The sequence below is a fragment of the Sus scrofa genome, chromosome 16, assembly GCF_000003025.6.
Source record: "Sus scrofa isolate TJ Tabasco breed Duroc chromosome 16, Sscrofa11.1, whole genome shotgun sequence".
Taxonomy (NCBI): Eukaryota; Metazoa; Chordata; class Mammalia; order Artiodactyla; family Suidae; genus Sus; species Sus scrofa.
In genome coordinates, this window is record NC_010458.4 from 33092238 (window position 1) to 33668953 (window position 576716).

General features: G+C 40.0%; 1 protein-coding gene and 3 long non-coding RNA genes across 13 annotated transcripts in view; 1 reads left to right on the forward strand and 3 right to left on the reverse strand.

Annotated features, from left to right (window-relative positions):
- ARL15 (ADP ribosylation factor like GTPase 15) lies at positions 30354-483311 on the reverse strand. 9 transcript variants are annotated; one of them, XM_021076685.1, is made up of 6 exons: positions 483114-483311; positions 319227-319371; positions 301630-301689; positions 252408-252616; positions 34211-34409; positions 30354-31190 (listed from the first exon to the last, which is right to left on the reverse strand). In XM_021076685.1, exons 1-5 carry the CDS (start codon positions 483294-483296, stop codon positions 34257-34259), a joined length of 750 nt encoding a protein of 249 aa, XP_020932344.1. In that variant the 5' UTR covers positions 483297-483311; the 3' UTR covers positions 30354-31190; positions 34211-34256. The 9 variants fall into 9 exon arrangements, 7 of the variants coding, with proteins under 7 accessions (XP_020932344.1, XP_020932342.1, XP_020932348.1 ...); XR_002339550.1 differs by lacking the exon at positions 30354-31190 and adding an exon at positions 180603-180699 and having other exon boundaries at positions 34301-34409; XM_021076688.1 differs by lacking the exons at positions 30354-31190; positions 34211-34409 and adding exons at positions 111967-114586; positions 115899-115974.
- On the reverse strand, positions 432663-440107 carry LOC110257230. The gene is made up of 2 exons (XR_002339552.1): positions 435286-440107; positions 432663-433002 (listed from the first exon to the last, which is right to left on the reverse strand). It is a non-coding gene; the product is annotated as an uncharacterized LOC110257230 (long non-coding RNA).
- LOC106506487 lies at positions 534981-539131 on the forward strand. Its single transcript, XR_001301789.2, has 3 exons — positions 534981-536553; positions 537421-537486; positions 538426-539131. It is a non-coding gene; the product is annotated as an uncharacterized LOC106506487 (long non-coding RNA).
- Positions 555352-576716, reverse strand: part of LOC110257265 — a 26762-nt gene continuing 5397 nt past the window's right edge. The window contains exons 2-3 of one of the 2 annotated variants that reach the window (XR_002339654.1): positions 561386-561562; positions 555352-556263 (exon numbers count right to left, since the gene is read on the reverse strand). This is a non-coding gene — a long non-coding RNA (uncharacterized LOC110257265). Of the gene's footprint in view, positions 556264-559892; positions 560618-561385; positions 561563-576716 lie in introns of those variants that run through there. The other variant, XR_002339653.1, reaches the window with a different exon arrangement.

Sequence of the window (576716 nt, forward strand, 5' to 3'; positions counted from 1 at the left end):
TCCAATTAGCATCCATGGGGATGCAGGTTCCATTCCTGGCCTTGCTCAGTGGGTTAAGGATCTGGTGTTGCCATGAGCTGCAGTGTTGGTCGCAGACGCGGCTTGGATCCTGCGTTGCTGTGGCTGTGGTATAAGCTAGGGGCTACAGCTCTGTTTCTACCCCTAGCCTGGGAACTTCCATATGTCGCAGGTGTGGCCCTAAAAAGATTAAAAGAAAAAAAAAAACTATTAGAATGAACCCTTTGAAATTTATCAATGTTTTTAGGTCAAAAAGAACCAACTGTAGGCACTTTTGTACATTTCAAACTAATAAATCTATTACAGTGGATGTGACTATGCAGAAATGTGGCTGGTTTTTAAACAGATGTATTAAAATTCACACATCTAAATGAATTCTTTGAAAACCTGCTGTCACACTTTATTGAGAATCTCATTTATTTTTGTAGTTCTGAAATATATAGTCCTGCATATTTACTCAAAAACATCTGGTCCTTGGAAGTTCTTTTATTCCACAAGGCATTTGTCACCAGATGTTTGGTATGCTTAGGAGGGCATTATTATATAATGGTGACGTATGATATTCTGTGTGTCATCTTAGACAACTTAACTTCTCTGTTCCTTCCTAATCTGCAAGAGCAAGATTTTAATAGTACCGGCCCCATCTGCTTGTTGTAGGAACTAAATGAGGTAATGCATACTGCTTAGAACATAAGTTCTGGACATATTAAGAGCAAAATGAATATTTGCTGTTGTTATAGCTACTATAGGATTGGTCAATATGGAAGACACATGTGTTGGAATAGCAATCGAGTGGGTGAGTAGCCTGTAATAAATATTAGATAAATGAGTAAAGTGATCACAACAAAGACTATATTTCTACCCTGATATTTCCCTGATAGAGTATGTAAGTTTTCCTATAGAAAATGAAGTAAATTAAGAATGCACATATTTTGCAGTGTCCTGGGTGTCTGATGTCTTGTCATTTATCCCAGCCCTCAGATTCTTGCTAGTGTCCTTTACAACACCATGACTCTTATTGTACAAATCCATGTCCAGCTGTGGTATTTGAAAATAATCAAACTTGCGTCACCAATTCACTTCTTCCTTTCTTTCCCCTCAAAGTCCCTTTCTTTCAAACAATTTGAAATTCCATTACTAAATTTCCTCTTGCCTTTTAAATATATTTCACATTGTGTTACGTATTTGTGGTTGAGATAATCACATGGATCCATTTGTTTCAAATTAAATCAGTTTAAGCTACAAAAACTCTCCAAGTGTCTTGGTAAAGGCCTGCTCTGTATGCAATATGGGCAGAGCCTGGAGCCAAACAATTAGGGACTAATTTGTCAGAATCACAACGTGCTCTCAAATTTTGTGCACTATCTGTCTAAATTCCTATCTAGAGATAAAGCTCAGCTTCCTGGAAGTTCAACACAAGCCAGTAGCAAGGGGTATGTTAAAGTTAATGGGACCACTCCTAAATTATAACCAGATTCAGGACCCTTTTTTAGTGTTCCATGTTGAGGACTGCCTGGAATTGTTCCTAAACCAACTGCAAGTTTGGGGCAATTAAAGAAAGAAATTAGGTCCAATATATTCTCTGTTGCAGGTCATGAAATGAAGGAGAAAAGACAAGCTCTAAAGAGCTATAAGACAGGAAGCAATCATCAGGAGAAGAGTAGCAAGAACTGCCCAAGAAAAACACAGGCCCCAACTTTATTCAAACCCAGGTGAAAACAAAGGGTCTATTTCCACATTTATATGCATAGTCACATTTTATATACATGTATTTAACTTTCCATAATGCAGATGGAAATTCAGATCCGGTTTTTGAAGTTTAGTTTTAAAAAATTATTTGTGTAGGAATTCAGGTTAAAGAATGGATGGCAGGTATGTGGTGACATGTCACTTTCTGGGTTTTTTAAAAAATATATTTTAAATATTTTATGATTTATAATTTTAAAAATAGGCAAAAAGTGAGGATATGAACACAAATGTGTGAAAGGGATGTAGTCCATTTGGCAGAATTCACCTGTCAAGGGAAAAGACAGAGGAAAAGAGGGAAATGCACACTATTATGCTGTTACATTTACATGATGAATAGTTATCATGCCTACTGCCTCTAAGTTTACAAGAACAAAAGAAATGCAATATTGTCCACAAAACTGTGAAAGCCTCTCCCAGACACTTTCGAGACCTGAAGTGTTTGTTTTATTCTGTAAAAGAAGCCCTGGTGAAAGCCACAATTAGTTTCTAAGAAGAGGAATATGAGGAGTTCCCGTTGTGGCGCAGTGGTTAACAAATCCGACTAGGAACCATGAGGTTGTGGGTTCGATCCCTGGCCTTGCTCAGTGGGTTAAGGATCTGGCATTGCCGTGAGCAGACGTGGCTCAGATCTGGCGTTGCTGTGGCTCTGGCGTAGCCTGCTGGCTGCGGCTCGGATTAGACCCCTAGCCTGGGAACCTCCATATGCTGCAGGAGCAGCCCTAGAAAAAAGGCAAAAAGACAAAAAAAAAAAAAAAAAAAAAAAAAAAAAAAAAAAGAAGAGGAATATGAGTGCAAGGAAACATCTTTCTGTTCTTGTGGCAGTGGCCTTGGGAGAAATACATTCATCAGCCACGTTTTGCACTGTTTGGGGCCCTGCAGCTTTATCCAAAGCTTTTGTACTCTTGGGATCCTCCTCCCTGTCCACACCACCACGTTATCACTTTCATCCATCCAACTCCACAAAAGCTCTGAGGAAAACAGATTTTTAAGTGAGAGGAAGGAGCATTCCCCAGAAACCTATGGCTTATCTGGTAATAATTGCATTAATAATGATAAGGAGGAACACGGACATCAGTACCTCCAAGAGGAATCATTGGGTTGAGGTCTCTGGGTATTTAGCCCGTGATTTCTTTGAACTTGGGCAACTCAGATCAGGACTCTTTCTTTCTAAATTACTCCTATAACTGTGCTTGGTTCAGAAATAAAACCTAGAGCATCAATTTAAAAAATTAATAATCAAAACTTCTGCATGGAAAAAGAAATACCATGCAAAGTAAAAAGGCAAATGTTAACCTGGGAAAAATTGCCAAACTACAGACACAAATGTTCAATATTCTTAAAGAAAAAGTTTCTTTAAAAAGAGGAAAAAGTTTGACTACTTTACAGATAAATGGGCTACAGACATGAAAAAGTGCTCATAAAGAAAGATGTATAAACGGCCCTTAGCCATATGAAAAGATGCTTAAACTCATTCATAATGAAATAAATGCAAATTCAAACTGTGGAGTTACTATTTCTTTCTTTCTTTCTTTTTTTAAATGGCTGCACCTGTGGCATATGGACATTCCTGGACCAGGGATTGAACCTGAGCTGCAGCTGTGACCAGCTGTGGCAATGCTGAATCCTTTAACCCACTATACTGAGCTGGGGACCAAACCCATGCCTCTGCAGCAACCTAAGCCATTGCAGCCAGATTCTTAACCTGCTGTGCCACAGCGGAAACAACTGGACTTACTATTTCTCATCTACCATAATGGTAAAAAAAAGAAAGCTAAACAAAATACTTTGTTGGTAAAGCTGTGAACTATCACTCTTATTAAACAAAATGCAAAAATGATTCAAGCTCTAAGGAAAGGTATTTGACAATATCTAGCAAAGTTCACATGTGTCTACTCTTTAACTCATCAAAGAATTCTCAGAATAAATAAATTCTGAGAATTTATACCACACATACAAGGGCATGTGAAAAGACATATTACTAGAGTAATTCAGTGCCATGTGAATTGTAATAGCAAAGGACTGGAAACAATTCAGATGTCTAATAATAAGGAGCTGGCTAAATAAAAATTGGTACATCTGGAGTTCCCATTATGTCTCAGCAGTAACAAACCAAACTAGTATCCATGAGGATGTGGGTTCAATCCCTGGCCTCACTCAGGGTTAAGGAAACGGCATTCCCATGAGCTGTGGTGTAGGTCACAGATGCATCTTGGATCTGGCGTTGCTGTGGCTATGGCATAGGCCAGCAGCTGTAGGTCCAATTTGACCCCTAGTCTGGAACTTCCTTATGCCACAGGTGCAGTCCTAAAAGGCCAAAAGAAAAAAAAAAAAAGAAAAAGAAAAAGAAAAAAGACACATACACACACACAGACACAGATATACACACACACATATATATACATATATACACACACATATATGTACATATTTTTGTATAGTACAAAATAAACTACTATTCCAAAAAATTAGAAGGAAACTTTGCAACTCATTCTGTGGTAAGAAAATCAGGCAAAGACGTCATAAGAAAAGAAAACTGTGGGCAAATAGCTTTTATGAATATAGACACAAAAATCCTCAGCAAATAGTAGCAAATCAATCCAACAACATATAAAAGAATTATATCTTATGACCACGTGGGATTTACCCCAGGATGCAAGGTTGGTTTAACATCTGAAAATCAATAGAATAAAATACAAAAATCAAAAGAATAAAAAAACCCCAAAAAAACATATTATCATCTCAATAGATGCAGAAAAGCATTTGAAAAAAATCCAACAATATATTATGATTAAAACATTTAACAAACTGGAAATAGAGGGAACTTTCCCGATCTAACAGAGGGCATCAATGAAAACCCTGCATTTAGCATCATATTTAATAGTGAAAGAATGGAAGTTTTCTCCCCTAAAATGGGGAACAAGACAAGGATGTCCTATCATGCCACATGGTAATGGAGATTCTAGCCTGGGCAATAGGTAAGAAATGGGAAAAAAAAGCATCCAGATTGGAAAGGAATAAGGAAAACTTTCTCTGTTCACGGATGGCATGATCTTATACCTAGAAAATCCTAAGGAATTTACTAAACACCTATTAGAACTAATAAATGAGTTCAATGAGGTTGCAAAATACAAGATCAACATGCAAAAATATAAGGATAAAAAGTAAATGATTACTTCTGAAGGAGGGAAATCAAGGTAGAGAGAACAGGCAAAGAGGCAGATTTCTGATTATACTTTGCACTGTAGATTAGATTCTGAAGCTCTGAAAATGTTCTACATATTTATAAGCACAAAATTAAATTTAAAAAGACAATTCTTAAACACTAAAAATAAACAGATATGTGAGCTCATGTTGGTGGCCTAACTACACACAGAAAAATTACATCTCATGACATTAAAATTCAGTAAATTCATTGTCCATCCTGAGTAGAATAAACTCACGACAAAAAGAACTGCAAGAACAATTTTTAAAATCTTTAGTTATTGTTTTTTGTTTGTTTGGTTTTGGTCTTTTTAGGGCCATGCGCTGGCATATGGAATTTCCAAGGCTAGGGGTCAAATCGGAGCTGTAGCTGTTATGCCTATGCCACAGCCACAATAATGCCAGATCCAAGCCATATTCGTGACCTACACCACAGCTCATGGCAATGCCGGATCCTTAACCCACTGAGCAAGGCTAGGGATAGAACCTGTGTCCTCATGGATGCCAGTCAGATTCATTTCCACTGAGCCACGAGGGGAATCCTCAATTTTTAAAATCTTAAATGCTTTGAAGCAATCATGTTTTCGATGGTACAGTTAGTTTTGTTATTTTGATACAGCTATGTGTGCATTATGAATAAAGTGAAAGACTAATTGAATTGTGTCATTGAGAACCAGAACTTTCCCATAGGAGAAAGAAGCAGGTGATGGTTTGATGGGGTTAAGCCTTGGAGTCTTGAATTTAAATTGGAAGTAAGTTATGAATATGTAATATGTTTTCTTTAGAAAAAAATAGAAAAGCATTTTCAATTTTTGTTCTTTGAAAAGGCCTAGAAGCAATGACTAATCCAGTAAAAATGAATACTCCTGTGCTCAGATTGTAATCCTTAACCATCATGTCCACCTTAAAAGAGTAAGAGTTGATTCTGGGCTTACAACAGAAAATGTAAAAAAATGAGTCTACAACATTTTATTTCATCAGAAACCAATGAAGTTATCAAAGACTACTGGTGTTGTTGGGTGTTGAATTTTGTCCTCCAAAAGTAAGCCTGACCTCTAGTACCTGTGAATAGGACCTTATTTGGCAATAGAATCTTTGCAGATGTAATCAAGCTGAAGGGAGGTGCTATTGGATTAGAGTGACCTCTAATTTAATGACTCGTATCTCTATAAGGAGGGATATTTAGATGACAGAGGCAGAGATTGAAGTGATAGATCTACAAATCAAGGAAAACTAAGGATTGCTGTCAACTCCCAGAAACTAGAAGAGAGATATAGAAAAGATCCTTCCTCAGTGCCTCCAGAAGAAACCAACCTGCCAGTTGATTTCAGACTTCCAACCAATCTTGATTTCAGACTTCTAGGCTTCAGAACTATATAATAATACATTTCTGCTGTTCTAAGCCATCCAGTTTATGATACTTTGTTGCAGCAGCCCCAGGAAATGAATACAAGAGCTCTATCAGAAAGATGCAGAGGCCAACTTGGAGGGGCTGCCACTGGTCAAATACAGGACAACCTGAGCCTCAACTACAATAATAGATCCAATAAAGTAAAACAAACATGTTTAAATCCATAAAATTATACTGAAATTTGAAAAATTAAAAAAAAACCTACTGTATAACTTGGGAAGCTATTGGAGAACTAACTCAATATTTTGATAATATATAGGAAAAAGAATCAAGCACTCATTCTGCCTTTCCTACTTAAACTATGTCACTGGGTAACCAAAAAGTAGGTAGGGGAACTTTCTTTTTATAGCAGTATTCCAGCTAATATATGATGGAATATTACCATTTTGAAACTCCTAATGAATGAATGGGCCCAGGCAACAATCATCAATGGCTAATAATGAAAACAGAGACAATCATGAGCTTTGTTTTTTAGGTTTTTGGTTTTTTGTTTTGGTGGTGAGGGTGCCTGCAGCTGCAGCGTGTAGAAGTTCCCAGGCCAGGGCCTGGGATTGAACCTGCCCCACAGAGGTCTGAGCCATTGCAGTAACAATGCTGGATTCTTAACCCACTGAGCCACAAGAGAACTCCAATCATGAGGCTTTGTTTTGTTTTGTTTTATTTTAGTATCTTAAACAAATAAATTGCCAAAAAAAAAAAAAAACCAAAACCCAAAAGCAAGACCATCAGGAAATCCCTAGATTAAAAGACGCTTGAGAGATATCGACCAATTATAATTTGTAAAATTGAATTTGAATTCTTGTTCTAATAAAGAAACCAAAGAAAATATTTATGAAATATTTGGGGGAAATAACTGATTATAAGGGAATTATTAATCATTTCTTTTAAGTAGGATCATTTATGTCTTAGAAGATAATCTTTATCTTTTAGAGACAGGTTTCAAAGTATTTACAGATTGAAAGTTAGATCTGGGGTTTGCTCTAAACTATTTTAGCAGGGTAGGGGGATGGGGGTAGGGGACAGATAAATTAGATTGGTCATGACTTTATAATTACTGAAGATGAAGCATGGGAGTTTATTTTACATATCTTTCTACTTTTGAATACTTTTTTAAATACTCAAAGTTAGTGGGAAAAAAACTCAACGGAAAGAGCAAGTGCTTCTGACCCCTAAAAACTCATAATTCAAAATGTTATCAGAGACCAGCTGAAAAGGCCTGAGGGAAGCCCTGTGGCTGTTGTCTCCTTTTCTCCCTGTGACAGTCCTGCCCTCACTCTCAGGGCCACAGTGGAGAGTAAGGAAAGGTTGAAAGCATGTCAAAGACAAAGTGCTAAGTGTTTGACAATAGTCGTCGGAAGGCAGTTCTCTTTATGTTTTTGCTGAGTTCAGGCTCAGACCCACATTTCTCCTTTGGACTTGTGTATTTATTGCCATTGCCCTGGGCCTTTAGACACAAAGATAGATCCAGACCCCTGGCTGCCAGGCCCTTAGTCTGATATCCAGACCACCCACCCACTTCCCATGGCAACTTCCATTTCAGGAAAATATTTATGGGAAGGCACTTGCTCCCAGGGTGAGAAAAAAACAAACAAACAAAAAAACCAGTGGTTGAACTGAAATCATTTTCTCCCATTCTCGTTTTAAACCACTATGCCATGTGTTGGGGGCAGAATGAGGTAAGATTGTCTCCCATGAAAGGGTCACGAATCCCACAAAATAATGACATTTCATCACAAGAGGGCCTCAATCTGTAACATAGACTCATCACTGCCAGAATACTTTGAAATAATCAACTACTAATGGCACAGACACCTATGGAGTTAGACACTGCAGCTGCCAAAGCAATAATTACAATTCTTATACTCACAATACATGCAAGTCAATGGACACCTGATCACTGATGTCATGAGAATCAGTATAATTAGCAATAATTGCAATTAAATTTGGGATCCCTCTGGACCCTCTACACGGTTTCTGACTCAAACCACATAAGCCTGTAAAGTAACTTCGTGTCAAATATGATCACACCCATTTCACAGTTAATGCAGTGGGTTTGGAGTTTTCTCAACAACCAGCAGATTAATCAAGAATATCTGGGGTGGGGTCCTTCATCTGCCAGCCCACTTGAGGATTTTGCTCTGGATAGCATGTGTGATCTGGAATTTCAAATTTTAATGAAACACAAACCTTCAAATAGCAAAGCTGTACTAATTTTTTAAAAAAGGCATAAAGATGTTCTTATCCAGGGCCTTTTTAAAGAAACAATTCTGAGCTTTTCTACAGGGTCCTGGTCTTCATTCTATGACATGTGTCTTTTTATTCCTGAGTTAGAATCTCAATGGTCGTATTCTGGGCAACATAGCTGCACATCGAATAAAAAAGGTTTCTCGCAAAAATTAACTAGAAATCAATCACCAATCTAAATGCTAAAGCTAAAAAGTATCAACTTCTAAAAGAAAATGCAGGAGAAAAATCTTTACGACCCTGGTTAGGCCCAAGTTTCTTGAATCAGTAACAGAAAGCATGAGTCACAAAAGGAAATTATTCTTTTTCCCCGCACTCTCAGAATATGGAAGTTCCTCGGTCAAAGACTGAATTCAAGCCACAGCTGTGATCTGTGCTGCAGCTGCAGCAATGCCTTTAATCCACCGCACCGGGCTGGGATGGAACCCATGCCTCCACAGCAACCCAAGCCACTGCAGTGAGATTCTTAACCCATTGCATCACAGCAGGAACTCCAGAAAATATTGATAAATTGGATTTCATCAAAATTAAAAAATTCATCTCTTTAAAACACACTATTGAGAAAATTAAAAAATAGGCCAGAGACTGGGAGAAATACATTTGCAAAACACAGTTGATAAAGGACATATCTGTATACATATACAAAGGAATATGTATGCATATGTGTATCTCTACATATGTAAAGGAATGTGTGTATATGTGTATATCTGTATATATATATAAAGGAATATATACATATATCTGTATACATACATAAAGGAATATATGTATATTTTCTAGTATATATTAATAGAGATGATATAGAGATGGTCTCTATATCTGTCTCTCTCATACATATATATATACATACACATACATACACACAAATATACACATATATACTCAGGAGTAAGCAAAACCTAATGTTTTAAAAATAGGTAAAATAATTGGACATTTTACCAATGAGGACATTCCATCGCAAATAAGCACCATTAAGAGATGCTTAATGTTTGTTGGAAGAGAAATGTAAATTTAAACCACAATGAGATACAACAACATACCTACTGGAATAGCTAAATTATATTAAAAAGATTGATAATACCAAGTTCTGGCACGGATGCAGAGCAACTAGAAATCTAGTTTGTTGGTGAGAATGCAAAAAGATACAGCTACCTTGGCAAACATTTAAGCAGTTTCCTTTGATCTGGTGTTGCTGTGAGCTGTGTGTAGGTCGCAGACGCAGCTCAGATCCTGCATTACTGTGGCTGTGGTGTAGGCCAGCAGCTGTAGCTCTGATTCAACCCCTAGCCTGGCAACCTCCATATGCCATGGGTGAGGCCCTGAAAAAAAAAAAAAGAAGAAGAAACATAAATAACCAGAGAGCTCTAACACATCCTTTCTTACCCATGGTACTCCCCTGTATTAGCCAATGACGTATGCTAAAAATGGTGACACAGAGGAAAGAGAAAGTAGGCCAACCCATACTTTTATTTTCTTCACTTATCAATATCCTTCTTTAAAAGTCATTTAAAGTCCTTTACTTAAGAGTGAGCTGAAGGTAGAGTGTTGGTAGAACGTGTGCATATGAAAAAGTAAAATGAAAACAGTTTTATGCAGTTTCCATTGTTCTGGTGAGAATGAAATGTGAATGCATGGGCAAGCTGTGGAAACTGAAGTGTAATTTTAGTGATTCCACATACAAGCTCATTTTTACTGTATACTCTTTAAGAAAAATGTGGTGCAATACACCAAAAATTTACCTTCTTAACCATGTTTAAGTGTGAAGCCCAAGAGTGTTAAGTATATCCACATTGTTGAGCAGCCCATCTCCAGAACATCTTCATCTTGCAAGACTGAAAGTCTGTACCCATTAAACAATAATTCTTACCCTCCCTTGCCCACCAGCCCCTGGAAACTGCCATTTTATGTTCTGTCTCTGTGGCTTTAAATATGTCACAGAAGTGGAATTTTGTAGTATTTGTCTTTTTTGACTGACTCATCTCACTTAATGTCTTCAATGCTCATCTGTGTTGTAGCTTGTGACAGGACTCCTTTTTTAAGGTTGAATAATATTCCATTGTGTGTATATACCACATCTTTTTTCTCCCTTCATCTATCAGTAGATATTTGTGCTATTTCAACCTAAAGAAGCTCATTTAAATTGCAATTAAAACTTACCTCAATTGCTTTTCTCCTTTTTAGTTAATCCATCCAACTCTTCATTTCTTTCATTTATTCCACAAAGGATTTAAGATGATTCACAGACAATTCCATTTAAAGAAAAGAAAGAGAAAGAGAGATTTAGGACAGATAGAAAATGTGGGTGACAAAACAGGAAAGCGGGATCCATTAGAAATTTGACGGAGTTTTTTAGATACTATGCACTCACAGCATGGCTGGATTGACCTGGAACACGGATTCTTCCCCAGGGCTTCTCCAACTTTCTCCTGAAACATATAGAAAATAATCATATTCGCACGGCCTACAGGGGTAAACTGATGAGGCTGCTCTCCACCAAAGGGGGCTGGCCCCAGACCACACACCGCCCTGAGGACTTAGGGAACCAACATCTCAGGTCCCAGTGTGACCTGCTCCTGGAAGGTCAGAGGCTGCCACATGCTTCGTGAGCAGCTCTGCCAACGTAGCCCCTTGCAGGGGCCCTGCTTTAAAACAAGCTGCCTATTTCAATTGTCTATACATGACCTAAATTACAATTTCCATCACCAGCAAAGACACTGTCAAGCAGCAGAAAACACCATGGTTTGGAGTTGGAATGGACTTATTTCCACCGCTAGTTCTGTGACTGGACTGGTAACTTAGTCTGTCTGTGCTTCAGTTTCCTGGTCTATTAAAAAATACCTGCCTTATAGACAAGCATGATAGCTAGAGATAATGCTTTTTGAGCATTATCCATGGGAAGGACTTCCTTCTGGTAACACACACCAGATCCTCCATCGGTGCCCCCAAAATGCTTGGTCTTAATAGTAATAGAAGCACTAAACTAGATACCATTCCACATGGAGAGGCACTCAACAGGAATTCCCATTATTTACTTCCTTCACTCATTGACTCATTTATATGCACAAATATATGCACAAATATTTATTGAGTATTTATCTGTGCCAAACACTACCAGGTCCTGGGGATACACTTGGTAAGCTGAAGTGTAGTGAAAGACTTCTAATTAGAATATTTGTGTTCTAGCCCAGGCTGTGTAACAAAGTGTCTCTGTGACTTTGGATGAATCACTTCGACCTCCTGGTCCACTGTTAGTCAGTGCTCATGAGGTTACGTGATAAAACAAGCAACTTTAATATCTCAGAGGTTTAGTCAAACATTTATTTCCTGCTCATGTTACATAAGAGATTTAGATTGGTGGCAGCTCTGCTTCATTCCAAAACCCAGATTAAAGATGAAGCCAAGGAGATGCTGTTCTCATGGCGGCAGCAAGGGTGGGAGGTGGGGAAGGAGGCTGAAAGAAGAGGATCCCAGCTAAACCTTGCAATGGCACCTAGCATTTCTGCTCTGAACCAAATACCATGTCCACCCACATCTATTGGCCAATGCAGGTCAAGTGGCCAAGCCCATGGGTAATGAGGTAATGAGGAGAAGTGAGGGAAGGAAGGAAACAAATAATGATGAACAAAGAACACAATCTCTCACTGACAGTTTTCAATTTATCAAATGAGGATGTTAAGCTAGACTTCTCTATTCCCTTCCAACTCTACATTCAGTAATTCTATGATTTAATGGAGAGAAGTATAACTGAACTATCGTTACCTGATTGAAGCAGCCGGAAGGCACGCTGCCAGAGCACCGCACTAAACCTGAAATGTGTTGGACAAAGACCTATCTGATCTGATAAGCGCAGTTATTCCTCTGCAGGGGAACGCTTTAGAATAAAAGTAATTTTGCTACACATCTCTCTGAAATTGTTTTCCCTCTTTGACTCCTTGACTTTTATGAACCTTACTCTATCCATTCATAACTCTCAAAGATGACAGGTGTATCCTAAGAACTGCATGGACCCTCTGACATCCTTCAAATAAAATAATATTAAGATTCTAAGGCATGTTGGGGAGGGGCTTCTCACTTAAAAGAGAACAACTCTGGAGTGAACCTTCGAAAAAGGTACAGAAATGTTTTCAACAATTGACCCTCCAAAATCAGTCATTTGCAAATATAGATTTTAATTTGCTGTCAACTTTCAAAAAGGGCTGGGACATGATAATCTTCCTCAAATAAGTTGGTCACTAGACCTATCAAATTCTCTGTTAAGCCTGTCTTCAGCCTCCAAATAGCTAGGGCTCCTGCAGGCTCATTAATTACCAGCCTCATATACTGTGTACTGAACTAGAGGAAAAAAATGATTTCCACTCTACTGTTACAAAGGGCTATAAATACTGAGACCTATTATGTGGCGAGCATTATGCTGTGGTTGTACGTTTGGGGTCTTTGCTCTTTCCATATCTCTGCAAGGTATTATCCCAATTTTCCAGAAGAGCAAACGAAGTTTCCTAGAGGTTCAATAACTTGCCTAGATACTTAAAAATAGAACATATTTTTTCCTTTTTTCTTTTTTCCCCATCCCAAAGTCCTGGCCCATCCCTCTCTCCCCCCATAGAAATAAAGCATTTTAAACCAGTGCTACTATGATGCCAAAGTCCGGTCCATCCTGCTGCAGAAGAAAACCAGAAAATTCTTTGACTACTTCTATCTGCCAGGGAGATAGAAATCTAAACAGCTCTTTCTCGTCTTTGTATATCCAATTATTATTTTCCTCCCTGGAGGACAAGAGCTACTACACACTTGAAACTTTCTCTAGGCAGGATGGGAGAAGATGAACTATATCTGACAGTAAGGGACCTGAGTGCTTGCTTTGTGTGCTTGGGATGAAAGTTTGATTGAACAGGCTAACTGCAACCATTTTCCTGTCTATATGAACACCATGCCTAGTAAAAGAACAGCCTATTGGGAGTCCTCATTGTGGTTCAGCAGGTTATGAACCTGACTAGTATCCATGAGGATGCAGGTTTGATCCCTGGCTCCACTCAGTGGGTTAAGGATCCAGCATTGCCGTGAGCTGTGGTGTAGGTCACAGACATGGCTTTGATCCTGTGTTGTTGTGGCTGTGGTGTAGGCTAGCAGCTGCAGCTCTGATTCGACCCCTAGCTTGGGACATTCCATATGCCACAGGTATGGCCCTAAAAAGCAAAAACAAACAAAAAAAGAACAGTCTACAGATGTCCTTGGCATAAGTTTTATTTTGACTCCATTGTGGCTACTGGCTACATGCAAATGGGTTTGGAATGAGAGCCCCGGGGCCCAGTACTGAGTGTTGATGTATGCTAATTACACGGTCTCCTTGAGGTGGGAAGAAGCTGAGGACTCAACAGAAAGAAAATGGCTTTTCCTTCTGGCTAATAGATGAGAGGAGTCTCCCCATCACATCAAAGGTACCCATGTTCATCCGCCTACAGCGGGCTGTGACCATTCATCTGCAATGTCACTGACCGGGCAGCCTATCCAGCCACATCTGGAAAAGTTAAGTGCACTGCAGAGTTGACATGTGTTGGTGAATGCTTTCAGCACAGTGTACTGACACCATTTTCTTCTCCCTTCTTTGCATCAAGCCTAACAAGTAATTTGAAAGTTAAAGCTTCAAGGTTTAGGTAATTAATGAAAACATGTCCGGACAGATACACAATACAGTCAATTCTTTGAAACGTAAGACAACAGGCCCACGAGGGTTAACAAGATCCATATAAAGGTTGATGAGTCCAGGAGAAACTAGTGGGATCCTTGAAGGGTCCAGTATGTGCACCCCAAGAGGACAGATGCTTTTGGTACCCCTCACCCACATACCACACAAGCCTCTACGTCTTCACCACAGAGACTGGGAACCTTCTGGAGACTGGAGCATGTGCACTGTCTGAATGACAGCACAGCCACCCTAGAATTGATCGGTAGCATTTCTGACTGCCCTGGAGGGTTTCAGTCTTCTGTGTTGAAATTCCCAACAAGCCTCTCAAATCAGGAGCCACGTCTTAAGATTTTATTTGCCTGACATTGTAGCCTTGCCAGCCTTGAGCACAGTGCCACATAGAAGGCACCGCCTAGCCAATCTTCTTGTTCTGCTTGGCACAAGGTGTGACAGCCTGGACCACAGAGGTAGGAAGTGAACCCTGTGATCCCTTGAATCGTCCTCTTCTAAAGTTCCTCCACTAAAGAGAAGATTCTCTGGAGAAAAAAAAAAAAAAAGCCTTCTCAAATGTTCTCACTCACCATCCATGTGCATGTGCTTTCTATTGAAATACTGCTTTTTTAAAAAAGTATCTCTTCTCATGGAGCCCAAAGTTCAGAGCATCCCTTTCCTAGTATAGCTTCACGAGAGTTTGAGGCGAGAAGCGGAGCATGTGGCTGGAGAAGGGAGGCAAAAGAAATTCCTCTGCTTTGCTGCAAAAGCTCTGGAGTGTGTGTAGCTCCATGGTGCCTTTGGCCCTTGTACAGGTCCCTCTTAAATCTCCAAGATCCTTGCTCAACCTCTGATTTCCCCACTCTCTTCCTGCTGCTCTGCGTCTCCCTTCAGGAAAGAGTCATCTGGAGAACTTTTGCCATGGCCTACCTCATCCCCACAGGGAATTGCTGAGGCCACTTGCAGAGGTGAAAGCTCGATTTAGAGACTGGCTGTTCACCCCAGTTCAAGAAAGGGAGGAGTGGTGAGAAGCCTGGGAAGGCCAGACCTTCCCTTCTGCACCCACGAAAGAAGAGTCTTTTTGGGAAAGCTCAATATGATCCACTTTCTTTTCCCAGGGAACCGTGGGGAAGCCTAGCTACCTGATGGTAGCAAGTTTCATGAAGGCCCAGCAAGGCTTACAGGACGAGAAATGACAAAGCTAGAATTCAAATCCAGATTTGCTAACCGGGTTCACCGGAAGTTCGGCATTGCTCTGGGCCTCACTGGCTGTGTGGGTGCCCTCGGGCCATATCCTGCAACACAGATGGATAGGCTTGTGGAGGTCTGAGCCGTTTCCCTTTGTAGAGCTATTTTGCATTTAATCTAAAGACAGGATTTTACTTAAAGGAAGACTTTCACAGTGAAAGTTTGTCTATATCACATTATCCCCAATTTTGGAAGATTTTACTAAAGTCAAATCTGGAAGTTATTCTCAGATGGCTCTGTGTGAACTAAGTTCTTAGTAGAGATCTTTTTGTCAAAAAAAAAAAAAAAAATCATTGTAATAGAGAGCATTTACCTTGGAGTCACGGGTTCACACACATGCCCCAGAATGACTGGAGAAGTTCTGATTCATCATTTTGCTATTTCTGATGGATGCTGTTGAGATTTTAATATTTATTCTCCACAAGAATAATGGAATAGTTCCGTGTGTGGGCTCTGGTCAGAGAGACGGGGTTGACCACTTGCTATGTAACCTTGGGTGACGTAAAAAACAAAAAACTCCAGAACAAAACGAAACAAAACAAAAAACCCTTTATGTCCCATAGAGCTAAAGATTGTGACCTAACATATTTAGAGCACCTAGTAAGTGCTCAAGAAATATTTGCTGATATTATTATTGTTGTTGTTGTTGTTATTTGAGGGACCCCTGCCAAGGTCTGGGCACAACTTCGGAACAAAACAAAATGGACTCAGCCTCATAATCCAAAAGCTTTAAATTGTTATCTTAAAGAATGGTGGTTAGGACAGAGCTGTACCCACAGGAGAATGAACCCTGTAGGCCCAGTGTCTGAGAAATTCACCACCAGAAAGGAGGAAGCTGGCAAGCAGCTTCCACGCAGCCAAGCTGGTGGTGGAACTCACCGTGGGAGCCAGAAGCACTGTTCTCTTACCATCAGGCAACTGCAGTCTTTGGATCTGTTGGAGTTGGCTCGGCTAAAACCCACATTTCCAATTTTCACACTATCTGTAAACGTTCAATTCCAAAGGTTCTCCTATTTAATATCAAACAAGTGAGAAAAAAAATCTCATCAGCTCATTAGTGCTGTGCCAGACTTCCACTGGGATATGGCGGCGACTGGAACTCAGCTGCATGGGGACCTCAGTAGGATTTCTCAAATGGCTGAATGGAGAGCAATACATCAGCCTACTGAAATCTCACATGCCATTTGGTTTAAATTTAAAGTTCCTTTGAGGTTAAGTAAGTATTAGAACCAGAAGGAAGGCAGGTTTACAATCTGTTAGCCTGGGCTCCACATGCTGCAACTGTCACAAATATACCTCTTTTCGGCAAGAGGGGTCACTGCCAGCCCAAAATCTCCCCAGTGCCACTTACCATTCCAAACTGGACTTTCCCATTCCCATCAGCCTTCGCCCAGGGCTGCTGAACCCACAGTCTAGACAAACAGGCTCTCCAGTGGAAATAGAATGCATGTCACAATGAGAGGCACACATGCTGTTTTAAATTTCCTCATAGCCACGCTAAATAAATAAACAAACAAACAAATAACTAGAAACAGGCGAAACGAATTTTAAAAATGTTTTAACCCGGTATATCCCAAATATTATTGTTATCAATATAAAAATTACTAAGGATAATTTAGTAATTAGACGAGGGAACTACGTCTCTGAAATTTGGCGTGTATTACATATTTACAACACACCTGCATCAGAATTAGCCGCCTCGCAAGTGCTCAGTGGCTACCGTCTTGGGCAGGGCAGGTCTAGACTGCAGACCAGGCTAATTTACACAGGGCACTAGATCTTAAAGCAGCGGTCGAGTGGCGAAAACACCCAGCAGAGCCTGAGGAAGGGTCTCAGGAGGCCGAGAAGAATTGGGAGGACCCTGTGAAACAGAATCTGTCACCACAACTCCTTTTGAAGTGCATTTGTTTGCAATAACTTCTATAAACATCAGCGGCTCTCTCCCCTTTGTTTCACGTTTGGGGACCCAATTTATCTCTGACGGAGGAGAGTATTATTTTCTCAGCTGCAAATCATGTTAATTGGGCAGCAGCTGAATAGGAATGTGGAGTAAACACCCCTAATACCTTTAATGCTTTGATGACTTTTCCAGCCCCATACTGTAGGTACTGTATTGAAGGAGGGGAGCAGCCCCTGCTCCTGCTAAGGAGACAAGCAGAGTGCCGGGAGGCAGGGTCACAGCTGCGGTCTAAAGGGAACGCATTTCAAAGTTCTGATCCCTTGTTCTTTGCTTTTATTTGATCCTCAGACAGCTTGGCTCATTTGGCCAGAGTAAGTGCGGGAGGCATGTTTATCAGGGGTCTTCGAGGCAAGGTAAGTTTGGGAGGCTGTTGCAGTGCATCGTGACATGTGGCTAAAGCACAGATTTCTTCTCTTCCAATTATTCTTCCTTCTCTAACACTGCCCAGCTAGCTCTCAGCTCTTGGGTCACTGGATGCCTAACCAGCTGTTCCAGATGATGAGAGCTCTGCCTTTCTTTTCTAAAGTAAGAAGAAAAGGGGTCTGGGGGAAAAGGAGGGCAAGGTAAAGCCGCAGAAGACTGACTCCATCTCAGGGAGACCAATTGTGTAGATGAAGATCTGCAAGTCTGGTTTCCATAAAACCACCCTGCCTCATACCCACTGCAACACCTTCCTATAACCCAAGCATAGGTATAAGGCAGTTTGATGCCTGCTGCTGGGGAGCATACCCAAACGTTCTCTCTCAAGTCTTCAAATGGTTTTCTTCAGCGTCCTCAGTTCTGACTCTGCTCCTCTTTTTTCACATCCAGAGCCTCATCCCACCTCTAGAAGGCTCCTTCGGATCTCAACAGATGACGCAGTAACTTGGCCCTCAGAATCCCAGACTGCAGAGAACCTGTAAACTTGCATTCCAGGGCAACGGCCAACTTTCAGGAAGAACATGGCGGGTATAGGATGAGTTTAAAGCTCCTGGACAAATAAATGGCCTTATTCCTAAATCACCTTCAACATTGTTTGCCCACTTCTGCTCTCCACTGCCAACAAACACTTCGGGACAAGGGGTTAGAATCACCTGGAGCACTTGTTAAAATACAGATTCAGGGGCCTCCCATTCGTAGATTTTTAGATTTTAGTGGATCTGGGAGCATGGCCCAGGAATCTGGATTCGTAGGATTACCCTGGCTTATTTTGTTGCCAGTCCGAAGAGCTCACTCTCGGAAGCCCTGTCGGATATCTGCTGGCATAATGCTTTCAGTGTTAAGAGTGTCATGTCAGTGTATCAATTTTTCCCCATGCACTCAAAAGTTAGGTTTATGAGGTATTCCCATCGTGGCTCAGTGGAAACAAATCTGGTTAGCACCCATAAGGATTCCTGACCTTGCTCAGTGGGTTAAGGATCCGGCGTTGCCACCAGCTGTGGTAGGTCACAGACGTGGCTCGTATCCCACATTGCTGTGGCTGTGGCGTAGGCTGGCGGCTACAGCTCCAATTCGGCCCTTAGCCTGGGAACCTCCCTATGCCATGCGTGTGGCCCTAAAAAAAAAAAAAAGTTAGGATTATGATTTCAGGTTGTGTTCTGTCAAAGGAGATGTACCTGTGCATCTTTCTGATTCCTAGTAGATAACCAGGTCATTAAAGGACATATTTTTTTTGCTATCAAACGTTTCAAAGACCACATGAGAAGGCAGCTAGACCTTGTTCTGGATGAGCAATGTGGATGGGCAACAAGGGATTGCTCCCCTGTTGGCAGTGTCAAAGGGAATACAGCACCCCATGGACTTCTTTTAAGAGTTTCTAATGCTTTGTAGCATGTAACCCTGCTATCCTGACTATAGGCAACGGGACTAAAGACAGGGAGTGCTATCTAGGGTAGCCATCCATAAAACGCCAGTGACTCATGAGCAATCAGCCTCATAGGAGGCCTCCACCAAGGATGACTGGTGTAACCGTCTTCCAGGTGTTTATGTGCCACAGAGAGAAGGGGGATGGCTAGGCAGAGACAGGTCAAATAAAGCAGACACAGAAGTCTCCATCAGCATCACCATGTAGTGGCGCACCAGAGTGAGTCCCTGCAGTCACTAAAAATTTATTCTGTAAGAGCTAACATTTATCAAGCCTCTGCTATGTGGCAGGCAAGGTCCTAAATGTTTGATTTATAGTCTTTCATTTAATCCTTATAAAGATGCAAGGGTTAAATGATATGAATAGTTAATATTTCCATTTTATAGATGAGAATACTGAGCCTGAGAAAGGTTAATAACTTGCCCAAGATCAGCAAGTGTCAACGCTGGAATTCAAACCTAGTTAATTTCAGAGGCTGTATGTGTATTGAGGGTAGGGCTGGTTGTTGGAGAGCCCAGTACAATATGAAGATACGGGACCTCTTGTTCAAGAAGCAAGGAACTATGTCATTAAGATAAAGCTTTTTCCTTTCTTCCAAGGCTCTGATGTTGACTGGCCACGGTGATTTGGTTTTGCTATTTAACATCATTTTAAGTCAACAAAAATTTAAAAATAAAATTATTAACATAACCATTCATCTTTATATTGTGCAATGCCAGTTTTGAGTGCTGGTTTGAGTGCTGGTTTTAACTCATATGCAGTATCATTGAAAGTACACAATTTGTCTTTTTTTTTTTTTTTTGTTTCTAGGGTTGCACCCACGGCATATGGAGGTCCCAGGCTAGGGTCTAATCAGAGCTGTAGCCGCCTGCCTACACCACAGCTACAGCAAAGCGGGATCCAAACTGCATCTGTGACCTGCACCCCAGCCACAGCAACGCTGGATCCTTAACCCACTGAGCAAGGCCAGGGATCGAACCCGCAAGCTCATGGTTTCTAGTCGGATTCGTTAACCACTGAGCCAGGACGGGAACTCCACACAATTTGTATTTTGTAGCTTCAACAAAGCACTTGTATTTTATACAAAATGAACTCATCTGTTTTTATCACAAAAAAAAAAAAAAAAAAAAAAAAAAAAAAAAAAAAAAAAAAAAAAAAAAAAAAAAAAATGAACTCATCTGTTTTTATTTCACTTTTTAAAAATTACTCAATGAATTTATTACATTTATAGTTGTACAATGATCATCACAATCCAATTTTATAGGATTTCCATTCCAAAATCCCAGTGCATTCCCCCACCCCCGGAACTGTCTCCTTTGGAAACTAAGTTTTTCAAAGTCTGAGTCAGTATCTGTTCTGCAAAGAAGTTCATTCTGTCCTTTTTTCAGATTCCACATGTCAGTGAAAGCATTTGATGTTGGTGTCTCATTGTATGGCTGACTTCACTTAGCATGATAGTTTCTAGGTCCATCCATGTTGCTAAAAATGCCAGTATTTCATTCCTTTTAATGGCTGAGTAATATTCCATTGTGTATATGTACCACATCTTCTTGATCCACTTCTCTGTTGATGGACATTTAGGTTGTTTCCATGTCTTGGCTATTGCATATAGTGCTGCAGTGAACATTGGAGTACATGTGTCTTTTCGAGTCATGGTTTATCTCTGGATATATGCCTAGGAGTGGGATTGCTGGATCAAATGGTAGTTCTATGTTTAGTTTTCTGAGGAATCTCCATACTGTTTTCCACAGTGGTTGCACCAATTACAATCCCACCAACAGTGTACTAGGGTTCCTTTTTCTCCACACCCTCCCTTCCAGCACTTACTGTTTGTAGACTTTTGGTGATGGCCATTCTGGCTGGTGTAAAGTGGTACCTCATAGTGGTTTTGATTTGCATTTCTCTAATAATGAGTGATGTTGAACATCTTTTCATGTGTTTTTTTGGCCATCTGTATGTCTTCTTTGGAGAATTTTCTGTTTAGATCTTTGCCCATTTTTTGATGGGGTTGTTTGTTTTTTTGGTATGGAACTGCAGAAGGTGTTTATAAATTGTGGAGATGAATCCCTTGTCAGTTGATTCATTTGCAAAGATTTTCTCCCCTTCTGTGGGTCGTCTTTTTGTTTTGTTTAAGGTTTCCTTTGCTGTACAGAAACTTTTGAGTTTGATTAGGTCCCATTTGTTTATTTTTGTTTTTGTTGTCAATGCTCTAAGAGGTGGATCTGAGAAAAAAATGTTGCTGTTGTTTATGTCAGAGAGTGTTTGGCCTATGTTTTCCTCTAAGAGTTTTATAGTGTTTGGTCTTATATCTAGGTCTTTAATCCATTTATTTCACTTCTTGATACACACACATTCCACCAACTCTCTACCTTCAGCTATTGATGTGTAGTAAGAAAGGACTGAAAAGAACTGGAACTATAGATTACCCTGTGTTCTTTTTCTTCTATGTCATTATTTTTAGTGTAAGTGGTTGGCTAATATAGGAAAGTAACACAGGTAAGCAAGTCTTGACAAGTTTTGAAGGGGAGCAGAATTTGCCACCCCAAAATGTCTCTCTGGCATAAGGATTACTTTAGGCTGGTTATTTATTTATTTATTTTTGACCACAATGGAGGTATATGGAAATTCTTGGGCCAGGGGTTGAATTTGAGCTGCAGCTGCAACCTATGTCATAGCTATAGCAACACTGGATTCTTACCCCACTGTGCTGGGCGGGGATCAATCCCATGCCTCCCCACTGACCTGAGCTGCTGCAGTCAGATCCTTAACCCACTGTGCCATAGTTGAAGCTCTGAGGGTGGTTGCTTTTAAGAGGTAGCAAATACAGAAGCAGCTCTGAAAATGACTAGAAGTTACCCTGTGTAAGAGAAATTTACATTTCAAAGAAAAATCTCCATTAAGGAAGGGAGTTTCCCTCTCTGTACCAGGAAGAGAATGACTAAATCTACAGAAACCCTTATCAATGCAGAAGGTGATTGACTACAATTTGTATAACATCAAGGCTTTGGTTTACTGTGCTTTGCCAGATAATCTTCCATAAATGGCTTCCCTCCCTCTGCTTCCCAAATCTTCTTTTGTCTTTAGCTGGAGATGGTATTTAAGGTGGTGACTTGGGCCATTTGGGGAAAGTTATTCAGTTTTCCTGGGTATCTCTCATGTATACCTATTTTTCTGCTCCTGCTAGTCCGTCTTTTATTACAGGAGTTGGGGTGGTGGTGGGGGGTGTTACCAAGAACCCAGAAGGGTAGACTGAAAATTATATTTCCTCTTCAAAAGTTCCTTGATTGTTGGTGTTTCTTCAACTGCACCATCTGCCTGCTCCCTGCATTTGAGGCAAGTTCAGGTTGGCTGGAAAGTATGGTCTCTGAGAGATGTCATACCCAGTCATAAATTTAACATGCTTACCTTGTACTTGATTTGAGATCACACACATCGTGGGTCCACTGGGATGCTGTGTTAATGGGGCATTGGAAACACTACAATATGAACAGGCAGATGAGGACACGCACACTGCTGTATCTCCTCTATTCTCACGCAGGCTCCATCATCCTATTGGACTTTGCTTGCAAAACGCAAGTTCAAAGATAAAATTATTAAGGATGTCAAGATGGTGAGAGCAGGGCCTTAAATCAAGCACAGGGCCCTTCAGAGTATGGGACCCTCTGTGAGTACGCTGGTTGCACACCTGGAAGTGAACCCAGAATCAGGGGATAGAGCAGAGTTTTTTCCATCTCGCTGTGTTTGGACGATGTCAAATACTACTGCGTCTCGAAAACTGTTGTTCTGGTTACCACAGCAGCCGAGCCATGCAGCCTCAGAGATGGAGCCTTCCCATTTGATTTGTCAGTGAGTTAATTGGTTACATACACTGCTATCCAAGGGAACGTGAGTATGTTCAGCAAAGCACGTTTTGGGTGGCCTGAGGGGCTCCTCTGATCTTTGGAAGTCTTCCGCGGGTGGGAGAACCTCTACTCACCCACCTGTATCATAGACAAGCACCAAGTCCTCCTTTGCAGGCAGTCCAATCCTGTCTTCCTCGTTCTAGACAATGGGATTCTGGAGTGATGGGCAGGTGATAAAGGTAAGAAGGCTGGTTTTATAGTTCTCCCTTTAATCCCTCAGACCCTCAGTTTGGCCTCAGTAATTTGCTTGTTGCTCCCACTGACACATATTTTCCTGCTGCATCTTTCCTCTTATCACATTTATTCTTCTACAGTGTTACTGGCAACCCTCTTCCTCTTCCAACCCACACTCTCTCCAGATCACTCATCCTCAATAAGTGGTTATGCTCTTCTTCTTAAGAACATCCCCTGGCTCCCCTACTGACTGCTACATTTCATCCAAGTCCTTGGTCTTGGCATTCAAGGCTCTCCACAATCCAACCGCAACCCACCTTGCCATTTGTGTTGTCATAATCTTTCCTTCTGGGCAAGAAATAACACGGAAGATCCTTGCCTTCTTTCTGTCTTTCCTTCTTGCCCCTCTTTCACACTTATTTCTACACAGTGCACTCATCCTAAGTACATGGTGTTCATTTATAAATCTTTCCACCCCACAAAGTACGCATAATACATATTACATATCTTCCCTGACCATGACATGGTCAACATCATGTAATAAGTGGAAGGGAAGTTTTTGAGCTAAACAACTTAGCAAAAGGAATTAAATAGTGGTCACTTCTTCCACTTCCCCAGAAAGTGATTGCCAAAGCTGTTCTGTTTATTGAAAGTCTTGCTAAAATGCAAGTTATCACAAATTAAAACAAGATTTCATCTTCTATCTATTAAATCAGGATAGATTGAAATCATACAAAAGCCCAATTTCACAAAGTAACAGAGAAATAGGAACTGACAACTAGTCACTCGTTGGAGTTGGGGATTGATACAGTTTGGGAGGGCAATTTGAGGATATGTTTTAAAAACCTTAAAAATGTTTATGCCTTTTGACCCTGTAATTCCACTTCAAACCCTGTCATTTCGCTTGCTATGGAAGTCATTAAGAAATGGGCACAAATGTTCTTCTACAAAGACATTTAAAACAGAAATAAATCCAAATATCCAACAACAGGGAATGAGTTAGATAAATAAAGGTATTTGTAAATGCTAGGCGGGCATGAAAAATCATGTTTTAGGGAAAAAAAATCCAACAACATGGAAAACTTCTCCTTTTTATTAGTAAATAAAAAGCATGTTTCAAAATAATATGCAGCCTGACCCAATTTTGTAAAATTATATAGACAGAAAAGAGATTAAAAGGTTGTATATCACAATTCTTTGAATCCCAGCCCTATGAAAACAATGTTAAATTCAAAACTCTTGTCTCTAACTTGAAGTTGTCAGCCAGTCAGCAGCATTCATGAAAGTTTCCTGTAGTAAGTGCTGTAAAGAGTTAAAAAGGCAACCTTGGACATAAGCACCGCCTTTCTGAAATTTACAAGCTGATGATACAGAAAGGACAAAAAAAAAAAAAAAAAAAAAGAAAAACTCAAGACTTTTGAAGAAGTAAATATTTAACTGGCAAATATTTAATTGTGGTTTTGTTTTTTTTTTGGCCACATGCACGTGGAAGTTCCTGGGTCAGGGACTGAACCCGCACCACATCTGCAACTCAAGCTGCTGCAGTTGCAGTGCTGGATCCTTACCTGCTGTGCCACAGAACTCTAGCAAATATTTAGTTCTGAGTATTATATCAGATTGTGTTTTTAATTGGTTTTTACCTGTTTGGTAATACAGCCCAGTGCCTTAAATATAATAAAATCCAGTTAGTGTTAGTGAATGAATAAATAAATGGGTAGTTGAGTGATGAAAGACTGAGGCCATGGAGGTCACTGGAGGTCTGTCGACCTAGTCTACAAAGATTCCATGACCAGGTGAGGACGGGCTTTTATGGAACTTGCTTTGGTGCAAAGCTTCATCTTTTATACCTTCAACCTCTCCCAGCTCTTGCAGAGCTTTTTACCTAAGAAATACGAAGGGAGAATTGCTCCAAAAGTGCTTCCTAGAATCACAGTTGTCACCATTTTTCTAGTGTTTCCTATGTTCTAGGAGCCACAAGAAACCCTTCCATGTGTGATGTTCTCCAACCCTCATGCTAATCCTTGGAAGAAAGTATATTACCTCAACTATGGAGGAGAAATTGAAACACAGTTAGGTAATTTCTCCAGGTCAGGTGACAATAACAAGTGGAGCCAAACTCTTGGCCAGTTCTGATTGACTCCCAATCTGTGCAATTAGTCACTATGCTGTAAAATTCCTTCTTGCAATCAGGACACACATTTTCAGTGGTGATGAACATGCCAGGCTGACACACTTTTTAAATTTTTTTCCTGGTTCTATCTTTAATTGAACCTATTCTGGTGGGTGGATGGTGCTACCTCATGGTAGTTCTTTACCATTAATAAGCTTACGGCTATTTGGACAGCATCTTCCGTTATGAGGTGCCTGTTCAAGTCTTTTGCTAGCTTTTCCACTAAACTGATTGCTCTTTTTTCTTTCTTGAGTTGTTCTGAATATCTTTTGGCAATGGACTTGGTTTTGTGTTGCAAAAATCTCCTATTCTGTAGCTTTTTTTTCTTTTTGGCTGTCCTGCAGCATATGGAGTTTCTGGGCCATGGATCAGATTCAAGTCACAGTTGCAGCCTACACCATAGCTGCAGCAATGCCAGATCCTTTAAACTTCGGTGCAGGGTCAGGGATGGAACCTGTGTCCCAATGCTTCAGAAATACCACCGATTCCATTGTGCCACAGTGGGAAAACTTGTGACTTTTTTTTTCTGACACTCTTCACTTTCTCTTTTCCTTCTTTTTCACTCTCTTCACTTCCTCTTTTCCTCCTCTCTTTCAAATACTGTTTCTTGGGGGAAACGTCAGTTATACATTCAGAGGCAAATAAAAAGTTATCATGAACCTTCATGTCATCATCATTTGGCTTTAACAATTGTCACCCATGGCCAATTTTGTTGCACCTACATCCTTGCTCACTTCTGTTCCTCCCTACACCCAATTGATTATTTTGAAATAAATCTGAAGCATAATAATTCATCCATGAATATCTAAGTACAGGTCACTAATAGATAAGGGCTTCTTTAAAAAATATGCAACTACAGTTCCATTATCACATTTAAAGTATCCCAGTAATCAATGCTTCCTTAATTCATGATATCTTTAGTAATTGTTTAAATTTCTCCAGTATCTCAGATTTATCCTTCTACATTTTGGTAGTTTGAGCCAGAATCCAAATGAGGTCTATACTTTGCAATTATTTGATATAACTCTTAAGACTCACTCTATAGGTTTCCTCCCTCTGTTCTTTCCTTCTTGCCATTTAAGAAACCAATTCATCTGCCCAGTTGAGTTTCCAACAGTCTGGATTCGAATTATTGCATTAAATCACCATGTGTGGTTTAACATACTCCTCTGCTCCTACAATTTCTGCAAATTGTTAGATCTGAGGTTTGATGTGACAACGTTCGATTTGGGAGGCAAGAATAAACTTGCAACTGGCGGTATTACACACTTTTCTCAGGAAGCATGGGATGGCTGGTTGTTTCCCTCTTTGCGCTGTTAGCAGCCACTGATGACCATTATCCAGATCCATTATTTCACTAGGGGTAGGATGTCAAAGTATAAGCCACACATTTTAATTAATCTCGGGTATTACATGACTTCACTGCATTTTGCTGTTTTACCAAAAAATTGGGGATGACTTGAAATTGACAAGCTGAATGGCAGTGGAAAAGTTTTTGTTTCTGTTTGTGATTCTACCTGGGTACCCAGGCTGGTAGACTGCAGGGAACATGTTGTGGTTCTCTGAGAGGTACATCTGTCATGGTGCTTAGGGCTGCAGGGAAGTATGGTATCGACTTTGGGTGTTTAGGGAAATGGAAATGGTGCTGGTTTAGATTTTGCAGAAGTTCTCTAAATCTAAAAATGTATTACCTCCTGCTAAAGGAACAAATTTGCCCAAGTACCTTCTTGGAATAAATAATGGGTTTAAAGATGTCTCTGCAGGTTTCCAATCTTCAGTGAGAAAGAAAAATCTAAAGCTTCAATGAGAAGCAAACCAAAGCAGCCCGAATCTTAGTTGAAACTCACTGCTTCTGACGAGGTAAAACATCTAGGGGGTTGTATAGTTTACAGATTACTCCTTCTGTCTGTGTGTGTGAATTGCGGCTTTTTAAAAAATTTTTAAACACAACAGCCTTTACTATTAGGTGGAATGAAACACAAGAGGCTGCCACTGAAGAAGAATTTTGTTCTTGGAGGTGCATCATTTCAAATACACATCATTTCTTAGATTACCAGACAAAAGGATGAGACCAAACTACACTAGAGAAAAAGGTAAAGCCCTTTGAATACAGAGAAGATGAAAAGGAGGTGAGTTACGCTTTGCACTTGGGAAGCACTTCTGTGTAGTAGACACATGGTTTGTTGTGGTAAAAGCGAAAGAGAAGGTGGTAGCTTTACAAAGTTCTATTTAGAAAGACACTAAAAAGAAGCAAAGCCTCTTTGGTGTATATGTGTGTCAGATTTCTAGTTTTATTAATGGTCTCAAAGAAATAATACAGCATTAAAAGACAATTTTAAATTAGGAGGGCTGAGAAGTTCCTACTATGGCACAGCAGTCTAAGGATGCAGTGCTGTCTCTGCAGCAGTGTAGGTTTGATCCTGGGCCCAGTGCAGTGGTGGTGGGGGGATCCGGTGTTGCCGCAGCTGTGGCGTAGGTCACAGATGTGGCTTGGATTTGTTCCCTAGCCCGAGAACTTCCATATGCCTCAGATGTGGCAAAAAAAAAAAAAAAAAAAAAAAAAAAAAAAAAATCAGGGCTGAAAACCAGGAATCAGGACTTAGAAAAAAATATTTAAAGATCTGGAGAGTCAAACTGCAATCTTAACATAAAATGCTCCCCCAATAAAAAAAATTCTCTAGAGTCACAGAAATAACCTAACTTAGCCAAATGCTACAGGAATTAAATTCCTACAAAGACAGGGACTAAGACTGTCCTGTTTACTGCTGTATCCCAAACATCTAACACAACGCCTGGTACATAATAGGTGTTCAACAAAAATGTGCTGGAGTCATGAATCAATTAAAACCCGAAAAGTATCAAAACCCAAAGTTCCAATTGTGAGATAAAACCTATAAAAAAGACCATGGTAAGTTGAGTCTCGACAAGCTGTCATCTGAAAAATCCTGTCGAAGCGGCTTAATAAAAGTGTTGGGCTGATAGACCCCATGTCTAGAAAGTTGTAAAACAAATGGAGAAGGTCCAGAGCCAAAGCTGACTTGCTCCAGATTACAGGGAATGACAGCCAGACTTACTGTTTGCATTCCTGTCTCTGCCTTTTGGTGAGCAGTTTCCGTTCCAACCAAATTCTAATTTACTCATTTTTAATTTACTCTATTTATATGTCTAATGATTTAATATCACATCATACCAGTCTGGCCTTCAGGTGCCCTTGACACACATTTTTCTGATTGACCTTTCCATATACTATACACAAACCAGCCAGAAACCATTCATCTCCGCGTGAGCCTCTCAGGTGAGGACTGCGGTTTCATGTCTCTCTCCAGAAACAGCCTTCTTCACAGGCTCCGCCTGCAAACAGCTCCCCCCCCCACCCCATCCCCCACCCATGTCTTCTGTAAGCTTGTCCAGACATGGAGGACATCATTAGACCAGGTCTTCTAGTCAGTCATTCCACCGGTTGCAAAGCAATCATTTATGCGCGTTTGGTGTTTGGTCTGACATCTTTTTGATGCTGGGTCTCCAGCCTTTGTCTCAATGAATCACTTGTCAGCAAAGGTTGCGGCACTCTAGGCTGGATTTCACACCTACTGGAAGGGTTGCCTGTGATGTAGGTGATCTTAGGCTTTTTTGAAATGACCACCTCCCCCCATCCCATGAGGAAACAGGGGACTGAGGGAGACCTGGCAACCCGATGTTTATTCAAGGCTTATTTTTCATTTGTTAGTACGTCCCCTGTTCCTGTGCCCTTGAAGGCAGGCTTTCCCCTCTGGGGACAATGTTACCAACTCTTCTCCATGGTTGAAAGTTTGCTGCTAAAAAGAACCAGGATGTACACTCTGTGCAGAATATTTTAAGAGCCTCAGCATAAGAGGGAGAGATTTTTGAACAAAAAAGGGAAAAAAAAAGAATTCATCATTTTTTAGTAGTTTGAAGATCATTTTTTCCCCCAAAAGAGAATCTTTTTTTTTTTTTTTAATTTTTTTAAGTGGAATTTGATGGCTGTGCCTAGCGTGGTCCACAGTTGTGGAAATGTCTACTGGAGCAATATGGGGTCAGGAATCAGACTGGGTCATAAACCAGGCTGATACTGGCAAGGCCTGGAATCGAGTCCCTCTCCTAATTCTCCAAACAGGGCAGCGGTAACCTTACAAAGTGCGTATGGTAAGTGAAGTTGCTTTAAACCACAGAGCCTGAACTATTCCCTTGTAAAAAGTGATTATTCAAATGGAGCTTCCCACGGAAACTGCCTGCAACACGAGGACTTGAGCAGAGGATGAAAAAGTGGAGGTGAGGCACGCCTAAGAACATCATTGGTGGCCTTGCCAAACCAGGACCCAATGATCAGAGCTGGCCTCATAGAGCTGAGATGGAATGCAAGATGGGAAGGCAGAGAAAATCTGATAGAAGAATCGTGCACTTTTTACTTGATCTGTGTTGCGAGGAAAGAAAGGTATAGGTTGGGGAGATTCTTTTTTTTTAATGGATTTTCATAATTCCTTTTTTTAATTGAAGTATAGATTTTTTTCATCTTTTATTTATATATATATTTTTTTCTACTGATTTTTCTTGGTGCCTTTTAAACTCTTTGCGTTGGTTTTCACAGAAAGCCACTGAATGAAGAGGTCATCACACACAGATGAATCCCCAGGATGGGAAGTCAGAAGTTCTAGCTCTGATGAAGGTGGAAGGAAAGCTTTTTCATTCAAAGAGGATGGGACAGCAGAGGGGAAACTGATATCCCATCTGAGGCTTCTGGGTCTTACAGGGATCCTTTTCATGTTCCTAAATCCGTACAAGGGGGGTGGGGTAGGGTGCCAAATCAGGCTCATCAGTCACTGTGTGCCTCTGAGCTGGAAAACATTTAACCCTGAGCTGCAAATCATTTAATCATGCTGACTCAGCAGAGACCAAAACTTGTGCACCCTTGGGATCCAGGAATTCCCAACACGATATGATAATGCATTTCACAGCATGAACTCCAGATCTCCAGGACCCAGGCTAAGGGAAAGAGATGGCAGGGAATCTACCTTCTCCTGAAGTTTTATCCTTCCTTCCAAATGCACTGAAATCGAGGGATCCCCAAAGGCAGCTCCCACTTCCTGGCCCCCCACCCCCATGTATCTTTTCCTTTCTGTTTGCACCATTAGGTCAGGAGGTTAATGAAAATGCACTCTAAAATTATAAGGAGGATAAAGCCAGGCATGAATATTAGATTTCCACTGGAGTCTGAATATTCCATCTGGACATTATTAAGAAAACCCCATTTGCCTTAGAATCTTACAGTTCTGTCCACATTTGCTTGGATAGGTCTGAGGGGCTTAGGAATTTGATAACTGCTAATTGCCTACCTTGGAAACAAAATTAGGATGCAGGTCAGATCCCAGCTCAGAAGGGAAGTGTTGCAAGCTTTCTGTGGAGTTAAATAATGTGTCAGGAGAATGTTGCATTTGGGACCAAACAAGAGCTGGGATTTGTATTCTTCATCTTCTAGCACACATATATTTTTCAATCCCTCCCCTCCTTTTTCTTTCTCTTCTTCATCTTTTCATTTTTCTTTCTCTTTTATAGAATCCTCTCATCCTTAAGAATGGACCTGTAAATATACAGAATTTCCTCCAGTCACTTAAAAACATCGTCTTATTTCCCGAGGGCCTCGATCCCTATTGAAGGACATAGTTCATGGCACCAAACAGCCATTCTTAGAAAGTTGCTTTTACAGTAAATATTACAAAGCGACGCTTAGATCGAAGGATGATACTTGACATTAACATCTCGACTCTGCTCGCTCCTTCTGAAGGAATGGCTCCAATGAAAGTAAATTGCTGTTGAAGACAAACCAACTGGAAAAGACACTTGCGCTCCCCCCCCCCTTTTTTGTCTCGAAGTTTTCACAATGGCTTCAAAGGAAATGCGAATTAATCATTTGTTTTGACCCAAGAGCAGCAGAACTTATTTTGAAGACTTAAACAGGCAACACAAATGTAAACAGAAATCTGGGACTCCCAAATGCTAAGGCTGGAAGGAGTCAGTCTGAAAACAACAATTCTACTCAGCGTTTATTTTCATTTGAAGATTGTGGAAATCATATATAAATCACGGACAATAGGAGTTCTTCTTGCCTGGCAATTGTCCACAGGACTCTGTTAACCTCCAAGTACAGATACAGCATTTTTGAATCGAAAGACAGGGCAATATGGCAGTTAATCAGCAACGGATACTGTCAACTACAAGAGATACAAAGTTCTGTCATATAAATTAATTGCCATTACAAAAAGGCAACTGCTTTAGCTAAGAAGGTACAAAAACTGGTAACTTCCATAAATATAACAAGAAGCTAAGTGAAGAAGTACAGAACAGACTGTTTTTCCTATACAACATTTGAATATGCAAACTAAGACACCTGTGGCACTTTACAAGGAAGTAGGAACACGACACAGACGCATGCCCACCCCCACCCCCCCCACGCCCCGTCGTTGGAGCCCCCTCCCTTCCCCCCCCATGTGGATCTCCAAAACACGGCACATTCTAGGGTTACAAGGACAGGATGCTGCACGGAAGCAGCAAGCCGGCGAGCTCTGAACTGCTAGACAAAGAAGGAGCCTTATTGACAGTTGTAAAGCATTAGGCGTCAGACAGAAACTTGTCAAAAACAGCTGTTGTTGGGTACTGATTGATAATGTTTTCATTCTGACGGCTGAGACACTGCAGACAGTCGTGGGTCTGAGGAGAAGCCCATCCCTGGCGCACACATGAACACACACACAGACAACGGGAAGTCATTTAACAGATGGCTTAGGAGCACTCAGCCACGGTATCTTAAAAAGACAACATTCTAGATTTAATGAACTTGCAGAGAGAGCAATGCCTAATAATCATTTATTTTTCATAAAAGAGGTGCACAACAGGACAAAATAAAAGCAGAAATTGTGTGAGTGGTCATCAGAATAAAACTTTTGTGCTGCTCATAGATTACACAATGCTAAAAATATTCAAGGACGTTGTAGACAAAAATCGAATGTGAATCTTTTTTGATCCATTGCATTAAAAAAAAAAGCTTAAAAGAAGGGTTCGATGTTTCAAAGGTAATGATTTCATTAAGATCCACTTACCAGATTAAACCACAAAAGCTATATTTGAATGACACACATTATCTGGAGAATGGCAAGGTATTACATCATATCACCCTGTAATATAGTGCGAGTCTGCGGCATTTGGGAATTAGTCTATGCTACCTAAAAATTACAAACATGTTTTTATTGCTCAGGTGAAGGGAGCAGTTTTCTATCATTTGGGCACTTGGTATTTAAGTGGCCAAAAATCTACAAAATGTGCCAAAGAGTATTTCATCCGTTAACTTCAATATCCATAGATTAGTTCTGATTTAGAAAAGGTCAAAGGTGCCAAAACTTAGTAAAACTGTACATTGATCTCTGCATAATTTAAATTTAAATTAAGTGGAAAAAAAAAAATTAGTTCCAAAGACTGAATCTAGGCCCTAAAATTATTTATTTGCCGCAGCCCCAGCACATGTTTAAGGGTATGTTGAAACCCCTGAAAATAGGGGTTTATAATAGAAATACTGATAGACCTTTAATTACTAGACGGAGACATTAACAGACTCCATTAGACTGTATTAGCACTTATTGAATGAATGTACAGATGATTCTGCCTTTGTCATCTCTTGTCAACCCCACGCCAGCTTAAACACTAGCCAGCTTCAGTTGGCTGTTTTTTAAAAAAATTATCATTTAAAAAATTATTTCCTCTATTTCAATCAGACATAAGAGTTTTAGAAAAAGGCTTTAAGAAACCTATTATGTTGCAGCTTGACTTTATGTTGGGTAATTTTTCTATTAAAAAATACTGGAGGACTTGATGAAATAGTAATCAGTGATGGGTGCATTGTGTCTGAATTTCTTCTGACTGTTCTCAAAAACTAAAACAATCTCTTTGCTCTGAAAAAGGGGATTGAAGGAGACTTCAGATGTAATGATAATAAAAAAAAAACCCATTAGGCATCTTGCCTTTAAGATCTTCAAAGTCAATTTACTATGGCAGGATATTTCTTTCTGATAAGGTAATTAATTGAAGTTTTTGGTGCTCATTTTTCTTCCATAATCTGTAAGGCCCATATACAAAAACCAAAACAAAACAAAACAAAAAAAAACAAAAACAAAAAAACTTAAAAATAAAATAACATGAAAGAAAACCCCCAAGAGATCTTGTAGACGAGATACTTATTATGTGGAGCCCCAGTCACACAGCACTCCACCCCAAGGCCAGGGTAAATGAGCCCAGGTTCTCAGTCGCCCTGAGTCCTCCATCAGGGATTCGATTTCTTGAGCCAGGAACGCCATCCATTTGAGCACAGAGAAGAGAAGAGACGCTTAGAACAACAGAAGGAAGAGACATGCGGTGAAAATAATTAGTGGTAAACAGAGAATAAATTCTCTCTCAGTAGTGTGTACTTGACGTTAATGCCGATGATAATTCACCTGATTTACAGAATATTCACTTTTATAGAGAGATAAGAGTCTGAGATAACTGGAAGAAAACAGATACTGAAGCCATTACAGTCTGGATACCAAAATAAAATTAAAATGCAAAACTAACATGATAGGTTCAAGGCCTTGTGAGAACCCGATTTCCTCGCCAGATCTCACATTCTTCCAGCTTCAAGGTCTTTTTCTTCTAACAAATTTATCAGCCGAGAGAAGCTGTCTTTCAGTGCATCCATGTCATCCAGTGAGCAGGGCTGCAGAATCCAGCGTTTGCCACGTGCAAGTGGTTCAAGTTCAAAATATTTTTTGACCTTAATTGAGGGGGGAAAGAGAAATATGTTAATAATTATATCAAAACCCTTCTCATATTGAAATTTTTTAAGGAATGAAATAGATCACAAAGTTATATGAATAGGGATGTCTAGGACTTTGTAGAATCCCATCCACAGCTTTGGTTATAATGTGGGCTATATGTTGTGACCCAGAGTGTTTTCTTTAGGGGTGAATGACCTGCTTGCAAGCCACCATTCTACCCATTCACTTAACGGCATGGGAGGTCTGATAAAGTCTAGGAAAGAATTATATGTATTATGGCACTGGGCAAAATACGTTGCAGATGTCAAAAAGTTACAACTCAATTAAAATAACTCTAGTAGAGTAGCTTTAGCGATATCACCTTGCTAACTTAGATTGGTAATGGCTGACAGCATGTACAGTATCAATTACATAAGACAATTATTTGGACCATCAAACACACACGTGCACACGCAAATACAATTTAAATAATTTTTTCTCTCTCTCCCTTAAATTTCTGGTATCTCCTTTTTTTTTTTTTTTTTTTTTTTGTCTTTTTGCCATTTCTTGGGCCTCTCCCGCAGCATATGGAGGTTCCCAGGCTAGGGGTCGAATCGGAGCTGTAGCTGCCAGCCTACGCCAGAGCCACAGCAACGCGGGATCTGAGCTGCGTCTGTGACCTACACCACAGGTCATGGCAATGCCGGATCCTTAACCCATTGAGCAAGGCCAGAGATCGAACCTGCAACCTCATGGTTCCTAGTCGGATTCGTTAACCACTGCGCCACGACGGGAACTCCCCTGGCATCTCTTTTGGAGATGAAAAAGCCATAAGTGGCTTTTTAGGAAAGAGGAAAGAAAAGAAATATATAGCATATGCATATATATATATATATACACATACACTTTTATATAAATATATATACATAAATAAAGTCTCCTAGCATTTTTTTCTTTCAGTTCTGACTCTTTATGGAGGAAAAAGTCAAGACCTTATAACTGGTATGTGGGGTGGAACACTTGCTACCTTAAAAACTCGTCTGATTAATAAACAGTCACAAGTCACTCTTAGCATGTACTGGGCTAGGATACTGACTAAAAGCATCCAGAATTATCAGCTCCTGGCTGAGAATAAATATCAAAGTATTATGAAGTATTGATGATTTTCAGAAGTACTGATGATCTTCTCCAAAAGGGTATGATAAAGTACAAAGTTCATGAAGCTACACACACACACACCCACACCCACACACTGCATCACACAAGAATAAGACATTGCATTTAAAGCCCAACTTGGTTTGCGTAATATCAAATACAGTGAGTAGCAACATCAGAAAAGGTATTGTTCAAAGACATTCTTGGTCAACAAACTGTATTAAATCCCATGTGCCAGGGAGAATTCCAAGGTCTTACCTTAGTCCATACCTGACCCAAAAAAAAAAGGGGTCCCAATCTTCTGCCATGTCCAAACATGGTTTCATTTTGCCTTTACCATCACAAGCACCAGACTAATGTTAACAGCAGGGACACACCATTCAAATGGTATTAATACGTGTATACCTTTTTTTCTGTCTTTTTAGGGCCGCACCCTCGGTATATGGAGGTTCCCCGGCTAGGGGTCAAATTGGAGCTGCAGCTGACAGCCCATGCCACAGCCACACTGCATCTAAGCCACGTCTGTGACCTACACCACAGCTCATGGCAATGCTGTATCCTTCACCCACTAAGGGAGGCCAGGGATCGAACTTGAGTCCTCATGGATGCTAGTCAGATTTCTTTCCGCTGAGCCATGATGGGAACTCCATGTGTATACATTTTTAATGTGAGCAAGAAGATATAAATAACACTAAGTTTTAATGGTAATTTAGGAACCACAAATATGCTCACATTTTACGGTCCACGTGTGTCCCCAAAGTCCTCCTAGAGATGCCTGCAAATTCATAATAAATACTATTACTATTTTCAAAAAGAAAAAGAAAGAAGCCTTTAAGAATGGAAGAACTCTCATTAATTCCGATTCTGGGAGTTCCCATCATGGCACAGTGGTTAACGAATCCGACTAGGAACCATGAGGTTGCGGGTTTGATCCCTGCCCTTGCTCAGTGGATTAACGATCTGGCATTGCCGTGAGCTGTGGTGTAGGTGCAGACGCGGCTCGGATCCCGCGTTGCTGTGGCTCTGGCGTAGACTGGCAGCTACAGCTCCGATTCGACCCCTAGCCTGGGAACCTCCATATGCTGCAGGAGAGGCCCAAGAAATGGCAAAAAGACAAAGACAAAAACAAAACAAAACAAAAAACAAACAAAAAACTCCGATTCTGAAGAGTAGTGGAAAACTCATTTATAGATCAGAAAATGGGTACACAGCTTCAGAACAATTTTTGGCAAAGGTATTTTACAAATCATGTCGTTAAGAGGACTTTTATGGAAAATGTAAACCCCATTCGTTTTAGTCTGTTTTCTTTAGGGCACTGAAATGACTGACTTCCAAGAGAATCTGGAATTGCTTGTGCAACAACCAGTACCAGGGACCAACCCTGTGCCACCCTTGGAGCCACGGGCCAACAGGGGCGAGAGCTAGCAGGGGCGACGGGTAGGGAACTGTCTTTTTAGGGCCACACCCATGGCATATGGAGGTTCCCAGGCTAGGGGTCTACAGCTTGAAAGAGGAGTTGGCTGCTCTCAAGAGTTTAAAATCAGAGACGTTAGTCTCTTTGATTCTGTCACAAAGAGAGGCTCAGACTGTGCCACTGAATGCAAAACTGGGGAACCCTATTTTACTAGAATGTTGTGTGGTATTTGATCAGTAATGCCTCCCATCGTTCCTGTTGTGGCTCAGTGGGTTAAGAACCTGACTAGTATCCACGAGGAAAAGGGTTCAATCTCTGGTCTCCCTCAGTGTGTTAGGGATCCAGCGTTGCTGTAAGCTGTGGTATAGGCTCAGATCCTGTGTTGCTGTGGCTGTGGCTCTGATTCAGCTCCTAGCCTGGGAACTTCCAGAGGCTGCAGGCATGGCCCTAAAAAGAAAAAGAGTAAAAAAAAATTTTTTTTACTTTTAAAAATTAAAAAATAAAAAGAACCCCACAACACGACCAAAAAAAAAAAAAAAAAAACCAAAAAAAAGCTCCCATCAAGAGAGGATAGAATGCCACATGCATTATCTGATCTGGTACCCAAAGGAAATTGTACCTTTGTCACATTTTATAAACTCAAACCTAAAAGGACAGCATTTTAAGTATTGCTAAAATGGTGGAAAGAAGTATAATAATATTAAAATAAAGAATAACACAGTAAGCATATATTATTAACACTTCTTCCTCCAAATGGTTCATGTAAAAATTCACAATATTCATCCTAGTAGCACAGCAACAGCTAATTTAAAAACAATGTTAGACTTAAATGATCACAAAATACCTTAACCTGTGACATTTTGCAATATGGACCAGACACAACAGCACAAGAAGGATTTTAGCTATGCATCAGGTTGGTTTCTAAGCAACTGAAAATATAGTCTATGACATAGGCACACTTAGAAGATAATAAAGATGTCCAAAGGCAGTTTTGTTTCAGAAGTTGTTCCTGCTGAGTATTAAACATGAGAAGGAAACAGAGGCTTCAATTACAGGGTGGTCTCCAGATGAAGGAGGCTACTGGTGCTAAGCTGACAAATAAGCTGGGTAACCTGAGATTTTTCAGATCTGTAACTTAAGTGGGTATCTAATTCTGCCATATTCACCCTACTGGTCTCCAAAGAACTCCACACTATGTGACACTTGTAATATCAATTTTAAAACAAGTTTGGCATTCCAAGGATATTCAAATACAATCAGTGACTGACTGTGTCTGCTGGTATAACAGCTTTCCACCACGAGAGTTTCATGTTTCTAAATCAAAGAGCACAATACAAGAGACAGGAAGATGGAGACGAGGCTCTGACTTGAACTTCTTTTCCCCCCTTTGGCCACACCCATGGCATGCGGAAGTTTGCAGGTTCATGCAGAGATGGAACCTGCGCCGCAGCAGAGACATGAGCCACTGCAGCGACAACGCCAGATCTTTAACCCACTGAGCCATCAGGGAACGCTAAACATTTTTCTATAGGTAACATTTTTGTTTTCTTATATTAACCCAATGTTCACCTTTTACCAGCCCCCTGCCATGACTACAATAAAAATTACCCATAGTCACATTTGACCTGTCCATAATTGCTGTTTCTGTCCTTCTATACTCTGATGTATAATTTTAAAGAAAGGTGTTTAAGTTTGACCAACATAAATCATATACTTACACTGGATATCGTTTTTAAGGTTAAAGAAAAGCTGTCTATGATGCAAGGGTCTATTTTTTATGATGGAGAACATTTTTTTAAAGGTTATTTTCTAATCAGGATAAACATTTTAGAAAAAAACTCAAGAGAAAATGAACCTAAGTTGTTTGACTACTTTATCAGCAGCTTAAATGTCGTGGCTAACTGGAAACTGCTGGAATCAGGAGCTGGTGGTTGTTTCACATTGGCTTCTGGAGATGGCACTTGGGGGAGTGACATCAGGATACAGCTGCCTGGCAACCTGTGATCATCTAGCTATTTTCGGAATGGCCACAGACAGTGGGCATATGTCAGTGCCACCCTAGAGATAGGAAAACAAAGCCACCATAAGTTGCCAGCCTATTTTAGCTATGTCATCAGAGCCCTTTCTTTACTCACACAACTGTGGTGTGATTTGCATTACTGCATTCCGTTATTCACACGTCCCATTGACTGTAAAGTCCTAATATAACAGAGACAAATCGGCACCATCTCCTTGTTGCTAATGTTTGTAGCAGCTGTTAAACCCGTGAGACATTACACAGCCCAGGAGACCCACTCATTGGGTAGGAGCTGTCCATTATGTTTCCTTGAGTAGAGAAATAACCAAATCATTCCTTCCTACTTATAGGACCTCTACTGAGATTGTAATGATACAGGTTTCCCTATCTTGGCCTTACCTGATATTCAAAAATTTTATTTTTAATTCCTGCAAACCTGTTGTGCCTAAATTTCTAGTAGTCACGTAACTAGTTTCTAAACTACAATGATAGAGCTTTAACTTTTTAAAAACCTGCAGATCTCATTTTATTTATAATGATAAGCTGCTTGCTTTTTTTTCTATTTTTATAATTAAGCCATCTAGTAGTATGTGGCCAGAATTGGCCTCATTTTCTTTTAAACATCTTTGGGAAGCAGATCATAGAACAGTCCACAAGGGGTTATTTAGTGTTTTCATGTTACATAGAGTTGCTTTGTAAGCTCAGATATTTATAAACAGTGCTTTGACCCACACGAATGTGTGGTAAGGTATTAAAAAGAGAGGGTGTGTCACATCTCTTTAGGATGCATGGGACTGTGCTCTGCACCCTAGACTATGTCACCCCTAGTTCTGGTGAATGCAACGCATTAGCACCAGCCAGGCACTGCTATTACTAAAAGCACCCTGCCCTCTTCTGTGTCCAGAATACCACCTCAGCTGATCCTGTCCCTGTTGATGCAGGTATCTCTTGCCCTATCTGGGGCTATTAGCGTATTTTTCCATACATTCATCACTAGAGACAGAAGCTGGATATTTTCTCCCAGATCCCCATCAACACACAACACATATATTCCCTTGGCAAAAAAGCCTGCAAATTATAATGAAGCTCTCTTAAGCTTGGGGGTGGCTGTGGTGGAATGAAAATCAGTATAAGGAGCTTTGGAAATCTCCATCCTGAAAGCTGGCTTCCCAGAGCTTCCTTCATTCAACCATCACTTCTTTTTTTCTTTGGCCATGCCCTCGATATACGGAAGTACCTGGGACTAGGGATTGAACCCATGTCACAGCAGCGAGCCGATGCAGGGATAACGCTAGATCCTTAACCCACTGAACCACAAGAGAAATGCTCAACCATTACTTCGTGAACGAGCCTGGCAAGCGTGCTCTCATGAGCTACCTGTGCCAGCTCCCTTGCCAATATATGGGGTTCCATGGAGTAGAGAGAATACTGTAAAATCGAAATAAAACAGAAACAATAAACTTGACAAAGCGTTGGTCCCCATCGTTTGTATTATGAGATTACAAGGCCCCTTTGCCTGGCTCTTTAGTGGCCACAAAAGACTGTTTAACACGGTACAGTTTACGAAAGGCTTTTTCACTCACTTACAGCATTCTGACTATACTTCACCTGGAAGTAAGAAAAGCAACTGATTCAAATAAAGAGGAATATGATTAGTTAGAATAATTCTGAAGGCATGTAAGTTAATTTGAGTAAGAAATATTTTGGGTAAAGATTGTGAAAAGAAAATTTAGGAATAAGGCACCTTCTTTCTTCATCTCTTGATAAGGAATTCAGGTCTCTTTGGGTCTAGGCTGAAAACTTTGGCTCCTTGCAACCAAGAGTGACAGGTCAACAGATAAGACTGACAGTAGAGACTACAGGGTGAGGCTCATCAACAAAATTCAGAAATCCAGGAAAAACAGCAATTGTGGATTTGATGGATAGCAGGGGAAGCTGGAGAATGACGTAAGGGAACAAGACAGTTAATTATCTTGAACCCAGTGGATTCATATTGGTTTCTTTGTCACAATGTGTCCCACTGAATAGTTTGTATTTTTTTAAAAGAACTATAATAATAATGCTTTTTTGAGATGGGTTTATATTAGTTCTTAACTCTTTGATAAAAGTATGGTCTTGAGGGGAGGGATAAATTAGGAGTTTGGGATTAACAGATACACAATACTATAATATAAAATAGATTAAAAAAACACAAGGACTTAGTATATAGCACAGGGAACTATATTCAATATCTTATAGTAGCCTACAATGGAAAAGAATCTGAAAAAGAATAGGTATATATGTTTAACCGGATCACTTTGCTGTAAAGTTAAAACTAACACAGATTGTAAATCAACTTTAGTTCAAATTATTTAAAAGAGTACCATCTGGAGTTCCTGTCATGGCTCAGCGGTTAATGAACCTGACTAGTTTCCATGAGGATGTGGGTTTGATCCCCGGCCTTGCTCAGTGAGTTAAGGATCTGGTGTTGCCATGAGCTGTGGTATAGGTCACAGATTCGGCTTGGATCCCACTTGCTGTGGCTGTGATGTAGGCTGTTCGTTGCAGCTCCGATTTGACCCCTAGCCTGGGAACCTCCATATGCTGCAAGTGTGACCCTAAAAAGCAAAAAAAAAAAAAGGACCATCTGGATGATACATTTACCCCAGGGCTCCCAATAAAAAGATGCTAGGAGAGTCTGAATGGACTGCAATACTGTAGGGTATTGCCCATGACTATTAAAAAGTGAGCGGGACCTTCCTCAGCTATACCATAGCTCCTTACTGTAATGTACCTATTGTGTGAACCTATCATACCTATTGTATGAACACGTCACACTGGGGGAAAAACATTCGTATTGAAAGAGTGACTCTGTGCCCCCCTTTCCAATTCTAGACACAAAGATGTCAAATCATCCTGTCAAGAAATCAGCCCTGGTTTGGAGTATTTACACCATGGAAATCTGCAAGAGAAACACATCAGAATTTTTTCTTTCTAGAGGACTGGTTGTTAAATGCTTACCAGCACATCACTAAGTCTATGCATCTTGCTTGTATGTTTTTGAGGGGGCCCTCTAGCTTAGCTGTCTTGATTAACGTGGTAACCTTCAACAAAGTCAGAGAGAACTTTGCCCACACTCTGGCTCCAGGACAGGGTCTGGAGATAAAGTAGCTGGGCATCATTAAGATTCTTCCGAGTGCATTCTTGGCAGCTTGTTCAAAGAAAGGTTAGTCTAGAGAGAGCAGCACCAGCTGTTCCCCTTTTCATTGTACTGCTTGCAGGATTCTGAAATCCTTAGAAAGGTACTAAAAATGTCATTAAAGGCAGAAATACCTAATACTAGTAAAGCCAATTTGCCACAGTCCAAAGATACTACAACATCGAATATATATATATATACATATACATACTTTTTTTTTTTTTTTACTGAATACTAATAGAGCCCAGAAAATGACAACTCGATGTTAACCAATATGACAATATTACTTTGGGGTGTGTATTTATAATGAACGATTGCTTTCAAGAACACTAGGTGTAATATAAATGTGTAGTCCTGATAAGACGGCTTGTTTCTTAAGCAAAGTGCAGCCTGTCTGACCTTGGAATAATTAAAAACCAGACAAATGACTTCAGGTTATGACCTGTGATTGAGCCTCACCCTTATTAGAAGTCTTCTTGCCCAGGCGGTAACCTCTGACGTGCAGAGAATGCTATATGTTGTGACAATAATTATCTAGAAACCCAGCCTGCCACTGCACAGGAGGATTTGGCATGCTCCAGGAGAGCCAAATGAAATGACCCCATTTGCTTTGGTAGTGAGATTTAGGATCTGAAAAGCATTCCTATTTTTGCTTAATTTGCTAACCTGGAAAGACAGAAGAGATAACATTTATTTTCTGTTTTTGATCTACTTGGGGTATGTGTGTGTGTGTGTGTGTGTGTGTGTGTGTGTGTATGAGATTCTCTTAACCCCAAAGCTTGCCTAGCAGACAGTCACTGTGAAAGGCGCATATTTAGGTACAGATGCTTCCTGTTTTCAGGGCTCAATGAGATACACCCAGTATCCCCATATGCACCCACTCCTCTCCTCTACCTGGCCCTTGGCAGCCGGATTCCTGCACATGGGCCTTTGCTCCAACCTTGCTTTCAACCTCTGATGCCTCCATCCACAGGTGGAAAGGATGGTCTATTGAGACCCAGCAGATGTCCTCCTATCATCTCAAGGGGAAGCCTTCACGTTACAGAGGAAACTTTTAAAAGTCAAAGTGACCCTAGTCACAGTAGCCACAGTTGGTTGCCTCCTTGGCACCTAGGCACCATAAATTCCCTGTAAATAAAGTTTTATTGGAACACGGTCACACTTACTCACTTATTTACGGCTACTTTCACGCTGCCATGGCAAAGTTGAGTCACGGTGGCAAAGATAGTATGTCCTGCAAAGCCTAGAATAGTTACTATTTGGCTCTTCATAGGAAAAAAAAAAAAAAAAAAAAAAAAAAATTGCCTAGCCTGGGCCTAAACCATCCTGCAGCTTCCTGCTTTGTCCAGCAGGGGCACAGGAGTGTTGGCAGGGCCTCATCGTGACATGGTTTGTCAGCCCTCTCTTTTCTTGTGAGTGTAAGTGGCTCACACTTTAGGGGGATGGAGAAGTTGGCTTTTCCAACCTGGACAGTCTCCATGTAAAATTTCAGATTTTTTTTTTTTTTTCTTTTTAGGGCTGCACCACAGTGTATAGAAGCTTCCAGGCTAGGGGTCAAACTGGAGCCACAGCAACACCAGATCTGAGCCTCATCTGAGACCCACACCGTAGCTCACAGCAACGTTAGATCCTTAACGCACTGAGTGATACTAGTTGGGTTTATAACCCGCTGAGCCACGATGGGAACTCCAGATTTCAGATGTTTTTGATTGTGGGCTAAGAGGCAGAAGGGTCATCTCTCAGCAAAGTTCTGTTTTTTTCCCTCTCTGTGTTTAGCCTGGGTTTCTTTCACATGGGGATATCCTACAGACCTCAAGAACTCCAGGTTCCAGGCGAACCTGTCAGTTTGAGGTTTCTGGTGTCCTTAAGGATGGCTTTTAGTGCACAGAAATACTAGTTATTGTTACTTTGCAGTTTTAAAAGGGAATATACAATTTATTAAGCTTACAGTATCTAGAAACTAGAAGCCTAGTTTTTGCTGAAGCTATCGTATTCAACTTAAAAATCTTATTACTTGGGGTTCTCACGGTGGTACAACGGGTAAAGAATCTGATTGCAGTGGCTTGGGTTGCTGTGCAGGGGTGGGTTTGATCCCTGGTCCGGCAAAATGGGTTAAAGGATCTGGCATTGCTGCAGCTGCAGTGTAGATCGCGGCTGGGACTTGGGTTCAATCCCTGGCCTGGAAACTTCCATATGCCACAGGTGAGGCCATAAAAAATGTCTTAATACTCTATTTATACGTATGTTAAATTTTAGCAAATATGCTCAGGGGGTTGACTACTGTGTAGTCCCATTTATAATTAGTTAACCACTCAAATATTTCAAAACTCCATTTATAAATTTAATAACTTGATTTTCTCTTTAAGCATTTAGACTAATAATCAAAGCATCCTCGAGTAGTTAAGAATTGTTTCCTTTCCAGTAAGAATTCTTATGTAAGATTAACTAAAATCTAATACCTATCTACATACAAGGCCAATTCTGATCGCTTACACAATTCAAGTTAAATCGAGTCTGCTTTCTTTTATTTAGCATGATGTTTTCAAGGTTTACCATGTGTGGCATGAATCAGTACTTCATTTCTATTTATTGCTAAATAATGTTATATTTTATAGGTATGCTATATTTGTTTATCCATGTTCATCAGTTGATGGACATTTGAGCTATTTCTACTTTTTGGCAAATATAAATTCACTTACATGAGCCATTTCTTTTTCAACAAGGCATTATCAGTGATTACTACATAAATTAAGGGGTTAAGATACCAAGACTCATTGCGGATAAAGCATCTCTACTAGTCTATGGTGAACTCCATTTTCACCCAAAATCGCGAGAAAACACCGATTGGATGACTATTCTCTAAATGTTGCACGTGTATGAGTCCTTGGTTCCTTGAGAGCACAATGAAAAAAATTACTATTCTCTATTGGACCCAGACAATGCTAGACATAGTATACTCCGTACAATGAAACTATAAATGAAAAGGGCAACAATATGTAGTAAATTTCATCCCACATTAAAATGTTAGAAAAGGAGGGAAAGGGAATATTGGAGAGAAGTTACTACTCTTCACAATTAATTAGGCCAAGTTTCGTACAGGAGGTAGGATTTCACGAACAGTCTCAAACCTTAGGCCTAACTGGTTTAAAATCTATTATATACATATGCCTAGAGGCAGCTGCAATGAATTCTTTTGCAAACAGAAAAGTAAACAGCCTATCCTGGAAAAGAACCACTCCAGAAATCCCAAGACCCATAGGACACTTAGGTTTTGAGTGATTCCTTTAATCTGGGTCCAAATAAAGCAACTAATTCTTATCTCAAGAATGGAAAGCATTGACATATGCAAAAATAGAAGCATCGGTACACTTGTCTTTGCATGCAGGTGCAGGCACCAGCCTTTTCAATAACATCTATAACATAGCCATTAATTACAGAGGCAGCCAGCTTCCAACAGCTCACCATTTTCTTTCTCTCTTTTCTCGCCTTCTTTTATTCCACTCTTTCAAAACAGCATTCATTTTGGATACCAAGCACTTACAGGGTGTTACCCTTGATTCTGTATCCTCCATGTTTGAGGCAATACTCAGTGATGATTTACCTTTATTTCAAGAAGGCAAATAATGTAAGTAGGGAGAAATCTATGTCAAACTTGCTCCTGCAAGAGCATATGGTTGTGTAAAAAGTCCTACTTATATGTACAAGAGCCAGTCAAGTATGGACTAGACAGGAAGGACAGTTAATGAGTGAAAGCCCCAAACACATCAGAGACAGCCAATTAGCTTGTCTGAAACACAGACTTGTAAAGCTATCAGTAACTTATAAAATGGTCTGCTACACACGAGTAAAATGTTGTTTAAATGGCTTGCTTAACTAGATGCATTCACCATGAAATTGATTCTTTTAAGGTTATTTTTTTTTAACTTAATACTCATTAACTGTGCATACTGAAATGGCTGAGTGGGTGGGAGGTGGGAGGGCGGGCAGATATCCTGGTACTGTGAAGTGCATGTTGGAGATAGGAATTCCATAGTTTATGAGGTGAAGAGGTATTGGGAAAAAACCCTCATCAATTCCCACCCATTGTGTCTGCCTCAGTAATTGAAATGGATCAGCACAATCAGATGATTCCTCCTCTGCCCTCCTAAACGCTTAGACTGGGTCTGGGAGATGTGCTCGGAGGCCCTCCCAATTTGAGAATTTTGTGGGACGGAACTGCACTGTTTTCCACCACAGCCTCTGATTCCTCAAAATGGCATGAGAGAGAGAAGCCCTTGAGCCTGGTATATTTCAAATCCGACATTTGCCTCAGAGTGAAGATCAAATTTTGTCTCCCAAAGACTGACTTTACAAAAACATTTGAGTAACCTGATGTTAACTGACACATAAATGACATATCACTATCTTATTTATTTCTTTGAATTCTCCTTTAAAAAAACTATTGTTTGTTTATTTTTGTCTTTTGTCCTTTTAGGGCCCCACCCTCGGCATATGGATGTTCCCAGGCGAGGGGTCTAATCAGAGGTGTTGCTCCCGGCCTATGCCATAGCCACAGCAACGCCAGATCCGAGCCTGCAACCTACACCACAGCTCATGGCAATGCCGGATCCTTAACCCGCTGAGAGGCCAGGGATTGGAACTGCAACCTCATGGTTCCTAGTCGGATTCGCTTCTGCTGCGCCACGACAAGAACTCCACTACTGTATATTTAAAAACCAGTTTCTGGAGTTCCCGTTGTGGCTCAGCAGAAACAAAGCTGACTAGGAACCATGAGGACACAGGTTTGATCCCTGGTCTTGTTCATGGGTTAAGGATGCGGCGTTGCTGTGAGCTGTGGTGTAGGCTGCAGATGTGGCTCGGATCTGGCATTGCGGTGACTGTGGCGTAAGCCACTGGCTACAGCTCCAATTCAGCTCCTACCCTGGGAACTTCCACATGCCACCACAGGTATGGCCCAAAAAGACAAAAAAAAACCAAAAAAAAAAAAAAACCAAAAAAAACTCGGTTTCTGGCCATGCCTTCTATTCAGCTTTTTTTCTGTTATATCCATGCCATAAATATACTTCAGTCAGGAGTTCCCACTGTGGCTCAGCAGGTTACAAGCCCAACATAGTTTCCATGAGGATGCGGGTTTGATCCTGGCCTCGATCAGTGGGTTGAGGATCTGGTGTTGCCACAAGCTGCGGTGAAGGTGGCAGACTGGATTGGATTCTGCGTTGCTGTGGTTGTGGCGTAGGCTGGCAGCTGCAGCTCCAATTTGACCCCTAGCCTGGGAATTTTTATATGTCGTGGGTATGGCCCTAAAAAGCAGGAAGGAAGGAAGGAGAAAGAAAATATATCTCATCAACTGCTTCCTGGTCAGACAACCAGGAAGACATGGTTTGATTTTGCAGGGTGTAACTCTTCTTCCTGCTTACTCAATATTGGTATCCCTGGTGAGCTTCAACACACCACTATCAGTTGGCCAACTCAAAGGATTCTTTGACTCAACAAAATATTAGGAAAAAAAATGTTTATACAATGGTTAAGACAAAAAGATCTTTAAAATATAGTTGCTATGTTCAAGTTTATTTGGCTTTATAATGGCCTCTATGTCCCCTATCTCCATCTCACAGGTGTGAGGTAAAAGAAAGCAACAGCAATAGGAACAAATCAAAATATTAATATATGGAACCCAAATAAACATGTTTGATATTGGCCTCACTATGGTACTATGGCAGCCTGCTGTCCTAACAACGACAACATTTAGATGTTGGAGTGGATTCAAATTCTTGGGCCTTAAAAAGGAGACAATATGGCAAGCCACGCATTGCTCAGCCGCCAATGGAGGGTGCCAATGGCCCTCTCCAGATGCTGAGATATTCAAGGGATGTTCCTGTCAGCAGTTTGTCCTCTGGCTCCAGCAAGGAGCCACCATGGAAACACTGGGAGGAAAAGGAAAAACAGGAAGGCGTGGAGAGATGAGGGGAAAAGGCAGAAAAAGCCGACAGCCACCTCAATAACACATCTGAGCAAGGGGAACAGGTGACAAATGGCCTTGCAACAAACTGCCATGTTGTTAGGCGAGGGGAGAGAATTTTTTTTCCTGCTGGCAGTATAGTCAGGAGCCTAATATCCTGGCAGTTGAGAAACACGAGCTTGGAAAGACGCTTGCAGGCAGCCTGAGGAAAGAAAAGCTGAGTGGTAATCTGTCCTGAGAATTTTAGCCAAAAATGCCCCACAAAGGACTAGTTGAACTCAAAATAAAGCCTGTGAAAGACAAGTCTGGAGAACATTACAATCAGACATAAAGACGAAGTTTCAAAAAGCCATTGAGTGGATTTACTACAACATGGTTAGCGTGGCTGTGGGTCCTAGCTGTCATCCAGGACTAGTTCAAAGTACTGGTTCTCAGCAGGGGAGAAGCAACAACGCAACTACGCCCCCCAGGGGACACCTGGCAGTGTCTGGAGATATTTCTGGTTGTCACAATTGATGGGAGGAGGGGATGCTAGTAGGTAGCAGGCCAGATGCTGCCAAACATCCTACAATGCACAGGACAGCTGACCTCCCACCAGCAGAGAAGTTATCTAGCCCTCAATGTCAATGATGCTGAGGCTGAAGAACTCTACCTTGAACTGATCTTTTTAAGACAACACCCAAAGAACAAAGCCCTGTTAATGATTCAACCATGGTTTATCAGTACAAACCGTCAGGCGCCCTCCCTGCAATCAGGAGATTTAGCAGCTGGATTGGAAGCTGGATCAAACACTACCTTGCAGAGGGGCACCAAAGGGCCACAGAACCTACTCTCTGCCTTTCCTTCTTGTTCGAAGAAGAAATTCACCAGATCTTAGTGGGACACTGGCCTGAAACAAGTGCTGGAAGGAAACAGCCACATTTCTCTCATTCTGCATATTCACTGTTTCAAGCTCTGGGGGATACAAACGTGCACGTACAAGCCTCAGGCTTCATGGAGCTCACTTAGCAGTGGAAGTAACTGACAGTAAGTAAATATGGAAGAACTAAGTAAAGTTAGGTAAAAATAAGTGCTATGAGGGTTCCCGTCGTGGCGCAGTGGTGAACGAATCCGACTAGGAACGAGGTTGAGGGTTCGGTCCCTGCCCTTGCTCAGTGGGTTAACGATCTGGCATTGCCTGAGCTGTGGTGTAGGTTGCAGACGCGGCTCGGATCCCACGTTGCTGTGGCTCTGGCGTAGGCCGGTGGCTACAGCTCCGATTCGACCCCTAGCCTGGGAACCTCCATATGCCACGGGAGCGGCCCAAGAAATAGCAAAAAGACAAAAAGTGCTATGAAGGAAAAGAAGGCAGGACAACAATAATAACATTAGCCATGTAACTGATCCCAAAGAGGGACTAAGGTATGATATGAGTTAGACATTAAGTAGTTACAGGTGAAGACAAATCTTTAGCTGGTTTCAAACCAAAATTTCATATACTTACAGTAAAAAACCTCTCTATCTTTTTTAGCTGTGCTTGTGGCACGTGGAATGACTGATAGCCTGCCTTCTGGACTTCTGCTCACTTCTTTTTTTGGGGGGGGGGGGCTACACTCATGGCATATGGAAGTTCCCAGGCTAGGAGTCAAATCAGACCTGTAGGTGCCAGCCTATGTTGCAGCCACTGCAGCACCAGATCCCAGTTGTGTCTGTGACCTATGCCACAGCTCGAGGCAATGCCGGATCTTTAACCCTTTGAGTAAAGCCAGGGATTGAACCTGCATCCCCGTGGATACTAGACAGGTTAGTTACCGCTGGGCCACAACAAGAACTCCATGTCTGCTCACTTCTGCTCCTGAGCTGTTTCATGATTCTCATTAAGGCAGTCAGATCTGTTATTATCATTAGATAGCTTTACTACACGTGACACCAATGCATAAAACACGAACTTGCAAAGAGAATTTCTACAAAAACTATGTAGAAATCAATGAAAGTAAGTCACCGAAAACAAACTGCTGTGGAATTAGATTTAGGTAAGATGACTCTAAAGGATTGGGAGGGAAAGGGGCAGATGGCTTCCCAAGTGTTTTTAACTATGGTTCTACTTTAAAGAAGGAGGAGCAGAAAATCATAGGTAATGGCTGTGTTTTATGCAAGAAATATAATACAGAACCCTGATCAGTGGCCACATACTCAGAGAAAAGGCCTTGGCCCAATATCAAAAGATTAGTGTCATTTGCATGTTTTACACTCAAAGTCATTTAGGGCATGCATTTTATTTATTTTTTTAATGACAAGACACTTTAACCAATTAACTGTTCAACTATCAGTTCAAATCAGGCTTCAAACTGTACATTTCAAATCACACTTTTTATTCTGTCTGAATCAAAAGCTTTCTCAGAGGGGAAGTCATTAACACCCATTTCAGTCTGAAGTAAAGAGTGTTACATAAAATCATATCCACCGTCAGAATCGATATTAGAGTCTATCACCTCAAATCCTCTTGTGAAAGAAAGTATAAATAAATAAAATTAAAATACTCCACTCCATACTCACATACCCACACCCCTTCAGTCTCCTGCAGAAACAGTTTTATCTGTGAAAGTGAATTATAGTTAAAGCTGGATACCTAATTATTACATAAAATATTCTTTAAAAAAATAAACATTGAGGGTTGGATCAAGATGGTACAGTAAGAACTCACAGAGCTTATTTCTTGCCCCATGAACATAACAAAAATATATCTACATGTCGAACGATTCTCACTGAAAACTAACGAAAAAACTGGCAGAAGGACTCCTATTTAATTAAGGCTGTAAGAAAGATATACACATAATCCGGTAGGGCCTATGCCCCTGGGAGGGAGCTTAGAGGAAGAAGGTTACATGGATTGACACCTGCCCTGGAGAGTGAGTCACAGATTGGGTGCCCCAATCCTGGGGTCCTATGTGGAAACATGTGCATGCTGGCTTGCCCCTGGGGAGAGGCCTGCTCTAGGCTGCTGGCTTTCCCATGACTGCCTTGCTGTGCGCCCCAGCCCCAGCTAAGCCAATACTCTGTTCCCTCTCACTCTATGTCATAGCATGGCACTGGATCTGGGGTGGGCAAGATGGGATAGAAGACTCAACTGTGGGATACAGAGGCATTGGGGTCCTGGGGCAGAGCCTGGGTGGGATGGTGGTGGCCACCTCTGGTGCTTACTCAAGAAGTGTCACAGAGTTCAGATCTCTGTTGACACCACTCCACTACAGCTCACTGCCCAGTACATGGCAGAGTCCAGGTGGACTCCAACTTCTCCTGGAGTGATTCCACAATGGGGTGGGAGGGAGAGTGGGAGGGGGCAGTGGAGTCTGGGACAGTGATCGGCTGTGAGAAACAAAGGGGACTTGCATCTAAAGATCATCAGAGTACTCATGTTGCAACAGAAGAAAGGGTGGGGGAAAAACTGTAATTGCAATGTATACATGTAAGGATAACCTGACCCCTTGCTGTACAGTGGGAAAAAAATAATAATAATAATAAAAAAAAAATAAAGATCATCAGAGTAGAGTCACTGATGCCTGCAGAGAAAGTTCATCAGACCTCTATCTATAGCTGACATGGGCCCCACTTGCTTCAGCACTCCCCCTATCTGGGGCAAAGGTCCCAGTGTGGGGAGGTAGGAAAACAAACACTTAAAGGGAACAGAGCCAGTCTGGGCCTGACCCTTAGGGCTTCTGCTCCAGCAACTTGAGATAGACTCTGGCCCCAACAGGGTAGTGACAGCCACTGCACAGGGGAGAAGTCTCACCCCATGCCTGGCATCAGCTCTTGTCCCTCCATTCCACCTCCTACCAAGGTGATAGCTGCCAGCATCCTGAGGAAAGATGTGACTTGCCTCCACATCAAATCCAGCTCTCTCATCAAAGGCACTGGGCATAGGCAGTCAGTATAGGAATGTTCCCACATAAGATCACCCCTTCAAAACTGCAATAGGGTGACTGTTTCACCTAAATTCATAGAGGCAGAGAAAATTAAGCAAATTAAGTGAAAAGGCAGAAGAACTACTCAAAAGAAAGCAGGAGAAAATCCTGAAAAAATAAATCATAAAACAGAAATGAACAATTTGCCAGGTAAGGAATTCAAAGCATTCATAATAAAAATGTTCACTGAATCAGGGAAAATAATTGATGTATACAGTGAATACTTTAACAAAGGACTTCAAAATATAAAAAAGGGGTTCCGAAGAAGATGAACCTCAGAAGATCTGCACCAAGGCATATCATAATTAAAATTGTAAAACACAAAGATAGAGAATTTTAATGGCAGCAAGAGAAAAACAAAGAATTATTTAAAAGGGAAACCCCATAAGGGTATGAGCTGATTTCTCTGTTAAAACTTTGTAGGCAGAAGGGAGTGGTAAGATGTATTCAAAGTGCTGAAAGCGAAAAACCTGCAACCTGGGACACTCTATCCAGTAAGAGCATCGTTTGGACAGAGGGAAAGATAAAGAGGTAAAGAATATGTCAGAGGAACAAAAATTGAAAGAGTTCATCAATATTAAACCTTCCCTAAAAGAGATGTTAAAGGGTCTTCTCTAAGTAGAAAAGAAGAAAGAATATAGGAAAGGGAAAATTCCACTAGGAAAGGCAAATATATAGTATATATGGTTAGGGTTGAAGATCAACCATTTAAGCCACTATGAATACTAAAAGACAAAAAATTATAAAAGCAAGTATAACTACAATAGTTAAGTATGAAGATGTAAAATATGACATCAAAAGTACAAAATGTCAGAGGGGGAGTAAAAATTATAGATCTGTTAAAATGTGTTTGAATTTAAATGTCTACCAGTTTAAAACAGGTAGATATAGGTCAGCATATATGAAACTCCAATAACCACAAATCAAAAATCTACAATAGATACACAGAAACTAAAAAGAAAGGGACACAAACATACTACTACAGAGAAATCATCAAATCACAAGGGAAGAAACAAAAAGAAGAGAGAAGAACTACAAAAACAACTACAAAAACAAGTAATAAAATGGCAATAAGTAACTATCTGTCAATAATTAAATGTCAATGAACTAAATAGCCCAACCAAAAGACAAAGGCTAGCTCTTTAGTTTAAAAAACATGGCCCTTCAATATATGGCCTACATCTTTAGTTCACTTGTGTGGATAAAGACATATAAGCTGAGAGTGAGGAGATGGAAAAAAGATATTTTGGAGCTCCAGTTGCAGTGCAGGGAAAACGAATCTGACTAGTATCTGTGAGGATGCAGGTTTGATCCCTGGCCTTGCTTGCTGGATTAAGGATCCAGCATTGCTGTGAGCTGTGGTGTAGGCTGCAGACATAGCTCGGATCTGGTGTTGCTGTGGCTGTGGTACAGGCCGGGGGCTACAGCTCGAATTGGACTCCTAGCCTGGGAACCTCCAAAAGCCACTAGTGCAGCCCTAAAAAGACAAAAAGATATTTCATGCAAATGGGAACAACAAGAAAGTGGGGTTAGCCATACTCATATCAGACAAAACAGACTTTAAAATAAAGCCCATAACAAAAGAAAAAGAAGGGCATTTTATAAGGACAAAGAGCACAATATAAGGAAAGGATATTGTACTCAACATACATATACCAATACAGGAGTACCTAAATATATAAATCAAATACAAATAGACAAAAAGGGAGAAATTGACAATAATACAATAATAGTCAGGAATTTTAACACCCCACTTAACCCGATAGACAGATCATCCAGACAGAAAACCAACGGTGGTCTTAAATGACACAACAGACCAGCTGTACTTAATAGATATCTATTAGCATTATAATCCCAAACAGCAGAATATACATTCTTTTCAAGTGTACATGAAATGTTCTACAGGATAGATTACATGTTAGGTCACAAAATAAGTTCCGGTAAATTGAAGAGGAGAGAAATTATATCAAGCTTTTTTTTTTTTTTTTTTGCTTTTTAGGGCCGCACCCACAGCATGTGGAAGTTCCTATGCTAGGGGTTGAGTTGGAGCTGTAACTGCTGGACTACACCCCTACACGCCGGATCCTTAACCCACTGAGTAAGGCCAGGGATTGAACCTGCATCCTTGTGGTTCCTAGGCAGGTTTGTTCAACCGCTGTGAAGGGAACTCCCAAGCATTTTTTTTTTTTTTTTAACCACAATGGCATGAAACTAGAAATCAATTACAGAAGAAAAATGAAAAAATAATAAATGTGGAGATTTAAAAAAACCCCAATAGGCCAATGAAGTAATCAAAGCATAAGTCAGAAGATACCTCATAACAAGTGAAGTGAAAACACAACCTATCAAAATCTATAGAATGCTGCAAAAGAAGTTCTAACAGGGAAGTTTATAGCAATACAGGCCTTTCTAAAGAAATAAGAAAAAAATCTCATGAACAACCTAACCCACCACCTAAGGGAATTAAAAAACAAAAACAAACAAACAAAAAAACAAAGCCCAAAGTCAGCAGAAAAAAGGAAATAATAGGGATCAGAGAGGAAATACATAAAATAGAGATTAAAAAATAGAAAATATCAGTGAAACCAAGAGCTGATTTTTTTGGAGAAAAATAAACACATAACTGGTAAACCTTTAGCCAGGCTCACCATAAAAAAAGAGAGAGGGCCCAAATCAATAAAATAAGAAATGAAAGAGGAGAAATAACAACTGATATCACAGAGATACAAAAAGTCATAACGAAATACTGTGAACAGTTTTATGTCAATAAATTATACAACCAAGAAGAAATGGACAAATTGCTAGAAACATACAATCTGCCAAGGCTTTAATGAAGAAGAAACAATTTTATTTTTTTGCTTTTTAGGGCCGCACCCACGGCACATGGAGGTTCCCAGGTTAGGGGTCTAATTGGGGCTGCAGCTGCTGGCCTACGCCACAGCCACAGCAATGGTAGATCCAAGTTGTGTCTGTGACCTACACCACAGCTCATGGCAATGCTGGATCCTTCACCCAATGAGCGAGGCCAGGGATTGAACCCACATCCTCATGGATCCTAGTCAGGTTTGTTAAATGCTAAGCCATGATGGGAACTCTCAGAAATTCATTATATGAGGAAACCATTACCCTGATACCAAAACAGACACTGCAAAAACAAACAAAATTACAGGCCAATATATCTTTGATGAATATCAAAGCAAAAATTCTCAAAATATTAGCACAATGAATCCAACAACATATAAAAATGATCATACACTATGATCAAGTTGGATTTATTCTAGGGATCCAAGAATGGTTCAGTATTTACAAATCAATCAGTGTGATACAATACATTAAAAAAGTAAATATGAAACTCACATGATCATCTCAACAGAAGCAGAAGAAAAAAAAAAAGATAAAATTGAACATCCAGTCATGTTCTCTCATCAAAGTGGGTATAGGAGAACACATCTCAACATACTAAAGGTCGTTTATGACAAACCCACAGCTAATATTATACTCAATGATGAAAAGCCAAAAGTCTTTCCTCTAAGTTCAGGAACAGGACAAGGATTTCCACTCTTGCCATTTCTATTTAACACAGTACTGGAACTTTTTTCCATAGCAATAAGACAAGAAAAAGAAGTAAAAGGCAACCAAAATGGAAAAGAAGAGGTAAAACTGCCGCTATTTGCAGATGCCATGGTACTTTATACAGAAAAGCCAAATCTCTACCCCAAAACTATTAGAACCAATAAGTGAATTTGGCAAAGTTACAGGATACAAGACTGACATACAGATATCTATTGCTTTTCTATACACAATAATGAACTATCTGAAAGAGAAAATTTAAAAAAAAAATCCCATTTAAAATCACATCAAAAGAGGAGTTCCCTTGTGGTGTAGTAGGTTAAGGAACTGACAGTGTCACTGCTGTGGCACAAGTTTGATCCCTGAACTGGGAACTTCCACATGCTGTGGGTGTGGCCGAAAAAAAAAATCACATCAAAAGAATACCTAGGAATAAACTTAACCAAGGAGGTGAAAGACCTATACCCTGAAAACTATAAAACACTGATGAAGGAAATCAAAGATGAAACAATGAAATGGAGAGATATTCCCTGTTCTTGGATTGGAAGAATTAATATTGTTAAAATGGCCATACTACCCAAAGCAATCTACAGGGGGACTGGCACATTAGGGGTATGGGATTAAGAGATACAAACTACTAGGTATAAAATAGATAAGCAACAGGATATATTGCATAGTACAGGGAATTATAGCTATAACCTTGTAACAACTTTTAATGGAGTATAAACTTGTAAAAATACTGGATCACTATGCTGTGGTTAATGTAATACAATATTAAAACCATTACATTATTTTGAATGCATCTGTAAAATATTTTCTAAATAGAACTTAGTCCTATTTTCTAGTCTCAGAAATGGAAACAGAATTCTATAGCATACTCATCAGGAAAATTTTCCTGACCTTCTCTTTCTTGGACTACAATCTCCCACACTATAGTTTTCTAGGGAACAGGTAATATCAGTGCCTTGCACAATAGTCCTATTACCTTGAAATTATTATATTTCTTTCTACCCTTATCACAGTGACTTTTTAAAAATTTCTTTCCTTTTTCTTTTATTTTTTTTGGCTGCACTCACATCATGTGGAAATTCCCAGGCCAGGGATCAAAACTGTGCCACAGCAGTGACAATGCCAGATCCTGAGCCTGTTGTGCCACAAGGGAACTCCCACACTGAATTTTCCATCAGTAAGATGGCAATTCTATCACAGCATTTGAAAACAAAAATCATATTACTCCAATGCCAGACAAAGGTTGGCTTATGCTATTTTTTCACTAAAAGATAAGTATCAATAATAGAATTATATAAAATGATGCATGTAAATGGCAATTACCCCCCTGCATCCAAAATTCATTTTCAGTGAATGAATTGCCTGATATCTTGTCTTCATCACATTTAACATAAGGGGATCTAGACTTCAGAGTCCTCAAAATAGGGTTTGAAAATTTTAGGTGCCTATGCATGACATCTAATCTTTTACACTGAAGAAGAGAAGATGTGGCTCTAAAGAAATGAAGATATAAGAACAAATTATTGCCCATTTGACCCTGGCTTCTCATCTAGAAATATAGCCCATGTAACCTGCACATGTCTTAGCAAGTTAACTGCAGCACAGTTTGTGTAAAATACATGGGCAAGTTGAATTCTCTAGCAGCTGCTAAAATATTTGAATTCTGACTTCTTTTATGAAGTCACAGATACCAAGTCACCTGGTCACAGGTAGACCTGCTTTTAGATGCTATTAGAAGGGGCAACTTGATTTGATAAACTGTAAAGATATGTGTGGTTTTAGCAGTCATAAGGATGATGGCAAGGCTTGGATCAGTAACTAAAAGCATTGTGTTCTAGAATGGAGTTTGCCTGGTTCGGACATGACCACTGACCCTGTAAATCACCAAGACATAGGATATTTCCTACAGAACCTAGGGAGAGAGAAGGAAATGGGACAGATAAATAAGTACAAGATAATGGGTAGAAGTTCTTAACACGAGATGGAAATGAAAGTGAACTGAACTGTCTGTTTGCTCTCTCTCTCTCACATTAGGTTATGGAACCAATGGTTCTTTTAAAGCACTGAAAGACATAATTTATTAATTAGCACTCATGAAATAATTGAAAAGAATTCCCTAAATGAGCAAATTACTCTCTCCTTACAGGCAAGGCTTTGGAATGGCTTGCATAAATATCTTAATGGTGTTTATATTTTTATGAAATACTATAAATTAGACCATTTTAGTTTAGGATTAGGAAATTCATTCCTAATTCACGCTATATCAGAGATGTTTAAAAATATTCCTGTATCTGCACAAAGCATAAAAAGCTCTCTGGAAAACCATGAACCCCTTGCACACCCAATATTCCCCTCCCCATTTCCTCCCACCCCCAGAATCCTTCCCTTCTGCCAGCTGGGTTTCATTTTAAGAATTTCACACTGAATATAAAGTGCTATTTTGACCATGTGGCTCCAGAAATGCGAATTTATAGTCTATTCAGATAGTACGCAAATGATTGACAGAGAGGGAATTAACCAACTGGATCTGATGAAGCCACTGCCTCTTCCTTTCAGGTTACTTTAAGTTTCCAGGAAAGGATGGCCATCCTTACAGTTTGTTTGTTTGTTTGTTTCTTTCTTTCTTTCTTTCAAGGGCCACACCCACAGCATATGGAAGTTCCCATGCTAGGGGTTGAATCGGAGCTGTAGCTGCCAGTCTATACCACAGCCATAGCAATGCCAGATCCGAGCCATGTCTGTGACCTACATGGCAGCTCACGGTAATGCTGGATCCTTAACCTACTGAGTGAGGCCGGGGATCCAACCTGTGTCCTCATTGATACTAGTCGGCTGCATTAATGATGAGCCACAAGTTTCAGTATCCTAGCAGGGGTCTTTCTACTTCACTACTAAATGGCCACTCAACCTAGAAACTCCGTATTCTCCCCGCATCCCGTGTATTTCCCCACATGTAAACAAGAGTACTACACTTTGCTTTCTCTAGGCATCCTTTGCAACAGTGTTCATCTACTGACTCATAACACATAGCTCTATTTACTAGTTGGTCAGGTTTAAGAGTAAAATATTGAAAAGTATGTGTGTGTATCTGATTTTCTTGGGTAATGCCTAACAATGACTAACAACTTAAACATGGGACAGACTGTCTGTTCGTAGTCTTTCAGAGATTGTTTGAAAATCTTGGGCATCTAGAAATGTTTCAAATACCACTGCTCTTTAAGCTCTACCACAAAGCAGTCCTGCCCCCGCCCCTCATGGTTATCCATCTTGTTTCAGACTTATATCACCCCCGAGTATTATCATAGGCATGAAAGCGATGTTATACCATATACTCAGATTTGCTAAATCTTTCTTTCTTTCTTTCTTTTTTTTGTCTTTTTTGTCTTTTGTTGTTGTTGCTATTTCTTGGGCCGATCCCTCGGCATATGGAGGTTCCCAGGCTAGGGGTTGAATCGGAGCTGTAGCCACAGGCCTACGCCAGAGCCACAGCAACGCAGGATCCGAGCCGCGTCTGCAACCTACACCACAGCTCACGGCAACGCCAGATCGTTAATCCACTGAGCAAGGGCAGGGACCGAACCCGCAACCTCATGGTTCCTAGTCGGATTCGTTAACCACTGCGCCACGACAGGAACTCCTAAATCTTTCTTTCACAAATTTAAGGCCATGCTGTTCCTAGGATTCTATACACTCTACTAAAGGCACACTTAGTAATTCTATAAAAGTGATCACGTCTCTGTTTAGCAAAACGCAATGAAAGGATACCCAAGTGTTGAATTTTGAGAAGGGTGCGTAGAATGCATTTAGATGTGATACTGTGATACCGGAGCCAGTCTCCAAATTAATGAGCATACCTAAACTTGTATCACACAAACACACACAAAAGTTGACATCAGAGGAAAGTTGACATCATCAGCAAAGTACAAGCTTATCACATCCTGTCAAGTGTGGTCCTGTTCAGGATAGGAGAGGTTCTGTTTGAAGGTGGGATCTTCAACTTCTAAATTATTCCCGAAAATAACAGTGAAAATAATACCTCCCCCTCCCTTCCCCCACCCCAAAAACCAAACATGTACACTATAGAAACTCAATTATAATTAGGGGAAATTTTCTCCTACTTGCCAGCACAATAAATATGACTTCATTAAAAAAAATCACAGTATCATACACTTAAGTTTTAGATACATTCTATGAACAGTTCTGAAAGTTACTGGAGCAGAGAGAAAGATATGGAAGAAGCCACCCAAGCTGGTAACACTTGATAATAACATTGAGGACTAAATGGAAGAGAGTAAAGTTTACAAACCTTTTCTATTTTCTTTGTTTTAACCTTTAAATGATGCTTATTTTTTCTCATTATAACTGGTTTACAGTGTTCTGTCAGTTTTCTACTGTAGAGGAAGGTGACCCAGTCTCACATACATATATACGTTCTTTTTCTCACATTATCATTAGCAACTAGATATAGTTCCCAGTGCTATACAGCAGTAACTTTTTCTTAATATATCCCTTGAATTATTCAACTTCAAACAATATGCCCCTATAGCTTCTATACTCAAGAGAACAAATAAAATAAAAATACACATATGAACAAATCAAAGAACAGAAAGGGCATTTTTTTAAAAGGAAATACAATTATGCTTCTATGCAGAAACACACAGGAAGATAATACAGGTTTATAGCTGAGGCTCAGTAAACACGTGTTGTACGAATGTGAAGAAAGAAATAGCCGACAATAATAAACCTCCTGAAATAGGAGTTCTTGTTGTGGTAAGCGGTAAGAACCCGACGAATATCCATGAGGTCATGGGCTTGATCCCGGGCCTTGCTCAGTGGATTAAGGATCCAGGAGCTTTGGTGTAGGTCGCAGCTGCAGCTCAGACCCTGCATTGCTGTGGCTGTGGCATAGGCCGGCAGCTGCAGCTCTGATTGGACCCCTAGCCTGGGAACTTCCATATGCCGTGGGTGCGGTCCTGAAAAAAAACAAAAAACAAAAAAAAATCCTCCTCATATAATAGCTATCTACTCAGGTGACAAAAAGAGATTCCCTTGCTTTTTTCCCCAAGGAGGCTATTTTTTTAATATTTAAATTTTAATACAATTTTTAAAGGTTACACCCCATTTATAGTTATTACAAAATACTGACTATATTCCCCACGTTGCACAATACATCCTATTTTACACCCAATAGTTTGTACCTACCACTCCCTCACCCCTATATTGCTTCCCACCTCCCCAGTGGTAACCACTAGTTTTGTTCTTGAAATATAGTTGCTCTTTTTATTTATTTATTTTTTGGCTGTACCTGTGGCATGCAGAGGTTCCCTGGGCCAGGGAACAGTAGTGCCACAGCAGTAACCAGGGCAGTGACAATGCTGAATCCTTAACCCACTGAGCCATCAGGGAACTCTGACAAGGTGAAATATTGTTGCTTTTTTTTTTTTTTTTTTTTTGGTTTGTTTGTTTTTTGCTTTTTAAGGCCACATGTACAGCATATGGAAGTTCCCAAGCAAGGGGCTGAACAGGAGCTTCAGCTGCTGGCCTACACCACAGCCACAGCAATGTGGGATCTGCAAAACTACACCACAGCTCACGGCAACATGGGATCCTTAACCCACTGAGTGAGGCCAGATATCAAACCTGCATCCTCATGGATATTAGGTTCAGGACCCGCTGAGCCACAACAGGAACTCCGAGATGCTTTTTTTTTTTTTTTTGTCTTTTCTAGGGCTGCACCAGTGGCATATGGAGGTTCCCAGGCTAGGGGTCAAATTGGAGCTGTAGCCACCAGCCTACGCCAGAGTCAAAGCAACGCGGGATCCGAGCCTCGTCTGTGACCTACACCACAGCTCACGGCAACACTGGATCCTTAACTCACTGAGCAAGGGCAGGGATCGAACCCGCAACCTCATGGTTCCTAGTCAGATTCGTTCACCACTGCGCCACGATGGGAACTCCTTTTTTTAAATTTTATTTTATGGGTTGTTTTGGCTGCGCCCATGGCAAGTGTAAGTTCCCAGACCAGGGATCCTATTCGCGCCACAGCAGTGACCCTAAGCCGCTACAGTGATAATGCCAGATCCTTAACCCACAGTACCACAAGAGAACAAACACAGTTGCTTTTCAACCATCACAGCCAGATAATGGATTTTTATCTAAGCATTTTGGGGATTTACATTTTAAACCAATGATAATTTATTTAAATCATAAGAGTTTGTCCACCTCTGGAAGGTGGGGAGCTTCTAGGAAGGCAAAAACACCACTCAGGATTTTTAGCTTTCACAACTGAAAATCTGACACTCTCACCAGGCTGTAAAGTTCATATGTGGATTTTCCACAGTCAGCAAGTAGTACCAGTGCTTCAGGTCCTGGACAAGAGATAAAATCTCCTACTTTCTGCTCTTCATCAGATATCCTTCAGTGAGAAGTAATATTTAGAGAAGATCATTTAAAGGGCCAGCCCATCCATCTTCCTCTCCTACATGTCTAATACTATCTCTGAATAAAGTTCAAGTAGAGCCTGTTGCAGGCTATAAAATCACTTCACTCCATGGCATTTTAATACTACGGTCTTAACTTTAATGTTGCCGTAAGAAACAGCCACAAAAAATTCAGATCTACATTTACTATAAAAATGCCGTCATGGATTACTCATTAAATCACTCAGAAACTCCCATAGAAAAGTCTTTTAGGATTGTGCTACAACAGCTTTTATTTTCCCTGTGGAAAACACATCCTCCCTCTTTTCTAGTAATGAGAAATGTGTCACAGATCATCATTCCTCCATCATTTTTATTTTTCAGAAACTCAGAACACTAAATATAAAATCCAGCTTAAGCAGTGATTTCACCCATAGGGTTGGCATTATTACAGTTTGCTTTTCTTTGTCCTTATCATCTATTTAATTTTATAATTATTATTATTTTCATCCGAATCCCTTTAAATTCTTCGAAGACAAGAACAGTGGACTATACAGTCAAATAAAAATAAAGTAACATTTTTGTCTGGAGTTGAATAACAGCATTTCATCAATATCTCTTTGGTATTTTTACTTAGAACAGAACAAGCTTCATTGAAAGTCACCAGTCACTTAAGTCATTCTTACTATTTTAGGGGCTTCTTAAAAGTACTTGTCAACACTATAACCCTGGATTATGGACTCCAACTTTATCAGAATTGTCTCAGTATAAGAAACCTCAACAGGAGTTCCCGTCGTGGCGCAGTGGTTAACGAATCCGACTAGGAACCATGAGGTTGAGGGTTCGGTCCCTGCCCTTGCTCAGTGGGTTAACGATCCGGCGTTGCCGTGAGCTGTGGTGTAGGTTGCAGACGCGGCTCGGATCCCGCGTTGCTGTGGCTCTGGCGTAGGCCGGTCGCTACAGCTCCGATTCAACCCCTAGCCTGGGAATGTCCATGTGCCGCGGAAGCGGCCCAAGAAATAGCAACAACAACAACAACAACAACAACAAAAGACAAAAGACAAAAAGACAAAAGACAAAAAAAAAAAAAAAAAAAAAAAAGGAAATGAAATACCTAGACACCTATAATAGGGCTGAGATTAGACCTAGTTGCAATACCTCCTAAGGTCCCTTAAAAATCAATCCACAGAGATAACTAGTCATTGAAAGAAAGCAGTGTAAGTAGAACAAAGCATTCCTGACCACAGAACTCTTTTAAAAAACCTTTGTATTTTTTCACTATCATCTTCATAGTACCCACTCCCCCAGGGGCAGCACTGATTGCATTGACAGATAAGCGCATTGAAACAGTAGAGGTTCATTAATGGCTTCCCATATACCATGGGGTCCCTAGGAGGTCAAAGATCAGTAGAATGTGGCAGAGTCTCTTATGACCTGGATCCAGCCTATCCATTCATTCATTCAATAGACATTCACTAGAGACACACCATGTGCCAGATACTCCTCTAGAAACTAAAGATGCAGCAGGGAACAAAACAGAATAATTTCAAATGTCTACTTGCTTACATTCTAGTGGGAAGAAACTGACAGTCAATGTGATAAACCAGTAAAATACTAAATAGGATGTTAGTAAGACTATGGTACATAAGTACAGGGAAGATGAAGCAGGAAAGGCCCTGGAAGGTCTCCAAGCCAACTAGGGTGGTCATCTCTCACTACTAACAGAACCCTATGTCTCTAACTTTCTAGCCAAACTGGTTTTAGTCACTCTTTAAATCCACCTTGTCCTTCCCATCCATGAGTATTTTGCTTAAGGTATTTCTTTCTTTCTCCTAGAAGGCTCTCTGCCTGTCTCCATGGGGGTGGTACTTTAGTAAAAGACTTAGTGCCTATAGCTGGCATGACCTATGTTTAAATCTCTGCTTTACCACTTATCAGCTGTTTGACTTTGGAAACATTTCTTAACTGTTCTAGGCCTTAGTTTCCTCACTCGGAAAATGAGTATAATAATCATTGTAATCAGAATAACAGCTACCACACAGGGTTCACTGTGAGGCTCCAATGAATTAGGATATATAAAGCATTTAGAATAATGTCTGGTACGATCCCACAACCACTGCCACCACAACTAAAATTCTGCTTTTAATTGTGCTGCAGACCAACCCCAATGACACTTCCTCAATCCCTAATTGTAAGAGCTGAAGGGGAGATTTTCCTTCTCTGAGACCCGGTAGTCTCTTGGTTTTATCATTCCAATGGTATTTGCCCTGTATCACTGCAAACATTTACACTATCTTGAAACGTGATTATTTATGTATATATTTATAAACAACCCCTCCCTCTATGAAGCCACAGACCCTGAGGGTTTAAACTGAACATAAACTTTTCTTCTTTCTCCTTATCTCCTCTTTCCTTCTGTTGGGTGCTCTAATCAGTCCATTCTTCATATACACCAGAGAGTGGGTAGGACAAGGAAATGGGAAAGAAATTAGAACACACAAAACACAACTTACAGCTCTATATTAGTTCATTAAATTTAAAGCAACCCACATTCTTGAGTTCCTTCTCTAAGCAAAGCTTGCACGGGATGTGAACAACAGTTCCTGTCCTCCCAAGACTTACAGTCTAAAGCGGGTAGAAAAAATACCTGTAACTGAACAACCTGAGCCCCGGAGTTCCCGTCGTGGCTCAGTGGTTAACAAATCTGACTAGGAACCATGAGGTTGCAGGTTCGATCCCTGGCCTTGCTCAATGGGTTAAGGATCCGGCGTTGCCGTGAGCTGTGGTATATGCCACAGATATGGCTCAGATCCCGCATTGCTATGGCTGTGGTGAAGGTCGGTGGCTACAGCTCCGATTTGACCCCTAGCCTGGGAACCTCCATATGCTGAGGGTGCGGCCCTAGAAAAGACAAAAATAAAATAAAATAAACAACCTGAGCCCAACACTACTTGAATCTATGTCTCAAAGTGTTTGCTGTTTCCCCAGATACATCATGCATTACTTTTCATATCTCAGGGCTGCTAGTTTTATACACATACACATATACGAGCCTGTTCATTCATTTGTTCATTCATTCATTGTTACGGTCTTCATCCCTCCTGCTAGACTGTAAACTCTCCAGGAAAAGGAAAAGCTCAGAGGCTTTGCCCAAAGCAGGCCTGTTATTCACCTCGGAGAGTCATACACTTGGAGCAAGTAGGGCAGGTGCTCAGCGAATGTTGGTGGAATGGCACTGAAGGAGCTGCTAGCAAAAGGAACCAAAGGAGTTTTAGTCCCTTCTCCCTTCCCTGCCCTGCCTTCTAGGCAGAGATGCTGGGGCAGGGAGTCCAACAAACCAAATTACTGTAGCGAAGAGGGGATCCACAAATACTTCTTCACATAGGATGGCCAGGGTTATCTGCAGTTTTATTTATTCATTTGGTAGAAGCTTTAATAAGTGCCAGGAACTGGTGCCATGAGGCAAAAGATAAGGAAGGTAGGTGACTAGGTGAGAAAGATACCAATTACAGAGCAGTGCGTGAAAACGTCTGTGGGTGCACAGGGGAGAGGGTGGGGTTGACAGTTACCAACCTGTTCAAGAGTTTGTGATATTCATAAATTGTGAGAAAATAATATAAAGGGCCTTTAAAACTATATTCTGGCATTAAGCAGTTTAAATAATATCTGTATTATTTTATATGTAGAAAATACGCTGTTTCTGACAGCTCCTACTTTTTTTCTGAGTTTGGCTTTTTAGTTTATTTTTTATTTTATTATTTATTTATTTGCTGCACTTATGGCATGCAGATGTTCCTTAGGTCAGGGATCGAACTGGTGATCAGCAGCTACCTGAGCTGCTACAGTGACAATGTCAGATCCCTAATCCACTGAGCCACAAGAGAACTCCCTGTTGCATTTGTCTTTAGACTTTATTCTTTTTTTTTTTTTTTTTTTTTTTTTTCGCTTTTTAGGGCTGCATCTGTGGCATACAGGGGTTCCCAGGCTAGGGGTCGAATTGGAGCTATAGCTGCTGACCTACATCATAGCCACAGCAAAACGGGATCTGAGCTGTGTCTGCAAACTACACCATAGCTCATGGCAATGCCAGATCCTTAACCCACTGAGCGAGGCTGGGGATCAAACCCGCAACCTCATGGTTCCTAGTCAGATTCATTTCCACTGCACCACGAGAGGAACTCCCTAGACTTTATTCTTAAAAACTCTTTTTTCCTTTTATGCAGTTTTTAATACTAACCTTCTGGAGTAATTTTTATATCTATCTGGAGTATATGTACTATAGCTCCTTTATTTATTCATCCTAATAGCTCCTACTTTTACGACCCAAACAGTAAGAAACCCTTATTGTAGCTACCATTGATTTTAGTTGTAAAAGTAGAAAAAGTAAAATGGAGAAATTTTAAATATGCATCCTTGTCACATTCACTCTTTTTCTTTAGAATGATGTTGATCCAGGGAGTTCCCATTGTGGTTCAGAGGAAACGAATCTGACTAGAATCCATGAGGACGCAAGTTTGACTCCTGGCCTCGCTCAGTGGGCTAATGATCCAGTGTTGCCATGAGCTGTGGTGTAGGTCATAAACACGGCTCAGATCCCATGTTGCTGGATCACAGCTTGGATCTGGTATCGCTGTGGCTGTGGTGTAGGCAGGCAGCTGCGGCTCTGATTGGACCCCTAGCCTGGGAACTTCCATATGCCATGGGTGAGACCCTAAGAAAAAGCAGAAAAAAAAAAAAAAGAAAAAAAAAAGAAAAAAAATGATGTTGATTCAAGAACAACAGTGTGAATCAGGGCATCACATATTCTGAATTTCAAGTAAGAAAGATAAACTCCTTTATCCTTAAGTTGGCTTTTCACTTGCCAGGTAACTTTTATGTGTCTCACCTCTTGCTTCCCAAACTGGCATCTCCTATTCCAAAGGAGAAATTCTGAAACTTACTCATAAAACACTTAGAGTAGATTTAACTGAAAGAATACTTAAACTCAATTGGACTGTCCCCATGTGAAGAGTCAACATGCAATAAAGAAAAATAGAAAATTAGATTCCAGAACACAAAATATTATTTTTTCAGAAAGTTTTTTTTTTTTTTTTTAACTATTACAGAAGTGGGTGATACATCTTTTAAGGCATCATACTCATAAGCCTGCCCAACAAATGCACCACTAACCTGGAATATTTGGATAGAAAATTAAAGGTGCAGGAGAATCTCGATTGAAACCAGCAAAAGGCTAGCTGATTGGTAACAACCCAACATAACTTCCTCCAAAACTGTTAACATCACAGGGAGGCACAAGGCACTACTCTGAGCCAATTAAGTCCTGATGGGTCATTTAGGAAACTCACACACTCCAACATTTGCTGTCTTACCATTTTGCTCTGCATTTCAAAGAGATGATTTACCTCTCACCCAAACCTTGGATCATCAGGGATCACCTATTCATATTTATATGAAGGCAACCACTACAAAAGAAATCCACAAAGCTTCAGTTTGCTCTGGATTCAATATCCTAGGGGAAGACAACAGCTTTAGCTCTCTTTTCTTTTCTGGGGAACAAAAGCATCAGATAGAAAAATCTGTCTCTTTGGAAAAGGATCAGCCATTTGTTCTGTAGAAGGCCCCTGAGAGTAAGCAGATAAGAGAAAGGGGATATCTGGACTGGCCTGAGAAAAGCCTTTTAGGTCCCATGTAGCAACTTATTTGAGAGCTGCAACTCATTAAGTGTGGCTCTGATATCACTTCAGATATGAAGATTAGTGGAACATACCAATAGATTGAATCATCAAACAATTCTCTTAGGAATTTGAACACAGCCCATTTGATGGAGAAGGACTCGAAAGGCCCAATATGGGATCCTGGTAGAGATAAGATACAGACACCTTTCAGACAAGGGCTTCATTCTTCAGAACTGGAAGCTCAAACTGAGACCTTTCCATCAACATTATCATCAGTGTTTATTAGGAATCTATACACACTCCGTGGGCACCAACCAAACACATAAAACTGAAAGTCTCTGCCTTCATGCAGGACACAAATGAAAAAAGTCACAAAGCTACCCCACCCTCCCATTCCAGAGTCCACTCTTGAGGGAACAGACTTGTTTTTTTAAAAAAACGTTACTAGGTTATAGCCTCCAATCCTTATAGATCCAGAAAATAACGCTCTTCAAGTTTCTGACTTGAGAAGAGCAGCTATGTAGGACTTTGTCTGATACCCAGGAGATGCTGCTGGCTGTCTCCTTTGCATTGCTCTAGAAGGAATTCACATTGCTCGAATCCCTCATTTATCAAACTCCTTCACCAGAGGAGTGAAGGGGGCCCCTTGTGCTTCTTCTTTCATGAGTCTGCCAGGAGTGAACTGGCAATCAAAACTGGAGCTAAATTCCTCAAAATGCTTTTGGTAAATAGACATAAGACAGCACTGTGCATACACATATTGCATATGCTAAGCTATCAATCTTCAATGGAGACTGGAGAGGGGCTCTGAATTTCCCATTCTTAGAAATTACATGGCATATGCAATAGGAACATATGGCCACGAGATAGCTGAGGCTTCAATTTGTACCACAGCCAAAACCACTAGACACCCAAGTGTATAACTACTAATGAATTAGGGAATAATGCAGAGAATTTGCTGAGAGAAGGAAAATATAGACCGAGTTGGGAAAAAGCAGACATTTTAAAGGTATCTGGCAATGGATAATATCAAAAATATTTACGTAAATGTGATAATGAGCGGGATTTAGATTGGGGTGGGGAAGCGTGAAGTGAAGAGGCTTCTCAAACTCCAGAATTTCAACAATTTTCAAAGATGACAGTAAGGCTTTTACAAACACAAGCAGGGGAATGCATACTAATAAACATGAAGCTCTTAAAACCTGGTTCAAAAGTAACAGGAAGTAACATAGGCCCAAGACAAACGTTTAGAAAAGGAAATCATAGAGTGTGAATATCTGAAAGAATGTTAAGTATACACAACAGATGAAACTTTGAAATACAGTTTTCATTTGAGGAACTGATTGGAACCTACCTATTTAGGGTAAGAGGTGTAATATGGTGAAGCTGACAGTAAGAAAGAAATTGTATTTCTCTTGAAGGTCCTTTCAACTTTAAAAGTATCAACAAATTTAGAACTTAATTGTACAGTTAAATGAGAGAAGAGATATGCAGTTGATCTTCTATCTTCTGGATTTTTATCAGGCTTTTTATTTCCACCCTTGGTTTGGTCCTCAACTGGGAAAGAACCCCTCAGTGGTTTATCTTAAAATCACCAAGTGTGGGTGAACACTCCCCAGGCAACTGTACAGGGTGTAACATACCCTTCAAACACCTCCCTTTCAAGCCTTTTGTTACAGGTCACCCCCAATCTCTGTGAGAACAGGAACCATATTGCAAAGATCAGTCGTCATGCATTTTTCTTTAACAACTTCAAGTACTAAACTGTAAGTCTAAGAGGTGTGGGCCAAAGGTGTTATACAATATTCTGAGTATTAATAGCAAAAGCCCTTCCCATTGTCACACTCCCTCAGCTTGAGAAGAATTAGGGAGGCCAATGAAATGAATGCGGAGTGGCTTGCAGAACCTGCGAGTATTCATGGTAGAATCTACAAATTTAAGACTAGCCACCTCTTGCAAAAATAACTGCACTCCTGCCAAGAGGACTCACTCCAGTGGAGTACAGAAGAGCATAGACACGCTTACCTTTTCTAAAATGAAGAAAAAGAAAAACCCCCCAAAAACCTAGTGCTTGTACAAACAATATGAGAAGCAAGTAACGGTTGAGGGAAACGAGAGGGGATGGGGGAAAAAAAGAAGGTTCCCGTTGCCCATGTGTGTACACTTCTTTTTTCTTTTTATAGTTAATTACAATGTTGTATTCATTTAAGGAGTACAGCAAAGTGATTCAGTTACACACACATATGCTTTTTCAGGTTCTTTTCCCTTACAGGTTATTACAAACTATTGAGTATAGTTCCCTATGTTAAATAGGTCCTCGATGGTTGTTTATTTTAAAAGTAGTGTGTATATGCTAATCCTAAACTCTTAATTTATCCCTCCCACGCCCCCACCATTCCCTTTGGTAACCATATGTTTCTTTCCGAAGTCTGTTAGTCTATTTTTGTTCTGTAAATAAGTTCATTTTCCACATGTAAGTGACAGCATATGATATTTGTCTTTCTCTGACTTATTTCCCTTAATTGTGATGCTTTCTGGGTGCATCCATGTTGCTACAAATGGCATGGTTTCTTTTTGATGGCTGAGTAATATTCCAGTGTGTGTGTGTGTGTGTGTGTGTGTGTGTGTGTATAGCACATCTTCTTTATCCATTCATCTATTGATGAACACTGCATGTACACTTTTAATAAACATCTAGGATCTCCAGATCAAAGATCCATGGCAGAGTATTTCTGTGGAAGGGCTCAGGGATGGGAGCAGGGAGGCGAAGAAGGGGGTAAGCATTTATGGAGGCCTCCTCCACACCGGGCTAGGGAACACCAGGCATTTGAATCATCCCACCTGTTTCTTATCCCAACAGTCTTTGCTCCTCATCTTAGCACTCTTCCACTTGAACTAGAAAGACCACTGTCCCGCTGCTTTCTAAACACAGAACCTTAAACAAGTCATTTCATGTCTTCCAATTCTAGTTTCCAATTTTTAAGGTAGAGATAAACACTTGTCCTTGAAGGGCTCTGGTCCAGAAGGGTCACAAATACAAATGACTGCTCAGAGGAGGTGTTTAAAAATGGATTACTTTTATGAATGAAATTTATATCTACTTACTAGAAAACTGGGATTATGAACCTGGGTCTTCTAGATATAAAAACTGTGTTCCCCACTCACCCACCCTTAGGAGTTTCTCAACTTGTTTTCTTCTCAAGCAGAAGAATTAAAAATATAAATAAGTAAGCAAGTAAATAAAACCTCATGCCAAAGTCCCAATCTTTCCTTTCCACAAGTGCTTTCATAAATTTTTTTTTTTTTGGCTATTTTACCCAAAATAGCTCAACTTGACAATCCCCCCCCAACGCCCCCCACCAATATTCAAAGTTGGAGTGTAGCTGTGGACATGATGAAAGGTTCACACATCGTATTTTTGGTCTTGGCTTCAACTTGGCATGTATCCCTGCTTAGCTGGCTTTCATAATTTATGTTCTTGTCATTTTATGCAAAAGTGGCTCTCCGACACAGCGTACGTGTTTCTGCGGGTTTATGCTAATTTGCATAGTCCTCTGAGCAACTGCCAAAACGGTGAGGAGCACTGTGTTTGCCCCTTGGGTGCTTCTGGAATTTAAGAAAGAAATAATGTGCTGACTACTTACTATGTGCCACTTACTGTGGGGAGTATCTCCGATTACTGTCAGAAACCATCAATGCACACTGGTATCTGCCCTCCGCTTCTTCCCAAGTCAAAGGCTAGACCACACCTCATAGCCTCCACCAGGCTGGGTGTGGCCAGGTGACTGAGTCCTGGAAGTGCACCCCTTCCACCCCCAGAACCTTTGTAACGCCCCCTTTTTTTTTCTGTGCATAATCCTTGCTCTCTTTTTCCAGAGGATAAATAGACTAGGCCCCAAGGACCTAGGAGAGAGCAGCCTGGGATGGAAGGTATCAGGATCCCTGAATAATCACAAGGATCAGAGTGCCCCCACTGACCTGCACTAGGCTCTGAGGTGACCAAGAGATAAATTATAGTAACAAGCCATTGAGATTATAGACTTTATAGCAACTCATGTTATTTACTCCAACCAATACAGCAATACCATCTCATGCGCTCTCATTACAGCTCTGTCCAGTGGTATTATTACCTGCATTTAAAACTCACAGGGGAACAGAATCCCAGAGAGGCAAGTAACTTGACCAAGGGCAAGTAGCTAACAGGTGATGAAACAGATGTTCAGCCCTAGGTCAGTCTAACTCCAGAGCCCATGATCTTACCCAAGGTGGTCTACTGCCTTTCTAATACCTTTGCTAAGTACAAACCCACATTAAGACAGTGTATCCGTCTTACCCTTGAACTTAAGTTCCACAGTAGATGTGTTTTATTTTCCTATTAATTATAATAGAGACAAATAAATATTAACATGAACTAATTTTTATAGGCGGTTTTACCCAGGGAGCAACAGATCAATATATATAAAACATTAAAAGCAGGACTGATGAAGCAAGGAGGGGTGTGGGGGAGGGAGTTTTCCCAGGAACAAGCAGTTTGAAAAGCACTATGTCACATCACCCTGCTTCGCATACTATGCCACTCAGGTTTCTCTTCTTTTCAATGGCTAATTCAGTTCTGGAATTCACTTTTATGGACATATCAGTGCTATGCATGGAAAGTTAGTGTACACCTGAGTGGTGACAAGGCGAAACCACTGGTGTCTGCTCATCAAATCATTGCCTGTTTTACTTAACTTGTAGAGAAGTGTCCTTTGGTGTGTTGGTTAATTATGGATCCCCACCAGGCAGCCACTTTGTAATGAAGAACACTGATTCTTCTGATGTGTCATTAGTTTAAGTTGCTGATCTTCTCCAAATTTTAATTCTTTCCTTCTTTAAGCCTTCAGTCTATATTTAGCTCTCTACAGTTCAGGGAACATTTTCTTTATCTTTGTCTGAACTTAATAACAGGGAGGCAACATGGTCCAGAACTGGTCTCTGCTCTAGGACCAGGAGAAGAAGCTGATACTTTACTATAAAAGTTATCATTTGGTACTAGTTCAGTTTTAGCTCCTGAATCTTTTTTTTTTTTTTTTTTAATAACAAGAACTATAGTAACTGCATGCAGTGGAGGGAGTAGGATGGACTGGGAGTTTGGGGTTAGTAGATGCAAATTATTATATTAGAATGGATAAGCAATGAGGTCCTACTGTATAGCACAGGGAACTATATCCAGTATCTTGGGATAGATCATGATCAAATATAAGAAAGGGAATGTACATATAGGTATGACTGGGTCACTCTGCTGTATAGCAGAAACTGGCACAACACTGTAAATCAGCTATACTTTAATTAAAAAAATTGGAAAAAAAAAAAAAAAAACCCTGTGCAACCATTCTTGAAGTTTTGATAAGTTTCTGTGTAGATAATGGCTACTGCAAGGGGAATATTAAAAATACTCAGGAAAGGTATTCTTCAATTAGAATGGACACTGGCAATGGTGTTGGAGCAAGTTTCTAGAGGCTCCCTGCTAAGCCAGGAACTATCCCTTTGGTTGTGGGATGGTGGAGCAGCTGGGGTCACAGGGAAAGACCAATGTAGTTAGATAAACGGGGGGGGGGGGGGTACTTTCAGGGATGGGCTACTACTCCAATATTTTAACAACTTGTCCATATGGACTGATGCATACTGACCTAACACTGCCTTGATCCAGAGGAAGTGCTGGAAACCCAGACTTGCAAATACCAAGTCCATGGAAGATGACAGCTCCTCTCCCACCTCTGCTAGGAACTGAGCTGGATAGATTCCGAACCAGAAATACAAGAAAAAGACAACCTGAAACCGTCTATTCCCTTAAGAATGTTCACTTTCTTTTACAAGCATTTTGCAAAGACTAGCACTCAATACCTGCTGCTGATTGACTGACATTTATCCAATGCCCAGCATATACAGAGCAAGACATTTATAAAAAGAAAATACAAACAATATAAAGTAAACTTGCAGGAGTTTCCATTGTGGCTCAGCAGAAATGAATCTGACTAGCATCCATGAGGATGCAGGCTGGATCCCTGGCCTTGCTCAGTGAGTTAAGGATCTGGCGTTGCCGTGAGCTGTGGTGTAGGTTGCATACGTGGCTTGGACCCAGCATTGCTGTGGCTGTAATTAGGCTGGCAGCTACAGCACTGATTCGACCCCTAGCCTGGGTACCTCCATTGCCGCTGATGCAGTCCTAAAAAAGACAAAAAAATTAAAAATTAATAAAAAAACAAAAACTTGCAGTTATTTCAATGATCGATGAAAAAGCCAGGCATTCTTTCGGAGATGAGGATGTAGTCACAACTCTACCCTCACGAAGTCTCACGAAGAGAGGTAACTTCAAACTTAGGATCAAACATGTTTTACAGGGTCTTCCCCTGACATCATTCAAGTTCTGGTCTTTGTCAGCTGCCACTGGTAAAGGGCAGACAGAATGAAACTCATGGAACTCAAAACATACAAATAACCGCCTCCCCATACCTAAAAAGAAAAAGAAAAAAAAAAAAAAAATCCTCACCTCTCTCCAACTTGAAACACAAGTTTGTATTTGTGATCTGATCTTGAAGACTGTAAAACTTCACCTCTGCATAAAATAGGATGCAGCTGCCTCTGAGGGTAGGCTGCCCCCCCACCATTCCCTTGGTGAAAGGCTACTTGGTAAAATGATCTTCGAGGGCTATAGATGAAATATACATCCTCAAAGCTGTCAAATGCACAAAGCGTTCTCAAGTAAGGCTAATTTACTTAAAGCAATTCATTTACTAGTAACCTAGACTGTGACATCCTTTAATTTCTGGTAATATATATTCTTGGGCATATCGAAATCACAATCTTGTAATATCCAAAAAACGGATTGAGTTTTATTGTTTAAATAGTATTTTTTAGAACATTTTTTTTTCAGACCAGATAAACATTACAAAAGGGAAAAGACATGTAACAAACACTTGCAACTAAAGCTTAAGATCCTATTTGGAAGATACGTGAATGAAAATTTTCAATTACAGAACAGGGCCTGGGAGATAAATGAGACACGACTACAACTTCTCTTCCTGGTGTTAGATTATGACTTTCAGGAAAAGGAGGTAATAAAAGCGTCGGGAGAAAGGTATTTGTCTGACATTGTGTCAGGTTTCCCAAGGCCCAGGAGCACCTTGAGAAGTAACAGCTGGGAGGAGCAGACGGAGTGCGTTAGCAGCCTTTGGAAAGTTGCCATTAGGTCTCCTTTGCTTTCTTAAAAAGCATTCATTTGGTATTTGTCTTTTACTTTTTATTAGCTTAAAAAATTTTAGCAGATTGTCACCCAAACGATGTTCTGGGAGATATTCACAATTTTGTTGATTACTTTTCAAGCCTTTCTTAGTGTTACTTTAATTATTCTAAACAGCATTTTAAAACGGTTTAGATGAATTGAAAATAAGATTCATTCCAAAGAACTGATATGAAAAAGATATTCTTAGAGTCAGAATTTTAGAGCCAGAAGGGACTTTATATATTATCTATTTCAACCCTCTCATTTACAGATAAGGACACCAAGACCCAACTGGGTAAAATGACTAAACCCAAGGTCTTCTAAGAAGGTTCTGGGAATGAACCAAAACTCCTAACATTTAATCTAATTTTTTTTCCACTAATGGCCAAATCCACACTGCCTGTCTTCTTCTCATTCCCACTCAGAGGCTGCTCACAACGAATATTCCTGCCCTGCATACCCAACACAGGACAGCAACTAAGCTGCCTCTGGCTAATGGTGGCACAGGGTGCTGCAATGTTCTCCACCAAATACAGGTACACATGTATGCGCCTCTCTTTCTCCTTTGTATACTTTCTCTCTTTCTTCCAATTCATTTTTTCTTTTTTTTCTTCATCATTTTAGGACCACACCCACGGCATATGGCTAGGGGTTGCATCAGCTCCAGCTTCGGGCCTGCACCACAGCCACAGTGACATATGATGCAAGCCGAGTCTGTGACCTACACCATAGCTCATGGCAACCCTGGATCCTTAACCCACTGATGGAGGCCAGGGATTGAACCTGCATCCTCATGGATACTAGCTGGGTTCATTACTGCTGAGCCACAATGGGAACTCCCTCTTTCTCCTAATTCTTATCAAAGTCAATGAAATTTGTGAGCTCCAAATATCCAAATTAGTATCAATGAACTTATGGAGAAAGTAAGCAATATAATCAAATCAGGAAATTGTTGTATCAGAAAAAATAAAATTTCAAATCCCTCAAAAAGTGCTTTTAAGTGTCTTTCAGCATTTTCACAAAAGCCTCCCACACTTTAAGAAAACCTATGTCCTCTGAAGCACCAATTTAAAAAATTTTTTTTTTTTCTTGGCAGCCCTTAGTGGCATGTGGAAGTTCCTGGGCCAGGGATTGAACCCAAGCCACAGCAAGGACAATGCCAAATCCTTTAACCACCAGACCATCAGGGAACTCCTCAAGATTATAGTTTAATTCTGAATTTTAACTTATTTATACAGATACTTTTTTTTCTTGAATCTTTTGTTTCTTGGGTGCTTACTAACTGGGACATTATGCAAGTCATTTAACCAGTTCCTTAGTAGAAAAGCGATAGTGCTGGGTCCTTATGAACTTCCATAAACACTGACCGCACGTGTACTATGACATATATAAGGACCATACATCTAGGACCACATTCTGCTCCTGAAAAATGAGCACAGAGGGAGAAAAAAGGACAGGAACTAAGAGTCTGGTGGTTGTGTTTGGGAACTTGAAATTAAAAGCATTTAACAAGGCACAGATGTGGGGCTAATTACAGAGCAATGAAAACTAAACATCTTCAAGCACCCCCACCCCTAAATCTGACTTGAACCAGGGGGCAACTTAAGGTGGTCTACAGAGTGGCAGCCTCTGGACCCTTGGCCTGGGTTCAAATTGTGGCTTTGCTCTTACTAACCATGGGGCCTTGGGTATGTCTCCTAGTCTCCCTGAGCTTTAGTTTCTTCATCCGTGAGGGGATAATATCGCTTAGGCTATCTTGTGGACTAGGGGAGAGGGTGCATGGAAAGCATAGCTTACTCCTGGAGTGTAGGAGGCACTGCATAAACACATCATCAAGCTCTACCTCCTTGGTGAGCACAGGGATGGCCTGACGGGAGCTTAGGTTCCTGGAGTCTTCATGGAGGAGGCAGGATTTGAAATGGGCCCTTGGTTACAGTTCAGATTTGAACAGCGGAGAATCTGAATGCCAGGAGATGGGAAGGAGGGTATGGTTTCAGTAACTTAGACATTAAATGAGGGCACTATTTGAGGATCAGCATTTGGATTAACAATATTTTTTTAAATTTCAGGGTAAATGTAAGCATTTGGGTAGAAAATCATGTCACTGTTCTGGCCACGGTCTCTCTACAAAAGATCCCTTAACTCTCAGATCTTTCTCTTCACTTCTACTTCTCCAAGCTCCCTATGAAGTGTGGATAATAAGGATTAAAATCAGCAAATCATTTCAGGTTCAGGAGAGAAGAGGCTTTGCTAAATACTCTTTATAAATATGAGGCATAGGAGTTCCTGACGTGGCGCAGTGGTTAACGAATCCGACTAGGAACCATGAGTTGTGGGTTCAATCCCTGCCCTTGCTCAGTGGGTTAACCATCTGGCGTTGCCGTGAGCTGTGGTGTAGGTTGCAGACGCGGCTCAGATCCTGCATTGCTGTGGCTCTGGCGTAGGCCGGTGGCTACGGCTCCGATTCGACCCCTAGCCTGGGAATCTCCATGTGCCGCGGAAGCGGCCCAAGAAATAGCAAAAAAAGACAAAAAAATTAAATTAAATTAAATTTAAAAATATATAAATATGAGGCATAAATTGAGCCATCTTCGAGGGTTTTACAAACAAATATAGCTAGTTATCCAAATTCTACAAATTATTACTAGTATTCACTCCTATGTTCTCTAAGTATGAATATATTTATGTGCTATGTTTGGAAAAAAAAAGATATCCTAAGGACCTTGTTATTCCAGGAAATGGCTGCCAGGATGCCTGGTTCAAGAACATCATCCACGGCTCAGCCGAGTTCATATAAACCTTCTGCACTGTCTCTTATCTCACCTCCAACAGGCATCTACACCACATAAAACTCACCGCTGTAACCGATGCCCACTGCACATTCAGAATGAAATGATTTCCTACTGTAAAAATGGTGTCATCCAACCTCCCACCATAGCTTGGACGTCTGCTTTAAGACTAATGCATTTGCCAGTCTGTATAAAGCCCACGTATTTATACTTTAGCAAAAGCACTGTGATTTTGTTCCTGAAATTTCATTATTTTCTTTTATAAACAGAAATACAGAGTACCCAAGAGAGATCTTTAGAGCTTTTATACAGTTAAAGGGAAACAATTCCCTTAGCCTCATGCCTCAAAGTTATCTAATGCTTTGTAGAGATAAGCATTCCAGATAGCAGAATAAATTTTAAAAAATGAACACATACAGACATGCAGACTGGTTGGATAGAAGAGAAGAGAGACAAAGAGAGGAAGTGAGGGCAAATATTATTTTTCCTTCTATGGAATTATTTCAAAACTAAATATCTTGTTCTGAAAAGTCAAGAGTTATGTAAAGTACTGGTGGTTATAGTCATTTGAGAAAAGCACAACCAGAATGTGTATTTCTTCTATGGGTCAAACAGGAGTCAGCATAAATGTGACTGCTTTTTCTACCACTCGAAAATTGTTATAAAAAATGAGCACTCTGGAAATTACAACACTACAGTTGACTATACATGTGTGTTAGCAAATAATAACTGTGCGTCTTTCTACCACGCCACTGAATGAGAAGCAGGAAACAATTTTAAAAATAGCTTTTCTATTATGGTGCAAGATTAATTCCCTTTTATTAAATTTAGATACTAAAAGATAATTCTCTTATTTGAGAGCTATAAAAAGTGAAGTATTTTGTGTACAGCAATGTTGAGGACCTTGGCCATGACAGTCAGGGTAGAAAGCCCAGCGGATTACCATAAATGGGTGGATCCCACCATTGGGAGCTGATCCACACGCTCCTTTGGCTTCTCAATCAAAGCAGCCCTAGCAAGGCACAAGTGTGAAATGAAAGCATGCACATGGAAATGAAAAGCCACAGCAGAGCTTGTATCCTTCTATTGCAGGAGAAGAAAAAAGCACAGGATAGTTTACTACAGACACACTTGCTCGTAACTTAGGTACTATCTTTCTTTACTCCTGTTCTTAGGATGGGCTTATCCATTTACCATGAGTAATGGGAGCCTAATAACTTCATAGGGAGCTTCAAACTAAAGCCAAGTGATACAAATACCTGGAGAACCTGGCCTCAATAAAGATGGATTACCAGTTAAATTTTTAATAATAAAAAAAAACATTTTCATAATAAACCTGCAAATGCCATACCCATACAGGCTGCCTCTTCCCACCCAGTGTATATACTGTGTTGGCCAACAAAAAAAGAAAGAGAAAAGATCTCCATTTGCACTAAGCAGCCTCCTATGGCTTCCCTTCCTATTGCTATAGACTTGCCCACATTTCTCCCTCAGCTGAAGGTATCTTTAGGGCTCCGAAGAGTCTGAGAAGGAAAAGGTCACTTGACAGTGATGCAATTCACCGTCCTCTGGCAACAAACCTTTCCCCACAGTCATGTAAGTTTCAATGAGCCTAATGAATATTCCATAAAAACAGGCATCATTTCTCCTACATGTGAGAGATACGTTCAGTAGAAAGGAGGTAGAAGATACTGCTTTTGGTATTAGAGTTCATTCCAAAACCCTGTAAAGGACACACTCTAGGTTGCTCATCATATCAGGAGAATATTTTCTTAGGTTTACTAAAAAGCACATGACGACTACAGAAGACATTCTTTTCTCCTTTTCTTTCTTTTCTTTTTTCTTTTTCTTTCTTTTTTTTTTTTTTGTCTTTTTAGGGCTGCACCCCTGGCAGTATGGAGGTTCCCAGGCTAGGGGTCCAATCGGAGCTGTAGCCGCTGGCCTATGCCACAGGCACAGCAACCCCAGATCTAAGCTGCATCCGCAACCTACACCACAGTTCATGGCAATGTCGATCACTGAGCAAGGCCAGGGATCAAACCTGGTCCTCATGGATGGTAGTTAGATTTGTTTCTGCTGAGCCACGATGGGAACTCCCAGAAGACATTCTTATGACTAAGACTACTACATAAGAGCCCACTGTTTTCTTAAATTATCCAGTATCAAGAGAGTATCATAGAAACTTTTACTATCTAAGTGGTTTCCCCACAGAAAAGATATAAATTGATATAGGGAAGTAAGCCATATTTATGCCAATTTAATTCAATGAAATCTGTTTGAAATACAAGCAATTTAAATAAATGAAAAGATGGTGTCACAGATTCCTTCAGGAATTCTGGGCACTAGATTCACCCTCTACTTTTAGATTTATTTTCTACCTAAAAGGGGCTCCATGAGAATGAATGATGATGTTCCTAAAGGGAGCAGTATAAATATGGGATGCTTTACACCTGTCATAAATTAAGGCTTCCATAAACCATAAATCGTGATTATAAATGGTCTCAAGATCAAATCCTTATGATTATAAATGGATAGTCCTAGGTTCACCTGGCTTACAAAGAGGACAGATATTAATGTTAGCTATATGCTATTAATATAGGCTACTAACTAGCAGGCATATATTATAATGACAAATTTAGGAGGCAAATTCTCCTAAATTTAATCTTCCCTCCAATTTGGGTTGCTGCATCTAGCCAACACGTTTTATACTACGTGACACCAGGATGCCATGTACACACATCATTATGTGAAGGACGTTCGTACCATTTCACGTGCACGAAGTATACGATTTGTTCTATTGAAACAAACAAATTAAGATTTAATGAAGGATTACATAATTTAATCCCATGAAGGTAGACAGTAAGTTTGATGTAGTCTCTTACAAGTTTTGAGGGAGCTTACTTTTGCTTTTCTATTATATTTTAGAGTTGAGGATCATTTCGGCATTAGGCAGGCATGCTCAAGTTGGGTCCTCCTCCTAAAGTAAACTGTGGTAACAGACACTTTTATCAGTGCCAATCTCAACTCCCTTATTTTTGGTACCTTTATTTTCTTCCACCAATTATCACAAAAATGATATAAAAGCTATACACATTTTCCCACATAGCACACTGCAATTTCATCAACAGCACAAAAACCCAATGACAACCAAACAAATCGAGAATGACCAGGGGTAAGGCATTTCCTTGCCTCTAACTCTACCCTAACTTCTAACCTTTTTTTTTTTTTTTTCTCATCCTGGTTGGTAGGTTTTGTTTTTGTTTGCTCCAATAACTGTCTTCCAAATAAGTTTGCAGGTTGGCAGATTATACTTCTTGCATCTTCTATGTCTTCTGCACTCTGTATACTTGGCACAGTAGCTATTTAATGGAAAATAAACGTTTTGATGGGTCAGGCTTACCCTAACTCACTTACTGGCCTTAGACTGCGCTTGACTTTATAGTTATTTTACATAATGCATGGTTTCTGGAGACTGGTCCACACTATGCTGTATTTCAAAGTTCAGTTTTGTAAATTAGCACTTGTAAGCCCTCCGTAAACTAAGAAGGGGCAGGCTTGGTGCCCGAATATTACTACGTTACCAAAAAATCAGAGTCGTGAGTGTTTTCAAACAAATCTAAACCTTATAAGGAAGGAAACTTCCGCTTATGAAAAGGGAACCAGGAAAAAGAATGCAGAAAACATATGCTTTTGGGGAGGGTGAGAGGCAGTAGAGAACTAAACTTCAAATGCTTTGGGTACAAATTCCCCCAAGGGAGTATAAACCAAACGGAACTGAGTAACGCCCACCAGCCCCTGGCCCTGCCAACAGCTCCCCCCTTCTTTGAAGATCTTTGCCAATGGCTTTTACCTCTGGCACAAAGACCAGTTACAAAATGGACCTACTCTTCCCAACCCCCGGTTTTGAAATAACAAATAAGTACGGAAGAAAAATCCTTTCGTAAGCGGATCACCATCTGGGTTGAGGAACGAATTTACGCCAATGAAGTGGTGCTACAACATTATAAACATTCTGGAAGACTCTGTGCCTTGATCAAAAGTACTGGGTGAAAGCCAAATCTGGAAACTGAAAGCAGGCTGTAGCCAATGTTTGTGGTCTTTATCATTCACTGTGATATTGGTTATAGGTAATGCTGGACACCGTGTCAATGGGGAGTTAATGAAGCCTTTGAGATCGAAACAAGTGGCTGTCAGTAACAAAGCAGGACACAGGGAATGGAGATTTGCAAATAGAGGCTAAATGTGAGCCTGCTGAAGATGAAGGAGTTCAAAAAACTGCAAGTAAAATGTAGAAGAGCTGGGGCAAAGGACATTTAAAGCCCCGCCAGTTTCCGGTCCGCTTCTAGCAAAGGGAACCCTGTCTTCTGATCCCTCTCCCCCAAATGTCTCCAAATTTATTGGGTACAATTGGGTTTATTTGCAAGGATTTATATAAGCACGGCAACTTCAGGTCACAGTTATCACAGAGTCAAAGCTGCAGTTTCTAACAAAGAAACAAATGAAAAGCTTTCATGGAGAATAGGACCAAGCATCTCGGCTGTGCTCTTCTGACGTTACTTCTTGGGAGAAACTTTTCAAAAAACAACAACCCTACCCATGTTTGCTTCATGCTCTGCAAGAACCTTCCAAAGTCAGGGCACAAAGGCATGGGTGGAATGAACCCCTGAGAAAAGGATTAATTGAATCTAGAAGGAGAAAGGACATAGGACACAGGACATAGGGAGGGCATACTTTGAATAGCACTCCCTCGCATGTCTCCTCTTGATCATCAAGAGAAAGCTTTCCTTTTATCAGTGAAGATTAAAAAAAAAGCTTTCAAACCTATTAGAATGAACGCTAACAAAGCTCACCTAGTATACATCAAGTTTAGGGATCGCTTCCATGAGAACCTATGCTTTCTTCTAAGTTGCTAAGTTCAGTTGTAGAAGATGATGGCTGACACAGCATATTTTCATAATAACGTCTGCAGGATATTTCCAAAATCTGGCTTAACTAGCAAGGCCCAAAGCCTAGAATCTAGATTTTGAAGATTCCCAAGGTTATAAAAATGAGTGCTGTGTGGGCAGAACCTCTTAAGCTCTCACTCAAAATCAGTCAGGATTGGTAAAAATAATTGCATGTTCTTTTACTCTGACAATTTTCATGAAAAGGAAATCATTAAGATTTCACTTGGGGTTCTGAATAAACATGGAAATTATTATAGTTATTTAATTAAAGACCTTTTAATAGAGTTCATAGGAATGTCTCCTGTGATCAGTAGGTACATTTAGTGGGTCCAGGAAAATATTCCCTCTGGAGTGTCACTTAACCCTTCATTAAGTCTTTAGGTGTTTGTTCCAACAGGAGAAGACAGATACAGAATCCCTGGATGCCAGGAAAGCTGCCATTTAGCTCAAGCTTCCTTACTATCATTTCATGAGAAATCTTATGTATGCAACTGCGCATCAGCACGAAAGTATAATTTTTTTTTTAATTGTTTAACCGCAATTCTAGGGAAGACAGCATATAAATGGAGAAAAAATGGAAACTGGGCCACACAGAGCTCTTAAATAAATTTAACAGCTGTCCAAAGACAGGATATTTAAATAAATGTACAGTAAACTCTTGCCACTCAACACATACATCTTTTCCCTGTGGTTTGTAGGAAGACCAGTTCCAATAGAAGAAGGCCTTGAAGGATGTTATTACCCATTTTCCGTCTATTAATAGAATAATGCAGTAGTCAGAAGACTTTCAAAAGATAAAAGCATCATTCTCTCTCCAGTTTCTGGACGCCTGCCGAAATCACAGTCATATTTTCATATTTGTCAGCTCAAAGAGACCCTTTTATAATAGCAAATAAAAATTAAGTGTTCACACTGGGCTTCAAAGCAAAATTCTTTCAGTGATGATGCATAAAGCACAGTATACATCTTTCTTTATGAAGGTTTACTGCCTCCAGTTCAATATTCAAGCTGGTAACATCACAGAGTTAAAACATACTGGGACAATGACGGCTATGATCCGATTTTTAAAAATTAGGCTAATTATGCAGAAAAGAGTTCTCAGATGGGTGAATCCAGAGCCCTTTCCCAGAGGTGGCGTTGTTCAGAAATGTCCCTAATAAAGACATGGAACTGCAGGACGAACAGGGATAAAAGGGAAAGGGGATCATAATTAAGATACTATTACCACTCAGTGGGTGCAGAACGGTGTCCAAGTAAAGAATTAAGCCACTTAATAAACTAATGCACAAGAGCTGGTAAATAATAATAGTCTCTTGGGTGTTACTTGTTTCTGGGTAAATACACGCATGTCCTAACACTTCTTCTTGGATTACTTTCCCACTGACTGAAGAAGTTGTTTTCTTTACACCGCCTCTCATCTAGAAGCAGTGTCTGTTAAGAAGGCGATCCATGCTTATGAAGAACAGAAGTAGTGATAAGTCACTGATTCAAATACCTTCAGGTTATTGACCAAAAAAGAAGCGTATTCTCTCTAAAGGTGTCTGGTACGCATTGCTCTTTTGCTTTAGCACAGTGGTGGACTTTTACATTTGGAAATATCCCAAACCTCAGTGCCTGGGATAGTGCCCAGCAGACAGTAAGCTCTCGATGTGTTATTGAGAGAAATCCCTTGGAATGTGGTTAAATGCTTTCTGGAGCCCTGGGTAAATGTTGAGGGTGCAGAGGGCCAAGGAACAGGGCAGGGGCAGATTTACTTGGGTCCAATTTGCACTTTGATAGTCATATTCCTCCAAAGTAAATAGAAAGATAATCCCAGATATTTATTTGTCATCTCAGAGGAGAGAAAGGACATTAAAAAAAAAAAATACTGTTTATGAAAGAATTAATTTTTAGGGAGTTCCCGTTGTGGCGCAGTGGTTAACGAATCCGACTAGGAACCATGAGGTTGCGGGTTCGGTCCCTGCCCTTGCACAGTGGGTTAACGATCTGGCGTTGCCGTGAGCTGTGGTGTAGGTTGCAGACGCGGCTCAGATCCCGCGTTGCTGTGGCTCTGGCGTAGGCCGGTGGCTCCAGCTCCGATTCGACCCCTAGCCTGGGAACCTCCATATGCCGCGGGAGCGGCTCAAGAAGTAGCAAAAAGACAAAAAAAAAAAAAAAAAAGGCTGTACCAAAACATTGCTCAGGTACATGTGGTTTACACCATCTCTGAAAAAAACAGATCTTAAGACCATTTCCCATTAAACTGGGATAATTTGCTTTGTGAACAGACCAAAAGTTAACATAAAAAAAATAAAACAAAACAAAACAAAAAAAAAACTACTCAAAACTACTCAAGAATTAACTTTTAGAAAGAGATGCATATATAAAACAGTATTTCTTAGAGTTCCCATTGTGGTACAGTGGAAATGAATCTGACTAGGAACCATGAGGTTGTGGGTTCGATTTCTGGCCTCTCTCAGTGGGTTAAGGATCCGGCACTGCCATGAACTGTGGTATAGGTCCCAGATGCAGCTCAGATCTGGTGTTGCTGTGTCTATGGTGTAGGCTGGCAGCTGTAGCTCCGATGAGACCCCCAGCCTGGAAACCTCCATATGCCACGGGTACAGCCCTAAAAAGCAAAATAAATAAATGTTTCTTGATATTTATATAAAATCTAATCATTTAAAATATCACTTTATATAAATATCTTCTTGTTAGGCCTCTTTACTTGGAAATAATGATTATAAATACGTGGCCAAGGGCAAAAGCGCCATTTGCGGCACATCTGTCCATTTGTAATGCGTTATATGGTTTTTGCGCATTTACCCTTAGCAGCTCTACGATGCAGATGCGATTTTGCTCACAGCACAGTTTAACAATTAGAGAAAGGGTAAACAATTTGCCCAAGGTCACATGGCTTGAAGGTGTAAAGCTGAGTTTAAACTCAGAACTGTCTAATTCTAAAACCCCTGTGCCTCTACTCCCCTACTGGTAGCCTGAATGCTTAGAGTACTGGGGACAACTGCAGGGAGCTGGACCTGCTTAAATCTCAATCTTGGCTTTGCCATTTGCTACCTATATGAGTCAGCAAACCTTTGCATTTTTATCTGAAAAATAATACAGACCTATCTTCTAGGGTTGTTATGGAAATGACAAAGAACATCTATAAAATACTTGACAGCTGTTATCGCTGTTACTGTTATTATCATTATGAGGAAAATAGAATTTTAAAATTCATTAATGGTTGAGTGCCCAGTGTTTGCATCTATCCACGACTTCATCTGCACCCAACCTAAAGATGTCGCTTACTTCAGTGGTGTGAGGCCCTTGGCTGGGGTTGGCTGGAGGAAAAGCTGAGACCAGGATTCTACTTCCCAAGTTCAGGGCAATTTCCATCACCCTCTGCTACCTCTCATTGTTCTACTTTAAGAAGACTAAACTAATCCCAAACATTGCTAATCAAATCCAAACCAAATAAGGAAAGAAAATGTTCCTTCTTTGCAGGGAACCATAAAATAGGAATGCAGAAAACACATGCTTTTGGAAAAAAATCAACAGAAAAATCTCAATACTCTTTGGGTACAAATTCCCCCAAGGGAACAAAGACCTGACAAAACTGGAAAAAAAAAAAAAAAAAACCTAAACACCCACTGACGGTGAACCCTGCCAAGAGCTCTCCCTCCCCAGAGGCTTAATGGCAATGGCTTTTACCTCTGGCATGGTGACCAATTACAAAATGGTCCTTCTATCCGTAACCACAGATGTCCTAAGTGACAAATTAAGTGTCCAGGAGATAAAAGGTTATCGTGAAATCAGTACAACACACACACACACACACACAGAGTCTGACAGATGTGGGTTAAAAAAAGTTTCATTCGTTTTTTAGCACATTTATATTGGTTTTTTCTTTTGTGGGATAAGCCTTATGTCAGTAGTTTTAAACAACTTTCAATACTTGAGAGAAAAGACCCCCATAGAAGTGTAAAATAAGTTATCGAAATAACACTGACACAGACAATGACTTGCCAAGTCTATGCAGTCAGGGGCGGGCTACAGAAGGGTGAAGAGAGCACCCGAGCTTTAAGGGTCTTCCCAGTCCACACAGTCCACAACTGGTACAACAGCAGTGTCCTCACCTCTGAGCATAAACAATTCCCAGAGCTGTTCCTATCAAGGTCAGTCAGCGTTCGTATTTGTTCTCATGAGAACAGAAATAACAGTGTTCACTGTCAGAGACACACATAAGACTAAGATGCTGAAATGATTTTCTCTGGATCCAGAGGACTGTTAAGAGAGTTTCGGAAAGCCCACAAACATACAAAATATTTCATTTTAATTTAGCTCTCATTTGTACATCTCTTGCAATAAAACTTCTTTTCTTTTTCTACAGTTGTAAGAAGTGGTTTATTCATGGTTCTCCTTGGTTAACATTCTGCTAAAAAAAATTAAAAATGACAAAATGTAAACTGGCTTACAATACCTGTGACACCAAAAACACGTGGTAAGCAAACGAGGGGATGCTCCCCATTGCACATGTGGGTAAGTATTCTTACTTTACTGTACAAAGAGTGATGACATCAAATATTTCCAAAAGAGTCTGCATATGCTTTCTTCTTTTTTTTTTTTTTTTGTCTTTTTAGCTATTTCTTGGGCCGCTCCCGCGGCATATGGAGGTTCCCAGGCTAGGGGTTGAATCGGAGCTATAGCCTCCAGCCTACGCCAGAGTCACAGCAAAGCGGAATCCGAGCCGCATCTGCAACCTACACCACAGGTCACAGCAACGCCGGATCGTTAATCCACTGAGCAAGGGCAGGGACCGAACCCGCAACCTCATGGTTCCTAGTCGGATTCATTAACCACTGCACCACGACGGGAACTCCCCTGCATATGCTTTCTTACCAATAATGACTACATGATTTTGCACACATCAATCTTTTGTCCCAGATATTCCAACCACCTCTTAGCTAGGTTGTTCAGACATTAAAAAAAAAAAAAAAAATTCTTCTTACTGGTATTTGTGGTCGTCATTACTTTGTTGTCTTTTTTTTTGCTTTTTGCTTTTTAGGGCCGCATCTGAGGCATATGGAAGTTTCCAGACTAGGGGTTGAATTGGAGCTGTAGCTGCCTGCCTAGACAACAGCCATAGCAATGTGGGATCCAAGCCCCATCTGTGACCTACACCACAGCTCACAGCAACACGGGATCCCCGAACCACTGAGTGAGGTCAGGGATCGAACCCACATCCTCATGGATACTAGTTGGATTCATTTCCTCTGCACCACAGTGGGAACTCCCTATCACTTTGCTGTCTGACCACGTTAGCCTCAGTTTGCTAATTCTGTGTTTAATCAGGATGAATTAGAATTATTTTTCTGTGACTCCCATTTTCCACACTGATTTCCCAGCATCATAATTTACACTACAATTCTTTAACGTATTAGAGATTTCCTCGAGGTTAGTTATGGGGACAACTCTTAAGACTTGCACCCAAATGGTATCTTGGTTGCATTTCTTCCAGAATACACTGCCCTCGACTACCCAAATTAAGCATATTTCAAGGACCATTAATCAGATTAGGTTTAGGAAGAGCTCCAAATGCATTCATTATCATGCTGAATAAAAAGGCAATTGTTATTTTTCATTTCAAGTACCTGACCTTTGCTTTCACTTAGGGAACCATTTTTTTATCATAATTTTCTGCATGAAAGTATTACCTATCTCCTGTATCTTCCCACAGTCTTATATTTCATGTTAATGCTTGTATTTTAGTTTCCATCTTACTGACATTAGTTACTAATGCACATTAAAGTTTTTCTTTTCACAAGTTTGCTCTTGTGTAAGGTTGCTTTCTTTTCTGTTTTTCCTTGTGTTCAAAGTGACATTATTTGAATTAGCGCACCTATTCACCTTTTGAACTTTAAAATCAATGTTGAATCTTTGTAATTTTTTTGATATTTTAGAAAATACTCTGTTTGAAATTTTAATAATGAATTGCTGGGGTTCTCTTGTGGCACGGTGGGATAAGGATCCAGAATTGTCACTACAGTGGCTTGGGTCACTGCAGTGGCATGGGTTCAGTCCCTGGTCCGGGAACTTCCACATGCTGGGGTGCAGCCAAAAAAAAAAACAAAAAAACAACATGAAAAAAGAATGAATTGCTTGCAATATTCACAAGAGCCAAGACATGGAAGCAATCTAAATGTCCAATGACAAATGAATGGATTAAGAAGATGTGGTACATATATACAATGGAATACTACTCAGCCGTAAAAAAGAATGAAATGATGCCATGTGCAGCAACATAGAGGAAGCAAGACAATATCATACTAGGTGAAGTAAATCAGAAAGAGAAAGACAAATACCATATGCTGTCACTTATATGTAGAATCTAAAATATGGCACAAATGAACCTATCTACAAAAAAGAAACAGATTCACAGACATAGAGAACAGACTTATGGTTGTCAAGGGAGAGGAGAGGAGGGAGTGGGATGGATGGGAAGTTTGGGGTTAGTAGATGCAAACTATTACAATTAGAATGGATAAGCAATGAGGAACTATAGTGCTACTGTAGAGCATGGAGAACTACATCTAGTCTTTTGGGATAGACTACAATGGAAGATAATATAATGCATATATGTATGTATGACTGGGTCACTTTGATGTACAGCAGAAATTGGCACAACACTGTAAATCAAATATACTTTAATTTAAAAAAAAAGAATGAATTGCTCAACTCTATTTACTTTCCACAAACATCCACTCTTTCACAGTCACTAAAACAAAGCCAAAATAAGTCTGGGAGATTGATGTTACCTGGACACAAATCATCCCAAAGACATCCTACCCTTTAAGATTCTGTCTCAAAGATTTTAAGCAAAATAACCAACCACATTTTAATGATGAGGGAACTCAAATACTCTAAATGCGTACTGAGTGTTTTTTAGGAAGTCCATCTTTGTTCTCCGTCTGGAATACGCATTGGCTATACTGCAAGTAGAAACGGAATTTTTGTTTTTTTGAAGTATAGTTGATTCATAATATTGTGTTAGTTTCATGTATACAGCAAAGTGACTCAGTTATGTTTTTTTTTTTCCCAGATTATTTTTCATTCTAGGTTATTACAAGATACTGAATACGGTTCTCTGCACTATACAGTAAATCCTTATGGCTTATCTTTTTTTTTTTTTTTTTTTTTTTGGCTTATCCTTTTTATGAAGGAATTTTAATAACACAAAGAATAGATAGGGAGCCAGCATGACTTTTTGGATGGAGGAAAATACTGTCATAATATTCAGTTTTGCAAATAGAAAGTTAGATACTATTTTACTCACATTCCCTCACATTTGAAGTCTATGGGTTAATAGTCACAAAATGCTAAAATTAAGCACTCCATGATTCTAACAAAGATGCACAGTAATGTGTAATTTAGATGTGTTACCCAGAGATTTATCCAGAAAAAGAGAATGTTTTGATTTTTGCTTGGAAATAAAACTACAGGCCTTAATTTTTTTTTTCAGAGAGAAAAATGCTATTTAATAACTCTATATATTAGGGCACTTTTTTTTTTCTTAAGCCAGCTCCTTATTTTATTTTGTTTATTCAGTCTTTTTTTTTCCTATCATCTAACACATATTTAAAAATTTTATATTGGAGTATAGTTGATTTACAATGTTTTGTTAGTAAGGCCTTAATTTTTAAAGCCAGACCAACCACAGCACTGCTTAATTCCCACAGGGACATAGCAGATTTGCATTTGTTAAAAGACAAAAAATTCATAAACTTTTCTCCCTACCTTTGAACAATTTAATAAACTTAAAAAATGAAAGAGGGAGTTCCCGTCGTGGCGCAGTGGTTAATGAATCCGACTAGGAACCATGAGGTTGCGGGTTCGGTCCCTGCCCTTGCTCAGTGGGTTAACGATCCGGCATTGCCATGAGCTGTTGGTGTAGGTTGCAGACGCGGCTTGGATCCCGCGTTGCTGTGGCTCTGGCGTAGGGCGGTGGCTACAGCTCCGATTCAACCCCTAGCCTGGGAACCTCCATATGCCGCGGGAGCGGCCCAAGAAATAGCAGCACAACAACAACAACAACAACAACAACAACAACAACAAAAAGAGATCAAGAATAAGAATCAATGTGCCAAAGATGGGAGTTCCTTTGTGGCTCAGCAGTAACGAGCGCCCGATTAGTATCCATGAGGATGTGGGTTCAATCCCTGGCCTCACTCAGTGGGTTTAAGAATCCGGTGTCGCTGTGAGCTGTGGTGTAAGTCACAGATGCGGCTTGGATCTGGTGTTGCTGAGGCTTTGGAGTAGGCCAGCAGCTGCAGCTCCTACTGGGCCCCAGCCTGGGAACTCCATATGCCACAGGTGAGCCTTAAAAAGAAAAAAAGAAGAAGAAAGTGAAACCAAACTCTGACAGGGGTTACTTACACATATTTGAAGAGTTCTTCCTTAGTATAAAATAAAGTTTGCAGGGATTCATTCCTTATGCATGGGCTAGTATCATTAAACGTCTACACAGGTCACTTCTAAACTTTCATAAACATGGAAGTTAGAAGTCATGCTTCTACACGTAACAGAGAACAGTAATGGATTTAAAAAAGGGGAAAGAGAGGAACACACGTTTCACTTATGTCCATAACTTCTGGAACTTTCATGTTTATTTAAACATTTTTTTCTCTTCTGCGTTTTTAGGGCTGCCCCTATGGCACATGGAAGCTCCCTGGCTAGGCGTAGAATCAGAGCTGCAGCTGCTGGCCTACACCACATCCACAGCAATACCAGATCCAAGCTGTGCCTGTGACCTGCATGCACCATGGCTCATGGCCATGCGGGATCCTTAACCCACTAAGCGAGGCCAGGAATGGAAGGTGCATTATCGTGGATACTAGTCAGGCTCGTTACTAGTTCTCACTGAGCCACAATGGGAACTTCTTGGAACTTTATGTTTAATATGAAAAACAGAAAAAGCATTTCTAATGTGATGTCACTTTTTTGAACTTCCCGATAATGTGTAATGTACATTTAACAGCAAATGGTCCAATAATCATATCATGCAGCTGACTTAATTCTTAAGATGTGTCTTTGTAGTTTTATTGTCTGTAAAAGCAAACCATTTCATCAAAAATTACACTAGGTCAGGCTTTTACAAGAAAAAAGTTTATTATATTGGTCATTAAAGCTTACTGATTAATTACCAAGTTTAGTTAATGGGGTTCCTTTGAACTGCCTGTGAGATGAGTATTTTATTACTTATTTTCATAATAATGAGGTTTGACAGATATTTACCTTACAAAATCTCAATGGTTTATTTCACAATGTTATTTAGTTATTAAACCAAAGCATTAGTCATTCTTTTTTTCTTTTCCTCTCCTCCTCCCTTCTCTTTATTCTGTATTATTTTTTAAAAGAAAATCCTTAAAATATGAAGAAATCTAACATTACATTTCATTAAGCCATGGCCAAGTTTACAGTAAAATGTGCCCACAATCCTTTAAAAAGGGATTATACATACAGCAATACACGAAAACTTACTGTCCTTAGAGAAGAAAAAAATGGGACAAATAGATTTCCACATCTGAGGTAGAGATTTCTTTTAAAGGAGGTCGGCTAAGTTCATGCAGAAAACCCCTACAGGATGGGTTTGTCATTAAAAATAAATGAAACAAGGATTACTGGGTTTAAATTGTTTTCTTATGAGTTAAAAAAGTTTTTCAAGGATTTTAGCCAAGTGCATGAAGGTAAGTGATGCCCACTTCTGGTGTTGGCAAAAACCAAAACAAAAAACCAAAACAAAAAACCAAACCAAAACAAAACAACCACCACCAACAGCTCTGGCAGAAGGAATCTCTGTCCCTGGTGAGGCATAGGTGATATAGTTAGTGGTTCCTCTCCGATTTCTCCCTTTCTTCTCTCCCGCCCTCACCTTCCCTCCACTTGGTTGGGGGCACTCCTGTGCAAGGTGCTCATCTCCAGCAACTGCCTCCTGGAGCCTAACTGTGTCTGGTGCTGAAGAGAGAACTGCACAGATATGGTTCAGAGGGAGCTTGACCAGAGGGGTATCACGGATAAACATGGTCAAGATCCCCAGACAAGATGACCAAAACATTATGCCAGTATACATATAGATAGATATTCCTTAAGTCAAATATCTGACCAGATAATCTTAGAGAGTAATTTGCATGAAGAGAGGTTTTGTGCAGGTAAACAAAAATGCGCAGAGGGGCTGGGGAAGAAGGCAGAATAGTGTAGGCAGCCCAGAGATAGGCTTCAGAGTAAGAACAATAGACCCAGAAGGGGAGGTTGTAGTAGTTTCACACAAGGAATTACTCAGGCAGCATTTAAGAGGCATTCCCTTCATGGCTCAGAGGTTAACAAACCTGACAAGGATCCATGAGGATGCGGGTTTGGATCCATGGCCTCACTCAGTGGGTTAAGGATCTGGCATTGCCGCAGGCTGCTGTGGAGGTTGCAGATGCAGCTCAGATCCCGAGTTGCTGTGGCTCTGAGGTAGGCCGGCAGCTACAGCTCCAATTCAACCCCTAGCCTGGGAACTTCCATATGCTGCAGGTGCAGCCCTAAAAAGCAAATAAATAAATAAACAAATAAGTAAATACATAAATAAATAAAAATGTGAACCAAAGGCAAGTTGCAGAAAGATAACTCCCACAAAATAATACACCCCAACTTCAACACAGCAGTCACCTCTTCGGAGGTAGGCAGGGGAACAGAATCACATGGTTATAAGTTTCTATTTAAAAAATAAATAAATAAATAACTGAGCTATGAAATAAATATGGCAAAATACCAACATTTATTAAGACTGTAGAGTTGGCTATGTTATTTTATGGATTTCCTAATCTAAAGAAATAAAAATGTACATGTAATTACAAAATTAGGAAAAATAAAGAAAATAAAGAAAAACACATAAAAATGATTACTGAGGTCATATAGCAAGATGAGAGGGTAGTCAATGGTCCTTTTCAGCTCCTTTAGATTTCTTTCTCTCTTTTAAAAATTAAAGCATAGTTGATTTACAAGGTCATGCTAATTTCTGCTGTACAGCAAAGTGACCCAGTTTACGCACATACAAACATTCTTCTCACTTTCATACTTTTTGTAATATGATTGTGGTCATTGTCATTGCGACTCCCTGGAATTTCTGGCTCTGTTTCTGGACACCCGGTAGTCGTATGCTGCCCATTTCGCAGAAGTTGGATGGGGTTTAGTACTGATCAAGAAATTGTGAGTGGAAGTGGTAAATGGAGGTTTGAATGGTCAGGGCAAGACCCCTATTCCCACCCCAGCTCTGCCCTCTGCCACTGCACATGGCAACGTTCAAGATGGTGGTTGTGCTCTCAGCCTGAGCGTCTGTCTGTGTGACCATAGAAGAACACATGGTCTTCTTGGGTGTGAGAGAGAGGTAGCATGGATGAGGAAGAAACCTTCATTGTTTTAAGAAACTAGAATTTTAGGGCTTTTGTGAGTGTAGTTTATCAGAGCCTTTTTTTTTTTTTTTTGCTTTTGCTTTTTAGGGCTACACTCGTGGCATATGGAAGGTCCCAGGCTAGAGGTTGAATCGGAGCTGCAGCTGCCTGCCTACACCACAGCCACAGCAACTCGGGATCTGAGCCATGTCTGTGACCTATACCACAGATCACAACAATGCTGGATCCTGAACCTGCTGAGCGAGGCCAGGGATTGAACCTGTATCCTAATGGACACAAGTTGGATTCATTACGGCTGAGTCACAATGGGAACTTCCAGAGCCAATCTTTTTTTAAATAAGTTTTTAAGTGATAGAAGATAGAATTACTCACTCTCTAAACAAAGATGTATTGAGAGCCCTACTGTTCAACAGCACTGTTTCAAGTACTGGGGACACAGAGCAGCTGCAAAGCAGAGAAAGTCCCTGTTCACCTGGAAGTAACATTCTATGGGGATGACAATGTGTGCAAGTAAATAGATTTTTTGAAGGAATGTATTTAAAATATAATTTCATATAACACTAAGTGCTCTGAGGAAAATTAAAGCATAATAACAAAGCAGAGCATTTTTGGAGGTGGGAGTGACCGGGATGGCATCAAGGAAGCCTTCTCTGAGGACCTGACGTCTGAGGAGATACCTGAGCAGGCGTGAGTGAGAGCTGCACAGGGAGGTTAGGTTAGGAGCGTTCCTTTAAGGTAGGTCTTTCGTCTTTACTGTAATATAATTTTATCTGGCAAAGTAATCAAGCAAGACATATGTCAGAGAGTCCATGTAACTGGAACTTAGCACATGATGCAGAAAGCAGAGAAAAAGGGAGTCAGTGAGCTAGGGGAGGGCAAGTTCACCTAAGGCCTGGACCAAGGCAGGTATTTATTGTCCATGTGATGAGACACCACTGGAGAGCCCTCAGAAAGGGAGTGATGTGATCTGATGACACAGTGGAAGATCAAGGCTTCTGTGGTTGGAATGTAAGAGGGCATGAGTGGAAGTGGAGAACAAGTGGGAAGCACTTGTAAGAATCCAGGTAGGGACTCCTTGGACTAGGGTGGCAACACCATGGATGGGTTCTGGATATATTTTGAAGATAAAGCAACTGGTCTTGTTCACATGGGTGATGAGAGAAATTAGCACCTGGGAACTGGGTCAATGGGGAGCGGGGTTGGAAAAGACGCTACTTTCACTGAGATGAAAACACTGGAAGAGGGACTGGGTTTGAGCTGGGGTCGGGTCGGTAGAAGTAGAGAAATCTTTTGGTCTCTAATGGAAGATGCCATCAAACAGACTCATGGGGAAGCTGAGGATGCATGGACAATGGTCTCTTGATGGAGATGTTTAGCTAAAGATATAAACCCAAGAAGCATCAGTGCATTTACAACCACAGGAAAGACGAGGTTGCGTGTAGGTGGAAAAAGAGGACTAAGAACTGAGGTCTGTGTTTGATCGAACATGAAGAGGTAAAGAAATGGCTTCAGGAAAGGAGGGACCGACTGTGGACTGTACAGGAGTCCGGCTGTAAGAAGATGGATTGGTGTGGCTTGAGAGCAAATGAGAGGTGAGGAAATGGAAGCAGCAAATAATAAATATTCTACCCGGGAGTTTTACTGCAGAGTCAAGAAAGGAGCTGGCTGGAGGAGGGGCAGGGAGGTGGAAAAGAAAGGAGTAAAAAAAATTTAATAGGCTGTATAGTAGCATGTTTATATTCTGACTGGAACCATCCACTAGAGAAGGGAAAAAAACTTGCGATGAATTGGCCCAACACTGTAAATCAAACATACCTTCGTAAAATAAATAAATAAATTTAAGAAACTTTTAAACTTTTCCACAGAAAAGAAACTCATGGACTTAGAGAAGAGACTTGTGGTTGCCGAGAGGGAGGGGGAGGGAGGGGGATGGACTGTTTATCTGGGTTTAATAGATGCAAACTATTGCCTTTGGAAGGATAAGCAATGAGATCCTGCTGTATAGCACTGGGAACTGTATCTAGTCACTTGCGATGGAGCATGATGGAGGGTACTGTGGGAAAAAGAATGTGTGTGTGTGTGAGACTGGGTCACTTTGCTGTACCGTAGAAAATTGACAGACCACTGTAAACCCAGTATAATAGAAAAAATAAAAATAATTTAAAAAAAGAAATTTTTAAACCCAGGAAAAAAAAACAAAACAAAAAGCAAAAACAGAAACAAAAGAGACAATGCCTGGAAGAAAGTGCAACCTCAGGAGGTGAGAGGGATACAGGCAAAGGCAATGGGTAAGGCAAGCTGGTAGATGTGGCAGGGGAAGCTGAATGTTCTTTTCTGATGGTCTCTATTTTCTCCGTGAAGTAGGAAGCAAGGTCACTCATTGCAATGGTGGAGGTTTGTGATGGGAGAATGTATGAAACAGTCCTCCCCAGAGAGCTGGCCAGGGAGGCAATGTAGGATTCCCAGGAAATCTGAGGCTACTCGAGCCTGATGGCTATCAATTTAATGAGAGGCCAGTGGGGACTGCTGTCCATTTTCCCCTCCTGTCAAGCTCAGCTATTCATATGCAGCTGTGGAATACCCGCGATTCAAAGACTGGAAGGGACCGTCAAAGCTACAACACCTGAAAATGAGATTTTAGAGGTGGAGTGGCTACTCATGAGGACAAGTCTGGGAGAGAATGGCCTCAGACAGGGTGGTAAAGACTTAGAAGGAAGAAGAAGAGTGGGCTGGATGAGCTTTCTATCTGGAGTTTCCAAGGATGAAAGATGGAACCATGGGAAGGAGAAGAGTGAAGCCAGGTACTCAAAAGCATTCATGAATGATGGGCAGAATGAACAGGAGGCTGTAGAAAATATCTCAAGAGGGTAGCAGATAGGATAGTATGATGGCTTATGATGCAAAGAAACTGGAATTTTTAACTGGAAGAGAGATGCATTGGAAGTCGAAGGAAGGAAAAGGGAAGAGGGTGACAAAGACTCCTGGTCCTATGCTCTGTGGTCTATGGGAGATAAAGGTCATGACAGAGAGTGAAGGATAGAAAATGAACAAAGATCCTTATAGGGCTCTTACAGCGCCTTAGATCTCCATGGTAAACACCGTCACGACCAGCACAGAGCCAGACACATGACAGGGCTTGAGCAAATACTGGGATTTAACTACAAGGAGTTTTAAAATATTATCAATTCCACAGACAGACAGCCTAGATAAGAAGCTTTAGGAAGAGTGCAGAAGGGAGTGGCCAACTAGTTCAAGCCAGAGACTTGGAATATAGGAGGAAAGGGATGAAATAAAGAAATGACTTCATCGGTCTAGGGAACAGTTCCCCGCCGCACTCTCAGCTATTTTCTATCCCAGGGTATTTTCATATCTTGTTGTTGATTTCGGTGCTTATTATTTGTATTTTCTTGACTTTTTTTTTTTGAGGGCTGCACCCACGGCATATGGAGGTTCCCAGGCTAGGGATCTAATCAGAGCTGTAGCTGCCAGTCTAGGCCAGAATCACAGCAATGCCAGATCCAAGCCGCATCTGCAACCTATACCACAGCTTACGGCAACACTGGATCCTTAACCCATTGAGCGAGGCCAAGGAGCAAACCTGCAACCTCATGGTTCCTCGTTGGATTCATTTCCGCTGCGCCATGACAGGAACTCCTTTCTCGACTTTAAAATTTTTTTATTCACCTCCTAGAAATCCATCTCTCAGGTACCATTTCTTTAATTCCTGAGTATACACTTCAGGCCTCACAAAGTGTCTGGCTAATGTAAGGTGTCCAAAGAATATCAAATGAACAAAATGGAGGTGAGAAAAGCATGGTTAGAAGGAGTCCAGTGCATTTATATGATCCAGAGAGGAGTTTAATTCTTCCGTGTCTCTCCTCTTAGGGTGGAACTGACACTTAGAAAGGAATGGGTGAGGAGCAAAGGTTGAATGTTGACTTGTGGGCAACAGTCAGGGAGCTGCAGTCTTGTGGACCCAGAGTGAACAGGCTTGGGGGTGCTGGGGCAGCCCTCTCTTCCCCACTCTCCCCTTGTGAAGTCCTGCCTCTTGGACATAGAGATTGTGACCTGCTTCCTGTTTGAATAGACCCTTGCTATTTCCACTGTCGCCCTGGCCACTGCGCTATAACTTTGCAGCTGTGAACACCGACATGCTTGCTGCTCACCAAGCACACACGCATGTGTTAGAGATACACCGACATCAGTCAGTTTATCACGTAGATTATAATATCTTAGAGCTAAAGGTCTGTCATCTCTTTAGTGTCATCTCTGCGTAGTTACTTCAGTTTGTTTAGGTCAAGGTTGAGGGTTTAACCGCCAAAGGGATTATTTAATTTTGCTTTGCGGCACTGCCTCAAACTACCTCTGGTCGCAGCATTCTAAGCACACTGCGAAGTGTTCGACAGAGACAGGATAATCTAGGAGGAAAAAAATGAACCATCTGAATAAAAATTTCCAACTTCACTATTGCAAACACCATATGTTAAAAGGAACAGCAGTGAAATTCCAAAGCACCTGAAAAATGAGTTGTGAAAACAAAAAGGTTTATATAATCTAAAATTCCCGACTGCAGAAATATGTAAATATATATTTAAACTTGAAATATACGGCCATTCCTATTAAATGTAAAGTCAAATAAATTTATGTTAAAGTAAAGTGGAGTCTTCTCATTGCGCTAATCATAAACACAGAGGTATAGAGCTGGGGAGATCCTTACAGGCGGCCCCTCACTCTGTAGATGAAGTAACTAAAACCCAGAGAAGGGTTGCTGACAGGCCCCGCAACAGACAGCAGTGCGAGGAGGCAGCGTGGAAGCAGGAAGCCCCCAGGCCTTAGAGACAGACATATCTGCACGTGACCCTGATTGTCGCCTCAGTCGAGGGACCTTGGGAAGTTTTACTCATTGAAACCTTGGTATCCTCATGTGTGAATGAGAGATAAAATCAGCTATGATACATTGAAGAAGTGCTGTAAGAATTAAACAGGCTTGTGAACGAGACGTGCCTAGCACAGAACTGCCAGGTTAAGATGGCAGAATAAAGTCAGATAATAGAAACTTTCCCCGAAAGCCTAATGAAATAAATTTAAAATCACTATTTAAGAGAAAAAGAAAAAATGTCAGCAGAAACCAAGTGAAGGAGAACACCATATCTTAATCTTTAAAAGTGGTGCCCAGGCAGGGAACTATATTCAGTATCTTGTAATAACCAATAGTGGAAAATAATCTGAAAAAGAACATATATTTATTTGAACTACTTTGCTGTACACCTGAAACAAAACACTGTAAATCAACTATACTTCAAAAAGTTGTCTGGGGAGTTTCTGTCGTGGCTCAGTATTAATGAACCCAATTAGTATCCATGAAAATGTGGGTTCGATCCCTGGCTTCCCTCAGTGGGTCGGGGACCTGGCATTGCCATGAGCTGTTCCCTAAGTTGCAGATGTGGCTCAACTCCCTTGTTGCTGGGGCTGTGGTGTAGGCCAGCAGCTGCGGCTCTGATCCGACCCCTAGCCTGGGAATCTCCACGTGGTTCGTGTGCACTCCTAAAAAGAAAAGAAAACAAAACATTTTGGAAAGAAAAAAAAAAAAAAAAGTAAGTTACCCTCCCAAAAAAACATTGGTGCCCAGGAATAGAAAGATACTAAGAAAAGAAACAATTCGTTTGGAGATGGAAAAGTTAGGTGGGGAGTTCCCATCGTGGCGCAGTGGTTAACGAATCCGACTAGGAACCATGAGGTTGCGGGTTCCATCCCTGCCCTTGCTCAGTGGGTTAACGATCCGGCGTTGCCGTGAGCTGTGTGTAGGTCGCAGACGCTGCTTGGATCCGTGTTGCTGTGGCTCTGGTATAGGCCGGAGGCTACAGCTCTGATTTGAACCCTAGCCTGGGAACCTCCATATGCCGAGGGAGCGGCCCAAGAAATAGCAAAAAAAATAGACAAAAAAAAAAAAAAAGAAAGAAAAGTTAGGTGGACAAAACCCTGAAAACTATCATAAGGAGCCCTCAGTTTGAGGAAAACAGATCTGAAGTGGTATTTAGGGAACCTGGGGAAAAGATGGAAAAATCCATCCAGAGTGAAAACCTCTCCCTGACATCATAGGGAGGATCTCCTCACACACAGAAGAGTAAATCAGGGATCACCATTTTGGTTTTCCATGCCTGGGAGGAAAGGAGGAGAAGAAAACAGATATGAGTCATAATCAAGGAAAGCTAATTAATTACAGCCCAACTTCGTTATAACACTACATGGAGGAGTCTAACAAATCCAATCAGGTATGCGGGATCTCATTACTGTGAAGCTAATGAAATAAGGACAAGGGCTGGGATGAAGGAAAGAGGATAGCCAATTGCCAATTCTGAGTTTGTCTTAACATGGGCGCACTAGTCTATATCAGAATTCATTGCATCTTAGGCAGTAAACAAGAGGTTAGTCAAAGAGAAGGAAAAATAGGATCTGAGTAAGCGTGTGTGTTGAGGGTGGGGAGAATGAGAATGGGGGGTGAAGAACCCCAGGTGAAGTTCCTTCCATGCCTCGGATTTATAAGGCCACTGCTAAAGCTCACAGCTGTCCCCCTTTCTCCATTATCAGAGAAAGGACAGAAACACCTGCTGGAGATAAGTAGGGTTTGGCAAGGGAAGGACCACCAGGGACTGACGTTGGTGCTCTCGCCTCCTTGCATTGGAGGAAAAATCCAAAGCCAGAGAAGACAGCACTTTTCTCCCCACCCCCTCACTCCTGTGAGTTTGGAGAGCAAACCTCGATGCAGGGCAGCTCACATGATCACTGAGGAAGAACCAAGCCCAGAGCCTAAACCAGGTGCACAAGCCCCAGCTCATTTCACTGTGCCCCTTCCCCCAGCACGTGGCCTTGGGTCCTCAAACCTCAACCAGGAAGCTCTGGGGACAAGGCACAAAGTCCTAATCCAAGAAAGTAAAAGGGAAAATGAGGACAATTCACTAACACTATAGAACAGAAAGAAGTTCTTAATTGAATTGTTCAAATGAAACTTAAAACATCTAACAAAGAAAAGAGTAAGACAACTAGGCAGGACCACTGGAGCAGAGAAAGAATGAGAACAATAGGGAGGGCTGAGAAGGAAGCAAGAATCCACTTTGGAAGAAAATAGAGCCCTCCACTCCACCCCCACTCCAATTTCCATGAGGACATTACATTGCAGGGCTAAAGAAAATATGAGTTAGGAGTTCCCGTTGTGGCTCAGCGGTTAACGAATTCGACTAGGAACCATGAGGTTGCGGGTTCGATCCCTGGCCTTGCTCAGTGGGTTAAGGATCCAGTGAGCTGTGGTGTAGGTTGCAGACGTGGCTCAGATCCTGAGCTGCTGTGACTGTGATGTAGACCGGCGGCTACAGCTCTGATTAGACCCCCTAGCCTGGGAACCTCCACATGCTGCGGGAAGCAGCCCTACAAAAGACAAAAAGGAAAAAAAGAAAATATGAGTTAAATGAGATATCAGTAATGAGATAAGTTGAAAGAATGAGATAAAAAGGGAGACTGTAGAAGGAAACAATGAGCCAGACAAGCTATCTCAGAACTAATAAACAAATGAAACAAGAAGCAGAATAATAAGCACAGGTGAAAGAATTAGTGACACCGCCCCCCTCCCGCCCCCCCTCCACCCACCCAAAACAGGATACAATGACAGTGACTGCGTAAGATAATAATATAGTGATAAAGGCAATTCAGGGATGGAAGGGAGACCACAACAAGCCAATAATGTTTAACACAGAACCAACACTTAAGAGGGAGGTCCCTTGACAAATATCAGTAAATTTTCTTTGCCTAGCTATCACCATTTGTGTAAAAACAATGTTTCATCATTCCTTTGGTCTTAGAGACAACTCTGATACAAGTCAACAGTAAATGTAAACTGACAAATTTTGTAAAATTTGCCCTAATGTCTATTACGTAGGCTTGTAGAGTTGGTATTTGCCCAATAGTGGAAAGAAGCATTAGAAATTTAGTCCTATATACTACTCTTTCTCCATTCAGTGAATAGAAAATAAATCCAAAAGCATAAAACATAAGCTCTTAGTTTAAGCTGCTGCAGCCTTAATCGATTTCCAAAGTAGCTCTAGTTACTTAACTAGAAGGGTTCTTACTTCCAAATGGATATATTTTAATTAAGAGAACAATTAAGATAATTTTTAAATATATTTTAACTTTTTCATTAACCAAGAGGCACTGACTTGCGGAAATACTCTTCTAGAGCACAGAGTAGGTGCTTAGAGTAGGTAATATTCAGAAAAAGTGAACCACAATTCATCATGATTCCCTCACATCCATCAGAACTCCATGCATCCAGTCATTCAGCGGTGCTGGGCTAAAGGCTTTGATGAAACCTGTTACCAGAACTTAAATGTGCAGGACCCAGAACTCAGACTTTACACATACACAGACACACATACACACACACACCACACCCCATTATCTTTCACTGCCATTCCAAAGAGAATTAACGTTTTTTTAAAGTTGTCCTTTAAATTTAGAAGTATCTCTGATTGCAAATAATAGTCAAAGAGGAAAAAATGAACACTTTATAATCATAAAGAAACACCTGCTAAATAAAGCAAAAGCTACATACTGCCTGCCACATAGAAGGTGTTTGATGAACATTCGCTGGATAACTTTCAATGCATGCAAAAGAACAATTTAATAATTTAATTTTCACTGGATAAAGCCTAGTAGAGGGTTCTAAATTTCTAACTAAATCAGTGCCCTCCACTTCATGTTGCTTACAGCATCTGCTATGTAACTAGAATTTGACTCAACATACAAATTGCTACAGAACAGGCATTTTAATCCCTGAATATATGAAAATAATAAAGAATAAGATATTACGTAATTAAAAATGACTGATGGAGAGAGCACTTACAACAATCTGATTTTGATTTTCAAGTGAAAAATAGGAAGTTGCTTTTTTAAAATCTTGCTGGGTTTGAAAATGGATTTTTTTTTTAATGGGTGTATAACATAATTAGGGAACCAACTTTTGTCGTTTGTTCTCAAATATCTGGAGGTGTAGCTTCTTCCTCACTTAAACTGTGGACATAGAAGTCAGCATGCACATGATCAAACACACTTTACTCCAAATACAGCATTAATGGGCTTGCTCATATTCCAAGGATATGTCTCCTTGAATACTGGTTTGTCTCATAGTTCTCACTTTTTTTTGGAAGGCCTGACTTAGTACAAAAATGCCATGGCATGCATACAAAAGTTAACCTCTTATATTTTGAAATCAAACAAAAAATGAACATACACTCTGACAGGAGATTCTATTATGTTAGTTTAGAACACTGAACTTTATTGACGTGATGAAAGAGTTTCCCAAGTTTGAAATATTACAAATAGCTTGCTTCTTGAAAGACTACTGGATATGTGAAGAGTAACAAGAAAACAAAATAACCAAACTGAAGTTAGGACTAAGAATTTAGTGCCTTTGCTCAATGTGGACATGTTTCCAGATGGCTTGCCTAACTCATATGCAGATATCTGATGGCAAACTTAAACAAGGTGCAGAAAAAGGTCCTACATTAATGTGAAAAATTAATAAGTAAAAACATAATAAACACTGAACAAGAACATTATAATTTGATCATTTAGTGAAAGAGCACCAAGTAATAAAAGTATGTGCTATATAAAATATGTAGCACTCAAGATGGTCAGGGGCAAACTACTTCTGATAAGCCAAGTGGAGATTTCTTAGAAGAGAAATACAATGACTTTGTGGTGGTGGGGCTTCTGTGGGAACAAGCCAGGACTTGGGTTTCTGTTTAGCAATATGAGACAAGGACTTCCTGTTGTGGCTCAGTGGGTTAAGAACCCGACATTGTCTCACTGAGGATGTAGGTTCAAGGTTCAATCCTTGGCCTCGCTCAGTGGGTTGAGGCTCCAGGGTTGCCGTGAGCTACTGTGTAGGTTGCAGATGTAGCTTGGATCCAGTTTTTCAGTGGCTGTGGTGTAGCCCTCAGCTGCAGCTCTGCTTCAACCGATGGCCCAGAAACTTTCAGATGCCGCAGGTGCGGCTGTAAAGAAACGAACAAACACCACCCTCCCACCCCCACCTTCTCAATCCCTGAAACAATATGAGACAAAAAGTACCCAAGACAGAAAAGGGGAATCTGAGCAGTTCTCTACCTTGGATGCTAAGCTTACACAATCAACTCACAGCTTTCTGTCTTTTGCCTCTTTGCTTACCATCTAAACAGACAATTTGTCCATTTTGGGATAAGAATGAAGCAGTATTTCAACCCATGCTCTATCATTATCTATTCCTGGAAACAAATTAAAATAATCCACTCTTATGCTTATACACTTGATCAAAAGATCTTTCTTCCTACTCTCCTTGGATTACTTTTTAAAGCAAAGTTCACGTGAGACAGTAGGTCATAGGGAATCCTAAAATTTATTCCCACAGTGATACTTGGAACATTTTCCTCCTGGACTTCATTAAACACAATGTTCTAAGCATTATGAGTGCTCTAAAGTATCCCTGAATAATAACCCAAACTGCAGAGTGAAAGTAAGTGGCAATTAAAATCACAGAGACAGAGGGGAAGGCTGAGACAAGGAAATAACAGCATCTGTTACTGAAGACTGCTGGACTGGTGATCCGGCTCCAGGGTCAGCAAGCTGAGCCCAAGGTCCAAATCTAACCCACCATCTGTTTTTGCATAGCCCACAGAAACTAAGAATGGTTTTTACACTTTTAAGTGATTGAGGGGGGAAAAAAAAATCAAAATAATCAAAATAATAATAGTATTTTGTGACAGGTGAAAATTAGATGAAATTCAAGTCTCAGTGTCTATAAATAAAGTTTAATTGGCACATAGCCACTGTGATCCATTTAATATTGTCCATGGCACTCGTGTGCAGCAGAGTTGAGTAGTTAAGACTTTGAGAGTGCAAAGTCTAAAATATTTACTTTCTGACTTTTCCCAGAAAACATTTGTGGACCCCAGAGCTATCTCAGAGCTTCTAATATCCTATGTGATGAAGGATCTGATTTGTTTTGAGTTTGTTTTCTCATCTATCACGGATCAAGCTATGCTTTTGCTAGAATACAAAATCAAGTGCTTGGATGTTGCAGCAATGTCAGGTTGCTATCGGTTTCTTAAATGCTTACTCTCAGTCTCTGTACTTATCTGTTGTTTACTGGTACAAACATTTAGTGGACTAGCACTAGTCTGTAGACCACATTTTAAAAAGCAGTGATTAGATAATGCAGGAATATCTTAAGGGAACTTTTCGGAAAACATCAGTTCTTCCCTCCATACTTCTGATATGGCGATCACTAAAAATATCAGTACAAAAATACATACACCTGGATAAAATTATAGCTTTTCCATGGATCTTTTCCCTTTCAGTGTTATGCTTTAAAATTGTAACAATTATTTCTCTGTTACCAACGGCCTCAATATATAAAATTTTTATTTTCTTATAGGCACTGGATAAAAGAAAAAAAAATTCATTTAAATTTCATGCTTTTGGGAATGATAACTCAAATCTCATAAACAAAGCAATTAGTACAAATGTTTTTTGGACAATCTGTGCTGTGATTTTTGAAACTGTATGTGAAAGAATCGAGTCCTTGCACAGACCAAAAACAGTTTCTATGTTTAAATTTTTAGAAGGTTGAGAAGTTTTCTTCTTATGCTTACTTTATAATAGCAAAGTCCCTTGATATGTCAAAGGCCACAAAAGTAATTTTTAGCTTGGGTACAAAAAGTGCTTTGGGCTTGTTTTATATGACACTCCCTGGCTTTAGTACTACATTTAAAAAAAGGAATGTGAAAAAAAATCAACTCCATGAAACCTTTTTTTATTGGCCTAAAGTTAGTAGTGATTTACTTTCAAGTTTCAATCTTTATCTCCTGAGGGAAATGCTTATTTAAATCTACTTTGATTTTGGTTTAAGAAATGAAATAATTTCTAAACATTTTTAAACATTTAGAAAGATGAAACTCCATTATAGGGCCAGTGAATTTTTTATTATTAGGTGTCAGATGATCAAACATTCAAATAAGAAGCCATACTGTGATTTCATGGTGTAAGTAGAAAGGAAAGTCCACAAAAAGTAACTCCAGGTGTGCTAAGCATTTAGCTGACAATCGAAGAATGTTTTCTTTCTTTATTATTATAAGTATGTCATTGCTAGCAAGGATGAAAATTTCAAGCAGAGGAAATATAAAACGGCTGTAGATTGAACTTCTGCAAATGTCCACTTTGCTATGCAGCTCCAATATCATAAAACAGTCAAAATAGTAAGGTCTACTAGTTCGGAACGATGACATAATGTTTATAAATATTTATAAGTATGCTGAACTAGACCATTCCTAAGAGATGCAGCTGTGATAAAGAAAACTGAGGCTTAGAGTTCCCGTCGTGGCTCAGTGGAAACAAATCTGACTATTTGTCCATGAGGATGCAGGTTTGATCCCTGGCCTCCCTCAGCGGGTTAAGGATCCAGCATTGCCGTGAGCTGTGGTATAGATTGCAGATGCATTGCTGTAGCTGTGACTACAGCTCCAATTAGACACCTCCCTGGGGAACCTCCATATGCTGTGGGTGCGGCCCTAAACAGACAGACAGACAGAAACAAAGAAAACAAACTGAGACTTGATTGAAGCCCTCATTTTGCCAATCACTGGGCTCCATGATCCTGTGCAAGTCATTTGCCCTAAGTCTCAGTTTCCTATCTATAAAATAAATGAGATATTACCCACCTCAGAAGAATTAAGGAAGATAATACAGTGTCTTGCTAACTACAAAGGACTATACAAATGCCAGGGATTATATTATTACTGAGAAGAGAGCTAATAGCATCTTAAAATGTCTTTATAAATTTGCTGTAAATAAGGTACCCCATAGTAGTTTTGATTTGCATTTCTCTAATAATTAGTGATGTTGAACATCTTTTCATGTGTTTTTTTTTGGCCATTTGTATATCTTCTTTGTAGAATTGTCTGTTTAGTTCTTCTGCCCATTTTTTGATGGGGTTGTTTTTTCAGATTGAGCCATAGGAGTTGTTTATATATGAGGTGCTACTAGGAGGTATGGCCTTACACCAGTCAGAATGGCCATCGTCAAAAAGTCTATAAACAATAATGCTGTAGAGGGTGTGGAGAAAAGGGAACCGTTTTACACTGTTGGTGGGAATGAAAATTGGTACAGCCACTATGGAAAACAGGATGGAGATTCCTCAAAAAACTAAAAATAGAACTACCATTTGATCCAGCAATCCCATTCCTGGGCATCTATCCAGAGAAAACCATGACTTGAAAAGATACATGTACCCCAATGTTCACTGCAGCACCACATACAATAGTCAAGAAGACATGAAAGCAACCTAAATGTCTGTCAACAGAGGAGTGGAGAGAGAAGATGTGGTACATATACACAATGGAATATTACTCAGCCATAAAAAGGAGTGAAATAATGGCAGGTGCAGCAATGTGGATGGGTCTAGAAAATATCATGCTAAGTGAAATCAGTTAGTGAAACACAAACATCATATGTCATCACTTATACGTGGAATCTAAAAAAAGGATACAATAAATTTATTTGCAGAACAAAAACGGACTCAGGGACTTTGAAAAACTTATGGTTACCACAGAAGGGACGGTGGGGTGTGTGGGATGGAAATGTTCTAAAATCAGATTGTGACAATGGTTGTACAACTATAAATATAAAATTCACTGAATTAAAAAATAAATTTGCTGTAAATAAAAATGACTTTTATACAAGAAAATAATTGGGGTCGTATGTCTAACACTTTTCTAATGATAGCACCACTTATTTCGGGTGTGTGTTTTCTTTTTTTAATTTACAGTTGATTTACAATGTTGTGCCGATTTCTGCTGTATAGCAAAGCGAATCAGTCATACATATACATACATTCTTTTTTTAAAATATTATTTTCCATCATGGTCTATCCCAGGAGATTGGATATAGTTCCAGTATAACTATAGAACCTTGTTGTTTATCTACTCTAAACATAATAGTTTGCACCTACTAACCCTGAACTTCCAGTGCATGCCACTCTCCCCTTTTCTCTTGGCAACCACAAGTCTGTTCTCTGTGTCTGTGATATCACTACTTCTTGAAGCAGGCAATGTATTGAGGGAAATACTTCTTAGAGAACTTATGACACAAAATTTTAACTAACTGTAGTCATGGGTCAGTGCTATTGACGGTGAAGGATGTTACAGGAGAAACTTTACTAAAAAAGGGGGGGGAGTGAGGGGATGGGCAGGGGTAGAGGGCTTTGTATTCTTTCTGTACTGACACCTGGAGGAAATGGAGGCATCGGCCAAGGGGAGGTGAGAGCAAATATCCCCTGTACTATTACATTCTCCTCATTTAGTGAAATAATCAGTTTACACAATCAGAATTGATAGGGACATATTAAAAAGCTGCTAGTCATCATAATATGCCTATTTGTTGATTCAAATCCATAAGCAACAGTTGTTACTGTGTGAGAGCTTTACGTCTTTAACGCGTTATCCATGAACCCCTGAAAACATTAGTTTTTCTTCCTTAAGGTTAGGAAGGTATGGGGTTTTTTTTTTAAGCTTATGCACATGCACGTTAAATATATGGTATGGAAACAGCATTTCACTTTTAAAATCCAAGATAATTTCAGATCTTGGAGTTCTCGTCGTGGCGCAGTGGTTAACGAATGACTAGGAACCATGAGGTTGTGGGTTCGATCCCTGGCCTTGCTCATTGGGTTAAGGATCCAGTGTTGCCGTGAGCTGTGGTGTAGGTTGCAGACGCAGCTCGGATCCCGCGTTGCTGTGGCTCTGGTGTAGGCCAGCGGCTACAGCTCCGATTAGACCCCTAGCCTGGGAACCTCCATATGCCGCAGGAGCCGCCCAAGAAATGGCAAAAAGACAAAAAAAAAAAAAAAAAAAAAACCGAAAGGCATGGGAGTTTTCTCTCATTCCTCCAAGTGGTAGAACTATTCTGATGTTAGGGAAACCAGCACTGGGGGTCCTTTAGAGTCTGGAGAATATATTTCAAAGCTGATGCTATAAAAATAGGCAAAGAAGACCAGTTACTTCAGTAAGTTTGCTACTACATACATTCTGTCCATCCATCAACTGGAAATACATTCTTTTCTCTTGGGATACAAGCCCCCTGCCAAAGGCAAAGAATTTGTACACTAACTTCTCATCATTTGGAGGTGATAAGTTAACTACTGCAATGATAGGAAAAGAATAAGGTAACTGTTTTCTAATAATATTTCCATGTTCTGTAGCCCAACTTCTCACTGGATCACTGTCCATTTCTTACGTATCATGTCTCTGCCTCCCCCACTTTCCATGTTTGCCCCAGAACAGCTTTCCTATCACACCAATGCTGGTAGAAAATGAGTAAAAACTCATACTCCACTCTAAGGACCCATGTAAAGAGGTTACATTATTGAGAACTTGTGCTGTGTTAGGGTTTCACTTCTATGACCTTACTTAAATCTCAGACAGGAAAATCAGGCATTATTATCTAAAGCTGGCCTCCAATACATTGCTTTCAAAGACCACACAGTTTCTCACATAAAAAAAAAAACATATTTTGTTTTAAAAACATTCATTTGTAAAGTGAAAACTAGTTTATGGAAAGGGCATTGATCTAATTTCCAAGCTCCACTCCAGTGTTTTCACTTTGTACCCACTCTTGAGCAACACAGGTGCTATGTTTCAGCACTATCCTCTGCAACCTGCCTAAGAAATAATTCCTTGGGTGAAAGTCTCTGTACTCCATCCAGCATGTAAATGCACATCTTCTGATTTTATTCAATACCATAGCCATGTCCTAGTTAGCCTGAGCTTCATCCAACAAATATTTACCGAGTACCTTCGAGTACCTTCCACGTGACACATTGGGCTCAGCCCCATACATCTCCCTGAACAGAGAATTTGAAGAACTAGTTTCAACTAAGAATTTTAACACAAAGGGAAATAGCAACAAAGCTGAAGAAGAGTCTACATCGGAGCTTTCAGCCCTGACATTCCAATAATTTCCTTCATTTAATTAAATTACTTTTGGAAAAGGGTAAATTTTTCTATCTAATCATTGTAGAGCTAAGCTAATATAGTGTAATCACCACTTCCTTTTTAAAAATATGTAAAAACTTTGCAAAGCAGCCTTGTGATTCTACAGCAACATTATGACATTAGGATTACAATGCAAAAAATGGTCCCAGTTTGGGACCCTGGTCCCTGGTTCTGCAGGAAGTAGAACAGACGTTATTTGTACAGAATTGTGTTTGTCTGTTCTAACTTATCTAGGAACTACCTGAAGGTCTGATGTAAGGCGCTTGTCTTTGTTTTACCTAATTCAAAACTTACTCAGGATAGAACTTGAAAGACAATTAAAAAGCCTGTGACCACCTGGTGCAAAGATTTAAATTGAGGCATACCACAGAGTTCTGGGATGAAAGCTAAAGAAAGTTTGAGAAATAAGGAAATTCAAAAGCATTTAGAAATACAAGACTTTAGAAAGTGAAGCACATGCTCAGAGCAGTACATATTAACAGAAAAGATCCAAGAGGGTTATTTCTCCTCCACTCACTCTTTCTCTCCCTCTCATTTGGCTCCTGATGTTCAAGAAAATCTGTCAAAACACTAGTGGAAGTAGTTCCCGTTATGGCTCAGTAGAAACAAATCCGACCAGTATCCATGAGGATGTTGGTTTGATCCATGGCCTTGCTTAGTGGGTTAAAGGATATGGTGTTGCTGTGAGGTGTGGTGTACATCACAGACATGGCTTGGATCTGGTGTTGCTGTGGCTGTGGTGTAGGCTGGCAGCTGTAGCTCCAATTTGACCCTTGGGCTAGAAATGTCCATATGCCTCAGGTGTGGCTCTAAAAAGCAAAACAAACAAACAAAACAACAACAAAAAAACCCCATAGCAACAAAAAACGCTAGTGGAACACAAGTTAAAGGAACAGAGAATTCAGAGACCACATATGACTAAGAACACAGTTCTTACAAAAGTAGTTCAGAAAAGTTAGCTAACAAATCAATAGCTGCAGCCTACAGCAAACAACAAAAACAAACCCTGAGAAGATGTTAGTTTCAAGAATTATCACATTATTACATTCAGAATATCTTATTTTCAACTAAAGATTACAAAAATGTGAAGAAACACAAAAGTATGGCCCATTCACAGAAAAAATTAACAAATTTACTCCAAGAAACAGAGACAATGAACTTATTAGACAAAGCCTTTAAATCAATTACCTTATGCTCACAGTGCTAAAGGAAACCATGGACAAAGTGCTAAAGGAAATCAAGAGAATGTTGTATGAACAAATAAAGAGTACCAATAAAAAGATAGAAATTACAAAAAAAAAAAATGAACCAAATAGGAATTTGGGAGCTAACAATTAAAATATCTGAAATGAAAAACTCACTAGATGGTTTCAGAAGCACATCTGAGCGTGTGGGAAAACAACCAGTAAATTTGAAGATAGGTCAATTAAAATTATTTAGACTGAAGAACAGAGAGAAAAAAGAATGATGAAAAATAAGCAGAATATAAGAGATCTGTGGGACACTACACTGGTGTATCAAAATACACAATGGGAAGCTTGGAAGAAGAGGAGAAAGAGCAAGAAGAAAGAAATGAAGAAATAATGGCTGAAAACTACCAGAATGTGATAAAAGACATAAATCTATAAAGGATCAATACAAAAAGATCCACACTAAGACACACAATGGTTAAATTTTTGGAAACCAAGTACAAAGAGAGAATCTTAAAAAGTATCAAGAGAGAAGCAATTTGTCACTTTTTTTTTTTGGCTGCACCTTCAATAAGATTAATAGAAAATGTCTTAAAAACCACAGTCTAGAAAGAAGTGGGATGACATTTTTTTTTAAGTTTTAAAGGAAAACTCTTAACCAAGGATTTTATATCCAGCAAAACTAACCTTCAGAAATGAAGCAGATAAACGAACAGTGAAGTGGTTCCTTATCAGTAAACCTGGCCTACCAAAAATGCTAAAAGGAGTCCTTCAGACTGAAATGGAAAGGATGTTAGACAGCAACTCAAAGCTGTAACTGATAAAGACTTTTGATGAAGGTAGCTACATATTCAAACACAAGATCCAATATTATTGTAGTTTTGGTTTATAACTCCTTTTTAAAATCTCCAATATGATTTTAAAATTCATTAAAAGAATAATTAAGATTTATGTTAATGGACATACAATGTATAAGTGTAATTTATGAGAACAATGATGCAAATGGGGGGAGGACAGAGCTTCAACAGGAGAAGGGTTTTTATATATTATTGAGGATAAGTTGGTATTAATTCAAAATAGATTGTTATAAATTTAGGGTATTAATTACAATTCCCATGGTAAACACTAAGAAGATGACTAAAAAAAGGATACACAAAAGAAAACATGACCATGTTTTACCCTATCTTGTTTACTACTTTCCTTTTTTATTGCACTGAAAGCTCCAGAAGGTCAGAGTCTTGGCTTGTCTTGATTTCCACTGAATCCTCTGTGCCTGGAGCAGTGCCTGACACATAGTAGATGTTTGGTAAAAATTTGTTGAATGAATGAATTAATGGAGATATTGAGTAGACAAATTTAGATGCATTTAGAGTTTAAGTGAAAGGGCCTACAGTGGAGGTATAAATTCAAAAGTTAAAGGAGATTAAAGTGGGTATTGTCCTCTCCAACTTAAAAAATGTGAAAATTGGTACAGACATGGTAAAATGAGTATGTATAATGCATACACCATCTTCTCATTATCTTCATGCTGAAGTAAGCCTAGCTGGCAGAAGAGATACACATTTTCATGGTACAAATTCTAAAGAGAATTTAATATCTGAGCATTTTTGAAAAAGCACATTAGAAAACATAATGAAACAACATATCATTAACAGTGATCTTCTCATCATGGCCCTTGATGACAGCTCAGGGTCAACACAAAAGTCAATGTATTTCAGTGAAAGCATTCTACAGTCCAACCCAATGAGAAACCCAAGATTTCTCAGGCCCTAACATAATCTAAGCTGAGTGAACACAGAACAAGATGCTTTGTATATTAGGCGACCAAGTTGTTAAGGCTCAGCTTTTACCATGAGTATCAGCATGTTTGATTTGTTTTATTGCCAAGAGAAAAGGCCACTTCACTTTTTCATGGGTTGAGGGTTAAGTGACTTGTCCAAGGTCACAAGGCTAGCGGGAGAGCTGGAGTTTGACCCTAGGCCCCCAGAATCCCAACTCAAAGAATATCCTACTACGCTCAATCCTCTGTGCCTTTTACACTCACATAATAAAAGATGTCAGGTCACATTTCTGAAATACTGTAGGTAGGATCCTGTCTTTTTTTTTTTTTTTTTTTTTTAAAGTTCCCCCCAAAGTATGCATCATGGCAGGAATTAGAAGAGGCTTTTTTGGGGGGGAGGGGTTGCACTAGCAGCATATGGAAGTTCCCACACTAAGGACTGAATCCAAACTACAGCTGCAACCTATACCACAGTTGAAGCAACAGTGGATCCTAAACCCCTGGTGCCAGGTCTGGGATAAAAGCCACACCACTGCTGAGACCATGCCAGATCCTCAACTTGTTGCAACTCAGTGGGAACTCCGAGAGGCTTGTTCTTGTTAGGGGTCTCTTGTATCTTGCCCAGTACCACAAGGCCCAAATATTAGGGCTTTTGGCATCTGCCCTGTGCTCATCCTTTACCTACATTGAGGCAAGGATTGGGAAATATCAGACAAACAGGTAATAAGACAATTGCTTCTGTGTAAAATGACATAGTTTGAGCAGGGCTGAAATGTTTTCAATCACTGTTTGGACTAGGGAAAATAGCAAAAGGTGAGTCATAGACTTCAGAAATAATTATATCCTCAAGGATCAAGTGTGTGACCTTAAAAACAATGAAAAAATCCTTTTCATTGGTTTTACTGTGTTTTGAATAATATTTACAAGTTCCATGTAATACACAAAAGCTTGGGAGAGAATAATATTGTGCCTAGCCCTATTTTCTAAATAACAAAAGTAGGTAAATAACAAATAAATAAAAAGACAGACAGGCATACATGCAGAGTTTTATTAAATTCCAGGAGTGAAGAAAGGCATAAAATAAAAGGTAAAAGCCTCATAAACATCTATCATCCCCATCTCACTCTGCAGGATTAATTACTCTTATTTATATTTTTTATTTTTCTGTATATCCCCCTGGAAAAAAATTATCTAACTCTGTATCCTAGTCCATGTCCCTAGTCTTTGGGATTACTATGACCTACATAAATAATTACCATTAACTACAACATAATACATTTGCAGCTCCATGTTACCAAACATTAATTCACTGAGAAAACAACTTACACTCTTTGCTGTAGAACCTTCCATAAGAATGATCCTGGGAGTTGGAGGCCAGCCCAGGATCTGTAATTGGAACCATACAAGAGTGCGTTGTGTGTATTGGTTTTTGAACGGTAGGTTTCATTATGAAATACATCTGAGTCAGCTTGTAAAAATCTCACAACAAAAACATCCACTTATGGTCTCCATGCAAAGGCTGACCAGAAATACGTCTCAAACATACATTCCTATTTTCCTGAAAAGTAATGAGAAATTATTCACAGAAGTGTTCAAGGTATGTGAAAAGAGCTTCATCATCTATCTTTGGTTCATGGAAATGGGATCAAAGGTGAAAATGATACATGAAAGTTTTAGGATAAATTTTAAATTATGAAGATAATTGTCTTCTGGATATCAAAAGAGGGGACACAATACAAGATAGTGAAAGAGAGTTATCTAAGTTTTTTAAAAAGCGAGGTCTGTGAAGCTACATCCCCTGCCTTACAAATTATGTGATTCTAGACAAATTACTTAACTCTCTGTCTTAAATGAAGTAATGCAAATAAAGCATTTAGCCCAGGGCCTGGTGGTTGGAGCACACTCCATACAGGCGAGTTGCTATTAATCTACAGTTCCTATTACCAGAATATTAAGAGTAAGTCTAAAAAAATAGAAAAGAACAATGTTTCCCTAAAGGCAGAGAGAAAAAAGGTAATATGGGATGGGAAGAACTTGACAATAGAAATTTACTACATAATTAGCGCATTTATCCCTTCCCTCAAATGAAAAATGAACATGTTATCTCCATAGAAGCAGATCATAGTGCAAGTTTGTCAGAGTTCCACATTAGGTTTTGGTTTTCCAAGCCTCTTGCAGACTTTGGCATGGGAAAAATACATCTTGAAACCCTTATTCTAGAACTGAAGAATTTAGGTTAACCTCTTTGCTTTGGGTAAGAAATAGCATTCTCCCATAGGAAACTCTCAGGTCTTCTGACATGAAAGGCAAGATTTACCTAGCTTTATTTCTTGCCCCGATTTTGTAAATTTCATAGGGGGAAAAAACTCACAAAAAATAAAAATCTAAGAATATAAAATTGACTTTAAAAAGTAATTTGAATTGTTCACATCTTTGCTAACTGATTGCCAGGTAAATCCTAGAAGTTAGGTGGTTATTTCTTCTTGGCCAGAAACTTGCTTTATTTTTAATCTTCTAACTGCTAGTTTCCTCTAGATCTGACCTTCTAATTTCTCTTCTTACCTGAAGCTGCAGAGGAGGGTGGATGAACACAAGGGCTGTATACCACCACAGCAGAAGCAAATTCTGCGAGGATAAAGCTCTCTTCCCCAACAAAGCTGGCTGTGCCCAGAGAGTCTTCTCAGCAAGTGTTACTTACCCCCTCCTCCCTCCACTTGGATAGGAGTTGAAACTTGTCATCCCTTTTGTAGAATATTCCCTTCACAGGAAGACCTCTGCCAAAATCAATTCGTACAATATTCTATTGTAAAGTTATTTCACTTTTTTTCTTTAAAACAATTTTTTGTATTATCCTTGGGATGGTGCCTAAGGATGATACTATATATTTCTATAAGGGTTTTAAACAATTACTTAAAACACAATTAATGAGATCTTGGAATGAGTAGGGATTTCCACAGTCCTATAACTACTTCCTCCAAATGTAGAAATTCTTTCTACAACATCCTTGAGAATAAGAAATTGAATTCTGATTAAACACTCTAGCAATACAGAACTTGCTATGAGGAGGACCATGCAACAGTAAAAACAAAACAAAACCCCCCAAACAAAAACAAAACCCTGGATGGAAAGTTGGAAGGCAGAGTCCTACTCCCCTCCCCATTGTAACCACTTACTCCAATCTGGGCTTTGGTTTTCTTATTTATAAAACATAGAAGTTGTTATTTTTGACCACTAAGATTCCTTTGAGGTCTAACAGTATGCAAAACATTTCATAAGAGAAAGTCCTAATTGTTAGAAATCTGCCTTCCTTTAGCTTCTGCCCACAGGATCTATTCTCTAGTCTAAAGAGATACAAATAAGTACATTTTCACACAGTAGTTCCTTAAAATTGAAAGCTGGGGATCACATCTGCCAGAAGTACTCTATCCTCCAGGCCAAGAATATTTCTTAGACTGTATTTCTTACTTACATATTATTAGCATATCCTTCTGTGTTTTAGTAAATGAAATAATGGTTAAATGGACAAAAATTATTTATAATATTTGAGTGGAAGAGGTAGATGGAAAGTTGAAAATTTGCAACTAAGAGTTTGCTAAAACTTTCATTTTTGTAAGAGGTTAAATGAAGAATATTATTTTAGCAATCTGCAACTGATTGACAACAGTTGACATTTAATTAATTGCTATTTCTATGAGCCAAGGTTTTATTGTCTTTGTAGGATTTCAAAATGCTGAGATGGGGGACATTGTGTTGAAATATGGTGAAAGCCTTAGAGACCACAGAGGGGAGCTGGGCTGTTGTGCCTTGAATTAAATGGGCCATGCACTGTGCTATTTGGGATTCTATTTCTGGTTTTTTGGTTTTCTTATATTCTTCCTCACTGTTTGTCTGCTATTACTCTACACTGCTGCCAATGGGTCTGACTATGGCAACTCATCTTTCTTCTTCCAATTTCCTGCTTCTGATCCATTGTGGGTTTGGCAAACAGATGACCAAACATTTTAGAAAGTTGTCTTAAATTAGAGTAAATGAACTGGGACACCATTTTTCATTTATCCAATTGGTTAAAAATATAAAAGAATGATTATTATTGTGGGTGTGGGGAATATAGACAAACTCAAATTCTGCTAAGGACAGTATATAAACTGGTATTAACCCTCTGGACAGCTATTTGGCAATCTATTTTAAAAGCCCTAAAACAACATATCGCCTTAATTTGACAAGCCTAATAGTAGTAGGAACCTGTCTTCTGAAAACAGATGGACAAGTATAGAAGAACGTGTAAATAAAACTTTTTCATAATAATGAAAAATTGGAAATATTCTATCCATCCACCAACAGGGCACTGGTTCCATGAAAAAATGATATTTATATCTGATTATCAACAAAGAAGTATGCATATGCTATATTGGAATACAGTCAGTTCATAACAATGAAAGATCAGAAAGAGAAATTAAGGAAATAATCCCATTTACTACTGCCTCAAAAAGAATAAAATATCTAGGAATAATCCTACCTAAGGAGGCAAAAGACCTGTACTCTGAAAATTATAAGACGTTGATGAAAGAAATCAAAGATGACACAAACAGATAGAAAGATATACCATGTTCCTGGATTAGAAGAATCAATATTGTCAAAATGACTACACTACTGAAGGCAACCTACAGATTCCAGGCAATCCCTGTCAAATTATCAATGGCATTTTTCATAGAACTAGAACAAGACATTTTAAAATTTGTATGGAAACACAAAAGACTGAATAGTGAAAGCAATACTGAGAAAGAAAAACAAAGCTGTAGGAATCAGGCTCCCCCACTTTAGACTATACTATTAAGCTAGAGTCATCAAAACAGCATGGTATTGGGACAAAAAACAGAAACATAAATCAATGGAGTAAGAGAGGAAGCCCAGAAAAAGCCCCACACATTTACGGTTAATTAATCTACGATGAAGTAAGAATATAAGATAGAGAAAAGACAGTCTTTTCGATAAGCAGTGCTGGGAAAACTGGACAGCTATACGTAAAAGAATGAAATGAGAACACTAACACCATACACAAGAATAAACTCAAAATGGATTAAAGACCTAAACGTAAGGCTGGATACTATAAAACTCTTAGAGGAAAACAAAGACACAACACTCTTCAACATAAAGCACAGGAATATATTTTTAGATCCATCTCCTAGAATAATGAAAATAAAAACAAAAATTAAACACATGGGGCCTAATTAAATTTAAAAAATTTTCCATAGCAAAGGAAACCATAAACAAAATGAAAAGACATCCTACAGAATAGGAGAAAATATTTGCAAATAAAGTGACCAACATAGGATTAATCTCCAAAATATACAAACAGCTCATGCAACTCAATATCAAAAAGACAAGCAATCCAATCAAAAAATGGGCATAAGATCTAAATAGACATTTTTCCAAAGAAGACATATAGATGGCCAAAAAGCACATGAAAAGATGCTCAACAGCACTAATTATTAGGGAAATGTAAGTCAAAACTATAATGAGGTATCACTCACACCAGTCAGAATGTCCATCATCGAAATGTCTATAAACAATAAATGCTGGAGAAGGTGGGGAGAAAATGGAACCCTCCATACACTGTAGGTGGGAATGTAAATCAGTACAACCACCATGTGGAACAGTATGGAGGTTCCTTAAAAAACTAAAAATAGAACTACCATATGATCCTGCAATCCCACTCTTGGGCATATGTCCAGAGAAATCATAATTTGAAAAGATACATGCACCCCAATGTTCACTGCAGCACTATTTGCAATAGCCAAGACCTGGAAGCAACCTAAATTTCCATCAATAGAGGAATGGATAAAGAAGATGTGGTATGTGTATATGTGTGTATATATAGTAGAGTATTATTCATCCATAAAAATAATGAAAAAAAAAAAGAATGAAATAAGGCCATGTTCAGGAACATGGATGGGGATCTAGAGATTGTTGTACTAAGTAAGTCAGAGAAAGAAAAATATCAAGTGATATCATTTGTATGTGGAATCTAAAAAAAAAAATGATACAAATGAACTTATTTACAAACAGAAACAGACTCACAGACTTTGAAAATAAACTTATGTTTACCAAAGGGGAAACATGGGAGGAAGAGATAAAACGGGAGTTTGGGACTAATATATAAACACTATATATAAAATAGATAAGCAATAAGGACCTACTGTATAGCACAGGGAACTCTACTCAATATTGTGTAATAACCTATATGGGAAAAGAATCTGAAAAAGAATGGATATATAGGTATATGTATAACTGAATCACTTTGCTGTACACCTGAAATTAACACAACATTGTAAATCAATTGCCCTCTAATATAAAATAAAAAACTTAAAAATCAGTTCATATATACAATCCCATTTTTAAAAACATTTTATGTTTGAATGGAAGTATCTGAAATGTTATAGACAAAATATTAATTAACAATCTGTCTTCAGTATTAAATTTATTTTAAAATTTTGTATTTCTAACATTTTCAAAATATTAACAGTTTAATAATTTTTTCTTTCTTTCTTTCTTTTTTTTTTTTTTTTTTTTTTTTTTTTGCTGTGCCCACAGCATGCAGAAGTTCCTGGGCCAGGGATCAAACCCACGCCACAGCAGTGACCTAAGCCCCAGAAATGACAACACTGGATCTTCAACCCATTAGGCCACCAGGGAACTCTGATAGTTTAATTTGAAAGTTGGTTTAAACGGCTGCTTAAACATGATGAATTCATCACAGAAGCTTTATTTCTACTCCTTCCGAATATTATATGAAAATAATAAAGACATTTTAACAACGAAACGATAAGGTTAAAGCAAGTGGGAAGAGCCAAAAGCAGGTGAGAGATTTCAGGAATGAAGATGGAGAGAAAAGTGGTTGGTTTGATGGCAAGAAGCCTACAGGGGACTTCCTAAGATTTAAAAACTGGGAATAGGGGGGACAAAGGAATCAGATATCAAACACAGAATGTGGGTTGGTGGGATATTGGTGCTGTTCTCTGAATCTGGGAAAACAAGAGTAGGTAGATCAATGATAGATAAAAAATTCAGTCTCGTATATCTAACTTTGAGAGACTTGGGGGATTCACAGGGCACTGGATATGTACATCTGCCATCCAACAGGCAGATGGGGGGGTCATCTGCATGAGTGGCAGCTGATGCCAGGCTTAGCCACATGGTCACATAGGGAGACTAGTCTAGTGACAAGAAGCCAGGGGATGGAATCCTGGGGCAACATCAACTGTAATAAGCAGTGAAGTAGATCTAAAGCAAATAACCAGAGAGGCCATAGAGCCAGGAAGGGTGGAGCAAGGGAGGGAATAGAGAAGTGGGGACTAATAACAAACAAGGTTAAAAAAAAAAAAAAAAAAAAAAGATAAGGACTGGCAAGTGCCTCTGAATTTGATAACAAAGAAATGATCCAGTAAAAAGCAGATATTGTGGGAGTTCCCTGGTGGCTCAGTGGGTTAAGGATCTGGCATTGTCACTGCTGTAGCTCAGGTTTGATCCCTGGCCCAGGAACTTCTGTATGTTGCAGGTGCAGCCAAAAAAAAAAAAAAAAAAAAAAAAGGCAGCTACTATTGTGCAGTGATCAGAATGACAGAGATAAGGGAATGGAGACAGCCAGCAAAAACAGTGTTTTCAGGAAGTTTGGCGGTGACAGAATGAGAAATGTGAATGGCTAGTTGCGGATATCACACTTGGGGGTTTTGGTTTTGTCTCTTTAATAGAGGAGAGGGTTAAGTGAAATTACATGTGGCATGATATGAACCATTACTCTACAGAAAATCTATTCAAATAAACTAATACAGTTTTTAAGTAATTACTCTTACTTAACCAAATAGCAGCAAAGGCTGGCATAGCTAATCCTCTGCTCTTACTTTTTTTTCTATTTTAAGATCTCAAAAAACTCTGCATATTAAAACATAGAAATATAAACTATCAAATTAATTTTGAGCATTTAGGGGAAGGTGGAGGTGACAACCCCTCCCCCAAATCTTCACTGAGACTCTTTGCATTAAGACACCCTAAAACATAATTTCATAGCCAAACCCAATACAAACTTATTATCTTGACAATTGAGATATAATTCTAGTAAGAAAGTAGCCAGAAATCAGTATTTAAGGTATGCTTCTGTGTCCTACTCAAACCAACAGCATCCTACTGATCAGAAGAAGTTTGCCATTTTCAAAGTTGCTAACAACCTCTTGATACGGAACATTTAAACATGATTTATTTTTTGTTATCTGAGCACATTCTCTATCTTTTGCAATACTCACAACATGTGCTAGTGTCTTTAGTAACTATATGTTTACATAACAGGCATGCTTTTGTCCACCACAGCATATTTTTTAAAAACTGAAATACTTACAAAAAGCACTATTAGCTATTCAACAATTTGAATTCCCTAGTTAGGGAGATGAGGCCAAATAGTATCATACTTTTTTTTTTTTTTGGTAACTATTCATGGCAGAACTTCAACTACTTTCCTCTTAATGTGGTGTTCTGTGCAGTTAGTTTTTCTTTCCGTGTCTATCTTAGAAGGATGGAGTTTCAAAAATTAAAAACATGTGACAACAGTGATTTTAGCACATTTTGTCTGGAGCAAGGAGAACGCAGCATGAACAGAGAGAAAGATTAATTCATTTATGTACAAGCTCTGGTGTATCAGGTAGAATCATCAAGCGGATAAGAGCAGGTCTGTTCCTACTTCTACTTTTATGCTTCATGTAAAAAAAAAAAAGAAAGAAAGAAAAAGCCAGCAACCCTATTTTTGTTTTGATTATAATAATCCTAACAAAACTCACTAAGAAACATGCTCAGGGATAATGATCTCTGAATTTTGTGAGTTGACAATTTTCCTCAAGTGCCTAGAAGAATTCACAGGAAGTTTTCTCTTTCAGTAATAAAAATGTGAAAGCTTAAAACACTTTACTGTTAAAAAAAGTTTCATATTTATTCAAGAAGTTGTGATGGGAACATGGGCTCGGGCATTTAAGACAGCATAAACTGTAGTTCTCCTGTGATGCTGCAGGTTAAGAATCTAGTGTTGTTGCTGAAGCAGCACAGGTTCCATCCCCAGCCAGGAACTTCCACATGCTGTGGGCGTGGTCAAATAAGGAAAAAAAAAAAAAAAGCCTCAAACCCCAAAAACCTCCAACACATAAACTACCATAAATTGAGATAATCCTGCATTTATTACACGAACATATCTAAATGAAAATGTGGTACGATGCCCCACAGCACATCTCCTGACACACTCAAACGTGACTGCAAGCTAGAAATGACGGAGAACCTTGGGAGAGGTTACGTCCAAAACATGATGCCTATCCAAGGGCACCTTCAGCGCACTAAGTCACTGGCCGAAGATGAAGCTTGAGGGGAAACTCCTCCCAAATGACGTCAAATGTGCAGTCAAAAAGTCTGAAATAAATTTCCATTTTTAAGTTGAAAAGGAAAAAGATAAAAAATACTCAATGAAAGCAGAAAAAGAACTGTTACAACAAAAACACATTCAATTATGCTTAACAACCACCGGGGTTGTTTGATTATATGGTGAATGGTATACTGGGATGATGAATATTGTGCCAACTTCAGGTGGGGACAGAGGTGGGTACAAAAATCGTACAACTCAGCTTCTAGGATACATTTGAAATCGCTTTCTCTGTGAATGACAGCTTGAACACCAGGTTTTCTCTGTCTTACCTCTGCTTTCCACTCTAAACTTTTTAACTGCGTGTGTGTGTATGTCTGTGTGTCCGTGTGTGTTGGTGTACACACTCCACACTTACGTGTTGAAATTTGCTCTTCAACTCTGGAATTCACTCTTCCTGACACAGTTGCTCTGTTTCACCTTCTTGCCCTAAACTACTCATCAAATGCTATTAACAGTTATAAAGACAACTCGAAGCAACAAATGATTTTGTGTAGATAGGCTGGAAGACAAGTTGACTTTTGTTAATTGGGCCCTGAGAGTTTTCCATCCCACCTTGGGCAGTTTACTATACAGCTTGCCAAACTTTAAAGTTATTATAACTAGTTTCACACAGATGCCAGACAAAACAGACAAAGGATTAATTGGAATGATCACAAATGCATTCCTTCTGAATAAATTGAAACACACTGGCCAGTGCCAAAAGGCATGTAAAATAGAAAACCTGAAACTAATCAATCAAAACAAGTTTAGTTCTTTGTGATGTTATAGTTGGGAGACATTCTGCTCTATAAATAATAGAAAAATTACCTAAGGGAGGAAAAAAGAGAGAGAGAAGTTTGATAGCATTAAGAAGGAATTTTGTACTGTCAAAGAGAAATACCTAGGGAGACAATATCTTTTGTGGCTGGTGCTTTTTTCCCCCTTTAAATTATAATTATTTTTGTAAGTGATAAGAGTTAAAAGCCTTAAAGAAAAAAGTGAAGACTCATACTATTGGCTCAATTTTTAAATTATAACATTGAGCAAATCAAAATGTAAAAGCCCAGAACAATACTGGGAGATGAGGGCTTTGGTCAGATGTTAGACAGACTATCCAAACAGCTGGAAAAGATGTTGATTCTCCTTGGGAAATTTGTAATGTATTTGACTCATGTTTTCATGGAGCTGTGGACTGTCCTAGGGGGTTTGAAACAGAGAGAAATCTTGCCAAGAACTTTATCTGGAAAATGATAGTATTTTACCAGTTTTCCAATTAGACAACAAAAGAATTTAAAGAATAACAAAAATATTCATAGTCGACAAATGTTATCTCCATAGCAATACCATGTAGGCTCTACGTCCACAAGTGATTGAGCAAATTATCTAATTCACTTACACAACAATTTTTTTTCTTCAAAAATGCATCCACACACAAACACAACATAAAGCGATAAAAAAGAGGAGAGTCTTTCCTTACTAGAGTTGGACAACATGTTGGATTGCTTGTTCGGTGCACACGCACACACTTTCTAAGCAGCGTGTTCAATAACAAGTCTCCTTACGCCTGCCGTGGCACACCTACAGCCAGTATCTGATGCAGGGAGGCCAGAAAGGGAAGATGTGGTCAGTGAATTCTTGCCGATGTGATGCAATTCTGAGTTCTAAACAATCTTTGCATAGGCTCTACTCAATTTCATAAAGGTTTTTAATTGTTGCATACAATTACAATATTCATTTCACCAAATCACCTACTACACATACTGAAATATTTATGGAGGAAGTAGCATGATGTTTGGGATAGGTTTCAAAACAACCCAGTGCAGGGCAGGAAAGTTCTTGGGCGTAGAGATGAAATGAGACTGACTCGGAATGGTTGAACGTTGAACCTAGATGATAGGTACCTGAGGTTCAATATACTCTTCTCTCTACTTTGTGAATGCTTGAGATTTTCTATAATCTTTTAAAGTTAAAAGAAAAAAGTGGAAATACAAAAAAATTATTCTCTTGGCTCACAAATGCAAATAAGTAGATGAGGCACGTTTTCTCCCATTTAGATCACTGTCATATAACCTATTACTATAGAGGGTTAGTGATATCATGAGTCAAGGCATTTTCCATGGAACATAAAATAGGAACCTATTTCAACAGGTAAATTGTAAATGAGAATTGGTCTGGTCCTCTAATGCCAGTACTGTAACTGGGATTTCAATGTTACGGGAGTATGTAGGAATGCAAACTTTGTGAAGGTGTGTGTGTCCTTCAGAGCTCTTATCTACTGGAACTGCTTTCCATGACTGTTCCATACTAACTAGCGTTTTGGTTTGTTTCGTTATTAATTTCACTTTGCCATGGCCCGAAAATACCTGAAATAAAATTTCTAGAAATATTTAATTGCTTTTTACTGAATCACATTGAGCTTGTTTGTGCAACTGCAATGTGACTTGGAGAAACAGCTGTAGCAAAAGCACGAGTGCACTAAATAAATATTATTTACTAGTGATGAAAATGACAGTGATGGCTAAGGGATTGCAATTTACAAGCACAGCCCAGTGCAAAAAAAAAATCTAAGTATAAAGGTCCAAGAGATAAACAGAATATGAAAATTTACAGTGGATATAAACTTGCTTTTAAAAATGTTAGTATCAAAAAATACACACAGACTTAAGTGAACCAATATTAAATAATGTTTTAGTTTCTATAAGAGGGCATTTTGAAAATGCATTGTAAACTGAAATGATACACTTATTTATAATATGAATAAGTAAGAAATTTCTAATGATTTCTCCCTTTTGTATTTGTGGGCAAATGATAAAGTCTTCAAAATTTTAATTGATTTTGAAATTTTATTAAATGAAGCTCAAATTTTGTGAATAAACTGTGGTTACTTCCCCAACATCACGACCAAATTGCTCACTTTGAAACAGGCTATATAATTCTAAGGTTAAACAGTAAACACTTGCATTCCTCCAAAAAGCATCCCTTTAGGGAATTATTAATGGAAAAGGAGTAGGGTTGAAAAGATATGGCTGGCAATAAAAGTTCAAAATGCAACTCATGGTCCAAATTTTAACAGCAAAAAACATATTCTGATAATCCCAAAGCTACTGAGACAAGAAACACAATTCTTAAAAGCAATCACAGCCTTGACACTAATAAAGCTACACAAAAGACTCTATTTTTAAGCCTAAATCTTCTTTCTCTTTATTGATTTCCTATACGCTTCTATTTTTAAATTAGAACCATTCATTCCTCTTCATGCTATGAGCTGGAACTAAACTTGAGAACCTCATTTTTAACCCCAAAATGCAAATATATGGGGAGGGGGGACCCTGTAGGTACACAATGAGTTTTATCTTCACATCTTAGGACCATTCTTTTCCAAAATTAACGAAAAAAAAATTAGTTTAGAAACCAGACTCACTGGGTAATATAGAAGTACTAGATTACGTATTGAAGTAAAACAACTCACAATCCAATATAACACATTATTTTAGTTGTTTTCCTGACAGACATTAATACCAACAGAAGAATTTAAGCTCCTGAATAGCCAGCCACTTATTCCACTAATATAACGAGAGTTATATTTGCTTTTTCAGCTCAGTCAATAAACTGAGGTTTATTGATATGACTGAGTTATAATTATTTTCATATTGTAACTCAGCTTTGTCCAAACATACAAGATAGACATCCACGTACATACAATGTCTGTGGAGTAACTGCGCCTCTTAGTCACGTTGTCCCAGTCCCCTCCCTCTCGCCCATCCAGGCTGCATCCATGCAGTCCCAGGAATCCTGTGGACAGTCCCTGGCTCACTTATCACTCCCATATCGCTTCTTCCAGCTCCCACTCTCCTCCTGCCTCACTGGCTGCTCCTTCTTAGTCTTTGCCAATTCCTTCTTCTCTCAGCTCTTGTGTGGTGGGGTCCCAAAACCCCATCTTTGAGGCCTCTTCTCATCTTCACGTGCTTCCTTGTCTCCAGCTGTCTACCTGGCATCCCCACTTTGATGTCAAACAGGTACAGTCAACATAGCATAGACTACACTGGCATTTCCTAATACCTGAAATACTTCATCTTCCAGTTGCCCACCCCTCCCCAATCTCAACACCATCTTGCTTATTTCTTCTTCTTCTTCTTTTTTTAGGGCTGCACCCACAGCATATGGAAGTTCCCAGGCTAGGGGTCCAATGAGAGCTGCAGCTGCCGGCCTACGCCACAGCTCATGGCAATGCGGATTCTTAACCCACTGAGTAGGGCCAGGGATTGAACCCGCATCCTCATGGAAACTAGTTGGGTTTGTTACTGTTGAGCCACAATGGGAACTGCTTGTTATTTCTTTTTCTCAAACTACGCATCTAATCCATGAGGACATTCTCTTCAAAGTACCTTGACTGCATTCCACTCTGGTCTATACCAACAGGACTACTCCAGTCCAGATTACTGCAATAGCTCCCTGGCTGGTTTCCCTGCTTCTGAGCCTTGTCCTCCTCTGGTCTACAGCAGCCTAGGCAAGCCAGGTGTCCTCTGAGTATGCATGTCACCTCACAACCCTCCTCTGCTTTCGGTCCTCCAAAGCTTTCTCATCTCAAGGAGAGTAAAAGCCAAGCCCTGGAATGTCCTGGAAGGCCCTGCTCCTCCCCTTTCATTTGTCAGATGTGACCTACTCTTACCCTGTCCACTGCTTCCAGCCACAGTGGCCTTGTTGTTCTTAAAACACTCCAGGCACACTGGCACCTCACCGATGCTTGGCGATGCGGCCTTGTCTTTCCTGTACCAATGTCCCCTTCTGAGGCAGGCTTGCCCTAATGATCACTCTTTTAAAAACAGAACCTACTCCCCAGCCTCTGAGACCCCAGCCTCATCACCTTTCCTTTCTTGAACTACTTCCTTCTGACTTCTTGATTACCATGAGATGATGTGTTCTTTACATCTGATATGTGGTCTATCATCTGATGTCTGCTATTGGTTTCTGAACTTGCTCCCAACTACATTACAAGGTCCATGAAGGCAAGGAGTTTTGCTGGTCTTGGGGCACTGTTCACAGATTCTCAAAGTGTTTATTACACAGTGTCCACTCAATAAATATTTGTTGAATGAGCAAATGACACTTTTTTTTTTTGGCAGAAGAGAAACTGTAACAAGGGATCTGAGCCTGTATACAGACAACACCGAAGAGTTCCTGTTCCTCTGACTCTCTTCACCCTCTTCCAGCCAAGGTAACATGCCTCTCCCCATAAGAGCCCTCCCCAGAAAACACAGGCCTGGAGTTTGGAGATCTTGGAGGAATACAGAAATCAGGTGCACGGTCAATAAGTCTTTATCGTCTTTGTGGTCTGTCTAGAAAACTGACACAACATAAATAACACTATGTATAACTAGACTCTATTTTCCCATAGAAACAAATTACACATTAACTCCTCAGCTTATTTATAAATTGCTCTTTGGCAAAGTGCTGTCATGCACGCCCCTTTCGGCAAGCTGCCTGAGACACTACCATGCTATCTAAGTAGGTTCAGTCATGGAAAAAACTAGTAGAGTCAGTGGCTTGACAGCTAAGTGGTTCTAAGTGTCTGCAATTGTCAGGTGAGTCTTCCTTTCTTGTGACTTTGTCTGAGAGAAGAAAAAAATATTCTATACTATTGTTAGGTGACTTTCTCCCCAATAATCAGCTCTAAGGTGCAATATAAAAAATACGTCTGCCCCTTTGACAAATTTCTTCCACATATTAATAGGTATAAGTTATTTTTAAAGCAAATGAAGGTTCCTCTGTGCTCAGTGTTTTCTGCTTGGAAACAAGGTATCTGTGAACGGAGGTCCAAAGCAGAGACACTGGAGAAAACGGCAGCATTGTGAAAGCACCTCCGGCAGGTATCAGACACAACTTGTACGTCGCCTTTCCACCTGCCTAGACTTGTCTTAGCGGAATAAATTATAAGGCCGTGCTGTATATTAGTTTATTCACTTATAACTTCAATCAGTTGATAAATATTTAAGCAAATAAATGTGACAAGTATTGTTTCAGGAATTAACAAAATAATGAACAAAATGCTATGTCCTTAGAGATCTTAAATGCCTAGTTTAGTAATGGATTTAAAAATTTAGCTTCTGTCTTTGTACATAGGATTTTGGGCAACGTAATTCTAGAGTTAATTAAAGCCTGGTTCGATCTGGAGAGAGATCTTCAAGATTACAGGGCACGTGTACCACCATCCAGGGGAACAAATCTCTTCTGCCTTCTTTTTTTTTTAATTTTTTAATAATTATGTCTCCAATACAGTTTTTTCCTACCGTACAGCATGGTAATCCAGTTACACATACATGTACACATTCTATTTTCGCACCTTATCATGCTCCATCATAAGTGACTAGACATAGTTCCCAGTGCTACACAGCAGGAGCTCACTGCTAATCCATTCCAAAGGCAATAGTTTGTTTCTTGACATGAAGCCTTCCTCCATTTTATTTCTCTCTCTGCGATGGTAATGGGCCTAAGAGGGTGGGTGAAGGCATCTGGCTGTGGACCCCAGAGAGGTCCAGGCAAAGGAGCTGTGGAAGGGGCATCAGGGTAGCCTTGGCGCCTTGGCTGGGTTGAGGAAGGTGATTTCGCGAGCTGGGTTCCCAGGCTGGCAACATCCTCTATTCCAACCAGAAAATGTAATCCTTATGTTCTTACTCCTACAATTTCAGAGTTTCCTCCTTCTCGCTCTAAGTATTTCCTTCTTCTCTGTTCTCCTGTATCAATTCATAAGAAGGAATAAGCCTGCAGAAATGCTGCCCCAGCAGCTTCCAGTTATCATGGTCACTAAGAACACTGCCAGCCTCAGCCAGTTGGAGCTTGATTTGGCAGCTGTCCACCGGTGGGAAAATCACAGTTTCACCAGCCCTCAAAGATAGCTTGCCGACAAAGCACTAGCAAAGGGTCCCCCTTGGCACACTCCATCTCTGAGAAATTCTAAAGATGTTGCCCTTTAGGGACACTCTAAATCTTTGGTTAATGTTTGATGTGGACATGATGCAGGACCATAAGAATAAGCATGAGGAGGAGTATGAAATGCTCAGTGTCCAGTCCTGTCCCCTCTCATGGCAAAATGTGGGGACTTCATAATTAATACTGGACAGAAAGGCAAGAGGGCCATCCAGGCTCAAGGGATATGGCAATATGAAAAGTCCTATTGAGAAAGAGACTGAACACTGAAGGAATTAAAGGAAGAGTATCCGTATGACTCCTCTTGGGAAGGAACAAAGCCAGATGAGACACAACCATCCACAGGGTTTGCAGGTGGGGGGGTGAGTAGAGCATGTTGACCTGACCTGTCCAAGGCTGCTGATAGGTCTAGGAACATCAGTACAGCTGTTTGGCCAGAATCCTGGCTCTGTATAGGTCATCTGGCTGTGGAGCTGTAACTATAAAAATGACAAAAAGGAGATTAAGAGGCTATACCTTTTCATCAAGGAAAGCTACCCACTACCATAAACGTTTGACTCCCTTTAGCCTTGCAAGCTCAGATGTCCTGGATTTGGCCTGTGTATCACCAGTGTTCTGCCAATTAGAGGGAAAGAAATTGATTTCCTGATTCCTTTCTTCATTCATCCATTAACAAACATTATGTGAACACCTTCCACATCCCAGGTACTGGACTATGGACAGCCTGTGGAAACACAAGTAAGACATAGTCTCTGCACTGAGGGTCTGGTGGGGCGGGATGGCAGAGGAGATACACAAACCAAAGAGTACTAACGTAGCTGCAAAGTGCCATGTTAAAATCATCTCACAGCTGAATCTAGTTATAAAGGAAGGGCATGCAGGTTAAGAGAGAATAATATTTGCAATTGTTCTAAGAGCAGAGTGATGACATGATCTGTTTAGGAAACTATATTTCATAGGCTTGTCACAAGTTATGAGACAGACTGGTCAGAAACGAGGGAGGAGGGGGAGGGGGCTGTGGGCTTTACATGCTGTGCCAAAGAATCTGAACTTTGCTACTAATGGCTATGAGGGGGTCACTCAGTTTTAAGCAGAGGAGTTGATATGATCCAATTTCCAGACAGAGAATGACTTAGGCAAATGTGGAGGCTTGCAAAGCTAGTAAGCAGCCCCAAAGATGAGGCTTAAGTGATTATTCCAAGTGACCATTTAGTAGACTGGAGCATCATTCACTGAAAAGGAACAAATAGGAAGAGAAACACATCCAAAGCAGATGAGCTCAATTTTTAGCATGTTAATAAGCTAAGGTGGTGCAGGAGACTTAGAAACATTGGACTCTAGGAGGAAAGTTGTAGGTATACAGCCAAAGGGAGGCAGATGGGGAGTCATCAGCCTGTGGTCCTTCTGAGACAATGGATTTCCATAGGGACTAACTTCATGGATTTTTACTAATCGAGTATTTACACCCAGCAGTGATTTGATTCATCTCTGGACTATAATAAGTATTCCATTTGTTCTTATTTCTGTAACAAATATAAATATAACCACCAAGATATTTACAAAAGAATTTCAGTATACTTTTCGAATTACGTGGTGAATATTGGGACACTGAGACATAGGGAAGGAAAATATCCCACGTATTAGTTATTGCTGTTTTATAATTTAGCATAGCATTCCTTTGCATAGTGATTTTTTTTCCCACCTGGGGAACTAAAAGGCTGTGGGTAATAACGTCGTTTTTTGGATTAATTTATATTTAATCTGAAAGTTTTCCCCATCAAATCAGTGTCATGAATACCTACTCTGAGTTTCTATGGAATATAAATCAATACAACCTCAGACCTTCAGCCCACACAATTTTGCCAAAATAAACTAACCCTAATGATTGACCCCACTGATAGAAGATATCATATTTTGAAAGATACCAGCATAAAATATAAGTATTTCAAATGCAAGCTCTTTGATGATGAAATGAGAACAGAAAAATCTTATCAAGTCTCTGGAAACAGGGTTTGAGAACAATGAATCCGAGTCAAGAGAATCTGGTTCTCTCTTCTCAGTGCTTCTACTGGTGACCTGTGTGACCTTGAGCAAGCACCCCTGCTTTCATCCCCTCCATTATTCATTTTTTCCCCTCCTTTCACCAGGTAGAGTTTTAGAAAGTATTTCATGTTCTTTAGATGAAAGATAGAAAGTGTACCACTTAAGTGGAAAGTCTGAGGCTTTCTACTCAGAATAGGAGGAAAGACTCAATAGCACACAACCATCCCGGAGACAAAAACTTTACCCAGTGGTTTTATTCCCCAGCTAACACTTAAATCAACAAAGGCCTGGGTCACAAGTTCCTAAACATTTCAGTGTAAAAAAATGGCTGGGGTTGGTGGCGGGGAGGCGGGGGGAGAACCTAGCGAACGATCAAATCTAAGGGATGATATGTTTTTTAGAATCTGTCACCTGAGGAAATACGGAATGTCAAAAATCACAGCCAAGTCAGTGATGCTTGCAAGTGAACGGACATATTTTTTTGCGTATGATTCACATTTTTTAAAAACATCAAGACATTAATTTTTTAGAATAGTTTTAGGTTTACAACAAAATTGAGTAGGTTCAGAGATTTCCCACATTCACACTGTCCCTGCACCTGCACAGCCTCCCCCACAATCGACAGCCCCCGTCAGACAGGCACATTTGTTACAGATGATGAACCTACACTGACACGTCACAATCACCCCCAGTCCGGTCCATCATGGTTCACACTTGGTGTTGTATATTCTGTGGGTTTGGACACATGTATAATAATGTATATTCATCACTATGGTATCACACAGAGTATTTTCACTGCCCTAAATATCCTCTGTGCTCTGTCTACTCGTCCCTCCCTTCTTCTCCTCACTCCTGGCAACCACGGATCTTTTTACTGTCTCCATAATTTTGCATTTTTCAGAATGTCATGTAGTTGGAAACACACAGCATGTACTCTTTTCAGATTGGCTTCTTTCACTTGGAAATAAGCTTTTATGGTCTTTTCATGGCTTGATAGTTCATTTCTTTTTATCACTGAAGATTATACTGTCTGCAGGTACCACAGGTTCTCCAGTCACCCACTAAGAACATCCTGGTTGCATCTAAGTTTTGTCAATTAGGAATACAGCTGCTGTAAACACCCTGTGAAGGTTTCTGTGTGGACATAAGTTTTTGACTCCTTTGGGTAAATACTGAGGAGCATGAGTGCTGGATCATATATTACCGGTATATTTAGTTTTGTAAGCAATCACCAAGCTGTCTTCCAAAGTAGCTGTACCATTCTGCATTCCACCAGCAATGACTGAAAGTACCTGTTGTTCTACATGTGTTGGTGACATCAGTGTTGCAGATTTTGGCCACTGTAATAGGTGTGCAGTGGTATCTTGTTGTTGTTTTAATGCACATTTCCTTGAAGATATACCATGTGGAACACCTTTTTATATGCTTATGTGCCATCTGGATACTTTCTTTGGTGAGGTATCTGTTAAGGTCTTTGCCCCATTTTTAACTGGGTTGGCTGTTTTCCTACTGCTGAGTTTTAAGATTTCTTTTAACAGTCCTTCATTACATACACTGTTTGCAAATGTTTTCTCCCATGAACTTGTTATTTTTAATAATCACATAGTATCCACATATATTTGAAAAAAAGTGTTGTCTGTAATGTGAGACATAACTCCTCAGTCACAGGCAACCACTTGGTTTGCAGTAACAAGAGACTCCTGCCATTAAATCTTAACAGCCACCTTGGCATTCAAGATTGAATACTGCAAATCCCTCCTTAGCTTCATAGAAGCTTAGTTTTACTATTATTTGTTGCAGCAATCAAAGGAAAAACCTCAGGCAAGAGCAATGTTAAAGTCTGGTTTGACACAAATTTTTGTGCAAGAAAACAGATCCTACAGAGAGAAGGGAACAAAGCACCTCAAGATATGCATCTTGTAGAAAGCCACATATAGTGGTGGAAGGAGGCAGAAGCAGAACGAATGGAGGTGAAGCTTCTATATTTTTTTTGCAAATGGAATAATGAAAGTATGTTTATAAAACACATCAACTCCAAAGGAGACATACATATGGCCAAAGAACGTATGAAAAGAGGCCCAACATCACTAATTAATAGAGAAATACAAGTCAAAACTACTATGAGGTGCCATTTTACACCAGTCAGAATGGTCATCATCAAAAAGTCTACAAAAAATAAATGCTAGAGAGGGTGTGGAGAAAAGGGAACCGTCCTACACTATTGGTGGGAATGTAAAACACTATGGAAAACAGTATGGAGAGTCTTCAAAAAACTAAAAAATAGAACTACCATATGATCCTGTAATCCCACTCCTGGGCATTTATTCAGAGAAAACCACAATTCAAAAAGATACATGCACTCCAACGTTCACTGCAGCACTATTTACAATAGCCAAGACATGGAAGCAACCTAAATGTCCCCTGACAGAAGAATGGATAAAGCAGATGTGGTATATATATACAATGGAAAATTACTCAGCCATAAAAAAGAATGAAATAATGGTATTTGTAGCAACATGGATGGAACTAGAAATTATCATAAGTGAAGTTAGACAGTGAGAGACAAATATCATATGCTATCATTTACATGTGGAACCTAAAAAAAGGACATAAATGAACTTATTTGCAAAAGAGAAACAGACTCACAGACTTTGAATCACTTTGTTGTAGAGCAGAAATTATCACAATATTGTAAATCAACTATACTTCAATAAAACTTTAATAAAAAAATTAAAAATCTCCTTTGTTGATACAATGTTTTATAAGCTATAAAATACTATGCAAATGGGAAGTGGTTTAATTTGTAGGGGAGAATGTTAATTTCCTGAATCACACAGGGATGGCTGCATTAAGAGGCTCTGTCTCCCTGTCAAGGGTATCAGTAATCTCACTTTACTCTGGAGGTCATGTCACTTCTTGAGCACCCCATGTCATTCTGAGTCCAGCCTTTTAGAACACTAGACGTCTAGAAGTGGGTGGACTTGTCAAGAGGGGAAGAAAACATAGATGATTATGTATGTAGCAATAGTGACCATTTCTTGATCACTTCCTAGGTGCTAGGCACTGGTCCAGACCTTAATATATATTATCACTAAGCCTCACAATACAGCACACCTCTTTCAAGGTCTGCTTTTTAGCAGAGGAGCCTCTGAATACACAGCCACAGAGATGGAGAGAATTCTGATCCAACCTGATTCGAAAGCCCCACAATCACTATATTACCACGGCCTCCTAGGACATGATTTGCACACTAAACAGGTGAATTTTCTCCAGCAACAGATGCTAAAACAATTGCAGTACCCACTCGGCAGTTCCACCTCAGTGTCAGTTTAAAGTCTTGATTTTAGTTTCTTTCTTCAGCTACTGCTGAGAACCTACGACCTAAACCTTAAGGTGCTATTGATTCCACTGGCTAATAAAGAAGATTCTTAAGTTATCCTAATTAAGGCATTTCCTTGTTTATATTCTCCAATACATTCATTTTGCAAAAAAAACAAAAAAAACAAAAAAAACCCCCAAAAAACCTAAGCAACTCCAGTGCAAGCTTTGTTATCTCTACCTCCTACTTCCTTATTTCCTAGTAATCAGAAAGCAATCTGCAGTCACTCTTTTAACTAGTATTCAAGCAGTGCCAGCAATGTGCTAAGTACTTAATCTGTATTAGGTTTTTAATTCCTTATGACAAAGCTATTAAGTTGGTGTTGGGTCTCCATTTCATAGATAAGGACAGAGTTAATGTAGGATGCAAACAGATGTCTACTGGATGTTTAAGCCCTGGTTTTAAGCCCTGATTTTAAGCACTACGCTATGCCTCCCCAGAACACAAACACGAGTTTTTCTTGTCAGGAGAGATTAATGGTTAAATTCAAGGAGCTGGGTGGAAAGTTGTCAGAAGTTATCAGAATTTACTGCTCTCCACCTGCTCAGCCACACCACCCCCATCTTCACTTCCTTTAATTCACTTTTGATCCTATAGAGCTAAGAATTTAGGACTGTGAGTTATTCAAAAAGCCTTCACACTTAAGGGAGAAGGCATAACAATGAACCAAGGCAAGAGCACTGTTCTCCCTTCTTAAAACAAAAGTATGTTCACTTCAAACGTTTCAGGAAAAGAAAACCCCAAATCAAAGCGCCGTATTTGCATCAGAATCACTTCCCTGGCCTAACACACTGAAAGGATTCCCCTAAAATTGCCCTGCACCCTTGGCCAGGAGGGATTCCTGAAGGAATCAGGCTGCCTAGGGGGGTGGTCTACTTTCAAAAGGACCCCAGCATCCTCAAAGGGCCCCTGGTTGGGTCACCGTGGCAGGGGGGAATCTCTTAGATCAAGAAGCTGGAGAGGCACAGATTGTATCCAGAAAAAGAAAAAAAAAAAAAATCACAAAATTTCTACTCCTGATATTTTTAAAAATTTTAAATATGCTAGTGAAAAATGAGAGAATAAATATTACTAGCACAAATTAAACATGACACAATTATGGCATTGTTGTTATCTTAGGACAACTTTCCATAGGTTTTATTCTTTCTTTTTTTTTTCTGTCTTTTTAGGGCCGCACCTGCAGCATATGGAGGTTCCCAGGCTAGGGGTCTAGTCGGAGCTGTAGCTGCCGGCCTATGCCACAGCCACAGCAACTCCAGATGTAAGCCGTGTCTGAGACCCACACCACAGCTCACAGTAACGCCGGATCCTTAACCCACTGAGTGAAGCCAGGGATCGAACCCACAACCTCAAAGTTCCTAGTCGGATTTGTTTCCACTGCGCCATGACAAATTCCTCACTTTCTTTCTTTCTTGCTTTTTTTTTTTTTCCCCCTTAAACCCAGTGCAACACTGGAGGTAGAAGAAGCCAGAGGGAGCCCTAAAAGCTGGTCATATGAGGGTGGGAACCAGCGGCAGTTCTTTCCGGGGCATGTACACATCAGGACTCTGATAAGCTCTCCCCATAATCAATGATCTGTGGCAGGTGGTCTGTATATTTCAGCACAATCCTGATGAAAATGATCACCCTCAATTCAGGGCTCCTGCTGAGTTTGAAAACTCAAAAAAACATTAATTTGCAGTATGTATGAGAGCGCTTGGACAACCTAATCGCCCATTTTCAAGGCTAGGCTAGGAGCCTGACTTATTTTGTAGGAAAAGAAACTCCTTGGGGCTTCTGTGTAGGTAAGAGGGGATTTTGAAGGGAAATTCTGGAACCAAGGGAGCTATGAGGAGGTAAAGAGACCTGGATACTGTGGAGGCAGCAGGAATGGGGTGACAGTTACCTCTAGACCTGACTCCCCTGGTTTTTACCCACTGCTTCATGTGCCCAGACTCTTCATCACTCCTTTACTTTCACAGGGCCAAATGGCCAGTGGGCAAATGTGCTTTAATGAGCTTGGGCTAATGATTTTCCACAGAGTGCATCAGGGCTGCGTGTGAGGGAAATCTGATGTATATGGGGGGGCAGGGTGGGAAGAGGGGTGATCAAGAATTGGTTTCTCTGAGATGATGACATAATTTTCCAGGATTGCTAGAAAGTATGGCCAAGCTATTACAAAGGCTTAATAACTTGAACTGGTCTCTCCAGATATAAAATGCAACTCTCCAACCTTACAGCTTCTTATATAAACTGCCAGCTATCTAGCCCATCAACCTTGCAGACAAGCAAATTAAAACTCAGACAAGTAACTTGTGCAAGGTTGCCATGTGTTCAGTTCTTGTTGATACCTCAAGAAAACCTTGACACAGGCTCCATAAATGTTTCATATCTACTTTAGTTTTGCAATAAGGATGGTAGTGGACAATGTCATGTTTCAAGACAGAGACTCCAAGATTGTTTGGTGATTCACTGTTGTTTATGCAATGGTTAGGTTCTCATAGGAGAAACTTCTACACCTACCTACTTACCTTGAATTATTGGGGGTGCCTTTTTGCATATACATACATATAAATGTGTGTATGTATATGTGTGTGTGCATACACACACACACGCATATATTTGCTTTTTAGGGCCGCACCTGTGGTACATGGAAGTTCCCAGGCTAGGGGTCAAATCAGAGCTGCAGCTGGCAGTCTATGCCACAGCCACAGCAATGCCAGATCCAAAGCACATCTGTGACCTAGACCACAGCTCACAGCAACGCCAGATCCTTAACCCCCTGAGCCGGGCAGAGGATCGAACCCACATCCTCACGGATACTAGTCGGGTTCATTACCGCTGCACCACAATGGGAACTCTGACATATATTTTTATTTTTATTTATTTTGTCTTTTTAGGGCCGAATCCATGGCATATGTAAGTTCCCAGGCTAGGGGTTGAATTGGAGCTACAGCTAGCAGCCTACATCACAGCCACAGCAACACCAGAAATGAGGTGCATCTGCAACCTATACCACAGTTCACAGCAACACTGGATCCTTAACCCACTGAATGAGGTCAGGGATTGAACCTGCATCTTCATGGATGCTATTCAGATTTGTTTCCACTGAGTCACAATGGGAAGTCCTAATATATATTTTTAATAAGTGTTCTTTAAAAAAAAAAATCACGAATTGACTCAATTCTTCTACATCTTAAAGGAACACAAAGAACTCACTGTCTAGACCCATACTCCAAACTGACATCACGAATCTACAAAGAACTTATGAAGTTTTCAGTTTGAGGTCTCTGGTCTCCACATCAGGTGAAGGAAGGCTGCTGAAATCAGTGTCCCAGAACTTTCACTCTTGGGGTTCCTTTCTCTCAAAAGAATGGCAGGAGGTATACCCTGGTTCACACCTACTTCTCTACAACTGCCCCATTCCTCCAATTTGCATTTTATTTTGGACCAGGGTAACTGTAATTGTAAATTGGTCTACTTCCTTTAATCTAGGACTAGGAGCAAGTCATTTTTAATAGCCCTTAATTTCCCCTTTTAATGAGATATCTGCATTCAGCAGTGACTCAACCATGGACTGCTGTAGGCTAGGGGAGATGAATCACAGAAAAGAGAAGAGGCCCATTAGGTAATCTCACACAGTTCCCTGCCAGACTCAGGATGATTCCCAACAATAAAACCTCTAGGACCAGTTCAGCACACTTTTTATTTGCCTCTAAGGATGAAATTGCTAACTCGTGCCCCAGAGGCCATGCTATAATTTGAAGAGCCCACACTCCGACAGTCATCTCCCCGCTGTGTCAGGGACGCCCTCCTTCTCCTTGCAGCTCTTTATCTCACTCTAAAACTCTGGGTCTACCCAGTCGGTTGACTGTCTCTGACATGCACATGTTTTCCTTCCGCTATGTTTGCAACCACTCAAATATTTAGAGGATGACTGCCTTGGATATCAAGGGGAAACTGAACTCTACAGAAGAGAACTTCCGACACGTCTTAACCCTTGCCATAAAAACAAGAACAACAATGCACAGCATGGACTTCACCTCCAAAGGCTGCTGGCTTTTCTACGCTTTCCAGTTCTTTGTTCGGTCTACCTCTCTGCTCGCTGAGGGGTCTCTGAACTCTCTCCAGCTGTCCCACATCTGGAATCGAGCTGCTCACACAGAACAAACTCTTCCCGGTGTGGTCTGACTTGATGGAGATCGACTCTGGGTCTCTTCTCCCTCCATCCCCCTTACCCTGCTGGCTTTTTGCTTTTCCCTTCCAGTCCCCCAGCCTCTTTCTTTCATCCTGTAAACCCCTCTTTGGACAGTCTGTCCTTGAGAAGTGTCGTTCTAGTCAAGTCGGTGGGCTCAAGAATAATGATAACAACAAAAATCTCTTGAGAGGCCTCAGAGCCTATTTAGTCAATACACTGATGTCCGGCAGCTTCTCCACTTGCCTCTTCTCTACAATTAACGTTATCATCATTTACAAACACCACCTCTACCTTTTCCTTTTGAGGTCAGTGTATCATCTTTGTCATTATTTGGGAAAGGGTTTTTTTTTTTTTTTCATTTATTAGTTTTATTGATGTATAATTGCTTTACAAGGTTATGATAATTCTGCTCTACAACAAAGTGATTTGGTTATACATATACACACATCCACTCTTTTTCAGATTCTTTTCCCACATGGATTATCACAGAATATTGGATAGAGTTCCCTGCGTAATTATGCCACACGATCCCCGCGGGCGGGTTAAACGGCCATTTCCATTTCATTTCCAGCCAAATGCACCATTTTACCTACTTTTTAGCTATGATTATTTTCCTATGGATGAGTGTGTAATATTTTTTCCTTTGGACTATTCTGTCTCCAATTTACTGAGAAAACTTATTTAGACCATCAGCCTAGTCTCCCTGAATACTGATTTCCTCATTGTCTAAGTGATTCTTGCAATCTCTGCACAATTCAGAATTGGAAAGGAATGAACTCCTAGCTGGGCCACTTCCTTTGACCTTTAATTCTGGCCACTTGTCCTGCCAATTTTCCCTTCACACATGTAAAACCCAGCCTCCTTCATCACCTTTTAAATATGGGACTTTCTTTTTTTTTTTTTTTTTTTTGTCTTTTTGTCTTTTTGTCTTTTTTTGTTGTTGTTGTTGTTGCTGTTTCTTGGGCCGCTCCCGCGGCATATGGAGGTTCCCAGGCTAGGGGTCCAATTGGAGCTGTAGCCACCGGCCTACGCCAGAGCCACAGCAACGCGGGATCCGAGCCGCGTCTGCAACCTACACCACAGCTCACAGCAACGCCGGATCGTTAACCCACTGAGCAAGGGCAGGGACCGAACCCGCAACCTCATGGTTCCTAGTCAGATTCATTAACCACTGTGCCACGACGGGAACTCCATAAATATGGGACTTTCTATTCATTTATGTAAAAAAAGCTTCCTACCTAAGTTGCCGGCAAGACCGGAAGAACTATGGAGCCAGATTTTAGCCCATCTGCTTACACAGAGTGGGTGACGGGCAAATATCACCCTCACAATTCCAAGGGTGCTCCCAACGCTGCGTGGATCAACCTTCTCCACCATGCCCCTCCTCCGGGAACCGCAGGTCTTCCCCACATCCACGCCTTCCCCCGTCTCCAATTAGGCCAGGCTCAGATCACTCTTCATTTATGCTGTTTTCAAGCACACACAGAAGTAGGGTAACTGGTACAACTGCATCCCCATATACGCAACAAGAGCTTGAACATGTCATCCCCAAATACAAAGGACTCCAGATTTCAATTCTCCTCTGCAGAGATTCAAAGGCAGTCCCTGATGTCCAGCACAGGAATTTTCCACTGTGCCTTGGGGGTGACCCCCCAGTGTGACGAGACTTTGGCTCTCATCACTGCTAATCCCCTGTAACCACAGAACTAAGAGAACACATGTCCTCATTCAATTTGCCAGAAGTGATTTCTTTTTTCTCTCCCCTCATTTTTAAAGTGAAATTCTGCCAGAAGTTCAAAATACAAAGAATACAGTACCTACCTTCTTTCAACTCCCAACTCTAAAACATTTATTTCTACCTTGAATGATTTTCTGGATCTATTTATCTGCTGAAATTCCGACAAGTGGTCATGACTTCAACTTTGAATGGCTTGAGGCAAGGTTTTGGAACAAACAAACACATACTGCTAGAGAGAAAATGAAAACCAGCAAAAACAAACCAAAAAGGTAACTGATAATTATTTGGGGAGAGAACATTTATTTTTCTATGTTGACAATCTTTTGTTATTTTGCTTTTCAGCAGCACTTTGAACAGAGCTAAGAAGCGCAGATCCAAGGCCTTCAAACCTTAATGTACCTTACAATCAGAGCTAAACTGCGGACTGCCAGGCCCTGCTCCAGAGAGTCTGATTCCACAGGTCTGGAGCTGAGCCTAGGAATCCACATTTTATCAGGCATGCCAGAGGGCTCTGATGCAGGTGGTCTTTGACTCAGCTTTGAGAAATGCCGAAGTTTACAAGAGGAGCACAAAGGCCTTATGAGAGTTACGAAGAGGGAGTGCTTGTTTTCACTTGGGGTAATGAAGGGACAGCTTTGCAGAGATGGACTTTGAACGCTATCTAGAACTTTCAGTTATTCAGAAACACACACACACACACACACACACACACACACACACACACACATCCCTGAAACCAACCTGTTAGACACCAAGTACCAAGTTCTGTTTAAGGTACTGGAATCACCAAGCCTCACGGAGCCCTGCCTCATGGGAGCTGAGTCTACATGGATAGGCTTTCAGGAGCAAAAGGAGGGACTATCACAAACAAAGAGGGAGTGATAATAAGGATTGTCAAGTTCAACGTTGGGCACTGTGGAGAATACAGAAGGAAAAAATACACACTGACGGATGCAAAGAACTAGTTCAACGATTCTTTGATCTCCTTTGGATAGACTTGTGTCACTGCCTAAACTCACACATTCATAGGATGACAAGACTGAGACTTGAAAACCAATAGTGAATAATAAAGTATATACTTTAGTCTGAATTGGGGGCTATAGACTAAGAGCCTAACATATGTGAGTTTTGTGTTTAGGTTCATATAATTCATAAAAGCCTCATGGAGAAGGCACACCTTGGAATTCTGGAATGCTGATGGAGGAGCTGAGAAGGGACCTGGTCCTGTAGTCCTGTCTGGACACAAGCATTACCTTGCTACTACTCCCTGTGTGGCCCTTGGATCAACAGCACAGGTGTCACCTGCGACGTGGCTGTGCTAGAAATATGGAAACTCAGGACCTACCCAGACTTCCTGAATGAAACTCTTTCATGAGATCATCACATACACATTTAAGCCTGACAAAACACTGCTACGAGGGGTCCAGTGGAGATGGGCGACACTTATGAAGAACAGAGTTTAGAGTTCCCGTTATGGCTTAGTGGTAACAAACCCGAAGAATACCCATGAGGATATAGCTTTGATCCCTGGCCCCGCTCAGTGGGTTAAGGATCTGGCATTGCTGTGAGCTGTGGTGTAGGTCGCAGATGAGGCTCGGATTTGGCGTTGCTGTGGCTGTGGGATAGGGGGTGGCTGCAGCTCTGATTCAACCTCTAGTCTGGGAACTTCCATAAGCCTCGGGTGTGGGCCTAAAAAACAACAACTACAACAAAAAGAAGAGAGTTTAGGGGTAGAGGGGATAGAGCTGAGGATATTGCTGTGAATTAAGAACACAGAGACAATAACCTTTATCATAAAAGTGGAAGACTTTTCAAAGGAAAGGAAGAAAACAGTAGGAGAACGGAGGCCCATGGCCTGGGACTGGCTCAGAGTGAGGGGAATGCACACAGAGGGTAAAAGGGAGAAAGAAGAACCAGATTCAAGAAAGAAGAGATCAGAAGGGAGAGGGCGGTACAAGAGAAATTAGTAAAAGTTGGAATGGCCAAGGCTTTGGGGACAGAGAAGATGGGAACTAAAAACGGGCATTGGAGATGACTAAAAAGAAGTCAGGCAGTGGGAAGCAGCTCCAGGGGAATTTAAGCAAGAATGACATAATTTCAAGATATGGTCCAAGATAAAAATTAAAAGGGTCATCTCTTCCCTAGAAGGTAGGTTAAAAGTGAACTATACTGGAGATTATGTGTAAAATTGTAAATAAAGGAATAGACATTGAACTGCTTCCAAAACTATGTCACCAGGCTGACAAATTTTTAATTAAGTCCATCTGGTGTGAGCTCCTTGTAGCCCTGTCTCCCCTTCACATAGCTTTTTTCTTCTATCCAACTTGAGGGACACACACACACACACACAGAGAAATAAACATGCACACACACCATCTTCCTTCCAGAGCTAATGCTTCTAAGATTTTAATTGGGCTTCTAGCCCCAAACCTTCCTCCTTGTCTTTTGGGAATCCATTTATACCTTCTCGATCTTTCTGAGCATCTTAACATTCTTTCTTTTTTTTTTGGTCTTTTTAGAGACGCACCCATGGCACATGGAAGTTCTCAGGCTATGGGTCAAACTGGAGCTGTAGCTGCTGGCCTACACCACAGCCACAGACATGCCAGATCTGAACACGTCTGTGACCTACACTGTAGCTCACAGCAATGCCGGACCCTTAACCCACTGAGAGAGGCCAGGGATCAAGCTTGTGTCCTCATGGATACTAGTCAGATTCATTTCTGCGGAGCCATAACGGGAACTCCCTTAACATCTTTAAAGAGAGTAAGAAGGAGAGATTAAAGATTTTATGGCTAATGAATCTTTAAAGAAAAGGGGCCCATAGATGGCCCAAAGATAAGTTTCCTTCTATTCACAAGAGAGCTTGTGTCCTTTCAGAAATTATTTAACCGAAGAAATATAAATGAACTGTGAATAACAGTTAATAATGAACTTATATTGATTCATTACTTACAACAAAAGTACTAATGTAAGATATTAATAACATGGGAAATGAAGTGTGGGATATATGGGAACTCTGTACTGTCTTCTCAGTTTTTCTGTAAATCTAAAACTAGTCTAAAAAATGAAATCTATTATATTTAAAAAAACAAATTATTTAACCTAAGTTTTTTTCAACTACAAAACTGAAGACATAATAGCTACCACTTAAGGTTCTTAGAATAATTCAATGAATTGAGGTTTTATTTTTTTGTTTCTAGGGCTACTTGCAGCATATGGAGGTTCCCACACTAGGGGTCTAATGGGAGCTGCAGCTGCCAGCCTACACCACAGCCACAGCAACACTAGAGCATTAACCCACTGAGCGAGGCCCGGGATCGAACCCATGTCCTTATGGATACTAGTTGGGTTTGTTACCACTGAGCTGCAGCGGGAGCTCCTGAGTTGAGTTTTAAGTTGCTTTATTGCAGTGCCTGATTTATGAGAGTTACTCAAGAAATATTACCTGATAAAAGATTAGAAGTATGTATCATCAGGGAGAGGGAAAAAAAAGAATGAGCTGATCATTTATTATTTACTTGGTGGTAACTTACACTTAGCATTGAACCAAGATTTTAAATTTATTAAAGGGACAAATTTTGCGTGCCTAAAATGAACAGGATAATCTCCTAAAGACAGTTTTACAGCATAGTGTCTGTATCTGGAATTTAATGGCAGACTGGAGCAGGAACATGAAGCCAAAGTCAGTTGAAGAAAAGAAGTCATTAAGGATTCAGGGAGTGAGAGCATCTCCATGCATGCCAGCCTTGAGGTGCTGCTTGATAGATGACTTCCCTACAACTCCAGAAACACTACCCAGCATAATGGTTGGCATCTCAACCTTTGGGAGGAGTGATGAATTTTGAAAGTCTCCAATTAGCTGAGATGAATAGGAAACTTTTATGGAGCCTCTGTCAAGGTTTTCCTGAGGTATCAACAAGAACTGAACACATGGAGACCTTGCACAAGTTACTTGTCTCTTTGAGTTTTAGTTTGCTCATTTGCTAGGCTGATGGGCTAGGTAACCTTTAAGTGGCCCTCCTGGCTCGAAGAGGAATGGATACTTCAAAGAGCCTAGACTCTCCTGTCAGACCTGGGCTGGAATTCCAGCTCTAGCGCACACCACACAAAGCACTCAACATCCCTGGGTCCTATTATTCTCCCCTGCAAAACAGGGAGAATAAAACATCCACTGCAGAGCTATAGAAGAAGAAAAGATGTTTCTAAATTATCTGGCACATAACAGACGCTCAATTAATGGAACACTCCTAAAGGACTCCCTGATTATGTGTTAAATGTACCTATTGCCAAATTTAAGGTATGGTTATCCCACAAGTGACTAAAAAGCATTTCTTCAGGTTTTAAAAACATTTTTCCTTTTCAAAAAAGATTCATCCAAGGCTCCTTTTCAAATGCAAGTCAGAGTTCATGCTGAGCATCAGAGAGACTTCTAGAATATTTACATCTATCTACCCACTGCTGAATATGAAATGTGACATCCTCATCCTAAAAAAAACCCCGAGGAAGTGTGTGCGTGTGCGCCCGTGTGCGCATGCGAAGGTGTGTCTATCCCTTACTGATTGCAAAGCTTGGTGGTTAAGTCATAAAGGGTTTACAAAGCTGTGCATGGTTTGATTCTCTGTTCCTGAGAAACCAACAACTTGCCTCTGTAGGTACACAATACCAAAAGATCAAAAGGATCATTTTGAGAAGGAAAAATGTGTGACTCCTTCCACAGTATTATGTGAATCAGTTAATGTTTATAAAAAAATTTCATATACTTGGGCAAAAGGCACTTTAAATGTAAACCATTTTAAGGGCACTTCATTTTAGAAGACTACATTAAGAACAAACAGGGCAGTGATGAGTATGTTGGGAGGCAAGAAAAGGCTTTAAAGAAAGGACAGATTGGAGTTCCCGTCGTGGTGCAGTGGTTAATGAATCTGACTAGGAACCATGAGGTGGTGGGTTCGGTCCCTGGCCTTGCTCAGTGGGTTGACGATCCGGGGTTGCTGTGAGCTGTGGTGTAGGTTGCAGATGAGGCTTGGATCCCGCATTGCTGTGGCTCTGGTGTAGGCCAGTGGCTACAGCTCTGATTCGACCCCTAGCCTGGGAACCTCCACATGCTGAGGGAGCAGCCTGCTGAAAAGATGATACTTAAAATCTGTTGCCATCATCATGCAAAAGGATGCTTTTAGAGCATATTTTCAGTACAGATGATAAGCCAGGTGAAATCTGGAAACACAAATTTTTTAGTTCACAGAAAGCCAAGTTCTTCAGTATAAGTAACTTTTAAATAAATTTTTAAAAATACCAAATCAATTTAAAGTGCTAACAGCCTCACCAGGATGTAAATTCTAAAAACAATTCGCCTTGTTACCAACAGGATCAAACACAAGCAAGCAGCCAAGATACTTTAGCTCCTAAACTTGGTGCGTTCAAAGACAATCTTGATTTGAGCCGAGTGTGATCTCCAGATACAGTATAACCCTTCTACACACAGCTCCATGGGAAAGCATTTTCTGGAAACAGATGCACCTTGTTTAAAACCAAAGTTCTGTTTCTGAAGAAACTGGGTACAAACAGAATTTTGAAAATTGAATCATACTTCAAATGCCCTGGGGAAGCTCATATCACAGGGAACTCTGTCACAAATGTTATTGCAAGTGAAAAATTATTTTATGAATTGAAAAACACCTTTAATTTATATGCTGATATTTATATGCTGATATTTTGGTTTTGTTTTATAATTATGTGCTTGCTTTTTGCGGCTTATTTTGAACAACTTAAAAACAAACCCGGAGTTCCCGTCGTGGCGCAGTGGTTAACGAATCCGACTGGGAACCATGAGGTTGCGGGTTCGGTCCCTGCCCTTGCTCAGTGGGGTTAACGATCCAGTGTTGCCGTGAGCTGTGGTGTAGGTTGCAGAGGCGGCTCGGATCCCGTGTTGCTATGGCTCTGGCGTAGGCTGGTGGCTGCAGCTCCAATTGGACCCCTAGCCTGGGAACCTCCATATGCCTCAGGAGCGGCCCAAGAAAAGGCAAAAAAAGACAAAAAAAAAAAAAAAAACCCCAAAAAAACCAAACATTTTTCTTTGAATGTATAATTTAAAATATTTCTTTTAAGTGTAACTTTTAACATATTCTGGGACTAATTCCTTTCACTCTTAGCCCTACCCTCCTCCCCAAAAAACCTCCATTTTTGAAATAGAAGCCATGGGATTATCTAAGGAAAGAGTCAAATTTATTTTATGGTCAAATTTTAGAACTCATTTGTTCTAAGCAGATGAGATCTGGGGGCTGATGTTCCTACTGCTCTTTGACAGATGATTTTAAAGGAATAGAAGAGAAGGAATATAAATTCCCCTGCTTACCCGCCATCAGCTGGGGATGGATAGGACAAAATCAGGAACTTATGCTTCTGCTGCAGACACATTTGCTTCAACTCCAAGAAACTGAGTAATGTTTCACAGTTGAGCAGAGGTTCCCAAACTCTCTTGATTCGTGAATCCCTTAGTCTTTCAGTAATTTTTTCCTAGTGTCACCAGGCCAAAAGAAATACCTAACAGTTCATTTATTAAGTAGCTAGACTCAAATAGCCTACTGCATAGTCACATCCTAACAATGTGGTAGCAGTTTGAGAAGATAACAACTCATGAAGTGAAAGAAAAAAAAGTGTATTTTAATTTTACTCTTAAATAGCCACAGTTACTCACTGGAGGGTGTGTACACCCACTGGGCACTGCCCAACTGTCCAATCTTGGAGTCAGCTTGTATACCATCACCTTGATTCTCTGTTGCACATTATTTGCCACACAGCGTTTACTTTTTGTCCCCTCAAAAACCCAACTTTACAAAGATATGACATCATCAAAAGGAATGTAGCGCCATCTAATGTTGAAACTGTGAACTACCTCAGCCAGTAGTTCATTGGGTGTCTGTCTGATAATCAAATATTACTGTGCTTTCTCTCTCAAAAAAAAAAAAAAAAAAAAAAAGAATCATAAAATACCTCCTGTGTGTTGACTGTGGCATCCTGGGGTGCCCTGGGACCCAGTTTGGGAACCACAAATTCAGAGACACAACCATTCCCACTTCTCTGAATTGACTAAATGTCATGAGATTTCAATATCCTTTCAACTACACACAATGCACAGGGCTGAAATCTGTAGTTGCCTCCATGTATATATGCCTCCTGTTAAAAGCACTTCCACCCCTGCGAGGTCACAATTTTTAAGACAATACCTGCACCCCAATGTGTTTAGATATATATCATTAAATTTCAGCTTTACTTCCATAAATTTGCCAGTGATCTGATTTGGTTTATACTAGGAAAACAAGCTATTTTCTTACATACAGAAAGTTTTGTATTATGTAGTATAATGTACTGTTGAGTAGCAACAGTGTTACTGAGCCTGCCCACACAGCAAGGGTGTCCATCTATCTCTAAAATGTAAGATATTACAAATTCAGGCATAATGACTGGACAGTATAGCGCATGAAAAAAGTTACAACATGTGTCAGCTTACTTTGTGAAAAATATTTTAAAAGCATGAATCCAGGATATTGTTAAGCAGAAATCTTCCATTTCGGTGGATAGACATTTTTCTCCAGCAAGCACATGTAGAGGTTGCTAGTGACAGAAGGATCCCATTCCTAGTCTTTATTTCTGGAACCAAAATATTCACCCTCTTCCTCCCTTTGCATACAGCCCATTTATTTCCATTTGCCGCCAAGGATAAACCACTGATTGAATCATGTCATGCTAGTTTGGTTATCTCACAATTTCCTTGTATACCTTTGAAACCAAGCTCCAGACGTACATTAAACTATCACCCTGACTATTCAACTTTCTGCATGTTCATTTCAAATTGCTTTTGTCCTGGGTTTCCCTCCTTCTTGAGAGTTTTATCTGTCTGTGCCCTTCCTTTCCTCTCTCTGCTACTTTTTAAAAGCCTCCCACACAATCCTAGGTAATAGCATTTAAAAGAATGCCCTGGGGTGGAATAATCAGCCATCATAATTAGAGTCAGGTCCTGGCTGAATCTGGGATGTAGTGATGGGTGTCTCAGGACCAAAGCAACCCCAGAAGAGCAGAATTAGAGGGAAAACTCCATTCAGTTTTAAATGCGGCATTTCTTAATCAGCAAGGCACAGAGCCTTATTACCAATGTGGATTAAAATGAACTAAATTCTAACAGCAGTGTGTCCATGGGCAAGATATTTGTGGTTCACTGAGGTAAAGTTCATAGGTCCTAACCCAATGTAGCAGGGATAGCAGAAATGTGCTGAAAGAGACGAAAATAACCACACCATTGAAGAGATGTAATCACTGAAAAGACGGCAGTGCTGGGGCCCTTACTCTTTCCTTCAACAAGATTTTTATTTTGTTACTTTTAAACATTCTGTCATGTAGTAGTCTATCTCAGGAATACTTTAGCTCATATAATGACATTTAAGGAAAAAAAAAAAAAAAAAGCAAAAAACCTAGAAGCCTTTTCCAGTGCCAAGCTCATTTAGAAAGTTTAGCTTCTGACTAATGCAATGATGCAATGTAACAATACCAAATTCTTTCATAATATTTAGGAGTAAGTGATTACTTGTGGAAACTGCAATGTTTCCTAACAAACCAAGTGTTTCAGGGACAGACCACCCAAATGTATTATTATATAAAGATGTCAGTTACATAATTACATGCGAAAACAACACATTTTACTTTTTTGTTTTTTAACAACAATTATCCTCTCTGGGGAAGACGGGCTGAATTAGCTGTTTAGCAAAGTGCCTCCTAGGGGCTCCAATTATCTCAGACACATTTAAACTGGAACCTTGATAATGTACATTTAACATGAGGAACATGAAAATGTCTTTTCTTCTCTCCCCATCCCCCATTCCTGCCATGTCTGAAGTGACTTTGCTGAGACCACCAACGGTGAAGATGCTTTGAAAAACTCCATCTCCAATGTAACCATGAACCATATACTAGTGGCCCTGTTGTAAAAATTTTTTTATTTTTTAAATTACCTATTTGAAAGGTATTATATCGATGCCATTCTTTAAAAGTAACTGGAAATATTTTAAAAATGTGCAAACAAGTTGCATTTAATTCAAATGGTATTTATAAACATCAAATGGAGTTTATAAACACATTTTTAAAAATATTGTACAGGAGTTCCCGTTGTGGTGCAGTGGTTGACGAATCCAACCAGGAACCATAAGATTGTGGGTTCGATCCCTGGCCTTGCTCAGTGGGTTAAGGATCCGGCGATGCCGTGAGCTGCGGTGTAGTTTGCAGACGCGGCTTGGATCTGGTGTTGCAGCGTAGTTCACAGATGCGGCTTGGATCTGGTGCAGCTCCAATCGGACCCCTAGCCTGGGAACCTCCATGTGCCGTGGGAAGCGGCCCTAGAAAGGGCAGAAAGACACACACACACACAAATTATTGTACATTTAAGGTACATGATAAATGGTTTCAAAAATGATTATACGGCTCCCTTACAAAACATAAAAATATGTGTCTTAACTATTTGATGCCTCATTACTCATACATTTCAGTATTTTGGCAAACACACCTGCTCAGTGTCCAATGTCAGAGAAAAGAATTCGGCTGGTAATATCCAGATGAGCAAGATAGCTCCGGATTACCCATCTTCAAGTGTATCTTATCAGTGAGATAAAGATGGCAAAGGAACAGGATGTTTTCATCAAAATGCTGAGTGTTTCTCAACAGGGATGCTTACTGGCATCCACGATAGGAGAATTCATCCCTGTGTGGGACTGGCCTTGTCCTGGCAACCCTGGCCCTTCCCCACAAAGTACCAGTGGTGTTCCCCAGTCATGGCAATGATCAAAACAATCTTGTACATTTCCCAAAGTCTCCTAAGCAGGAACAATATGGCATTTGGTGGGAGACCACTGACCCAAAGAGTCCCTACCAAAAGTAGAAACAAAACCAGAATAACGGTGAAGTCTTCGAAAGCTTCATTATGTGGTTTAAAGTGGGGTGGGGAGCATGGCGAGAGTGGTTTCTTAATAACTGTGTGTAACACTGCTTCCTCATCTTTCAGTCTGACTATAAGAGGTTTATCTCCTGGGGGCTCACATATTACCAATGACTCTCAGAGGAGGACATTCAGGCAGAAAAGTCTGAACAGTATATCTAGAGGAATGAGTATATCAAGACAGTTCGCTTATATCTTCTGGTTGACTGTATTCCTGCCTCCCAGTTACTCAAAGTTCTCTGCCATGGTACCCCATCCAGGTCTCCCCTTCTGCAAGAGATACCCCATCTTTAAAGTTACCGTCATGTCTAATCGTATCTCACCACCATTTCCAATCCGATAGTAAAATGCTAGGAAAGCAATCTGAGGAAGTCAAATCATATTATATTCAGAAAATTTGGAATTTCCCCCCTTCATCCTCCCTTTGGCATTTTTCATTAACCCAAGCCAATTTCTACTTGATGTACTCTTTTCAAGGCAGGGTGGAAGGAAAGAAGATATGGAAGAAAAACACTTTAAAATTTCTGTTTCTATTAGGTGTACATAAATATATCTTGGGGAAAAAAAGGATAAAGAAGCATTTGTAGGATCCAGTATTTACCTTCCCCCATCCCCCAAAAAAGTTTAAGGTCAACTGGGGTATTAGACTCAGCAGAAAAAACTGTCTGCAGCCCTTCTGAAAATTCCCAGATAAGCCAGGGACACCAAAGCAGTTTTACTGCCTATTTCTATGTCTTAGAGATAACTGAGAGAAAAATCAAATATATGAATAATGCTTTGGCTCTTGTAAAGGGTTTTGCACATCCCTTATGTCATGTAATCCTTACAGTCACACAGTGAAGAAATAATCATTGTCATCCGTCAAACACAGGGGAGGAAGCCAAAGCTCAAAAAGACTGAAGTACGAGTAAATAGCTGACCAACTGTAATGAAATGGAAGAGCTTACCTACTGAGGACTTTTGGAATTATACCCCTATCCTTCCTACTGCCCAAGAGATGGCAGGTGGACAGATGGGTGACCTGATTCCATTCAGGGCAGTCCCTTTAATGACTGCTGAAGGAGGAGAGGCAAACTGGGTAGCCATCAACAACTTCTGCCAGTGGGGGTTGGGACTGGGATGTGGCCACATAAGCATTATTTTCCTTTGTTAGGGTCAAGACTCAACCTCCTCCTCAATTTAATGAGGTCTTTTTGCGTGAGAATTTGAAGTGACTTCAGAAAACATATGGATCTGCCCCACTCTCCTTTCCTTACCTACTTGTTCCATTTCATTATATAAGAGCAATGCTAATGAAATGGTTGCCTAATGATCATTTCCATAGTGGATCTAGAACTTTTCCACTTATAAATCAACTTTCAATTACAATTGATAAAGATGCATTCTTATTCCAGGCCCTATTCTGTGCACAATGGGCATATACTGAGAGTAAGACAAAGTGCCTACCCTCACTAAGACTACATATATGATAGCTCTAACCCTGTGGGATGGGCAGGATGGGTTTTAATCTTCCCATTTTTTGCAGATGGGAAGAAAGGGAAGTTCAGAGATGCTGAATGATTGGCACATATTCTGCGTAGTGTAGCCAACATTTATTTACTAAGCACTGGCTGTAGGTCAGACACTGTGCTGGGTGCTGGCAGAACAGGCAAGTCAACAGATCATTTCAAAACTGTGTTGCAAACGCTAGAGATCCCAGTGTGCCCAGAGAAGCTCAATTCCAGGGTTTGAGAAAGGCCTCCTGTGAGGGAAGGCACTTTTTAAGGGGCTCAAGATTGAATACATAAAAGTGTTCAGACGAACGAACGCTGCTGTAAATTTTATTGGATTAAAACACAAAACTGATAATAAAATCCAATCAACCTGAGTTGAGTCCAGGAAATATACCAATAACTTAAAGAGTACTAAATGAGCCTACCCTTATAAAAACAAATTATGAACAAACAGTAGCTATTCAAAAAAGCTCTCAAATCAACTTAACTTTTTAACCAGCCTAGATTATTGATCTTCTACAATGTACAGCAAGATCTCTTCCCAATATTACTACCTCAATAGGGTGAACAATAAACCTCTATCTCCCATTTGACCAATTGATGCTGTTATGTGATCATTTTTGCTCAGCCTAGGAAACCAACTCAACAAAGTTCTGCCTCTTACACTTAAACCTAATTCATGAGCATCCTATAAACTCCTTCCTCCCAGTAATGTCTTCTTTTTTCACTTCCTGAGCTAAGCAGAGTTCCCTAATCTGAGCTCCCCTCCTTGGATTCCTCATTCTTCCATTTTTTGATACATACCCATTGCCAACAGTTGTCTGTTTATTACCTGGCCACGTCATTCCAAAATCAAGTCTCCCTGTCGTCCTCTTAAAAGTCCCTTTCCTGACTGACTCTTCAGAACCAAATGAAAGGTGCCATTCCTTCCTGATGACCGGCATGCTTTCCCACACCCCTTCCTCCTCTCTTTCCCCAAATCTTCATTACCTGAGAATTTCTGATAAAGATCCAAATGGCAACAGGTAATACAATCATAGCACTGTAACCTGTGAGAAATGAAAGGGACTCTGGAGATCATCTAACCCAATGGCTCTTCAGCTCTTAAACCGCCACCTTGATAGGAGGAGGGAGGTTGATGGGGAAGGAAGCATCAGACAGGACTTAAGATCCGTCCTCACCTCCAGTTCAGCGCTAACAATTCCACTTTATTCTGCTTTCCTAATTAAGGCTACTAAGCACAACTTTATTTTAAAAAGAAAATAAAAAGACGGACGGTGGTATGGAAATCTCTGCTTCCCAAAAAAAGAAAAAGAAATGGAAAACCGCTAATCTATTTCCAAACATGCTGAGTCCTTTAAGTAGAGTCTGATGTAAATCTTGCAAAAATGTGATTCACAAAGGGTCTTTAAATGCCCAGTCTCTTAGTCGTTCTAATCTTTCACTTTAAAAACTGGCCTTGGCCACCTAGGAAAGAGATAATGTGATTTATTGATGGATGCGCTGGTCGAGGAATAAAGAAACTCATGTTTTACTGCTGGTTTTCCCATTAGTGAGCTGCTAAGCCACTTAACCTCCCCGGCCTCAGTTTCCTTGTCTGTAGAATGAGAACTGGGCTCCGCTCAGGCATTTTTCTGGCTTCAAAATTCTATGTTCTGTGAATAAGATTTCTTAAGATATTTGCGAATGGGGGACGGAGCCCGCTTTCTTCCTGCTTTCCCCATCTCTTGAATAATGTATCTTTCTTTTCCCAAGAGGGGGAAAAAAGTATCCAGGGATATCAGCAAAAAAACACCAGCTTTCATTCAATCTAACACCAAGACTAATGGAATGTTTACAGACAGCCTGGCTGGCCTCAGCCCTTTAGTTTCTCTTCTTTTATCTTTCTAATCCTCCTTTCAATCTGTCACCCCCTCATGTCTCTTTCCTTCCGTCTTAGCTCTGCTCCAGTTAAGTTTAACATACCTTTAAGTGGCTACCGTGCACGAGGCACTGCAGTTCAGCACTTGGGTTATGTAAAGCTGGGTGAGACACAGCCCTGTACTATAGGGCTTCTGTGTTTCATAAGATAGATGAAGGCAGGAAATAGCCTTTGACTTAGAATCAACTCAACTTGAAAACTGACCAGGCAGTGGAGGGAAGCCATTCAGTATTCATTAATTGAGTCGAGCATTTATGGAACATTCCAGGCACTGTATTCGATGATGCAGGTGCAAAATGAAAGGCACTGTGCCTGCAATGCCCTGACAGGAGAGATGGGCATAGGTGATGGGTTTGGTATCCAGGAGAAAAAGAATACCAACCAGAAGATGGAGCATGTCATATCAGAAACAGCAGGCATGGGGTAAGACGAGAGAGAATAATTAAACTCCTGTTAGAAAAATGATTTATTCGACATGATGAAGTTAAGGGGATGTTGGGACTAGAGGGGGTCTTAGGACATTCATGTTAAATGCAGTCAAATGAGCGTTTGGATCTGGAGTCAGGAGGGGGTCAATGACATGGACGCTGAGATGCCATCAGGAGTTGCGCTGTGAAGTAGAAGCAAGCTCCCAGGAAGAAAGAACAGAGAAGGACAGAAAGGCTGTGGGCCAAAACCTGTCAAGTGCCTACACTCCAGGGCGACAGAAGAAAAGAAAACTGAGTGAAGAAAATGGAGAAAAGAGATACAGGAAAAGAAGCAGGGGTGTGCAAGGCCAAAAGCAACCAAGGAAGAGAAGTTTGAAAGGGAAAAAGTATTCAAAATACCTGGGAGCAGAGAAGTCAAGCAGGGCTGTGATAGAAAAGCAGCTGTAAGATTTGACAGTCAGCCATGGAGGGAGCAGCTTCACCTCCTATCCATACGGGGTCCATGAGGATCTCCCTTTGAGAAAAATTGGCAATAAAAGGAATGAGGAGCTGCACGGTAGACCGAAGTCTGAGAAACTCAAGAAATACGCGTTCTTTCTTTCCCTTTCCTTTTTCTTCTTTTTGAGTCTGGAGGAGGCTTGTGAGCAGGCTTCCAGGCCAAGGAAAAGAAATGAGCCTGCTCCAAGTTTTCACCACTGTCCATTCCCAACAAAAAACAAAGATGCAGAAAACGTAGGCATGTGTGACTGGGTCGCTTTGTGTACAGCAGAAATTGACAGAACACTGTAAACTAACTATAATAGAAAAAATAATCATAAAAATAGATAACTAACAAGGACCTGCTGTAAAGCACAGGGAACTCTGTAATAACTTGGGGAAAAGAATCTGAAAAAGAATGAATGCACGTCTAACTGGATCACTTTGCTATATACCTGAAATTAATGTCATACTGTAAAGTAACTAAACCCCAATAAAATAATTTTTTAAAAAAGATGCAAAGCTAAGATAAGGGCATTCAATCTTTTGAAACACTTGCTTCTGGTCATCTAGCTATACATGGTAGCAGTGGCAGTGCTGGTGCCAGTGATCTGGAAAAATGATAGACACTGAGCCTGCCTGCGATAGTGGCTGGGTGGGTCCTCACTACAACTGGGGTGCATTGCGGGGGGGTCAGTCTGCTGTTACTGAAAAAGATAAATGATTCCCCTCTGAAAGTAAAACTGAGGAAAAGCAAGGGGCTGATATAAGAAGATGTGCAATAAATTTGAAAACATCTTGGGTTAAAAAAAAAAAAAAAAAAAAGATAAGCAGATGGGTTTCACACGCATCCCTTGAACCGAAGTCTGAAGTGTAGATTTGAAGTGATAGGTGACTGAATTGCCTCTCACATGAACCACTCAAAGTTGTGGGCTATAAATTACACAGATGCAGGAGTTAATTTATTTAAAGATGAGTATTATTCCTCTTAAGTGATGTTGGGAAGGTTAGCTGAAAGTGGCAGCAGCTATAAGCAGAACGAAATAGATATTATTTCCAGCATCTGTAATATATAAGACACACATATGTGAATGTACATACATACATGAAACTGTGTGTATGAACTTATTTTACATGTACTAGTTCATTTTCTTATATTAATTCATTTAATCCTCCTAGCTCTATAAGGCTAGTCCAACGGTCATTCTTAGTTTACATAAAAGTGAAAGAGGAGTTCCCATCGTGGTGCAGTGGTTAACGAATCCGACTAGGAACCATGAGGTTGTGGGTTCAATCCCTGGTCTTACTCAGTGGGTTAACGATCCAGCATTGCCATGAGCTGTGTTGTAGGTTGCAGACGCAGCTCGGATCCCGAGTTGCTATGGCTCTGGCATAGGCCGGCGGCTACAGCTCCGATTGGACCCCTAGCCTGGGAATCTCCATATGCCGAGGGAGCGGCCCAAGAAATGGCAAAAAGACAAAAAAATAAAATAAAAAAATAAGTGAAAGAGACTCAGAGAGGTTCAACACTAGTCACAAATGCATCCAGCTAAGAAGCGGGAGAGCAGCGACTTAAAACCAGTTCCAAGCTGCACTGCAGGCAAGAAGCCATGCCAAGACCTGGATGCTACTATAGCCCAGATCCTACCTGGGAGAGACTATGCTGGGATCTGACTAGTCACTTTTTCCTTCTGGTTAATTGCTCCTCTAAAGCGAAACCAAAGATAACATATTTTCCATTTTAAAAGAAAATCAATCCACTAGGAAAAAAGTCTAGGAATGGCTGCCCTATTTCCCTATGCCAAGATTCTAGATGGCAAGTCCTACAGCCCAAGCTCAACAAATGACTCAGTCCTTCCCTCAGTACACACCACCATCGCCTTCTCCAAGTTGGCTACTCCCTCTAAGTCATTCACAGCCTATTCTTTCTCCTGCCATGTAGAAAACAAAAACTCCCCTGCCTACTTACAACCAAGGAAACATAAAGCATATTCTTACCCAAACATATCTGTCTTGATAAACATAGGTATCAACCAGAGCCACTGCAGTGACAGGTCAAGATCCTTAACCTGCTGTACCACAAGGAACTCCCACTGTATAAACATATTTCAGTTTCTGTCGATAAACCCTTCCTTGGACAGGCGTTTAGTGTTGACATAGCAGACCTCATCATCTTCAGATATCCAGAGTGGGTTTTGTGGGCATGTGACCTGTGTAGCTGTCCATGGCCCTGCTGTCAAAAGGGGCCCAGGCTCAGAAGCACTCAGTGCTTAGCTGAATGTTCTGTTGTCACCATCTTGAAAATTCTTTTTCTTTTGGGTGGGACACACCTATGGCACACGAAAGTTCCTGGGCTGGGGACTGAATCTGAGCCTTAGCTTGTACTGAAGTCACAGCTGTGGCCATGCTGAATCCTTAACCTGCTGCAACACAGCAGGAACTTCTCGAAATTCTTAATTTCTTAATTTTACCTTTGAACTTGTGTTTCGTGCATGAAGTGTGATGGAGCAATGGATCAAGTGCATGAACTGGGGAGATACTTGGAAGAAAGGAAAAAGCTTTAGTACTTTTAAAAGGACTTATTTGGTTCACTTTTTGAACAAAGGGATCTGCCTTTCCACTGGGCCCTGCAAATTATGCAAATTACGGTCCGGCCTATCACCTTTTGCTCCCACATGGGTTTTGTGTGTCTGGGCCTTCCACTCAGCACTCCACCCTCCCCATTATGCATTTCTTTGCACTGTGGACCTTAACAAGTCATTTGCACCTTTGAGGGGAGAGCCTCTATCTTTTTCATCTCTGTATCACAAGCTCCTCCTATCCAAGGACCTAATATGGTGCTAAGGACACTGAAGGTACTTGATTTTTTCTTTCTTTTTTTTTTTTTTTTTTTTTGGCCGTGCCTGAGGCATGTGGAAGTTTCCAGGCCAGGGATCAAACCTGAGCAGCTGCAGTGACAATGCAGGATTCTTAACATGTGGCACCACAAGAGAACTCCTGAGGTACTTGATTCTTATTTGTAAAGTCAACACACCAACCCAATTAGATAATTCTTAACTTTTCCATGACGACACAACTACATGTTGTCTAAATTATAAAATCTATGTGGTTCCCAGAACGTACCAACCTCCTCTTTCTATGAAAGGCTACAAAAATAATGACTTCGCCCTTATTTGCTTGTAAGAAAAAATGCTTCGTATTAATAAGGCAATGATAAGTGGCAGGGTATTAGGTTTGTTTTTAAGGGCTTTACCTCCTTTCAACTTTTTGTTAAATCTGAGCATCAAAGCATTTTTTGAAAGTTTACTGTTTCAGCATCTAAGATTCCAAAACATGGCAACTGACTTTTCCTAAGGGTTGAATGCTGCAATGCTTAATTTGAGACAACAAATGGCTGAGGGAACATCCCCAAATGCTTATCTCTCAGGGGGAGCAAATGTAACTACCAGCCTCTGGCGGTCCAGAGGCAAGGAACGGAGGTCAAGTTTCCAGCTCAGATTCCTAGCACTGTTACACCTTGTACTATTGCTGGATTCTCATGCTGGCTCATTTAAGGCTCTTTATAAGGATATGATTTATATCCTATGATTCAAGTTCATTACAGATAACTATACCCAAGATAGCTCCTACCACAAGGAGCAAACAACTCATATACTCACAGTTTCCGTGGCTGGAGTCACTGGATGATAACAAGTCACTTATATGAAAAATATGAATTAAATTGGTTAAGTGTCTTGCAAGACTCCAGGTTTAACAATTTTCTTTTTCCCATTTTGGCAAGCAGAGAGATAAAGAATTCAGAAATGTGTCCTTGGCTACTAAAAGGGGAGGGAGATCCAGGACACACATGGAATACAGCAAAAGCCAATTTAATAATGATGTCCTTTATTCAAAGATGAAGGGGAGACATCAGTTGTCCTCTAAATACTAATGGAAGGACATACAACCGAAAAGCAATGATTGAGGGGCAAAGGAAGTGAAGTAGGAAGAATAACAGCAGAGGTATTTGGTATTCAAAACAGTGGGAAATTGACAAGATGAATTTGAATTTGGGGAGGTGTCATAAGGGTAATAAGAGTCTCAGTTACAACATTTTCATTAGTGTCAAATAAGAAGCTGTTGATGTTTAACATTAGTTATAATAATCTAAGAAGGACTAAATGTACACTGTGTTGAGATATTTTAGGCAGAGTAATCAAGACACGGGGAGCATACTTTATTCACACTGTGACTAAACCCAGCACCATTGCCAAAAAATTGGATTTGGAACAAATTTTGGAATAAAAACTACTCATCTGTTTTGCAAAAAGAAATCAGAAGCACATCAGCGTAATCAGTAATTTTAAACTTGCCTATTAAGTCAGGACACTGATCACTAACAGATGCATATATTTGCAAATTTCTTCAACAAAGTTGACAAGCTCTGCATCACAGGTCTCTTCTTGTGGTTCTGGAATATATGTTTCCGAGTTTCTAATTATGCTCTTACTCAATGATTCTGGGTATCTTTCTCAGTTTTAACTAACTGGTCAGATACTGCTTTGTAAGAGACCAAAGAGAGGTCTTCAATCAGGCCTCCGATAGTCGTTTTCTGGGCTCAACGTAAACTGAACATATTGGACTGGCACTAAAAGGAGTCAAGGGAAATGCCCTGTTTCTGGAACAGACTTAATCTGTAAAAACTCTGGGTTTCTACCTGAAGCACTCTGACAGAAGGCATGGGTTTGAATGGGCAAATGAGCTCCAGGTAACTCAGGATGCAGTTCGTTCCTTTTGGAAGTTACGAATGCAAAGCCCCATGGTGGCAGGGGAGAGGGGTGGGTGGGATGTATGATTTTCATAATTGAAGACTTATGGGAGCAGAAGAAGGGAATAACTATACATAACTGAATGAAGCTGAATGAATATCTCTGCGCTTCAAATTCTAGAAAAACGCACCTAGGAGATGGCCACACCATAGTCACCTACATGTCCCAACCCCCACCATCATTAAATTGGTCATGTGCATGAGTCTGATATTTCAATAGTGTGGATTTTAATACACAGGGATTTTAAAAAGAATATGCATATGAAGATCCATGACTGTGCTGAAGGTCTTGCCTGAGAATTTTGAAAATTTTCTTCAAAATCAAACTGTTTTCCCCCAAACAATTCCTGAGCTATGGAAACAGGTTTAAGCTGCCAAAGAATTCACCTGTGATGTTTATATTCTATCCTAAAGAGACCAGCATGTCAGTCAGAACACATATATTGCCTCTGGCCTGGAACTAAACGTCTATATTTCAGAAACATCTTTATTGTGTCCCCTTTCCCTTAAAAAAAAAAAAAAAAAAAAAAAAGCAGCAAATGAGAGTATTTCATTAAAGGAACAGAAAACAAATACAAAAAGCTTCCAGAAACGCAACTGTGTCAGCCAATAACCTTAAATATAGGAAACATACAGACGTCTAGATCTAAAAATGGAAAGGGGGATTTCAAAATGAATTGATAAGCAATATAAACAAGTGTGAATAAAAATCTCCCATCTTCTGCTAGTCTTTCTTTCGCCTCAAAGTCTCTCTCCCTTTTGTACCTTCCCAGACAAGCTTCCTTCAGTAACCCACGGATCACGCTTCCTTGCCATCCTCTTGGTACCCTTACGGGATACAAAAAACTAACTTTGCCTAGTGTTGGCAACATTCTTAGCATTTTATGTACATTTATTCATTTCAAACTCACAGTCATAAAAACCTATAGAGTAGTTTTATTACTATCACCATGTTACAGATAAAGAAACTGAGGACGAGTGAGGCTAAATAAACTTGCCCAGTGGCCTGAGAGGCAAAGCGCCAGGGCTCAGGCTGTTAACGACTCATGTATCATCGCCTGTCTGACACAGTCATTATTTGTCCTTACTGATAAATTATTTCAAAAGAGTTCAGTAGCACTTTAGAGGACATTCAATAAATGTTGCTGGGTATTAAAATTCTGCATGTGGGTGTGCATCTGTATCTCTGTGTGTTTGTAGAACAGGTTATGCCTGACATTTGTCTCTGTGAGTTCACATACAGAAAAAAAGAAATTCACATTTTATTGAGGGCCTGCATTGGGCTGGTAAGAGTGCAATGTCTTCTGCTAATTTAACCTTCACGACAACCCTGAGAAACAAGTGTTCACTCTCTAGTTTTTATTTTTCTTCTCCTTCTTCTTTTTGGCTGAACCTGTGGCATATGGAAAGTTCTCAGGCCAGGGATCAAATTCAAGCCACAGTAGTGGTAACACAGGATCCTTAACCCACTGTACTGGGCCAGGGATTGAACTCGTGCCTGTGTACCAACCAGAGCCACTGCAGAGACAACACGGGATCCTTAACCTGCTGTGCCACAGTGGGGACTCCAAGTTTTTATTTCTAATGTAGGTTTGTTTTTGAAACAAACATTGAAAGAGAGCCTCCATAAGGCTAACGACGGGATGCCACACTTAGGTAGTAACAGAGGTAATGCATGTCCTGTTATGCATCTGGTATCCAATGCTCTTTGCCCTTTCGTCATTGTCTTCAGTTTGCAAAGACTCAAAGAGCTAAATTGTTCACAGGATCCAGGTTGACCCCAGATTGTTTTCTGTCAAATTCATCTCATGGTAGAGCACATAATGGACCTTCCTCATTTCTGCCTTACCTTTTTTTTTTTTTTTTTTTTGGTCTTTTTGCCATTTCTTAGGCCGCTCCCGCAGCATATGGAGTTTCCCAGGCTAGGGGTCGAATCGGAGCTGTAGCCACTGGCCTATGCCAGAGCCACAGCAACACCAGCTCCAAGCCGCGTCTGCAACCTAAACCACAGCTCATGGCAACGCCAGATCCTTAGCCCACTGAGCAAGGCCAAGGATCGAACCTGCAACCTCATGGTTCCTAGTTGCATTCGTTAACCACTGCGCCACGACGGGAACTCCTGCCGTACCATTTTTAAGACGATTTCATTGACTGATCTAGAACACAGCCTCCCAAATACATGCAACCCTTTACATTTAGAGGCTGCTGAATCCAGAAGTCTGGTGCCACCAATGGGCTTAGTGTTCATGCTCTCTCTCATAATTGTGGCCATAATTGCTTCTGAGTTAAAACTGAGGTACCATTTCACAGATATACCCCTAAATAGGAATCTGTAAGTAGTTTTGTACTCAGAAGTGTCTGAAGAACCATTTCAGAAATATTGAAATAAAGCAAAACTATGGATTTAAAAGGTTTTTGATCATGATTCACATTAAGAAGTACTTTTGATCCTGAGGCCCAGCACATGAATACACATGAATAACGAGAAAAAATGTTTACAGTGTTTTCTTATCACAACACATTTTGATAGTTTCTATTCAGTTTAGTCTCTTTTTTAACACAAAAAGCATAAAAGTCTTTACATGACTCCCTAATCACTTTGTAACCAACAGCTTGAAAAACAGAGATCGAGAACATACTGTTCCTATTTTAGTTAATATTTTGTGCAGAACTGAATCAAAAAAGCTTGTTCAGGCAAGACGAATAACATTTATTAATTTCATAAAATGGGATCATTTATCTCACCTAAACTTACATAAAATGAGACTGTCACTGTCTGTGACGTGAGGAGCGTGCCCTTTCGTGCCTTTTGAATTTTTTACCAGGTGAGTGCGTTGCCCATTCAAAAGTTAAATGAGATAAAATTTTACCCTTCTGAAAATCAGATGTCTAATTAGGGCTGTTTTTGCATTGCTTGATTTCATCTGTTCTGAGTGTTTTAAGGCTGATTTCTTAAAAATTCCTTTTTTCGGAAAGAGAAGTTCAACTCAGGTCTGTAGTTTCCAGGTCACAATTCTGTTAAAATACTGGTCCACTTTGGGCTCTTAGATAATCTTATATACTTCTGTAATGTACTTGCAGGTTTCAAGACAGATAAACTTGGCCAATTTCTTTACTATCCTTGAATATATTCATCTTATTCAAATTATCATTCAACAAATTTTCTCCCTCTTCATCTTAGCTTTTCATACCCTCTAAAGTGACATTTGATCCTGGCTTAAAGACGAAATATTTTTACCCTGAAGTTTTGAAAGGAAAAAAAGGTAAGGGTTACTTTTTGGTATGTTATTAGCAGGTTTGTGTGTGTGAGTGTGTGTTTACTTTTTCATTTTTTATTTTTATTTTTTTGTCTTTTTTTGCCTTTCCTAGGCCACACTCGTGGCATAGGGAGGTTCCCAGGCTAGGGGTCGAATCAGAGCTGTAGCCGCTGGCCTATGCCAGAGCCACAGCAACTCGGGATCCGAGCCGAATCTGCCACCTACACCACAGCTCACGGCAATGCTAGATGCTTAACCCACTGAGCAAGACCAGGGACAGAACCTGCAACCTCATGGTTCCTAGTCAGGTTGGTTAACCACTGCGTCACGACGGGAACTCCAACTTTTACTTTTTAAATACGGGCATAACATGATGATTTCTCATTTTATATGTCTTACACTCAAGTTACTATTTTTAAAAAACATGTTCAGGAGTTCCCGTCATGGCTCAGTGGTTAACGAATCCGACTAGGAACCATGAGGTTGCGGGTTCGGTCCCTGCCCTTGCTCAGTGGGTTAACGATCGGTGTTGCTGTGAGCTGTGGTGTAGGTTGCAGATGTGGCTCGGATCCCGCTTTGCTGTGGCTCTGGCGTAGGCTGGAGGCTATAGCTTCGATTCGACCCCTAGCCTGGGAACCTCCATATGCCGTGGGAGCGGCCCAAGAAATAGCAAAAAGACCAAAAAAAAAAAAAAATATATATATATATATATGTTCAATCTTTAGAATTCTGGAAAAGGATATTAGAAAATTTTATTAGCATTGAGGCAAAATATTGCCGCTTTTCTCATGAACATTCCTTCTGAGAAACACATATATGAGCCAAAAGAAGATCCATCAGCCAGAGTCCTCTATTCCTTCAGATTGTTTCAAATCAAAGGCAACTGGCAATGTTGGGGATCTTGCCTACCTTTCCTAGCTGGAAGAGGAAGTGCAGATTACACGGAAATACCGTCAGGCTCAGGAGAGAGGGGGTTAAATTCTGTAGGAGACCCAGCTTTCAGGACCCCAGTGTGTCCCAGAAAAGTGGTGAGCCTGGCCTCCTGCTTTAGTTCTGTGTCCAAAAGCAGCTGTTTGACAGCCCTGCAACTGACATAGCCCTATGTATCAGAGGAGCTAAATAACTTCTATAACACAGAAACTTTTTTTTTTTAAATGTTGAGAAACCAGTTTAAATGCCAAGAGACCTCTGGGCACATAAGCATTTCAAACACTTCATATAAGAGAGAGATGAGTAACCCCCTAAACACAGGAACAGTGAGAAGGTATCTGAGGAAAACAAGGTGCATCCTGCTAAACATCCAGTGGGCAGTGAAACGTGTTACGTGAAGTACATTTTTAAATTCATTCAATTAGGAGCTAATGGATCACTGCTGATAAATGGATTATTAAAACTGCATGGATGGCTCTAACCTTTGCACCCAGAGCACTGGGCCATGTCATCCAGATTTTTAAAAATACAAAACAAACACCCTTCATAACAAAAGTTCTCTCAGACGTTTTTTTGACCTCTCTCTTTCTGGCACGATCCAAAGCTAAAACTTGTTTTAGGGGCTGGAGAATGTGGCCTCTGATTACTAACCAGGGTTTTCTCTTTACACTGTCTTGTTTACTCATTTCTTCCCCAAAGCCAGAGATCGTCCCTTTAGCTACTGCAGCATTTCTACCAGATGCAACAAATCACAGGGGTGTATTTTGACTGCTGCTCTGTCATGTGAACAAGAGTAACTCTGAAACCTTTTACCAGTCCCTGTGCTTCATCGTTGTTTTCCATTTCCCCCAAATGTTTGTAAACTGCTCCAGAGAATTCTTCTTTTAACGTTTTAGTCTTCTTTCCTCCCCTAGATTACAATGCTGAAAGCTTATATTTATAAAATAAAAATGTCCTCATCGATTAGAAGTAATTTAGCATCGCCGCTATGTATTTTGATGTTGTCATTTCAGTGCTGTTTGTGGCTGATTGGAGGTTTAGAAAACAATTTATTTCAATGCAAGAGAACGAAACATTAGAAATTATTTCTATAGAAGTTATTTGAAGTTTCAGGAAATGGTCCGATCGTTTTCATTACTCTATCCTGGCAAGTGCATTCATGTTTCGATATAAATAAAACATATCAAAATTTGTTAAACATAAAAGGTGCTTCATATTATTTATATACAGGCACATATATCTGAAACCTCTCAAATCCTTGATATTTTAAATGCAAGTTCTCTTTTGTTCTCCATCATTGTTAAGTTGCCTGAGCACAAAATTGCTTTCAACTTGTTGAACACTTGGGAGAAGCCAGAAGCATGAACTTTAGACCAAGTAACTTACAAAAGTCTGTTGCCCTCATTTTCTTCCACCAATCAACCTAAAATTTCCAGTCATCGGCTTTCCATAAAGGCTGTAAATTTCTCACGTTCACTTTTATCCATTTCAAACATAGATTTTATTATTTATTTTATTTTCAAACACAGATTAAAAGTGTATTACTTCACCATCACTAATGTATTTGTTATGCAGTGTCCTGCATTCTAAGGAAATAAAACTTAAGGCTTTGTATTGTATTTGCTGGGTAACTGTTTCAGGTCAAAAATGATAGCTCTCTTGTTGCTGCTGGCATTACTGCTTACAAGCCAATGGGCTATGGACCTTCTGCATAAACTGCTTTGCCTGCAGCCCAAGAGATGGAATGCAGCATGCATGAAGTTGACATTTGCTATAAGAGCAGTAATTTCTTTACTACTAAATCTTGCAAACTTGATGAAAAATGGATCAAAATTTGAGGCTCAATATCAGCCTTGTTTGGCAACAGAGCCAATCCTCAGTAATCCGTGGAAATGGCAGGCAGGGGAAGTAGGGAAAGCCTCCAAAACTCATTTTAGCTGTGTTCCAACAGTTTTAGTCATCAGAGTTCCTAACAAAGGGCAGGATTGAAGGTTCTTCCTTATTTCTCAGCCCACCCTCTAGGGTAGGGGAGAGAAAGGGAGGGGAGGGCCGACTGCAGATTCTCTTTACTTTCCCTTTACAGAGGAAAAAAACAAAACAAAAAAAGAAGGGGAGGGGGGGAGATTAGGACAAACACATGAGGCCACAAAGGCAGGGAGAGTGATGACGGTTTTGAAGTGATTTGCATCCTTTTCGAAGACCTGGAGTAAAAGGAAAGCCCTCCAGAAAAGCTCAAAACACTGTCCCACCTCATTTCTTCCTGAAGGAGAGACTCCCCGTGACTAAAAATTAGCCCAGAGAGACTTGTCAATAAATGATCCATGCAGAGAAACAATAATCATCACCTTATATTTATCACTTACTTTATGAGTGTGAAAGCAATGAGAAACTCTTATCACAAGGCTGATTTTTCACCAAAAGAACTATACATTTAAGACTTCAAAAAGAGTGCCTTAAAAAATTCTCAAATAGGCACTATTTCAATTGATACTGTCACGATTAAATATTATTTTCCATTAAAAAATATTCTCCCATTGGAAACACCTACAAGTATGTCCGTTGGTAAGACATACAAGAAAATCAGCCTCAATACCTGATAAATTTTGCCTTATCTTTGACTCAGTCTGGGAGAGAGCCAACGTAATTAAATACATTCACCAGATCTGGCTCTGAATAAGCTAAGCAAAAATAACCCATGTAAGACCCAAGACTGTCTACACACTCAGGACATCAAAAAAAGGCACTGGTCTCTGAAGGAATCACCTCAAATAGTATTCTATTGATCTGATCCCTAAAACAATTCCATAGAATCAGAAAAAAAAAAAAAAATTAGCTCCAACAAAATCTGTGGTTCATACTAAGAAATCCTAGAGACCCTATAAAAGGTCAAATCACATGACAAATGCCTACGTAAAGGGTTGAAAAACCACAGAGCGAACCACACAAGATCAGGTCTCTAGTTCAAAAGGAAACGTGGTCTCAAGCAAAAGCTGTCATATAAGATATCCAACCTGCAGAAATAGAGACTGTGGATTCGATACTCCAGAGTTAACAGATTGTAGCTTTACAGATCATAGAAATGTAAAATTCAAATGTTTCACCAAACTTCGCCATTATTACCATAAGGAAGTTGGGTTATAGGGAACTTCCATTCTCTATATGACCTATTTCTGCCATAGGTACACTTTAAAAAAATGACCATGTTTCTTTTCTTGTAAGAAAAGAGATTTTTAAAAAATAAAGACCCCCCCCAGAAGTTGTAAGTACTTGAAATATTATTTTTCATGAGTGTTGCTTAGAAAGACAGTAGGAATGAGCAATCTCATTAGCCCCATTTTCAACCTCATTTGTATGAAATTATTTAACCTACGACAACCTAAGACATGGAAGTTAAAAGACTTGCTTTGAGAATTTGGGAAAGGAAGCTTGAATGCAGTTATTCCACCACAGGCAGTTAAGGTAACAGTAGTAAACTCTTTGCTTTTGTTGTGGTCTTAAAGGAGTAACTATAGACTGGACCAGATATTGTAATTTTTTTTTCCTATGGCCACACCTATGGCGCATGGAAGTTGCTGGGCCAGGGACTGAATCCGAGCCACAGCTGCAACTTACACTGCAGCTGCTGCAACACCAGATCCTTTAACCCACTGTGTTGGCTGGGGATAGAATCCAAGCCACTGTAGGGGGACTCTTAACCCACTGTGCCACAGCAGGAACTCCCTAGATACTGTAATTTAAAGTAGTATTTTGAGAGGGCTATGGAAAAAATACCATAATTTTGTATTAAAAAACCCATGCACTTAAAATATGCTATTTCTATGTGCACCTAAAATGACATGCATACATTACAAAATCCTTTTACATCTTGTACTATTTCAGTGCAAATCTTAGCTTTGGAAGATACACGAGAGAAGATACTCTTCTCTCTATGTAAGCAAATGTTGAAAACTTCCAGAAATGAGGATTTTATAACTTGCCTACATATCTCATAATGCTATTTACTGTTCTGGGGGTTCTATGCTTCTAAGCATCCAGCTGAAGTTTCTTCTGCTTTGATTTCAGTTCATTGACTCTTACTTGGTCACTTCCCTTCATACCCCTAAAAACAGTGATTAACTCTTGCCTCAAATGGTTGAGGGCTTGCATGAATACTCACTGGTGGCATTGCACCCAGCCTAAAAGAAGGTAAGTTTTAAAATATCTCATTTTTTTTCTTAATTTCCTTCATTCAGCTTTGAGATATCTCCATTAGTTCTGAAAACTAATTAAAGGAAATCTAACCCATTTCCCAAGTTACAAATGCATAAGCCATAAACTTAACTGAAAGTATTTTATTCAACACTAAATATTTTTTAAGTATCTCCCTCACATCCATATATGAGTTACCTTTATTAAGCGAAACATTGAAAAGGATTTTAGATTATACATCTTCATGTAAATGATGATGGATATAAGAATCACAGAATTTTAGTTGGGAGACTTTTTAACAATGAAGCGGTAGTCATTTTATAATGGACCTGGTAAAAAATCCAGATGGTTAAAAGCACATTGTTTTCCCTCAATTCTTACCAAAATCTTAATTTTTACTAATTTAGAGGGGAAAAAACTTGGGATCTGTGTATATATAACATACGTATCTTGTTTTCTTTGAGCTTCTTCCAAGTCTATAGCAAGCAGGTGGTGGATGAGGAGCAGTGATACCTAAGGTCAGGGGACAAGTGTCAGACCCTGAGAATGACTGACCACCTTCCCCACAGGGCTGGCCTCCCGGGGTGCCACCTCTGCAGGTAGGGCAGGCCCTGCCCTGAGTGAGAAGGTCCTGTGCTTGGTTTAAGGACCTGCCACTGCTCTTTCGAGATTCTTCATTTTTGAACAAAAGACCTCACATTCTCATGGTGCTTTGGCTCACAAATTATTTAGCTGTTCTGCCACCTAGCCTTTAACTCCAGCTCCCCTCCTGCGTCAAGTAATCTCTAGGAGAGCTGCAAACACAATAAAATCCAGGCTCTCAGTCCTGTGTGACAGACCGCACTCAACTGTGATCTCATTTTCACATGTCATTGTTTTGGTTAACCTCTTTATGTTATGCTTTACCTACAGAATATTTTCTCCCTATTTCTCTGATGAATCACGTCTTTTAATATCTACTAAACTATCTTCTCAAAATATATTCCAAAATATTTTGCATTTATTGCCTTCTATCTCTCTTTCCCTTGGTTTGTTTTTATTTATTCATTTTTTGTTTGTTTTTGGCCATACCTGCAGCATGTGGCAGTTCCCGGACCAGGGATCAAACCTATACCACAGCACTGACAATGCTGGATCCATGACCTGCTGTGCCACCAGGGAACTCCATCTCCCTCCCTAGTTAAAAACAGATTCTTTAGAAGGAAGAGCTCCATTTTTCCGCTGGAAGAATCAACCCCTTAAAGGACTGCAGACCAAGGATAAATGAAGGCAACAGCACAGAAAGTGAACTGTGTTGCAGCTAGCTCTCTGCTGGAATGGAAACAACGTAACAACAAGGAGGACAGTAATGAGTGCGGTATTTTTATCAATGCATTTGGCCTTAGAAGCACATCCTGGTGCACCAGGGAGAGCTTAGGCTTGATGTATCTTCCCCAAATGGGGTGTGTGTGTTCACTCGCATGCAAGCTTGTGTGCCTTGTCCAGGTTGTGTTTTGTCTTGTTATTAATTTTAAATGAACTGCCAAGACAATGGAAAGAGGTTTGAGTGTGCCCTGGCATTTCAGCTTGACACACACACATCTGTGAGCCTCTCTTCCGGACAAGAGGCTCAGCACAGAGCTGTCTCACCTCCAGGACCAAACACAGCTCTCTCTGGAATTATCTAGGGTGGGGCGCTGGGACTGTCTTTGTTAAAATTATTGTAACTTCACTACCAGCTGCAAACATGTTCCCACACCACCACCCAGAAGGAGCACGTTCTCCTAGAGTTTAAGGGGGACCCAGTGCCTTTGTGAAAGAAACCCTCCCAAAAGGAAGGAAAAATGAGCCAGAAGCAGTAACTGGGGTCTTTTGAAAACTAGTTTCTAAAAGGCCTCCTTTTCCTTCCCATTCCATCTGTTCTCTAACCCTTCCATTAACCCCCAGAGCCTCTTGTTCTCACTCCCTTCCCCAGAACTTCGGCAAGAGACAAAAGACACTCTTACTTCCTTAAGTCAAGAAAAATTGGAATGGGCTTGAGGGTGGCTAAGGCAACCCTGAGGAGGAAAATTAATACACCACTATAACACCTAGACAGAGAGACACTACAACTGAGCCTCAAAGTAATTCTAAAATGAGAAAAAGAGGCAAAGAATTTAAAAACAATAGAAGCTATAAGTGCTGAAATGACCATGTAATAACTAGGTTCATCCTCTGAAGAAGCACATTTCTCATGTCATTGTTTTTTTGTTTTTTTTAAAATCTGGATTCAATCCCAACTATGTTTACCTGCCACATGAGCATCAAAATTCTAAGGCTTATTAGAAAATATATATATATTAGGTTCAAATGCACTTTTTTTTTCCCCTGTGAGTTTCACTTTAGAGGTTTAGAGACTGATTTATAATTTGTCGCCTTTTGTCTTCTTCAGCAGTATGTCATTAAGTCTTTAATTTGGCGTTTCCTGTAGTCTGCAGTAGGATATATGCTATTTTAAATCCAGGGATTGCAGACATAGATGGTGGGTAAAAATCTGTGAACCATAAGTAAATTCTTATAAGGAACATACAAAAAAGATTGTTCTTCAGTCAGACTTAAGCCATTACTTTTTTCTAAAGAAGAAAAGGCACAAGTTAAGAAAAAGGCACCGTCAAAGACCCTCTGGCCAAATGTGCATCTCCATGAAGTTTCCTGCTGAGTGCATATGAATGCGCCGTGATCTGGGAAAAGGATCCAAATAGGATTTCAAACATCCAAAAATTTTAACTCAAACATTTAGGTATTTCACCATGCTGCTATTCATTCATTCACTGATTTTTTTTGTCTTAGTTTAAAGAGATGCTAAACAAAAGGAGGCAAGCTCTACATGTATTTACATTCCAAAACTAAGCTCCCCTCACCATCCCCCAAGTCTGTCATCCCTTCACAGCTAAACAAACCGTAAAGTCTAGGCGTAAGATGGTGAAGAGAAGCAACAAACATGGTAAGAAAGTTTCTCTCTTTTATTTAACAAAACAGCACTCAACACCCAGAGTGATTAATCTATCCTCCTTCCCTACATGATTTTTTCTATGATTTGCACACTTCTAAGAGAAGGTATGTAGGCTAAATTAAGGAATGAGATCAGATTCTTTACTAATGTGGTACTATGACATTATTCCTTAACAGTTTTTGGTCAGTGAAATGCTTCTGGCATCTTTGCTACTACACTTAATGGAAACTGCATCAATTTTATTTATGAAGTGGATGACTTTCTGACTATGAAGTATAAAACACTTTCTAAAATTCCTCCACAGGATACACATTTTAATTTTTTAAGCTATAATGTCCTTAATCCAATTGAGAAGTATATGCGTTTGTCATCTAACAGACTTTTGCATTTAACTAGTTATTTTATTCATGACTTCATCCATATATGTTAAAGGTAAGTAAACGAAGTATTATTTTAGTAGGTTAACATTTGCTCAGAGATAAGGCTAAAGTAATTCCCTGGTATTCATTATTTTTAAGAAACTATCCATTATTACTTTTTGGAAACTTTATCTTAGCAAATGACCAGAGTCTTGATAGCAACTAAAAGTACTGTTTGGTACATCTGCAGAGTGCTGTACCTATAAATCTACTATTACGGGGAAGGTTTTCTTAATAGGCCCTCAATTTATACCAGATTGAACAACTGTTAAGTATATAAGGACCATTGAACCACTAAGTTCCCTAAATCTCTGAGTGTATTCACAAATTCTCAAATTTCAAATTTAGATGAATATCTACATATACCTAATTCCAGAAATATAATTAACTGGATCCAAAATGTGAAAAAGAGATGGGCTATTAGAATACGACCTTCTACTGCTCATGCCAACATAGTCCTAAACAAATGTATGCAATTAACTCTGTCATAAATCTAGAACAAAAACTACTTCTAACTGGGCTGTTATAAACTGAAGAATCAAGTAAGAGTTTAAGCACTGTCTACCTCCTTTAAAAACACAGCCTTATAATTTTACTGTTTTTCACAAAATACTTAGAAAAGCATTAAACTCTCTCATCCACAGCACACTTTGCAATTATTCTCTTCTTCTCACATCTGAAAAGCAAATTAGCAGTTCTCAAATGTGATGCTACAACACTAGTCAAAAATGTAAGCTTTGAGCTTTGTTAAAGCTAGTCTGACAAAAATTAAATATATACTGATCTTCAGATCTAAACAAAAAATAACTGAAAAAAAATCTAAAGTAACAATAGTTTACAGGTTATTTGGACTCATCCATCTAAAATACTAAAAAGGAGTCTTTAAAAAAAAAAATCAGTGGTGCCTCCCCCTCTCCCCAGGTCAGGGGAGACTCTATGGGAAACCTAGACTTCTACCAGAGGTTTGAGGAGCCCCTCCTCCCTCTCGAGGGGCAGGGGCAGGTCTAATGGAGTCAGGACTCTCACCACCACCCTACAGTAAAAAGGCCAAGCCCTGCACTGTCAGTAAAGACCACATATAGGGCAGGAAGGAGGAATCTCCACTTTTCCCAGCCAGGGTAGTATTAGCAGAGATCTCCTGGGAAGCCTGAACTCCCACCTCCACTAAACAATAATGAGGTACCCATCCCTAACCCCCAAGCATCAACAAAGACCTAGGAAATTATGTGGAGTTCCAGCTTCATCCAGCAGTAAAGAGGCAAGCAGCGTCAGAGGAGATCTACTAAACAGAAAATCTGAACAAAATCCAGGGTCTTATAAAATAATGGCTAAGGCATCAAAGATTCAATAGAAAATCACTTGTCTTACCAAGAACCAGAAAAAATCTCAAGTTGAAGGAAAAGATACAATCAAGAGTCACTACAACCAAGATGACACAGATGTTAGAATGATCCAAAAAAGGATTTTTAATCAGATACCATAAAAATGCATTAATGAACAATTATAAAGACACTTGAGACTAATGAAAAAATATCATCAAACAGAAGACAGAAGAACTAAATATACATTTTAGAACTGAAAATTACAACAAAATTTTTTTTGGCTGTGCCCACGGCATGTGTACATTCTTGGTCCAGGGATTGAACCCATGCCACAGCAGTGGTCTGAGCTGCTGCAATGGCAATGCCAGGTCCTTAACTCACTGTGCCACAAGGAGACTCATAAACTAATTTTTTTTTTTTTTAAATATAGCAAGTAGAGTGAACAGCAGGGTGGAGGTGAACAGAGGAAAGAAACAATAAACTTAAAGACAGAACAGAAATTTCCCAATCTGAAAAATGAAGCAAACATAGGCCGAAAACTGAAGAAGGCCTCAGGAATCTGTGGGACAAAAACAAAAGATCTCATTTGTGTCACTGGTGTTTCATAGAGGGAAAAAAGGGGGGACAGGGCTGAAGATTTTTTTCTAAGAATTATGGCTAAAATTTTCCAAATTTGGCAAAAGACATAAAACTATAGATTTAAGAAGCTGAAAGAACCCCAGTTAATGTGCACAAAGAAATCCATGCTAAGACACACCATAATCGAATTTCTGAAAAATAAAGCCTAAGAAAAAGCTTGTAAGTAGCAAGAGAAATGAGGCCTTACCTACAGGAGAAGAACAAATTAAATGGCAGCAGATTTTTCGTTAGAAACCACGGAGGCTAGAAGGAAGTGGCACAACATTTTTCAAAGGTTGAAAGATCTATAAGGCCAGAATACAGTAATCTAGCAAAAATACCCTTCAGAAATGAAGGCGAAATCAACATGTTCTCAGGTGAAGGAAAACTAAGAATCTGAAGACTGAACAGTAGGAGTTACCCAATCTGAACGACAGAAAGAAATTAGCCGGAAAAAATAGAAGAAATATTGAAGATGGTTATATTACAAATGGGGAGGGTAAAGGGACAGAAAGAGAGAGAGTGTCTACATTTCACTCAATTTAGTAAAATGTTGACATCAGCAGACTGTGAACCACTAAAAAAGCTACACAAATTGATAATTTAAATATACGACAGAGAAATAAAAACGGAAATGTCAACGATGTTCAAGTAACCCAAAGGAAGGCAGTAAAAACAAAATGGCAAAATGTCAACAGAAGGATAAAACAGAAAACAAAATATAAAAGGGCAGGCTTCAGCCCTAATATATGAATAGTGAGAAACAGAAGGTGATCCAAAAGGAGCAACCGCAAAGTGAGGGAGATCTTTGTGCTGATGAAACAGTTTGGCATCTTCATTACAGTGGTAGTTACCTAAGTCTACACTGGTTCAAAAAAGAGAATGACACAGAGGATATGACACAATAGGATAGCCATGACACAAGAGGATAGCCATGTCAATTTCCTGGTTTTGATAATTATACTATATATATTTTTCTGTTTCTTTTTGTTTGTTTGTTTTTGTTTTTGGCCCCACCTGTAGCATATGCAATTTCCAGCCGGGGACCAGGGATCGAATCTGAGCAGCAGCTGTAACCTACACTACAATTGCAGCAACGATGGATCCTTAACTCACTGTGCTGGTCTGGGGATTCAACTCAAGCCTCAGCAGGGACCTGTACTGCCACAGAGATAATGTTGGATCCCTAACCCTCTGTGCCACAGTGGGAACTCCTGTACTATAACTTTATAAAATTTAACTACCTGGAAGACTGGGTAAAGGGTACACAGGACCTCTCTGTGCTATTTTTGTTACCTCCTGTGAAACTATAATTTATTTTGATATAAAAAACAACAGCAGGAAGTTTCTGCTGTGGAGCAGTGGAAATGAATCCAACTAGGAACCATGAGGTTGTGGGTTTGATCCCTGGCCTCACTCAGTGGGTTAAGGATCCAGGATTGCCCTGAGCTGTGGTGAAGGTTGCAGATGCAGCTCAGATCCTGCATTGCTGTGGTTGTGGCGTACGCTGGCAGCTGTAGCTCCAACTGGACCCCTAGCCTGGGAACTTCCATATGCCACGGGTGCAGCCCTAAAAAGCAATTAAAAAAACAAAACAAAACAAAACAAACCAACAACAGCAAATGTGTAATATGTCCACGGCAAATAGGTATAGAGCTATTTGAGGGTTGTGGTATCTTTGTAGATATATGAGGAGAAACTAATGCATGATCACCATGTACTTTTTACAAAGCTGGATTTTCCTGCAATTCTATGAATTCTATGAGATATATTAAAACGATAATTTAACAAAATTAAAGGCAGAGTTCCCGTCGTGGCACAGTGGTTAATGAATCCGACTAGGAACCATGAGATTGTGGGTTCGATCCCTGGCCTTGCTCAGTGGGTTAAGGATCCAGCGTTGCCGTGAGCTGTGGTGCAGGTCGCAGACGCGGCTCGGATCCCGCGTTGCTGTGGCTCTGGCGTAGGCCGGGGGCTACAGCTCCAATTAGACCCCTAGCCCAGGAACTCCATATGCTGTGAGATCCGCCCAATAAATAGCAAAAAGACAAAAAAAATTTTTTTAAATAAAAAAGAAAAAAATTAAAAAATTAAAAGCAGTTATAGTCTTGTCATTTTATGATCAGCATGGTATTATTTCACATAATTATTAATGCTTCCAGGAATAAAATAATGTGTATAACGGGGATTCCTAAGCATATCTATGAATAACTTTGCAAATATTTACGAAGAACACATTTACGCTCATGGAAATATATAACCCTATTTTCTTATATGTAAACAACAGTTATTCGTATTTAACTGGAACACTCCATTACTCAGCAATCTGTATAAAGTGTGTGTTGTACCACGAAAAAATACATACACATACGTATATCTTTATCTAATATAAATACTTGGAGAGCAAAGTGTAACACATTAAACTCAGAGCCTTTTTTTAAAAGGACATTTAAGAGGGAAAAACTGTTTTTCTATGTATTTACTAAATAAGTTGATAAATGAACCAACATCTTATAAAGGGGTCAACATAAAGAGCTAACAAAAGATGAAAAAGGTAAGCTATATATGTGCATTTGTGGTCTGTATTTGTGTTATATACATGTTTTTCCTAAATAATTTTTTCTTTCTGTTTTTTTTTAACTTAAAAGCAATAAAGATAAAGGGAAAGAAGGGCTAAATCCCAGGCTGATTTGATATCCAACATGATAGTACTTTCCTGCACTAAATGGAAGTGATCCTTAGATGGAACAATCCTTTCTTTGTGAAGCAAATGGAACATGAGACTAGCAACTGAAAACTTCAGTTCACCTTCACCTGAGTTTTCTTACATCTGCTAGCTGAATACACACATATGATATGATTATAGAGAGACAAAGGGAAAGACAAAAAAAGCAAACACCAGTCATGTATTGAAAGCATTCCTCATGCCAAGTACAGCAAACCTTATACCATGGCTTATGAAGAAGGAGATTCTGTGAGGAAACTGATTTTAATTCAATTTCTTAAAATTAATTGGAACCTTTAACATAGGATGTTAAACTGATATAGAACCTGAGGCAAATTTCTAATATATCATGATCACATTTTCATGAACAAAGATTTCAAAATTGTAAAATGCCACGCACCATAACACAAGTTGTCCTTTCTGAATAAAAACAATGTGAAGTGATAATCACTCTTTTTCTTTCCTACACCGCAGGCAGGTCTTTTGTTTGTTTTGATAATTACAAAATCTGACCACATCAGTGAGAAAGCCATTTCCCAAGGATAGATGGACAAGAATGAATTTTGAATATTTTAAGCTAACTGGTATCATCTTACAAGCGTGATTAATTTCTGGGAATATTTTACTTTCCATAAAAACCAGGATAATGTACATCTTCTTGGCACTTTTTCCTTAGAAACAGTTACAGAATTTTTGCAACGTAGGTCTTATTATTTCCTAACGTCCCTCTTTGGTAGGAATATTAGAAATACTATTTTCCTATGATGTATCAAGATCTATCAATAAGCAGAGCACTTGACAGGATAATTTCCAAAAACAAACAGAAAAAACACAAATGAACAAATTTTCAATGCCAGGGTTATAGCCGTTTATCATAATTTCCTATCTTAAATAATTTCCTTACAATTTTTATTAGTCCCTGACTTATGCTGAATTTTTAGATTAACAATCTTGTTCCAGATTGCTTGGCACATAGTAAGTGCTCAATAAGTGATTTCAGATAAATAAATGAAAAACGTCATAGTAAAAATCAAAGTGTACCTAATAATGTCACATAGCAACAGTAAAACTTTCACTTTAACATTCTGAATCTGACATTCAAGTGGGCAAAAGGAAATTTCCTTGACAGTCTATAAGTAAACTTCCTTACAGAGACTGAGATGGCAAGAATATGAGTATAGCTGAAACCTACCATCACACGTGTTGCCTCAGTCATTATGTCATTATTTTGGAAGAGCACCTATTCCTAAAGAACAAGGGAGTCACGAATGAATAAGCCATCTTAGGAGAAAGGACTTGGCACTTAAGGGTTTTGACAAACATGTGAACTACATTACCTGAATTACCATAAAGAAACTTCCATGAAAAAAACATCTTATATGGTTCTTAGTGACAGATCTCTCTTATGACTGGATGCAAAGTTTTCCTAAGACAATAAACCGTATAAACCATAGCTCTGGAAGGCACAGAAATGATACTAAGTCTAAGGTTTTCTTTCTGGATACATAAGATAACCTCATTTGTGACTAAAGTGTATTTTGTTATTATTCTTCCTTTAGAATTCATTTCAAATGAGTGGGTTTGGGGTGTTAAAAAAAAATCACTTAAGTGCCTTTGGCTTTGCTTTGAACAGGGGAGAATGGGAAAAGAAAACGTGTCCCCAGTATTTACAGACAGCAGGACTGTGTTCAAAGTCAATATGGGAGTTCCCTCATCGCTAAGCAGTAACGAACCCAACCAGGATCCAGGGGGACTCGGGTTTGATCCGGTCCCAGTCCAGTGGGTTAAGGATCCAGAGTTGCCATGAGCTGAGATGTAGGTCGCAGACATGGCTCAGATCTGATGTTGCTGTGGTGTAAGCCAGCGGCTACAGCTCCAATTCAACCCTTAGCCTGGGAACCTCCACATGCCATGGGTGTGCCCCCCCCAAAAAAAAGCAAAAAAAAAAGTCAATATGATCAAAACCTTGTCAAAAAAAATAAGCAATCGAACTGTGGGCTCTAGAAAATTTTTGAAAAAAACCGCATCTCATCTTGTCTTAACCAGTTGAAGGCAACTGTGAATGGTGAGATTCCTTCATATATTAATTACTTAAACTACCTTAATGAAATTCAGGTGTAATCCCTGAGGCACTGAGCCCAGCACAGATAACTAAACTGCAGAATATGGTATTTGCCAAAAGGGAATTAATTAAGAGAGGTCTACTATGAATACCAACAACTCTAAATTCACTATTTACTGAACAGCAGAAACACGGAAGGCTAAACTAGAATTTTAAATGATAAAATCATGGAATCCTGTCAACTACAAAAGCATGGCCCATCATTTGGTTGGATGACATTTTGTTTCACTTTTACTTTTACCATTTTCATCTATACTTGTACCAACTGCCATCTGCAGCAAAAGAGGCAAGTTTTCTTATCCCCTTCCCTTCTCAACATTCTACAGGACCTACTTCTTAAAGCACCATATACTAGGACCTTAGGTCAAACAAGAACCATCCCCTGCATATTGGATTGAACATTTTGAGAAGAGAAGTAGTCATCATTAATATGAATATTAAAGTATGCACATTCCAATAACAACCAGTGAGTAATAACCAGTGTATCTGTTTTGGAGGAGCAGCAATCATTTCTATGAATGATAATGAATTGTTCCAAATTTCCTAACTGTCTTCAGTCAAAAATTAAATTATTTGCAACCTAGCTTATAGATACATGCATTATAATTTCCAGTTTTTTTTCTAACACTAAGTCCCATGAGAACTCCAGTGTTTCAAAACCTCCTTCACTAATTTGGGTATGTTTCTCTTTTCTCATTCAAAATTCTTTTTTTCTTTGTCTTTTTAGGGCCGCACCCCTGGAATATGGAGATTCCCAAACTAGGAGTCAAATTGGAGCTGTAGCTGCTGGCCTACGCCACAGCCACGCCAGATCTGAGCCATGTCTGAGTCCTACACCACAGCTCACAGCAATGCCAGATCCTTAACCCACTGAGCAAGGCCAGGGACTGAACCTGCATCCTCATAGGTATCAGTCAGGTTCATTTCTGCTGAGCCACGATGGGAACAACCTCATTCAAAATTTACCACTTCAACTCACCCTCATGAGACTGGACTAGGTCAAGAGGCCTCTTCTTTTCAGTGAATTAAATAAATAAATAAATAGCAATTAAAGACATCAATATTTTCCAAGATCCTAATAAATCATTAGTTTCTTTCTTCAGATATTTACCAACACATCAAACTGATTTTTACTATTCAGTCTCCCCCACACTGAATTGGCGCTTAATCCATTGAAAGCAGAGAGCAGGACTGAATGTCTCTCTCTGGATACAGGAATGTTCTCAGTGAGAATTACTAAGAATTTATAGGTATGGAGTAGGCTGCAGCAAATAGTTATTGTAGAATGGAGGTCCTCAAGCCAGACTGTCTGGGTTTAAGTCCTGGCTTTGTCTCTTGCTTGCTTTATAACCTTGGGCAACTTCCTGAAGGAATTTTCTCCTTTATAAAATGGGCATAATAATAGTAACTAGTTCATTGGGTTGTCAGGATTAAATGAGATCATGTTCGTTAAGAGGCTGGCACAAGGCCTGGAAAATAGTAAATTTACAGAAATAGTTACCACTACTACGATTATCTAGAGAAACATGCCGGAGAGGAGTCACCATCCAGCTCTCAAAGAGCTCACAGTCTCATTTCGGAAGTGCGGAGGGCCCCATCCTCCAGAAACACGAGTTGACATCTTAAGCACAGACAACTTACGTGTAATAAACGTACACGGGATGTTTATAGCACACATTCAGTGAAATGATATGCGGAATGGAACGTTCATATTTAATAGATTTTGGAAAATGAAGGCCAACCCTGGAAAACCACTTCCATGCAGCAAAGAAAACCAAAGAAGCAGGTATGTATCAAACACATAAGGGCGTCAGCCCAGTTGTTTTTGAGGGGGTAACATTTTTAAAAGTAAAATAAAAGGTTGTGCACTGGCCCAGCGACACAACATATTATCACCTACTATTACTATCATTCCTTAAAAGAAAGGACATTAACAAAACTTTGGGAGAAGACAAACTCAGAATAAGGAACAGTTTTTTTTTTTTTAATCTTGAAATCATTAAATAGAACGATGTGATAGGGATAGACTGATGCATCAAGGAAGCTACCTGAGAGTTGAAGCCAGACACACAAACATCTGGGGACAGACAATTCCAAGAACTGTCAGCAAGTCGAAAGGTCCTGAGGCAGCAATGAGCTTGACTTCTGTGAAGAACAGAGAGGGAACCAGTGTGATAGGAAAAAAAAAGATAGACACACAGCAGTAGTAAGATTATATAAAACAATACAGGACATGGTAAGGATTTTGGATTTGACTCTTGGGATGAGAGTAAGTCTTGAGATGAGCTTAAGCAGGGATGTGACATGATTTCAAGACAAGAATTATCAGTAGAAGGATAATCTCTTACCTGGGTAAAAATGTAAACACTAAAATGGAGGTAAAATCAATTCTAACATTTAAAACACATTAAGTGGTTGAAAGTGCCATTCAAGGTAATGGGAAAACTGGGAAGTAACTATAAAACAATTAGGATGATTTGGGACATGTTAAATTTAAGAATTGTGTGGCATAAAAGAGGAGCCACCTGGAAACTAAGCCGAGTGCAAGTGGTGGCTACAGAGAGACAGCTGCAACCTATAGTTGGGGAAGCTACCACAAACATGGTGTGTGATGGGATGAACTCCTGGAAACAAGAAGTGCAGAATCAGCTACCCCAGAGCATGGACTACAGTAGGAAAACATGGTCAATCTTAAGCTAACAAAGGTTTAAACTTTATTATTGAGGTACTCATAATGAGAAAAAAGCTTTGTAACACAAAGAATTTTCCAATAATCAGAGCCACTTACTGAAACAGACATTTAAGACTATCTAGGCTAAAATTAATGTCTGTGAGTGACTCTTATGTACCACTTGGGAAAGATAACCCCATGCTCACACCATTAAAGTAACGCCATCCAATTCCTGGAACTGCTGGCTCAAATGTCATCTTGGCCGTTCATTCAAAGTACATGAATAGACGACATTCTATTTCATGATGGGAAGATCTGGGATGGGGTCTTAGAGAAAACATTTAAGTTTTATCTTGGGCAGAAACATTATAGATAGAACGCATAGCATTTGTGAGAAAGGATTGCCCTTCTATCCTAGATAACACTTGTCAAGCTCTTCAGGCCACGTTCTGGGGGAACACACCTTGTGAGTTGTTACTTTGGTGAAATTATTCATTCAAGAAAGTTATTTTATGAAAAGTTTATTCAGAGCTGCATCATTTAAAAACCCATCTGAATGCTCGATTCCCTCACAAAACAAATTCCAAAATATAACACCATACAGGGACACAGTGGCCGACATGCTCATGTTCCACATTTGTCTAAGAAACAGCAGTCCTTCCCTTTAGACTTTGCAAAAGGCAGAAACCAAATGCATTTTTCCCATTACTTAGCCACAACACACACATTAAATTTGCACCACCAATGACCAAGTTTGGGTTAGTCATATTGGAAGGGACAAAGAAGTTTGGAAAATCTGTGAAACACCCAACTTCTAAGGAAAATATATGCATCAAAGTCCCAATAATTTATCATGTATGGTAATGTAACACATGGTTGGCATTACTGAAGACGAGAGGTCTTTCTACTTGTTAATGGGAAAGACATTTTCCACATCATACTGATTTTACATAGCTACGATTCTAGAATCCACTACTATTTCTCAAGTCTGGGGATTGAGCGCATGAGGGCTAAAGCAGTCCTCAGAAGGTGAGGAATTTAAAAGATTATTTTTTCTGGTTTTTAAATATTTCTTAGGTCTTATGAAACATGTTTATTCCTTATTTCTTTTGATATCTATACTGAGGGCATGTGAAGCGCCTGGTACAATGATGATTAAAAAAAAAGAAAAGTAAAACAACTGATACACAACAAAAGAATTTCTAACAGTGTAAATAAGAGGGTAGGATGAAAGCAGAAAATGCTTAAATTTGGGAATAATTACTGTCTCACAAAAATCAAAGGGATATGCATATTTGTTATTACTTTAATTGTATATAATGAGCTATTAATATTCCTGGCTTTTTAAATTAAAAAACTTTTTTTTTTGTCTTTTTAGGGCTGAACCCATGGCATATGGAAGTTCTCAGGTTGGGGGTCGAATCAAAGCTGCAGCTGCTGGCCTACACCACAGCCACAGCAACGTGGGATCAGAGCCTCATCTGTAACCTACACCACAGCTCACTGCAATGCTAGATCCTTAACCCACTGAGCAAGGCCAGGGATCAAACCTGCATCCTCATGGATACTAGTCAGGTTCCTTTCCGTTGTGCCACACTGGGATCTCCTCAAATTCCCAACTTTTAAAGTAAACTAGAATTAAACTGAAAGTTGCAGTTCCTAACATTTTCTGGGTGGTCAATAATATTTTCAATTCTTTTTTTTTTTTAACTGGTTTTTATTCACTGGGTTGATTAGCCAGCTTGAAATGAAACTTTTGGTTAATGTTTTGATAGCCTGATTTGGATTCAGGTAGATGAGCCTGCACAGGTGCACATATGCATGTGCTTTTTCTGCACGTGGAAGTTGGAGTCTATAGCTTTGTCAGGTTAAGAGGTGGTACCAACAGTGAGCAGAAAATATGTGCTTAACAATGGAACATAACTGCCTTGAAATTGTATTAGAAGTGTTGAATATTTCATTAGGGAAATACCTTAGAAATAATAGTGTAGAACGGCATCTTAGTTAAGACATTATTCTAGTTTTATTGAGAAATAATAGCTTTGTGGTCTGTCTTTGGTTGTCTTGCCATTACTATCCCCGAGCATGTGGAAAAAAGGAGGGAAGGTGGAATCAGTGTTTTGTTAATTATAAAGATGCCCTTGTTGTTTTCACTAAAATTGTTGGATTAACCCATTTCACTGTGGATTAATTTAACTCCTAGGAGGAGTGTGACAAAAATCAATGCTCTTAGAACTGCCTGTACAGCTCTTTCTAAAATAAATAGGTTACAAAAATAATACCACAGCTAAGGACTTTACCACCTCTAAACCTCAACTACACGAATCTTCACATTGATCCAGACCAAGAGAGAACAAATATTAAACCATTTAGCATCACTCCCTTCTACTACTATGAATAAATACATTCAAACCAAGGCTCTTTGTTAAAATAAAAGGATGTCAGTACACCATAGGCAGGTATAACAAATTTCTAAAGTAAAACACAATTTTGTGGGTCTGAAAAGACACAATCTTATAAAAATCAATTCATAAAGAAATGAACTTTTTGAATGACTCAACCTAAGTACTAAAATCCTAACAAGTCAAAACACATGCATTCCTGAAAAGAAAACAACTTGTAGCCTGCGACATAGGTTAGATATGTACACCAAATGAAACAGGATAAGTAATAAACAAACAAAACCCCACCAAAAAACCAAACTTCAATTTATTTAATTTTTTTTAAAGTTCTGAGACATGTTAAATCACACTCTCCCAGGTTATAAGTAAGCCCTTTTGATAACTTTATAAAATCAGTTCACAGTTTTGTTAAATTTGCAACGGTAAAACATTAAGAATTCAATCCCAGATGAGTATTTATGATACCAAATAAAGAAACTGGAGGAAAAACTCTACAGACACTGTAATCAAATTCCCATACAGGATTAATGGATGGCATGTAAGCCAAAAGATGATTCATTTTATTTTAAAATTAATTACCAAAGTCCTTGATTATTTTAGAATGAATTACATATCCTTATGGTAGGTTTCCTTAGGCAATAGCAAGATTAATTAAATATAACTATGATATATTTGGTCATCAGAAATGTAACAGAAGGGAAAACATGACCCTTTTGAGGAGCAATATACCTGATTTTCTCCAAATCAAGATGAGGTAAATGAAACTTGCTCTCATGTTCTAAACAAAAGAATATCCAGAAACTAGAATACCATTAGTAAATTGCATAGTCGATCTTTAAGAAATATCTCAAAACAAGGGAATGATAAAGCCCACTTTTAAGTATTTGAGAGATGAATATCTGTTCTCAACAAAATTTTTATTTTAGGAAAATCAACTATTTTTTCTGTCAATATGATTTGAATATTTAACAAAGAAAATATAAATCCATTAAACATTGATTTAGGAAAAATGACTTAAAGTTATCTGAAGTCTCTCCACTTACCTATAAAGAGGGAAGAATAAAAATAATACTGATTAGGTATAAGAAAGATTCTGAGAATCAAAGAAAACCATCAAATTACTCGAAATATGCCTTACGTAAGTTACACGTTTTAAAGCGACTATACTTTATTTGTAACATTTTCAAAATTTCAAATGAAATGCAGTGAATAAATCACTTCACTGTCTTACATCTGGCACCAGTTATAATGTCCGAAAACTTTATTTAAAAAAAAAAACAAACCCAAACCTTAGAAGGCATAGTCCACTTCCCACTGCCACATTTCTAGGTATTCCAATACTGACTGAGGCAGACACCCCATTTTTTCCCCACTGTTTACCCCACTCTGAGGGTGCACCAAGAGTAGGATCCTATTTCCTTTCAATCTATACTTTGTGTAAGCTAAGCAAGAAGCCCACGTTAAAACTACAGATTAACATGGCAGATGGGTAAAAGAGCTGGGAGAGGAGTGCTATTTTCAGGCTAATAAACTCAAATTATTTCAGAATCAGAATTTATTATTAAGTTTTAAAATAGTCCGAACAATGTAATAGGCATTTTTCCATGACAAATCTGAATCCCAAAATTAAATGGACTTATTGTTTCATTTCATACAGCAGATGACACATCAAAAATGATTTTAGATGTGGTTTTAAAGATAAATAATTACAGCACATCCCAATAGATTCAAAGATACCAGGTTCAAAGTAACAATTCTTTTCGAAAATGGAAAATTTAAACAAAGGATTCGTCATGTACAAGCAAGAATACATTTTCTTGTTTTGCTTCTTATAATTAAAACTGGAAGTGAAACTGTGGGGAATGTAAACGTATTATCAGTAACTATTTTTGCTTGCCAGGACGTGGTCTACTTATAGGTAATGTCCAATTCTAATATCTTAAATGACACTGTGCCTACTAAACAATAAAAAAGAGATAAATGCAATATTTAAAGTTTTTATCTTTGAAATAAAACACATTCTTTTCCAACTACAAACAGAGTACTCTCACCAAGTACTAAATGCATACTTCTCAAATTCAAAAAATAAAAATTTTTAAAATGTACACATTAAATTTCAAGGAAATGTTTTTGTCCTTACCCTTTCTACTTTTCACTTTTCTATTAAGAATTCACTGAACTTAGAAATATTTCCCAAAGGTTTACATATTTTTTAATGAAGAATGATGACCAATAGGGAAATGTAGTAAATGCTTATATGAATGAAAGGTAGAGAGAAATAATCCATTTTTTTATTCACACAGATTAAGTGGATCTCTCCCTGGATTCTGAAAACAAATCACTGAGTCGAAAAAGCAAAGCTAGAAATAATCTGTGATATCTAATGCCTGCATTCTAATTATCATTAAGCCTTTACCTATTAAGAAAAAATAATATATGCTCTAGAGTATATTTAAAAGATTTTAGCATATTTGACCCGGATATCCTGGTGACCACTTTGAACTTAAGGACAATGGTGGTATTCAACACTGAGATGCTAAAGTACACCTGAATATGGATGATATATAAACCAGCCATAACGGAAAAAATAAAAATCATTAAATTAAAAAAAAGAGGATAGTCACTAAACACTTCATCCATATTTACGTCCATTTCATCTGAATTGTTAGAGTCTCAAACATGTTATATGTGCAACTCAAGGGGACATCATGGCATGCTAACAAACTAAAATAAACCTATGTGTACTCCGATTGCTTTTGGGCAGTAATGCAAACATTTTTAATTTGAGGCTTTCCAAATAGTGCAAATATTATAGGCCTTTCGTCAAGGGATTAAATATTGACCCTAACCCTCAAACTGTTACATGCCTTGGAAATAATTTTTTGTATTGAGTATTAATAATCTATTTTAATCTCAATCAATATCTAGAAATGCAAATCAACTACACTTTATAGATCACTGAATATATATCTAGTAATTAATACTCAGAGATTTTATGGTTGATTACAGTAATAAATATTTTGACAAGAGCAAATATGAGGCTCTCATGTGAATGTAATGAAACCATCATTCCTAAAAATTTTGATTATTTATACCTTACTTAGAGATATTAGGAAATTATACTTTATCCAAAAACATGACCTGCAATAATGACATAATGAAGACATAAGACTTTCCTGGCCTAGTCTGATTCTCTCCAGAGCAGATCTAGTAGTAGTGTAAAAAAAATACAAGGGGATTTTTTTTTTTTTTTTTTTTTTTTTTTTTTTTGCTATTTCTTGGGCCGCTCCCGCGGCATATGGAGGTTCCCAGGCTAGGGGTTGAATCGGAGCTGTAGCCACCGCCCTACGCCAGAGCCACAGCAATGTGGGATCTGAGCCGCGTCTGCAACCTACACCACACCTCACGGCAACGCTGGATCATTAACCCACTGAGCAAGGGCAGGGACGGAACCTGCAACCTCATGGTTCCTAGTCGGATTCGTTAACCACTGCGCCATGACGGGAACTCCGGGATTTTTTTTTTTAAAGTCAAATTTTTTTAAAGTCAGTTTTAGTCAATACTCCTGTAAGAGCCTGGCAAACAATTTCCAAACTGACAACTCAAATGTTCTAAGCTGAAATGAAGTTTATAACAAACTGTTAAAACATACATTATATCCCTGATATAAATACTACCAGGTTCACCAAGCGTCCATCATAATTCAAGTAAAGGGTAGTACAAAGTAATCGGAAAAACACAAACAAAACATCTATAGGCAATTGAATTATTAAACAATGCAGTAAATCAAAATTGAAATTCCATGAATAAGACTTCCACTTTTTCTGTCACACTCCTTGAATTCATATGTGAGACTAGTGATACACCAATATTTATAATTATCACTCTTTGAATTTATTTTATTTTGACACCCTGCAGCATGTATGTGCAAGTACCTGGCCAAAGATCAAACCTGTGCCACAGCAGTGACCTGAGCTGCTGCAGTGATACCACTGGATCTGTAAACTGCTGTGCCACAAGGGGATTCCAATTATCACCCTTTGTTAAACAAATAAATTGGCCTTATTTATATATAAAAAATCATATCAATCACATTAACAGATATTCAATGAGGAACAAGCAGATATGGAGACATTCATTGTCTCTGGAGAAATATTTATCACTGCCCATTCCCCATTTCAAATTATAAATTCATTTGGGAAAAATCAAAGATGCTCTGTGTCACAAAATTAACAGCCTAAGCCTTTTATAATTTCTTTTTTTTTTTTGGCTGCGCCTGAGGCATGTGGAAGTTCCTGGGCCAGGGATCAAACCTGCACCACAGCAGCAATCCCAGCAGCTGCAGTGATGATGCCAGATCCTTAATCTGCTGAGCCACTAGGAATCTCCATCTTTAAGATGTTAGATAGTCCAAATTCTTCATCCATGCCTTATAGTTTCAAAGCATACTCTAAGATGCAATGAATTTCTTAGAGGCCATCATGGAGTCCCACATTTGCTAGAGAGTTCAGAGGAACCTTAGGTCTCTGGGATTCCAGCAATTGTGGTAGGGAAGAGGTGCCAGTCCTCCAATCCTTCCATCCGCACACCCACTCACCCAGGCATCTACTCACCTAAACAAACATACTCAACCTCAGCATTCATCTACCTAAACAGACACACCCAACATTTGCTGTAACCTGTGATAAATGATGGAGAGAGTAAGACAGTCCTAGTGTCTAGGGGTTTAGGCTTTTAAAGCAGCAAAGAAAGATCAGAATGATTAGTAGGTTAAAGATCAGACTAAGAAATGGAAAGAAAAGAAAATTAAAACCACAGTGGAGAAAAAAGTATATATATCCTGTAAGAAATACACTCATTCTTATGTATATTTCCATTATTCAACTCTTGTCTATAGGATTTCAACTGAACATAATATAAAATGATGTGTAAAAAAAAAAAGGATATGATCACTTTAGGAAAACTGTTCTTTTGTCTTTTAGAGGTAAATAAGTAAATATAGTTAGAAATGGATATGAATTTACTTAAAAATACTGTAACTTTTACATTTCAATATTCACAAGGTGACTTTACACTGGAGATAAAACTACAATAAACTATGCATGCAAAATTATGGGATTATGTGGTTGAAATTGTATCCCATTTATCCCAATTCAAACAAGAAATAGAGATCATTTAAAGTAGATATTCAACTCATTGACCAAACATCAGCTTTAGTCCTCTTTGTATTTATTCTCCTGTGATTCACAGAAGGGTTTTACCCAAACTTCAAATTTTATTTTTCAATATTTCCTTTTTTTGTCTTTTTTTTTTTTTGCCATTTCTTGGGCCGCTCCCTCGGCATATGGAGGTTCCCAGGCTAGGGGTCCGATTGGAGCTGCAGCCACTGCCCTACACCACAGCCACAGCAACACAGGATCTGAGCCGAATCTGCAACCTACACCACAGCTCACGGCAACGCCAGATCCTTAACGCACTAAGCAAGGCCAGTGATCGAACCAGCAACCTCGTGGTTCCTAGTTGGATTTGTTACCCACTGAGCCACGACGGGGGAACTCCAATTTTTCAATATTTCTTATCTTTAAATCTTATCATGGATTAAAATCTTATTTAGGCTTGTCTAGCACTAAAGGTACATTTTTCCTGGCTTAAGGGCATTATGTAGATATTAATCATGTTTTAAAAGTGGCCAAGGGCATATCATAAAATACTCCATCCTTCTCTTTTGTCTTTTTTTGCTATTTCTTTGGGCCGCTCCCACAGCTTATGGAGGGTCCCAGGCTAGGGGTCGAATCGGAGCTATAGCCACCGGCCTACGCCAGAGCCACAGCAATGTGGGATCTGAGCCGCGTCTGCAACCTACACCACAGCTCACGGCAACGCTGGATCGTTAACCCACTGAGCAAGGGCAGGGACCGAACCCGCAACCTCATGGTTCCTAGTCGGATTCGTTAACCACTGCGCCATGACGGGAACTCCCCATCCTTCTCTTAATGAAAGAAAGTTCATATTTAAACAGATGAAACACGCCTAAAGTTCCCATGAGATGAGAAAAATCAAGTATCAGGTCTCTCAATATAAGAGTGACAATAGGTTCTTGATCACACAGCTATAATTTTCAGAGTACTTAACAATTTTTGTCAGAGAATCCTATTTTTCTTTGTTTTATAATGAAAAAACTGAAGCTAAAAGCTTGGATTCTATGTCCAAAGTTCCCACAAAGCATGAAGAAGACATGAGAAACAGTATCTGAATACAACTAGTCACAGCAGAGCTGGTGACTGTATCTGTACCGTTTTATAAATCTTCAGAGCCAAGTGCTTTTCTACCACATCCAACAGAATTTCAGTGTTATTACTCCATAAACTATCTGTAAAGGACACAATCTCTCTTCTAAAAGTGTGTGGATGCCACCAATCTAATAAAAAGGGGGAGGGTCTTGTCTAAATCACCCTGGGAAATTGCTCAGTTTTATAAAATGCACCAGAATGTGACTGTCAACTAGCGTTGTGCTCCCAGCATGCAGAGGGCTAATAGTAAGGATCTGTGTTTGTTTTCACTCTGTGACTCCTATTGTCTGAGCCAGATTCTCCTTAGGACCTTATTTGATTCCGATTACTGCAACATCACTGCCAGAAAACGCAGAGCAGACTTGGTCACTCCTTTGTTGAAGTCAGCCAAGAGAATATTCTGTTGGAGAAAGTGACATTTGCCTCAAAGGCTTAGAAGCCAAGGGAAAAACTGAGACACACACAAGACAAAAATATATAAACCAATTAGCCTAGCCTCTCAGGAAAATCATCTTCACTCTCATCAGATTGTGTATTATCTGGCAATATAAATTGAAAATCTATTTATAGAGCAGTCAGGCTAAATGTTTCATTGCTAAAACAGAAGTAGTAAGGGTCATAGAATGCAAAATCCTAGGAAACACATTTTTTTCCTGAGGCCATTTAATATGCTTTTGATACAGATTACTTTCTTGTCAATGGTTCTTTTGTCTTTCTTAAAGCTACATCTGCACAACAACGAGGTCACCTTGAATTTCAAGTACAACATTGCCTATAAATTTAATTTAACATCATGTTACCCATAATTACCATGAACAGGAGGCAGATGTGACCCTTACTGTCAAGCTCCAGAGCCTGAGGACAGGATGGGCTAATAGACTCACTAGAGGATACAGGGTCTGTGTTGACCACAAGTCTGTATGAACAACAATATGACTTGGCTGTTAAAATATTATTGCAATCGTATGCTTCTTCCCATTCGTTGTACTCTACACTGTTTAACCCACCTTGGAAGAATTTATTTCAGCTCTGGATTCCCTATTTTAACAGTTCACAGTTAGAATCCAGAGCATTTACAGAGGGCAACCCAGATGGCAACAGGTCAGAAATGTATGTCTCATGAACTCTGAGTGGTTTGCTTGGAGAAGAAAAGGCAAGTAAGGACTTGAGGACTATGTATAAATATCCAAAGACTATCTGATAAAATCCCTCAACAGATTTGCTCCAGATGGAAATTAAAGGAAGGTTTTTTTGGTTGGTTTGTTTTTCTGGTTTTAAATGCAATTAGGGCTACCAAGAAAGAATGGGATTCTTCCCAATATGGCATGCTTCATGTCACATAAATGTTCTAGGTTATGTAATGGCCTAATAATCATTTGTCAGTTGCATTGTAGCTGAATTAGTGCAGGTGGAAAGTCCCTTTTAAATCTAAGATTCTGTGATTATAGGTCACGCAATTTTGCAGAGAAAGCCAAAGCCAAAACTTGGATCTACACAGATTAGTTCTTTCACTTTCATTAACTTCTGGACTTCTGGAACACCCAACTAACAGCTCTCTCCTCTGGTCTCTCTTTGCTGACCTTCTTCACAGTGTATCCAGGGCTCTCTTTCTAATGGACTTGATGGTATTCACTTGCTTAAAAATGTTTTGTGACATCTAAGCCTCAGAGGACAAAGCTCAAGCTGTCTAAAGCGACATATTCTGGCCTCCAGCCCTTGTCTTCATGGTCTCCTGCCACACTTTCCTTCCTTCCCCGAGTGTCCCCAGTGCCACCATGGGGGGAGGGAGTGGGTCACTGGACTAGCAGCTGTGACTCCAGGCCTTCCTCCCTGCTTCCAAAAGGCAGTTTTGCTTTGATCGCTTTTCCATGTGGAATTCAGTGGATAGACGGTCTCATTTAATTTAATTTAATTTATTTATTTTGCTCTTTAGGGCTGTACCCACGGCATATAGAGGTTCCCAGGCTAAGGGTCCAATCAGAGTTACAGCTGTTGACCTACGCCAGAGCCACAGCAATGCAGGATCCAAGCTGCGTCTGCAACCTACACCACAGCTCACGGCAACACCAGATCCTTAACCCACTGAGCAAAGTCAGGGATCAAACGTGCATCCTCATGGATGCCAGTCAGATTTGCTTCCACTGAGCCACGATGCCAACTCCCTCTTCAAGTACTTTATGCCTTCTAAAATTTTGCACGAGCCCAGCCTGTCTTTCTCATATACAATGAGATCCCCAGAGCCAGCTGTTTGTCTCACTGGTCTTTACACCACCACAGTTGCCACAGATAAAATTCAACAAAGGTTTGAGTAAACGATAGTCCCTGCTTTTCAACTGGTAATCTATGAAATTCTAGATTCTGTTCAACACTGAAGACAATTCTGTAATAGTAACCATATTAATACTGTCTCTACATTTTTGAGCAACATTTTTCATAAACCTTGAATCAGAAATACGAGTTAGTGATCAAGAGAGGTAAGAGATCATTTAGGAAATGATCTCCATGGACAAGATGATAGAAATCATGGAAATACGGAGTTCACCAATTAGACTGGCCTGTCCAAAAGGCTTTTCTTCAGTTCCAGCATGGAGATTTCTATTTCTTTAGAAATTAAGACTACATTTTTAGTATAAAGGAACGGAACATTTACCACCATGGGTTAGGTACTGTTAGACATACTGCATTATTATCTTATTTAATATGATATTGCAAATAAGGTTGGCCTATTATTTCTACTTTATACACAATGACTATGAAATCTGGAAATGTTAAAATCATTGTCTCTCAGTAACCTTAAATTCTGTATTAGCCCTCTCTTACACCTTGACAGCTGGTTCACTCACTCATTTATACATTCATTCATCTTATTTACTAATTTATTCAGGAAATATATTAAACATGTCATCTATACCTTTAACAAATGAAAGTTTCCTGCAAGTATGTGACCTGGATAGAACCGAAAACCTGCAATTTCCAATCCAAGCTGCTTTGATTGTGAATTTAGAAACAGGTCATTTTAAATCAGGTTACATTTTGAATTCAAAGAGAATAAAGATACAATTTTTAGAGAAAAAATATTCTATCCCTATCTGATATACTGTAGTGTTACATTTTAAAATATGAGTCTACATCTTTTTAGTAAAATGTTAGCATTAAGTTTTAAAATCTACGCAAAAATTAGTTAATATCACATAAAACATTTGACAATTTCATATTTCTGTTCTTTTTAATTTGACATAACTTCATTTTAAACTACTTTTAACAAGTTTAAGGCAATTTTGGATTTAAATGTCCTTTTTGGTTTTGTTTGTTTTAAAATGTGCCTTTCTGGCCAAGATTTTGGTAAGCCAAATTTCAGACTAAGAAGACACTTGAGAAGTTTCCTCAATAATTCAGAATGATTGCAGTAAACCCAGTTATATCACTACTTGTTAGCTCAAGGATTTGGCCATTCTACAAGTTACATCTTGTTCCTGGAAACGTAACCGCTAGAACAAGCAAAAGCCTGGTTCACTATAGCATGCTTACATTGATTACGGTATTCCTACCCCCGATACCAGCATTATAACGTGGTTCCCTGGACAAAAAAAAACAAAACCCATGAAGCAGATCTTTAATAACTGGGCACTACAGCTACTTGACAAAGCTGACTGCTAGAAAATTTAGTCTGGAAAATCATTGGGCCTAGGAACCATACCCTCTACATAACTTTTATCTAAATTTGTTAAGCCAAACTTTTAAATTCTCCTCAGCTTTCTAGTTCTGTATCCTATTTTATTCATTTAGTACAAACGTATGATTAGGTACAACCTAAAGGCAATTTTATTATATGTCAAGTAGAGATCATTTACCTTAGATTAAGTAAGTCAAGAACCAAAAAACACAAACAAAAACAAACAAACAAAAAAACCAAAAACAACTACCTTCCCTTGGTTACTACTTCAGTTTTGGCTAGGGCTAGGGATCGAACCTGCATCCTGGCACTGCAGAGACGCCACCAATCCTGTTGCACCATAGGGGAACTTCCATTTCAGTCTTTAGGTCATACAAGTAGTGTAGAGCTGAGTGGAGTTTGCCCAGGTTGTGCGTTCAGAAACTCTCCTCTGTATCTGCCTCCCAGTCAAAAATAGACAATGAATTTTAGTCTATTGCTCTGTGTAATTTCTCACTGGCATACAAAGAGCCAACTCACTTGAAGGAAACACTAAAAACAGAATAAAAGAAGAATCGCCTTCTGAGGCCCAAACAATTTCTATAGTTCTTTCTACCTTCCCGGAATGGCACTTCCTGCATTACTTCTGACCAACTTCTCTCCTCATGCAAGGGTGCTTTTTAGAATAAGCTTCCAACTGTAATAAAAAGAATGGCATGAAATATCTGAATTTTCGCATAATTCACGGTTTCCATGGGAAATGGGAATAAATAGATTTATAAAGAAAAAACACTGACTAACCCCAATGCTCTTTTGAGTCACTATTAGGTAGTAAGCCCCATGAGGGACAAAAGGAATAAAAGTAGTTACTGTCCACAAGGAACATACAATTAGATGCCAATTACAATGAGAGAGTTTCACCATAAAAAATAATGCAAAATGCATGTAGCAGTTTGAGTGAAAAACAGAGAAGATCTAGGCATTATAAATTTATCACCAGATTAAAGACACAGGCATCAGAGTGGCCCAGGAATTTGGAGAAGGAAATGATCATTTTAGAATGCTTAGTCAAAAAAAGTTCTAAGAGAGAGGATTGATTTCACTGAGTTGTAAAGAAGGGGCTAAATTTAGATAGATGGAGGAGTTCCTGTCGTGGCTTAGTGGTTAACGAATCTGACTAGGAACCATGAGGTTGCGGGTTCGATCTCTGGCCTCGCTCAGAGGGTTAAGGATCCGGCGAGCTGTGGTGTATGCCGCAGATGTGGCTCAGACCCCGCGTTGCTGTGGCTGTGGCATAGGCCAGCGGCTACAGCTCCAATTAGACCCCTAGCCTGGGAACCTCCGTATGCCTCAGCTGCGGCCCTAGAAAAGACAAAAAAATAAATAAATTTAGATAGATGGACCAAGGGCAGGAGGAAAATAGCAGGTAAGCCTGTTTGGGTGCAACAGTGTTTGGCAAGGAGCGTTGCCGGGGGAGGGATACATAGCAGGCCTCCCAGCTGTGGAGGCCTGGACAGGCACTGGGGAGCCTGGACCTTCTTGGGGAGCACTTGCCATGCCTCAGGTCTACATCAAATGCTTTACATTTCCATGATCATGTTTTAGTCTCTCAGTAACCCAGAGAACTAGTATTTTGATCAAGTGGCTCACAGAGTCGAAGAGACCTGCTCATTAGCAAAGGAGCCAAAACCTCAGACTCTGACTTCCAAAGTCAATGCTCTTGCCAGTGAGGACCATGGGGATTTTTGGAGTAAGGAGTGATATGAACAATTTAGTATTACAAAGTATAGCCTGGCCATACGGTGCTGAGGGACGGCATTAAACAGAACTGGCCAGAGGTAGTGTCACAAAAGGTTCAGAGATATACAGGAGTTGGATTCGTTCACATAACTGTGAAAGAGAACACTGGGGGATTGACTACTACCAGTCTGGCAAAATTAATAAGTCAGTATCTCAGTCATGTTTCTCTTCATGTGCTAACCTCCTCTCCTGCTGTATGCTGAATGTCTTCCTGAGCTGGAGGCAGTGGAGGAAGGAAGGAGAAGGGAGCAAGCAGTTTAGCCGCAAATGAGAAGGTAAAGATGCCAGCGTCTTGGAAAAATTTTCAAGCAAGATTTTTTTTTTTTTTTTTTATGGCCACACCCAGGGCATATGAAGTTCCCTGGTCAGGGATATAAACTGAGCCACAGGTGCTACCCACACTACAGCTGCAGTAACATTAGATTCTTTAATCCATCGTGCTGGCCAGGGATTGAACGCCATGCCTCCCTAGCAACCCGAGCTGCTGCAGTAGGATTTTTAACCACTGTACCATGTCGGGAACTCCTCAGGAAAGGATTCTGATTGGCCATCTCTGTGGCCAGCAGGCAGAGTAATGAAACTGACAGAACAACAGAATTTGTAAAGATTGTGGAGGGGGTAGCACCCCAAAAGAATACAGGATACTGTTCTCAGAAAATACTGAAGAAGAGTTGCTGGAAAGACACCATTCTATAGTCAGTAAATACCGAAGACAAACTAGATCATCAAGAGAGAATAAGGTTTCCCGTGACGGAACAGCGCAGAAATGGCATGGATCATGCATTTAACTATGTTATCCTGAGTTAATTCATTACCATATAATTGAGTCTGCATTTCTATTTGCAAAGTATGTTAAAGTCACCTAAGTATTACTCTTCATTCTAATGCTATGATGATTTCCAAATTTATCCTACATCTTTCTCCACTAGCTCACATGTCTAGTTCTTAGTAATTATTTGGAAGAGACGATTTCAGTGTTGTCATACATTTTTACAGTATACTACTTGCATACTCAATTACCTTTCATTTAAAATTCTACACCGTGTCACATTTGTATTCTTTTTTCTCCCACCTTCCCCAAAAGGACCACTGGCTGTGCAATGGGGAAAAGGAAATATGAGACCCTTCAGGGATTACTTAACAGTGGCTCTGAGCTAACCCGGATTCCAAGAGACCAAAAACGTCTCGGTGGCCTACTAATCAGGGTAGGGACTCTTGGAGGTCAGGTGATCCATGGAATTTCAGCCCACACCTGTCTCACAGTGGTTATAGTGGGTCTCCAAACCCAACGTGAAGTGATTTTCCTATTTTCGGAATGCTTAATTAACTGGAACAGACATACCCAGCAACTGAAGGAACCCCCATATTGGTGGTGATATAGTGTCTAGTCTAAGTCTTTTGATTTTAACCTGCCTATAATGTCCACGTATATCTCTGAAGACATAGACATGCAGAGCACATATTATAATGCTTCTTAAATGATATATCTTAAACAGCACTCTCATGGTATTGGAGATAACAAGAAAGGGGGTGTTGCATTTTTACCCCAAGCTTATCTCATAAGCAATTGGAAGCTAACTCAAAGTAGCAATCATGATTTTTAGATCCTTCAACAGCAGATAAATCGTGTCATGAAATATAGTTTTTAAACTTCAGCTTGCATTTGTTCTTGTGAACAACTTGCTTCCAGTAAGAATGAGGAGACAAGCTAAAGTCAGGGATTATTGGAATGGACCCCTTACTGGTATGTTCAAACGACACAGTACTATAGCTTTCCTCTTCCCCCACATCCCTCTAACCATGTGCACGAAATTTTCTCCTTTTGTTGGTTAACACTATTCTCCATCTGGATTGCCTTCAACTATGTGACAACAAAGAACTCAAGCACTAAAATAGCAGCAGCTACATATCCTCTGTATGACAGTGTAATTTCTTCTGCCTTAAGGCTGTGTCTAGCACTGAAATCATAGTCTGTTTACTTCGATCTGGTGCTACATTACACTGGGAGGGATTTAACTCTTCCTTATAAACACACAGGGGAATTATCTCTAGGCTCTGCTTAACTTAGAGTTGAGGATGAAATTGTGCAGTTCTTTTTGCTGCTGAGCTAACCATGCCATTGAGCAAAAACTAACATTCTAACTTTATGAGACAAGGAAGAGTACTGTGCTATCTCTTAAAATGCTCAGCAATGCAATTATTAGAACCAATGCAGAAAAGTTTTGGTGGCTAATGACTCTAGGAAATTAATCTTGAGGGTTTTCTATTTGACTTGAGTGCTTCATTTTCTCCTCCAATGTTTTGACTAGGGAATCAGCACTTCTCCAGGAAACAGTTTTACATAAGAAATTTCGATAAGGGACAGCGTGTGTGTGTGTGTGTGTGTGTGTGTGTGTGTGTGTGTGTGTGTGTGTGTGTGTGTGTGTGTGTGTGTGTGTTTCAAGCTGTGTTGATTACCAAAACATTCCAAGTGACTTTGCGCCTTTCTAAACTAGTATCCCATTTGGAAAAAGTCAGTCATTGCTAACATGATCTCTGTTACCTGCAATCACAAGTCATCTCCACATCTACTGGATTTCACTTCTGAGACATCTTTTTCAGCTGGTCCCTCCTCTCCATCCTCAATTCCATCTTTTAGGTTCTTAAAATCTCTAATCTGAACTTTTAGAAGAATCTGCTAACTTAATTCTCTTCTTTTGGTCTTTTCCTACAAGTTAATTTTCTAAATTATGAGTAAATCTCACAACCAGTTTAAAAGACTTCTATAAATCCCGCCACACAGAGACTCATGAAATTATCCCAAATACACAGAACAGTTCCTGGCTCAAAATTGCCACTTGACAAATATTTGTTTAAGGAACAAGTCAACTCCCTATTGTTGGGAGTAGGGAGACCACTAATTATTGAGCATCTCCTATGGCATACACGAGTTCAGTCTCTACTTCTCTACCAAATCCTATCATTTTCAATAAATCATCACAGAAAAATTCTCATTTTCAGTGTGAAGAATTTGAGGCTCTCGAGAGCTTACATAACTTTCCCAAAGTCACAAGACTAGTAAATAGCAAAGCTGGAGTTTGAAATTAGGCCTATGGAGTTCTTGTTGTGGTGCAGTGGAAACGAATAATACTAGTATCCATGAGGATGCAGGTTTGATCCCTGCCTCCCTTGGTGTGTTAAGGATCTGGCATTGCCGAGAGCTGTGGTGTAGGTTGCAGATGCAGCTTGGAGCTGGCATTTCTGTGGCTGTGGTGTAGGCCAGCAGCTACAGCTCCAATTCAATCCCTAGCCTGGGAACTTCATATGCTCCGGGTGCAGCCCTAAAATGTAAAAAATAAAATAAAATAAATGAATTAACCCAAAATTATTGATCTAATCAGCCCTCCCACCTATGGCATGAAGCTCAAAGTTTTTTTCCTGCTCCCTAGTTGTGTTTTAATATTTTATATTATTTAATACAAAAAAGAATATATGCAACATATATGAATTATAGAGTCTCTTTTAAAAAAGAGAGTAAGGAGTTCCCTTGCAATGCAAAGGGTTAAGGATCTGGCATTGTCACTGCAGTAGTTCAGGTTGCTGCCATGGTACAGGTTTGATCCCTGGCCCGGGAATTCCCACATATCGTGGGCATGGCCAAAACAAACAACAACCAAAAAAGAAAAGAAACAATGGGATTTAAAGAAAGAAAGAAAGAAAGGAAGAAGACCTGAATGGCACCTCACCAAACTTAGGAAACTAAGCATAGTACAAGATGTTCAACATCATTTGATGTTACGGAGATGCAAATTAAATCAACAAGGAGATAGTACTAACATGTATGAAAATGGCTAAAGTCCAAAACACAAACACCACCAACTGGTGGTGAAGATGCAAAGCAAAAGGCTCACTGATGGTAAGAATGCATGATTGTACCATCACTTTGTCAGACACTTTGGCAGTTTCTTACAAAATTAAATACAGTTTTAACATTAGACGCAGCAATCATGTTCCTGGACAACTACTCAACCGATGTAAAAACTTACTTTCCTACAAAAGCCAGCATGCAAATGTTTAAGCAACTTTATGTACAACTATAAAAACTGGAACAACGAAGTTGTCCTTCAATAGCTGAATTAATTAACTGTTGTCTGGCCATACAATGGAGTATTATTCAGTGATAAAAATAAATGAGCTATCAAACCACAAAAAGACATCAGAGTAAATCTTAAATGCATATTGCTAAATGAAAAAAGCCAGTCTGAAAAGACTACATAATGTATGATTCCAATTTTGTGATATTTTGGAAAAGGCAAAAATAAAGAGAGAGTAAAGATCAGTGGTTGCCAGGGATTCAAGAATGGGAGAGTAAATAAAACTGAGGGATTTTTTTTATGAAGGTGAGCCTTTTCTGTATAATACTGTAAAGTTAGATATAAGACATTAAGCATTTGCCAAAATTTATAGAGCTTTATAATGTGAGGTAACTTTTATTTATTTATTTTTGTCTTTTTGCCATTTCTTGGGCCGCTTCCGCAGCATATGGAGGTTCCCAGGCTAGGGGTTGAATCGGAGCTGTAGCCGCCAGCCTACACCAGAGCCACAGCAATGCGGGATCTGAGCCGTGTCTGCGACCTACACCACAGCTCATGGCAATGCCGGATCATTAACCCACTGAGCAAGGCCAGGGATCGAACCTGCAACCTCATGGTTCCTAGTCGGATTCGTTAACCACTGTGCCATGACGGGAACTCCCTGAAGTAACTTTTAACATTTATAAATAAAAAAATCAACTGGAAAGGTGAATGCAGAAAAGTGACAAAAGAATCTCCAAAACTTGGGGATAATAACATCACACTGATATGGTTACTGACTGTAATAAACTGTGCTTGTAAATAATTTAACCTGATAGTGGCAGCTGTTATTACCTCCAGTAATAAAAGCCACAGAGTGGTTGGGGAGGGGGAGGGAACTTCAAGAACATCTGATGCAAACCCCCCATTTGACAAATGAAGCACCTAACAACTGGAGAGCTGCGGAGAGATGCCAAAGGCCACGGAGCACTCTGAGGAAGGAGTGTGATGGGATGGAAAGATCATGCATGATGTAGCACAACAAACCTGACTTTGAAGCCTGGCTCTGTCACTTACCAGGTAAATGGCCTTCGGCAAATTACTAAATTTTCTAAACATCAACTTCCTCTGAGTGTAAGAGGCCAGTAAACACCTCGTGCACAGAGCAGTTCTGAGAATTAAATGGAAAGCTGTGCGTAGGCAGCAGGCTTTTGATGATCATGATTTTGGTGATGAGCACACACATGGAATGATGCAGTGACAAGTTAACGAACTGGCAAAAAGAGAGTTTGGGAAAGAAGAAATGTACAGGAAGATAGAAATCATTTTTAAAGGGAGATTAAATTTTAGGAAGAGTGATTTACGGTCAGCCTGAAGAACAGAACCTTGTAAATATCAGTGGGTAAAATCCTGTGGGATCTTTAGGAATAAAAGATTTTTTTTTTTGTCTTTTTTTTTTTTTTTTTGCCATTTCTTGGGCCGCTCCCATGGCATATGGAGGTTCCCAGGCTAGGGGTCAAATCAGAACTGTAGCCACCAGCCTACACCAGAGCCACAGCAACTTGGGATCTGAGCTGCGCCTGCAACCTACACCACAGCACCTCATGGTTCCTAGTCGGATTCGTTAACCACCACAGGAACTCCTAAAAGATGTTTTTAAAAGCAAAAAAATCATTCCTCATCTTGCCCTCTCTTCTAAACAGCTTGTCTTTAAACTTTTCAGTATTCCCTCTCTGATATTCCTAGAGCAGGTCCTAAGGCAACAAATGTTCTCTCTGAAGCCTCTAAAAGATTATCAACACCGTTTTCCTTCAAAAATGAAAACCTTAAGACTGACAACAAATTTCAAGGACATGAAACAGGTTAACATAGAACTATGCCACTGTTTAAAAATAACATTCTGGAGTTCCATGTGGCTCCGTGGTTAATGAATCCAAAGAGGAACTATGAGGTTGCAGGTTCGATCCCTGCCCTTGCTCAGTGGGTTAAGGATCCGGTGTTGCCATGAGCTGTGGTGTAGGTTGCAGACTTGGCTCGGATCCCAAGTTGCTGTGGCTCTGGCATAGGCTGGCGGCTATGGCTCCAATTAGACCCCTAGCCTGGGAACCTCCATATGCCATGGGAGCGGCCCTGGAAAAGGCAAAAAGACAAAAAATAAATAAATAAAAAATAAAAAGAACAATCTATTCACATCATGTTCTTTTCCTTACTGTGTGTTTGGTTATTTACTAAACAGGGGCTCAATTCTCATTATTAATGAAATAGTACCATACTTGAATTGTAATGAACCTGAGAGACGGAAGTCATACGTCACTCCTGAAAGCACAGGATTATCTCCCAAACCTCCTAGTTTGATAATATATGAGGATATCAGATATCTGATAGTACCATTTTCCTTCCTTTTCCTCTTATTTACTGGCTCCCTTAGTACTAGTCAAAACTAATTTTTCTTTTTCTTTTGTGCCCAAACTTAGGAATGAACCAAGGACCTTTTAGATCAAGACTGATTTTTAAAAAGGTCCCTCACACTTCTTTTTTTTTTTTTTTAGAGTTTTTAGCTTTACTATTTTATATGATTTATTAAACAAATATTTTTCTGATTATTTAAAATTAAAGTACAATTGGTTTACAATGTTGTGTCAATTTCTGCTATTCAGCAAGTGACCCAGTCATATATATACATTCTTTTTCTCATACTATCTTTCATCATGTTCCATCCCAAGAGACTGGATATAGTTGCCTGTTCTGTATAGTAGGAATCGTTGCTTACTCATTCTAATTGTAACAGCCTGCATCTACTAACCCCCAACTCTCAGTCCATCCCATTCCCCTCCCCTCCCTGAACAAATATTTGTTCAAAGCAAACAGATTTTTTTTTTGGTCTTTTTTTTAAGGCCACACCTGTGGCGTATGGAGGTTCTTAGGCTAGGGGATGAATCAGAGCTGTAGCTGCTGGCCTACACCACAGCAATACCAGATTCAAGCCAAGTCTGCGACCTACACCACAGCTCACAGCAACGCTGGATCCTTAACCCACTAAGTGAGGCCAGGGATTAAACCTGCAGCCTCATGGATGCTAGCCAGATTCCTTTCCACTGAGCCACGACAGGAACATCAAAACAAATAATTCTTGAATCCTACTGTAGGCCAGGTGTTGTTCTGGCTGACAGGGACCGGACCCAAAAAAAAAAAAAAAAAAAAAAAAAAAAAGGACACCCTTCAACTTGGTTATTATTTCACTTTTGGCTATTTAGTCTTCAGGAGCTTAACATTCTTGTGGGGTGAGATAAGAATAAACAAATGATATGTAATATGTGAGAAGGTAATAAGTGCTGTGAAGAAGAAAATAAAATAGTAAAGGAGCCAGAGAGTGACGGGGGCAGGGCCACAGGAAAGCCTTTCCAGTAGGTGACAAATGAGAAAACTCCTCACGGAAGTAAGCCCTGAGGGTGTCTGGGCAGAGGGAATCCCAGGAGCAAAATTTCCGAGCTGAGCTTTCACTTATCAGGTTCAAGGAGCAGGAGGATGGCATGGCTGGAGGTGACAGAGCAAAAGGCAAAAAGCTAGAAGATAAAGGCAGGGAGCTGGTGGAATCCAGACAGAGCTTTGGCTTTTACCATGGAGAGCCATGGGAGACTTTTTTTTTTTTTTAATTTTTTTTTTTTTTGTCTTTTTTTTGGTCTTTTTTGTTGTTGTTGCTATTTCTTGGGCCGCTCCCGCGGCATATGGAGGTTCCCAGGCTAGGGGTCGAATCGGAACTGTAGCCACCAGCCTACGCCAGAGCCACAGCAACGTGGGATCCGAGCCGCGTCTGCGACCTACACCACAGCTCACGGCAACGCCGGATCGTTAACCCACTGAGCAAGGGCAGGGACCGAACCCGCAACCTCATGGTTCCTAGTCGGATTCGTTAACCACTGCGCCACGACGGGAACTCCATGGGAGACTTTTGACATTATGATCTGACTTATATTTTTAAAAGCTTCCTGGAGAAAATCAAATTTAGAGGAGCAAAAGGGTGGGAATCAGGAGAAGGTCAGAACCTACTACCTTCATGTGAGAAATCCAAGTGTGAGCAGCATAGTTGGTGAGGTGTGATTGGGTTCTGAATACATTTTTAAGGAATAATTGTAATGCAACACTCCTTTACATTTATCACAATATATCCCTTCCTAAACCCAGTGCAAAACTCACCTCCTCAAGAAATGGCCGTGGAGTTTCTACTGTGGCTCAGACGTAAAGAATCTGACTAGTATCCATGAGTATGCGGGTTCGATCCCTGGCCTTGCTCAGTGGGTTAAGATCCAGCATTGCCGTGAGCTGTGGTGTAGGTTGCAGACGAGGCTCACATCCAGCACTGAAGTGGCTGTGGCTGGAAGTTGCAGCTCTGATTCGACCCCTAGCCTGGGAACATCCATATGCTGCATGTGTGGCCCTAAAAAAGCAAAAAAAAAAAAAGAAAGAAAGGAAATGACTTCATATAACTCCATGGTCTTTAAGCCACTCATACAATCCCTATTACTCTTCCTGATTCTGTACCTGTACCTCCTGTTTTACTTGTATAGAATAAAGGTCGCTGTGACCTCAGCCTAATGGAAACACAGGGATTATTAAAATGGCCAAGTGACAGAATATGGCTGCTTCCTAAGGAATGACAATGGAGCAGGCTTAATGGCTCAAAGAACTAGAAAACATGGAGAAACTGCCCCCTGTCTGATCAGGTCCCCCACTTCTAACACCATCTTTACTGTGAAGTAAAATAACCTTGAACATGAGTGAGAACAGCCAAAACTGATCCTGTGGGTCCTCAGGCCTTTTTCAGATTTTGCATTCAACACAGTCCCTGGACTTTAATTTTCAAGTAACAGCTTATCCAGCTGTACTTAAATGATGGGATACACTGGTTCATTTTATCACCTGGGTAGAAGATCACCATACGCTTGTATTACCGCATTTATGCAAAGATATAGAGACAGAAAACAATATTTCATTTTCCCCTGGATATATATGTAAAATGTAAGAAAGTATACTGAAAGGTCTGGAAAGATATAAAGTCTGATAATTAACTCGAGGGAGTGATGGCAGGAACAGGATGGAAAAACAGGGTAATTAAAGGAGCTGTGGGCTTTGTAGTTATGGCTTACCTACTTTGTAGAATCACTGTCTCACGGTATAGTTAATTTTTTAAAGCATGCACATTAGTTATCTGGTTCCATCAGCACTACTGATTTGGATGGTAGAGATTAGTGTGTGGAAAAAAAGGGTTTGTGGAAAATTAATGCTTGAATTTCATATTCTAGTTCTGGCCCAAACTGGAAGGTGGCTACACACTTCTTTTCAAAGCTGTGATTTTTGTGGAAAGACACATTTCACATGTATCAATTCATGAAAAGAACACTGGCTGGGGTCACAACCTACTGGACTTTTGATAATGATGAACATAGTTTCTTAACAAATGATACTCTCTATCAGGGTCTATAGCAAAGAGCATCTAGGAAGAAGACAGAGTCAAGAGAGAACCAAAATTGGGCTCAGGAATGAAAAAACAGATGATAACCGTCAAACTATGAAGCTCATGAGAAGAACTTGCAAGAAAATAAATAAAATGGCCACCAGAGGATGCAAATTTTAGTAGCAGTTAAAGGTAGAGAAATCAGAACTTGTGCAGTCATAGTATCTGGTAGTTCCTCTGAGGTTGCTTGTTTACTTTTATGTTTAAATTCCCAGTTGTGCAATCTAATTTCCTCAGCTCACACAATAATCCTTTCATAGGAGAATGATTTCACACAACTTCAAACAGAAATTCTTCCTACATGAGACAGAGGATGTCAGGAAGAGGAAAAAACCTAAACCGCCAGTAACAGCTGAGGAAAATCCTGCAGAAGGCAGGGTATCATGAGTCTTAGGCGTTCGACTGGTTTATGCCTTGAAGGACTATGGGCCGGCTGCACAAGCTAGGGGGTCTGTGGGGTCCCCCTAATGCGGTTTTCACTCTGTGGCCAAACCCATCTGGGGAATACAGGCCAGACTCACAGGTGCAAATCAACTTCTTTATTCCTGTGCTTCCCTGTGTCCTTCAGGTCCCCACGCATTCTGCCATCCTGACTGTCTGGCTTCCAGAGTGATGTAGAACAGCACACCTGGCACAGCTACCCGAGAGGCGAACCCAAAGCTTTGCATGCGTGTGGCTTTCTCACGCAGCACGGCAGTCAGCAGTAAGGCCACACAATGGGAATTTAGTTGCTTTTACAACTTGGACTCTCTTGCTAAGGAACACCGATACATAAGACAAGGTCCGGATTCAATAACGTGAACTCATTTCTTGTTATCATGCTTCTCTCAAAACTGTCTTAAGTGAGTTAGCCTAACTCATTATTTTTTCACCCAAAGGGTTTGCCTGCTACCTCTTGTTTTTATCTCAATTAATTTTATGTCTGCCGGACTAACACAAATTACCACTTCCCTGTCTTGCACTTTTGATTTAAAAATAAAGCTAATTTGGGAGGTGTTTAAAGCTTTATTAATATTTATATGGCCATTAGCGGTGGCTATGAGGTTAGCAGGCTGCTTTTTAAAATTAGAAATTCTCCTTCCAATACTGTCTCTTGGGCTGCAGCTCTCCTTCTCTGACCACATCATTTTTAACATTTTGTTAAGGGCACAAAGCAGAATTTCACATAAGGTCACAGAAAAGTTGGTTTTGGTTTTCCCACCATTTATCTTGCCCATTCTGCCCAGTGAGTCAGACTCACATAATACATTTCTTTCTCTGACTTCCTTCAGAAATTCAGAGGCAGCACTTTATCCCACGAAAGTGTATGGGTGCCGTGTAACAACCAAGCACTATTCTTCACCATCTGTTTCCCCTCCTCCAACCTGAACTTGGACTGGGCAAGTAAGAGAAGTGCTACAAATATGCCAACGTAATACTGACGTACAGAGGAAGGGATTATTATCCTGACGTACAGAGGAAGGGATTATTATCCCTTAAAAGGAGAAAAGGATACAAAGGACATGATCCATATGAAATCATAGGGGCTATAACCCCATACTCACTCCTCTGCCAGTTCCCTCCCTCCACACCCTGCCCCCAAAACAATGCTTTTTGCCCAGTAGGACACCTAAGGAAAACCCAGTAAAGGCTGTGACCATCCAATGGGAATAGCAAGCCCTGAGGTTGACTGAGTACTGGAAGAAATGAAAATAATTGTATTGTTTTGAGAAAACACGAGCACTGAGGAAAAGCCAGCATCACAGTGATTTTTTTTTTTTGGAGTGTATGGAGCTATATATCAGTTTTCATGAATTTTTATCCTAATCTTCCACATCCTGAATGTGTGATCCCAGGCATGTGATTTAACTACTCTGTGCCTTAATTTCCTCATTTGGAAAGTGGGGATAATAATTAGCACTGACCTCACTGAAGTTTTCACAAGTACTAAAAAAGTTAATGGCAGAAAACATTGTCAGCACAGTGCCAGCACATAGTAAATGCTCAATAAATACTTTCCGAATGGAAAAGTTTGGACAAACTAAGTCAAAACCTGAACTGAATGTGATTAAAATATAATGTACATTAAAATGATAGGACCTGTAAGGTATCTTTACTGACAACCATGAAGTTAAAGTTGAGAAGTTTAATTTAAAAAAAGAGTGTAACTGTTTTCTCTCCTGCTATAAAAACGGGGAAAGTCGAGGATAACTACAACTATTTATCTTTAAGGGAGACATTCCTATCATCTTTAATAACAATTTATTTGCTATTAATGTACACGTGTTAGCCTGGGCACCTTTCACGTACTGCTGAGAGCTGGGTTATCCAATATGGTAGCCACCAGCTCCATCTGGCTATTGCACACCTGAAATGTGGCTGGTCCAAACTGAGTTGTGCCCATCCTGCAAATGTGCATCATATTTCAAAGACTTAGACTATAAAACATCTCACTGATAATTTTTAATACTGATTACATGATGAAATGTTATTTATAAATATTGAGTTAACTAAAATGCAATACCAAAATTAATGTCACCTATTCTTATTGATTTTATTGTGGCCACTAGAAAATTCAAATTGCATAGGTGACTCACATTTGTGCTCTGCATTATATTTGGGACAGTGCTGGCTTAGACCAAGAAGAAAATTAAGCCATGCTATTATTATTATGACTATTTGTAACTACCATTTATTGACTACTTATTCTGCCAGACATTTAAAAACATTATTTCTAAGCATCTCAATAGCTCTGTGTAGTAGACTGTATTTTCTCTCTTTTTATAGATGAGGAGAAGGTTTCAGAATGTACACTGCCCCAAATTAAAAAGCCAGTCATGTTCAGAACATGAATGAATCCATGCCTGTCTGATTCCAAAGCCTGGGTACTTTCTCCTGTCAGAGGCCACATGGAGTGAGAAGCACATGAGGAGGAAAGAGGCCCCTCCATGAACAAAGGGGACCAGAAACACCTTGAGGCATGTTTGAACACTTTTGCCTTATAAGGACACAGACTCCTTTAGAATTTATAGGTAATTTGGGTAATGCTTTATCTTCTAGGAATAGGGCCAATCTGGTTCCATTGTACCTGAGCTGAAGTTCCCAGGACAAACAGATCAAGAACAGAAAACACAGGCAACATAGTGCACATTTTAAAAGGAAAATTTAAAGCAGAAAAAGTATATGCACAAACACGTTCCCTGCCACATTGTTCATAATAATTTCAAGAGAGATAATTAAAAAGTGATAATTTGTTACCTATGTAACAGTAGAAAATGCTTAGATATTATACGATAAAGACAGAACAGAGCATTATGCACACACTTACTATAGTTCTGTAAGAGTGTGTGTAGATCTGTATGAAGACTGACAGGAAACACTCATTGATAAGAGCTTTGTATTAGGGCAAGTCTCAAATAGAGGAGAGGCAATTTTGCCCTCCTGGGGATGCGTGGCAACATCCGGAGATATCTTCAGTTGTCACAGTTCAGGGGGTGCTATGGCGATGCTTCTCAACATCCTACAATATACAAGACGGCCCCCCAAACAGTGAATTATCCAGCCCCAAATGTCACTAGGACAGAGATTGCAAAACCTTCTGTTACGGAAATGGGATTACAAATTTGCTTCTACTCTACTTTCCACATCCTTGTTATATTGTTTTACAATAAAAAACTGTTTTCAAATACAGAATAATTATTACTAAGAGAGCAATGCAGAAACTAAATCAATTACCAAGACAGAAGGTTATTATGTATGGTGGGGGGTGGGATGGGTGTTGGACTAGGTCTGTTCAACAAATTCCTTTTAAATATTTCTTAGATTTACTGCACAACACATCCACAAAGGAGAAATATATATATGTGTGTGTGTATGTGTGTGTGTATATATATGTGTGTGCGTGTATATATATATATATATATATATATATATATATATATGTAAATTGCTTATAGATGAAAATTTGGCCACGTTTGCTCAATAACTACTTGCAATTGAAATGACTGATACAACATCTAACAGGAAATTGGCATTTCTTGCACTGCTGGGATAGCATTTGCTAAACATCAAAATATTTTTTTCACTCCTCTAAGCAAGCAGTACTTCATGGGTGTTATTATTACTGAGATTGACAATATACGCTGCTATTTACACTGCATTTTAGGAAGACATGGGAAAAGATTCTTCTGTAATTTCCTCCAGTATCTGCATCATTGTGATGCAAGACAGAAGCATAAAACTTATACTTGTATAAATTCTACTCATTTTGTGATATAAACTACTTATATTCACAGATGATCTGATTAAAGGTTTTGGAAAAGTAGGGATATATGCCTTGCTTGCAGGCATGAGAGGGTATCTAGACACAAGCTGTTTATATACTCATCTTTTTCGTAGTTCATTTACATTAAAAAGGAGATTTTAAAATAAAAACATCCAAAGGAAGTACCAATTTAAATAGGTTTATTGATGCTATAGGGAAGGTCTAATCAGTCTATCAAAGGTTTGTACTAAATCACTTGACCAGAGAACTCAAGTGCTTTTACTTAATATTCAGGAAAATGAATAATTCAATTTTTCCCATGAGCAATAACCATGCCCTTTATTATCGCCAGTAAATAGTATACATAAAACTGCCATATAAAACTCGATAAATAATATATGAATGAATGGACATTTATAAAATCACTCCATGTGCTAGTTAGGGTTGTGCTGAACCTCCTGACATGAAATCTTAGTATATATTTTAGCTCCCTTTCTTAAGTTTTACCCACACATTCATTCACTCACCAATACTTAGTATCCACCTCTAAGCTCTTAACACCACCTCTGTAATACTTATCACTTGCTGGTATATTTGTATATCTCTTCCTTCCACCAGAGTGTCAGCAATTCAAGGCGGAGGGCCAGGTCTTGACACTTTGTTTTCTGACTTAATCTCCAATCTAGGCCTGGAGGGGTAGGGAAATGATGAGCCAGAGAACTTGCCTATAGTCACACAGTTACGAAGTGGGAAAGGTAAGATTTGACCTGAGGACAGCTCACTCTAAACTGTCTTCTTTCTATCATATCAAACTTCAGAGAGAACGGGAGTGGAGGTCGAGTGTTGGAAGAGAAGTACATGAATTAAAACAAAACAAGAAGTTTTAGATGCTAAGTAAGGTAAGATGCAATCAATAAGTTCTATTATAGTGACACTGAGAAGCAGAAAAATACAGTTCGAAAATTGTTATAGACAATTAGCACACACATCAGAAATGGTCTGTAGCAAGTCAGTTCATCCAATATTTATAGAAAATCAACTATGACCATTTGAGCCATTCTAAGGGAATTTCTTGCCAGGATGAACTATGTCTTTTGTCTGTTTCTGTATCTCATTTTTTTTTTTTTTTTTTTTGGCCATGCCTGCAGGCTTCGAAGTTCCCAGGCCAAAGATCAAACCCACACCACAGCAGTAACGAAAGCCATGGCAATGACAATGGCGGACCCTTAACCCACTGAACTACTGGGGAACTCCTTCCTTCTTTCTTTCTTTCCTTCATTCCTTTCCCTCCCTCCCTCCCTTTTTCTCTCTTTATTTCTCTTTCTTTTTAGTCTATATCCCTAATTTATAAATTAACGGAAGAATAAACAGCTATAAGTCACTGGTGTCAGTGCAAGGGGTTCAGTTCTACAGAGTGACTTCAACAGGGAAGCCAGGTGACATAAATCCTATAATAGGCAGCAAATTTATCAGAGTGAGGCATTTACATAAACAAAGCAGACAGGAGATCCTGAGGCATATTTATCCTAATTATGATTTCTCAAGCACAAAAAAAATGAAATGTTTATCAGGATCATGCCATCTTATTACAGTGAAATCCTGGCAGACTCTTTGTAAGGGTGAGATGTTAATACTGTTATCATTAGGAGACAGACCAGCAGACTGATTAGGAAAAAGGGTCACCAGAGTCACTTCTCTGGGTTTTTAGCTCAGCTCTGCCATTTCCTAGCTGTATGACTCTGGTACCCCCATCCATAAAGTTAGGCCAGTAATGGTGCTCACATCATCTGGTTATTAGTAGACTAAATGGGAGCCATGTAAAGAGGTTAGAACAGTACGCAGCATAATAAATATTCCTAACATTGTAATTACTATTGTTGTCATCACTGTTATTTTCAAATTGCTTTATTAGCATATAATTTTTTAAGGAATTATGAGCATCTCTGAAATAATGTGACATTTTAAAAGTTACTGAGAGTTAAAAATAAGTTATCAGGAGTTCCTGCTGTGGTGCAGCAGAAATGAATCCAACTAGTAACCACCCAAGGTTGTGGGTTCGATCCCTGGCCTTGCTCAGTGGGTTAAGGATCTGGCGTTGCTGTGAGCTGTGGTGTAGGTCGCAGATGCGGCTCGGATCCTGCCATGGCTGTGGCTGTGGCTGGCAGCTATAGCTCCGATTCAACCCCAGCTTGGGAACCTCCATATGCCTCTATATGTAGGCCTAAAAAAAGCAAAAAAAAAAAAAAATCGGTTATCTACATTTGGATGACTCTAGCAACTTGGGAAAATTTTCTTAATTCACTTTTATTAATTCAAAATTTATGAGGAAAGGCTAAACAAATACAGATGGTGGTGATTAATAATGATGATAGTAATTCCCCCTCTAAAATGAAATTATATGACTATTTGGGTGCATATGTCTGTTAAAGAGCTGTATCTTTAGATATACCAATAAATAAATGTCTTTAATCATAAAAAATGATTGGCAGCTTGTAGAAGCTATCACTTGAACATCTCACATTTGCAAGAAAGAACTGCAAATGCAAATCATTCATAAGAGACTGTAAATTGACAAACGAGCTCAGGCAGAGTAAATAAATAACAGTTACAGGTCAGTCTAAATCAGACTTTTTTTTTTTTTTTTTTTTTCATATGCAGACCCTGTTTTCAAAGCCAGACACAAGCTGCAGTATTCAAGTGGAAACCTAAAATTCCTACAGGCCTCTCTGCTTTTTCTGGAGCCCTAGGGTTCAGAACTTTCTGCTGGATGGTATCAGGGAAAGTGGTGGCCGATTAGAAAATAGGAGTTACATACTGGCTACAAAAATAATAAAGACTAGATCCTCCTCCCAGCCTGCCAGGATTTCACTCTTTTTGGGCACGGGTGCCGACACTGAGCCAGTTTCTGTTTTACTGTAACAGAATGCAGGGTATGTCTTTTTAAATCGTACTGAGGATGGCACAGGTTGGTTACTATCAGTCCCAATCACTAACAAAACAGTTCCCCATCATCGGTCCTACCATCTGTCCTCTGAGTTCGCTCTACACACGCGCTTGGTTGCACAGATTTTGAACTGGCCGAGGTCACTGCGCAAACAGCCTCCACAGATGGGGCCAGTGTGAAAAACCTAATTGCAGCTGTGGACAAACAAACAAGGACACACATGGTTGACAACATCCCTGTCTAGACTTGATGGTGGCTCAGTGTCACCGAGCACAAATAACAAGGACATGGTTTCAAGGTAACTATCTCTCAGGGGTAGGACAAGCATTCAGGAACGTCACTGTTACGTGGTCTAAATTTCTCTACATTGACATTTAAACATCAATTTTAATATGCTGTAGAGAAGTAGCATTTCCTATCATACATACATTTTCTCAAATTCCTTGAGAAAATAATGCCTTTGTTCAACAAAATAAATGGCTTGGCAACCCGTACAGCTCCACAACCCTTGTCGAAGTCACAGACGTGGCCCGCACATAGCACGAACGATAATGAGTTAGTGAGAGGACTGAAGTGTCCTCTTTCCACGTATTTATTTCATCCAGCCTCAAGATTTCATTTTCCCCACTTCCTTTCCAAAACAAATTACTTCATGAGATACGTTCCTCGTTTGTTGCTGTTTTGACAATATTTCACCGGGTACATGTACTTCCATTTACCTCCTGAGAAACTCAGCAAAGTGGAATCACACATTGAGGCTGGTATCTCAGATCTTCCCCTTGAAAGACACAGGGCCCCAGAGAATTTGGATTGCCAATGTCTTTTCTAGACACTCAACATGTCTGGTCATTTCGGTTTAAAGCCAAACTGGGTGTGCATTACTCTCTGAGAAGCTGTTAAATTTAAAATAAGTTATCAAGTCGGTGCTATTTCAAAAGATTGTTGATAAAAAAGAACATTTAACTGTAACCATGCTGAACAGACAGTTGATTATAGAAAGACATGTCAGTGCACATATGGCAGCCGGGTAAATTATGCACATCTGGATTACTTTTGGCAAGAAACATAGCTAAGTGTCTAAAGCCAAGTTAAGCAATCTGTCACTAACAATATGTACATTTATTTTAAAATGTCAAGGGCTCAAAGTCATATTTTCTATTTCTTCATAAACTTTCCAGCTCTTCATAAGACAGCAAACAGGTGACAAAACACATTGCCCAAACTGCCAAAGGCTGTATAAATAAGGGGTAATTTTGAACTTCTCACACATATACAAGAGGACTCCAACGCTGAGGCAAGCCTGTGCTTTGCAGGATATACTAAAATCCAGAGCTCAAGTAAGAGTGTTAACATTTTACTTTAGAAGTTGGTTGAAAAATGCCTTCATATAAAAATATGGCTGGCCCCTGCTTAGAGCAGTAAACACTACGACCGTCAGAAAAAGCAAGTGGAAAAAGTCCGATGGCGTCTACTTATAAAAGGAAAGGACCAGTGACTCTGTGATCATCTCAGATTAAATTTCCTTTTTCCCATTGCCAATTACTGACATCATTTAAACCCTAAAGAAATGTTTTCCTTCTTCCAGTCCCCTTGATTAAAAGAAAAGCCAAGAGACACCAAGGTGCCTCAAACTAGCAGTAACAAGAAACTTTACAATTGGATGTGTGAGTATCAGGCAGGTGGGGACGCGGCAGTGCCGTAAGCACAGCACTCGTCTTGACTACTGTGCCGCTTGCTAGTTCGAACATTCCAGGCTTCTTTACAGCTTCAGAAGGAATGCCAAGATCTGTCGTGGAGACTGGGTGGGGCCCCACGTCCCAGGTGTTGCCTTCCGGTCTCATTTGTGCTGGCAGCAGACAGAAACCAGAGGGGAACTATTTTATTCATGAGGTGATAGTCGGAATATTCACACTCTCAGTCAGCCTCTCCTCTAGCTCACTAATGTGGCAAATTCCCTGTTGATTAGCATCTTTACTATATGCCAGATCTAGATCATAACATTTTCAAATGGTATAGGGGGAAAAAAAATCTCAGGTCTCTAAATCATACAGATGGGTTTTCAAACACCAGGTCCATGGTTTACAACCTGAACCTAATCTACAGAAGGAGGAGGATGGCGCCTACACCTCACTGTGTGGTTTTGAGAAGTCACTGCCTAACCCTTAATGAATATTCAAAAATGTGGCGGAGATCGTTATTACTCCTCTTCTCCTTAAAAGTGACGGATTGGGAATAATGCAGTTCATAAAGCACAGACTGCGATAAAAGGCTGTAAATTCAAGAGAAAGCTTAAAAACCACAGAGAAGAGGGGGAAGGATAAAGGAGATGAGGAGCCACATAGGAAAAGACATTTTGTTAACTTTTAATTCATACCTGCTTTCCTGCTTTGGTAAAATTTGATGCATCTGTGTATTAAAATCTAGTGAGTTTAAATGTCTTTCTCCAACTGGAGGGATAAAAGACAAATTGCTATGTCGTTAAGAAAAGGCACAAGACTTCAGAACTGCTGCTTTCCACCATTCACCAATTCAAAGGACTTTTTTTTTTTTTTTTTTTTTTTTGTCTTTTCTGGGGCCGCACCTGTGGCATATGGAGATTCCCAGGGTAGGGGTCTAATTGGAGCTATAGCCACCAGCCTACACCACAGCCACACCAGATCTGAGCCGTGTCTGCAACCTACCCCACAGCTCATGGCAACGCCAGATCCTTAACCCACTGAGCAAGGCCAGGGATCAAACCCGCAACCTCCTGATTCCTAGTCGGATTCATTAACCACTGCGCCATGACGGACACTCTGCCAATTCAAAGGAATTTTAATTGAATGGTATTAGTGGTATATAGTAAATCCACTTTCTTCTTAATTTTGATCTTTCCTATCTGACAATACGGTTTTATTTTAAAATTATTCCTAGTACAATCATGCTCAATAAAGTTATGTATAAGCAGACAAAAGCTAAAAAGAATTTTTTTAGGGCTGCACCCTCGGCATATGGAGGTTCCCAGGCTAGGGGTAAAATCAGAGCTGCAACTGCAGGGCCATGCCACAGCCACAGCCACGCTAGATTCGAGCTGTGTCTGCAATCTACACCACAGCTCCCAGCAATACCGGATCCTTAATCCACTGAGCGAGGCCAGGGATCGAACCTGGGTTCAAGGGTATTAGTCTGATTCGTTTTTGCTGAGCCGCAATGGGAACTCCCATGATATTTGTTAACATTAAAGTCTTTGTGATAAACTCTTTGAAACAGCGACAAAGAACATAAATGCTCTTCAAGAAGGTGATCCTCACCCCAGAATTAACCCACAATGAAAAAAAGAATCTTGTAAAAATCATCTCCCCAAGGGCAAAACATTCCAATTCTAGTTGATATCTTTCTTAAAAGGCAGTGATTTCTAATAGATCCTGGAGGTACATAATTGCAACACCTAAAAGATGAAACTGAATGAATGACATTTACAGCGTTAATTAGGTCCATGTAGGAGTGGTCTTTTGTGCATCCTCCCCACTGTGCACTAAACATCCATGGAGGCAGATACCACTGTTATTCCTAAAAAGGTTCCTGAAGAAGCCATCCACTGGACCATCTTCAGTACCATCTAACATGTGTTTTAGCAAGACTCTTCCATTCACTAGCAGCTGAAGGGGTGGTAAATCCTTATTAGCTTCCCTTACAATAATACACTTATGCAATTGGGGATGTTTCAAGTAATCCCAAAGGTACTTAGTTATGCTTCATTATCATAAATGCAAACTTGACAGGGAGAAATTAAGAGTACTGATAAACTTTACTCATGCCTATTAATTTACTGTCATTCATTCCTTTGAGTTCTTCAAACTCTGACCTTCTTTAGATGGGATGCAAAGAATAAAGTGATGTTTTCCCAAACTGTGTCTGCTACTGAAAGACGACGGTGGTAGGAATATCTTGAAAATAACAAAGAAAACATGGATTCAAAGAAGCAAGCATAGGAATTTACCCTGTTAGTTCAATACGCTTTTCAAAGGTCAGTCCCTGAAGACAGGCTGGAGTAGTGGCTCTCTACTCCATGAAAGTATTCTCCAGAAAAGTGAACTCAGAAACTGAGTAAATGTAACAAACTCACACCCAAAGCAACATGCCTTCCAAACAATAAAGCACTGAGTATTATAAAGGTGTGAAGGAATTTAGTGTCCTACATCAGACATTATGTGGGGGAAAACTCAGTGCTGGAAGGGGAAAAAAAACCAGTCTGAATACTTACACTAAATGTTCCAATAATGCATAGAGTTTGTAAAAAAACAACTGATAAAACAGGGAAAACAACTGATAATGAGAAAACAGCTTTGGAGTTCCCGTCGTGGCACAGTTGTTAACGAATCCGACTAGGAACCATGAGGTTGTGGGTTCGATCCCTGGCCTTGCTCAGTGGGTTAAGGATCCCGCATTGCCGTGAGCTGTGGTGTAGGTCGCAGACGCTGCTCGGATCCGTGTTGCTGTGGCTCTGGTGTAGGCCGGAGGCTACAGCTCTGATTTGACCCTAGCCTGGGACCTCCATATGCCGTGGGAAGCGGCTCTAGAAGAGGCAAGAAAAAGACAAAAAACAGAAAAAAAAACCCAACAACTTCAGACTCTTTTCCCAACATTCTGTGCAAACTTCAATCCAGGTGAGCTGTCTTCTGTTACTTGGCAAAGACATGAGGCTTTTACCTCAAAGGTGGGAGAGGGATGGGTAGAGAGCCAACTGATCTCAGATTTTAAAGTACATTTTAAAAGATATTTTACCATGCATTTGTGAACATTTTGGCAAATTCTGGAATCTAAGAAACCATTCCTTTCAAAATATATAATTAATAAAGCATTATGGGGAAAACGCACGATGACAGTGTCTTTCTTGAATCATGCCAATTTGATAATATGAATCTAAATAAACTCTGAACTAATTATTTCTTTGAAACAATAGAATTCCCAGTACTTAAAGGGATTGCCCACATAAGATTCTTATGAATTTAATTTATCCATTATTATAATAACCCTCTTAAGATTAATAATAATAATAAAAAAAGGCATGCACAGTGAGTTACTTCTAACGACGAAACTGCTGAGTTCTTCTCTTGATGCTGAACCAAACTGGCTCCTAAGCATCAAATGTATCACAACCAACACAAAATCCTCAGAAAAGCTTTTTAGAATACACAAAGTGCTTACTCCACAGCTGATGTGGTAACAGTAAAGTTAATATACATTAGGAGTCAGGCAGCAAAATGGCTGCACTCACTGGACATAATTCCTGACCAACACCCTCGGCAGAGACAACATGGACACACACACACATGAAACCCTCAAACCAGCAAATGACACATACCTGAAGCTCAGTGCTTCTCCCTCAGGAATATGTTTTATTTTAAACTTCTATTCAGATGTACATAGACGGTATCCAGGGACTCTGGCAATAGTTTTAAAAGCATTGGCCCACTATAAATGTTCAACCTTCTTCTATCCCTTTGCTGCAAGATGAGGTAAAATAGAAGTTTCCTCCAAAATTACTAACCTAACACTAATAGTTAGAATCATTATTCTCACTAAAGTAAGACTGATGCGTATTTCCTAAACAAAACAGAATGAGCACCATCTCCAACTACCAACAATGTTTTTATGACTGTAAAGTATTAAATCATAAAGAAAAATGATCACATAGTAGCTAATTACAGTCAACCTAATAGCATGAAAATCGGTTTAACAATTTAAAATTTTATTATGATTACGTGCTCACGTAAGTACCTGTTAAGTGACAAAGGAGGGACATGGTTTTTAAATAAACTGTTATCATGACCTTGTGCAATGAGAAAGAATTTAGCCGTTAATGGATTTAATAACAAATTTAGTACTTCTTAAATGATAAATTTATCATGTAAATGATATTTAAAGATGAATAGCAAGTAGAGTCTCAAAAGTTCATAATTTTAAATTATACTTTATATAAACATGTAAAATGATCATGATAAATCAGATGCTGGAATATTCAAGTATGGATTAATGCCTATATTACAGAATTATTCTGAGTTCCTCAAAATAAGTTGGCTTTTTGTCATCTCATCCCTTCACTATGATTTCACTGGATAATTATGCATTGAAGTTCATTACTCAAAGCATCCATTGTTGAAGAGAACCAAAACATCCAACCCAATAACCACAGAATAAAGAACTGAAAGAAAACTGAATATAACCATGAATCTTAAAAGGGAACCAAGCAACAGGCAAACTGCGCTCAACATTAAGTGCTAATGCAAAATTCCTCTGCCTGAAAATTATTCTTTTCACTGGCAATCCTACATGATATCAACACTTTCTGAAACTCATTTGAATAACCCTTCCTTTTATTTTTAAATGGAGGGAAATGGAGCAATGTTGAGGAAAGGAACAAATGTGAAAAGACCAAAAAAACCCCTCTCCTTTAGTAGATGTTCTTTCTAAATGAATTACGTAGACAGATAATCCATAGGAAACAGGACAAAGGGTCTAGCAGTGATGTAAAATGTGCTTCAACACCAAAGTCCAAAAGAAAATCAAATTTTAAATGCATATTTATTTAATCCTTTAAAAAACCACCTCTATGAGCAAGTTCTAGGAACAAGCCGTGCATTAGGGGGCTTGAATCACAAAGTACTTCCGGAAAGATGTCATTGTTTCCAATAAAACAGGACACACAGGAATTCTATAGTTAGAGAGGTACTCTCTATGACAGGAATCTTTCTAAAGATTAATAATGTTTAAATATTTCACCAAAGTGAGGTGGAGAGTTGAGGGGAGAAGTAAGGCCAGCATTGTGAAGGAGAGAATTCACTCAGTGGGGCCAGGTGCCAGGGCACCGTACTCAAGTTACTTAGCTTCTCATTTTTACACACGATTCTTCACATGTGCCTTTGGAGGTGGATGATTTCAGCCTATCAATGATATTTTTAAGTAGGCAGTTAGATATGGCTATAAAATCACTTTTTAAACTATTGCCTTTGGAATGGATAAGCAATGAGATCCTGCTGTATAGCACTGGGAACTATATCTAGTCACTTACGATAGAGCATGACAATGTGAGGAAAAAAATGCATACATATATGTGTGACTGGGTCACCTTGCTGTATGGTAGAAAACTGACAGAACACTGTAAACCAGCTATAATGAAAAAAATAAAAATCGTTATTAAAAAAACAAAATAAAAGGCAAAAAAATAAAATAAAAACACTTTTTCTTGAATCATGTCCTTACCAACCCCCAGAAAAAAGCAGGCAAAGTTTTATACTTTTTTTCCTTTAACTCACTTGAAATAATCATGGAAATAGGTAAGAACCAAGTATTTAAATAGTAATTTCAAATAATTATTCGTGTTCAAAATATTTCAAAATTCATTAAAAATATAAATGTCAAATAAGGAGGTTAAAAAAAAATCAAGAAATGTATGCATTTAGGGAGTTCCCATAATGTCTTAGTCATTAACGAATCTGATCAGGAACCATGAGGTTGCGGGTTTGATCCCTGGCCTCGCTCAGTGGGTTAAGGATCCGGCGTTGCCTGAGCTGTGGTGTAGATCGCAGACGCAGGTCGGATCCTGGGTTGCTGTGGCTCTGGCGTAGGCTGGTGGCTACAGCACCGATTCGACCCTTAGCCGGGAACCTCCATATGCCGCGGGAGTGGCCCCAGAAATGGCAAAAAGACAAAAAAAAAAAAAAAAAAAGAAAAAAATGTATGCATTTAGAGCAATTCGGCTGTAGAAGAACCACATACTTTAAATGTCACACAGGAGCAGTGAAGGTGGAACAACTCTCTTCACTGACCGGAAGAAGATGGCAACCTGAAAGCTTTTAGTTTCGGGTCTGTAAATTGCTAACAGCTGTTTGGGCTGCCATGACAAAATACCACAGTGGCTGGTGGTGCAAACAAAAGTTTATTTCTCATAGTTCTAGAAGATGGGAAGTCTAAAATCCAAGTGCCACCATGGTCAGTTTCGGGTGAAGATTTCCTTCCTGGCTCATAAATGGCCACCTTCTTGCTGTATCCCCGAAGGACTTTGGCGAAGGGGGTTGGCAGGGTGGTGAGTCTCTCTTAAAAGGCCACCTTTTAAGTCTTCTTAAAAGGCCACCTATTCCACTGGATTAGAGGACCCCACCCTTACAACCTCCTTTCACATTAATTACCGTCTGAAGTATGGTCACATTAGGGGTTAAGGCTTCAATGTATGGATTTCCAAGGGACATAATTCACCCCAGAGCTCAAGTCAAAAAAAAAAAAAAAAGGAGTTCCCATCGTGGCGCAGTGGTTAACGAATCCGACTAGGAATGATGTGGTTTAGGTTTGATCCCTGGCCTTGCTCAGTGGGTTAAGGATCCAGCGTTGCTGTGAGCTGTGGTGTAGGTCGCAGACGCGGCTCGGATCCCACGTTGCTGTGGCTCTGGCGTAGGCCGACGGCTACAGCTCCGATTAGACCCCTAGCCCAGGAACTCCATATGCCGCGGGAGCGGCCCAAGAAATAGCAAAAAGACAAAAAGACAAAAAAAAAAAAAAAAAAAAAAGATCCCATGTCAATTCATGAAAGTGTATTATCATATTAAGTTCATATTAAGTTTACTTATGTTTAGTTATTGGTTCCTTTGTGATTTCTACCTAGCCTTAAAATCTTTCAACAAAAATGTGGTTAAAAGTATTTAATCTATTTGTTTAAACAACTGCTTCTATGTGTGTTCCACTCATGAGTCAGGGAGCAACTAGAAGGATGGGATGCTATCTCAAATGTATTCAACTTGAGAAAGAAGAACTGAAACAGAACCTGACAACTGTTTCCCTGATGCATGTATTTATGTTCAAGAGTCCCGCTCAACCAGCCCCTATTCTCCAGGGCTTCTCATAGTGTGACCATCGCCACCCTACTAAATATTCTTATTCAACCTAATTCCTGAATGCAAATCAACTACTGCATCTTTGGGCATAATGAACAAACAGGAAAATGCTCCAGGGTTTGCTATGAAACAACCATATGAAAATTCTAAAAGATTTCCAAAAGGAATTTTCAGGCTCTATGATCTTTTTCCTTACAGGCTGACTTTGGTATTTAACTGTCATAAGGTGATGAACAATAATGCTAAGCCCCATCTGTTCAAAAACCACAAAAACCTACACATGTAGGTACAGACAGACACTCATAATGGGAAGGAAAAACAACCTGCTAAAAAATTGTTGTATCATTATTTATAAAAGCACCTCTTTTCACTGAAATTGCTATTTCAAATTCAATATATTCTATCTCGCCTCATACACTAAAGAAACATCACTTACTCAACTATTCTCAACAGAGAAAGGAAGAAGGCAGCCCTCATACCAACCCCTCTTCCGTTTTTTTCCCCGCTTGTCTCTAAGAGCACATGGCTCTTGTAACTTCATGTGCAGAGAAGGAAGCTGAGGCTTCAGTCACTTCCTAGTTCTTCCTTCTGAAGGCCAATATTTAGAAGGAAAAAAAATACCAGGTGCAAATATCCCCTTTCTATAATAGGCAAATCTCATCAAAGCTTTTCATTAAATAGTATCTTAAGGAAACAGGAGTTACAGAAGTGGACAGACTTAGATTCAAAGTAATTTTGCCATTTTCTTTCTGACTTTGGCTGAATGGCTATCTTTCTTTACAATATGGGAATAGCTTAAGAGATTGATGAAGGCCTAAATACCTTCATATTTGAGAAAATATCTGAGGGAAACATAAGGGAGATTTTGGAAATAAGTGGAATATGTCTAAAATTTAGGAACTCACAGTGTGTTTCTTTTCCCCAGCAGTTATATTTGACAATGGGACTTGGTTATCTAGGAAGAAATAACCATGCTGTCTTTTGTCAAGGGAGCAAATTAAAGAGCTCTAATTCATAAGCAATGCCTTCCAATTAAAAAAAAAGAGGAACGATGGACAGAGAAAGCCTCGTGTATTCCATTGGCTGTTTGTAGAGCAAATCCATAGTGTCCCTGTGGCCACTTATATAACTGAGACACACAGAACCAGTGAGAAGTCCTAAGGCAACTGGAATAGAGTCAATGCTACACTTTAATTTTTAAATGCTTTTCTTGGATACTTGCATACTAAGGAGATTAAGTGCTCATTTGACTGGCTTATTGCAGAGGTCGTTATGTAAGGATTCTACACATTTTGGATGGACACCGACAATAAAATGGGTCTGGAAATATTTAAATGTGATATATATTGCTGCTTCAGGACAAAAGTTTTGCCATGACAAAATATCTCCAACTACAGCTAAAATTAAGGGGAGAATATAATTTGTCCTTATATAGAAGCTTTCAGAACTGCATTCATTCTAGTAATAGGTTTTTTTTTTTTTTTTTTGTCTTTTTAGGGCCGCACCTGTGGCATATGGAGGTTCCCAGGCTAGGGGCTGAATCAGAGCTATAGCTGCCAGCCTACACTACAAGCCACAGCAATGTGGGAACCGAGCTGCATCTGCAACCTACACCACAGCTCACAGTAACACCGGATCCTTAACCCACTGAGCAAGACCAGGGATGGAACCCACATCCCCATGGATACTAGTCGGGGTTTGTTAACCACTGAGCCATGACAGGAACTAGTGATATGTTTATGGTAATACTGGATCTCCAAGTTATCAAACTTTCAGCTCAAAAACTTGCTCAAGTAAATAATTGATGAGAATTATAATATATGACTAAGATCATATAGAACTATGAGTTTTACAAAAGAGCTAATGATTTTTTTTTTTGGTCACCCTGAAGCACATGGAGTTCCTGGGCCAGAGATCACATCAGAGCCGCAGCTGCAACCTACACAGCAGTTGTGGCAACACCGGATCCTTTAATCCACTGTGCCTGGTGGGGATTGAATCTGTTTCCTTATGCTGCTGAGATGCCACTGATCCCATTGTGCCACAGTGAGAACTCCAAGCTAACAATTTTTGAGAACTGTTCACGAAGGGAGGTTTTTTTCTCTTTCAAATGGCAAGAATATTTCAAAGTTTATCCCTCTGGCTGGTCAATCATTATTCATCAAAGATTTATCAAGCACGTTCTGTAGGTTTATGGAGTCGGGGAGTTGTGGAAAGTAACCATACAGACAAGATGACTGAATGATGGATGTGGGGTGGTGATCCTCACACTGCTGGTGTTTACTCCACAGCCAGGGGGCCAGAGGAACCAGAGGCTGAGTGCCCCAATCTTCAGGAAGAGGCCCATCTTCTCCTAGGAATCAGGAAGTCTTCCAGGAGGACCACTGGACTGCACCAGGCTAAGAGTGAAGGGCACTGCAGACCCTAGAAATGCTCTTGGACCATTAGCCTTGGCAAGTGGACCTGGTGCTCTCAGCCTGTGTGAGCAAACCCTCCAGGGTCCCTGAGGCCTTTCAGGACACCATAATGCTTGAGAATGGGAGCGGATTCTCAGTCCACAGATGGCCGCTGATAGAGTGGCTGGGTGGGGTAAGACTATCCTCGGGCTCATCTAATCTTAGAGATCTGGAGACTCCCAGAGGGGTGGAGGAATAGGATAGCTGTGGGGCCACTACAGTGGTGTTAACTTTCCTTGGAAAAGATCCAGAGGCTGTAACTTCAAGTGGGCTATTTAAAGTATTCTTTTTTATTTCTATTTTTGAGGAGAAAAGTGCATCAGAAAGGACACTCACTGGGTCCATCCACCCTTCCATCTCACCACCACCCTCATACCCACCCTCATTTCTGGAGGAACCCTGGAGGCACAGAGTCGAAGGCAGCCCTGACATAGCCATTTCCCCTCCAGAGCCAGAGCTGGCTGGGGCATTACTGCACAGGAAGCTGACAGGGGAGGGCTGAGTGCTCTCTGGAGGACAAAGTGGTAATGCTCAGAAATTTTGCAAACACATGAAGACAACATTGCCTACCTGCCAAGGGTGTGGCACTATGTTCTGGCTAAGAGGATTGCAACTGATTTCACTCATCCAAGCAAATTTTCAGAGTGTAAAGGGAGTTGAAAAACATCATCTTGGAAGCTGCTAAAGGGACACACATGATTTGAAAATGATTGGGTGGGAGAGGTCATATTTATGAATCCTCAGTGAGGCTGTTTTATGGTTCAGATATTATTGCTTTGGCTAGTGTCTGAGTATATGTATACATAGAGTTTAATAAAAACAACCATGAAATTTGAGAAATCACTTCATTGAAATTATAGAACAAATATATCTTGGATACTACACTCTGGGCAAAGTTGAGTTCATCCACTTTGGGTGAACTGATGTGACATTCCTACCTGTCTATCTACTATACAATAAGGGAACAGCAAAAAAGAATGGATTGTTTTAACCCTTGTTCTTCAGAGTACTTAGTAAAACTATCAGGGATCAAAATATATTACCGAATAATCTTTGGCTTTATGTAATAAGGTTTAACCAGTCTCATAGTTCTATTTGCCATAACTGTTATTCCATTATTTTACCCCCTTTGATTTCATTTCCTTATCCTTTGCTATAGTTTGCAGTAACCCTTTTTAAAGTATAATCTGGATAAGACCAGTCCACAGATGTAATAACTACGGAAAGAAAGCACTGAGAAATTTTTTAAGGAATTTGACAGGGCCATGACTTCTAAATACGATCAGTGGTCTCAATGAACAGATAGACCAAAAGTATTGGTCAGCCTTGAATTGGGAAGGAGGTGGTGAGAATTGACCCTTTATCTAAAATATTCGCCAGGGAGAGGGAGTGGGAGGGACTAGGAGTCTGCAGTTAGTAGATGAAAACTATTGCATTTGGAATGGATAAGCAATGAGATCCTGCTGTACAGCACAGAGAACTATAATCACTTGTGATGGAACATGATGGAGGATAATGTGAAAAAAATGCATACATATGTATAACTGGGTCACTGCTGTATAGCAGAAACTGACTGAACATTGTAAATAAACTATAATAAAAAAATAAAATATTTGGCAATTCCACTTCAAACATTTGAACATTGCATTCAGCTATTCACATGTAAATTGCCGCAGAATTTATCACACCAACATTTTCTAACTTGTACTCTTAGATACAGAATAAAGATGTCCTTGGCCTTTGGAACATCTCCAGTTGCTTCTACTCTCTTTAAAAGGATTTCTCAGGAGAATGGTCAGTGCTAGTGGTGGTAACCATGACTTTGAAGAAAAGAGAAGAGGCTGAAGGGTCTTGGGCAGGCAGGCTTATAAATAGAAGTTCTCATGCGGAGTGGCCTAAGACCCTGGGTACCACACATGAGTCTTATTATCTGGACCCTTCAGACTAAACTGGGTCAGGTCTAATGAATACTTGAACACATTTTTATCACCTTGGAAGTTACAGGATTCAAACAAAAATTCCCTCTATGGTTCTTTAGTTCTAAAATTCTATAAATGCAAATAGCCTCAACCTGTTCATAAGAGCTTTAGGGAGGTGTTTCATAACGTGGGTGAAGCCTTCAAGACATACAGGCAATGAAGGGGCTATTATGAAACAAGTGTAATTCATGCAGTGGCTTAAATGCACACTCATCAAGTGTAAATTTCATCAAGTTTTCAGCTGAAGAGATTTCTTCAAGTGATGATCATTGACCTTGACGGCAATGCATTTTATGACCTCTCTGGACAGGATGGGGAAGTGATGAATATTATCACCATCCCCCAGCCCCCTACTTATCACTAACACTCTATGAAACATGTATGCTTATCAGCCATACAAATATATACTAGTCTACTAAATTAGGAACAAAAATAAGAATGGATTAAGCAGGAGTTCCCGTCGTGGCGCAGTGGTTAATGAATCCGACTAGGAACCATGAGGTTGCAGGTTCGATCCCTGCCCTTACTCAGTGGGTTACAGATCCGGCGTTGCCGTGAGCTGTGGTAATAGGTCACAGATGCGGCTCGGATCCCGCGTTGCTGTGGCTCTGGCATAGGCTGGCAGCTACAGCTCCAATTGGACCCCTAGCCTGGGAACCTCCATATGCCACGGGAGCGGCCCAAGAAATGGCAAAAAGACAAAAAAAAAAAAAAAAAAAAAAAAAAAGAATGGATTAAGCAAAAATAAGGCCTAATGACAACTACCTTAATGTTTCTGGGCTTTGAATTTCACAAAAATGAACATCACATTCCTAGAGGCAGATGACTTAATGATTCCCAAAGAATAGGACAAAGCATGAAGAAAAAAGAGAGGACGAAGAATCTGCATTGCAAAGTCAACACATATTTTAGAGCCAAATAATTTTTATAGTTTTGCGGATCTTTTTCAAATTTTGTTCAAGTCTGGATGAACAGATTATTTTCATTTTAAAACTGGGTAGGCAGAAGAAAGGCATTTGACAGTAACTTAGATGGTACTACTGACAACTTGAGGCTACAACTTGCAGTTTACAAATGAAACCATAACATTATGCTACTTTAGCAGCCCATAGTGCAGGATCTCCTTAAGAGCAAAAACCAAAGGCATGTTATGGTTGGATTCTTTGAATTCTCTACTTTCAGGAAGTAGCACCTCTGGTTTGGGCAGCTACAAAGAATGGCAGAGACACTAGGCCCTAACTGCATTTACCACAAATATTCCAGTCTAAGATTTAAACGTGTACCTCATGTCCATTGGCATTTACCACGTTTACAAAGCCAACAATGGAGGAAGCCAGAAATGCTGTTACCACACCTACCATTGAGAATGAAATTAAATGGTTCCAAATGCTAATGAGTATAGTCGCAACACTGTATTTTGGATATTAGCCAATGGACTGTACAGCTACAGAAATATGATGCACCCCGGGCACCAACCCCTAAAATGTTCCTGTTAATATGGCAGACATACTGCCAACAAATACGGTTGTTTCCAGAAAGCAGATGGAAAGGTGACAAGGAATGAGAGGAGATAACAGAGTGAAACAAAAAGACCAAGAGAAGAAAGAGACTCATTCTAAAACTGAGGAATTATCAGGAGAAGGGTATGAATAACTTAAGGGCAAGAAGAATGGAAGGACGCAGCACTGACCGAGGAGTTCTTACGGGATGAGCACAACTGGGGTAGGTGGGTATATATGACGAAAATGGCACAAAATGTAAAGAAGGGCAAAAGGAAAACCTGCGGGCCTGTGTTAAACAAGAAACAAAGAGAGATGTACAAAGAGAACCGGGAAACCAAAGAATGAAAAATAACGCAGTTTGGCCATAGAGAAGTAAGCCTCTTCCAGTCTTTGCCCCGTCTCCCAGCGTGAAAGTAGTTTTCTCAGCCTGTTCAGAGGTAGAGTAACCCTCTTAAAACCACTGAGGTAAAAAATCATTTCCAAAAAAAACACAAGAATCTTAATTACTTCACATTCAAGGACAACAGTGCACAATCTCACTGAATTTTAAACTTCCTAGTAGGCAGTTCAAAGCTTCCTGAGGGCAAGTATAATTGCATTTTTACACAGGAACCTAGTGGAGTCCTTTCATATTGCAGGTGCCTTAGGCTATTTGTTTAATCAAATTGTTCTTAATTAGTCCTCTTTTCCAATCAGCCTGAGAATCAAATAGTTTACTAAGGAAAAAGAAAAAAAAAAAAAAAAGGCCAAATATTTACGAAGCTTTTTGGTAGCAGCAAATGCAGGATGGGACAAATGACCTAAACACTGGGCAGCAGCAAAATATTTGCTGAGAACAGAGATATCCTACGGGTGGTTTTGTTAGATAAAAATGCAGTAATCTCGCTAAGAGGTAGCGACCTCATATGAACGATTATTTGAAACTAGTGTTCAAGTCTCAAAAAGCAGGTATGTAACTTGGTAAACCAAAGTAATGCTATTCAAAGTGTCATAAAACATCAACAGCCATTCTTCCAGCTCCAGCTCTAGGACTCCCTCCAGGAAGCTGGCTCAGCCCACGATAGCCCATAGCCCATAACGGTTTTTGCCAGCTGAACTCAAAGCCCCATTAATGTGGCAAATAATTACAATATACCCTTCTGGCATCTATTAACTTTTCTTTAATCATGTTTTATCTCTTCAATTAGATTGTAAGTTAATTAAGAGTAGAGAACTTCTGACATTTTCTTCCGTGGCCATCATTTCTGACTATGCAAGGGGTGATTAAATACTAGACAAAAATATAGGTAACCTACCACATTAATAGGTTACCATTAATAGGGAAAAATCACATATTGCTCCTAATAATTATGAAAAAAAGCATTTGATAAATTTCCATGTCCATTCATAATGAAATCTACTTCACAATAGTAAAGGACATATTTTACAAGAATGTCCTTCATCTTTTATGGGATTAAAGTCATCTCTCGAAATAAATACATAAATAAGTAAATAGCCTGCAGCAAACATCATACTTAAAGAAAAAATGTTTCATAGCCACGCCCTTATAAGCCTGGAGACAAGAACACTTGCTGTCACCAATCCTATTCAAAATTGTCCTAGAGCCCCCAAGTCAATATAGAAAGATAAGAAAAGGGAATAGAAAGAAGACACAGAGAGGAAAAAACAAACTGTTATTTGCTGATGAATGAATGCATGCAGAAAAATCACAGAATATAAAGATAAATCATAAGGATCCAGCAAGTTTGCTGGCTACAAAAATAAGCAAATGCAAATTTCCCTAACAGCAACAATCAATTAGAAAATTTAAAATTATGCACAAAGATTGGCAAAATGTAAAAAGCCTGGTAGTTCCATACATTGACAAGGATATGAACAAAAGAGATTTTTATCTATCCTGGAAAACATCTTGGCAGTACCCAATAAGACTGAATACGTATGTACCTTAAGCCTTTACATTCTTAGGTATACACTACTGTGAAACACTTGCATGTATATGTTAGACACATTCAGAAATGTTCACAGGAGCGGTTTTTGCAAAATCCAAATAAAGCAAACAACAATGCAAAATATCCATCAACAGCAGAATACATGGTAATATACTCACACGACAGATATTATTCAGTAATGAAGAGGAATGAACCACAGCCTCATAGATAAACACAGATGCATCTCAAAATAGATAAGGATAAATAAAAATAGAGAATCACAGAATACATTTAATAGCATGGTTCTCCATCTACATAAAGTTCAAAATAGGCACACCACTATGTAACATATTATTTGCAGGGGCATAGGAGGCCAAAGTCTAAAAAGCAACGAAAGAAATGAGACAAAATTCAAGAGAGTGATTATTTCTCGGTGGGGAGGTAGGGGACACATGCCGATGAGGGGCAGAGACGAGTAAGGCCCTGGGGGTGGTCTGTTTTTCAACACGGGTAGTGGGGATATTGGCATGATATACTATTCTTTAAACCATGTATGTATGTTCTATACACTTTTACCTTTGTAATATATTTCACAATAAAGGGAAGAAGTATGAAGGAAGGATGAAAGAAGGACAAACAGAAAGGAAGAGGGGAAAGGAGAGTAAATAAAAAATCCTCGAAACTCTAAGATAAAAAAAATTAGCTTGCCATGGCCCTTCCTTTGTATGAGAGGATAATGCTACAAGACATATCGGCAACACAACTGCAAGAAGCTATAACAAGATGGCACATTTGTCTCCTTTTAGTAAAATTGATGAGTCATTTGTCATAATGCAGATGGCTTACGGCTGAAGGGCAGGATTGAGAACACTGGTTTTCTCTTATTTGAAAAATATGTTTCACTAGATTAAGTTTCCTCTAAAATTTGTAAAGTTCTAGGTTGGAAATCAAAGGAATCCACTTTCACATTTCTTCAATTTATTTGCAATAAAACCAGGAAATGTATCAGACCACAGAGGAAATTTTTTCTACCACACTCTAGAAATCTGGAAGTTACTACTTTTATATATGACCATTGACCATAAATAGATTTAATTCCAAATGGTGCTATCGAGAGGTGAAAAAGGCAGTTAACTGTCAATACTCCCAACACCAACCAAAAAAGCTTTTGGCAAAGGCTAACATCACTGTTTTCATAACCTCTGTTTTTTGAGGTCATTATTCAAACTTCGCACTTCCACATCTCTGTTTTGAGAGACTTGAAGTTTTGAAGGGCTGGAGGCTATTACCCAAACATCAGGCTAGCAGAGAAATTCTAAGTTGGGAGCTCTCGTATAAACCTACAGAGCCTCCTCACATTTACACACGCAGTGAGGGCAGGTGGAGCAAGGGGGGATGAGGAAAGCTGAGGTCCAGAGACTGTCTGCAGAGCATCTGTCCTAGCAACCCAGTTGTGGGCCTTCTCCCGGCCCAGTAAGACTCCATCTGGTGCGGGAAGTTAACTGTTCCCCAGGTGGTTTGTGCACCTGTCAACTGATAGTTGGGCGTGTGCCACTGAGAAGAAGGGCAGACACCATTTGGCACAGGCCTTTGGAGCATTTCTTTAACTTAATGGCTGAGCAAGACTTGAGATAAAGAGATGAGGAAACAAGAAAAAAAAAAAAAAAAAAAAAAAAAAAAAAGCGACGGGCCCTGCTGGACCCAGGCATCAGCTAGGGAATCTGGGTCACGCCTAGAACAGGCGTCTGATGGGGTGTGCCATGAAGGGCGGAAAGCGGCAGGGAATCGTGCCAGCCTCGGCCTTTCTGGGCTTGCCAGCCCTTGGCAGGGATTCTGGAAAACGAGACATCCCAAATCAGACGCATTTCCGTACATTCCTCTCCCTCCCCTGCCTCCAGCTACTTACATGTGGCTAGTGGACAGACTACTGAAACTTTTTTTAAAAAATAATACTAGGTTTTGGAATCAATACATGTTTAGCCCAGAATTTTTTGGGCTAAAACTGACATATGAGTCACTTTCCTGTGAAGCTTTGTGTTATACATTTATTCCAAGTGATGCCCCAAACCTATTTGGAATTCTTTCAGCATTTGACTTTAGCATCCTTGGCATATTCTTGTCAATACCTTCAGCAGTGAGGATGTTTGGGTCCAAAGAGTAAATTTTATTTGTATGGACTACGTTAAGCAGGTGCTCAATAAATACATATTGAATGAAAGAGGAATATATGCATGAAACACTCATGGTACTTAGTCAAATTCATAGTTAAATAGGTGGTCAAGCAGGAATTAAAAAAAAAAATACACGAAAGTTTTCTTGTAAGTTTCACATACCAGAAGCCAGCAGCCCAGTTCAATGGAGGCGGCACTGCTGATATAACACTGAGCTCTCATGGCAATTTTGGGTGGACAGAATATCAACCTCTTTCTTCACATTATTCTTTAAAGGGGCCATATCTCTCTGTCTTCATCTGGCCTCTAGTCCAAAGGTCGCTAAGGCACCAGGCCTCAGCAGGCCTCTGTGTCCTGTACTGGGCTGGCTTCCAGAGATGTCTTTGACCAGGTCTCGGACATAACCCCAATCCAGAGGATCTTCATTGTGTTAAATCTTATACCATGAATATTTAAATCTGGACATATTTTAAGTAGGAAAATAAAATCCAAATTCAACTATTTCCACAGTTATCACTTCTCTCTGCAACACAATAAATCATAAATATCAAAAGTCTCTGTGCTTAGAAAGGGACAGCGTTCATACAGACTGTGGTTTGTTTTTTTTTTTTTTTTAACTCTTACTGCTTCCTAATTATACCCCATGCACATACATATTTATATAAATGAGGACTTATAAAGGAAGTATTCATAAAGGGTGAGTGATGGACAAACACAAAGCCATGCTTTGATCTTAAAGATGCAGCCCTTTAGTACTGAAAAGGACATGTAATTGAATTCTTGGTAATCACTGAGAATAGTGTCTATTGTTGAATGTGGAGTGCTCAAAGAAGTCTGGTCTAGGATGTCTGCTCTGCTCTAAGGTGAATTCTCCGTAGCTCTACTCACACACGAAGGCCATCCTGGCATTGAGCCAAATGCCAGGGCCAGGCTGTTCTATAGACTGAGACCAAACCAGCCCCTGAAACCTGGCCTAACATGAATGAAAACACTTGGGCAGCATTTGTCCCAGAGGGAGGCTCTTCAGGGGCTTCCTGACTTTAGCACATTTTCAGCAACTCTGTATTTGATGGCTAACCTTCCCTAATAAAGAGCTGGGGTTTACTGTAGGGGATGTTCTGATTCTCTTAACTCAAAGGCAAAAGGTGTGTGCGAAGGTCTCTAGGACTTCAGGCTTCCTGCACATCCTCTACCTATCAAAAGACTGATTTCGGTTAACAAACCTCTTTTGAAATATGAAGTGATTTCTGGAAATGTGAAAAAATGGCTTTAACTTAGGTCTTTTCCATCTTAACTATCAATATTACACAGTATTTAAGTGACCTCTCTATTAGAGGAATGTTTAGAGTATTCCCTGATGAACATTAAGAGTCTGCTATAAAGACAGATTATTTTTAAATGCTAGACAGGGTGTGGAGAAAAAGGAGCCCTCCTACACCGTTGGTGGGAATGTGAATTTTTGCAGCCACTATGGAGAACAGAATAAAGCTTCATTTAAAAAAACTAAAAATGGAGCTGCCATTAGAGTCTGCAATCTCACTCCTGGGCATATATTCAGAGAAAATTCTAATTTGAAAAGATGCATCCCGATGTTCATAGCAGCACTATTGATAATAGCCAAGGCATGGAAGTAACCTAAATGTCCACGGACAGATGAACGGATAAGGGATGTGGTGTATACACACACACACACACACACACACACAGTGGAATACGACTCATCCATATAGAAAAGAATGAAATAATGCCATTTGCAGCAACAGGGATGGACTTAGAGATTATCATATTAAGTAAAGTAAATCAGATAGAAAAAGACAAGTATCATATGATACCACTTATATGTGGAATCTAAAAAAATGAGACAAATGAACTATTTACAGAAGCGAAACAGACTCACACACTTTGAAAACAATCTTGTCATTACCAAAGGGGAAATGTGGGAGAGGGAGATAAATTAGGAGTCTGGGATTAACATATATACACTAATATAAAATAGAAAAGCAACAAGGACCTACCATGTAGCATAGGGAACTTTACTCAAAATCTTAAAAGTTATCACGGAAAAGAATATGAAAAAGAAAAAAATACATATGTATGTATAACTGAATCACTTTGTTGTACACATGAAACTAACACACTGTAAATTAACTTATACTTCAATTAAAACAAGATGATTTTAAGCATCAACTTAATATGGCCATGGATACACACATTTAAAAAATCTGCATCCATAAGCACAGATGTGTTTTCAGTGTGGTCTCATAGTGAAGGTTTCTACACAGGGTTTAGTCTATGGAACAATTAGTCAAACAGATGAAAGGCATTTCAGATGATTACCCCAGAGACACAATACTTCTCAGGACTTGGTGCATATATGCCATACAGGGCGAGGAGATACTCTGACATTTACCACCTGCCTTAGCAACTGTCATACCAGTTAATCTTGATGTTCACCAAATTTCTGAGTTTCACCACAACTGGTCTTATAAGGTTTTTATTCAAAGCCTCTTAATAATTGCCGCATTTCTCCAACACATTAAACAGCCTTCTATTTCTTCAAATGTAGAGAAGGAAAAAAAAAAAATCTACTGAAAAAATTTTGTCAGAAATATCTGAGTTATGTTTTAACACAACCACACTAAACATTTTTAGTTCATGAATAAAACATGGAAATTGTCAGCAAATGAAATAACAGTAACATACAAAAAAGTACTGGGACACAGAATTCAGACAGAGATTTTATTTCCCTCACGACCGTGGCAAGTTCCCAGTACTGAACCTGCACCACAGAGCCACCCGAGCCACTGCAGTGACAGTGTCAGATCCTTAACCTATGGTGCCACAAGCAAATTCCCGGAGAGTTATTTTAAATAACTATTGCTATTTTCTCTTAAACATCCTAATAAAAAACCTTTTTTTTTTTTTTTGGCTGTACCTGTAGCATGTGGAAGTTCCCAGGCCAGGGACTGAACCTGTGCCATAGCAGGGACCTGAGACACAGCGCAATGACAGTGCTAGATCCTTAACCCACTGTGCCATCAGGGAGTTTCAAAATTTTTTAATGCATTCTTAGGAATCCTGCACGATAGGCATTTCTTACCATAATCTAAATCATTTCATCTATCTCTAAAAGTGAATTACTGTCACCACACTTAAAATAGTTTTGAAAACTGCCCACTTGAAACACTACACAATGGCAGGGACCCAGTCCATACCGATCACTACACAGTTTAGCCCAGAACAGACACTGAATAAATGTGTTTATGTGGCAATACTCACTGAACACTTACTATGTCTGAAGGAGCTATTCTAGGCACTCACAGATATATCAGTAATCAAAAGAGAGGTCTCTTCTCCTGTGAGTGTTTTCTGACTCAATAAAAGGTAGATTAGCAGATTTCTTAAGAACATCAACAATTTCTGTAATAGAGATTCGATGCAACTATATTATTCCAAGAAGATAACAGTGGTATAAAATTAAAATGCAATGCTTTTGAGAGCTAAGAACTATTTTCTAACGTGTTCTATCTTTCAGGTGGCCGTGCCATTTTACAGGATAGAGAGAATTTTGGAATCCACTGCCACTTTGACATCAGATGAGTTGATCTAAAAATCTCAGCCTGTCTTTTCTTCATCATATGTCACTTGGGTGGTACAAGTATTTAATAAGACGTACCAAAAAAGGGAACATTTATCTAATGCAAAGGTACCTTTTTAACCCTCTGATAGTTATTTCTCGTTTAAGCATCAGACCCTTTCTGATCTTCCCTTCTCCTACTTGTCTCTCATTTATAAAATTGAGGAATATAAACACATGAATGAATGGAGCTTGAAAGCCACTAGAGGTGAGTTACAGCCAGGAAAGCTTAGGGCGGAGGTTGGGTGTTAGCAGGAATTGCTTTCAGTGTCATTAGCTCTCTAAGGCAGTCTTGAGTTATTTCTAAAAACAAAGATGGACTAGACGGTTAAGTTAAGCCCAATCAGTTGGCTTTTCTCCTCCAAATACTGGAATATGATAGTTACTCTGTTTCACAAATATATAAAAACATACTTGGCTTCGTTTCTTCAATATATTACTCTCATTTCAACTAAGCTCATTTGGAAAAAGGGCTCATCTGCAAATTGGCAGCTGGGGCCTATCTAAATAGCAGTATTTCTATTCAGTAGAAAAAGTTGATTCAAGACTTCAAAGTGAAAAAGAGAAAAGTTATATCTTAAAAATCAAATAAAATGTCTTTGTTTGTTTTAATAAATTCAATGACAAGAAATTGTGGCAGTGGAGTAAATGAGTTGAAGTCCAAAGACTTGAGGGTTCAGGTCACAAGTTGGATCTTGGGTAATTTCTACTTCATTTCTGGGACCTGCATTTATACAATGGCTAAAGAAGCAATATAACACCAGGCTTCCCCAGAGAGAGAATTACCTGAGACAATGCATGTGAAACATACCTTTTCTACTATACATGTTACTTCACATAATTTCAGTCTCGCTTCTGTGATCCCATTGTACTCTTTACATATTTCCATGGGATCTTACCATAATATTCTAATTATTTGTAATATACAGAGTTGATTTGAGGGAGGGGAACATATTTCATTAATTTTTGTATCTCCTTTGACAGTATTTGGCCACATAGCAAGTGTGCAAAAAATACTGGAGAATGAACACAGCTGTTTTGTGAAATAATTTTTTTTCTTTATGGCTCCACATGCAGCACGTGGAAGTTCCGGGCTACAGGTAAAATCAGAGTTGGAGCTGCAAGCCTATGCTACAGCCACATGGGATCCAAGCCCCATCTATAACCCACGCCACAGCTTGTAGCAACATTGTATCCTTAACCCACTGAGTGTGGCCAGGGGTGGAACCCACATCCTCATGGATACTAGTATGATTCTTAACCCGCTGAGCCACAGTGGGAACTCCTGAAAACTTTAGAAGACTAAATTATGCTTAAAATTCTGAACCAAGGTAGCTCTTGTCTTTGGGAAATTTCCTTTTGCCAACTTGCAGTTTCTACACATAGGTCTTCATGTACTGGTCACAATGTAAGGCTCAAATTTGGTCTAGCTAACAAAGCTTTTAACTTTTTTTTAAAAAAAATATCAATTCCAAGGTTGTTTTGAATATGAAGGAAAAATATGAAAAATTCAAAAAGATCATTTTGGGTTCCTATAATAACATTTAAGCTGACAACCTGTTCGGGGAACTTTGGTATTTTTTGATAAATCGTCTATTTCTGAAAAAGGCATAAACAACAAAAAGCTGTAAAATAGACCAGTTTAAGCTCAAGGTAGAGGAAAGTGGAAACCTAGTTTGGTTCTTCCAATCGACCTGACACACAAGCACGTGCACACTGACACTCAGACACACATTCGAGGAGATGTGCAAATTTCAGAGCTTCATCCAGATGGCAATTCGCAAAGGCCCTCTTGCAGCATTTCCAAGTGGAAAGCATGGGCACTTCATTAAAGGTCGAACACAGGGCACGAAAAAAGTGCAACGACTTGCCCCGGGTTTGACTTCCTTTTTGCCTCCAAGCTCACTGTACCATGGCCCAACAATGACAGGGAGTTGAGAACTGGCAGCATCAAAAAAGCATCCAGGATCACAGAATTATTCTCTAAATATATGTAAGAGTGAAGGAACGTGTGATGTTCCCCTGTTTGGTGCAATGCCAAGGTGAGTTCACATCAGCCAACTGACAGCTCTGAGATCTGAAAGCCGCGGAATACCAGGATTTTCAACGTTGTGATTTAACGACAACCCCACCGCTGGCCTTTCCTGACCTGTGGTGAAGTAAATCAGGCAAACTAATGTGGGCTAACAAGTCTTTTTCACACTGTCCCCTCACCCTGCCTCTCCTTTTCTCCGCAGACATGGCCTTTCTCCCACTCTGTCTGGCTGTCCTCATCAAAGCGCACAAAATGGCCACTGTAACCCGGCATTACTGTCATTAGATCACAGGTTAGTCAAGTGGAACTGCCCGGGCTTCCCAAAGGAGAGCTATACTTCAAAAATCTGTCCATGTCAAATGAAGGAAAAAAAACCCTAAGCGTGGGGTCACCCAGATCAATGATCAAAAGGAACTGAGAATGAAGGGGGAGAAAAAAAAGCACACCCTCCTTTTTGTTAAACACACACACAGGTCTGATTTATTATAAGGCATACAGAGATACGATGGTGCTTTTTCCTCCGATGCCCTGTTTTCATCTTTTTATTAAGTACTCTGTTTCCAAATCAGGCCCTTCTGGTTGGTAAATGTGGGGCTTTTGGCAAGTCAACAAGGAAACCTTAAAATTTCCCCAAAACGAAAACACACTGCAGGAAATCCAGTTTTTAGGAGGACTCTTAAATAGTTCCAAAAACACTTGAAAAGCAATAAAAGTAATGCAAAGTAATCCATCTTTAAGGCTTAAAAAGATTCTATTTAAATCTGAGAGTAAGAATTGGTGCGACAAACACTCTAAAATAATCCGGTAACCTCTTGGGCCTTCAAAGAGAGGAAACAACAAGCCTGTCAATCACATCCTGAGAACACACCAAGTGACACGCTATAAAAAGCAGATTTCTGGGCTTCTGTGGGGCCTCACTGAAACCTTGAGATCTGCAGGTAGATCCACAGCTTGTCCAAGCACCTCCCTCATTTTTACGCTTCGGCAAATTACAGCATTCTACACTTGCTTTTGTATTTTTTTTTTTTTTTAAGATAAAGCTACTAACTTAACAGTACTGTCAAACTGACATTTAAAAAAATTAAGACAGAATGATCTATCTGGAACATAAAGAACCAAGCTTTACCAGCAAATTGTGCAAATGAAAATCACTGAAAGATTTGATCTTCCCAGTTTGCTCACAACAAAAGAAGAAAGGATGTTTAATTGGCTTAGTAATTTAAAAAAAAAAAGTTTCTGACAAGAACTCTGTGTATATGAAAGCATGTAAAATAAATTAATCGCTTATAACTAATCTACAAAAATTGTGAGGGATGGATAAGGCCTTCACTGTCTTTGTTTTCCTTTTGAATGCTATGGGGGTTTTTTTGTATTTGTAATTTATTCTTGTGCGCCCTCAAAAGCATATACATATACTGTGCTTAGATGGCTTGTTTTCTGTCTCATTTTTGTGTATCTAATGAGCACTACTGAGCCACTGTACTGGGCAAGGTTATAAGTACCGTTTAATCCTCACAACATCCTCGTCTAGAGGAGGGGGAGGAACAACAGTTAACACTGGCTGAGGACACTCTCCTGGGCTCAGTTCTCATTTAATCCTCACTGTTTGCTATGAGGTGGGTTCTAGGATTATCCCCATTTTACAGATGAGGAAACAGATTTAAGTGCTTGCCCCCATTTTCTCCACTGGACAACTGTACGAAGGACTTAAAACCAGATTCTGATTTCAGCATCTTACTGTCATCTCCAAAGCCCAAATGCCAAATTAAACACCCCTCAAGTTTAACACGTGTATGTCCTTGGACTCGGTAATTCCAGTTTTACACACTTGAGAAATGATTGCATGTATACACAAGGAAACGTGTACAAAGATAATCATCAACAATTTTGTTTACAATCTCAAACATCTAGAAACTACCTAAAAGTTCATCAATAAGAGAAAAAAATGAATAAAAATCATGGTGCAATCATGCCTTAAAACATAGACTCACTTTTGAAGGAGTGAGGAAAAAGGCCTTTAAAGGATCTTAATGATTTATTTCTTTAAAGGAAAGCTCTGAAACGAATATGGTAAAAATGTTGATATGTGTTAAATCTGGGTGATGGGTGGATGACTTTCTCTGTTATTTTCTGTACTTATCTCTATGTTTGAAATTTTCATAATGAAAATAATTTGAGTCTGACTCCTTAAATATATATCCTCATACAATCAAACATATCTTTTTCATGTAATCATCATCTGACTCCATAAACTGCTTAAAACTCATAGGAACAATCTAGAGACTAAATGATTAAAATCACTTTTCTTTAAATGATTGGAAGTATCTCATAAGTAGGATCTTTAAGATAAATACATTCACTAACTTATAGTCCATATTTCATTGTATTAAGCAAAACTGATTAGGTTGGTGTTTCTAACATTTTACATCTAAAATTTTATAACAATGTAGCCTGGCTAAAGGTAGAGGGTTACAGATTACAGTGGAACAGGGCACATGAGGAGTAAAGAATACTTTCCACTGTATACTTTTTTGTATCCCTTTTAAAGGTGTTACCATGTGGTTTTATTAATCATTCTGAGTATTAATGAAAATGAGACTGAATGGATTTTTAAAGATATGTAATATTCCATAGAGATTCAAATAAAAACAACAGACATATATTTTCTATAGGATGTGAGTTAAATAATCTTAATTGATAGAGACTGGATCAAGTAATTGTAACTACAATTCCTTACAAATGTGTATACTTGTATTCAAACAAAGCTACAGGAGAGTTGTTATCCTAAATAATATAATTTCAATGAGAGTAAGCCCAAGAATTACGGTTCTAAACATCTTAAAAATATGATATTTTTTAATAGTACACATTTCTCAGTTTAGCTTTAGGGTGGCTAAAGAACCATATGACAAAATCTTGACTAACTAGAATCCAAATAAGAACAAGTAAACAAGTACTAAAGGAATTTTTGTATTCCATTTTCAACAGATGAAAGTACGAAACCACAGATTTGTATCCGGCATTTTACCAAAAAAAGCAATGTCTAGAGCCTCATATGGAGTTAGTGCAGATTCAACAAAATATTCTACACTTCGTGCATCGACACGGCTATAACTAATGTTCCAAATAATTAAAGGGCATTGAACATTCAGATCATTACAGAAAGTCTGTACTTCCCTAGAACGGAAAACTGCTGATATAGTTCAGAAGACAAAAGGGAAAAGAAAAAAAAAAAAAAAAAGAAGAGAGAGAAATTTTGGTAAAGTGGAAAAGAAATAGTCAAATTAATAAAACTTCTGTTAAGTGTAACAGGCTCAAGTGATCTAGTGATCTCATGTTTTGTAGTGTGTTTTCCTTTTTCACCTAAAAAATGATCTTGTTTAATATAAAAATCATTAAAAGCTACTATTAAGGCGAAAGTAGAAAGATACTGAAACCTGACCTTTAAAGAAAAAAAAAATCAGTCAATATAAAAACACAGAAATTTGGTTATCATTTTTTTTGTCCCAAACCTGCAGAAACATGCATTTTTATACTTATGAATCTCCACCCATTCAAATGATATTTAAACTTCACTTTCTGATAAGTTTGACAAGTACCATTTTAAATGAAACTCTTTCAGAAGTGAATAAATTGTAATGAGAAAGGTGTTCTTTCTTAAGAATTTATGTTTTTATGTTTTGGAAAATCAGGGCACTTGATCTGCTTTTGCATAATAATAATAACAGTAATGATGATACTACTTACTGCATATCAATTATACCTCTATCTCAAGATCTTTTTTGCTTTATTTTTCAGGATCCCACTAGTGATTATTCAGTCTTCTCCTCAGTACAATATGCTAAATCATGATGAGAGAATATCTTTCTTTTATAGCACCGTTAACAACTGTAATTCTTCAACCAGCTGTCCTCTAAGGACTCCCTTGCCAAGCACTTATTTTCATTTCATTATTTCTTTGTTCTCCTTGTCTAAACTATACACAAGTTATCCAGATTTTCCACTCTGGCCCCTTTCAATAAAGACTTGTTTTGGCTTGACAAATTATTAGTCATAACTGCAGTCTAAAAATAAATACTATATTATAAATTCTCCATGTTAAAATTATATCAGTCTATGCAACCTCCACATTATTTCACAGTTCATACACAGAATCTTCTTCCCATTAAGGCTCAGGGGATTTCACTTATCATTTATGAAAATAACTCCAGTTATTTGATAGAGCTATTTACTGTCTGAACTTCCTCGCTCAGCTTCTTGTAAACCTCCATAATCTCACTTCAGGTGTGGAATGAACTAAACTCAGTCTATGTACTCTGTACTTTAACACTACTCAGTTCAGACAGTGGAATATATTTAACTTTAAACCTGAATAAAACAAAATGAAATTCTACTTGGCTCTTTCCCTTTACATTCAAGTAGTTAAAAAAAAAAAAAGCTTGTCAAGGTTCTTGTTTTCAAATTTTTTGGTCAAAGATTTATATGAAATTTACATTTTAGAATTTCCAGTAAAGACCTTAATAGGCCCAAGTCAGGAGGGAACTATGGGGTACCTGCAAAACGAGATGCTATTTTTGTTCATTGGACTCTTGTAAGAACCCCTTCTTGTTTGTACTGAAAGTCTGCATCTCACCATTATTTAAACCACTGTATCCCTTTTCTTAAAAAAAAAAAAAACCAAAAACACATACTCAAAGTGGTTATGTGAATATTTCAATAATAATTTCAATAATAATAGAGTCGTGAGTGAATATGAGATTCTACACAAAGAGATATTACTAAAGAAAGAAAAAGAATGAGAGTGTCTAGACACCAGTAAACAAAAGGTATAAGAAGTCCTATAGACAAAGTACTCAGGTGTGGATTAGTTCATCTCTACTGCAGCCCAGACGCACTAGAAGAGTGGCCACTTCTAAACATCATTCAGTCTCTTGTCTCTACCACTGCCCACGTCTACAGTTCATTGTTCCCATCAAAGGCACAAGCAATTAATAGGTAAAGAAAAAACATAAAGTGAAAAGAAGAAAATGCCTGTTTCTAAGTAGCAGAGTATTCTATTCATCTAGAAAGATGAAAGCAGGTATCTTTCATTACGTGCTTTTGTCCTTATAGGAAGAAGGCCAAAATATGTGATTTTCATATTTGTGCTAACACAGCAGAGCTTTTCAAAGTCACTGCCAGAAATGGACTGGTTTTCTTACCTGCTTTTTCTATGTTTTAAGTTAAGGATGTCTGCCTCATTAGAAACCTTGCTGGTTTCCTAGACTTTCTGTAGTCTGGCTTTGCTGTGATTACTGGTCAAAACCTTTAATTACAGTATATAGTTTGTGCAGCTGCCTGGAAATTGGTCTCAGGGTCAGTGGCTCTTCCCGTTCCCCTCTTTCCATTCTTTTGAAGCAATATTGCTGAACTGGAGGCATTGTTCCAGCTTTACGCTGTGCTCTGTCTGCTGCACACTATGAATAGCTTTGCAATCACTCTAGCAATTGGTTCTTCAACTGCCTTTAGGTTGTCAATTGTAATTCATTGGCTCCAGGCACCTTTTCTCTTTTCATTCTCTTGAGGTCTTTTCTTATTTAATTTGCAATAATATTAGGGAATGTCTTCTTCAGACATGTCGCTAATGTCTTCCTGATTATGAGGCTGGGTGTACATGTGACTTCCATACATCTGCCTGTTAAAATGTTTCACTACTTCCTTTATCTCTGACAGTGGATGACAATCTTTGCAGCATCTTATAAGGAATTTGGCTTAATCTTGAAGTCTTGTTTCTAAAGAATAATCTAAAGAATCTTCTGTAAAATACTCTCAGGGTGTTAATTTATGCAATTAGTTAAAGTCACTTTTATAACTTTCCAAAGGGGTAACTTTTCCTTTTTGTAATAAGAATTAAACTCATTTTCTTCCTATAATCATGCTCTATTTTTTTAGTACATACAAATTATAAACTTGGGCTTTTAGACAACTCAGAAATAGTTAAGAAATAAAGGGTTTTGACTAGTTAGAAATCAATCCCTATGTTTTTAGAACCCTTTCAGAAGACCTACGCTTACTCCTCAGACATTTTTTGAGAGACTATATAAGAAAACATTCAAACTACTCAAAATGAGTTCTAATGCTTCTGCATCATAGGAAGTTTATTTTTCTTTACGGAAGAAAATAAACAAACGTATCTCTTAATCTATTTGGGGGGAGACCCCCTTTAGTGTATGAAGTCTCAAATCCTTAGTTCTGGAGAAAATCCAGCAGATTAACCCTTCTCATTAGTTACAGCCACCCCAGAGTAACCAAAGGTATTTTTAAGCAGACACTATGTAATAATAATAATGATAATAATTACATAATGATAATAACTAACAGTTATTGTGCTTTTTATCTTCAAAGCACCTTACTGACATTAACTATATATCTATTTTCAAATAAATTTAACTGGACAAATGTTTTATTAACTTTGTAAGCTATGGCATGTGTAGTAACTGAGTGTCTTTTGCACATAAAATAAATAAGACTAAGAACCAAGGAAATGATTCTGAAAACTTTTGTCTCAGAACTACTTGTTGCCTTTGCTGAATGAGGGTTAGTCAAATAGCAATTTTCACAAACTACAAAATTGAAATACAGATATAAAGTACAATCAAATACATATTGCTTCAAAAAATGAAGTAAAATAACACTGTTTGGATAAAATTAAACTATTAATTATGATTTTTATAAAATATTTAAATATATATGACAAAAACTTAAATGTAAGAATTCTTAAAATCCTTCCAAGTTTCAAAGGTAATAAACACTTTTATTAATTTATATAGCTAAATTTGATTTTATTAAATTGAATTGCTTTAAAATCATCTCAGTTATAATCTCATAGAGCTTCATCCTATATCAATCTCAGCATGAGAAATATAAACAAAAGGTTTCACCTAACACCAGTCAGAATGGCCTACAAACAATAAATGGAGATGGTGTGGAGAAAAGGGAACCCTCCTACACTGTTGGTGGGAAGGTAAGTTGGTGCAATTGCTATGGAGAACAGTATGGAATTTCCTTAAAAAAAAAACAAATATAGAACTACCATACAATCCAGCAACCCCATTCCTGGGCGTATATCCAGAGAAAACTGTAATTCAAAAAGATACATACATCTGTATGTTCACTGCAGCACTATTTACAATAGCCAAGACATGAAAGAAACCTAAATCAGTAGAGGAATGAATAAATAAAATATGGTACATATATACAATGGAATATTACTCAGCCATAAAAAAGAATGAAATGATGCCATTTGCAGCAACATGGATGAGCCTAGAGATTATCATAATAACTAAAGTCAGAAAGATAAATATCATATGATATCACTTATATGTGGAATCTAATAAAAATGATACAAAAGAACTTATTTTTATTCTATTTTTTTGTCTTTTTGCCTTTCCTAGGGCCGCTCCTGCGGCATATGGAGGTTCCCAGGCAAGGGGTTGAATCAGAGCTGTAGCTGCCGGCCTATGCCAGAGCCACAGCAACGCGGGATCTGAGCCACGTCTGCAACCCACACCACAGCTCATGGCAACGCCGGATCCCCAACCCACTGAGCAAGGTCAGGAATTGAACCTGCAACCTCATGGTTCCTAGTTGGATTCCTTGACCACTGAGCCACGACGGGAACTCCAAAAGAACTTATTTTTAAAACAGAATAAAACACACAGATTTCAAAATCAAACTTACGGTTGCCAAAGGTGGGGGCAGTGGATAAAGTAGGGTCCTATAGTATAAGACACACTACTATATATAAAATAGATATAAAAAGCACAGGGAAATCTACTCAATAGTCTGTAATAACCTATGTGGAAAGAAACAATGGGTACATATATAGTTATAACTGACTCACTTTGGCGTACACCTGAAACTAACAAATATTATAAGTCAATTATAACATTGTAATATAATATAAGTTCAATAAAATTTGAAAGAAAGTAATATAAATGGTAAAAGCTAGTTTGTGATGCTAGCAAGGGATACAAACTCTACAATACAGTCAAAATACAGGCAATGAATAAAAACATATTAAAGTAATATTATTCAGGCAGTATGTCCTCACTTTTTATGAGAGCCTTGGGAAGAAGAGAGCAACCTTCTGTAAACAAGGCCCTCAAGTGAACAAATATAAATACACAAAAAGACATAAAGCCAAACATTTATAAATATGGTGCTTAACAGATTGAAGCTTTTAAAAACTACTGACATGGTTGGCATGGTGAGGTTTCAGAGAAGACGTGGTTCATGAGCAATATTCAAAGCTCAGAGTTGGGTGCAGAGGTAAAGGAAAATTTTTTATATTCAAGGATGGAAATCAATGAGTCACACTGGGTAAAAGTGATAGGGAAGGAGTAGGCACAGGTAGCTGTAGAAGTCCTAATGAAGGATCAGACAGAAGGAAACCTAGGGGAGGTTGGGAGATCACTGTAAGTTAAAAAATTGTTCAAAAAAGCCATCAGAACTAGACAGCCTTGCTCAACTAGTGGAAGTTTGAGAACTGCCTCAGGTCATCAGGTGGGGGATAGGATGAGGCCTGCATTTAGCTTTGGACCAAGTGCAGGAGTTGAGGACCGCCCTTCTGCTGATTTGAATACACATCTTGCAGGATACTAAGGAGGAGCTACCACTACAAGAAAGAGGACACGAGGCAGGAAGAGGTGGTCTTTTCTGATCCCGACTCCCCTTGGATGACAAAACTGTAGCCCACCAGATACTTGGGGCAGAGCCTCCTTGCCAGCTCTCTTGCATCTCTCACAAGCATCCTATCCTAATAAATCTATTTCTTGCCTATCACTTTGTCTCTCGCTGAATTCCTTCTTTGTGACTCTGAGCTGAGGCATAAAGAACCTGAACCTCAGTAGGTCCAGACATCAGGTGAGTGCTAAATGTGGGTTCAAGTCCCAATCTGGGTTTAGGCTGGTTTTGAGTCCCGGCAGGTGGGTTTAAGTCCCAATCTGTGTTCTGGCTAGGTTCAGGCTGTTAGTGCTGTCAGTTTCAAAAGGAGAGGAGGGAAGTCTGGACAAAGGTGATGACATTAAGCCAATGGGGAACCTATGTACAGAAAGAGGTAGTACTCAGTCAAACAACATATACTGAACACAGAGACATAAACAAACCGGAATTCCTGTCCTGCAAGGAACTTGCAATTTTGAGGGGTAGATAGAAATATTAACAGACAGTTAATTCTAATTTTATGATTAGAATAAGCCCAGGATGTCTTGGGAAGTCAGAAGGAAGGCATCTATCTCAGCCATGGGTATACAGGAAAATGTTTTTTTTTTTTTTTTTTTTTGGCGGCGGCAGTGGAGGGGTGAGGTGGGAGGCCCTGCCCACAGCCTACAGGCCAGGGATTGAATCTGCACCTCAGCAGCGACCTGAGCCACAGCAGTGACAGCACTGGATTCTTAACGCCCGAGCTACCAGGGAAGTCCCAGGAAAACTTCTTAACGTAACACAATCTTTAGGTGGTTTTCTTAAAGCCAAGGGATTAGTAGAAGTGGTAGATGAAGGAGAGAAAAGAAAGGCACATTAACATATTAAATCTGTGGTATTTCATTTGATTCTGGAAGGAATTAGAAGATATTACTGGTTTTTAATATGGGTATCGGGAAAAATAGATAGGAAGTCTGTTCGACATTGTTCCTTCCGGTCTGTGTTGAGGAACAGGGAGATGTGGGGATATCAACAGCCAGGAAATCCTGAGAAGTACTACTGAGGCAGATGTGGGAGAGCTGGGCACTGGAACGTCTGGATGAGCAAAGTAAGAACTGGAAGAAGTTCCAAAACTTGCGGTTTTACATAAAATGCAGATGTGAGTGTGACTGAATAAAGGAAGAAAGTAGAAAGAAAGGGGGGTTTTATAAAAGAACTGAATGAATTCTTTTTGAGCATACACTGTTATATTTTCAAATGTATTACTTTGTTATCCCACTTAAATAATTTTCTTGGAGTTCCCATCATGGCTCAGTGGTTAATGAATCCGACTAGGAACCATGAGGTTGTGGGTTCAATCTCTGGCCTTGCTCAGTGAGTTAGGGATCCAGCGTTGCCGTGAGCTGTGGTGTAGGCTGCAGATGTGGCTCAGATCCCGTGTTGCTGTGGCTCTGGCGTAGGCCAGTTGCTACAGCTCTGATCTGACCCCTAGCCTGGGAAGCTCCATATGCCATGGGAGTGGCCCAAGAAATGGCAAAAAGACAAAAAAAAAAAATAATAATAAAAATAATTTTCTTAATTAAAGGGACCTTCCTTATGTAATGTATTTGTTAATGAGAATCACTTTGGTTTTCAGCGGGCAGGGCATATTCTCATAATATTGCCAGATGGGTACAAGAAACACAGGTAAACAGAATTCCTGTAAGTGGTGAGATCAAGGTGGCTTGATTTAGAAGCAATGACATCAGATATACAAATTATTTTTTTTAAGGAATGCATATAAAAAGAAAAGGCATGTGAAATTACAATAAATAAAATATTCTAGCTGTTTCTGTATTTTCTAAAAGTTGCTCTATGTTAATGACACTTTTGTAATTAACTACTAAAACGATTGCAATTTCAGCTTCTCTTGCAAGTTAGTAAATATTTTCAAGAGATCGCTGAGTCATTCAGTGGAAAATGATTTCCAAACCCTCTCATTGTTTCCTCAAGATTAAACTGTAACAGAATGGAGTACATCTGTAAGGGATGGACCAAAAAAAAAAAAAAAAAAAAAAAAAATTGTGTCTCATATCATTTTAGAATAAGTATATGTCCCATAAGGGAGTTCTCAAACTGCTCACACAATAGGTATGTACACTGTTCTATGTGAAATCAAATCAGTATTCTAAAATCCTGCCAAGAGGCAGGTCAAGAAATTTGGAAGACACTTAAGATTTAAAGTATATGACACTTTACAATGATTATACCACAAATGCTCCAATGCATACAATTACTTCCCGTATATGCACACGTTTCTCTCCATGTACAGAAAATAATACTAAATTAAGCTAAGATTTTACATGATTTAAACACTGCTTTGCACTTCTAATAAAATATTTGTCATGTAAAGTCAGGGATGATATTTACTACTTCACAGAGCTACCAAAAAAGAACTGCTCTTCTAACATCAGTATAAATATAACAATTTAAAACTAGCAGATTATTTACAGACAGTGTCCCAAAATTTCAACCTTGCAAAATTATCTCTGACCTTTTGTAGGAAAGGGAAAAAGTATACAATGAAGAAATAATTATCTATAAACAAGAAGTAACAATAATTAAATGTAATAGTTAACATAAAACATCTATACTAACACTTTCAGAAAATGTCTACAGACTGAAAAGTTAGAACTAGATAAACTATTTGTGATACAATATTGAAAGCATTACTCAAAAAATATGAACATTAATTGTCAAAACAAAACATGGTCTAAACAAGTAATGTTTTAATTACAGAAATACTTTCAAATATTCTTCTATTCTCAAATAGAACACCACATTCTATGTACATCATGATAACAAATTAAATTATAATTGAACAAAAATTGAGAAATAAGAGAGAACAAATTTCAGCTCTAATATCGACAATCTAATTTAGAAGTGGATTTTCCCATGTTACAATTAATGAGGCAGACAACCAAGAGTGTCATATGACCTTAAAAATGCACTTCAAAATTCTGTTTCACAGCTTTCACACTTCTTAATATTTGGTTTACTATAAGTTATTCAAGTTAAGTCAGTATTTTGGATGGATTATTTTTAAAAGTTAAATACTTCTAGATTAAGGATATGAATGAATATCAAATCAGATTAGATTGCTGAAAGGATAAACTATTTCATGTTGACAAAAACCATGTCATTTTATGAGACCATGGTAATAGCCAATAAAATGAAAATAAGATTTGAAAAAGCTAAGAGGTAAAAGAATCACAATCAGCCACTGCCCCGTGGAGGGAAGATAGGATTACATTTATTGGCTACTCTATCAACTTAACTTCTCATAAAATCCTCCTGATCTATTAAATAACTTCAGAACTGAAGTATGCTCTCCTATGGGAGTTGTAAAACAAATTAGATACAATTACAATTCAATACAAATAAAAAAACCCCAACCTATTTACCCTGAAAATGATTCTTGTTTCAGAAGGCTTTATCATTTAAATTAGACCAGCATTTTCCCTAATGAATCAAATGGGCCACTTGACATAATTATAGATTGTTATATGATGTTTTCTATAGAAAAAACTAGTTGATATGAGTAAATTCTGGAAAACTGTGGTAACTACACCTCCCCAAAGTGAATACAACAAACATCTGTTGCAAGAATTGCTTGGCTTTGAGACAGTATGTAAAGGGTGTTGTTTTTCCCAGTGTTTTGCTATTACGAAAATAAAAAAAAACAAACCCACAAAACTTATTTGTTAAAAACATGTTTCTACTATCAATTCTCAAGACATAAAATCTTAAAATTCTGGAAAATTAAACACAGGTCATTATCAGGTATATTACAGAAAGGAAACTATGCAATGCACAAGACTCCACTTGCTTTCTAAAAGGGCAACAAAATAACTGGGCATGTTGCCCTCTGTCTGTGGGATACATAGTAATTTTAACCATTGTTCCTATCTTAATCAAGTTCTTAACACAAACCTAGCAGAGCTCCCAGCATAGAGGAGGGAACTAAATATATAACTTCCTGATGCTTTTCATCCTTTGTGGAATCCTACCGATAATTCAGCTTTCTCCTTTGGATTTCACTAGCTCCTACCAGCTTCTAAACACAACACTATCTGATCTCCTCATTAAATGACAAATGAATTCTTACAAGTTTTACTCCAGTGACTGGATACGTAATTACATTTTTTTTTTTTTTGCATAATGCATTAAGCACAAAATGTAATAATTTCAATGTGAGGAGAAGAATCAATGAGTCTCTAAGACTCATCTTTTCTTAACTGCATCCAAGAATCCTATGCTTTTTGGTAAACTAGATGCATCTTCCCTGATTGTGAAAGCACCTATTTTTCACCTAAAATTCACAGGTATTTTATTTGCAAAGTAAAACATCATCTTTTCAGCGTTCGGAAATTCCACCAAGTGCACACAAACTAGCAAATACAAATGAATAAAAATGTTTATAAGCAACAGAGCACAGGCTATGTAATAGCTTTAGGATCAGGAAAGAAAGTAATAAACCTGACCAGTTCTCATTTCAAATAACACAGAACTTTGCTCACTTCTATCTCCTCTTCTACTTATGCCTATTCCCAACCATTTTGACGTTACTGTTTATAAAAAGTTTAAGATTCAATTTCACAATTCCATTTTTATGCTAACAATAAGGTGTTGGTTTAATTCCTAAAACATTCCTAGGAGTACTTCAACAAAGCATCATAATATACTGAGGAATCTCTGTCATTCAAGCAGGGAGGAAAACAGGCAGTTTGCAATTCTTTCTCAAGAATCCAAAGTAAGTTTAAACACCTTATTCTGTTTTGACAAAGTTCAAGATCTACAATGGACTTTGTCTATGTATTCAATTAGAGCCATCTAAAATGCTAACATGCCATGGTAGAGTATGTGTTTATACAATCATAGGGAAAGTGCTTTACTTAAAACAGGGCTCAAAATAGTATTTGCAAATGCCATCACAAGCTGAAATTTTGAGGAAAATTCATTTAAAATGGATACAAATAAAAAGGAAATTCAAAGTTATATGCTCCAGCATATATAAGCTTGGAATACTTTTTAAAGTATATCTATGATTATTCTACATTTAAAGCCTCTTCTTTCTAAATGATGAATCACGAAGATAGTTGCCCTCTTCCTAGAAGAGACAGCCAGCCAACACATACACACACACACACACTCCAAAGCAATTAATTGTTAAAAGCTTCCATTATTCAATGTAACAGTCTTGAATTCCTACGAAGGATTACCGTGAGTCATGTATTAGGTTTAAAGAACACAGTAGTTTCAATTTTCTTGATGTCTATGGAAACATATAAACAGTTTCTTAAATTTAAAAGCAGTAAAAAAAAAAAAATCTTTTCAGCTATTGCACATAACTTGAATAAAGTGATTTGAAATTGTTGGTATTATATCTTTCATATTATATTCTATATTCATTCATATATGAATGTTTGTATATATTATTACACATATAATACACGTGTTATTATATATGTAATACATACATATACATACAAAATGTTATACTGTGTTTTCTGTAATACATACATACATTATATTTCCCACAATGCATCTCAGAATGCCATTTTTCAGCAAAGTACCTTATAATCATAAACTAACCATTCACTATACATTACTATAACCATTTTACAGATAGAACAACTGGTGCTAAGAAGTTAAAAGATGTACCTGAGGTCTTAAGAACAGATCAGGAAGGCACGACAACTACAATGCTGAATTTCTACACACTGGTAACTCTGAATAGATTTGTATTGCTCTTCTTAATCTTAATCACTAAATATTATCTATAAGGTATTTCACAAAATCTAAAAAGAAAAAAAGTCCTAACTACTTAATGCTGAATGAGACAACTAAAGATACACATGAGTTCTCTCTACTTAATAAACCTTTGCTTTTTTATATTTTTCTAAAATAAATGAAAATTCTCTCTATCTGGTACCTCCTATACACTTGGTGCTTTAAACTTCAAAGTGAATTAACAAATTAATCCCACTCCTCATTTAAAAAAAAAAAATCACATCATTCCCACTTTACAGGCAAGAAGACTGGCACAGGGACAAACTGATTAACTGTCCATGGGTCCCACACTAGGTGTTAGTGAGTTTAGAGTTAGAACATGTTCGGTCCTTGGCTCCTCATCCATTTTTCAGACTAAAGAGCAGTGTGGTTCTTATTATTCTAAAGTCACATAAAAGAAGTGCACAATTTTCCAAGGGGAGGGTGGTGATGGACTATATCCTGAAAGTTACAGGTATAAAAGAATATATCAGACATCAGAAGTTTTGATTTCACTGTACTTAAAGGTTAAAATTCACTATAAGTTGTGAAAAGCTATTCACATATCTTATTACTTGAATACCATGAATCAGAAGTTCTGCTAAGACACTGATTTTATCTGTTCAGAATTAGTCTCATGCTTTTATAGGAGAGAAACAAGCTAAGAAATGAAATTAAATATGGAAGATAAAGAATCAGTCTGTACTAAAATGTATTTGGTAGCATGGAACTTGCAAGATAAGATATCAGTTTTCAGCCTGGCTGATTCCAGAAGAGAACCCACTGCTTCTAGTCAACAGTGAGCATTTCAGAAGGACAAGAACATGACATCTGAGGGCAAGTGATGCATGGTGATAAAGCACGATGCATTCCTTGAAAAGAAGAATGCAATAAGTAAGGTAGTGGAGTAAAAAAAAAAAAAAAAGTTAATTGACCTAAATGACCAGGCCTTTAGCCATTAAAAATAGATGAGAAATACATTCAGATAAGTCCTTTAACTTTTGCTAAACAGTTAAAAAAAAAAACAAACAAAAAAAACTATGGTCCCCAAGTAGAACCAGTATAGGCTTTCTGTTCCCCCCTCCCCAAAAATTAAGGTTTCACATTGAAAAACAGTGTAACTAGCATGCATTCTAATTATAAGAATCTTTTCAGATTCCAACATGGCAGCACAAGTGCAAGAAATAAGATAAAGAGCTGTCACCTTATCAAGACATACCTCTTGTACTGATCGAGCAGCTGGCTTGTCTTGATGATTGGCCAATATTAAAAAGGGTAAAGTGCATAACTGTGGGTGCTGAAGAGCTGAGTGCAGTTCATTTCTAGCAGTTTCTAAATCATCTTCTGAAGAGGCACTGTCTAATACAAATATTACCCCTTGAGATCCTTGGTAGTAGCGGCTCCAGTATTTCCGGATATTATCAGCCCCTGTCAAAAACAAAAATTCTCTTTTTAAAAATAGCTTTCAGCAACTGAAAAATGTTCCCAACAGTAATTTCTATTGGAAACCAATGTGGCTTTTAAAAATTAAATGCAGAGATCACAGCTGATAAGAACAAAGGCATTTGGGTCAATGGATGGATCTGGTCTTCAAGGAGAATACAGAAGTTTAAGAGTCATTCTTCATGCCTTTTTTTTTTTTATCAAAAATGGGAGAGAAAACCAGTATAAATACTTCTGAAACACAAAAGCACGCTTTCAGATTTTGCTCAATAGTTCTGAATAAACTATCATCTCTATAAACTGAGTTTGAGCCTAAGTCAGAGAGCAGTATAACCTAGCTGTTCACCAAGGGTTTTCTCCACACCATTATCTTGCTGACATTTTCTAAAAGAACTGCTTACTGATTGAGATAGAAATTTATCCAGAAAGATAAAACTATTAGCACAATATCTTTATGTGTCCAAGTTCTAAAGTTTGTGATGTAGTGAAATCCTGGCCTTTGGAACATTTACACAACTCTACCGGCAGTGAGCACACTCATGGCCTCGATGTGCTGGATGTTTATAAAAAAAAAAAAAAAGACACTGAGATTTTCACTGGCCAGGGCCAAGTCTTTTTTTTTCCTCTTCTTTTCTTTTTACAGCACACCTGTGGCATATGGAAGTTTTCAGGCTAAGGGTCAAATCAGAGCTGCAGCTGCTGGCCTACACCACAGCCATAGCAATGCCAGATTCAAGCCACATCTGTGACCTAGACCACAGGTCATGGCAACACCAGATCCCTAACCCACTGAGTAAAGTCAGGGATCAAACCTGCATCCTCATGGATAATAGTTGGATTCTTAACCCGTTGAGACACAATGGGAACTCCCAGGGCCAAGTCTTGTTCCTAGTCTAAGATATGATATCTAATATCTAGCGCAATGTACAACTCAAAGTTTGATACAGGAATGAGGAAGATAAGGGAAGGAGGAAATGAAATTATATACTAATTTAGGTTTCCAAATCTAAGGAAACTGGGGCCAAGAGAGGCGAAGTGACTAAACTCCATTCGTGTATACAGTAAATCACAACCTGAGTTAGTAGAACAACTGCCTAGAGAGAGCATGTGTATTTCCCACTATATGATGATGACTATTTCTTCTTCTTTGAATCATGAACAGCCTGAGTAATATGTGTATATAGCCAGGTGCAGGGGTGAGGGGGTTTACATAAACAATACAAATTATTGGTTATATAACGAAAACTAGGTATCAAGGAATTTCACCAATTTAGTGCATATGGTGAACTTCCGACCAGTTAATAACTATATTTCAGTCATCTATTGAACTTCTAGCTCCTGTGGTGGATATGATGTGCTAAGTGTGGAGACGGGAGCTGGCATGCACTGGCTGCTAAGAGCCGGTTCTGTGTCTCTTCCCAACATTGTGTTCAGTGACATGATATTGGTAGCTTGAAAATGGACAGGGTAGGAGTATTTTCACCAGGAAAAAAATCAGCAAAATCTATCTGTTAGGTCTTTTCTTCCCCTGGAGAGCCAACACACCACTGGATGACACTGAGAAGTTCATATTTTTCTAGAAGAAATAGAATAAAAAACAAAGATTATATTGAAGGATAAGAATGCACTGAGAGAGGAACTTATGAGGGTTCTCTGGGAGCAAGAGATAAGGCATCTAGGACAGACAGGATTAAGATGGCGGAATAGAAGGACTGGAGCTCAACTTCTCTCCTAAAAACAACACAATTCACAACTAAAGACTGAGCGCTCTTCATCCAAATGGACCGGAAACCTTAAAAAAGATACCCTACTCCAGAAGAAAAAGAGAAGGCCACATCAAGAGGTAGGAGGGGCAATTTCACAATATAAACAACTCCATACCCCCCGGGAGGGAAGCTCCAGACTGAAAACTAACTGGTTCACAGAGACTCACCTACAGGAGTGAGAGTTCTGAGCCCCACATCAAACCCTCACATGTGGGGATCTGGCACTGGGAGAAAGAGCCCCTGGAGCATCTGGCATTGAAGGCCAGTGGGGCTTGTGCACAGGAGTTCCACAGGACTGGGGGAAACGGAGAACCCACTCTTAAAAGGCACACACGGACTTTCACATGCACTGGGTCCCAGGGCAGAGCGAGGTCTCCATAGGAATCTGGGTCAAACCTGACTGCAGTTCTTGGAGGACATCCTGGGAAAACAGGGGTGAATGTGGCTTGTTGTGAGGGAAGGACATTGAAGGCAAAGCTCCCGGGAATATTCAGCAGCTGCCTTTCTCTGGACGTGGCCATTTTGGGAAAATCTGGCCCCACCCATCAGTCAGGCTGAGAACCCCCAGGGCAAACAACAATTCAGGTGGGATCACAGCCCCACCCCTCAGTAAACAGGCTACCTAAAGACCCCTCAGGCACATAGCTGCCTCCAATCCCATCCAGAGACTAAGCCCCACCCAACAGAGGGATTAGAATGGGCTCCACCTACCAGTGGGCAGGCATCAGCCCCTCCCATAAGGAAGCCTACAGCAAGCCCCCCATACCAACTTCAGCCACAAGGGGGGCAGACACCAGAAGTAAGAGAGGCTACAACTCTATTATCTGTAAAAAGGTCACCACACCAAAAACCTATAAACATGAAAAGACAGAGAACTATAACTCAGATGAGGGAGAAAGGAAAAACCCCAGAAAAGCAGCTAAGCAAGGAGATAGATTCTCAGCCTCCAGGAAAAAGACTTTAGATTGTTGATGCTGAAGATGATGCAAGACATTGGAAACAAACTGGAGGCAAAGATGGATAACTTACAGGAAACACTGAGCAAAGAGATACAAGACATAAAACTTAAACAAGAAGAGATGCAAAATACAATAACTGAAATAAAAAATTCACTAGAAGCAGCTAACAGCAGAATGCAGGAGGCAGAAGAACAAATAAGTGAGGTGGAGGACAAATTAGTGGAAATTACGGATGCAGAACAGAAAAGAGAAAAAAGATTGAAAACAAATGAAGAGAGTCTCAGAGAACTCTGGGACAATGTTAAACGCACCAACATCCATATTATAGGGGTGCCAGAAGGAGAAGAGAGAGAAAAGGGGACAGAAAAAATATTCCAAGAGATAATAGCCAAAAACTTGCCTCACATGGGAAAGGAACCACTCACTCAAACCCAGGAAGCACAACGAGTACCACATAAAATAAACCCAAGGGGGAGTACACCAAGACACATATTAACCAAACTGACCAAAATTAAAGACAAAGAGAAAATCTTGAAAGCAGCTAGGGAAAAGAAACAAGTAACATACAAGGGAACCCCAATAAGGTTATGGGCAGATTTTTCAGCAGAAACTCTGCAGGCCAGAAGGGAGTGGCATGATAGACTTAATGTGATGAAAGGAAAAAACCTCCAAGACTACTTTACCCAGCAAAGCTCTCATTCAGATTTGAAGGATAAATCAAAACCTTCACAGATAAGCAAAAGCTGAGAGAATTCAGCAACACTAAACCATCCTTACAACAAATACTAAAGGAACTTCTCTAAGCAGAAAAGACAGCAACAGGAAACGAAAATTCCACAAATGACAAGGCTCACCAGTAAAGGTATATATACAGTAAAGATACGAAATCATCCATGCACAATCATACCACCAAAATCAGAAATCATGAGAAGAGGTGGGTACAAATGCAGGACACTGGAGATGCACTTGCAATTAAGAGAACAACAACTTAAAACAATCTCGTACACATATAGACTCTTACATCAAAACTCCAGAATAACTGCGAACCAAAAATCTACAATTGATACACAAACAAGGAATCTCTGGAGAAGAAATGTATCTCATAGTAAATAAGTGCATAATCCACCATGAAGGGGGTTATTTGACATCATTCTTGGAATGCTGAAGTCTTCTTACATCTGATTCTGATTTCCTCTCCATCAAAGAATTTATGATAATTATAATCAAATAATGCAACTGTACAATTATATAATACAGTTCTACAATTGTATTAACAACCATTTCTCTCCATGGTACAATGTAAGGTCTATAATGTCTTGTTTATCACATCACCTAGAATGGTGTAATATGCCTATATTGAAGAATCAATAAGATGTAACAAATTGTGAGGACATATTTATATAGTTACACTGTTTTTTAACCAATTTATGCATTTTATATTTTACTTATTTTCAGAGGGTGTATTATTTTTGTTATTCTTACCAGTTAAGTTATTCTTTTTATTATGCTATATAAAATATTTAATGGTATATAAAGCTTTCTTCTTTATAAATTTTAGTTGAATATAACAATTTTTATATAATGCTAATTGTTAAAGAAAAATTGAAATGTAATACATAATACTAAATAGTAAGGATGAAAGCCATACAAAATGAGATAAAGTATAGAATAAATTTCCTATTTGTCTCAGCATATTTTCCATTCCACTTCTCCAGAGGGAGTCACTTAATCTTTCTTAAGATCCATGATATAATAATCTGTTTGAATGTAATTGTGTTTAAATGTATGTATTTTATTCTGTAAAAATCTTTTTCAAAAAATAAATTAAAATTTACACATATTTATGTGAAATAAAATTATTAAAAAAAAAAAAAGAGATAAGGCATCTTATCCAGACTGGGCAAGTCTCTTAGAAGAATGATATCAACCAAATAGCCACCATTTATTAAGCACTTATTACATTCCAGGCACAGGGTAAGTGTTTTCAAAAGAATGGCTTATGTAATTCTTACAACAATCCTGAGAAGGTGTGATTGACTTGGGCTTTGAAACTTATTTTCAGATTCTAAAATCTAGGGTATTCATCACAATACTATATAAAATAGCCAGGTATATACTAAGATCAAAGGCATATGATGTTAAGACACTTTAAATATGCAAAGACAAGGGATATGAGCAGAGTTGATGCCTATCAGGCAGGGTCCAAGAAAACAAAAAGATAGCAAATTTAAGCCAGAGATTATTTAATATAGGGAATCCATTACATAAGTGATGGTGTAACTAAGTAAACAAATAGAGGCACTGAAATTAGCAACATCTTTGGTCAGGTTCCCTAGACGTACAGCCCAAAATGGTGTTTCTTATACATCGGAGTCTAGACAGAGTGCTATCAGGAGAAACCAGGAGTGAAAGAAGCAACCTAGAATGGGGGAAGGAGCTACGTGAAGATATGGCTTCAGAAATCTAGCCTCAAAATGATCCAATGAGAAGCTCTAGAGGTGGACTGAATCACAGAAGTTGCCCATTCCAAAAGGCAAGAGGCTGGACTACAAACTCTGTATAGTCATTGGCTTTCAGCCATGCCTGGGGAACAGGAGGGGGATTGGGGCGTGATCTCATCATTTCCCCAACATATTTGGTTGAGGCAATTACTGTCAGCCAAGGGCAGGCCTCCGGAGAAGGGTACAGGTGTGAGTCATTAGCAGCCAATACCCACAGCAGCTGGGAGATGGATGCACTGGCCCAGTAAAGGAGATCTGGATAGGAGACCAACAGCATCTGCTACAGGCGACATCCAGACATTATCCATATGGGAGAGAAACATCCATAAGTTTGGAGAACAAAAGTAGGGACAGTGTTACCTGGTGGTAAATGTTTAAAACAACAAAAGTGCTGGTGTGCATATGTATCCACACATAAGATTATAAATTTTACCAACACAAAGCATGTAGCACATAATTTTCATATAATAAGAATATATTCAACATGCTTTATCACAAATTCTGTAGAGCTCATTAGTGCTCACAGAATGCTTTCACTGACTTCACTGAACTTTTGTTTCCATAGCCAACCAATGGTTGGGGTTGCCTGAGTATAGTTCCAAAATAAATGTTAGTTGTGATAAGTGTTTTACATGCATTAATTCACTGGCCCATGATAGTCTTATGAGGTACTTTTATCACTCTCATTTTGTCAATAAGGACATCAAGACATAAAACAATTACATAATGTTTTCAAGAGAGTTGAGAATATATTTAGGTCTAATGTGCCTGGGATAGAAGGATCACTGACCAGAAAGGTGACAAAGCTAAATAAAGAACTCTACTACCACCATAAGCCAAGAGGGGGAAAAGGGGAACCTGTTAGAATAAAAGGTACCTAAGTACTTACATATATTAATGCTCAGGGTGGGAACCTATCCAAGAACATTTCCCAATCAGTTAATTCAATGCATAGTATTATTGAGTACCCATTCTACACAAGTCACTAAGATAGGACCTATAAGGAATATTTAGAAAGCCATTATCCCTCTTGGTTCAAGTCCTGTAAAGTAATGCTGATTACAATGAGGTTTGCAAATAAACAAGTGGGAAAAAACATGGCCTTAACATGCATGTGTCCAGGGAGTCAAGCACAAGGAGAAGAATATCAGATGCATGTTCTAATGGATCTCATCCATTGGAAATGCATGGGATATACTGGAAATACAAGTTGTGAATTCATCTCTTTCAACAAGAAACTTTTCATCTGTCACATTTAGGCACACAGAAGGCACCTAGTGAGACAAAATGACAATAAGTCTTGTGACTGTGTTGATGGATGAAACAAACCCAAAGACAAATACCATAACTTTAAATACCCCATATATGACAATAATATGAAACATTACTATTAATAGTGAAAAGACTGTTTTCTTTAATCTTCTGCTATATAGTCATCTGCTCAATCTTAGTGTTTCTAATTTTCATCACAAGCATTGAGCTTGGAATCCTAAATTTAGGTTAAGCCTCCTGAATGCAGCTTTTGTCAGTAGACCCCTCAACCTAGACCAGGGCCAAGGAAACCAGAAATGGGGTGAGGGGGTGGGATACAGCTGTTTGGTCCAACTGAGTGTCCAGCTGAGTCACCAGATTCAAAAGAGAAACAAATGTGTCATCCAACCAGCTGCCAGGTGCTTTGAGAAGGCTAAATGGGCAAACTCAGAACACCTGTTTGATGCCCACATCCCAGCATTCCTAACCCACAAACCAAGTCCACACAGGGTAACACACATAGGATGTCATATCTAATAGCAGATTTGAGGCCACTCATTCTAATGACTGAAAACTGCATTCTATGTCCCTGAAATTACAACTGTCATATACAAAGGTAAAATTCTAAACTCAAACCTTACCTGTACTTTGCATATGTAGATTAAAAACCAAGGGGGTGGTCTAAATAGTAGAGAGGGTGGGTGGAAGGTGTGGCTGAATGTCCTCATTACCCAAGGTCTGATACTGCCTTGCAGAGGGTTGTACGGAAGCCATGGGAATCTAAGAGTTCATCCTGAGAGCCAATCAACAAGGACAGCTTGGTTCAAGGTACCACAACAAAAGCAGAAAGAGAAGACAGGAGCATAATATCCTCATTGAGCAGGTTCATTTCTATGGCATACCATGGACTTCAACAACATTCTCTTATTAATTGATTAGTTCATTCCTTTAACAGATACCTAGTGGGCAACAGGTATCACCTTAGATTCTGGGGACACAGAAGGAAACAAAACAAGATCAAACTTTGTCTTCATAATGTTCACATTCTTTACCAGCAGAGGCACTCTACCATTATAGAGGTTAAAAATGCCAGGTACTGGTATTCCCAGCCTTTCTCTCCCTTGCAGCATGAACGTATGATTTGGTTGGGGAAAAATGGGACTCAACACAAGTCTGCTAGGAACTTCTGGAAAAGATTTTGCCTCCTCAATAAAAAGACAGAACAAAAAAAAGCCACTTCTTTTTTCTAGTGTTTAGATTTCATTAGATAATCAGGTAATATTTTGAACAGTGTTAGCCTCCTAGTAACCCTGAAGGAGATACACCAACATATTGAGGTTGTCAGATTGTGAAGACAGAGTCTAGGTCCTTGAGAACACTGCTGAGCAGCGGAACCAATGCCTATATTATTCTTATTCATTCTGTAAGCACAGTAAATGCCCATTATTCAAGACGATGTTAGGAAACTATTTTTCTATTAGAAGACAAAAAGATTCTTAGTTCTCTCATGTTAAATTCATAAGCCATAAGTTCATTAAAAGAGTTGTGCTTTGAAAGATGGACTCAATGAACTAAAAAACCAAAAAGGAAAATGCATGAGTCACCAACAACAATAAAACAGTTGCTCAAAGTTGTCCCTGTGGAAAATCTGATCTCTAGATCAGTGATTTCCTACAGAATTTTTTGCGATGGGGAAAAAAAAAAAATCCTACAGTTATGCTTTCCAACATGTAGCTACTAGCCATATGTGGCTAAGGAGCTCTTGAACTGTGGCTGGTGTAACTGAAGAACTGAATTTTTTATTTAAATTTACTTGGCTACTGTATTGGACTGTAGCATGCTAGATAATTCTGTAACTTGCTGCTGACATGAATGACTCCTAGAAAACTCTAAACAGGAGCAGTTACAGAGATCAACTCCTGTCTCTGAAAGGAAATGCATGTAGCCTTGCTGGTAGAGAAGAGCAGCAGTCACCCTATCCAAAGACAGTTTGCCAAAGGGCTATGAAACAGGCTAACCAGGATGAAGGGCTCCACTGCTGTCAGTCACCTCTGACATCAAATAGTGTCAGAATGAGAAGTCCAGATTGTGTCATTTCCATCCTTTTACCACAGTCTTAAATTGAAAGACAGTAAAAATAATTTCCCACTGGAAAACTTAATGGAATTGGTGACCAACAAATGGAGTCAATTTTGAAGATCCTGAATTGCAAAGGGTCTTGAAACCTTAGTGAAAGTTGTACCCTCGGAACAAAGGTTACCTCAGCAGTATCACTTTAAGAGAAATGGTTTAGAATGTGGGGAGAAAATTTTCAAGGAGCAGGAAAGGAAAAAGGAGAGAAAAGTAATAACTTTAAATTCTTTTTTACCCTTTGCATCTATGGATTCTCAGTGTTTCTGACTGGTGGTTCCTTTGATTCTTTTTATCTTCTATAAAACAGACTCAATCTGCTTTTAAAAACTGAAATGTTAACAATTCAGGGTGACTTTAAGATACACATATCTAAACTCAAACTTTTATTATTCCCCGCCACCAAAAAAAGCACCCAAATATCTTAAATTAAGGCCCTCCATAAGTGGTCAGTACAAACTATAAAATGTGGGAGCTCCTGCTGTGGCACAGTGGGTTAAGGACCTGGTGTTGCTACAGCTGTGGTAGGCCACAGCTCTGGCTCTGACACGAACCCTTGCCCAGAAACTTCCATATGCCATGGTGTAGCAAAAAAAAAAAAAAAAAAAAAAAGGTATAAAATGAAAGATTAAAAGTTAATTTTTCTGAAGAGAGGTGCATCATCCTATTTTGCTTTTCGAGGAATCAAAAACCACGATTCTAGATAATGAAAGAATTGTTAGAAAAATGGGCACCAGTGAGCTCTTTATGAAATGAGTGTGACAGAAGGAAGACCAACACTAAACAGTGTATAAACTTGAGCTATGGGAGACCAAAGTCTTCAGACTCACAGTGAGATTCACTGAGAGCACCACACAGGAAATAAAAGACCATGAACATATGGCCATCTCCTACCTGCCCCCCAACACCTACACAGCACACCACACTTCACGTGGTAGGGTGTTTATATACACCATTTCACTTAACCTTTCAAGACTTAATATCCTCATTTAATGGATGAAAAAAATTGGAAGAGAATAAGCACTTTGTATCTAGCTATTAAATGGCAGATGTAAGATTCAGATTTTGGATTGTCTGATTCCAAAGACCATGTGTTCTTTTCCACTACATGGTGCTACTTCTCAGAGTGTGTAAGAGGCCCCAGGGAAATGGGAATGGATGAAATGTTCTATGTGAATGAGTGTGATGTTTAAGAGATGTTTCCAGACTTTAATGAATGGTTTCTTCCCTGGGAGGAAATTAGCAATCGGGGGTGGGATACAGTGAAGAGGATGAAATGAAACATGGTAAGTAAATGGCTAGTGTGAAAACACAAAATATGGATGGCTCTGTAAGCACAGCAGAGCCATCTGGGCTTGATGTAGCGGTAAATCGGTGAATTATTACAGAGCCCCGCGGAACATGACCTGGCGTAATCTTGTTTTGTCTTAAATGCTCTATTGCCCATTGCCTATCAGCACTTGTGGCAGACGGTACTACCTACCTACAACCTAAGCTTCCTCCAGTCTCAAATGACCAAGCCTCTAGCTTTCATAAACCTTAAAAGTGAATCAACATCTTATATACCCTTGGACATCAGGGTGCTATAAGTGCACCTTTAAAAAATTAGTTTACTAATTGTCACTGCTGTGGCTCGGGTTCAAACTTGCGCATGCTTCAGGGGCCACCAAAAAAAAAAAAAATTGTTTACTAAGGTATTCTTATACTTATTAGAAATCTATCATGAAAAAATATTGTGGGGAGAGAAGAAAGTTATTCCTTCTCACAAAGGCTGTAATTGTCAGCAAAAGAAATATGTTAACAAATAGCTTCTGCCTTATTTTGGATTTGCCCAGTGCACACTGTTTTTGAGGTAAATGAGGTAACACCGGTGGCAGAGTGGGGAGGTGAGACAGTGAAACAGAAAACTCCCAAGAGGAGAGTTGTCCAGCCAACTACTAGCGCAGGTAACCTGGATATTAATTAATTCATGCTGGAACTGAGAGCAAGCAGCTGGGTCTTTACTCACCCACCTCCCATTAGAAGTTGTTGGGGGCTATTGAGGAGGTCCCCAAACTTGCCCAGGGGACTCAGGCAAAGCAGCCAGAGACTGCTCCCAGACGAAGAATTCCCCAAGAGGTTTAAGTGGTTGAACGTCAGCCTGGTGCTCGTGGAAAGGGAGTTATAGGGAGGGAGACACCAACCAAGCCTCCTTCCACTTCCCCCAAAAGAGCAATCAAATGTCAGCTTAGGCCATTTGAACAGCTGTGGGCTTCTACACAGAAAGTACCAAAAAATGCAGTCATTCTGTGTAAGTAAATATCCACGACTTGGTTTATGTAATACCCATATACTTTCCGGCAGAAGAAAGCCAGTAAGTCTGCTGATGTTAAGCAGTGTTCTCAAAGCATGTTCAAGATCCTTTTTGGAAGCCCAGGAGTTAACACTATTTTCATAATTACACTAAGACGTTATTTTCTATTTTCACTGTGTTGACATTTTTGCTCACGGTGCAAAACAAAGGTGAATAGATCTGCTGGTCACCTAACATGAACAGAGGTCCTGGCTTCAAACTCAACTGTATCCTTGACCACCATGTATTTAAAAGCCAGTTTCACCTAAGAATGAACTTAATAAAGCAGTAAAAAGTCTTAGTTTTATTAAATTAACTCTTAAACATGCCTTTAAAAAAATTTGAGAAGCAGGCAAAAGGCATTTCTGCTACACCCCAAAGCCCCTGATTATTTGGAGCATAAGCACCCGTGCAACCGAGCTGTGAGCTAAACTAGCTGTTTTTCTTTTCCCATAATTCGATTTTTACTTGACATTTCAGGTGACAAACTATGATCATTATCTGATAGACACTTTTTTTTTTTTTTGGTCTTTTTGCCTTTTCTAGGGCTGCACCCACAGCATATGGTTCCCAGGCTAGGTGTCTAATCGGAGCTGTAGCCGCTGGCCTACACCACAGCCACAGCAACACCAGATCTGAGCCACATCTGTGACCTACACCACAGCTCATGGCAACGCCGGATCCCCAACCCACTGAGCAAGGCCAGGGATCAAATCCGCAACCTCATGGTTCCTACTCAGATTTGTTAACCACTGTGCCACGATGGGAACTCCTGATAGACATTTTCTTAAAAATGATCATGGAAGCTTGCCACCTCAAGGAAAACAATTGATAGTGTTTGTTGTCCATGTAAAATGTGTTTTCAAGCCAAAATTATAATTTTGCAAAACTAGTTTGTGCCACTGACATCCTGACATCTCAGTGAGGAGACTGGTGATGATATTAACAGGTAATAATTATAATAAAATGAGTCAACATTTGTAAAGTCTAACTTAACAAATCATTATTTTCCGAATGACCAATGCTTGATGGTACAAAACTATGCACCGTTTGAAAAACTAAACAAAACAAAGTTAAGCCTGATCAACAGATGTGACATAAATGAATATAAAGAGTTCACTGATGTGGTTTTCAGGTTCCACACTGCAAGTGACCTTCACGAAACTACCACTCTTTAATGAATTTCAGTGTCATATGAAAGACGACTAAAACAATTGTCTGAAAAGGCTATTGAGACATCTCCCTTTTTGAGTTTATCTATGTGAGGCTAGATGTCCTTTTTCACTCCAACCCAAGTAACATACAGCGACAGATTAAGTGTAGAAACAGCTACAGGAATCCAGACCTCTCCTGCTAAGGCAGACATTAAAAAGATTTGTTCTCACACACTTTGGTGTGTTTTGGAAATTAATTTACATAAAAACATGTTTTTATATTGCTCTGTAATGGGTTTACTGTGACTTTTAAAGGAACTGAAAATACTTTAAAATTTATCAGTTTCAATTTCTAACATCGCAAATAACAATACATATAAGGCTATATAAATGAAATCCCTTTATTGGCATTTCAATACTTTAAGAGAATAAAGAGCCTGAGATGCCATTGAGGTTTTAAGAATTACAGATATTCCTTGTCTTTAATATGTAAAAGAGACCATTAAGATCTACTAGAATCTGGCATGGAGTCATTTTCCAGCAGAAATAAAGGTGTTACACTGAACTATCTTTACTCTCCCATGACTGTCGCTTGTCTAAATATAGGCTAGCTGGAGTTGGGAGCCATCTCAAATTCAAAGGTCTGCACAGGAATTATCCTAATCTCCTTGGTCTCATTATTATTATTATTATTATTGTTGTCTTTTTAGGGCTGCATCCACAGCATATGGAAGTTCCCAGGCTAGGGGTCGAATCAGAGCCGTAGCTGCTGGCCTACACCACAGCCATAGCCACGCAGGATCCAAGCCATGTCTGCAACCCACACCACAGCTCACAGTAATGCCGGATCCTTAACACGCTGAGGGAGGCCAGGGATCGAACCTGAGTCCTTATGGATCCTAGTCAGAATCGTTTCCACTGAGTCATGATGGGAACTCACTCCTCCTTGGTCTCGTTATGTCGGAACTCTAATCCAAGGCTCACACACTTCTGTGCTTAGAAAGATTCTCATGTGTGGCCCAAGAATCTGAAGTTCAAGTAGCACACCCAGGAGATTCTACAGTGGGTAGTGGTCAGCCAATCTTCTGCCAAAGTTCTAAACACTATACAAGCTGTTACACCAGTTGCCCTCTTCTCTCTCAACACGCGTCCTTGACATCTGTGTTACTCTAGAAACAACTTTATATCATTACCTTTAATGTCAAGTCCTAACAGCTATACTTGAAGACCATGCCTGCAGGCTGATGTCCGCCCTGCTCGTATGTTCTCCTGGGTCACACTCTCATCACTTTCAGCCTGGCTCATCAGAATGGCATGCTAACTGGTCTCCTCACTTCTGTCCTGGCAGAGATTCAGTCAAATTACTAATACTTGTCCAGAAAACGAGCTCAGATTATATCACCACTCTGCTCAAAAGTATTAAACGCCTATAACTTGAAATTCACTCACTACTTGATTTAGCATTTACAGTTGTCTCCAATTGGTCACTCCTACTGCATTTCTCCATTATGCTCCAGTCCACAAATGCAATGTCTGCTCCCTGGTACCAGATCCAGGGTTTTCACCTTCACACATGTGACTGTGTTATCCCTTCTGCCTGGAGTTCTTACCATGTTAGTTCTCCCCTCAGCTCTTGTACATTCAAATTGCTACTTGCCCTTCAAGGCGCAGATCAAATGTCACCTAGTCCACCAAGCCTTCCATGATCTTCCAGCTGGAAATAACTTCTCAGAAAGTTTTGGTCTATTTCTCTTGTTTCTGTTCATGACGCTTTCCGCTTTCCACCCTGCAGCAAGCACTGTTATCTGAATGATATTTCATCTTCTCAGTTAGACTGAAAGAGCCATATGGGAGTTTTGTGCATTTATGTGTCTCATTAACTTCACACTTTGAATGCATGTAACAGTCTTATATGTAGTATGCAATCAGCATTCTTTAAAATGAACTGATTAATCTCTTGAAAAATATTTATTCTGACTTCTTAACTGTAGAATGTAGAATTTACCTTAAGAAAATCATTCCATGATACAGAAATAACCTATCTTTTTGGTTGATGGTGGTAGTCTGTTGGTTACAGCATGTAATTTCTATGTTCCTGGCACATACCCAGTTCTGCAAGAAACCTCTCACCCAACACATGATACTACATACTTTTTAATTATATACACAACGAAACTTCACATTACGTATTGATTAGCTCTCTCTGAGTTCTGTATTTGGAAATGTGCAGTACTAAAAACAGAAGAACATTATTTTATACTCATTGTGATCCTTTTTGATCCCACTTGTGACCCCTTACCCTGTCCTGATGCCCAACAGAGCCAGCAGCCATGAAAAACTGAAAGTTTAGAAAGAAAACACTGAGAAGAGTTCTGAGAAGACGTCCCTTTCAGTGGTGCTGTAAAAGCCAAGGGCTGATTCCCTAAGAAGATCACAATCCCCAGGTGATCCCGATTTGCATGGCTCCAGACACTAAGCAGCAAATTCCCGAGCTATTGGCATAACACAGGAAGTAAAGCAGGTTTGCAGTTTTCTGGAAAGTCTGGTGGCCAGACTGAAAAAGTTAGTATGAGAACAATTTTGTTGAAATTGCCATTGACCAAACTGACAAATCGGGGAAATCCAAAACAGGAATTTTCTGGCTGAAGTGGAAAATGTTTGTTACATACTCAAAGTGAAACAAGATCTTTTAATACTGTGGAAATGCTATTGTAGCCTAGCACAACTTGTCACTTCTCCTCTACCAACTTTTTATTGCCAACTTTTTTTTTTTTTTTTTTAAAGCTGTGCCCACGGCATGCAGAAGTTCCCAGGCCAGGGGTCAAAACCATGCCACAGTTCCAACCCAAGCCACAGCAGTAACAATGCTGGGTCCTTAAACCACTATACCACTAAGGAACTCTTTTTTTTAATTACTTTTTTTTTTGCTTTTTAGGGTCACACCTGCGGCATATGGAAGTTCCCAGGCTAGGGGTTGAATCGGAACTATAGCTGCTGACCTACACCACAGCCACGGCCACACCAGATCTGAGCCGTATCTGTGACCTACACCACAACTCACGGCAATGCTGGATCTTTAACCCACTGAATGAGGCCAGGCATCAAACCTGCATCCTCATGGATCCTAGTAAGGTTTGTTAACGGCTGAGCCACAAAGGGAACTCCAAGAACTCCTTTTTATTGCCAACTTTAACTTACCAACTGCATAACAAAAATGACAGAAATAACATTTAGAGATAACATCTGAGATTCTAGATGGACACAAATTCACAGCCCACAAAGAAAGCGTAAAACCATCTATCTCATCCTATATAACAACAAAGATCAGTGGCAAAGATTTTAAGCCTTGACATCCAAAAACAGAATATTAGTTTTTTACTTTAATGGCAACTTCTCTGTGACTAATTTGACCCCAAACAAGTTATTACAATATAACATACTCATATAATAAAATCTTAAGAGAATTCTGCCTCGTCTACGATACTTATTTTCAATCCCTTTCTTGCTTTAACATTCTGTCATTTTTATTTTTTTTGTTTTATTGAAGTATAGTTGATCTTTTTTAAAAGTATAGTTGATTTACCATGTTGTGCTAGTATCAGGTGTATAACAAAGTGATTAAGTTATACATAATACATACGCATATATATTTTTTTTTCAGATTCTTTTCCATTATAGGTTATTACTACTGCTATTCAGTAGGTCCTTGCTGGTTAATTGTTTTATACCTAGTAGTGTGTAAATGTTAATCTCAATCTCCTAATCTATCTCTCCCCCTCCCCCTTACCCTTTGGTGACCACAATACTCCCTGTCATTCTTGAAAGAAATGCTTACCACAGCTCCTAAAGAGAGAGTGCAGTTTTCCTTCACGGACTATTCCCTTGGTTCTGTTAGTGGTCACCCTACTGATCACAGAAGTACAGCCAATATCCACGTTTAGGCTTAAGCATAAAATCATGAATAGCAACGGAATGGTCCAGCTTTCAAGGGAATGATACCAGTGCTTAACTTAATAATGTACAAAAGCTAATAGGTAGATGGTTCTCAACTTACTATGGGTTAGATTTATGATTCCTCAACTTTATAGTGCTGTGACAGTGATACACATTCAGCAGAAATCAAACTTTAATTTTTAATTCTGATCTCTTCCCGTGCAGGTGCACTGCTGTATGACATTCCCTGTATGACATTGCTGGGCAATGAACCCATAGGGCCCAGGCAGCCCCACGGTCAGGAGAGTAAACAACTGACACACAATCATTCTGCACCCAGACAAACGTTCTGCTTTCCACTGTCAGCACAGTACTCCTAAGTTACATGAGATATTCAGTGCTTTATCATAAAAATAGGCTTTGTATTAGGGGATGTTGCCCACATGTAGGCTAATCTAAGTGTTCTGAGCACATTTCAAGATAAACTATGGACAAATCATTGTGCTTTACAAACCATTAAAAAATATGGGCAGCTGTCAAGCTTAGGGATCAGATATGTTCCAAAACTTTCGCAAGGTTCCATTTTTTTTTTTCCCAGAATTTTGGTACACAATTTTCCTTGAAAACGAGACGTTGAAAACATTGAAAAAAATAAACAGTGAAATGAAAAGAAAATTGAAAAAATATTGAAAACATTGGTGTTGTGTTCAGTCCTGATAGGCAGGCTAGCTCTGATGGAAAGCATGAGAGCTGAGTAACTAACAGCATGGACGCTTTAGTCGGACTCACTGGTTTGAAACCCAGTTCTGCCACATGTCGTCTGAGTGACCCTGGATGATCAGGTTAATTGTTCTAGGCTTTGGTTTCCCGTTCAATGAAAGAGAGAAAGTAACACTTTGGTTCCTCATAGGATTCTAGAGATTAAATAATTCATAGTGGTTGGAATATTCTAAAAGTTCGTTAAGTGTTAACTTATTTTCTTATTATTGTCACTATTATAATGTGGCTGCCATTTAAGCCTGTAACTTATTGGACTACAGAACTAACCTGAGTTCTGAGATCTGGTAGTAAAAGTCTACCAGGTGCTGAAAGGAACAGGCAAAGGAGAACAACAGATATCTCTGCAATTTCCAATATGCCCAATGTTATAAAAATAAGCCCAGATTTTTATTGGAGGTGGATACTTTCTTCTTTTCTAGAAATTTAATTTTATATCCTATCCCTCCTGCAACCCCTCATATTCTTTAATTTCTTCCTCCCCTTGGTGTTCAGATTTCTTGTTCTGAACACCAGAAAAGAGATTTCTGCTGTTCAGATGAAAATGTATGTTCCTGCAGTTAGACTTTTAGATCTACAATGTGATCAATTAATATAATATAGAGGTGACACTCTCCTGTGTTTTATATGAAAAAAACCCCAAAGAATATCCTGGTGGCTTAGCGGGTTAAGGATCTGGTGTTGTCACTGCTGTGTCTTGGGTCATTGCTGTGGTGCTTGTTCTGGCCCCAGAACTTCCATATGCCACAGGCAATGACAACAATAAAACCCCTAAATTGATCACTAACACAAACTCATCTTGTGTGAGAGTCGATGGTGTCTGATGGTGTCTACGAGGTTGATGTTCAGAGTACATATGCATACGCACAAAGCTCATATTACCCTATACACATCCCTTCCTTTCATTCTAAGGCAGAGACGATACAAGCCACTGACTTCCCAGTGGCTCATATGGCCTCACCTGGGAGCGCTCAAGTGTGGGTTAAGGGAGAGACTGCCATTGGTAGGCAAGTGCTCTTTTTTTTTCTCTGAAGGACTCCTTTTAAATAAAATGTACTTGGATTTCGAACAGGAAAAAAAGCAAACTCATTTAAGCACAAAATGGGCTCTTCTTCTCAGGAATTCTTACAACTGTTTATAACCCACTTTCTTAGTGTTTTTCATAGCTTTTATGTAAAGATACCAATTTCACCAGGTACTGTGTCCGCAGCTCTAGGAATCAACTTGGTTGAAAAGCTCCAAGCTCCTCTATGCTCAGCGGGCTCCCCACTGTGTCTCCAGGGGTCTGCGCAGACTCTGGCATGGGGCAGGCACTCAGTATTTGTTAAGCTGATTAATAAGTGAATGAAAGAAGGACTATGTAGGTTATTTGCCCATGGATGTGAATATAAGCAGTCTTACATTTTAACACAGTTTAAATCAACACCGTAGCTCATTCCCTCCCTTGCTCTCATCATTTTTGTCTGAAATACTCTTCTCTTTGAGCATCTTTCTAAAGGAGGGCAGTCTGTCCTCTGAAGTAAGTTGTTCCCTCTGTGCTGAGAACTGCCACTGCAGAGGGGAAGGCAGAGATGTGACCACTCTGCTTCAGACAATTCCAAATGAATGGTGTCTACAACCAAAGCTGGATGATAAAAGGTTATCTTTCAGTAATCAGACTTCTTTTTGGACACAATCACTGTATATTAAATTAAGAGTAGCCCACTGCATCATGTATACTATTAAAACAGATTTTTTTCACATGTAACTATATCACTAAACCAGTAATTGTCAACCTTCTGTCTTTGATGCTATGGCATGTCTCCAATTATCTTGAGAAGCAAGTGGAACACTCAAAATGAAATTGATTTTTAATTAACTTATTAAAATATAAGTGTACATGGGAACAGAAGGCTACACAAAATAGGGTGTCATAGCATAAAAAGATGAGGGATCAGTGCACTAGCAAAAGAGAAGACAAAGAGTTTGAAACACTGCCTGAGGTCAAGCACTTTACTTCTAAATACAGTTTCCCATGAAAAACATATTCAAAGGAAAAGAGAGAGAGAGATGGTACAATTTAAAAGATCCTAAGCCTACTACTGCTTTATTTAGATTGAGAAAGTTACAGACTCATTTGCCTTGAGGACAGAGAACTACATGAAAAGAAATACTTATTAGATATCCAGTAGGGTCCCCCAACGCTGAATTTTCTTAAAGCTCTGATATTAGGTTGGGACTTACTTTCATAACTGACTAATAAGGACACATCACTCCTTTCACGCCTTTTATTCTAGGTAAGCGAAAACAAAAGGTAGACATGCATAAAGGTATGTGGATCTGACATAGAATCAGTATCCTTAAAAAAACAAAACTAATTTTCAACACATTTATCATAGACTTGTTGCTATCCCAAATAATGTCTCTATAAGAAAATAGCAAAGTCATTTTTTAAAAAAATTAGGAAAGAAAAACACACTATTCACCCCACCTTGATTCTCTGGTTTGTATTTAAGGTTCCTCCCCTCCTTAAAAAATGATGGTCTTGCGAAAACCTCAAGAATCAGGTCATTTCATCAAATATGGGCACACACATGAACACACTTCACAAATCAATCTAAGATCACAAGGTCACGCAGCCTGGTAAATAATGAATGTCTTAGCAAACTGTTTCTGTACCACAACAGGAAGCATTCAGAGGAATGACTTCTATTTTCTATTTCCATAAAACCAGGGACCACCTTTTCTCTCTCTTTATACTTGCCAAAATGGAGTCATAGATACTCAATAAATAATTTTTGGATTTACATGTGGAGGGTTCTGTTGGGAACAGCATAGGGTTGTCCCAACGTAAGAACCAAAGCCTCACAGCAACACTGACGGTAACCCTTAGCATTTGTGGCAGGCGGCCTCCAAGATGTCCCCCAATGATCTCCTCTTTCTGGTACTGCCACTTCTGCTACTCTCCACTCCTGGAGTGTGGGCTAATCTGGTGCTTCACTTCTAATTTACAGCATGTGACAAAGGTGATGGGATGTCACTTCCGTGATTAGGTCACAAAAGACTGTAACTTCTGTCTTAGATTAGCTCTACTGCCTTCTTGGTTTGGACACTTCAATGAAGCAAACTGCCATGTTGGAGAGGCCCACGTGGCAAGGAACTGAGGACATCCTCTGGCCAACAGCTGGCCAGGATCTGAGGCCCTCCATCTAACCATGTCCCAGGAACCAAAATCTGCAAACAAAAACGCTAGCTTAGAAGGCGATCCTTTTATGGCTAACAACAATTGTATGGTTATATCACATTCTGCTTATTCATGCACCTGCTGTTGCATATTTTGGTTGTTCCTTTTGAGGGCTGTGAATAGAGCTGCTATGAATACTGATGTACAACTTTGTGTTTGAACACCCATTTTCAATTCTTATGAGTATATACCTAGAAGTGAAATTGCTGGGTCATAATAATTATATGTTTAGTTTATTCAGGAAAAAGTGCGTTTTTTTAAATTGAAGTCTCTAAATTCACAGTAAATTGTTACATGGTAATACATAATATAAAGTTAAAAATGTATTTGCAGGCAGGCAGAAAATTATAAAATGTGGATTAATGAACTAAAGGGGGAGAAAACATAAGAACTTACCTCGGTCTTACTTGCCAAGTCGTTGATTTAGTAAACAACATCTACTACATTCTCAAAATGCTTCTTTCGAAAGCAGGATTTAAAAAAAAAAAAAAAAGGACAAGACAAACAACTTTTCTGAAGGCTTATTGCTTGCCATGTCTGCGCCATACTACCCAGACAAGGAAACGAAGAAGACAGAGTCTCTGCCGTCAGAGTACACAGATATTCAATCTAGAATTCTCTGCTGATATTCCCCAGAATTCTCACTTTCCACATGCTCTTTTGGAATGCCTTTACTCACACTGTTTCAGCTACCTTTAACACCCTGAAAACGGTCAGTTCAAATGCTCTCATCTAATTTTCTATTAAGCACCGATATCCTTATTTTTTGCAACCTATTGCATATTTCTAAGTGTTTCCCAGATATTTTAAACTCAACTTGTCCCCAAACAAACTCATTCTTACCCGGCATTCTTTTCCAAACCAGCCTCCTGGATTCCCTGCCTGAGGACTGGCAGTCAACCAAACTAAGAATCTTAAGAGTCAGCTTTAACTCTTTATCCCTGATTCCTAATAAATAATTATCAGTCACCCATGTTTATGCCCCAGTGTAACTACCAAGCTCTGGGACACTTTGAAAGACCACCATGCATTTTCTCCTCTGGCTGATTTTCCTCTGCTCCACCAATGGCATGCCTAGAAAAATCCAAAGCACATTTCAAGTCTAAACCTAAACATTATCTCATGGTGAGGGCCTCTCTAACTTCATTTTCACCAAATTGCTTTCTCCATCCTTTGTGACCCTAGTGCAACCTGTATATCCCTTCAATGGCAGGACACTTGTAACAATACCTGCGCTTTTTACAAGTCCAATTCTTTATAACTGCTCTAGGCTGACAGCTCTCTAGACTTACGTTTTGAGACCAAGTCTTCTGGATATTTCAGCAAAGCTAGTACAGGAACAGGCATATAATCTTTACTCAATGCATGTCTTCTGAATTAAAAATAGCCATCTGACTTATACTGCTCATTCACTCAATTGACTAGGAAATATTTAACGAGTGACTTCCATGTAGCAAACTCAGCACAGGCAACAAGAATACAGTGGTAAACTAATTGGACATGGCCACTGCCTGACTCATGAGCTCATAGGCCAACAGGTCACTGACTTGATAATATCTTTATGACACCATGTTATTTAAGCTTTAACCTACTTCTTAGTAACATCGTATTTCCCCTAAGAGCATATTTACTCCTCAGATTCTTAAAGTAGTAATAAAAGCTGGAAAGTTAAATTTCTTTTCAATGAGTTGTAAATAAAATAATTTTGTTTCCAATGTCCATTATCACTGCACTAAAAACCAAACCAAACCCCTCCTTGCAGTCTCAAGACATATGTCTGTTGGTACCACATATTTAAACATTTATAGGATGCCTCAACCATCCAGAGCACAACTAAAAACCAGGAGCCATGGGGCAGCCAACAGACATGTCCTCAAATTAGCATCTTAAAGCTCACATGCTTAACACTCTAAAAAGTCCCTCAGGCCCATACAGAAATCTTGCCTAGAAAAAAATGTGATCACACTTAGTTTCTTGGCTCCCTGCTCAGAGCATATTAGAAGTAGTAAATCATTATGTGGGAGATAGGAGAGATAGAATCCACTAGAGACAGGCATGTGGACAGTAGCAAAGAAAAATAGCTACAAAAGAGACCAAATCAAGAAATTAAGAAATTACAAAAGAAAAAGAGATCAACAACAATGAAAGGACAAAAAAGGCAAAGAATAGAAATAAAAAGCACAGCAGTTCAGATTTAATGCAGCATGGAATAGCCACCCGGCCCCTTGAAAGTATAACAGGGTTTCTGATGTTCATCAAATAAATGATGAACTATACTTCTAATACTTTCATTTATTGTTATGGAGAATTTTGAACATATACCAGTAATCAGAAAAGCATGATAAAAATCATCACTTAGCCTTGACAACTGTCAATTCTGTCCAATCCAGCCTCATTTAATTCCTCCGACATTATTTTGAAGCAAATTACATGTATTACATAATTCCATCTGTAAATATTTTAGTATCTATCTCTTGACATTAAGGATTCTTTTTGAAAATATAGTGAGAATGCTATCATTATATCTAAAAGAAATTAACATTCTTTAATCATCAAATATCCAGCTATTCAAACATTTTAGTAATAAAAGGAGGACTTCAGCTATCTCCAAAATGTCCAAGTGAGCTGCTACTGTGAAAAGTATAGCATAGAAGGATTTATAAGTCTTAAAATCAAACTGTAAGGTTTTAACCCATTATCAGCATTAAAATCAAAATCTATTTTTAAATTCTTTTTTTTTTTTTTCCATCTTTTTCCAGGGCCGCACCTGCGGCATATGGAGGTTTCCAGGCTAGGGGTCTAATCAGAGCTGTTGCTGCTGGCCTACACCACAGCCTCGCCAGATCTGAACTGTGTCTGCAACCTACACCACAGCTCATGGCAAGGCTGGATCCTTAACCCACTGAGCGAGGCCAGGGATCGAACCCACAGCCTCATGGTTCCTAGTCAGATTCGTTAACCACTGAGCCATGAAGGGAACGCCTATTTTTAAATTCTCAGTATAGCTGGTTAATGAATGCTGTTAATACAACAGCTCATGAAGATGTAAGACCATCAAATTACAGTACTACATATTTTAAACTTGTTTCTTAAATCAAGGGAAGTCCTTTCTATAGAAAAATCGCCTGTTAAGGCAATTCTGTTTACAGTCTACAATAGCTCTTTCAGATTGGAAGTATAACAATGGATTAATTATTTTTTTAGCCCCATATCCAAGTTTCCTGAAAGGATGATCAGAAATGGCATGTTTACCTCTTGGGGGACCCATAAGTAATCATAAAGAGAATTTCATGTCAAAATTCAGCTGCATTAGCATGGAGAGATAGTCTTCAAAAGAATCACAAAATCAAAAGCAAGTCAGATAAAATCAGTGTAATGATACACCAATAAATCTAGAATTTATCTCAGATTGTAAACCACAATCTGAGTGGGAAATTAAGGAATCTGAGGCAGGAGTAGATTGTCTTCTCTATTTATAATGAAAAGCCATGGTTCTGAAGGAAAGGAAATAAATGAGACTCATGACACCTGCAATGGGAATTGGAAACAAGTGTTACATGTAAAAGAGAGTCTATGTCTATGGAGAGAAGAAGGTGGTTTGCTTGGTATAAAGCCGAAAACATCTTTAAACTGAAATCTGAGAGAGAAAATACACCCTGAAAAAAATCTTACCTTCCTCCTAACATGAATGTCCCTCAGAAGGAGGACAGATGTGCTGAAATCCTGTAGCCAATGGGTGTCTAGTGAGGCTCAGGGCATCCTTCCCCATTTGCTAACATTACCACTATCAGTATTCAGTTCTCATTTATTCTGATAAGCCGTAACAATACGATCATTTTCCATGTGTCTGATGATGTGAAACACCTTGGAAAGCACTGGTGAAAAAGAGCTTGAGGGGTAGGGGTGGAGATACATTAGGGGATTGGGATTAACATATACCCACTACTATATATAAAATAGGTTTAAGTCACAAGGACTCATTGTATAGCACAGGGTGATTTATTCAGTACTGGGTAATAACCTATAAGGAAAAGAATCTGAAAAGGAATGGATATATGTATGTGTATAACTGATTTGCTTTGTTGTACACCTGAAACTAACACAACTTTGTAAGTCAACTATACTCCAATGAAACATAGATATTATAATATATATTCGAGCTTATCCTGCCATTCAAGGCTCCTAATTGTTTGACTCAATCAACCTTTCTAATCTTGAATCCTTCCACCTCATTTATAGGAACTTTACGGCAGCCAAAATGTTCTACTCATATTTTTGCCTTAGACCCACTGCGTTTCTCCAATGCTCACCTCTCTACTAATGACTGACTTATCCCTCTTCTGGGAAACTCCTTTCTCCCTATCTTCATATCTCCAAGTGTAACCCATCCTCAAGTCCTGCATTAAATGCCACCTGCACCACAACCACTCCTTTTTGCATCTTTTTTTTCCCCAACAAAGAGCCAGAGTAGTTTACTATCTACAGTTTTTAGTACTATGTGTAACTTTCTACTGTGTACTATTGTTATTTATACACAGTTTTTAGTTTGCTAACTAGATTAAAACTCCTTGACAGCTAAGTTCAAGGAAATTCACTCCAACAAGACATTTTCTGAGTAGCTTTTACACACTAAGTACTACAATGGGTACAGAGAACATAAAAATTAATGTGGCTCCACCATCACCAGGATTATTTATCATTGTTCTTAAAGTTACAGCCAATAAAATACGGCAGAAAACTGATGTAAAAGGTATAACCACTCCTGGAAAGAAGACAAAATAGTCATTATTTGCAGATGATGATTGCATACCTACAAACCCTAGAGAATTAACTGGAAAACTTAGAACTAATAATATGGTTCCATGAGGTGATTAGAAACAAAATTAAAATGTTTCAAAAGATCATTTTTAACTATATTAAAAGCAAAAAAATCCATGTAATAGCAATAAAATATGCTTATATGGAAAAAAAATCCCCAAATGTGTATGAATCACACACACACACACACACACACTAAATGTGTATATAAACAAAGCATCACATGTTTCTAGAAGGGAAGACTAAATGTAATAAATATTTCAATTCTTCCCAAATTTACTAATGAGTTTTATTTAATGGACTGCCAATCAAAAAACCTTAAGAGACTCTTTCAACCCCCAAATTCACCTGGAATAACTAGAATATAAAAACAGCTATATTTTAAATGACAAAATAAGTAGAGAAAAATTAGAAAGCAGATACCAACATATAAATCTTAATCTCAGTAATCAAAAAACACAAACTAAAATTATATGGTACCATTTTTTGTTTATCAAACTGCCTAAAAAAAATTTTTTTTTTGGCCACACTTGAAGCATGAGGAAGTTCCCAGGCCAGGGGTGGAACCTGAGTCACAGCAGTGACAACAACGAATTCTTAACTGCTAGACCATCAGGGAACTCCTGCCTAAAAATAATCTAAACCTGAAACAGTGGGAAAGATGCAATAATAGAGACAACAGAATGTCTTCCTAATAGAAATGTTCTGATCCTGAATTTTATTTTTAAAATCTCATCTAAAGAAATATTCAGAAACTAAAAATAAAGGCTTTCATTAAAAACATTAGGATAGATACATGTCAGATCTCTACCAAAACACATAAGACAACATGGCATTACAGGAAATGCCTACAAGGACATAGAAACAGAGTTAAGTTATGTCAGTAATAATCATTAGAAATTGTCAAACCATACTAAAAAGTCCAAACTATCCACAAATCAGATTGAATGAGTATTAGCAGACATACTGAGAAAAAGGAGTCAAAAAGAAAGAGGTGAAGGTTAGTGACAGAACCCCAAGGAGAGAAAGAGTGGCAAATGGTACCATACAAGCACTATTCATCTCCAAATACTTGTCCAGTCTCAGGAGCAAGTATGTACTTATTATCAGTCATCCTATCAGAGCCAGGTGCCATTAAACCCATGGCTTCTATGAAGGCCTCAGTTCTGGTATATTTTACCTCATTCAATTGAAAATTTCAGAGCAAAGAAGTATGAGACAACAATGAGTTCACGTCTCTAAATTTAATTGTGACCAACAAAGAAAAAAAATGGTTGATATATTACCCTAGAGACTGTAAAACCAAAAAATGGTCAATTATGCTAGGCTTCAGGATTTCAGTATAATTGGAAGAGGAGGAGGAGAAAAACCTGTCCATGACCAGGCACCATAAAAAGGAAAGGAGATAAAGAAAGGATGAAACTATAGATAAAGGAAGGAGAAATTATAGGAAAGGGAAAGAAGATTAATGGCTAAAATGAATTTATACTTGTAAAAATGTTAAGAACTGATAAGCAAAAGAAACAAAAACAGAGGGTGTAAAAAGAATGATCTTCAATTCGTAAAGGTAAATTTGAAAACAGGAAAGTATGCATCATGCATCTTTAAATTAATTCAAGTCTCCAGATTCAGACAGATTACATACCAAGATAGCAGAAAAACTCAGATGTCATTGCAAAGTTACTCTAAGCATTGCTATGTAACTAATGAGAATGACAAGTTTCCAGAAGATTGGGGATAAGCAAATTATTACTCCAGTTTAAAAAAACAAAGCAACAAAACAAACAAAAAACAGGATTATCATGAACCATCATGGGGTCACCAAGAACAAGTCTCACCAAATAATTCTCAGTTCCTTCTGGACTGGCTTGCCAGGTAGGTACATTTTGGGAATACCAAAGTATGAGATCATTTCAGCAAAATACTTAACAAGTCTCTTGTTATATCCTTGGGCAAGAAAGAAAAAAGTAAATCAGATGACAGTAGTTAGGCAGCATCGTAACTGATTTAACAGCCATACCTCAAAATTCATGGATCTGAGCCAGCATGGAAGGGGTTGGGTCTTCTATGATTTGCAACCAACCCTGGTTCTCACAGCACTTTACACATAACTCTATTATAGCAATTATCGCACTGCTTTATAGTTATATAATTACATGTCTATTACTCCCTATAGTCTGTGAGCTCCCTAAAGGAATGATTACCTTCTAGTCATCTTGTAATCCCTAGCAGGGAGCATGAGACTGGCGGGGAGCAGACAATTTGATACATGTTTATAACTTTTAATTGAATCAAAACTTTAAAGGTATCATTTCGAGATTTACAGATGGCACAAAGCTGAAAGAAATTGCTAATATTTTGGATGACAGAATAAAAAAAAGTTAAAACGCTCCTGACAAGTTGGAACAATGAGCCAATGCTTAGACAGTGAAATTTAATAGAGATATAAGTAACGTCTGGAACTTGGAATTTAAAAAAAAAGAAAAAGAAAATCAAGTGCGTGTTAAAATCAGAAGAGACCTGACTTAAAACAGCTGGGTGTTTTGATAGCATATCCAATATGATCCAGTGAGGGTACTCTGGTGAGTATTGTTGGCTCTGAGAGAAATATAGTGCCTGAAAGGAGACAGATAAGCGTGTCACTGGTCAGCCTGGATCAAGAACATCACGCCTCTGGATATACGTTTTACAAGGGACCACCCACAATTTAAAACTTGTCCAGAAGAAGGCAACCAGGAAGATGATGATCCTGGAGACCATGTAATGTGGGAAACAATTAAAGCATGAAAGATATTTATCTTGGAAAATGATCTTTCAGAGTATACGACAGCAAGTTTCATGCTTCTGAATCACTGTCTAGAGAGGATATACTATTAATGAGTATGGTTCCGCCAAGCTTACCTGGGTCCCACTTTAGCTAAGCAGCAGAAAGTTAGACTTTAGTAAATTTTAATTAATGGTAATAATGAAAACTCTTCAAGTATGATATATAAATATGCTTTCTAAGACAATGACTTTTTTTTTAAATTAAAAAATTAAAAAATTTTTATGGCCACGGCCAGCAGCGTATGGAAGTTCCCAAGCTAGAGACTGAATCCCAGCCACAGCTGCGACCTATGCCGCAACATCAGATCCTTTAAACCCTGCACCAGGCCAAGGATGGTACCCTCATCTTCACAGTAACCTAAGCTGCTGCAGTCAGATTCTTAATCCACTGCCCCACAGCGGCAATTTGAGACACTGACTTTCTTACGGTGGAAGTGCTCAATTTGAGACTCCTCAGCCACATCTTAGGGATTTGAAAAAAGCAAATTTCTATCTGGTGCAACAAGTTTGACTAAGTAAAATCTGATTTAACAAATATGGTTTCATTTTTTTTTTTTGTCTTTTGTCTTTTTAGGGCTGCACCCATGGCATATGGAGGTTCTCAGGCTAAGGGGTCAAATTGGAGCTGTTGCCACCGGCCTACGCCACAGCCATAGCAACATGGGACCTGCACCACGTCTGCGATCTACACCACAGTTCATGGCAATGCCGGATCCTTAACCCACTGAGTGAGGCCACGGATCAAACCTGCAACTTCATGGTTCCTAGTCAGATTTGTTAACCACTGAGCCGTAACGGGAACTCCTCATGTTATTTTTTAAGATGAAAGCTGGAGGGCAGAATGCCATAAAAGGCCTCAAATGACTTGTGAAACTCATTTCTGAAGGAAATCACCTATACAACTTTTCTGACATTGCTCTTGAGAAGGATGGCTAGGGCCATGGCAGCAAATGTTCCCATAATCCAGAGTGATGGCAGATCATCTGTATGTCACTGCCTTGCCTCCTGTGGGTCAGAACTCTCCAAAGTGCCAGCAGGTAGGGAAGGCCAGGAGCATCACTCTATTATGTAGTTACACTGTAAGAGTATATAAAAACACACAGACAGGAGTTCCCTGGTGGCCTAGCAGGTCACCTAGCTCTGGCGTTGTCACTGCTGTGGCACAAGTTCAATCCCTAGCCCAGGAACTTCTGCATGCCACAGGCATGGCCAAAACACACACACACACACACACACGATACGCAATCAAGAAGAATGTATTTCCTTTTCTTTTTTCTTTTTTTTTTTTTGAGACGGCTTCAGCATGCAGAAGTTCCTGGGCCAGGCAACTATTGGACAACATATATTTAATATGCAATTTTTCAAATCATCCTTCAAATACTTTCAATATCCAGTTATATCATCAGAGATATACACCTACATATTTAAGATTAATTCAACTTACAAGCAGACATCAAAAGTGAACTGAAATGTGACTTTATGTCCAGTGCAATGTAAGCAAGTCAGTTTTTCAATGCATCCTGACTAAATGTAAAATATCATCTGTTTTTGTGAGAAACAAGTCTGTGCCATTAATCATATGCTTCCAGCTGCAACAACTCACATTCAAATTAAAACCATGAAATAGCATCACAGTGTCAAGATTCACACAAACTGATCTTTTAACAGATTGTGAGAAAAAAAAAAAAAAACATACATTAAAAGAAGAATCTGGAGACAAAAACGTTACACAATAAAAACATCTGAAAGAGCTTAAGCACCCAAGCAGATAGCATTCTGGTTTTTGAGCTGCATAGGAATAAATGTTAAACAAAACTCACGGCCTGCTCTTAAACAACGAATACATCATAAAAAATACTTCTTTTTATAGCCACAGGCTGAGAGTTTTGCTGTTTCTATCTATCCCAGCATACAAACCATAGTACTGCCAGCACTGTCCCTTCTGACTTTACTGGGAAGCCAGACAGAAGAGTCTGCCTGGGTTTCTTTTAGTTTAGTTCAGTTTGTGTCCAAAACTGGCCCAAGAATTCTCTCCTCTTCAGTCGCTACACTCCTGCCTGCCAGTTACACAGCTCCAAACATTTCCCTTCCAGCTACAGATATTAAACTGTTTTGTTGTTTTAAAACTTGATTTAGAACTGCAGTAGATAACTTTTTTTTTTTTTTTTTTTTTTTTTTTTTTTTTTGCTTCAGGCTCCCCTAGGTCAGCAAGCTGCAACAACGTTCAAACAGTGCAACTGCATCCACCGCAAGAACGTTGCCAGGAACCCGCAAAGTGATATATTCTAGGTTAGCCATGTCAGGCATTTTCCAGTCCCAAAGCAGGTTTCATGTGGTCAGCACATGAGCCAAAGGATGCGCTTGGCTGTCCCGTACTGGTCCCCTTGTGTCCTCCCCTGGTGACCTGCCCCATTGAACTCCCGGGACAAGTTTCCCATGGAGAGATGCTATGCAAGGAGGATGCGACCCTCTGCGTCTTTCCTTTCTGCCTTGGGAATGACACTGTATTATTGTTAGAGGGCTTCACACTATTCTAGGGCATCATCTGGCCGGCTGCAAATTCTTCCCAGGTCTCAGCTGACTTCCCTTCAAAATGGTACTCTAGGAGTTCTCTTGGGGCGAAGTGGGTTAAGGACCTGGCGTTGTCACTGCAGCAGCTCAGGTCACTTTGTGGTGTGGGTTCAGTCCCCTGCCTGGGCATTTCCACACGTCATGGGCACGGCCAAAACAAAATAAAATGGAACCCCAATTCTGGCCTATTTGAGAGAAGGAGACAAACCTTTGAAAATCAATAGGACCAATACAAATGTTAATAGGCAGCCTGTCAATCAAGGTTAACAATTTAGCTTTTCCATTTAACAAATTAGACTAGGATAATTATTAAGATATGAGATAGAAAGATATGAGAATAATATGAGCTTCATCTCAACAGTTTCTATGCTCTTACAGGATTTCCTTATCTTGTACTCATTTCTTTGCTCTCTTGTCCTCTTTCACAGAGACATTTTGTCCCAGGATGACGAAAGGCATAGATAAAATTTTAATTTCATGACAGTCTTCAGAGAATTTTCCCAAAGTAATTTAACCTAAAGTTAGAGTTGTATATGATAGTTGCATGTGATAGATTTCAGGGATTTTTGAAACCAAGTAAAATAGTCCTTTTAAGAGAGGATGATTTTTAAAAATAAGATGAGGAAATAAGCAAAACACTGCACTTAGACTTAGAGAATTTTAGAGTCAATTTGTGCCTTAGAAATGGTCTTGGCTAAATATTTAGTATTTAGCTAAATCAAATGACTTAAAACTTATTAGGACAATTTGGAGTGAAACTTTTATCAAAACCAGTAATTCTTTCATAATACAACAAATGATTTAATGAAACCTACAAATGTGTAAATCTATAGTTTTATACAGAGAGCTTCCTTAAAGCAGACTACAACTAAACATGTCTTAGGACAGCAAGCTCTTAGTAATATTTTAAATGACAGATGACTAACATTCTGCTGATTTTTATAAAAGCATAGATAGCATCCAAAGATGATAAGGTGGTGAGGTGTCATGGTAGTTATCAAAATCATATTAAATTGCATAGTACCATTTTAGTAGAGAATTCTTTTCAACAGCATACTGCATGCAAATAATCAGACTATCCAGGTCGTTTAAATCTGGGTGGTATTAATGATTCTTGCATACAGCCACGCAAAAACGTTTTCATTTATCTGCTAAGAGGAAAACCATTTTACCTAACTTTGTTCTCAAATGGACTCATTTTGTTAAGTCCTCTTGAAGATTAGAGGAGGTTGTTGATCTGACAACTTTTGTACTCTCTGACAAAAGCTTTGGTAGAAAAAAATGTCCACGACTTATTAAGTTCAACTCCTTACTAGACTCAAGGAAAAAAACATTTTTTAAAAAATACTTTTAGACTCAAATTGAGCTGACTGGTTCAGAAAACGGCAGAATTAGCTGCAACAGAGAGCCCCAAAACAATTATAACCTTTTTCAGACTAGAATGAAAAAAAAAAAAATTTCAAGGGAAAAAACATATATAGTTTCTTGATGTCATTTCTTCCTTTTTCCTTTTTTTCTCCACTGACCTGAAAAGAAACAAAATTCAAAGGAGAAAGAAGACATGAGGCAGGATGGTTCAGCCAAGCAGAAAGCTGTATGTTGTTTTAGTTCCAGGAAGTAACAGGACTAGGGGAGAGGGTTTACAATCAGAGGTCAAAAAGATGTTTACTACCTGAAAGAAAAAAGACCAGTAAAGAAGAAGAAGTTCCAATACGCAAAGCACTAAAACATCAAGTCTGCCCAGGACAAGACGAGGAGAAAACATTTAACTTTTTAAAAGAGAGACAAGCTTGCTTGAAACAAACAAATGAACACATATGAGCCTGATAAGTCTGATATGAGGCTGATAATAATTATAAATATGTAGAAGACAAGAGGCTTCAACCTAGGTGTCTCAACTTTATCTGAAGTATTTGCTATTCTCATTTATTTCACTCTGAATTGTTGTTCATTTTAGGACTGATTTGGGGTTGTTCCTCTCAGTTCCCATGCATACATGGGAACTTTTAAAGATTTGAGAAATAAAGAAAGTAACTTGGAAGAAATTTTTTCAAGTAACTAACTTCACCTAATACAAAGGCTCTTGTGTTCGGAATTGGTCTTTTATCCACAACATGATTCCTGGTGCACCTGTGTCAATAATTTCCCAATGTAATTCACCTGATTTTTTTTTTTTTTTGAATCCTCATTCAAATCTGTAGCAAGAGTTTAACTAAACTTCCTAAGTCCCACATGTAATAAACTCAGAAAAAGAAAACAAACACTTGATGGAACCATTAGAAAACCAATCTATATTTACCAGTTTGGGAGGCTAGAGAGTAATGGACATTTCACTCCTAAATTTCAAGCTTCCATTGCCTGTTATCATTCTCACCTAGAACTAAGAAGACTACAAAGCTAAATATTTTCAATGTTTCACAGCCTGAACCTCGTAGGATTTTTTATGGACACACATGGAATCTAAATTGATAAGGAAATTTTGCTTTACAACTGCTCAGATGTACACACTTAAAATCTGTAGGTGATTTTCCAGACTCCAGATTTAAGGTATAGTCATTTTGGATCTTCTCACATCACCATTTAAACAGATTTTCATCTGTTCACGAAGAGACAATGGTCCCATAACTTAACATTAATAAAAACAGACAACTATATAAAAGGGAGCAACAGCATCAAAGACATCTCACATTTAAAAAAATATAAATGCACCTATTACCTACTGTTACAGCCCCACACTTACCTGAAAACTAAGTTCCCAAGAAGTTGCCTCTGCATTTCTAACTTGCCAGTTAATATTACATCCCTCCTCACTGAGATTATAATCTAATTAGTAGGAGGAAAAAAAATGATATTGAAACCTATTTCGAGGACTTTGGGAAAGAGAAAGAAAACTGAGGCAACAAAAGATTGGCATTCTGTCTCCGAGCCCTTAACTGTTAACTGTTTAATAATACAGTAAGCTCATTATCACTCTGGTTGTACTACCAACTATGGTCTCGAGATTAAAGCGTTTTATATTTACATGCACCAAATTTAACATACACCATCACTTTAAAGAAAAAGAAAGTGGTATGGTGGATCCCACACCAAAGAACTTGTTGGGATCACTAATGGAAAAGTCCACAGAGAAAGTACATTATGGTCTAACATCTTATCACATCATGTATATAGATTATTATAGATGAACACAACCACATCAATCTCAACCAGGCATTTTGCCAAGATTGCAAAAATGAAACAAGGAAAAACACAATGATAAATACATTACTTTTTAGTGCAAAAATAGGTCTGGTTTAAAATTTTTAACCAGAGGCATAAGCTAGAGAGCATAAAATCATCTATAGTGAAGATTCCTGAACCAAAAATGGTGTTTTACATAAACACACAATTTTTTTTTTTTTTTTTTTTTTTTTTTTTTTTTTTTTTTTTTTTTGTCTTTTTGCCATTTCTAGGGCCGCTCCTACGGCACGTGGAGGTTCCCAGGCTAGGGGTCGAATCAGAGTTGCAGCTGCCGGCCTACACCAGAACCACAGCAATGCAGGATCCAAGCTGCGTCTGCAACCCACACCACAGCTCACAGCAATGCCAGATCCTTAACCCACTGAGTGAGGCCAGGGATTGAACCTGCAACCTCATGGTTCCTAGTAGGATTTGTTAACCACTGAGCCACAATGGGAATTCCCACAAAATGTATTTTTAAAGTGCTAATTATTCTGATGTGGTTTGGAATCAGATACCTTCTAATATATTTGTTACCTTAGTGTTGTTATTACTGTTTTTTCCCCTCAGCCTCCAACTTTCTCTAAGACCTGCATTTTGCCAATGTCAAAACCATCAACACAAATTTTTTTTTCATAAATATTACTAAAATTGGGAAGAGAACATTTTATAGCTTCAGTTTTGAGTATCTCTATGGAATGAGCCACAACGGATTTATTCTGAGGAATCTCTCAGTTTTTGTATAATGAATCTCTCACACGTACTTCATGGAATAATTTAGGGCTGCTGTGCATAGACAGATCAGTCTGCCTTCTTTCGTTAGCATTGCAATTTTTAAAATCTACTCATTAAGCTGATGGACTTGATAAACTTTTTAAAATTAATTATTTTATACCCAAGATTTGTGCTTTTTTTCTATTTTTTCTTTTTGTCTTTTTAGTGTCGCACCCACAGCATATGGAGGATCTTATATAAACAGGATAAATTTACTCCATGAGGGAATACCACTCTACATGTGCCATTTTGTCTGGCTTCTTTCACAACAAATGAGAATTTTGAGATCCATGTTGTGGTACATGTCAATAGTTTGTTTTTATTGCTAAATACTATTTCATTGTATGGATATATCACAACTTGTTCATCCACTGACCTACTGATGACATCTGGGATGCTTCCACAATTTTGCCCTATTACAAATAAAGTTGTGAACATTTGCGTACAGGATTTTGGGTAAATACAAGTTTTCATTTCTCCAAGAGAGGACTGGCTTGACAGTAGATTGGTTTGCATTTACCATAAGAGACACTATTTTCCAAAATGGTTGTATCATTTTAAATTTCTACTGGCACTGAGTGAGACTTCCAGTACTTCTATATCCTTGTCAATAATAGATACTGTCAGGCGTTTAAAATTTAGACTTTTTAACATGTGTGCAATGGTTTTAACTTGCATTTCCCTGATAGCTAATAATGTTAAACATCTTTACATGTACTTATTTACCTGCTTTATATATTCTTGATGAAGTATTTCCTCAAATTGTCCATTTTTAAAGATAACTGTTTATTTTATTATTAAATTTTCAGTGTTCTTTCTATATTCTGGGTCTAAGGTCTTTATCAGATGTATGACTTCCAAATAATGTCTACCTAGCCTATGGCTTGTCGTCTCAGTCTCTAACTTCTGAAAATGCAGAAGTCTATTTTTTTTTTTTGTCTTTTCTTGAGCCGCACTGGTGGCATATGGAGGTTCCCAGGCTAGGGGTCTAATCGGAACTATAGCTGCCAGCCTACACCACAGCCACAGCAACACAGGATCTGAGCTGCGTCTGCGACCTATGCCACAGCTAACAGCAACGCTGGATCCTTAACCTACAGAGTGAGGCCAGGGATTGAACCCACAACCTCATGGTTCCTAGTCGGGTTCATTAACCACTGAGCCAGGACGGGAACTCTCAGAAGACATTATTATGAAATCCAATAATTCAATTTCCTTTTTATGGATTACACTCTTGGTGTCTTATCTAAGAAATCTTTGCCTAATCCAAAGTCATAAAAATGTTCTCCTGTTTTCTTCTAAAAGTGCTACAGGTTTAGGTCTCATATGTAGGTCTAGGATGCATTTTGATTTAATTTTTGTACATGGTATAAGGGTCAAGTACTTTTAAACCTTGTTTCATATGTCCTTTTTTTGTCTATTTGCTATTATTATTATTTGTCTTTCTGCCATTTCTTGGGCCGCTCCCGTGGCATATGAAGATTCCCAGGCTAGGGGTCAAATCGGTGCTGTAGCCACTGGCCTACGCCACAGCCACAGCAACGCGAGATCCAAGCTGCATCTGCAACCTACACCACAGCTCACGGCAATGCGGATCCTTAACCTGCTGAGCAAGGGCAGGGACTGAACCCGCAACCTCATGGTTCCTAGTTGGATTCATTAACCGCTGTACCACGACGGGAACTCCTTGCTATTAATGTCTACTCTTACTGGAGTTTAGTCAGAAAACACATTACACATGGTCCTACATGTAAAAATTTTAGGTGGATTTAAAAAAAAAAAGTATTTTCTATTTGAGGGTAATATTATAGACTCATCAGTTAGATCAAGTTTGTTAACTCGCTATTTAAATGCTTTATATGTTTTTATTTCATTTGTTGTCTTCTATAATAAAGTATGGCTAAATTCTTCTGATTATGGATCTGTTTTCTTGGTTTTAGCTGTATAGAATCACATAATTAAGTATGCAGGGGTGGATACTCAGGTGTTCTAGTATCTCAATATAAAATCTCTTTGATTCTAGTTAATGTTCTTCGCTTTGAATTTCATTTCATCTGCTATTAATCTTGCTCCGAGTACTTTCTTTTCAATGATCAATTTTTAGAGTATCTTTTCTATCCCTTTATTTTTACTTTACTGCATCTTTTTGTTGTAGAAGCATCTCTCTTCACGGGATATAACTGAACACGTTATAAATACTGTTTATATGCTACTCATATTTTAAATGGGGGGAATGTAATCTATTTACAGTTATTACAATTAATGATTGTGTATAGATGTTTCCTGTTTATAACTGTTGCTTATTTTTTTCTCACTCTTGCATGTTGCTGAATTTGTTGAATATTCTTTGCTTTCTATCTTTGGAGTTAATTTTCAATTAAAAAATTTCTCAGGGGAAAAAAATGTAATTGTAATGTATACATGTAAGGATAACCTGACCCCCTTGCTGTACAGTGGGAAAATTAAAAAAAAAAAAATTTTCTCATGAAAAAATCTCATATAGTACTAAAAAGTAACGATTCCCAGTAAACTCACTCCATTCTGTAAGAATTATGTTAGTGAATATGAAACCTTTCAGACATTTTTAAAAGTATTTTTATATGTATCATCTTTTATTGTGTTTATGCTTGATTTTTAAAGATACATATTTAAACTTCCACTTTCCTTTTGTTAATTATAAGCTATAATCTAAATAAGAAAAGTACATACTTTCATGCTTCTTTCTCTTTATCTGATTCTGCCACCCTCCCATGCTGAAAATGAAAATAATGCTATTGTATTGTGTTTGCATGTGTTTCTGTGACGAAAATGAATGGTTGCTCTTTCTTCATAATATGTCTAGGTATGGGTTTTTTCTTGGCACTCAGAAGGCTCACTAAATCACAACATTCTTTTTCTATTAGAGGCTCTTTTTATTATTATTATTATTTTATTCTCTCCGCTTTCTTTTTATTCTCTTTTTAGAGCTCACTATAGAGGATGTTGAAACTTCTGTAACTATTCGCTGTGTCTCTTAAGTTTTCCTTCATACTTCCAAAGTATTCCTTTTGGAGGGCATTCTGAGGAAATTCCCTTGCTCAATCTTTAGTTTCCCTAATACACATCTGAGTTATGTTAACTGACCTTTTTAAGTTTTAAGTCAAGTTTTAATTTCCCAAATACTGTGTTAACATTCTTTTTCATGAATACAAAAACCGTCTCTCTGAATGTCTTCTTCTGATCATTGTATTACCTCTAGGTTCTTGGATATTTTCTTCTTCTGATTTTTGACTGGCTATCTTTCTTTCGTTGTATTGGTTTTCCTCATATTGTGATGTGTCATGATTATACGCTTATCCTTTGTTTGAAAATCTGTTTGCCAGCTCTTTTGTTTACCACTGCCTGTTTCCAATGATTAACAGGGACAGACAAGTGGCTTGTCTCCCTTGTGTGTGGGCTTTCCAACCCACCTGGCAGTCAGTACATTACTGGGGGCACTGCCCCGCCTCTCCAAGTCTAGCACCCACACTCTAGGATTTAGTTTGTGGGTAAACACAGCTGCTATCCACTACCTAACACAAGAAGAAAAGAAAAATAAAGGCATAGCTCCAAATGTAAAGCCCCAATTAATAACTCTGATAAGCTCCCTGATTAATAATCTTGACAAATTCCCTTAATATTTCAGGTTTCTATTTCAGTACCTCAAGCTTTGTCTTGCTTTCCTTACTTTTTACTATAGATTTAAGTCTATCTTTGTTATGGATTTATTATTGTCTGATATTTTTGTCATTTCATGAGATTTTGGCAAGGGAGGGACGATAGCAAAAAAATCAATCTTTAATTTTCAATCATAAAAGCTTCCATGTTTGTATTAATAATTAACTATATGATAAATTTTTCATATTAACTCGCACAATGCCATAAATATCAATTTCAAGATTAAAATGATCTTTTAAAAATGATAAGCATTTTTTTAATGATAAGCATCTTCAATTGTCTTTTGACAATACTTTGGACCTCAAAAAATTAAAAGAAACAAACGTGTGATGCCTCAAAAACAAATGTAACCAGTTCTATTTCATTTGACTCCAGCAAGTGTCAGAGAATCAATCCAGTCCAATAAGTGATGAATAGTTTCACACATTATCTCTTCAACAATTGTCAAGATGCCATTCCAATTATAGGAATCTAGTAAAGCTATTTAATTTTTCTGGGAACTTCCATAATTAGTATGGCCAACATCACTCTTCCATCAAATATTCAAAGAAATGGGCTCAGAGGAGAGTAGTGTTGGGGCTGGGGAGAGAGGCAAGTAAGAAATTGTATCCTTAGGGCTCGGCATGTAGTTAACATTCATTAACTGTTCACTGAAATGAATTCAACAACAAAACATTTTGCCTCTAAAGGATCTACCATTGCTCTTGTGTCTTGAGGCATGATTTGGCAAATTTCCCTGTGGCTTAGAACTATGGATATATTTTATACCACAATACAACAAACCCTTAAGATTATGTTGGGCTTTTCAACTCTTCATGACTTTACAGTCTGGGATTGTAAAATCAGTAACAGTACTGATTACAAAATAGAATTAGGATTATATAGAAAGACAAACAAGACATCACAGAGGAAAACTCAGTCTAGGGACAGAGGGGATAAAAGTCAAAAAAGTGACAATGGGCTTGGTTTATCGATGGGACAAAACTGCACCAAGTTCTCTGTCACCTCCATCACCGGCATTTCATCTGTTCCTTTTTCTGGACTGTCTTTCTTTGATGTCTTCTTATACTCAGTCCTGATGTAGTCCTTCCCAAACTAGACTGTAATGCTTCTTAAAGAGCACAGTGATAGCAACTTTGTTTGGTAACTATTGGTAATTTGCTATTTTATGGATGTATAGTCTGCCTCAAACTACGCACATAAAAAGAAAACTTTGAGATTTATTAAAATGTCTACCTACAAAAAACAAAAATAATTGAGGAAGTCAGGGTTACAGTAAAATAGAGAAAATAATACATTGTAGTTCTTCACAGCTGTTAGAGACTGGTTCTGTGGTTCCCAGAGCTTGAAGCAGGTAGAAACTAAGTTTTTACATGAAAAACAAACTAGTTATGTTACACCAAAGAGAACAGTTATCAGCATCCTCAGCAGCTAGAAAAGAAAGCAGCGCTGGAGAAGTTAAAACCCTCACCCAATGTTCCCTGGCTTGTTTTGTTAGAAGAAAATACTGGTCTCTTGATTTGCAATGCTGTTGCTGCAATATCACACTGAAACCAAATACACAATGAAAATTAGTTGCTATTACGGCAACCCTTGGGAGAAACAGAAATACCTATTCCCCTGTGAGGGATAAGTAGTTAAGAACCCAACACAAATGTTCTGTGAGGAAATGTGTAGAGTTAGAAGATATGCAATGACCTGATTGCCCCAAAACAGCAAAGAGTGGTTGAGGCAGCAACCTCAGAGGCACACGAGATTCCTATTGCCAAGGGGACTGGGAGGTTTAAAAGACTGGGAAGCTAGTTTCTAGAACATTCTATATATGCATAGTTTTAGAAGCAGCAAATCGTTAAGTGCTATATTCAACTATGACTGGGAACACAGATTTAAAAAAATTTCCTAGGGCACGTCTCCAGAAGAAAACAAAAATTAAGGTCAGGTCTACATCAGCCAGTAACAGACTTCTGGGCCCCTAGATTCATTTATTTGGCTCTGCTGACTGTTTGGCTCAGTTTTCCCTTAGCAAGTGTAAAAAACGCTTGAACACCACCACCCTGGGATCCTGTTCAACCAAATCAGATAGCTGTGGCCTTTTAACTCACATCCAAGTGACTTGGCTTTCTACCAGTATCATTTCCCCTAGTAGAACCTAAGCCTAAGTGAGAAAGTACACAGCTCAGAGAGCCAGGAGTTAACTGGCTGTTCCCATTCCAGAAAGGTCTGGTTCTCTTCCTAGATAAGGAAACAATACTATATCAAGAAATTTCAATCATTCAATATCACATATCACACTGGATCCACGGCTATAAAAAGAGAATTAGTGGGAATACCACTGTCTATTCTTAAAGCATCTCTCTTGAGGCACTTTAGGCAATTTAACTTTTCTTTTCCTGCCCAATCCCTTGGGAAATAAATAGTGATGATTTATTAAAACTTACATTTTACAGATAAGAAAACAACAACAAGAAGTTCAAATGCAGAGGGGGACAGAGTATCTGGAGGCTACACTCTATTTGCTGAACCACATTTCTTCCTTATAAATTATGTAACAGATAACAAAATGTGCACATTTACTCATATGGAGCTGATGGTAATTAGCTCATATAATGGTCCTAAGATATTCTGAGGATCTGGCCATACTTGGGTCCCCATTCTGTGCTGTCATGTTCCTTTGCCAGGATCATGGTTTCTTGCCTTATCTTCCATAGAAACTCTTATTTGGAGATGTCTAAAACAGCTTTTGCATGGCAATTTGCTTTCTCCTATACCAGCAAAAAAAAAATCTAGGCAGCTTCACTTGTCCCTTGAAACAGTGTGGCCACAGTAACTTCTTCAAGTTTGTATGCCTCTACTGATTCTTTTTCTAATATACAACCAATTTATTGGTTTATATTGTCTTGCTTCCTCCTTTGTTGTACAGCATGACCCTCAGAGCTAGTGCATACATTAAATCCATAGGTTATTTAGTTGCATTTTTTTTAATAGGAGGTGGCAGTAGGCACATAGAGGCAACAATATAATATACATAGGACTGTCAAGATAAAGATTAAAGAGCTACTATTCCCTCCCAAATAAGTTTTAATAAACCAGTCTAAAAGAAGAGCATTTTATTTTGGTCAAAGGCACCAAATGGCCTGGGTACAAAAAAGCAGAAATTAAAAGACGCAGACAGCAGTGCCCCCTGGGTTGCCTGTTAAGAAGTTTGTCCTGTACCGTTTCTGGAGAAATTAAGAAATGCAAATAACCTGGACTGATTAACAGCACCCACAGATAACTAGCAGGATACAAAGAGACAGCACCTTTCACTATGAGGAAGCGTATTCCTCCAGGCAAACAAAGAAACAGGACAGAGTCAACATCTGTTTCATATAACAGCTTGGCTGCTGAAAGAAGCAACCTTTAAAAAATGGCTTAGCTGACAATCCTCAAAAATCATTCAATCACTAGTGCATGGGCTGAAATAAATGGGTAAATGAACACAACTTGCACTTTCCACACAACCCTCACCGCCTTCTGAGAGGAAAAAGTTGTCTTTTCTTTGGAGGAAAAAATACAGTGCAAACAAAAATCCTCATGAACTTTTCTTTTGATTGACAAACAGCAGCAGTAAATACTGAAGCGCAAAAGACAATTAACTGCTTTTTAGCTTTTCTTTGCCTTTCCCAAAGTCAACTGGGCAGGCAAGACTGCCAAAGAGTATATTTGGTGGGGATGGTGGCTGGGATAGGGGGTGGGGAAACAATTACAACACAACTCATTAGAATATGAAGGGAAGAAAACAAGTCATTTGGCAAAACTAACCATGGTTCCATAATTCAGTTAGGAAAGGAAAAGAACATTATGATGTCTGGATCCTTATCAATAAGTGGTAACAAACTAAATGTGTTAAGAAATGAAATTTTCCTCTCTGGAGTCCATCAATTTATAAATGAAATTTCAAAACCAAGAGAAAGCCATCCATGAGTGCATAAAAATCTGTTTGTAGATTTAACAACTGGAAATTTCTAAGATGAACAATTATCTGGAGCTGTGATGTCACTGCAGTGTGACCACTGCTTCCAGCTCCGTAAAACACCAGATGCTTCACTTACCTTAGTAATGCGGTTAAGATACAGAAGCCAAACAGAAAGAAAGCAATTTAGAGGCACTATGACAGAAGAGATTTTTCAAGTGGAATCCAAAAACAGAAGGAAAGGCGATGAGGGGAAAAGGGACAAAAACATTTACTATTAACACATGTGTAGTGTCAAAAAATACACTAGACTAGGCAACTAATCAAGACTCCAAGGAGGTCCTTTCCTGGTGACTTTTCAGTCTGAACAGGTGTAAAATACTCAAGGAAGAGATCACCTTGTCTATGAGGGAAAGAGGCATGGCTAGAAAAGAGAAAGCAATCAATACGTGATTTGCCTGGTTTTTCAGAGACCTTGGGAAAAAAGGCTTTATTGAAAAGCATTTTTGTGGGTGTGAGGGAGTGAGGGTTTGATTACGATAAAAGTAAATCTCCCCAAAATATCAGCTACAGACCAGGTGGCCTCTAAGTACTTGGCTCATGTTAACTACTTTGGTCCTCCCAAGGATTATAGGATGTAGGAACTATTATTACTACATTTTACAGATAAGGAAACAGAGATACCGGGCAAGTGGACTTGCCTGGAACCATATAGAATGGCTGGGCTTTGAGACAAGTCACCAGGAGGAAGGAGAATCCTTTGAAAGATTCATCTTTCTGTCTGTCCAGGATCCTGCTGCAGTGTCTTGCACAGCATCCATAAAAATAAAAGTAATATAGCAAGACAGGCAGGGTAACTACTTAAAGCTAAAAAGAGGCGTTCCTGCTGTAGTGCAGTGGGTTAAGAATCCAACTGCAGCAGCTCAGGTCACTGCAGAGGTGCAGGTCTGATCCCCAGCCTAGTGCAATGGGTTAAAGGATCCTTCAGGGCCACAGCTGTGGCATGGATTCAATCCCTGGCCTGGGAACTTCCATATGCTATGAATTCAGGCATACAATTAAAAAAAACAAAAAAGAAGCTCAAAGAGAAAGGATTTAGATTGGCTTAAAAAAAAAATCTCCCCAAATGGGAAGAATATGCAGGGGAAAAAAAGTTCACCAAGTGACACTACAGAATGTCGTTCATAGCGATCAGAATTAACACTCAGTCTTGCTGGATGGAATTTTTAAAGAATCTCTTCCAGTATGGAAGGGATTAATTATAAATTTGTTTTAGGCCTTTAAGAAGTAATAATTGGCTTTAACCAAGGAGAGAAGTTAAGTATGAGTCAAGTCTATTGTGTCCTGCAGCTCCTCTTGTGTCCATTAGCTGGTCTATGCTGGGATGATGCCTGCCTTGACACTATAACCACCATCATTTTCTAGACTCAGCCTAAGCATATAATAGGTGCTCAGTAAATATTGGTTGACTAAATGAATCAAAAATATAAAAGGATATGAAAATGACGCCGTTTACGGACAATTCTGTGAGTTTAGGAAATGATCTAAAATAAGTTAAGACAGAAGGCAGTCTTGAAATCAGAAGAGGGAAGCATGATTACAGCACAGCATTAGAACCACTGAAGAATGTGACTTGAAAGACCTCTAAATAAAAAGAGTAAGATAGAAAATGAGTGATAAAAGCAGCTGCAATAATTAGAAGTTTTCAGCAGAGAGCAAGGTGTTCATGTTTAGTCAATAGTGTCAGTGAAAACTCTACCATCATGTGAAGACTTGAAATTATTCATATAATAAAAGCAGCAGCAGACAACGCATGCATGGGAGTACTTCTTTTGTGCTGGACCTTGGATAAAGTGCGTTATGTATAGAGGATGCTGGTTACGTGCAAGCACTCAGATGGACTCCCACACCTCCTTCTCCAAATAACTTTGATTGTATCCCTTGCCCTGTGTCCAGATGTCCTGTGTCTCACTATCTGTGATAATAACAGCATTTACTCTGGGCATGAAGTTGCACAGATTAAATGAGAATGTGTGGGGAGAGAAAAGAGAAGAAATTTTAGAGTTTCGATTTCACATAAAGATAGGCATAAATGGTACAGCCTGATGGGTGTGATAGGAAAGCTGGGAAGAAAAAACACATTCTCAAAATACTGAAAACAGGACTCACCTATCACACCACTGGGCTGGACTGTCTATCTTTATGTCATCATCCTTTACTTTATACTTACCCCTCCACCCCTGCTTAACTTCACTATTTTCAAAAATTTCATTCATTTCAATTATTTGTTTCCATGAATGTCTCCATCACTGAACCATGAGTTCTTTGAAGACAAGGGATTTTTAAAAGAACTATTGTTTATTCCCAGCTCCTAGAATCATGCTTGATACACACATAATTGTGCTAGAATGATTTCACGAACATAGGAAAAGACCATATGAGAAAAATTGATGTGATTGAGATTTATAGGAATTTTTACATAGAAGATTTAAGAAACAACCTCATAAAAGGGAAACCATTAAGAACACAGATTTATATATATAACACACACAAATTATGTAGTATATACACATACAAATATCTATTAGTGTGTGTGTGCAAACATAAAGTTTGTTATTAAGATTTACCAAAAGTGACTTTGATTTAATTTAAATCCACTAGTCAACTATTTTCCCCATTCTGTAGGTTGTCTTTTTGTTTTTTTATGGGTTTAATCTCCAAAATATACAAACAAATCATACAACTCAACAGCAAAAAAAAAAAAAAAAAAACAACAACCCAATTGAAAAATGGGCAGAAGACCTAAACAGACATTTCTCCAAAGACATATGGATGCCAACAGGCACATGAAAAATGCTAAACATCACTTTATTAAAGAAATGCATATCAAAACTACAATGAGGTACCACTTCGAACCTGTCAGAATGGCCATCATTAACAAGTCTACAAATAACAAATGCTGGAGAGGGTGTGGAGAAAAGTGTACCCTCCTACACTGTTGATGGTAATGTAAATTGGTACAACCACTATGAAAAACAGTGTGGAGGTACCTCAGAAAACTAAATATAGAACTACCATATGATCCAGCAATCCCACTCCTGGGCATATATCCAGACAAAACTTTCATTCAAAAAGATACATGCACCCCTATGTTCATTGCAGCACTATTCACAATAGCCAAGACATGGAAACAACCTAAATATCTAACGACGGATGAATGAATTAAGAAAACATGGTACATGGAGTTCCCATCATGGCTCAGCGGTTAAAGAACCAAACTAGTATCCATGAGGACTAGGTTTGCTCATTGGGTTGAAGATCTGGCATTGCATGAGCTGTCATGTAGGCTGCAGACTCGGCTCTGATCCTGCGTTGCTGTGGCCGTGGCACAGGCTGGCAGCTTCAGCTTCAATTCAACCCCTGGGCTGGGAACCTCCATATGCCTAGGGTGTGCGCACCCCCCTCACCCCCCAAAAAAAGATGTGGTACATATACACAATAGAATACTACTCAGCCACAAAAAGGAAAAAAAGAATGTCATTTGCAGCAACATGGATGGAAGGAGACACTCTCATACTAGTGAAGTAAGTCAGAAAAAGAAATGCCATATGCTACCATTTATATTTGTAATCTAATATATGGCACAAATGAATTTATCTACAGAAAAGAAACAAACTCATTGACATGGAGAACAGATTTGTGGTTGCCAAGGGGGAGGGAGTGGGATGGACGAGGAGTTTGGGGTTAGTAGATGCAAACTATTGCATCTGGAGTAGATAACCAATGAGGTCCTACTATATAGCACAGGGAACTATATCCAATCACTTGTGATGGAACATGATGGAAGATAATATGAGAAAAATATGTATTTGTGTGTGTGTGTATATACATATACATACATACATATATATATACATACATACATATATATATATATATATATATATATATAAACTGGGTCACTGTTGTACAGCAGAAATTGACAGAACATTGTAAATCAACCATAATTTTAAAAAGTAAAAAAAATACATTAGTCATTGTTATTTCATTCTATACCATTTCTTCTTACTAGATAAGGAACACACGTTCAATGCCTCTTCCTCTTTTGAAGAAGTGAGAAATTTAACGTGAGCTTAGGAAGGAGGTGATAGAGAGCCCTGGAACCATATGAAAAGGGTAAGGAAGGGATTAACAGGGAGCAACAAGGGCCATGCCTATCTTCTGAATTATTCCCAGGATAAGAACTTTCTGAAGCATTTCACATGTCAGCACAGCTCAGGCTCTTAGTGCCTGCCTATCTTTACATATATCTTATTGAATCTCTCCCCTTGATTGCAGAGTTCTCTCCCACATTGACGACCTGATTGAACCGCGATTAACTTGCCTTCTGATAACTCTTTATTGGTGAATAATGGTTTCATATCTTCATACATTGATCATTCAACTCTTTCCTCTTGAACTTGGAAATTCTTGGGTCAAGCAACCTCCTCTCAAATACTTTGATTTTAGGAGGTTATAATTCCCCCTAAATGCCACATACCTTATAACGGGATGAGCCTCTGAGTATTTGAGACTTACTTTAAATCCCAGGAAAGTATACACTCTACATGTGTTGGCCTTCTTTCCAGGCATTCTTGGGTGAGACGTGACCTAAGGCCCAGTCTTACAGCAGGCAGTGTAGGTTCTCAAAAAATATTTGTTGAATGAAGGAATTAGTGAGTGAAAAATTAAGGATTGAACCCCATCCATTGCTTGCCTCTGAACACACAACACAGGATACACAATTAGATTTACTCAGAAAATCACCTCCTTGAGACAGTCTTTCAACTGTAACCAGAGCTACTAAAGTTCAGAGGTAGAAGAATTGTGCATAAGCTTGGAATGTGCTCTTCAATACTATCTGCTAAACACCACATATCATTAGCCCGAAACTAATGTATTGGTCCCAATCCTTGAAGCTCTATCTTTTCCTATGTCTCTCACCTCATTACAGAAGAGGCACGAGCTAAAGCGTGACCACCAAACTCTACGGTATCCTTTCCATTGTAATGTCCATTTCAGCAACTGTCAGGGCACACACAGTACTTTCAGTAAAATTCAACCTTGCTTGGGAACAGACGATTCCCATCTTATACACTCTTGTCCTCTAATGTGATCTTTTGATCAATGATCTTATGATCATTGTACTGAATTTCAGTGGCACAGGGTCAAGATTATAATAAATTCCTTGATGTGTTTCTTAAAAAATTGTCCAGATCCATCCAACTAAACAATAATAAACATCTTATCAATGAACAATTTGATATACCTGGAGGCTATTCAATAAAAACTTTGCATCTAGCCTAATAATAATATACTTATTAAGTATCAACCACATTTCAAAACAAAACAATTCTCAAACTATTCATTTTGAGTTCACGGATTTTTTTACACTTTGTTCACTGAAGCCACAAAATAATATTGAAATATTCCATCTAAAAGTCTTAAAATTTTTGCATAGAAAAATTATTTATTATATGAACATCCATGTTTTATAATTGTTGTAGTCAAAATGACAAAACTAAATGTCAAAGAAAAACCACATTTTATCAACCATGGTTGATTTTAGATATTAATGCTCTAAGAATCAAGGATAACTATACAACAGATTGACAGAGGTAAACTTGTCCTGGATACAGCTCTTTAAAACACACCTGAAGGAGTTCCCATTGTGGCATAGCGAAAATGAATCTGACTAGCATTCATGAGGCTACAAGTTCGATCCCTGGCCTCAACTCAGTGGGTTAAGGATCCAGCATTGCTATGGGCTGTGGTATAGGTCGCAGATATGGCTTGGATCCCATGTGACTGTGGCTGTGGCATAGGGGTCCCATTTGACCCCTAGCCTGGGAACTTCCACATGCCGCGGGTGCAACCCTAAAAGAAAAAAAAAAAAAAAAAAAGTAAAAAAAAAAAACAAAACACACACCTGAAAATATCAGCCAATATTAGATAAAAATAAGAAGGCATCAGAGTTCCCATCGTGGCTCAATGAAAACAAATCTGACCAGCATCTGTGAGGACGTAGGTTGGATCTCTGGCCTCTCTCAGTGGGTTAAGGATCTGGCATTGCTGTGAGCTGTGGTGTAGGCTGCAGACACGGCTCAGATCCTATGTTGCTGTGTTGTAGGCTGGCAGCTGAAGCTCCAATTCAACCCCTAGCCTGGAACTTCAATATACCACAGGTACGGCCCTAAAAATCAAAAAAAAAGAAGGCATCAAACATATTAAAATGGCATAAGGTTTGTGTTTCAATTTCATCAACCTAAAAAGAGGTCACAGAATGAGCTTAGGAGAAAAAAACAAAAAACAAAGAAAGTCAATATCACAAAGTGATTAAAGAGATGGAAGAGAACTTTGTTCTAAGCCATTAAACTCACCAATATTATACTGAACTCCAGAGCACTTAACTACTTTCCTGTGCCATTAGAGAATTTAGTAGGCTCACTGAATTGACCGATTTCTTTGTTAACCTATTTACATGGGTTAAGACCCAGAGTGACATAAAACACAACCAAAAAAAAAAAAAAAAAAAAAAATCCCAGACAGAGTGTAATGAAAGACTGAGTGATATATAGTTTGGGGTACAGCCTATCCAATAAATGTGCTTGACCAGTAAAGAATCTAATGGCAAAGATTTATTATTGGAACAAATACTCTCTCAAAAGATCCAATACAATAAAACCTGCAGTATGAATACAAACTGCTCTAAAATACAGTACTTTACCCTGCTTAACATATAGCTTATTTTTTCTAGGACTATATTAAAACTCTCTTCATTCAAGAATAAATTTCATTCATTAAGTAAAACCAAAGACTATAGTATATGAAGTGGCACTAGCAGCAAAGTTCTTTATACAAAAAATAAATAAAAACCACCCAAGTTTGTTATTTAGAACTCAACAACCTTGAAAACATACATAAAGAGAAGGAAATATTTATAGGAAATGTATTATAAAGAGAAAAGGTAAAAATGAATCACCTCCTAGAATACATCATCATGTTTTAATTACATGTAACACATTAATATGAAATAAATGTTAAAGCCAGACATAGAAATGATTTTAAATGACATACCTCCAAGTTCTTTTACATTCAAGATGGCATTCTGGAATGGCACTGCTTTTATACTAAAACCTAAAATCAGAAAACAAAAGAAAGAATTAGCAATTTAGCGTTTTTAAATGTCTAAGATGCTCAAATCCTCCTTTTTTAAAGGCAGATTAAGAGTTATTTTTCATAGCTCATATTTAAACTAGAAACACATAATTTCTGAGATAAATAGATAATCCAATATAATCTTCTACCATTGTGCAAAACACAGATGTATGTTACAGCAAAATACATCCCTTTTCTTCAAAATATTGCCTCACTCTTTAACATGTAATACCACTTTATAAATTTTATCAGTTGTGAGAAAGACACTTAGAAGTATAGGGAAACGTTAAATCTACCAGGACCTTTGCATCTAATTCCTAAGGTTAATTTTCCCTCACATATGACTTAGCAACCCTAGAGACTAGGGTATCTACATTATAACCGTCTTATATTGGAATTACACAGTATTTATGTTAGTGTTTTAAGGACATGGTTAAAATCATAAATTTTTCTTTAAAGTACACAATTATCCATTTATGCATTTTATAATACATGTAATAAATGACTTCTATTATAAAAGTACATTCACAGAATAGTTTTATGATTATTTCTGTATCTAGGACTTAATTATCACCACCTGGGTGAATCAATTCAATCATAACATGTGAGTGTGCATTTACCTATACACACACCCACAAATATATACACTATTTCTGAAATGACCCACAAGAAACTGGAATACATAACTCTTGGGAGAACTGGGAATCTGGAGGTCTTGATAGGAGAGAGATTCTTTTGGTTCCTTTGAATGTTTGCACACACAAGTATTTCTTCTACAGTTAAAAGCCCTACTAATTTTTACAAGTTAAATTATTCGGTCATTTCATAAATTTAATCCATTTAAGGTTTTAAGCATTATTTAATATGTACAATTACAAGATAAATAAGACCACAGTCCCCTTTTCAAGAAATCATCAACAGAGTAAAAAGGAAACACACAAATGTTTTCATTGTAGTAAGTTATGAGTACGAAGAAAGGTAAAAAGATATAAAGTATCATGTATGTAGGAACAATTCTTTCATATGGTTTTGCTTTACTTTATACAAGGATGACTTTATAAAAAAGTCACTATGCATCTTATTATATTCCACATTATTACCACCTCTTTATTGTACACTGTCCTAGAACTCTGAGGTTCTATACAGTACCTTCTACTTAAGGCAATGAATATCATGTAATGGTTAAAAAGCGACTTTGGAAGCAGAAAGAACTACATTTTAAGAAGCTCTGTGACTGAGCAACCTACCAGCTGGGGCTTTCGTCGTCTGTCAAATGGGAGTGATAATATCTACGTCACAAAGTTGTTAGGAGGATGAGATGATGTATTAGTTTCATCACAGTGCCTGATACAAATAAGTATAAAATTGAAGACCGCTGACATTGTACTTCAATCAGTGCCATATTGTTGATTGGGTTAATCATTAGGTATACATATTTTCTGCCTACCTGAATACAGTATAGACTCATAAGACAGAAATCCTGGTGCTCATTTATGAATCTAAGTACTTAGTTGGAGCCGGAAAGGTTATCATTGAATGACAAGTACCGTTGGTGGAGTGACACAGGTGTAAACAGCTGAACTATGTTCTACAGAATGTACATGTTCACTGAGTTAAGAATCTTCCAAAACATACCCTTCCTATGTGGGTTTAATGCAGACTGACACAGTCAGCATGGCGCTATGGCTAATGATACAAGCAGTCATTGAATCTTAGTAAAATAGCAGGAGGAGTGGGAGGCAGCCCCCTGTGGCTAAAACACTTGCATTTACCTGGGTCTGCAGGAAAGCCTCTCCAGGTGTCTGGCCTCTGGGAAATTAAAGAAACTCCGTGCCAAAATATTCCTGCTGGCACAGAAATTCACCTGTAGGAGACTGGATGTTTGGCTATACCTACCTACCTCACAGGGGTGTTATATGGATTAAAAGGCAATGTTACGAAATCTGGAAAACAAAAAACCCTATGCAAGTGCTAAATAGACTATTAGTGGTTATGCTCAGGAAAACCCAAGTATGGCTTTTCAGAGAAATGGGACCCCGACTTTGAAAAAGACAAAGTTACAGAGCACACCAGTAATGTTTAATCTTCTCTGATTCTTAAAAGCTGACAATATACAGGCACCCAGAGGGAAATTATAGCTTTCCAGAAATTGCCACACCCATACGCAAAACACAACTTTTGAAATTCATTAATCCAACAGGCCAGTCACTATCTTTAACCTTTGCACAGACTTCATAATAAATTGACTACGGAAAACGTCCTCAAATGTTCACCCTGAGCAAAGTTACCTAGCAATATTATTTATAGACACATAAATGTTCCTGCAGAATACTCATAACTGTTTTCTCTCCACATGAAACATGTGTGGCTAGATTTATACTGCAAAGGTATGTACAGTCTTCCATTTTGCAGTTTTCATATTATTACATGTTTTTACAACATGGCTGTGATAATTAATGTTCAGAGGATGAAGCTGAATCAGTCCAGAAAATGAGAATGTACAATTCACAGAAGAGAAACAATATTTTTCTATTTTAGTCATTCTAAATGTTTGTAAGGATTAAAAAGAAAATTTAAAGACACACTTTCAGGTCACCAGAAGGGCAGTCAAGAAGGGCAACTATCAGATCAATTATATTTTATTCCTTTACATTCAGTTGGATGAGGTCAAGAAGGGAAATTAATATGTAGTAGGGCTACAAAGGTCAATCCATCAAAATATCTTTCTCAAGGGGTTGCTTTGAGGAATAAAAACCACTGGATTACATGGGCTCAAGAGCAAGACTGTCTGGGTTCAAATTCTGGCTCTATCATTATTAACTGTCTGACTTTGAGCAAATTACTTAATTCCTCTGTACCTCCATTTTCTCATCTATAAATGAAGATAGATGGCACTCAGTGCTATCAAGTAGTTTTCTTAAAAAAATAAAACTCAATTCGAAGTTCCCTTGTGGCACAGTGAATTAAGGATCTGGTGTGCCACAGCTGTGGTGTAGGCTGTAATTGCGGCACAGGTTCAATCCCTGGCCCGGGAACTTCCATATACCCAAGTACAGCCAGAAAACAAACACAAAGAAAAATCCAGAACACTAGTGGCCACCAAATGACTACTGGATGCTTTGGCCTCAAGCTCAGATTTATTACGAAAGCAATGCTAAAAATAAGATGAAGTAGCAATCAAGAACATTTATTGACTTCTATAGGCTGAACGTTTGTGGTCTTTCTCAGCACTTCTTTCCCTCTCAAGCAATCACCTAAGCCTGCCAATTTCATCTACTAAATAATTCCCAGACATGCGTACTTCTCTCCATCCTCACGGCACACCCGCTGGTCAAGCCACCACCATTACCTCTATTGAGTCTCCCAACTAAACTCTGCGCCTGTTGTTGGCCTCCTCAGTCATCCCCACACATTAGCAGAAGCAATCTTCCTGAAATTTACTTCTGTTCACATCTCTCCCCTAGTTTAAAGGATCTGATAGTTTCTCACTACTCAGAATAGAGTTCAAAACACCTAACAAGGCCCTATCTGATCCGGTTCCTCCTTCCTTCTCCAGGCTTATTTTGTACCATCTCCCCTCATTTATATTCTTCAGGTCCTAAAACTAGCTATGTTCCTTCTCACCCTCAGGGACTTTACGAGTACTGCTCCATAAGTGTGTGTTCTTTGCCTTCCAGGCAAACTCTCCATCCTCCAGGTGGTATTTTAACTTCACTTCATCAGGTAAGTTTTCTCTGGGGTTTCTGAAACAGGTGGTATTTTTGGATCCATGTGCTCCTAGCACTCAGTACTTCTCCTACGTGACTTTTGCAGTTCTTATTACATATCAGTTTATGCATTTGTTTTATGTCTGTCCCCCAGCTCAACTGTAAGGATTCATAATGGAGAAACAGTCTTGCATGCCAGTGCTGGGTCATAATAGGACCTCAATATCTGTTTTAAAGATTTCTACTCAGAGTTTATATTTAGTTAGCTCTCTGTATCCAAGGGTCCTGTACCCACAGATTCAACTACAGATCGAAAATATTCAAGAAAAAATTCCAGAAAATTCCCAGAAGCAAAACTTCAATTTGCTATGCACGGGTCACCATTTTCATTGTATCAGGTATTGTAAATAATCTAGAGATGATTTGAAACATGGGATGATGGATGTAGGTAGGTTATATTTTTATTTAAAGGACTTGAGCATCCTTGAATTCTGGTATCCATTACAGGGGAAAGTGGTCATGACATCAGTGCCCTTTGGATACCAGGGACATAAGGAATGTAGTAAGGAACAATCTTCAGTTCACAGCGATCCTTAAGTTAATGACAGTAACTATTGTTCCAGGAAGAGGATGAAGTCTAGGAAGATTAACTATTTGGTCAAAAGGACTGATTGCTGTATTTAAAACCTGAACTCAGATCTCATCAACAGAATCCACTGGAGCTCCACCCTATAGCACCTCCTCCATATATCAACAAACTGATGGATTCATTCTGTTTTGTCCAATTTTAAACCTAAATACTGGTGGAGGAGTTCTTGTGGTGCACCGTATTAAGGATCTGGCACTGTCACTGCAGCAGCTTGGGACACTGCCGTGGTTGCAAGTTTGATTCCTGGCCCTGCAACTTCCACATGCCATGGGCATGGGCAAAAAAATAAATAAAAAATTTTAAATTAAAAGTGAAAATAAATACTGGTGGAGCCAACTGGAAAAACACACACATGACTAAGAAGCCCACTAATTTACTTTCCCTCCCATTTATAAATCCAACACAAGGAATCTATCTTGATTATGTTCTTATACCTAAACTACATTGCCTTATTAATGGAATAAAAATAATAGTAAGAGTTTAGAGAGTAATTTTTTTAATAGACAATAAAACCAGGAACTTAGGGAAAATGTCCAACTGACTCAGCCATGACAGTGTGCTCTGTTGCTCCTTCGAAAAAACAAGCATCCTCTTCACAGGGAGTCAGTGAGCTGATGGGACAAGAGCACAGTCCTAGAAGTCCCTACTCACCAGCCACTTCTTTTCTTGACTTGGAATCCCTCATCTGCAAAATGAGTGGACTAGATTAACTTCTTCGAGTTTCCTCTAACATTAAGATTCCATTATTTGTATTAAACAAGGAGGAGGAAATAACAGTAACAACTGAGTCAATCATCAATGGCCTCCAGAATTTGGCTGAAGGTTTCATGGGTAGGTCTCCCGACTCCATTCAAACAATTTGATGGCTGAAGCCTAAGTTACAGAGTCATTTTTTCCTGGCCTATTTAAGCTACATTAGTAAGACTGAAACCTCCCCTAAGATTTAACCCCACAAATTTTAATAAATATATGACTTAGTAAACTCTTTAGGGAAATAATTGTTTGCATAGACTTTCAGTTTTTGTCTTTTGGTCCTTAAATCCAAGAAAGCCTGTGATACAAGGGAGATGGATTTGAAATTTTTTATGCAGGGAAAGCATTACTGGAATCGTAACAAAATTAGGTCTGGGAGGGAGATTAGTCTATTTTTATTCATTGTGTGGAACACATGAGTATTTTGCTTGGACCTACAGGCAAACTTCCCCTTTCCCCCGGCAACACGCACAAGCCTGCACACATGTACGCAGATACTTGATGTGTGCTTCTGAAATCCCTGGATCACTCTAAGAACTGCTAAAGGGAAAGACATTCCACAGATCTAGTGGCCTTGACTTGGACCAAGGACATGATTTATGCCATGGTAGTTTTGTGATGTTTGGACGATGCTCTAGTGAAATTCTTCTAAATATGATTTCGACATCATTCAAGGAAATTTAATCTACCAGCATTTATAAAACACAATTCTTTAGTAGATACCCAGATCTGATTTTCCAACTTACTTTTCTTAACACATATGAAATACTAAAGTTATTAAAATGCCTCATTCAACTTTTCTGTATTTCTTTAAATTATCGAAATCATTTTCTATTTTAGCTGAATGACATACCACTGGACAAATTTTCAAGTAATATATATCTCTGGGAAGAGATTTTCAACCTTTTTCAATCCCAAGTGCTCAGTTTTCTCTAGGTTATTCTCTAGGTTATATCAATACATTATACTAAATCTTTTAGACTCCATTTTTCTGATTTAAAAAGAAAGAAAGTAAATATTGTATAATCTACACGTTAACAATCCCTTTTATCAACAAATTCTTTGTGCATATACAGTCAAGGAATTCTCTCTGGACAACGTTGACTTTTGTTTCTAGACCAAGGTACAAGCTACTCAATTTTTTTTTCCTCTACCAGCAGGACCTGATCTCTGCAGGATTTCTTGGCCCTTTGAGTTTTGACAATTTAAGTATCTTTTAAAAATTATGTCAGAGTAAAAGACTGCTGAAGTTAACAATCCAATAAAGTTTAGATTCCGTTTACTTCTGAAGAAAAGGCAGACATTCTTGCCTTGCTGAACTGGATAGACATACACTTCTTGTGGTATGTTTTCATTTTAAAAAACCAATTCTCAAAGTATCTTTTCAACTGTTCCAAATGCTTCCAAAAATATTTCATTTTTAATTGGCTTGATATCATCAAAACATTATAAAACAGAAAATGATGTGAGAATAAAATTTAACACATAATTCGATCATAACAAAGCCCATTGTTATTTTTAATGTTCTTTTCCCATTTTAATTCAAAAGCATAGTTGAATTTTCAAAATGACTATAAATTTATTTTCCTCTCCAGAAGACTATAAATGTGTTTTCCTATCTATGATCATCAACTGATATGCCACAATTTAATTAACAAAGTCCCTTGATATAGGACATTTAAATTAAAGGTTTAGTTACATAAATTGTTGCAAGGAATCACTTTGGATATACAGTTTATCTGAAGTTACACGTTTAAAGCAAATTCTCAGTGGCACGATTACTAGGCCAAGGGGTATAATTATTTTGGTAATTTTTGATTTACATGAATAATTACTCTCCCCCCAAAAAAGGACAACACCAATTACAATGTCACCAGTAACCCATGTGCATATCAAGGCCACCACAATCTTACCACATTGGGACCTAAAATCAAGCACACTTTGGTAAACTTAGATCTAAAATTAACATTTTCTTATTTTCTGGTAAAGTTAATGGTTAGTAAAGCTGAACGTCTTCCGTTGATTTTTTCCTATTAATTCTTTTTATGAATACCTCTTTGCAGACTTCGCTTAATCAGTTAGATTTTAGATACCACCTGTAAATGTGCCTGTCTTCTCTAAAAACAACAGTCATAAACTCTTATCTGTAATATCTGATACAAACATTTCTCAACTATATTGCTTAATCTGTCTTAATTTTCACTTTCCGGTAATTCTAAATTTTTATCTAGTTGGGTCCCTTGTTCCTTCACTTTGTACACTGTTCTTCATAGGCCTCCTACAGTTTTCTCCCATCTTCACACTGAATGTTGACATGCATGTGGGCTTGCTGATGTCCTCATTTCTTCTAGGTACCTCTTCTTGCCATTGGGTTTTATCATTTATCTTAGGACTCTTCTTCCACCTCCTCTGCTCTTCTTCAGTACACGTACACACACCCCCCACCAGAAAAGGACCTGCAAGTTTGAACATGCCAGGCACGTCTATCTGGAACTCTGGTGGGGACTGGGTCCCCTGGGTCTGCTGATAACTAAAATCAGCCTGCTTGGTTCTCCTCTGCCACCCAGCCTCCACCTTCCTCTGTCAGCACTAACTAGCTTCTCCTACCTCTTGCTAATCTTCATTAGCTACAATAAATATACGGACTCAACCAAGAAGCATCTGCCCCTTCTCGTCTATATCCTCACGCCAACGCTGTTACAGCCTCACGCCCAACACTGCTCTCCCTTTATTCTTGCAGAGCCCTCTCTCCGAATCACAGGAGCCTCTCCTCTGTTAGGGAAAGTCTTCTCTAGGCTCCAACATCTTTGTGCATGCTTTTCCTTCCTCCTGATACTAGAAAACAGAGCTTTTCCTTCCCTTATCAGTGCCTCTCAGGACAAGCTTTGCTTCCCCATAATGCTTTTACCACTTTACCATACATACCGCTTAATAACTTCCCGCCTGAAATTGTGACATCTGTTTATATACGGACCTTTGCATTTCCATTTACCGACTTTCAGGGAGTTTGCTTATCTAATGCGAATGAATTCAATACTTGGCTAACAGTTATCCACCACTCCATCTGCTTCTATTCTTACAGACAGCATTCTCCGAAGTAATGATCAAAGCTATCCTACCAATTTTCAAATCTCCACAACTATCAGCTCTAAACTCACATTAGCCATTTCTAATTTATTGGTATAAAATTGTAGATTCCATCAACTTTTTGACAGAGATGATCTTGTCATCAGCAAAGAACAATTTTTACTTCTTCTTCCTTTCAATCTGGAAGGCTTTTCTTTCTTTTCCTTGTCTGATGCACTGGCTAGAATCTCTACAACAACATGGAAGAGGTGAGAACAGCCATCTGTGTCTTATTCTGATCTGGGTGGGAATTAATTCTGTATTTCATCATTAATTATGATAATAGCTATAGGATTTTCATAGAAACCCTTTAACAGTTGAGAAAATTTCCTTCTATTCCTATTTTTTATCAGAAATCAATGTTCTTTTGTTTGCATCTTTTAAGATGAACACATGGTTTCTTTTCTTAGTTTATTGATAATTGTCAATTTATTGATTTTAAATGTGAAAGCAACCCATTATTCCTGGGATAAATGTCACTTGGCATGATATATTAAATGTATTACCCTGGGAGTTCCTATCATGGCACAGCAGAAACAAATCCGATTATTATCCATGAGGATATGGGTTCAATCCCTGGCCTCACTTGGTGGGTCAGAGATCCAGCATTGCCATGAGCTGGGGTGTAGGTTGCAGATGTGAATCAGATTCCACATTGCTGTCTGTAGCTGGCAGGTGCAACTCTGATTCGACCCCTAGCCTAGAAACTTCCATATGCCACAGGTGTGGCCCTAAAAAGCAAAAAACAAAACAAAAATACTGCCCTATTAATAATTTATTATTGTTAGATTTGGTTTGCTAGATTTTTGTTTATTTTTTTGGTTTTTGCATTCATGAAGGCTATGGCATATAGTTTTCTTGTAATATCTTTGTCTAGTTTTGACATTAAACTTGCTAGTCTTAAAGAAGGAGTAGGAAAGTTTTCCCTCCTTTTAATTTTCTGAAAGAAATTGTGCAGCACTGGCATTATTTCTTTCAAATGTTTGATAAAATTCACCAATAAAGCCAATTAAACCTCAAGTTTATAAAACTGTAATTTCAACTTCTTTAATGATTATAAATCTGGGTTTTCTATTTCTTCCTGAATGACTTTGACCATTTGTCTTTCAAAGAATTTGTCCATTTATATTGTCAAATTTATTGGCTTAAACTCATTCATAATTTTCTATTATTCTTTTAATATTTATAGAATATACATTGATGTAATCACTTATTCTTGGTATTTTTAATTAGTATCATCTTTGATTTTTTTCCTGATCTGCCAAGTATTTGTAAGTTTTATTGATCTTTTCAAAGAATCAGGCTTTTTATTTTTATTTTTTGGCCATCCCCACATAGAAGTTTCCAGGTCAGGGATCCAATCCGAGCTGGAGCTGCAACCTATGCCACAGCTGTGGCAATGCAAATCCTCAACCGGCTGTGCTGGGCCCAGATGGAACCGGTGCCTCCACCGAGACGAGCTGGATGATTAATCCACTGCACCACAGTGGGAACATCTTCAAAGAACCAGTTTTTGATCTCATGAGTTTTGTCTACTGATTTATTTCACTGATTTCCACTTTGACCTTTCTTTTTCTTTTGCTTAGTTTTTAATCCATTCTTCTCTTTTAGTTCCTTAGGGTGGGAGCTGAGATCACTGATTCCATGCCCATCTTTTATGATACAGGTGTTTAATACTATGAATTCCCCCCCCCCAGTCTTGCTTTAGAGGCATCCCACATATTTGATGTGTTGTATTTTCATTCAATGTGAAATACATTACAGTTTCTCTTTTGAGAGAAATTTCTTATTTGATCCATGGGTTATTTAGACGTAGTATGGTTTCCAAATATTTGTAGGCTTTTCCATAGATGATCTTATTATTGACTTCTAACTCAATTCCACCATGGTCTGAGAACATATTTGGATCCTTTTACATTCACTGAAACTTGTTTTATGTCTTCAAATATGGTCTCATTTGGTAAAAGTTCCACATGCACTTAAGAAGTGTCTCTGCTGCTGTGGATAGAGGGTTCTATAAATGTTCATAGTCAGGTCAAGTTGGCTGATAGCCTCATTAAAGTCTACTAGCTCTTGGCTGATTTTCGCCCATGATCAATGATTCAGAATACTGAGGAGTTCCCACTGTGGAACAGTGCGTTAAGGATCTGGCATTGTCTCTATAGAAGCACAGGTTCAATTCCTGGCATGGGAACTTTCATATGCTGTGGGTACAGTCAAGAAAGAAAAAAATAATTTTGAATACTGAAATTTCTGACTATAATTGTAGATTTTTATCTTTCCCTTCAGAGTTCTGTCAGTTTTTGCTATGTGTTTTAAAGCTGTAATTAGGTACCTAAACGTTGAACGTTGTTATGTCCTCTGATTCAGTGACCTCTACATCATTATAAAATGAACTTTTATTCCCATAATTATTCTTTGTTCCAAAGTCTACCTTGTCTGATATTAATACAGCCACACCAACTTTCTTCTAATTCCTCTTAGCATGACTCCTCTTTCCATCTTCTTACTTTAATTATATTTAAAAACACAGGTTAAAGAAGTCAGCATATAGTTGGGTCCCTTTGTTTTAATCTAATCATCTCAGTATTTCCCCCTCACGGATTTTTTACTTTTTATTATTTTATTTTATTTTATTTTACACGGATGCACCTATGGCATATGGAACTTCCCAGGCCAGGGGGTCAAACTGGAGCTTCAGCTGCTGACCTACACCACAGCCACAGCAACACTGGATCCAAGTCATATCTGCTACCTACACCACAGCTCACAGCAATGCTGGATCCTTAACCCATTGAGCAAGGTCAGGGATTAAACCCATGTCCTCATAGATACTAGTCAGGTTCATTACCACTGAGCCACAATGGAAACTCCCTAATCTGTCTCTTAATTGAGCAGTCTAGACCATTAGCATTTAATTTGATTATTGATGGTTAGCTTTGAGTGTATTACCGTGCAAATTATTTTCTATTTGTCTCATATATTCTTGGTTTTTTCTGCCTTTTTGATTTTTTTTTTTTATAATTCTATCTTCTCATTTGTTGCCTTATTGTCCCTCACTCTGTTTTGTTATTTCAGTGGTTACTTTAGGGTTTACAATACATCTTTAACTTGTAGTCTACCGTCAAGTGTTATTAAACCACTTCATATATAAAAAGCTAACAATAATATACTTCCCTTTTTCTATGACTTTTATGCTATTGTTCTCATGTAATTTACTTTTACATGCTATAAACCCCACAATGTATTGTTATTGTTTTTATTTAATAATTATCTTATAAAGAGATTTAAATAAAGACTAAATCTTATATAATTATCCACGTAGTCACCATTTCTGTTACTTTGCTTTGTATAGATCCAGATGTCCATATGGAATTACTTTTCTTCCGTCTGAAGAACTTCTCTTAGCATTTTCTTATAATGTTGGTCTGCGAGCAATACATGCTTTCACTTTTGTAATGTCTGAACAAGTCTTTATCTTGCCTTTCCTTTTGAAAGATATTTTTGCTGGATACAGGTCAATAATTTTTTTAAATTCAGTACTATAAAGGTACATTCCACTGTCTTCTTCCTTGCACTGTTTCCAGTGAGAAAACTGATGTCATTCATATCTCTGTTCCTATGCAACATCTTTTCTCTGCTTTTAAGATTTCCTTTTTATATTACTCAGCATTCTCTAGAGAAACAGAACCAATAGAGGGTGTGTGTGTGTGTGACTATAGAAAAAAAATTGTAAGGAATTGACTCACAATATCATGAGGCCGGGCAAATCCAAAATCTGCAGGGTGAGTCAGCCGATTGGAAACCCAGGAAAGAGTCAATGTTGCAGTTCATGTCCCAAGGCCATCCAGCGAAGACTTCCTTCTTGCTCTGGGGAAGTTGGTCTTTTGTTCTGTTGAGGCCTTCAACTAATCAGATGAGGCCCAACCACATGATATAGAGATCTTTACTCAAATCCTGCTGATTTATATATTAATTTCATATAAAAACTCACTCACAGGAATATCCAGAATAGTATTCGACTACATATCTGAGCACTGAGGCCCAGCCAAGTTGACCTATAAAATTTGCCATCATAGTCTTATCATTAGTTTTAGCAATGTTATTAGGATGAGCCATGGTGTAGTGGTGTAGTTTTGTTCACGTCTTTTGTGCTTGGGGTTCAGTGAGTTTCTTGGATCTGTTGTTTATCTTCAAGTGTGAAAACATTTCAGCCCTATTTCTCCAAATAATTTTTCTGTCCCTTTTTCTCACCCTCTCACCCTGACAGATTCAGATTACCAGTGTTAGGTGACTCGAAGTTGTCCCACAGGTCAGTGTTGCTCCTTGCAGTCTCCATTTTCTTTCTAGTTTTTTTATTTTTTTGGGGGAGGGGCACGGGGTTGCACCCGGGGCATGTGCAGTCCCCAGGCTAAGGGTTGAATCAGAGTTGCAGCCACTGACCTACACTACTGAGCTGCATCTGCGACCTACACTACAGCTCACAGCAAAGCCAGGGATCGAACCCATGTCCTTATGGATACCAGTCGTGTTTGTTACTGTTGAGCTACAATGCGAACTCCCGCCGGCCTTTTTCTTTTGCATTTTCTTCTATCAACTTTGAACTGTCCCTAACGCTAATGCCCTCAAGGTATTTAACTTTCTTCTACAATGTCTAATCTGTCATTAATCCTATCTGGTGTACATTTCATCTCAGATATTTTAAGTATTCACCACTATAAATTTCATATGGGTTTTTTTTATATTTTCCATGTCTCTATTAACAGATAGAATACAGTTATAATAGTGTTAATGTCAATTCTAATCTGTGTGTCAGTTATGAGTCAGTTTTAGCTTGTGGATTATTCTCAAAACGAATCATGTTTTCCTGTCTCTTTGCATGCCTAGTAATTTTTGATTAAATGTCAGACATTGTGAATTTTACCTTATTAAGTGCTGGATAATTTTGTTTTCTGTAAATCTTACATAGGTTTGTTCTGGGATGCATTAAAGTTTCTAGGAAACTGAGCCTTTGCTCTTGTTAATATGATTTTTTTTAGGTGGGCCCAGGTGAACATCTTAGAGCCGATTCCTAAGGCAAAACCTTCCTTAGTATTCTACCAGTACCTTGTGAATTCCAAATTTTCCAATCTGGCTTGTGGTAACAAGCATAACTCTCAGTTCTGTGTCAACACCAGGCACTGTTCCCACTGGCCTTTTAAAAGGGTTCTTTCCCTAGCCTTGAGCAGTTTCCCCACATGCATGCACTGAATACTTTGATAGATACTCCAGGGAGACCCTCTGAGGATCTTTAGGGTTCTCTCTGGACAACTCTCTTCTCTCTGGTGCTGCGTCCTAGGAACTCTATCTGCCCTAGTCTCTCCAACTCTCAGATCCACTCTCCTCAATTCAGGGATTCCACTGAGCTCTACCTCAGTGTCCACTGGAACTGTCCCACCACCTGAGAACACTGTCAGGGCAGTAAGCTGGGGCAACTGTGGGGCTCAACTCATTTGTTTCTTGACACTCAGGGATGACTAACCCTGATGCTTGATACCTTCTTGAAACCCATTTCATATATTTTGTCTATTTTCCCCCTCTTTTGGTTATTTCAGGTAGGAGGGTAACCCAGTTTTAGTTACTCTGTTCTGACTAGAATCAGAAGTCTTTATTCATTCCTGCTCTCTACGCTTTATCTTCAGTATTTCCTTCTCCCCTGGTCATCACCCTTATACTTCTGTCCATTAGCATGCTCACATGCTAACTTTCCTTGCAAAAATAAACTCCTTGAAAAATAAACTCTTACCACTCCCTTATCTGTTTCTGCCTACCTTCTTAAAAGAATAATATATGTGCAATCTTAAGTCTCTAGCCTTGGGTTAACAACTCATTCTATTCCTCTGTATCTTGGGCTCCATCCAGTAAGATAACTAACCTTTCTCCTAATACACCCTATGCTTTCTATCCTTTCTCCTCACCCCATTCCTCTCTTAGATCCTACCCATCATATGAGGGCCTACTCAAATGAGGCCTTCTTTGATCCTCCAGGTTAGAAATGATCACTCTCTTAACTTTCATATTTATACCATCAAGTAAACACATCATATTCTGTCTTAAATAGAACTAAACATTCAATAAATGTAAAGTGTTTCTAATTAAAATCCTAATGCAGGTATAAACTTATTGATGGCTAAGATCTCCAAACAGGCCTTAAAAAGGCACTGTGCCTGCTCCAGGATAATGACAACTTACAGAGATATCCAAAATGTTAGTCAACTTACTAATTCATCAGAAAATCAACTAGCATACAACTGGTTCCAGTAAAAGGAAAACATTATTAAAAGACTGAGTAAAACTCTAGTATTCTGTGATGATCTATGGAGGAAAAGAATCTGAGAGAGAATGGACTTGTGTCTATGTATGACTGGGTCACTTTGCTGTATAGCAGAAATTATCACAGCCTTGCAAATTAACTATACTTCAATAAAACAAAATAAAGCAAATATAGAACATATTATAATTTATAAATAGTAAGTTATAAAATTATTTACAGATAATTTTGTACATTTTTACACAAAACTGCTTTTAGCAATAGTGTTTGATAACTGAAGAATAATATACATGCATTATTCTTACATATTTTGGGGGAAATTATTTTGCTTTAAAAGAAATACATTTGCTTTAAAAGAAATATTGTTAATAAAGTATGCATAATTACATAACACATTCCTCAAGAGACATCCACAATTTTACTAACAACCAGCAAGTAATAATCTCATCAGAAATCCTAAGGCTTGGGTACCATTAATTTTCATTTGAACATCTGACCTGGCACCTTACCTCTGTCACTAGCTGTGTGACAACAGCCATACCACCATACCTTTGAGCCTCTGATGACTTAAAAACATATGGAAAAAGAATCTTACCTGCCATATAAAGCCGTTATGAGATTCAGAGAGGTATGATATTTTATGTAAAAACATAAGGATTCAATTTACTGTTGTAGGCTTATTCACTCAACAAGCATCTTAGCTATGCCCAAACTTTGTGCCAGATTGTAAATACCCAAAGCTAAATAAAGATGCTCCATCTTCCCTTAGGGTTTATACCCTAGGCTGGGGAGACAGACATGTCAGCAGCAGTGCTGCAGGGACTAAATGCAGAGAAATGGACACTGCCCACTGGAGAGCAAGGAAAACTCAATTCATCCGAGGGAAAGAAAGGTAGTTAGAAATGGCTTCATGCAACAGGACACTTTTGAGCTCTGCTCTTCCTCTCTGTGGCCTCACCAGTCACCATGAACCCCCCCTCCCAATGCTTTTCCTCATCCTTTAATCAAGTTGTGTCTCCTTTTCTTCACAGGTTCACAAATATAAAATACAAAAAACTTTTGTCCTTTTTTTTTGGTCTTTTTAGGGCCGCACCCATGGCATATGGAGGTTCCCAGGCTAGGGGTTGAATCAGAGCTGTAGCTGCTGGCCTATACCACAGCAACACCAGATCAGAGCCACATCGGCAACCTACACCACAGCTCATGGCAATGCCAGATCCTTGACCCACTGAGTGAGGCCAGGGATCGAACCCACAACCTCATGGTTCCTAGTCTGATTCATTTCCACTGCGCCAAGATGGGAACTCCAAATACGAAAAATTTCCAAAGCCTGCACTTCCCCAACTTAGTGGATAGCAAAACCTTACCTGAAATGATTTAAGGCTCTTGGTCATCGATATTTTTGCTACTCATTGGAAAATCTGAGTCAATGCTTCCATCATCACCTATCACCTAAGCCAGGACCTGAATCATCCTTGCCATCTTTCTCTCTCCCTCCAAAGCCACCAAGCTCTACCAACCCTAGCCCTCAAATTAAGTATCCTATCTATTCCCTCCTCCTCCTCTTCCTCCCTCCTCCCATCCCCACTTAGTCAATGGCTAACAGCACGCTCCACAATTCAGCCTCGGGATTACTGCTAGTGTGATCCTTCTCAAGTGGCTATTTGATCACAGTTTCTCCTGGCTTAAAATACTCTGATGTGTCTGGAGATAAAGCTCAAATTCCTGAGTGTCATTTGTCCACTGCCCATCTCTTATGACTCAGCTCCTGGAATCCTATTAACCATGCATTGCAGCCACACAGAAATGGTTCCCACGAGGCAGCAACATGTTTCAGGCCCCTCTGCTTTCACACAAGCTTTCACTCCACCCCAAAATCCTCCTCCTCTCACCTCACTTTCTTATTCCTGCTTGTCCTCAATATCGGATGGAGAAAACTCCATCACACACCGTTCTTCCCTTCCCCAATTCTAAGCTAAACTGATCATCCTTCTTCCTTTATGTATTTTTGGACATGAGCCTCATGTCTATGTGGCCAGTAGACAGAGTCTCCTGGAAATTCTGGGATCATTGCTTACCCTCACTTTCTAACACTGAGACCTAGCACAGGATTGGTGCTCAAGAAAGGCTGCTGAAGAAACAATTTTCCTAATTTTCCCAGAGAGTGGCTCACCCCATTCTTCCACAGCAGCTCTGGTTTTCATCTCCTCCAACTATTTTTCCATGATTTTCTCTAATTAACACTTGTCCTTCCTGCTTCATTTCCAGAGGGAAAAAGGGAAGCATTGGGGAGTGAAAAAAGCTCTAGGTAGCACTTTGATACTCTGGGCTGGAAGATTCTTTATGGTTGGGGCCCATCCTATGCACTGTAGGATGTTCAGCAGCATCCCTGGCCTCAAACCAAAAGACGTCAGTGAATAGCACCCTTCCCTCGGTGTAAGAACCAAAATGCCTCCAGATATTGCCAAAATCTCCCCTGATGGGGGACCACTGCCTAGACTGACTTTTCTTGGCCGTCTCAGCAAACATGGGAAACCTGATCAACGGCCCCTGTGCCCACCATCTCCTGATGCCAGCGCTGAGGGAAGGGGACCTAGACTTCATCAGCTGGAGCGTGAAGGGGGTACATGACCAACACGAGTTGGCTAGAGTGACACCTCAAGGGAGGAGGATACTCAATGGGCCTGAGATGAACCCATCTGTCACAGTGCTAGAATTCCAGGTTTCAGGGTTTGTTTCCATCAACATTTTCCTGAGTTGCTCTAATTCATTGGCACTGAAATGACCAACTAGAGGGATAGAAGGTGCAGCAATGTGATGCCATCGCCCCCTCCCCCAACTAAAATCTAGCTTAAAAATCAGAGTATCTGAAAATCAACTGACAGAAGCATTGCAGTCCTACCAAAAGCAAAGGAAATGAGAGCCTCTTGGAGGTGAAGAAGAAGAGGTGAGGACTCGGCCCAGCACCCACCTGTGGTTGACACGATGCTGTCAGGGTTTTCGCTGCAGAGCTTGGACAGCAGGCTGGTCTTGCCAGAGCCCGTGAGGCCTATGCAGACCAGGTCATACTCTGGGCGTGCGGGCGGTGGTCCCTTGCAGCAGAGTGCTCTAAAACACTGCCAAGAGAGGGGGAAATACAGCTCTTGTAAATAGACTGTGGATGCCAAGCTTAGTAACATATAACGTGACTGCAGGTTGAGAAGTAATTCAATAACCTATTCACTCTAAGGAGGAAAGGGGACTCTCCAGTGAGGCCGAGAGGACATGGCCTTGATCAAGCGATCAAAGGTAACATCCCAGGAAGGAGACCCACTTGCAGACTTGTCGGCTCCCCACCTGCTGTGATGGGGGCACCACAGGAGTGCGGGTGTCCTATTATCACACAACTTTTCTGCCCAAATGCACCATCTGAATCCTAGCACTGGGAAGTCAGAGGATACCACCCTGAGGAGCAGTGTGCAGGATGGAGGGCCTTTTCGCCTCTCAAATCTCAAAGAAAGGCTGAGGAACTATTCCAGGTTAAAGAAGGCTCAAGAGGCATATGGCATGCAGAGATTCCGGGATTAGATCCGGATCAGGTGGGGGAAAATGCCATCAACGACACTGGTGGGACAACAGACAACACTGGTAGGACAACAGGTGACAGCTGAATAGAGACTAACTATTAGAGACTGCAAAGATACTATTACATAAGGCTAAACTTCCTGAGTTTAGTCACTGGACTGTGGCTGCATAAGGAATAGCACTGTCCCAAGCTAACACACACTAAAGTACTTAGAAGTGAAGGGTCGTGACGTATGCATGAACTGGTAAGAACACTTCTAATCTCTCTCCCCATCACCATCCCCATGCTACATGGTAAGGAGCATAACAAAGCCAACATGGTAAAATGTTATTAATTGGAGAAGCTGTGTTGAGTTTCTAGGAAAGTTCCTTGAACGAGTCTTACAACATTTTGATATCATTTCAAAATAAAATGCTCTGAAAAACCATTAAGTAGAGTTCATGCATATGTCACTGCTGTCTTGACCTTTGCTAAGCTTTGCTTCAGGTCAACTGACCTCAGGGTACTATGAGCTGTTGTTGGCCCTGCAAGAGTTGACAAGGGGATTGGGGAAGACTGGAAATCATTCATGTAGTGTTCGGTCTTTCTACTTATTTGACATCCATTTGTTGGGGGCCATCTATGTGGCAGCTTGTAAAGCCTGAAGTATTTAGGCCCTGAAAGAATCAAGAGAGGAAGAGGGAGACAGGGAGGCCAACCTACTGATTTCTATGTAGTATGGAGAACATGAGAGAAGAGAGCTAATTCTTCCTCAGATAAAATCTGAGGCCTATTGGCTGTCATCCTCTCATAAATCAAGCTTGATCATTTCTCTCTCATATCTATGTTAGTCACCAAGTCTAGTCCGTACGACCTCTGAAATAGCTCTAGAATCTGTCTGCCTCTCTCCAGGTCAGGCAACCATCATCTGACAACATCGAGGTTCTCCATGGGCCCAGAACATTCCCTGCTGCCCCCTCTATTCCCCAGGTGGCTGCCCTTATGGTCATCGTGATCTAGAGGGCCCTCCAGGACCTGCTCCACCCCCCACCCCAGCCTCACCTCCCACAACTCTCCTCTCACCCTCCCTCCACCACTTCCAGTCTCACTGACCCTCTGGTACCTCAAGGCACTCAGCATATGCCTTGCCCTCTTTCCTCGACTCTTCGCAAAGCAAACGAATGCTCGTCTATTTTCAGGTCTCAGCTAATGCACCCCTTCCTCCGGCTGCTCACTCCAATGCTAAAAGTGCATTAGCAATTCGTGTCAAGCTCTCACTGCACATTTGTGAATTCACCACACAGTCTATTCAGCGTCTTATTCATCACCAGAGTGTGGGAACCACATCTGTCCACCTCCATCCCAGTATCCCCAGTGCTCAGCAAAAGGACACGGCACAGAACTACCCTCACTGGTAACTGTTGAATGACGAATGAGTGACATTTAAATTTCACCTAGAAAAAGAGAAAAGAACACGTAAAGGCTAGTAGAAAGCTTCATCTCTGCTCTCTCTGGGCCTCCCACATGTCAAAACATCATCTTAAAATAAGAAACCCTTGACTTTTTCACTTCGCTTCAATGCCAGAAGTTTTAGCGCTGTTCCCACAAGAGTGGTTTTGATATGTGGGACCTACTTTCTTGGTGTGACAGAACTTCTTTTTGTCCTAAATTCACTCTTCCTTGGCTTTTAAGAGGATCTGCCTCCTTCTGATCAATTCTATGATCATTAAATCCATATTCTTCATGGATTTATTAAACTCTAATCATATTTTTCTTCTTGGTCTTTTCAAGCCTGAGGAGTCCTAATTATTTTATTCTGCCTTCATATAGCATCCCCACCCACTCCTCCATCCTCTTGGTGGTTCTCCGCTGGCCTTACTTGAGTTCCATTTGGCCTCTCCTCTAAGATTAATGACTAAAACTACAAAAAGCATTCTAGATGCCATCCTTGATTCATATGGAAGCTGGCCGGTACTGTCTAACTTTCTGCAAGCTTTTCCTTACCCATAAAAGAAACATGTCTCCTGGCCTCATGATGAGCATTTTCCTCAGAGAAAGATGTCTGTATATATCCTCTCCAAGATCAGCTAGCAGCTATTCACTAAGGAGCGCTCCGTCAAGTTCAACTCTTGACAGGTACCACGAGCACATGGTGGTTTCTCTTCCTGGGCTGCTCTGATCTTTGTTGGGGGAAGAGGAGGAGAAACCTTCTTTCTGTTCTGGACACCCCTATTCATGCTCAGCTCCACTGCCAGAAATCCCTGGACTGGAAAGAGACCAGTCCAAATATCCTGGCCCAAACTGTCATCAATCTTGAATACAAAACAAGATTGCAGGTGACTAATGCTATACAGGGCCTTTTAAATCATTTACATGCCAATATTACTTAACATATTTGGCCGAAAAGTTCCAAATTCCATCTTCATGTTCTTTTTCAAAATTCCGAGTTACAAACTTTGTAGTCAAGCCCAATACTACCTACATCACTTGTTAATTCCTTCTAGGCCACCTAAGATATGTCTGACATAAAAGGCAATTTAACAGTTATGGTCCACTCCACTCTCTCCTTTCACCTCCTCTGTCTTCTCCCCAGGGACATCACACACACCCCACTTCCACAATTGATCTTAGCCAAAAGGCCGAGAAGCAATACACCCCACTTCCAATCATGAGGATGGTAAAGGCACCTAAGCTGCCATCTCCCCTCCTCTCCATCTCTTTCCTGAATTTCAGGCTCTGTAATTCCAACTGTTTTGCATGAACTCAAAGTACATCTGAATAAAACAAGATTCCCCCCCCTCCACACACACACACACAAACACAGGCTCTAGAGGTAAGACGTTTTAGAATATAAAAAGCATAAAGGTTAGACTGATAATTAGTATAAGGCAGAATATTTGAAACAAATATTCAAAGAGTCTGTAACTTATTTGAAATAAATCCTATGGTTAACAGAGACACTGTCAGACTTGGAGCCAACAAAAGTAAGACTTTTGAAACTATGCTACTTCAAATGGGAGATGAATGTTCATTTTTTTTGAGTCAGTTCCTAAAAACTGTATAGAGTTTTCACTGGGTTTTTGTTTTAAAACTTAATGAAGCTTTGGATCTCATAGTCAATTTACTTAAAATTACTCCTTTTGGCCTCTAGACTATACTGTACCAAAGTTCATTGTGTCTGTCTCCTAAAGCAGCCCTGGCATTGTTAAGAGTAAGCCCCTTTCACTGTCGTACAATGCTAAACACAATGCCGTCGGCTGTCCTGACAGCAAGCAGCAAACTCAGGCTTCATTCCCAGGCCAGACACTGAGGCATTGTGTAACTCTGTGCAGGCCCATAAACCTATCCAGGCTTCAGCCTCCTCATGATTAACCAGTAACGTTTTAACACTGTTGGCTGCCTCCTTTCTTTAGGAGGTTATGAGGCATCAGTTCAATGCATCATGCTACCAGAAGGGTACCCCACAGGTAAATTAGTGCTCGTCTTCCTAAGGTATCTTAGGTGACTGTTAGGTGACTGCCTCAGCAAGGGGGCTGGCAGCCCACCAGGCAGCAAGGACTGTGACACTTCCCTTCGGCCCACAGCAGCCTCCACATGATCCATCCCAACCCAGTTCAACCTGAGACATCAAAGACACACTGCTTGACCCCATGTGCAGCAGGGGCTGGAGAACAGGCTGAGTCTGCTCGGTAAGCATGGGGCAGGGCAGGACGGCGGCAGACAACCACAGTCATGGTCTCTCTTGCTTAAGCTGCTTCAGTTCCGGCTTTTCCCATAGGGTCTGTTAAGACTGTTCCTTTCCAAAAGAACCGAGTGTATCTTTACCAACACTGTATATGTAAGACAAGTGTGCCAAGGTCTTGAGAGACAGCAAAGACTGCCAACCCCAGGAGTAACTGTCATAGACTCTGGACAAACCGTATAAGCCTTAGCTTAAAGGTGGATTAGCCAAATGACCTAAGCAAAATCTTAGGAGTTTTTGCTTAAAGGAGCATGACCACAGGTATGGGGGTCACGGGGGGTGGGGGGTAGGGGGAAGCAAACGATGAAATGGCAAGGATAAAATAAAGACCTGTATTTCAGTCTGGTGCTCTAGCACCAAGGCACCAAGATGTTCTTAAAATGCCCCATTTCTGCTGGGGACAGTGCCAGAAATGGGTAGGTCTGGCAGAGCACTATACAGAGGAGGTACTCAGGGAGTAGAAGCTCAACACGCGGCTGCCTTGAGCACTAATGAAGCACATCCTGTGTATCTCCCTTCCTCTACACCTCCACCACCACGATGCCAGGCACCCTCCACCTCAACTCCAGTCCTTCAGACGGAGCACTCTGAGCTTCTGGCTACCCAGGGCCTGAGCACTTGGAAGCGAAGGCTCTTCCCTCTCTTTTCCACTTAGCAAATCTCTGTTCAACGTTGTGCTCCGATGGCACCTCCCTAGGGAAGTCTCCGAATGCCTCAGAACTGCTCCTTTCTTCACTCCTTGGTCCTTTACACACACTTCTAGGGTACAGTTATTATGATGCCACATGCGCTTCTTTTCTAACCCTAAGAATTATTAGATGATAGAACTACACACACAATTGACCCAAAGACATACTCATCTCTTGGCTCAATTATTGGTTCAAAATGTTTAATTTTACAGCCACTAAGGGTGGCCAGGCACCAGAGCGGAGGAGCAGAGTGGTGATACAATTCACATTCGAGACAGAGTCATGCTCGAGATCCTCCCCCTTTGGCACTGGCCCCTGCACTGCCAGGATCTCCTACCATCCGTCTCACTAAAGCTCTAGCCCTTGGGGACATGGCATTTATTTCAATTGATGCTCTGTTTTTCGTCATGAATACATGATTTTATTCTGTGCATGATTTCAATTTGATTGAAGCTCTGGAGAGTTGCTGGAAAATTTTCTTCACTCAGCTTCAGGGCTTCTTACAGCTATAAGTCACCGCCTGAGCCCCACACTATCCCTTTTTTTTTTTTTATGGCCACACCAGTTCAACCAGTTCCCAGCTAGGGGTCGAATCAGAGCTGTAGCAGCCAGCCTACACCACAGCCACAGCAACACTGGATCTTTAACCCACTGAGTGGAGCCAGGGATTGAACCCATGCCCTCACGGATACTCATCCAGTTTCTTACCGCTGCACTCCAACAGGAACTCCTCCTCCTTATTTCAATATGGGTCTTGCCAAACAAAAGCTGGAGATTTCCTGTGGCAGATGACCAGTTCTTTCCAAGAAGCCCTCAGGTGAGGCCTGTCACTGTGCTCAGTAAATACTTGTCAGATTAACCAAAAAATCAATTAGCTGGTGTCCTAAAAGTGAGAGAAGATTCACCCCGTAACTTGAAGTGGGTATATCTCTTAGGTGGTTTGGTTTCAAAACCAAAAGTAGGTCCCTATACATTCTGACGCTCACAACGACAAAGTTTTTAAAAAAGAAGTCAATTTCTAGAATGTTTCCTAACATTAAGCATGTGCACTGAATAAAATTTTAAGTGTATAAATATCTAAAATTCAAGATGTAAAATATTTCCCAAGTCTATAATAGTCAAATATGGGTCTGTTTTTTCAACATACAACTAAAATATGTACTTTTAAAAATATAACCAAAATGTTTTTAGAGGATTCTAAGAGATGCTTCAACTCTGGAGAAGACATGAGGAAAGATGAGTGTTCTAATGACACAAAAGAAAAACTAGAGGCAGTCAGCACTATCAGGCACAAGATGTCAATGATTTGTGTGTGTTAACTCACTGACTCCTCAGAACAACCCAATGAGAAGAGCACTATGTGCTTCCCGTTTTAAGATGGGGAGACCGAAGCTCGAAGAAGTTTAAGAGCTTGTTTAAGTGGAGCCAGGACCGGAACTCTGGCTGTCTGGCTCCAGAGCCATTTTCTGAGCAGGAAGAAGGAAAAACCTCCAACATGCGAGGGTGTGCCATGCAGAGGCAAGGTTAGGGGCGTTCTGAGTAGAGAGCAGGGTACAGGCACTTGCCAGCAAGTTAGTAAGGGACAGAGGTGGAGCTCCAACCAGGGCTGTCCAGCTCCAGAGCCCGTCTTCATGTCCTCTGGGCCATGGGATAGCCATGTCTGGAGTCAGGGATCTGAGCATCAGGAGCAGAGTGTTGTCCTGAGGGAGGGAAGGGGGCATTAGTAAGCCTGCCTGTGTGACTGCAGAGGCCTGGCAGAGGAAGGGGCAGATGTGAGCTCGATACGGCTTCCTTCCTTGTATTGCCCGGTTCATGGCCGAGGTACCTTTCATGCCACACGATGGCTTTCATCTTTCTCCCAGGAGAGTAAGGGGAATTTGGTTCCGCTGAGGCTGAGAGGCTGACATAGGGAGAAGGGAAGGAGGACAGGGCTGGCTGGGCTGGAAGACAGGGCTGCTGGCTCCTCTTCCCTGCTGTTTGCTTTTTCCCTTTAAACCTTTCCTGTTCTCTTAAAAGGACAAAGCCTGGCGTTCCTGTCGTGGCTCAGCGGAAACGAATCTGACTAGCATCCATGAGGACGCAGACTCGATCCCTGGCCTCACTTAGTGGGTTAAGGATCCGGAGTTGCTGTGAGCTGTGGTGTAGGTCACAGACGTGGCTTGGATCCTGCGTGGCTGTGGCTGTGGTGTAGGCTGGCAGCTACAGCTCTGATCTGACCCCTAGCCTGGGAACCTCCATATGCCATAGGTGCCACCCTGAAAAGACAAAAAAATACAGAAATTTTAAAAATTAAATAAAAATTGAAAGGACAAAGCTTGTCTGTGAAGAGATGCCCATGCGAGATTTCTGATTCTGACCATGGTAAGTGAGGGGGAAAAAAGTCTCTACAGGAGCAGTCCTCAAATTTTCTTCTTTAAAGTATGTGTACTCAAATTATACTTCCAAGTAAATAAACAAGCAAATACTAAACAAAATAAAATGTCCTGAGGAAGAGTATGACAGAAAATCCATGAATTAACGGGACTGTGTGGAAATCCATGTGAAGGAGACGGTGTATGTGGACAGGCAAGCTCTTAGCTAACCTTTCTTTCCACTTGAGAGAAGAGAATTGAATTTCAAAAATGCTCTGATGTCTTGGAGTACCTAGTAGGTCTTGCAAACAAGTGAAAACGATATCCGTTCCAAATGGCACCTATAGCCACAGAAATCATCAGCCGGGTGATAGAGTGCTGTGAAGAGGCCCTGGATCACCAGGCAGAGCCCAGCAGATAGCTCTTTCCCAGGCTACAAGAGCAATCCACTTTTCAAGGTGAAAAATCCTGTGGCCTTTTAAGACCTTAGTGGGAAAAACAATAAATTGTTTTTACAGAAGATGGGTCAAACCTTTCGGCCACGCGGGCTGCTCCGAGCTCACAGGCGAAGGCTTTGGTCCAGAATTGTCCCAGGGCTTGAGGCTGCTGGCCAATACATCACACTGCCTCAGGACACTAAGTCTGTCTTTGCCTTACCCTTTGTATTTCTCAATCCACATTCCTTTTTGGGGTGAAATACTCCATTATTTCTGCTTTGTTCTGGGCTGTCTCCTGTCTCTGTCCCTATTAACTCGTGGCAACAAAAGAAACAAACAGAAGCAGGGGATTTCATGCTTAGCAGCTACAGACATTGGCCTCGCGGCTTTGCAGAGGGGCAGACATTTGAGACTTTGAATGGAAGAGAGTGCCGCGGCGCTGGACCAGACCAGGGGCCCACGTGGCTCCCAGTCTGTGCGCCAGTCACCCTGATCAGGGGCATTCGCAGTCCTGGTACAGGTACTTCCAGAGGAGCCAAACGTGGGGCTTTAAAAGTTAAGGCCTGCGTCTGATCATTAGAGTTAAAGGAACTCTAATTCAAGACTCTCCTATATTCTAGCAATCCAGAATTTCAATTTCTCACATCGGAAATAGTTGAGGGGATAATTTTTTTTTTTTTAAGAAAAAAGACATTCACAAAGGAAGCTAAGCAGAAAATAGATGTTTTTTCTTATTTGTCTCTTATAATGGTGAGATGGAATATCTAATGTTTATGATGACAGAATTATCCAATGAAACTAGCAGTAAATTCCCCAGGCATGACTATCTGTAATGAGAACCAAGCTAAATGGATATTCATAAACATATTTAAATCAGAGCTTCACCTGGGTCAGTTTCAGACTATTATTTTTTTTCCCCAAAGAGCAAAGAGATACAAATGTAGTTGAAAGTGAAAGACAGATCAATACATTCTGTATTGAAACTTTTTTGGTCACTTCCTGAATAGAATGTCCCTAAAGGGAAAATAGGGTGTAATAACATAGAAACATGTTTACCATTCCTTACCAATGGCTTCGTCTATACTTGGTATTATTTAGGAAGAGTTAGGGGACAGAACATTTTTTAAAAGAGCTAAACTCCCTATGCGGATCTTCCAGTGGGTTTATGTATCATCTAACAATCTCCCAAAAAAGTTCCCAACAAAGGAGATTCTCTCTGTTCTTGGTGCTTTGGGAACTGGAGATGGGGAGCCTTGGAATAAATGAGAGGAAAATAAATCAAACTAAGGTTGTCCTCCTTGTAGGTCCTAACAGGGAAATCCTATTTCCTATTTTGGGACCTCAGAGCATTCCTTCACTTAATTTTTAGGCTCCACAAAGATGGAACTCAGCCCCACATATCCTCTCAGTCACCAATTCCTCCAAGTCTGTCCAACTTGGTCTCTCCCACCTCCCTGTTCTTCTCCAGCCCTGAAGCCTCTGTCAGTGTGTCACCACCGTCCCCTGGAACGGGGTGTTCTAACTGGTGGCCTTACTTGGGTCTCACCCGACTCCAATTCAGTCTTCAAAATGTTAATGATGACCTTCCTAAAACACATCGAGTCATTCCCACGATTTAAAATCCTTCCATGGCTACCCACAGCTGTCAGGGAAAAGACCAAACCCCTATCTAAGCAGACAGGCTCTTAATGATCTAGCCTTTGCCTTCACTGCTGGCCTCCAGCGGTTGTGAGAGGGTTTACATGAGATAATGTTTATAGTGTTTCTCAAGCACCTAAACCAGGGTTCAACATATGAAACTTAAAATAGAATTATTTTAAGGTTATGATATACAATATTTATAATTAGAACATCTGTAATTATAATACTAATTATTTTTATTTCCCGACCATATCTACAGGGCCCTCATGCCAAGCATGTATACAGACCTATGTGCAATTCCTAATCCAGGGTCCTTCATGTCCCATGTCCCCAAGGGGCTGACCCTCTGTATGTACATCATTCTCCACTACCTCCCTCTGGCTGGCTCCTAGTTATCCTTCCAAATTCAGTTCAATGTTCATATCCTCCAGGGGAACTTGTGTGACCCTCGGTCTGATGTACATGACCTCTTCCAACTCCCTTAGCACCTTTTCTGTTCCACTGTCATAATACTCATCATCCTGTTGAGTAAAGGTGATTGACAGTCCCTCCTCCCCACTGGACTTAGAGCACTTGAACGCAGACTCCACTTGTGACTCAGTGTTGGAACCTGAGCGTCTGAGACAACACCCACCACATGGTAGGATGAGCTCTCCAGAGATTCGGTACGTGATTAAGTGCATGGTCATACAAGCCTGAAATCCAAGTCCACAGCAATCTGGAGAAGATCCCTCACCAATACCTGTTTTCTAATCTGGAAAACAAGGATCACCTTACAGGATTGTTAGGAGGAGTGAACAAGGTACTACATATCAAATGCTCAGAATGAGATTCAGTAATCAATAGGTATCGTTATCACTGTGATGGCTGTTAGATTTTTTTCACTTAGAATACTGTTTTCCTAAAAACTGATTTTATGACCACCAATCAGGATTCTTCTCACAGTGCAGAGACAGGCTAACTCGGGGTTTGGATTTTTTTTATTGCCTATTTGGTCAAAGATCTGACATGCCACATACTAATGGTGGCTAACTGCATATAGACAGTCTTTTGGTTTGCTATAGTAAGAACTACTAAAGTGATCATCATATGATGTACAGTGGGGCCATCACTGGCGTTTTTTTTTTTCTTCCTCTGAGAGGAGAAACAGCTTTTAAACATGACTGGTCTATCTTAACAGTTAAATCAATTCTCTTTGATTATGAATCTCCTGCTATGTCTATGCAGACCCAGACAAAGGCATAATGGTGTGGGTGGGGGGTTGTCTGTAATCCCTGTGAATCCTCAAATCACGTTGCTTGAACTGCTGACAAAGACAAATGTTTGCTATGGTCTAGCGCTGAGGAGCCCATACAGTGAACTAGATGCTATCTCGCCTCACACATCAACACACGTGTCAGACAGATTCTGATTGCAAAGTCTGTTATTGGTGATGAGAGAGGCAGAGAGGGCACAGCTGGATATTTCAGATCCACAGCTGAGCTGGCAGCAGTAGTAGTTCAAGCCATCTTCTCACTTTAAAAGCTGGAATTAATCTGAAAGAGTTATTTAAAGGTGTGTTTTATTAAAGAGGCACTTTCAAATACTGTCAAACTTCACAAGCCAAGGCTGAACTCACAGACTCGGGCAGTTCTGGGTGAGGTCATCTGTGAGATATCAACAGATTACTTTCAGCCACAAAATCTCTGATCAAAAATGAAATACCCACAAAAATCAGCATCTGTTTCCTCCAAAGATTAAAAGTGGCATGCAGACTTCATTTACTACTTGCTTTATTTTATTCTCTGGAATTAATTCAGGCACAAATGCTTTAAATTATTCTCTTATATATTACATAGATGGTACTGGTACCCTATAGCAGGTTAGTGAAGATATTAGAGGGATCCCATTGGCCTAATATTTTGGGGGGGAGGGTTCTTACTAGAATGAAATCACAACATCAACTTTTTTTTTCCCCCCAAATAAAGCACTGACTTCCTACCAAAGGAGTTCTCAAACTATCAGGGAAATACGACACCTGAACATCCTAAGTGTTTTTGTAAAATGGGTGTCCCTCCTTTTTGTTTTGTGCTGACATGGTTCTGGTTGCAAACACCAGAAAAGTGGTTTATTGGAAGGATGTTGATGATTCACAGAACAGACAAGCAGACTAAAACTGCAAGCACCAAGGCAGCCCACAGTAACACCGCAGCAACCATTAGTATAGCAGTCACCACTTGTACTAACCGCCGGGCGTCCTATTCTGGACTCCACTGCAGCATGAGAATGGCCTGATTACTCCAACCCTTACCACTGACCATCAAGCTGGAGCATCCAATTGGCCAAGCCTTGGTTTCATGCTGGGGCCCTGGTTGCCAGGGAGTTAAGAAAGAAATAGCTGCCCCCTACCTTCACAATGAAAGAAGGGAGCCCTGACTCTGAGCTTTTGTGGGATTGGCCCATAAACAGTTTTATTTTAGGCCAGTAAAAAACAGTATCAACTGTACATGTTGCTCTTTGGTGCAGCAGACAGACTATTATTACAATTTAAAGACATAAAATAGAGTATTTGTTCATCTTCCAATTCCATGGACTTATTTGGATGGAATATGTCAGAGTCTAGGGCAGAGGCAAGATGAATGCTAGTAGAAAAATCTAAGCCTGGATTTTTCTGAGCAAAATGCTTTCCCCTCTCAGTTATTTAATACTCAGCTCTCCTATTCCATATGCATTCTCATTTTTCCTTCCACACTTCTACCAACAAATTGTTACATGTAAGAAGATGGAGGCTGGCTGGCTGTGTGGGAAGCTGATGCCTGATGGCTTTATGTCCAAACTTGCATGTTCTTGCTTTCCTTTCAACTTTAGTTATCTTGTAGGAGGAAAATGGGACAGGACATACTTGGACGAGTGTGTAGCACCTAGCTTTTGTTAATTAAGAACAAAAACTCAATCAGGTAGTCTGTGCTATTGCTTGTCACTAGATACATAGATATAAACCCCCTAAGGATACATGACTGGGCTTTTTTTTTTTTTTTTTTTTTTTCCTTTCATCAGACCACCGATTTTCTACATGTTTATCTAAGTCATGTATAATCCCTCAAATCTCTCTTTTCTAATTTGCAAATCACATTGTAATTGTGCAGCAACTGTAACAAAAAAAACTACTCATCAGGAACACATAGAAAAACCAAAACCAAAAAACCAGAGCCATCTTATTTATGGTTAGCCAAAGACAATGATTTTTTATATTTTGTTAACAAATTCAAAATTCAAAGACAATGATTTTTTATATTTTGTTAACAAATTTTTAGCTTTCCCTAAAAAATAAAATCTGAAGGCTTACAATAAACCAGCATGTTAAAAAATAAAAGACAAAAAAAAAAAAAAAAACAGTAGGGGGAATGAGGTTGGAAGGGGAAGGATTAGATAAAGGCATTGTTTAAAAATAGGACATTATGTCTCATTTATTTGTTGATTCTATGAGAATATTTTCTGATGTTTATCCAAGGAATTCTGACTCCACCTGAAAAGACCATCTCTGCCACAGCTTCTCAAGAAAGAAAGGGCATATGAGCATGACTCTTTGACTTGAGTGTTACAATCGATTTTATAATTACAGCAACAGTGGATATAAAGGTCCTCAAGGGAATTGTTCATGGACAAATTAGAGACAGTGTAGGCAGAGATAAAATATTCATCACCAAAAGAGTACCTAAAATGTATTTCAGAAGATCAGAGCTCATTTGGGAACCATGCAAGGGGAATAAGGTATCACGAGAAAAATGCAAGTATTCTCTGTTGCGTAAAAACCTGAAACAAAGAATGACGGCCCTAATGAATTCTGCATATATTAAAATAAGACATCCTTGTCCTGTAGTCTGGGGGCAGAGGGGTATAGAATAAAAAACTGCCTTGAGACTTAACACACAATACTCTTCAAAGCAAACTATACGATTAAAACCACAGCTCTCTCTCCAATGCCACTGATGTTTCCATAATAACAGTTTCTTTACAATTTGCAAATCTCTCTGCACCCTCAAAGAAGGATAAAAGATACGGAATCTCAGAACATGAGATTTTTAAACAATACATTACACAACATTAAATCTCATATTACGTCTTATGTTTTATTAAGTTTGTGTTTACAAGCCAAAACTAGTTCTTCGTTGAAAGAAATGAGAATAAAGGCGATAATAAAAAGCTATCAAATAAAATTTCATCCAATAGAGGCAAGAGATATTCTCTAAATCACACCCCATGTAGGTTAAGGTAGGTATTTTAAGCTTTGAAAGACTGATGAAAATGTAAGGTGAGCTTAAAGGAGAGATCCTAGGGTAGCACTAAGTAGTGTGATAATCTTTGGCTTGACACAGGATATGGCCTCAGCAGCAGTTCAACTGCCAACTTAAATATGAGCCTGAATCTCAGCTGGAGAACTTTCTGTAACTCTTTCATTGAGAGCCCCAAGAATCAGTGCACACCCATGTCCAATCATGTTGCACACCTGAAACTAATGTTGTATGTTGACTATATTTAAAGTGTAAAAGCCCCAGTATCTGTGGTACTTCAAAATGAGATTGCAAAAAGAAAAATTAAAGATTTATAAACTCAAGTACACAATATTAACATGCCAAGTACTACCAGCAATTGTTTACATTTTGAATATGTTCACTCCTCAATTTTAACACAATTTCTAACAACTTAATACTCAAATTATTTGGCTATAAAAAGCATATTAATTAACAGGTCTGGCTAACCTAAGACCTCTGCCTAGCTAGGAGAGGATTTCAAGAGAACTCTAATGTATGGCTGGGGCATCATTACTTTAAAAATAAACAAACAATAAATGCAAACTAGAAACAGAAACAGGGCCATTAACTATCAAGAAAAATACAGTTAAAAGATAATCTTTAATACGAAAAGAATCAACAATGCAGAAGATACATGAGAAACAAAAAACAACCCTATTGAAGGCATGTTCTAGAAATAACATAGTGTGGGCTTCACTAGCCTTTGTGCTGGGTGTCTTGCCACATCCCCATCCTCACCAAGCTCATTGTGCACGGAGGCGACCTCTCTGACTGCATCAGTAGGCACTTATGCCTCTGGTTCCAGTCAAATTCAGTAGAAACGAAGGCACCAGCAAGAGATGAGAGACGAACAAAACTCGGTCTTCACTTCCCCAGCTCCCTCCTTGCATGAGGGCAGGTCGTATGTCCCCAAAAGTCACAGCTCCAGCAGCCTTCCACCCCGTCAGTCCTCTCTGCCACTGGGTTCTCATAAAGGCTCTTTTGTCCGTATGGGACCGGGGGTGATTTCCTCACACCCTGTCCATACCTTTGTCAATTGTCCCATTAGTTAACTCTCTACAAATTACCCAATTTAAATACCCATCGGTTTCCTGGCAGGACGTCCGCTGACAGAGCCCTCTTAGTGACGCCAATGAAGGGGACTCAAGGATGACACCTAGGTTTTCAGCTTTAACAATTACAGGATTAAGGTTTGGGAGTAGTAGGATGAGAAAATCAATTAATAATTTGGTTTTAGTTCTGACTGAGATGCCATTAGACACTCATATGATAATGTCGAATATGCAGATGGATAATGGAGTCTAGGATTCTGAAACGAAGTCACTGTTGAAGAAACAAATGTGAAAATCAGTGGACAGCTTCTAAAGCCATCGATGAGGTCACCTAGGGAGTCTGCCATAGAGAAGAGAGTAAGCTTTTTGGCATTCTTGTGTAGAAATGATTCTGTACTTCTTCTCTTTCACAAATTAACGTTCAAATTATTAAAGCTAGAAATATAAGAATTTTGTGTTGTTCCCTATGCTTTTGCATTTGTCTTAAAATTCTAATATTATTGTTATAAACCTAGTAAATCACAGCAATCACTTTTCAGGGACTTCGATTATAGTTGGCTCCATTAACAAACTTAAACTCTCCTTAAAATTTTAACTTGTATTTCTCAACTTAATATACTCAATTTCTTTTTCAAACATTTCAATTGCCTGACACGCAAAATGTTTCCAAGTACTAAATTCTTACAGCTCCAATAAATTAAACACAAAACCTGGTAGACCTTCAGTTCCCCAAACATTCCACTTCTGATTACAAAAACATTTATACTTAAGATCAGAAATCTAAACCAACTATTCAATTTGATATTTCAAATTGGAATCACAATCAAACTGTGATTACAGATACACATATTCTAATCAAAAAAATGTCATTTTAAATCTACCACAAAAACATCAATAATGTGAGTTTGATTTACTTCATTTCCATACACAATTCTAAATTTCAACCAAAGACTTTTGACAGGAAGCCGTGATTTGGATTCCTCCCTAATATATTGATCAGTCATGGAGAGAATTTTTTCCAAGTCACAATGTACAATGGAAATGCCATGCTTTAAAAATAGTTTGTCAAAGGGCATGTACCCCAGATTCAACTTTATATTATCTAATTCTTCCCTAAGACTTGGATCAGCAACACTCACCTAGGTGGTACCTAAATTATTTCATGAATTTGTTCGATTTTGCATGTCTCCTAGCTCTGAAAGTGCATTACAGCCAGATTGGAGGTGAACTGTCTTGCTCCCTCAAAAACTAGTCCTACCACCAGATTCTGTTCCCTCCTGCAGTCCCTCTCCTCTCCCTCCTGCACCTAATTTCTCCCTCACAATTGCGTGATTCCCGCCAGAATACATTAGGTGCCACTTCTCCCAATCTGGGGAAAGGAGGATGGAAGGAGTGGGGGGATAGGAAGAGGGGAGGAGAAAAGAGAGGGAAGGAAGGAAAGACTCTCTCCTGCCCCACTTCCTCTGTTTTCCAGCTTTCTTTTAGAGCAAATCTCTTTGAAAGTACCATCTCTATTTCCCCTTTCCTTTCTTTCTCCCCTGAACCCACTCCGAACAGGCTCTCTTCTTTTCAAGGGCATCAACAATGTCCACATTACTGGTTCCAAGGTCAACTCTCAGCTCTTGTCTTACAGGTCCTTTCAGTCAAGACGATTATCAATACCTCCTCCTTAAAAGGCTCTTTCGGGCACCATCCACTTTTGGATTTTTTCAGTGAGAAGGGAGTTGTCAGCTTCTTAATCTCATCAACCTCTTATCATCAGCATACCTGGGGATGACTTAAAGCTTCTCTTCTGTGTATACTCACTTCCTTGTTGAAGTTCACATCCAATCTCATGCTTTCAAATCTCTCTAGATGCTTTCAACTCCCAAATTTTATTTGTACCATGGATTTCTAAACTCATATATGCAAGTGCCTACCCCACATACCTCCTCCTGGATACTGCATCAGCATCTTGAACTTAACCTATGCAAAACAGAACTCATAACTCAACCCCCAACTGTTTCCTCCTCTTAGTTCACAGCAAGTCCATTTATTTTTTTCAGTCGATCAGGCCAAAACCCCTCTTTTTCTCTTAAACCACACGTCTGATCCATCAGAAAAACTGTCAGCAATAGTTTCAAAACACATCCAGAATCCAACTACTTCTTGACACCTCTATCCTTCCCATTCCATCTAAGCAACTATCATCTCCTGCCTGAGTTACTTCAACGGTCTCACCACCGGTTCCCCGCTTCCTCTCTAACCTCCCTATAGTCTATTTACAACACAGTAGCCAGAATGATCCTGTTAAATTGTGTCAGATCACATCTATTTTCCATTCAAAGTCTTCCAAAGGCCAGCCCAACTCACTCAGGATAAAAATCAAAGCCCGTGTAACAGACCACAAGGTCCTATAAAATCTGCTACCACCTCTCTCTCTCCCACCCCTAACCCCCAACTGTTTCTATGACAACATCCACTCTGATTCCCTCCTGCAGTCAGTCGCTCCAGGCAAACTGGCCTCCTTGCCATTCCGAACCATGCTAGGGTTCTACTTCAGAGTCTTTGCACTTGGCGTTTCCTCTGCCTAGAAATATCTAGACTTGCAGTCACTCCTGTACCTTGTTTGTGTGTTTGCTCACAGGTCATCTTTTCAGTGAGACTTATCCTGATCACTTTATTTTAAAAACACATCCTCCCTCCCTTCCTCATGACATTCCTTATCCTCCTTATGTGCTTTATCTTTCAACAGCAAGGATTGTCTTCTTAGCTGTTCAATAATTGACTCATGTACTGGTTTACTGTCTATCTCCCCTCACAAGGAATGCAAATCTCATGGGGGCAGGAATCTCTGCAGGTTTTTGACTGATGCAGATTTTTGTAACTGATGCAGCTCCTAGAACATGGCCTGGCACAAAGTACACACCCTATAGATACTCTCCAATTAATTTGTTGCATGACTTCCACAGACCCTTCACAACTGTACTGGATTACTTCCTAACCTCTCATCAGATTGAGGTTAATGAAATTCTATATTCTAGCCATCCTTTTCTTGAATGGAAAAAAAAAAAACACATATTCTTTAAAATCACATCCTATTGGTTTTGGCACATCTTATACTTTTATCTTACTCTCACCAAGTTCGGCCTTACTCTAGAATTACAAAACCAAGTTCACACCAGTGATGGGAGGCGGGAGGGAGGCTAGGCAGAGTTCCAGAGTCGTCCAACCTTTGAAGTTGGGCACAAAAGGAGAAACCAACCAGTCTAGTGCAGAAAAAACTAGGAAACATAATATAATGGAAATCAAGAAAAAGTTAAGTATTTCTAGAGGGAAGAGGTCATCAACTAAGATAAACGCTTTTAAGTATAAGTAGTTACGTAAGATCAGATCACACAGATAACCACTGTTTTGGGAAACGCAGAGGATGCTGGTAATCCTGGCAAGCACAATGTAAAGGAGTGGTGGAGATGGAAATCCAGGGTACCTACTTATGTCCGACAACCTCTTCACTTGACACATTTCCCCTCGGCCGTGCCTCCATTCCCATTGCTTCGACTGTATTCATTTCTCAATCCCACGTCCAGCTTCGTCCGCTTTCTGGAGAACCCAACCGGTGTGTCTGCACTTCTTGTAGACATCTATACCCTAGATATCTCTGAGGTACTCCACTAACAAAAACCCAAGTTCACTGCCAATCCTCCCACCCATCTGTCCCTCCTTCCTATAGTTCCCACTTTAGTAAATGTTATCATCCAACCCATCATTCAGAGCTAAAAAACCTCTTAACATCCTCAATTCTTTCTCTCTCGCACTGCCTACAATTCATAAAGGCCCCCTATTTGTGTAGATTCTACCTCTTAAATAGTTCTACTCTCTTCGTAAAATAGCTATCAATATTTCAATATAGTATCTTATGCATACATACACTCCATACCTATCGTTTTATAATAAAGCCAATATTTCTCGGAAGAAGCATGACTACTTCAATGTAAATACTGTACCTAGAACATCACGGGTGCTCGATCAGATTTTCTGTTGATTCAAGGAGCTCATGTGGCCCTTTTATAAATTACTCAGATTTATGTTTAACAAACCAATTTTCTCAATTTAATAACCATGACTGAATTTTTTTTAAAAAAGACAAACTGGATACTTTGGAGCTGAGCTATTACAGATGATAATAACACCACATTTATTATTTGGAAGATAATAAAAAGAGCCCAAAATAGAAAGTACCATCTGGATGTGAGTGTCCCCGGGAGGCTCTGGTTGTCCCAGCTGCCACTCACTGGGATTATTCCCTCTGACTAGTGCTTTCCCTCCTTGTTCACTTAACCTTCTTGAACAACCTACTTCCCCTTCAGAACTTACTCTACATTGTCTAAACACCAGAAGTCCAGTGAAAGAACCTGAGCATTGCTAACAGCAGAGACCTGGACCCAACGGCGTGTTCATCTTGAGTAACAAGTGGCTCTACGTCACCCTGGAAGAACATTGGCAAGGCTAAGTGATAGTGCAAGCTTAACACTCTCGGCTCCTCATGTCTCCTGCAATTTTCTGAGATCCAGCAACACAATCTCAACCTTGATAACCTCCACAGGACCTTACCAGGAGAGAAAAGACCTCAAGAACTATTCTGGCCCCGAAATGTTTTTGAATCAAGTTAGAGAAAGTTATGAAACTCACAGTTGTCATACTTGAGTTGCATCCAGAAATACAACTCAAATGAAGCATGTAGCCTAGATGGTTGATGGTTTTCAGCTGGATGTACTTTCCAGCCACCTAAAATAAAAAATCTCTAATCTCATCCTAATACAAATCTTTGACCTGGGGGGGAAAAAAGCACTATATACCTTCTACATACCTTTCTGGCAAAGTGAGAAGAAGGGGTAGGTAACAGAAAACAGAATGACTTTACATGGTTTTGTACTTTTAAGCAATGATATTTATAAACACTATCTGAAAGGCCAAAACCTGGAAAGAATCTATTTTAGCATATCTGATCCACCATACACACCAACGGAATCATCTTTTATCTAGCGCATTCCACAGAAGCTATTTCTTTTAGCTGAACAAACTTCCCAAGAGGACATCTAGTCAAGCTGTTTAGAATCCCAAAGGGCTGGGTCTTGAGACTGGGGTGTGTCACACAGAGTAGGGTGTACCAGTCTCTACAAGTGGGTCAAATGCTATGGAGACCCAGCTGGTTTATTTACTCACAAAGTAAATCCACCCTCTTTTTGTTCAAGAGGCAGTATCATTCTCAATTTTCAAGGCTCAAGTTCCACTAACACTAAATCCTCCTGCCCTGTCTAGACTCACATCACAGACTCTCACAGTATTTAGTTCATGTTGCTAATGTTCTACTTACTCCATTGAATCAGAGCCAAAATGTATACTGATTGTCTCCCCGGCTCCCCACTACATATATGGCTTAACTTTAAGTCATTCTTTATTCAACTTTACAGCATGATGTCTGACACACAGTATGTTTGTGAAATGTGTAAATCAACAGATAAAAAGCAGTTGTGGCTGGTCTCAAGCAAACTGAAGAGATACATTTAAATAGTTCAGAATCAAGATTAGACCAGATTAATGGAAAATAAACATTTTGGTCTCATTTTTTGAGATAGGTTCTCTATTCGGTTACCCATATTCTAATCAATAATTCACTTACGTGTTTCAGAAAGATCTGAAAAAGATATTCCCTGTATTAGAATTTAAAAGGCATCCTGAAAAAAAGATGCAGAGATGTTCATTTTTAAAAAATACAGTTTTAAATGAGATACATTTGTTTCCATGTTGACGGCTCTCTGGGCCTAAGAATGAAATCACATGTTGTCTGAATTATTCTATTTATATGAGAAAAAAGAAAGACAACACTGCTTGAATGCTTCTGTGCACTCCTTATAACAAGCCCTGCTCCTCAAAATTGGAGTATTCTTCTCAAAATCAAACAACCTGTGCAGTTAATACCTGGGCAGCAAGATTCCAGAGAGGGTCATTTTCAGCAGAAAGGGTAAATAAAATCCTGTATTTAGACAAAGAAAATATACAATAAAATGAACTCAATCTTTACCTTGTTTTTATTCATAAGGAATCATGCAAAGAGCTAACATAAGAATTTTAAAGAGATACAACATATGATGATGATTTAAATAGCTACAAAAACAACTGGAGGCCATATAATTATTTCGCAGGCTGGAAAAGGAAATAATTTTCTACCCTCGTTAATTTAAAAGTTGGCCCAACCCCTGATATTTCAGGAAAGCTTCTGTTATCTCTAGTCCAGTTATAGACACACATAGATATATACTTAATTTGATTTTCTTCTCTATTTTCTCTGGTGTTTAAAGTAATCCTTGCAAATAATTTCATCAGTCAAATGTATGAAGGACAAAGTGTAAGTCCCTCTATATTCTAACCTCCTAAAGATTATTGGTGTTCAGTTCAACTTTATGTATATACTAGTTTATATGCATTTTTTTTTAAATGGGATGACTGTCTGCATAGTTATACAACTACCTCATCATTTTTTTCTGATTTATAGACAATCCTCTGTGTCCTAACAGGGTTCTGATTCCTTTTAATGTCAGCGTAGAATTTCACTGTGTGACCATCGCCAAATTTACCTAACTAGTCTCCAACTGGTGGCTGATACACGGTCAGTTTTAAACTGTGTTGAATTTAGACTTTTAGAGCTACAAAAGGCCTTAAAGATTATCTTATAGAATCCAGAACTGTTTACTTTACAGATGAAAATGCTGAAGCCCCAAGATACTGAATCACATTAATAAAAAAAGATCACAGGTTTGCTTGGTGGCAGACAGGAGAAACATGGACTAGAGTTTTTCCCCCTATTTAGAAGTTGCGAGCTCAAACTCTGGAGCCAGACTTCTATTCTGAGTTTGAGTCCCAGCTCTACCGCTTACTAGCTAAGCCACCTTTGCCAAATCACGTAGGAAAACTGAATCTCAGAGAGGTTACCTCAATAATGTGACAATAGTGTAGTTGCTGTCAAAAATAAATTGGTTGTAATATAAAGTTCTTAGACCATGATGCTGGCAATCAAGCAGTAAGTGCTAATTATTACTGTTATGGGATCAATGTTTATGCCCCCTCCCCCCCCATTCTGATGTTGCAATGTTGAGTTCCCATGTATTAGTATTACAAAGTGGGGCCTTGGGGAGCTAATTAGGTCAAGGGTAGAGACCTCAAAAATGGGATTAGTGCCCTTGTAAAAGACGCCAGGAGTTCCCTTTGTGACTCAGAGGTTAACGAATTTTACTAGGATGCAGGTTCCATCCCTGGCCTGGCTCAGTGGGTTAAGGATCTGGTGTTGCCACGAGCTGTGGTATAGGTCGCAGATGTGGCTCAGATCCCTCATTGCTGTGGCTGTGGGGGAGGCCAGCAGCTGTGGCTCCGATTCGACCCCTAGCCTGGGAACTTCCATGTGCCACCTTAAAAAAAAAAAAAAGCAAGGATGCCAGGGAACTCCCTTGTCACACCCACCACGTGAGGACCCAGCAACACGACAAGGCTGTCTGTGAACTAGGAACCAGGCCCTCACAAGACCCTGAATCCACCATACCTTCATCCTGAACTTCCCAGCCTCCAGAACTACGAAAAATAAATATCTACTGTTTAAGCCACCCAGTCACTACTTTGTTACAGCAGCCTGAAAAAGAGCAAGTATTACTGTAGCTATTATTATGTCATGATACTTCAAACTTACTTTATTAAGATTTCTGTTCTTGGCGTAAGTAAAACAGAAAACACAAACTTCTGGTTGTTAATATTGGTATTTATACAGTCATGCTTTTTCTTCATTACTCTCTATTAAAATATAAAATTATGTAACAGCTACAGTGAGATATATTGCATTATAATTTATGAAGGATTTACATATATCCGATTGAAACAGAACCTTAACAGAAATGGGAACAGCTGTTTATGTCAGAGTTATGAGTTACCTCCTTGAAACACAGAATGGAAGGAGAAAAGGAAATCAAAATCAGTCCTGCTGTATTTTCACTCATGTGAACTTTACAATAAAGGATGAAAACCTGCAACGCCAAAGAATACTCCAGTGAAGATACACTGATTCTCAAGCAGTAAAAACACCTGCTCCAGGTGATGGGTGAATATTTGAGGGAAACAGATGTGCTGGTTTCACCTCTTTGTGACTTGTAAGACTGGCACTTCTTTTAATATTGATGGTGTTATTGGTTCTCTGCTGTTTTATTATTTTTTTTAACTTAAGACACATCAGACTGAAGTGTATTAGCAGAATGCAAATTGTTTGAACATATTTCAACAGCAAGAACAAAATGTTATATACCTTTGAGGCAAAGCCTAATCACCTGCCCAGAGAAGACCCCAAACCATGACATCTCAGCCCTTATCTTGATGCAGCTCCCTTTCAACAGCCCCACTGGCTAAGGTGACGTTTTTGTTCGAAAACTGAAATCTTAGGTCATAGGATACTCTGCACTTTCATATGATCCAAAAGTATTTGTTTAAGCAGAGTTCATTAAAAAACTTAGAGCAGATTTGGAGTGTGGAGCACACCACAACAGCCCAAGAGACGTTAGCACGTGGTACACAACTTGTCAAAGTTAAAATGTGAGGGCATTTTGGTTGGTCCCAAGACTAACATCTGTATCTGGGTACATATTTGAAAGAACTCAGTTCCTGCTTTTACATTTGAACTCATCCCTGTTCAATTTAAAAATATTTTATAGGGGTTCCTGTCGTGGCTCAGCGGAAACGAACCTGACTAGCACCCAGAAGGACGCAGGTTCAATCCCTGGCCTCACTCAGTGGGTTAAGGATCCGGTGTTGCTGTGAGCCGTGGTGTAGGTCGCAGATGCAGCTCGGATCTAGTGTTGCTGTGGCTGTAGCTGCGATTCGACTCCTAGCCTGGAAACCTCCATATGCCTCGGGTGTGGCCCCAAAAAGACCAATAAATAAATAAATAAATAAATAATCTATTTATGGTTTAAATTTTAATCTTCAAAAAAGGGGACACATGGGGAGGAAGGGATGCAGTAAGGAGTGGGATTGGCATATGCACACTGCGTATCTAGAATGACTGGCCAACAGGGACCTGCTGTATAGCACAGGCAACTCTACCCAAAGTTCTCTGATAATCTATACAGGAAAAGAATTTGAGAAAGAATAGATGTGTGTACATGTATAACTGAATCACTCTGTTGTACAGCAGCAATTATTACAACATTGTAAATTAACCATACTTCAATAAAATTTAAAAAACAAAAAAAATAAGGGGACATTTTCATAACTCCTTTTCAGAAGCAATCTTTGGCAATAAAAATTCAAGCAGTACTCGGGTCAAAGGTTAAAGTATCTCAGACCATATTTCTCCCTCAGGCCTATATCCCTTAATCAGGTAAACAAGCTTTAATTATTAAAATGATACAGCTTGAACTCCAAAGGGGAAGAGGTTAACATTCTTTTGAAATCATAGGAAATCCCGCTCTGAGTCTACATCAACAAAATAGAGCAGGTGATTACCATGCTGCCAGCCTAGCTTTGCAATACATAAGTTCTCTAAAAGATTTCCAAAATTTCTTTTTATGAACAGTTTTGTTTTTAATTATAGAAAATGGAAATAAAAAAGCACAGAACTGCCAATTATCACATCGGGGTCTCACCCCATCCCATTCCCCAATAACTCAATGTGGTTTGTGCCCCAGGGAGTTGCAAACCGAAGAAGTAACTAGGGCAGATCATTCCCAGGTCCTCAGCAGATCCCTGCGTAGGTGACGAATTCCTTCTTCTCCCTGTGTCAATGCAGCTCAGTTGGATCTCATCTTTGTCTCCCTCAGAAAGACCACTCTGACACTGTGCTGACAGAAGAAGCATGAGTTGGAAGTGTAAGACAGAAGGAAAAGGAGAGGAAATATTAATCTGCCAGTTCATCGTGAAAAGGCAGCACGAACTTGCCTGGGTGTTTTCCAGGTAATGAGAAACATGTCACGAATGCCAAGGGAAGAAATTTAAAATGACTGCTCTTTTTTCAAAGGCCTCTCGGGTAAATGTCTTCAGGCCGGTGTCACAGAAAAGCCCCTGAACGGGAGGGGTTGCCCCGCTTCATGATCACACTAGCTCCGAACATAATTAAAACTAATCCTTTTACCTGCCTACATTTCTTACAAGAGATCCGTCTAGAGCAGTCCCTGAAAAAGGTCTGGATGTTTTGTACCAACAGGATTCAGTCAGTACTTCAATGTTGGGGCGGCGGGGGTAATGCAAGTCCAAACAGCAGCAGCTCATTCACTTATTTAAAACATTCAGATATTTTAAAAGGCTTAGAATACACGGAACATAATGGTGTATCAAAATGACAAGTCCTCATCAGAGGCACGCCATCCAAATTTGCTCACCCTGAGCTTTGAGAGACAGCCAAGACATGAAAACCCTAAAAGGGAAGACTTACGCCATGACTTGCCTCAAGAAACAGGCTATAGAAACAAGTGTTTACAAACCAATTTAGGGTGCTCAAAATTACACAAGGCAGGCTAGAGAAAAATCTTCCCCAAAAGCAGCTGATACAATACAACCGAAAAGGGTTTCCTGTACCAGGGTTGGGGAGAGGTCAGAGCTGCCCTGTCCTCACATCCCGTTTATGGTATTAACTGAGCAGAAATACAGAGTTGCTTAGGTGCCATAGAAAATACATTTCCATTTCCAAGAATCACTTCAACTGCTGAGGACAAACTTTTTATTCCACACTCTCACAGACAGGTCATACGAACAACTAAAAAAAGCGAACCACAGTTAGACCTCTGCAGTGATTCTTCTCACGGGGTACATTTATTCAAATATCACATATAACAACAAAAATCCAAGCTTTCCAACACATCAGATTTATGCCACCATTTTTTACTTTGCACTTCAGTTGCGACGGATCGTGAGATGCACAGCACCTACGCCCTTTGTCTCCACTCAAATGCCTCAGATTCAAAGGCAGCCAAATAAAGGTTGAATGAGTCTCATCACCTCAACAGCTTTCCTTGATTTCATCTTTAGTTCCCATCTGTGGCTTACCAAAGAGAATACCAGAATCTAGCTTTAGTCTTTAGAATGAATCAGTTTGACCTTCTTCTTTCTAACTCAACACCTCTCCACGGAAAAAGCAAGCTTTTGTGCTTTCAGAGTCTGAGGTCATCCAATGTCACATCAGACCATCTTCCCAACCTTCTGATTTTAGTAACTGGGACTCCTTTAAATTATTGAAGGAGTTCCCTAGTGGCTAGCAGGTTAGGGATCTGATGTCACTGCTACAGTGCAGCTTTGATCCCTGGCCCCAGAACTTCCTCATGCCTTGAGCGCAGCCAAAAACCAACCAAACAAACCAAAAAACCCAAACAAACAAAAAACTTCAAGCCAAACATTTTAAATCACGCACCCACATGGATTAAAACCAAGTGAGCAAGATAGGTGACTGGTGAGAAATTCAAAGCAAGAAGCAATTCCCTCACACTCCAAAGCATGGGTACCAGCTATAGGATATATGGTATAAATGAATTATAAAGTTGATATGACTCCCATCTCCTTTAAAGTTTTAATGTTTAACTGATGCTTTAGGCAGGTACAACAGAGAAGCATGCTACCATAGTACAGAAGAATCAAGGCAGAAAAACTATTTATGCGAGTCCATGGCATGGTGAGGAAGACTGATGATGGCTTTCCCCAAAATGATTTACCTCCTAACCTCTCTAACTTGTACAAGTTATGTTACATGGAGAAGGAGGAATTAAGGTTGTTAATCAGCTGTGCTGGATTCATCCAGGTGGAGCCCAAGTAATCACTGCATTAAACAGGGGACAAGGAGGCAGAAGAGTTGAGAATCAGAGACGGCACTGTGAGAGAGAGTGACCGGTGATTGTTGGCTCTGAAGATGAAAAGGAGTCAAGAACTCAAGCAACTCAGGCCACCTCCAGATGCTGGAAAAGGCTACACAACTGATTCTCCCCTAGAGCCTCTACTCTATAGAGGAATGCAGCCCTGCTCACACCTGGATTTTACTCTGGTGAGATGCCTTTTGGATTTCTAACCTCCAAAACTATACTCACTGTATGTTGCTTTAAGCCACTAAGTGTGCAGTGATCTGTTACAGCAGCAATGGAAAGCTAATACAAGTGAGATGCTGAAAAATAGTAACGATCCAGTTCTTTTAAATTATAGAAAAGACCATTTCTTTTCCTTTTTTCTTTTTTTGGCCACATCTGCAGCATATGGAAGTTACTTGGCCAGGGACCAAATCCAAACTACAGCTGCGGCAACCCCAGATCCTTAACCCACTGTGCCACAGCAGGAACTCCCCCGAAGACCATTTCAGTGTAATTGTCCTTGAAGTATTTACAAGGAAGGTTGTTCTATTTGGGGGTTCCTCCCCATAGGTCAAATTAATATAGGGAACATCAACTTTCATGAATGGAAGTTAACACAAAAAAAAAGCTTAAAATATTTCTGATTTAAAAAATGATGCAACAGGAGTTCCCGTCGTGGTTCAGGGTTAATATATCCAACTAGGAACCATGAGGTTTCGGGTTCGATCCCTGGCCTTGCTCAGCGGGTTAAGGATCCGGGTGTTGCCGTGAGCTGTAGTGTAGGTCGCAGATGGAGCTCGGAACCCGCGTTGCTGTGGCTGTAGCTTAGGCCGGAGGCTCCAATTAGACCCTTAGCCTGGGAACCTCCCTATGCTGCAGGAGCGGCTCTAGAAAAGGTAAAAAGACAAAAACAAAAAAAAGAGATGCAACAAAAGTTGTAGAGAAGCAGCAGTTTTCCATTCCAAGGACAGGAAAAGTTCATGTGAAAAGTGCCATTCTCTACCATGGTTTCATAAGGTTCCCTGTTTTCCATGGCCATTCAGCTCATGGGGGAACACTCTGCTCAACCATCTTTCAAGCAATCCCAGGTTTTCTCCACCTTGCTCTCCCAAATCACTAACCCCTGCCCCCATATAAGACTTATCCTTCTTCCCGTCTCTTCCTGCTTTTTTAATATACACATAGCTCTCATTTATTCATACAAACCTCAGGGGACACAAATTAGCTGTAATGTCAAACAAGAGCAACTGTAAGTTTTCTTATATTTTCAGATATGAAAAATTAATATTTCAAAACCCAAGAGAGTAACATCTAGCTTCTCCTGGTTACTTAACCATCAGCCTTAGTTATGCACTGCCAAGAATATACGAGGGGGAAAAGGGCATCTAAGTAGTCAAAGCAGCTATTCCAAAGTTGAACAACCATGTAAGTTATGTACTTCACTCACAGTAAATTTCCAAAGGTTCTCAGTCACAATCTAATGACATTTTAGATATAATTCCTTTTAAATTTTTTCATTATAGTCAATTTACAATGTTGTGCCAATTTCTGCTGTACAGCAAAGTGACCTAATCATAGAAATATATACATTCCCTTTCTTATACATGTTCTATCCCAAGAGTCTGGATATAGCTCCCTGTGCTATACAGTAGAACCCCACTGCTTATCCATTCTAAATAGTTTGTATTGTTTTAGATATAATTCTAACAGATTAGCTTATGTAGGTTCTTAGGCCTCAACAGATTAAAACCAAGAGGGTGAAAGACAAGGAGATTAGGGACCCATACCCCCCGCCCAAAAGGTAATACACATGAATTTATTGAGTCTACCAAGCAAGTGTTAGCCTGTACCCAGCACTCTGATAGACGGTCTGCATGCTTACAAAAGAGGTAGCTTGGACTCACAGAGCTAAATAAACTTGTCCAAGGTCAGAAAAGGGGGATGCACACCAGGAGTGGGGAGAGAATGCGATCTCCCATCTGATTCATAAATTAATATTTTCCCCTAAACCCTATCACTTCAAAATCAACAGCAAACACTGGTTATTGACAGTAAGGGTCTGAACAATGAGTAAGAACACACCCCCGGACTTTAGCAAGAACACCAGTATACAGGGTCACATGAAAACTGAAACAACAGCCATGCCTTACTGGAAAATCTCCTAAAGATATCCCTACATAGAATAATTTTTCAGAACAGGTAAAATCATGGCTCTTATAGAGATATAAAATAAGCGAGGTCTCAAAGATTCCATTTAACTCATTAATTAATGAGAGAACCAAAAAAGATGTTACAAGCAGTTCAAAGGGGAAGACAAAGAACCACAATTTTAACATAGCAAAGGAATGTTGAAACGAATGTGCAAACACTAGTCAATTGCATTCCCCAGGACATAACTAATTTGCATTTCTATGGACAAGAATTATTTGCACTGCTTTCAATTTCCTACAAGTTGACTTCTAGTTCTACAGAGGCAGAAAACAGTCTAGTCAAAGACAAAGACTCTGGCCCTATAGCTCGAATAATCCCCAGACATGACAGCATCACATTGAAAGGATACCACAAGTCTTTTTTGCCCATTTCAAAGTATTACATTTTTTTTTCTTACCCCAGCATTGCACCACAGTACAGTAACTATAATAATTGTTTATTTTCTCTTCAGCATACCCTACTTGCAAAGATTAAATATGTGATAAAAATGTTTAAAGCTTAACATCTAATTGGTTGCTTATGAACTTCAAGGACACAGATCGCCATTCCCAATGATGCTGGAGAGAGGTTTTGTTAGAGTGGAATGTACATGAGAGGCACTTGATAAATGATTGTGAGGCAGAGGGTGGGGGGAGAGGCAGGTGTTAGAGGAGGACTCTTCCAAGTATTTCCTAGCATCACAACTCTTATTCATCAGACAGACTCGGGATAACTGGCTGTTCAACATGATTTTATTCTCTTCCTGAAGAACAAGTTAAACAAAACAGTATCTGGTTCCTCTTTTCCTGATGTAATAAAAAAGACGGTGAACATATAAGCAAATATCCATGATTTACACACCATCAATTCTATGAAACGATGTTTGGAGTCATCTCCATAACATTCAAACAACACGCTACTTACCCCCAATCACACTGATTAAGATTCTTGAAGATAATTGTCATCATGGCAATTTTTAGGCACAATTGCAACCATCAGCTATGGTCCATCAATGTCCTAGAACTGGTTTGTGGACTGCTGCTGACCAATAAGGGAGTTTTCAGTGATCTATAGTGAACTGAGAAAAATAAGAATATAGTTTCTCCCCCCATAAAGTTACTGTTACTCAGTGTAAAAGGACTATTTTCGTCCAAGATTATAATCTTGCTTCTGAGGTGGGGAGGGGAAGGGTCAAATTCTTTCCTGTTAGAAAATAAACTCAGTGACAGTCCATAAGCATTGTTTCCCTAATGGCAAAATAAAGCTCCACATTTACATACATACAAACCCCACTCCAGAGGGGTTTATTTGTTTCTAATATTACAGTTCTGTAAAACCCAAAAATCTGGAACCGACCACCTAAGCAACTTTGGAAAGCTGAGTGGTAAGGGGTATATTGTTGATACACGCAATTTTCATTTTGAGAAGTCAATCAACCTCTGTATTTGTCAAATGCTAGCCAAACCACAGAATGTCCTACTGTGATAATTATATTAGTAACAGGGAGGGTGAAAAGAAAAAAAACTAAAGGCTGAACTTTGCTCTTTACAGCTCTGCGCACTTAGGATAGAAAACAAATCACACACGACTATTATCTACGCCAGACTCCACTCTACTCGCTGTAATTCCCACAGGAGACTTGCAGAAATTCTGGACTGCCCATGTGTTCAAGAGTTAGGCCTTTCACTTTTCTTCCTCTCTCAACACTTCTTCTGAGAACTTAGTCTTAAACTGTCATAAATGAGCTAAGAGTTTTGGCAGATGTACACTGCTTTGAATTGCTCTTATACCTACATTACCTAAACATGAATTTCCATTATCCCCTTGCCAATTAAACTATCTCCAGACTGTGGCCTCCTTAAAACCCCTGACAAATTACCCAATACCTAGTCTTCCTAGAAACTAACGTTAGTGTCCACACCCCAAATTTTTGATAATGGTAAAGTTTCAAGTCAAGTTTTGCTCCTTTGTTTCCTGCCCTTTTATCCTTTAGTGCACACACAGAAAACGATTTGAAAACTCAGAAAGACTTAAAACCTAGAAGTCCCCTTAGAATTTGTGGATCAAAGATCATTATTAAAGCAGAGATTCCAAACATTTTATCTTAGATTCATTATTTAGGTTAACATTCAAAAATCTATGTATTCATGTAGTCTGCAGAAGATATGTCAGCGAAGTACCTGGAGAAATAGAGAGTCATTCACAGATGGTCATCTTGCCCATCAATTCCCTTGTACTTTTCTAACTCCCCTGAGGGCACACTCCTGAAAAATCCTCACAACTGCTATGGTGTGAAGAGCCCTCATTCTGGGTAAAGGACTTGCCAAGCCCTTTAGGAGGATTATCACACTGAATCCTCACAACTCCACTGGGAGGTATGCACTTTAATCACCCATCCCCCGCCCCCAATCAGAAGGACACTGCAGTTCAGAGTGCCCAAGATACACCCGCTAACATGATCTGGAATTGGAACACAGGTGTTAATCTGCTCTCAAGAAAAATTAACTAGGGCACTGGAGGGTAAGACATAGGGGTTAAAAAAAAGTTGTTATTGCACGTGGTTCCTTCCAAATAAAACAGAACTTCAGAGACCACCCCTGGATTCCAAAATACCAAATGCCACAGAATTACTGTCCATCCTCACTGGTTGGCCCACCTGACAGGTACTGAAAGGCGGGACACTGACAACAGGGTGTAACCTAGGAGCAGGTGTGGTGCCCCGACCATCATCATACCTGGGGCCCAGTGAGAAACTCGACCATGATATCTGGTGGTTTTTTTTTGTTTGTTTTTGTTTTTTTTTTTGTCTTTTTGCTATTTCTTGGGCCGCTCCCACGGCATATGGAGGTTCCCAGGCTAGGGGTCTAATCGGAGCTGTAGCCACAGGCCTACGCCAGAGCCACAGCAACGCGGGATCCGAGCCGCGTCTGCAACCTACACCACAGCTCACGGCAACACCGGATCGTTAACCCACTGAGCAAGGGCAGGGACCGAACCCAAAATCTCATGGTTCCTAGTCGGATTCGTTAACCACTGCGCCATGACGGGAACTCCGATATCTGGTGTTTGATTAACTGTCCAGCAAACCTTCTTTGAGCACCACTATATATAAATTTTTTTGGTCTTTTTAGGGCCACACTTGAGGCACATGGAGGTTCCCAGGCTGGGAGTCTAATTGGAACTGTAGCCACTGGTCTACACCACAGCTCACGGCAATGCCAGATCCTCAACCCACTAAGCAAGGCCAGAGATCAAACCCATGTCCTCATGGATGGTAGTCAGATTTGTTTCCACTGAGCCACAGTGGGAATTCCTGGGCACCACTATATTTAAGCAACTATTAAGTAACTGTAATTTTGCTGAGAAGAACTGAATAGGGGAAAGGCTTATCTCTGCCCTCAAGGAACTCCCTGCCAAAGGCACGAATAAGAAGAACAAGGACAGCCTCCACACTGTAAGTCTAATTTTAAAAAACAAAAATATCCAAAAAAAAAAAAAAAAAAAAAACAAAGAACAGAACAAAGACAGCCTCCAGAAACAGCTGCTGGAGTTACAAGGATCTTAGTAATGATCAGGTCTTTTTCCTCAAAGTCATAATTTCCTGGGGGATCAAAGAGAACACAAGCACTGGTGAATACTCAAAAAATATCTCTGTGAGGAGAGGGGGAATGGAGCAAAGTGGTCAAGAGGTACGAACTGCCAGCTATAGAGTAGAAAAGTACTAGCTAGGGAGGTAACTACACCATGACAGATCTAACACTGCTCTGTGTTACATATGAATGTTGTTAAGAGGGTAAATCCCAGGAGTCCTCATCATCAAGGAAATAAAATTTCTCTTTTACTTTGTATCTATAGGAGATGATGAATATTCACTTATTGTGGTAATAATTTCATGACGTATGTAAGTCAAACCATTATGCCATATGCCTTACACTTATACAGTGCTGTATGTTGATTATATCTCGATAAAACTGGAAGGAAGAAAAATCTAGAGGAGGAGACTTAACTGTTCACCCATCATCTGCACTGGTCCTTTGGAGAATCTAGAGTAATGCTATCAAATTAAGAGACCTAAAGAGGAAAAACAAAGGAAATCAAGCAGTAGGGATAATAAACATCAAACTTTTACTTAGAATAAACTGGTCTTAAGTCTAAGTCCATTTAATCCTAGCAGTTCTGTCATCTCATACAATTACAAGACATATGATGGTTTAAAAAAAAAACAAAAACAAAAGAACAAAAAAAAAAAAAAACAAAAAACAACAACTAATTCCAGCATCACAAATACAATAACTAGGAGTCCCCAAAGTAGGTGTCATTTAAAGGGTGCCAGCAGCATCAACATATCAACTTCCTCGGTTGATACTCTTTACTCAATTCAGCTGACAGCTCCCCAGGCAGTCATGCTCTCTTCCTTCATGGGAGTTATAGTCTGGAGGGGAAGTTAAATATTAAACAAAGAGAAACAAAAACATTTAAATGCTCACACTGAGAAGTACTATGAAGAAAAGGAATAGAGTCCTTTGAAAATGTTTAACAGAAGTAACCCAATTTAGATGGGGAGGTAGGAAAACATGCCTGAAAGAGATAAAATGACCTCTTAGCTGAAAGATGGATAAGAGTAAGGCAACCAAAGAGAGAGGAGAAGTATGTTCCAGAGAGCAGGAACTATAGTTTCGTAAGCTTTGATGAAGAAAAGAATGTGATTTATTATAGAAATTGAAAAAGCCCACACAGTGGATAAGTAGCCATCAGGGAAAGAGAGGGATGGAAACACAAGAAAAGACTAGGACCACACCTCAAGTCAAGGTCTTCCTAGGAGCCCTGAAGAGAGGCGAGGAGTGCCTCTACTCAACGCCCAGACACAAAACCTAACGATGACGATGATGATTAAAGAGTACCGAACCCCACACCCGAAAAACTATGCAATTTTAAGCAGTACACTAAGTTTTCCAAGTCCTCAAGTCACTGCCATTTGGAACTGGAAAGCCATGTAGTCCAACCAGCCCCAAACTCTTCAAATGAAGAGACAGAGGAGGTCAATGCATGAGACGCTCTTATCCTCTCTTGGCCTCCGTTTTCAGAGAAACGTTGCTCCTTGAGCAGGGCTCTTAGAGTCTCATACCGCATGATGAGAAGATACAGGGACTCGAAAGCCACTGTTTGTTTGGTGGGGGCACAGGCTGTGACATCCTCCTCCTTCCAAAGTTCCGTTCAATATGCCAGTGTGGGGGAGGGGTATCTCTATGTGCAGGGAAAGAGCATAAGAAGCCACGTGCACTTAAAACCTTTCTCAAAGAGACACTTTACTTTGCCCTCAGTGTTACCTCTTCCTAAGAACGTGAAAGGCACAGCATCTGAGCACAGAGAAGCACGCCTCTATTCAGTCTTACGTCTGTTGGATGGAACTGCTCACACCGCACATGTGCTTTTTTGGGGGCTGGTGGGGTGGGGAAGCATGCCCATGGCATGGCATGCAGAAGTTCCCAGGCCAGGAATCAAACTGAAGCCATGGCAGTGACAATGCTGGATCCTTAACCCACCAAGCCACCAGGGAACTCCACAAGAGATCTCTTTAAAAGTTATAAACACACTTGGACCAAAACAAACAAACAAACAAAAAGACAAAAAACCAAAAACCTATAATATATTGGCAATCAGAAAGCAGAAGAATGAGTGGTAACTACTGTGATCCAGCAGACCAGACAAATTTAATCTAAACAAGCAGTGAGGGGAAGCAGGGAGATAACGCAGTTAGCCTGTAGAACTCCCTAGAGGCTCAGCAGTTGGTAGAATCTAAGATCCCTTAAAAACCCATGAAGATGGGGCTAAAATCAGGAGGATTGGTTCAAAGACCTTTCAAGAATGAGAATTTAGAGCGTTCCCATTTTACACTGCCTCCCCACCGGAGCAGAAGACTACACGTTCATTCCCTGGCAAGGATGAAACATGGTATCTGAACTGAAAAATCACCAGGCACCATTTACAGCAAGGGTATGTGCAGAAAAAGACAATCGAGCCTTGGGAGGGAGACCCCGGTAACCATAACCAAGAAAGGTAACCGGCAGAACTGTATGCCATCCCCACCAGATCTTTTCCTAAAAGGAGATTTATACAACTGTGGGTAATACCGGGGAATGACTCCTTGAGCCCTCTGCCCCACGTGCTTCCCCAGGCACTGAGAACCAGACTTGAATTCTCTAGGAAGAAGCTTGAAAGACCCTTCTTGGGAGTAGCTGATCCGCCGAAGAGAAAAGCTAAAGTTACTGGGGCTTCCCTCCAATAAAGCAACCAAACACCCCTGGGGTGAGATCTACAGCAGACAAATCCCATCCACGCACAGAGCTTGGAATTAGCTCTATATGCGCCACTTTTTGATATAAGTCAACAGATAAGAACTGCCAGGCATCCAAGAAAAGCCATTAATATGATAGAAACCTAACAGGAGGGGAAAAAAAAAAAATCAACTTAGAATAAAACAGAATTATACAAGGAGATGAAAACAAATAGATATCTCATTAATATTGTTTAGAGGCCTAAAGTGAAGACACTGCATTCACAAAGGAAGAACAGCAACAGGATGCTATGAAACAAATCAGAGCTCTTGAAGTTTGGGGGTGGGGGGGAAATGGGTGAACGTAAGTGTAAACCTCAGTAAAAGACTTGAAAGATAAAATATGAGAATATCTCCCAGAAAAGAGAGCAAAGGGACAAAGTGATAAAAAATACAAGATAAAAGGGACAAAAATTAGAGCATCACTCCAGGAGAGCCAATAAAGAAGACAGAAAAAAATCAAGGAAGTTTCACACAACTTAAGGATTTGAGTTTTCAAACTGAAAGGGCCTAGCACTTTTTTTGGCTATGAAAACAGTCACACACCAAAGGACACCGTGAAATTTCAGAAGACTGGAGTTTCCAAACAGGATTAACAAACAAACAAAAAACGACAACAAAAAAATCCCCACCACTAAAAACAGATCAGATACAAAGAGTTCGGAATCAAAATAACATTATTCCCCTCTCTGGAGAGCAACACTGGAAGCTTAGAAGCCAATGGAGCAATGCTTTCAAAACGACAAGGGAAAATCATTTCCAACCTAGAATTCTACCCCAACTAGACCATCAATCATGAGTTTGATAATGATAAGCAAAGTGTCAAAAAAATTGACCTCAAATGCGCCCTGGGGTGAGCTGAGAGGGGAAGCCTTGGAGGCCAGCAGGGATCCTCGGGACAAGAAGAGCCTCCCCAGGATAACGGACAGGATGGATCTTGTTCTACAAGGAGATTTACACAACTGCAGATAATACACAGGCATGGACTGAGGAGTATGTAACAAACCAAGTCCATGACAAAACATGACTGTTACCAACTCTAGGAAAAGGAGAATTGAAGAGGAAGGAAAAGCCATCACACCATACTACAGGACAGCTATGAACAGAGTGAGTAAAAGCCTAACACCCAAAATGATGGTATTAATCATGTGGGAAGGTTGAGGATAAGCCGGGACAGTATGGTGGTATACTGGGGGGGGGTCTGGGGGAGGAGGATAAACGCATGGCCAGATCATCTTCCATAGGGGGAGGAGATGATACCTAAAGACAGACAAGTTGCGATGCAGCCACACAAGCACATCATTTTAAATAGTGGAGGTAGATACTAACTGTGAACCGTTATTTGCAAAATCAAACATTCTTCCAGAGTCTTTTAAACTGGCAGCCTTTCTTACCTTTAGATTTGTGTTTATCCATAACCCACCTTTTCTCACCAAGAAATGAAGCAACTTTCTTACATCATTATTTTCTCTTAAAAATATAAAGATACACACTTGAGTTGGAGCATTATAGAGGATTAATTAGAACATACTTTTTAGAAAAGCTTTTTCTTTGGAAAAGGAAAAATGGGAATAAGTGGTAGAGATAATACACTCCTTGTTGTCTTCATATTTAGCTCGAACATGATACCAACATTTTTTACTCCTTTCTGTCTTCCATGCAAACTGAAAAGCCAAAGGAGTAAGCTTAACTAGCGTAGCTCACTGAAACAAGCTTTTTCATTGTTTTAAAGTCGTTATTACTAAAAAGCAAGAACTTTCTGAACATACCCACTTCAAAACAGTGGTTAAGATTGTGATGCAGGGGAGTTCCCTTCGTGGCGCAGTGGTTAAAAAATACAAGATAAAAGGGACAAAAGGTCCCATGAGGTTGCGGGTTCGGTCCCTGCCCTTGCTCAGTGGGTTAACGATCCGGCGTTGCGTGAGCTGTGGTGTAGGTTGCAGACGCGGCTCGGATCCCGAGTTGCTGTGGCTCTGGCGTAGGCCGGTGGCTACAGCTCCGATTCAACCCCTAGCCTGGGAACCTCCATATGCCGTGGGAGCGGCCCAAGAAATAGCAACAACAACAACGACAAAAAAAAAAAAAAAAAAGATTGTGATGCAGCAGACGTTGTTATCAGAAAATTCCCCAAATTAAAATTTTATCTTCCATAAACTATCATTTCTAAAGCAAAGCAAGAGAATCTGGATTAAAATCCTAACACGTTAATACCTATTTTCACTGGAATCCATTCTCACTTCCAACTAATTTACTTCTAATATTTTCTTGGAAATCTGTACTTTTAAGACAGTGGTTTGAAGGAACTCAAACCACAACAAATATGAGTTATTTTAAAAAAAGATGTTGTGAAATATATTGTAGTTCATTATCAAACTACAGCATTGCAAATTGCCATTACAGAACCCAAATTCACCCAGAAGTTTCCATCCCCAGAAAATTCTTCCAACACTGAAGGATACCTGTGTAATGGCATAACCTGAGGCATCTGGGCCTTAAAATTAAAAAGGCCATTCTGACTGGTACCTCAATTTTCCAAAGGGAGTTTTGTTATTGTTGTCTTGTTGCCTGAATTGACTAATCCTCAAGTGGGTTCCAGCCACTCTGAAGAATTTCTACAAGTATAACCTTCTTAGAAGAGGAAAAGATCTTAAATACTATTCCTTGCTGGTGCAAAACTGTGGCACAGAGAAGTTAACTCAGTTGACAAAGGACTCCTGATTAACTCAGTTTCCTAGACCACCATCTAGTGCTCTTTCTGCAACAGGAAGTTACGCAATGTGCAAAGCCAGGACAAGTACTATCTGATACCCTTGGTATTCACACCTAATAAAATGTTCTACCTTCCCCCAAAATCAAACAGTGGTTCTCTTTATTGTTCCAAAGACAGGCTGTCCAACTATAGCTGTTACTAAAATCAGAAAAGGATTTCCAATTTATCCTCCCATATCAGGTTGGTGACTTGTTTGGTGCGTAACAAGGAGCACAGATGGTCACACGTGGGCCTTAGCGCCTGTTTTCCTGACCCCTCTAAATCACAAAGTACAGCAAGTTGTTGGGGGCAGGTGGGAGCTATTCTATCAGTTAGGACTTTAAGATCCATCAACAGGCCCTATGCACTGAGAGCACTGGCAATTTTCCTTCTCTTTGCTCCAGAAAGCAGTGCCTTGAACAGTTTTAATACTGACACATCAAAGAGCTGACATGAGTTGTAGATGGTCGTTAAATGAAACCTGTTTACATTCTCATCTTACTCAAAAACATGTAAGAACAAAGATTCAGAAAGTTTAGGAAGGACATAAAGATGAGGGGACAGGAGTTCCCATCATGGCTCAGCAGAAACAAATAAATATGACTTGTATCCATGAAGACATAGGTTCAATCCCTGGCCTCACCCAGTGGGTTAAGGATCCAGGATTTCCCTGAGCTTTGGTGTAGGTTGCAGATGTGGCTTGGATCCCACATTGCTGTGGCGTAGGCCAGCAGCTACAGCTCCAATTTGACCCCTAACCTGGGAATCGCCATATCCCAGGGATGCGGCCCTAAAAAGACAAAAAAATTAAAAAAAAAAACAAAAATAAAAATAATAAAATAAAAAAGCTAAGCATGCTTAAAAAAAAAAAGATGAGGGGACAAATGAAGGATGTGCTCACCTGGAGCAAACATGCTTATTAAAGAGACAAGGGTAAAGTGAGCAAATGGAAATGCTAAGTCACAAATCAGGGATTATGATTATTGTTTGATTTGAGGAATGTGTTTGGTTCCAAGTAACAGCAAACTCACTTTGGGGTGCTTTAAATCCAGGGTCAGCAAACTTCAAGGGCCAGGGGGAAAATATTTTAGGCTCTGGGCCAAGGTATCTCTGTTGTAGCCACTCGTCTCTGTCGTAGCATGAAAGCAGCCACAGATAATATGGAACAAATGGGTGTGGCTGTGCTACACAAACACTGTATTTACAACAATAGGCAGCCAGCTCCATAGGTCTAATTGGCCAACCACTGGTTTAATCCCAATGTCAACCCTTGGTTTAAACAAGTAGAACTCACTTAAGAAGCTGATCTTTCCTACCAAGTAGCAAGAAGGCTACAGCAGCTCCAGACTTCAAATCCATGTTCAAAGGTGAGAGGCAGAACAAAGAGGGTGGGTTGGAGGAAGGGCAAGTCAGCCCCATCTTTCCCTGTGACGCAAAGCAGTTTTCCCTAAAGCACCCCAAGCAAACTCCACCTACCCCACCCTGATCACTGGTCAGATGATTGGAATCAAACAATGCAGACACAACACCAGAGTCATAAGCATCTTAGGCAAATCACAATTTACTGGCTAGGCCTAGACACATTGCTTCCTTAACCAAAACTAGGGTTCTTTTGGAAAGAATGCATAACCAGCAACTAGGGGGTATATAGTTATCACTACCTGTAGCTATAGACTTTTTTTTTTTTCCTATCAGAATTCAGAGAAATGGAATGCACTCTTTCAGCTGTGCACTAATTGTCAAACAGATTGAAAAAGATAAAGCATGGCTGATTGGGGGTGGGGGTATGTAAGATAACCAGGAAAAAGTGAGTCTACCTCTAGCTCCCTGAAAGTAGCAATTTAATGGGGAAGTAAGGAGCAAGAAACCTGAATGGCAGCCAGGCTTTGTCCTGAGCAAAAACATTTAAGCTACCCATGCCTCTGATCTACAACTGGAAAAATGAGGTTGTTCAAGAGGAGGCTTGCTAAGGCATAATACCCTCAGGCTCTAACAACCTCAGATTCCTTTAAATATGTTTTCTGATCAAGCAAATTCAGCATTTAAGTATACAGTCAAAATTTCATTCTGAAAATAGTAAAGCCCAAATCACAAATGTGGAGGAGTCCCACAGAGAGTCGAGTCTTAAACTAAAGAAAAAGAATTTTATTCAAATAACTTTCACACATTGCTGAAAGACTGGCATTCCATTCAACCCTTCCAATTTCCAAGAAAACACACACGTGTAAGAAGGGTAGTTAACTTTTTTAAAACACTATAAATGTGTCTTGTAAAAATTATACTGTTTCTTACAACCACCTTAAAATAGTTCTCAAGTCAAAAATGGTAACTGTTCTAGCTAGACTACTAACTTGGGAAACCCTTAGTAACCCTTCCATCGCCACGGCTCCAATTAAGCATTGCTGAAGGTGAGATGGTGGTAATTAAATTCACTAGAAACACTGCTCAAATGATCACCCTTAACAAGGATTTGGAAATTAATGAACAAGTTAAAAAATCACTGAGGTTCCTAAGAAATACGCTTTGCAAAAGGAATCCTTTTAGCTGTTTGAGTCAAACATGGAAGAAAAAAGAAAGGCAGGTAGGGAGAAGGACAAGCAGACTGAGAGGAAGTTCTGGAGGAAAATTCTGTATAGCAAGAGTGTTCCCAATATTTTGAGGGAGAATCTTCTAGTTTCATATGCATATAATGGAGATTATTTTAATAAATTGGTCATAATTCATTTTAAAAAATACAATACAAACTAAGTGAATGCTCAAATACTCAAAGTAATATAGAAAAAGATTTTTATTGGGGGCATTTAATTCGGCAATTTAAAGACGTGTAAATGGGCAAAACTGAAAATGCCATTACTTTACGGTTCTGCAGAGCATGGCATCTGTTGCTGTGTAATTTATTTGGGTGCTAATTATATCATTTTTGTTAAAACGGATAAAATACACATCACTAAATTTAAACACATATATGAGCAAAAATGCTTTACCAAGAGCCCCACCGACTCTATCAAGTCATTACTATGTGGCAAGAACCAAGGAGGTAGAGGAGCGAAGAAGGGAGGGAGGGGAAAACTACCACCACAGAGATGCAGGGCTACTGGAGGTTAGCAGGAAGCCTTCAGTCCAGTACTGACTTAATAGGAATGCTCTATTCCGTAATGGGTATCACATCTCGCCTGCCACCAGAGTAGATAAGAGATAGCCTGCAAGTGAGAATTCTGTGAGGATTCTGTCCTGTAATAGAACAGGCAGCAGTTCTCAATCCTGACATACCAAAGGGGTTAGCAGGGGTTTCCCCAAATGCCCATTCTCAGACAGATGAAAGAACTTCCTTTGAAAAATGCTGGAGCTTTTCACCTCTGCAAAGCCTTCTTCCCTATATATTGTCTGCCATGGCCGTCTCGGCGTTTTAATCAACCCCCAGACTCTTCACCATTTGTCATTTACACCAACATACAATAAGAAAACACATTTTCAGACATGCCTTGGCATGTCTGGGATGGGATCAGCCCTCACTACTCTCAGGGCTTCGGATGAAAATGTGCAAAAGCCATCGCTTAACCCGTTTATGCAAAAAGACACACACGAAGCTTAACCTGAAATGTCCCGCACGCTCCATGTGGGCATTTCCGTCCTTCCAGCTCCCTAACATCAGTGATTGAGACTTTCAGAGGGTTTGGGTCATATTTATTTATTTATTCTAAACCCTCATGTCTCTCACTTTCCACGCAGGAACCGGTGACTCTAGCATAGCATAGTAGCTGTGACCCCACATTGGAAGGAGGTAGGATCAAAGGCAGCCTGACCAGACTTGGGAAAACATTTCCACCAAGAATGGACATACTGCCTGTCAAAAGGTTATTCCCACCGCGTTGGGACAGCAGATCACGTTACTGCAGAGTAACAACATGAAAGGGCAAAATCTGGCTAGAGTCACCCACATACATGTTTTTCTTTCCAACAAGGGCAAATGGGAGACACCAACCTGAACAGAACATCCTTCTTATCACTTGAGGGTGGGGAGGGGTGGGGGTGGGGAGGGTGCCTTTCCCTAATCAATACAGCCCCTGAGCTGCAGACACTGTTGAATTCCTTTTATATTTTCCTCCTCATTCAGAAACAGCTCACATTCAGCAAGACTTTTCTGTCTTAAACTTTTTTTTTTTTTTTTTTTTTTAAATCCGAGCAATCACAAGCTATATTCTGTGGAAGACAAAATAACTTTGGAGGCGTAAATCTTAATGTCAATGACAGGAAGGCTTTGGTGAACCATTACCATAAATCTGACAAACGCTAATTTGATGGGTGGCTGTATCTGTCTGCTGCACGGCCAGTCTAGACAGTCTATTGAGAAATCCTAAAACACAACTGTTTGTTCCCTGTAACACCATCTGGATATGGCAATAAGCGCCGACCCAGCGCCATTCACACATGGATCAAAGCACATGCTAATGCTATCATGAAGTCATACACATAAAAAATTCAATCTGAGAACTCGAAGCAATTTTCCTAAGTCTTCAATGAAGAAACCCCAGACTTAGTGCGACTCAAGCTAAGTGCATGGCGGGGGGAGAGGGGGGGAAAAAAGGAACCGAATATTTAATGAGCTTGGGCGTCCAGAGGAATGTTAGGCCACCCATTGTATTGGAAAAGGCTCATGTCACACTTCAGTCATGGTACCCGTCAGGGTGCCCCTTTACAAAAATTGATCTGAGGACCTTTGTAATTACCTGTTTCAGCCGGGGAGGCGGGTGGGCAGAGCAGATTCAGGACGAGAAATAAAAGAAGGGATCCAAGGTGTAAATCTCACATTATATTTATTAGTCTGAGCTGGCAGAAATTTTCAATATCGCACACAATATTAAAAACCTTTCTCGTTAAACAGCACTGTGGCATTAGATCAAAGAATCAAGGGCCTCCTATTGAACTCCTTTAAATATTACAAACATAAGAGCAAGTCTGGCTGTGCATAAAATAGAAACAAAGCCAACTTTTTTGTCCACTCTTATCCTATAGCTGGCTGGAGAGAAACGGGGCTTGAAAAATCTCCATCGCAAGTGGAGGGGGATGCCTCTCGAGGTAATTAACAAGGCAGAAATGAGCTGGGTCTGGTCTTCCTGAATTCTCTTCCACAGGAAATTTTCCCTCAATATGTTACCCCTTCAAAACTTTAAGCTACTCTATCAAAATGTATCACTCAACAGCACCGCTTCAGTTGCAAACCATCCCGGCACTGCTTAATCCCCGCCACCCTGTGAGCCAAATTTCCCTGGGAGATGGGAAACTGCCTCCACCCGGAGTTTCACTCCACTGTGTACTCCTACGAGCAACTGATTTATTTGCTTCTCGGCTGGCTCGTGTCTGATGGAAGAACGTGACTAAAACCATCTTATGAATCTGTTATTACTACCTTCATCTGTTTGCCGGGAGACGCTAAATATGTTATGTCTCCAATGTTCACATACTTTAGCAGAAGCTACACACAATTTCCAACCAACATGTTTTATTTTACAGCAGTTATGGTAGTTGTTTCTACATCGTGTGTGTATGTATGTTGTGTGTGTGTACACACACACACACGCACACCCCGTAAATGAATCTTTAAAATCTACTCATCGTGCCATGGGCTTAAAAAGATCCTAACAAAACCTGGCAGGAATTACATACCATCACTAGGCGCTCCGGCTATCACAGGTTGTGGCTCATGGGGCAAATTTCCCGTTTATGTGGTCGTTAAGACCACTGGTATAGCCACATAAACTAAGCAGAAAATGAGAAGGGAAACAGAACACTGAGACTCAGCAGCATGCAGATGTTTTCTTTCTACTCTACCTGCTAAAGCCTTTAACGGTAATAGAGAATAAAACATCACATTCCAGTTTTTTTAATGTCTTGAAGCCAAACAAACAAAAAACAAAAATACCCAAGCCAGACTAGTCTATAATCATTCGTTTCATAATTCTAGATACAAATTCAGTTAAAGAGACAAAGAGTGAGAGAAAATGCAAGATAAACAGCTAAGCCCTCATTTTCTTAAAATTTAGTTTGGTTTGAAATGAAGACTTCTCCCAAAGTAATTCACGAAACAAAATATATTTATCTTCTTCTCAACTGGAGTATTAGTAACATAATGCTTTTGCTTCTTAAAAAGAAAATCTACCACAGTATGAGTTCTTTCCTAAAAATCTCTTAAAATTTTAAAAATTCAGGAAATATAATAATGGCTAATCAGCTGTGCAAGTCTCCATTTATATAACTATATATTGTTATTTTCTATTCAACCTGAAGTAGAAAAATTATTAAAATGTAATCTGGAACACAAAGAAAAATGGAACAGCAGCTTAGTTTTCTGCACTGCATGTTTCCCCTGAGGGATCTGCAAAAAACCTTAAATGAGACGATAACCCACCCTTCCCCAAAGAAAGCCTTATTCCCTGAACTTCCCAATAAATAAAAAACTGTCAAGACATTAGCTATTTTGGTCTATGAGTTAGTTAATATACACCAAGATACCTTAACAGGATTCAAAAGCATTTCATTTGCAAGGCATATGTGTAGACCCATAGAAATAAAAAAGAAATACCATGTACACACATGCACATCTCAGATGATCCACCATAATTATCAGATGTTATCCTAGATAAAATTCAGGAGAAAAAGAACTGTGAACAAAGTAAGTGAGAAATTATAATCACTCGTTAACCATTTTATACATTTATATAGACTGTTTTTACAAATACAGTTAAAATCTGTATGTCATTCCCCATGTTAGACTATTTACAACTGATCATCGTGTTGTCTACCAGTAACGGCTCTCTTTCAGGCTGTGGCTATAATTCTGTAAGTTTAAAAGGGGGGAAAAAAAAACCACCCAAACATTGCTTAATGTAGCTAATCAAGCATTTTCAAAAGTTAGACTGGGGATGCAACACTGGGCAGTATTTGATGTGATTTTTAAGTGTTGCAGTGGAACAGTACTGCCATCTATTGTCAACTGTATAATAGTGCCTATGGAGCGCCCATATGCCCCAGAGCAGGCGCCCGTTACAGCTGACCTAAGGAAGCCTTCTTTAGACACAGGGAACCAAAAAGAAATCTGAAGTCAGAGGGCTCACAGTTTTACCTCCGACTTTACAAAGATAACATCTTTCCTTTTTCCCTTTCAATGTATAAAAGAGCTGTAATTCTTTGGCTAATTCTTGAAATTTTAAAACACAATGACCTCCAAACTAACTTAGTAACAAATACTCAGCCAAGAACATGTTCATACTCTGACAGACAATTCTTTTCGGTGCCACAAAATATTGCCCACTCCCACCCGTTTATCCCTTATGCAGAAGGAGATAGAATGTATCTTCTAAAGAAAGCAGATCACAAACCAGCACAAGCAAGCCTGGCTGTCGGCATTCGGATGTCAATCATAAAAGCATTCCATGTTACTACTGTGGAATCAATCACTTTGTTTGGGGTCACTATAGGTCCAAGTCTGGCTCTGGATTCCTGCTGTACCATTAAAACCCCTCTGGGAGGGAACACGGTGTACACTTCGTGGTGCATGCTGATAATCCTAGAGTGGACAACCCAAATCAAAACCCATGCATATCAGATAAGGCTACAGCCATTGTCAACATGGAAGGGCTTTGTACATCTTTTATAGTGCTCAAATAGATAAGTAGGTGCTTTATGCAAAGCTCTACCAATTTTCTGTAGTTTAAAAGTAGATGTCAAGTGGGGAAATACACTACAAGAGGATTTTTTTAAAGCAACTTGGACCCGTATCGATGTAACTCAAGAACATGGTTAGTCTTCTATCCGTGTACAACGATGTTGCATTCCATTAATGACTACTAAAATATATACAATTATGGGCTATAGATTTTAACATTCTAGAGAAAAACTGCTACTCCTGGTTTTTTTTTTTTTTTCCTTTTCTTAAAAACTAATCTGAAAACACAGATTACAGACACAAAACATGTAAATGATTGATTTTTAAAAGGATTTAGTCTCCACTAACATAGCCCTTTTAGACCACATAATTGCAGAACTCCAAAGAACCACAAAATAAACCGAAAACCCCAGACATAAAGAGATCCACTTATTAATTAAAAGCAGCTCTCTTGCGCTATTAAAATAAGGTTGGCCATGCATACTTTATTGCTGTCACAGTCTCCGATGAGGCAGTATTCAAAACACATAAAAGTAAAGTTGAATAGTTCTCTATGTAGGGAATAGAGTTAAGTCATGTCTGCTTGCACAAAACTGTTTTGCAAAGAAGCCACATATAGAGGATCAGAGTGGAAGGAGGGAAAGAAGACTAAAATGCATCAAATCTCAAATTCAATGCTTCTCTTTGATAGGGGCAGTGAGGTGTGCTGCAAACAATACGAGTTGAACCAGGAAGCCTTAAAACTTTCCTGTTTAAAAAAATGGAACCAAGAACCACGACAATCACGACAGAGGAAGAGAAATCTAATTTTTAAAATTACATATTAATGAAATACAAGCTATCTGGGGACTTTTCCTAAGTCTTGGTTTCGTTTTAAACCAATACAGTCTATATCACACTAATTAATTATATGTGACAAAAGGGCAGCAGTTAAGACAGAGGGAGAGAGAAAGACAAAGAAGTGAAAGAGAAAGAAGAGAAAAGAAAAGAGAGCAAGAGAAAGGGAAACAGGGAGGAGGGTGAGTGAGGGAGAAAATCAAAGGAAAGGGAAAAAGAGGAAAGGAAAGGAGGAAAAAAAGAAACAAGAATGCTAGTGGTAACTACTACTAGTTCATAATGTGATTTTTAAAAATTTCCAAAAATTGCGTTAGAAACATTATGGCCAACAATCCACTCCTCCATATCGATGTTTTTTTCAAAACTATGCATGACCATCTAAGCAAAATCAAGAACCTAACACAAAATGAATCCTCCCATATGTAACAATTCTTTAGGACAAGGGTAACTTACCAAGTACGCTGGAGGAATAACCACCTTTCTTTGAGTGCCTTCACTGAACGTCAGAACATACCAAAAATTATTTATGATCTTACAAGTATGAAAAAAAAAAGAAATTCCTACAATAGATTATAAAAACAAAAACACTATCACCTTTTTTTATGGGGTACTAATAACCATGTAACTACTTCAACTGTATGGTAACTGCCATATAATTACAATGCCTCGTTATTTATGTCTTGCAGATTATATGGTAGTAAAGCAGGTTACCTGTTACCATATGTAGACATTTGTGGTCAGCAGATGTGGAAAAGAGTTTTACTCTAAAGGTCAAAAATGGCTTAGAAATGGACCCAGCATATGAGCCTGATTTCTTTATCTTCCCCTCTCTGACATTTTGTTTGCCTTTGCTATGGATGAAAGAAGGAAAAATAAAAGAGAAGCTTCTATAGAAGACGCATAAGGTTTCCAGAGCCAAATGGTTTATCTAAGTGGAATCTGCTACTGAACTTTTATCCTGCTGGATTTTCCCCTAGAGCACGTCCTCACCGAACTTTCTGTTTGACGTTTCATTACCTTAAAATTTTCTGGCATGGAATTCAGATACTAGTGGCCTTAAGTTAGAAACTTTCTTCTAGCTTGATTTTTTTTTTTAATACAATACCCAGCATCTTCACCCTAGCCTGCATTTCAAGGTACCCTAGGGTCCCAAGGACCTTAAAGAGCAGCGGTTTGGGAACTGCAAACTGCGACCGAATCCACTCTGCTACATGTTTGTTTACTAGTGTAATTAGATGGGGTTTACTCTGTAATTACACAAAAGAGCAAGCCCCGTTTAATTTTGCTCTGAAATTAGCGATGGCCTCCAACAAGAGATAAGAAACACTGCACATCATATAATTTATTATTCTTTGTTTAGTTTGAGGAACTAACTAATGGTGGCCAATAAACTGTGCAGTCTGCCTGAAATACCCGCCCCTGCCTTGGTGAGATCCACAGCTCCGACTCCAGCCCCAGCACAAAGATTGATAAGTCCTACGAGTGAAATCAGTAGACATGTGTCTTCTTTTTTTCTTTAATTCCAAATAAAATTCCTGAATTTAGGGCAGTGAAATGCACTCCCCAGCCGCCCCCCCCCCCCCAAAAGCCGACATTTTCCTCCTGCTGAAAGTCTAATTTCTTTCTCCAAATTGCTTCGCCATATGGAAGGAAAGAATCTCTACCTTTCATCTTCATTTTCTATCACAGTTTGAGCATATACGACACTTTGGCCGTGATTATTTGTTTTCTTGTTTAGTAAAGTTAAGACCTAAAATACGCACCTCAAGAGTTGTGGTACATTTCACACAGGTCAGAAGACAAGCACTATGGAAATGAAATGATTTTATGATGGTTTTGCTTTAATGGAGGTTTTACACAGGGGCTTTCCTGGGAAGATGTCCAGGCAAACTGTGTCCAAAACCCAGAATGAAGGGAAAATTCACCTTGATGCAACAGAGCTGAAGAGGGATTTGCTGATTTGTCATTTTAAATGAAACACAAACTTCAATTCCAGCCCAGTTAAGACAGCATTCCTTTGTCCTCTTAAGAGATCTTTCTTTCCTTTTCTTTTTCTTATCTTATAATTGAAAAACCCCTCAAGTAAGAAGCTGGTGTGTCCCCTACACACACACACACACACACCCTTCAAACAAGCATTTTAATAAGAGTCCAGTTGGTTTAAGTATATCCAAAACAATCCCAGTCTTCCTAAGCTGAATTTCACACAAAGAATAGATATAAAGGAATCACATTTAGTTAAGAATAAATAAAATATGTTAAGCTTAGAACAGAACAAAAAAAAAAAAAAAAAAAAAGTCATGGGGGCCCGGAGAAGTAATTTTTATGTTATTTGCTCAGAAACACATACACATCTCTTCAGTAATGGTTTTCATTTAGAAGTTTGAAACAATTCTGAACAATGAAAAGGCAGGAGAAATCCAAGTGACTTGGAATACTCTTCTTGTGCCATCTAAGCATAAACAAATTCTAAAAGCAAATTTTAAATACTAGAGGATGGCAAGTCAAAATGAGCCACACAACTCAAAGATCAATCCTGAAAGCCTAAGTAATAAGCAAGTTCCTCCTTAATCCCAATGATTCTCACATTTCTCAGAGGCACAATTCTGTTACTCAAGCTGTCCTCTGAGCAAAAATTTAACTTGCAGAGAAAGTTTCAGTCAGCTCCTTGGCATTTTTTTTAAAAAAGTGATACTGGTTATTTTCACCTAAAAGATTTAGAAATAAAGGGTGGCAACCAAGCGGTACCACACTTGAAAACCTGACGTCGGATATGCAGCTTAGGGAATGGTTCGGCTGGGGCTCACCCCATCAAAAACCAAACACATCCAAAACACAAAGAATACTTCAGCCCCCTACTTGGACGCTATGGCGCTTGTCCTACAATGGTCTAGGCATCAAAGTTCACACTGACACCGCTGAACAGTAATAAATCAAAGCGATGTTTGTCTTGCAAGCACATAAAGTCATCACCTTAAATGGTATGAGAGTATCTGTCCTGTGAGAAGGTAGAGGATGGAGGGGGCAAGAGGAGCAGGAGATGTATTCCTCCCTTCTCATTCCACTCACTACTTCTCATCCTTACCTTCCCAAAGAGAAGGGTGCGAAAGGAAACCTTTTATCCACCCACCCATTCATAGTGGAATAAAATTGGAAGGTACTAGTGAAAAATGGGAAAACCCTTCCCCCATGCTTTTCCCTTAAGCCGTAGCCTATGTACACCTCAGGAGAGGAAATGGGTCACTGGGAGTAAAGTGGGGCCTTGAAATTATTATGCACTATGTTATCTAAAGACAGGGTCTATGACAGGGTCAATGTCCTCTCTCCTTTATATTAATCCCCCTCCCACCGCTTTTTAAAACCACATAGCTTTCAAAATATCATTAAAAAATATTATATTCAAAATGGCTTGGTTTTTAAAAAGACCCTGTAGGAGATGCTTATGCTGAGATTAAACACAGATTACATAATTAAAATTCTTAATTAATGGACTTTTTCAATACTTTAATGGCACCTTTCTTGAGGCATTTTAGAGTTCACACACAGTAAGCTATGGTAGGCTGAATCTTAACGCAATTAAATAGGTCACTTTAGAGATAATAAAAAAGGTGTATAGGTTTATTGATAATTGATATGAACTTATCTAAACCACTAACTATAGAATTCCATTATATAGATTATTATGGCTTTCGGATATACGCTTGCTGACAGCATTATCTAAGGTGAAAATAGACTCAATCAATTTTAAGGTCTCAAGTCAAACTTTCAAGAAAACTAATCCAAATAGCATTTACTTGAGAACTTAACTACGAACAAATGAAACAGCATAAAAACATCTTCAACAAAGTCCTTTAAAAAATTTCACCTGATGAGGCAACAGATATAAACAACAAACTTAATACCAGGCAAAACAGACCAAGGGCTAACACTGAGAAAAAAAGAGCAACCATAAGAGCATGCAAGACGGAAAGGCTTCTATGAACTCGAGAATTGGAGGCATCTCGGGAGGGGGTTACAATAATGCTGTAGCACTTGAGCAGTGCCTTGAATTTGGTGCAGCTCGAGTAAAATAGTAAAGCATAAATACACGTGTTAGAGTAAAATTCAGGGCAGGGTCCAGAAATAGATGCGGCCAGAACTTCTACTGCATTAGGATAAAAAGTATGTTTGTATAATACAATGAAGGGACACCATGACCTTCAGGTTCTAGGAAGTTAAATCTCAGCAGAGTAGAGCTACAGGGAGAGCAAGATGATCTTGAGGAGGCAAAAGAAACCGTCTGCCTGAAAAGGCTCGGGCTGACCTCCAACAGCGTGGTGGGGACACACTGCAGTGACCCTACAACTGAAAGGACCTGCCATCTGATTGGAAGGGGACACAAAGGGTGGAGACCAGGATGTCAAGGAGATGGTATGGCAACTAACTGGGCTAAGACACAGGAAATGGAGTGGAAGGAGGAAAGGGGTTTAATTTTTCAAGAATGAGTTTGAGGGACCAGCAGGACAAGATGTGTAAATAGAGCCAGTGGGCAGAATGAGAGATTAATTAAATGGCAGACTGATTTCACATCTGCCACTAACCCAAAATTTTCAAATGGCTCAAATACACGAATACAAACAATTATATGGAAAAATATAAATAGCTATAAATCAGCATCTGGGCTCAACAGTTGAAGATTGGATTGTGAAACTCAAGAGGGATCTAGGGACTGAAATTGAAAACTTGGACATCATCAGTGTAAAAATGATAGTTGTCACCACCCCTTGAGAGTGGGAGTGGTAAGAAGGGCAGTGAGGGAATTTTTTTTATAGCATGCTTTTATAACATGCTTTCATTGTTTGAATTTTTAATCAACCAGCACACGCTACATTTTGTGATGTTTAAGTCCCTATTTTGAAAAGAGAAAAATGAAACAAAAAGATTAAAGCCATATAGGAACATACATTATCACAAGATTTCCTCCTCGAATATCTAAGAGACTCAATATACACTAGGATCAGGCTAGGCACTCAGCAGTGATTCTCACCTGAGTCCTGTGGAAAAAGCACAGGTGTCAGAACCAAGCAAGATTCAAACCCCTGCTCTGCCACTGACTATTATTTTCGTGGGAAAGTTTCTTCCATTCTTTCGACTTTAGCTTTTCTTCTCTAAAAATGGGACTCAAAAAAACAAAAAACAACTTCATATGGTTGTCCTAACAATCAGAAAAGTCAATACTGTTTAAACACATAAAGGACAGTATTGGGCACACAATGGGTACTCACGAAGATGTCTTAGTTTTCATCATTCTGTCAAGATGGGGACACCAAATTTGAGAGCCAGGTGGAAAAAAAGAGACTGAAAAGGCGTGGTCAGAGAGCCCTCAAGTTAAAAAAAAAGATGGTGCCCCATCATGGAGACCCAAGGAGAAAAGCTCAATTCCTTTATTCATCCATTCAACACACACTGACTAACTGTCCAAGACGTGCTGGTGTGGAACTATGTTCGAGGTGGTAAAGGTGGGCTGGGAAGTAGATTCTTTGGAGGGGAGGAAAGCACCATGCATGGACTTGGAACTGGCAGGAAAAGATGCCACTTGGCCAGAGGGCTAAGGCGGTGAGGAATGAAGCAGGGAGAAAGGGCAGATCTCCTGAGAAATGTGGAACTAAGGGGATGAGAGCGCCTTGTAAATATATGGCTTTGGAAAAATTAAGTGGTTCACAGGATCAAGGGAGGAGAGCCTATGGAAAGGTAGAGAAAGAAAGGGAAGTGGGAGCAGGGTTAACAGTGAGACCCTGCAGGAGGTGAACGGGCGGGGCAAGCAGAGAGGCAGGCCTTGGGAGGGAGGAAGAAAGTCAGCAATGTGTAAAAAAAATATGGATAAATGGTGAGGTGTCCAGGAGAGCTGAAGAAACGCCATTGGATCAACATCTACCTTCTCACTGAAAAAGAAGCCAAGATTACCATCAACATAAGGAAAATGGTAAGAATGGGATCCCAGAAGAAGGATCTAAAACTAACAGGACTTCCTCAGGATCACTGAGCTTCTAAATTCTAAGCTCAGCAGATGGCACCCATCTATACATTCTGCCCAGAAATGTGATTTCCTCCAGTGGCCTGGTGGGTAGAAATAGGCTGGGGTGGGGGTGGCAGAGAGAAGACCATCAGAACAGCAGGTGGAGAGAAGGCTAAAGGGTAAGACATTCTAAGGATGCCAGCGAACAAAGGACTAAGATGGTGAACTTGGAGTTCCCCAGGGACCAGACAAGGAAGAAAGGGAATGAGAGATGAGAAGAAAAGAAAGACAGGAGGTGGAAAGTGGCCATTCACGGGATTTAGGAAGAACCGGAAGTGTAGAGGGAATGAAGGAATTAGTAGGTGAAAGAATAGAAGGCTGGAGAGCTCAGAATCTGGATCCTTAGAAATGAGGCAATTCCAGGCCATACAAAAGGCTGAGGCTGGCTGATTAAGAGGAATAGAGGAACTCTCAGAATCCCAAGGGCAGGCAGGAAACTGGAAGCTGAGGTTACCTGGGAGAATGTCACAAGGCCAACTGGGGTGAAAGAAAGAACCCTGAGACAAATTCAGAGGAGGAGACACGAAGAGAAAGAGAAGAAGTAAAATTTTCTGAATAGAATATTTCAAAAGACTATTAAAACTGTTTTCCTAGATAATACCTTGATTTTTGTCTGTTGAGAGGGTTTTAAGAGGAGAATAAAATCTTTCTAATTTAAATCAATGCCACATCAGGAAAAGCCATCCCCCCTTTCACATGTCTTCAAGTGCAAGACAACAAGTTCTTCTTCTTCACCTCCACCTCCACATGGCAGGATTACCTACTACGACTGAGGAGAAGAACCTTCCTTCTGTTAGCACTGAGCCCAAGCTGTCAGCTCGTCTTCTCCCTTTGAGCACCAGGGAAGAAAGAGGGTGCTGATGACAGGGTCCTCAGTAGCCTGCAGGAGCAAAAGGCACTTTTGCACATCCTCCCACCAAGCAAGGCGGGGTGGCCAAGACAGAGCAGCCTCACTGCATTTCCTCTGCCCTTTCAGATCTATGGCCTTTCTTAATCCTCACAGGAATTCTGGGAGGCCGGTAAGACCATGAGCATCTTTCTATAAATGAAAAAAATGGAGGCAACTTGCTCCAAGTCACCAAGTCTTAGGGAGTTCAGCACTTGGCACGAAGTCACATTGCCTGAAGTCACCCTAAGGGCCCAGATGTACAGGAAGGAAGGAAGGAGACACAAGAGGAGCAGGTCCCTCTGCACAGAGGCTCCATCTTTCACGCCCACATAAACGGGGCTGGGCAGAATCTACACACCCAAGACATCGTGGGTGCCAGGTGTCACTCTCTGTTCAGGAAGCAGGGTGACAGAGTCATGGCTGCTCCAGGGTTGCTCTCAAGGTCACCAGTGGAGCTACTACCAGGCAATGTAAGCACCATCAACAAGCAGCCTTTGGGGATATGTCACTTCAGACAACACCCATGCCTTGGAGCACATGCACAATTGTCCATGTGCTCATAATGAGCGAGAAGACAAGAAAACCCAGAGTTGGCATAAAAATCTAGAAAGCATCACCGCTTCAGAGCTGTAGTACAGAACAGGTGGTGGTCCCCAGGTGTATTGAAGGAGGTAAGATTTTCTTCAGAATAACTCATTTTCTGAGAATGGACATGGACCAGCCAAAGCAGGAAATAAAGAGAATAAATAGGTCAGGAGAAGCAAATCAAAACATCTCAAACCGATCCTACTGCATAGCACTGGGAGCTAAATCCAGTCACTTATGATGGTGCATGATGGAGGGGTAATTTGAGAAAATGTGTATGTGACCGGGTCACTTTGTTGTACAGTAGAAAATTGACAGAGCACTGTAAACCAACTATAATGAAAAAAAAAAATAAAAATCATTAAAAAAAAAAATCTCAAACAGAAAGATCGAGGCTGAGAGAGAATTGGGGACCCAAAAGTCTGCAGAGCCAGAGGACCCTGGATACCTTACAAAGCAATGAGAAGGAAGAGAACATTATCAGAGAGCTCATCTCTAAGGGCATCTGGTTCCAAACATGTTCTGCATCATACGATCCCTATGCCCTATAAGACAAGGAAGGGGCAAAAGGCCCAGGGCTAACCCTGGCAAGCCACTCTGTGACAGGTCACTCGGTATCCCAGAACACGGTCATCAGACCAGGCTCCCTGAAATGCACACTGCTCATCTACAGAAGTGTGGATCCAAACCTGTGACTGAATCACTAAATTCTGCACACAGCACAGGAAAGAACAGGTCTAACATTCCAGGTTAGCTCAAAGGAGCTAATCTACCCAGCTAACTGGGCAAATCTCATCTTCTGCGAATACCAGTGGGGTGGACCACCAGAGTGAGGCACTGTGCACGCAAAAGTGTCTCACTCCCTCCGTGGTGATTATACAACTCTGAGCAGACCAGACACCAGTAAATGGTGCTCTTTGCATGAGTGAACTCTACAAATACAACAAGAAAGTATCTCCCCAGAGACTGCAGTTCATCAAACAATTCTTTCTAGCAGGATGTTTTGGTTTCATTTCAATTTTCCAGAAAAATAAATGCCTACTTCTCTATCCCCTCCTCTGTCCATCTTCAGAATCAATTTTTTTTTTTTTTTTTGGTCTTTTTGCCTTTTTCTAGGGCTGCACTGGCAGCATATGGATGTTCCCAGGCTAGGGGTATAATCGGAGCTGTAGCCACCGGCCACAGCCACAGCCACACGGAATCCAAGCCACATCTGTGACCTGAACCACAGCTCACGGCAATGCTGGATCCTTAACCCACTGAGCAAGGCCAGGGATCGAAACCACAACCTCATGGTTCCTACTCGGATTCGGTAACTACTGCGCCACGACGGGAACTCCTACTTACATATTTAGAAACACACTGTTGGAGGAAATAAAATTAAATTCTTTTTCCAATATTCAGATTGTGAGGTGCTAAAGTTAATCAAGCGTCCTAGCTCATGTCCAGCAGATTATCAGACTGTAATTTGCCTTCAACAAATCCTTTCTGTTCTCCAGTGCAAATTCCAACCTTGATTCAATCAATAAAAGGAACCAGAGAGAATAATGTCTACTTAGAAAAAGTATTACACTCCAAGCTATTTTGAGAAGAGCTTGAAACCAAAATAATTAGCACCTATCAAAAACTTTAACCTGTTGAAAAAGTTCTGTCAGAAAAATAGAAACCACACTCATTCTGGCAGAGAGAATGTAATATGAAGAATGAGTTAAAAAGGGATAAGAGAGGAGTTTCTATTGCGGTGCAGTGAAAATGAATCCAACTGTTAACCGTGAGGATGTGGGTTTGATCCTTCGCCTCGCTCCATGGGTGAGGGATCCAGTGTTGCCATAAGCTCTGGTGTAGGTCGCAGACACAGCTTGGATTCCACGTTGATATGGCTGTGGTGTAGGCTGGCAACTGTAGCTCCGATTGGACCCCTAACCTGGGAACTTCCCTAGGCCCTAAAAAAAAGGTGGGGCGGGGGGGAGAAATGGGAGAGCTGAGAAAGCCCAGAAGAGGACATTCAGGCCACAGATGACACCAGTGCAGGAAGCAGGGTACCGCTCAAAGAAGGTGCATGTTCCCCTGATAGTGGTGCTTCACAACCTGGAGGAGGGGCCCTGAGGAGCTCGACCTCCAAGGAAGGGCCTTACCCAGCTCTCAGGGGGCACAGTAAAACTGGATGGGAGTGTGTAAGAAGCTGGAAGCAAGCCAATGACCACTGCTAAGGTGAAGGGCCACTGCTGAGGTGACCAAGTGGAACAGCAAGAAAACAGGAGGGAGGATCAGTCCTTCCCTCGGCCGTGCATCCTCCCTCTAGTTCCAGGAGCCGAGCTGCAGGGGCAGAAACTACCAGGGAGCACCTGGCAGAGTGGATAGGCCCGCCTCGAAGGGTGGGAAGGGGCTGAGAGGTAAGGGCTGAGCGACCAACCCAAGCAGATGCTCGCTCCTCACATTCAATGTCCCTGAACACCAAAGGGACGCTAGCCCATGACGACAACAAAAGGCAAAGTCAATGAATAAAGGATATAAAGCTTCACTCCCACCCACCCCATTATGGTTTCTTGAAGTTTTGATCAGATTTTACAGTAAAAACTTGAGTTATCTGAAGAGTTCCAACCTCTTCCCCAAGTAAACTGCTTATCTGTCTGTTCTCTTCCTCCAGTCCATGTAAATTAGTGTAAAGAAAAATATTTCCCTTAATGAATTTCTGGAATCAAAAAGAAAACTTTGCTAGTATCCAATCTTAAGGATTCTCAGAACTCTTCAGTTAAGAGGTTTGTTTTCTTTACTCCCTGATGTCCTTTCACTGGGCTGTGCATTTGAGAAAGGAAATGTCAAAGCAAAGTAGCCAATGTACCATCCATAAAAATAACCTGTTCACTGTTGGGAGAAGTATCTCAAAGTGTTTTGGAGGGGTTTATTCCCACCCATGTTTTGGGGAAGAGGGGCATCTGTGACCCTACTGAAACCCAAGAGCCCCTCTTGTCATCTTGGTTGTCTGTGGTCACATAGATTTTCTTACTTCTCACTGCTCCACGAAGTCATCTCAATTCACTGGACATGCCCAGCGTTTGAGCACGTCTTCAACCATCATGATGTATCCCTTAGACTGCACCACCCAACTACGGCCTTCCTAGGAAAAAAATCCTTGGGCAGCAGCCAAAACCTATCATAGAAGCTAAGGATCTCAAATCATAATGATATCTTTTGCCTATTAATAGGCTTGTCTTTGCTTTCTTTTTTTAATATAATTTTTTTCTCTACCGGCTATAAGGTGCACCAACTGAAGGAAATAGCCCAAGTATTTGACTGAGTGTGCCTGCCCCCTGGTGGTCAGCCAGATGAAGGACACACCACAGGAGATGCTGTGAACTTGCACAACTGAACCTGGGACAATGAATTAAGAGAAATGATGAAGAAAGCTCACAAATCAAAATTCCCTCTATCAGAGACATGAAGATCTGGTATAAAATGGAAATTAAATATAATGAAGAAGAAAAAATTAATGAGACAGTTTTAGAGACCAGGCACCAAAATCTTAGTTTGAAATACATTGATCTGGGTGCCTCCTGCTGCATTATGACTAGGTGTCTATGTGTTCCGATTGTTACGCTAAGTAATTAAATTATAATAAGGATAGGGGCAGGCACTGATACTTTTTTTAAAGCTCTTAGGTTATTCCTGGGTGGAGGAAGGCTTCAGAACCACTGCCCTAGAATGCATCCATCAGAATCAGGCTCTATCCTAGACCTATTAAGTCAAAATCTCCAGAGCTAGGTCCTATATCCTGCTTTTTCCAAAGCTTCCCAGGGAATTATTAAGTATACTACCTTTAAGAATTCTTTTTTTTTTTTTTTTTTGTCTTTTTGCCATTTCTTGGGCCGCTCCTGCGGCATATGGAGGTTCCCGGGCTAGGGGTCGAATCGGAGCTGTAGCTGCCAGCCTACGCCAGAGCCACAGCAACACAGGATCCGAGCCGCATCTGTGACCTACACCACAGCTCACGGCAACGCCGGAACCTTGACCCACTGAGCAAGGGCAGGGACCGAACCCGCAACCTCATGGTTCCTAGTCGGATTCGTTAACCACTGCGCCACGACGGGAACTCCAAGAATTCTTAAGAAACTACATTAGGAGTTCCCACCACAGCTCAGTGGAAACAAAACTGACTGGTATCCATGAGGATGCAGGTTCGATACTGGGCCTCGCTCAGTGGGTTGAGGATCTGGCGTGGCTGTGAGCTGTGGTGTAGGTCACAGATGCAGTTCAGATCTGGCGTTGCTATGGCCGTGGCGTGGACTGGGGGCTGCAGCTCTGATTTGACCCCTGGCCTGGGAATAACCATATGTGGCAGGTGCAGCCCTAAAAAAACAAACGAACAAAAAACAAGAAACTACATTATACAGAAATGGGTAGGGGAAGGTAACTCCCAGTGGTAAAGGTGAAAGTTGCCTCAAGACAAAGTGACCTTGGGAACTGAGATAGGCTTCATCAACAAAGGTCTAATGGAAGGCTTCAGAAAAAGCCAGATAAACTCAACTTACAACATAGCTGGCAGGAAAGGCCCCACTTTGTCTATACGGCTTTTTTTGTTAGTGGGAAGCCTCCATAAACTACCCTCTTTTAGTCTCTACACCCCTACTGCTCCCTCTCCCCCTTCACCCCAACAAAACCAGCAGCTGGAAGAAGCACCCAATAGTCTCTTTTTCACTGACTTACCCTTGAGAAACAATTATTTGGAAAACGGACACTCCTTGGCCATCTTTGTTTAGCCAAAATGTGTCTGCCCTGCTCCCCTTCTCCCAAAAATACATACATGCAAAGGAAAACAGGTATCTAGGTCCTCCTCCTTGGCCGAGGAACCTTTGAAGAGAACTCCTGAGGTAGAGTGAGGGTTGGGCTGGAAGTAGAGGATTTCTAAGTCCTGGCAAGTGGGTTTAATTGCGTCATACAAGACCCAAGGGGGCTGAATGATGCTCGTAAATTATTTACAGTCAAAAAGAGCTCTAAGACCATGTACAAGCTTCCTTCCTTTGAAATATCCTAATGGTGTTTGGTCTAGATTGATAAAAGCATGGTGAGTATTACTGAGTAAGTTTATGCTACACAGCTTCTAAATGGAATCTCAGGAGAGGTGAATACATATAAACAGTTTGCATTAAAAACAAAAACATATAGGCAAGAGAGCTTGTCAAAACCCTGACAGTCCTACCTGAGTTATTTTATTATTTTAAATTCTCAACCCCATATTCCCATCAAAATCAACCAAAGAGATGTGCCCACATTTGCTGAGAGTGGACCAGTCCATACACAGTGCTACGGATGCTCACATGAGATTCTGTTTCCATGGGAACCTTGAAGGAGCATACCTTAGTGGTGAGGAACTGGGTTTCACACAAGTTAGGCAACTTGCCCCAAATTCTGCAGTCCTCCATAGTAGAGAAAGAAAGCTCAAGTCCAATCGCACCTGCCCACAAGGATCATTCCTCTGCTCCACAGAGGCTCCCTGTGACAGGGTCTGAAGTGGCTCTGACCCACTTGCTTACGCCTGCCTCACCATTCTCGATCTTAGGCCAAGCTGTCCAGTCTGACTTTGAAGCTCGCTTCATAAACACCCATACTTTCAGGGCTGACCAAAAAACCTCAGTCTGTGAAGCAGCAGTAACAGAGGAAAGGATAAGAGAGACCCACAAAAAGTGTGGTGAACAAGGATGGGCGTGACCCCTCCTGAAGGCCCTGGGGCTCCATTTCCTAAAATGCAACTGTGCTGGCCGACAGACATTTCCCAGGCGGTGCTATGTTTCAACCTTACAGAAAATAGGAGTTCCCATTGTGGCACAGTGGGAACAAACCTGATTAGTAACCATGAGGACACAGATTCGATGCCCGGCCTTGCTCAGTAGGTTAAGGATCTGGCGTTTCCATGAGCTATGGTGTAGGTTGCAGACACGGCTTGGATCTGGTGTGGCTGTGGCGTAGGCTGGCAGCTGCAGCTCTCGATTCGACCCCTAGCCTGAGAACTTCCACATGCCATGAGCGCAGATGAAGGATGGAAGGAAGGAAGGAAAGAAGGAAAAAAAAGAAAAACCTTACAGAAAATAAAAGGAAAGGTGAACCAAAAAGGCATGAAGCAGCAAGGCAAGACACCCTGTACGGCATTTCCTAGCCACCTACTGGCTCCACACACCCAGATGCCTCAGTACCATCTCCTCAAGTGCAATGTGCCTTTTTCTTAAAGAGTTACCTTTCCAAAAAACCACTTCCTCTCTTGAGGTGCCTGTTTCTCTCAAGAAAATGATCATGTCCCTAGCCAGCTGGACCTGGAAAAGCTGTCAGCTGAACCCTGCCCTTCCCCCTGTGGTGCCACCAAGTCTTCCCTGTGACCCTTGTCCCTCCTTTGTCGCTAGTCTGGGCTCTCACTCCCTAGTGCCTCTAACTTGCTCTCATACATCCAGCATTTTCCCTTTTAGTCCCAATGAAATAATTACTCAATTGTGTGCAGTGCATTGCAGTGACAAATGTGCTTTTGTTACGTTTTCTTACTTTCATTTTAGTTTGAGCAATACCACAGCTTGATGAGGTAGGCAAGGAAAATACTATTTATTCTTTATAAGAGATGTAAGAAAAACGCAAAAGGCTGAAGGGACTTGGCCACTGCCACTAGAATAATCTAACCTGGATTGACAGGGCATTTCTCTCTCCCTCTCCCACTCTGCCTCCCTGGCCCCTCCCAAACTCTGTAAGCCAACTGCTTGGGGAACTTTTCCACCTGGATACCCCAGAGACATAATAAACTCACCATGTCCAAAACTCCATGCATCCTGTCTTCTGAACTTGCTACTCTGAGGGTCCTAGTTCAGTGAACAAGGATCACCCACAATCCACTGTTGCCCACATTAGAAACCCAAGTTCCTGACTCCTTGCCCACCTTCAGTCACTTAGCCAGTCACCAATTTTTGGCTCCATGATGATGAAATCATTTCTTGAAATCATCAGTTTCCTTCAATCCCACTGCCCACCGCTGTCCAGCCCATTAATGTCCATCTCTCTGATGACACCTGCATATACCCCCAGCCCATTTCACTCTGTTTTTTACCCCATTTCCCTGTCTCCCCAAAACCCTCAAAATAAAAGCCAAGCTCCTGAACCAGGCTGTCAGTCCTTCCAGTTTCTCAAGCCAGTGCCTCCCTGACTCAGCCTCTGCCCACTGTAAAATACCATAGTCTGGGCAGCTTCAACAACAGACATTTATTTCTCACAGTTCTGGAGGCTGGAAAATCCAAAGTCAGCATTCATGTAGGGTGTGGCTTTTGGTGAGGATTTTCGTCCTGGCTTGCGGTCACTCTCTCCCCATGTGGCTCTTTGCTCAGAGATGGGAGAGAGCACTAGAGAGCTAGCCAGCTCTCTCTGCCCCCTGGTATCTCTGGTTGTTAAGGGCACTAACTGTATCAGATCAGGGCCCCATCATCCTGTAACCTCATTTAACCCTAATTACTTCCTTATAGATCTTATCTCCAAATACAGTCACATCGTGAGATATTGGGGTTTAAAGTCCCACATATGAATTGGGGGTGGATTAGATACACAATCTGTAACATCCCCCTCTAATCTCAAGTGAAGACTTGACTTCTTGGTAGTCTACACTCCAGCCACACTGACTACCCAATGGGATCTTACCTCCACACCTTTGCCTAGTTTACTCCCTCTCTGGGACCCTGTCTCATCTTGCTCCTTCTGTTCCTTACTCCCATCTCATCCTTTAAGCCACAGCCTACACAACCTCCATTCCTCCACAAAGTCTGTCCTCACCTGCAGCCCCGCTCCCCATCGGGGACTCAGGACCCCCACATGTGTTCCCAGAACACTGATGACATGTGTCTGTAACCCTTACTTATCCATGAAAGCAGGTACTGGGGCTGTCTCATTCACTGTTGGATCTTTAACACATGCCAGGCAATACATGTTCAATAGATACCATTGTCTAGTGCCATCCTCAGAAGGGAGCGAGGGAGGGAAGGAGGGACCAGAGGAAGCAAGGCTCTGTCTACAGAAGGAAGTCCCATCCTTAGAGTGGCATAGAAACCACCCTCTGCCAGGCATTGAGACCCTAACATTCATAGGAATGTCCTGGCCTGGCCTCATAGGAAAAGCTGGGCTCTATGTTGTCTTCAGGGGGAAAAGAGAACCAATGGGCAGAAGTGAGAGAGAAACAGTTGGAATGGGAAGAGGGCAAGTGTTTAACGAAAGCCACGAAAGAGGCTCAGAGTTTGTGCTGAATATCTTAAAGGTCCACTCCACCTTCAAGACACATTCATTTCTACACTGGTTTCCTTGCATTTCCACAGGAAACAACTGCAGCCTTTTGTCAGATTCCTTTGCTTACACACTGTCCTTGCCCTTAAATTACGCACTGGCCTCCACAACACCCAGCCCTACTCTTTAGCTAGCACAGCTGTTTTCAATGTCCCTGGACTCCTAGGGTCCCCGAGACCCTTTCAACGGATCTGCAGGTTATTTTCTTAACACCACTGTTATGAAATATTTTCATAGTAATACAAAAGACATTATCTACCTCTATTGCTGCGTTAACATTGGTACTGATGATGCAAAAATCAAGAGTGAGCAAAACTGCTGGCTCCTGAGTACAAATCATGTCAGTGGCACCACTGTATTTTTCACTGTCATGCACAAGTATGAGTAAGGTCAGTTTCACCTATGAAGAGTTTTGATGAATGATTACTGACTTTATTAAATTCATTGGTCCTGTCTTGGACTTTGAAAGAACTCTATTTTACAGATTTTTTTTATTATACCATTATTACCTTTCATCTTTTTTATTATACTGTTATTACCTTTTTTATTATTCTGTGAATAAATGGGAAATATACACACAGCACTTCTCCGATATATCGAAGTATAGGGTTATAGCAAGGAAAGTTACTTTTTTTTTTTTTTTTTTTTTTTTTTGTCTTTTTGCCATTTCTTGGGCCACTCCCACGGCAAATGGAGGTTCCCAGGCTAGGGGTCGAATTGGACTGCAGCCGCCAGCCTACGCCAGAGCCATAGCAACACGGGATCTGAGCCGTGTCTGCAACCTACACCACAGCTCACAGCAATGCTGATCCTTAACCCACTGAGAGAGGCCAGGGATCAAACCTGCAACCTCATGGTTCCTAGTCAGATTTGTTAACCACTGAGCCACAATGGGAACGCCCAAGGAAAGTTACTTATGAACTGAACTAGCTTTTTTCTTTCATGGAACCCCGTTTCTACTTGAAAAAAAGTCACTAACAACAGTTACTCAAACTTGCATACTTCACAAATATTTTCTTAAAATAAATGAAGTGAGCCTGTCAATTCAAGGAAAACTGTTAGTATTTATTGATAATGATAAAATTTAAGCTTTCGAATGGAAATTAAATTTTTGGAAAATGTCTATCTACTACGAAGAACTTGACAAATTCCCAATACTGAAACCCTTTTCTAATAAAATCAGCAGTGATATTAACCAATGTGATTTTTCTCTTATCATGTCAATATTTGGAAGGTTCACCTAGCTGAATGAACCAAAATCATGCATGGGTAAGAGTCCTTCAAAATCCAAGGCAGACTGATGGATTTGGGGGATGGGGGGAGGCGCTATACCTGCAGCATGTGGAAGTTCCTGGGTCAGAGATTGAACTTAAGCCATGGCAGTAACAGCGCCAGATCCTTCACCTGCTGCACCACAAGGGAAATCCATGGACCAATGGATATTTTAGTGAAACAAATTAAAGTTCACTGATTAGTTTCAGGTTCCACATTGTAAGTAACCCTTAAGATACTACCATTTGAGAGTCTGGGTGCAGAATCACATAACCATAATTATTAGAAAAGCTATCAAAACTTTCCTCTCTTCTCCAACCTCGTGTCTGCACAAGGCTAAGTATCTTTAGATACTTCAACCAAAGCAACCTATTCCAAGAGATTAAATGCAAAAGCAGATGAGAATCTTAGCTATTAAGCCAGACAGTAAAGAAAGCTTCAAACATTTAAAATAATACCATCCTTCTTGCTAGCGCTTTTGTTTCAGAAAAATAGTTTGGGTTTTTTGGGGGTTTTTTTTTGGGGGGGGTCTTTTTAGGGCTGCACCCTGCAGAATATGAAGTTTCCCAGGCTAGGGGTCTAATCAGAGCTATAGCTGCTGGCCTACACCACAGCCACAGCAACGTGGGATCCAAGCCACATCTGCGACCTACACAACAGCTCATGGCAATGCCAGATCCTTAACCCACTGAGCAAGGCCAGGGATTGCCCCTGCAACCTCATGGTTCCTACTCAGATTCGTTTCCACTGCACCATGACAGGAACTCTGAAATAGTTATTTTTATTGGAAAAAAATGTCATTCATATTGACAAGTAATTGTTTACCACTTTTTTTTTTTTTTGGTCTTTGTCTTTTTAGGGCTGCACTCACGGCATAAGGAGGCTAGGGGTCTAATCGGAGTTGTAGCCGCTGGCCTACGCCACAGCCACAGTCACACCAGATCCAAGCCACAACCTATACCACAGGTCACGGCAATGCCGGATCCTTAATCCACTAAGCAAGACCAGGGATTGAACCCATAACCTCATGGTTCCCAGTCTGACTCACATCTGCTGAGCCACGACGGGAACTCCTACCACTATTATTTGTAAATGAAATAGTAAATAAATATTTTCAAAGTTATCTGTTTTATTTGCTCGTCTATTGAATACTGATACCTATAACCCATCCACCTAAAACAAATGTCTTTAAGGACCTTAATTTTTAGCAGAGTAGAGAGGGTCCAAGATCAAGAAGTTTGAGAACTACTGTACTACCCTATTTGACTCTGGCTGACTGTTCAATGCCTCACCAGGTCCAATACTGCCCATGAAGCTTCCCTAAGCATCCCTACCCCATGGTGCTCCACTAGAGTTCAATGTCGAGGCCACTATTTTAATCATCATATAGTTGCTTCATGTTAATGAGCTAAGATTTTTCTATGACAGTCTCCTAGTGTCCATGTTTAAGGAATTTGCTTACTGATGGTTGTTAACACATGAAACTGAATACACAATTACAATAGACAAACTTTTGTCAAAAAAGAGTAAAATGCACCCTGTAGTGGACATATAAGCTCACAGAACACAAAAGAAATTTTTAAGAGTTCTTGGCCTCATCCCAGAAAATTCAGGTAATAAAACAGTAATACACAGCAAAGGAAAAGTTAAGAATTTTAATTTTTGATGACATTTTAAAAATACCTAAGAAAATGTGAAACCAAATCTGGTTTGGCCTCACTAACTAAATGCACATGTGAATCTGAGGTCACATTTCTACTTAATAGAAAATAACTTTTCTTAAATTCTTGAATTGATGATATATTAGTTATACAAAATAATCTGTTTTAATTATGTATTTCACTAATGATAACTTTAAATACTTACTTTTAATGGTTTTTATTTTTTTTCATTATAGTTGGTTTACAGCGTTCTGTCATTTTCTACTGTACAGCAAAGTGACCCAGTCACACATACACATAAATTCTTTTTTTGACATTATCCTCCAACATCTTCCATCTCAAGTGACTAGATATAGTTGCCTGTGCTATGCAGCAGGATCTCATTGCTTATCCACTCCAGATACAATAGTTTGCATCTATTAACCCCAAACCACCAGTCTATCCCACTCCCTCCCCCTCGGCAACCACAAATCTGTTTTCCAAGTCCCTTAGTTTCTTTTCTGTGGAAAGGTTCATTTGTGCCATATATTAGATTCCAGAATAAGTGATATCATATGGTATTTGTCTTTCTCTTTCTGACTTACTTCACTTAGTATGAGAGTTTCTAGTTCCATCCATGTTGCTACAAATGGCATTATTTTGTGCTTTTTTATAGCTGAGTAGTGTTCTAATATGTATATATACCGTATCTTTCTTTTTTTTTCTTTTTGCCATTTCTTGGGCCACTCCTGTGGCACATGGAGGTTCCCAGGCTAGGGGTTGAATCGGAGCTCTAGCCGCTGGCCTATGCCAGAGCCACAGCAACTCGAGATTCGAGCCGCGTCTGCAACCTACACCACAGCTCACGGCAATGCCAGATCCTTAGCCCACTGAGCAAGGCCAGGGATCGAACCTGAAACCTCATGGTTCCTAGTCAGATTCGTTAACCACTGTGCCACTACAGGAACTCCTACATACCATATCTTCTTAATCCATTCATCTGTCAGTGGACATTTAGGTTGTTTCGTCCTAGCTATTGTGAATAGTAATGCAAGGAACATACAGGTGCATGTATCTTTTTCAAGAAAAGTTTTGTCTGGATATATGCCCAGGAGTGGGATTGCTGGATCATATGGTAATCTTCCATTTAGTTTTCTGAGGTACCTCCATACTGTTTTCCACAGTAGTTGTACCAATTTACATTCCCACTAATTTAGAAACATTTAACATTGATGGATAAAGCTGAGATTATTATTAGTTCGATCCCAAAATACTAAATCTGCTCTCAACTCACAACACTAGCATTTCAATGACTTGATAAAAATCTGAAATGAGAACCAATACTTGGTATATCTTTGTTTAATTTTATATCTGTTAATGTTCAAACAACTTAATTCTTTGCATCTTTCCCTGAAAACAGGAGTCAAAATGTACACGGCTTTTTACCCTATAGAGTTAAAAATAATGTAATGGCATGGGAGAATGTCTAAAATATATAGTTTAGCTAAAAAATGGAAGTTAGTGGGTGGTATGATCTAATTTTATATTCTTAAAAATGTACACATGAGCACCCATGTTTGAGCCCATATATATGTGACTAGTTCACTAAACTATTTCTGAGCAGGAATATGCATTAATGGAAAAGTAATGGGAGAGTTATACCTCTAGGTTTAAATATAATGAGAATTTTTTAATTCAAAATAAATCAAATAGGGAACTTTTAGTAAGTTGCTGGGATCAATAATTGATTCAAAGCATCTCATGAAATGGAAATAATGAGTTATTTCAACAACTAGGGTATTAGGAAGTTTAAATAATATTGAGAAATTGATCTCACTGTTGTTTTTGAATCATGAGACTCATGTTTAGAAAAGTGTTTTTTTGTTTTTGTTTTTTGTTTAGGGCCACACCGGCAGCCTATGAAAGTTCCTAGGCTAGGGATCAAATTGGAGCTACAGCTGCTGGCCTACACCACAGCCACATCAACTTGGAATTCGAGCCACATCTGTGACCTACACCATAGCTCATGGCAACACCAGATCCTTAACCCACTGAGCAAGGCCAGGGTTTGAACTCTCATCCTCATGGATACTAGTTGGGTTCGTTACTGCTGAGCCACCATGGCAACTCCAAAAAAGGGTTTTGTTGGGTTTTTTTTTTTTAATGCCTTTATCAATAAAGCACATGCTCTGATTCCCTGGAAAATGATACAAGCTGTAGTGGTATAAACAACCTCTCTGTCACCTTTTCAAGCTCTGGCAAAGTCAGTTACTCTTTCCAATTGGTATCATCTAACCAGCTGATCATGATGTTCCTTTTCCTTTTTCAAGTCTCAAATTCTATGACCCAAGAGAAATGCTAAGATACCAGCATGGTCATAAAATCACTGTCCAGCTTTCAGTTTGTAATAGAGCCAGCCTCAGCCACCACAACCTGGTGAGTACAGTCCTTAAGTGAATAAGTAATTGGCAGCATTAATCTCAACTGACATTAGTAAGACTGATGGAAAACTAAAAAAAAAAAAAAAAAAAAAAAAAAATCAAATCGCTGGTCTTACCAAACCACAGCTACTAAGGAATATTCCCTTCCCATTATAATTTGAGCATCAGGTATAAAAACAAATGTTTCTATTCCAGCAGCCTTTTTTTATCTGAACCCCAACATGCCCAAGTCAGCAACTAAGACAGATGGAGCAGACTGGCCAGGAATAAATTTCTACCGTTATCAAACACGAAATTCCACTGAGCCTTTATAATGTGCCAGTGAGTCACTCTCTAATCATATATTGCCCACTGGATATATTCATTTAAACAAAACTCCTCTTTCCTTCAAATTAATTAAAATGCTCTGGTCTCTTATTTTGTAAACCTACTCCAATTACTAGTTATGTTCAGACATTTGTTGCATTTTACTAAAATCCACCGCCTGTGCTCAAAGGAGTCCAACTTCCTATGAGTCAACTAAATCACCTCAAATGCATTAAATGTTGTGGTTTTTTGAGCACAGGCAGAGCAAGTTTAAAAACTAGTGAGGATAAGAGTGGGCACTAAGTGAGCCAGGATTCAATTTTCAATGCTGCCCAAATGTGTATTCAAGCTGTATGAGCAGCTGCTCGTTTCCAGGCTTCCTTAACACTGGCCTGGTTCACAATGATACAATCTTTAATGCCCATTGTGTAGGGCGGGGAGGTAGAGTCCTAACTGTTCAGTATACATTTTCAACAGTCACCGTGAGACACCTTCTTACTATTTTTTTTTTTTTTTTTTTTTTTTTTTGGCTCTGTCTGCGGCATACACAAGTTTCCAGACAAGGGATCACACTCGCACCACAGGAGCAATCTGAGCCATAGCAGGGAACAACGTCAGATCCTTAACCCACTGAGCCAATAATGAGTAATATTGAACATTACTTTTAAAATTACCTCTCAATCTGAGATGAAAGAATGTCTCTCTAGGAGTTTTACTGTGCTGGCAGGGCTTTTTAAAAACAGAGTAACAGGAGTTCCCATCGTGGCTCAACAGTTAACAAACCTGACTGGCATCTATGAGGACACAGGTTCGATCTCTGGCCTTGCTCAGTGGGCTAAGGATCCGGTCTTCTGAGAGTTGTGGTGAAGGTCGCAGACACAGCTTGTATCCTGTGTTGCTATGGCTCTGGCGTAGGCTGGTGGCTACAGCTCAGATTGGACCCCCAGCCTGAGAAGCTCCATATGCTGCAGGTATGGCCCTAAAAACACAGAAAGACAAAAAAATAAATAAAAACAGAGTAACAATATTATGGAGTTCCCTGGTAGCATAGCAGTTAAGGATCTGGGGTTGTCACAGCTATGGCCCAGGTTTGATACCTGGCCTAGGAACCTCTGTATGCCGTGGGTGTAACTGCAGTCACATATGCACACACACAAAAAGCAAAGATATCATATTATAAATTTGAAAGTTACTACAGGTGTAGATCTCAAAATGTCTTCACCCCACCCCCAGATTATAATTATGTGACGTGATGGATGTGTCAGCTCACCTTGTTGTGGTAATCATTCTGTATATGTCAACATGTATCCAATCACGTTGTACACTTAAACTTACACAATATTATATACCTATTATATCTCAATAAGGCTGGAAAAATACATTAAAATGGAAATAAATTACATGAAAGTTAACTAAAATAAGAGTAAAGGTCTGCAAGCAAGATGGCAAAGTAAAAAACAAGCTTACAAACGTGCTCTACAAGAAAATGACCAAAAGGACTTAAAAAGTAGCAAAAGGACAAAAGGATATGTGTAAGATAACATATACTTCATCGGAACTAAAACTAAGGGTGGAAGATCAACCAAAACATCCTGGTGGTTGACACAAATTGCCTGTGAGAAGTACCAGGCATTTCATCATTGCTCCCTCCACGCAAATGCAGCAAACCACGCAAACGGCAGCTCCTCCACTTGAAGCCTTTTCCTAATATAACTAAAGGGCAATAGCTTTCTGTTGAAATGTTAAGACTGGAGCCAAAGAAGCAGAGCTACTGCTAACCTCTTTTCTCTGAAAGCATTTAAGGTAAGACTCTTCAGACATGCAGAAGAAACACCTCCCTGTCAGTCAAGTGAGATCCTTTATCATTATAACATTTAGCAGTGTCTTGGTTTTGTTTTGTTTTTTTGAGAACATAGGCAGGCAAGTTACACTTCATCTTACTTTTAGGAATTCCGAGCTGAAAAATGCCCCAGAGCATGTTGAACCCTAAAATCTTCCTTACTAAAAAAATTTAGCTGAACACGTGGCCACTTAACTAGAGAATGCGGTTTCTAGCCTCCCTTGCAGCCACATGTGGCCACCTGACACCAATGGAATGGAAGCAGAAGTGATGTGTATAGCTTCTGTGACACCTGCATAACTATAAGGGAATCCACTGTTTGCCTCCTTTCTCTCTCTCTACTCTCTCCATCAATAGAGAAGCATCTCACAGTATTAGGACAATACAGAATTATCAGAATGAAACCAGCGGGCTCATGGCACATGACTGGATCAACACAAAGAGAAAAACAAGGGGCAAAAACTCATCTAAATATATAGGCAAAGTGACTAAGATCCAGGGTCATCTAAGATAAATCAGCATTACGTCAATTTAGAATAGTATGACAGGGTTATTAAAGTTTCTTTGTATACACCAAACTTTAATAAAAACTATCACAAGCACAACTTCATAAAGAGCACTACAACTGGCAACACAGCACACCAAATGTAAATTGTGTTTTTAAGACCATTGCTGAGGGTACCACATTAGCCAATGAAGAGAAAGGGAGGTAATCCTTCAAGATTTGTCTTGAATGCACCAAGTCTTCAAAACGTGTGTGTGTGTGTGTGTGTGTGTGTGTGTGCGCGCGCGTGCGCACACACACACTTTTTTTTTTAAGGCCACGCTTGCAGCATGTGGAAGATCCTAGGCTAGGGGTCAAATTGGAGCTGCAGCTGCCAGCCTACACACCACAGCATGCCAGATCTGAGCTGCATCTGTGACCTATGCCACAGCTTGTGGCAACGCTGGATCTGTAACCCACTGAGTGAGGCCAGAGATCCAACGTGCATCCTCATGGACACTGTGTGGAGTTTATAACCTGATGAGCCACAATAGGAACTTCCCAAAACTATGTTTTTAATCAAAAACTGTTCCATCTATGGGAAACAGTGAGAAATGGATTATTCAGCAAAAGGGGCTGAGCAACTAACCAACCACGAAGGAAAAAAACAAAGCCAACACCCCTGCCTCATGGCTTACTGTGAAGAATTCCAAATGGATTCAAATTTTACATGTAAAAAATGAGAGCACAAGAGTACCAGAGAATGATAACAAAATAGTATCATCTTTATATTCTTGGAAGTGTGGAAGAGCATTCAAAAATCAAAGGAACGCATCCGGCCATTCTTTCCACATCACTCACTCCCAGCATCCTTCCTGTCATTATGGTGACCCCACCTGTAAGGTTAACAAAGTTGAAAACCAAAATGGGAATGAGAGAAGAGGGAGCAACCTGGCCATTGAGTCTTTCGAGGCCAAGAGTAGCCCAGATTCAGGGGCAAGTGGCCCTTTTTGCCCTGTGATCACTTTCCCAGTGCCCAGCATGGCCAGTTCCAAATTCCGAGCCTGAAATACTTTTGACTCCAACCTGGCCCCACAACAAACAACAACAATGAAACCAGCAAACAAAAAACAATGACAACAAGCCAAGAGCCCAGGAACTGTTAGAACACTGAGGAAACCCACAGTGAATGTTCCCTCCCTGACTTCTAAAGCCCATCTGCAACACAAGATGGAAGACTGAACTTTAGCCCCAAGGATGCTCCATTCTTCCCACGTTACCCCACCACCGGAGAATTCTTCAGGATTGTGGGGCACAAGAAAAAGCAGTTATCTCTAAAGTCATCTCGTGTTCATCTTCTTCAGCAGTTCCCTCTCAAAGAGTTCAACTTGACTCATAAAGCCACCTCCACAGGCCAACTGTCAATTCAAATAACAAGAAAGACCTTGAGTAAAGGTTAAATTTACAAAGCTGTCCAAATCAAAGGAAATAGATCAGGTTGCTCTGTTCAAGAATAAAACAATCAACACACTTCATGAGCCAAAAAGGTATTCTTAGAGATATGAAAGCTTAGAAGAGACTGACTGTAATGCTAAGTTTGGGGGCCACATGTTTATAACTGGCAAGTGACAGATACAATCAACTAATTATAACATGCAAGTGTGGGAGTTCCAGTCCTGGCTCAGTAGTTAACGAACCCAATTAGCATCCATGAGGATGTGGGTTCAATCCCTGGCCTCGCTCCGTGGGTCAACGATCTGGTGTTGCCATGAGCTGTGATGCAGGTCACAGATGCTGCTGGCTCTGGCGTTGCTACGGCTTTGGTATAGGCCGGCGACTACAGCTCCGATTGGACCCCTAGCCTGGGAACCTCCATACGCTGTGGGTGCAGTCCTAAAAACGACAAACAGACCAAAATAAATAAATAAATAAAATGCAAGTGTTATAGAGGTCCAATCTAATCCACAGCAATAATCCCGAGGTAAAATACTACGGAGCTACTTTTCTAGATGGTGAACTAGGCCATCAATGATTCTAACATTATGAAGGCAGAAGCTGGATTCAAATCCAGGTCTTCTACCCCCAAGAAGAGAGATGTTTTGGCCCATCCTTTAGCACCGTCCCTGGGTAACATTTCAAGGGATCACTGGCACCAGCATTTATAAGAAACTGAATTAGCTTGAGACACTGGCAAAGGAAAAGGCTTTGATTCCTGAGAATTTTTTTCATGTACTATAAGCTAGAAACAAGTACTACCCAAGACAGTAATATTTATAATTAAAAAAATGGCATGTGCAAAGTACAGTTCAAATACCCCTTCTATAAGAAGAAGATACTGGCATGTGTCAGTTGAAAATTTCTTCTCTACCCCCAATATTAGTGCACGTAAGGGTGGTACACTTAAGACTTACATGGGTAAAGAATCACCTGAAAAAACCTACTCTCAGAGTCCTTGGTTTGGCAATACTTCTCTTCCTCTCCTTTCTTAGTGAAAGAACCATGTCCATGGCCCTGTGGGGAAAATGCTGTGCTTTTCACTTAGTTGTGGTTAGGTGTGACCATGTGATGAAGTTCTGAAATATGGGAAGTAAGCAAAAATTTGGATGAACTTCTAGGATGTTTCCTTCATAGTAATCTCTGCCCTTCTTTCCACTGCCTGAAATGTGGGTATGATGGCTTCAGCTCAAGCAGCCATTTGGGACAATGAGGTCAAAGCTACACTTTGGCAAATAAAACAGGACAATGAAGGCTGGATCCTGCAAGACCAAGGCCACCATATTAGCCCTGCACTATTAACCTCCAAATTTGTTTATAGAAATAACTTTCTAGCTTGTATATGCCACTGTACACTGGAGAGTAGAACTTAATTCTAACTGATATAACACCCATGATTTTTACTGCTTTGCAGTATCTTCAAGCATCTCAATCAACTCAAAGGATGTCATTAAATTCTCATCTTTAAATCCAAAAACATTTTCCACAACCACAGGCAAGATCATACTTATGTATGGAGTGGAGCACTCTGCTGTAAATGGCATCAAAAAGCCCCATTCTGAGCATCCCTCAACCACGCTCATATGACCACCGATTTACATCCTTTTGCAACACTTAACACCATTTGCACTGTAGAAGCTTGCCAATACCAGCTAGACTCCCTGCCAGCTACACTGGGAACTCTCTAGTTCACTAGAAATCTCCAGCACAGTGCCAGGCGCAGTGCAGATGCTCAGAAAATGCCTATGGCCTGATTGAACAAGCCAAATATGGGCCTTAACTGTGGGATTCTTTGTCATGATTTGAAATCCTCTCAAGGTACTTGGTTAGACATGATACCGAGTAGTGAATTTACTCCAGTGGTTCCCAAACTGGAAAATGTTTTAACAAGAGCAACTCTTGGAGTTCCCATTGTGCCTCAGCAGGTTAAGAACCCAACATAGTGTCTTTGAGGATGTGGATTCAATCCCTGGCCTCACTCAGTGGGTTAAGGATCTGGTGTGGCTTCAAGCTGCAGCATAGGTCACACATGCAGCTCAGATCCGGTATTGCCATGGCTGTGGCACAGGCCTCAGCTACAGCTGCAATTCAGCCCCTAGCCTAGAAACTTCCATGTGCCTCAGGCTTGGCTATAAAAACAAACAAACAAACAACAACAACAACAACAAAATGAGCAAATCTCTGGATCCTGCCTACCCAGGATCACTGAATTAGAACCACCTGGGTTGGAGTCCAGGCACTTGCAGTATATACAAACTAGACCTATGTAGCTTCCACAACTGACACTTTCAAGAAGGGAAGGACAGCAGCAGAGTAACTTGAAAATCCTGTTTCCAGGTTAGCACATAAGCTAGAAGGAAATGCTTCTTTGAAGTTCGAGTGAGAAACTTACCTTTTACTGTTTTCCCTTCTACTTTAGTATTGGCTTTCCTGCCTCTATAAAATGCTATTGCCATTCTGTGAATCCTTTTGAAATAGTTCAATTCATGAAGACAACACTGCTAAAATTCATACTCTCTCAGTATTTTCCTTAATATTCAAAATGTCATCAATTATCAGTTACCACTCTCAAAATCCCCACACCAAAAATAATAAATGCCAGCTTGTAGGAACATTTTAAAAAAGCACAATCCATATGTCATTTTACACACTTAACTAAAATCTGTTTCTTCAGTGTTATCTATAGCCATCTAATGTTTTATTGACTTTGTTTGGACTTAGAAAGCTTTTATGGGCCTTTTTCCTCCACTGCAGGCCATCTGGAGTAGCATTTTAAAGATCTAGGAAGTTAGCATTTCTCTTAAAGTACTCATCTCTGACAGAAAACCCAACACTTACTACAATAACCCAATTAAGAACTATCCATCTAAATGGCTAGATGTGGCCTTTTTGAACAAGCCTTCTCCATTTCAGGTCAGCCATACTAGTTATTATTACCAATACTGGTTTATTATCAGTAATCTGATAATATTCAGCCATGTAACAAAGTTTTCAAACTTCTGAATTACTGGTAATATTTAGTATTATGTAATGTTGTTCAAAGTTCCAACTTTGATGAATCTATTAAAAATAAGCCTGCAAAACTAATAGTTACTATGTCTGGCCATCTAAATACAATTCACCCAATGGCTGTTTTTGTAAAAATATCATCCTACATTATCACTCAGAATCATAAGGAAATGAACCACCCTTGGTAAGATTTGTGTGTGTGTGCGTCTTTGGGGCCACACCTGTGGCTTATCAAAGTTCCCAGGCTAGAGGTCGAAATTTCTGCAGCCGCTGGCCTACACCACAGCCACAGCAACACTGGAACCTTAACCACTGAGTGAGGCCAGGGATCAAACCCACATCCTCATGGAAACTAGCCAGGTTCATAACCTGCTGAGCTACAACAGCAACTCCCAAGATAAGATATTTTAGATATTCCCAAGATAAGATATTTAGATATTCCTTTTAAATAGCTGTACTTGGCTATTTTGTCTTTTATTTCCTCATCTATAGAATAGAGATAATTATACTCACCTCATTGGTTGGTTTTTTCCCTAACATGATTTTTAATATGGTTCTCAAATATGGAAGGATAATAATAGCATATTACTTAATTTTCTGTCTTATTTTTGTAATGACTCAAATTTATTGGTTTGGGTCATCCTAAAATAACTATTTAACTTCATGTTAAATTAGACCCCTTATATAATAAAGGCATGTGTAGACAAGCTATACTGCAAGTCCCAAGATTAGCAAAAATGTGAACACATCATGAAATTGAAAAAAAACCTTATTAAAATTTCTCTTCAGGAGACTGAATCAGTAATCAAAATTCCCCACATCTCAGGGCCACATGGCTTCACTGGTGAATTTTAATAAACATTTAAAGAAGAATTAACACCAATCCTCTCCAACTTGTCCCAAAAAATCAGAGAAGGGAATACTTCCAAACTCATTTTAAGAGACCAGTACTATCCTGATACCAAAACACAGAAAAGGATACAAATAGCCAAGAAAACTATAGGCCAACATCCCTGATGACTGTAGGAGCAAAAATTCAGTAAAATACTAGCAAACCAAATTCAGCAGCACGTTGAAAGGATCACTCATCACAATCAAGTGGGATTTATCCCCAAGATGCAAAGATGGTTCCACAAACACAAAATCACTATGAAACATCACATAAATAGAAGAATCATGACCATCTCAATAGATGTGGAAAGAGCATTTGACAAAATTCAACATCCATTCATAATAAAAAGTCTTATATCAGGCATAGAAAGAACATATATTAACATAATAATAAAGCATACATGATAGCTAACACTCAATAGTAAAAGGCTAGAAACTTTTCCTCTAAGATCAGCAACAAGACAAAAATGCCCACTCTCACCAATCCTAGTCAACACAGTACTTACTCAAAGTCCTAGCTGGAGCAAGCAGCCAAGAAAGGAAAGGAAATAGAATTGGAAAGGATAAAGTAAAACTGTCCACGTTTGAAGATAACATGATTTTATATACAGAAAATCCTAAAGATTCAACCAAGAAACTGTCAGATGTAACCAATGAATCAGTTACATTGCAGGGTACAAAAACAAACAACAAAAACCAGCAGCACGTTGTATATACCAATAATAAATTTTCCAGAAAAGAAACTGATCCACCAAAAACAATAAAATACTTACAAATAAATTTTAAAATGGAGGGGAAATATCTCTTCTAAAAATGAGAAGACATTGATAAAAGAAACTGAAGATACAAACAAATGGAAAGGGTGTTAGTTGGGTGGGTGGTCCACGTTTTTTTTTTTTTTTTTTTTTTTTTTTGTCTTTTTGCTATTTCTTGGGCTATTCCCGCGGCATATGGAGGTTCCCAGGCTAGGGGTCCAATCAGAGCTGTAGCTGCCAGCCTGCGCCAGAGCCACAGCAACGCAGGATCCGAGCCACGTCTGTGACCTACACCACAGCTCACGGCAACGCCGGATCCTTAACCCGCTGAGCAAGGGCAGGGATCGAACTTGCAACCTCATGGTTCCTAGTTGGATTCGTTAACCACTGCGCCACGACGGGAACTCCGGTCCACCATTTCTTAAACCCCACAGGCTCAGATCAAATCCTTCAAGATTATTTTCCAGTCCCCACTTACATATTTCTCATTCTGTCAATCCAACCATTAAGCTCCAAAGAAAAAAAATTCTCCCAATTTCAAGCTTAGGGCCCAAGGCAGGAGGATTTTCTTTTTACAGTGGCTGGGCCTAGCTTCCCTCTCGCTGTTCTGCCAACTGTACACATGTGCCTTTCTCGGATGACATAGCCACACTCGCCTAACTGGGCTGTGATCCCTGCAGATGTGTGCAAGGGGTGCCAGGTTGCTGCCCCCACTTGACGCCCCTCAAAGTTTCACTGCACAGGACAGAACTCACGTCCAGACGTAGTGTGTGCCCCTCTCCTCCTGACTCCACTGCACGTCAGAACAGAGACACAGGCCATTGGCCATGCAGAGGGCAGAGCAAATATACACTAAACCTTCCTCAGAGCCTGGTTGCCCACCAGTCCCCAGGCCCTGTGAGCATTTCCCAGGTTCCCCTTTGTTTCTCCATTTGCACAGACCCTCCTCAGGTCATGTGATGCCCAGGCAATAGCACTTGAATCCTCTGTCACATGGGTCTTACCCTCTCTACCAACCAATTTGCTGAGTTTCATCCTATGAGAATATAAGCTTCTAGATTTCCAAACTTAGAAAACAATTTCAGGAGTTTTTAACCATTACTGATTTGTTACCTAAGGTTTCTTTGACCTTAGAAAGGAATTCATTCTTTGGTTCCTTTAATCAATCTCTGAACCAGCCTTTTGTCCTACTGTCACAGAAACTACAACTGGAACTGGGTTGGAGTCCCAACATGTGCATTATTAAGCCCTACCCCTGAGCACGTCACAGGGCCGTTCATGAGCTGGCTTCCTCATCTATAAACTGAGGCTGTTAGGCTAGAAATAACATTTGCCAGGGAATTACTGAGCGATTCCTTCCGGTTATAAAATTCTGTGCGTCTAAGTATTTATTGAACCCCTGCTCTATATCGGCATGGAAGAAAGAGGAAGGATATAAGAATTGATCTCAATGAACACAATTTGAGAAAATAGCATATCACTGACTTCTAAATCACATGTTAAATCCTGAAGGATTAAAGAGCTAAATGATAAAGTAATCACAATAGTAGTAATAAAATGACTTTTTGAGGACTATATAAGGAAACAGTTTTACAATCCTGCATTAGGAAAGGCTTCTGTACCCTTCTCTGGTGATAGTGCCTTGATTTATCAAGAAGAACCACTTCCCCCACCCAGTCTGTACAGTTTGAGGGCGGCTGAGCCCACTTCCAGCTCCAGAGATGGGCACAGATGCAGGCTTGGCCAGTCACAGCCTCACATCCTCCTGGCCCTAGGGTCTGGTTCATAGATGGGCACACCACCTCAGCCAGGACAATCCGAGGAAGTGAGACTCTAGATTAGGACTTCTGCTATAATTATTAGGAGCAAGTGTTTTCTTGGAAGGGGTAGTTGAATGCAGAGCTTCTGGCAGCCATCCTGCCACCAGGAAGGGAGGCCCTGCCTGAAGATGGAGCCAATGCAGAATAAAGCAGAGATGAAAAGGGGTGGGGGTTGGGGAGGTAAACAACTCACTTCTGACAACCTCGCTTGTGCCTCTGAATCCAGACAGCCTGATGCTACAGTTACTCCTTTTATCCTAAGCCACTTTGCAGTTTCTGGCTGCAATTAAGAAATTTATATGCCTCTCAGAGCTTTCCAATGAAAGTAAGACTGCAACCATCCCAGGGGAATGGGAGAGGGTCCATTATCCCATAGTTTTTCAATAAATTGAGCATATATTATGAAGCTCTGGATCCCAATCTCTAGAGGCACACAAGCTTATAAGTTTAAAACTGAGTGTTCTTCATAGTATGAAAAAAATTGCCTCTTGTCAACATGGCTACAAAGAAATGTTTACTCATTTAGCCGTTTTAGGAAGGTGTTTTCAATATTAACAATAGTAGAATATAACTATCTGCTCAGGGATAGGTTCAGAAAGATTAAATTGGTGGTAGGCCATTATTCACAGTATTCAACTCATTTCTGTAAAATTATTAGTATCACTAAATTGTCCTAGTAGTACCTTTTGAAAAATATGCATCACAGAACTTCTAAAAATATGTCACTAAACCTAGACTTAGACTGTCATGAATACATGTAATCCAGGACAACTCAAGAGCCTGTTACCTGTAATAAATACAACATTTTCAAACTGACAACCTAAAATTATCCACCCTCTTTATTCTCTTCATAAACAGACTATATTATAAATAAATCCTTGCTAGTCTAAGCAGTAGTTGATATTCACGAAAAAACAGGGGATGTTGAAAAAGTTTTGGCAAGTGTGTAGTATAAAGAGAAAAACACAGACATGGTAACTAAGTAAAGTATTCGAGGCCTTTTTTTTTTTTTTAATAATAGTAATATTGTATGGCAAGGGGTCAGTGAACTGCAGCCTGGGTTGCTGTCTGTCTTTGTAGGTGAAGTTCTGGACTGTGTTCAGCCATGCCCATTTGTTTGGTTTTGTCTTGCCCGCTTTTCACAGAACAGCAGCAGGACTGAATGACTACAAGAGACCAGACAGCCCACAAAAACTACAATATTTACTCTATGGCCCATTCGAGAAAAATCTGAGGTCCTCTGCTCTATGGTTCTAAGTTTTATTGTTCATTTACTGTGTTCTAGGAACAGAGGGTGTGTGCCACTATGGCAATAGAATGCGAAAGTAAGAGTTGGCCTCTACCTGCAGGCACAGGTTTAAAAGAGGATATAATATATGTTAGAGACCATGGAAGGTGAGAAGCAATTAGGGGTTAAATCTCACTAGGACTAGAGCAGGGTTCCAAATTCAACTGCTTGCAGAGACGCACACAAGGGGCATGAAGAAATGGTGACTGACGACCATGTGATGAACTTGCAGGTCTGAGTTCCACCCAAAGGGGGCAGCAGTCACTCACAAATGGGGACCTGACCCAGCGCAGCCTTCCCATTCTCCGGTTTTCTAAAAGTCACAAGATGAAATTGAGTGGAAATCTCTTATCCTAAATGTTAACAAATTTTAAGAAACTGTAAATAGTATGTAGGCCAAGCAAAACACAGTAGAGGCCAGTGGGCTACATGTTTGACATAAAGGTTAAGAACGAAGGATGCCCAAACTAAGGATGGACAAATGTGGGCTAGAATTTGTCCAATGGTCAAAAAAAGGAGATATTGGACACAACCTTGTAAATCAACTGTACTTCAATAAAACTTAAAAATTAAAGAAAAAAAATTTTTAAGAAGAGTTCTATTTTGGCTCAGCTGGTTAAGAATCTGACTAGTATCTTTGAGGGTGTGGGTTCAATCCCTGGCCTTGCTCAGTGGGTTAAAGGATCCAGCGATGTCATAAGCTGTAGTATAAGTCACTCATGATCTGCTCTAAGTGGCTCAGATCCAGTGTGGCTGTAGCACAGGCCAGCAGCTGCAGCTCTGATTCAACCCCTATCCTGGGAACTTCCACATGCACCAGGTGTGGCCCTAAAAAAGAAAAAAAAAAAGAAGAAGAAAGGAATAAATAAGATCCTCTTTAGAAGATGCCCCCCCCGCCAAAGCAGACATTGGAGAAGTTAGGCACAAATCTCTTAAATCTTGGACCAGTCATCTTCCCTCACAAGACGACAACAAAGTATCACAAAATGACCAGAGAATTAAATGATTGGAAATTCCCTACAGCAATACACAATTTGTTCTTATATAAGAATTTCCTAAAATATTATCCTTTGAAGGGAAAAACTCTAGATTTCACCTAGATCTAATGATTTACAGGAGACTTTACAAAATAAAACCACTTTATTCACCTACCTGTACTGTGCATGTTGGGAAACAAGACTTGTCTGCATACATATAACTGCCAAATTAATGTAGCTCATTGTCCTTAAGTAACTTCATGAATTTTTATGGACTCTATGATGTCAAGTATCACTAGAGCAAGGTACACCCAAACTCAACATTACAATCACACAGAAAGAAAGGGTCTTTATAAGGAAGTCTGAAAACAGAACTGCTTAATTAATGTATTTTAATACCACTCCCTAAAAGATGGGAAAGAATTCTCTCCTGTCTACACTAAGTTCTATTTTTTTTTAAAGTTGGGATCACAAAATCCAACACAATAAAGGTCAAGCTAAGAAATAATCTAGACTTGTGGCAATGCTATCACTTCCTGTTTAAAAAGAAAGAAATGGGCTTTTAAATCCGAGGGGCAATTTGATAGAAAAACCCTCCTACCAGGTTCTGAAATCTTCTTGCTCAGGGTGAACATTATCTGCCTCCGTCCAGCCCTGTCCCTCCCCATCAATTTCCTCTATTAATGATTTTCCTAATTCCACACATCATTTAAACAAAGGAAAAGGCAGCCATAAAAATCTCATCAGAAGGTAGACCATCAGAAATACAAATTACAGCACTGCCGGTGTTTTCAGTCTTTTTAAAATTTTAAATTTTGAAGTGGGAAAAATATTATCACAATAAATGCTATCATTAACCTCAGTATTAATTTTTAGTGCATTCTACTTCTAAAATGAATAAAGAGAATGCTCTAATGAATCCAAATAAATTTTCTTCATGGATCGAGATTTAATTCAGAAGTAGTGGGATTTCCTTCTGCTCACATGTAATTATGTTTGAAGCTGCCTTTTATTAACTTCAATCTTCCCTCCTGTTATCTTTCTATAAATATAACTTTCAAGGGGGTTTCCTGGTGGTCTAGTGGTTAGAATTTGGTGCTTGCACTGATTCAGCCTCAGTTCAACCCCTGGTCTGGGAACTGAGATTCCACATCAAGCTGCTGCAAACTGTGGCCAGAACAAACCAGAAGAAAAAACAAATAATTTAAGACAGAGTCCTATTCCTTTACTCAGTCTCTCTCAAACTTCAAAGGAAATCTTAAAGCATGTTGTATGATACTCAAAAGAAATGAGTAATTCAGGGCGTACAATGAGCAGTCACTGAATCGTGGGAGAAATTTTGTTAAAGAACTCTTCGGAGTAGTACGTGGTCGAAGAAATAGTCATAACCCTCTTGGCTTTTGTGAACTGGGCCAAACTTAGACTAAATGGCAAAGACATTTTAAATGCTTCCTTCCGATTAAATGAGCAAAGAAACTTGTTGAATAAACAAATTCCAAAATTTCTGGATCATTTCGAAGATACACGGTGATGTAGTGACAAAAGAACCAAACAGAAGCTGGGTGATCAGTGCTGAGGTGCTGAAGCTTGTTGGCTATGTGCAACCTCAAACAAGCTCTAAAAAACCTCCTGGGTCTTGAGCAGGCACCCCTGCAAAAAGAAGTCCTTCTATGATTGTACTATTAATTGAGGAAGGCGTTCCTGGTAATATTCTGTCAATTCACACGGCATGTGAAACAGGTCAAACAGACTGCCAACATGGCACAAAGGGACACTCCCTGCTCAGCTCTTCATTTTTTTATGTCCACCCAAGGGAAGGGTAATTGCTAGATTTATGAGCCTTAATCCCTTAACTCATAACAATGCCCCAGAAACATCAGGCCTGTCCTAGAAAGTTTAGATTCTTTGAGGGACCGCTTTCTGAGCCAAGTCTTCTCATTTTACACACAATGATAACAGGTGCAGATCTACAAACATCTTCACTGTTTTGAAACTAATGAAGCTGCCTTCACATATTCCTAGTGTTCTCTTTTCTGTGTCAGATTAAAAATAGTCCACAAACCTTTCTGCTTCTTTTTCCTTTTTTTCCTCTATCTGAAACTGGCTCCTTGAAGGTCATTATAATCTGAAAAATCTTCAAATTGTACGTCTTTGTTTCCTCGATCTTTCTTTCCTTAGATTTTTCTAATACATATGACCCTGATCACTCATTTCAAATATCAAACAAATTTTTGAGTGTGAGCGAGGCAGATACCATGCTAGGGAGATACTGCTCATACATGCTGAGTAAGCCATGAACCAGTCCTCCAGATCTTACAACCCAGAGACCAATATAAACAGATAAGTATCAGAAAAACTCCTCGAGAGATGTATAGACCACCCCTTCCTTGAAATTCTAGAAATCACTGGGCTGATCAGTAAGATTAAGTTCCCAGGTGCTGAATGGATGTTGAACCAAGTAACCCAGCCCATTTTAAGAGTTACACATTAATAATTAATAAGACTATCATTCATCCAATTACTTAATTCTAAAACGTCGGACTTCGCCTTCCATATCCAATTAGAACTAGGATCTAGCCTGTTCTTTCATCCCTGACTCGCTCAATCATTACTGGTCCCAGAATCTCCTCTTTAACCACTGTTCTTCTCATCTACACACTCCCTTCCAGTGAGCTCATCCAATTTCAACATTTAGCCCTCACCGTCAAGCTGCCACCCCCAGATCTTTTGCTATAGCCCCAACCTCTCCTCCAAGCTTCAGACTCTGAGCAAACTGTTGCCCACATCGATGTAGACATCCCATGGACGCCTCAAGCTCAACATGTCCAAACCAACCTCCCCAAACATGTTCCTCCTACTGAATTCTACCCTGGTTCACAGCACAACCACCATCAAAGTCACCAAGCCAGAATCTAGCCCCTTCATCTTCTTACTCAACATGCAAAATAAACCAGGTTGGCCACTTCTCTCAAACATTTTTTTAATTTTTATTTTATTTTAGTACTTTTTTAGGGCCAGACCTGTGGCATAGTACCCAGGCTAGGGGTTGAATCAGGGCTGCAGCTGCCAGCATGGCACAGCCACAGCAAAGCAGGATCCAAGCCATGTCTGTGATCTACATGCACAGCTCGTGGCAACACTGGATCCCTGACCCACTGAGCAAGACCAGGATCAAACCCACATCCTCATGGATACTAGTCAGGGTCATAACCCGTTGAACCACAATGGCAACTCCCTAAATGTTTTTTTGAATCCCCTCTTCTCCACCTCAACCACCACTGCCAAATTCAGGTCACGTTTCTCTCATTCGCAATGAGAGATCTCACCCAGGTCAGGCCCTCATCGCCTCCAACTTGGCAACTGTTTTCTCAGTGAACTCCCGGCTTCCATTCCCCTGTCATTTATCCGCCCCTGCACTCTATGGCCAAAAGAATCTTCCTAAAGTATCACTCAGTACAGCCTAGGCTCAAATTCTTTTGCCTGAATCTTTGGGTTCAGAGTGACTACAAAGTCCTGTACGTAATAAAACCAGCAGAGGACCTAAAAAGACTATCAGAGCCCATTTGAATAACTTCAGCCATCTCCTTGAAAGAAGATATTTAGATGATATAGGAAAAATTTAATTTTGCAGATAATGGAGGTATTCACACCAAAAATGTTGGGGTCAATCTGTCCCTATCAGAGTTTTTCCTTCTTATCTCCCATATCCCCATCCCACACAAACTCACCAGTGTTATCAAACTGGCTTCCTCCCTAATACATATCTTTGGCATTCCTGCCCCTTTTTTAGCTCATTCTGATGCCTTCTCCTACTCACATGACTCCACATAAGAGCCTTCCAGGGCCAGCACTCTTCCTGTGTAATATCTTCAATCAGATGTCTAGTCTGGACATCTCACCTGTCTCTAAACAGCATTATTTTTTTGGCTTTTCGTCTTTTGAGGGCCGCACCTGCAGCATATGTAGGTTTCCAGGCTAGGGGTCTAATCAGAGCTGTAGGCACTGCCACAGCCACACATGATCTGAGCCACATCTTCAACCTACACCACAGCTCACAGCAACACCGGATCCTTAACGCACTGAAAAAGGCCAGGGATCGATCCCGCGTCCTCATGGATGCCAGTTGGGTTCACTGACCGCTGAGCCACGATGGCAACTCCAGCATTACCTTTTATACTAATTCTAATTTGGCAATGCGTTATATACCACATGTATTACATACCATCTATTTGATTGGGTCCTCCACTACTATTTACATTCTATGATAATTAAACCCTATGATAATTTTTCCCTTGTCTGTATTCATTTTGTCCAACAAGGTCTTTGGATTCAGGGAATATGTCTTAAACGCTTTTTTTTTGGCATCTCTCTGCTATCAGACAGTCTAGCATAGTGCCTTATATACAGACTATGTGTGATGCAAGCCAGTCAAGAGCTGAAAAAAAAAAAAAATCAATAGATGAACCCTAAAACAATCTCCTATATTTTCAGATTACTCATATCACCCTAAAATAATCAAATTTAAAATAGAGCTCTTCCTATCATCTATTAGTATAATGCAACTCTGGCCCTTCTAGAATTTAGGGGAAAATCACATAGTTCTCACTGTGACTCAGCAGGTTAAGAATCCGACACAGTGTCGGTGAGGATGGGGGTTCAATTCCTGGCCTCACTCAGTAGGTTATGGATCTGTCATTGCTGCAAGCTACAGCGCAGGTCACAGATGCAGCTCAGACTGTTGCTCCAATTCAACCTTCACCCAGGAACTTCCATATGCCACAGGTGTAGCCACAAAAAGAAAAAATTTAAAAAGATAGTAATAGTTAAGGAAAATCTATCTGAAAAAGAAGAGGATGAATGACCCATGAAAGAAATCTTTTCAGTAACATTAGTTTTAAATAAGTATTCAAGGAAATTGCTCCTAGTTTAGATATGACCAAATTACCCAAAGTATTGAAACATGTTTTCTTTGTTCTTTTAAACCATGCATTTTCAATGGTGTAATATTGCCCCCCCCCCCGCCCGCCCCAAGGAGTGAATGAGGTTCTTGGGTGGCAAAAAAACAAACAAAAAACTCTATAAGCAAATATGTACATGGAGCACATAAACTCATATACAGTATCTGTGTGGTTTTTCTTAAAAAGTCTCTTGGGGAGGGGAGAAAATAATGGAAAGGTTGAGAAATGCTGTTTTAAGCCAAATAGACTGTCTGCTCTGGTAACTTTGCTAAAACTTCATTCAGAGTTTAATTCAAAGACCATACAAATGCCCATAAACAAAATCTAGAAGATAGATAATTTAGATGAAAAGTATTTTTGTGTTTTCATGGCCTCTATTTCTTTACTATGTTGGATGCTATTAAATCGTAATTTTTTTTCCCATTAAAGGAGGAGTACCTCTGGTTAGACATGAGGGTAAAAAGAGTTTCCCATTAAAAGTGACCTGGAAATTAAGGGACTCAAGTTTTTTTTCAAGAAAAATACTTTAAAAAATGTATTATCAAATATGTGTGAGAAAGTGGCTAGGACTGAATTGATATTGAATAGTTATTTATATCTGTTTCCTGTTTAGCCTTTTGACAAAGTTCAGCCCTGTATTTTATAGCCAGCCTGGGATAAGGTTTCCCAGAATAACCTTGATGTGGGGTCTGCTGGTAGGGAGGACCCCAGAACTACATCCTGCAATTCACACCCTATGAACGCACAGTCTGCTCAACTCAACAATTTCAAAACAAAAAACAAAACGTCACTGTCCCATTTCCTCTGCCAAACCCTGCTTTGAAACTCCAAAACACAAAGAAGGGGAGGAAAGGAGAAAAAAAAAAAAAAAAAAAAAAAAACTAAACATGTTTAGAAACAAAGGCAGGTTGGAGAAATATTAATAGTCCTTGTTTTTTTATATTAAGACAAACTCCTCTGCACAATCTGAAAAATAGATTATGTGAGACTATGAGGGAAATTAATATCACAGTTGTTCACCTATTTTGGGTGTGAATGTAACATTTTTAACCCAATATGATTCAAGTGTTTGTCAGGTTAGGCAATCATGAAAATCAGATCTCAAATCAGAAACGAAACATAAAATGAAATAAAAGGAAAACATAACAGTAGCAGAACTACCATAAATGGGGTGTTAGAGTTGATGAATGTCAAAGAGAAAAAAAGTTGGTGGGGCTTTACAAGATAAATGCTAAGACTGCTGGCTTTGGAACTGGGTCCCTGAAGAACTTGGGCACATATGGCAAAAAGGGTAAAAACAACAATGAGAACAGAGAGCTGACGGTGAGGAAGGAATTTTTACCCCAATGGCTATACCATCAAAAATGCAGAGTCCCATTTACAATAGCCACGACGTGGAAGCCACCTAAAAGTCCGTTGACAGAAGAATGGATAAAGATGTGGTATGTATATACAATGGAATATTACTCAGCCATAAAAAAGTATGAAATGATGCCATTTGCAGCAACATCGATGGACCTACAGATTATCATACTAAGTGAAGTTAGTAAGAGAAAGACAAATAGGAGATCACTAACATGAAATCTAATTAAAAATGATACAAAAGAACTTACAAAACAGAAACAGACTCAAAGATTTTGAAACCAAATTTATGGCTACCAAATTTATGGGGGTAGGGAAGGATAATTTAGGGGATTGGGTTAGGGTCAACATATACACACTACCATATATAAAATAGATAGGTAACAAAGACCTACTGTATAGCATAGGGTAATCTATTCAATACTGCATAATAACCTATATGGAAAAGAATCTGAAAAGGAATGGATATATGTATATGTATAACTGATTTACTTTGATGTAAACCTGAAACTAACACAGCTTTCTAAGTCAACTATACTCCAATTAAATTTATAAATAAATAAATACTACTTTTAAAAAAAAGGGAGAGAGGGTCTCTAGGAACTCTAAAGGAAAAGATCACTTACGATACATCTCTACATTGCCAATCCTAACAGCCTAACAATTTCACCCTTTTTTTACTGGATGTTCTTCTACATTTCCACATTGAAGACTACTCACTGTTTTTAAAACAAATCTCCGTTTTTCCCAAGCTGTTACTCTCTTCGATCTATTTCATTGGCCAGTCCTTCCCCATCTCCTGTATGGTCTCCTCCCCAACATGACTGGCCCTAAGGTCTCTGAGGCTCTTCTCTACACACTGGCTCCATCAAGCTCATCCACTTCCGGCATTTAACCAAGACCTTGAACCTGTCACTCCCAAATCCCTTGATCTAGCCCTGACCTCTCCCCCAAGCTTCAAACTGCCCACTATACACAGCTACACGGACATCCCACTGACACCTCAAAATCCACATGTCCAGATCTAACCCTCCCCCAAAGATAATCCTTCACAAGGAAGCCTACTTAATACTCTCATCTCCACACACTTCGTCATTTTTACCTCTTAAAAATTTCTCTATTCTGTTTTCTTGATTTGTCGCCAATGCCCTAGTACAGGGTCCTCTCTATCTCACACCCAGACTGCTGAAGTACCTCCCAGAGGTTCCTCGCCTCCAAACCTAGCCCTACCCTAAACCCAGTCCCCACACCACAGCCCCCAGAGCCAGCTACAATGCAGAGATTGACGGGTTTTAAGGAGATCCAGAACCCCAATACCTCCCAAGTCATAACATTAGTGACACACATGCACTATTTGTCAGGGACTATTTGAAACACGTGATGTATATTAAGACTGACCACTGTCATTCTATGAGGTAAGTATTATTAGCCCCAGTGTATGGATAAAGGAAGCATGGAACAGAGAAGTAGCTTTCCCAAGGTACCCAGTAACCTAGCAAAGAAGGTGAGACTTGAACCCAGGAATTCCCATTCCACAGTCCATGTTCTTACCTACCATGCTCTTCTCCAGGCCTTGTCTCTCCCTACAGCCCTCTTTGGCCACTCCCTGCTGTGCACACCACACTGAGTATTACCAAATTGCCTGTAGTTCCCTCCACACGGCAGGCTGTGTGCGTCTTTGCTTCTTGCTACTCCTCTCAGAAGAATGAGCTTTCCCACAGAATTTACCACACAAGCTGTGAACACGTCCACACCTCAGCTCCATCAGCAGCATCTCCAAGCAGCCTTTCCTGAACCTCAAGTCTCAATGCCCGATTCCCTCTCATCACCTCCACAGCACCCCTCGCCCTGCCCAAATTTCTATCTTACCATTTACTACATTATCTTGAAATGATGTAAGTGTCTGTTGCTCCTGGAAACCATTTTTCATTCATCCCTTAATGAATTCCTGAGATGTGGGATATACTGAGAAGTTGTCAGATGTGAACTCTGAATGACAACCACAATAGAATGAAATGAGAGAGTTTACAGGATTAAGAACAGTTAAAAAAAAAAAAAAATCCTTGGTGCCTCTGCTGTTCAGCACTTCAAATTTTGCCATCTTCCTCATTCAGCATTTCCTAATAAACATACATACCACATTCCTCACAAGTTTTACTTGCTCATTTAGAAACCCTACAGATGATGCTCTGCCTAGTAATTAAGTTTCCCATTAATGTTCAAGCCATGTCCACAGGTAACAAATAAGAAATTATAGGAGAGCATGGTCAGCCACTTTGGGACAATCAACCTCATTGACCTGTTTGCCAAGAAGGAAAAGTTAAAACACTTTCTAGTTATCGATTTCAGATTGTTAGCACAAGTCCATACACATTATCTAGAACTTCATCCATCTGTTCCCTGCACGGCTAAGAAACTGTAAGTCAAAAAGGTGGTCCTGAGTCTGCCTAACTTCCTAGTCACAATGTCCAGGTGAAAATGTTCCCTCCTTGACTTATGGACCAGGTTCTAATTGTCTAATTATTTCTCAGCACATTGTGAATTACTACAATGAAATGTTCTAAAAGGCTCTCTCCAGGTCAAGAAAGAACAGACAAACTAGAGTTAGTTTTTCTTAGACCTGGTGGGAAACCTGGGAAGACGATGCAGTTTAAAAAAAAAAAAAAAAAAGCTTTTTAATTTTGAAGTGTTTCCACCTGAGGGGAGAAAAAATATGAGCCTAATTCCATGAGAGAGGTACTGGAAACCTTGAGAGGAGTAAATGGAAACTATTCAAGAAAGCTTATACATTAGGTCCAATTGCCAGACCTGCTTAAACACACTTTTTAAGAAGAAAGATCAATGTGAATATTATTTCTCCTAAACATCAATCTCACTTTTTTTTTTTTTTGGATGTACAAGACAGATTATTAACCCTGCTTCAAGAAAGATACTTCAATGTTTCATTTCAAAAATATTAATTCTTTTAGAAAATATTCAAAAAGCTACCAATTCCTTCTTCAAATCAATTCCTCTAATTACTCTCATTTCTTATCTATTCTTAAAAGTCAAATAACTGGTCGATCTTTTCTAGTCTTAACTGGAACAAAATGCTCACCGACCCTGTCGAGTTTTAAGAAGTGGAAGACATACAGATAAAGTGTGTGTATGCGTATGTGTGTTGAGTGAGTGAGACACACAGACAAGGAGACAAAAGACAGATACAGACACTACAGGGCAGACATTGCATGAGGTACTTCACATTTATAGTATTTTGGAGTATTCCAATACTCCAAACACCTCTATGGGGGTAGGTGTGTTTCCTTCATTTCATAGACAAGGAAACTGAGACCTAGATGAACCAAACTGCCTTTTCTCTTGTGGCCTGGTTTTCTGTGGTGCATCTTCTTCCAGGTTCTCACCGGTAAAAGATTTTCTCCGATAACCCTACCCCACACACTGCTTTTCTCATGCTTTTCTCACTTTACAATGATCAGAGCTCTTATCACTATCTGATAGTCCTCAATTTGTTAACTGGCTACTTGTGGGTTTCCCCCATCAGGGATTGTGTCTAACTCATTAGAATATAGTGTTTGGCACATACTAAGTGCTCTATAAATATGTGCTGAGCTTCTCAAAAGGCAAAGGCGGGGACTCATTTCTGAAGCCCGAGTACTTGGTGCCCGTTGGGTGTATGCTGACCGTAGTGACTATTCAAAGGAAGTAAGTCATGGACTAGATGAATTCATACTGCAAGTCAGGGTAACAAGGGAAAAAGGCCAAGCATGCAACATTGGAGGACTGGTTATACTTAAAGAATGAGAGTCAGAAAAGCAGTCAGTGGAGGAGACAGAGAAAGCCATTTACGAATTAGGAGGAAAATGAGGACAGTTTCCCTGTGGGTCCCAAAGGAGAGGTAATCAAGAGTGTCCAACACGAGCAAACGTGTGGGGGCTGCAAAGAAGTACACGTACATAAGGTAAGCTGGACGGGGGTGGGAAAGCCATGGTTGGTTGCAACTGGCTGAAGGAGAAGCAGAAGTGGAACCGGCAATGGACTTCTCTTTCAGAAGTCAGTAAATGGGAGCGACAGTTGAGCAGGCAGTGCAGGGAAACCGCAGGGGAGGTGTTTTAGAAGAGACTGCAATCAACAGATAAGGAAGGACTCAAGATGATATAAGAGGAAGTGATAACAGAAAAAAGTTCAAGAACAATCGGGAAGAGCACAGTTAGCCAACCTGCCAGGGAAGGGAGTGGGGACAGAGGACAGATAGGCAACAATACATAGAAACAATCTGGGGAGAGGAAAAACGGAAGCATTTCGGTCTCTAGTTTCTCAGTAAGAGTTCATGAGGCTGCTCGCTTTGCAAGCATCAAGGAGGAAGGAATGTGGTTGAAGTTCAAAGATAATAAGGAAAGATCTTTTACAGCTGCAGGGGAAAGAAGGCAAGCCCCCGTCGTCTAAGGGGTACAGAGGTTGACTCGGGGCCACAGAGGGTCCAACAGAACTTATAAATCATCAGTATGTCCCAGAGCTGCCAAGATAGGTTCTGGCAAACAGCCCTTGGCAGCCTGCCAGAAGAAAAACAAAGAGGCCAGATTGGGGGCTGTATCTGTGGAGAATATATCCACTGACTGGCCATGGGGGCACGGCGGGAGTCACAATGGTCCTAGCTGATCAGGAATATCAAAGCAGCAGGTGTGGATGGGGCTGAAAAAACTGCACAGCAGGGAAGAGACCAGATTTTTGAAATCATCAGAAGGATGAGGAACAAGCTGGATTCAATTAAGCCCATGTCTGGCTTTGCAGTCTCTGAGGTAGAAAGAACACAGTCCAGGAACTTTTGAGGAGGAGACATGAAGGTTGCTAAGCAGAGGAGGGCCTGCAACCCTGGGAACCTTAGGGAGGGAAACGGCAGTGCAAGAGGGAGAAACATGGGGATGTGGGTAGCAGGGAAGGGCCAAAGGCATCTCAGACGGAGCGCTGGCTAGGATGACAGAGGGACCACGGGAGGCGGGGCAGGGTCCAGAAGTATTGGGAAGGGTGCCACGTCTCCTGTGGATGGGACTGTAGATCCCTCTACTAGGTGGCTAGCTGACCACAGGCCAAACTGGCTCTGGAGAGTTCTAGAATTACAAATGATCATTGGGCCACGAGTCTAGTCTAGCTGAAACCCAGTACACTCTCTGAAATGAAACAAATTATAAAACACAAAGACTACCTCCAACTAACTCAAGTTAGTTGTTTTGCTATACGTAGTAATCCAACTTCAAAGATGTTTTCAACCAAAGGCTACGATAAATTGGTTAAATCATTCTTTCTTCCCCAAAGGGTTAACCATGGCTTGAAAAAGTTAAGGAAACCTAACACTGCCAATTAGCACAGAAGCCTAGGAAGTGATTCACTTAAAACCCCCTCCCAATTTAAGCAAGAAGAGAAAGCAAACAATGATGTAAGGCTTTAATTAGTACCTCGCACTTTATGAAAAGAAAACATACTTCAAAAGTACTAAGGTGGCCAAAAAGACTCTTAAACATGCTCTGAAAAGAAGCAAAAAAAAAAAAAAAAAGATAAACATCTATTGGCTTCCAACAGATACCTAAGTAGTTTCACTTAATCATCCCACGCTTGTTGAGGATGCTTTTCCACATACATAATCACACTAAGCAAAGCCCAACTCTAAAATAATGCACTATTAGTAATGCAGGTCAATACCAAAAGTCCAGTTTTCACTGCGGCACTCAGAGGTAACAAAACAAAACTGAGTCCTCCAATAAATATTATAGTGTCGAAATTTCTATGGCATCTTCTCTGCACCCTTACTATGTTTCTAAAGTTTAAAAATTTTATACTTTACAGTTGTGGCTCTCAAAGGGATGTTATCAGCATCACACTGAGAAGCTTTTCCTAAGCATCCCAGACCTACCGATGCAAAATCTCCAGGGACAGGAACCCCAACAAGTAGATTTTTAAGTTCCTTAGTGTTTACTTTGCTTTTCTGGTTCAGAACACCTGTAACATAATAAAGTAAGTCTAGGATGTCATCAATTAAGAATACAAGCAACTAGGGCGTTCCTGCAGCAGCTCAGCATGTTAAAGGCCCAACATTGTCTCTGTGAGGATGTGGGTTCGATCCCCGGCCTGGCTCAGTTGGTTAAGGATCCAGCACTGCTACAAGCTGTAGCACAGATCAGATGTGGGTCGAATCCTGTGTTCCTGTGGCTGTGGTGTAGGCCTCAGCTACAGCTCCAATTCAACTTCTGGCCCGGGACAGCCATGTGCTACAGGTGCGGCCATTAAAAAAAGAATACTATCAACTCTGAAGCAATGGTTCTCAAGACTGTCTCATATTAGACTCACTGGGGCAACTTTTAACGCCACCACTGCTGCCCCGCTCCCCCCATGCCCAGCCAGCACCATGGACCAATTACGTCAGACTCTCTGGGGGTGAATTTGGCCACGAGCCTTTTTAAAAGCTACTCATGCCATTCCAACAGCCGGACAACCACTGAAGCAGCAAAGGGTAACTTCTACCCTCTGTTTTATTTAAGTGCACACTAATGGCTTGTAATTTCATGTGCGCATAGAACTGGCCCATGCAACTATTTGATGAGTAAGTGAAAAAATAGTAACTTATAATTCTCTGAATTTCTCCATGTTAGAACAAACAAATGGAACTCCACATTATCATCAAAAATGCAGGCTAGTGCTGAAAAGCTTCAACCCCTGGAGGAATTGGAGCAAATGTCTGTTGAGTCATCAGGCAGATCTCAGAAACCAAACTAAGTAGGTGACCAACATGCTAACTCCTGAAGATTCTGAACATTCAATAAAAGAGGTGCACCACCACTCCAGGCAAAAGATGTAGCAGTCGGTTAAGAATATTTCTCTTTACAGAAAAGACTTGCCTCAGTTAAGTAACTTTGTGCAAAGAAACAGTTCATTTCTTCAAACCTTTCCAGTTGCTAAAAAGCATCAGGAAAGTTCTAAAGTCCAGGTTTTTAGATGCTTTATGTTGCTCTTTAGAAGGAACACATTTGCTGCTTAGAAGCTCAGCTATATTTTTGCTCTCTGAACTTGCTGAGGTGCTAGTAATTACATCTGCAACAAAGACATCATCCATTTAATGAAGTTCAAGTCTTCTCTAACATTTTGGCCACTGATTGACCAACATCCCATGACACAGAGCCTATCAGGATTGGTTGGAATGACATGGCGCATCAGTAAGCTGGGTCACACCCACTCCCACAAGGCACCATGAGCAGTGCCCAAGCCATCAACATGTGGGTAATCAACGTAATCAACACCAGCTGGTGGACTAGGAGGGTGGCTAGGAAGGTTGAAGAACTGACTAAAAACAAAGCATCACCAAATGAAAATCTAAGTTCATTCAACTCAATACAAGTAGGCTCTTGGCAAAGCTACAAGAGAAACTGAAGTAGGCTGGGTTTTACAAGTACATAATTGTATAATTTATATAAATTATACAAATTTATAATTATATAATTATATACTTAATATGTTAATTATATACTTGAGATATGGGATCAGTTTACTTGAAAGTAGGACACATTATAAGTAATGCCATAAGGTTAAACAAACCAAAAGATTATCAGTATTTCTCTAAGATAGAAGAACTCTCCCCCAAATTCTGGCAGTTTTTAAGCTCAAAGAGCTTCCCAAATTTTGGCAATCTTTCAAGATCACCAACATATTTCTTAAAAAAACCAGTCAATCTAGCATTGGGAGATGGAAGCTAGGGGAAGGGTGGAGTTTGGGGATGGGAAGGAATGGGACAGAATCAGAAAAAGACTATCACACACAAATTTTTTTAAGTCTCCTATGATTAAACTAGAGATTGCCAAAACAAACTCTGTTCCTAGGCAACAGTGACGCTCTGTCTTGAACTGATGAGAGGTGCTCTCCTACCCCAAAATCAGATGATGAAGATCCTTTTCTAACTAACAGAGGGGGAAAGTTAACAAGATTGTTCTCAGTTTCAAGATGTGCCTGTATTTTTAAACCTTGGGTACTTGCTATATAACCATTTCTACACCAGCCTCTACTATATAAGGAATCTGATTTAACAAAAGATTATGTAATTATCTGAAGCTTAATTTTCTTTCAACATTCTGGAGTGTCACAGAAAAAATGTCATTAACTTGTAGGGGCTCTGTCACTACTGAGTTTGGGACCAATTAGAGGAACAGTTTGGAGTCTATTTTCTGACCAATCTTAACATAAACCTTTATGATTTAGCCGAAGTCATAAAGGGCTTGACAGAAGTAAAGAAATAGCAGCTTTTAGTATCATGGTTCTAAATCACCAAGACCTTCATGATAATCAGGCTTCACATGAAAAGGTCTTTGCAAAGTATTTCTGATCCCCAGTGCCTAGCTTGGTGCTTGACACATAGGAGGTACTTAGTAAAGTGGTTTGTCCTGAAGATGGAGACATGTGCACAGATACACGTGTCCCTAAGTTACTTGGGCTGCAGAGCCTTGGTTTCCTCATCTGGAATAGATCAACATGGTGGAGGTTTGGAGGGCAGGCAGTTAAGTGTTTTCACAAAATTGTTTCTGCACAATGTAATAGGAACTTGTTATCTGCAAATCATGTTTATACAGACTGCTTTTTTGCATAAGAGCACATTGTGCTCTATTTTGGAAACCAGCAACATCTAAGTTGCTTTCCAGTCTTCCACAGCTCTTTGCCTGCCTTTCACAATTCTCCCCTCAGCCCTATGGCAATTTGCATGTAATTCCATCATGTTTGAGATGAGATCTGGAAAGAAAAGCTAACAGTGATCTTGAGCCAATTATGGGTATAAACCTTGTAACCTTGCTTTCACTACCTGAATCTTTAATTCTAGGAATTTATGTTCCCAGCTACTGACATGGACATATATACAATTACTTTAGATAATTTTCTAAACTAATCCAAACCATTTGCCTTATTCTTTTTTTGGGGGGGAGGGCACTTTTTTTTTTTTTTTTATTTTAGGGCTGCACTCAGGGCTATGGAAGTTCCCAGGCTAAGGGTTGAATCAGAGCTGAAGTGGCTGGCCTATGCCACAGCCACGCCAAATCCGAGCCTAGTCTGCAACCTACACCACTGCTCACAGCAACACCAGATCCTTAACACACTGAGCAATGCCAGGGATCGAACCTGCATCCTCATGGATACTAGTTGGATTCATCCCCACTGAGCTACAATAGGAACTCCCATTTTTCTTATTCTTGCTCTTATTCTTTAATAGTTGGAAAGGGAAGTGTTAATTCAACAAGGAAGCCATTAGATGGAAGTGGCTTAAATATCTCAGTAGCCTCCATAAGCAAACCCAAAAGTAAGCCTGAAATGCTTAGAAATCAAAACCTATGGTCAGCTCATCATCATCAGCCAACCAGGCTTTCCCCAAAAAATGCAACTATAGCCAATCAAATCACCGCCTTCTTTTGCTTCCGCCTCTTGTCTATGAAATTCTTTCCCTAGTTCCTGTTGGTAGAGCACTCCTAACCACTTCCAGGTTGGCACTGCCTGATTTGAATAAATAATTGCTCAAAGAAACCCTTAGTTTTTTTTCATGTGACTCAGTTTATATTTTAACAGACGTTAAAAAGAAATGACAGAAACAAAAATGTAAAGAGTTTAAAGTATGCTAATATCCTATAAATGCATGGAAAAAATTAACTCACCAGTAAAATTAACTCACCAAATTAAGTCATTATTAGTTTGATAAAGATAAAAAACATAATATTTTATCACAGGTGGTAATGATTTTTGTTTTGTATCCATTGTAACATCTAGAGTTGAGATAAGGAGGTCTATAAGGGGGTAGTCACTTGCATGCCTACCTGGAACTATATTAATAATATATACTGGGAAGGAAAAAAGCCTTAGTATGGTGCACACTTGTGACTCAGTAATTCTCACAGTAGGGAGCTCCTGTTGCGGCTCAGTGGTAACAAACCCGACTAGTATCCATGAGGATGAGGGTTCAATCCCTGGCCTCACGAAGTGGGTTAAAGGATTTGGCATTGCTGTCAACTGTGGTGTAGGTTGTAGACACGGCTCAGATCCTGAGTTGCTGTGGCGCAGGCTGGCAGCTACAGCTCTGATTCCATCTCTAGCCTGGGAACTTCTAAATATGACAAGGGCGTGGCCCTAAAAAGACCAAAAAAGAAAAAAAGTAGGAACTTACATTACGGAACTAATCATAGATGTTTATAATAAAAATGAATTCTTGCCTAACTTGTGCATGACCCCACTAAGGCAACCTTACCCCAAACTAAGGCCCAGGAGACTGATCCAGAGACAAGTCCTTCACCCCAGAGAGACTCAGCCAACACCTGACTCGTGACCTGAGCTGGAAAAAAACTGGGCCCAATTCCTCTCTATTAGGAATTCCTATTTGGACACTAAATGATCCTTGTGGGTTTTGGATCTAAGGGGCTAAGAGCCAGGGTCAGGGCCAGGGAATGTGTGAAGCCAACTTCAACATAATTAAGCAGGTAAGTTGTTTGAGTCTTTTTTGTCCTAATCACTTAATTTCAAAATGAAAAAGAAATGCCAAAATTTTGCTAAGAAATAACCCAAGAAACTGGTTGCTTGGCAATGAGGAGGCTACTGGTTTCCTGATGTTAAAATCCACCCTCTTTCTAAGCCCAAAGTAAGGGCCTCCAGCAACACAGGGATAGGTACTTGTTTTCAGACCACAATTATTGGTTTCTTCCCCCCTGCTGGTTTCTTTTCCGAGCCCCATATAAACAGAGGAGTATTGACTTACATTATTTGCTGCCACAACAATAACACCTTGTATTTGCAAAGCATACTTAAGTGGAGGGAGGGGAACTGCTTGTAGACACCAGCGAAGTCAGCCAGACTCTGAGAACCACAGGCCGCAGTGCCTAAGGTACTCCGGAAATCAACTCAGCCTCTGACTGTGGATGATCACCCACAAAGGGGTATCAAATTTTTATTTTATTTGCGTATTATTTCTAGTCTCATTTAAAACAAATTTTTTTAAAACAAAAAAGGATCTCAAGCACCTTACATTTAAGGAGAAAATTGAGAGTGTTGGGAAAAGCATTATTACAAATTTTTAGAGTACCCTCTAAGAGCAATCTACCTTCTCTTGGAAGTCCTAGGTCACAAACTGACCCTAAATCCAAATGTAATTCCCACACTTGTCCCCAGAAGAGCTCCAGAACAAACTCCCACGCACTTGAACCCTGTCTTGAGCCAAAATCCCTAAGGTGGCTCAAGATCCTCTGGCACAATGGAAAGCCACTCAGAAGTGGGGTGAAGGGGCAGGAGCTTGAGATGGGAAGCTCAGGTTCTCCATGAGTCAGTGATCAAGCCAGCTGCTGAGAAGCATCACGACTGCAGGCTCAAAGAACCCATCCAGAGCTCCTTGGGTCAAGATGAGGTGGGGAGAGGATGGCCCAGCAGTAGAATGGGAAAGCCATGATGCAGAGGTGGCTTCAAGGACTTGGGAGGGCACACACCTTTTGAGGCATAAAAAACTATAAAGATCAATCTAGGAGCATGGCAACACTGTATTCAGTCCAGACAGTGACTTCGAACCTCCATTTCTGGTAGAGACACAGTCCCCAACTCCTGCCAAGCTCTGCTTTCAGCTCTGAGTTTAGGATAGACTGGTCTCAAGTGATAGGCTGATCATACATAGGGAGCCCAGCAGGGTGCACCTGGGGTAGTTCAGACTGAACCCCACACCCCCAGGAATCTAAACAAGGAGTAGACAGCCTAGTGTGACCCGGGAGACACTCATACATTTGAATGGGCAGGACCACACTCCCTCGCCACCACACCACACACACACACACACACACCCCAACCCCTTGGGGTTGGCTGCTAACAGTTCTGTTATCAATCCCTGATTATTCATGCCAGAAGCATAGATATAAAACTCAGTGAAAGAACTACTGATAATCCTAAATGTCCTTCCAGATTAAAAAATGTGATTTTACACCAACTCTTTACTTCTTGCGAATTCACTTACTTGCATATCTCCTTCCCCAAACTGCTATCATAGTTTAGAGATGAGTGGGAGAAAGAGAACAGCCCAGGATCTTAATAGGCTTTCATGCTTGAGAGGTTATGCATACTCGACATTCAAAAAAATCAACTATACCTTATACACTGAAAGGGATGCAAATGACTACAATGTATCTTCTGCATCTCAGAGAAAATACAACCATATAGAAGGACCAAGTAATCTGCTCTCTGACAAATAGAGCTATCAGTCCAGTATAACATTATATAATGTGTTCTTACAACATTCTAAGATAATTACAATGTCGCTTTTAGTTAGCAAAAAGCTTTCTCACTCCAGGCCAGCAACCAGATACCAAACCTTAACCAAAAATTCACAAAAAAGGCTGTCTACCCAGAACAACCTTAAGACTTTCTACACCCTTGACTGGTACCAGTGACCCAGTTGAGACAGACCAAATAATGTGGCAAGCGCTAGAATTCACTCCGCAATCTGAAATCATTTCCCTATATGGACCTACACATGTTGGCTTTCACATTCGACATAAACCTTTGTTCTAGGTCTGCAGAGGACGACAAGACAAAGGTGCTCTCTCAGCCATCCCACCTCAAGCACCCAATGCAGCATCCTTAGTGTCACCCCTTCAGAGTGGGCACTCTGTGTTCTGCACTCTTTGCCTACACTCCTCCCACTCCCACCCAGAGCTGCCCTGAGTGAGAAGACAAATCACACTTCTCTCTCCACAAAGGGAAGAGGAGCAGGTGTGGTCCTCCAATCCCAATTCCCACGGTCCCAGCCTTACTGAGGGCTTCACTGTCATAACTACAGATTCTGAGATACTCGTTGACTCTCATTGTAACCAGATTCATTACAATGAACTCCAGAACTCCATATTGTTTTCTTTAGAGATGTCTAAAGGTACTCTCTGATGCTTCTGAGTATGATCGCTCACCTTGGGTACCCCAGAAACTATTTAAAGACTCCAACAAGTCTTAGGAGTCACACCCCCATTAACCCAGTACAAAGACGCGCAACACTCAAAAATAGACACAAACACCAAAAGGACTCAGGGTTCTGGTTAAGCTGACTTATTGCTTAATGAAAATCCTCCTGATTTCAATGCTTATTTGAGAAAATTCTTTACCAAAGGCACAGAATAGTTCTCCTTAGAGAGGCAGGGTGCTCTAAACAGAATAAAACTTCAATTGCTGTCAAATTTGAGACTGCCAGTGGCCCAAAGGTCATCCTTCTGGAGAGAGAATCAAAGAGCTGGACAAAACTTCTAAATGCCATAGTCAAACCCCTTGTTTTCCATGCAGGGAGGTTAAGCTCAGGAGAGCTCAAGAAATGGGTCCCCATCATACAAATCATCACTTTGCACTGCAGTTCCCATCTGTGTCATCCATTAATGACATCATCCATCTCCCCAAACCACTCTAACTCAGAATCTGGAATGCGGCCTAGTTAATGAGTAGACCCCAGGCTTTTCTGCATAGGCCTTAGCAGCAAGAGCCAAAGAAAAAGTAAGTTTCACTTGCTTCTGATCTCACGTCCTGGAGGGAGGACCATAGAAAGCAAGACCTGTTTTCATTGGCTGGGAGCAAGGGGCTGCAGGTGGAAAAAGGCATTTCCCAGGCCAGTCCCTCATGGACCCCAGAGGGGCACCTCAAGGTGTCACTGGCCATTAACACGAGAGCACTACCAATAGATAAACTAAACACAGTAGGTATTAACTTATTAAAGCCTCATCCATGCTAGGGGATGAAAAGATGTTCAACATCACTCATTATTAGAGAAATGCAAATCAAAACTACTATGAGGTACCACCTTATACCAGCCAGAATGGCCAGCATCAAAAAAGTCTACAAACAATAAGTGCTGGAGAGGGTGTGGAGAAAAAGGAACACTAGTACACTGTTGGTGGGACTGTAACTTGGTGCAACCACTGGGGAAAGCTGTATGGAGATTCCTCAGAAAACTAAACATAGAACTACCATTTGATCCAGCAATCCCACTCCTGGGCATCTATCCAGAGAAAACCATGACTCGCAAAGACACCCATACTCCAATGTTCATTGCAGCACTATTTACAATAGCCAAGACATGGAAACAACCTAAATGTCCATCAACAGAGGAGTGGATCAAGAAGATGTGGTACATATATACACAATGGAATATTACTCAGCCATTAAAAAGAACAAAATACTGGCATTCTTAGCAACATGGATGGACCTAGAAACTATCATGCTAAGTGAGGTGAGCCATACCATGAGACACCAACATCAGATGCTTTCACTGACATGTGGAATTTGAAAAAACGACAGACTGAACTTCTTTGCAGAACAGATGCTGACTCACAGACATTGAAAAACTTGTGGTCTCCGGAGGAGACAGTTTGGGGGGTGGGGAGATGTGCTTGGGCTATGGGATGGAAATCCTGTGAAATCAGATTGTTATGATCATTACACAACTACAGATGTGATAAATTCATTTGAGTAATAAAAAAAGGGAAAAAATTTTTTAAAAATTTACAATGAATCATGCTAATGTTACAGTTTACCTATCAAAAATGAAATGAAACTTCTACATATATTTAGTATTCAACCAGTTGATAAATAATATAAGGATATTTAAAAAAAAAAAAGTATCTAGTCTAATTCTCTCTACCTATGTAGCAAAAAAAGGGCTCTGGACAGTGAGTATCCCATATTTACCTGTTGTAGACAGGTTACAAAGCCGGATCTCTACCTCTCACACACACACACACGAACACACCCCATTACCACCACCTCTTTAAGGGGGGAATAAGCAGAGTCATGTGTTCTTATCTAGCAATGAACAAGCAAAAACTCCAATAAGACTCTATAGTTAATTTGCTTCCCATCCAGTAGAGGTTTCACATGAACTGCAACCCAAGGATAGGGTGCTATGTTTAGATTAATAGTTTAAGAAGTTAATACCTATTGTGCTTCATATATTATAATGCATGTTTGCAACACAAGGTACTCCCTGAAAACAACTGATAAAATATATACTCTGAGTTGAAAACTTTTATGTTAAGGGCCATTTCCCGTCAGGATCTGCCATCTAAGTCTTCTCATTCAAGCAAGGCTGAGGGCCCCTTCTAGTACTCTTCATGTGCTCTCATTTACAAGTGAACATTTGTCAAGTTCTAAACCTGTTAAAATTTTTATTTAAGTTCTACGCTTACTTCCCTTGCAACCACCCAACACACATAAAATTCCATTTGTGATTTTTTCAAATTAAAAGTTTAGACAGGAGATTAGATGATGAAATTTAGTGAACAGGCACTTGCATTCTTCTCACCAGGCATTGGCAATAGAAAGTAACATTTGGGAACATAATGGACATAAAAGGAGCCACTGGGCAGTAAAACTTCTGGCTTATCTTTTCATCTAGGTTGAATTCATGTGATGGGGTGGGAAAACAGGATAACAATATAGCAAATTTTCCACATTGCTGCCTACAATTGTTGGGAAAAATATTAAGGCAGAGATTCCAGGGCTAATGGCATAGCACTGTTGTGGTTTGTTTCTTTAATATTAACCACAGGCTAAAGTGAATTATGCATTTTAAAAAATAACAAATTTTAACATTAATGGTTTTGTGATAACCCAACGATAATAATTTGCACTTTGAATCTGTACCAGATAAAGCTAAAGAATGGTAGTTGAAATGTCCCAGTTAACCTATCATTATCACTGTTATCCAAACAAGATTAGAGAGCCTTAAAATATAATGGAGCCAATGTTGTTTAAAAATTTTTCCACCCCTACAGCAGTGACAGAAGAAAGGGGAGGGGCATTTTTAAATGATCAAGACTGAAGGGAAATGGGAGCATTTTAATCATAGAGTATAAACTACTAAGATGAATGTATGCTTCCTAGCCCATTGTCCAGAAACCTATGGGCCCCACAGAGAAAGGAAACAGGAAAGTGGACCAAGGCATGTAATGAACCAATGGGCCAAAGGGTAAAACAGCAATCCTCTCTAGTTGGAGGACTTCCAAAATTACATCCCTCCATCCATCTGACAAATATTTATCACGGAATGCTTACTTCGGATCAGGCAGTGCTCTGAGCAACAGGGTTAGGGCAGCGAATCAGAGACCGTGGCTGTCGCCTTGCAAATCTCCAATTCTAACACTTGCCTTTAGGCTCTAAGAATATACTTCCAACACATGAACTGCACCCAAGGATAGGGTGCTGTGTTTAGATTAATAGTTTAAGAAGTTAATACCTATTGTATTGCACATCCAACTCACATACCTAAAGCCAAGGTCATCTTCTTGGCTCCCCAAATATTCCATCTATCTGGTCCCTGTATCAGGTAAAGGCATCACCATCCACTCAGCATTACCTGGACACTATCAAGTCATGTTTAAACTTCAACTTGTTGTAATTATCCACATTTACAAATAAGACTGTCAATCTCTTAGACAGATAAAAAGCTAGGTATCAGAGATCTGAAAAACATTATTCATTTTGTTAAACAAGTTCTTAACTCTTAACATTTTGTTTTTATCCTTTTCTTCTATAATAATGTTTTTTTCTGTAACCACAAACTTAAGGTATTTTTATGCTTAAAAATCTTTCACTGATCACAATCATGCTTCCCTGCAAATGAACTATGTATGTAATTGATACCTTATATATCAACCACAGGTCTTAAATGTTTAAAAACGTTTTTCTTGGGAGTTCCCGTGGTGGTTCAGCAACAACAAATCCAACTAGTATCTATGAGGACATGGGTTCGATCCTTGGCCCCACTCAGTGGGTTAAGGTTCCAGTGTTGCCATGAGCTGTGGTGTAGGTCACAGACATGGCTCAGATCCTATGTTGCTGTGGATGTGGTGTAGGCCAGCAGCTGCAGCGCTGACTTGACCCCCAGCCTGGGAACTTTCATATGCCAGACATGCAGCCCTAAAAGGCAGTAAGTTAATTAATTTAACATGCTGTTGCTAAAAAGTACTGACATCTGACCATGCCGGATTACCGTAAATGTTCAATTTGTGAACAGCTCGGTAACTGCAAAGTGCAATAAAGCAAAGCACAATAAAAATAAATAAAACTTTTTCTTACAGATTGAGTTTATTATTATTATCCACAACTGATGAGAAACAATTATGTAACAAGTGTTGATAAAGTCATAGTAATATAACAAGCACAAGTTTCAGGGAATTCCCTTTACGGTTCAGGGGTTAACAAACCTAAGTAGGATCCAGGAAGACACACCCTCACTCAGTGGGTTAAGGATCCAGCGTTGCTGTGAGCTGTGGCGTAGATCACAGAAGTAATTTGGATCTGGTATTGCTGTGGCACAGGCCAGCAGCTGTAGCTCCAAATGGACCCCTAGCCTGGGAACTTCCTTTTGCTGCAGATGTGGCCCTAAAAAAATAAATAGAAGATAAAAAAAAATTTGCAAATACATTTTTTAATGAGATGGCTAGACACTATACAGAGAGGATATTTACAGATATAGAGGATGATTCCTTATTGCTAAAATGAGAAATATGGTTCAATATCAATTCTGTTTTTAATGTTTTTATATATAGATATAAGCCCTGGGAAACCTGTTCTTATTCACAAGCAGATTGGAATAGAAGATTTGTGACATTGATATCACCTGATTCTTGCAACTTCCTAAGTGCATGCCAAAAATCATACTGTGACTTAAAGTTATTTTTAGTGACTAGCTGACAATTTGAGTATACCTGCCTTCAATTTGGTTTAGAGCAAAGAATAGATTATGACTGAACTGGTCATATTAGAGTTCTTCACTTTCTCAACACCAACACCGTATTTTGAATTTTTTCTTTTGTTTCATGCCCTGGAGGTTTCTATACCTAAGGGCAATGCATCATAAAAAGACTCACAAGTGAGAGCTGTAGCCATAAAAGGGGAGGTGATAAGAGAATTTATGTAGGTGGGCACTAATTTCCTTAACAAATATCTCAATGCTGACACATCTCTTGGAATGTCTTTGTGTATCCCAGAGGCATCTATGACCAATTCCAACACACTGATTGCAGCTCTGGTCATTCGTTCACTCATTCCACAAATTTCTGAGTACCTGCAACATGTCAGACTCTACCTTCAACTGCACAATAGCCGCACCCAAAGAAGCACCTGGTATAGAATGTATTGTTTATTAACACTGTAACCCAAATGAAGGAAAATGCGAAGTTTCCATCTGGATCAAAATATTCCAAGTCTAAAACATTGTGAAACTTCAGCAAGCCATAGTGAATTTAGATAGTCCCTTGCCTGAACTCACAATATGCTACAAAGGATACAATGAAAAGATACAATGTCTTAAGTACATAAAGGATACTACAACCTTGAAACAGGATATATAGAGTCTGTGAATTTGGGGTAAATCCAGAAAATACCAGCCTCAGATTTAGGTTAATTATGCACTTTAAAATATACAGATCCATCACCAATGATGAGATAAACTGGCATCACACACCCCTGATAAGGTGCACTAAGGACACGATGTCACCTCCATAATATTCCTGCCAAAAATGTTTAACATGAATCTAATGATGAAACCGTTACACAGATCTAAACGCAAAAAAGTTCTGCAAGATGACTGACCAGGCCCTAAAAATGTCGCTGAATAAAAGACAAAAAAGAAAAAGGCTGATAAACTCTTCTAAATTCAGCAAATTCACATTGAACACCTACTGCCTGGAAGGTAGTCAAGTGCGCTGGCTAAGGGTTTAGAATGCAGCACAAATCTACTCAAATTCTAGCTCTAAATCTTGTCTCCACCATATGGAAAAGACATTCAACCACTCTATGCCCCAGCTACCTCTCTATTACAAGTGAGAATAATGGCACTGCTTTCTTCACAAGATCGTACAGAGTTCAGTGAATTTACCTGTAAAGGCCTTAGCACACTTAGTAGGTGCTCAATGAATGTCTGTAATGATAATGATGAGGATGGTAATGAGCCATTAGATATTGGGGGTAGAGAAACAGAATGACATGGTCACCACCAGTCCTGGCATGGCCACTGGATGGGCTGTTGCTCCAGTCACCGAGAAAACAAGCACAGGTGAGCAGGTTTAGAAGCGGAAAGAGAGTTAAGATCAGTCTGGGCCAGACTCAGCATGAAGCGGAGAGAGAGTTAAGATCAGTCTGGGCCACACTAGCAGAGCCGTGCTGGAGTCACAAAGGTCTGCAGCAAACAAGTCTTGATGGTGAAAGGGAACAGATACATTCTACATTCCCCAGAACAAAACACCTCAACCAAACAGATTGTATCTTAGTTGCTTTAGGGTTCTAATTTCAAAAGATTAAAAAAAAAAAAAAAAGCAATTCTGCCAATCTCACACATTTCATGGTGTAAATCTCTTACTATATAAATAGAAGGTAGGATGGGTATTTGTGGCTCTCAACAGGTTCATTAAATCTCCAAGTTTAAATATCCCTGCCAGGAACATTACCAAGATATTAGCCAGGTATTCTTGCTCTACCTGAGATTATTTTATTAAAAAAAGCAAGTAATCATAAACTTTTACTCCCTAGATTATAAAACATAACCTTCCACTTACATCCTCCAAAATAAAATTGTCAAAAATGTAAACTACATGTGCATATGTGTCTGGGCAAAAAATATACATGGTGATGTTTTATCAATAAAATACTAGGTTTGGAGAGTTCCCTGGTGGCTCAGGAGATTAAAAATCCAGCCATTATCACTGCTGTGGCTTGGGTACCATCTCTGTCCCAGAAACTTCTGCGTGCCACAAGCACAGCCAAAACAAAACAAACGAAAAAAAAAAAACAAAAAACAAAACAAACCTAGATTTCATCTTGGCCCCAAAAGCCTGTTATCCATCCAACCAGAAGCTGGACTTGTCACAAACACAAAATCACTCTTGCTGGTCCACTCTGTACTCATTCAACATGAGCGCTAACAATGGCTTCGGCAACACTGGCTTTTCACCACACCTTCCTCAATTGGCCCTGTCTGAAGCTGAAGGACAGGTCAATCTGCTTTTGCTTATTTCCTCATCAGACAGCAAATTGTACTCCAGTGTCCATTCTCTCTCCATTAGGAATAGAACCCCCAGAGTCTTGGCTCCTTACCAAAGCCATTTCCAAGTCTCCTCTGCAGTGACGCGGTCACATGACTCAACTTCTGGGACTTGGGAGATGAGAGGAAGTGTCACGTGCAATTTCCAGGGTACGCCCGTCAATAGAACTGCTTGGCCTCCATTTCCTCTTTCCCCCAAACATATACAAGAGTGGTGAGCTGTCTTCAACCTGCACGTGAGCACAATAATCCACGCAATGGAAGAACATGCCAGGAGGAGCTTCAGTTCCTCAAAGACTCTTGAAGCAAAGGGCCAGACTCCAAACTGACTACCAGCTTCCAATCTGATATGAAATGAAATGAAAGCTTACTCTATTTAAGCCGCTGTTATTTTGTTCTTTATTAAAATAGCCACACCAATAACTTAATTCGTTTCTGGTCCATTAAATTCTACAACGATGCTGAATTTCTTCAGTTGCAGTGTGCCTCCCTTTGTCTTGGAGCTTTTTGTTTCTGTATCATGACTGCAGACATCTCAGCATCCCATACAATCTACATAAATATTTAAGCTGGAGTCTTCAAGGAGCACAGTAAACAGGTACAGTCAACTCTACTCCTCCCCACATGGTCATATATTAAACCTGTTAATCTGTTTGTTTTGTCTTGTTGGCTGCACCCATGGCCTGAGGAAGTTCCCAGGCCTGGGATCAAACCCAAGGCACAGCAGTGAAAACACCAGATCCTTAACCCACAGGGCCACAAGGGAACTCCTTAAATTTGTTTTTTAGTTTGTTTCCAGGGCCAATATTTGCAGAAGCCATATGCAGGACTGCCAGTCTGACACATATTTAACCTTGGTGTTTTAAAAGACAACATCCTAAACCCGGCATCAGGACTTGCCTACTTTGATTTGATTTCCTTCCCTCCAGAAATGATGACAGATATTACTGCATCCTCTATACTTTCTTCTTTGGTGCCTGTGGTAGGCCTAAGAACATTTCTCTTCCCCTCCACCACAGGATTTCCATGTCCTAATGCCCAAAACCTGTGACGACGTTACCTTACAGGGCAAAAGGAGGCTTCACTGACATGATTAAGGGCAACGTGATTAAGGGGGTCTTGAGATAGGAAGGTCAGCCTGGATTATACAAGTGTGCCCAATTTAATCACCACAGCCCTTATAAAGGGACAGTCAGGAGAATTATACCTGTCAGCGACAGAGGTGATGACAGAAACAGACATAACATATAAAGTGCAAGCTGAAGTGATGCCATTGCTGGGAGGAAGCCATGTACCAAAGCATAGAGGCAGACCCAAGAAGCCCCAAAAGGTAAGGACCAGATTCTCCTCCAGAAAGAAGACAGCACTTCATACTCTAAAAACTCAAAGGTTAGGGTAGGATTTGTTCAGATGTAAAAAGCTAGATTAAAACAATCAATTTGAATGATATAAAATATTACTAAATAGCATTATTAGTAATATGCATTTATTTTGCCTTTTATTGTAATAGCAAAGGAAGCACTCCCTGCCCCCTCCTTAAAAACAACAAAAACCCTCACAGAAGTTGAATATGAGCATTGTGGCAGGTACAAGCAAATGTTAAGAGTTGGATAAAAGGATAATCAGTACCTACTGCTGAGTGAATCTTTACCTCAGGATGAATCTAGATGCCATGTTTACTGTACTGTTCTAGAGGATGAATGTTTTCTCTGCTGGTACAACAGCATTTGATACTTTCCGCAAAGTCAAGGGAAGAATTTAAAAGCGTTCTAAAGCTCTTATCACTAATGAAAATAGCTAACCATTCATGATATTTTATTGCTAATATTTCATTCAAATCTCATTCATCACTAGATTGAATTTTAGTTCATGCGGGTCTTGGGTACAGAGAGGCAACCATCAGCCAGTGGGGTCCATGTGCTTCCAACAGGACGATCCCGGAGGGAACAAGATTAACTGACCCAGCTTCTTTCGCTTCAGCCTCTGAGCTTTCAGTTCTGACTAAAGGGGTTCACACTCCAACAAGCAAAGTGGTTAGATGCTCAAGTCATCAGGCCAACCCTTGCCCTGCTGCTAGCCACCACCAGCTGGCTATCCACCATTGCACTTCTGGCGCTAATAACAGTTCCACTTCTCAATGCAGAGAAGGCTGCAGGTCCCTCTGAGGGCATATTACCCTGACGTTCCAAAGGGAAGTCCTAGGCTATGCCCTAGCACGCCCTCTAGCCCAGAGTTAATCCACATTTGACTGCAGAAGGTTCATTTCAAGATCACATTCTCAAGTATGGCCCATTGCCATTGTTCGAATTCTGTAACGTCACAGACCTACAACTGCAACGTAAACTCTTGGCCTGGACTGACTTCCCCTTCTTCCTCCTGACCAGGACCCAATGAATGTTATGTAATACCCCAAACAGTCTGGATTCACATAACAGGGCCTCTTTTGTTTCAAAAACTAAATTACCTCTTTGTAAGACATCGCGGTACCACATCAGCGGGAACACACACTGTCCTGTGCTATCCACCATTGCACAGGCAAGAGTTATCTGCTCGAGCAGATGCTTGGTCTAAAGACCTCTTACTGCTTTGCTGTTTCAATTCATTCTAGGGTCTGGGAGCCATTGTAACTCCATTGTTGATAGTGCACAAGTTTCTCTCTGTGCCTTTTAAGTTCCCTGCCTCGAACACTGACGTAGGACTTGTTTTCTTCAGCTCCCCAAGTCAAGGCCCTCTAAAATGGGCATCATGTCCTTTCAACATCCAGAGAAAGCTCTATTCCCGCCAAACCCTCTTCTTTGTTGTCTGAGTGATGGTTTTATGAAACTTCTTCATGCTTAAGGTGCAGTATGCATTCATCTTCATACAACATACTTTTACACCTTGCAAGTTTTCAGCATGTCTGTCCTGTACATGCTCCACTTTCATGTTAGCTCATTTCAGATTATGGAAACCAAAGACCTAAGAACTATGTCTTTCCTCTCAGTTTTTAAGTGCTTAATCATAGCTGCGACTTGGCAACATTTGCAGCACACAGAAATAAAGTCAGGTCAACTAACTAACACCGTTATTAGTCACTGCACAGACTCACCCACAATCTTTAGTTTCCTTGTTTACTTTGTTTCACCTAAAACTTAGCATTTCTTTTCAACAGGTGCTAAGTTTTTCATGTTCATTTATGTTCATTTGCAATTAACAAGATTTTTCCCCCTCCCTGTTTTAGTCTGCTTGCGCCGCCATAACAAATTATCATTGAATGGTGGCTCCAACAACCGAAAGTCCTCACAGTTCTAGAAGGAAAATGTCTGAGATTAGGGTGCCAGCACGGTAGGATTCTGGTGAGAGCTCTTTTCCTGGCTTACAGAAGGTTGCCTTCCCGATTTGCAGCACAGCGAGACAGAGCAAACTCCGACGTTTCTTCTAAAGGCTAAGCCCATTACAAGGACCCCACTCTCAAGACTATCTCCCAAAAAACCCTGTCTCCAAATACCATCACATTGGTGGGCAGGGCTTTAAGAGGCAATCTGGGTGGGAGGGCAACTCATTCCACAGCACTCCCCTTGTAGGGATAATTTTCACCTGCCTCAGAATTAGCCCACAGCGAGAGCTGCTTCATTACATAAGCAGAGACTGAGCACATGCATGATCGCAGGCCCAGGCGAAGCGCTAGGTAATCAAGAATGACTAAGTACAATTCCTGGCATCAACAGTTCCACTATTCTCAGGTTCTAGTTGTAAATACACTATTGTGTTGACTCCCTGTGGGGCTCATGCTCAGATCCCCATCTACCGAAGTACAGTTGACAGCCTCCAGCTGCCACAACGGCAGGCAGGGCAGGTCTACCACGTCGCTGTCATTCCTGCTGAGGCTGTGCTTCTGCTGGTCTGCTGCCAGCCAGTGCTGCCGGGAAATGCGGAGGTCCTGGGGTCAGGCCTTTCCTGCCGATAAGAGGACTCCTCAAAAAGGTGGCTTTGCTCCAGGAGGTCCCGTCAGCCCAGGCAAGACTTTCTCAGAAGCTCGCTGCCGTCTAAAGCTCTTCCTCCCTAGTCATCCTCCTTCCCACTCGTTTATAGGAGCTGCAGTCTGCCCTGAAGACTCCCTGTACCTTCTCCTGTTCCCTCCCCCTTCATCCTGAATGACATTTCTCTAATCGATCTCTTCCCATGTGGTGTCCGCTTCCCAGAGAACCCCAAAAAAACACACCGACAAAGTCACTTCACATAAAAGAACAGAACACATGCCTAGCGCCCAAGTAGCCTATTCATCTAAGCGGGGATAGGTATCACCTAGGTTTATTTTGAGATTGCAAATATCATATACAAAATCTAACCTCTTAAGGGAAAACGTAAAATACATAAAAAGACACTCACTCAGAAGCGACTAGAACAAGAAGTGAGAGAAGCAATCAAGAAAATCTGTTTCTTTTTAAGTTTAAACTAAGATGAAACTGCACACTCTGCTCACACTTCTGTAACTGGACAGCTGCGGCCCATTTACCACATGTCAGCTGCTGTGCACAGCACTGTGGCAGATACAAGGAGCCCCTGGCCCTCAGGAAATTACAATTGGTGGTCCTATCATTTACCCAGAACTCTTGCTTCATGCATTGTAAACAATTTCTTCAGACTTCTGATGCACACATATTCGTATTCCTCTGCGCAAGGTCAATGGAAAAAAATAAGTCACCTAAGTCTTTTTAAATCCTTGACAGAAAATAATATGGTCTTCCAAAGTAAGCAGGACTCCTATTTCCTGTTCACTCTCAGAATCCTGTTCATTCTCGGAATCCCCTCCCTAGGCCTTCAAAGGGAAAATATCAAGATACTTTGTCACCAAATTTTAAGATTAGAAAAGCCCTTTAATGGTCATCTATATAGACACAATACCATTATTTCTCAATTAAGAAATGGGCTCAGGGCACTTGAGTCAAACTGACAGACTCAACGTTAAAAAAAAAAAATCCCAAAACACATTAACATTTTCTACATTTTTGTGTCATGAAATATACAAAAAACTGTATAAAGCAAATATGCTGTTTAAGGAATAACTATAAAGCCAACACCCTGTGCCCACCAACTGACTTAATAAGCAGAATATTACTAAAACCTTTAAAGCTTTTTCCATCCCTTCAGTCTCTTGGAGCCGAGCAGAATTTCTCAACCTCGGCACTGCTGACATTCTGGGCCAGATAGTTCTATAAATGCTCACCCAGTGTACTGCAGGATGTTTAGCAGCACCCCTGGCCTTGGCCCAGCAGATGCCAGTAGCATTTGCACCACCATCCTCAGTAGCATTAACTGAAAATGTCTTCAGACGTTGCTAATACAGCCCCCGGACGGAAGAACCATCATCTATTGAGGATGGCTGCCCTAAAGGTAACCACATATGAATTTTTCCTTTTTTTTTTTTTTTGTAGTTTATCTACCAATATATGTAACCTCAAAACAACATAGTGCTGGTTTAACAGTTTTTGACCTCTGTAGAAGTAAGATCATACTGCATGTATTTTCCTGCAGCTTATTTTTATTCAACATTATGATTGTAATATAGCCACGGTATGTTATATAGTTGTAATTCATATATTTTTAATTTGCATGTGTTTGCTGCTATATGGTATCCTACGAAATGCATTAAATTCCATAATGTATCAATCCCATCTATTACCAATGGACACTTTCAGTATTTCTAATATTCTGCTTTTATGAATACCTCTGTTAGGAACTTTCCCTGCACAGGTCTTCTTAGAATTACACAATTTCTCTGAAGTACACACCTAGGAGTAGATTTACTTGGGTCACAGAATATGCTGGCATTCTAACTCTATTATTTCCAAAATAGTTGTAAAAATGTACACTCCTCAGCAGCAGTGCAGGACAATTCCCACAGCTCCACGCACTCTCCAGTACTCAGTTCTCCACTTATATTTTCATGACATTTGGTATTGCAAAAATATCCATTGCTTACCGTGTAAATGCCAATTCTACAAACAGCAAATGAGATCTGGATACATTCAGACATTCTCTACAAGATTAAGAATAAAAGATTACAAGTTTGTTCCATAGAATGGACTTCTCCCCCCTTAATCTTGGTTCTCTCAAGAAAATCTTGGTTCTCTCAAGAAAGTCTGTTGTCTTCGGACATCTGCTTAATAAGCAAGTGGCTCAATTTTTTCCTTCTCTCCAGTTTTTCTAGGCCAGCTCAAATAAGACAGAGATAACATGTGTAGCAGAGTGTTTTATCATGGGCTATAAAGCAGATACTTCAATCTCCAATTCAAAAGCATAATTTCAAGAATGTGATTTATTGTACTGGTTTGATTTCACTTCTTTAAATCCTGCTCTAATACCTAACTTTTAATGATTAATACTTTGACTGCTACAAGTTGTTTTATAAGCACTTTTAGTTCAATTCTTACTAGATCATTTATGTCTACAATGCTCACGGAAAAGTAACCTTTTAAAGGAACACCTCGTGGTTATATGCTACAAGTTGTGAATGGGCTGAATTTAGAAGACTGAGACAGTAACAGAACTCTAATTAGAGTTCACAACTTCCCATTCCCAAAGCAAGTTTAGACTCCTAAAACTCATGTCCACTCACAAAACCATACATACCAAGCAAGAGTATTGATTTATTTTATTATCTTTTCTTTAACTGGAAGGATATTTTTAGTACATTAAATTGATATGTAGTCAAACAACCCTAAGTTTATACAGTCCGACATTGTTATTATGGCTTATTGCTGGCAAGCTAAAGCTTCTCCATAAAGTTTATAAAGCCCCAAATCTCAGCAATCATGGTTGTATCTGTTGTGCCAAAGTAGGGGAGACATGAGATCCCAGCTTCCCATAGCAGCCAAAAGGCTTCCGAAGAGGTGCTCCTTCTGAAGGCCAAGAAGTCATATTAAACTGATTCTGCAAAACGATCCAGCCTCTTCAGATATCCATAGGAAATGAATTCTGTGTGAGTAAAGAAACTGGTAAGGAAAATATTAAAAGCCAAGGCTATGTTCCATGGATATTCAAAATGAAAACTGCAACAAAGGAAAAATCAAACACGTAAGATAATTTGTTGGGTGAAGTGCATAAACTCTAAACTTTCAAAAAGTTCCACACACTCATGGGTGTCAATGTTCAAATGAATGGCTAATCATTTAATATTTGGGATCATTTCTATTATTAAGATACCATCATTGTCATAACACTACTGGGTTTATTTTGAATAAACTACAGTGTCACTGACAGTTTCACAGCTGAAAGACCGAGTATCATTACCTTCCCCAACATTTATTTTCCTTTCTACCTTTGGAAGTTACCCCAATTTTTACTTTCATACAATATGAATGGGAATTCCCTGGTGGCCTAGCAGTTAAGGATCAGGCGTGTCAGTGCTGTGGCACAGGTTCAATCCCTAACCTGTGAACTTCTGCATTTCTGCATACAACAAACAGGGCAAAAAAAAAAAAAAAAAAGTATTTAACAAGTCTTTCAATAAGCTGGAAAGGTTATTTTCCCCAAGTGAAAAGTTCACTATCTTACTTTGTGCCACCTGGAACAGGAGTCTACTCCCCAGCCTTCCTTGGAACTAGGGACCGTCATGTGACCAAGTTCTCTGTAGATGTATCAAGTGAAGGATGCAGAAAGGGAACTGACTCTGAGAGACCCTTTTTGCTCTGTCTTTCCTAACTCTTTCTCCAGTCTGCAACTGAGACTTCATATAGCCCCAAGCCTGACCTTGGATTGGGAGGGCGCCCCAAGAATGGTGGGCACAGTAAGTAGAATCTGAGGATGAGTGAGCCTTGAGACTCAAACATAGTGAAGCTGCCACACCTCCTTCCTCCAGAAGGTGTGTAGGCAGCAGAAGTAAACCTCTAACTTGTTTCAAGACCTTAATGCATCTCTCTCAATTGACTAATCCTAACTCGTCCAGAGCAACCTTCCATTTGAACAAGCAGGTGGCCCCGGTGCCTTAAAACAAAGAGCCCCAGCATTTGTCTTTAGGGAGTAGCTCTTTTTAAGAACTTGATCTTTTAAAAGAGAGAGATGTACTTATTATTCAGTTACCAAAAACCTACTTTCTAATTCTTCCTTTTCACATTCCCAAAATGTCCAAATGCTGTTACTGCGATTATCAAAATCATTACCCTGAAAACCCTCAAGTTATCTTGTGCAATTTTTTTCTGACTAGCCTCATTTCCCCTTACTCTCTATCTAACCTCTAATCCTTACAAATTCTGCCTTAACCCTGAACATCTGACCTCAGACCAAACAGCACATCTATTGCTCAAAAACTCTAAATTCATTCTAACCGTGAAGTTGTGAGGAATGGCACTCCTCACTCTAATTAGAGGGAGTGGAATAAAAACACATTTAAAAGCATAACCAAACTTCCTTTGGTCATGCTAGAGGAACTGGTTATAAATTTTAAATGATTAGTTCATATTCTTTCCCCATAAAGATGTTCTATTGGCAAGAATTCATTTTATTTCAATGGTAACCCTAGGGGACATATTGCACACAGCTTGGAATGAAAGACGAGTCATTATCCTCAAGGGAAAAACAAATCTCTACCTTAGATCAACTCTGACCCAGGAGCCTCTGTATCAGCTTTCATGAATCTGCACTGAGGAAGAACTCAGGAGTATTGTTTCAAAAGCAATAACCTGCAAAATAATCTCATCTTCTTTGCTGCCTCATGTCATAAAAGTGCACAAAAGAAATCCTGTCAAAACCAAGTCACAGATTTTAACCTACCTGTTATGACAGAGCTACAGCGAAAACCAAGTGTCTAAATCCAGAAGAGAAAAATACTCAATTTGAAATTAATATGATTACTTACAGTTTACTGTTGTTTCCCCCAAGACATTTCAAAAGGTAAACACGAAAATAAAGGAGAAAAAAAAAAAAAGGGTCTTCAACAAGACAACAGAAAATACTACAGTCTGGCAAGAAAATGATTTCAAGGTGTAACAACTGTCAGTTCCATCTGAGGATGGCAAGACACATTAATTTTCTTTTGATCAAAGAGCTGTTTTAAAAACATTTTGATGGGCTATGCAATTCCTCGTTCCAGTATAGTAAGGCAACAGTCTTGTTTCCTTATTTTCTCTGCCATAATTTTGCATGTGATGAAAATAGAAGGTTAATGTAGCCAAATCAACACTTCAGAGTAACTGGAGAGCCAGAGTCGGAGCAACCAGATGGGAAAGAGAGCAGTAAAACACCTAGAAATGAGGATCATACCTGGATCATCTACTTCCAAGTAAACCTAAAATCTAGCATTTTCTCTTGACAGCATCCCAAACGGGCTGGAAGCAAAGGTGTGGGGTTTGGGACACTGGGGAGAAGACTGGCTCAGAGCATTCTAAGGAGCGTGGGTGCTCCAAAGTGCCGAGTGGGTGGAGTCTTCCCTGAGTAAAGGTTACATCTGTCATTATGCTGCAGTCACTCCTCCAGACACAGAACCAAACTCGTGGGAATGCCACCGATTTCAGACCCCACATCTCCTTTTGTTAGTGTTGTCACTGAAAACATTAACGGTGAATTATTTAACAACTCCCTTGGTACACTTGAAAGGTTACTTTCTCCAAAAGGAAAATAACATAAAAAAGAAAAAACTCAATTTCTATTTACAAAATAGAATGAAGGCTTGTTGACAAAATGTGGAGGAGTTTGCTCCTCAACATCTACAGTCTGGCTTCCTCAGACTAGGGAAAAGCAGAATGATACATCAGCCTAGAAGGAAACATTTACATCTGAAGCTGAACTAGCAAAATTGGTCTTTCAGCATTTTCTAAAATGTTTGCAATTCTAACCATGCCCCCTTCATCCCAAGGGCATCTATACTTCCCAAGCTAACTACAACTGACCAGGGATGAAATACATTAAGAGTTCAACCAGGAATCCAAAAAGGAATCCTTGCCCTCATCTGTTAAAAAAAGTTATCAGCACATTGTGAAATTCAATTACAAAGATTTCAAAAGCCATCTAAGCAGAAAAAACTGAACACAAGCATAAACAGTCCTTATCAGAACCTACAGATTTCATCCCAGCAAAATTTTACTCAATCTTCTGCAAATACAGCACTAAGCGCCACATATAATATCCCAATGAAAGCAGAATTTTGGCTCAATACTGAAGAAAAAGAATAGCTCTCTTCCTGAAAGTTCTGATTAAAGACTACTGGGAGCAGGAAAGCAATGCTCTTCTAATTTACCAGATTAAAAGAATTAATATTACTTACTTTGGAAGATTTATTTCTTTGCTTTTTTTGTTTTTTAACCAGGCAGTAGGGATTAAATTAAAAAATTCAATCCAAGAAAACAAAATTTTGCTGAGCATCACTAATGTGACAGTATTGGTAGGCAGAGAGGAATTGGGTATATGACAATAATTAAGATCAAACCCTAACAGCAACAGTATTCCAGCTCAAGAGAGAGCAGTCACTTAACAGACCTGTGACAACAACGGCAAGATCAAGTGCCCAGCACAATGAAAGACATACACAAAGGGTTTAGGGAAGCACCAACCTCATTACAGGAGTGTCAGCAAAGACTTCATAGAGAGAAGAACTCCCAAAAAGTCTGGAAAGGTTAGGAGTTAGCTAGGAGAAAGTGGGTAACAGAAGAAAAGATCATTCCAGTTGAAAGTGACAACAGAAGTAAAAGCACTGGAGGGATACACGTGTATGCCTCAAACACCCTTCTAGTCTTTTAAAAGGATCACTTATCAATCAAATGTCAGTTATGGATAGTTGTTGACTGTCCACACTATCTGAAATTCATTCATGTTAAGATTTTTAACTTCAAGGTTTATCATTTTAAGATTTCTAACTCTCTGCCAAAGGGAGTTGCATTCATCAGGGAACAAGCAGGCTGGTCACATTCTAAAAGCTGCTCTGCCTCCACACCCTTGAAGATTAAAAGGCTCATAAGCAAGATAGCCATGGCTGATTAAACTAGCAGGCCATCCATCCTCAAGCTGGCCAACAACCAAGGTGGGGCCCAGCAGGATGAGCTAGACTAGGCTAGTCCAATCATTCTCGCTCTCCAAAATATGAGTGGAAAAATACTGAGATGATGAAGCAGTTAGGAGTAGGAAGTGAAGCTGAGAGAACACAAACAAAAGGTATTAAGTAACTTCATGACCATGAAGGATCTTAGGAACCTAAATGTATGAGGAAGCCAAAACTATGAATAAACAACTATATGGTAAAGATACACAAAGCAGAGAAGAAAAACTCTGCTAGTAATCCCAAAAGAAGTAGACCCACAGATACAGGTACATGAGGAATGGCAGATTGTAGTTGCAGAGATATCTGTTGGAGAAAAGAAAAAAAAAAAAAAAAAGTTACATATTCTCCAGGTTCCTTTGTAACTACATATAGCAATGTAACCGAGTTTTGGTATATGTACATCAGAAAGTCTTATTAAAGTCTTCCAGAGGGAGGTATACTTGTCTACCCTTTCTCCATCCTGCTACCTGGAATGCAGAAGAGATGGTAGGACCTCTGGCAACAATTTTGAACCATGAGTTTTGAGTCCACACACAGTGGGTAGAATCATCTTGGGAACCTAATGACTGCTGGACTTAACCTGCCTGGGGGGGGGGGAACCTTGTCAAAGCCACTATTTTCCAAACATTTCCAATTCTATCTTGCTATACTACTTGAGACATTGTCAGTTGAACAAGGACAGTCCCTTAAATCAGTAAAATGGAAGTGTGATGTGTTCCAATTTACAGTGGTATTATTACCACCAATTTAGAGATGATGAAACAAATACCAGCTAGTGATGTGACAGAACCTGGATTCAAATCAAATCTTCTGGACATGAGAGCCCATACTTTTAATCATTAAGAACAAATGAATGCAAATGAAGTCAAACTATAGAAGAGGTTCAGAGTATTTGATAGTTCACCAAATACTCTGACTACCGAAGGCCAATAAAAACCCATGCTGAATGTAATAACACTTTTGACAAGTTCCTGCAACTCTCTAACCCTATGTAAGACAGAAAAGGTTTTTTCCAGCACAAGTATTCTACTCTAAGTAGTTAGGGAAGGGTATCTGGGCACCAAAAACTTAACACAGGTACCAGCCCCTCATGCATGGCAGAAGCCTGACAAATTCTGATGCATAAAGGAGTAGAACAGATTTTTAAGAGAACAGAGGATTCTAGGAGACCTGCAGTGTATTTTCAAAGTGCTAAGAGCTCTCTCTTCCCCCACCTGCCAGTACTAAGAAGTTTCTCTCAATAACTTTAAGAATTTTCCACACATGTGACAGTTGGAAGAGCCTGGCCTTAGTATTCCAACTTTCAGGCTCCTAATGCCCCTGGAATGTTTCACGCCACACATGGTAATGATGGGATGGAGTGGCGAGCCTTTTGAAAGGTTTAAAGGATTTTAGATGGCCAGGATGAAGGCACCAGCATACTCAACATTAATCTTCCCCATTAAATAAACAAATATTATCTGCATTGAGCATCTCCTTTGTGTCAAGCAGGGTCCTTGCTGGAGACTAAGCAGTACACAATGCCCCTGCTCTCAGGGAGGCCACCCTCTAGCAGGGGGAGGCAGGAAAAAGCAAAAAATCAATCAAGTTAGATGATGGTAAGTGCTAGGAAGAAAAATCAAGGATAGAATGTTCAGGAGACAGTGGATTGAGGTGTATTACTATTTTTGAAAGAAGATGTAGTAATTCTAGCAACATTATGGATAATAAAATAAAGGATTCCAGAAAAGCTTTCAACAACTCTGCTTTGAAAATCCCTAGTGTAGGCAAACACAGTATCCTGAAATGTCAGAACACTAGACACTCAATTCAATAGGCCACAGACGTTAAGAAGTGGTCAGGGAGTCATTAAGATCACAGCTTTCCAACATGACAGTATAAATCAACTCTACTTCAATATAAAATAAAATTTTTTTTAATTTTAAGTAAATACATACACACGCATTGCAGCTTTGGGTATCAGCTCCCTCAAATCAAACCCCAGCCATGCAGCTTACTATCTGTGGGGACTTGGACAAGGTATTCAACCTCTTTGCATCTTAGTTTGTCATTTGTACAATGAGGATGACAGTAGCAGCTACTTTGGAGAGTTCAATGAGGATTAAATGGGTTAGGAGAGGAAATACAGTAAGCTCCAAATCAGTATGTGTTTAGAAGTTTAACTGGGTATCTACTGTGTCCCAGGCACACAAAGTCTACTAAGCATCTGCACTAAGGGGCCGAGGGCACCAAGGGCCCCAGGAGATGCACTCTGCCATCAGCTTCTCTGGACACCCTGGATTCAGGCCTTATTTCATACTCCTAGTGTCTCTTTCTGCTGTCTCCACATTCCAGAACTGTGACTGCTCACTGCAAACACTCTAAACCAGGATGGACGCTAACCCCAAGATTCCCCAAAGGAAGAAACATCCCAGAGTAGAGGTCATAGTTCCCCAGCTCTCCGCCCAAATAGACCAAGCACCAGAGGCAAAAAGGGAACCCATTCATTTCAGCCAGATCTCATATTACTGCCCAGCCAGGCAATTTACAACTACATTTGAACTAAACAGGTTTTGGTCAACCTTTTAATATTCAATATTAATATTTCATGGTATCTTTTATGACAGGCATCTGGTTTGCAATGCTTTGCCCACTAGACATCTGGGAGCACCATTATTTACGACAAGAAAAATTTTATTTCCCAATTCTCCAAAATATGGATTTATCTTCTTCCCTCTCATACCCTTTTGAATATAATAAAATGAATAAAACTTTTCAGCACTGCCCTTCTGGTTAAAAAAAACTTATAAATTGACCTTTAGGGACTCTGTCTTTTAACTTATAAGTTCATGCCTCACCTTGAGTACAATGCTGATATTGCCAAATCTGTATTTAAATTTCTCAAAATATTTTACACAGAATAAGGTTGGCAGAATAGAGGGACTGGAACTCACCTTCTCTCATAAAAACAACAAAATTACAACCAAATGCTGAACGACTTTCTACCAAATGGACTGGAAACTTTCAAAAAGATATCCTACTCCAGAAGACAAAGAGGAGGTCACATCAAGAGGTAGGAGGGGCGACTATGTGATATAAGCAATCTTATACCTCCTGGTGGGAAGCCCACAGACTGCAAAGTAACTGTATCACAGAGACTCACCAACAAGAGTGAGAGTTCTGAGCCCCACATCAGGATCTGGCATTGGGAGAAAGAGCCCCCGGTACATCTGGCATTGAAGGCCAGTGGGGCTGGTGTGCAGGAGCTCCACAGGACTGGGGGAAACAGAGACCCCATTCTTGAAAGGCACACACAGGCTTTCATGTGCACTGGGTCCCAGAGCAAAGCAGAAGTTCCATGGCAATACGGGTCAGACCTGACTGCAGTTCTTCAGACCTGACTGCAGTTCTTGGCGGATCTCCTGGGAAAACAGGAGGTGACTGTGTCTTGTTGTCAGGGAAGGACAGTGGAGTCAGAGCTCTAGGGAATCAGCATGTGTTCCTCTAGAGGTGGCCATTTTGGGAAAATCTGGCCCCACCCATTAGCAGTGAGAAACCCAAGGCCAAACTATAATCAAGGTGGGAATGCAGCCCCACCCATCAGTAAACAGGCTGCCTAAAGACCCCCCAGGCACACAGCCACCTCTATTATCACCCAAAGACAAAGATCCACCCACCAGAGGGATAGAATCAGTCCAAACTACCAGTGGGCAGGTACCAGTCCCAACCATTGGGAAGTCTTTGGGAAGCACCCATACTAACTTCAGTCAGAAGAGGTACAGACATCAGAAGTAAGAGAAATTACAACTCTTATTGTCTGCAAAAAGGAGACCACACCAAAAACCTATAAAAATGAAAAGGCAGAGAACTGTAACTCAGATAAGGGAGCAAGAAAAAAACCAGAAGAACAGCTAAGTGATCTGGAGATTATCAGCCTCCAGGAAAAAAAACTTTAGACTCATGATGCTGAAGATGATGCAGGACATTGCAAATAAACTGGAGGCAAAGATTGATAATGTACAGCAAACATTGAGGAAAGAAATACAAGATTTAAAACATAAGCAGAGATGCAAAGTACAATAACTGAAATAAATTCATTAGAAGCAACCAACAGCAGAACACAGCAGGCAGAAGAATGAATACATGAGGTGGAGGACAGACTAGTGGAAATCACTGATGTGGAACAGAAAAGAAAAAAGATTGAAAAGAAATGAAGACAGTTTAAGACCTCTGGGACAATGTCAAACGCAGCAACATCCATATCATAGGGGTACCAGAAGGAGAAGAGAGAGAGAAAGGGATAGAAAAAATATCCTAAGAGATAATAGCTGAAAACTTCCATAACATGGGAAAAGAACCACTCACTCAAATTTAGGAAGCACAACGAGTACCATATAAAATGAACCCAAGGAGGAACACCCCAAGACACATATTAATGAAACCAAAATTAAAGACAAAAGAAAAATACTGAAAGCAGCTTAGGAGAAAGAAATAACATGCAAGGGAACCCTGATAAGGTTTTCGGCAAATTTTTCAGTAGAAACTCTGCAGGCTGGAAGGGAGTGGCACAGTATACTTAACATGATGAAAGGAAAAAAACCAACCAAGATTACTTTACCCAGCAAGGCTCTCATTCAGATTTGAAGGAGAAATCAAAAGCTTTACAGAATGTGAAGCTAAAATTCTCTTGGTTTTACAAAAGCAAAAGCTAAGAGAATTCAGCAACACTAAACTAGCTTTACAACAAATACTAAAGGAACTTTTCTAGGCAGAAAGAAAAGGCCACAACCAGAAACAAAAATACCACAAATGACAAGGCTCACCAGTAAAGGCATACATATAGTAAAGGTAGGAAATCATCCATGCACAAATATGCTACCAAAATCAGAAATTGTGAGACGAGGACGGTACAAATACAGGACACTGGAGATGCACATGCAATTAAGAGACCAACAACTTAAAACAATCTTGTGTATATCGATAGATTCCTATATCAAAACTTCAAGGTAACTGCAAACCAAAAATCTACAATTGATACGCCCATAAATAAAAATCAACTCAAATACAACACTAAAGATAGTCATCAAACCACAAGAGCAGAGAACAAGGGAAGAAAAAAGAGCAACAAAACTAAATCCAAAACAGTTAATAAAATGGCAATAAAAACATACATATCAATCATTACCTTAAATGTTAATGGAATAAATGCCCCAACCAAAAGACAGACTGGCTGAATGGATACAAAACCAAGATCCATATATATGCTGTCTTCAAGAAACCTGCTTCACTTTTACAGACACATACAAATTCAAAGAGAGAATGGAAGAAAATATTCCATGCGAACAAGAATCAAAAGAAAGCTGGAGTAGCAATACTCATATCAGACAAAAAAGACCTTAAAGATTATGAGAGACAAAGAAGGACATTACATAATGATCAAAGGATCAATCCAAGAAGAAGATATAACAATTGTAAATATACATGCACCCAACATAGGACACCTCAATATATAAGGCAACTGCTAACAACCTTAAAAGGAGAAATTGACAATAACACAGTAATAGTGGGGGACTTTAACACCCCACTTACAACAATGGACAGATCATCCATACACAAAATCAATTAAGGAAACACAGGCCCTGAATGAAGCATTAGACCACATGGACTTGAGATACTTATAGGACATTCCATCCAAAAGCAACAGAATACACATTCTTCTCAACTGCACACAGAACATTCTCTAAGATTGATCATATCCTGGGCTACAAAGTAAACCTTGGTAACTTTAAGAAAATTGAAGTCATAACAAGCATCTTTTCTGACCACAATGCTATATGACTAGAAATCAACAAGGAAAAAACTGCAAAAAACACAAATATGTGGAGACTAAACAACATGCTACTAAACAACCAATGGATCACTGAAGAAATCACAGAGGAAATTAAATACCTAGAAGCAAATGACAAGATATGACACTCCAAAACCTATGGGATGCAGCAAAAGCCGTTCTAAGAGGAAAGTTTATAGCAATACAAGCCTACCTCAGGAAACAAGAAAAAGCTCAAAAACAACCTAATTTTACATCTAAAGCAGCTAGAGAGAGCAGAACAGACAAGATTAGCAGAAGGAAAGAAATCAAAGATCAGAGCAAAAATAAATAGAAACAAAGAAAACCAAAGAAAAGATCAATGAAATGAAAAGCTGGCTCTTTGAAAACGTCAACAAAATTGATAAATCCTTAGCCAGACTTATCAAGGAAAAAAAAAAAAAGAGGACTCAAATCACTAAAATTAAAAATGAAAAAGGAGAAGTTACAACAGACATCACAGAAATACAAAGGATCATAAGAGACTACTACATGCAACTATATGCCAATAAAACAGACAACCTAGAAGAAATGGACAAATTCTTAGAAAGTACAATCTTCCAAGACTAAACCAAGATAAAACAGAAAAGATAAACAGACCAATCACAAGTACCAAGATTCAAACTGATTACAAAACTTCCAATGAAGTCCAGGACCAGAGGGCCTCACAGGCTAATTCTATCAAACATTTAGAGAAGAGCTAAACACCTAATTTTCTGAAACTATTCCAAAAACTTGCAGAGTTAGGAACACTCCCAAACTCATTCTATGAGGCCACCATCACCCCAATACCAAAACCAGACAAACATACTGCAAAAAAAAGAAAATTGCAGGCTAATTTCACTGATAAACATGGACGCAAAAACCCTCAACAAAATACTAGCAAACCTAATCTACCAATACATTAAAAGGATTGTACATCATGATCAAGTGGGATTTATCCCAGGGATGCAAGGATATTTCCATATTCAAAAATCAATTAGTGTGGTACACCACATTAAAAACCTGAAGAATAAAAACCACATGACCCTCTCAGTAAATGCAGAAAAAGCCTTTTGACAAAATCCAACACTCATTTCTGATAAAAACCCTTTACGAAGTGGGCACAGAGGGAACCTACCTCAACATAACAAAAGCCATATACGACCTACCTACAGCTAACATCATTTTCAATGGTGAAAAGTTGAAAGAATTCCCACTGAGATCAGGAACAAGACAAGGATGTCCGTTCCTAACCACTACTATTAACATAGTTATAGAAGTCCTAGCCATGGCAATCAGAGAAGCAAAAGAAATAAAAGGAACTCAAAAAGGAAAACTATCACTATTTGCAGATGACATGATACTGTACCCAGAAAATCCTAAAGACGCTACCAGAAAACTGTTAAGACCTCATCAACGAATTTGGCAAAGTCGCAGGATACAAAATTAACACACAGAAATTGAATGCATTTCTATATACTGACAAAGATCAGAAAGAGAAATTAAGGAAACGATCCCATTTGCCATCATGTCAACAAGAATAAAATACTTAGGAATAAACCTACTAAAGAGACAAAAGACCTGTACTCTGAAAACTAAGACACTGATGAAAGAAATCAAAGGTGACACAAACAGATGAGAAGATGTACTATGCTCTTGGACTGGAAGAATCAATATGATCAAAATGACTATACTGCCCAAGGCAATCTACAGAGTCAATGCAATCCCTATCAAATTACCAAGGACATTTTTCACAGACATCAAACAAAATATTTTAAAGTTTGTTTGGAAGCACAAAAGACCCAGAATAGCCAAAGACATCCTGAAAAAGAAAAATGGAGCTGGAGGAATCAGACTCCCGGACTTCAGACTATACTATAAAGCTAGTCATCAAAACCATATGGTACTGGCACAAACACAGAAATATAGATCAGTGGAACAGGATAGAAAGCCCAGAATTAAACCCACATACCTACAGCCAACTCATCTATGACAAAGGAGGCAAGAATATACAATGGAGAAAAGACAGCCCATTCGATAAGTGGTGCTGGGAAAATTGGACAGCCACATGGAAAAGAAGGAAATTAGAACACTCCCTAACACCATACACAAAAATAAAATCAAAATGGATTAAAGACCTAGATAGAAGACCAGACACTTATAAAACTCTTAGAGGAAAACATAGGCCAAACACTCTCTGACATAAACCACAGCAACATCTTCTCAGATCCACCTCTTAAGAGTCATGACAGTACAAACAAAAATAAACAAATGGGACCTAATCAAACTTACACGTTTCTGCACAGCAAAGGAAACCTGAAACTAAAAGACAACCCACAGAATGGGAGAAAATATTTGCAAATGCATCGACTGACAAGGGAGTCATCTCCAAAATTTACAAACAACTTCCACAGCTCCATACCAAAAAAATAAACAATCCCATCAAAAAATGGGCAGAAGATCTAAACAGACTGTTCTCCAAAGAAGACATACAGATGGCCAAAAAACACATGAAAAGATGTTCGACATCACTCATTATTAGAGAAATACAAATCAAAACTACTATGAGGTACCACCTTACACCAGCCAGAATGGCCAGCAACAAAAAGCCTACAAACAATAAGTGCTGGAGAGGGTGTGGAGAAAAAGGAACCCTAGTACACTGTTGGTGGGATTGTAAATTGGTGCAACTACGTGGGAAACAACATGGAGATACCTCAGAAAACTAAAAGTCATGGGAACAACCTAAATGTCCATTGACAGAGGAGTGGATCAAGAAGATGTGGTACATAGACGCAATGGAATATTACTCAGCCATTAAAAGCAGAAAAAATACCAGCATTTTTAGTAACATGGATAGACCTAGAAATTATCATGCCAAATGAAGTCAGTCAGACAGCGAGATACCAACATCATATGCTATCACTTATATGTAGAATCTGAAAAAGGACACAATGAGCTTCTTTGCAGAACATATACTGACTCACAGACTTTGAAAAACTTATGGTTTCCAAACGAGGTTGTGGGTGGGGGAACACGCTGGGGGTTTGGGGTGGAAATGCTCTAAAATTGGGTTGTGAAAATTGTTGTACACCTATAAATCTGTAATAAGATTCATTGAGTAAAAAAATAAAGTCCTCAAAATATGTGGATAGTCAAGCCCTTTTACTAGATCAATAGGTTCATATTAAAAATTATTATTATTATTTTTGCTTTTTAGGGCTGCACCTGTGGCATATGGAGGTTCCCAGGCTAGGGGTCTAATCGGAGCTACAGCTGCTGGCCTGTGCCTCACCCACAGCAATGCAGGATCCAAGCCACGACTGGGATTACACCACAGCTCACGGCAATGCCAGATCTTTAACCCACTAAATGAGGCCAGGGATTGAACCCACAACCCTCATGGTTACTAGTCAGATTCATTTCCGCTGCACCATAATGGGAACTCCTAACTTAAAAAAAAATTATTGTACCACCCCAAAACAAATACTGGTTACAAGAGAATGTGGACCAATCGTTTAAAGGATTAAAAAAACTTCATATTCATTTATAGATTAGACAATCTGGAGTTGCCCTCTTGTCTTCTGATTGTGGAAAGGGAAGTGTGAGCCGAGTTTAGACTGACCTGGGTTCAAACCATTCAGGGCGTGATCTTATAAAGCTTACTCAGCCACTCTGAACTTCAATAGCTGCTCCTAAGATGTGAAAACAAAGAACTACTACTAATCACCACTCACCTAACTGGATTAAGCAATCAAGCTTCAGATACTTGGCAAAGAAAAAGCATCCTCTGAACTCACTGAGGCCCAGGCCAAGCCACCTGCACCTACTGCTGGAACACAGAGGAGTTCCCCCAACAGCTGCCCCAGTTCCCCTCCTGCTCTGTGTGGTCCAGGCTCCATGTGCAGACAGATCAGGTTCTCAAAGTGCAAATCAGGTCCTACCACACCCCACTTAAAACCTTTGCTTGGCCTAAGAGTAATCTTTTTTTTTTTCTTTTTATGGTCACACCTGCAGCATATGGAAGTTCCCAGGCTAGGGGTCTAATCGGAGCTACAGCTGCTAGCCTACACCACAGCCACGCCAGATCCAAGAGATCCAAGCCGCATCTGCAACCTACAGTACAGCTCACCAGATCCTTAACCCACTAATCGAGGCCAGGGATCAAACCCATGACCTCATGATTCCGCGCGTCAGATTCTTTCCACTGCACCATGACTGGGAACTCCTATCAAGTGTTCTTTTAAGATGATAATTTCTAGCAAAGGCAGATGAAATCATACCTATTAAAATCGAATACAGCCACACATAATATAATTTAAGAGAAGGGCTATGATTTATCTTTTAAGTTACAGGAAAGAAAAAAAAAAAAAAAGACCTTTATTAGGAGACTACTTTGTGCTAGGTGTTTTACAGGCTCATCTTGCTCAGTCCTGACAACTCCAACAATAAGGCTATTTCTAGTCCCATTTGTCAGGTGGAAAATTGAGGTTGCCTAGCATGTGACAAGTAAGTGGCAGAACCTAGATTTCTACCTGGGTCTGATTCCAAATCTGCGGTTTTCAAACTGCACCCCAGACAGGGTTCCAATGAGACAGCTGGATCTATTTGAGAAATAGGTTTTAAATGAAAATGGAGTTATTTTAGAGATGGAAATGAATAAAAACACATACTCAAATGCACCATACATGAAATTTTACAGCACTGGAGACCACCTACACATTAACTTGTGCTGCCTGAGTCATTATCTTTTGGTGGGGGTGAAGGGGGTAGGGGAGAAGGAAATCTCAGAATAAACCCATATTCTGCCTTCTGATTAAAGAGTAATTTATAATTGAGCTACTTTAAAGTCTGTAACATTTGGAACTAAGATTCTGTCAGAATCTTGTTTTTCCTTAACATCACACAAAAAACCCAAATGTGTAACTGAATGAATGAGAAGACGCACCTTCAGCTCTCATCCACCTAAATGAATCTGAATATAAATTGAGTTCTGTGTTTATCAAGACAGCTTCACTGTCCTCACTGATAATGTACAATACACATAAAACCTAAGTCAATACCATAACCATCAAATTCGTAAAAATCCTGTATAATGAAGTATCATTTGCTTGTTTTGTATATGAGTTCTGCATAAAATTGGTTGGAAAAAGAATTCCAATGATTAAATCAAAACAAACATTTGAAATCTGACCCTATAACATAAAGATTTTAAATAACTCATGGTTTAAAAAAAAAAAGGAGATTGCTTGACATATTAGAACTGATAAACAGGCAAAAAGTGGACAGAAAGTTGAAAGGAATCTTATTATTCAGGGCATGAATGCCTCCCTTCTATAAACAGCTTCTGCTTTGCCATTTCCTATTCAAGGGACATGAATAAACCTTATGATAAAGCTCCTTCTAACCATGAACCACCTGCCTTCCTACAACTCTTACCCTCTCATGATAGTCTGACTTCTAGAAATTCAATACAGCATGCTATTTACATCCTTCTAATAAATAAGCCACTGATCACATTGTCTCCTTTCAAGATACCCTGCAACTGCAAAACCAAACTCTGATGTCAATGAAAAATACAATGAATGAAAGGAATTCCCTGGTGGCTCAGCTCAGCAGGTTAAGGACCCAGCATTGTTACTGCTGTGATGTGGCTTTCATCCCTGGCCTAGGAACTTCTGCATGTCACAAGCACAGCAAAAAAATAATGAAATATTGCCTCTCTTCACCAAGGAGGTAAATCCTACTTCACAAGCCCAGACGCTGGCAAACTAAAATCCATGGGCCAAATCTGGCCCACTGCCTGTTTTTTGGAAATAAAGCTTTATTGGAACACAGCCCGGTCTTTATATGTAGGTATTATCTGTGGCTGCTTTTGTGCAACAATGGCAGAGGCAAGTAGTTGAGACACAGACTGCAGGCCTGCAAAGACTAATATTTACTAGCTGGTCCTTTACAGAGAAAGTTTGTCAACCCTGTTCTAAGCCCATCATCCAGTGTTTTTCCATAAGCAAAGAACTGTATTATATTCAATGTTACAGGCTACAGTGCAGTAACCAGAAGATTTATTCCTGTATTGTCTATGATGCTCAAGGACCTACCAACATTAAGTTCCTCAGCAAGTGTTTGTGAAGTGAGGAAACTTAGGAAGGGGAGAGACATGGGGGAAGGGAGAATAGGACTTCTCTTTTCCCCAAACTAATCTCATATGTATCCTTCAAGGAGTATTTTAAAACCTAGCAGTTACTTTTCTTGCTGTAACTAGGTATTTGAACACAAGGCTGGGCATCTCATTTAAAATTGAGGACCTTAAGTCACTATGTTTCATTTCAAGCAAATAAACTCTCATGGAAATGTTTAGTAAAACGAAACTCCTTGCTCATTTTGAATACCCAGGAAAATGCTACTCACACCCACTTTTTTTTTTTTTTAGTTTCAAGTTCTTTTTTATTTTGATTTCATCTACAGAGAGATGTTTTTAAATTAAGTATAGCTCTACAATATTGCTTAAGTTACAATAAGTACAATATAGTGATTCACAATTTTTAAATGTTACAGTCCATTTATAGTTATTATAAAACACTGGCTGTATTTCCCATGCTGTACAATACATCCTTGTGGCTTATTTTATATGTGCTAGTTTATATCTTTTAATCCCCTACTTTGTCTCCCCCCCACACACTGGGAATCACTTGTTTGTTCTCTCTATCTGTATTCACACCCACTCCTAGAAGAATCTTCATTTGCTTTTGCTGCTTTTGTTTTAAAATCACTCAATGCAGTAACATAATACAGTTAGGATTAAAGACCCTTGCCTCAGAGATCAACTCTTAAGCACTCTGGATTTGGGAAACAGAAGACAACTGCTTTTAAAAGATCAAGAGATTCAAAATGTGAATGAGCTTATTGAATCTTGATTCTTTTTTTTTTTTTTTTTTCCCATTATTTCTTTTTAGGCCATACCTTCAGCATAATCGAAGATCCCAAGCCAGGGACTAAATCCAAGCCACAGCTGTGGCAACACCCGATTCTTAACCCACTGCACCAGGCTGGGGATGGAGCCTGTACCACCACAGAGACAACACCCAATCCTTAACCCACTGTGCCACAGCAGGAACTTTCAAATCTTGATTCTTTATCTCCATCACTTCTTCACAATCATTCATTTTAAGGTTTATTCAAGACAACTTTTGTAACAATATTTTAAATATTCATCACTTCTTATATAGCTCTTTATAATTTTAACTTTTTAAGCAATTTGTTTTATTATACTTGTGTTATACTTGTGCTTTCCCATGTAACAAATAATCCAATACCAAGAGTTTTAAACTCAGAAGCTCAAGATCTCTCTTCTTGACATGGGAATCAAAAGAGAAAGTTTTTACTAAGCCTGTTTTCTGAAACTATTCAAAGTGGCTATTAAGCTCACCTAATTATCTATGATATAACTCAGAGAGGTTAGCCCTCAGAAGTCAAGAAATGGAAAATAGGAGTTCCTATTGGCTGCTTTTCTGTACCACCAGGGCACAAGTTTGATCCCCAGCCCCTCAGCACAGTGGGCTGAAGGATTTTGCACTGCTGCAGCTGTGGCTAGCTGCAACTGTGGCTCGGATCCTGACTCCTGGCCTGGGAACGCCATATGCCGTGGAGCAGCTGAAAAGAAAAAAATGCAAAATATCCACCTATGGGTATTTCCAAAGATGACCAATATGGTTAGGCATTCCCCCAAATAAAGACATATTTGGGAGAAAACGAAATCACCACTAGTACAGGAATCTATTTCCTACACACTCAGGCTGCAGACGGAGTCTACAAATAAGAGAGAAGAACTCCACTTCAAGTGCATGAAGTAATCCTGCCCACAGCCCAAGGTCAGCTCACAGGGGCCCTGAAAAAGTCAGGAAATGCAAAGGAAGCCTAGGAATGATCAAATAATCCTGTCTCAATGACCCAGTTTTTAGAACATGCCTCCTGAAAACCCAATAAATCCTGGAGAAAATTGTACTACTCTAAGAGAAATATTACTAGTGAACATACATGAACAACATTTCTATCTAAAGTGAAACAGAGGAGCAAAACTTCAATCATCTCAAGAGGTTTTCTACATCCAGCACGGTGGTCTGAGAAAAGAACCAGCCATATTCAGGGAACATTCAAAATGATGACATTATCCCATAAATCGATCCGGTCCTCCATTCTCTACATGCTGCCTCTCAAAAAACATTTCTAAGAAGGGATCAGAGCACTGGCCAATCACACGCTAGGAAGAAGGGTTCTCAAAAGCAGAAACTTGACTCACACACTCTATGACTCCAACCAAAGAGAAGCTGAGCGCTCCAAATATGAGTGTAATTCTATCACAGGTCCTCAGAAAACTTTCCCACTTAAAATGAATTGCCTCATGTGGCCAAACTTATGCAATAGCCTAAGCAGAACTGGCCCAAGGAATGATGTGGGCCAACCTCTGCCGTGCCAGGACCTTTCACCCTATACATCAGACACAGCTGCCCCTACACATCAACAAGCAGCTGCAGTATCTTTAACCGAGTTACTCTGCACTGTGTTCATCAGGAGGAGGCAGAAAGATTTTTGAAAAGCTGGTACTGGAAGAATGAAGAGAATTGGTGGGATCTTTTTGGTGACAACAGTATCTTAAATGCTTGTTTTATATACAAAGTTCCAATTCAGAAATAGCGAATACTTTTTTTTTTTTTTCCCCCACTGTACAGCAAGGGGGTCAGGTTATCCTTAGATGTGTACATTGCAGTTACAGTTTTGTCCCCCACCCTTTCTTCTGTTGCAACATGAGTATCTAGACATAGTTCTCAATGCTACTCAGCAGGATCTCCTTGCAAATCTATTCTAAGTTGTGTCTGATAAGCCCAAGCTCCCGATCCCTCCCACTCCCTCCCCCTCCCATCAGGCAGCCACAAGTCTTTTCTCCAACTCCATGATTTTCTTTTCTGTGGAGATGTTCATTTGTGCTGGATATTAGATTCCAGTTATAAGTGATATCATATGGTATTTGTCTTTGTCTTTCTGGCTCATTTCACTCAGTATGAGAGTCTCTAGTTCCATCCATGTTGCTGCAAGTGGCATTATGTCATTCTTTTTTATGGCTGATAGTATTCCATTGTGTATATATAACACATCTTCCAAATCCAATCATCTGTCGATGGACATTTGGGTTGTTTCCATGTCCTTCCATTGTGAATAGTGCTGCAATGAACATGCGGGTACATGTGTCTCTTTTAAGTAGAGTTTTGTCCGGATAGATGCCCAAGAGTGGGGTCAAGTGGAAGTTCTATGTATAGATTTCTAAGGTATCTCCAAACTGTTCTCCATAGTAGCTGTACCAGTTTACATTCCCACCAACAGTGCAGGAGGGTTCCCTTTTCTCCACAGCCCCTCCAGCACCTGTTATTTGTGGACTTATTAATGATGGCCATTCTGACTGGTGTGAAGTGGTATCTCATGGTAGTTTTGATGTGCATTTCTCTTATAATCAGCGATGTTGAGCATTTTTTCATGTGTTTGTTGGCCATCTGTATATTTTCCTTGGAGAACAGTCTGTTCAGGTGTTTTGCCCATTTTTCCATTGGTTGATTGGCCTTTTTGCTGTTGGGTTGTATAAGTTGTTTATATATTCTAGAGATTAAGCCTTTGTCCGTTGCATCATTTGAAACTATTTTCTCCCATTCTGTAAGTTGTCTTTTTGTTTTCTTTTGGGTTTCCTTTGCTGTGCAAAAGCTTTTCAGTTTGATGAGGTCCCATGGGTTTATTTTTGCTCGAATTTCTATTGCTTTGGGAGACTGACCTGAGAAAATATTCATGATGTTGATGTCAGAGAGTGTTTTGCCTATGTTTTCTTCTAGGAGTTTGATGGTGTCCTGTCATATATTTAAGTCTTTCAGCCATTTTGAGTTTATTGTTCTGCACGGTGTGAGGGTGTGTTCTAGTCTCATTGCTTTGCATGCAGCTGTCCAGGTTTCCTAGCAATGCTTGCTGAATAGACTTTCTTTTTCCCATTTTATGTTCTTGCCTCCCTTGTCAAAGATTAATTGACCATAGGTGTCAGGGTTTATTTCTGGATTCTCTATTCTGTTCCATTGGTCTGTCTGTCTGTTTTGATACCAGTACCACACTGTTTTGATGACTGTGGCTTTGTAGTATTTCTTGAAGTCTGGGAGAGTTATGCCTCCTGCTTGGTTTTTGTTTCTCAGGATTGCTTTGGCGATTCTGGGTCTTTTGTGGTTCCATATAAAGAAATAGCCAATACTTCTAAGTTCTTGTGGCACTAGACTCTCTTAAGTGTTTTATATATTTTAACTCAATTCAGAGGTAGATACTATTATTATGCCCATTTCGCATATGAGGAAACTGAGGCACAGAAGCTGCACAGCAGGAACGTGACAGAGCTAGAATGCAAATGCAGGGAGTCTGACTCCAAGGTCAATGCCCTTAAACCTAACTCCATGCAGCTTTTCAGCCCAACTACTGACTCAGCAGCTATCTTGTGTACCTATGCCATTTCTCGGGGATGCAAAGAGGCCCACAACCCAGCCCTGCCCTGTGACACAATGGGTTTTGTCCCGTAACAGAGACAGGAATCAAGGCCCCAGGCAGGGCTGAAGCTAGCCCATTAGCACCTCTGTGCCAATGCACAAGAGGGACCTTGGCAAGCTGGGCAGGGCCTGGAGCACAGGTACATTGCTCCCTTGGCCAGGCACCTCCGTGTGGTATCCAGTGAGCTTAATGGTCTAGGGCAGGTCTGGGAGCAGCCCTGGAAGGAGCCCCAAGTTAGTTTGAGTAATGGAAGACTGCAAGAGAGAAGGCTGAAATCAGACGATGAGGGGAAAGGTGAACTCTCTGACAAAAAACTATTTCTGCAACACCGTGCTCTCTGTGATCGTTTTAACTAGCCAGGCTCACACAAGCCACTGTAGGTAGCTTCACTAACAATGCTTCCCGATGACTAGGTGATTGTTCCCGACATGGCACATGCAGACTTGCTCACAGGCTGCCCTGACCAAGCAGCCCTAACCAGGCTGCCTTTGTAAAAGCAACTCCCAGCCCCCAGTGAGCTGCCGGTGACCGGCTTTCAGTCCAGTGGGCAGGCCATCCTTGTCAGCTTTGGACTCAGCACCTGGAACCACCAGTTCTCTGCCCTGGGACTCCGGTGCCAGAGGGCTTGAGGGGGCCCAAACCCCAGGCACCCTTCCAAGGAGATGCAGTCTGTGCAAGAGGGACAGGTTATCAGCAGAGTTCCCTGAGAGAGGCCAGGCCCTTCACTCACCAGCACCAGGACTCCTTTGGAAATGTAACTGCTTGGAGTGGAAAGTATAGGCTGAGGATCTTAACAATCAAGTAATTGAACCGTGGGTCTGTTTCTGACCTTGGACTCCCTCCCTGCCACACAACTAAGTTGGGCCCACCTTCTTGCACCTCCCTGGCCAGGGAGCTGCTGGATGAAATTATTTTGGGGAGTTCCCATCGTGGCTCAGCAGAAACAAATCTGACTAGCATCCATGAAGACACAGGTTCGATGCCTGGCCTCGCTCAGTAGATTAAGGATCTGGCATTGCTGTGAGCTGTGGTGTAGGTTGCAGATGTGGCTTAGATCCCGCGTTGCTATGGCTGTGATGTAGGCCAGCAGCTACAGCTCTAATTTAACCCCAAGCCTGGGAACTTACATATGCCAAGGGTGAAGAGAGACAGAAAGGAAAGAAAGGGGAGAAAGAGACAGACTGAAAGAAAAGGAATTATTTTGGGAAAACATCCACCTGATTCTACCATCTTTCATACGGCTGTTATCCTCACCCCACCCAGCTCTGTGCCTCCTCCCCATCGAGCTAACCAGGCAGCAGCCCCTCTCTCCCCAGCACTCCTTGGAGCCTTCTGCCCTGGGGGTAGACGTGGTGCAGGTGGGGAGGGTGGAGTAGTTAATGTGCGTACTGGTCAAGAGGGAAGGGCTTCCAAGCAAGTCTTCCTGGGTTCAAAGCTTAACGATGCCACATCCCAGCTATATTTCCTCCAACAAGCTGCTTCATCTTTCCATGTCTCAGTTTTACCAGCTGAAAAACAGACTCCCTACTCCCTAGAGCCTGTAGGAAGTGCCCGCCAGTATCAACATAGAGAAGGGGTTTTCTTGTTGTTGCTTTGATGCCAATGAGAGGAGGTGGCAGAGGAAAGGATGGCAGGCACTGCCCTAGAGAACATGTACTATTCCAGTTAATCCTCACAATAAACCCAAGAGATAGTTACTCTTATTAACAAGGGAGGAAGTGAGGCACTGAGAAGTAACTTACCAAAGTTAGAGCAGTGGAGCCAGGCAGACAGTTCTACCCAAAGCCTGTAGCACTCGACCATGAAACAAACTCCTCTACACCCGCAAGAGCCTTGTTAAATACCCCCTCTACCTTGTGGCCTAACACCATCCTTTGAGATCACCTTTGAGGATCCAGAATGCTCCTTCCCCTACTCCTTTCAAGGCTCATGGCCCATGAGCTCTAATATCAATCACTACCTACCTCTCCTTGTCAATAACATTGGCCAAACTTGCCCACTTTTCACTGAGGATTTCTGCATCTGCCTCTGCTTTTGCTCCAACCTAAGTCCTGCCCTGGTCCTGGTGACTTCATCAACCACAAGGATGCTCCATCCAGCACCTTGGCTGTTATTTCCTCTCCTGCCTGCTAAGCTCTCCATCCTTCCCACTGTTGATCACACACTGGAGCCTCCCCTCTATTGTCTCCTGCACTGAATTCTCTTCCTACAGTTTTATGAACAGTTAATCCAAATAACACCCATTGTCCAGCCTCATCCAAGACCACCTAAGTGCACCATCCTCTATTTTCTACTCCCCATTCCTTCCTCTCATTACCTCAGAGCTCAGGACAGTCCATCACTTCAACCATCCTCTTGCCAGTGTCCTAAATTCCTCTACTTTATTATCCACCCATTGAACCACCTTGGAAAAAGCACAACCTTTATTAATCCAACTGCTTGAACAGTTGGATTAATCCTTTGAAACCTACGCCCAGTTTCAAACTCTGGAAGAGGGGGAACAAAAAAGTCACACAGCCACCAGATTTCTGACATTGTTCAGTCATGATCTCTGATGACTTCAGCACTACCCAGCACCCACCACGTCTGTGTCCCTGGTCATCATCACCCTCATTCTCCACTGTACCTTCTGCAGCTTGACCCCTATGCCATCACATTTCAATCATGCTTGGTAAGACGACCTCACATTGCACTTCATCGGCATTTAACCATCTCAAGTTCAGTCCCATTTAACGGGGCATTGCCCCTCCACATCCCCACCCTCCAGTTTCAGCCCTGGCCCTCTTCCCATTCATGGTAAAATTTCTGGACAGACTCAGCTGCAGGGACGTCATTTCCTCACTTCCCACATGGCCTCTGAGGGCGCTCTGGCCAAAGTCACGGCTGACAGGAACCCAGAAGTCACCTTGCAGCCATTATCTTCCACAATCTCTGGGCCACAGTTAACACAATTGGCAACTTCCTCCTCCTGGAAAGCCTCCCTTCTCAGCCTGCTTGATAGGACACTCTGCAGACACACTCCAGGTTTTCTCCCAACCTTTCAGCGCTCTTTCCTTAGGGGTCCTCTTGAGATTCGCGTGCCTACTATGTGCTGGCACTGATCAAGGCACTGGGCTTCCTCAGGTTTGCCCCTCATCATTCTGCACTACCCTCCCTGGACGAGCCTGGATGTGGCCAGAGCTTTAGTTACCATATAAGCGGTAAGGATGTGAGGTCAGACGTTAGCAAGACCTGGGTTCAAATTCTGGCTCCATTGCATGACAGGAATGACACTCAATTTCTCTAAGCCTCGGTCTCCTAATCTCTAAAATGGTAACAGCAATAAATATTGCATAAAAAATACTTTGCATTGTGTATCCCATGTGATGATTTAATATAGTATATTTAGGGCAAGTAACAAATGTTGCATACTATTTTAAACTGAACATCCAGAACTCACCTCAGTGCCCCCATCTACTCCCATGAAATCTCAACTCGAATTTTGCATAAGCAACGCTAACTCCAAAATCAAACTCATTTTCCCTCTCCACGTGCTATTCAAATGTCACCAACCACAGTATGTGACCCAACTAGCCTCCTTGATGCCTGTACCAGTCCTAAAACATGCCCATAAACCCTGTGACTTCCTCCTAAACTTGGCCCCAAGCATGCCTTTGTGACTGCAGTGATGAACACAATTCCGTAGAAGCGATGCTGTGTGATGGCTGAGACTAGGTTAGATAGTAAGATGCCCCGGGAGTCCATGCTTTTCCGGCCCTAGGATTTGCATGTTCCCTCCCCAGGTGCTAGACTAGTATATGAAGTAGCCTTGAGATGACCCCCAGCCACCATCTGATTGTAACATCCTAAGGAATCCTAAGCAAGAACAGCCTAGCTGAACCCAATTTACCTCCAGATTCATGAGTGAAATAAATGACTATTAAGCCACTGCTTTAGGTAGTTTGTCACTCAGGGATAGATAACCAGGGTGAGGCTCAAACCAAAAACCAGAAAATTATCCCTAAAATCTCCTCTGTTCTCATCTTTGATATCCATTTATAAAATGCTAGTAATTCTCAAATGTTGCTTAAATCCATCTACTCTTCTGCATCCTTCCTGCCCCTACCTGGCTTTGAATACCATCATTTCATTCCTCAATCAGGACAGCATTTTCCTAACAGGTCTTCTCCCTCCAGTCTGGGTGTCCTTTCCAACCCTTCTTCACACTGCAAGCCAGAAATGACCATGTCACTCTAGGCAAACTTTGAAGGTTCCCATGATGTGACCCTAGATGGACTCTGCAGCTTCAAGTGCAGCCACTGTTCCTGACTCTGCTCCCTTGGAGTTCCTTAAGTGATGGGGTTACTCACCCCTAAGTCCCTGTACAAGCTGTTCCTTCTACCTGGCCCTGCCTGTCACTGGGCCAACTCTACTCAACTTCAATGTTGCAAATTGAAAATGGCTCCTCTGAAAAGCTCTCCTTGGCCCTCAAGTCCAGGTGAAGTTCCCCTTTCATATACTCCATTAGAACCTTTATTTCCCTCTAAATAGAATATGCCACTCCTGGAGTTCCCCTATGGAACAGTGGGTTAAGGATTCAGTATTGTCACTGCAGCAGCTCAGATGGCTGCTCTGGCGAGGGTTCATTCCCTGGCCTGGAAACTTCCATGTGCATGGCACAAAAAAAAAAAAAAAAAAAAAAAAAAAAAAGGAGAGAAGAGAGAATATACCACTCTAAGACATAACTGCTTCTCTTCATCTCTACAAGCGTATAAATTCCTTGAGGGCAGTCAATATTGTATTCATTTGTATAACCCTAGTGCCCAGGACAGCACCAGAGCATAAAAGGCTTATGAATAACTGGAGTTCAGTAAATGAATGATAAATTATGTAAAGGTAACTTTATAATCACTTAAAGAATTAAAAATAGGAAAAAGGATAGCTATTCTGAGGATACAAGATGACAGAAAAATCTTGAAATAGAAGAAACATGTGAGGTTATGTCATTAATCCCATCTTTTTATAGATGAAGAAATTGAAGACAATCACATTGACTGATTTGTCCAAACCTCCCACTTTGGCTGCAAAGCCAGAGATACAGTCAGGTCCATTAACCCCCATAGTACCTCTTCAGTAGGCCAGATTTCAAATGAATAACACAACTAAATAATGTAGGGATTCCAGAATATGGCCAAGTAATATCTCCAAATTTAAAAAATATGCCTTATAACATTGTTCTTGTGCCTGAACATATGGAAATAGCTCTTTAAATTTCTTTGGAGTACACACTCATCAGAATGGGTAAAGAGAAGGACTGACAACGTAAAAACTATTGGTGAGGATATGGAATAACTGGAACTCTACACCACTGGCAGAAGTCTAATTGGTACAACCACTTTGGAACCATATTTGGTTTTATTTAGTAAACATACCTGTGCCCTGTGAACCTGAAATTCAACTTTACCCTACAGAAATGAGTATTTCCACCCAAACCATGCATAAGAATGCTTGTTGCAGCTGTATTCTAAACACTCCCAAACTGGAAATAATCTAAAGGCCCATCAACAATAGAATGGACAGATTAGTAGTAGTATATTCACACAATATTACATTGTAACAAAAGAGAAACTGATCCATGCAACATGGATGAACACCCAGGTATACTGAGTGAATTAAGTCACACAAAAAGAATACTCAGTTGTGATTCCATTTATATCAAGTTTAGAATCAGGCAAAACTAATCTATGTCAATATTGCCTAGGAGTATTTGAGGTATTAGAAATCTTTTATACTGCCATCTGAGGGTGCTTACAAGATACAGGTACATATAAATTCATCTACCTGTACCCTTAAAACTACATGCTTTACCTCATGTAAATTATATCTCAACTAAAAAACCACGCTGAGTGAATAAAACATTTGATTAGAAAAAAATTGGTGCACGTTTCCTTTACGTAATAACTTTATCTCATTCAACCCTCAAAAAAGCCCTAGGTTATGGGATGATGTGTGTAATAATTTTTTAAATTGTAATAAATACACTAAATTTCTTTTCGTTCAAATGTTAATAGAAATAAAAATACTTAGTCACCTCTGGAGAAAGCTAGAAAAACAACATAGTATTCCGAAAGTTAGTAAATAAAGGCAGTAATTCAGAAAAAAAAAAAAAAAAAGTCCTAGGTTAAAACTTTTTAGTAAATAAGATTCTCATTTAGTAGTCATAATTGTTACCTTAAAAAAACCTGAATCAGAGAAGAAAGGAAAAAAGAAAAATTAAGTGATAGTAAACATGAACCTTAACATTCTTTGGGGGACAAGTCCCAATATGTGTAATCTGCAAAACAGACCAAAAAACACATTTTGTCCAAGGTCAGGTACAAATTTTTGGTGCCCAACTCTTAAAACATTCCAGAAAGAATGTGTTCCTATGTAATATTTAGTTGCATTATTTCACAAAAATTGTACACTGTCATTTTTCAAGATTTAACAAAATCCCCACGGTGTCACTGAAGAGGGTGAGGGGTTAAGACATACACAAGAGAAAAACTCACTTTATCTGCACTGGAGCCCTCTCCCTCTGCTGATGTCATTATATTGAGCCCTATGGACTCTTCAATCAGTATAGAAATTATAATGTGATTTTTTTAAAACAGCACTTTAGCATTAATAAAAACATAACCAGTAATCATCAGAGGGCTCTGATGCCATCTGAGTTTTCCAAATGAGGAAACTGTGGTTCAGAGTAATCTGTCTTAAACTAGGTTCCCAGTATTGAGGGTTTTAGAAATAAGTACATTCTAGGAGTTCCCGTCGTGGTGCAGTGGTTAACGAATCCGACTCGGAACCATGAGGTTGCGGGTTCGGTCCCTGGCCTTGTTCAGTGGGTTAACGATCTGGCGTTGCCATGAGCTGTGGTGTAGGTTGCAGACGCGGCTCAGATCCCGCGTTGCTGTGGCACTGGTGTAGGCCGGTGGCTAAAGCTCCGATTGGACCCCTAGCCTGGGAACCTCCATATGCCGCAGGAGCGGCCCAAGAAATAGCAAAAAGACAAAAAAAAAAAAAAAGAAAAAAGAAATAAGTACATTCTAAATGTATACACACATCCATCCAGACACACAAATTTGAGAGTGGGGAAGGTCTGTCATCTTTTTATTCTGCCAGGTAATAATTTGAGAAAGACCATTGTTCACTATCATCAGTATAGACAATATATTCTAAATATCTACAAGAAGTTGGAAAGATATAATCCTTTTTTTTTTTTTTTTTTTTTGGTCTTTTTTGCTATTTCTTGGGCCGCTCCCGCAGCATGTGGAGGTTCCCAGGCTAGGGGTCGAATCGGAGCTGTAGCCACCGGCCTACACCACAGCCACAGCAACGAGGGATCCGAGCCGTGTCTGCAACCTACACCACAGCTCATGGCAACACCGGATCGTTAACCCACTGAGCAAGGGCAGGGACTGAACCCGCAACCTCATGGTTCCTAGTCAGATTCGTTAACCACTGCGCCTCGACGGGAACTCCTATAATCCATTTTTTAAGTCTATAAATTAAACCTTTACAACACTCTGGCTTTTCAATTTTGCTATGGACTGGCATTTGGAAAATACCTTATATCATGCAATTAACAGGTGGAATATCTGGGAATCAAATACAGACCTTCAAACTTTTTCTTCTCTATCACAATAATAAAAACAGGTACAGATTAAGGTTATGGATGTGTCACTAAATGTCCTAACAACTGAGGCAGTTATGATTACTCAATTCCTACTCAGCCTCAGCTTCCTCAACCACAAAACAGGAATACTAGCTCCTACACCTCTCAGAGGGTTGTTGAAAGGACTCAACGAATGGTGAATGCATATTAAACACTTCCTGCAAAATCTAGGACAGAATAAAAGTCTCAATAAATGTTAATTAGCATTATCACCAGCTTTATTACATAACTTAGACTTAACAGCAGCTGATTATATCCCAGGCATGGTTCTAGGTGCATTACAAATATTAACTTATTTATTCAATATATCAAAGCTTTAAAATGCACCTATCTTTTGACCCTACATAAAATCTATTTCCAAAACTTGATCATAAAATACTCCAAAGGATAGGAAACATTGCACATAATACTCTCCCTTTTATAGATATACATGTACATTTGCATATTAAAGGCTATACAATAAACAAACTTGTTTAACTTTGTTTGACCTAGTTTCCAAACTTACTTGGCAATGAAACCTCTTTTTTGCACTAAGACCCATTAACAAAACTACTGCTCTTCACAATACACTATCATAAAATACCCAAGGTTTGTGGAATATCTATTGCAACATTATTTGTAACAAATATTAACAAAATAAAAATTAGAACATAAAAAGTCTGTGAAAAGGTGGTTATTTAAGAAAATTATGGCTTATGGGTATAATGAAGAAAGTTAATGTTGCAGAAGATAAGTTTTAACAGTTTAAGTGTAAAGAGCAAGTTATAAAACCTTGTCTTCATTATAATGCAGGATTGAAAACTATTAACTGCTTCTGTGTGAGGTGCCTGAACTACAGACATATATTTTTTTCCATTGTGTGCTTTGCTGTGCTTTCCAAATTTCCTAAGCTTTTACCTTAATGTTACCAAAATCATCTCATTCCCTACACAGGCAAGAATATATATAAACATGTACATGTGTTAATACGATTGCAAAACAATTGTTGCAAACCATAAAACAAGCTGATGAATCGTAATAGACTGAAAGGCACATAACACAATTTTATTAAACAACTTATGATTCATTGTGTAGTACTGAAAACAAGTACACATGTAAAATCATGCCTCAAAACAAACACCTCTTCTTTTCTTTGAGCTTCTCACAAAATCCAAATAAGATCTCTACATATGAAACCAGAAATGGTAATATCCTAACTGGAAATACAAAATAAATGTCTATTGATACATACAGTTAACATTTATTAATCTCGAAATCATTAGAGAAATAAAATGAGTTTCACAAGAGAGGATTAAGATGACGGAATAGAAGGATTGGAGCTCAACTTCTCTCCTAAAAACAACACAATTCACAACTAAAGACTGAGCACTCTTCATCCAAATGGACCAGAAACCTTGGAGAAAATATCTGACTCCCGGAAGACAAAGAGGAGGCCACATCAAGAGGTAGGAGGGGCAAATACGTGATATAAACAACCCCACACCTCCCAGGTGGGAAGCTCCAGACTGAAAACTAACTGGTTCAGAGACTCACCTACAGGAGTGAGAGTTCTGAGCCCCACATCAAACCCTCACATGTGGGGATCTGGCACTGAGAGAAAGAGCCCCTGGAGCATCTGGCATTGAAGGCCAGTGGGGCTTGTGCACAGGAGCTCCATAGGACTGGGGGAAACAGAGACACCATTCTTAAAAGGTGCACACAGACTTTCACATGCACTGGGTCCCAGGGCAGAGCGAGGGCTCCATGGGAATCTGGGTCAAACCTGACTGCAGTTCTTGGAGGACATCCTGGGAAAACAGGGGTGAATGTGGCTTGTTGTGAGGGAAGGACATTGAAGGCAAAGCTCTCGGGAACATTCAGCAGCTGCCTTTCTCTGGACGTGGCCATTTTGGGAAAATCTGGCCCCACCCATCAGTCAGCACTGAGCAGCCCCAAGGCAAACAACAACACAGCCCCACCCCTCAGTAAACAGGCTACCTAAAGACCCCTCAGGCACATAGCTGCCTCCAATCCCATCCAGAGACTAAACCCCAACCACCAGAGGGATTAGAATCAGCTCCATCTACCAGTGGGCAGGCATCAGCCCCTCCCATAAGGAAGCCTACAACAAGCCCCCCATACCAACTTCAGCCACAAGGGGGGCAGACACCAGAAGTAAGAGAGGCTACAACTCTATCATCTGTAAAAAGGTCACCACACCAAAAACCTATAAACATGAAAAGACAGAACTATAACTCAGATGAGAGAGAAAGGAAAAACCCCAGAAAAGCAGCTAAGCAAGAAGGAGATTCTTAGCCTCCAGGAAAAAGACTTTAGACTGTTGATGTGGAAGATGATGCAAGACACTGGAAACAAACTGGAGGCAAAGATGGATAACTTACAGGAAACACTGAGCAAAGAGATAGAAGACATAAAACGTAAACAAGAAGAGATGCAAAATACAATAACTGAAATAAAAAATTCACTAGAAGCAGCTAACAGCAGAATACAGGAGGCAGAAGAACAAATAAGCAAGGTGGAGGACAGATTAGTAGAAATTACGGATGCAGAACAGAAAAGAGAAAAAAGATTGAAAACAAATGAAGAGAGTCTCAGAGAACTCTGGGACAACGTTAAATGCACCAACATCCGTATTATAGGGGTGCCAGAAGGAGAAGAGAGAGAAAAGGGGACAGAAAAAATATTCCAAGAGATAATAGCCAAAAACTTGCCTCACATGGGAAAGGAACCACTCACTCAAATCCAGGAAGCACAATGAGTACCACATAAAATAAACCCAAGGAGGAACACCCTGAGACACATATTAATCAAACTGACCAAAATTAAAGACAAAGAGAAAATCTTGAAAGCAGCTAGGGAAAAGAAACAAGTAACATACAGGGGAACCCCAATAAGGTTATGAGCAGATTTTTCACCAGAAACTCTGCAGGCCAGAAGGGAGTGGCATGATATACTTAACAAGGAAAAAACCTCCAACCAGGATTACTTTACCCAGCAAGGCTCTCATTCAGATTCAAAGGAGAAATCAAAACTTTCACAGATAAGCAAAAGTTGAGAGAATTCAGCAATACTAAACCAGCCTTACAACAAATACTAAAGGAACTTCTCTAGGCAGAAAAGAAAAGAGAGCAACAGGAAACAAAAATTCCACAAATGACAAGGCTCACCATATATAGTAAAGATATATATACAGTAAAGATACGAAATTATCCATGCACATTATCCACCAAAATCAGAAATCATAAGAGGTGGATACAAATGCAGAACACTGGAGATGAACTTGTAATTAAGAGAACAACAACCTAAAACAATCTCATATACATATAGACCCATATCAAACCAAAAATCTACAACTGATACACAAACAAGGACTCTCTGGAGAAGAAATATATCTCATAGTAAATAAGTGCATAATCCACCATGAAGGGGGTCATTTGACATCATTCTTGGAATGTTGAAGTCTTCTTAGATCTGATTCTGATTTCCTCTCCAAAGAATTTATGTTAATTATAATTAATGCAACTGTACAATTAAATACAGTTCTACAATTGTATTATTATTAACCATTTCTCTCCATGGTACAATGTAAGGTCTATAATGTCTTATCACCTAGAATGGTGTAATGCCTATATTGAAGAATCAACAAGATGTAACAAATTGTGAGGATATATTTATATAGTTACAATGTTTTTTAACCAATTTATGCATTTTCTATTTTACTCATTTTCAGAGGGTGTATTATTTTTGTTATTCTTACCAGTTATTCTTTTTATTATGCTATATAAAATATTTAATGGTATATAAGGCTTTCTTCTCTACAAATTTTAGTTGAATATACACAATTTTAATATAAGGCCAATTTTTAAAGAAAAATTGAAATGTAATAGATAATACTAAATAGTAAAGATGAAAGCGATACAAAATGGGATAAAGCATAGAATAAATGTCCTATTTGTCTCAGCGTATTTTCCATTCCACTTCTCCAGAGGGAGACACTTAATCTGTTTCTTAAGATCCATGATATAATAATCTGTTTGAATGTAATTGTGTTTAAATATATGTATTTTATTCTTTAAAAAAAAATATTCTGCAATAACCTGTGTGGGAAAAGAATGTCAAAGAGAATGGATGTGTGTACATGTATAACTGAATCTCTTTTGCTGTACAGCAGAAATTATCTTGTAAATCAACTACAATAAATTTTTTTAAAAAAATGAATAAATAAAATGAGTTTCACAAAGGGTGGTTATGTTATATTGTCTTTAAAATCATTAACATACAACAATAGTATATATTATGTACACATGCAAATATGATAAAAAGACAAAAACACACATGAAGATGATACCCACTAGTTTGAGGGGAGCTGTCACTACTGAGAAGGGAAGCAAAAGAAAGTGGGAGAGCAGAAGGCTTTTGCCCTAAAGTTTTTTTTATAAGAACACAGAGTTTAAGTTAAAACGGCAAAATGCTAACAATTTCAATCAGGGAGGGAGGTAGATAAAAGTGTTTTCTTGTTTTCTCTACTTGTACTCGTATTTATTAAACATAAAGCTTCAAAAGAATTGTACTTCACTTTAGCTCCTGACTCCATGTGCGGGTTGACTAGGAACAGATGCGGATCTTCTGTGCCTTAATCAATGGTCCTGGGACGGCTCCAGACTGTCATCTACTTCCCCCTGACAGGCCAGAGAAGTAGCTCTCCTATTGAAACAAGGACCCCTGGGAATCCCTCTTGGGAGAGACATGGCCACAACTGCTAGGATCTGAGCCCTCAACCCTCAAAAGAGGCAATCCAGAAGTCAAAATAGTACCCAGCAAACCTATGTACAAAGGAACCTGATAAAGGTCATGGTCCTGCAAATCCACCTTCTGACGTGGTTAGTTACTATTAAAAATCATGTCACGTGTTTGGCTGTGAGCCACAGAGCAGAGCACCAACACTTATGCACAAGGGTGAAAGCAAGAGTGGGTAAACAAACAAAAACAAAAATCAGTGAGCAAACTCTCAACTTAAGGCACAAATCCACGTACTTCCCCAACTGTAGCAGGGCCATCACTGAGTCCCCTCAAAGGCTTCTCCCAGGTGACCGGGTGATGGCAGCAATCAAGTGGCCTCTCAATTTCCAGCCCTATATCTGAATCATGGCATCTCTCACTCATCCTCTCAACACTATTCATTATTGCTAAGTAGGCAGTACTGAAAAACACTTTCAGGCATCAGCTTAGAACCTACCAGGCTGGGCTCATAGTCCAGTCCTGACATTCCACCGGTTACATGATCCTGGCCAACACTCCACCTCAGTGCCTCAAGCTTCCCCTTTTCTCAATCTATACGTCTTGCATAAGTCTGTAGTATCTAATTAATAGGACCGTTGAGAGGATTAAGTTAGGTGATGCAAAGTAAAACACTTTGCACTATACTTGGTTACATGATTCCCTATTTACCAGGCACCAGACTCAACACTGGTGATAAAAGAATGATCAAGATGGCCAAGGACCCTGCATTGATAAAGGTCACAGATTGGACAATGAAAAGATTTGTGAAGCACCCAAAGTTAAGATGGGTAACCATCTGAGCATTAAGCTAAGCGAGGGTACCCCTCTAAGCAAAATGCTCATGAAGTCAGCCCTGCTAGGAGTAAATGTACTCATTTTTGCAGATACGTGCAGAAATGAGGGTCAACAAGAACTGGGCTTCTTAGATTCAACCAAACACCAGAGGTATTTGAGGAAGAAGCCAGGGGCAGAACCACAGCATAACTACGGGACCCCCAGCCTCCAAAATAAAAGCCTATTGTTAACTCAATTTGTGAGACCTGATAAGCATTTGTTAACAAAAACGCAGTTGCTAAACGTTCCCTAAAAATCTCTCTCTCCTTCTAGTCTACCTCAAAAAACAAATCCTTTAGAATTAATATCATCAGACTTTGCCCATCTGAATTCCATATGCAAAAGGCTACTTGAGGCCCCGCGTCTAGCCAGCACAGCCCCACTTCCCAGGCAGCACTTGGTTAAGGAGCTGAGCAGACTTCAAATAAACTGATGGACAGAGCCCCAGTCTCAGGGACTTTTTCAAAAGATGACTAGGGCCTGTGGCTCTGAATGTACCCCTGAAGTGACACTAGGGAGCTGAGAATCAGGGTTGCCTGGAAACCCATGTGTGGTCACTTGATGAAACATTAGATACTGCAGGTCACCTCAGTCACCAGAGTCAGAACATCACAGGGCAGGAAGGTCAGGACTCAACCCAGTTTTTTCCATCCAGCTTTTTCCTTAACAGTCATTAGGCTGCGCCAAGCCCTCAAGTACATGGGGAACATCAGTCAGCCTGCTCCCAACCCATTGTTTCTTTACTCAAGAAGCAGCATGGGAATTTTCATGAAATACACTGTCTAAATTTCAAATGCAACCCAACAGCTTTAACACCAACGAGCGAAGAAGGCAGTGAAGAGGCAGGATTCTGGGGCCATAATCCCAGCTCTATTACTTGCCAGCTGTGTGAACTTGGGGAAATTGTACAACCTCTCTGAGCCTGGGTTTAATGCAGTACCAGTCGAAAACACATTATCTAGCACACAGTAAGTGCTCAGTAAGTGTTAATTGATTCTCCCCCACCCCCAGCACACCTACAGGTACATGGCTGAGGTGTCCTTCAGAATCCAAGCTCCCAGAGGGTGTGACTCCTGTCCCCATGGGTCCTCTCTTAGGACTCATGCAACAAGCCTGGGACAATAGAAGGTCCAGAACCAGAGCTACCGCCTTTGTATTGCAGTCCCTGCCTAATGGTATAGATCTTTGTAAAATTTTTTCTGCTATGAAAACTGTTTGCATTCTGATTATTTTTATCTTAAGATTTATCAAAAAAAGAATATCTACATGACTAAGCCAGTTGCAGTTAAGATTAAAAATGCTTGGCCTATCTCATTATTTTATGGTCAGTGTGATCATAGAACATACAAGTTATAATGGTCTTAGTGATTCAGAGTTAAAAACAGCACACTTTTGAGACACCATCAGATAAAGTCACAAATGTGCAATCCCTCCTCCTTTCCAATGGGCTCATTTAGAACCTAGTACCTGAGGGCTCTGTGTACATCACAGGTTTCTGTTCTTGGTTCATTAGCTGGTTTGCATTCTGCAAATGGTGATGGATTTGTGCTAATCCACTTATCTTCTCTCACCTGATGCTTCCCATTGACACACAAAATTTTTATTAATGACAGGGACTGCCTATGACCAAGAAATTAGGCCAAATTCACCAGCCTCTACAAGGAGGAAACCTAGAATCCTGGCCTCATGAGACCTCAAACCCAACACACATGTGCAATGATCATTATCTGACAGTTAGCATCCAAGACCAATGACACACTTTTAGTTGTCACAGTTTGAAGCCTAGCTTTGCAGGAGTTCCTGTTGTGGCTCAGCAGTAACAAAGCTGACTAGTATCCATGAGGATGCAGTTTTGATCCCTGGCCTCGATCAGTGGGTTAAGGATCCAGCCTTGCCGTGAGCTGTGGTGTAGTCACCGATGCAGCTCAGACCTAGCATTGCTGTGGCCGTGACATAGGCGGATGGCTGTGGTTCCGATTGAACCCCTAGTCTGGGAACTTCCCTATGCCGCTGGTGCAGACCTAAAGAGAAAAAAACGAACAAACAAACAAACATAGGAGAAACCTACCACAAAGCCAAGGAGCACATTAGAAGCTGCCTCCTCCCCCATGTACCCACCCAACTGTCCTGCCACAGGTTGCTGAGGAGTCATCTGCCTGCCAATCATATAGCCATGGGGATCCCAGCTGGGCATCCACCATGACTCAGCATCACGCACAAAGCAAGGGTTCCATAAATATTAAGTGGATTAAAGAAAATATCAGAATGTGGTTTTATTTTCAGGTATTAAAAAAATCCTCTAGAGTCTTGACTTCCTGCGTACCGATTGTTCGCTAAACCTTTCCTTATACTGAGACTAATTTAAAAAGAAGCCCAATATTTACCACTGAGCTCTAATAGTCATTCCACAGGAGGTATAATAGTAACAGCAACGCAACCATAGTACATCAGCGTCTTACACCTGAAAAGCAATATACTATTTATAAATCACTTTCTCTCTGTTATCTCATGTCATCAGCAGCAGCATTACACAAAGCATAAATAAATATTATTGCTACTGTTTGATGGCAGAGGTGGAAAAAGGGTAAAATCCAGACCAATCAACATGAGTCAGGGCACAAAGGATGTTAAACTGAAAGGAAATCTAGAAGGTGATCTTGTCCACTTGGTACACATGTTTTTCTATTTTAACCTGACAATTTTCTCCTACCTTCTTCAAAAAGCTCCACCCTTTGTTTTACTAGTTCTACCTGTCAGCAGAGAGAGAGAAAGATGCTGGTATCGCCTGTTGGAATAGCAGCAAAATCTTTACCCACAGACCTGACAGGTGTGAACAAGGCCCTTAAAGCCCATCATAAAAATGGGAAAAAAGATATGTGTCCTGTCAGGCAGATTCCCTTGTCAGCTGGAAAACAGACTTTTACATCAAAAACAGCCACCCAGGTTAAACCAATTATATCTTGATAATCTTCAAGTTAAAAGATACATTTTGCATTCCCCAGAGCAAAACACCTAATCCAAACAGATTTTATCTTGCCTTAGCTTAGAAACTGGAGAGTAGAACTGTCCCTTCTCGTCTCAAATTCATTCAATTCAGCAAATAAAGACTGGGCAAGGAGTAATACATATAATTATTTAGGATTAGCATATTACCATTATTCCCCTAAACTGAAATCAATAAAAACTCTGTCCTGGAGTTCCCGTCATGGCGCAGTGGTTAACGAATCCGACTAGGAACCGTTACGTTTCGGGTTCGATCCCTGGCCTTGCTCAGTGAGTTAAGGATCCGGTGTTGCCATGAGCTGTGGTGTAGGTCGCAGACACAGCTTGGATGCTGCGTTGCTGTGGCTGTGGTGTAGGCTGGTGGCTACAGCTCTGATTAGACCCCTAGCCTGGGAACCTCCATATGCTGCAGAAGTGGCCCTAGAAAAGGCAAAAAGACAAAAAAAACACTCTGTCCTAATATTGGCACTATCTCTGTCCCTCACCTTATGTCACCTCCAATTAAGAGTATTTCTTTTAAGAAACAGCAGTCACAAGGATCAGAGGGCTTCCCCATCTGTTCTAATATCCTCAACCTTAATGAAAACTGTTAAAAATAGCACCTCTACCTCTCTCTCATTTCCCTTCCTTTCCACTCTCCTCCAAATAAAAAAGGTTAAGTGATGTTATCCAGCCCAAAGAACGGACGATACACACACACACAGCTCCCTCTTCCAGCTTCCAAACAGCAACAGCAAGAAATCAAAAACACCAATTTAAAAGAAAAGAGAAGAAAAGACAGCACACACATTACTCCTATCAATGCATGGACAGGGCACTTACTCTAGTCCACAAGCTCAGCAAAATCTAAAGAGTCAAAGTCAGAATAAAAAGAGTGTATTTTCTCTGGAAGAGATAAAAGAACTTGGGTGTCGATTTTCAAAGTAAGATCCAACAAAAATTTCATTTTTTAGAAACTGGTTTTTAATAAATACCATACCCAGAGTATATGCTAGCAAATGAGTCTGAAAAGTAAGAAGCAAAGAAAGATGTGTGAAATATTTTCTCCTGAGAGCTGATAAGCAAAATTAAACACAGAAGACCACCTCAGGAGGGCTGTTTCCTTTCAACTTCAAGTTTAAGGATTTCCTTCAATGTTTTCACAGCAGATACTTGGCATGCTCATAAGAATGGACTTATTTCCTTTAACAGTTTTTTTTCTCACTGCCAATGATTAGCCAAATAATTTTGGTGAGACTGTTTCACTGCACTTCTGAATTTTAAAAAAATATCATATTTAAGAATCATATTTAGCATCCGTGAGGACGCAGGTTCAATCCCTGGCCTTGCTCAGTGAGTGGGTTAAGGATGTGGCATTGCCGTGAGCTGTGGTGTAGGCCGCAGACATGGCTCGGATCCAGCGCTGCTGTGGCTGTAGCCAGCAGCTACAGCTCCAATTCGACCCCCAGCCTGGGAGTCTCCATTTGCCTCGGGTTCAGACCTAAAAAGACCAAAAAAGAAAAAAAGAAAATCATATTTAAGGGGACAAAATGATTTTTTTTCAAGTAGGAATGCATAGGCTATGTGGGGGCATAGAAGTAAAAATTTAAAAAGGCATGTCAATTTGAGACTCATGTCATTGTGATCTTGACACAATGTTGTGAGGAAACTGACAAAAAAAATTAGTCTGCTTTTAAGGTAAAGTAGAGCCCCACATTCATCCACCCACCCTTAAACTCTCCATCCAGAAATTAACCTGAGTAAACAGACTCTTCCAATTGTTTTCCCCACTAACAGCTTTGGCACCCCAAAGACAGCTTTGTGACGCAGGCAATTTGCAAATTTAAAACTCACCCAGTAAATAAGATGATAAAACAATCAGATCTACTCCCTTTTTAGGAACTACTTAAGTCTCCAAAATTAGCTTTCAATAGTATAGGTAATATGGCCATGTCTTATTTGATAAATAGCCTCAACAAACTTTGGCTTTAATTCTAGCAGACTACAAAACAAAACCACAGAACTGTATTTTACAGAACAAACTACAAAATAAGTTAAATTCAGAAAAATCTTTAAGTAACGTTTGCCAACTCTCCTAACCTACAATGACTGCCAACCCCTTAACCTGCTTCAGCAGTGGAAGGATAATTTCCCTTTATCACAAAGAGGAAGTTTCCTACATCAACAAACGATCAAAACAGAATTTGAACTCAGAATTTTTGACTCCCCTCTGTTTACAAGGTCATGCGTTAACTTCATTCACCATTGCTCCCCACAAAACCATCAGATCAGGAAGCTTTAGGGGAAATAACCCAAATACAAGGCAGCATTACAGAAGCAGTCCTTGTCCAGCATTTCTTGACCATGAAAGCATTCAGTCTTTCTTAGTACAACATTAAACGTTAATTCCTAGAAGGCACTAGCAAATCTCTGCCAGGCCAATCTGCAGTCAGAAACTGTGCTTGTGCCCAACAAGACAGCACAGTCAGTTTTTAACCATCTACTTCAACTCTGCATTGCAATAACGGTTCTGGCTAACAAAGTAAACCTGGTAATTGTTTAGGATCGAAAACAGCCAATGTCAATGAGAAACACAAACACGCAGCTCTGGGTAAAAACAATTTCTGGAACAATACATGGTGCTTGCACAATTCCACACACACACACACAAAACAAGTCCATTCTTCAAGTAATGTTCAGTTCCAGCTTTGGGCCGACACTTTTCCCACATGAACTCAGCACAAGCCTGGCCTAAAAAGCACAGGTAGGATCCAATCCGTGCACAGGGTAAAAGTGGCATGCATCCACGGCAGGAACTGGGAAGCAATGCCTGCCCCTCTCCAGTCCAGTTCCAGCCAGGCTGCGATGTAGTTTAGTCCCGTCTACTTTATGGTAATGTGTTTTTAAAACCTTGCTGCGACCCAGGTCATAGCTTTAGAGATCTAATAACGACCAAATGACCGGAGCTGCCGGGCACTTAGTAAGCCATTCTAGTTATGGTTCTTTAATAGCACCTGGAGTTCTGCTAAAGGGAGAGAGGAAAACTCCTGCTTCCTCACAAAGTCCTCTGCAGGAGCGCAGCGAGAAGCAAAGAACCTGACCGCTGGCAGGGGACGCCCCACTACCGCGGCTTCATCTCTCAGGGACCCCCCCACCTCGGCGCGCCCCTCGCCTCAGCGGCACCGCTGGCCCGGGCCGCACCTTTACCTGTCAGCCTCACCACCCTCTCCTAGCTGCGGCTCCGCCGGCTCGGCTGCCGCCCCGCCGAATCCCGGCACAGCTCAAGAGCTGGCAGAGGGAGCAAGAACCCAAAAGGCATCCCATCCCAAAGAAAGAAAGCAAAAACGCTGTTCCCCCAGGCGGAGGGACATCGTGCACATAGGGATCCGAGAGGCGACACGCCACCCCTGCCCCACACCTACCAGATAATCCATGTACAGAAACGCCTCAGTTATCCGGAGATCAGACATCCGGCACCCTAGAGCATCCGGAACGGCTCCGAACCCGGAAAAAAAAGAAGCGTCTCTGGCTGCGAACGAGCAGCCCCTGAAAAAGCCAGCAACAACGAAAATAGCCGAGAGCAGCCGAAGAGCCGAAGATTACACAAGGGGCGCGGGGATTGGCCAGGCGGGCGGGCAGAAGGCAAGGCGAGTCCTCATTGGCTACAACTCCTATAAAAGGCAGGCCACTGCGGGTGGCAGTGGAGAAGCGCGGGAGCGGTGAGGGCGCTGGTTCCTGTGAGGAGGGCGGAGGGGCGGGGGCTAGGGTGGCGCGGGCGGAAGAGCGTGCGGAGAAGAGCAGAAAATCGGCCTGTGCTACCGCCGCCCGAGTTCTGTGTGCTTCTGTAGCCTCCAAGTTGGGTGGATCGGAGCCAAACTGTACTCCAGGGCAGGAGAGCCTTCGTCTCTCCTCCGACCACCCCGTAGGAAGCTCTCGCTGAAACGTGGAAGGCTTAGCAGCCACCGATACTTCATGCCCCTGTCCAGAGGGCTTTCCCAAAGGCCCTGCGGCCTCGGGACTGCGCCGTCAGTTAGGAAATTTAAGAAGGTATACTGAACTGACAAGCCTGTGACTAGGGGGCGGCCCCTCATCTTCAGAATGTGAAGCTGAGAAGGCAGACAGCTCCAGCCTGCTGTCCCTGGGGTATACGGAAGCCCTGCACAGCGCGCCAGAGGTAATCCAGGAGACTCCCTTTTACCAGAAGGCTAAATTGCCCCAGGAGAATTCGCACTTCACCAACGTGAAATGAAAAGGAAAAAAAAGTTGAAGGACCCTGTATAAGTCGGTTGTGGGCTTGAGACACTCAGGAAGCAGGAGCTGTGTCAGATCTTTGCGTGCTTTGTGTCCAATTACACTCTGCCCAAGTCTATTGCCCCTGAAGAAAAAAGAAGGGCTCTGAAAAGACCCAAGTAATAGTGTTTGTGACCCAGTGTCATTACAAACGGTCTAAGTATCTACTAGCATATGCACTTGAAATGTGTGCATTTCCTAGTAAGTAATGTGGAAGTTGTCACTGGGATTTCAGTACGTCATTAAGCTTGTGGGTTGGGGGCTGGGAGCCTGAATCAGACTGGAGTCTAGATACAAATACTCGATTTTTTTCGAAGGTTATGAGAGCCAACTGAGCAGTGCTAGGCACACCCATCTTATCAGGCTCAAGTGACTTAGGTGCCCCACTCCCTACCCCTCCAGCATTTGAGGAGGATGAAGGATTGCACTCACTTGTGTGAAGATCTTCCAAGTAATGTTTCAGGAGTCAACTTCATTAACTGAAATCTTTCTGAAAAGACTGCTTCTACCAGTTGTTTTGGGGATTGAGTTTTTATTTTCCTCCTAACTTGGCACCTTCTATATCCTCAGGAAATTTCCATAAAATAAGCTTCCCCAGGGTTTCCAAAACAGTTCTGTGAGATAACCGTGGAATTCACCCTAGATGTGTAGATAAACCCAGAAGGGAGTGTAGCGCTCTTAGAGGGGACTCCAGACTGACGAGCACGTGATGTGGGGAATCTCATCTCTGAACCTGTTTCCTTGGCTGCAAAATGAAAATTCCTATGGTCAGAGGGTTTTTTTGAAGGAACTAAAGGTGTATAAATATACATGCAGTCAGTACAGAGCTTAATTTTGTTTAGCAATTTATAGACAAGGCAGTGTGTAAATAAGAAATCATAGTTCTGAAGAAATTACAGTGAGTTTTTGCCTATGCAGGAGTTAACTTAATAGCATCTAGCCATTAGATCCAATTTTGAGTGTTTTTGGCATGCTGTTAGGTCAAACATGTGTAGGTTTAGAAGAGATTTTCGAGGAGTTCCCATTGTGGCTCAGAGGTAACAAACCCAACTAGTATCCATGAGGGTGTGGGTTCAATCCCTGACCCTGATCAGTGGGTTAAGGATCTGTCATTGCAGTGAACTGTGATATAAGTTGCAGACATGGCTCAAATCTGGTATTGCTGTGGCTGTGGTGTAGCCAGCAGGTGCAGCTCCATTTGACCCCCAGCCTGGGATCCTCCATATGCTGCAGATGCAGCCCTAAAAAGACCAAAACACACACACAGATTTTGATGGAATTCCCATTGTGGCTCAGTGATTAACAATTCCGACTAGGAACCATGAGGTTGCGGGTTCAATCCCTGGCCTTGCTCAGTGGGTTAAGGATCCAGCATTGCCATGAGCTGTGGTGTAGTTTGCAGACGCAGCTCAGATCTCGTGTTGCTGTGGCTCTGGCATAGGCCAGCGGCTACAGCTCTGATTCAACCCCAAGCCTGGGAATTTCCATGTGCTGCAGGTGTAGCCCTAGAAAAAGAAAAAATAAAATTAAAAAAAAAAAAGATTTTGAGCTGGCTATTAGTTGTGATCTACCATAAACCTGTCGTACAATTGGTTATAGCTGCAGAAGTTAAAGCCTCTCAAACTTGCTAGCAAAAGCAATTCACCCAAAGAACTGTTTGAACTTTTTTCCTCTCTCTATATAAGCACATTGCAAATAAGAATTAGCAAAAAAAGGAGTCTCCCATCATGGCACAGTGGAAACAAATCTGACTAAAAACCATGAGGTTGCAGGTTCAATCCTTGGCCTTGCTCAGTGGGCCAAGGATCCGGCATTGCTGCGAGCTATGGTGTAGGTCACAGACATGGCTGGGTCTGGTGTTCCTGTGGCTGTGGCATAGACCGGCCACTACAGCTCTGATTACATCCCTTAGCCTGGGAACTTCCATATGCCAGTGGGTGTGGCCCTAAAAAGAAAAAAAAAGTTAGCAAAGAAATACCTTTTGGTCCACTGCCTTACTGATATGTCTAGACTACTGTCAAGTAAGGCTCTGAAGTGGCCTGTGAGTTTCTGTGCAAGAGAAGGTGACCACTCAGGAGCAGTTGGCTTCTGCATTCCTTTAAAAGCTAACCTTAGAGAAAAAGAATCCTGAACAGGTCATCAGGATAAATACAACTCATGCTACCTCTCGGAGTAAGTGAGGAAATGAACTTGTAATGGAAAATTTCCAGAGGCTACACCATAGTACTCATGTTATTCCACACCATTTGCATATTCATTCTGACTGGCACCATGAAAAACTTTGTTGAGTGTGATGTTAGAAGAATCATATTGCCTTTTGGAAAAGGATCTTTGTAAAAACCTAAAGTTTCAGAACACCATATGGAGCACATTTTTCTAATTATGTTAATCTTTGGGATGTTAATGTGTCCACCCTTATGCAGAGGAAAGAGGTTAACTTATGTTGGTATGAACTGATAATATACTACTTGCTACATGAAGTTCTGAAGTTCTGGCCTCAGCTTATAGTTGATTCCAGTAACTACCCCAACGCACCCCTTTAGATAAAAAAAGTGTAAAGGTTACATTGCATTCATTCAATCTACCCCTACTGTATGCCAAGTAAAAGGCTGCAGTCTTGAATAAGACATGATCTCATTAATATAGTACAGCCTTTGCTCTCAGTAAAAAGGACCGTCTTCCAGATGCTCAAGAAAATATGTATGAACTCATGTGGCAGTTGTATTACTACACATACTCTGAAGGAAAAGGCCATCACTATTGCTTGTAAAAAGCAAGGAGAATTTTTTTTTGACAGTCCATACTCTACAATTTCATAAAGAGGACTGGCTAGCCTGATTTTTTGGGAGGAAAGTTTTGTTAAATTGTTACTTGTAGGAAACACAAACAGATGCATTTTTGCAACTTGGTCTCCCAAATTTTAACATCCAGAAAAGCCAACATAGTAGATGGCTATTCCTATCTATTCCTTTTTCATTTGTTCATCATGTACAGAAGAATACTGTCTTTACTGGTTTCTTTATCATGCACACTCAATATATTAAGTTCACCCTTTCCTGAAACTCCCCATAAAAGTTTAATGGCTATGTAAGTCTCTGTATTAACATAATATGTTAACAAATCCCTCTTTTAGATTTTATTGTTATAAATATTGCAGTGAATATTTATATATGTTTGCTTATAAAATCACATCTGTCCTGGAGATAACATTTCTCACAGTGGAATTATGATACCACTAGGGTGTAAGAACATTTTATTACTTCTCTTTCCCATACCCCAACTCCAAAGTAGGAAATAGTAATGTTGCTGCATTCTAGCCTCGAGTATAGTATTCCTTAGTAGCTGAGAGATGGTATCTTTCCTAAGAAGTAACTCTTAAACCATGGACACTCCTTTTTCAGAGAAAGTAGAGCCATCTAGACAATGAATTCTGCAGGGGTAATCAGAAACACTGTTTGCTCATTTACTGCCTCCAATAATTCTTGCCTCACCTTAAAATTCTTTAGGCCCTGTACTTCCCCTCTCCCCTCAAGTGGTGGCCTTGACCCACACACACCCCACCTGTCATTTAGCCTAGTTCCTTTTCTCTACTTCCTAAACCTAAACAAAGTACCACTCTGTCCTAAAAGATGAACTTCACCAGAGTGGGGTGCCCGCACATGAAGCTGCTAGCAGAAAATTCATGAATGGAAGAGGTCAGAATGAGGTTGGGGGAGCAAAGACTTATTCTAAAAATATAACTCACTTCTTCCAAAAAGGATTTGTTGGGTCTTGGAATAATAAAGCAAGATAAAAATTTAAAGCAAGATTTAAAATGAAGATTCACCACTTAAAAGTGGTAAGTAATTATACCAGGAAGATGTAAATAGACCTTGCAAGCAACCACTATTTAGACACTGAATATAAAGAATCTGGAGTTCCCTTGTGGTATAGCAGTCTAAGGACCCGGCGTGGTCACTTGCAGCAGCTCAGGTCACTGCTGTGATATGTATTTGAGATTCTCAGCTCAAGAACTTTGCCAATGTAAACCCCTCTTAATTCCTCCCAAAGTTCATTTAATCTCTTAGACACAATACTGCATGGCTGATTTTCTTAGGTTCCTACTGATACCCTAACAAGTTAGCACTAATTGAATGACTTAAAAGACAAATTTATTCTCTTCCAGTTCTACAAAGCAGAAGTCCTGAGACTTATGGGGATAAAATCTTTTGTTGGTAGAGCTGGTTCCTTCTGGAGGTCCCAAAGCAGAATTCCTTGTCTCTTCAGCTTCTTGGGACATTCCTTAGCCTGGGGTCACATTGCCTTCTCTTTTGTAATCTTATCTCCTTCTGCCTCATCTTTAAGGACAATCATGATTGCATTTAGGGCTTACCCAGATAATCCAGGATAAATTCCCCATCTCAAAATCCTTAATTTATCATCTCTGCAGAGTCCCTTTTGCCGTAGAAGGTAACATTTACAGGTTCTAGAGATAGAACTTTTTATCTTTGCAGTCATCATTCAACCTACCACACTGATCTTATGCACAAAATGCTAATACTTCCATGAAAATTCAAAGTGACAAGCAGAATTTACAAATACCCAAGAAATCAGAAAATTTGGAATAAAACTTCCAACTTTGTGAAGAATTTGATTACTTAATGCAGCACTATGGTCCTTTCCAACTCTATGCATGTAGCCTGGTTACTTCTTTTTTGTTTTGTAATTTTTTCTTTTCTAGGGCTTCTCCTGAGGCATATAGAGGTTCCCAGGCTAGGGGTCTAATCAGAGCTGTTGCCGCCGACCTACACCAGAGCCACAGCAACGCCGGATCCCCAACCCACCAAGCAAGGCCACAGATCGAACCCGCAAGCTCAACCTCATGGTCCCTAGTCAGATTCGTTAACCACTGAGCCACAACGGGAACTCCCCAGCCCAGTTACTTCTTATATAGCATTTAAGTTTATCTTCCCAAAGTGTCTCATCTACCTCTATTATGCTTTTTTGAACATAGCTTTATTGATATACAGTTCACATACCATACAATCCACCTATTTAAAAGTATACAATTAAAGGGAATGTAAATTGGTGCAACCACTGTGGAAAACAGTGTGGAGATTCCTCAGAAAACTAAACGTAGAACTACCATTTGATCCAGCAATCCCACTCCTGGGCATCTATGCAGAGAAAACCATGACTCGAAAAGACACACATACTCCAGTGTTCATTGCAGCACTCTTTTCAATAGCCAAGACATGGGAACAACCTAAATGTCCATCGACAGAGGAGTGGATCAAGAAGATGTGGTACATATGTATTACTCAGCCAATAAAAGGAAAGAAATAACCATATTTGCAGCAACATGGATGGACCTAGAAATTATCAAGCGAAGTGAAGTCAGTCAGACAATGAGACACCAACATCAAATGCTATCACTTACATGTGAAATCTAAAAAAAGGACACAATGGACTTCTTTGAAGAACAGACTCAAAGACTTTGGAGGACTTATGGTTTCCAAATGAGACAGGTTGGGGGGTGGGGGGATGCACTGAGGTTTTGGAATGGAAATACCGTAAAATTTGTTTGTGGTGATTGTTGTACACCTATAAATGTAGTAAAATTCATTACATAAAAAAGTATACAATTAAGTGCCTTTTAGTGTAGGTACAGATTTGTACCATTACTATAGTCAATTTTCTAGTATTTTCATCACCTCTAAAAGAAATCCTGAAGGTTTTAGCTGTCACTTCTACCTCCTACCCCCAGAAGACCAGAATCCATTTTTCTGTCCTTCTAATTTCCTCATTCTGGAACTTATGAATGGAATCATGCAGTATATGGTCTTTTGTGACTGGCTTTTTTCCCCACTTGCCATAGTATTTAAGGTTCATCCATATCATACCATGTCCACTGCTTTCTATGGCCAAATAATATTCTATTGTATGGATATAACATTTACCCATTTGTCCATTGATGGCCATTTGGGCTGTTTCCACATTTCAGTTATTATGAATAATGCTGTTTTGTTGTACCTTTGGTCTCCATTTTTTTTGATGACATCAATATGAAGTTTTTCTTCGGTCCTGTTTCTCTCTTTTCTTTTCCTTCCTCACCAATAGCTAGACTTTCTACTGTTCTGTCATTTCTAGAATTGGTCAAATATGAATGCTATCTCCTTCCTCTAACATTTAACTATGAGTTCTTATAAAAAACTGTTTTGCTTCTCATAATTTTTATTAGTCTTTCACTCTCCACAACTTTTGAACCCCACTAGTTTTTCTAGTCTAAGAATATTGAAGGATAAAATCTGATTATAATTGTACAATGTTTAGGGTAGTTTTGAATCTTCTGTGAAATGAAACATCTGCACTACTTTATCTTGCATGAAAGAATAGCATGCTACCTTCTTTGAAAGTCTTTGAATAACGAAGATCCTAAGCCCTACTTGATAGCCATATTATAAGGAAATAAGGACGGTAAACCAGAAAAATCAGCTATTTATCATCAACTATAACATATGCTCATTGTGGAGTTCCCGTTGTGGCACAGCAGAAACAAATCCAACTACGAACTATGAGGTTGCTGCAGGTTCGATCCCTGGCCTCCTCAGTGGGTTAAGGATCTGACATTGCCTTGAGCTGTGGTGTAGGTCGAAGACACGGCTCAGATCCTGTGTTGCTGTGGTGTAGGCCGGTGGCCGTAGCTCCGACTGGACCCCTAGCCTGGGAACCTCCATATGCTACAGGTGCAGCCCTGAAAACAAACAAACAGAAAACCACACACACACACAACCACCTTATTTCTTGATAGTTATTTCAACATGTGAAAAAATGCTTTTTGAAAAATAAAGATGCTTTCAAGACTGAGATCAGCCACTTAAACTCATATTAAAAGATCAATTCTGACTGGAAATTAACCAAACCTTAAAAACCAATTGCCATTGGATTAGAAGTCTGTTTTCAAGAAACAGATTGTAATATGTCCTTAGTATACCCTAATCAAGAACATATTAAAACATAGTTCAAGATAATGAAATGTAATATATTAATTCCCTAGGAACTTTAATAATGTTAAAAAGACCTAGTCATTTTTTATTACTCAAATGACTTTATCACATTTGTAATTATATAATGATAATAATCCAATTTTACAGGATTTCCTTCCCATAACCCAAGAAGACCTAGTCATTTCTTTTAAAAATTACAACTTAAAAACCTTCTGTAAACAAACTGACATGCCTGCCTTCATAACACCTATGACCCCAAAAGCCAAATCATATCTTTTACAGTCTCAAAGTTGACAATTCAGATCATTCTTGTAAATGATAGACACTTTTTTACTGTTTAAATTGTTTTTATTGTTTTATTTTTCTGAACATCTTCTCTTCCTCAAAGACTTTATAGATACTGTGTTTCATGTTGGTACAAGTTGGGCCTTCAGGGAAGCAAACACTGACAAAGAATTAGAAATACAGAAGGTTTATTAACATACAGCACCTGTGAAAGAAAATAGCTGTGGGATTAAGATGGGGGTAGCAAGTAACCACAGAACATTATACACACCTAACAAAGCCTCTACTGGGAACTCCCAAGCAAAAATTGCCCAATAGAGACGACCAAGCTGGGCAGAAACAGCTAGACCTTTGTACCAGCAACTTGTTTCGTCATTGGTTGAGGGGGCAACTTCAAGAAGGAAGAATCCCAAGAAAAGTACCAACCCCAAGGTTGAAGCAGAGCCTGAAAGAGCTGACAGCTGCAAACTATCAGCTCATTACACGCCAGGCAACTGCATGAGTCCTTTCTTGAATTTTGCTTCTCCTTGTCAGCTGCTTGTGGTATGTGAACTTCTTTCGGTAGCCTAGCTTGGTACCTTACATATAGCCCTTACACCATTCAAGACTGGTGGGTTGCTAAGCATGTGGACTTTGCCATTTACTACAACCAACCCTGTTGTGTCATTGTGTCACTGCTTGAACATACTTAGTACCTTCTGAGATGGGCAGCTCTGAGAGTGAAGAGAAAAGTTAACAAATCCACCTGACCCCACAATCAACATCCTGAAATCTCACAGCAAAAGTCAGATGAAATAAAGTTCCCAGTACCACATATTAATAAGATAAAGAATTTCCTTCCCTATTTACAGAGTAACTCTTCACCCCTTTGACTGCTGTAGAAGTATTAAGACAACTCCCTCACCTCCATTTGGCAGTAAAAGAATGAGATCCACAAAGATAGAATTAGAGACATGAGCTTATGAGAGATGAACCATTTTGTAAGATAGTGGCTACAGAGGTGGCAGTTAACAAGACAGAACAGAGAAAAGGTTGACTCCTCAATTCTTGAGTGGAGAAAGCCAGAGAGAAGCAAGCCGATTCCCGCTACAGGGCTCCCAGCAGCTCAGGGAAAAGAAGCACCTGAGGCTGAAAATACCAAACTGGCGTGAGTCTTATTTTTTGCTGTTGTTGTTTTTAATTTTTATTTTTGGCCACTCTTGTGGCATTTTGAACCCACACTGCAGCAGCGTCTCAAGCCACAGCAGTAACACCACCATATCCTTAATCCACTGTGCCACAAGAGAACTCCAGCTGTGAGTCTTAAAGACTCACTTGAGCCCATTGATCTGCCCCACTCTGCAAAGCCAGGTCACCATCCCACCAGTGCCCTGAACAAAGACCAGCATGAAAGTTTCCTTCTGAGATTAAACTGGAAAGGGTTTGACCTCACAGATACCAGGTAGAACCTAAAAGCAAAGAGTAAATTCAGTAGGAGTAGAAGAAAGCTAAGGAAATCACCAAAAAGGTAAATGAAAAGCAGTTGGGTAAAGGAAATTAGCATATCAACCTGGAGACATAAAACCCACTTAGATGTTTCAAAACAAAGAAAGAAAAACAGTAATGCTGGTGGGAAGAAATTATCAAGTAATTCTAGCAAAGCTTCTATAACCCAATTTTCAGACCCAAAACACCACAAATGTGCACAACTTTAAGTGAAAAAGACACATTACCATTAAAGAAATAGCAATTTTAAAACCTTCCTACAGAAGCGCCACGCCACAGTGTACAATCAAGTTCTAATAAACAATCCAGAACAAAAAGTTCCAATCTTACAGCTATTCCAGAGTTGGTCTCTTCTGAGGCCTCTCTCCCCAGCCGGCAGACACACGCCTTCTCCGAGTCCTCACCTCCACCGATGCGTACCCCCCTAACGTGGGCTGCTCTTTGCGGCCTAAAGCTCCTCCCCTTATAAAGGCTCCAGTCAAATTGGCTTAGGGTCCACCATGACCTCCTCATTTTTACTTAATTACCTCCTCAACAGCCCTATCTGCCTACCCAATCACTATCTGAGGTACGGGGGTTAGCACTTGAACCTGTGTATTTGGGGGTGGGAGTAGGCAATTCAGCCCTTAACAACATTCCAGGTTGGCAATATATTCAGATTGTGAGGGATAGTTACAAAAACCTTACACAAGTGTATTCAATGATACAACATTTAAAAGCCTTTGCTTTAAAGTCAGGAAAAAGATAAGGGTGCCAATTATCACTGCTTCTGTGCTGTTATAGCAAAGGCCCTGGACAGCATTATCAGACAAAAATATAAACAATAAAAATGGAAAGAAGCAAACAGCTCATCTGCAGATTGTGGTCGTGTGTGTAAAACACAAATCTACATATCAGTTATTAAAATGAAAAAATCGTGTTACTCCTTAAAAATCAATATAAAATTGGGTTTCTAGTTACTTAGCAACAAAGTTAGGAGATGTATTTTATTTTTTTAATTTTTTTATTTTTGGAAAGAACACTTTTATTTATTTATTTATTTATTTTTCATTTTTTTATCTTTAATTTTTTTAACAATGATCATCACAATCCAGTTTCACAGGATTTCCATCCCACAACCCAACCACATCCCTAAACCCCCCAAACTGTCTCCTCTGGAGACCATAAGTTTTTCAAAATCTGTGAGTCAGCATCTGTTCTATAAAGAAGTTCAGTCTGTCCTTTTTTCAGATTTCACATGTCAGTGAAAACATTTGATGTTGGTGTCTCATGGTATGGCTCACCTCACTTAGCATGATAATTTCTAGGTCCATCCATGTTGCTAAAAAATGCCAGTATCTCGTTCCTTTTAATGGCTGAGTAATATTCCATTGTGTATATGTGCCACATCTTCTTGATCCACTCCTCTGTCGATGGACATTTAGGTTGTTCCCATGTCTTGGCTATTGAAAAGAGTGCTGCAATGAACACTGGAGTATGTGTGTCTTTTCGAGTCATGGTTTTCTCTGCATAGATGCCCAGGAGTGGGATTGCTGGATCAAATGGTAGTTCTACGTTTAGTTTTCTGAGGAATCTCCACACTGTTTTCCACAGTGGTTGCACCAATTTACAATCCCACCAACAGTGCAATAGGGTTCCTTTTTCTCCAGGAGATGTATTTTAAAATAACCTTTAAAGTAGAAATTCTAAAGGCACCTAAACATAATCCTTACGACCATAGGATTGTGAGAGAAATCTAAAACTTGAATACATGTGATGTTCATGGATGGAAAGACTGTTTTAGAGGTGTAATTCTCAAGTTGATGTATCAATTCAACATGATAACATTCAAAATCACAGAGGGTATTATGTCGAAACACTTCTTAACTACCCTTAATTTGAAGATAGTGCCCTCCTCTCTGTGGCTGAAGCACTTATGCATATTTATATGCTGGTATTTATCATGCTGTTTTGTGTATAGTTGTTAACAGTATACGTGCTATAGCCAGCTGCCCGGGTTTGAATCTTAGCTTTACCTCTTTCCAGTTCTGTGACCTCAGGCGTGTTACGTAACTTCTCTGTAACTTATTTACCCCATTTGATAGATAAGGAAACAAACGCATACATCACTGGGCTATTAGGATTAATAGTTACTGTTATGCATTTAGAACAGTGCCTGGCACATAGTCAGCGTTGTGTAACTGTTGGATGCTGTTACTGTTTCTGTTTTCTCTCTCACTAGGCTCAGTTCCTTAAAGGAAGGACACAGTGTCTCACTGGTTCGCCCAGCCACATAGTATATAGACTTCAGCACCTGGCCCATATGTATTATGTTAGGCGCACAGTTACGTAACACAAAGTAAATTGGTGGTGGGGGCTGGGGGTCATCCATGTGCCTGAAGTGTGTCATGTTTGAAGAAGCCAGAGTCGAAGTTCCTGCCATGACACAGTGGGTTAAAAATCCGACGGCATTGCCACAACACTGTAAGTCAACCATACTTTAATAAAATATGTATATGTTTAAGATTAAAAGAAAGAAAACTAATCTGACTGCAGCTGCTCTGGTCACTGTGGAGGTGCAGGTTTGATCCCCGACCGGCCCGGCTCAGTGGGTTAAAGGATCCAGTGTTGCCGCAGCTGCAGTGCAGGTCAAAGTTGTGGCTTGGAATTCAGTCCCTGGTCAGGGAACTTCCATATGCTGCAGGCGCAGCCATAAAATTAAAAAAAAAAAAAAAAAAAAAAGAAAGAAAGAAAGCAAGCAAGCAAGCAAGCAAAAGAAGAAGAAGCCTGAGTCAAAGGCCTAAGGTATTTGAAAGCGGAAATCACTACTTGTGTCTTGAACATTAAATGCCCAAATCATGATCAATAGCAACATTTGGGAGAATAACCCTTCTAATTACCTCATACTTCTTAGCTGTGTGGAAGCCTTTGTTTACAAAATGCCTGAGATTCTTCTAACACACAATTAGATGCTGAGCCATAATGGGAACTCCCTTTAATAAGTTTTTTTTTTTTAACTCTAACATGGTCTTTTTATTTTCTCTCCTTCCTTTTCATGCCATTAAAACAAAGCAAAACACAACACAACAACAAACCTCTCAGCATTTTGTCCCCTTATGACTTGAGTTCACATGTCCTAGATTCAAGATTATTTTCCTAAAGTTCTGGAATCTCTTGAGAAGACTAAAACTGCTATTTTTTTTTTGAAATTTTATTTATTTGTTTTTTACATAATAAAATACGTATATTGAAACACAATTACATTCACACAGATTATTATATCATGGATCTTAAGAAAGAGATTAGGTGACTCCCTCTGGAGAAGTGGAATGGAAAATATGCTGAGACAAATAGGAAATTTATTCTATACTTTATCCCATTTTGTATGGCTTTCATCTTTGCTATTTAGTATTATCTATTACATTTCAATTTTTCTTTAAAAATTAGCATTATATTAAAATTGTGTATATTACAGAACTAAAATTTATAGAAAAGAAAGCCTTATATACCGTTCAATATTTTATATAGCATAATAAAAAGAATAACTTAACTGGTAAGAATAACAAAAATAATACACCCTCTGAAAGTAAGTAAACCTTTAATAAGTTTTAATAGAGGCTTTCCTGTATGAAAATTTGTTGTGTTGTCACATGTATTTTTTGAATTCACATGTTCTTAAACATTTCGAGAGTAATTTATCTAATTTTAGGATTGTAGTGTGTCAAATCATTTTCATAAAATGCTGTTTGATATCTTGAAAAGTGAATATTTTGTTATTGCTTTGTGCTGAAAGATGCCCTAAGAACAATACCATTTATACCCGTGACTGATGCTCCTCCACATGCCCAGAAATTGTAGCCTTTTCCTGAGAGATCTAAGCAAAGAAATAAAGCCCCATCCATCATAATAACCAAGCATCTAATGACTGTTAATAATTTCTCATAAGAATGCTGAGGCTGAGAGAAAAAAAGTGCAATACTCAATTTCTTAATTTTGAATAAGAGTTGCACATGGTTTCAATATAATTATAATTTCCTTTTCTTACTATAAATAAATAGTTGACTTAATGAAGTGTCCCTGTGGAAAGAGAAGATTTGTTTATCCTGCCATAACATGAGGGAGTTATCTGAGTCTCCAGCCTTCCTATTAAAGAGGATCTCATCTGGGCTCTAATACTTTTTTTTTTTTTTTTTTTGTCTTTTTGCCTTTTCTAGGGCTGCTCCTGCAGCATATGGAGGTTCCCATGCTAGGGGTCTAATCGGAGCTGTAAACACCGGCCTATGCCAGAGCCACAGTAATGCAGGATCCGAGCTGCGTCTGCGACCTACACCACAGCTCATGGCAATGCCAGATCCTTAACCCAGTGAGCAAGGCCAGGGATCAAACCCACAACCTCATGGGTTCCTAGTCGGATTCGTTAACCACTGAGCCACGCCGGGAACTCCAGGGCTCTAATACTTTTTAAAAGGATATGAACTGAGTTCTCACTTAACATTCGTGAATTCAGATTCAGGACTATCATGAACCAGGCAACATTTGCTACTTTTCTTCTTTTCCTTCTAAATAGGTCCTAAAAATTGGAGACCAATGAGGATTATTGGCATAAGAAAAAAATAGATATTGTTTTTCTTGATAACTTGAATTAAAGCATGGTTTATATCTGAATACTTTGTACTCTGGAACATTTAATCTAGTAGTTACTGTTATCAAAGCAATATGTCGTATGGAGAATATTTATAAAAATGTTACTATGAGGTTGAGACTGAAAGTAGTTTTTCCAACACAGCGCCTTCTTATAATAATTTGTAAGCCTTTCACTTTGGCATAATCAGAGCTCAACCTAGTTGTATGTTCACAATACATATTTTGGCTGCAAAGAGAAGTGCAGTAATCCTGCACTTCTATGCATGGGCATCTGTCAAAGAGAGAAATTGTCTTATGTCACTATGTAGCACACAAAGTTTTGTTTGCCCACTGGAGTGTGGACAAGGCTTTCATAGATGGAAGTGGTCCAGTGGGCCAAGCAGCCAAACAAAATGTGTTTGAGTTGCACTAGAGGGTCTCCTGATACACTTGACTGCTTTCACATGACACAGAATACTAAGCTTCATGGCACACAAAGTCAGCCTGCTTTTACTAGACTGCCCACCTTACAATTTCTTTTGATTCTATTTTGACACATGTTGGAGAAGCCAAAGAAGAATTAATGGAAGCCATCTCATGATCTCGTTACTCTTGAGTCCACCCTATTGCTTAGTTTATATTAGTTCTTCAACATTTTAAAGATGACATTGTAACTCCAAAGTTGAGTAATTTTCTTGAGATTCTAAGTAGTTGGTGGTGGAAGCAGGGTTCTTCTGCTTTTCCACACTGAGTCAAAGACACCATCTATGAGCTATACAGTGCTTCCCACAAAGCTTTCAGTACAGAGAAGGGTAACAACCAGCACCTGAGTGTTTGATGTATTGTTATTTCATCTTCACAACAATCTTGAGGCAGTTACTTGTATTTTAATCTCCATTTTAAAGATGGGGAAACTGAATCTCAGAGATTAAGTACCCTCTTGAGATCATACAGCTAATGACTTGTCTGGGATTGAAACTTAGTTCTGTATGCTACCAAAGCTTGATTTCAACCATTTAGCTAACTGAATCAGAATTATATGAAACAGCTGCCCCACAGCAAGTAATGATGCTGGCATAAGTTCCTCATTGCTCTTTGGACCCTTTGAAATCCCAAGAAGTCATATCACGCGTCAGTCCACAGGTTTTTTTTCCCTCAGCTTTTATTAATAAAAATGGCCAAACCTCTCAGGCTACAAGGTTATGATGCCCTTTATAATGCCAGAATGACTTCTACCAATCCCAAATATCCTCTATTCTCTGAACTATGTCCTTGGAGGCAGCTTGAGCAGCAGAAAAGACAGGATGTATCATCTAGCATGGTCTTATTCCTTTGTTTCTGCCAGCAGGTCCAGGGCTAACTACCACATGCACACCGTGGGTCAACCACGATGTGTGCTAGAACATACACATGCACGGAGTGAATTTAAAAAGGGCACAATCAAACAAACATATCCCAGAACTCACTTGACCTAGGTGTCCCAAAGCGTGTTCATTGACTGAGAGTTTACAAAGTGATTCAATGATGTGCCTTGGCAGAGAGCATGCTGCACTGTCTCCTCCTCCAGCTCTCATTAGCTCTGGTCTTCAACACCACTCAAGTGCACAAAGAAAAGACCACAGGAATATTACAGATTCCTATCGCAAGAAAGCCTTTCAAAGACAAAGCATTATAATGTATCAGTTTGTGTGTAGCGTTAAACACAATGTGCAGGGAGTTCCCGTCATGGCTCAATGGTTAACAAATCCGACTAGGAACCATGAGGTTTCGGGTTCGATTCCTGGCCTTGCTCATTGGGTTGAGGATCTGGCATTGCCGTGAGCTGTGATGTAGGTTGCAGACACGGCTCAGATCCTGCATTGCTGTGGCTCTGGTGTAGGCTGGCGGCTACAGCTCCAATTCGACCCCTAGCCTGGGAACCTCCATGTGCCACGGGAGTAGCCCTAGAAAAGACAAAACAACAACAACAAAAAGCACAATGCGCAGGCACAGACTTCAGGGTCACGGTGAAGGGGTGGGGAAGGCACTGGAAAAGCTTGGCTCTCAGGAGTCCTGTAGCTCCTTAGGAACCTGTTAATTAATTAATAGTTAACTAATAATTAGTTAATTTTTATGTTTTCTTAATGCCTTCTTTTCCTTCTAATTAAAGATGATCTGAGATTTATGTAATTGATATAAAAGTAAATTGCTTATGGACTGTTTAAACACAATCTATTTTGAAAGAAAAATAAACCATTTTCTCTTTTCTTTTGGTTTTTTATGGGCCATGTAGGCTGTTATGGTGTGGCAAGACATACTGGGGGGTTAAAAAAAAAAGAGCAGGGTTGTGGCACGGTCAATTCATTTGGAAGGAGCATAAATGTCCATTCACTGTCTCCCTCAGCTGCCAAAGAGAATCTTTTTTCCTTGGCTGTGCCCATGGTATATGGAAATTCCTGGGCCAGGGACTGAACCCATGTCACAGCAGCAACTAGAGTCTCTGCAGTGACAATGCCAGATCCTTAACCTGATGCACCACAAAAGAACTCTGAGAATCTTAACCTAAAGTCCAATATCCTATTCCCTCCTCTCCAAAAATTCTTTCTTGCTGTACAGCAGATAAAGCCAATACATATTAAAGGAATGGTGGTGAGAAAGAAGCCAGGGAGACGTGTTCTGAGAGATCAACCAAACATGTGCACTCAGGCGCATCAATAAGAGGCATCTAATGTAGATTAAAGGTGATACGCCCACCCATTGGTGGAGAAAAGAATGAGTTGTTTAGCAGATGGTGTTAAAAACCTGGTTAACTAGAAAAATACAGGTAAATCTCAACCTAACACCACACACAAAGGATCAATTCTAAATGGATAAAGGACCTCAAAGTGAAAGATGATACCATGAAGTCATTGAAGATGAGGACTCTTGCCTTTGTGGCAGGAAAGAAATTTTTAACTTTAAAAGCACTAGCAAAGGCCCAAATTTGGTGGATCTGATTACCTCTGATTACGTCAAATTTTTGTCCAGTCAGGGTCATCATGGACAAAGTTGAAAGATGACAAAGTAGGAGATACATGTTAGGAACATTAGAATGATTGCCAATTGTGGGGTAGGGGGTGGGGGGGATAAAGGTAGCAAGTCAATCAAGAGAAGGACCAGTGATGACAGCATTAAATGCCACGAGCTGAGGAGTCTGATCCACTCAACCCTCTGCACGTGGAGTACCAGGCTAATTGTGTGTTAGAAGAATCTCAGGCATTTTGTAAACAAAGGCGTCCACACAGCTAAGAAGTATGAGGTAATTAGAAGGGTTATTCTCCCAAATGTTGCTATTGATCATGATTTGGGCATTTAATGTTCAAGACACAAGTAGTGATTTCCCCTTTCAAATACCATAGGCCTTTGACTCAGGCTTCTTCTTCTTTTGCTTGCTTGCTTTCTTTCTTTCTTTTTTTTTTTTTTTTTTTTTTTAATTTTATGGCTGCGCCTGCAGCATATGGAAGTTCCCTGACCAGGGACTGAATTCCAAGCCACAACTTTGACCTGCACTGCAGCTGCGGCAACACTGGATCCTTTAACCCACTGAGCCTGGCCGGTCGGGGATCAAACCTGCACCTCCACAGTGACCAGAGCAGCTGCAGTCAGATTAGTTTTCTTTCTTTTAATCTTAAACATATACATATTTTATTAAAGTATGGTTGACTTACAGTGTTGTGGCAATGCCGTCGGATTTTTAACCCACTGTGTCATGGCAGGAACTTCGACTCTGGCTTCTTCAAACATGACACACTTCAGGCACATGGATGACCCCCAGCCCCCACCACCAATTTACTTTGTGTTACGTAACTGTGCGCCTAACATAATACATATGGGCCAGGTGCTGAAGTCTATATACTATGTGGCTGGGCGAACCAGTGAGACACTGTGTCCTTCCTTTAAGGAACTGAGCCTAGTGAGAGAGAAAACAGAAACAGTAACAGCATCCAACAGTTACACAACGCTGACTATGTGCCAGGCACTGTTCTAAATGCATAACAGTAACTATTAATCCTAATAGCCCAGTGATGTATGCGTTTGTTTCCTTATCTATCAAATGGGGTAAATAAGTTACAGAGAAGTTACGTAACACGCCTGAGGTCACAGAACTGGAAAGAGGTAAAGCTAAGATTCAAACCCGGGCAGCTGGCTATAGCACGTATACTGTTAACAACTATACACAAAACAGCATGATAAATACCAGCATATAAATATGCATAAGTGCTTCAGCCACAGAGAGGAGGGCACTATCTTCAAATTAAGGGTAGTTAAGAAGTGTTTCGACATAATACCCTCTGTGATTTTGAATGTTATCATGTTGAATTGATACATCAACTTGAGAATTACACCTCTAAAACAGTCTTTCCATCCATGAACATCACATGTATTCAAGTTTTAGATTTCTCTCACAATCCTATGGTCGTAAGGATTATGTTTAGGTGCCTTTAGAATTTCTACTTTAAAGGTTATTTTAAAATACATCTCCTGGAGAAAAAGGAACCCTATTGCACTGTTGGTGGGATTGTAAATTGGTGCAACCACTGTGGAAAACAGTGTGGAGATTCCTCAGAAAACTAAACGTAGAACTACCATTTGATCCAGCAATCCCACTCCTGGGCATCTATGCAGAGAAAACCATGACTCGAAAAGACACACATACTCCAGTGTTCATTGCAGCACTCTTTTCAATAGCCAAGACATGGGAACAACCTAAATGTCCATCGACAGAGGAGTGGATCAAGAAGATGTGGCACATATACACAATGGAATATTACTCAGCCATTAAAAGGAACGAAATACTGGCATTTTTTAGCAACATGGATGGACCTAGAAATTATCATGCTAAGTGAGGTGAGCCATACCATGAGACACCAACATCAAATGCTTTCACTGACATGTGGAATCTGAAAATGGGTTCAATCCCTGGCCTCATTCGGTGGCTTAAGGATCCAGCATTGCCATGAGCTGTAGTGTAAGTTGCAGACGTGGCTCAGATCTCGCATTGCTGTGGCTGTGGCGTAGGCCAGCAGCTGCAGCTCTAATTCAAGCCCTAGCCCAGAAATTTCCATATGCTGCAGGTGTTCCCCCCCCCAAAAGACATTAAAGACAAAGGCTTTGTCTTGAGTCCAAGATGATATAGTTGGTCATGTCTGCAACCTACACCACAGTTTAGGCAATGCTGGATCCTTACCCCACTGAGCGAGGCCAGGGATAGAACCTGCAACCTCATGGTTCCTAGTAGGATTCATTTCCACTGTGCCATGACAGGAATTCCTAGTATGTTTTTTAATATTTTGCAGGGTTAGGGTAATGCTAGCAGTCTCCTCAAGTCTGACCTTTCCTTTGAGGGCTCCATTTAAGTACTAAAATTTCCTGTTATTCTGCACAGAATGCACCACAGACTGACAGTAAACAAAACGTTGTATCATTGCCTGAAAATCGAAACCAGAAATGGAGGCTGCTGGGTCATGGGACCAAGAGGGAGGAAATGCTGTTTTGTATCATATCAAAAGTGAGAGGCTACATTTTATAAAAGCCTGAAACATCCCTTGTATTAAGAGAAAGAAGACCAATAATGACTTGTCTAAAGCAAATTGATAATGAGTGATGTCCCAGCCTTTGCAACATCACAGATATAACCTTTGAGAAAGGAACCGAAATTGTGCACAGATGAACAAGATCCTGCTTTTGTAAGGGACAATTCAGGCCATGGTGCAGTTTTAGTAAATTAACAGATGTTTTTGATAAATCTGTAGCTCAGAAGGATTCATCATGTTCACTGTGTTTGACAAGCACAAAATTGAGTTAAATCAGTCCTAAGGAAAAAAAAAAAAATGCTGTGTAGGCAATCCATCAAATGACCAAAAGCTAATGCAATTCCTCGGGAGACAAAACGCTTACACTACCTGAGTATGCTTTTGCTCAGAAAAGGTTTCTGTCTATTAAAAGAAACACAGGTGCGAGATTTTATATGAAATTGTGACAGTTTTCAATTCATGCCTCATAAGAAAGAGTGCTTCAATACTTGAGGCATACATTAGCATCTCATCATAGCATCAACTACTTATGAGGAAATGATAGTTAAATACTAAGATGTGCAGTGGGCTTAACAAAAGCCTGTCTCCTGCTTTTAAGAGGATGCCAAATAACTTGGATTTAGGAGACAAATTCCATGTCAGTTCAGACTCACAACCGACCTTTCGTTGGCTGGGCAACTTGGGGCAAATTATTTAACTTTTCCATGCCTTAATTTTTTTCATCTGTTAAAGGCTGATAATAAAAACTACCTCCATAGAATTGCTTGGAATAAATTTGTTAATACATGTAAAACCCGTAAAGCCCTTAGAATGATATCTGGCACATAGCAAGCAGTCAAAACCATTTTTTCAGCTGTATTTATTAAGGATCAGCTGAGTCCTAGCAGAAGGACAATTCAAGCCTGGGCTGCAACCAAAAAAAAAAAAAAAAAAAAAAAAAAAAAAAAAAAAAAAACTTTTGAGGCCTAACATCCAAACCCAGGTAAAAATAAGGCCTGGAGATAGAGAACTTGGTTTAGAGGAGGGGATGGGATATTCTGGCAGACTCAAAAAGGCAAGGTGGAATATGGCCTTTAAGGAACCAGACTGACTGGAATGGCAAAATCCGGTTGTGAGAGCACCCTGTCCAGATAAAATGTGGCTGTTTGAAAGGGGCTTGGATTCCATGACTGGGGAGATGTGGCTCTGACAGCACTCCATTATAGTTTCCTCAGGGGCTATTCTAGAAAATAGTACTGGTTCCTAGAAAACAGTAGAATGCAAGGGAAGAGTCTGGAAGCAGATAGCTCTGTTCAAAGGTGTGGAGGCCCAAATAAGAATGAGTAGGTAAGGTTCTAGACTAGGGTAATAAGCATGAGTCGAAGAAGGCAGCAACTGCTAAGAAAGAAAGAGGAGGGCCTTCCAGGATTAGACAGAGGGAACAAAGAAGAGGCAAAGTTGGCTCTGGAATCTAGAGGATGTCTCCATCGTCTACCCAGGTGAGATGAGTTGGTAGTGGGTAGAAGGTACTCTTGCAGAGAGCAGGGTAGGTTAGGAGCTGGGCTTGCCCTTTGTATTCCAGGGATTCTAAACCATCATTTGTGAAAGAGTGCAAAAAGAGGAGTTAAGGCTTCTGAGTATTGCAGGGGGATCTCCTGGGCACAGGAGCTCCACTAAGGACAGCTGTTTGTCACTAGAACCACCTGAAGGATTAACAGCTCTTGAGGTCTAATACAGGGCAGAACAAGAGCTAGGAATGAGCCTTGGGGATCACGATAAAAAGCTTTAGGTACCATTTCCCCCAGTGTGAACTTTGCTGCCTATTTTATCTTAATAACTGGCCTAAGTTATATCAGTTATGTGGTTTTCTACAAGAGCTAATTCCATTTCCCGCTAGTTATTGAGATATAATTGACATACAACAGTGTGTAAGTTTTAAGGTGTGTGTACAAAGTGATAATTTGATACAAATATATATTGTGAAATGTTTACCACAATAATATTAGTTAATTACCATTTTATTGTTGTTATACACATAGGAACTTTCAAGTATTATCTCACATAATTTCCATTTTATTGTTGTTATACTCATAGCAACTTTCAAGTATACAGTACAATATTGTTAACTACAGTTGTTATTGCTGTTCATTAGATTTCCCCGAAACTTATAACTGAACATTTGTAGCCTTTGACCAACATCCCATCACCCTCTCCCCTTAGCCCCTGGCAACTACCATTCTACTCTCTGTTTCCGTGAGTTTGTTTTTTCTATCTCCACATTGAAGTGAGATCGTGCAGTATTGTCTTTCTGTCTGCCTTATTTCACTCAACCTCCTGCCCTCAAGGTCCATCCAGGTTGCTACAAATGGCAGGATTTTCTTATTTCTTGCGGCTGAATAACATTCGATTGCGTGTGTGTCATATCCAAAAAAATTATTGCCAAGACCAATGTCAAGGAGCTTTCTTCCTATGTTCTTCAAGAAGTTTTATGGCTTTGGGTCTTATAAGTTAATTTGTAAGTGCTTAGAAAGTTCTTAAATGCTGTTCATTGCAGCATTATTTACAATAGCCAAGACGGGAAACGAATTTAAGTGTCCATTGATGAATATATAAAGAAAATGTATATATATGTACACACACACACACACACACACACACACACACACACAATGGAATACTATTCAGCTATAAAAAGAAGGAAATCTTGGCATTTGCAACAATATGGATAGCCCTCAACAGGCTGAGATAAATCAGATGAAGAAAATAGATATCATATAATCTCACTTATATGTGAAATCTAAACCAACTAACTATAACTTCCCCACCTCAAACCCACTGAACTCATAGATGCAGAAAATAGATTGGTGGTTGCCAGGGGAAGTAGACAGGGTTGGGTGAAATGGGTGAAGGTGGTCAAAGGGTAGGAACTTCCAGTTATACAATAAATAAGTCACAGGGATAGAATTACAGCATGATGACTACGGTTAGTAATACTGTATGGTATATTTGAAAGTTGCTAAGGAAGTAGATCTCATAACTACGTGTGGTGATGGATGTTAACTAGACTTAGTGTGGTGCTCATTGTGCAATTTACACAAAAAAGAATCATCATGCTGTATACCTGAAGCTAATATGTTCAATGCCAATTATACCTCATTTTTTTTAAAAAAAATGGAGTAAATGTGCAAATGGGAAAACGTCAGGCCTCAGCAATATTCATGCCACACATATATATATACATACTGCTTATTCTTTTCAATTTCAAAAAAATCATGATAAAGTAGGAAAAGCCTGAACTAATAGACCTAAATTATCTTCCAACTAACAAGTTCCATTTTTCTGAGTTCCAGTTTTCCTAAAAAAGTGAAAATCGAACAATTTTATCAATGTGAGGGTTACAGTAATTTGTGTCCTTGGTTGAGTGATACTCTGAAGGGACTTGCTATTGATCCTGAAAATGAACTGCTCTAGTTACATGTTGGCTAAAATAATAATTTCCCCTTCTGTGTTCACTCTCTGAGTCCCAGAGCCCAGTAGCAAATGCTGTAGATGACTTGTTCATGATGAACCCTCAATGCTTTTTTTCCTGAATGTAGTTATTCTCACATTTTGCCTGTCTCCCCGTCCCTTACTTCCATCCTCTGCCCTGGTCTACTCACTCCTACTAACTGCATTATCCAGGCTCCCTTGCAAAGGGGAGCATCCGCTGAAGACAAGGGGATGGGAGCTGAAGTGGGGGTTTTGTTATTCGCTCCCACTACTCCCATCCTGCCATGGCATAGTGTGGCAATGGCTGCATTCCTCCACATTTGCAGCCCCTGTTGGTGGCCTTCTTGCCTGTCTCAAGGTCTCACTAGACTGTGACAACAATAGTCTTGTCCTTTGTCCCTTCATGCATGGACATGGTAATAACGTCCTCTGTTGCTAGTTTCTGGTACTCCTCCATCTTGTGTTCATTTTTCAAGCCCTGCTCACACCAATGTAAGTAGTACCTTCATTAAACACTCTTCCAAAACCTGGGTCTGGAAAGCACATCTGTCTCTCACCATCTCCAATTCTGATGCTGTGGATGACTTGCAGGAGCAGGTGGCACCTCTCACCACAGAGCTACATAAGCCTTTGGCCCAGGATCTGAAGAAGCTGAAGGATCTGCCAGGAGCTGGAAGAAATGACTGAGTCCAAATACATGGAAGGCAGGGAAGACAATACCCAGGGCAGGTATCCATTCCACGGAGAACAAAGTGCTGCATTTTGATGATGGAAGTGGACCAGTGTAATTGATCTGCCCCAGGCTCTAGCTAGTTTCCCCCTTCCCCACTTCCTATCCTCCACCACAGGGGCTGCTGTCGTATCAGGACTCAGTGTTGGTCTCTACTGGTGGCCAGCTGGGTACTCAGCAGCAACTGTAGCCAGATCAGTGCAGTGAAAAGAAATACATGTAAGCCCATACAGAAACTTCATTACCAGATGGTTCTGAGTTCATTGAGCAAGGAAAGGGATGGTTGGATGGGGGAAGAACAACCGACACCCCAGAATAGGCCAACTTGCCCACCTGATTATTAAAATCCTCTACTTCTGAACTTGCTCTTTGGGGATCATTGACATGAGACAGAAATAGCTTCCCACTCGGGGTGAAGGCATTATGGTCGCATCCAATTTCTCAGACCTTTTTGTCAGCAATCTTCCAATCATGTTCGGTTCCACTCTGGGATCGTCCACCTAAGCCATTAGTGACTGCCCATGATCAGTATAGATTTGTACGCCAATCCACCCCAGACAAATGAGCAACCAGATGCACTGGTCAAAGCTCTGACCACTAGGAGTTGGACTTTCCTTAGCTATTTATTTATTTATTTATTTATTTGGGGGGGCCTCACCTGCGGCATATGAAGGTTCCCAGGCTAGGGGTCTAATTGGAGCTGTAGCTTCCAGCCTACACCACAGCTATAGCAACACAGGATCCAAGCCGAGTCTGTGACCTACACCACAGCTCAGGGCAATGCCAGATCCTTCACCCACTGAGCGAGGCCAGGGATCAAACTCACAACTTCATGGTTCCTAGTTGGATTCATTTCTGCTGAGCCACAACGGGAACTCCTGGATTTTCTTTGATTACTGTCCTTCAGGAGTTCCTGGTGGCCTAGCAGTTAAGGATCCAGCATTGTTACTGCTGTGGTGTGGGTTCAATCCTTGATCCAGGAACTTCCGGGTGCCACAGGCGTGGCCAAAAAATAAACAAACAAATAAATAAATACTATCCTTCAGAGCCACCTTGGGTAGGGCTGTAGTGCTGCCACCACTCACTTTTGGGTGATGTTGGGAAATCAAAAAAAAATTATCTAAATTTGTTTTCTTCTTTGGTCAACTAGCCATGGAGGCCTCCCTCTGAGGTTTTAGGTGCATGTGACAGGGAAAAGGCTGTATTGTAGCCATGGGCATCTGTGCCGCTCACTCGTGCAGTTTACCTGGGCCTTTAGGGCCCCTGGTGACTAAAGAGTCTTTGGAGCTGGGGGATGGGCATTCTGAGCGTGTCAGAACCTGTCTTCAGGCCTGAGTGCTGATCTTGCTGCCGGGAGGATTGGGAATGCTTCCTTAGCCTCAACACCCGCCCTCCTCCTTCCCCTGCTGTTATGCAGCCCCTCCCCTTGGTCTGTGAGAACAGAAGGTAGAAGTCTACTGCAGCTGGACTTGGTCACAGTGCAGGAGCTTGGGGCAGGGATTCCAGGGGTCTCACTCTAACTGCTCTGCTCCCTCTTTTGGTCCCGAAGAGGCTTCGAACCATTATTTGGTCCTTCAGACACAGCAATGCTGTCACTTGGGCCTTCTCAGCCGAACTTATGCTGAAATTGTGTTTTGTTCTTGTTTTGCAGTGTTGGCTGCGGCAGATCTCGATTCATCTTTACACAAGTCTGACCTGCAGAAGACCAGACTTGGGTACAGCCACAAGCTGGAGGAGTTGGCTGGATGGATAAGGAATGTCCCCTGAATGGAGAGTGGGGACCATGTTCTTTCAATGTCTTAGAGGTTTATACTGAGTTTGGTAGGATTCATTGCCGACAGAGTGCCTGGTTTGGGGGAGATGGAGGCAAGAGAGAGCTGAGATTGCTAATGATTTTCCCAGTAGAATCTCTGTCTGCTTTAAGATGCCAAAATGCAGGGCCCTGGGTTTGCAAGGTGCGGAATTGGCAAGAGAGGCAGGTCTGCGTGTGGGCTGGCTCTGCTGTTAGGTCACTGTCAGGGCCTGTGCGCAGGAAAGGTGGGATGGACTGTAGGAGAGCCACTGCCACACACTTTCTGCATCCTGGAGTCTTCCCAACCAATCGCCACTCTCCTTGGACCTGCTCAGTTAGTCTCCACCTGCCTGGCACAATTTTCTGTAAAAAATCCTTAGAAGAGATTGAACAGCAACCTGAAGAGAGGGCACAGACCCGACGGCTGTCAATCTAGGTTTTAATTTAAAAACATTTTTTTTTAATTGCTGGGTATCTTCCAAATTGTCTGTAATGAACATGTATTACTTTTGTAACTTCTCTGGGAAGATCTAATTTCAGATGGGGGCAGAGTTTTGTCCACAGTCACCTTCTTGGCATCAAACAGCACTGGCCTATTTATCTCAAGGAAGAACAGGAAAAGGTGCCCCACATTTACGGCCCCTACACCGGCTAAGTTCAGATTTCTCCCCAGAGCCTTTGGTTGGTGCATTTTTAGTTTATTCCATCATAGAAGGATGCTTCCACATTAAGTCCTAGTTCTATTATCCTATTTGTCTTAGTGCCAAGGTGACTTTAAACCAAGCTAAGCCTAAATAAACAACCCAGGAAAGACAGTGATGGCTTACTCCTTCATTCTATTCACTTAGATTAGATATCTTTTTTTTTTTTTTTTTCCTTTTTTAGGGCTGCACATATGGCATATGGAAGTTCCCAGGCTAGGGGTCGAACTAGAGCTACAGCATCCGAACTACACCCCAGCCACAGCAAAGCCAGATCTGAGCTGTATCTGTGATCTTGTGGTAACACCGGATCCTTAACCCACAGAGTGAGGACAGGGATCAAATTCCATATCAAACCCAAGACACTGTGTCGGGTTCTCAACCCACTGAGCCACAACAAGGTATTCAATATCTTGACTACTATGTCCCCTATCACTTTTAACACGAAGAACAAAATACTTGAGGCATAATGAGAGAGACGAGGAAAAAAATCCCATCAGTCAAAGTTATCACAACAATTCTGAAGGAGAAAACTAACTAGCCGAAGGGTATATATTATGTTTATTTTTAAGGCTCATGGAAAAATTCTTGCTGCATATGCGTTATGGTAAAACAATGTGGCATGGAAAAATGACTAACTTTAGAAATAGCAAAATACTTGAGAGCCCAGCTCGGAGTCATTAGAGGTAGTACAGCTGGGGTCACTTTATAGACTGCTGTTTTTAATTTGCATAAACAGTCTAGTCCTTGGCTGGAACAGGCACTCAGCTGCCTTTTCGGTCACTCCACAGATACCAAAAGGTGCTGGCACTTGAGTCAGGCAGTGCTGGGCATCGTGATAAGCCTGAGATTATCATGTGACATGCCTTTTACACTCCTACACCAAGGAAAGCCCAGAACTTATGACAAAGTTTTCTCAACACGGAGCTCAATTCTTCTATTTTTTTTTTTTTTTTTTTTTTTTTTATGTCTAGAGATCTAAGTGGAGCCTACATCACAGCCACAGCAATGCTGGATCCAAGTCACATCTGCGACCTATGCCACAGCTTGCAGTAACACGGGATCTTTAACCCACTGAGCATGGCCAGGGATTGAACCCACATCCTCAGGGACACTATGTTGGATTCTTAAGCCACATTGGGAACTCCTCAAATTCTTTTGAATTCTGCTAAGTTCTGTATGTTCTGTAAATGAATAAGCTGAATCCCACACCATGATTCAATTTGTAAAGTTTAAGAATTTTCTTAGGTGAAGTAGTCACAAATGGTAAAATTAAAAAGGAGAAAGAAGTTTTTCAATTTTATGGTCATCAAGGCTTTCCCCCTAGCTGGGGGGAGATGAAGGTGGGAAGAGTAAGAGAAGCCAGTGGGCTTCTAGGGCGTGACAATGTTTTCTTTCTCCAATACTGATAACTATTCCTTAGAGTGTACATCTGTTTTATGCACCTTTCCACCTGCTACATTTAACAATAAAAATTTAAGCTAAAGCAGAATCAAGTTTGGTTTCTTTACTGAAGGCTGGGAAAGTAATGTGGAAAGAGGATCAGGGTTCAATGAGCAGAAGAACAGAGGAGCCTGGGAACAAAGTTACTAAAATGGCATCAAATTTAGAACATGGAGATTAGTTATAAAGCTCCCTGTGTGGAGAGGACTCCTTGCCAGCCTCTCACTCCCACACAGAGAGGTTGCTGTCAAGAGCTTTCTTGCTTAACATGAAGGCAAAGGGGACAGACACTTAATATTACATTTCTAACACGCCTTGGAGATATGGCCAACCAGACTTCTGAGAAGAACACACAGTAAGGATTTTGATAGCAAGTGGGCTAAGTTAAATAAAAAAAGAATGAATCATTGATATTTGAATCAGTGATTCCCCCCCCCATTGAATCATTTTTATGCCTCCAATTCAGTGGCATTAAGTATATCCTCAGTGTTGTGCAATCATCACTACTATCCAGTTCCAGAAAAAATCATCAATTTTTAAGCAGTAAAATATCGGCAGAGGATCTCAAGTCTGACGTCCTTTTTGAACAGATCCGAGGCAGCAGGGAACTTCCGGTGGTCTGTGTGCACCGCGGAGGGAGACAGCAGTGAGGAGAATGGCCGGGGGCGGGGGTGGGGGGAGTGTTTTTCCTAAGATGTGCTGGTTACAGCTGGTGTCGGCACACACTCATTTTCATACTGAGTGGCCAAGCAAGGGCACCAGATGAGGACCACGTGCATCCTCCTCCAGTGCCGGTGCTGGGCGCAGTGCTACTGGATTTCATGCACTGGTCGCAAAGGAGGGCTGCTCGCAGCAGGTTGACAGGTAAGGAACTGTGGTGCATGCAGCTTTCCCATAGCTACCCCTCTATTGTTTTGGGTTTGATTCTGCAAAACTACTCTCCTTCTGTATAATCTGCAAAATTAGCATAATATTGGAGCTAGAAGGGACCCTAGAGATTATCTCTTTAAACCCTCTCACTATCCAATTGCAGAATCAGGGGTGGCCAAGAAGCCTGTGTGTGAAACTCAGCAGACGGAGCTGGGGCTTGCCCTGGTCTCGTTTTCCACACACTGCTGCTCGCATTTTAAATTAAAGGGACTAAAGACCTAAAACATTTTTCTTTTGCCTTATTTTGAATAACCAGACATTCCCAGGAGTAACAAAAAGCAGAGCTAGGAATATCTAATCTGGGGGCGGAGGGGTTCTTTTTTGTTCCTTTAATTTTACCACATGTAGTCCTTCACATTATAATAAGGAAAAGGATGGGACACTGTAACTCACGATATAAAGCAACCCAAATGTTGATGGCAGCCTGTTTTCTGAAAGTGTGGTCTGTCAGCTTGTTTCCAAGTGGGAAAAGTGTTGGGACCCTAGAATAGCAGTCATAGCCCTCAACTAAAATGTACCTGCAGAACCAGGAACCAAGGCCATTGCTGAGGGGGAAATTACTTGTGCCCCTATATCTACTCTAGGTTTCTTCCCTTCTTTTCCTTCCCTTCCGTGGCCCAGGTTCCCACACTCTCAGGATTTCTCACTCTCTGGGTGCCTAGAGGCATTGCATAAACCTCTGGGTTTTCAGGTCTCCCCTAAAGTACCTTGGCTGGGGCCAAATTTCTGAAAAATCGCATGACTCATATGGCTATTTTCCTGAATTCCACTCCACTATCAAAATCCCAGGAGTTCCCACTGGGGCTCAGTGGGTTAAGAACCCGGACTAGTATCCATGAGGATATGGCCTCGATTGATGTATTAAAGGATCTGGCATTGCCTATTGCTGTGATGTAGGTCAGCAGCTGCAGCTCTGATTCGACCCCTAACCTGGCAAATTCCATATGCAGAAGGCGCTATTCTGGGGGTTTGGGATGGAAATGCTATAAAATTGGGTTGTGATGATCGTTGTGCAACTATAAATGTAATAAAATTCATTGAGTTAAAAAAAAACATGATGGAAGATAATATAAGAAAAAGAATAGTCACTATGCTGTACTAGAGAAATTGGCACAACATTGTAAATCAACTATCCTTTAATAAAAAATAAGTAAATAAAATACTATCATTCTTACTTCCAGAGGTTCCTATATTGATTTCCCAAGATAATCATTTTATAAACTAGTCAGGGTTCCTGGAAGCAAGACCACATTATAACTTTAGAGAAACCTAGTCCCCTTTTAAAAGAAATTTGTGGACCCCTTCCTCCATGAAAATATTAAAAATTGTATTTTATAACTGCATGGGGAGGAAGATAAATATAATTCAGATTGGATTTCCCCTCTAAATTTAAGAAAAATGAACATGAAAACATTTGCATGGGCCCCTGCAAATATCATAGGCCTTACGCACTGTGCTGGCCTGTTAGTAGATTGGCTGAGTTATACTGGCTTATCAGATTGTGCTAGATTATCACTTAGAACGCTTTGGGTTATAAGTAGTGGAATAAAACTCAAAGGCATAGACAGTAATTTATAGGCTCACGGTGCTAATGAGTTCAAAGACGGAGAGGGTTTGGGGCGAGGTACCTGCTCTTAGGAAACTTTCATTCTTCAGATAAAGACACAGAGAAAGATCATATCATGGGCCTTGCTTTTTACTTGTTTGATGGCCACTGACCTCCCCATTGACCTTGCTGTCAGAGCTCACCTCCACAATGGACAAAAACTGAAATGCCAGATATTTGCTTTCTTAGCCTCCTTGGAAGCTAAGGTTTGGCTACATAAACCAATTCTGGCCTTTGCAACTTCAGTGAAAGTATGCTGCAGGCTTCTTGGACAGGGTTTCTCCCCCCCCAGATGTGCAAGAAGTCCCCACTCCTTCTTTCCTCCTTTGCAATATGATGCCCTTTGGCTGCTGTCTTGTAAGGCTACATGGACAACACTTTCAAGATGGTAGAGCAAAAAGACCCAAGTCTGGGTTGTTTTTTGTGGGTTTTTTGTTTTTGCTTTTGTTTTGCATTTTAGGGCCACACCCATGGCATATGGATGTTCCCAGGCTAGGGGTCAAATCAGAGCTGCAGCTGCCGGCCTCCACCACAGACATAACAACACAGGATCCAAGCCGCACCCGTGACCTACACCACAGCTCATGGCAACACCAGATCCTTAACCCATTGAGCAAGGCCAGGGATTGAACCCACATCCTCATGGATCCTAGTCGTTAACCACTGAGCCAAGGGAACTACCCAGTTCTGGGTTCTTGATGACTTTGTCGAACTACATAACCCACCACGAAACTACCTACCTCTGAACATATCATTTCTTTTTTTTTTTTTTCATTTTTTTTAAAGTTTTATTGGAGTACAGTCGATTTACAATGTTAGGATAATTTCTGCTGTACAACAAAGTGATTCAGCTATATAATACACACATCTGTTCTTTTCCAGATTCTTTTCCTGTATAAATTATCACAGAATATTAGGTAGCGTTCCTGTGCTATACAGCAGTCCCTGTTGTCTAGTCATTCCATATGCCACAGTGTGCATATGTCAATCCCAAACCCCCAGTCCATCCCTCCCTCCACTTGTCCCCTTTGGTAACTGCAAGTTTGGTTAAGGTCCGAGTCTGTTTCAGTTCTACAAATAAGTTCATTTGTATCCTTCTTTAGATTCCACATATAAGTGATATCATATGTTTGTCTTTCACTAACTTCAGTCATTAGTATGATAATCTCTAGGTCCATCCATGTTGCTGCAAATGGCATTATTTCCACTCTGTTTATGGCTGAGTAATATTCCATTGTATCTATATTCAGTAACTCTAATTTATGCTGTATATTCTGTAACTTGCCACTTGTTATTGATATCAAGAAAACAAATTTACCTAGAAATGTTCAGATATTGTTAAATGTTGTTGGAACAACAAATATATTGGAGGACTACTTCAAATTGTATAATTAGAGAAGGATTCTCTCAAGTGACACTGAGCCTGATGCAGGCAGCCCTACAAAGATCTGGGAGGCAGGGTACTTTAGACAGAACAAACAGTAATTCTAAAAATCCTAAGGGGTCTATTTTTAGGGTGAATTTGAAGACAGACAGAAGTCCACTGATTTGAGTGCAATAACTAAGGGGGCAGGGGTACAAGGTGAAATCAGAGAAATACACAGAGACCATTTTGCTTTTTCTCCCCCCTTCTTTCTCCCCCTTTCCCCACACAGATTCACACACCTGTGAAATATGAACGTTCCTGGGCCAGGGGTCAAATTGGAGCTTCAGCTGAGGCCTCCACCATAGCCATGGCAACACCGGATCTGAGATGCATCTGCAACCTCCAACACTGCTTGTGGCAAAACGGGATCCTTCATCCACTGAGCCAGACCAGGGATCAGCTCTTCATTCTCACAGAGACAGTAGTGTTGTGTCCCTAACCTGTTGAGCCACAGTAGGAACTCCCCATTTTGTTTTCTGACTGAAGTTTCAGGTGGCAGATTGCCTTGACACAATGGTATAATTTTGGCTCTGGAAAATTGATGGGAGGGGGACATTTTAAGGATATTGAATGATGAAATCTCATTATGTAGGTGGCTGCCTAGTCTATTATTAAATGGGGTGGTGATATCTGTCTATCTTTTTTATATTCACCAACCTCCTGCCCACAAGCTCCTGCTTTTCAGAGAACTCTACTCTTCTTCCATATGATTGCCATACAAGCAGCTACACTGTATCAAAGAACTCTGTCTCCTTGACTGTGTTTGACTGGAGCAGGGGTGGGTACCTAATCTAAGCTGGGCTAAAGGCTGTTTTTCTGGGGGCTTTTGGAATTGCGAGCAGAGGAAGAGTTGGTGTCTTGCAACTGACTAACGCTATAAGGTTTAAAGCGTAACAGGTGTAGTCATATCTTGGTCAGGTGGAAGAAAACCTGGTGTCTATCTTGAGAGGAGGAAGAAGGGAAAACAAACCTTAATAGCATTTGAATCCCTGGTTCTGATGGGTTGCTAAAGTCTGGCCCCATCTTTCCCTTCAGTTCGGTTAGTCCATTTTTATGCCATATTTAATTTTAGGTATCCCTTTAGGGGGAAGGGAAGGTGTCGATCATGACAAGAGTGGGGTACTAAGATAATAAACCTTAAAACAGAATTATCTGAGCAAAGCTGAGGTGGAGAAATGTAATGATTCAGAGATCCTGAGCAGGAACACCAGTGTTCCCAGTAGGTAGGGGCAAAGCATTTGATTGATTACCTGCTGTCTCCTGAGGACCATGAGCCTGTAAAGATTTCAGTAGAACTCAGTTTCCAGCATTTATTTTGTTTTCTCTTTAGGAGAACTAATTTCCAGTTAAAGCAGGGCTTGCCTCCCAATATACAGAGAGCAAAAAAATCTGCTTTAAGACAATACATATTTGCTCACAATCAGTGATCTGAGACCACTATTGTTTAGGTAATTATCTTGCTAAACATCGCCAGCCAAATTCTCAACAGCAATTCAAGGTCAGGGCCCTAATTTGGAAACTTTGGGGACACTGAAATCTTTTTACTCTCCTTCCCTGGCTTCACTATACCCTTAACTTTTGTAAATGTAGGGAGTTCCTGTCATGGCTCAGTAGAAACAAACCCAATTAATATCCATGAGGATGTGAATTTGATCCCTGGCCTCACTCAGTGGGTTAAGGATCTGGCATTGGCATGAGCTGTGGTGTACGTCACAGACATGACTTGGATCCTGCATTGCTATGGCTGTGGTGGAGGCTGGCAGCTGCAACTCTGATTCGACCCCTAGCTTGGGAACTTCTATAAGCTACAGGTGTACCCTAAAACAAACAAACAAACTTTTGTAAATTTAGTCCCATTTCCTGGAACATACCCTTTTACAAAGAAGAAAAAGTTCCTTTCTTCTACTAACTTTAACATAACTCCAGTTCTCCTTCACCCCTCAATTCGGAGCTCACATTCTGAAAATTTCTTGAAATTCAGATCTGGATTGAGAATCCCTTCTATGAGCTTTTATAACAATGTGTCTCTACTATCACATGGTGTTAGAACCATTCTCTTGTCCTTCTATACCTACTTTAAGCTGAGAGCTGGGCATATATTAAGTGTTTAATGAAGAGTCTAGTGTGAAAGAATAAAAAGTTACTATGAATGCTGACATAATATGTAAAAAGTATTTGGCACATAACCAATCTATATATATATATATATATATATATATATTTGTCCTTTTGCCATTTCTTGGGCTGCTCCTGAGGCATATGGAGGTTCCCAGACTAGGGGTCGAATCGAAGCTATAGCCGCTGGCCTACGCCAGAGCCACAGCAACTTGGGACCCGAGCCACATCTGTAACCTACACCACAGCTCACGGCAATGCTGGATCCTTAACCCACTGAGCAAGGCCAGGGATTGAACCTGCAACCTCATGGTTCCTAGTCGGATTCGTTAACCACTGAGCCACAACGGGAACTTCCAATATTTTTTTTCTTGTTAGTTTTCTTTTATGGTTTATTAGAATAACCCTAGAAGCTGAGAAGAGTATGGTATTTTTCAAATTGCACTTCAGTAGCTGGAATGATGGGTCATATGAAAAACTAACAATTTGGTTATTCATCAAAATAGACACCTAGGAGTTCCTGTACTGGCACAGTCGAATCTGACTAGGAACCATGAGGTTGTGGGTTCGATCCCTGGCTTTGCTAAGTGGACTAAGGATCTGGCATTGCCATGAGCTGTGGTGTAGGTCACAGACACAGCTTGGATCCTGAGTTGCTGTGGCTGTGGTGTAGGCCGGCAGCTACAGCTCAGATTAGACTGCTAGCCTGGGAACCTCCATATGCTGCGGATGTGGCCCTAAAAAGACAAAAAGATGAAAAAAGAAAAGATGCCAAATAAACTAGAACAGAAGAGCCTGGCCATTTACCTAAGAGAGAATATTGGTCTTGCCCCCACAACATAGCATAAATTCACTTATTAACAAACTGAACATATGGTGAATATATCTATAAGCATTATAATTAAACTGAATGTCCAAAGATGGAAAATTATTTACCTGTGATATCTTAAACTATAATCTAAACAGTTCATTAACACTATTTGTAGTGAGTAGATTTCCTTATAGAATAAAAAATTTCTCTAAGTTAGCAGTAACCTTTTTAAAAAGAATATTTCCAACTATATAAAAAATAACAAAATGAAATAATAATTTTAAGGCATACGAAGCATATAAGAACTATGCAACTTCATTGAGGATCATAAAAATACTTGAATAAATGGGGGAACAGCATGTACTATTAAAGAATTCTTCACTATTATAAGATGCCAATTCTCCCCAAACTGGTCTATAAAGAGTGAAATTCCAAGCAAAATGCCCAAGATTTTTTTTTGGTAAAATTTCTATTAAATAGTAACACATATACCAAATATGTGTGTAAGTGTACAGCTCAGTGCATTTGTAATTATTTTTAAACTGGTTTAAATTACAAGTTTATCTAAAACAAAAATGGAGGAAAACACCCCCAACGTGCATTTCAATTAAAGAAAAAAAACTTTAAACTTTTGGAGCTGGCATTTTAATACAGAAATTGGCAGAAAAGAATTAAAAAAAAAAACAAGTTAAAGGGAACGAATACAAGTAAAAGCAATAAACGTAGCATCTCAAATTGGTGAGTTAATGATGGAATCTTTAATGGTATAAATTATCGTGAGATAAATATCCGCATCATATGGACTTAAAAAATAAATAAATGAAAACAGAAAAGATCAAGAATAACATATAGCTTATGGGAGGTTGGGAGTTCCCGGCGTGGCACAGTGGTTAACGAACCCGACTAGGAACCATGAGGTTGTGGGTTCGATCCCTGGCCTTGCTCAGTGGGTTATGGATCCGGCGTTGCCGTGAGCTGTGGTGTAGATGCAGACGTGGCTCAGATTCCGCGTTGCTGTGGCTCTGGCATAGGCCTGCGGCTACAGCTCTGATTTGACCCCTAGCCTGGGAACCTCCATATGCCACAGGAGCGGCCCTAGAAAAGGCAAAAAGACAAACAAACAAACAAACAAACAAACAAACAACTCAGGTTGTATAAACATGGCATTAAAATAGAGGTCACAAGTGAAGACAAGATGGCAGAATAGAAGGACTTGAGCTCACATACTCTCATGAAAACACCAAAATCACAATCTATTGCTGAACAACCATTAACAAAAAAGACTAGAACCTACCAAAAAAGATATTTACATCTGAGGACAAAGAAGAAGCTACAAAAGATGGTAGGAGGGGCTCTTTTGTGATATAATCAAATCCCATACCTGCCAGGTGGATCACCCACAAACTAGAAAATAATTATATTGCAGAGGTTCTCCCACAGGAGTGAGAGTCTAAGCCACACATCAGGCTTCTCAGCCTGGGGCTCTGGTATCAGGAGAAGGAGACCTCAGAACACTTGGCTTTGAAGGGCAACAAGGCTCAAGTGCAGGAGCACCACAGGACCAGGGGAAAGAGAGACTCCTCTCTCGGAGGGCACACACAAGTTCCCATGTGCACTGGTATCCAGGGCAAGGCAGTGATTCCATGGGAGCCTGAGCCAGACCTATCTGCAGGTCTCAGAGAGTCTCCTGAGGAGGTGGAGTTCAACAGTGACTCACACTGGGAGCAAAGACACTGGTAGCAGAGCCCCAGGGAATAATCATCAGTGTGAACTCTCCTGGAGGTTGCCATTTTGGCCCCACTCAACAACCTGTATGTTCCAGTCTGGGATGCCTCAGGCCAAATAACCAACAGGTGGGAACACAGTCCCAGCTATCAGCAGACAAGCTACCTAAAGTCATCCTGAGTTTATAGCTGCCTCTAAACATGCTCTTTTCCATGGCCCAACCCATCAGAGGGACAAGACCCTGCTCCACTCACCAGTGAGTAGATACCAGTGTCTGCCACTGGGAAGCCCCTGCACAAGCACCTGGACCAACCTCAACCACCAGAGGGCAGACACCAGAAGCAAGTGGAACAGTTCTGCAGCCTGTGGAAGGGAGACTACAAACACAGTAATTTAGAAAAAATCAGATGGCAGAGAAATATTTTCCAGACAAAGGAACAAAAAGAAAACCCCAGAAGAACAACTAGTGAAGTGGAGCTAGGCAATTTACCTGAAAAAGAATTCAGAGTAATTATAGTAAAGATGATCCAAGATCTTAGAAAAAGAATGGAGACACAGACTGAGAAGATAGAAGAAATGTTTCACAAAGAGCTAGAAAATTTATAGAGCAAACAGAGATGAACAATACAATAACTGAAATAAAAAATAAACTAGAAAGAATCAGTAGCAGAATAAAAGAGATACAAGAACAAATAAGTCAGCTTGAAGACAGACAGGTGGAAATCCTCCATTAGAACAGAATAAAGAAAAAAGAATGAAAAGGAACGAACACAGTCTGAGATCTCTGGGACAACATTTAACATATCAATATTCACATTATAGTGGTCATAGAAGGATAGGAGAGAAAGGGCCTGAGGAAATATTTGAAAATATAATAGCCAAATACTGCTCTAACGTGGGAAATGAAACACTTACTCAAGTTGAGGAAGTGCAGAGGGTCCCATATAGGATAAGGCCAAGGAGGAACTCACCAGGGCACATATTAATTACACTGACAAAAATTAAAGACAGAAAATATTAAAATAACAAGGGAAGAGTAACAAATAATATACCAGGGAATCCCCATAATGTTATCAGCTGATTTTTTAGCAGAAACTCTGCAGGCCAGAAGAGTGTGGCATGATATATTTAAAGTAATGAAACAGAAGAACCTACAACTAAGAATACTGTACCCAGCAAGACTCTCATTCAAATTTGATGGAGAAATCAAAAGCTTTACAGACAAGAAAAAGCTAAGAGAATTCAGTACCACTGTACCAGTTTTAGAACAAATGCTAAAGGGTCTACTTTAAGTGGAAAAGAAAAGGCTACCATTAGAAACAAGAATATTATGAAATGGGAAACATCACTGGTAAAGGAAACATATAATAAAGGTAGGGAATCATCCACTTACAAATATGATATCAAAACCAGCAATCATGGGAAAAGGAGAATATAAATGAAGGATAGTTGAAATACATTTGAAATTAAGAGATCAGCAATTTAAAATACTCTTGTGTGTGTGTATATATATATATATATAGCTATATAAAATAAATATATATATAATATATATATATTGTGTGTGTGTGTATAAATACATATATATATAGCTATCCCAAAACCTTATGGTAACCACAAACCAAAAATCTACAATAGATACACAAACAAAAAAGAAAAAGCAATCCAAACACTAAAGAGAGTCATCAAATCACAAGAGAACAAAGGAGGAAAGGAAAAAAAAACCCTACAAAAACAAATCCAAAACAATTAAAATGGCAATAAGAGCATGTATATCGATAATTATCCTAAATGTGAATGGATTATATGCTCCAACCAGAAGACATGACTGGCTGAATGGATACAAAAACAAGATATATATATATATGTGTGTGTGTGTATACATATACAAGAGATTCATTTCAGACCTAGGGACACATACAGACCAAAAGTGAGGGGATGGAAAAAGGTATCCCATGCAAATGGAAATAAAAAGAAAGCTGGAGTAGCAATACTCATATCAGACAAAATACACTTCAAAGTAACGACTATTACAAGAGACAAAGAAGGACATTACATAATGATCAAGGGATTTATCCAAGAAGATATAGCAATTGTAAATATGTATGCACCCAACACAGAAGCACTCAATATATAAAGCATCTGATAACAGCCATAAAATGAGAAAACAACAGTAACACAATAATAGTGGGGGAATTCAACACCCTGCTTACAGAAATGAACAGATCATCCAGACATAAGATCAATAAGGAAATACAAGCCTTAAATAACACATTAGACCAAATGGACTTAATTGATATTTATAGAACATTCTACCTGAAAGTAGTAGAATACATATTTTTCTCAAGGGCTCATGGAACATTCTCCAGGAAAGATTACATTCTAGGCCATAAAACAAGTCTCAGTAAATTTAAGAAAACTGAAATCATATTAAGGCATCTTTTCTGACCACAACACTACAAAATTTGAAATCAGTTACAAGGAAAAAAAAACTGTAAAAAACATAAACATGTGGAGGCTAAAGAATATGTTACTAAATAACCGATGGATCACGGAAGGTATCAAAGAGAAAATAAAAAAATTACCCAGAGAAAAATAAAAATGAAAACATGATGATCCAAAACCTGTGGGACCCAGCAAAAGCAGTTCTAAGAGGGAAGTTTACTGCAATAAAATCTTGCCTCAGGAAACCAAGAAAAATCTCATAAACAACCTAACCTTACATCTAAAGCAAAGAGAGAAAGGAACAAACCAAACCCAAAGTTAGTAGAAGGAAAGAAACCATAAAGATCAGAGCAGAAGTGTTTCCTGGTGGCTCAGCAGGTTAAGGATTCAACATTGTCACTGCTGTGCCATGGGTCTGATCCCTAGCCCAGGAACTTCAGCATTCTGTGGGAATGGAAAGAGAGAGAGAGATCAGAGCAGAAATAAATGAAATAGAGATGAAAAAAATAGAAAAGATCAATAAAACTAAAAGCTGGTTCTTGGAAAATATCAACAAAATTGATAAATCATTAGCCAGACTTATTAAGAAAGAAAGGGAGAAGGCTCAAATCAATAAAATTAGAAATGGAAAAGAAAAAGTTACAGCTGACTCCACAGAAACACAAAGGATCATAAGAGACTACTATAAGCAACCATATGCCAATAAAATGGACACTCTAGAAGAAAAGGACACATTCTTAGAAAGGTACAATCTTCTAAGACTGACCGAGGAAGAAATTGAAAATATGAACAGGCTAATCAAAGGTACTAAAATTAAAACTGTTATTAACAATCTCCCAACAGGGAGTTCCCACTGTAGTGCAGTGCCTTAAGGATCTGACTACAGTGGTTCTTGTTGTTGCTGAGGCACAGATTTGATTCCCAACCTGGTACTGTGAGTTAAGGATCTGGTGTTGCCACATCTGTCGCATAGGTTACAGTTGGCCCTCAGATTCAGTCCCTGGCCTAGGAACTTTCATATGCCATGGGTGCAGAAAAACAAAAAATAAAACAAGCAAAAATTCCCAACAAACAAAAGTCTAGGACTAGATGGTTTCATAGGTAAATTATATAAAAAATTTAAAGGACCTAAACCTATCCTTCTGAAGTTATTCCAAAAAATTACAGAGGAAGGAATAGTCTCAACTCATTTCGTGAGGCCAAAACCAGATAAAGGTACTGCAATAACAACAACAACAACAACAACAAAAATACTGGCCAATATCACTGATGAACATAAACACAAAAATTCTCAGCAAAACACTACCAAACTGAATCCAGCAATAGAGCAAAAGGATGATACACTATGATTGGGTAGGACTTATCCCAAGGAGCTGCAGGAGTTTTTCAATATCTGAAAATAAATCAGTGTGATACAAATTGAAGAATAAAAATCATATGATCATCTAAATAGATGCAGGACAAACTTTCAACAAAATTTACTACCCATTTATGATAAAACCTCTTCAGAAAGCAGGCATAGAGGGAACCTAACTCAGTATAATAAAGGCCATATATAACAAAATCATGGATAACATCATTCTCATTGGTGAAAAGCTGAAACATTTCCTCTAAGATCAGGAAAAAGATAAGGATGTCCACTCTTGCCACTTCCATTCAACATAATTTTGAAAGTCCTAGCCAGCAATCAGAGAAGAAAAAGAACCCAAACTGTAAAATAAATAAAACCATCACTGTTTGCAGATGACATGACACTATACACAGAAAATCCTTTTGATGCTACCAGAAAACTAGTAGAGTTCATCAATGAATTCACTAAAGTTGCAAGATACACAATTAATATACAGAAATTTCTTGCATGTCTATACACTAACAGTGAAAGATTAGAAAGAAATATTAAGGAAACAATCCCATTTACCATAATATCAAAAAGTATAAAATACCTGGGAATAAACCTACCTAAGGAGGTAAATGGCCTGTACTCCAAAAACTATAAATTGCTGATGAAAGAAATCGAAGATGACACAAACAGATGGAAAGCTATACCATGTTTTTGGACTGGAAGAATCAATATTGTCAAAATGACTATACAACTGAAGGCAATCTATAGATTCAATGCCTTCCCTAAAGTACCACTGGCACTTTTCACAGAACTAGAACAAAAAAAATTAAAATTTTTATGGCAACACAAAAGGTTCTGGATAGCCAAAACAATCCTGAGAAAGAAAAATGAAGTTAGAAGAATCAGATTCCTTGATTTCAGCCTATACTAAAAAGTTACAGTCATCAAAACAGTATGGTACTGGCACAAAATAAGAAATATAGATCGATGGAACAGTATAGAAAGCCCAGAAATAAACCCAAGTACCTATGGTCAATTAATCTACAACAAAGGCAAGAACATACAGTGGAGAAAAGACAGTCTCTTCAATGAGTGGTGCCAGGAAAACTAGACAACTACATGTAAAAGAATGAGATTAGAATATTTTCTTATACCACTTACAAAAATAACTCAAAAGGATTAAAGATCTAAATGTAAGACTGGATAGTATAAAACTTATAGGAAAATATAAGCAGAACACCCTTTGACATAAACCACAGCAATATCTTTTGGATCCATCTTCTAGAGTAATGAAGATAAAAACAAAAGTAAACAAAAGGGACCTAATTAAACTTACTAGCTTCTGCCGAGCAAAGGAAACCCTAAACAAAATGAAAAGACAACCCACAGAATGTGAGAAAACATTTGTAAATGAAGCAACTGATGAGGGATTAATCTCCAAAATATACAAACAGCTCATGCAGCTCAATATCAAAAAAACAAACAACCCAATCAAAGGATGGGTATAAGATCCAAGTAAACATTCCCCCAAAGAATACAGACAGAATGGCCAAAAAACACATAAAAATATGCTCGATATCCTTAGTTGTTAGAAGAGGGTAAACCCAAACTACAGTGAGATATCACCTCACACCAGTCAGAATGACCATCATCAAAAAATGTATGAGCAATAAATGCTGGAGAGGGTGTGGAGAGAAGGGAACCCTCCTACAGTATGGTGGGAATGTAAATTGGTATAACCACTATGGAGAACAGTAAGGTGGTGCCTTAAAAAACTAAAAATAGAACTACCATATAATCCAGCAACCCCACTTCTGGGCATATGTCTGGAGAAAGCCATAATTCAAAAAGGTACATGCACCCAGTTTTCACTGCAGTGCTATTTATAACAGCCAAGACATGGAAACAACCTAAATGTCCATCAGTGGAGGAACGGATGAAAAAGATGTGGTGTATTTAGACAATGGAATATTAGCCATAAAAATAATGAAATAATGCCGTCTGCAGCAACATTAGCCATAAAAATAATGAAATAATGCCGTCTGCAGCAACATGGATTAATTCCTAGCAATAAGAAACCTAGAAATTATACTAAGTGACATAAGTCAGACAAAGACAAATATCACATATTACTTATATATGGAATCTAAAAAAATATGATATAAATGACCTTATTTAGAAAACAGGAACAGACTCACAGACATAGAAAACAAACTTGTGATTACCAAAGGGGAAAGCTGGGAGAGGTGGATAAATTAGGAGTTTGGGATTAACATATACACAGTACTGTATATAAAATAGATAATCAGAAAGGACCTGCTGTATAGTGCAGGGAACTCTACTCAATATTCTGTAATAACCTCTGGGAAAAGACTCTGAAAAAGAATTAATACATGTATATGTATAACTGAATTACTTTGCTGTACCTGAAACTAACACATTATAAACCAAATATATGTCAATAAAAAATAAAAATTAAAAAAGAAAAAATATCAACAGGAAAAAGTCATAATGGAAAAGATCAATATATTTGTCTACATACATATAATACTTCTCTCTGGTGAACACCATAAAGTTAAAAGGCAAATGACACATTAGGAAAGGGTTCGTTCTCTTTATGATTGTCCAAGCTGGCATCTTTGATAGGAATGTGATGTATTCTGTTCATTGCATGTGAGGATTGTAGAGTCAGACTGCTTGGATTTGAAAATGAAATATCTCCCTTACCAACTGTCTTAGGTTGGGTTCCCCAGAATATTATACAGGTGACTTATTAAGGATGTCCTCTTCAGTAAAACCTGAAGGAATGACAGAAATAGGATAAGACAAGAGAAGAATCCAAGCATAGATGAGAGTCCAGGTAAAGCCTCACCTGAGCCCGACCCCACAGGAAGATCTGGAACAAACATGGTACCATGGAGATTTCTGTCCTTAAGGCAAGGGGGCAGAGCTTATGTATCCCCTCCTCATCAGTCAGTTGTTCACTGCAGGCTCTCCTGCCATTTGGACAGGCTCCCTTTGGCTGAGGATAATTTCCCAAAGAAGGGTGCAGCCATGAGTTGTTAGTTTTCAACAAACATAGCTGCTAGAATCTGGGTACACTGGGTGGACAAGGTGATGGGGGATGGCAGTGGGAGCATCTTCTGTAATAACTAAGTCACACTGATTAACTTACCTCTTAGGAGCTTTTGTTTCCTCATTTATAATGACAAAAAATGATCAACACCATAAGGTTGTAGGGGATACAATAAGAAACAGTTTATGTTAGGAACCAGCCTAACAAAAGCACTCGAACATTTAGAGAGGTTTTTTTCTTGTTTGCTTGTTTTTTGTCTTGTTTTGTTTTAAGGTCACACCTGTAGCATATGGAAGTTCCCAAGCTAGGGGTCGAATCAGAGCTGCAGCTGCGGGCCACAGCCACAGCAACACCAGATCTGAGCCGCATCTATGACCTGCACCATAGCTCACAGCAACACTTGATTCTTAACCCACTGAGTGAGGCCAGGGATCAAACCCACATCCTCATGGATAATAGTTAAGTTCTCCACCACTGAGCCATGTTGGGAACTCCCAACTTTCAGAGAGTTTTTTAAGTCTAAGCATTCACTAATAATGTGGGAAAATTGCAATGACTGACAATGCATGAATGGTGAAATCCAATTATCTGGAATATGGAAATATTTTTTGCTCACTAAAACTACAGAAATGCAAATGAAAATGAATTACCATTTATTTCCTATCAAAGAGACAAAATCAGAGGTAATACTCAAAACTCACAGACTTTGAAAAGCCTATGGTTACCAAAGGGGACAAGTGGGTAGAGAGAGGGATGAACTGGCGGTTTGGGATTGGCATATGCACACTGAGGTATATGAAATGATTGGCCAGTGGGGACCTGCTGCAGAGCACAGAGAACTCTACCCAATATTCTGTGATAATCTATGTGGAAGAAGAATATGAAAGAGGATGGATGTGTGAACATGTATAACTGAATCACTTTGTTGTACAGCAGATTATCACAACCTTATAAACCAACTCTACTTCAATAAAACTTTAACAAATGAAAAAAAAAAAGATGTAATACTCAGTGTTGGCAAAAGAGCAATCTCTTACATTCCTATTAAGAGTGTAAAACAATAACTGTTTTCTAGAGGGCAGTTTGGAAGGAAATGTATCCAAAGCTTTAAAATCATGCATACCTTTCTAAAATGTGCATCTCCACGTCCAAGAATTTATTTGAAGAAAACTTGGTCAGATACCTAAAAATACAAAGAAGTTGGTACTACTATTTGAGTCCTAAAAAACTGTCGTTAACCTAAAGACCTAATAAAATGGAAAGGGGTGTAGTAACAAGGAAGTTACTCTAAAGAATAATGGTATGCAAATATATTTATTGATATGAAAATAAGTCCAAACTTTAGTCAAAACCATGAAATATTGTATTCAGAAAATGAAATTCAATTTTTAAAAATTTGGAGTTATGTAGAGTAATGGTGATTGGCTTTGAATGATGAGTTATTTTTATCTTCTTTGTGCTTGTCTGTATCTTTCTGATCTTTTTGTTCTGAACAAGTAACATAACAATAACTCACAAGCCTTCAGGCTTCCTGACAGGAGTTCAAATAATCCTTATTTGAAGATGCACGGAAACACAATTTCTAGTTATTTTTGATATGTTGCTATTTCTGACAAACCTAAGTTTGTAAGTAAACACTGAAACATAGCTAAAGAAAGAATGAAGACCAACCAGGTTCAAGCACAGATTTCTTAAACACATAAACACAAATCATTTTGAGACATGAGCATACGTTTTTACTTAAGGAAGAGAAAGAGGATCTTTTCTATAACAAGAGTGCTTGGAGAGGGAAACAGCTTTGACTGTTGCCTTGAAAACTGATTTAAACTCATTCAAGGAATTATTTCTTGAACGTACTCATTTTAATCTATCTCTAGGCACATTTCACATTTGGCCTATAAAACATATTGAATCAATCAGGATCACCACAGGAAACAGATGGTACAATCAGCTGGGGAATTGGGAAGAGGTTAATAAAGGGACAGTTTACAAAGATGTGGGCAAGGCTCAGGAAAAGGAGAACATCAGGGTGAACAACATCAGAGAGCGCTTCCCACCCCAAGGTTGAAAGAGCAAGAGGGAGGAGGTTTTATCAGAATCCAGAGACTGCCCCGCTTGAGAGAAGAAAGGGCTTAGCAGAACAAAGGTCCTTATCCCAATCGTGCAGGGCAGCTGGCCGCTAACTGCTGCCTTAGTACCAGCTTCAATGTCAGGGTATCGCCACCTCAACACCAGTGTCACAATCATCAGAGCAAGAGAAGAGAAGGCACAGAGCAGCACACACAGCAGCTCTCCAACACCGCTGACCGGAAGTGGTGCGTCACTCCTCCATGCCATTGGCCAAAGCGCATTATTTGGCCTTGCTCAGCTACAGGTGGGTGGGGAAGGGGATCCCCATATGCACTCCAAAGGAAAGGGAACTGGAAAAGCTGGTGAAAAACGCAGGCAGATAGTCATCCCTCTTCTTTTATATTATGCTGCATTTCTCTACAAGAGAGACAAACTCTTAACAAACCAACCTGAGGACTTACTCTACAGCTGCGCTGCCCAATACGGTAGCCACCACCACGTATGGCTATTGAGCACCAGAAACATGAATTGAGGTATGCTGTATATGCAAAACATATCAGATTTCAAAGACTTAATACAAAAAGAATGTGAGATAATCCCGCGTTGCTGTGACTCTGGCGTAGGCCGGCGGCTGCAGCTCCGATTCGACCCCTAGCCTGGGAACCTCCATATGCCGCGGGAGCGGCCCAAGAAATGGCAAAGAGACAAAAAAAAAAGACTGTGAAATAGTTCATTCATGTTTGTTTGTTTTTATTTTTTGGGGGGCCACACAGGTGGCATTGGAAGTTCCCAGGCTAGGGGGTCAATTGGATCTGTAGCCACTAGTCTACCCACAGCCACAGCAACACCACCAGATCCTAGACACATCAGCGACCTACACCACAAACTCATGGCAATGCCAGATCATTTAACCCACTGAGCCGAGCCAGTGATGGAATCCACATCCTCATGGATACTAGTCAGGTTCATTACCCCCTGTCGGGAACACCAATTTTTACAAGTAATCATGTGTTGAAATAAGAGTTTGATACATTGGGTTAAATAAAAACACATTATTAAAATTAATTCTATGTATTTTTATTTTTTATATTAATTTTTTTTTTCTTTTTTGGCTGCCCTGCAGCATGTGGAGTTCCTGGGCCAGGGATCCAGTTGGAGCGAGAGCTGCAATCTATACCACAGCTGCAGCAACACCTTAACCCACTGCATCAGCTGGGGATGGAGCCTCCGTCCCTGCCACTGCAGAGACACCGTTGATCCCACTGCACCATAGTGGGAACTCCACGTATTTTTTTTTTTTAAATGTAGTTTCTAGAGAATTTTAAGTTACATATGTGGCTTGTATTTATATTGTTATCAAACAGCACTGCTCTAGAGAGTTTTCTTGGTTCCTAATAGAGTTCCTAATAGAATGAAAGGAAAACTTACCAAGCTTTGCTAGAATTCTTCACAGGATGAATCATTACTTTAATTGCCCTTGGAACAAGTAGCTGAGGTTTCTTTCTTTTATTTTTGGTCTAATCTAAATTTCCTCATAAAAATTCAGGATCAGGTGTTGTTTTTTTTTTTTCTCCTCATAAAGACAAAGCACAGGTGGTTCAGAGAGACCATTATTCCATGGAGAATCTTTTTTATAAGACTGGTGTTTAAATGTAATTCAGTTCCATTAAAACAAAGGAGCAATTCAGCCCATACATTGCTTTCGGTTTCTTAGATGCTCATTTTGAAGATTGAGATTATTTTTTTATTTGGAAGGAGGGTACAGAGCAAGTCGTTAACCTTACATTTCCCTACATATTTACAGCAGAAGTTGTAACAAGTTCTCAAGTGGAAATTTCGTCCCATAATAACTATTCTATGGACTATGAATAGAATAAAAAATATTCCCTGGCCTGGGAACTTCCACATGCTGTGGTTGGAGCCACAAAAAAAATAATAGTAAAAAATAAAATTCAGAATTGCCCTCTTTGCCCCTCCGGTCCCCTCTTCTCCCCCTGCTCCCAGCTCCTGCCCTAGAGGCTGACCTGCTTGGTCTATACCAGGAGGCTGGGAATAGAGAAAGTTCTAGGAGGACAGTGGAAGTTGGGGGGGGGGACAGGTATCAAGGTCTTTTTTCACCTGGCTTCCTCTCTGAGAGGGTAGCCTAGAGCTATTTATTCAGAACTGTGTCAGGAAAGAGCATCATCACAAATAAGATGGGAAGAGACAGTTTCATATAAAAATTAGAGCTTGCACGGACTGCGGGAAGAGCTGGGATGTGACAGTCTGAAAACAGAATCAGAGGGTCATGGAAATAATCACAGTCACTTTAGCCAGGTTCATGGGCACAGGGGTTTCCCAGCGCAGAAAACCCGAGAAGATGCCATACATGTGTAGTTGTCAAAGTCAAAGCCAGAAAAGGGAGGCTGTGAAGTCTGTGCAAGCTGCCACCAAGTGTGTGACAGGCAGCTTGAGGCTGGGCTGTGTCAGCCACTGGGTGTCTGAGCCGTGCATGCAGAAGGAAGGCAGAGAGGACCAGCTTGGGGCCTGCCAGGGACAGATACATCTCTCTGTCACTGAGTCTGACCAAAATGACCTTCTAAAGTGACAATCTTTCCCTCACGTTTACCTTCCAAATCTTGGGCCAGCTCCTCCCCTTGGCCGATTCTATCCTGGAACCAATCTGGGTGGGGGTTCTGGGGAACAGAATCTCAACCTTTAATAGGAGTGGAGGTACCAAGCTGACAGCTGTCTGGCACAAGCTGGCGACACCCCAGACCAAGTACTATTGCTGCCTTTGAGAGTCTTCTTTCCTCTCCTCATCCTTTTGGGCCTCAGCGTGGTAGCAGCTTCACAGCTCCTAGCCTTAGGTGACACCACAGTGTCACTCTCCTCACACCTTTAAATCAGCTTGATTTGAGTGAGCCATTTGCATTCTCCTGTGACCTTGACACCTGGTGTCCTCTGGTCTCCTGTGGGATGCTATGTCAAAACAAAATGCCTTTGGGAGTTCCCTGATGGCTTAGGTTGAGGATCTGGTGTTGTCACTGCTGTAGCTCTGGTTACTGCTATGGTGTGGGTTCGATCCCTGGCCTGGGAACTTCCACATGCTGTGGTTGGAGCCAAGAAATAATAATAATAATAATAATAATGAAAAAAAATTAAAAAACCCAAAAGGCCTTTGAATGTCTTGGCCAATAACCAAAGGACACAGAAGAGCGACTTTTTGAAAAGACGTTTGCTCAAGTCTAGAACCATAAGGGAGCTTTGTATAGTTTTCTGATAGTTTTGAAAAGCCTTTATAATATCTTACAGGAAGAACAAATTCCCTGTAACATGACTAACGTAAGAAAGGAAGTTATAAGGATGCATTTTCTATATTTATATTATAGAATTTCTTATATATTACATAGTTTATTGTATATATAATATAGTTTATTCTTTGGCAAAGAAATATCAATATTTCAACCACACAGTAAGCTCAAATCATCAATTATTGGTCTTCCAAATTGTACTTGGATTTTTTTTTTGTCTTTTTTTTAGGGCCACATCCATGGCATATGGAGGTTTCCAGGCTAGGGATCAAATCAGAGCTACAGCTGCCAGCCTATGCCACAGACACAGCAATGCCAGATCTGAGCTGCATCTGTGACCTACACCATAGCCCGAGGCAACACCAGATCCTTAATCCATTGAGTGAGGCCAGGAATTGAACCCACATCCTCATGGATACTAGTTGGATTTGTTACTGCTGAGCCACAAAGGGAACTCCTACTTGTACTTCTTTTACATGAGAAGTTGAAAAATTTCCCCACCTATACAATGAAGGGCTCAGATTAAATCATCTCACGTATCCCTACGCACTAATATTCTTTGAATCGATGGTGTTTCAGTCCACTTTGTGAAATGTATCACTGAGGTAACTGTCTAGAGACTTTTCTGAAATCTTGGGATGAATATTTTGTGAGACAAATTTCATCTTCCCATTTGACTAAGAAAATTGAGACAAGTTTTTTTGTTTTTGTTTTTTTGCTTTTTTTTTTTTTTTTTTTGTCTTTTCAGGGCCGCACCCACGGCATATGGAGATTCCCAGGCTAGGGGTCCAATTGGAGCTACAGCTGCTGGCCTACGCCAGAGCCACAGCAACACTAGATCCAAGCCATGTCTGTGACCTACACCACAGCTCAGGGCAACACTGGATCTTTAACCCACTGAGCGATGCCTGGGACTGAACCCTCAACCTCATGGTTCCTAGTCGGATTCATTTCCGCTGAGCCAGGATGGGAATTCCGAGACAAATATTTTTATTAATGCCTTTTAAAGGGTTATGCAAAAGAGTGCACAGCCCTAATAGCATCACAGCCTCAGTCAGAAGTCAGCAATAGCCCCCATGGGCCAAATGCAACCTTACCCACCTGTTCTTGGGAAGTTTTATTGAAACACAGCCATGCTGTTTGTTTACATATCATCTATACCTTCTCACAACCACGGCAGAGCTGAGTTGTTGCAATGGAATTTATCGGGCCCTTTACAGAAAAAGTTTGTCAAATACTTAAGCCTGGCTTAAGTACTAAATTGGTTAGCAGCTTTCTTCTGGTAAGATTCCCTATGTATGTTTTTTAGAAATGATTTACCCTGAAATTCTAACAGTGGGTGATTTAAGGTATAAATTAGTGTACAAATAAATGTCAATTTTTTTTTTTTTTTTTTTTGGTCTTTTTGCTATTTCTTGGGCCGCTCTGGCAGCATATGGAGGTTCCCAGGCTAGGGGTCGAATTGGAGCTGTAGCCGCCGGCCTACGCCACAGCCACAGCAACGTGGGATCCGAGCTGTGTCTGCAACCTACACCACAGCTCATGGCAACGCCAGATCCTTAACCCGCTGAGCAAGGCCAGGGATCGAACCCACAACCTCATGGTTCCTAGTCAGATTCGTTAACCACTGCGCCACAACGGGAACTCCAAATGTCAATTTTGAAAGTATGAAAATTATGGGAGTTCCATTGTGGCTCAGTGGAAACAAATCTCACTAGTGTCCATGAGGACGTAGGTTCGATCCCTGGTCTTGCTCAGTGGGTTAACAATCTGGTGTTGCCATGAGCTGTGGTGTAGTTTGCAGACGTGGCTCGGATCTGGCATTGCTCTGGCTGTGCTGTAGGCCAGCAGCAGAAGCTCCAACTTGACCCCTAGCCTGGAAAATTCCACATGCCGAAGTGTGGCCCTAAAAAGACAAAAAACAAGTATGAAAATTGTAACACGTGGTGTTACAGGTCTGAGGCACCTGGCAGCCCTAGGATCTAGTCTCATTTCTGTTCTTAACCAGCTAAACAACCTTGGGCAAGTTACCTAATTTTTCTTAATTATAAAATCATTGTGATAATATGAGAAACACCTTAAATTTCTATCCAAAAGGAAGGAGTTATTAAATATTAATTTTGACATGGCAGAAAGGGGAAAGCTCCAGATTTAGACAGTTTGAAGTTTGGAAAATGTATAATATGGGTACAGAGCTTGAAATGCAATGTTCAGTAAATTATTAAATAATCATTTCCCTCCCATTGCCCTCATAAAGCCACTCCTTTAGCAGAAACACTTGAATCTCTCAGGCAGGTGACATACTGGAAATCATGTATGGGAATGAGAAGCCCAAAGCAGAATTTAGAATGATGGCAGCCTGACAATGGTATGTACTGGGATGCTGGCCAGCAAGGTTTCAGGATTTCATTGCTCTCAAGCTACAAAAGCCTTTGCAATGGGCTCCACGAAGGGACTCTGCAAAGGAACTTTCCAACTGTGGATTCACCGGGACTTGATCTCTAAATGAGGAACAGACAACCTGCCGAGGAGACCTGTGTTCCTCAAATGTCAAAGCCAGAACTAGAAGGGCATAAGACGCAATGCAGGGGGGCAAGCTTTGGGAACAGTCTATGGTTTAAAAAGCTCATCCTTCTGTATTTATTTTCAGAACAGAATGGGTTTCAAAAATATTTCATTACAGAGAAATCCAATTCTTCTCCTGGCTCTGCAGGGTTCCAAGTCCAATAATTCACTCCTGTTTCTCTGCCTGAGTTGGAGTTTAATAGATAAGAAGGGAACCTTAATGATTAATCAGGCCATGCACAGTACCGGAGCAGGAAAGGGATGTTGTTATCATTTTATAGATAAAGAAACTGAGGCCCTGAGGGATCAAAACAGCTGTTGGAGGTCATATAGTTTTTTGGGCAAAGTGAAAACAGATTTCTGGGTCTCTGATTCCTGCTCGACTCTTCTTCTCAAAATGACCCTGTTTCTCCAGAATGCAGACTCTGGGTAGACCATGCACGCATAGGATCTGCTGTGTGCCCTTGGCATGCTGGGGACCTCTCTGTGTCTCTGCTTTCTCTTATGAACAAATGGTCAGAGTACTTGCCTGCCCTCCCTCGTAAGAATGTTATAGCTCAAATGTGATCACAGACGTGAAGTTGTGATTCATGGATTCGGCAGGCACCGATTTTCCTACATAAAATCATCCCCTTCTCCATGATAACCTAACTTCATCCCAGCCACCAGCTGCCCAGGTGCAGGGAATAAATCACGATTAAACCACGACAGTTGCGGTGGTCCTATTGCCTTCCACCAGTGATGCAACTAGGGATTGTCCTATGACCTAGAACTGGTCAAGAAGATGGAGAGGAAAGCCTGGAGAGAAGCACAGAGAACTTTAAAGGCATGAATGATGATGTGAAGAAAAGTTAAAAACGCCTGCAAAGGATAATCTTGTGTGAGACGGAGGATGTCACGTGTGGGAGCAAAGCGGGCGTCACTTACAAACTCACTGACTTATCCGGCAAATATTTATGGTGTCCCCACCCTGTGGGACACTAGGGGTGTGACAGAGCATGAACAAACCCAAATCCTTGACTCCATGGAAATTGTAATCTAGAGAGGGGAGACAAACAAGGTAAGTACAGTGCACAGATTATTGATGATAAGTGTGAAAGAACGAATGAAGCAGGAACGAGGGAGTGAGTGATGGATGCCTTCTGGAGAAGGGAGCTTTTGAATAAAAGCCTGAAGGAAGTAAGGGAGTGGGCCGTGGTGGAATCTGGGTTTAGAGTAGCCCTGTCCTGTCTGGGGGGCACAGCATGGAGACCTGCATGGCAAGAGAGGGAGACGTAGGAGGTGTGGTCCGCTGCATGGAGAGCCAGGTCCTTTGAAGCCTTGAGGCACTCTTACTGAATTGCACAGGAATTCATTGGCAGGTTTTGAATAGAAAGACCACGTTATCAGACCTTCATTTTTTTTTTTTTTTTTTTTTTTTTTTGTCTTTTTGCCATTTTCTTGGGCCGCTCCTGCGGCATATGGAGGTTCCCAGGCTAGGGGTCGAATCGGAGCTGTAGCCACCGGCCTACACCAGAGCCACAGCAACACTGGATCCGAGCCGCGTCTGCAACCTACACCACAGCTCACGGCAACGCGGATCGTTAAGCCACTGAGCAAGGGCAGGATCGAACCCGCAACCTCATGGTTCCTAGTCGGGTTCTTAACCACTGCGCCACGACGGGAACTCCCAGACCTTCATTTTAATTGGGTCATTTAGGCAGGTCAGGGCAAATAGGCTAAAGAGGGAAAAGGGCAGAAACGAACCACTTAGGAGGATATTTTAATAATGTAAATGAGAGCCATGGATGGCTTCAGCCACAATGCTGGCATGAAAATGTGAGAAGTGGTCCAGACTCTGCATATACTTTGAAGATGGGGTTGGCAGTTTTTGTTAAAGATCAGAGTGGGGTGTGAGGGCATTGAGGACAACTATGTGGTTTTTGGTATGAGCACCTGGAATAATGCAGTTGTCATTTACTGGGTGGGAAAGATTTTGGGAAGGGCAGGTTTTGAGGGGAAATGTCAGGAGCTTGTTTTCCAGCTTCTGGAGATGCCTGCTAGTCCTCAAAAGAGACATGGCATTTAGGCCACTGGATAACAAGTCCAAAAATTAGGATTAATTCAATGGAAGCGACACCAGAAATGAGTCACAAGGAAGCAACTGACTCACTGTGATAAAAGCAGGATAATTTCTTCAAGCCTCTTTCTCATTGAAACAAGAGTAGCAGCTGCTGTTGTGCAGGTTGAATAAGAGGTGTAAGTACCCCACTCTGTGCTTGGAGCAACAAACAGTAAGTAATAATCATATATTCTCCTGCTTAGATGGAATCATCAAGGAATTAAGCCACATGACCTACCAGTTAATTTCTTGGCTTAAGAATCAAAGAATATCTGAGTATTTATGATGGGCTTAAGGATTTACAATTTATAGTCATTGCATAGGGCTGGAGTGAAGATCTGTTTCCCATTTTATTGAAGAGGAAAAAGATTCAGGAACAAAGTAGTTTCCCCAAAGTCGCAACTAGTACCACCTCTGAAGATCAGTATTTCCATTATTTGTAACGTAGCAATTGTATATTTCAGGTATTCTCAAATACCTTTCCTATTTACTAATTCCAATTCTAAAAAGTGAACGTTTTCCTGCGTGTTAACAAGTCATTTTTAGGAAGAGGTTCTAAAGGTTCAGTTTTTAGAGAACATAAGTCTGGAGTAGGGAATTCTTACCTGTGACAGCAAACAATACGAAGGATGGATGTTTCAAAAGGAATGATGATAAGCCTCTGGGTTTACACCTATTGCATAGATATACGTGACAAGTGCCTTAGTGATTATCTGACATTTCTACTCTTAGGTTGATCTAGAGGGAGAGTAATAAAGCTCTTATTAGGTTGCTTATTGATCAAAGAGATATTACCAAACTGTGGCTTGATCTTTTGGTCCTAGAAGTTCTGAGAAAAATGTAATATAAGGACATTGTTACCACAATTCCTGGATTTCTATTTAATCCCCAGTCATTCCTGAGGTCCAGAGGGCTGTTGGTGCCTTGACAGTTGTTAGCTGGATTAGAAAGTGGTTGTTGAACCGTGATGGATAAATTGGGACCATGAAGAGAACAGTGGGGATCAGATGCATTCGTGGACCTGTACACTCAAGCTAAACTACAAAGCAGGCAAAGCACGCAGTGTTTTCTCCTTCCTTCCACCCCCATCTCTGAATCTCCCTCGGATCGGCTTTACAAAATGACCTTAATTCTAGGAGTGTCTTAAACTTCAGTCTATTATTAGTAACATTAAAGAAACCAAGCAATCTGGAAGAAAAATATAACAAAGGAGAATTAAACTTCTTAAAGAGGAATTCACATGTAAAAGTCCACAAGAAACACTGAAATCCCAAAAGACGAGTAGGCATAAAAGCCACTAATTCACAGAAATAATTTATACCTAATAAACACACGGAAAACATTCAGACTCACTAGTAACCGACCACAGAGACTTCAAGTGAAAGAAACAATATCACTTTTCACCTATGTGATTAGCCAAGGTTTAAAAATAGCTTTCAGTGCTGCTTCGTGGTGAAATCTGTATTTCATACAGTGTTGGTGGCTGCACAAATGGCAATAACTTTTGGGGAAGCAATTAGGCAACATACAATGCCGGCACTAACCCTGTGTATATGCTTGGAGCTTATAATTCTATTTTATTTGTATTTCCCATCATTTCTTTTTTAAAATTTAATTTTAGTTATTTTTTTATTTCCCCAATACATTATTTTTTTTCTGTAACTACCTTTACACAAAAGGAAAATGATGTTCATTAAAGTTATTTATAAAGCAAAATTTGAAAAGCTAATATCCATTAGTGAACGTTTAAATTATGTTTAGCCGTATAATATACTCTCTGTCATCATGGAATGCCTAAGAAAAACTTACATAATATAATACAGAAAATATGATAAATGTAACTGAAGTAAACTTACATAATTTAATGCAGAAAATATGATAAATGGATATCTTTCATATAAATATCTTATACAAGATTTTCTGACCTATATGAAACATATACTCATAGAAAATTACATTTTACTGCATTTCCTTTTAGTGTTTACAGTGGATGTTATACTAACAGGAAATTGCTTAAGTGATCGCATGTGTCAGACCCTTCGCTGATTGTTTCACAGATACTGGCATTTAAACATTAACCACGGGATGAGATTTTATCTTTTTTAAAAAACCCTTGCCATGAATGCTTTTATTCTGCAGCACTGGTTGCTGTAAGTGGAATGACTAGTTCCAGTCCTTTTGGAAAAGAACTTTATCGAGGTATATTTTACAGATCACAGAACTTGTCCATTTCAAGTGTACAGTTCAGTGATTTCCAGAAGCTGTGCTGAGAGGTGCAATCATCACCACAGTCCAGCTGTGGAACATTTTTCCCCCCAGAAAGATTCCTCTTGCCCATTTGCACTTGGTCCCTATTCCCACTTCCAGCCCCAGACAACTTCTAATCTACTTTGTTTCTATAATTTGCTTTTTCTGGACATTTCACACAAACGGAATTACATAGTATGCGGTCCCTTGGTCTTCGTGTATGTGTGTGTGTGTGTGTGTGTGTGTGTGTGTGTGTGTGTGTGTTTCTTTTTAGGGCCACACCTGTGGCACATGGAAGTTTCCAGGCACAGCCACAGCAACGCAGGTTCCGAGCCGTGTCTGCGACCTACACCACGTCTCATGGAAACGCCAGATCCTTAACTCACTGAGCGAGGCCAGGGATTGAACCCACGTCCTCATGGATACTAGCCTGGTTTGTTACTGCTGAGCCACCACAGGAACTCTCCTTAGTTTTTTGTGTCTTATTCCTTTCACTTTGCATAATGTTTTTGAGTTTCATTGCTTCATTACACATGTCAGCAGTTCATTTTCTTTGCATTACTATATAAAATCTCCCACTGGATGGATATACTACTTTTTGTCTAGATGGTAGACATTTAGGTTGTTTATAGTTTGGGGATATTGTGAATATATACCCATTGTTCAGATAAAGAAACTTGCCTCTGGAGGCTCAGTAACTCTTCCCAGGTTTCACAGCTGCTCAGTGTCAGAGCCTGCATTTGCATCCAAGCTCTCCTGACTTCGAAGTCCAACTGCTCTGTTTACTGCTAGACAATTGGATCAGGTGATACATTTTTTCCCCTTATTATTAAAATAAGTTTAATATTTTAAAAAATTTTTATGGCTACACCTGTGGCACATGGAAGTTCCCGGGCTAGGGATTGAATCCGAGCCACAGCTGCAACCTACACTGCAGCTGCAGCAACACCAAATCCTTTAACCCACTGCGCACGGGACTGGGGATCAAACTCACACCTCCGAGGTGACCTGAGCCACTGCAGTCAGGTTCTTACCCTCTGCACCACAGCAGGAACTCCTTTATACTTTTGTTTCCATACATCCTACAATACATTTTTTACAATTTAAAACTTGGAAAAAAATTTAAAGTATCTTTTAAATTGTGACCAATAAAGCTGTGATGTGTTATCTCTTCTAGGGGTAGTTATATTTTATAAATATAACAAAGTATTAGACTTAGTCCTTTAATAAAACTGTCCAGTTTCAGTTTCAACAAAGGATCATCCAGGCATGGGACCATGGTAGCGTAGTGGGCTCCCCAGAAACACCTAGAGTTTTACCTTCAGCACTTACTGAAGCCTCCTGGGCTCTGTGTGCTCAGCACTGCAGTTAGAATTGCTGTAGGATCATCAACCCATAATTTCATAACCCAGAAATTACTGTTAACATTTGGTATCTAATCTTTGTCTCTCTTTCTCTGTGCTTTAGCAATTATTTTATTTATTTTTTTGCCTTTTAGGGCTGCACCTGTGGCATATGGAAGTTCCCAGGCTAGGGGTGGAATCAGAGCTGCAGCTGCTAGCCTATGCCAGACATAGCAACGCAGGATCCAAGCCATGTCTGCAATCTACACCACAGCTCATGGCAACCCTGGATGCTTAAGCTACTGAGCCAAGGCCAGGGATTGAACCTGCAGCCCCATGGATACTATTTGGGCTTGTAACCTGCTAAGCCACAACAGGAACTCCAAGTAATAATTTTAAAATGCGAATATAGAAGCTGCTATGGAAAATGGTATGGCATTTCCTTTAAAAATTAAACAAAATTAGCGTGATCCAACAATTTTACTTCTAGATATATACACACGGAATTCCCTTGTGGTGCTGGTGTTGTCACTGCAGTGGCTCAGGTCATGGCTGTGGCATCAGTTTGATCCCTGGCCCAGGAACATCCACATGCCATGGGCACAGACAAAAAAAAAAAAAAAAAAAAAAAAAAAAAAAAAGATATATCCCAAAGAAATTCAAAACAGGAACTCAAACAGATATGCGTACACCCATGTTAATAGCAGTATTATTTGCAATAGCCAATTGGTGGAAACAACCCTAATGTCCATCAATGGATAAACAAAAGTGGTACATATATACAATGGAATATTATTCAGCCTTCAAAAGGAATGAAATTCTGATACATGCTACAACATGGATTAACTTCAAAGATATTATGCTAAATGAAAGAATTTAAACACACAAAAAAACCAAATACTGTATGATTCCACTTATATGAGATACCTAAAAGCGTTAAATGCATAGAGACAGAAAGTAGGATAGTGGTTACCAGGGCCTGGGGGAGGGAGTAGAGGGATGTTATGGTTTGATGGGTACAGAGTTTCAGATGAGGATTATGAAAAACATCTGGAGAAGGAGAATGGTGATGGTTGGACAACTACATGGATGTCACTGAACTGCATACTCCGAAGTGGTAAAATGGTCAATTTTATGCTATGTATATTTTACCACAGTAAAAGTATATGAATATAGAAAATTATTGATATATCTCTATAAAATACACTATAAAAATAAAAATATATGAATATAGAATATTACTAATATATAATGTATATTTATATGTAACATAATATTAATTTATAACCTTTTTACTCAATTTCATGAATATCTTTCCATGTCAAATAGAATACACATCATCTTTTTCTTTTAATTTTAATTTTTTTGCTTTTTTGGGCCATACCTGCAGCATACGGAAGTTCTCAGGCTAAGACTCAAGTCAGAGCTACAGCTTCCAGCCTATACCACAGCCACAGGAGCCAGGATCCAAGCGGTGTCCACAGCCTACACCACAGCTCATGGAAACACTGGATCTTTAACCCACTGGGCAAGGCCAGGGATGGAATCCATATCCTCATGGATACTAGTCGGGCTCATTATTGCTAAGCCACAATGGGAAATCCCCCATCCTCTTTAATATCTCAATAGTGATATTCAGTATGCACCCATGGCATATGGAAGTTCCCAGGTTGGGGTCCAATTGGAACTATAGCCGCTGGCTTATGCCATAGCCACAGCAACGAGGGATCCAAGCCATGTCTGCGACCTACAACAGAACTCATGGCAATGCCAGATCCTTAACCCACTGGGCAAGGCCAGGGATCAAACCCTCATCCTCATGGATCCTCAAACCCTCATCCTCATGGATCCTAGTTGGGCTCGAGAATCACTGAGCCACAATGGGAACACCCTACTGTAGATTTTAAAAGCCTCTCTCGCTCTACAAAAGGTCAGGCTTTGTGAAAAAGTGAGTAGAGTAGGGGATAGGAGGACTTTCTGAGAGTCCTCATTCTCAAAGGTTTTTTCTGTCTTACCTTGCTTCCCGCACCCATAGTCTATCAAGTGCTGTGGTACAGAGGCCCATCAACAACGAAAAGGCATTAAATAAACCTATTTGTCTTTCAGTTGTTTCTTTGGTCTTGCTTTGATGGCAAACCTGCTGCTTAACTTTATCCATGTTAGCAAATTTTCCTTATTATTTTTTCTCCTTCTCTGCCTAACTGAGAAGCTTTCATTTCTTTCTTCCCGTTAGCTTGAGGTTCTCTTGCCCATCAGGTGCCACATGGTGGGGTTCAGCCTCATCCCATTTGCAGGTTCACTTAGAGCATATTCTTACCTTCTCACCATGTCGACTTGCACCGTGGGTTAGAAGGAGGAAATGCGAGTGGAGTCTTAAGAGATCAGATTCTAAGGTTCCCTGGAAGAGAGACACACCCTGGAAGGACGGCCCCCTGTGAACTCTGCACAGGGGCTGCCCTTTGAAAGCTATACCTGTGAGTAACGATGAGTTTTTAAAGAGACTTTTCTAAAATTGTGTTTGTGGGTCCAAGGGTGTGCTCTGCAGCAAAAGGTGACTACGTGTTTGGGGGCGGAGCCATCCAGGAAGGTCGTGTCCTGAGAGAGTCACTGGAGGGCAGGGTAATTTTTCTTTCCATCACACCTTATTTTGCAGGCTCAGAAAGCTGCCTTTCTCAGAGGTTTGTAACATGTTTTATTCACCTACCAAACTTCTAAGGGCCTGATTAGGGGGTAGGGGAGAAAAAAAGAAGGGCAGCCAGAGAATTTCAAGTAGGCCAGGTCAATATTTTTCCTTCTCAATAGGGGATGATTTTTTTCCCTCTTAAGATTTTGGTGTTTGGAATCAGACCCAGAAAGATCCAATAGCTTGTGATCTTGGGGAAGCTACTTGAACCTCAATTCCCTCCCCTGTAAAATGTAAAAAATAACTACACTGTAATGTTGTGAAGAATACATGTAAAAAACAGTACATAAAATATCTAGCCTAAGCATCAGTGCTGTTCATGGTAAGCTCTTCTTCCCCTGTTCCTCTCCCTAGGGGGCATGAAGAAGTTGACAATCAAGCCATGAGGAATACCTAAGGCACGTGCCCTGGAGTGTATTTGACAAGCAGCTTGGTGCTCAGGTTCAGCGAGGCCAGCACACTGTTACCTGGCAGTTCAGCAAATGTGTGGGACCTGCACTGCCTGAACCCATGTTCATAAGCCGGCAGAACCTGTGACCAAGTGGATTAAAGTGCTTCTCAACATGTGAATCCACGGCCTCTGGAAGCCTGACAGGAAGTGAATGCATTTTTACACATTTTAGGCAGACAGAAAAATCTCTTGCCTATATGTGCAAGGCCTTATTAATTCATATGTAAATTTATGGATACAGCATATGGTTTAAAGAATTGGGAGCAAAACCCAAATATAAGCTTCTTAATTTTTCCTTTTGGTCTTACTGAAGAAAACAGATGATGAAAAAACTGTCATGGCAGGAGATCTGAAGTTTATTGATAAAAATGAAACGGGGAGGGGGGAGAGTTCCCATTTTGGCTCAGTGGGTTAAGAACCCAATATAGTGTTGATGAGGATGCAGGTTCAATCCTTGGCCTCCCCAAGTGGGTTAAGGATCCTGTGTTGTCATGGCTGTGTTGTCATGGCTGCAGCTCCAGTTCAACCCCTGAGAACTTCCATATGCTGCAGCTGTGCCCATAAAGAGAAAAATGAAGGGCGTATCTCTTCTTCTCATGCTTGGGCTGGGAAAACTGGTCAACAGCATATGATAAATATGAGGTGCCATGATGAACAAGGGGTCTTGCTTTATGGAGTCGGAAAGTAGATGAGGCTCAGCCACCAGCCACCAGCCACCTAGTCTTAGCATCGATTGTGGGGCTGCCTGAATGGCTTCCTCTCTTCAGATGTGCTTTTTTTTTTTTAGCTTAGACATGGTGTTTCTTGCTGATCTGGATCCTAGAAATGGGGGTTCTCCTTTCTCCTAGGGCCTGTCCTCCTGTGTGAATGGCCAAGGAAGCAGGGTGGACTCTTTGCAGAGGTATTTTGATCAACTGGTTTGGTGTTCTTTAATTTAAATTCTTGCCTCTTAGGCACTGCTAACATTCCCTGCGAGTTATACCACAACGTCACTTTCTTTGCTTGATCTCCTAAAGGCATCTGAGTTCTTCATCCTGACTTTAGGGCAATCGAAGCCTTTCCAGTCGAGCTGCATCCTGCCTTTGTAGCCTGATCAGATTCTAAATTACTACGCTACTGAGAGCTTGAGAGCCGATATTCCCTAAGTGTCCCGGGGTCTCTGTAACTTTGCCTGGTCTGTCCTTTTTGGGTAGAATGCCTCTCCTGCCCTATTGTCAACGTGGCCAAGCTCCACTTCTCCTTCAGATCCCATGTGAACACCAGCTCTGTGAGGCTTTCCTTGCTAAGTCCACCCTCCGCCCCCCACCAGATCTAGTCATTCCTTCCCCTGAAGAGCCTGTTGCCTGCACTCCAGTCATAGTGTGTGTGCTGGGAGACTCATGCCAGAGTCATCTTAAAAGTTCCTTAAAAAGGGAGTTCCCATTGTGGCCCATTGGGTTACAAACCCAGCAAATATCCTTGAGGATGTCGGTTTGATCCCTGCCCTTGCTCAGTGGGTTAAGGATCTGGTGTTGCCGTGAGCTCTGCTGTAGGTCGCAGATGCAGCCTGGATCCTGCGTTGCTGTGGCTGTGGCCTAGGTCAGCAGATGTAGCTCTGATTCCATTCTTAGCCTGGAAATTTCCATGTGCTGCAAGTGTGGCTCTAAAAAAAAAAAAAAAAAAAAAAAAAAAAAAAAAAAAAAACCAAAAGAGAGAGAGAGAGAAATTCCTTAAAGATAAGAACCAGGTTTCCTGCATTCTTTCCTCAATGGAGGCTCCTCCATGGCATCGAATCCTTTCTCAAGCATCTCTGGTGTCGAGGGTCCCAAGAAATAACAGGTGACACGTTTCTTCATTCCAGACCAGGACAGGGGTGTGAGGCCAGTGGTCAGAGTCTGCTGTAGAAGTGATCACGTGTCTCCCTGGATGGTTAACCAGCTTCAACACAGCCCTTTGTTGCTGCCAACGGGGACACTTCTGATGCTATTCCCCACTGTGCTACGGCACCTGACATCCTCTGCTAGGAGAAGGGAGGACAAGCACAAAAATCTGCTTTTTAGTCCTTGTGCTTTGTCCTGTTTGATACCAAAGGATGGGCAGGCGCAGTCTGACCTGAAGTGGATGTTAGAACTGGGGGAGGCTCCTGCATTGATTTAGTACCACATGCTCTCCCTGGTCTGATTCCTGGCGGGTCTTGCCCAGGTGCACACAACCACTTGGGTGGGTGGCCACCCCTCATGATTTAAGGTTACAGACGAGTAGAAATATGTGAATCTTGTTGCTGCAGGAAATCCAGTTATTCTCCTAGTTCTAAAATAAAATCTGGCGGATGTTTGTTAGAGACACATACTTCACTCTCCAAAGGAAGGAAGAAAGATTAAATGTTATTTACATACCTGTAACTGGGATAGGCAGACATTTGGGCTTTGCGATAAGCAATGGTCTGGAGAATTTTGAGGGAGAGAGACAATCAAGGAAATTGCAACTCTTTAGGCTCAAACAGAAGCATCAATTAGAGAAGAAAGCTGAAACGGAGAGAATGTCTATTATCTAATTCAAGGCTGATGGGCTTCCTAAGTGTTTCAGACTAGAGCAACTCACATTTAGAGAGTGCTCTGAGCTCTCTAAATAATACTTCAGATATACTAGGCATGATTAAATATGCAGTCATGTAAGGATGTTAAGCTTTGTCCTCTTTCAAAATGCTCTGTATTAGGGTTTAAAAATACAAGTGATGGCACGGGGGATCCCAGACAAAAGAACTGAATTCTTTTTCTCTACAATGGCCTAAAAAACACTGCTGCATCTGAAATGAAATCCTGTGCAAGTGTAACACTTTGATCAGCTTATTAGATTCTGGCTATGCTGGAATATTTGAACCTAAAACCCAGTATGAGACGTGTGAAGCCTCCCATTCATTTCCTACTGTAGATATTTCCCCCTCTGCTTCCAAATCAGGAAAAGGAAACCCAATCCTGAGGATTCCATTCTGGCATATTTATGCCCCAGGCAGACTGAGAGTGTAAAATAGACTTTTCACAAATGAAGAGACATCATGCTTTTCAGCCCAGGACAAGAAACTTCAGCTGTTGCCAAGGCAACGGAAGGATTGGGCTCTTAGGCTGGCTGCCCGAGGAGTGTCTCAGAGCCCCACCCTCCTGTGCTGTCATTCACTGTCTGATCAAGTGCAAAGGCCTTGGGAGTGAATTCACAGTGAGAACCGGTCTATAAGCTCTCCAGAAACGAGATCATCTCTGAATAATCAAAAAAGCAGGTGGGGCTTCCCAGGAGCAAAGTATACGCATGATACCTTTTAAAAATAATTGAATGATCTTACAGTGTTGGATGCAGGTCATTATACATTTGTCAAAACCCATAAAATGTGCAATACCCATAAAAAGTGAAAGGTTATGTAAACTATGGACTTTGAGTGATTATGATACATCTGTGTAGCTTTATCAGTGGCAGCAAGTGCACCACTCCGATGGGGAAGTTGATAGTGGGGGAGCCTGGGTGGGTGTGGGGGGAGGAGCTATATGGGAAACCTCTGTCCTTTCTGTTCAGTTTTGCTGTGACCCTAAAACTGCTCTAAATAGTAAAGTTTATTATGCATACAAACAAATATAAACAGAGCCTCTTGGAGGGTGGAGTAAGTCCAAAGGGCTTAAAGCAAGGCTGTGTGGGAGAGTTGCTTTTGTTTGCAGCACAATCAGCAAAGAAACACAGTAGGGGAGTTACTGTCGTGGCTCAGTGGTTAAAGAATCCAACTAGGATCCATGAGGTTGCGGGTTCGATCCCTGGCCTTGCTCAGTGGGTAAAGGATCCGGCGTTGCCATGAGCTATGGTGTAGATGGCAGACTCGGCTTGGATCCCACGTTGCTGTGGCTCTGGTGTAGGCCGGCAGCTGCACCTCCGATTCAACCCCTAGCCTGGGAACCTCCATGTGCCGCAGGAGCAGCCCTAGAAAAGGCAAAAAGACAAAAAACAAACAAACAAACAAACACAGTAGGCATGAAAGACCCAGAGAAAACTCTGCTGCCCAGAACATCACACTGCTGTCTGGGTGAGAAAATAGTTTGGTTCACTTAGACTGGGAAATGAGCAACACTGGGACTGGCTGTGTTTCTTGTTTGTCTTCCAGGATGAAATGTGGAAACATGCTGAGATTTGTAAAGGTTACGAAGGAGAGAATATGGCCTTAGGAAAGGTGATGTTTTATATAATGGTCTAATTAATGCCGCTGTCTGTCCATCTTGGCCCCCTGCCTGGAGCCAGGAAACCTCACTCCCCTGAGCCTATCCAGGGCCCCAGATGCCAGGGACTGTTGTGTAACCACTGGAGGAGCATGTGTAGCTACTGCTATTTATTTTGTGCCCCTCCCCTTCCCTTTCATAGTCTCTGGTAATAGTTTTTGTGGCAGCTATTACTGTTGCTCTTGCAAAGCAATGTGGGTATGTAGTGTCAGGGAGTAGAGAGAATAACTGTCAAAGGGGGGACGAGGGGTCTTCCCCTCCCCCGGACAACACAGCAATCTTGGGAGACCTGGGGTTAAGGCCACACATGCTCACATCCTCTCCTTGCCACGCTGAGGTCCTTTTCCCCACTCAAGGAGACCAGTCCAATCCGGTGTCTCTGATCTTGACTTTGATAGGCCAAAACCATGACCATGAAGTAAGTACATGCTGATAACAGAGCAGAGCAATTAAGGTCCAGGGCTCTAGAGTTAGACGGCCAAGGTTAGAAGTTCAGTTCTACCACTTAGTAGCTGTGTGGCCTTGAGCAAATTACTCAACTTCTTGGTCCTCAGGTTCTTTATCTGTAAAATGAGGATAATAATAGCACTTACCTCATGGTGATTGTTGGGAGAATTAAATGATGTAATCAGTGTAAAATGCTCAGAACAGCACCTGGCAGGCTGTAATCACTGAGGTTGGCTTTTTGTTCTACTATTGGCTTTCTGGCTCCCTCTTGTTTAGACCTAGACATGGCTATCCCACTGCTTGATATAATGCACTTGGGAATACAAAATTTAAGCCACAAGACAAGGAACAATGTGTTCTGGTACAGTTGAGTAGTATTACATTTCAATTTCATAACACAACTGAAAAAACAAACTGATAAAATGTTGATTTTTTTTTTTTTTTAGATGCTTGCAGCAACAAAAATACATCCAACACAATGGATCTGAATCTCTTTAACACTAAGGCCAGCGTGATGAACTCTGTTCCATGTCATGATTACTATAAGAGGTCAGGAATTTTTAGGTGATAAAAATCTGTCCTATAGTAGTTTGTCCAAAGACTGGGATAGTAATAAATCCTCTTGTAGAACTTGGGCTTAGTTCTCCTACTGTTTTGTTTTCAGTCTGTAAGGAGGCGGAGATGGTCCTCTACCAACTTCCTTGATACTCTCCGTGGATCGGGACAGTGCCTAGAGACAAGTTTATGAGTTGGCTCTGACCCAATGGACTGGTTGTTGGGATAGGTAGCTCCCCCTTCTTCCTTTCCCCATGTGCTTTCCTTGCCAATCAAGGAAGAAAATTTGCCTCCTGGATCATTATCCATTGATTTGGGGGTGGAGGTGGAGTGGGGTGTCTCACATTTGAGTCACTTTCTATTCTTGCCCAAGAAGCTGTTGCTTTTATTGTAGTATTAGTGCAGATATATCTGCTAATGATGAGTTGTACTTGCTTAAAAACAATTTTTATTATACAAATCATTCTGTAATAATAGTTTAAATGCTCTGAAGTTACTAAGTGATGAGATAGAAATCAAATTCAACTTACAGCTAGGTACAAGACGATCTTCTGCCACGCTTCAAAGAAAGATGTTAAAATACATGTGGAATTATTCCTGTAACAGCAATGACCAAGAGAACTTTCTGTGATGATGGAAATTTCTATTATCTGTGCTGTCCAATATGATAGCTTCTAGCCACATGTGGGTATTGAGCACCTGAAAAGTGGGTAGTGTGTCTGAGGAACTCAATTTTTAATTTTATTTAATTCCAATAAATGTTTCTTTTAGCTGAGCCTGTGGCATACAAAAGTTCCTGGCCAGGGATCGAACCTGCATCGAAGCAATGAGCTGTAGCACTGTCAATGCCAGATCTTTAACCATTAGGCAACCAGGGAACTCCTTAATGCCAATAAATTTAAATTTACTTATTTCAGATTTTTATTCTTTCCATTTAAATTTAAATTAAAAAAGCCATGAGTGGGTAAGCCTACTATATTGGACAGTGTAAATTTAGAACATGATTAAGTCACTTAACCTCTCAGAGTCTCATATTCTTAAAGTGCTAAGGGTTTGAATTAAGTCAGTGGTTTTCAGTGCTGGCTACACAATATCACTCAATCAATTTAAAAAAATACCGACCCTTGTGTCTTTTGTTCCAGTGTAATTTATTGTGCAGTCAGGCATTAGACATTCTAAAAACCACCCAAGAAATTCTAAAACTCAGTCAAAGTTGGGAACCACCACTAACCTAGATTATTTTTAAGTTCTCTTCCAGTTTCAGATTTAGCTGCAAATTATACTGAAATTAAAATTTTATAAGGCAAATAGGGCACTTATAACTTAAGGTTGTTACAGGAGAAAACTGCATATGGATATAGGTTTTTTACAAAGGCTGCCTTGTCCTAAAACTTATATGGAGCTTAATTATTTGAAAACATTAAACCAGGTTGATTTGATATAATTTTCTTCAGAGTTTTTCCTAATTGATACAGACTGTGGGTTCAAGCAATAGACAAGGAGGAAGCTTATGTGCATGGACTTGTTTGGGGATCTGACTGCAGCCTTGTGTCAAGGTTTGGCCATCTGCCCATGAACCTGCATGGGGTGACCTCACTGAGTAATCCAAGCTGCAAGTTCATGGAGATCTCAGTGGGAGGTCTTTGGGCAAATCACTTGGAACACAATACAACAACTGCTGAGTTTGTATCTTCCCTGGGATTAGAAAAACACAGTTTTTGGCCAAGCCATTCTCTGTAAAGCTACCACAGAAATGGTTCCAGGAAGTGTCAGGACAGTTGTTCTTGGGACTTTTATTTTATTTATTTTTTTTTGTCTTTTTGCCTTTTCTAGGGCCACTCCCGTGCTGCATATGGAGGTTCCCAGGCTAGGGGTCGAATCAGAACTATAGCCACCAGCCTACACCAGAGCCACAGCAATGCTGGATCCAAGCAGCATCTGCAACCTACACCACAGCTCACAGCAACGCCAGATCCTTAACCCACTGAGTGAGGTCTGGGATCAAACCCGCAACCTCATGGTTCCTAGTTGGATTCATTAACCACTGAGCCACGACCGGAACTCCTGTTCTTGGGACTTTTAAAGCTTCAAATAGATGTGCATTTCTTCTAACTAGTATAAGCCTCAAACAGTGAGTAAAATAGGTGCAAGTATTCGGTTTTTAAAAAGCATCAATTTTAAGACTGAACTCAATTAATTGATATTTTATTTATATGGGAGAACAAAGGACTACCTGTGGTCCAAGTGTAAGAGATCAACAGGAAGGTGGAGGGGAGGAGGATCGCTTTACTGGTTTGCCTTATTTGCCATCATCTTAAAATAAGAGAATAGACAATGGACCAATGGAACAGAACAGAGCCCAGCATCAGACTCCATGCATCTCTATACATCTGACATGACAAACATGATATTACAGATGAGCGGAAGAAAGGACTACTAGGTACATCTTATCAGAAAAAAAAAAGGCTTATCTATATATAAAAAATAAAATAAAATTAGATCTTTACCTCACACCAATAAACAAGTCAATTTCAAGAAGATTAAAGACCAAAATGTGAAAAGTAAAACTTTTCATCTATCCAGAGAAAAGCATAATTTGAAAAGATACATGCACCCCAATGTTCATTGCAGTACTATTTACAATAGCCAGGACATTGAAGCAACCTAAAGGTCCATTAACAGAGGAATGGATAAAGAAGATGTGGTACATCAGAATGGGAGAAAATAGTTTCAAATGATGCAACCGACAAGGGCCTAATCTCTAGAATATATAAACAACTTATACAACCCAACAGCAAAAAAGCCAATTAATCAATGGAAAAATGGGCAAAAGACCTGAACAGACTGTTCTCCAAAGAAGATATACAGATGGCCAGCAAACATATGAAAAAATGCTCAACATCGCTGATTATAAGAGAAAAGCACATCAAAACTACCATGAGATACCACCTCACACCAGTCAGAATGGCCATCATTAATAAATCCACAAATAACAAGTGCTGGAGGGGCTGTGGAGAAAAGGGAACCCTCCTGCACTGTTGGTGGGAATGTAAACTGGTACAGCCACTATGGAGAACAGTTTGGAGATACCTTAGAAACCTATACATAGAACTTCCATATGACCCCACAATCCCACTCTTGGGCATCTATCCGGACAAAACTCTACTTAAAAGAGACACATGCACCTGCATGTTCATTGCAGCACTATTTACAATAGCCAGGACATGGAAACAACCCAAATGTCCATCAACAGATGATTGGATTCGGAAGAAGTGGTATATATACACAATGGAATACTACTCAGCCACAAAAAAGAATGACATAATGCCATTTGCAGCAACATGGATGGAACTAGAGAATCTCATCCTGAGTGAAATGAGCCAGAAAGACAAAGACAAATACCATATGATATCACTTATAACTGGAATCTAATATCCAGCACAAATGAACATCTCCACAGAAAAGAAAATCATGGACTTGGAGAAAAGACTTGTGGCTGCCTGATGGGAGAGGGAGGGAGTGGGAGGTATCGGGAGTTTGGGCTTATCAGACACAACTTAGAATAGATTTACAAGGAGATCCTGCTGAGTAGCATTGAGAACTACGTCTAGATACTCATGTTGCAATAGAACAAAGGGAGGAGAAAAAAAAAATGTAATGTATACATGTAAGGATAACTTGATCCCCTTGCTGTACAGTGGGGAAAAAAAAACCAAAAAACTTAATAGAATAGATTCCTAGCAGTTCCCGTCGTGGCCCAGTGGTTGACGAATCCAACTAGGAACCATGAAGTTGTGGGTTCAGTCCCTGCCCTTGCTCAGTGGTTTAAGGATCTGGCGTTGCCGTGAGCTGTGGCATAGGTCACAGATTTGGCTCGGATCCTGCGTTGCTGTGCCTCTGGCATAAGCTGGTGGCTACAGCTCCAATTTGACCCCTAGCCTGAGAACCTCTATGTGCCACAGGAGCGGCCCAAAGAGATAGCAAAAAAGACAAAAAAAAAAAAAAAAGAATAGATTCCTTTCCTTTGAAGATTCATCTCCCAAAAAAAAAAAGATGTGGTACATATACACACTGGAATAGTACTCAGCCATGAAAAAGAATGAAATAATGCCATTTGTGGCAACATGGATGGATCTAGGGACTATCATACTAAACAAAGTTAGTCAGACAGTGAAAGACAAACATCATATTACATTGCCTATATGTGGAATCTAAAAGACAAAGGATACAAATGAACTTATTTGCGTAACAGAAGCCAACTCATAGACTTTGAAAGACTTACGGTTACCAAAGGGGACAGGTGGAGGGGTGGGAGGGATGCACTAAGGGTTTGGGATTGGCATATGCACACTGAGGTATATGGAATGATTGGTCAACAGAGACCTGCTGTAGAGCACAAAGAACTCTACCCAGTATTCTCTGATAATCTATGTGGGAAAGCAATCTGAGAGAGAATGGATATGTGCATATGTTTGACTGGGTCACTTTGTTGTACAGGAGAAATTATCAAAACCTTGTAAATCAACTATACTTCAATAAAACTTAAAAAAGGAGAAAAACTGTAGGATGTAAAGTATCCTTCATCCCTTCGATCATAAAGATAAAACAAAAACATTGAAATGGAATGGAAATCACTGAAATTTGCCTGAACAAAATTTAAAATTTCTATATATTAACAGAGCATAAATAAAATTAAATGAAAAATCTCAGACTGGGAAATATGTTTTCAACACAGAATGATAAAATCAAAGTTTTGTTCAAAGCAAGGAGACATAAATCAAGGGAAACAAGCTATTATTCACAGAAAAGGACATCATAGTTGCTAATAAACATGTGAAAAGATGCTCAGCCTTTCCAACTACCAGAAACAATTATCTGTAAAGTAATATACCATTTCACACCCATCAAATTAGCAAAATGTATAAAGATCAACAATGTCAAGAGAACAGTAGGAACTGTCAAACACTGCTGATGAGAGTGAAATTGGCATACCCCCTTTGGAAAGCAATTTGGCAATATCTAGAAAAGTTGAATGCGTTCATGTCCTATAGTCCAGCAATATGATTTGAAGCATGTATTCTAGAGAAAATTTTGCACACAAGGAGATATTTATTGAAATAGCCATTGAATATTCCTTATAAAAGCAAAGGTTTAAACAAAATTGCCATCAGTTGGAAAAATACTAAGCAAGTTGTGGTATAGTTCCACAAATTAATGAATTAAAACTGTGGATATCAATATGAATATGTCTCAAATAATGCTGGGTAAAAAACTAGTCGCAGAAGGATATCCAATATGCTATTTATACAAAGCTTAAAATAGGCAAAATACTACTACTTAGGGGCTTGTATAGGTACATAGTTATATAAAACATGTATTGTTTCACATACTTCACAGAGTGGAATGAGATTCAAAAAAAAATCACAAAGAGTTTAAAAAATATCTAAAATGTTTTATTTATCAAGCAGAATGATGGGTTCATAGGTGTTCATTATACCTAATTTGCATGCTCAAAATGTTTCACCAATAAACAAAGAACAGTTGGTGATCGTCGTCTGGAGAATAATAATAAGACTTTGGTGATTAAAGAAAAAAAAATGTCACAACTTAAGAAACTCTATGATACCAACACTGTAACTAATGGGCATGAAGCTTGTGTATGCAGCAGGTGTGGATCTTGGCCCCAAACTAAGGTGAGCAGGAAAAAATTCTTAAGTTCAATAAAGATCTACATCTTTTCTATTTCAGGCCACTATTTGGGCTTTGTCGTGAGTAGGAAAGAGCAAGGCATTTGGGTTTGGATCACCTCTAACCTGGAGATCTTTACCTTTTCTAAGGGAGCTTACCTTGCAGGAAGCGAAAGGGATTAGAATATGCAAACCCCAAACTGCCACTTCGGCATATGGATTATTTTGAGCTCTAGGAATTGAGAAACAGCAGACACAGGAAAAGCTCTCTATCTTTGCCCTTTCTGTCTAAAATTAGGACATGTATTCCTCTTTGTGAAGATGTTTTCCTTCCTCTCTCCTGTCTCAGGAAGAGAGGATGTCTCACCACTGGCGACCACACCAACTTGAATCTGCATAAACAAACCTTACTGAAATAAGGTTTAGTGCCCCTCATGTATTTAGCTTCTCCAAATGTCCTGCCCACAGGCGTTCAAACCCCTTTCCTTTGTCTTGTCACCTCTCTATGATTTATTGCTCTTTGATATAATGGTATGTAAGCTCTCAGGTCTAATCACTTCTTTGGAGGTTTTTTTTTCCCCACTTCTTTTTTATGAAGCCTTCCTATGCCACATAAATATATGAACATCAAATCAAATTCATATGCTTTTTTCCCCCCCTATCAATCTGTCTTTTGTCAATTTCATTTGCAGGGCCCCAGGTACTGAACATAAGAGGGTAGAGAGAAATGTTTTTTCCTTCTCCCTAAAAGGAAAGGTTTATTAAAAAAAAAAAAAAAAAAAAAAAAAAGAAAAAAAGAAAAGAAAAAAAGTAGCTGCTTAGGCAAATAGGGCAAGAATTAAACAGTGATGTAATCAGTAATTTTAAAGAGCTCACTTATTTAAGAAAAAGCACATGTATTGCAAGACAGTGAAATATATATATATTTCAACTCCATATCTTATCAGAAACTTGGCTCCTATTAGGGAAGAGGTAATAAATGCTAACTGTTAAATTTGAACTAAATAACAAAAGTTTTGGAAAAGAGATTCCTCTAGACTGAATGCTTGTATCTTTTCTCCAACACCCCCCCACACACACACCCAGTTTCATATATTAAATTCTAACACTCAATATGATGATATTTGGGATCTTCAGGAGGTGAGCAGGTCATGAGAGTGGAACCCTCGGGAACAGGATTAGTGCCCTTAGGAAAGAGGTCCCAGGGAGCTCCCGTACCCCGTCCACAAGAAGATTGCCATCTATAAACCAGAAAACAAGCTCATCAGATACCAGGTCTGCCAATGCCTTGATCCTAGACTTCCAGATTCCAGAACTGTGAGAAACCCATGTCTGTTGTTTATAAGCCACCTAGTCTATAGTGTTTGTTATAGCAGCCTGAACAGACCAAAATACAGATGCACTGGGATATTTTCACATATAGTTAAGGCTGTTAGCACTGTGAAGTCTTCATTCAAGCAGAGCTAAGGGGTGGATGTGGGTGTTGTGGGCTGACCTACACAAAGATGACTGGGACCTCAGATCCTAGAAAGTTTTACTGGCCCATCATCCTGTCTTGCCAGGTTTCTCCCTCAGCAGCTCCATGGGACGTGGCCTTTTCTCTCCCTTCCCTCTTCCCTAGCCTAACCAAAAAGCCAGGACCAGGTTCATCCTAAGGAATCTGGAATATACTGGGGAGGCTGTTGGTGCCCCAGACTCTCTCCACCTACTTCTTAAAAAGGATACATTTTTAAAATTCAAAACTGGAGATGTCTTTAAAGATCTGGTGTGGGATAGCAGTGGCTGAAACTTCTCACTCAGCCAGTGATTCTCAAAGTATGGTCTCCTGATTAGCAGTACCAGCATCACGTGGGGACTTGTTAGTAATGCAGATTCTTGCCACCCCTCCTCCCAGAACGCCTGAATTAGAAACTCTGGGGGCGAGGCCCAGCATGCTAACATTTTAGCACCACTGAACTGAGCAATCAAATGACTAAGTACAGAGCTTTCCACACCTCCTCACTCCAACGTAATTGAGGGTGAAGTTGATAGACGAAACACAAGAGCCTTGGAGCCTTGGAGGAGGAGGTGTAGAAAGCACAGAACTTGAGTCTGAGGGTGTTCAGAGGGAATCAGGTTTTTCAAAGCTGCATCCTGTCCTTTCTGACTGCCCAGTGGAACAATGTGTCATTTGGCTGTATGCTCAGTACTTCATTAACCCGTTGAGTGATTGACGAAACTCTGATAAACTACTGTGTGCCGGGTATGGGACACAGCAATGAATAAGCTTTGATCCCTGCCCACTCAGAGCCTGGAGTCAAAGTTGGAAAAGGGAATAAGTAACTAAACAATTACCCTCGTTGTAACTTCTGTGACAGCGTGTTAAATATTAGGGGAGCTAATAAAGGACTCCTACCTCCAACTTGGGATGTCACGAAAGGTCTTGAAACCTAAAGCGTGCATAGGAGTGTGTCACGGGGCGGGGCTGGGGCTTAGGGAACAACAGTCATTGGGTTTTCCTTTTAATAAAGGAGCTCAGTTTCCAGAGGATTTATTGATCTCTATCACTGCACTCAGGGCATTAAAAATGCCCACAATGTTTCCTAAATTGCCAAGAGTTGAAATATAATGCCCAGAACAAAAAATACATCAGCTTCTGATTTATTGGGGCCCTTGAGGCCCTCCGCTTGACCAGATGGCCTTTCACTAGGCTACTCATGCTACAAATCTAGATTTGTAGTTGTATAGGAAATAACACTCCCCAAAGTTAACAAGATATGATAAAAATATTACAGGATCTCTTTACATGGAAGTTACAAATCACTGTTGCTTAACTAGTTTCAGAAATAAATGATAGTGTCTTTAATTTATTAAGGGAGATTTTTGGTGAGTGACCCTTTTCGACATTCACTGACTACTACACTCCAGATGACAAAGGGAGATGAAAGTGGTTGGTAGTTAAAAGAAAAATAGTTTTATCAGTAAAGATAAGGCCCAGTGTGTATCAGACACTTAAGCTTCCTTCTAGTTCTCTCCATATGGCTTTTTTTGGGATAATTCCTCCCCAAAGGGACTTACATTCAGTGGGCACCTTCAGTCATCAGAACACCTTGCTCTAGACTTGTGGGTCTTACATTTGCCAGACTCAAGACCCATTTCTAAAGTACCCTGCTATATACTGTTGAGTGTCTCCCAATGAAACATTTGTAACTACTTTCTTTGTATCTTTTATATTTTCACTAATGCATTATATTACATATATATTTTTAAATTGTATCTAGGAAGATTTTCTCTATGCATTTGAGTGTAAGCAGTAGGGCTCAATTGCACTAGAAGACATAATGAAGTCACCTGTCAAACAGGTGAATATTTTTGTGGAATTACTTTGAAAGCTATAGATACAAATGCAAATTGATAGTTGAGCTGTTTTTCCAAAGCATGACCAACTTGGTAAAATCCAAACAAAACAATATATGACAGTTCCTCAATATATGTGCATTCCTGGAAATGTGAGTCAATATTAAAGCCATCCACAAATGTTTTCATTCTTTTTTTTAGTGTAGAAGAAAATATGTCTCTCACTTAGATAATGATAAACAGGTTTTTCAGCAATGTAAACATTCGCAGGATATTCAATTCCCATGGGGTTAGTATCTGTTGTATTTATGGGACCATCTCTTAACCACAGGCAGATTGGCATCCCTGGACCACAGCCCAAAGTCAAAGACTCCCCACAATGTCCAAAATGCCTTCCAGGAGACAAGGTAAATCACTCTCCCTGCACACCTTGAGAACCATTATTCTAAAATCTAGAATCCAGATGAATTTTATCTTCCCTTTTCTCAAACCAGACTTGCGGGTATCTGCCAAAATCAAAAACATGTGAAACTCATTTAACACAGATGTCTCTGCCTGCCAGTTCTCTCTCTCTTTCTTCCAGGGATAATTCACCTCCTGTTGGAAGAAGTGCCTAGTCCAAGGGAGAAAATTATGGCATTCTGAAACAGAGCAGCAATTTTAGGGATAGAAATTTTGCCAGCAGAACCTTCCAAGTGGCCTCTTGCCAACTGGTCTACGTATAGGGCAGAACACAATGAGGGCCAGAAGGTGGGGTTTTACACTTTTAAACTGAGAGTGTTGGTGTGGAACTGACCATCTGGGCAGCAGCAGGAATCCCAGGAAGCTGTTGGTTTCTAGGAGGATGCCATGTGCCTGGGCTGGCTCCCAGAAAGCAAAACTGTGCCTGAATCAGTGTTCCCCAAAGGGCCCCTTGGATTATCCTAAAGAGCATAGTAATAAGAGGATAATCCAAAGAGGCAGTAATAAGAGCATTGTTTACAGAGTGTGGACAGGGTGAGGGAGACCATGGGCATAGCGTAGGACTCGGAAGGTAATAACTGCCCCTGGGCCTGAAGGGACAAGGGAGGGAGGAGCTCTTGAGGCCTGGAAGGAAAAGTTGCTCAGAGCTGCTGCTTGGAAAAGACTGGAGTCCCTTGTGCAAGAATGCAGTCTGTCCAGGAGACCCCACAGGGAGGGAGGCGGGGAAATCTTCCTCCCTCTGCTCATTTATCCTATGGGAGGATGAACCCATAGGAAAACGTGAGGGCAGGCGAGCTTGTACTAGCACATAGAGGTCCACCTCCTGGGCAGTGAGAGGGTGCAGGGTGGGCCTGGAGGGCAAACAGCCAGATATTCTTTTTCATTTTTTAAAGGTTTATTGACGTATAGTTGAATTACAATGTTGTGACAATTTCTGCTGTGCAACAAAGTGATTCAGCTATACATATACACACATCCATTCTTTTTCAGATTACTTTCTGATACAGATTATCACAGAACATAGGGAGAATTCCTTGTGCTCTACAGCAGGTCCCCACTGGAACATCATTCCGTATACCACAGTGTGCATATGCCAATCACAAACCCCCAGTCCACACCCCCCGCCCCCTGCCACCTGTCCTCCTTTGGTAACCGTAAGTTTGTTTTCAAAGTCTGTGAGTCAAAGAGCCAGACATTTGCTGTGCTGGTCATTTTCTAACTTCTTGGATGGAACTATTAGAATGCTAATAATTATAAATGGATAGTCTTGTACTTTCTCCTTAAAGGTAAATATATTAACCTACCTCTAAGATGCATGTTCATGGACACAGACCAAGTTGCCTAGTGAACAATTAATTTCAATGAAGAAAATGGAGGAAATTTGCTTGAGACCAAAGGTCAGGAAGATAAGAAGCAGAGTTAGGGGAAAGCAAATTACTCTTTGGTCTCAGACTATACCTGGTTCCTACTAATATTCGGCAACCTGGTGTAGAGGAAAGACCACAGGCTCTGGAGTCAGATCTGGGTTTGAAAATTGGATTTGCATGGCTAGCAGGAGGTAAAGTTGGCCAAATACTTCAGTTATGAGTCTTAGTCTCTGTGTCCATCTAACACAGGGAAAGGGTTAATGAACTCTATCTTCCATTGTTATGAAGGCTAATGAGCATGTGAATGAACAATGAAATGCATACAGAGTACCAGTTCACTGCAGGCACTTGGCCAATGTTAGACCAGTGGTTCTCATGGTTTGTTCTCAGGTCAGCTGCGTTTGCATCACCTGAGAACTTGTAAAGCAATGCAAATTGTCTGGGAGTAGGACCCACAATCTGAAGGCGAGTATGAGAACCATTGTGTTAGACCTGCTCTGAGCTGATGATGAAGAGGCAGGGCAGGTTTTGGCAGATGTGTTTAAACTCTTGAAATTCTTCTCTGAGCCCCCGAGAGAAGAGCCCAGAGAAACCCACGGTGAGCGCCGCCACTTCTGTCCTCCTGCCCATGGGGAACCCAGCTGTCCTTCCCCACTCTGTCTGCTCCCTTTTCCTCACTCTGATCCTGTGCTTCTTCCGCTCTCTTAGATTTCCCCAACCTGAAGAAAAGGTGCTTTTTGTTTTGCCGATTGTTTGATAAGCTGATCTGGGGAAGGCAAGACATCGTTTTCTGAGATTGGGTGGGTCAGTCTAATTCTGAGGTCAAATATTGAAGCTCACAGTGGTCATCTCTAAGTCACCTCTTCTAATTCAGCTTCTATCAATGACAATAGTAATATTTTAATTTCTCTGTTGAATTCCTGACTAGCAACTACTTTTCAGTTGATTCTGGGAAGGAAAAAAATGTCTTTTTTTTTTCTGATTACACCCTGTGATAGCCCCTCCAAAATTACCCCCAACAGTCCCAACTTCAGATATTCACACCCTCCCACAGAGTTCCAGAATTGGTCTGGGGGACCAATACAACATGATTGTATGTCACTTCCAATATTATGTTATAAAAGACACTGTGTCTTTCCCTTCCTCCTCCCTCTCTCTCTTTCTCCCTCCTTCTCTCTCCCCATAGATCACTGACTCTGGGGTCAACCAGCTGTCATGTGATGAGTAGTCCTATGGAGAGGCCATGTGACAAACACAGCCCTGTGAGTGAGTTGGACATGGAACTTTCAGCCCCACCTCAGCCTTCAGAAGACAGCAGCTGTAGTTGATAACCTGGCTACAACCTCATGAGAGACCCTGAGCCAGAACAACTCAGCTAAGCTGCTTCTGGGTTCTTGGTCCTCAGAAATCAGGTGGAGTAATGAACATTTGTTGCTTTAAGTTGCTAAGTTTGGAGAGTAACTTGTTATACTGCAGCAGATCACTATACAGATGTTGGTGCCTAGAAGTGGAGTGCCACCATAACAAATATCTCAAATTTAGGGAGTGTCTTAGGAACTGGGCAGTGGACAGGAGCTGGAAGCATTTTAAAGAATGCATTGGTGAACGCCTAAATTGCCTTGAACAGACTGTTAGTAGAATTGTGAGGAGGCTGCTGGTTGGGGTTTAAAATAAAGCAAGGGAAAATCTTACTGCAAAGTGGAGGGCAGTGAACCCTTATTATGCAGTGACAGGAAAATTAGCAACCACACTGTCTTCAGTAATGTGAAAGGTAGAAAATGTATCTAGCGAACTAGGTGATCTAACTCAGGAGATTTCCAGCCAGGATGCTGAAGGTCCACCTGGTTCCTTCTAGCTTTTTGTAATAAAATGCAAGAGGAGAGAGAAAAGCTAAAGGAAGACGATTGAGTAAAAGGAGCCAGAACTTAGGAGTTGTAAACATGCCAGCCTTTACCAGTGACAAACAGTGCCAAAATTAAGAAAGGTCTTCAGAACACAGGTCAAATCCAGGGCACCAGCATGATCTAAAGAGGAAGCCGGAGGTGTGGCTATAAAATTCTTTGTTAGGACCTCAGAAGGATCAAAAGTGGCACCTCAGTGCCAGGTTAGTCATATAAAATGCCCTCTAAAATGTTTAGGGTGAGGCTCACAGATCCTCTCAAACAATAGAGCCTCTGAGTAGCTGAAGAGCACGACTCCTCAGCAGACCCACAAGATGGAGAAAGGGGTTCCCTCAAAGAGCTTTGTGGGTCTGACTTCAGCTAATGGAACAGGCCTGATACAGTTTCCAGGAGATTCACAAAAACTTTTATTTGCAGCAACACTGCCAACTAGAACCAAAAGGGATAGAAAGAGCAAAAAATGAAAAGAGGCTCCCTCCAACCTCCCACCAGTCTACTGAAGGTTTGGGAAATTATTCAAATGCACCCATTTACCAACTTTCATGAAAAAGAAAGGAAGGCTCAGAAAGTCTAACCAAGAGCCACGGAGAACAATTCCTAGGTAGGAAGAGGACTGAATGCTACGGACCTTCTGAGGTGGTCTCCTCCTGGTGTTTATACCCTTGTAGGGCCCTCTCCCCCACTGTAGCAGGACCCATCTCTGAGCACCGCCAGCCGCCATGCAATGAACAGCCCCATGGAGAATCCCAGGTGATGAGGGACTGAGGCCTGTCAATAGCCACATGAATAAGCTTGAGCAGATTCTCCAGCTCCACTCAAGCCCTTAGAAGTCCTCAGCCCAGCTGACTGCGTGACCACAAGCCCATGAGTCAGAACGACCCAACTGAGCCACTGCTGACTTCCTGACCCTAGAAACTGTGGAGATAAAAAATTTGGGGGTCATCTTTAATGTAGCAATAGATAATTGACACACACACACACACACACACACACATACACCAGGTGCATTCGGTGTACTTAAATACCGTAAGAGCTCACAAAAGAGTAATTTTTATATTTTCTTGGATAGTTGATATCTATCTTTAGAAAAAGTCCTCCTCCTATGAAAGAGCAAAGAAGGCTGTTTTTTGTTTGTTTGTTTGTTTGTTTTTCCTTCTGTAGACTCCTGAGAGAAATAAAAACTTGAAACTGGCAGTTTTCCTAATAGATATTGCTTACACTTTTGCTTTATTATAGGCAATTCTAAACAGACAAGATCAATTTGAACACTTTCTTGGATTTAGGAACAATAGCAGTTGGGTTTTTTATGAAACATTTAAGCTGGGCTGGCTTTAATGTTAGCAATGTGAATATTCTTAGCATGTATCTAAAACTCTAAGCAATAAACTCAATTCCCTTTAGTGTTTTGAAAACAGAACCTAGGAAGCTGATGGGAATTCTATCCTTTTAAGATTTAGTTTTTGTGAAAGTACCTTTAAGATGTCCAAATGAGCTCTAGACATTTAGGAGAGAAAGTGTCATTCATAACTTCTCTCTGCCCATGTTTTAGCTATTTTTCTAAGCGCTTCTATGAATTTTGATACTGTATTTTGCCAGTTACTCCTTTTTTTTCTTTTTATAGCCTCACCTTCAGCATATGGAAGTTCCTGGGCTAGGGGCTGAATTAGAGCTGCAGCTGCTGGCCTACACCACAGACACAGCAACTCCAGATCTGAGCCATATCTGTGACCTATGCTGCAGCTTGTGGCAACACCAGATCCTTAACTTACTGAATGAGGCCCACATCCTCACCGAGATAATGTCAGGGTTTTGTGCGTGTGTGTGTATGTGTGTGTGTGTGTGTCTTTTTTTTAGGGCTGCACCTGCAGCATATGAAAGTTCCCAGGCTGGGGTTGAATTGGAACTGCAGCTTCTAGCCTAAGCCACAGCCACAGCAACACAGCATCCAAGCTGTGTCTGTGACCTACACCACAGTTCATGGCAACACCGGATATCCTTAACCCACTGAGTGGGGCCAGGGATTGAATCCGCATCCTCATGGATACTAGTCGTGTTTGTTACCACTGAGCCACCATAGAAACTCCCAGTGTCGGGTTCTTAACCTACTGAGATGCTGTGGAAACTCCTTGCTAGTTACTCTTATAGAGAATAGTGGTGAAAACCAATAATTTTTAAGTGATTTGACTCTAATATTTATATTTTCCTTCCATGAAGCATGCACAGAGTGATCATAATTCATCAATTGCCTTTCACATTCTTTTTCTACCTAGAACTAATCTGTCCAATCAACTGGACATCTGTTTCTCTTCCATTTGGAAAACAAGCTGCACCAATGTTTTCAAGCCCTCCCTTCTAGCACATGTAAGAGCTTGTTCTCAGGCTTCTTTAAAGCAACAGACTCTCAGAGGATATAAGTCTGGAAACACTTTATGAGAAACAACTGGAGATCTGTCTGTTCTGTTCGCGCAGTCCTTGGGCATGTTACACTGTCTGGAAAGAAAGCCCTGTGCAGGTAGCTGTCACTTCTACACTGACAACACTGAATGTCACTTCATTTGTTACCATTAACTGTCTAGATGGTCAACTGCACTTGGAAAGCAGGTTGATAAAAACCTAAATAACCTTAAAGATCACTTAGTTGGGAGTTCCTATCATGGCGCAGTGGTTAACAAATCCAACTAGGAACCATGAGGTGCGGGTTCAATCTCTGGCCTTGCGCAGTGGGTTAAGGATCCGGCGTTGCCATGAGCTGTGGTGTAGGTCACAGGTTCTGCTCGGATCCTGCGTTGCTGTACCTCTGGCATAGGCCGGTGGCTACAGCTCCAATTCGACCCCTAGCCTGGGAACCTCCATGTGCCGCGGGAGCGGCCCAAGAAATGGCAAAAAGTCAAAAAAAATAAATAAATAAATAAAAATTAAAAAAAATCACTTGGTCAAAACTTTCCACCCTCATAATTAATTCATGCATATTCATGGGAAACAAAACCCCCAAGGGCCAAACTTTCACAGCAAAACTGTGAACCACTTCTAGATATAGTCCGCAATTCTTTTCTTAGTAACTTTCACATGTACAGTACAGTATGGTTAACTAGAGTCCCCATTATGTCCCTGGACTTATTTATCCTATAGCTAGAAGTTTGTACTTTCGATTGCCTTCACCATTTTCCCCACTGCTACCCCCTACAGTTTTTTCCAGAGTATTTTCAGATATTGGGAAATATATGACAGAGATACTACTATGTGATATCCCAAGACATGAATAAGTTCTTTGTTGTTTCTCAGCATCTAAGCCTCCTTCCTATGTTATGTTTTTTCTTTCCTTTCTTTTTTTTTTCGGGGGGGGGTGTTTTTATGGCCACACCCACACATATGGAGGTTCCCAGGCTAGGGGGTCGAATTGAGAGTTGTAGCTACCAGCCTATGCCACAGCCAACACCGGATCCTTAACCCACTGAGCAAGGCCAGAGATCAAACCTGCATCCTCATGGATGCTAGTCAGATTCGTTTCTGCTGAGCCATGACAGGAACTCCCTATGTTTATTTTCTTTCTCCTGCTTTCTTGTCTCACTTCCCCTTTTCTCCTTTTCTCTTCCTGGACTACAATACCATTCTGAAAAGGACCCTCGGGGCTTCTGGTACTGGATGCGTCTGCGGCATGCCCTGCGTTGAGGTGGAGGGTGAGCAAGAAGGGCTGTATCACTAAGCAGGCTGGTCCTCTCCTAGGCTTATAGAGGGGAGAGACTGGGTGTGAATCTGAGAAGTCTCACAGGGAGGCCCCAGGGCCTTATTCCCAGCACTCTGCTCTTGGGTCTTAGGAGAGCTGCCATGAGGAAAGAGCAGATTTCTCCTTTTAGTTCAGTGCTGTGTTTCTAAACTCACATCAAGTCCGACCAAATGTATGTGGGACAGGAACTCCTGCTGTGGCTCAGCGGTAATGAACCTGACTAGTATCTGTGAGGATGAGGGTTCAATCCCTGGCTTGCTCAGTGGGTTAAGGATGCAGCATTGCTGTGGCTGTGGTGTAGGCTGGCAGCTACAGCTCTGATTGGACCCCTAGCCCGGGAACTTCCATATGTCGCAGGTGCAGCCCTAAAAAACAAAACAACAACAACAACAACAAATGTATATGGGACAGCCATATGGTCAGGGAAAAAGAGCCCTTAGAGTTTCTCACCAGGTTTCTTTTACACTTATTCCAGTGGAAGAATTTTTTGTGGAAAGATTTCCCTTGGGGTTCCCTTTGACCAAACTTTTGCAGCCAGAAGCAATGAGGAGGGCACAGGGGTTGTGGGAGGGACTTAGAGGCCCCAGCCACTGGACTCTGAAGTTGGATTTGCTCTGAGGAGGTACATCAGGTCCTGGCTTATCCCACACATTCCAGGCAAGGGGATGCCTGGAAAAGCCACAGGTCAGCTCCCAGGGCTGCTTTCCAATATATCAGATACTAACCAAGTTACCATCGCCAAGAAGTAAGAACTTGGGGTTTTCTGAACTTAGCTCAGCTCGTCAGTAACAATCAGGACAATGGTTCTGGGTGTGGCTCCATTTGGGGCTTAACCTGCAGACCAGAGGAAGGAACAGTGAAAAGCTGCTTGTGTTTCTGTGGTTTGGCAGAGCTGGAGAAGAGGCCGTAGGGTAAATCACTGGGTGTTTGTGTCAGAATCTCTGCAGTCGGGTTGGCCTGGTTACTTTCGAGTTGCCTGGCTGATAGGTAGACAATAAAAGCCTGTACTTGGATAATAACAGTCCCTTATTATTCAGTGTCTCCCGTGCGCTTGATGACACGTGAGGTGCTTTACATACACAACCTTGATGTCCTTAGAGCTGCTGGTATTTCCATTTGTAACATTGAAAAGTCAGGCCATCCAGGGAAATTTAGCAGTTTTTTTCAGCATCAGGTTTCCAGTAAGTGGTCAACATTTTAACTCTGGTACACAGGCATACCTGGGAAATGTTGCAGGTTTGGTTCCAGACCACTGCAATTAAGTGAACATCAGAATAAAATGAGTCACCATGAATTTTTTGGTTTCCCAGTGCACATGAAAATGATCTTTATACCATACTGTAGTCTATTAAGTACCCAATAGCATTGTTTCTAAAAAAAAAAAAAAAGTATATACCTTAATTTAAAAATCTTTTATTGCTGAAAAATGCTAACCATCAGCTGATCCTTCAAAGAGTTGTAATCTTTTTGCTGGTGGAGGGTCTTACCTCTGTATCGATGGCCACTGACCAATCATGGTGGGAGTTGCTAAAGGCTGGAGTGGCGGTGGCAATTTCTTAAAATAGGACAGCAGTGAAATTTGTCACATCAATTGACTTTTCCTTCCGTAAACCATTTCTCTGTACATGCAATGCTGTTTGATAGCATTTTACTCTCAGTAGACCATCTTTCAAAATTGGAGTCAATCTCACAAATCTTGTTTCTGGTTCATCAACTAAGTATATGTAATATTCTAAATCCTTTCTAGTCATTTCAATAATCTCTACAGCATCTTCTCCAGGAGTAGATCCCATCTCAAAACACATTTTTTTTTTTTTGGTGCATTCATAAGAAGCAACTCCTCATCTGTTATACTTTTCACAGGAGATGGCAGTGATTCATCCCACCTTCTGACTCTGCTTCTCCTTCTAGTCCTCTTGCTATTTCCACCACATCTGCAGGGACTTCCTCCATCAAGTCTTGAACACCTCAAAGTCATCCATGAGGATTGGAATCAACTTCTTCCAAACTCCTACTAATGTTAATATTTTGATATCTTCCCATGAATCACAAATGTTCTTAATGGTATCTGGAATGGTGAATCCTTTCCAGAAGTTTTTCAATTTATTTTTCTCCGATCCATCAGAAGCATCATTACCTATGGCAGCTACAGTGTTACAAAACATATTTCTTAAGTAATCAAACTTGAAAATGGAAATGACCCCTTGATCAATGAGCTACAGAATGGGTGCTGTGTTAGCTGGCATGAAAATAGCATTAATCTCATTGCATATCTCCATCAGAGCTCTTGGGTGACAAGGTATACTGTCAATGAGCATTCATATTTTGAAAGGAATCTTTCTTTCTGAGCAGTAGGTCTCAATGGTGGGTTTAAAATATTCAGTAAACAATTTTGTAAATTCATGTGTGTCATCCAGACTGTCACTCATGTATAAAGCATGGGCAGGATAGATTTAGCATAATCCTTAAGCGCCCAAGGACTTTTGGAATGGTCAGTGAGCCTTGGCTTCAACTTGAAGTCACTAGCTGCATTAGCCCCTAACAAAGGAGTCAGCCTATCCTTTGAAATTTGAAGTCAGATACTGACATCTCTTCTTTGGCTGTGGCATCTTCCTCCAATATAAGGCTCTTTGTCTATAAGCCTACAGTGAAAATCTGTTGTTTAGGGTTGGCCCTTCACCAATAATCTTAGCTCTATCTTCTAGATAACTTGCTGTAGCTTCTACATCAGCATTTTCTGCTTCATCTTGCACTTTTATATTATGGAGATGGCTCTTTCCTTCAACCTCATAAACCAACTTATGCTAGCTCAAACATTTCTTCTGCAGCTTCCTCCCTTTCTCAGCTTTCACAGAATTGAAGAGAGTCAGGCCTTCTCTGGATTAGTTTTGGTTTAAGGGAATATTATGGCTGTTTTTATTTTCTTTTTAGGGCCACACCCATGGCATATGGAAGTTCCCACCTAGGGGTCACATTGGGGCTACAGCCACTGGCCTACACCACAGCCACAGCAACACCAGATCCAAGCCATATCTGCGACCTACACCACAACTAATGGCAACAGTGGATCCTTAACCCACTGAGCAAGGCCAGGGATGAACCCACGTCCTCATGGTTCCCGGTCGGGTTCATTACCACTGAGCCACAATGGGAACTCCTGTGGCTGGTTCGATCTTCTATCCAGACCACTAAAACTTTTCCAAATCAGCAATAAGGCTATTTTGCTTTCTTGTCTTTAGCGTGTTCACTGGGTAGCACTTTGAATTTCCTTCAAGAACGTTTCCTTTGTGTTCATATAATTTTGCTAACTGTTTGGCTCAAGAGGCCTAGCTTTCAGCCTGTCTTGGCCTTTGACTTGCCTTCCTCAGTAAGCTTAATCATTTCTAGCTTCTGATTTAAAGCCACTCCTCTTTCACTTGAACACTCAGAGGCCACTGTAGTGTTCTGAACTGCCCTAATTTCAATATCATTGTATCTCAGGGTACAGGGAGAGAGAGGGAGACTGGGGAATGGCTGGTTGGTGGAGCAGTTGGAACATACACAAGTTATCACTTAGTTTCCTCTTTTGTGGGGAGGCTTCGCAGTTCCCCTACCACAACCACAATAGTAACATCAGAGATTACTGATGGGAGAACGCATAATAACTATAATAGTAATGAAAAAAGTTTGAAACACTGCAAATTACGAAAAAGTGACACAAAATGAACAAACGCTGTTGGAAAAACGGTGCCAATCAACATGCTCGATGCAGGATTACCACAAACCTTCAATTTGTAAACAAAAACAAAAACACAAACAAAAAATAAAACACAATATCCCTGAGGTGCAATAGGGTGAGGTATGCCTGAACAGTTATTTTTGCTATAATGCAAAGGCATTCTTAAATAAACCTCACAGTTGTCAAAAGAGTGAACCAAAAATAAGGCTTGTGGGAGAAATGGAGTTGGTGCTAGAAATATAATTAGAAACGAAAAAACCCAATAACAATAGAAATAGAAATGCAGGCACATCTGAATCTCTATCAGCATTTGTGCCTAACATCACAGGCGGTCTGTCTTTTGCAGCCTTACATCCTGGGGGCTCAGGCTTATTCCTAGGGATGTGGGACTTTGGAGCACTCACTGCCAGCAGAGAATGCTCTCACCAGCATTAGTGATCTGATACAGGGTTTTAATACAGAGGGATGCATCTTTGAATCATCTTTCATCTATACTCACTGCTTCATCAGATTTTTTTTTTTTTTTTTTTTTTTTTTAGGGCCGCATGTGTGGCACATGGAAGTTTCCAGGCTAGGGGTTGAGTCAGAAATGCAGCTGCTGGCCTATACCACAGCCACAGCCACATGGGTTCCAAGTTGTATCTGCAACCTATGCAGCAGCTTGCGGTAACACAGGATCCTCAACCCACTGAACGAATGAATGAATGCCAGGGAATGAACCTGCATCCTCATGGATACTAATCAGGTTCTTAACCCACTGAGCTACAATGAGAACTCTAAGATATTTTAATATAATAGAAAATTTAGGAGCTGGTTAGTGATTTCAAGAACCACTACTTTAGGGAGTTCCCGTCATGGCTCAGTGGTTAACGAATCTGACTAGCAACCATGAGGTTGCAGGTTCAATCCCTGGCCTTGCTCAGTGGGTTGAGGATCCGGCGTTGCCTTGAGCTGTGGTGTAGGTCACAGACATGGCTCAGATCTGTGAGTGTGGTGTAGGCCAGCAGCTGCAGCTCTGTTTAGACCCCTAGCCTGGGAACCTCCATATACTGCAAGTGTGGCCCTAAAAGCAAAAATAAATAAATAAATAAACAAATAAATAAACAAACAAATAAATAAATAAATAAATAAATAAAAATAGAACAGTTTGTTTGTTGGAGAAACCAGTCCTTTATATTACAGAATAGTCCACATTTTGAATTTGGCTCATTGCTTTCTCATGCTGTTTAAGCATTTCCTCTATTCTCCATATTTATATTGGTAAGCTAGTTGTTAGACCTTGAAACTTGGTCTAGGTTCAGGTTCAATTTTATTGGCAAGAACACTTCATAAGTGGAGCTTTATGGCTCCTGCTGCCTCATATTTTGAAGCACAATGTAGAGGCCTAATTTCAGTGATGCCAAGATTGATTAGTGTGTTAGGAGTTGATAAGTGGATCCCTCCATTATAAAGTCCCCAGCAATTTTGCACTTCATGATTTATCAACTATTAATCATTTCGAGATCCACTGTTTCACTGAGATTGAAAAACAGAAAATTTCTGAGTCTATCATTCTTTCTGCATTTATTAGGTAGAATTTTTTTTGCAAAGAACTTGACCTCACCAACTCTTAGATAAGCTGAAATACAGCTTTTCAGGAAAAGTGAAGTCTTGATTCTTTTCTTCTGCCAATTTTGAGAGTCAAGAGCTGGTAACCTAGCAGATTTAGATGGTGATCCATGAGTCTTTCATGAATAGCAGTGTAACCACTGAATTTCTATATACTGGTGTTTTAAGCATTGATATCATCCCTTTTTTCTCAGTTTGTCCCAACTTGCAGCAGGAGCCTTTTCAGTTTAGTGTTTATGTACTTTTGACACGAATTCTTCGGAGTTTGTTTCCTTGCTTCCTGGCACAAAAACATATCTGACTCATTTTGTAAATGTCCTGATGTGGACTTGGAATCAACTATTTCTCTAAAGGAGAATGGAATTTAATGATCATATTTTGGTCATGAAAGAGGATGTTACTCTTGAATAAGAGCAGAATGCAGACAGGTTTTCTAAATACGCACTAACAGTGATAAAACTTTTACAGTTCCTTCAAGAGAAAATACTCTTATTGCAAATCAAAACTCAATAGTCTTGACTCCATTTTTCCTATGAAAAAAATGTTTTTCTGCATCTCTGGTAACATTTGTCTCAGTAATATAATTATTTGGTTTAATAAAACTGATAGGGAAGTGAACCACTAAACTACCCTAAGTACTAGGAAACTACCCTAAGTATTTCCAAATGCCCAGCTATGAAATTTTGGACTCAGAAGCAATGCTTCAAAATTTCCCTTTTTTTTTTTTTGAGTATTAACACATTTAAAAGAGTAAACATTTGCTCATTTTTGGTTGGAATGTTCACACATTTTCCACTTTATAGATGATTTTAGCTTTATAGATACTATTTTGGTTTTGTCCTTGGTTCAGAAATCTGTTCATTTTATTTGTGGCAGTTGCTTGCAATAACACTTTCAAATAACATCGTCACTTTCAAATTAACATAGGAAAAAATCCAACTCCAACTTTATTAGAAACCAAATGATATGCAAATTGAAACAAGGGCATTTTTCTTACGGCAAGTTAGCAAAGACTTAAAAAATAACACTCCATTCCAGGGAGACTTACCGTTTCGGTTTTCAGGCCTGCCTTGCAAAAGAACAGGATTTCGTTCTTTTCTACGTGGGGTGTCTTCTATCTCCTTCCCTCCCCACACATCAGAGCTTCGCTCCCTCAGGCTCTCTCTTCTGACCTGCCAGGTTTGAACTATACTCTGGAGAGAATTCAGGGACCCACTACTTCTTTCTGTAAAGGACCAGATAGTAAATATTTCAGCCTTTGCGGGCTAAGCTGCAAAATAGCATTACATAGCTATTTACGTAACCATTTCAAACTTAACATTAAAAAAGGAAAAACCATTTTTAGCTCACAGGGCTGTGCAAAAACAGGTGGCAGACCAGACTTGGCCCTCAGGCTGCAGTTTGTCAACCCCTGGCTTAGATTCTCCTGTAAGAAAGAAAGCCTAGTTCTGAGGAGTGTTATCCAACGGTCTTGAGGGGCTAGCTTCTTTGGTGTTCACCTCACACTGAGCTCTGGTCATGCTACTCTTGGGCGGCCCCCAGTCCATGACTTAGCAAGGTCTAGCCTCTGGCTGACAGCCAGTAAGGCAACGAGAGCTGAGTCCTCTAGCTACAGGGAACTGAACTGGACCAGCAACCTGAAGGAGCTGGGAAGAGGGTCCTTCCTCAAGCCTGCAGATAAGAGCCAGCGGCCATCTCCATGTGGCCTTGCAAGATCCTGAGCAGCGAGCCAGCTGAACTCACCCGAGCTTTGAACTGCAGAACTAGGAGGTAATTACTGGGTATTATTTCAAACCACTAAGTTTGTGGTGATTTGTCATACAGCAATAGAAAATGAATACACTGGGAATTGGTGTTTTCAGGGGACGGTTCCTATAACCTGGAGTAGAATGGGTTGGAGGTAGGGTGAAAGACTGGTTTGGGGAGCAAAGAGGCCAATGACCAGACAGACTGTATCACAATTTCGTTAGCACAGCCTTAAATGCTTTTGGCGTACGTGGCTTGTTCTTGTTTTCTCAGTGAAGATAAAGATTTCATCAACTACAAGGGAGGCTTCATTTGTGATGACCATAGGATGTCAGACATTTCAGCTACTTACTGTTAGTCTAATTGGAGAAAGACATTATTATTTGATGATGGCCATTTCAGCCTTTTCTTTTCAGACCATTTTCTCCCTCTGATGCAGTGTTTGTGATAGAGGAACAGCTACTAAGAGGTGGGGGCTGCAGAGAAAAGTCCAGGGCCACACAGATGAAGCAGTGAGGTGCCCTAACAGGAAGCTTGGTAACCCGCTGCTGCTGCCAGAAGCAAGTACCTGTGGCAGTTCACAGGGAGTGAGGGAGACAGTCAAAGGTGTGCTGAGAGGACAAAAAGTCAGCCCCCAAATGATTGCTTATAAAAATCCAAACAGAACCTAGAAGTCCCACTGCCTAGCTTTTAAAAATCTATTATTTCTTCCAGACAGAAGCACATAGAGGAGCAAAATGCCTTATTTCAGTATACATGTGGAGAAAGCAATGCCCCAAGAGAGCAAAGCTTTAAGATCTTGTGATCAAAGAATTGTGAAACTAATAGCTAATAGAGAAGAGATAATAGCCCCTTTGAATGCACCTTGAGTGCTCCTATGAGACGTGCAATCTAATTGTGGTATAATTGCCAGCTACTGATAATGGTTTTTATTCCTATGGTTCGTGCTACGAGAAGTCTGTGTCTATCAGTGCTAGAAGTGTATGGACCATCAGGGCTGGCCAGGGACCTCGCAGCAGTAATTGAATGTAAGAAGGCAGATGGAATTGAATATATTGTTTATCAGAAGGTTTAGCATTCAGTTTCCATGATAACCAGTCCAAGCTTAATTGTACAGAATTCTGAGGCTTCATTAATGAAACAGTATAGAATTTATACTTGTAATAGTATTACATTGATTGCCTGATTTGAGGGTAAGTAATTGAGGTGAAAAACTTAGGGTTTATCTGCTTCAGTAGCAAGTATAGTTAGGAAAAATAAATAGTCCCTGCCATTAAAGCTCTTATTTATAGATGAATACCAGCTAATACATGTAGAAGTAATGATATAAATAGAAAAAATTAGTTTGCAAGACATAATGAAATAATTGACCAAGGCAAGCATCCATAATGAATGCTAAAACTGTTAGAATGGTTGAGTCAACAGAAACTAGAAAATAACATGGTACCAAAGTATCACTTGATAGGTGAATTGCCAATAGCTAAAGATGGGGGAGCAGCTTTTATGATAGATACATGAGGCTTTTATCACTTGGTAATTGAACGTAATATCTGATTGTCCTGCTATAAATGATGCCATGTGACTCCTGAGATACTGCTTTATAAACTATTTGTCACCACCAGTGTTCTAACCACAGTGTTTAAGTGGAAGTTGTGTCTGAAGGCTTGATTAGATTCAAGTTAAAGGACTACAAAGCAGAGAACAAATTAAGTGACACGAGGAAGCACCTGTATACCTATGAGGACACAACTGGACACACTGAGAATGAGGGACTTCCATAGACTTTTGATCTGATCTCTTAAAGTCAATGGCAAGGAAAAAAGGAGGAGTTGCTAGATTAAGAGACTAAGCTCAGTGCAGGATCTTTGACTGGATTTTGGTTAAAAACTTAAAAAAAAAATCAAACCACTTTGAACCAATGGCGAACACTTGAATATGGCAGGAAAATGATGTCAAACTCAGGAGAACTTACTGATGAAGCATTTAATGACAAGACTACTGAGAGGTGTGGTCAGGGCTAAAGGAATCAACAAAGGATGTTGAGGTACCCAGCATTAATAGGAAGGCCATTGCCAGCCACTCTTAGACCCAAATGAGCAGGTGTGGAGGCAGTTCTAAGAGCTCAGTCACAGCTAGAGCTGTGTCAGGGGGTGCTGCTTCACAGGAGATACAGTGGTAGATGCAGACAAAGCCAAACCAGCAACCCTGCAGCAGGGAGAAGAGAAAAAGCATCCCAGCCTATCTCCACACCCTTATCTCCTACTGGTGCTTCTGTTGGCCTCTGGTGCCTGTGGGCACCTCCCATTGGCTGAACCCATTTGGGAGCCTGGCTATGGCAGTCTGTACAAGTCAGCCTCTTGGGGCTCAGAGCATAGAAGGCAGCTAATGCATCTGTGAGGGAGCAGCAAGTGGTAATAAAGCACAGATGCATAGTGGATTAGAGAATTCTTGCTAATTATTAGATGATAGTGGTGTTGTGGTTATATAGATGGCCTTTGTTTTATTTTTTAAAGTTTTTTTGGGGGGGAAATGCATGTTGAAGTATTAAGGGATGAAATGTCTCGATGATTCATTTATTCTGAAGTGATTCAACAAGACAGATAAATAGAATAGATACTTGAACAAATATGGAAATGAGTTTACAGGATTTTCTTATTTCTACCAGCTTTGTGAACTCAGGCTCCAAGTACGTTATGCCTGAAGAAACAGTCCTTTCTCTCGCTTCCAAACCCAGTATCTGGCACATGGTAGATGCGAAAAATTGATTTCTGACCCATACACTTCTTTCTCAGTGATTATCACATGTCTTGACTACCCTATTATACAATTCTGTTATGAATAAATATATCAGATTGTTTTATCTTGTCTCTCCTGTAAGTCAAGTTCCCTGATAGCTACAGTTTTGCTTTATTCATCCCTGATCACCTACTGTATGCCTTACGGTCTCCTCTAAAATATATACATATAATCTTTTTTAGGGCTGCACCCATGGCATACGCAGGTTTCCAGGCTAGGGGTCCATTCGGACCTGTAGCTACTGGCCTACACCACAGCCACAGCAACACAGGATCCAAATCACATCTTTGACCTCCACCACAGCTCAGGGCAATGCCAGATCCTTAACCCACTGAGTGAGGCCAGGAACCGAACCCACATCCTCATGGATACTAGTCAGGTTCGTTAACTACTGAGCCACGATGGGAACTCCTAAAGTATATGTTTTAGTTCTATCACTCCGAAGAAATGCTCTAAGAGGTGAGAAGATTGAGAAAGTAGGAAAAGTCAGAACAGAAGTTATATCAGGTGGTAGAGTCTTTCTATGGACTGAATGTATGTTTTTCCCTTCCCCACAAATTCGCACACTGAAGCTCTAACCCCCAGTGTGATGGCATTTGGAGGTGGGACCTTTGGATGTGCTGGATCATGAGGCAGAGCCCTCAAGATGGAATCAGTTGCAAGAAGGCAACCATATGCGAGCCAGCAAGAGGACTCTCACCAGACACATAATCTGCCAGCATCTTGATCGTGGATCCCCCAGCCTCCAGAACAGTGAGAAATACATGACTGTTGTCTGAGCCACCTAGTGTATGGTATTTTGTTATAGCAGCCTGAAATGATTAAGACATGCCTAATTAACCATCAAAATGACCTTCATATATGATCAATTAATCTACAACAAAGGAGACAAGAATATACAATGGAGAAAAGACAATCCCTTCAATAAGTGGTGCTGGAAAAACTGGACAGCTACATGTAAAAGAATGAAATTAGGAAATTATCTCATACCATACACAAAAAATAAACTCAAAATGGATTAAAGACCTAAATGTAAGACTGGATACTATAAAACTCCTAGAGGAAAACATAAGCAGAATATTCTTTGACATAAATCACAGAAATATTTTTTGGATCCATCTCCTAAAGGAAAGGGAATAAAAGCAAAAATAAATAAATGGGAACTAATTAAAGTTAAAAGCTTTTGCACAGAAAAGGAAACCATCAACAAAATGAATAGATAACCTATTGACTGGAAGAAAATATTTGCAAATGATATGATCAATAAGGGATTAATATCAAACATATATAAATAGCTTATATAAGTCAACACCAAAAAACTCAAACAACCTGATTTAAAAAATGGACAGTTCCCTTCGTGGCTCAGCGGTTAATGAACTGACTAGGATCCATGAGGATGTGGGTTTGATCCTTGGCCTCACTCAGTGGGTTAAGATCCGGTGGGGGACGGGGGGAATGGACAGAATACCTGAAAAAAAACATTTTTCCTAAGAGGAAATGCAGGTGGCCAACAGGCACATGAAAAATTGCTCAACATTGATAATCATCAGGGAAATGCAAATCAAAACCACACTGAGATACCACTCCTAGCATGGCTATTATAAAAAAGAACACAAATAACAATTGTTTTTGAGGATGTGGAGGAAATGTAACCCTTGTACACTGTTGGTAGGAATGTAAATTGATGCAGCCACTGTGGAAAACAGTATTGAGGTTCCTCAAGAAACTAAAAATTGAACTAGCAATATGACCCGGTAATTCCACTCCTGGGTATATATCCAGAAAGTCACACAAAAAACTAAGTCAAAATTATACATGCACCCCAATGTTTGTAGCAGCATTATTTACAAGTGCCAAGATGTGGAAGCAAACTAGGTGTCCATCTATGGATGAATGGATAAAGAAGATGTGATACACACACACACACACACACACACACACACACACACACACACACACAGGAATACTACTCTGTAAAAAAGAATGAAATTTTGCTGTTTGCAGCAATATGGATGGACTTGGAGGGTATTATGCTAAGTGAAATAAGTCAGAGAGAGAAAGACAAATACTGTAGAATAGCACTTATATATGAAATCTAAAAAAATAAAAATACAACAAACTAGTGACTATAACAAAAAAGAGGAAGGGATTTCTCATTGTGGTTCAGTGGGTTATGAACCTGACTAGTACCCATGGGGATGCACATTCCATTCCTGGTCTTGCTCAGTGGGTTAGGAATCCGGTGCTGCTGTGAGCTGTGGTGTAGGTTGCAGATGCGGCTCTGATCCTGCATTGCTGTGGCTGTGGTGTAGGCCAGCAGCTGCAGCTAATTTGACCCCTAGCCATGGAAGTCCATATGCCACAGATGCAGCCCTAAAAAGCAAAAAAAAAAAAAAAAAAAAAAAAAAAAAAAAAAAAAAGCACACTCCTATATATAGAGGACAAACTAGTGGTATCCAGTGTGGAAAGAGAAGGAAAAGGAGAAATATAGGGGTAGGGGAGTAAGAGATACAAACTATTAGGTATAAAATGAGCTACAAAGATACACTGTAAAACATGCAGAATATAGCCAATAATTTATAATAACTGTAAATGGAGTATAACCTTTAAAAATTGTGAATCAGTCTACTGTACACATGTAACATTTATAGCTACTACTCTTCAATTTAAAAACAGTTAAGGAGTTCCTTTCGTGGCTCAGCAGTTAAGGAGCCCGACTAGGATCCATGAGGTTGTGGATTCAATCCCTGGCCTTGCTCAGTGGGTTAAGGATCCGGCGTTGCTGTGAGCTGTGGTGTGGGCTGCAGATGTGGCTTGGATCTGGCATTGCCATGATTGTGGCGTAGGCTGGCAGCTATAGCTGTTTGGACCCCTAGCCTGGGAACCTCCATGTGCCTCAGGTGTGGCCCTAAAAAGCAAAGCAAAAAAATAAAATAAAATAGTTAAAAATAACCTCATGGGAGTTCCTGCTGTGGTGTGGTGGTTAAGGATCTGGTGCTGTCTCTGAGGTGCTGGCCTGGCACAGTGAGTTAAGGATCCAATGTTGCTGTAGCTGTGGCATAGGTCACAGCTGCAGCTTGAATTCAACCCCTATCCCAGGAACTTCTAAATGCCATGGACATGGTTGAAAAAAATATCCTTTATAAAGGGAGAGGAAGATAAAGGACAAAGCCTCAGAGGGAGAAAGGATTTAGGATAAAGCTTGATTAAATGACAGACTCTTGGTGACCTCAGCCCAGGGTGAATGAGAGGTCATAGGGTGTGGGAAGGCAAATAGCGTCAGGGCCTCAGGTGGAGATAAGGTCTCTAGGAAGTCTGGAATGTCCACAGGTAAGGAGGAGTCAGGCAGGGATTGGCCATCTAGACAGCTAGCTTATAGGCAGAAGCGAGGTCCAGATGGGAACAGGCCTTAAGGTCTAGGGATCAAAACAAGGAGATATTTCTATCTGAAGGTAGGGTTCAGAATCCAGACAGGGAGACTGACAACACAACAAGATCTGAGATTATGTAGAGGCAGATTTGAGAGGAGGCAAATGATGGATTCATGTAGATTATTATTTCTGGAAATTCTAGTTAGTGACGCACTCTGAACTCCTATAGCATGGTAGCACTTGAAAGGTATTTGTGTTGTAATTATATGTACACCTAATAAAGGCTGCATATTGAGCCCTTAGTATCTGACAGTTACTCTTTTATACACACTATATATAATTCATTTAAACTCACACTAACCCCATAAAAGTAGCTACTACTATTACGTCTGTGTTACAGATGAGGAAAATATGAAGAAAGAATGACTTATGCAAAACTGATCCTTTTCAGGCTGATCTTATAGAAAAGTGCTGGCTCACTGCAAATTTCCATGGAAACTGATCAGGTTTGATTGCCTTAAACCATGCACTGTAGACAAATAAGGGTCTTGCCCTTTATACTTCTCTTCTTACCAACAAGAGCTGGTGTTTTCTGAGTCCTGAATGTTGATGTGATGGATCCTGCCATTGGCTTGTACCTCAGCTCTCTGATCTTGCAGACAGAATAGCTGGTGCTACCCTCAGTCACCAGTGCTGAGTTGGAAGGACAGAGTTGGAGGCAAGGTTCCACCCTGCCATGCTGCTCCTGTATTCCAGCCCCTGATGCCACCAGAGAGGAAGCTGGGCTTTCCTAATCGCATAGCTTAAAAGCTCCACAGCCCAGGGTAGAGGGCACCTCTCCTGAAACCTGAAATCCAGATATGCCAGATTGCTATGTGCTGTCCTAGAATGAGTAACTGGAGACCGACACACTTAATTGTTTCCCAATGAATAATTGCTTCAGAAATTTGGCCATTTAATGTTTTTTTGTTTGGGTTTTTTGTTTGTTTGTTTGCTTTTTTCTTGCATGACATGCTAAAGCCTGGAGAGGAATTTTTGAAAGTCACACAGCCAGTATGGGGTAGAACTGAGATTTGGACACAGGCAGTCCAATCTACCATTTCTTGTGCATGATTTCTATGGGTAGGTAAGCTTTTTTTATGCCATTGTATTTCCACATAATGCATAGCATAAAGACTTGCACATACATTCTCACTAAATACTTGAATCATTGTAACAGTGATATGAAATAATAAGAGAGATGGAGAGCACTGGTTGAATTGAAAATCTTTCATAAAACCAGCCTAGTAAAGTCTCTACACACACAGGACACGGATGCTTTGAACTTAATTGCTAATGTGTTTTGAAGTTGAACTGAAAAAATGCTATTGCATCTGTCAGTTAAATGAAACAGACAATAAACAACCACCCCTATCTTCCACCAAGAAGAAATGATCCTTTAAGGAATACAGAGGACTTGGGAGAGTGTATGATGATTGTCAAACTGTGTGATAGATTTTTAGAATCTTAAGAGATGAGACAAGAGATAAAGATAGAAATGGAATAGTTGGCACAAGACTTTCTCACAAATTGGTCCTAGGTGGATTTAGGAGGAACAACCTGATTTGGAGGAAAAGAAGAGAAAATTTGCTTACAGGTGTAATGGAAAGCACAGATGCAGAAATGAATATGGAAGGTACTGTGGGCCAGTGAGGAAGGGCCATCATCTAGATTAGGGGAACATGCGATGTCTGGAAACAATGAGAGAAGTTAGGAAAAATATGATGGGACATATTATATGGGTTCAAATATTATCAGTGAACACTTGATATAGAAATTAATATAATGGTCATAGGTATAATAAAAGAAAGCAATGCTTTGAAAAATTAATCTGATAGTGATAATCAGAGTAGAGGAGCTTGGCCAAGATGTGGAGTAGAAAGGCCCTGAGCTCACCTCCACTTGTGGACACACCCAAAGCACAACTATTTATGAGAAACTAGTGATGAGAAAAATCTGGAATTTATCAGAAAATATTTTCTACAACTGAAAGTACAAAGAAGGAAGCGCAGAAAAATGGGTAGGAGGGGAGAATTCACACCCATGCCCCCAGGTGGGGAACTCAAAAATGGGAGAGTAATTACAATTAGAATTCTCCCCAAGAAGCTAGGACTTTGAGTTCCATATCAGGGTCTTCAGCCTGGGGGTCCTGCCCTGGGAAGATGAGCTCCTGGAACATCTGACTTTGAAGGCCAGCAGGGCTGTGTGAAATAGAGACTCCACTCTTAAATGTTGCACACAAAATCTCACATGTTCCGGGACCTAAGACAGAAGCAGCAATTTGAAAGGAACCTAGGTCAGATCCATCTGCTGATCTTGGAGAGTCTCCTGGAGAGGCAGGAGACAACTTGAATTTACTCTCAGGACATAGACACTGGCAGCAACCACTTTGGGGAGCTCATTCTACCACACTGACTCTGGTGCTGGCAGGTGCCATTTGCAATCCTCCCTCCAGCTTATTAGCTTTTAGCTTTGGGACCCAGCCTCAGCTCCACCCACGAAACTCTACGCACCAGTACTGGAACATTTCAGGCCAAACAACTAGACAAGGAGGGACATAGCCCCACTTACCAGCAGGCAGGCTGCCTTAAGATTCCGTTATCCCAAAGCTGTCCCTGGACACAGCATGTCCACAAGAGGAACCAGGACCTGTCCCACATACCAGTGTGTGAAAAAATAGACCCAGGATACCCAGGCCAAAGACCTCAGGTCTCAGCTCCATTCGCCAATAGGCAGGCAACAGCCCCAGGACCCTGTGTGCCCAGCCACACCCTCTAGCAGGTGGACACCAGCCCCAGGACCACTGCAGCTTAAAGCCTGCCATGGCAGGACTCAGGCCACCCACCACTGGCCAGCACCAGTCCTGGAACCCACTGAGCTTCAGCCTTGCCCAGCAGCAGGCCAATACCAGCATCTCTGAGACACTTTGGGCTCCTCAGCCAGCAACCCTTGTTATCTAGCCCCACTCACCAGTGAGCTGATACAAGTTCTGAGACACCCTGGACCATGCACCAGGTTGTGTCAGGAACCAACCCCACCAACTAGTGGCCTAACACTAGCTTTGGGAACTCTGGGTCTTGTATCCAGAGACTCCAAGAACTTCATTGCCTGCCAACAAACTAGCACTAGCCCCAAGACCTGGCTTCTCATCAGTAGGTGGGCACCAGCTCCAGGATCTTCTGGATGACAACCTCTAGTTGTCACTGCTAGTGGGTGCATTGCTCTCAGGACCACTGCAGCCCCAAAATCTGCCTTGTCAGGGCCCAGCCAACATATTAGCATGCTAGAGGCTCTGAGCAGAGTGGCTCTCTAGGATTACTGACTTAAAAGACTTAAAGTATTCCATGCAACTGGAAGTTAAAGGAAAACCAGGATAACAGTATTTATATAGGACAAAATAGGCTTTAAAACAAAGATTGTAATAAGAGACAAAGAAGAACATTACATAATGATCAAGGGATCAACCTAAAAAGATGTAATAATTGTAAATATATATGACCCAACATAGGAGCACTTATACACATAAAGCAAATATTAACAGACACAAAGGGAGGAATTGATAGTAACACATAATAATAAAGGACTATAACACTCCACTTACATCAATAGAAAGATCATCCATAGAGAACATTAATAAGGAACACTGCTTTAAATAACACATTAGACCAAATAGAAATGACATAGATAGATAGCTAGAACATTCCATCCAAAAGTAGCAGGAAACACATTATTTTCAAGGGGATATGTAATATTCTCCAGGACAGATCATATGCTAGGCCACAAAACAATTCTCAATAAAATTAAGAAAATTGAAATCGTATCAAGCATCTTTTCTAACCAAAATGCTGTGAGGCTGGAAATTAACACAAGAAAAAAATGCAAAAACTACAAACATGTGGAAGCTAAGCATATACTACTAAACAAATAATGGATAAGTGAAGAAATAAAAAAGTACCTGGAGACAAATGAAAATGAAAACACAACAATACAAAATTTATATTATGCAATTAAAAAAAAAAAACAGAAAAATTTACAGGATGCAGAAAATCAGCCCCAAGAGGGAAATAAATGATACAAACCTACCACAGGAAACAATAAAACCCTCAAACATCCTAACCTTACACTAAAGGAACTATAAAAAAGGACAAACAAAACTCAAAGTTAGTAGATGAAGAAACCTTAAAGATCATGGCAGAAATAAATTAAATAAAAACTAAAAAGCAATAGAAAATATTGATGAAACTAAGAGCTGGTTCTTTGAAAAGATTTAAAAAAAAAGATAAACCTTTAGCCAGACTTAGCAATAAAAAGAGAGAGAGGGCCCAAATCAATAAAATAAAAAATGAATAAGAAGTTACAACCAACTCCATGAAAATACAAAGAATCCCAAGATATTGCTATGAACAACTATATGCCAATAAAATGAACAAACTATAATAAATGGACAAATTCATAAAATACAAGACTGAACCAGGAAGAAATAGAAAATATGAAAAACCAATTACTAGTAATGAAATTGAACCAGTAAAAAAAAAAACGAAACAAAGCAAAAACCTCTCAAAGGTCTAGGACCATATGGATTCACAGGTGAATTCTATCAAACATTTAGGGATGAGTTAACATCCAAAAAAATTGCAGAGGAAGGCACTTCTAAACTCATTCTATGAGACCAGAACCACCTTGATATCAAAACCAGACAAGGATGCAAAAAAAATAAAATTATGGGACAATATAACTGACAAACATAGATGCAAAAATCCTCAACAAGATATTAGCATACCAAATCAAACAGTACATTAAAAGGTATGATGGGATTTATTCCAGGATGCAAGGATTGTTCAATATTCACAAATCAATGTGATAAACATATTAACAAATTGAAGAATAAAATCATATGATCATCTCAATGGATTCAGAGAAAACTTTTGACAAAATTTAACATCTATTTATAATTCTCCAGAAAGTGGGTATAGAGAGAACACACCTCAACATTATGAAAGCCATGATAAACACCCAGCTAAAATCATACTCAAAAAATTTCTTCTAGGATCAGGAACAAGACAAGATGCCCCACCATTTTTATTCAACATAGTATTATTGGAAGTCTCAGCCACCGCATTCAAACAAAACAAAAACAAACAAAAAACAAATAAAAGTAATCTAAATTGGAAATGAAGAAGTAGAACTCACTTTTTCTTTCCCTGTTGTGGCTCAATGGGTTAAGGACCTAATGTTGTCTCTGTGACAATGCAGGTTCGATCCCTGGCCTTGCTCAGTAGGTTACGGATCTGGCATTGCTGCAAGCTGTGGTGTAGTCCACAGATGTGGCTCAGACCTGCTGTTACCATGGCTGTGGTGTAGGCCAGCAGCTACAGCTCTGCCTTGACCCCTGGCCCAGGAACTTCCATATGCTACAACTGTGGCTATAAAAACAAAACAAAAACAAAAACAAAACAAAAAACCACAAAAAACAAACAAAAAATGCTCACTGTTTTCAGGTGACATGATACTATACATAGAAAATCCTCAAAACATCACCAAAAAACGACTAGAACTCATCAATTAATTTAGTTAAGTAGCAGGATACAAAATTAATATACAGAAATCTGTTGCATTCCTACACACTAACAATGAATTGTCAGAAAGAGATATTAAGGAAACTATCTCATTTACAATTGCTTTAAAAAGAATAAAATTGGAGTTTCCATTGTGGCTCAATGGTAATGAATCCAATTAGTATCCACGAGGATGTGGGTTTAATCCCTGGGCCTGCTCAGAGGATTAAGGATCTGGTATTGCCTTGAGTTGTGGTATAGGCTGCAGACTTGGCTCAGACCTAGCATTGTTGTGGCTGTGGTGTAGGCCAGCCACTGCAGCTCTGATTTGACCCCTAGCCTGGAAACTTCCATATGCTGATATGCTGAGGGTGAGGCCCTAAAAGCAAAATAAATAATAATAATAATAATTTCCCTAGAATAAATCTAAGGAGGTAAAAGACCTGTACTTGAAAAATTATAAGGCACTGATGAAAAAAATTGAAGATGACATAAACAGATGGAAAGGTATTGTGTTCATTGATTGGAAGAATTAATATTGTTAAAGTGGCTACACAAGCCAAGGAAATCCACATTTCAATGCAATCTCTATCAAAATATATCAATGGCATTTTTCACAGAACTAGAATAATTTTAAAATTTGTATGGAAACATAAATGACCCCAAATAGTCAAAACAATCTTGAGAAAGAACAGAGCTGGATATATCATAATTCCCGGCTTCAGACTATACTACAAAGCGACATCAATCAAAACAGCATGGTATGGGCATAAAAACAAACACATAGATCAATGGAACAGAATAGACAGCCCAGAAATAAACCCACCCACTTATGGTCAATTAATCCATGACAACGGAGGCAGGAATATACAAAGAAAAAAAGACAGTCCTTCAATTAAATGGTGCTGGGAGAACTGGACATTTACATGTAAAAGAATGAAATTAGAACATTTTCTCACACCATGTATAAACATAAACTCAAAATGGATTTTAAAAACTTAAATGTAAGACTGGAAATCATAAAACCCCTAGAAAACATAGGCAGATCCTTTGATGTAAATCAAAGCAATATTTTCTTGGGTCCAAAAAAGGAAAGGCAAAGAAAACAAAAGCAAAATACACAAATGGGACCTAATTAAACTTAAAAGCTTTTGTATATCAAAGGAAACCACTGACAAAATGAATATACAACCTACTGAATGAGAGAAAATATTTTAAAATTATAACTGATAAGGGGTTAGTATCCGATGTAAAAATATCTCATACAACTCAAAAAACAACCTGATTAAAAAATGGACAGAAGACCTGAATAGACATTTTTCCAAGAAGATATACAGATGGCCAATGAGCACATGAAAAGATGCTCAGTGTTGCTAATTATTAGAGCAATGTAAATCAAAAGCACAGTGAAACCTCACCTCTCACCTACCGGAATGGCTATCATCATTTCACAGTATTGGTGAGAATGTAAACTGGTGCAGCCACTGTGGAAAACAGTATGGAGTTTCCTCCAAAAACTAAAAATTAAATTACCATATGACCCAGAAATCCCACTCCAGGTTATATATATATCCAAAAAACTCAAAAAACACTAATTCAAAATGATACATGCACCCAAAGTTCATAGCAGCATTATTTACAATTGATAAAATATGGAAGCAACCTAAGCATCCATCAGTAGATGAATGGATGAAGAAGATGTGGTATACATACACAATGGAACATTACTCAGCCACACAAAAAAATATATAATTTGCCATTTGCAACAACATGGATGGACCTACAGGGTATATTGCTAAGTGACGTAAGTCTGACAGAGAGACAAATATTGTATGTTATCACTTATATGTGGAATCAAAAAAATAAACCGAATGAATACAGCAAAATACAGACCACAGATTCAGAGAACAAACTAGCAGTTAGAAGTGGGGAGATGGGTGGGGGAGGGGTGAGATAGAGTATGGAATTAAGGGATACAAACTACCATGTATAAAGTAAATAAGGTACAAAGATATATTGTATAGCAGAGGGAATATAGCCGATACTTTTTTTTTTCTATCTTTATAGCTGCACCTGCAGCATAAGGAAGTTCCCAGGCTAGGGGTGGATTCAGAGCTGCAGCTGCAGGCCATTCAGCAACACATTCAGCAACACCAGATCTAAGCTGCATCTGTGACTTACACCATAGCTTCTGACAATGCTAGATCCTTAACTCAATGAGCAAGGCCAGGGATAGAACCTGCATTCTTAATATAGCCAATATTTTGTAATAACTTTAAACAAAATATAATCTATAAAAATATAGAATCATTCTTATGTACACCTGAAACAAATATATTATAAATCAATTATATGTGATAAAAATTAATAATAAATAATAAAAAATCTGATAATGGTGTTTAAATGAATTGGAAAGAAGATCAATTAGAATTTTTTTTTTTTTGTCTTTTGTCCTTTTTTTAGGGCCGCACCCATGGCATATGGAGGTTCCCAGGCTAGGGGTCTAATTGGAGCTGTTGTTGCTGGCCTATGCCAGAGCCACAGCAACACCAGATTCAAGCCCTGTCTGCGAACTACACCACAGGTCATGGCAACGCCAGATTCGCAAACCACTGAATGAGGCCAGGGATCAAACCCGCAACCTCATTGTTCCTAGCTGAATTCATTTCCACTGCGCCACAACGGGAACTCCTAGAGGATTTTTTTATGATAATCTGAGCTGATACCTACAGATACTTCCCCCACTACCGACACTCAGAAATATGGATCAAATATTAATGGGTGATAGGCATGATGGTGAAAAAAAACAATATGATTGATGACATGAAGAATGGGATTTGAGAGGATCAGATTTGCGATTCTGAAGTCCTTA

Excerpts from the sequence above, each read along its gene's own strand:
- ARL15 (XM_021076685.1), bottom strand. The coding sequence starts at position 483,296 with ATGAGGAGGTCATGGTGGACCCTAAGCCAATTTGACTGGAGCCTTTAT. Across the intron at positions 301,690-319,226 it reads CAGCATCGTGTCAACCACAG|GTTTTAGTATAAAAGCAGTG; the intron begins GTGGGTGCTGGG and ends TTCTGATTTTAG. Across the intron at positions 252,617-301,629 it reads GAATGTAAAAGAACTTGGAG|GGGCTGATAATATCCGGAAA; the intron begins GTATGTCATTTA and ends TGTTTTTGACAG.